This window comes from Pseudopipra pipra, chromosome 8 (genome assembly GCF_036250125.1).
Source record: "Pseudopipra pipra isolate bDixPip1 chromosome 8, bDixPip1.hap1, whole genome shotgun sequence".
Lineage (NCBI taxonomy): Eukaryota > Metazoa > Chordata > Aves > Passeriformes > Pipridae > Pseudopipra > Pseudopipra pipra.
The window spans coordinates 20,391,694-20,968,409 of record NC_087556.1 but is presented as its reverse complement, the minus strand read 5'-3'; the positions used below and the strand labels follow the sequence as shown (position 1 = coordinate 20,968,409).

The 576,716-nt window shown below is 37.8% G+C and overlaps 15 protein-coding genes and 2 long non-coding RNA genes across 32 annotated transcripts; 10 read left to right on the top strand and 7 right to left on the bottom strand.

The window, feature by feature from the left end:
* Positions 1-20,379: 20,379 nt before the first annotated feature.
* Positions 20,380-88,514, bottom strand: MYOF (myoferlin). Of its 3 annotated transcripts, XM_064662912.1 has the most exons (54): positions 87,708-88,502; positions 82,159-82,214; positions 81,223-81,314; positions 73,715-73,823; positions 72,383-72,467; positions 70,169-70,329; positions 69,513-69,641; positions 67,982-68,044; positions 67,822-67,872; positions 66,191-66,221; positions 65,635-65,750; positions 64,328-64,454; positions 62,980-63,083; positions 61,984-62,052; positions 61,822-61,865; positions 61,343-61,425; positions 59,276-59,314; positions 56,656-56,780; positions 56,072-56,188; positions 55,513-55,690; positions 54,672-54,796; positions 54,056-54,162; positions 51,637-51,829; positions 50,469-50,624; positions 49,346-49,477; positions 47,878-48,041; positions 46,024-46,138; positions 45,799-45,904; positions 43,712-43,854; positions 43,234-43,407; positions 41,911-42,022; positions 40,441-40,518; positions 38,515-38,696; positions 38,264-38,422; positions 38,006-38,104; positions 37,542-37,703; positions 36,863-37,028; positions 36,167-36,243; positions 32,527-32,538; positions 31,147-31,245; positions 30,468-30,593; positions 29,558-29,713; positions 29,355-29,446; positions 27,813-27,983; positions 27,130-27,278; positions 26,772-26,911; positions 25,731-25,819; positions 25,553-25,648; positions 24,833-24,974; positions 24,415-24,514; positions 23,277-23,470; positions 22,191-22,300; positions 21,697-21,844; positions 20,380-21,244 (listed from the first exon to the last, which is right to left on the bottom strand). In XM_064662912.1, the coding sequence occupies exons 1-54, from the start codon at positions 87,793-87,795 to the stop codon at positions 21,209-21,211; spliced, it is 6,177 nt and encodes a 2,058-aa protein (XP_064518982.1). In that variant the 5' UTR covers positions 87,796-88,502; the 3' UTR covers positions 20,380-21,208. The 3 variants fall into 3 exon arrangements, with proteins under 3 accessions (XP_064518982.1, XP_064518983.1, XP_064518984.1); XM_064662913.1 differs by lacking the exon at positions 59,276-59,314; XM_064662914.1 differs by lacking the exons at positions 20,380-21,244; positions 21,697-21,844; positions 22,191-22,300; ... (4 more) ...; positions 25,731-25,819; positions 26,772-26,911 and having other exon boundaries at positions 27,136-27,273; positions 87,708-88,514.
* Positions 88,515-89,440: 926 nt separating this feature from the next.
* Positions 89,441-101,322, top strand: CEP55 (centrosomal protein 55). Its single transcript, XM_064662903.1, has 8 exons — positions 89,441-89,630; positions 91,392-91,679; positions 93,835-93,879; positions 94,644-94,785; positions 96,778-97,091; positions 98,602-98,673; positions 99,384-99,509; positions 99,955-101,322. The coding sequence occupies exons 1-8, from the start codon at positions 89,445-89,447 to the stop codon at positions 100,159-100,161; spliced, it is 1,380 nt and encodes a 459-aa protein (XP_064518973.1). The 5' UTR covers positions 89,441-89,444; the 3' UTR covers positions 100,162-101,322.
* Positions 101,323-109,062: 7,740 nt separating this feature from the next.
* On the top strand, positions 109,063-114,697 carry FFAR4 (free fatty acid receptor 4). The gene is made up of 3 exons (XM_064662905.1): positions 109,063-109,642; positions 110,406-110,534; positions 113,589-114,697. The coding sequence occupies exons 1-3, from the start codon at positions 109,076-109,078 to the stop codon at positions 113,994-113,996; spliced, it is 1,104 nt and encodes a 367-aa protein (XP_064518975.1). The 5' UTR covers positions 109,063-109,075; the 3' UTR covers positions 113,997-114,697.
* A 354-nt stretch (positions 114,698-115,051) lies between these two features.
* On the bottom strand, positions 115,052-122,030 carry RBP4 (retinol binding protein 4). Of its 2 annotated transcripts, none has more exons than XM_064662908.1 (6): positions 121,904-122,030; positions 121,602-121,737; positions 120,827-120,963; positions 120,570-120,676; positions 118,983-119,195; positions 115,052-115,260 (listed from the first exon to the last, which is right to left on the bottom strand). In XM_064662908.1, exons 2-6 carry the CDS (start codon positions 121,728-121,730, stop codon positions 115,247-115,249), a joined length of 600 nt encoding a protein of 199 aa, XP_064518978.1. In that variant the 5' UTR covers positions 121,731-121,737; positions 121,904-122,030; the 3' UTR covers positions 115,052-115,246. The 2 variants fall into 2 exon arrangements, with proteins under 2 accessions (XP_064518978.1, XP_064518979.1); XM_064662909.1 differs by having other exon boundaries at positions 121,868-121,969.
* A 7,640-nt stretch (positions 122,031-129,670) lies between these two features.
* On the top strand, positions 129,671-157,321 carry PDE6C (phosphodiesterase 6C). The gene is made up of 22 exons (XM_064662910.1): positions 129,671-130,315; positions 139,113-139,265; positions 139,377-139,466; positions 139,683-139,823; positions 140,330-140,404; positions 140,493-140,557; positions 140,660-140,726; positions 141,486-141,533; positions 141,824-141,973; positions 142,643-142,786; positions 142,871-142,939; positions 145,932-146,078; positions 146,451-146,558; positions 146,665-146,774; positions 148,786-148,873; positions 150,258-150,358; positions 151,442-151,549; positions 152,139-152,202; positions 153,004-153,078; positions 153,208-153,291; positions 154,163-154,316; positions 157,073-157,321. Exons 1-22 carry the CDS (start codon positions 129,836-129,838, stop codon positions 157,126-157,128), a joined length of 2,577 nt encoding a protein of 858 aa, XP_064518980.1. The 5' UTR covers positions 129,671-129,835; the 3' UTR covers positions 157,129-157,321.
* Positions 157,322-158,468: 1,147 nt separating this feature from the next.
* On the bottom strand, positions 158,469-179,632 carry LOC135418059 (protein FRA10AC1). 2 transcript variants are annotated; one of them, XM_064662906.1, is made up of 14 exons: positions 179,501-179,632; positions 175,453-175,529; positions 173,351-173,443; positions 173,221-173,266; positions 172,325-172,401; positions 171,554-171,637; positions 170,992-171,076; positions 167,538-167,583; positions 165,155-165,268; positions 164,185-164,227; positions 162,586-162,710; positions 161,920-161,958; positions 160,534-160,618; positions 158,469-160,092 (listed from the first exon to the last, which is right to left on the bottom strand). In XM_064662906.1, exons 1-14 carry the CDS (start codon positions 179,531-179,533, stop codon positions 160,050-160,052), a joined length of 990 nt encoding a protein of 329 aa, XP_064518976.1. In that variant the 5' UTR covers positions 179,534-179,632; the 3' UTR covers positions 158,469-160,049. The 2 variants fall into 2 exon arrangements, with proteins under 2 accessions (XP_064518976.1, XP_064518977.1); XM_064662907.1 differs by lacking the exon at positions 179,501-179,632 and adding an exon at positions 176,193-176,213.
* A 112-nt stretch (positions 179,633-179,744) lies between these two features.
* LGI1 (leucine rich glioma inactivated 1) lies at positions 179,745-210,053 on the top strand. 6 transcript variants are annotated; one of them, XM_064662899.1, is made up of 9 exons: positions 179,745-179,841; positions 197,729-198,177; positions 198,552-198,623; positions 202,416-202,487; positions 202,591-202,662; positions 206,740-206,811; positions 208,038-208,207; positions 208,628-208,792; positions 208,876-210,053. In XM_064662899.1, exons 2-9 carry the CDS (start codon positions 197,987-197,989, stop codon positions 209,694-209,696), a joined length of 1,635 nt encoding a protein of 544 aa, XP_064518969.1. In that variant the 5' UTR covers positions 179,745-179,841; positions 197,729-197,986; the 3' UTR covers positions 209,697-210,053. The 6 variants fall into 6 exon arrangements, with proteins under 6 accessions (XP_064518969.1, XP_064518971.1, XP_064518966.1 ...); XM_064662896.1 differs by having other exon boundaries at positions 179,799-179,937; XM_064662900.1 differs by lacking the exon at positions 179,745-179,841 and adding an exon at positions 194,925-195,055.
* LOC135418063 (uncharacterized) lies at positions 188,158-194,638 on the bottom strand. Its single transcript, XR_010432304.1, has 2 exons — positions 192,228-194,638; positions 188,158-188,313 (listed from the first exon to the last, which is right to left on the bottom strand). It is a non-coding gene; the product is annotated as an uncharacterized LOC135418063 (long non-coding RNA).
* A 13,744-nt stretch (positions 210,054-223,797) lies between the features above and the next one.
* Positions 223,798-244,399, top strand: SLC35G1 (solute carrier family 35 member G1). The gene is made up of 3 exons (XM_064662904.1): positions 223,798-224,096; positions 227,976-228,156; positions 228,633-244,399. The coding sequence occupies exons 1-3, from the start codon at positions 223,820-223,822 to the stop codon at positions 229,390-229,392; spliced, it is 1,218 nt and encodes a 405-aa protein (XP_064518974.1). The 5' UTR covers positions 223,798-223,819; the 3' UTR covers positions 229,393-244,399.
* Positions 244,400-246,277: 1,878 nt separating this feature from the next.
* On the top strand, positions 246,278-395,940 carry PLCE1 (phospholipase C epsilon 1). Of its 4 annotated transcripts, XM_064662886.1 has the most exons (35): positions 246,278-246,415; positions 268,621-270,221; positions 310,421-310,712; positions 339,875-340,191; positions 350,558-350,703; positions 352,530-352,788; positions 353,249-353,457; positions 356,008-356,049; positions 357,642-358,308; positions 358,816-358,998; positions 359,883-360,000; positions 360,374-360,533; positions 365,680-365,802; positions 365,888-366,024; positions 366,928-367,166; positions 368,174-368,235; positions 368,382-368,547; positions 370,322-370,429; positions 370,846-370,962; positions 371,045-371,203; positions 372,177-372,300; positions 374,945-374,986; positions 375,739-375,863; positions 376,595-376,712; positions 380,890-381,021; positions 382,141-382,431; positions 383,232-383,395; positions 384,328-384,589; positions 385,474-385,592; positions 386,738-386,866; positions 387,592-387,801; positions 389,549-389,710; positions 389,870-390,088; positions 390,861-391,067; positions 392,079-395,940. In XM_064662886.1, the coding sequence occupies exons 2-34, from the start codon at positions 269,034-269,036 to the stop codon at positions 391,038-391,040; spliced, it is 6,969 nt and encodes a 2,322-aa protein (XP_064518956.1). In that variant the 5' UTR covers positions 246,278-246,415; positions 268,621-269,033; the 3' UTR covers positions 391,041-391,067; positions 392,079-395,940. The 4 variants fall into 4 exon arrangements, with proteins under 4 accessions (XP_064518956.1, XP_064518958.1, XP_064518957.1 ...); XM_064662888.1 differs by lacking the exon at positions 356,008-356,049; XM_064662887.1 differs by lacking the exon at positions 374,945-374,986.
* A 956-nt stretch (positions 395,941-396,896) lies between these two features.
* NOC3L (NOC3 like DNA replication regulator) lies at positions 396,897-413,236 on the bottom strand. Of its 3 annotated transcripts, none has more exons than XM_064662891.1 (21): positions 413,123-413,236; positions 411,544-411,751; positions 411,026-411,149; positions 409,121-409,278; positions 408,957-409,013; positions 407,787-407,917; positions 407,020-407,181; positions 406,670-406,763; positions 406,284-406,459; positions 405,934-406,062; positions 405,346-405,477; positions 404,886-404,966; positions 404,220-404,320; positions 403,679-403,751; positions 403,538-403,601; positions 403,379-403,450; positions 402,201-402,382; positions 401,840-401,968; positions 401,138-401,235; positions 399,106-399,190; positions 396,897-397,420 (listed from the first exon to the last, which is right to left on the bottom strand). In XM_064662891.1, the coding sequence occupies exons 1-21, from the start codon at positions 413,207-413,209 to the stop codon at positions 397,289-397,291; spliced, it is 2,475 nt and encodes an 824-aa protein (XP_064518961.1). In that variant the 5' UTR covers positions 413,210-413,236; the 3' UTR covers positions 396,897-397,288. The 3 variants fall into 3 exon arrangements, with proteins under 3 accessions (XP_064518961.1, XP_064518963.1, XP_064518962.1); XM_064662893.1 differs by lacking the exon at positions 413,123-413,236 and adding an exon at positions 412,897-412,954; XM_064662892.1 differs by lacking the exon at positions 413,123-413,236 and adding an exon at positions 412,740-412,833.
* Positions 413,209-457,192, bottom strand: TBC1D12 (TBC1 domain family member 12). Of its 2 annotated transcripts, XM_064662895.1 has the most exons (14): positions 456,280-457,189; positions 440,266-440,389; positions 433,365-433,421; positions 427,187-427,302; positions 425,125-425,207; positions 423,441-423,558; positions 422,975-423,081; positions 422,259-422,339; positions 419,962-420,056; positions 419,259-419,330; positions 417,256-417,384; positions 416,823-416,932; positions 415,104-415,362; positions 413,209-414,852 (listed from the first exon to the last, which is right to left on the bottom strand). In XM_064662895.1, the coding sequence occupies exons 1-14, from the start codon at positions 457,101-457,103 to the stop codon at positions 414,784-414,786; spliced, it is 2,244 nt and encodes a 747-aa protein (XP_064518965.1). In that variant the 5' UTR covers positions 457,104-457,189; the 3' UTR covers positions 413,209-414,783. The 2 variants fall into 2 exon arrangements, with proteins under 2 accessions (XP_064518965.1, XP_064518964.1); XM_064662894.1 differs by lacking the exon at positions 433,365-433,421 and having other exon boundaries at positions 456,280-457,192.
* A 10,998-nt stretch (positions 457,193-468,190) lies between these two features.
* Positions 468,191-470,318, top strand: LOC135418451 (D(1)-like dopamine receptor). The gene has a single exon (XM_064663851.1). The coding sequence runs from the start codon at positions 468,637-468,639 to the stop codon at positions 470,005-470,007; it is 1,371 nt and encodes a 456-aa protein (XP_064519921.1). The 5' UTR covers positions 468,191-468,636; the 3' UTR covers positions 470,008-470,318.
* Positions 470,319-482,103: 11,785 nt separating this feature from the next.
* Positions 482,104-483,564, top strand: FGFBP3 (fibroblast growth factor binding protein 3). Its single transcript, XM_064662885.1, is given in 3 exon segments — positions 482,104-482,451; positions 482,851-482,933; positions 482,936-483,564. Coding segments are annotated over 3 exon segments (888 nt in total). The 5' UTR covers positions 482,104-482,147; the 3' UTR covers positions 483,437-483,564.
* A 14,821-nt stretch (positions 483,565-498,385) lies between these two features.
* Positions 498,386-528,190, bottom strand: TNKS2 (tankyrase 2). Its single transcript, XM_064662884.1, has 27 exons — positions 527,850-528,190; positions 521,644-521,868; positions 520,584-520,679; positions 519,633-519,669; positions 519,257-519,332; positions 518,000-518,094; positions 517,413-517,479; positions 515,857-516,043; positions 514,824-514,945; positions 514,245-514,336; positions 514,078-514,156; positions 513,386-513,557; positions 512,679-512,758; positions 511,578-511,723; positions 510,985-511,150; positions 510,469-510,688; positions 509,950-510,059; positions 509,069-509,257; positions 508,056-508,308; positions 507,335-507,417; positions 506,766-506,886; positions 504,180-504,277; positions 503,481-503,555; positions 502,386-502,491; positions 501,581-501,767; positions 500,912-501,068; positions 498,386-500,625 (listed from the first exon to the last, which is right to left on the bottom strand). The coding sequence occupies exons 1-27, from the start codon at positions 528,055-528,057 to the stop codon at positions 500,563-500,565; spliced, it is 3,510 nt and encodes a 1,169-aa protein (XP_064518954.1). The 5' UTR covers positions 528,058-528,190; the 3' UTR covers positions 498,386-500,562.
* A 59-nt stretch (positions 528,191-528,249) lies between these two features.
* LOC135418051 (uncharacterized) lies at positions 528,250-549,580 on the top strand. The gene is made up of 2 exons (XR_010432302.1): positions 528,250-528,360; positions 549,402-549,580. It is a non-coding gene; the product is annotated as an uncharacterized LOC135418051 (long non-coding RNA).
* Positions 549,581-551,436: 1,856 nt separating this feature from the next.
* On the top strand, positions 551,437-555,614 carry PPP1R3C (protein phosphatase 1 regulatory subunit 3C). Its single transcript, XM_064662883.1, has 2 exons — positions 551,437-551,530; positions 553,081-555,614. The coding sequence occupies exons 1-2, from the start codon at positions 551,517-551,519 to the stop codon at positions 554,024-554,026; spliced, it is 960 nt and encodes a 319-aa protein (XP_064518953.1). The 5' UTR covers positions 551,437-551,516; the 3' UTR covers positions 554,027-555,614.
* Positions 555,615-576,716: the final 21,102 nt, after the last annotated feature.

Sequence of the window (576,716 nt, the reverse complement as noted above, 5' to 3'; positions counted from 1 at the left end):
GGTTTAGGTTTTGTGTGTTCAAGGATGACAAAGTAAGATATCTCTACTTTAACTACCAACAGAGATTAATAATTAATAGTTTAAAAACTTTTCTTACATAAATTATTATTCTTATGCCTTGTAATTTGAGCAGGGCAAATCTATGCAAGAAAATATTGCTTAAGTTCAAAACAAGAATCCCAAAGCTAAGTTTTAAATAAAAGGACATATAGAGACCTGTGGGGTGGAGTGTCTGCCTTACCAAGAAATCTCAGTTTGGTATAGTGAGAAAGGAAAAAAAAATTGTAATTTGTAGGACAAACTGGTGAAAGGGCATGATGAGCAATATTGTTTTGCTGGTCATGCTTCTGCTTCAGGAAGTCATCCTTACTTCAGGAAGTGTCAAAAATAGAAAAATGAGAATCTACAAAAACAATAATGGAAACAAATCTAACCGGGTATGAAAAGAAGCAGTGGTGTGAGTTAGAAATATCAAGATTCCATAAGGCTTCTTCTCCATTGAAAATTAGGGAATAAATAAGATTTCGAATATGGAACTTGCATAAATCCAGTGTCCACAAGTGTGTGTTCAAAGAATTGGCAAGAATTGTTGCTCAGGTAACAGACCTGGAGAGATTGCTTTCATCATACTGTTTATTCTTCGTGGGATGTAGTGCCACTGAATGTAGGGTAGGAAGTGTGTCCTGCCATTCTGCTGTGACATTTTAGAAATGGCCAATCCAACAAGGAATCTGAGGTTAGTGTACCCTGGCCAATCAGTTACTTTTTCATCTGGCAAAGAGGTGAATTACAGCAAATGTTAGTGAGGAAGGAGGACATGTGGAGAGCAGCAGGTTTCAGAAATATAAGTTTCCAAGTGCTCCAAAGCCTTAGAGATACATAGCCATGAATAGAAATACTTGCAGAACAGTGTATGCTGAAGTGAAATAACAACATGTTTTCTAAATTAGGTCACTTCAAATGCTGAATTAACTCATCCCTACCTCATCCATTTCAGAAAGGAGCCAAGACCCTGTTTGAGTTATCAAACAAGTAACAACTCACCTGTGAGAGAGGATTAAAGGCACACTGAGAGTCAGGTACCCTTTTGTATATTTAAAGTTCTCATTCCTTTCCTCCTGAGATTCTCTCTTCATCAGTAAAGAGCTGAGTATTTCCTAAATGGTAAAGAAGCCATTTTCCTCTAAATTCAAGACACTGGCCCATCTAGAATGGGGTTCAGGTTTTAGAATTCCTTGTGACAGTCATGCTTCAGGGGAGTTGAAAGTTGGCACAGCTTTGTCTTCTAGGTAAAATGACTCTTGGATTTGGATTTGCCTGCTATCACCATGATAAAATGTAAGAAACCAACCCCAACACCACTAAATTTTAGTAAACTTTTAGTAATTTGTGAAATCATATTCCTAACTTGATGATGGCTACTTGCTAAGGAGAGAGTAGAACAGAGTGGAAATCAAGGCACTGGCTGCATCAGTAAAATAACACTAGAAGAATGGATGTGTATGGCTGAGTAATGAGATGAGTCAGGTAAAGCAAAAGCACCAGGTTTGCTTCACCTTTTTGGTTGCTGTAGATAAGGAACAAGCCCACTGAAAAGAATTGCATGGAATATCTTGGAGAAGTCCAAGCTGAACTGAAGTGACAGTGGCAGGAGCAGAGAGAGTTAAGTCTTTTGTAAAAGTTAGGAAGAAGAACTCCCAACGTTTTCTTTAGGACAACTGTGAGTTGGGACAATGGCTTAATCCCATGTCTGCCATGTCTGTAAGAAAACAGTGTGTTTTCTTAGTTGGAGAAGTGAGCAATAGAGAAAAAATGTAAAATTCATTGTTAGTCTTCTTCTATTTAGTTAGTTCTATAATTCATAAAAATTATTGCTGCTCATCCAGAAGAACATTTGCAAATTAAATAGGGGAAAGCCCCCAATCAATTCTTCTTATTTCTGTTGAGCTCTTGGTTAATTGTAAGAAATTTTATGTCCCACTGACTTTAATAGTGTCTTGTTTTTTGGATGTTCTCCCCTTTTGGTTTCTTGTAATTTCCAGATATTTTTGGTCCTGTTTTCAGAGAGAATACCTGATTTACTGTGTCCCTTTTAGCGTGACTTACAAAGTTTTAGAATTTCAATGATAGTTTTTCTTGCTATGAAAAATGAAGTTCTCAATGAAAAAGGCTTTTATATGATGATTGATAGGTCTACTGTATTTCTGGTTTTAAAATTCACTTTGTTCATTTTTTTGTAAAGCAGAATAGTGTCAATATTACATTCTATTCAGACAACTCCACTATAGGCACTCAGATGTCAAAATGTTTCAAAAACATATAAAAAATAAAGAAATGAATAGAAGCTTCCTTGTTCCTTAAATTATTACTGTGTTACCCTGAACTGTAAGTGAACCCTTTTTGCTTATAAAAGAAGCAGCTGTTCATGCGATTGAAACCATGGTTCATTACAAGCTGACCTCAAATTCAGGAGTAAAACTTCCTCTATTTTACTACAACTATTCAGACGTGGACTAGAGATAAACAATAATCAAAATCAGGATGAAACTTGACTGGGAAACCCTCTATACTGTTTGGCAGAATTATAGCAGCTCTTGTATCACCAAGAGTGATATAATGTTAAATGACCCTAAAACATTCCCTTCTCAAATGCAGCAGGTCTGCGCTGCCAACTCTGTAGCAAACAAAGGCTGATTGTAATGACTCTTTAAGCATAAGAGTATAGAAACGTTAATTACCACATTTTTTCACATTAAACATTTACAGAGAGTCAAGATGAAAATAGACCTGTTTATGTTGATTTTCCACTTCTTTTTGGGTAAATCATGTGATTAAAACAGATTTTCCTTGTGTGTGTCTTATTTGAGTTTCACATCTTTCTTAAACGGTTTTACTTTTTAGCTAATATTGGAATTAGATTGGATGTAAATGTAACAAAAGTAGCTAATGTGCCACTACTCTGTTTTGACTGGAGATGTATGTCTAGAATAATGTCATACCATTAAAAAATGTAAACTAAATTAATGCTCATTACTAGCCAACTCTTTTATAAGTGAAGTAGGGCAGTGACATAGTGCCTTGAATGTATGTTTCTCTCTTTTGGTCTATTGTATTTGTTATTCCTCTTCTGTAGCTCCCTTGTTTGTTGTTGTCCAATTCTGAGACACAGCAATCCCTTCTAATATTATTCATGACCCATATAACAATATTTATAGATATTTTACTATTTATTGGAGGGCTATGTGGAGTCCCTAAGACTTCATGATCACGTACAAATAGGAGATTATGAATGTGTGTGGGTTTGCCATGATACATTTAGTTACAGAGATTTGGAGCAAAAAACTTTTGAGTCAGAGTGAAATACAATATGCATCAAGTAGTAGCAACGTTAATGACACTTGTTCAGTAAACCAGAAATCTTCCTCATATTTTACCTATGTTCAGACAATTTTTTTTCCATTCTGACCTAAATTTCTTGTGGGGTTGTTAAAAACTCAGGAATGGGAATGTATCTCTGGGCTTTTAAAATGCATTAGGGAAGTGTCTTAGAAACTCCTGTTGAAGTGTCATTTTGAGGGAAAGTGATTAAAAAGCTAAAATTTTACATTTCTGGGAATTATTTTCTTTGTTCATAACATACGCATTGCATGCAGTGTCTTCTTCCCTACCCCACAGAATTCCATGCCATCTTTGTCCAGGTGTATCCTCTGCCCTTCCTGTAAAGAAGCCCAGAGAAGACCACCTAACTTTCAAATCACAGTTCTACTAATTCCACTGTTTGGTTTGATCCCATCACCCTGTGCCTCTATTAGATTACTCATGCTTGCTTGTCAGAGGATCAAGGAGCCTTATGTGAAACAGGTCAGAATCCCACTAAACCAGAATAATTTTTAATTTTTTTTTTTTTTTTAATCTTTCTCTTCTTGAGCTATTCCCCTACTTGTGCAAATTCAGTCTAAGTAGATAAGAAAGAGGAAAGGAGGGCGAGAGACTGGGCAGCTGCTTAGCTGTGACTCTTCTGACTGTACTGTATGACATGGAGTCATGCTTAAGACAGACCATAGCTGTCTCTTGCAAAATAAGACTGCTCTTCTCTCTGTCTGGACTCTCAGGGATGAATCTGTTTCACATGTTTCATGTATCCTGTTTTCAGTTGGTCTTTACTCAGCCTGTTTTCATTTAGCTGCTGGCCTCTCACTCCTTAAGTTGTGCCCTCTTTTCTTGCTTGTATTATAGGTCTTCACTCTTACAAGCCTTTGTTCTTCTCTGCTTTTGAACTTCTGACTTCTCTACCTTCAAAACAGACTTTCTGCTTTCGTTTCCTGTCTGGTTACAGTGCTACTAATTACTCGTGTATTTTCTGTAAGTGATAATAATTTAGATTTCATATTTTTAACTATTAATAAGCAGCATTGTGGTCATTAGATAAGTATGCCTACATAGCACAGGATCCTCTATTATCATGTCTGATATTTGGATCCAATTGTGTTCTTTTCAAAGTGACACTCCGCAAGTACACTTACACTGCAGGTGTGCTCCTCAGACTGACCAGTTCTATGCCTTCACATGGAAGTTGTTTTTCATGATCTACTATCCCTCACATTCTGTGTACAAGTATCTCTAGCACAATTTCACTTCCTCTCAGCTATCTGCAGTGTAAAGTATTCCGCTGAATAAGAGCTTTCCAAACCTCTAGTTCACTGAATCCAAGGATGACTTGATGGTGTTTCAGAGAGCTCTAGCTAATTTCAGAATCTCCCTTGGATTGTTCTAGATAGAGCAGGTCTCAGGTCTGTCAATCATCTTGTAATTTCTATTTATTTTTTTGGTCCTCTAAGAGCAGTTGAAATTAGGTAGATTTTGGAGCTATCATTCAACAACATCGAATTACATCAGACTGAGAAATTACTGGAGATTGATTAGGACAATGGATTTTGATTGGAAGAGATTTATAAATTCATTTAAAATCACCTCATCTACTCTTAAAATAGACCCAAGCCATGTCCAAGAAGGGAATAAAAGATGGAGCTCTGTGGAGCTGTAAGTAGAATAGAAGAATGAATAGAGTTGTGGAATTGGTATATTTACCCCTATAAATGCCTTGAAACGTTCAATGACCTAAGTGATCAGGAAATTGCTGTGCCTGCTGTAGCTGAGTGTAGGGTTCAGAATGCTCCAAAGCCAAAGGGAGCACTTTGGGGGTGTAGCATCACCTGCTGAACCCATTTCCATTGCTTACAGCATCCTGGATTGTCCTGTGCATTCATTTGTCTGTCCAGGTTGATGGTAAACTATTTAGGTGACTGTGCAACGGTACAACTTGTAGACAGTTTACTACCTTCTGTCTCACTCTGCAGTGTCTCAGATTAATTCCATAGATAAAAGAATATTTCTCATGTAAGTCTTCTTTCAGTGGTTTGAGTTAAAGATGAAATGTCAGATGTAAGTTTTAATTTCCTGCTTATTTCATTTTAGGCCAGGTCTTTTCGCATTGTTTAATTTGGGTCTTTTGACATTACTTAATCAGTGTGATATTTTAATGCACCTATTTACGTGTGACTCTGGCATGTTTTAGAAACACGCAAAATGTGCAGTTTAGAAAGCAAATTGTTCAAAACTGAAAAGTACGAGGAACAAAATATTTTTCTCATTTTTAAAAAAAACAACAAAACCTAGTTGTCTTAACATAGCCTAGAATGGACTTCTTAAAAAGATTACAAAGGTAGTCTTCGTTTGGAAGATGCTATTTAGATATGGCTCATGCAGATGAGAAAAGGTTTAAAATGGGAGAGACAGTATTTAAGGAGCTTCTTCATATTTTGAGGCTTTAAAAACTGATATACAAAACCAGTCATTTGTTAAAAGTAAAAAAGAAAAAGAAATTTGTACCAAACGAAAATATTAGGATAAAGCCTATACAGAATTTAAATAGCTGCTTTCAAAGCTAGTAGTGAAGTATGCTGCTTGATATCATTCATGACCCCTTTTTAGGGAACTTGGATTTCCCTGTGGTCGTATTGGATTGACTCAGGAAAACATAGAGGGGTCTAAACACCTCAGAGGGAGGTCTTCCGTTGCCTGATGCAGAGGCTGCTCTTGTAGTAATGCAGGCTGTATTCTTTTCAAAGAGAGTCAGAACAAAACCACTCCTCCATGACCAAGACCAAAATATAAAACTCCTTAAGTGTATTAGCCTTTCAGTGCCTTCTTTGTTCCGACACCACACCGTCTGCCATATGCTACATTGCGATTCTTGAGAAGTATTTATTTCTGTAGTGTCTGAAAGTTTGTGTTGTGGGTGTTAAAAACACCTAAGAAGGTAGCACTGTGCCTAAAGATCTCAAAAGTTAAACAGTTGAAGGGAGTACGTTTTGCCTTATTTTTAATTATTTTGTTGTGCCCATTCTGCTGTTCTCTGTAGCTATCCTGATTTTCTAGTTGCTTCCTGCAACTACTAGGTATTTTCTTTTACTGCATACACATGCCTTGCTGTCCTTTGTGTAACTCTTTTTTGAGCAACCATGCAACTTTTATGAGTTTTTCCATTTCCTCCTAGCTTTCTTCTGTTTTTTACACTTGTATACATGTTTCTTTCAGCTGTAAAACATAATTAGTTTGTATTCTGTTTCAAATTGGTTGTCACAGACCTTTGGAGAATCTCTTTCTAGCGCTTATCTCCTGCTAAAAATGCTGATTAGTCTGCTAGTGATCTTGCTATGCCTGAGCCACTGGGTAACTCCTTTGTGATCATGAAAGATATGCCTAAAGCAAGAACGAAAACTGCACTGTCCTTGTTCCTCCTGGTCTACTCCGTGCTTGCTAGCCCCAGGATATTGCATTCCTGGAACATCTTTCACTGTGTTGCAGGAAGAGTAACAGTGTGTTACTGTTGGGAACACGTTTGTCCCCAAACACGGCCGGTTGCTGCCAATATGAGGATTCTGTTGTCCCTGAGAAGGACAGTACAGTGGACTTCTAGCTCTTCTGTGATTATAGAGAAGATAAAGAAGAATGTAAACACTAGTTTTTGCAATTCAGGCATCTTAGTGAGTCAGATTAGTTGCAGAGGAGAACATAAGTAGTTCTGTTCTTGATATTTTAGCTGCAATTTTTCTCTATGGTGAATATCATTTTAAAAAATAATGTCCTATATCAAGAAGTACTGATTTTTGGGCCTAAAACTAATAATCACTGTGGTGTTCTTCAATTTCTACTCGTGGTAGAAACTTCTCACCAAATGGGCTGTCAAAAAGGGAGCTTTTTTTCATGGTCCCAAATTCGTAAAAATCACACTATTCTGAAAATAATCAAAGTATTAATGAAATGAACATGACAATTACTAAATGAGCCACAGGGCTAGGCTGGGAAAATTGCGTTTCAGCTCTCAGTTCAAGATCTGTGACATGGCTTAAATCCAAAGGCTTTGACATAGATTTCTTACTTCATTCATAACACCTTTTGGTTTAGTTTGGTTAGGGGTTTTTTAAACATTTATTTTAATGAATTTTTTTCTGTATGAAAAAACAGACTATGCAGTGGAGGGAGCAGAGTGAGTGGAAATTACATGCTTGGAACACAGAAGTCCTTAAAAAACCCCAACTTTCTAAGATTTTAAGGCAGAGATATATCAGCTGTTCTATTTTACCAGCAACAGAAAAAAATTGGTGTGAGTCAAGACTTCTGGCCCAAAGCTCAGAACAGCAGGTTTTCAACTACATAAAGGTGCAAGTTTTGCCTTGTTGTTGATCCTTGACAGAATTCAAGTGTAAGCCCCCATCACTTTCTGAGACACCAAGTGATGATATTGGCTCTCCTCCAGCTAAGGCAATATTCCAGGGAAAGATAGCATAGCTGAGCCAGTCAGCTGTCTGAAAATGGCTGTTAGACAGAAAGAAAGGGTGAGAATAGAGAATGTCTTCTCAAATAAAAACTAAATTTGTTATTTTAATATGGATTTCTTTTAATTTATTCTGACTTCCTCCGAAAATGGCCTCAACAGTTTGTACATTGGATCCCAAGCTTATTGCCTATCCACAGGAGGTGGTTGGTTTTAAAAAGAGCTGGCTTTAAAAAATAGTAAGAAAAATAAAATCTTCTAGTTTAAATAAAAAAACCAAACACCAGACAAAAATTAAACCAAAAGTTTTAATCAGTGTATCATCAAAACTTTATTCACTCTGAAACACATCTCCAATGCTGGTATGGGAGAAAATCACAACAGTCAGTTTGCAAATTGATTATTCAGAGAGATTTGAAATTCAACTTCATTGAGTGCTGTTTGGGAAGTAATTGTTCTGTTAAGCCAGGGGATTAGATGAAAGAAAACAAAATTATTTAATAGGTGCCTAAACTAAAAATTCTCAAAGAAAATGTCACCTGTTTTCCTGTAGTTTGCCTCCTGGGTTAATAACTTCCACGCAGCTGAAGCATTGCCCTTTATGGCTTCAGTGCAGTTTATGACTGTGTTTTCCTTCTCCACATAGAAATGTTATTTCCATGGAATGATAGCAGTTCCTAAGATCACAATGGTGTTTTTAATTCTGTTTTTCTCCCCTAATATAGCTAAGTATTTCTAATGACTTGGCACTATCTATTGTCATAGATGGTTTTGTTTTCAGATTTATTTTTGTAAATTTCAGCAAGTCCAGGTTTCTTCAGTGCACTTCTGGAATTAAGAAAATAAATGAATTAAATCTTGCTTGAATGAAGGACCTCCTAAGAAATTGTATTCAGCTGTAGTTCTCTCTGCTTTGCTAAGATTAATGAATTTTAGTGCTCAAAAGGCCAAGTCTATGTTCATCAGAAGAAGGAAACACACAGGTGGGTGCCTTTGTCAGACAGGATAACAGAGTCTGGTGAAAATAGCTTTGATGTGTGCAATGACCAGGTCAGACACAGTATGTCATAGTAAAACTTGATTGGATAAGTGAGAACTGTAACATGTGAGTATATATGTTTTTTCCAGACACCTTAAGCATCTCTGATTTATACAGAGACCCCTTATATGGACTAGTCTTTGACACCCCCTCCTTGCCTCCCCAAATTATGTTAGGTTTTGGAGGGGTGGGGGTGATGTTGAATACATGAAAAGACTTGGGGATTTTTTTACTTGTTTAGTTTTTGGCATTTCGCTTTGGACTTTTAATGCTGAAGTGATTTGAAAAAGGTTTAGAGCCTGAAACATTTTGTTTCTCCTGACACATTCTAAAAATCATCAGCCTTTAAAAAAACCCAAAATTCCAACTAGAACTTAGACTTCCCCTGTAAGATGATGACATAATCTGGAAATATGCTGGGTTTCTACCTTATGATAACAGTAGTGGTGAATAATTAATACTCTCACAAATACAATCCAGGATTTGAAAATAAAACAAAATATTTTAAAAAAACTCCAAACCAAAATGCAACAACAAACAACCAACACCAAAAAACCCAAACAAAAAAACCCCGAGCATCACCTTTACACAAGGTAATCATTGGTTAAAACAAACAACAGTCCTTGAGGGCTAAAATTCCAGTTGAGTGGACTAAACATCACTCTGATGTCATTCTCTACCTACAAAGGAGGCTTCAGGTCTATGAAGAAAGCTAAGCCATGTAGAGAGTTTCAGACACACCTGCCCTGAGTGCTTCTCTCTTGGTCAGGTGTGGCCTGCTCCAAGTGCTGGCTATGTTGGCTTTGATTTTGTGTTATCTACTTCACTCTGTACACTTCAAAGGGAATAGAGGCACCTAATAATAAGTCTGACTGCTGTTCAACATGAAAGCACTTACACCTTTTGTTGGATCCATCCTGAATTTTTGTATATGCTGCTGATCATCTAGAAATGTGGTGTGTGTGAGATGAAGTCTGGACAGCACCTTCAAGCCTTATTAGAAAAGGACTGATGAGAGAGGGATGGATGAACAGTATAGTAAAATAAACCCTTGTTTCTTAGGAAACCAAGCTAAACCCTTGAATTTGTTCAGTCTTTTAATATCTGCTCAAACCTGTACCCTAGAAGGGATTTGGAAACATTATTACTTTCTGGATTTGTTTTTTCCTGCTGTATTTGTCTGGTTTTTATGCTGCCTTGTGTTGGCTAGTACAGAAGTACTCAAATTTGATAATTTTAAGGTACCTTGCAAGGCACTCAATACAGCTTTTCAACCAGTGGATGCAGAAAAATTAGAAAAGTCATGTCAAAGCATCAAAATCTTGAATGCTGGATTTCATGACTACTTCTGTCCCATTTAACCTTAATACCAAACTCGCTCAATAGAACAGAAGAAATAGTCCCTAGGATGAGCTGAGTGTGTTACTTCTCCCTGTGTTTCCCATTGCTGTCTGAACGTTCCCTGTTGTGCTCCCAGTTTATGTTTTAGGAAAGATTCCCACTCCTATTGCACTAAGGATGTCTGTCTTGTTTAGCATCAGCCAATGTTAATATCACTGAAGTTGGTGGATCTGCAGAGTTCAGCATAATTTAGTACAAAGAGAAGGCTCTGGTCCCTTAAGCAGGATAGGTGTGATACTCGTGACGGACTACACACGTTCTCAGTGGTTTATTTATATGGGCATGGCTTTGGCTATAGCAGTAGAGAGCAGAATTTAATAAATCCAGCTACTCTGGCTCCTGAGCTGTTTGATAATAGTGAGCAAAACATTTTATCACCGTGTGCTTGATGCTTACCTAATTACGCCTGTTCACATGCACTGAAGCTAGATATTTTTACACATCAGAGCCAAGAGTAAGAGTGTTTCACTAGAATGCAAGATGGCTTAGTCTGATGTGACATTTATCTTCACTCATCAGAAGTGCAATCAGTGGGGAGTTACCCAGATCTTTGTTCATGAAGATAAATGTCAAATGTTATCTATCTACATTCTCATATAGTGTCTATCACCATGGTATCTGAATGCCTTCCAAAGCAATAATGTACACATGTTAGATCTAAACCAGTCAGCAAATGATCACCATAAAGATGTTGCTGACAATTTTCTGGCAGTGCTTGTTTGGATCGAATCTTTCCTGTTTCCTTTCATTTGGTAACAGACAGTGAGAGATAAGTTTGTGTAACTATTGGGGGGGAAACAGGGGAGGGGGAATTACAAAAGATAGATTGGACACTATGATGGAATACTGAATTCATAATAAATTCTTTCTTTCACCTTCCTTCGAATTTTCCTTTCTGCCCAGGAGGCTAAAAACATGTTCTCTCTTCTAAAGTCAGTCTTGGAGTAAGTACTGCCAACAAGGCCAGGTGTAATTTAAAAATATTTATGCATTGTCAGTTCTGGAATTAATCTTTCTTAATTGAATTGACATGAACTCATGTCTGCAGGTAATGTAAACTGTCAAACACTTTGCCAGTGACAGCATGTTGGTCAGGGTGGTGAAGTTAATGAGAGATCTAAATTATGATGGAATATCTCTCTGTTGGCTTTGGAGCCTGATGTTTATAAATGCATTAGTAAGATCACATTAACTACAGGCTACAGACTCTGGAGTTCAGAACGGCTAATTACTTGTTTGCAGTTTCTGAGAGAATCAGGGATGAGATATTTTTACCTCAGAAACATTTTAGAAGTATATTTGCTGCAGTGAAATTTCCTTCCCTTGAAATAGGTATAATGGAATTTTAAAGTGTAATGTATTTCATTTGACAAACAGTGCTTTTATAGTCTGGAAATACTGTTTTAAAATACACATATCAAACCATTTACTGATGCTGTCTAGGAGGGTCTTACCCATTTCCACTGATAGCAAGATCAAGCCTGCAGTTATCTGTTAGCAAAGCACTTAGCACAGTCTAATAGCGCTTTCCTTCCATGGCAAGATGGAATGACTGTTAGCTTTCTAAAATCCAGAGAGTGCAGGGTGGATACTGCAGAACAGAAATCACAGATAATGTTTGTGTTGCAGGAATAAAATTAGCAGACGAGCCTTTGCTTAGTGAAGCAACATGGGCTCTGTGTGACATGCTCAGGGGCGAGGCAGCAGACAAATTTTAGTGAAGGGAGGTAGGAGGTGATGAATCCCATCTGAATGTTCCCTCTTCAGAGATGAGTACTTGATTATGTGCCATAATAAGTACTTGTAAGTATAAAACTGCTTTTGGTGCTAATTAGAGTTTAGACCCTCTTTACTGCATGCAGGCTGGGCTCAAACAAGGATGCTGATTATATTTTAAACAGCAAAGCTTTTATCTTGAGGTAGCTGGGCGATAAGAGAACACCTGACTGATAATAATGGGTCCAGTTATCCATTCTTCCAGACCAAAGAAACTGGGTTCCTAGATGGAGCCTTGGAGACAAAAAGCTAAAATATTCAATTATCAATTTGTGTGTTTAAGTTCAGGACAAAAACCAAAGGATCCTGAGAGTCCCTTCAGGCCTTCTCACAGGTAGAATTCTGAGTTGATAAAAAGTCCCTTTCCAAACTCAACAGATGTCTAGCTAGGAGAACTAATGAACATAGTTTAGTTTTTCTGCTGCAAACATTTTTCAAGAGGTAAGACAAAGTAAAAGTAGGTCTCCTAAAATTTCATTGGCTTTCGGTTGTGTTAAATAATTTTCTGAATAATTTAAGTTCATAATTCATGTGTTTGTAACTTTTGAAAGATATTACATAGGAATGTGGACTTAGCTTATGCTGCCTTTATTGCCACTGTGACCCTTCCAGTCTTCATGTCAGAGGGCAGAGATGTGAAAGAAGAATTTCTGTAGGTAAGTGAACTGAAGCAGATACAGTTTGAAGTAACCTTGCTTGTTGTATGTGGGAAATGTGAGGTAGTAAAGGTAATATCTACTAATAACTGAAACATGTTTAAGAAATTCCTTACCTGCTGTGGCAGTGCTTTCCATAGATGGTTTACACAATGAAAGCATAGGACTGTTTGATATGCGTACTGCTAATAGAAAATTATCCAATACCAAAATAAAAAGTGGTAACTAAGAAGATATACTGACATCTCTGTGGATAGGTCTGCTTTGCAATAAGAAATGCATTGTACATAAAGAGGGAGATAGTGCATTTATTTCTTGGTGTAACTCTGTCAAAGTAGTGTTGCATTGGTGAGAAACCTGGTGTGCTGTGATCTTTCTTGATTAACAGTCATGGATAAGTAATGTAGATTTTTGGAAAAGAAGATTTTTGAGAAAGAGTCCTTCGATGGACCTTTCGGAGCAAATCCAGAGGAGGGCCACAAAAATGATCGGAACACCTCTCCTATGAGGAAATGATGAGAGAGTTGGGGTTGCTCAGCCTGGAGAAGGCTTCTGACCTTATAGCACCTTCCGATATGTAAAGGGGACCTGCAAGAAAGCTGGAGAGGGACAAGGACATGTAGTGATAGTACAAAGAGTAATGGCTTTGAACTGAAAGAGTGTAGATTTAGATTGGATATTAGGAAGAAATTTCTTACCCTGAGGTTGGTGAGGCCCTGGAACAGGTTGCCCAGAGAGGTGGTAGGTGCCCCATCCCTGGAAACATTCAAGGCCAGGCTGGACAAGTCTCTGAGCAACCTAATCAAGTTGAAGATATCCCTGCTCATTGCAGGAGGTTGGACTAGATGACCTTTTACAGGTCTCTCCCCAAACTGTTCTATGATTCTATGATAGCAGTCCACAGAAGCCATGTTCACTGAATACTGTTATCATCAGATCACTGCTTTACAGTGGTTAGGGTTTTTTTCCTTTTCTTTTTTTTTTTCTCCACCAACAAAAATCATTAGTGTTTTTCCTTATATTTTTCTTGCTGGCATCACAAACCATGAAAATTCTGTGAAGCCACATTATTACAAGGCACTGGCTCATATGACATTGAATATACTGTTAATCTGTGCCTCCTCTTTCTTTGATTTCTTCCCTGTTACTCATTCTCCTGCTTATTGAATGCAGACACAGGCAAAAGACATTTACAAATAGCTCATGTGAAAAATGCTGACCCAGTAAAACTATAGTTCACTGAGGACTCTGGCTGTTGCCTTCATGTTAGTACTTGGCTTTCATATCAGGGTTTATGCTGTAGCGTTGCATCTGCCAGTTATATCCATATGGTTTTTCACTATTGTCTTATGACTGAAGTAGTAAAGGATGTGTTGGAGTAGACCAGTTCATGATATTCTGACCAGTGTTTCATCTCATTCTTGTAAGGTCTAGATGATTTTCTGATTAAAATTATCTTGTTTAATCCTTGTGAGTGTTAGCGTGGGTCAGATCTTTTATACACATACCACTGAAAAATGTATATAAATAACTTTGTGTATAAAATAACTTAATCCAGGACATACTCATATACTCATGAACAATGAAGAAAAATGTAGTAGTAGTAATAGTAATAATAATAATAATGGACTAGGATTTAAACTAGTACCTAATTACCTAATTCACCTGGCCTTGTCTCTGTGCAATAATAGAAACAGCTTCTACCCTGTGACAGGCTTGGAGGAGCTTATTTGATGGGAACCATCAGTAGAGAAATAATTTCTGATTCAGATAAGTGGGCTAAAATTTAATCACTCCATTCTGCATAAAAAGATGACATAAGTTCATTGAGCTTAGCATTTCAGTTAGGTGGTGTTCATTTTTTGCAGATACAGGGATAAGGGTCTGTTATAGCCTGGCCTGTATTACTGAGAGCTTGTCACAGCTCCGACATTGCACTGAGCTCGTAGGTTCCTTCGCCCAGATTAGGTGTCGCTGCTGCTACCACAAGCAATTCTGGTAGCTTTCTGCAGCTTTTCGTTGGAACTGCTGTTCATGGCAGAACCAATAAGTGTGTGTTTTTACACATGGGCAACGGATTTTTCTCTTTACCCCTTTCTAATTGCTTTCACACAAAAATTTCACAGGTATTTGTATTATTATTTTCATTGCATTCAGACAAAAAAAAAATCGTAAGTGAAATTTGGTATTTCTAGTTTCCAAAGTGGAAACTCAGCTTTTGAGCCAATAGTGACATGCTGCAGTGGATGTGTATAATAGAGCTGAAGTTTTGCAGAGCAGGTGGCCACGTGCTGAACAATTGCTGTGGGAAGGTGTTTCAGTGGTGCAACAGCATCTGTACTGCCTGAGCTTTGCAAAGGTGAGACTGATTTGGAGGCTGGATGAGCTGAAGATGTTTTCCCACGTGCTCCAAAAGGGACAAAGAGCAGATCAGTCACAAAACTGATGCTAACAACAGAAACTCTCTCACGGCATGGCATGCTGGTGTGGCTTTTGCTGTGCAAGCTGGATTTGTGGTTTCAACTCATTTTCTTCCCTCCTTATTGCCCTGAGTGCACAAGTTTGTTTTCAGTCTTATGCTAGTTTGGAGCAGGGGAGGTACGGTTGTCTTTCACTGCTTTGGGGGATTTCCATTCCATTTTCCTTTAATTTGATCCTCCCTGCTAATCGCATAAGGAAGGCTTAGAATGTTAACTAAACTGATAATTCTTGGTTCATGTATATGAGCAAGAAGAATTCAGATTTGCATGAAAATAGCTATCCTCAGGTTAGACCTTTACATTTGGAAATAAGCTCTTTTCAGGTCTATTTTCCCTCCATTGTTATGTGTTTTATTTAATGTGAATGGTGGATGTTTGGGGAGGGACAGACGTTTGTTTGACTATTCAGATGCATTGGCAGGGTTTAAGTTGGCACAGCATGGATCAGGGTAAGATGAGCGGAGACATCTCATTTCTATTTAAAAATACACCCAAATATACTTGTGCAATTGAAGTAAAAGTAAATCCTTTCTTGGATCTGATTGCTTCTACCTGTCTACATTCTCTGTGTGTGTGTGTGTGTGTGTGTGTGCATGTTTAAGCTCACAACACAGTGGGACCATCCCATTTTCTTTCAGGATATTTTAAGGCAAGAAACAACAGAAAACTGGAATAGGTCCCTGGTAACAGAGCCCCTGTACAGCAACACCAGAAAAAGATCTCACTGGGTGTTCTAGTTCCTGTGTTTCTTGCATAAATACTTGTCTCTGATTTGTGTTATTTTTTTACTTTCTTAATGTTCTAACAGTAACAGTTATATGTATATAGTCAATATAAAATGCAGGTTTTTGTATGAGAGCAGGTGGATTATGTGGAAGAACATGTATATTTTGGGCTAGGCTGCTCTGATGTGGGCAGGATTGGTTTTAAAAGATTAATTTACTGCCTCCTACTCCAAAACTGGAACTCTTTAGCTTTTAAAAAAGCCCACTAAACGAGGCCAGGGAGCATCACGGATCCTGAGCAGGAGCTCAACACTGTAGTCCCAGAGGTGCCGAAAGCGAGTCCCCTTGGGAGGCCGATGTGTGTTTCCTGCACAGGAGAAGTAAAGGCACAGGCTGTAGAGAAGGTGCTAATTAATTGTGCTGTCAGTTCTCAGCCAGAGTGATCTGAACAAAACATTTGTTAACTATGACAGTTAAAACAAAGGCTTCGTGTATCCGGGAGTGAAAGCAGAGCAGATCCATATACAAAATACTTCTGCACATTTCTCTCCTTGAAAACAGGGGTGTTAAGAAATCTGGAAGTTTCCTGTAGAAGCCTGACGCTTTTCTCCAAGACAGTGATGTCTAACGCTTTGTTGCTAACTGGAGCTGTCACTGTTTTAGGATGTGTTAATATGTGTCTTTTACATTTAGAGAAACTCTTGAGCATCTTAAGGATTCTTTGTCTAAACTGCTAAGTTGTCCTCTTTGTAGTGTCCATCCTCATTCTTGGTACATATGTGAACCGCTGGATAAGTACTTTTTTGTTACTTAAATTTTAGATTGTATTTTTATTTATTTTTATTTTCCCTATTATATTTGTCCTGTTATATAGATACCTGTTATTTTCTTGTTCCTCTATCACTTTCCAGGCTAGTGCTGATATCTCAAGCTTTTCTTGTACAGGAAGCCTTATCCTACCTGCTTGCTCTTGACTACTTTTATTGTCCTCATGATTTTTATTAATTTATAATGTGCCTTGAGACCTGCATCAAAATCAAATAAGAAGTTTGAAAATAAGATGGAGCACTGTAACATATTCTGGGTTTATTCACCGTTTCCTGTGTGATGAAAGCTCTACTCGTTTTCCTAATTGCTGTTTCATATTGAACTGCTGTCAGTGACAGACCCAACAGACACACAGCTGGAGGGTACTGCTGGGAGTTCAGGTGCTTAGGTGCAAACCTGTAACTGTTCCATTACTGTCTAACAGCACTTAAGGTTTATATAAACTCTCCAGTCACTCCTAGTTTTGCATCTTTTCCTTTCTGGAAGTGTGTGTGCCTTCTTACAGCTGAGCAGCTTGGCACTGAATCTGCATCATGACCAAAAGCTTCAATATTTCCAAAGGCCTTGGCTGATAGGTTGTGCAGTACTTGTGTCTCCTTTTGTTTTACCATATTTTCTTATCAATGACAGGAATTACACAGTAGACTGGAAGTGCAGGTTCAGTTCACTTCTCTGCCTGAAAGGTTTAAACCAAAATCTGCTGTCTGGCTGAGCGTGCCAGGCTGTTACTGGTGCGCTGTGCTGGGCTCACTTTCTTGCACTGCTGTTTTGGTGGCAGCACTGTTGCTGTTGCGGAAGGGAATGGAAGGGAAGTGATTTGGTTGCAGATCCCTGGTGGACGCTGGCACCCTGCTGCAACCCTGAGCTGTGAGGTGTAAGGCATGCCTGTAGGACATGTTGTAGGCTCATTGTCTATCACTGACCATCTCTAGGTAGCTCCCCTGAAGGAATTCAGCTAGCACCTCTCTCTTCTGTGCTGACACTTCAGGATCCCTCTGAGGTGGCTGGCAGTCACACTGGCTCTGTTCAGGGTGTACCTCCTGCTGTGTTCAAAATGCCCCAGTACTTTTTGCTGCAAGTCCTTGGTGTTGTAGGTCTGGGAAAGGACAGAGTGGCCTTGGAGTTTTTCATAAGCACTTATAATGCAAGCAGAGTTTTTTACAGGCTTCAGGGAATTATTTTTTTTCTCTGTGGTGTTCTGCATCTTGCACTTGTGAACGGATTTAGTCTCTTAGCCACAGTAAAGGTTACAAGGGAGACAAATTTTTCCAAGTATAGCTTTGTGATCAGAGCATGGTCAGATTCAACAGACATAATGCATATTTCCATTTGTTTTTTCATAGGAATTTTTTAAGAACCTGATAGTTTTCTGTTAGAGAATTGTCTTTCTAATTCAGGTCCCTGTCTGTACATGTGACAGCCTGTCTGTATATGCAACACGCAGAGCTCTGAGCGATGGCAAGTACTCTGTACAAAACCGTGTAGTATTTTATAGCTGAGTAGCATTGACACAAGATTCAGCACCAAATAATGCCATTTCACTCTTTGGTACTGCTTTCAAGTTGCTACATAGATACTTAGGCATATAGGGGCAGGGAGTGGATACAACAGCATTAAAGTCAGTAGGGACTAGACTTGGAGTCGCTTTCTTTGTATACAATAGGTGGGTTCCAAAGGTGCTTACATCTGTGTTTTTCTAATACAGTTAGAAGTAATGGATTTCATGGACTTTTTTTCCTTAATTATTAAATGTATCTTGTTGTTCATCTCGTTATGTGAGATGTGTTTAGGAATAAAACAGAAGTACTGCAAGGCCTTTGAGAACACATGAGACTTGGGATGTCATCTTGTGGTTGTTCAAAGAAATGCAAGAACAGCTTGTAAGCATGGCTGAGTTTACTAGCTCTTCACTTTACACGGAGCTGGTATAGGTGCAAATTTTTGTTCTTGATTGACAGTCACCCCAGTGACTGTAGTCAGGGTTTGGGGTGACTACAGCAAGCAACTGATAGGAAGTCACATGCTGCTTGGATACCTGAATGCACCAAAGAGTGCACTGGGGTTCAAACCTATGTGATGGCAGAAGCAGGAGGACTCTGACATATTGCTGCTAGTCACCCTTTTTTTTTTTTTTTCATTAAAAGCACTTTCAGTTTAGCTTTAGCCTTTCCCTGGCTGTTCCAGCTGGCTAGCAAAACAAATTCATAGGAGGAGGAATTCCTGGGGTTAAGTAATTTCCTGTAATAAGGAAGAGTGATACCAGGCACATCCACATTCTGCCCTCTTTTCTGTGGCCTTACAGACCATTTGTCTCAGTTGCTGGTAACTGGAGTGGTTCAGTGCTGGCCTGGCCAAAGGGAACATCCCAGTTCATCAGTGCACTGCAAGAGCAGTTGCCTACATGGGGCTAAATCTTTAGTAACTGTTCCAACTAGGCAAAACCTCTTGCATGTTGGAGTCATGCACAGCAGCTGCAACAGGAATTACAGATTTGACTAGCACTGTATGTAAATATGAATGATCATATTTTCTTCCTTGTGAACACATGTAGTCTTTTGTTTGTTACTGGAGCAGGCTGGCAGACAGAACGGCTTCTCGGACTTTTCAGTTATGGTTTTAATAGCACTACCTAATTGTAGTGAAACGATCAAGCCTATGCTTGCTTGGACAAAAAGGCATCAGGAAGAGGGTGAACTCAACTCAGAAGGGCAGTACCTACCACCTTTCAAATGCTCTGTGAACAGGTATCTCTGCTCCGTGCTCTTTGAAGTTAAATGCTTTGTAATTACAACCCTTACAAGCAACACACTTTCTTGTCTTACATGAAAATAAGATTGCTGTGATTTTGATCATTTGTCAGATTTATGGCATTGATTGAGACTGATTTTAGTAGTGGATGATCAAACATTAGCTCATGCAAATTGCTGGTTATTTCCGGAGTGCTATTTCATCATTAGTGGAGGGACAATCCATCTGGATGGTGATTAGTTCCAGCTCAGGTCTCGTTCATCGGTCAAGATCCTTGAGAGTTTCTTAACAACTAAAAAATAAGAGTGGTGTTATGTTTTTGACAGGATGACTGCTGCTTGCTCCACTCTAGCCAATGGAACTTCACATTCTGGAAATTATTTTACTTAATAACTTTACTCTAGCTTCTTCAACAGAGTAAGTCTGTATAATTTATTATTTTACTTGACAACATGCTTATGTTACAGTACTGTGTGTTAAGTGCATTATTAAATATGACAGAGGTTTTTCAAGACTAATTAATTTGTGCAGTTATTTTTGCCATCTTTTTAAAGACAGGTGAAGTTTTTATCCAGTTAAGAGTGTGACAATCATACAAAATGCTGATTTCAGGTTCTGCTGCAGATTTCCTACATTTCAAGGACTAGAGGATGTCCAGAGATGCTTCTGCTTCAGCCTTCCGTAAAAGTAAGGTGGAATCACAGATTGTGACCTGATTTTTAGTGCAGATTATATTTTACTCTGCTTTGAGAGAGGAGACTGAGGCAAAATGAGATACTATCAATGTGCAGATCAGATTTCAAACAAGGGTTCAATCTGGGTTGTGTATACTCTTGTGTTTTGATTCAAGATCATCTCTAAATACAAGGAGAACAGTGAAACCATTAAACAGATTTAATTTCTTTATTAATTTTCTAATTAATGAATAAATTAACTTGAACTTTGTGCAGAGGTATTTCCTTCTTCTTCACTGTGCAGATAACAGTAATATATGTTAGACTCCAGGCCTGTGGCACTACATCCTCTGATAGACACTACACAATTCCTAATACTATGTAGTTTTGTAATTGATGAAGAAAACTGGAAACTTGAATTTGACTTGTGGATAACTTTATTTAAAATATGTAAATTAGAGTAAATAAAGTGTATATTATTTATTTCTATGCACATGAAGTTGTTAACAAGATACACATATAGTGCTGTCAAATCTACAGAGTAGTAACTAAGAATTTTAAGCAGCATGATGCTGAAAACTTTTCTAGAAGCAATGTCTGACCCTTTGATTGCACTGTAATATTTCTTTGGTACAGATAATTATATGTAGTGGTTGTTTTTCTTTTAGTTAAAATGCAAGGAAATGAAAGGAATTCTCAAAAGAGAGTATCCATTAAAAAACAGAGGCAGCAACAGCAGGCAGCCTCCTGAGGGACTTTTGTGAAAAATCCAGTTTAAAAGCAAAGAAGTCAGAACTTCACCACTTGTAGATATCACTGAAGTAAAAAAATGTCCATGAAATGTAAGGGGGGGATTATTCTTTGGTTCTTAAAAAACATCTTTCATGACCTCTTGAATCTTGGCTAACCCTATCAGAAGTCTTAATTATCTATTTTACAGTTCTAAATACAAGCAGGTACAAAGGATGGAGGAGCTTGATTTTGGTCCACAGCCTGAGGTGAAAACTCAGTACTATTTAAAAAGATGAGGTAAAAAACTCTTCTTTAAATTGGTTTCACAATCTTCATTGACAAATAATTCTGCGGGAGGAAGAGGGAAGGAACAAGAGAGGTAAAATGATGTACATAAAATACTTCAGTTTAGTTTTGAAAAAGACATTTAAGATATTAAAATGGATCAAGATGTATTTAGGGTGTGGTAATTTCAGTTAAAATACAGTAAAAATGAGCAATTTTTTTCCGACTAACACAGACTGAAATCCAGACTCTAGACCAACTATTAACTAGTTTAATTGTGTAGGTTATTAAATCTTCTAAAGCACTCGCTCTGTCGTTAGTTAATGGGGTACTCTTAACCTAAACTTTGTTTCTCAATGAAAATCAGCTGAATTTCTTAATAGCTATAAGCATATATCTCCTGCTAAAACAGAGTTGAGAGACTCCCATCTGAGTAAGGAGTGCATCCTGCTGATGACTCCTGTCTGAAGTAGCTTCATACCACAGCTGGAGAACAAACATTTAATAATTCTTACCGGCAGTGAATAGAGGAGCACTGCTGCAAACAAGAGTAGAATCAGCAAGATGATAAGGCCGATAAAGAGCCATTTAAACCTGCGCCACACAATAAATTTCATTGTCTTGCAGGGATTTGTAAACCAGAGGAAGGAAGTATCTGGTCGGCTGCATTTTAAAAGAAACAAGTATTATTTATACTATAAAAACAGGAAATACTTATCATGAGATTGTGACACATTACAACACATGGTTTGGAGGCTGAAGAAAACAGACAATTTTGTAATGCAAGATAGCAGCTCCAGTAAACATGTGCCATTAATACTGAAACCACCTTGCATTTTATCTTAATGAGGATAAAAGAAGGAAACAAGAAACAAGACTGGCTTTTACAAATAAAGTTTTGCAAAGGATAACTGACGTCTAATAGATTGCTACATGCAGATTTTGTCAAGAACATCATAGTAGCTAGATATTGGATATTTCTAACACTATTGTGAGAAAACTATCTTACTTTGGTAGATCTAGTTTGGGGTTCATGTTGGGTTCATCTCTTCCTTTACCAGCTGGCCTTTCTTCAGCTTCTTTTTCATTGACAACTTCCAGTGTCATTTCAACTTTGCCCTTCAGAAAAAAGGTGACATGAGACAAGGATCTTATTGAAACAGCACTAATAGGACTTGCTTGGCACTTATACAGCAGTACTTACAATTTGGGATCAGCTCATTGTGTGCACCTGTGTGTTTCCCATTTCCTTCTCAAAATATACTGATTTCTGTACTATGACAGTGTCACAACACAGTATCAGGGAATGACACATAGAAAAAAACAAATCACTGTACATAAAATTGTTCTGTTAATTCGTCTATACTTCTGCCTAAAGCTATAATTTTTTTTTTTCAATTTAGCAAAACAAAACCAGTTCTTCTTTCAAGAGCAACCCAAGGACTGCATACTTTCCAAATGACCAAGCATCTAATTTTTCATATTGCTTTGGCTGGTAGGTGTTTCTGAAAATTTTTCCTCATTTATTAAATTCCAGTAATAAAAGTTTAAAGGCAAAAACATTAGAAAGAAGAAGCGGACACACTTGAAAGGCTTAATATTCTACAAATGATAAATATACATTTATATTCTTCACAGAATAGATTAAACTGCTTTAGGTCTTCTGAATGCATTCATAATCACAAAGCTAATCTGGGTTCTCAGTACAGAAATTTTATTTGGTGTTTACAAAAAATCCTTTGGATTTAAACTTTAAATTCTTCCTGACGTCCTCCCCTGGAGCTGCTTGAGACTATGCATTCATTCATACAATAACTTAATTGGCTGCTTTTTGGTGAGATAACATGACTCAACCTGGCACCACAGTCTTTCAAGCAGGGCTAAAACCAAACTAAATAAATTAAATATTAAGCTCACACTTTAAAACAAAAAATTGTTGCTGGACCAAATTCCTGAACTTGTGCACACATTGTTCTACTTACCCCTCCTCTGTCCAACCACTGAGAGATAATGGCTAAGTGAGAGACTCTTTACAGTCTTCCTTTGTAACTTGTGAGCATGTTTTAAGTACTTTTTAAAGAAGTAACAATCATACCGCTAAAATACGGGAGCCATCCTTTTCAACATAACATGGCCACCATCCTTTCATGGATTTCTGTTCAAAGAGAGAGGCAGTCCTGGGAGCTTTCTGAGAACTGTCTGCCTTGTATTCTGGAATCATGTCTATATCACACTTTTCTGGAACTTTTGCTGGAATGATTGTTTTATGTAAATCAAGTTCCACAAAGCCTAGGAAGTGGATAAAGAAACAAACACTGCATAAGACAACCTATCATCCAGCACAGTGGTTCAGCATCAACCTTTTCTATCTCTAAACATGTTACATAGGAAAGACAATCAACAGACACATTACATTCTTGTTTGTCTGAGGATGTTGCGAGGCAGGGAAGTGGGACACATCAGGCTGTGTTTAAACCCATCTTGCTGGTGTTGATAAACTGGATTTAGCAAGATCACCTCCTCCTTCTTTAATGTAAGATCAAATACATTTTTCTACTTACCCCTTATCTATTGATTCTTAATAAATCTATTGATTTTTAATAGAGGATTTTTTTCCCCCACACTTAAACAGAAGATACCCAAATACAGCAATGTAATATGTAATTCCTAATAGTTAAGTGCATGATTTAGGTACCTTTACTGACAGTTTTAAATCAACTACCTGTTTTCAGTTTTTGAGACCTATATGGTTTGTATATAAACTAAAGACTTTGGAGCTGTCTTAATACAGGGCAGAGAATCTTCTGCAGAGCAATATGTCTAGAAAAGGTAGGGATTAATAACACTGTGAAATAGATTGCTTAAACCTAAATAACAGCATTACGTCAACACTCTTACTTTGAACCAAAGTAACCTTGTTTAAGTAATTTTAATTAAAGAAAGAAGCAAAGCAAATTTTCATGCACATTATAATTTCATGCACTTTGTGAGAGGGCTTACCTGAATGAAAAATATCTTGATTCACCTCAAGTAGGCCTTTACTGAGTGAATATTCACTCATTCATTCATGATCACAAGTAAGCCTGTACTGTGAGGGAAACCAGGAGTTTCCCAGGATTTGCATGCTCAGTTTCTCACTGTAAAAGTCCTTATGTCCTTATGTGATAATTTAATATCATTCATTTTTATATCTTTCTTTGAGACAACAGTAATTATTTTATTAGAAATCTTACCCAGATAGTCATCCAAGGAGAATTTGTCATTATCCCATATTTGAATGATCAGTTTGGGTGGGATTCTGAATTCTGTCTTGTCAAGACTCCAAAAATGTTCCTAAAATTTTAAAAAACAAAACCCAAGCACCTTTAAAAATTACTTATGAAAATTCAAAGCTGTGGTCAGTTAGTACCTGTGAATTCTGGGTTTGGTGGAAGTATTAAGGATCTGATCTTGCTCTTGCTCTTGATAAAAAGACTGCTGTTGTTGCCAGTGTGTTGTTCCTGGCCTAAAGGCAAAACTATATCTGGTCACAATAGCAGTTTGAGAAAAGTACGCAGAATGAGCCAAACTGTCTCTTTCAATATGTAGGTACAAAATGATCAGACTAATTACAATCTGTATTCTAAGTATTGAAATCTTTAGAATACTTACTTTTTTGGAAACTACACAGAGTTGCTCTGCTGGGAGGTAGTCAAAAGGAAAAACAAATCTCCAGTTAAAGTTCCCTTCACCATCCAATGATCGGTAGTGAACATCAGTTTTCTGCTTATTTTCTTCATTACCAGGCATCCATCTGAAAATACAGAGAGATGTGTCTGGTGTTTGCAGTGGGACTACAGTGGTGCTTGTTTGTACAGTAACTGTGTCAGTAAGGGGTTGCAAACAAGCTGTCTGAGTTGCTCACAGAGGGCTGCAGAGTTTTTCACGCCCTTTCTCAGTTTGGTTCCAATTTGGCACTGTAAATAGGAACATCTGAACTGAATTTCTCATCTGCTAAGACCAGTTTTGTATCAGCAGCGAGTTGCTGAGTTCTTTCTTAGGAGAAATTAAATCAACAGCCTAGTAGTATATTTCTCTGATTTCTACTGAATTTTTTACATTAAGATCAGGGAACATAAAAATGAAGAACCCAGGTTATGTAGCACCAAATCCAACTCACTAACTTTTTAGTTGCTGTCCATCTCAAAAGATGAAATTCTGGGATCTTTCACCACAAATTAACTGGTCATGCTTTATCTCATAATACTTCTGTACTTCTCTGAGGTTAGCATTTGACTTGGCTGAACCAAATAATCCTCGGAACCTACGGTCGAGGATATTCTGAATGTTACTCATTTGTAAGCAAGTGTTAACATAACAGAGTGTTCCTACCCCTTCACATAAATGTCACTCATTTCTTCCCCTGTGATGCTCTTTTCATCCAGAAGGACATCTTTGGTGTTCCAGACAATCACCCGCAAGACATACCTAAGAGAGATGTTTGAGGAAAGAGAATTGAATTGCCTCTGTCAGGGCTGCCAGATGGTATGGAATACATAGGGATACTCACTTCTTGGCTTTTCGGGGAGTGATGTTGAACGGAGGGCCTGGTGGTCCTAAGCTTTTTGGGAAAACATCAACCCACATCTGGAGCTTTCCCTGTAGCAGTGGAGAAGATGAATAAGGGAGTGTTTGCTGCATACAGGTTTGTCATTGTAGTTCTATGGAACTGCTTATTGGCACACTCAGTACTAATTTTAGTGACCTACCTCATGTTACCAATGTCAGAACTTCTACAGACTTCAGAGCAAGCTCAATCCCTCACGTTATAGAATTTTCTTCAAATGAACAATGCCAAGAGTTCAGAAGATGGTAGGGACATTAAGTCCTAGTGAATCAGTGCAAGCTAGGTGCCTAAATGGTTCTCACTGTTCTTTCAGAGGTGGTATTCAGCCCAGTGTCATACAGGTGATAGTTTGCAGCTGGTGGCCTACCCTGTGTAAGTGGTCAGTCCCCTTAACTACATTCTGAAGTAAGGCATCCACTGTAGATTTTACACTCTATTTCAAATGCAAGCTCTTTTATTTTTCAGAGAAGTTTTCTGGTTTCTGCAAAAACTTTCTTAAAAAACCCCAACCACTGGTGAGTCAGACAATGCCAGAAAACTAATGTTAGCCTTTGTTCCTCTCTAGCAGAGATGTCCAAAATAAGACTTCATGTTTAAACTTGCATCTCTGAACCTTGTAGAGAATTGGCAAGTTTGGTCTCATTTGCTGAATGCAGCTAGAAAGCTCTTGAGCCAGGCCATCTCCTTTATTTTTGGTGAGGTATAAATACATATTCCAATTTATTTCAGTAACAAAGTTATAATGAAATCTTTCCTAATTTCCACTCTGTCAGTGTTTAAGATGTCACTTGGAGGTCTTAATGGCAAAACATAACTTCCTTTTGTTATGTTTCTAGACTAATCTGCTTTAGATTTTCAGCCAAGTAGTAACAGTTTGTAGCCCTGCTCCCCCTGAGTGATACCACTCTATTGACAACATAATATAAATTTCAGAATGCTCCATGTCTGCATTCGAGAAACCATAAGTAAGCCTGTTTACAGTACCTGGGAGATGTTGGGCTGGAAGGTGCTATATAAGGTCCTTGTCTCCACATGTTCAGGCACCAATCCCTGTGCTCTGAGGATATGAAGGGCTAGCCGCTCTTCACCTGGGCCAAGATGCTGATGCAGAACTTTGTTAGCTTCTGAAATAAAGGAAATAGGAAAAGAACAGGGACTCACGAACCAGGATTCACATTTGAACTTTAAAATTAAAACCAGATATTTAAAACTGAGCAGAAAAATGTGTTCAAATTTGAAAACATCAAAGATTTTTTCTAATATTCCATAAATACTTGAAAAGTTTTATATTTGTATCAATATGAATTTAAGACAGAAATATTAAGTAAGTGAACAAACTCACCAGCTTCCTCCAAAGTATAGTCTTGTCCCCCATAGTTAATTTTTCTACCATTGTTAGAGACCACAGGAGGAGTATAGCCTTTAAATCTGGCTACATTTTGCAATAACTCGGTAGGTTTCAGTTGATCACGCCAGGTATTCACACCTGAACTTTTAGGAAAGCAAAAGAAACACATCTGAAAATTATTCACTATGCAGGGTATTTATATAACACATAAAATGTATTTATTAAACTAATGCAGAAAGGACAGCACTATAACTGACTAAACAGAGGCCACTTGAGTTTGATACAGTGACATAATTTTGTATCAGCTCAATTACCTTCCAAGACAGAGTGCTTTTTTCTTTATAAACCAAAATAATTTACACTAATAGATGCTTTCTTATTTATTTCCATGAGTACATCAGAAAATACTGTTAAGTGTGAGTTCCCTGGACAGAAATAACACACATTGCTGTATTAATAGAATATTAAAATGTTTGACATCATGGTTTTCATTCAAGGCTCTTCTGAAGACTTTACAGCTTCACTTGGAATTCAGACAACAGAATGAGCACAACAAATATCCATGAGAAGCCATAGCATTGTTTTTTAACCATAGAATTAAGATGAAGCCCAGATTTTTTCAGAGACTGGGTACTCGATCTTACAGATAAAAATTTTCAATAGACAAAATTACTTACATCCAATACTGCTGTGGGATGCCACAGTGAGATCCATAACGAGAAAGGAATCTGTTCTCAAGATCAATTATGGTTTCACCCACTTTTTCATCACGAGTCAATGTGTCATAGTCATAGACTGAAATTTTCAGATCCTTTTCCTGAGGCAAGAAGCAGCTGAGTTCATACATTCTAAAAATAAAAATACTCAGTTAAGGTTATTGCTCTTTTAAACAATGTTTCTTATTTTTAATATTAAAATAAACCAACTAAAAAAGCACTTATTCGTTTATTTTTGAGCAATAGCCTTTATGAGATATTAAAGGGATGCTTCCAATGCTGATAAATCTAGCAGTAATTTCCATTCATGCTCCAATTTCTATTTGTACTTATTAATAATTCCATTTGTACTCCTCTGGATATTACCTCCTTCCTTTCTGCACAATGTATTACTTAGATGTTTTCTGTGTAGCAGCTTGAATTGGGACTGAGAAAGAAACTGGTGTGGCTCTACCAGCCACTCTGTAAAAAAATATGGTTGTTCAATCCATTGTTTCTCTATGATTAGAAACTTCTAATTTTTTTAACCACAAATGCAGTAGGATCCTTAAAAACTACAGTCCAAATGATAAGCTGCTATGACTAGAAGAGATTATTCTGTCATCTAGCTGTCCCACATTAAACAACTGTAGAGTTTTCTCAAAATTAATTCTCTGAATTTAAAGAGTTGCAGCCTTGTAGTTTCTACTACTCCTGAATCCATTAGCATTTAGGTAGAGTATTCCATGGTTAATTATTCTCTGTATCTCTTTTGTTTGTTTGTTTTATTTCTAGTCAAACTTTTAAACCTTGACTTCCAGAATAATTCTGCAAAAACTTGGAATGTTGAAGGTACTCTGTATCTGTAATCAAATCTCTTTGCTGTCTATTTCTTTGTATAGTCTAAACAAACGAAATCCTGTAGTGCATCACTGCAAAGTATGCTTTCTGAATGCTCTGTGATCCTTCTAGTCCTCCTCTCCAAAACTCCTAATTTACCAAAATCCTCCTCTAACTCTCGACACCAAATCAGACCCAGAATTCCATTAGTAAATGGAATTCCTTCATAAAAATGAAGGAACCTCTTAATTCCTAATTAGTAGTTTTAATTCACATAGTTCAATGATATCATTAGCCTTTGATGGAAAGACCAATGTGCTTGGGAATGAAGGTTAAGCTGATCATTTGTTGTGACATCCAAGTAGTTTTCAGAGTTAAAACTTTTTCCATATTCTGTAAGCATATTTTGTTATTCTTATATGCATAACACAGGGTGGTTTTAAGATAAAGACATTCTTTGACTTCGTGCAATTTACCCATGTGATACAGAAAATTGACAGCCTAACCAAACTTCTATGTTGTCCAATGATATCAAAGGGAAATACCTTATGCAATTTTACTCATAATTAACTGTCAGTATACAACCATGAATAGAGCATTGGATATTTCAAATAATGGTTTATCTTAAAAAATAGAAAAACATTTTAAAATACAGTAAATTGAAAACACAAAAAAGTTCGTTACCTGCCAAAAATTGGGTTGAGAGTATTAGGCACATAATTATCTCTGTCTTCAATTACTTTTTTACTTAGAGATATTTTTATATAAGGATCACACTATTAAAAATAAGAAAAAAATATTGTTAAGGAATATTTATGAAGAATAACTTTATTTAAAATACACTACACCAATTAGCTTGCAAACATTCCAAAAGCAAAAAGTCTCACCAGCCCGTTATTATCCTGGGGTTGAAGCTGCAGAGCTCGAACAATATAAATTCTCACAATGCACTCCTGAGGCCCACTGTCTGGCAGCTCCCGGAACTGGCGGGGAGGAGCTGGAATAGTGGGATCGTCAGGCAATGCATAGATTTTAAAGGATCCCTACAAAGTAATATAAAGGCTCAGTCAAGATAAATGTAGAAAAGTCACTCAGCTAGGTTTGTTTTTTCTTATTTATCCTACACATACACACTCTGGTTTAATTAGGAATAGCAATGTTATGGCCTGATCCACAGTCACTTGGAAGTCTTTTGTTTTACTTTAACGTGTTCTGGATAATGAGACTTACTAAAAAGGCAAGGTTATATCCTTTGGCAATTTAAATTAATTCAGCTAGTTTTATGTCAACACAGTTACTCAGTTTGCTCCAGCTGAGAACACGTAACAAATATCTTGTATTTGTTTCCCTCTCCAAAAGCATCGTTTAAGGTTCGGTTTGGTTTTTCTACGTTAGCATTATTTTAATCTATATAAGTCATAGAGACACAGAAATAGTAGAAAATACCTTTTCCAAATTCATTCTAAAACCGAATTTCTTTGCTCAGAATGACTGCAGGTGAAACTTCAGTCTGTTCAAGAGGTTATCTGGGAAGGTTCTGTCCCACACGTACCAGGGAAGATTACATTAGTAGGAATGATACTTACTTTAGATTAACATGTATCACGTGTATTGTGAGCAATGCATAGTTGTACCTTCCTTGACACAGAAGGGTCTGTACCTAAGTAGTTACAAGCATCTTTTGCCCCTATTGATGCACACATCCATATTTCAGCTTGCATGAAGACCTACTTCAATGATAACCACTTACTTAGACTGCAACTAGCATTTGGTTTTTGCCCACCATTTGAAATTTACCTTGAACTCCCCAACCACTGATGGATCATCATAGTCCTCAGATTTGCCTCTGTATAGTTTAAATGTATCACAGAAGTCTGTTAAGTTATTAAATTCAGGTACTTTTTCCAATTCACAGTCATACACCTTAAAAAAAGGAAAAGTAAAATGAAAACAATGCAGTTTAGAAATCATAATTTTTATATCAAAGTGGAAGCAAATGCAATGTTTGGAGATGTGATCAAGCTTCATTTAGGCCTTGTTAAAAACAGAGTAAGTATCATGCCATAAGCTTATTTTTACTTTCTTCATTATGTGTATTAGATGAGAAATAAAAGTGAGTTCAAATTTTAACCAACAAACAGTAAAAGTACTGATCCTCTGTGCTCATACTTTATCAATGTGTATGTTTATTTGGGATCTGCCTGGCACCCAAAGAAGTCAAGAGTAAAATCCCCTTTGACTGAAGGTAATATTAAACTCTTGATACACCTCCTAATAAGTGTATTTAAGTAGAAGAGAAGCCAAGACATCTTCTTAAAATTTTCATTTCACCACATGAATTAGTAATGAACCTTTACAGGAAATCAGGTATAGTTAAATTTTGAAGAGCATTTAAAATAACAGAGGGCACAGCTCTGATCAGGTCTTGGGCCTATAAACTCTGAGATACATTAATTTATTTTATCCTGAGCAATACCTTTAAAGTGTCATATCCTTTTTTAATATACTGTCCACATTTTTCATGTTCTCCTATTGAAGCATAAAATTTGCTCCACCAATCAACAATTTCTTCCTCCTTAAAGAAAAGCAAATAAAAGACTTTTTTATTAGAAGATAAATCCTCTTTTATATAATGCTGTACAGCAGAAAAAATGAACAACTAAGCATCATAAAAGATAATATAATCTAAAACTTATTATCAGTTAGGTAATATTAAATGTTCATCTGAAAGAGAATTAGAATGTAATTAATTATTAAGGCTAAAAAAATGGAATGTGTCTTACCCAGGTTTAGGTATCTAGTCTGTAACCCAGCTGTGTTGATAGTCAACAGCCAGCCACCTCCGAGCATGTGATGAGTTACTGGTATCTAGATACCTATCTCAAAGTACTGATTTTGGGAGGTGTGTGTATTTCTCTCCTCCACCTTCTGGCAGGGCAGTACAGCCCAACCACCTGAGTTCTAAATTACTGGAGTCAGAGGATGTGCAGGTACACTTTGCTGGTGCAGTCATTGCTTCAGCTGGTAAGGAACAGCACCATCACACCTGGTATTCGTTACAGGGATTGCATGACTGTGAGAACTACAGCGAACATGGTCAAACTTTCCCGAGGGATAAATGTGCTAGTTGCTTCCAACATTCCTAGTTATTTCAAAACCACTGCCATATAATAAAACTGGGACAGACCTATAACTGCTCTAACCATACATCATTCCCTTAAAACCAGTGGAGACTGCCTGTATCATAAGTCTTGCAGTTGCAGATCTACCTTAATGTTTACTGAGTGCAGCTGAAAAGGAGTAGTGAGTCTTGCCTCCTAAAAAATAGTACTTCAATAAGCCTCATGACACCCTAGGTGCTAGCAATCTATACAGTTCCACTAATACAGTATTTATTTAAGTCTGACAGTCACTGTGTTTAAGAGAGTGCTATTTTCTGTATTCATAAGAATGCATAATATAATTATATGCCCCTGAAAACATACTTCCATTGGTAACGAATAGCATTCATTCACTGTGTAAATTCAATTTTTTTTTAAGACTCTATGGCTTTAAAGAGAACCTTAAATTATTATACAGATCATTAAAGGTGATGGTTTGTCTTTTTTTTGTTTTGTTATTTGTTTTTGGTTTTAGGGGTTTTTTTTATATATATGGCTTCTTATTTTAGTCTTTCATATTCTTCCCAAATTTACCACATCACAAGTTCACTGTAGGTTTTACATCAAATATTTTCAGAGATTACTGTTCTCACCCACATGCTTAAAATGGTAATTTAGAGGCAATATTGATATACTGATTTTCAACTGGATATCTCATTTACAAGAAAGCAATGTGTAAAAGTAGTATACGTTACCTTCTCTGTAAGCTGCTCATGAGGATCAAGTCATAAAAAAAGAGCAAAATAGAAACAATAGTAAGGATATGATTTGTAGAATATTAGACAGTTAAACAAGCTTTAAAAGTTTGAGGTTTTATACACAGTATGTATGTGAAGTAAGTTACTAACAATAATTTAGAAATGTTTTTGAAGACTATTCAGACACCAAATGTTTAACTTGGATTTTTTTTTTTTCTGCTGTCAGTATGTTCTAGATATTAAGCTGTAGCACATATATATAAAAATTTTGAAAAGCAGATTTTACAGAGGACTGTAAAACATTATCATCCTGTGCTTTGTTCTTCACATAGCAAAGCAAAACTGAGAGAAGCTTGGTTTTTATTGTATCATTGTAGTGTTACAGTCTGGATTCTATTTATTGATTTCCACAGTAGCATCATTCTCTGCTTTCATCTGCAGTTGCACAAAGCACTGGATCTGATTTATTTCAGATGAAAAATGTTTCTAAGAGCACTTACAAAACTGAACCTATTCCAAAGATTCTTTTCCAAACAAATTTCACATACAGAAGATTCAAGTGAGGTTTTTTGCCTTTTTTCACTATTTACTTCTCTATAAAGTAATTTGCTAATGCTCAACATGAATTATAAGGTACAGTAACAACCAGTATATGTGTTTATAGATCTATCCATATAAGTATAAAAAAAATGTGCACAATCCAAAATGCTTCACCTGTTAAATCACAGATACCATAATTACGACCTGATAGTCCATTAAGAGCAAGCATCATGCGTCCCATTTGGAAGCCATGATTAACAAGTGTCAGTTGTGCTAGTGTTTTTTCTTATACCTTGTGTTTTCATTTAAAAGCATTAGCCATAATTTTTTGTGAAAAGCAGAAGAAATATGCAAAAACATTTTATGAATACAAACCAAATGCATCAATAGGTCAGGACATCACTCTGGTATATCATACTCATTTACTCCCATTTCTCTAAGTAATTATCTTGCTGGGGTGTTCAGGTCTACCATATCTTACTAGTCTTGTCTAACTTCAAATCAGAAACACAGCATAATTTTTTAAGGTTTGCATAGGACTGTCATTTTCTGAAGACAGCTGGAGTTATTTTTTTCTTGGAAATCATACCGTTAGCGATTCACAAAACTTACAGGCAGAATTCATCAGATAATTTTGAATACTTTGCCATATCTAAATTTCACTTTGTTTAAACACTGGTTGGCAATGTTGACAATGTGAAGGATAACTTGCATAATTATGCAATAATAATTTAAACTACTAATTTAAAGCCTTTTTCTATTGTGTAGAAGTCTTAATCTTGCATAATTTTGGAGCATAATTTTGGAAGAATTTAAATTAGAGTATATGTTTTGGGTTTGGGGGGTTTTTTTGCCTTGATATACCTTCAAATGTCTCTTCAAATAATGCACTTGGTAGTTTTGGAAAGAAGAAATTAAGGAAAAAATAAAACTTTAAGACTTTTTTTAAAAATTCCCAAAGCAAAAAATAATCTTCAAGTTTTGGATATTATTCTTACTGAAAGTTGTAAGCAGGATGTGCTTATGGAATGCCAAAACACAGAATAAAATGCCATATGATAAATTAGAGATTTTGGAGTGAGATATTCACATGATAAAAACAATGTGACAGGTACTGTCCTTTTTAAAATGCATCCAGTGACTTTACTGTAGATTGTCACACATGATGTTTTCAGGACATCAACAGTGAACTATTAGCTTTTTGAACAATTTGGAATTATGGAAAAAAATTTCTATGATGCAGTGGATGCCTAGAAAAGTTAGAAGTTAGAATTTTACTTATCATAAAGTTATTTTATTTTCCACAAAGTAGACTTCTAGACAAAGTTTAAATATTAGCAGTGTGGTTAAGTAATTCCTGTTGTGTTTCATGCTTTTACCACACAGATTCCAAGTAAGCTGAAACACAAAACAGGTTTTTAGTAGTTCATACATATTTTATATGCATAGTAAGACTTTCAGAACAAGGATACCTTAATATCCATAACTAACCACACCAGACTTATGAGCATCATCTCCTCCAAAATCTATGGCAGAACTGCCAAGAGATGTACACCCTGATGACCCCAGCACATTAATATTCTGGTCACCTGCATGCATTAGCTCGGTACATACATACATGCACTGTTGTTGGAGAAGCCATTTTGCTGAGTGCTGTGGACATACTGCTTAAACACTGGAAATTGGAATGTAATTGATGAAATTTTGGTGTCCTCAAAGTATTGTCTGCATAGCATTTATACTTCCCACAGTTGTACTTATTTCAATTGTTTTGAATTTTCATTCCTCTAATATGGATGCTATCACTGTATCCAGAATTGTATTTGGCTTGGGTGATGTCAAACGAAAAGAAATTGTGCTTCGCCTTATATAAAATTTGAAATTTTCCCTTTATAGTTGAAACTACACAAATACAATCAATTTTGCCAGTGACTTTGAAGAGCTAAATCTTCTTTATTTTGTAAATATTTCTTCTTAAAAATTTTAAAGGAAATAATAATTCTCTGCACTTATATTAGAAGAGAAAACCTATTTCAGATAAAAGTTAGAGACTGTTCTAAGTTAAATATTAAGGACAATTTCCATGTATGATGACAAGAAACACAAGATCATGGTCTATGATATACTTAAATCAGTCTGAATATCATGACTTTAGGATACAGAAGAAAAAATGAAGAAAGAACAATGCAATCATTAATATAAGAGTGAGAGTTGAAAAATCTAAATTCAGTAGTATTTACTTTGGGACCTCTGCAGCAAAGTAAAATTTTCTGCATTTTCAAAAGTCAAAATTGTGGATTAAGAGCCTGCAAAATTACTATATATTAAAGGACATAACCTCTGTGCTTCCTTTAACAAAACAGGCCAATCAGAAATTAATGAAAACATCTTCTAGGTAAGGGAAACATTTTACATTCCTAAGAGAACTGAAAATTTTTCCTTGAAAATGCACTGTCAGGAATTTGTTTTCACTAATGTTTCAACTCAAGAGTAAAATTCTGCAAGCTAAATTATTTTTTACCTGGCAAGTAAAACTGTATTGTGGTGGTCCCGAAAGAATCAGAGCAGTAAAGATATTCACAAGGCACAACAGAAAAGGAAAGAAGAGAAGTGTTAGTGCAGATAAAACTGTTTCAGTGGTATTGGGTTTGGATGACTTCAAGGTAAGAGAGACAAAGCCACGGCTGTGACAAAATGAACAGCTGAAGGTCTGCACCCACCAAAACACACACCTACTTCTAACTCCTTTATCTAGAACTGCTCAGTCTGTGCCAGATGAGGCTGCTCTAACCACCATCACTGGGCAACTGCTAGTGTTCTATCATGTGCTTTCAGTAGCTTTGAACAAGTGAATTAATTCTTAAACCACTGGGTGAACCTTACCAAGCACAAAAATGCTATAGTTTGATGTTTACTATATGAAAACAAAGGTTACAATGATGAACATATTTCCTTTGCTTTTTTTGTCACAAAGTGCCTTTGTTCCATCTGGCTTTCTAGAAGGTTGCATGTGTTTCTGACAGTTTTGCTGTCTAGATAGTTTCTCAGAAATCACAGATCTGAAGAATAAAGTAAAGCATCAAATTTCAAAGATTACCTGAGCTGTTAGCAGTGGCTGTGTGTCTTCCATATCAATTACTGTATCCTGGCGAGGTGCAGCAGAGAGCAGACTAACTGTAAGCCAAAGGTTTTATTAAGGCAATATGGTGTTGGAAAAATATCTTACTAAACACTTTCATCAGATTTGAAATCCAAACAGTCACAGAAAATGTAAAATAATTAATTTGTTATATGTTTGATACTCTAAAGAAAGCGATTAGTTGCCATTTTTTGCTAAAAAGCCACAATATATTTTTGCGCAGGACATGCAAACATTTCTCAAATATATAGACTTTTTTAAAAAAGAGTCAAACTTGGAAAAAATATAGAGGAAAATGTCAGGATTGTATTCAGAGCATTCTTGCTGGAATCCTGGGTTGTTACTTTGGTACCATTGCCAGGGTAATCTGCAGGTAGTTAAATTCTAAGTTGACACGAAAGAGGAACTTCTGGGAACTAGCACATCAAGCATAAGACTGGACTTGCCTTTGCATAATGTTCTCTTACGCTCCACAGAATATTGCCCTAATTAATACTCTGTTTTAGAGTTTCTTTCTTTCAGACAACATTATCTCCAAATAAGTACACAACATGAGGTAGCTATTCATCACTACAGCATACAGAGTAAACACTGAAGGTAGGTAATTCTAGCATCACACAAGAAAGTAGAACTTCTTATTTTCCAGCTTTCTACCTTTCAGTTGTGGTGCAATGTCCTCTTTAGTAGTGTAGGGGTCACAGCGAAAGCTTTCCAGTAAATCAATAGTACATTGTCCCACGATGGGCTTCCGTCCAAATGGTCTGTGGTCTATTACTTTAATAACAAGAGATGGACTGTATAACTCCTCTTTTGGCAAAAGCTAAAAATAAAAGGTTAGAGTTTTTTTATAATGCAAACAGAAGAAAACTGAAGAATAAAGATTCCCCCCCTAAATCAGTCATTGCTTCATTTATTTCATACTGAACTACTATGTTCTATGGCTGTATGGGGAATCAAAACTTCTAACCTTATATTATGAATTAATAAAAATCAGTAAGAACAATTTTAATTGCCCCAAGTCTTGAATTTTCTAGACTCTTGCACAGATCCCATCATAGGAGTAGGAAAGTAGCCACATATCTACAGGTAAATTAATGCCTTTTCAAATAAAAAATATATATATACTGCACTGGATTGTGCATATAAAATGGTACACTTATCAATGACTGTACAGACACACTTACATGATCTTTATTAGAATTTTCAGGCTCATAAATTGCTTATAGTAAGTCAAAAGCATATGTTTGAGTTCTTCTATTCAGAACAAATCCTTGACCTTTAAAACTATGGAATAACTTATTTTGCTGTAGACAGCTGTTTTTTTGTAACGTACCACTTTCATGAAGAGAACAGAAGATGGAAAATTCGGTGTCTTTTTGAGGTTTTTGATCACCACAGATTCCACCATTACACCCCCACATTCCACAATGAGACTTGGAGACATAACAGGTGCCAGTTGGTAGTTTTTCATGTTTCGCAACCCCCAAGCCAGAATCTGTAAAATAAAATCCAGTACAAGCAAAAGTGGGAAGAGATACGAATATGCTTAATATAATAAAAAGTAGGAAGAAAGAAATAAAGTCTTTTAAATAATAAAATCTGACTGGCAAAATATTTCAGGGTTCTAGTTCTAGGAAAGTTAATGGAAACAGTGAAATTCCAAAACACTTAAGGAAGAGAATCCCCCATATTTCTCACTATGATTTCTTAAGTTTTCTTTAAGCAAATACACAAACTTACTGTCTAGAGGATGAGGTGACTGTACTTGTATTCAGTTAGTTTAAGAGTAAGCCATACCTCAACAGCAGTGAGTTGAACTACTGGTCTGATTCCTTGAGGTACCATGTAAAGCTTTGGTGCTCTTTGTGATGGAAGAATCGGAAGGTTGGCACCACCCTATTAAGACATAAACACAAGTATAAGTTTTTCTCATCTTCCTTAGATGAAATACCTTGCAAGTATTAAGATAGTTCTTCACATATTCTCTCACTTTGAAAGGATATATAATGTATCATATTATATTACACATACACACACAAAAAAAGAAACATATACCTTGTCTCTCAAAATAAGTTCTGCAGCAAAAAGAATGTCTCCACTAGCTTTGCCATTATTTGTTACAGGATACCAGAGCAGTTTTGGTGTGATGTCCTCTTCTGGGATTAACTTGACCATGGGGGAACAAACACTTCTTCCAAGGAATTCATCTTTACCCTGCAACCAAAAATAGCAATCACAGCCATTAATGTATTCTCAACCAACATAAATAAATAAAAAAGCAATCTGTGTAAAAGGATTTCACCTACCACTTGGTCACTGTCAAAAAGTTCAATAACAACTTTAGGTGGGTTTTGAGCTACTGTCTGTGGGTCCCCATAGATCTCAATTTCATTAAATATGAGAGTTTGGTCCCATGTAGGATTTAGAGTTGAATGAATGATCTCAGTTGTTTTGCTTTGATGGAGGAAAGAAACGTGAGCATATGGATCTGGAATATCATACAAAGATTAAAAGCACAGAGTTACAGACAAACAAAGCCCCATCAAGTCATAAAGCATGCAATCACAATTTTAATCAAATACAGTATGTTCTTTTTTTGTGTTGTTACCAGCTCTAAGCCATTCTGTTTAAAACAAAAACAAACACATATATGTAATTTGCATTTAATAGAGCAATTTCCATTTGATTACTAAATCGCTTCCTTTATACAAGTCTTGATTAACAGAGTAATAAATGAAAATGATAAAATATTTTGTAAATCAGAAAGAGAACCTGAAAACTAAAATGAAACATTGTCTATACTAATCTCCTCTTACATCTTGTCTGTAGAAACTCTTTTTTGTTATCTCCATTGATATACAGCCTCATAAATAATACAAAGAAATAATTCTAGTTCTGAATAGTTGCCAAACAACAAATTCTCTCAGGCTATATAGCTCAGATCAATCTTTGGTTTCAAACATGCTTATTTATAGCAATCTCTTCTTGTGAAAGAGCTGAATGATTAAAGTGGTCTAGGCCCAGTGTTTGGCAGGTCTTTAAATCATCAAGAGCTCTGTAGAAGGTATCTGATGATGGTCATTGATGTTTCCTGTATAAATTGCAATTCCTAAGGATTCAAGGCAATTTTAAAAGTTATCTTTAGGTCAGTTTCAATAGCTTCTGACTAGGTACCTGATAGGAGTTTTACAAAATTTGGCTAACTTTTCAAGCTAATTTTAGGGGAAAATAAAATGTAGATGAGCTAGTTTATGTATGACTGCATATGAGGTGCCTGTTCTGAATTACACATGTGCAAATCAGAGGCATTTATTATTGTGTGTATTGCTTTTAAGTGCTGCATAGTGAAGTAAGACCAAATACACACAGGCAGTTGTATGAAACCTTCTTCATTTCAGAAAATAGCACTGAAATATGTATAGTGCTATATCTTCTGTAACAAATGCATTACATTTACTCAATTATTACTTAAAACAGGAAGAAAAGGATGCAAATGGAGGATAATGGGGAAAGAAAATTAATTTCAGCTTTATCTTTTGCTGAACTTCCTTAAAGGAAATGTAAAGTTTTATTCTTACAGAATCTAAATTCAATTTGCTCTCTGACTTCACAGTGAAATTTTAATTTTAATTTGCAAAAATTGAATCTTTGATAAATCTGGGTATTAGCCTGACTACAAAGATGTCAAACGGATACAATACCGTTGGAATACCTAAGAGCTGGAAATAAAAAGGCAAGCAGTACACATTTATAAATGAAAAAAAGCTATGCTTTTTAGTAAGACACAGTGTAGTTCTTCTACAAGTTCATCTCCATAATGAATTCATATAAAAAACCCTGAACACTACATAAAAAAACTTGGTGATGTGACAGCCATCCAGCTTTCTCCATCCTTGCTTTTGTGCAAGCTTCCTGCACAAAAAAACTGCATGTAGACTTTGGTTAGAAGAAGAAACTAAGGCAAGAGGAAGGGACTGGTCATGGGAAATTCAGACCTTATTTGAAATCCCATTCTCTCACTGAGTGTTCATTGGGAGCAACAGGTACTGTACACATAGAACATTGCATTTTTGGTTGCTTCTGGGGCAGTACTAACCAATCTGAGATCATACCTAACAAAGCTGAGACTTTTTTTACAGTGCAGTTTTAGTAGCTGGGACCTACACACAAACCTTAAGATGTTCTACAGCTAAATCAATTTACTGGTTCATGGCAAAAGGATTTTTCCATACCTGAAAAACTGTCTTTGTCTAAAGCCATGAGGTTTCTTGCCTGGTAGATGTAACAGCGAAGGTGGTAAGTATATACTCCTGTATCAAATAAATAAAAACAGTTCAAGTGCGTTATACAGGCTTCATTTCTGTAATGAAGATATTTTGAGTTTATTCAAATGCCTTTCACATTTTAACACAAGAACTGTAGTAACATTTTTGGTTTTCTTGTGACAGGTATATTAATATCTCAGTTAGCACCTGAGAACATTTGTTCCAACACAAAGCAGAAATGAAAAAGCCCAAATGCTATTTGGGCTTTTTTCACCATATGATCATCTAAAAACCCTTGTATTCAAAAACTCCTGTTTGAAACAGCGTGACAATCTAGCTCATCCAAAGAGAATCAATAACTGGGCATTCCTGTGCTTAATTTAAATATTCACTACAGCACTTCCAGGGACCTGAGTGTTTCACATTTTTAGCTCTCCGCTCTAGAAAATTATCCCAATTGCAACTGTGTCTCTTGAACTAAAAGATTAAAAAAACCAACAACAAAACACTGCAGGTAAGGTGGAGTAACTTTAAAAGAAGATGTGAGAGTTTCCCAAACCCAGGACAGCATGTGGTGCAGTTACTACAGCCTTTCTTTAAAAGATATCACCTCTAACCCATTCAGCCCTTGAAAAAATCTGAGCCACTCATAGCCTCATTGAGCTGAAACCTCTGAACTCTGGCAGGAGAAGGTGTCATTTTCCTCCAACTGTGGTCTTTATTAAAAAGAAACTGCAATAATTTTCCTCAGGTTCTAAAAGATTTAAGATTTAGGCACCCATTCCCAGCAGGGAAATCAAGTTCTGCAGAGTCCAATGAAAGACAAGTGTTCCAGTCAGAGCTCCTCAAAAAGGATTTTAAATTTCAGGATTGGCCTCTATTCCTGTTAACTAGCACTGGTGGCTCCCATCTCAGTGTCCCTGCTTTTGTGAATCACATTACAGTGATTACAAGGCATTTAAAACCAATCCAGGTTGGCAAAGTTACAGTTTTGTTCACTTTGCCAACTCAACTACATGGTACTGCTTCCTCTGGGTCAGGCATTGTCTGACCCTGCACTGAGCTGGTTAAGTGAGCTAAAACAACAGAAAACTGACTGTATATACATCATCTCTGTTGCATTAGCTCCCTGCATTGTCATGGAGGGACCCCAATGCTAAAGATGCATCATTTAAGACAGCATAAATTCAGGTGCTGCAATAGTTAGCTTTAGAATTCCTGTCCCATACAGGTTTTAAAAATGGCTGTGTGACAGTGAACTAAAACATCAAAATGACTAACTGTAATTTTTATTTTAATAACCTAATTAGGGCCCAATCAGGGATCTGATAGTCATTTTAACAGAAGGTATATAAAGCTAGATGCAAAACGTAAAGAATTATGAAACTGTGGAGAAACAGGTACGGTTTTTCAGAAAGGAATTGTTAAAGAACCTACTGTCAAAGTGGCAGGAAACAAGAGGTGTATTGGCACCAAACACCTTTGTAGCTGAGTCTTTGGTTTTGTCAGAACTCTTTCCTTCTCCATCATCAACACTGGTGTCTGCTCCCTGAAGTTATATATAGAAAAAAGTTATTGATTATTTACAAACATAGAAGGAATCTGAGAAAAGGGGACTCTCTGTGTGAATTTATGGGTTTCAGTCTCTCCTCCATAGCAAGGAGAAATTTACTTCTGTGAGTAAATGTACTTTAAGATGTTTACTCATGCCCAGAGGTCATTTCCTGTTGCCATTGAAGCTGTGCAGAAATCATATCCCACCATTTCATCTTACTTCCAGGATGTCTTATTTCTGGAGTTACACTAGCTACCTCTCAGCTCAGATTGAAGGAGAGGTTGCAGGTGTCCTGCACTGCACTGTTGCAGAGAACTGCTCTAAGGCTTTATCCAAGCAATAGCCCAGGAAGTACAGTCATAAGCAAAACTGATATAGGAATTATTAAACTCTGTGAAACCAAATTAAGTGGAAAAAGAAAACGCTCTCAGCGAATCCTTGGTCATCATTTGATGTAAAAAAGAGAAACAAACCAAGAAAAAAGTGCAAACTGTTGTTAATGCTATACAGACTCAGAAGTCCTATATATTTTATAAAAACAAAGTAGCCTTCTCACATGATTTGCTACAATTTGTATTTTGAAAAATAGAGCTTATCTGTGAAGTTGTGTAACCTGAAAACGCGAGGAATAAATTACATTTTGGTCATCTATTTGCGACATGTGACATATGACATTCTGGCTTCTCCAACACTTGCTCTCCTTTCTTGTGTTTGGTTGTTTATACATGCAAATATTAATCAGGGGCAGCTGTTTCAGTGCCGGTTGTTTGTTGTGCTGATGTTAATATATCTAAATTATGTGCATGAAAATCTTGAGCTACCTTTTCACTTTACTTGTTTTTACTTAAAGAAGGCTTATTTAGTAATTTGGCCTTTTGCTCTAAATCGCATGTAATGCAGTAAAAAAAAAGAATTTGAAAAATAAAGTAAGAAAAACAATCAAAAGTAAATATAAAATATATAAATTATATATAATATCTAATATTTTCTGTGCAATATAAAAAATAAAAAAATACTAATACAAGAGTCTCTACTCCAACTTTAATTGTCCCTTTCAGACTTTAAATAATTTAAACAATATAAACTGTATTAGTTTCTTAGTTACTTATCAGTCTAACAATTTAAGAATGACTGATATACATGTTTATTTACTGTGAATTAACAGTTTGACCTTTGAAAGACTTTTTTGATACTCTATCCCTTACCAAAGCACCTTCAAGTTTAAAGATAGCTGCAGCACCATGTGTCTCTGAGGGAGCCATTTTTCGTCTCCATCGTCTTCGACGGAAGGTATCAGAACTGCGTTGTTTCCAGTGAAATTTCCAGCCAATCAAGGAAGCATATTCCCATCCTTCTTGATCTTCATATGATGATATTCCCTAGAGGACACAAATTCTTGTTATCCACAGTGTTGTATGACTGTAATGAAAAAAAGCAGCACTTGCTCTGGCAGGCCTAAAATTCCCCTTAAAAACCAAAGCTAGTAACATCAATTTAGAAAAAGATAAAGAAAAGGAATATAATGAAAAAATAAAAGGTTGTTCTAGATTTTTTTTTTGTTTGGTATTACATTTTTTCTTTACTCAAAAATGAGAAATTCATGCAGATTTTTTTTTTTTAAAAAAAAGGAAACTCAGACTGTTACAATGTGCAAGTCCCTGACTGGATCTCTCTTTTGCTTACCCTTCCTGCTGTTACTGCTTCAGGTAAATCCCTCCTACGTCTCCGCACCAGTCTTCGTCGTCGATGTGTGTGGTACATTTTTTCTGCAGCAACCCACGACTTGGGCTTAGTGTCTGGAGGAATAGTAATTCCATATTCCCATCCTAAAACAGAATCGATTAGTTGGTATACTTTCAGAAATAGAAGCAAGATACAAAGAAGAAAAGCATGGGAAATAGAGTGTACCAGACTGTAAAGGATGAAGCTTTATCACACAAGACTATTCAGTATTGCAGAACCTAAATGTCCAATAGCCAGAGGGCAACTGATGACATTTTAATGATGCTAATATATGTGACAATAAAAATCTCAATATTAAAACAGATACAATATATTTCAAGTTCTTTTCTTCTCATTCTTGTTTCTTTTTCAGATGTTGATATCACATTTTCATACTTCACCACAGGAAAAACTCATCTTTAAATAAGAGTTGAATGTTCTGTGCACTCTTGTAACTCCAGCAGATTGGCATTTAAAGGAACACCAGCTATATGAACTCTGATCATAAAACTTTAAGAATTGGTATTTTGACTATGTAATGTAATTCATTTGCCAAATATCTAGGACTCAGACTTTAATTTAAAGTCATCTCATTAAAAAGTTACTGCAGACTTCTAAAAGAGGTTCTGGTTAAGACAGATATCAATACACTAAGATAAAGAAAAGATTTTTTTATCCTAATAGCTAGCTATTTCACTTATATTTAAAACTATTTGAGAGTTTTCAGCTGTTTTAGAACAAATAAAAATTCACTATAGTTTTGCAAATTCTGGGCTTTCCAGAATCTCCCAAGAGATTTTTGTTTTCATTATTCATTTTCAAACCACCAAACCAATCTCCTGTAAATTCTTTGCTATGATACATTGCCTTTTCCTATTGCTGTAGAATCCAAATTATGGTCTTATAAGGTTGTTTATATCACAACTTTCTAAGCTGGTAGCAGTTTTAATTTAGTGTAAGTAACAAGCATATGGAAGTCAAAGTAACACCAGGAAAATGGTGCACTTAGGATTTTCTAACCTCATCAGGATAGCAGTACATCTAATACGAAAAACTCTTGTCTATGAGCACCAGACTCTTCACAAAAAGACTTCGAAGTCTTTTTTCATTTCAGAATTGCCTAAGAATCAGTTGCACACTGTCCGTTTCATCCTGAGCAGTCCTGCATGTCTCTCTTCCCACACAAATTCAGTGCAGTTATTTTTCTCTCAGCAATATAGGAATCCTTCACACACGTGTGTGGTGTGTGACCAACACAAACAGGTTCCTCTATTCTTTTAGTCCCCAGACTTCCTGATTCACTTCTTAGCATTGTTTGGCAACTCATCACACGGCTAAAGGCTCCCAGGTAAATTATTCGAAAGATCCAAATCTAGCTTTGCCACATATTCTCAGTGCAATTACAGAGGTTTCATGTCTCAAGTTTTGGACTTCTCTAAAAAACCTCAGTTACTGCTACTTATCCATGTCTTATAGGCCCAATTGTAACCACTGGACTGCATTAAGACCGGACTTGCGAAAAATGTTCTGGAAACTTATTTAAAAAAAGGGTGGATTCTATTTCCAAGCCTGCTGTTTATATACACAGCTTTCCCATATGAAACCTCTCATGTTAATAGACTGTTGTTTGCATTAACCTTCATTTTTTTAAGTTGTCAAAGCTTTTGGCTCAACATTGTCATCTGCTGCTGTAGTTAAGACTAACATACAGCTTCTTAGACTATGAGATTCTCTAGTAAGCACTTATAAATGCATTTATTATGTATCTTGTACAAAATAGCTTTTGATCTAAAAAAGATTCAATGAGAACGGTGAGTTTGATGGAACAGTGATTAAAATGGAAATAGAAACAGATGCAGACAGTGAACACTTTCTCAAGGTCATTTAGTCTGATTCCTTAAGCAACTGTTACCCAAATATTTCCTTGATACTTTTCCACAGGGCAACCACTGTCATGCCCAGGATATTGCCACAGTCCTGATGTACATCATCCTTCAGTATCAACAACAGATTTTCCTGATAATCAGCAAATAAACAGTAAATCTTACCATGCTCATCCACTGCTCGATTTAGATCAGATTTCCAAGCATCATCTTCCCACATCCATCCCAGAGGACATGTGAACTCGCGTGGGGGTGGAGCTTTTTCTCCATTCTTTTATGTAGGGAAAACATAACAGTTCTGTGCATTAATAGAGCAAATACACTGTGTAGCAAAGCATAGAACTCCTTCTCTTAAACCTTTATTTATCCAGTGAAAACTTTAAGTCTCACCACATCTGTGTAACTCTCTTCAGATGCTTTCCATTCCCCTCCAGGATAGCGACTCTCATTTTCATATACTTCATCAGTAAACTCAGTATGACCAGCATCAGCTTCAGTCAACAAACTGCAGATCCAAAATAAATGTAATAATAAATCAAAAATATTTTAGTTCACTACAGAGAAACATATAGAAACAAAGCACAGAACATGCACACACGGTGGTATTCTGGATTTCCATCTATATGAGGGACACTTATTTCCTTAGAACGTCTTTCTTAAACTGAAGCAACTCCAGTAGTAGTAAGCAATAAGAGGAACATTAGCCATAAATATGAGTGACTAGCATGAGTATTTTAACTGCTGTGTTATTCAGGATCTGCTTTTAATACGTCCTCTTGAAAAAAAGAAAAAACAACATATATTTAAATGTAGGAAACCCCAGACTGTGTATGGCAGTTACACGTGTCTCTAAGGTGCATGCATCTATGCATGCACCAAAATTTGGCAATGTACTTAAATTTGTTTCCCTTTATGCTCTTGACAAGGCAAGCAATTAGTTGGCTAGTATTTTCTAATTTGCAAATAAAAGAAATGAGGGAACAGTAAATCAATCTAAAGCCTTTTGCTTTCCCCCAGCGCTTCACTGCAGTTCAGAACGCGCTGAAGTGTGTTCTACACTGCCATTTGCTGGCCAAATACAGCCAGGCAGATGATCTCCCAGTAAAAGCAGATGCATGGCAAAACCATGCATTTCAACAGGAGGGGTTTTTCCATTGTCTGAGGAAATATCTCCATGTTATTGCTTTTCTTCATGTCAGATTATTCACTGAAATAAAAGCTGTTAATTTAATATGAACAAACTCCCATCCATTCATACCTATGAGAGATACAATTTTAAAATTAATCAAATAATAGCATACATTTTTCTTGCATGGTTATTCTACAGCAACAGTTCTGTATTTTTTTCACCATCATAACACAAGAATTTAAAATGGGGTGAATATTTTCTTTTAAGAAAGAAGAAAATAGTCTCTTTCTCATGCTGGCTTTTGTTTATGAAAAAAATAATGTACCCAGTCTGGTTTAAAGTGTGGCAACACAGCTGAACTGGCACAACTCCAGAGTTGAAAACCTTTGACAGAGAAAGACTGACCCTGTTAGAGCTAGCGGAGAACTGACACCTCATGAATTTGGTCTGCCAGGGGAGGAGTTGTCATATGGCACCACAACCTTAGAATCTGAAAACAACTCCTGCCTTGAGTCAGTTTGAGAAATTACCTACATCAGTTGTTGAATGATGGAACTTCTCAACACTTAATGAAATAAACACAAAAAACCACCTAGTGTATGTGAACCACCACACAAATGCTGTAATGGTGTTGCTACAACACGAATCCAAGCTTTATACTGGGTGTCAGGGTTAAGCTTCTACCAAGGGAAGACCCAGAAATCCAAGGGTCTTGTATCAAACAATCACAGCAGGATCTCTGAATCTCACAGAGACACACATAAACCTCACAGTAGCTTTCTAGGTATGAAATACTATTATTATCCCTTTTATAAAAATGAGGCACCGAGACCCAAAGAATAAGTAATATAGCCATCATGACATGGGAACCGCTAAACCATAAGCTGGTTCCTAGGAAATGGATGCATTCTTTCTGTTGCCTGTTTTATTTCACTTTTTAAAAAAGGTTATGTTAATTTTAGCGTTATTAACTAGCTTTGACTATCGGCTGTTTTTTTTCTGTCATAGAATGTTGAACTTAAAATCTCCTTCTCAGCGAAGAAAACATAGAGGAGCTTTTAGTCTAGACTACAAATGTCTTTATTGCTGCCCACATAGAATTAAAAAAATCTGACCTTCTTTCAGGATCAATCATCCATTCTCCTTCCCACTCCCAGCCCTTTGGGGGTAGGAAGTACTCTTTTTTCAGTTTGATTTTTCCTGTGACATCAGAAAACTTGTGGCGACCAACAAGTCCTGAGGTACCCCACTTTCCAAAAAGGAAAGCCTGATTTTCATACTGTGTGGGAAGAAAGTAAAAATCAAATTATTATTTAGGAATAATAAACAAATATTTCTGTAAATTTTACAAATGAATCATTCTGTTATACATTTCCTTTATCTGAAATTAAGTACCCCCTTTCTCCATTACTCTGCAATGTCATCATTAATTTTTTTTTAAATTTTCTTCTATGCTGCTTGGTAAAGCAAATCTTCTCAATTTATTGCCTCTCTACAATTACATTCGAGCTTCCTCAAAATTAAAGCTCTGTTAAATAAAATATTGTTATATTATTCAAACAAGTTCCTTCTGTTCCTTAAATGCATGATTCTGTCATTCTTTTCCATCTCAAATCTCCTCCTATTTAAAATATCTTATTTTGTAACATGGAAAAGTGTTATCATAGTAGCTACCAGGGGTATGATTCTGATGTTAGCCCAGTTTATATAGTCTACTTCCCTTCCTGAGATTATCTGTAATTTATGATAGTCTTGAGTTTTCTGCTCTTATTCCTGTAAAATTGTTGGACTGCTGTATGAAGAGCAAAAAATGAGATATTCAATAGTATCTTAAACTCTATACTTAAAAAATGGCTTTGAACACCCATTACTTCAAGCAACTTAGTACAGCACTGCTAAATATTTAAGCATAACTGCAATGGTGACACCATTGTAAAAATGTCTTGTTTCATTAGCTATTTTACTGATACTGGATTATGTGCACCATTGGGTGATGTGACATATAAGAGACATCTGCCACTTACCATTACCATTCAAAATCTCTATTATATGCTGTGGGACTATTTCAATCATTTTTATTCTTACCTCTTACCTTTGAAATGTTATCATAACATAGCTTTTTGTCATCAAAATCTACTGGGTTTGACCAGTTTTCCTGTAGCAGTAAATTTTCCACTGCTACAAAAGAACCATTATTAAGCAAAACTACTTGTATTCAAGTATAATTTGTAGTAGTGAAGAAGCAATTAAAAGAAAAGGGTTATTCCCATGCCAAAACATAATGGTCTAGATCCCAATCTTAATTACACTGATAAAAATCTAAAATAAATGTCTTTGAAATCACTGGAGTTAACCAGATTTGTACCTGATTAACCAGTTCAGAATCTGGTCTGCTGAAGTTCGTCTGCTAGGCACAATGGACTTGATCATTAATTGCCTTGAATGGGGTCTACTTGTTTCATTACAATAAATACTACTCTACCTCTCTGTCCAGCATGCAAAGAAATTCAAAAGAGCTCCAATTGCATTGAATTCCTAATATTCATGTCCAAGTTTAAAGTAAGAAAGCAATGATGGACATACCATTTCAGCAAAAACACTGAATGTTCCCTCTGCAAAGCTATTAAACTTCTTTTCCACTGCACTGAGCCCAAGCCAAATGTTAATTCGCAACTCTGCAGGCATTTTGACATCTTTCGTCTTGTCCTGTGGGTACTGGCACACAAACAAAAATGTTATTCTTTGTTATGTTATGCAGGTATTGTAGATTTCAGTAAAACACATGCAATAACATAGAGATATGAGGAGTAATAATACGTGATTTATTTATCACTTCCTGTACTGCTTTTGCTCAAAAGCCAGTAATAAATAGTCCAGGAAGGAAACATTCTTTAAATAATACCTGCCTAGGGCATGTAAAAACCAAACATAGTAACAGTAGTATCATCCCTGTTCCTCTATATTCTCTCCCAAGTTTTATTCAACAAGACTTTGACAATAACTTCATTGTTGATGTTTGAGTGTCTTGCCAGGAGACTCTGGAAAGACAGAGGTTTGTCGGGATGGTTCACTACACACTGAATCAATGCATGATAAGGGGGCTTTGCAAAGAACCATGAAGGTACAGGCTTGTCTGCATTGAAGCATTATTCAGTGTAACTATTGCTACATTGACAAACTCTGTAAGTGCCATTGTTTTACAGTCAGATTGCTTTTTTTCAGGTTACGTTTATTTCAATTGAAGATAATATAAACTTAAATGGAGATATTCCTATTCAAGAGTAAGACTCAATTCAGAGAGACATAAGTTCTGGGTGTAGACATGCTCTGTATTACTTGCAGAAAACCATCAAAAACTTTGAATGCGTTTTTGGAACTTCCCTGACTTACACTTATTATTCCCTCTGAAAGTCTACATGCATGTCCAACCCAGAAATACCAACAATAACACTTTAAAAGTCCTGTCACAAGTTTGTGCTCTTTCAGAAAAGCCTCAGAGATCAAGGGCAATCTGGTTCTAACTGGCTTATGATGAATTTACAATTTCTGTGATACTTTGAAGAAGATACATGCAATTGGCTTTTAATCTGTCCTGAGTTTAGATATCCCATTTTTCATAGTTTGTTTGCATGTTTCATGCTCATGTCTGAGGGCATCTCAGTTTAGGGAGTTAATTATTTCTTAAGAAGAAAAAAAAAAAAAGTACCTTTAAAAAGATTGTTTGGGTCTTTCCACAGTATTTACCAGATGATTCAGGGCTTGTTGTGGAATACAGCACTTGGTGTGCAGGAACACGGGCATAGGCCAGTCTTTTCTCCCCTCGGATCATCCATATGATTACATCAGGCATACTGTTCTGTGGCTGCAGGTTATTTGTGGGGAAAGGAAAGATAAGAATAATAATTAATAGAACATTAAGCTAATCTAGTGCTTAGAAAACAGAAACAGAAATTAGGATTAATGTCAAAGAATTTATCGCTAAGAATCAACAATTGCCATGAATTTATTATAAATAGAGGAAATTGCTTTACTAAGCAAGACATAATTCTGAAAGAATCATAGAAGATACCATTGAGATTTTTGGAAGGCAAGTAAGTTCTATTAAAAAAACAGTTCTTATGAATTTTCTAAATATTTCTAGAGACATTTTGTATCTCAATCCTCTTATGACAACTATAATGACTGATCCGAAATGGTAATGCACCTTATTGACCTGCTACCTATTTAAGTGCTTATGATGTTTCCATATTAAGGGTATATCATCACAAAACTTTTAGCAGAAGACATAAACCACCTAATATCTTTTTGCAGTTTGTGCACATCTTTTATGCTAGCTGCAAGTCTGCTCTTTTTTTTAATCAGTATCTTTTCAGAGCAGAAGCAACAAATCAAAAATTTCTACAATGTTGTGACAACCAGTTATGAGATAGCAGAGATGAAACCAGGAAATGTTGCTGAAAATTTAAAAAACACAGAAACAAAGATATTTAACTCTGTTAGAAGTTGATTTCTATGGCTAACAAGCTGTGGAAAGACAACATATATCCTGCAGTCTCTGAACCAGTAATGTGACTTGCAATTCTGGAAGAAAGGAAAGGACAAAATACAATAATTTTAAACAGAATAGAGTCTATTCCATAAATCACAGAGTGTTCATTACCCAACACACATTCTCAGTGAAGACAGGCAGCATACAAGAACATTATGTTTAAGTAAATCTTAATTACAGAGGGGAACATGTTTACTTTCACAGCATATAAAATTACTTTCCTAAGGAGAGTGGATATTGCTTGATCAGCAGTGAACTTTACAACTATTTGTGTTAGAGAGGTATTGCTAAACTAACTGAATCACCAGTACTGTGTAGCACTAACCTCTTCACTGAGTTGCAGTAATTTATCCAACCAGTCCTCAATTTCTGTCAGAGTGGCTTTCACATCAGTAGCTTCATTTCTCATCCTTGTTGCTGCTTCTCCAATCTGCTTGAGAGACTTGAGGCGCAGTTTTTCTATCTGAGTGTCAAGGACTGTAATATTAGATTTGCCTTCTATGAGGGGAAATGGTTTACTGAAAAGAGAATATTAATTATGGTTAATAACCTTAGTGGATTTTATTTAGCCACACACTGAATACAGCCATGCAAACAGAGGCAAGAGATTGAGTGCCACTTTTTCCTGCTATTAAAAACCATGGGAAGAGTGCTATAGCATTTATTTCTGCAGAGATTTCCACCTGGCAAAGTGTTTACAGCAAGGGAAATGGTGTACTTAAATATACAAACACCAAGGTAGAACAGCTTGATGTGTATGCTTTAATGTAATTGCTGCTAACCAAACCAAGCAAAATCCATTTCCCTGTATACTCACATTAAAAAAATTATTGTCTCAGAATGTACATCTCAAAAATGAAATCAGTGCCTTCAGACCAACATTAGGATTTTTTCCTTCAATGGAAATTGTAAATTCTCAGAAACTCAATATACAAATACAGCTCTTGTCTATGACTATCTAACCCTCTGGCATGAAAACATCAAAGAACTCTCACTAGACTGTCACTAGATGGCAGAGTAACTACTCAATGGAACCAAGAAATCATAGAACCATAGAATATCCTGAGCTGGAAGGGACCCACAAGGATCATTGGGTCTGCGGTCTGCACAGGACAACCCCAAAAAATCACACCATGAGTCTGAGAGCATCACAGTAAAAACAAGGAGAAATTAGCTTTTTTGAGTTGGAGGAGGTTTGAGGAAAAGGCAGCTTTTCAAAGACCAATGACTGTATCCCTTTAACAGAGTTCACCAGGAGGTCTCTAATATGATCCTTTAGAAAAAGTGTAAAAATTTTTGAAGACACTGTCTAGTTTGAAAAGACTGACTCTTCTTTGACCTACTTTTAATGACATGCTATACACTTCTAAGGGTTTTGATTCTGTAAAACCTTGATACTGACTATGGTGCCTTCCACTGCACTTAGTTCTACTAATCTGAATGCAAGTGCTATCTGCCCTGAGTGCAAGTACTTAGACATAAATCAAATGTACCTGATCGGAAATTCGAGAAAGTAACCTCATTTTAGGTTTAAGTAGTGCACTGAAAACTCTCTCAAACTCTTAACTCATTTAAACTTTAGCACAAGAAGGAAAAATCTTCTGTGAATTCAACATTACGAGCTGAAAAAACCCATTGTATCCTGTGAACAACAGGAAGATCATCTGGGAGATATATCTAGGTGCTAATGCTCCACAACTGTTGAGTGATATTTTATAAAATAATGGACTGAATTAATAACAGTGTAAAGATGTGCCAGGTTGATGAGCTGACCTGAAGTTCCCACTTCATGGCTCCACGTGACAACAGTTTGCCCTTCACATTTTGCTTTCCTAGAGTATTTCAGTTCTTACTGCTGTCTTCCAGATCACAGCAGGTATTCTATGAAGTTACTAGTTTATATTTAGACATAAGCTTTCTATCATATAATTTTTTGCTAGTATATACTGACCTCCACTGTTTGCTTTTTCCTCTGTTCAAATTTAAATTGGCTCTACAACATGATGAATTTGTTCTTTAATTCATGTTCCATGTTATTTACTCTCATGGCCAATAACTGTTCTGTCATTTTTTCCTTTCCTTTTCCTGTGCTGTTTCATCATCCACTTGTTTACTCTCCCCATCTCAATATCTCATTCTGTTAATGTCTCTTTCTCATACAATTCTTTCCTCTTTATTTAGAATATATTCTCTTTCAAAACCCTAAATGCTGGCTCCTATTACCTTCTCTGAACAATTCCATACATACAAACATATTGACTAAAGACTTAGTCAAAAATACAATCTTTATGGCCCTTAGTCTTCCACAGCTTTTGACTTTTTGTTCTGGGTTTACCAGTAAATCATAGAATTTCTTCCCTCTTCAGTTTCAGATACAACATTAAAACATGGGTAAACCAAAGGTACATGAGGAATTTTAAAGAAGGCAAAATGGTAGAAAGACAGCAGAGAGACCTAATTTCCCATTTTTAGATTTTTTTCAAGAGATACTGTTTTATCACTGTTAGTAATAAAACTATCCTGAGATAAAGGGGAATTACAAAACTAGATGGATTACTTCACTGGCAATATTCATGATGTTTTACTACTTTCAGAGACTTTTGGAATTCCAGTTCTTAGGTCAGTTCATAGGGATAGTCAGTTTTATAGTCCTTAGAATTTGTTTTCTGACTTAGTAAAGGCAATAGCAAAGATTCTGAGCAGGCCCAGAATGATAACATAAGAGATAAAAAGGGTACTTTTACCTTATATCTTCTGTAAGTTCATCAATCAGCTTCAACCACATCTCAGCTAATCGGTTTTCAGAAATTTTAGCCTGCATTCCTGATTTTAAGGTGGCTAAGTTGGATTGCTGAGGAATTTAAAAGAAAAGGATTTGCACTTATAAACTTCCATTGTGGTTTATGGTCAATAGGACTTTTAAGACTTTGATCTTATTTATTTGAAGACCAAATCAAAAAAAGACTTAGATGTTCAAACTTGATTCATATTTAACAGAACTAACCTGATGTTCTTCCTCACTGTAACAATGTATGATATTGCACCTAGCTTATAAAACAAATAACAGTTCCACAGACTTAACATGCTACTAACTAACACCAAGGACTCTTCCTTCCCCTAGGAATTCCTTGCAGATTCAATCAGGAGTGTACTGAGCCTTGCCAAAATGCAGACCTATGATTAACAGTGCCATTTGTTACACTGAGCTATGTTTAATTTTGAATCAGAAAAAAGGAGGTAAAGCGTCAGAAAACTGTTCCATAATTTGCTCAAAATGTCACTTTTTGATTATATGTCTAAACGAAAAAAAAAGTAAACATGAAAAGCATAGCAGCAAAAGAAAGATTTTAAGTGTCTTACCAGTCTTTCAGCCATGTTTAGGAGTACATTCACGGCGTCTAATCTATGACTTATGTCCTCCCAAAAGGAAGTCAGTGTTACAACTGGCTTTGTGTTTGCCCATGGCAAGTAGTAATAATAATTACCTGGTGTGAAACATTTGCATGTTAGATTTGGAGTTCATGGCAGGAGTATAATATTGTACATTGTTGCTATATTTATTTCATTTCTGTACTACAAATCATTTAAGGACATGCAAGCTAGTCCAAATTCACCAAAGGATTTGTTTTCTTTTCAAGCCACTGTAGTGTCTGTTGAATGGAAAACTTTTACAAATAAAATATTCAAATAATTATTTTCCAGATTAAGTCTGATTACTTCTTTTAATACAAATGGAAGAAATATTCCCCTTGGCAGTTAATTAAAAAAAAATTATAACAAAATATATTTTCCTGTGATCTAGCTAGGCTGATTTTTTTTCTAGGCTGCAAGATGCATGGCTTAAAAACAAGTTATTATTTTATTCTAAATCAGAATATTCAAAGGGTGTTTTCCCTATTTAACCCCTAGATACCTGTAAAATAATGTGATTTTTTTTCCTTGCAAATTTTCCTGTGCACATCTAGGACACGGTCAAAAGATTTCACTGAATTCTGTCAAAATCTCCTTAATAACCCCAGCAGGCTTTGCAGCATGTATTCCATAAATGCAACTTCACCTCAAAAGCTGTGAAAAGCCACACGCTCTGTCATATTTTCAGTAAGTGTGCAGTGCAGTCAGGGCTGACATTCCAAAGCTATAAAATAGCATCTCAAACCCAGAATTTTAGAGTCTTTCATCCCCATACTGGCAGCATCCTTACCATCAAAAACAGCACTACTGTACTGAGTTGTTGATGCCAAAGGTTTACAGGTGGTATCAAACTTATTGCCGTAGTTCCCAATGCTAACTTCGAACTGAATAGGCTCTCCAGTGTCTTGCAGCATGGTAGCAGAATGAAACACAGCAGCCAAGCAGAACTTCCGTCTGCGCTGGTATTTCTACAAGAACAATCTTTTTACTTGTATTTCAATATTTGTAAAACAGGATCCACAATTGTAGAAAAGAATAGCAATAATTTCTTAATGGAAATAATAACTTTAATATTTTTACTACTTTCTGAGAAGAAACCAAAACATATAACGTGTATAATAAATTACTGTATTTGATACTATAAAATGTTTCAAATTAACAGTTCTTGCTATGAGAGTATGACATTTTTTTAGCCACCACTCCTCAGTCACCAATAACCACGAGTAAACACCCCTTCGAATTCAGAGATTCAAATCTAGTTTTGATTGTGAGTTAGATGATTCTCCAGAGACAACCAGTCAAGGCACCTCTCCATTATCAACAGTGACAAGGATAAAACAAGTATTTACCTCAACAACCAGCAAGTCATCATTAGGAATCATCTCTAACTTTTTATTAACAGGCTTGCTTTCAGGTACTGTAGACAGTTCGACCAGAATTCTCCCTCTATAAGCAACTCCTTCTCCCTGTAACATAAACACACATCAAATCCAACTTTATATATTTCTCCTACAGAAGCATACACTTTCTTTAGCTGTACATGATTCTGGTCTCACTGAAGTGTTCTCAGAACTCCTGCAGAGGCATGAATGTACATATGTGAACAAGTGAAATTAAACACTTGGCTTTAATTAACGCTAGAAGTAAAAAGCAAGGAAATAAGAAATATAAATGCATGCAAAGATGCAGTTAGTGAAAATCATCAAAAACACTGCTGCTCTATCAAAACCATCTTTAAAATGAAGACAGATAGGAATGGTAAATATTATTATACTTCCTTATTAATCTTAAATATAATATATTATTCAAAAAGAAACTCCAAAAGGAGTGTAATGTGAAACAGAAAAAAGACAAGACATTAAAATTAATTAATTTATTGATTAGAAACAACTGGGTTTAATTCTTTTATTAAACAATTAATAAGGAAACTGACCTTTCCCAAGTTTAATTCATCATATGGGTCTGGGAATCCAGTGTATTCTCTTGGACTTCCATAAAAGTTTAGGTAACAAGGCCCAAATGTTGGTAAAAAGCCAACTTCAGTGTCTCCAGTGTTTGCTAACAGAAAACATCACAATTATATCTCTGTTAATTACCATTATATTGTTAATTACTGAGCCAGAAAGGCAACTAACATTACTATCAAATCCACTAGAATGAAGGTTAGATATTAGTTAGGTATTAGTATTAGTAATGTAAGAACACTTTATTCTCTGGATATACCACATGAATGTAAAGTAATTATACTATACTTGTTCCTAACTTCCTTCCTCATTGTACAATACTTATACTAAATAACACTTCACACAGTAACCCCCCCCCCAGAATAAACAGAACTTCTGTCCCACCCCAAATAGATGGTTTTCCTTTATGTCAACGGGTAATACATTTACGCTAATAGAAAAATAATATTTGCGATCATTTAAATTCACAAGCCAATGATCAAGCTAAACAGTCACAAAAAGATGCATACCATAGCAGAAAACCCCCTACTGTTAACAGAGCTAATCCTATTGTTCTAATTTTTAAAATCATTTTTCTGTGCCAATCCCTTAGTGTAAAACAGACTACTGCAAAATTTAATCATAATGCTACAGCACATTGTTTCTCACCAACTCCCTTTTCAGTAGGCTAAAATCCATACAAGACTGAAAGTCCACAAATTCAGTTAATTCTCAATCAATTCCAATGACAATAAACTGATTAAAATAAATAAACCAACTAAATTGAATAAAATTATTTCATGACTAACAGCTTAAAATTTCCCAATGTTTTAATCTAGCTAAAAACATATACTAATAAGTATTTAGAAATTTTTGTCAGTTTTAATGGCTAAGCTAGGAAACTGCACACCACAGCTATTTTTTATTTTCAGATATCTATAATATCCAAAAACTTGAAAAAGCATTTTCATTGCTAATGCTTACTGTTATAAAATTGTATTTTTTAACAATGTTTTGGTTTTTAGCAGAAAAATATATATAGGGAAGCCTCAATTGCATTACTGCTGTTATCTTTTGGGCTTGCATTTATGCCTTGCAAATTTATTAGATGAGTGATATTATAAAAAGCTCCTTTTAGAGCTAATTAAAATCTATACTCTAGGGAGTTAATTGTTCTTTCAGTAACAATCAAACACATGCCAAGGCTATTGATTGATAAATTGAATGAGTGATGTAAAGATAATTAGAACAAGGTAAGCAACACACATGCAGAAAAATACTGCACAGTTTTGAGTGAACAGAAAAGATTCTATGCTCTTTTCCTTCTTGTATCCTAGATTTTGCCTGTGAACAAATAATCCTGGTACAAAAAAAAAAAAGAGATGAGAACAGGTTCTTAACCTTGTAACTGATATCACTTGGAGTGATCTGCAGCACAAAGAAGGAGGCATTTATTTATTACAGGAAAAGAAGGCTGAGATAAGAAAGTGACAGTGAAGGGTTATGCCTTGTATGACTATGCTACTGCTGAGTAGCACAAACAGATAGTAAAAATGAATGTGATGTCTTGATGTAATTTCCAGTCAACACAAAGTCACATAAAATCTGCACAATACAAAATAATGACTTGCAGTTCCCTAGTTTGCATTGGGATACTTCCATATCCTTATATTTGAATCAGAAATAAATCAAAATTTGAACGAAAAAGAATTGTTGGAATGATGTTCAGTGTTTTAAAAATTCTAACACTGAACTGCTCACATCAGATCTCAATCTGACTAGATTTGAGGTATAGATATGTATTAATATATTCACTACTTACTGATGTTAAGAAACTAAACAAAATACAAATTTTAAAACAAACAAACAAAAAACCCCTCCCAAACCTGGAATCAAAAGAATTATTTTCTATTTTTTTTAACATTTAATATTCAATTGTTTACTTTCAGAAGGTTGATTATCATGTATTACAGAAAATGACTCCAAGAAATTATTTGTCTTTAACCTAATATTATTTTATTAAGAAAGACAGTAAATGAAGTATTGTGCAGATGAATGAATGCTACCTTTCAACTGCAATCCACTCATATTTATTCCTCACTATATAAATATTTATCACAGTCTTTTAAAACTGGATGTCAACCTAGACATTTACGGAAAAACACATCTCTCCAGGTAGTAACAGAATCAGATTTTATTTTTCAGACTTCATTTATATAGCTTGTTAAGCATCAGCAAAACAGCCACTAATTATTTTAGGCAGTTACTTACTTCTGCAAGGCTCTGCAGCTGCAAAAATAGATGTGATCTCGTAGCTAAGTTAAAAATTGCAAGCCATTGTTAGACTAAGCACTTTATAATCGAAGCAACTACATGCTCATCTCTAACACACAGCTTGAAGCACCAGCCAAAAAGAAACATTTTCAAACCAATTCCAGTGCCAAAACTGTTTTCTAGGGTTAGTTATTTTTGATACTCTTTAATCATAATGGGGAAATATTTTAGAAAAGTAATTATTAAAAAATATTTTCAAGATAATGGATTATCTTAGGCAATACTCCTCAGTCTGGGCACTGGAAAGAAAAATCAATAACAGATGAAGATATAAACCTTCATATGATGAAGCCCCTGTTCCTGAAGATGAAAATTCTATATTATGAAAAGAGAAGTAGTTATATGAGAAGTGACAACAGTATTGTAAAAGCACACACATCACAAAGCAATCCCCTTCTAAAATAAAGTTGAAGGCCTGAGAAAAAATAAAGTTTATGTGCGTTGGAATTTTGCTTCCTGATTAATATATGAAATTATTACTCTTCCTGTACAAATTCCAAAGGAAAAAAAAAAAGCATGTAGCTGACAAAATATATTGCTTATATATATATTCTGTTTCAGCTTTGTACAGTCCTCCTCCACACAAAATACAAATTTATTTTTAAAACTATTTTTAAAATCTTAAGAACATTTAAGAATCCCACCACATTTCAGAGCTCCTTAGAGTATCTACATTTACTGAGGACCATAGATTAGTTCAGTTCAGTTCCACAATTCTTTAGAAGCCAGAACAGGCTTCAGGCACTGAAGAGAAGATTTTACATAGAAATGGCTATTCCAATGTCAGTATCTCACTAGAGAGAGAAACCAAGTAAGATTTCCTCAGTTACCAAGTGCCTGAGTTTGAAGTATAAATGTGCTGTGACTCAGCTGCAGTTCAAGTTATGCACTTATACAGGGAGTATAAGTGATCTCTCCAGAGCTGAATTTCCCCCTAAAGCCTAAACCACTGCCTTTTTCTTTTGCTTCTGATTGCACATGGGATATATGAAAAGAATGTTTGCACGAGCTCTTCCTTCAACAGAAGTCATAAGAGAACTACATTAGAAGCTTGAAGTTATATGACTGAAAATACAGTTCCATCCAATTCTTGCCTCAAGTCGCTATAGGACTGGAGCCACTATGTTTTTGCCATTTTGTTTTTAAGCACCTGATATAGCCACCAAGTTAAGGACAAGCTGGTCTGTCTCAGATAAGTACATATATAGATTTTATAAACACAACAGACTTTTATTGTGGCAATGGCAGAAATGGTTTTGAGCCAGTGTCCCTTATACTAGTGTAGATAATCAGACAAATCAGATATCTTGTTATAAAAAGATGAGGTGATTGAAAATATAGATCACAAAGAAATAATCAATAATCACAAGATTATATTTAAACATAAATGTAACAGGACTTTTTTTAATATTATCCAAAATCATGGAAAAAAGTATTTCTTATAATATCATAAAGAAGAGTTTTATTACAAAGCTATTTTCCAATGGGAACAACATGTTAGGCACTTCATATCCTGCCTATCTTGCTGTTTTCTTCCAGTTAATCAGTTTTGGTTTTTAGTTTTTATGAAATTACATATCCAGCCATCTATATGGATTGAAGCACATAAATTAATTGCCTGCAATCATGCATTGCAATAAAATCTTCATTCATTGAAGCTAATAAAGTAAGGAATATGAAGCACTCATGCAATGAGATGCAGTGCCCATTTCTAGTAAGCTACTGATCAAAGACTGATCCAAGTTCCCCCAGTATCTGAAAGCAGCCTAATAGTACCCAGCAAATGAGCATGTGGTTCTAGATAGTTCCTTCAGGCTAATTACTCAGGAAAATTCCACAGCTTTTACATTCTCTTCCCAAAGAAAGAACAGATACTCTTACAAGGTGGCAATGGAAGTTTTGTTTACTAGTGCCCAAAGAATCAGTGATTCTGAAGCACTGACTCCAGGATGCCGTGAAATTAAATATCTTCTTAAACATGTAAGTAAACTTACTCATGATAGATTGTGATATCACATAGTTTTCTGAATTTGGCAAAGTATTCACAAATTTAATTAGTTCACATGTGTGTCTGTGTGTATACAGAACAGAACGCTGAATTTTGAATTAGTTACTGCTATTTCAATGATGATATGGTTTAGACATTAAAATTTTACTACTTTACTTTGAAAAGTCCCACATCATGTTTTCTAAAAGCTTTGTTTTGAAAACTCCAGAAATAGATAATCTTGTTGCCACAGAATTGGGGAACTACAGAAAAATATACTTTCTTAGAACACTAATCTTTGCTATTCTCTGTAACCCAAGCGAAGATAGTAAGTTAGACACTGCTCAACCAATTACCTCCAACCTCTCCTCCAGAAGCAGCAATTTTTGAGAGGCTTAAATATGTTGTTCCCACCACATCATTTTTTGTAAGACGATCCCTACAGAGAGAAAAAAAGAAAGACTTTATTTAAATATAATATTGGTCATCATACACAGAAGCAAGCTACTAGTACACACATTTTGCATCACCTAGAACGCTTTAATATTACTAAGATGGTAATGACTAGTTACAAAAGTGGGTTGTACCAAGAAGAAATCACCTGACTTTTACACTGTCACTTAAAAGTGACTGTGCTCAGTGCTCATTGCACAAAATTAACAATAATCCATGTTACACTAATCAGTCTCTTGTAAAGAAACCATAAAAATACTTAAACACTTGCTTAGATACTCTCACAGACCGTAAAAAATACTAAAAATACCTGACAACAGAACCAGACTTTTCTTCACTTAATTTATTTTGTTTAGTACTTCGATTAAAAGTCCTAACTTACCAGTCAATAACTGAAAGTTTTATTCTCTCACACATTGAAGGAAACTGAAAAAAAAAGCAATTAAAGTAAAATAACTCATTATTTATTTCACCTCTGTAATGTTAATGCCCTGAGTTCCAGAAGGATGGCTGTTTTCTACAGAAACAAGGGGAAAAAACTGACCTTGATTTGAAGAGAAATAATTTGATTCCACTCTGGATTGGCATTTTTCTCAATTATATTTGTGCAAACCTGCCAAAAATGAAATCAACTAAACAGCACATCAAAGATTAAACAGACAAAACAGCATATACTAGCTATGACTTAGGATACATCATAATATGTTTGGAAAAAATAGGTAGCAGTTAATGATGAATCCTGAATGGTTTATGCTGCAGTGAGCCATTAGTTTTCCATTGATAACTACTGCTAAAGCGATCTGCATATGCAATATTAATGACTATTAGAGGGAAAAGAAAATTGGAAACTGTGTTTAAATATGAGATTGGAGTTACCCTACCTTTTATTTTCACTTGCTACAATTAAATGAAATAATTAAAGCCTATTTCCACCAGCCACAATTTTATGTACTTTCACAGTAGTACTGAACACAGCAGAGAAATGAAATGGAGGAATGACTTGATTCCATTTTTCTTTATGCAGATTTTAGAGTAGATGAAGAGTATGGGAGAGGCTATATTATTTGTTAGTCATATCTTTTAAAGATCCTCTACATTACTGGGTGTGGCAACCTGATTACATAACATATTAAAGAAATGACAAAAAAGATAGGCTACCAATGAATATAAGTTGTACATTGTGCTCCAGATCAAATTTGGCATTCTAAGGAACACATTAGCAATAAAACACACAAACGCTGTTAACCTGTCCAGAAAGATCTGTATCATGAGTTACAAAAGCCATCAGGAACAGCCAGAAGGCAAGCAATCTGGCATGCATTGCTTCTAGCATTTACTCATACATTCCTTTTATTAGTCATCAGCTCTACACCCTTTCTACTGTAACTTGCTGTTTTTCCTCACTTTACAAAGTGAACTTTGTTTTTCATTGTTTTTTTATTTCTATAATTTCAGTAAACCTAAAAATTCATATTAGCATATGAAATCTGTTCTTAAGACTACGATTAGAATACAAAGATTCAGATATTTACTAAATTACCTTTTTCCCAGCAAAAGAAACTTCTACAAATGGATCCACCAGGTTTTTCTTGTCTGCTTCTCCTCCAAATATTTCCTTGACAGTCTGTGCAAAAGCATCATCCACTGGAGAAGTGTCAAAGATTAAATTAAGGTGGTTGGTTGTTGATGATGATGATTATTATTATTATTGTCAGTCTAAATAATAAGTTGCCCATACCAATCCCACCAAAATTAACCACCTTACAGACCTAGGAAGGATAAAGTCTAACGTGATAAACAAAATTCTGAAGCATACTGCTGGTAAAAATGGTGAATTTTTGCTTAGGAGCATTTTTAAAAATATAGATTTTTCAAACATCACAAGAAATGTTGATGTGCTCCTGAATTTAAAGGCATCATTGTATTTGAAAACCATTATGCATGTATCTGTAGACATTGCCATTTGTTGTCGCAGATATAGGTGAGAAAATAAGCTAATAAGGCACAAAAAGCCACCTACATTCTATGCGAAAGCACATATGGCATATAATGAGAGAAACAGCCTTCGTCTCAGCCAGGTAGGGCTGACACAAGTAAAAATCTCACTAAAAGAACTAAGATCAAACTGCTTACAAACTTCCCTGTCCTCCAAGGCTATTATTTAAGCTTATGGTACTCAGCTTAGAGCCCACAAACTGCCTGCTGCTTTCCGAGATGCAGCCAGTTCCTAGATCCTTGTTTCCCGTGGCCACTCAGGAGCAGGGTGCTGGCACTGCAGACATCCCTGGCCACGGCAGCAGGGGCTGACTGACTGTGGCAGCCCTGTGGCCTTTGCCCTGCTGAACACAGCTGCAGCTACGAGCACCTGTGAAGAAATAATGGACTGCTGGCAAGAGGAAGCTGCAGAAGGCCATCTGCAGTACTACTTATCTCCTGGGATCTAAATGACACTGGAAAAGAGGGCTGCAGGGAACCACCTGTCTAATAACCTCTCAAAAGCTGGCAGGGATTGGGATCCAATGGGAATTTGACACATATACTTCAGGAGATGTGCACAGAACCTTATCTGCATATCGAGTGTTGTTACTTAGATGTAACCTCTACGATTGGAGAGGGCCAGTGAAGATGACCCTTCCCCACTACCACTCAGCAACAGATGAACATTACCTACTAATGGGTAACACATTAAATTAACCATCACAAGAATTAAGTAGACTTACTGAGCATTAAAAAAGGACTGGAGCCATCACAGAATGACTGACTCAATTAAAAATGAAAAAACTTCAAAATGTTTTATGTTCAAAGAATGTTTCTGAATAGCTAACACAAATAAATGTTTCTAATGGTAAATAAAAACACCAGTGGATAAGTTGGGAGAAGCTACATACTCTGGGGAATGTCCTCAGCTCTGTAGATTTTGAGAAGGAAAGTGACCCATCGAAGTGCAATGCCAGCAGGTAATAACAGATTGCTCTCCACATCATCGCTTTCATTATCTCTCTCTCTTTTTTCAACCTGTTGGGAGATACAGTGGTACACAATAAAGACAGAATAATGTACAGAATTAAGGTGATTAGTTATACTGGTGCCCGCAACATTCTTCAACAGAAGACTGTTGTCAGTTTTTTATGAAGAATGTCTGTATCAAATTATCAAGCCACAAAAAATTCATTCTAGCTAAACTATTTTACTTACACTTTTAGCTCTAAAGTACTCAATTGCAGGAGCCCATTATAATCATACTTTTAAAATCATCATCATCAGATGATGATGATTTTGGCCCATGTATAATGTCAATTCATGCAAATTTCATACTCATCTCAAGATAAGGCACCTTACTGCAATTAGAAAGGCTTACAAATCTGATAGATATTTACCAGAACTTACCACTTCCTCATTTAAAAATAAACACACCCCAAATAACTAGACATATCCTTGTGATTTCAAGAATAATGAGGACAGCAGAGAGGAAGAGTTAATATGCAACAAGAAGGAAATCTTCCATGGTTCTGAGGACCATATTATATTTAACTAGGTAGTACCAGTATGCAAAAATATCAGGCAGAAAGAACAGTAGAATTTAAACTACAGACAATAGTCAAGTAAGAAAAACATTACAAGAAAAAAGGGCCTGTTTTTACCTTGACAGAACAGCAGACAGCTAAAGACTGGATCGTTAAAACTACCTACTGCTTTCATATGCATCAAATTACTTGTGCCTGGCTTGTAATTATTGATAGGTCTGATTTTCACCTGGAAAAATTTGGAGCTTTCTGGTACTCAGGTTTCTCTGTGGGCTTGTCTACGTTATGTAGCAGTGGAGACATTCCTGACTTAGTCCTGGAACTGGTATCAATATGTTACTCGGCCTAATTAGCTCTGCTAAGGAGAACTGCATACTAGCTTGCATGCAAGAACAGTCCAACACATCTCTACTTCAGTATATGAAGGAGTATCTACACATAGTAGAGTAACACACCCAGAGCTGGTCCAGAGGTCACTTAATTGGGCAGAATAACAAAATAAGCTTTGATTTAGCCACTTAGTGCTGCATAACCTGCAAACCACTTGTAAATCTTGTCTTTTAAATACTGCTCACAGAGCAAATTATACAGTATTAAAAAAAATGTTAGGGGGACATAAATAAATATCCGTGGGGTGGAAAGGGGAAGAAAGACATTTAAATGAAACTTACTGGTGGCTCATCTCCAGTTCCCAGGACAAACATGCTGACTTTCATATAGCCTTTGGGTCCTGAATTTGTATCTTCAGGATCATTTAGCAAAAGCCATTTTCTCATGACTGCATGGCCTGAAATAAAACAAAACATCACCACTAGCCCCCAGCAATATCCATTACAAAATGTCAGACATCATATAAACCGCCAACTATTCCAAAAGTATAACATAAATTATTCTAATTATTTAAAAAATTTATTCTGTCCTAGACAGGTCTCAACAGGGCCATTCAAAACAAGAAATCTAGTGTTAAAATGCTGTGGCATACTAATTCAGGGACATAACTATCAAATATTTTTGAATTATTTTTCAAATTTTAGATCTTTGATACAAAAAGGGGCTTCTACTTTATCTTGAAATCACTGAAAGAGATATATATTGTTGGATTTTTTAAAGTTAATACTTAAAGCAGTAAACTTAAATAACTTTCTTCTTTTACTTTAGAAATTTAATGAAATGTTTCAACCTCTAATCTCAAGGTAGGAAAAAAGTTCTGGAGTAACTGTTACTTACCAGGCTCATCATAAACATAGCCAATGTCAATCTGAAATAAAGATTAAAGGTATTATCTTTGAAGAAATACCAAAACAAAAAAGTGGTTGGAAAACTCCCCTCACGTTTTTCATGAGTACTACTACATTGTTCTCTTGTCACAAACTAAAGACAGTTTACATAGCATATTATAGGGAGGAGAAAATGTCTTACCCTGACAAATGAGGGATTATGAATGGATACAGCAGCCAAGAAGACAATGCAAGAAAATACGTATTAGAACTAACATCTATCTGTAGTTACTTTATTCTTTCCTCAGATCCCCAGCTTTTTCATTTACCAGAGACAGAAGGTGGGGCTAGCTTACTGCTTCTTGAATTCCCTGTGTTCAGCCATTATTTTATGTTCAGACAGGCTTTTCAGAACACTTTTGTTTCCCTGCTTATTTCCTGCTCAACATCTCATCCTTCAGTTCCAGAAATGAATCTTGTTTTTTTAATGAACAATTTCCTTTTTTGTTTTATTAAGAATATGACCATTTTTTTCCCCCCACTGTCTCAAATCTGGACAAGATTGCACATATGCCATGATTGTTATTCATTGTTATCAGATTTCAAACATGTTCAGGAAGGTAAGTATGTTTGCTCATGGCAATTGGGGCTAGTATTCCTTTCAGGTAAAGTCTGAAAGGGTGTTTTTCTAGACAGAATTACCCTTGCGGTTTTCTCTTGGAATGTGTGCCTGCAGGAGCACAAAGTAGCTGAATGACGTGCTGTCACCTGCTTAGTGAATGATCAATCCTCCACAATAGCAGAGCAATATATCACTGACTGAGTCACTAGAAATTACATAGATAATAAGCAGTGAGAAGCAAAAAGCTTTGTGGTAGAAAGCGTTTCATTTAGAAAAGAGCACTCTTCCACATTTGCATATTTTTGTAAAAGCTGGTCCAGAGACCTATTGAATTTATGCAGTATCAAAGAAGCAAACAGAAAATACAGCCAGCACTGATACTGTAAATGCTATAATAGGGGATCCCAGTAGCCTTTACAATTGCTATGAGAATTCTTTGTTTATATTGCTTTAGGAATATCTTCAACAGGCAGATGTCAACCTCCCAGTATTGACATAACAATTACAAATAAAGACAATCTCACTAATATCATCACAAATTGCTTTAACTAAGAGACTTTTCCACCATCTCTGTTACTTAACTTCTGACCAAAGGAACACCTTTACACATAATTTGAGACTGTGTATCTTTATGCCACCATACCGTACCACTATTCTGCCTATTATAATTCCCTTTTAACATTATCTCTTCAAACCCTATGTCATATCAAATAATCACCTCACCTCCTGAGGGAAAAAAAATTACCTTTTGGTAAATATTTTTTTCTCTTGGATGTAAATTAGAGAACTTGGCATATAAACCTCACAAATTTCATTAATAATAATCTTTTACTCAAATAAGAAAACTGCTTACTAGTGCTTTGAGCAAATGGTCTCTGGCATGAAAAGCAAGACATCATCAAGTAATTCTTTGGACCCATGCTAAGGAAGTATAAATTTAAACATCTAAAACTAGCACTTAAAAAATTTCTCCCATTTTATTTAATTTAGTCAAGACATGGAAGTTACTTTATACCCACCTTAAATTCACCCATTAGACAGTCTGCTCGTAAAGAGTAAGAATCATACACCTAAAAAGACAAAGGAGTATGAAATAGGAATGTTCCTAAACATGGTGAAATGGCCAGCCAATGCCATATGCATCCAGCAGCCTTCTAAATATGTGCTGTTTTTTCTTACCCGAATACTAACTGTTTCATCAAGCAACTCTAAAGGAGTCATGTGGACATTGTAGAAAAATATCTGTCAGGGTAAAAAGAAACAAAAAAACCTGTCTCAAAATGACAAACACATAACAAGCCGAACATAAAATGCAAACCCATTATTTTAAGAGGCACATGAAGCATGCCTAATGCAGTACTTTTACCCTGCCTCTTTGCTGGACATATTATATGATAATTTAGTGCAGAATAAAAAACTAAATTTAGTAAATAGACTCAGTACAAAACAGACAAGTCAGTCACAACTTCCATTTGAATGAATGCAGTAAACATAACTATGCTGCAAACTTTCAGCACTACCCTTGCTCCTTCACTTCACATTTTTCTCAGGGGAACAACTTTGGCAACTATAATGGTTGTTCATTTTCCAGGGCATTAAATCCTGGTCTAGCCACCTCTGTAGTAGTTGTTGAAAAGGTCTTGTTTAGGGCTAGCGATGACAGTGATTGTAATGATCTGAAATTTTGAAATTCAAGGCCATAAGAATAAATCTGAGAGTTTGACTGCACGAAGATGAATAGACTCTTTATTAGCTTATTTGTTTTCATAATAGCATATCCCTCAATAAGTTTGGTATTTGATCCCAGCTGTACTCCAGTCAGTATTTTATCCAACAAAATGGAAGGGTATGAAAACATGGTCCATCCTATTCCATTTTTAGTCTAGTTTGGATACTGAGACATCCTAGGAATTGTTTCAAAATAAATTGCAACTGAATTTTTGCCCTCCCTGTTTACTCCACAGCTTCATAAATCTTGACTGCTACCTAGAGTTTAGTTTCAAAGTTTTATAATTTCCTTGGTTTTGCCTGCATGTGTTAAACATGCTTGCCACGCAGTTCCAAAATCTTCTGAATTTTCCACAAATGTCCAGATAATGAGAATTATCCTCAGCATCCTCTCTATTAAGCTTAAGTTTGGTAACATTACTCTTCCAGCTATGGGATCATTCTTGTGTCCCTTATGTAGCTTTGAGTTCTCTCCTGTATTTCAGCGTGTTTGGAGTACAGCCCCTCTGGACAAAGAAATCTAGCTGTGCTTTTACAAATCATGGGTAGCAAGGCAATGACATTTCCAGATTCTGTGGCAGTCCTATTGACCCAAAGCATTGCACTGAGCACTTGTCTGCACTCACCATAGAGGTCTATGATTTCTAATTAATTCTTCTGTGATTTTTATGACCAGCACACAACTACTCAAAGTGATTCTGTCACATGGCCAATTGCACCAACGAATGTGTTCTATGTGTCTCAGCTGAACTTCAAGTTCCTTCTAGACAGTTTTATCTGCTAAGACTGTTGGTGACAGAGATGTGTTTAGTGATGTGAATAGATAAAGAAAGGGACTCGAAACGGCAAAATGAGTATTAGCAATAATTACACATAAAAATTAGCAGATTATTAATAATTGATTACAATGAAAGCGGTATTAACTACTTTTCTACAATTGACAGCATGAACATTTCAGCTAGAGTGTTCTTACACCACTCACTTCATCAAAATACGGGTTATTTCCTCTTTTGATTCTTGTCCGATGTGTCTGACCACAAACATGAACTTTGACTACTGGTTTTATGTTATTTCCAGGCAACTGGCGACCTTCAATGACTCTAACACGAATCTGAAAAAAACCCCAAACCAAGAAATATTTATATTAATTCATTCTCTATATTATCCATCATCCTGGTGACAAGCATTTCTTATTATACTACCAGAAAACTTAGCCAGTACCTGAAGTAGCTGGCAGTTAGGACCAGACAGACTTTTCAGACTTAATTATGATAGCAAGTATAGTTTTACTTGAATTTTACAAGACAAGTTTGGGTTAATTATTTCAGGAGGTTTTTTTAACTTTACATAACCACTTATTTTTAAAGCTGCTGTTGTAGTTTGAAATTTATACAATAACTAAACAATAAATAAGGTTCAACCAGGTTTCAGTCAGAACTGTACAAAATCAGACATCTCAGTAACAGGCACATTTGAAGAATACTTTTGAAATACTGCCTTTCAAAGGAAGGGGCTAATTGCCTCTACAGTGCACTAGATTTGCAGAAGCTGACACTAAATTATGTTCAGGCTATGTGAAAGGAGCAATGTCATGCTTGGCAGAAAAAGGGAACATGCAATATTTAATAAATCTTGTACCTGGAAATCTTGTGGTTTGTTAGAAAGGATTCTCCGCGTTTTCTTTCCTTTGGTGATGCGTTTAGCCAGCTGGGCTTCCTTCGTGCCACTTGGAACTGCTGGTGTGATACCACCAACTGGGCCATCCAATATATCCTCATAATCTCCATCATCTTCTCCATCTCATACAGAAAAAAACAGTGCAATAAATAAACAAATAGCAGAGCTGGATGTTAAAGTTACAGGAGTTAGAGTCCAACAGCCAAGAGTTCCATTAAAATTGTATTATTATCTCATGTCAACAATTTTTTCGGCCAACTCCATGCTTCCAACTCCTTTCGAAAGCTGCTTAAGAACAAATTCATATCCTAACCAAACTACCTCTAGATCTGTCTCTCTTCAGCATGCAGTGTGCCTAATACAATTCCTATACACTTTTTGGAATCAACAGATTGAAGCAAAACACAGTTCAGCTATAACCATCACCTGACTATTTCACAGTACACCAGAAGGGGTTAATTTTATTCCAGCTGAAGCTGTTTTCCATCTACAAGACTAGGCTATAGCACAATGCTGGTTTTTAGTTCAGAATCATGAAGACATTCAGGGTCTGCTATCTAAAATAAAACTCTGAATCCTTCTACACAACATTTAAGTGTGGAGTAAGTTTCTTAGTAAGCCTCTTTGACAGTTCTGAAATCAGCATACCTGTGAAAGACAGTTCTACAAGCACATGACACTACAAAACTGAATCATACAGTGAGATTCCAGTATTGCAAAACAGAATCCATAAATATCTAGACCACAAAAGTGGTCACTCCCTCGTGTTTCCAGCTTCTTCTCTTAACTGAAAGACAGTGACTATGGCAAAATCTAGAGAAGACTGAGTGTGTCTCTGATGGTTAGCATTAAAAGATTGCGTATTAACTTAATGAATTATAGAGTGATGATCACTTTGCATGAGGAAGTCTTCAGTGATCCTTGTAAGAGATGTATAAAATCAGAGAGACTTACATACCATGTATTTTATAACCAGAAGACTCCACCTATTTCTCTAACATCTCTCAAAATCCATTTGCCCGAATGGATCCATGCAACTGACTGATTACATACCCTAACTCAGCACTTAATTTTTAATTTCTAAAACTGAGCTGTAGCAATCTCAGCTGGGAAAGTGATTTCATTTCATGGAAAATAGGTATTTACAACAGTTAACTAAGGTGTTTGATAATTCACACTGAAATAATTTTCAAAATAAGCTCATATAAGTCAATTTTGCATTTTTAGTCTTCAAGTCCACATTTCTATAAAATTATTTTGAAGTGTGGTAATTTAACACACAGCTTTTGTGTTTGCATTTTCTATCCTTCCACTCCAAGAATATCAGTGAACTCAACGGAATCAAAATTTCCCTCCAGAAGACTCCTGATTTTAATTTTTTCCTTCTTATCAGCAAATAATGGTCAAACTGATTTAATTCTCTTCAAATACATAATATTTATTACATTTACTTCCTTCTGCACAAACACAGCCTTGATATTAGGCTAATTATTTGCCGGTCAACTGCAAAAACCTGTTGTTACTTCACACAGTCTAGGAAACCAGAGGATCTCAAAAACACTCTCAGAAAAAGCCTGGTTAATACAATATACAGACAGACCAAAGAATATTCCCTACTGATCACAGTATTTCATTGGCTAATCAAATATCAAGCCTAATATATGATAAAACAGTGTCTTCCAAAAATTAATTATTCTGTAGGGGAAAAAAGGTTCAATGACTTAAGAAAATCTTTCCACAAAGAGGGAAATCTTTTCCTGAGAGGGAAAGTAATAGATGTGACTCCCCTGTTTTTTGGTCAGCCCTAGCATTAGAACAGGGCTATTCCTAGCATTAGAGCACATAATTGCTGTTTCCTTGAGCATTCGAGAACTTTTCTTTCCTAAACAAAAGCCATTTTGAAAGCTTTTAAGCAACATCCTTCTTTTGTAACCTGATTCCACTGGAGAAAATGATGCTAAAATCCATTTTATGTTAGTAAATGCCAACTTTCTTCTTAGCTGTAGTTCTGAATCATCCTTAATTTCTTTAAAATCACTACCTGGCAGTCTTGACATGCTTGTTTCTGGTGAACATTTTCTTCTGACGAACAATGCTATTGAATCACTTTCTTGCCTTATCTTAAACAGCTACATGAGCTTTTAACAATACTGTTCTGAGAAAAGATGGAAATACCTTCCTGAGTATTGGTCCCTCCTGGATCATTCGGATTTACAGGTCCAGCTGGTGGCTCATATCCTACTACCAAATCAATTGTTGCCTATAGAGAAACACACAGTATTGACAACAGCTGATTTAAAGCAGCCAGTTGTTCTAACACTGTACATGAACAGCTAAGTACTCATTGTCACAGAACATTTTTTATAAAGTTTCAGCTACCAGTAAATTGATAAACTGTTATTAGGCTATATATACATACAAACAATAAAGATTACACAATTTGAAACTAATTGAATAGATTTTAAAATAATATCTAACAAATGGAATCACTTTGTTTATATTTAGAAAAATCTGTCACAATACAAGCATGTAAGATGTTCTACAAATGTTAATTTATGTGGTTCCACAATATTCATGGCAGACAAGGTGACATCCTAAATTTGCTGACAGAAGAACAGAGGCATGGAGAAATAACACTATCTGATCAGCAACTTAACAAGTCTGAACCGTAAGTAAAATTTTCTATCTGGCATTTGTAATTGCTTGTTCATAGTTCCATCCTGGAACAAAAACACTATGTCATTTTCCATTCTAATTATAGAATTGTCTTTTTTGTGCTTGAATGCGGTTTCGGATTTTTGAACAAACCATTATTATTTGTTGTTGCCAGAGTAACATGAGGAGCCAGCAAAAAAAGCCCAACCCTGTGACCAACTAATCATGATATTAAACTGCAGCTGATGAGAAATTGAAATTACCCTTGGAGCCTCTCCTTATTTAAGTGTACTACAATGCAACATGAAGTGCCTTAACAGCTAGACTACACAAACGCAGTAAGGCCCCAGGTTTTAGAAACTACTTAATAGCTAAGTCAATAACCAGTTAAATTTAAACATGTGCTAAACCAAGTTAAACAAGTTCTTGTGTAATTTTCTGAACTGAGCTGGCAGTGAACATGTACATGATCATGTGCTTTCCAGAATCAGTGCTATGACACATGTGGCTATTAGAAAGAATACAGAAAAAAAAAAAAAAGTGCATATGGGAACTCCATCTGGTACTTGGAAAATGCACTTTTTCAACATCAGGCTGATTTCCATGCACACTCTGTGCCCAAAATATTTATAACACATATATAGAAATACATAATACATACACAGAATGCAATTTTATAACTTAAAGGATATTAAACTGACTCAGATGGTACAGACATAATTACATTTTGCTATGAATTTCATCTGTCTGGAGCTTTTGCTACACATTTCCAAGCATTAAATTGATGCTAACCCTGTTGCTGGAGCATTTTGATTAAGAATACAGTAAAATAAGGAATTGTAAGTCACTCACTCCAATTTCTTGTCCCCTTTCATTTAGTAGAGGTATGAGTTTGAAGGGAGAAGATCTGCTTTGATTACCTACAAGATCCTTAAGTGCGATGGATGCACTGCCAATTAATCTGAAATGAAATAAAAATCATTACAATGCAAGTATACACCAAACAGAGGTTCCCCTTTTTCTTTTACTAGTGTCTGTTAGTCAACCAAGTAACTCTAGCCAGGACTTGAAAACTCAAAGCACAACAAAAGATCCTTGCAAATGTCATGTTACGACTGCGTACTGCTAATTTGTACTTTCTTGTTTCAACCACTGAATTCTCATTGGCAAACTAAAATATATAATCCTTCCTTTCCCTACGTAGCTTTGCAAACTCCCAGGTAAGAAGTAATGGATAAAACTTAGGTATGATAGCTACTGTACTACATAGAAAGAGACACAAAACCAGATACATACACACCTCTCTGTAATGAAAACAATGAAAGAGAACAAATGCAATCAATGTGCTTACTAGAGAATTCACAAAATTGATCTTCTTGCCCATCTACATTTTGGAATAGGCTCATCTTCTTGCTTCTAAAGCCTCAGAATGTTTTAATATGGTTCTAGAGAGGCCTACCAAAAGAAGCTGTTCAAGGGATCTGACGTGTTAGACTCTCCTGAGCTACTTCTGCCTGCTTTGGGACTGCATCTGTCACGCCCATTGTCTCATGAAAACGTGTAAACACCACGTACTTTTAATCCAAGAGACTTCTTTTAGGCAGAGTTTCTCACAGTGTGGCACTGGTCTTATGATACCTGGCACTGCATTTCATTCCCACAGTATGTAGTAACAGTTTACTCCTATACTGAAGTGGATTATTGGAATAACTGAGATTTTTATCAGTGAAGAAAACCCAAGATAATCTTGTAAGTATTAAAACAACATGTTTTATAAACAAAATACCAGATTTGCTGCCAAAACAGAAAAAATATCTGTACACAGAGAACCTAACTGAGGTCCCTTGAGATTACAGTGCTGTTTTATGGAGAAGCTTAGAACACAAGGGTATTTTTTGACATAGAGCAAGAGCATTATTACAGCTACTTTTGGGTGCTATGTTATGAGAAAATAAATTCTTTTTCTGGCAAAGTACATTAATTTCCTGCAAATATATCTTCCTGATATTACACATTACAACTCCTGTTTAATGTATGAAAAATAACTACACCTGCTGTCTGAATGACCTGTTAGAATTACTTTGGTGCTGTCACCTCCTCAGTCAACTCTGCTTTCCCAGTTCATCTCAGTTCTCCCAAACTAGTTGTCTTCTTTACAGTTTTGATTCACTACTCAAGCCTTTCACTTCTGCTCCCCAAACCGCCAGAGCACAGTAGTATTCCAGCTATCCCTCATATACTCATCACACAGAGGGGATGGTCTAGATGTGAAAAGCAGATTTAAGATCAGGCCATGCTGCAGAGGAAATTCGTGAAATTCATGAAATTCTGTTCTAATCTTTAAGATGACCATGACTGAAACTCTGATGCCATTTCTAACACCTATCTCTCTTCCCTTTGTTGAGCAGACACTTGGATCCAGTATTGTAGTCTTGATCCAGTGTCCTTTAAAAAACTACAGAAGTATACCTAGTTATTTCAGTAAGCATTAGATGAACCTTAGGTACATTTTCAGTTTTTACAAATTGTTGGACGGAGATGGAAACTAGCTGAAACACTGTCTCCATGTGTTTCTCAGTTTTAGGGAGGTTAAAAAGCAATTTCTCTTGTTATGTAATAAAATTGCATTCAATCCACAAGACAAACCTAGATTTGGAACATCACATAAACATCCTGTGGTGCATGTAACATCTACCCAGCCCAGGAAACAACATGGTCTTGCTAGTAGAAAAAGGCTGTATTTTTTCCCCTGTAATTTCAAAATTCAAAAAATTGCTGTTATATAGAAGTCAAGTAAATCTGACATTACACACCAAAGAGAACATCTCCCTCTATATACTTTTCTTTGTTAAGAGCAGGTGTCATGCAGACAGCCACTGATACTATCCAGCAGTCAGAGAAAAGTAGAAAAGGTTCATTCTATAAAGACTGCAAATCCCAGAAGTAAGAGAGAAACATACTGGGTAGCTCAGTGCATTTTCTTCTTTAAAACATAGCCTTCTATGTTAATAGCTTTGAAAGCAATTATAATATAAGCAAATGGCAAACTATTCCTACAGTTGGAACAAATGCTTGAACTTCCTTTACGCAGCTGGATACTGAAAGAAACCCACTTCACTGTTTTTCCTTCAATGGAAAATTAATCAATATCAATTCCAAATAGTCTTATTTTCCTTAAATCCTTCAACCATGACTATGGCTTCCATTTGAGAATAACAAATAGAAATTTACATATTTTGAGGTGTCTAGAAGTGAAAAACCCAAGAAGACTAGCCAAAAGCAGTTCGGCCAAATGGGATTCTGGAGAAAGACAAAGAAAATATTCTCCTATGCACATTTGTAGAAAAATTATGTAGACTCGACATTTTCATTTGATATGAGCTGGAGTGACATACATTAACTTCAAAAACATCAGCAATTCAGAAGCCACTCAAAGTTATCTCATATCAAGATGACAGTTTCAGCAACCACACCCTCCTATCTGGTGACATTAACTCAAGAACAGCTGTTCAAAGTAGAGCTTTTGGAATTTTTCACTGTAAATTTCCATTTCTACATCCTTATCTGTCCTGTGCAAATGATAACTGCACACATTTGAATGTGTAGTAACCATTTTTAAAATACTGATCACCTTCAGAAAACTGAAGAGGGAATCAGTTATACACACTACCTGCTTGCAACCAGTTGCCTCTATAGTCCTTTGTTTCCCTCTCCTTTACCAGGTTGGGCAACAACAGCCTCCAGTCTTTTTCCACTCTAGCAAGACTGAGAAATTTAATAGTCAGTCTATATCCTATCTTAATCTACTTCTAAGATTTAGACAAATTCTAATCTTTAGGCAGTATTCCACCTTCCCCAAAGTCATCCTGTTCACTGGATTTGGGATATTTCACTCCACTCTTAGCAGAACCACAGAAACGATGAGGCTGGAAGGAACCACCCAAGATCACTTAGTCCAATGCTTCTGCTCAAGCACAGTCAGCTAGAACAGGTACCCAGGACCACGACCAGTCTGGTTTTGATCATACAGTTACTCAGCAACTGGAGTAATACTTTCAAAAGTAACAAGGAATGTCTCAAAGACATCGATAAGTCTCAGCTTTGTCACTTTTCTAAAGGCCTCAGAGAAAGCCTTTTTTCTGACATGTGTCTCTCCGGTCTCTAATCTTTGGGCTGTCAGCTGTCAGCTAAATTAGACAACAGTAGTGGCTGTTGTGACACCATGACCATGATGTTCAATGCTTTGCTGCAAGATCTGCTACTGTACTTCCTTTTGATATGTAACTAGACTCCCAATTCTCTGCATGGCTACTGTGAAGCTGCTGTGTTCCTCTGAACTTTGAAGACTTTACCTTCAGCAGGATTGTTTGTAATCTCCATCTGAAGTCATGACTTACAAGATGACGAGGAGTCCTTTCCTTCCAGCGCAGCTGAAAAGACTTCCTGCTACCTGTCTATCCTCAAAGGACACTGCTCTTTGCTAGACCTATTTCAGCTTTCTTCCTCTTGCCTGGGCAGATCAACATTTGTCTCTTTAATTCCAGATCACACTTATCTTTTGACACCATCAAGTGGGATAGTTTCTGCTATTGGAATAGCTTAATATATTCTCTCTCAGCTGTTCATCATTTCTTTTGGGAGAAGATAGCCAATGAGCATTGCTTCTTAAGTCAGTCAGGTCTCTTAAACTTTTCCAGCTTTGCAGAAGTAAAGCAAAAAACCTGTCCTGCCACAAGCAATTTAAACATTCTGGTCTACCACTGAAGAAGACGCCTGTTTAAAAGCTGCTTTTGAACCTTACCAGCACTAGGACTATGACACTTTCCTGCCAGTAACCAAAGGGAAATACTTAGTTTATAAGCATGAAATCAATGAACTCCTGATGACTACCTACTGAACAACTTTTGCACTTGTGCCAAAGCTAATTAATCCATTAGCATTATGGTTAGCACTTCCTCTTAGCTGCCTAAATAACCAAGAGAAGTGAAACTTCACATCCCTGTCTGGATCAGGAAATGCTAACTCACAGTACCAACCATTTTATTATTCCTCTTGGTTTGTAGGTAGCAATCTATACTAAATTCTTTAGCATATCATGTCCTCCAGCAGCTTATATGCTACTTCTACTGGAAGCCCAGAGGTTTCAACTGTCTGAGAGTCAAGCATTTAAATTCTTTTCACCTATTTTTAAGGGTTTATTTTGGCAGAGGTCTATATTTATTATTCTCATCAGCAAACTTGATTTCACACTGCATTTATAATTGCTATGCTGAACCTTTCTTTCTCAGTGTGTATGTTTCATTATAGAGTCTATGCTACAAGACCCAATACTCACCTACTGTTATTTGTGTTATGTTGAGCAATTTTTATTAAGGAAAAAATCTATTTATCATTAGTTATTTGATAATACTCTTTGCATGAACAAACTTCAAAAAAAACCCAAAACATGGATTCTGTTTTGTACAAGAAAGAAAAGCCCAAAACTGCATCTTAAACTGGCTGGATCTCGCATACAATGGATACAAGGGAAGCTTGCAATTGTGCACAGTCACACTTATGTGGAAAAGAATCCACACAAAAGTACAGCTGTAGGAGGATTCAAACAATCTAGAAATTATTAAACTATGAAAACTACTTAATCATGATTAAATAATTTGCTGCACTGTTCATTTGTGGCTGCATTTTTCTGCTAGAGAAAAGGGTGTGCCTAGTCTGTTTTTCCCCTGTCACTAGGTTACTAACTACACAAAGGACATGGGGAAACACATAATTCCGAGTCTTTCAAATAGAATGAAAATCGCTTCATACAGACACAACTTTAACTTCCTGTTAATATTTTTTTTTTCCCTGACTTCACAGGGATAACTGAAGTTACTGGGGGTTTTTTTGTTTTGTTTTGTTATTTTTTTGGTCTTTTTTTTTTTTTAACTGCATAAATATTTGTGTTCTGAGAATTTGAAATCTTTCTACTGAGGTTTTAGATGTAATAGAAAACAGATGTGTTCTCTTTTCAAACATCTTTATGCTGGAAAATCTAACTAAGCATGAATCATATGAGTTCTCTGGTTTACTCCTACGATGGTCTGCCTGCATACAGTGGTGGTTTGCTTTATTTATCTTTTCCAATGACTGTGTCTTTTTACTATGAAGAGCACTCATTTAATCTATCTGCAAAAGTTTAGTGATCCTGTAAATGAAGCAGTAAATTCTATCTCCAGGAAAAAAGAAATGGAAAAATATTCAAATGTTCTTTCAGGGTTAATTTACAGAAACATGCCAAAGCAATGAGTTCAGTGCTTTGGCACAGCGTAAAAGCAGAACAACATCCACTGTATTACTCGTCCTGCGTCAGTTTAAGAACAAACTGGATGAAGAGCTATTTCAGTTTCTAGGAGCTGGAACAAATCATGTCTTACATTGCAATCTTCTGCTCTGTTGTTCCAGAAGGGAGTATGCATTTTGTAGTCACTTCTTAGGCACAGCAACAGACCAGGTGCCTGGAACTCGTCAGGACTAACCACGCATGGAATAGCAGAGTGTGTATTGGCCAGGAGCTGGTTGAGTGAGCAGCCAGAGAGGGAAGCTGGGTTGAGAAACTCATTGCTCTGCTTCCAGCCTACACTGCAGCAAAGACGGTGGAGAACACTGTCTCTACCTTCAAAATAACAATAGCAATCCCCACTGATTTTCCTCCAGAAGAAAAAAAGTAAACCCAAAGACATGGTGTAGTTCCTTCTCGTTGCTCATTCTTAGGCAATAGAGGCCCCTAGGCATACTCTACAGTCAAAAACAAAATCCAAATTCAATCTAGGCTTTAAAGTAAAATATATAAAAACATGAACCTCTAAGGGAAAGATTCTTGATTTTGACTCAAATTCTACTTAGCTTAAACACTTGATACACCTCCCATGTTAATGGGTCTACTCCTGAATGTCGAAAGCACACAGCGAACACTGGGTTACTTAAACTGTCATTAGAATAGCTCTCAATAGTAAGGACCTTAGGCAGGCATTGCACTCCACCTTTGCAAACCTGAACTAGCATGCAGACAAAACAAGGGAGTGTCATTTGCACACTCTTCCACTGAGCACCTGTTTGAAATGCTGCAGCACTGCAGGCATATATCTAACTATAGACTTTTTCTTAAGTATTGAAAGAGGATACTGTGAAAAAATAGCAAATGTGATATGGTAGTCCTAAATCTCTCTCCAACTCAGTAGATAGAATTGGTAACTCTACAGAAATACAGGTTATGCATACATCAAGTGATAGGTGGGAAACTTATTTCACATTCCCCCCCTCCATGTACTCTTTTGTCTAAATGTGATGATTTGTTAATATCAAATCCCTTCTGTTGTTACAGTGGTTTTTGTCTTTAAAACAAATACAAGGTGCTATTTCCTATAGTCTTGTTACAATCAGGATGCTTGCTCATGTGTTTCCCTCTTCTCACCCCCTTATCCTGTTTTCCTGCCAACAGCCCTTCCACACACATCACACACTGCAAATAGGTGGCTGTTATTGAGGATCTGTTTTCAAAGAGCATTACTTTGAAGGTGTCACTCTGGCTTTGGTATGGACTACATATTCCATACATGGAAGTCACTTTCCCAAGAATTCCAGTGGTTTACTTTTTAAATTGTAGACAGAAGAAGTATGTGGAGAACAACTTCCAAAGCATAAAACTCAAGCAAACCAAACAGGCATTTGCACATGCTGGGGGTTAAGCATTACAAATATGAGTCTAGATGGTATTTACAAATACAGTTTGAAAAACAAAAAACCCAACCAGAAAAAAAATAACAAATGCCTGTTTAACTTTGAACCCACGTAGAGAGTAAAACATTTTAGGTGCTTAAGATAATCACCTTCTTTTTTTCTGATACATTATGAAATCCTTTACAAAATTCTGATTACTAACAAGCTTTCCTATCTCAAGTTCTGGGATTTCCCTAAAGTCAGAGGCGTGGGATATATTCCTGCTTTACTGACTTGCAGGAATCTCAAGAATGAGAGACCTGAGGGCATTGGCTTAATTTTATGACCGAGCTGTTAAGAATATTGTAAAAACCTGAATCTACATATTGGGAGGAGGCAGAGTAGTAAAGAAAAGCTAACAATGGAATTGGACTGCTATCAATAAACACAACTGTATGCCTAATTCATACCAAATCTGTCCTGATAAAACAAGAGAGATGGCTTGATATACTCCCTTTCAAAACAGCAACAGCCAACGCTACATGGCATTGACAGAGAAGAGAGTGCACAGCAAACAACAGCTATCAGTTCCCCCTGTACTTCTGTATTGAAACTTTTGTTTAATAGTGAGAAGGGGGAGGGGTGGGGAAGAAAGAACATACTTGTTTTGTCCAATTGTTTCAAAATCCTTCACGATAATTGTTAGGGAAGATGAATTATCCAGAGCAATTCCTTTCAAGTCAAATTCAAGAATCTGAACAAAAAAAATGGACCAAACCCAAATTATAATTACAAGTTATGTAGAAATTAATTAACAGAAGAGTAGCACATACAACAAAATTATTCAGAAATAAATTTTGCATTTAGTGAGAGACCAAACCAGTTTACATTTGCAAAAGCAAAGTGAAAAATGCTCATAGCCCATATTTGATTTGTTAATTACTAGTGACAATAACAGTTGTTCAGCAGTGAGCCATAATCTCTTTTTCAGTTCCACTTCCTCACACTAACATACATATTCTCTTCTCACTCATAATATCTGATACGATTCCTCTCCAATATTGGCTGAGGTCAGTTTCTGTAGAATTTAGACAAATAGCTGTAGGTTGACTTTCTTTGTATTTCTAATTACAAAATGTAAGAATAATATTTAACTTTTATTTATGGTTGTGAAAAAACACTACTAAGAAAACATTTTCCCCAAGAAAAATATTACTGAAGATGCAAAATAGGACTAGTCCTACAGATAAACCATGAGGAACTGCCATGTAAAATTTATTCTAATTCTGCAGGGTTTTCCTAGTATGTAATAAACAATCCATTTATGTTCCCATACATGTGTCTAAATAATGGCTATCATTTGATGAAAAGAAAGCAGGAACAAAACCAGGCCATAAACTCATCAGTTATCCATCTAATTTTACATCAAAACATAACTTAATGAATTGCAATACCTGGTGCAAGATGAATCCATTCACCTGCATGTACTTACACTAGTTCCTCTTCCTAACAACATACACAACTGTTAAAATTGACTTACTGACTTTAAAAGCATTTTGTCTTGAAAATGACCAAGGATTTATTTAAAAAAAAATTACCTCATTCCAAACAGGATTAAGTTCACTGTCAATTTTCTTTGTTTTCTTTTTTTCATCTGCAAATACAAACAAAGGGTGATTATTTGTTTTTGCTAAAGCACTACACAAATATAATTTTTCCTTTCACTTCTCAAAAGAAAATTTGAGCTTTAAACCAAATGTTCCAGATCTTTTTACCTCTTCCAGTAGTTGCACAATTTACAATCAAAAAGTCCCCTGGGCAATTTTAGCAATTGAGGCTTTTCATTCTGTTTTGTTAAGCATAGCTAGATGTATTCCCAAAAAGCAAAACAAATATTTAGGTTTCTCAGCCTTTTATGACCCTTGACTGCACCTTGAATAATGAAAAAAAAAAGACTAAAAGACTTGGAGACATCAAACCAAACAGTAACCTCTAAGTGATAGTATTAAAGTACTACTTGGGAAAGTAGTAATGAAAATGTGTTACATATTTACCATATCCGAATTACAAAATACTTGTGTTTAGTTCTGAAAGAAAATCACATAAAAAAAAATCTTTAGAAAATATGCTTACAGTGTCAGCATTTTCTGCTTTAAAGGAGCAAACATTAGCAGAAATATACATTCACGTAAGAGGAAATGCAATCCTTCCTGAAAAATCGGTTTCCAGAGGTTATGTCGATCACTTCACCAACATTGACTGTGGCCTAAAAATTACAAATTTTCCATACTTCATGGTAAAATTTGCATTTGGGCAACCTACAAATCATGGTAATGTGTGGTATGGTGTAAATTATTGTGGCATTATTTTTAATTTTCAGTTGCACTCTATGTACACAGCTCTGATGGAGAACAAATCTTTTGACTCTGAGAAGCACCAAAGAACACTGGCAACACCACAGCTCTTTAAACAGAACTTGCATCTATTTGTGATAACAAATGAGCATATTTAAGTACAGTCAGTAAAACAACAGCTGATCTAAAAAATGCTTAGCCACCACAAGAAGGGCAAGTTTCAGACACATTCCTTGTGTTTGACTACAGTAAAGATAACGGGATTTTTATTATTCACAAGTTATAACTATACTTAGCCAGGAAAACGTTGCAAAGGCCTGGGAAAGAAACTTGCCAAATGGGCAAGTTCACATACCCACTACTTAGGCAGGAGACTGTGGTGGCTCTTTTCACTGGATGAGAGTGGGATGTACTGAAAAAGTCAGCCCATGCTGCAAATTGTGAGAACTGACTCACATTTATGTAACAAGAATTGTCTACAATTTATACAGGATATTGACTCACACCGCAGGACAAAGGAAAAAGCTTTCATAACATACCATGCTGTGGGCTCACATTTTGCAGAACAAAGCAGTAATTAACCAGCTAGTGAGAGAAATTCAACCTCATGTTATCTAATAGGAGATAATGCATTTTCAAAACTGAGTGTCCCAGATCTAGGGTTTGGCACTTCCCTTAAAATCTGATAGTCAGGGAAAAGATGTTTTCAGTGGTGGTGAAAAAACGAACACTTGTAGCTGTTTGTAAAGGAGACAGTGAATCACAGACCTGATTCTGACAGAACTAATGGATAAAAGTCCTATGATCCCTGCCTAAGCTCAAATCTAGCTCTCTAAGGTAAGGAAAGCCCTGGCTTGAACAACAGTCAAGAAAATTCTTGACAAGGAGCAAAATTTTACATTCTGGACTACCCATTTTCATACAAGTAAAATATTTATGTTTCCACTAGCAATATGCTTATTCTAGATTATAATGAGAAAAAAACTTTTTGTGCCATGCATCTGTGTGAACTTCAGATAAAAAACCACTGGGAAACATCTTACGTTGGGTTTCAGTTGTAATTTTAGTCAGTCTGAGTGTGGCATTCATATTCCTCACAGATGTATTTTGCATATATTCTCTTTACTGACTTTCCTTTTATTACACTTCTATCAGTATTTTAATACACTGTGTGTGTGTGTGTGTGTGTGTTTGGTTTTTAAGCTGTGGGCAAAGCTCTTTCTTTTTTCCAACCAAGAACCCCCTTGCCAGGCAGGGTAAGAAGGACTGTGCAGTTATTCCAGGTGCTTACAAGTTTCAGGCCCTCAGGTTTCTTCCTTTACTGGTAATGATTCCAGCTATATAACAAAGACTAGGAATGACCTAAGGATAAACTGTAAGATATGGCCAGTCATTATTTTTAGTTTGGCCCTACCACGAAACAAGAAATTATAATGGATACAGGTAGGAGACTCTATATATTTGTTTCATCAACTACAATAGCTATGGTACTGTAGAAGAAATCACTATTAGCTTTATCTTCATCAAGGTGTTAAAACTACCACATGTTGGTCAATATTCTCAATTGAAAATGACTGTAATAACTTATGGGCCAATGAGTTGACTCAGCATTCAAAAAAAATTCATTCAAGATGAGTTGTTTAAATAATAACTGTTCCATCATTAGAAAGATAATTACAGTACTGCAAAACAACCAATGCTTCCATCTTAAATTCTTTCTTCTATTATAAATAGCATTTTAATAAATTTCAGCAGGTGGGGAATAGCAGAAGCAAACATTTTCTTTTATAACAGTCCTAAATCTTAGATTCAAGTGAGAATCATATTTCAGTTAACTAAGTTTTCCATAACAGTTTTGTGAAAGGAGAATTAAGATTGTACAGTGGCAACAAGTGCCGGATCAAATGGGCAGATCTCCAAAAATCTCCAAAACCCAATTTGCTAATTTAATTCTCTGCAAAACAGAAATATAAATGTAGTGAATAATTGCACTCTAATACTCTTTTCTTTCACACACTGAAATATAAACTAACATAGCTATGCACTGTTGCAGGCCTGCTGGAAAGCTCTTAGATTCAGCACAGATGGAAAAAGAAATTTTACTCAAGTTAGTCCAATCAAGCTAAATGCCATTTCACCTCAGTTTTTAATGCATAAATTGCAACGAGGCAGTCAAAAGGAATGATCAAAGCACTAAATGCCCTAATATTGACTGCACAGATAACCAATTGAGTAGATTTTTACACCCTAAGACAAGAATCTAACAAACCAAAACCATTATACTGATTTAATCATTGCCACTCAGTGCCATTTTAGCAAATGGCAGCAGTCTTTTGTACTAATTGGACTAACAATTTGTCTCACGCTGAGTGATGATGAACTCAGAATTCTGTAAGAACAGCACCCAGTTCCAGATAGCGATATTAGTTTACTCTCAGGGTGTAGTTCTCTTTGAACAGTGAGCTGTTCTTAAAGTAAATAAAAGTTCCATTCCATTGGACTGAACAGAAGTGTGTGAAAAAAAGAGTCAAATGTTCGCACAAAACCTCTCTAATGTAAGACATCAGAACAGAAACAGCTGCCTATTTCCTCTTAATATGGAGCTAATATAAATCACCGTATTAACTGATTGTAATTTGATGAAGTCTATCCTATTCACAGATGAAGGCGTATTAACTTATGTGTCAACATATAAAACCTTTGCAGTCACTTTCATACTAACAGCTGTAGGACCATAAGCTTTTTCTTTACACCATAGCCAAAAAGGTCTTATCCCAAGAGACACTGTGTGATTTCACGGAAGCCTTAAATTTACTGAACCTGCCATCAGCAAAGGCTCTGTAAATTAAAGTTTGAACACAATATTGTTTAATGAAATGTCAGCTTCCACAGCAATTTTCTGTCAAATGAGTGCTGCTCACTAAGACTTCACCAAGAACACTCCAGAGTCAAACAAGAACATGAAAATGTACTGCAGGGCTATGGCCAAAGTCCTGCAAATGCTCAAGGTTTTCCCAGTCTAGAAAATGCACTCCCAAATGTGTTTTTATGTCCCCCAGCATCTACACTGGGTAGGGACTAAAGTTAAAGACTGATGCCGTTTGACATAAATCTTCCCAAATAAGACTAGTTTCCCATTTCTACACATTAACAGAGTGAGAGGGGAATCATCAGTGTATATAAAAAGACATCTATAAACATTAACAGCCGGAAGTTCAACATATTTCTGATATGATCCCTACGCCCTTGCATTTGGCAAACAGGCACTCCACTCACAAATTAAATCGGAGCTGCTTAACAGCTTGGCAAAAGCCTGATATTTTCTGCCCTTGAATCACTCTGGACAGAAAGCAAAAAATCAGACTGCTGGTATGTAGTAAACCCATATAAGTAGAAGTGGCATAAGAAATTAAATATCCTACTAAACCTGTCACAATTTTGAAGTTGTATTTGTGACACTGGTTAAGCATGTTTGTGAACATTAAAAATCCCAGCTATAGCACATAAAGCATAAATATAAACTCATTCCTCCAATGTTTATTGTCCAAGTTCTGTGTTTGGATAACTGAAAGACTGAAAAACAAATCCAGCAATGCAGGAAAAAAAATATCTCTAACTTATATTTACTAGTAAAAGTGAACTGCATTAGAGCACATATTAGGAACAAAAGATTACAAGGAGGGATTAAACAGACATTTAAAGAAGTGGAGGCGTAAACCAACTCTGGAGTATAAAACTGCAGGAACAGAGATAACACAAAGGCAAAACTGTAACAGGAAAGCAAAGAAAAAGACAAGGAACTGAAAAGAGAATATGGATATTTAAGAAGTACCAGAATATGGAACAAACAGAGAAATTATAGTATCATCACTTTTTGCAGGGCAAGTAAAATCATATTTTAAGAGCTAGGAAGTTCCAAAAGCTACTGAGACAGTCTCTGCCACTTGTTCTAACACACAAGGGGATAAAAACCCCGAAACTTAGGAAACCAGGTCACCAGGAATTAAGATGCCTGCTTGTAACAGTTTGGGTTAATGTATTACATGATCCAAAATTGCTTGGAGGTTTTGGCATCTTAAAGATAAATCAGTATCTGAAATGGAGCTCCTCTAGACTAAGTGAGGAAATGATGGCAACAGTTAAAGTAAAACAGCTTTACATATAAGTGCTAATTTTATCACACTGTCTTCTTATCCCATATATAACTGACGAGCAATGAAAGTGTAAAATGTGGTTCCCTTCCTAAATCTTTAAATTAAATAATCTCAACAGGCAAAATTTTGAAGTGCACATCAGTTTGTAAAAAAAAACCCAAACCACCCAAAAAATAAAAACAAACACCTTCAGTAACTACTGTTTTCAACATGCTACTAATAACAATAACCCAGTCACAATAAAAATGTGTGTAACAGTGAGCAGTGGCTGTACAAAGTGATCAAGACAAGAAGGATTTTTTAAATGGAAAACAAGGTAATCTTCAATAGCAGAATTAAAAGTGGATTTATCTATGCAATTAGATTTGTGTTTCTAAAGCAAAGGGGTAAGCCCTTGCAAAAGGTTGTAAAATGTGGATCCTGAAACAGAAGCACAGTTGGACAGAACAGACCAATGCACTCCATCCAGTTCAAATTTCATTCAGGTAACTCCTGTCTCTCTAATTAAAAAGTCTTCCCTAAAACTACATCAGACATAGCTTCAAGAAAACATGTATTCACAGATTTTCAAATGCTTACAAAGGGCACTGTCTTACACAAAACCTCCTCCCTGACTACATTTATGACAGTTTTCCTTACCTTTAAAAATAACAGAAACGATAGGATCTGGTTTCCCAAACTTGGTTTTAGGGATATTGGTAGCAGATTCCACAATTACCCGAAGCATTGTTTCCCGTCTTGCCTAAATGTCGACTGTTACAAAATAAATTCAAGGAAGTCTTCAGTTTCACACTCCTTAACTTCTGGACTGAAATGCTAGCAGGAAGAGGAGGCAGGGAATTGCTGGTTTACGATAAAGAAGGTCTATGGGTGGATCTATGACGGACTAGCTACTCAATCTAGGAAAAAAAAAAGTCCTGTAAATTGACACCAAGTTCTGTCTTGCTGCACAAAAAACATCTCTCGCTAATGAAATCCTGTAACAGAAAGGACACAGTGCAAAAACGAGTGCAGATTTATTTTGGAGGGTTTTTTGGTTGCTTTTATTCTGAAGCTATGTGATAAATCTCCAGTAAGTAACTAAGGCAAGAGAAAGCATTAAGCAACATCAACATTAAACACGACTCTAGTACTCAAGATATATGAAATCTTCATCTTGGTATACAAAGGTATGAAATTTCACGATGGCTTATATTTTTTCCCGTCTTAATTTGCAGAACCTCATTGTTTGCAAATGGTCTTGGCTTGCCTCCGTGACAGCCTACAGTCACAAACTAGCGCCGGTCCCCAAAACCAGTGTAAGTTCTCCCCCTCCCGTTGCGTTCTGGAACAACGACGTGTTGCACAGTAAATGCTGCAGCTTCGTCACGGAACAGGCTGGATTTAGTAGATATATTGAGAAATTATTAAAATATATATGCATAACTAAAAATGGAAAATAATTAAGAAAATGCGTACCAAAAAAAAAAAAAAAAAAAAACCACAAAAAACCCCCCAAAAAACCCAACAAACCACAACAAAAAAACCCCACAACAGCAAAAAACCCCACAAAACCAAAAAAACCCAACCAACTAACTAACCAAAAAGGTGGTATGACCCTCTGTATTGTTTGGAGGCATATGTTTTGTCTTAACATAAACATATGCAGTAACAAGGTAAAACTTAAGTGACAGGCACAAGAGCTCCCAGCTCCCCCGAGCTCAGCGTTACAGCAAGTTTTTCTCAGCTGTGGAACAGATGTTAAAGCCCGAGAAGTGCACGCTGCCACTGCAACACGTGTGCCAAGCAGAGAGGAGGGGGGAAAACAGCAACATGAGTCACACGTAAGCACACTTCAGCCTAGTTCTTATACGATCACAGAGAACCATCCCACCTTATTTTGGAATTTCTAAAATTATTAGATTTTGGGTAGATTTGGAGAACTTCAGGAGGAGACAAAAAAGTGATCTGAAGCACACGTGTTCAGGGAGGGACGAGGACACAGACACGTACGGGACAGCACCGAGCGGCCCGTTCCACCATCGCGGCCCCAGCCAGGCCAGCGCCGCGGCGGAGGGTGGGGACAGGCACCGCCGGCAAGCGACACGAGAGGGCAGCACCGCCCGTCCCTCCACACCGCCCGCCGTGACGAACTCCAAACCCCCGGAACTGACGGGCCGGAGCCGCGGGATTCAAACTCCCGGAAGCGGCGCCGGGCCGGGGCCGGACGGGCTGTGGTTTGGGCTGCTCGGGCCCCGTCCCGTCCCACGGAGCGAGAGCCGGCAGCAGGACCCGGGAAGCCCTGCGCTTGACTCCAGCTGTCGGAAGCCATGTCCTGCCCGCTAGAAGGGATCGCTGTTCCGTGACGCCGCGTTTGGGTTTTACGGGCGCCGAAAGATGAACCCCAAGACCGCCAAAGATCGTATTATGGGCAAGTGGGGCTTAAAGTCGAGCGGCTCCAGAGCTGAGAGTGGGCTGGAGAAGGGTAAACAGGAGAGCGCTGGGCTGCGGAATCATCCCACGGAGGAAGCCGCCCCCGGGAGCGGCGGGATGGCGGAGGCGGAGAGGAGCGGGCTCCTCCAGGTGAGCGGGGCTGTGCCCAGCCGGCCGTGCCGTGTCAGGGCCTCCGGGCCTGCCCGACCCGGGAGCGAGAGCCCCACCTTTCCTCCCGAAACTTCGCGTACTTTGATGTCGCTGCTGGTTTAGTACTGTTAGACAATTCAGACAAACTTTTAGTTTGACGTTTTCATTCTCGTGTACTTTTCAGAGATGACTGAACTAATAAAATCACACTCATCTGACAAGGCTACTAAATACAAAAACTTGAGGCCAGAGGTGCCAATTAGTCCATTAGGACCTGTCCTCTCGTGTCCAATAGGTCTCGGAGAATTATTTTAAGCACTTCCTGCAGAGAATATTATGTTTGCAAACATTTGTCTAAGAACATGCCAAAAAGTGCTGAGTGTTTGCTTGAACTGAATTGTCAAGCTCCCACTCAGCTATAGGTAAATAAAACTGTAATCAGGTCCCTACATTATTCTTCCACTGCAACCAAAGAGCAGAAACTAAGACTGCAAATTCCATCCAAGGTAAACCTGTGGTTACAGAGAGAGAAGTTCAAGACTTAATATGTGACCAAGTCACACACTGTCAGGCTTCCCAGAAGGACTGCAAAACTTTAAGTAGACTCTTTCAAAGAATACAGCTAATGGAGACTAGGCACACTAATATTTCTAGGCCATTTCTTTTGGCAAAAAGGCTTTGCTTGTGTCTGTGCCACAACGTCAGTTGAGAAATCCTAAGCCAAGGATCAGCTATGCCTGGGCAGCTCATGTACAGTTGTGGCTAAATTCCTTAGTGTATTTGCTGTGACTGTTAGCATTTGCTGCTTGCTCAGTGTTGGTTACTTAATACTGGGTTCCTAGTTTTCAAGTGAAAAATCACGCCCATGTTTAGATGTACCAGGTACTCTGTGGTGTCAATATTTTAATTTTAGTGAGCACTCTATGGTGTTCAACCACTCTCTAAATGAGGCTCTCTAAAATTCAGTTTGTTTCAGTTTCTTTGTCATCTTCTAATGACTTCTCAACATGTAGGATTTCAACATCAGCCTTTCTCACCAAAAATTAAATGCTCTCACATCAGAAGTTCAGGGAAAGCCCCAAGGTATCTTAAATGCAGTACTAATTCTGTGTAATAATTACCTGTGCTGGAGGCCTACTCAAAAGAGAGTGCCTGTTGAAAATACCTACTAAAGCACATTTTGAAGCTAAAGGGCCACATAATTTGGAAAATTACTGTCATGTAGTTTGCAAGAAGGCTCTACTGCTTCCCAAAAGCTACTAAATATGCTGAGAAATAAGCTAAGAAATGTATCACCAATGTCTTTACTGGAAGTTTTTTGGAGTTCTTGTACTGCTTGTGTTTGAAGGTTCATATACTGTAGTGATCTGTATTCATATACAAAACTGAGTACCTACCAAGCCTGTGAAATTTGGTTCTTTGCATTCTTTCCCTGTTTCATCTACTTCAGACTCATTTTGCTATCACTTGAAATATTCCAGGTGATTGTGCTAGTATTGTCTGTTTTGAGTAAAAATAATATTCTCAGCTAATTAAAGGCTAAGAGAAACTCTTTGAAAGTGAATATCATAGAATCATAGAATGGGTTGGGTTGGAAGGTACCTTAAAGATCATCTAGTTCCAACCTCCCTGACACGAGTAGGGACACCTTCCACTAGACTTGGTTGCTCAGATCACTCAAACTATTGTAAACTTGCTAATGCATTTGTTGCATAGACTAAGTTACTCACTTGTGTCACTTTTTTATTCTGTTTCATTTAGAAAATACATTCCCTTGAAAAAGAAAAAGAAAAACACAACCATCTTGTTGGAGAGAAAGACAGGGAAATCCAAAACCTGAAAGACAAGCTGAAGTCCAAAACCAATAATAGTGAAGTCTCCTTACTACGAAATCAACTAGAGGAAAAAACAAAGGAAGCAGAAAGGAGAGAACAGTTACTTTGTTCTCTATCAGAAGAAATTAACCGGTTAAAATGTAATTTATCTGCTGTCATGGCAAAATGTTCTGATCTCGAGAACAAAGCCAGTAGCACTTCTCAGGCATCCCAGGTAAGCACTAAAGAAATGCTGTAATTGCAAATTGGAATTTGTGCCCACTAAGCACCAATACTTGTTATAAACTAGGATGGGGTTTTAATTTTCTTGTAAGCTGCATTGCATTCTGAAATATTCTTGTACGTAGAGAGATGATATCCAGATTGAATGCTAAGTGAAGAACAGTCAGGGAGCACAACTTCAGGCAACACAGCTGGGGAGGGAATTCTCTCACGCTGTACTGCAAGGTCCCTTATGCAAGCTCACGTGGCTAGTGTGACTAGTGATACTACATGTAATGATCCCTGTTGATTAAGCAGATACTGTGCCCTTCTTGGATTTCTGTACTCAATGATTAGACAGGCTGAGAAGGCAGCAGCAGTAGAGATGTGGGGCACTAATAAAGACACACTAAGATCCTCACCTAATTCAGCTTCAGTCATGAGAATATCTTTTTCCTCTCTGTTCTTATAAATCCTCATTTGTGTCTCAGTTGTTAAAACTAATTGTCTGTACTTTCTATGGCATCACACACAGTAAATACTTCACTGAGACACGAGGTAGGACAGGAATAATGAGTTTCTCCTCTCATTCTAAGTGGTCAGTAGGTATGGTGCCAATCCTTGGCAGCGTTTACAAGTGCGTTTAACATACTAGTTGTTTTTTACAACCCTCCCTGTTCTAATGTTCCATGGAAAATGCAGTAGTATCTCAATGCGGGGCACAGGGAAGTTGGTGCCTAGAAATAAGTGCCTGTAAGTCTTTCTTTTCCAGCTTTTGACCTATAGATGGTGCTGGTTCCCTGTGCTCTACAAGGAACTTAGAAATTCTGCTTTAGGCAAATACATAGCAAAATATCTTAATCTATCACTTTTGAATATGTATCACTTCTAAATGAAGTATATTAGTAAATACCACTTTAAATGCAATATATTTATTTTCAATTTTAAGAGACTTTGAACTGTGTTAGATAATTTAAAATGTATGTAAAGTCAACAGATTTTCAGGATATTTTTGACAATAAACTACAAAAATACCTATTACTCTAAAACCATAATTTTCTTTTAAAATCTTAACTGATCTATCAACAGAGGACAACAAATATGACTGATGTTTTGACTGGATGTCATGGAAAACTTGAAAACAAGTCTAGCAATGCTGCTTGAAACTGCTAGGTGGCATGTGAGCTCTGAAATAGAAACAACAGTTGTATGACACAGTTTTCACTGAGCAGGATTCTAACGTTCATATAAACAATTGTAGTGTCTTTAAATCCTATTTTTGTTAGGAAGTGCTGAAGTTTAATGACTGCATTCAAAGCTCCTCTGTATTTTTCAGTTATAAAATTTGTTGTAAATCATGTTGCAAAATCCATAGGTAAACATTGGAAAAATGTAGTTTGGATTTGGGTAGCAATCTATTTTTTTCTTATTGAAGTTACCTCCGACTTACATCTACACAATTTCATAAATTCATTCTATCATGCAGAGAATAAACATGTCAGATTATGGAAGAAATAGAACTGTTTACCTGCTCTCTAGATTTAAATGGGTCTCAAGAACTCTCCGACTCATACTTCAAGCACTGTACTGTGGATCAGGTCTCAAAAAATCAGACAGTTTGTCCTTATTGTTCCAGATAGGTTTGCACAACTTCCCAGATGTTAACAATCTTCCTGTTATCCCAGTGAAGCTGTCGAGGTCTCTGTAGCTTTCCCCCAATAACTCCTGTAGGTCTGGCTTATTGTCAAACGTATGAGGATACGAAAATAGAACAACCACCTTTTTTTCTGTACTTAAATAATATCTTAAATATCTTGATTTTTCAAAAGCTCTTTGGAGAACACCCTTCAGGTCTTCCAAGAGAGCAGTTCAACAGAAAACACATGATGGTCTTCTTAGGAAATGTTCTAATGTAACTATGAGTTGCAGAGTTATGGAATAAATAAAATGTAAATCTCCCATCTCTTGCAGAACAGTCTATTTTAAATATATGAAATGGTTTTCTACATAACTTAGATCCTTTAAGAAAGAAAACAACAACCAACTCTAAAGATCTTTAAACACAAAAGGCACATGTATTTATGTGAAATTAATAGTTATATAGAATTAGCTTTGCTCTTTCAGCCATCTATTTTAAACAACACTAACAGGTTGTCCTTTGTCTGCAGGAAGCTGTAACAAACAGCACTGAAGTTGAAAGACAATTGAAAGATGTAAGTTTCCTGTACAGCGTTGCAAGTGCATATAATCTGTATTGTGATGCATAAGAATGTAAATTATCATTGTATACATTTTTGGTAGTATGGAACCTCAGAGGGTATATTTCCCTCTAAAATATGGTATCTAAAATTATTTTGTGATAAGACAATAATTTAAATTGAAAAAACCAAAACATTGCAAAATAAAAAAATTGAGATAAGATTTCCACCATCTTTGAAAAACCTTGCTTAGAACATCAGAACAAAGGGGTTACTGACAAATCAGGAGCCTCGAGGAACCTGGTCTGGCACTGCCTGGAATAGCATGAAGCTGAATCAGAAACCTCCCAAGGTCCCTTCCAAGCTGAATAATTCTATGATCCGATCAGCTAAAAAACTCCATGTTCTTGTTCTTAGAAACTCTAAGTTCCATTTTCAAGGTCTGTTATTTTATGTTTTATTTTATATTCACGATTGAAAAGTTAATTTTCCGTAATCTAGGCATGACTCGAGAAAGCCTTTGTTCTTTAACTCATTTTCCCATTCCAAGAAGTAATCTAATGAGTATTTAATATTGCTGCAGTTTTAACTTATGTTCAGCATCCTGCCTTATCTTTCCAAATGAAGATGGATTTATTTATTGTACGGAGATTCCTACAATTTGCAGCAATCATAGCTTATCTTTAAACTGTGCAATATATAACTTCTCACATTTTTAGGGAATAAAAATCTGATAAATTACAAGAGACTTTTTTTTTCTTCTGTTCATTTTCCTGAAGGCTCTTGAGAAAAACCAACAGTGGCTACTGTATGACCAGCAACGGGAAGCATATGTCAGGGGATTGCTTGGGAGGATCTTTGAACTTGAACAGAAGTCAGAAGTAGTTAACCAACAAGAATCTAAAGGATTCAGTTCAGAAGGTATCAACTTTATTTTTTCCCCACAAGTGACTCAAACCATAATTATCTATAGAATAAATTTTCTGAAAACAAGTGATAGCACAATTAATCAAAATCAAGACTTTGTTTTCAACGCTTTGGCTGCTTATTGGTAAAACTTGGTTAAGTAATATTTCCTTGCTTCCTGTTATCTGTGTTACTTACCAACAGTACTTCATGTTCTTATCCACTTCAAAGATGGGTTTTAACAGCCCTGACACACTATTAGCAACCTCTCTGTTTGCTGAAAGTGTTGAGATAAATAGGTGTCTCCCATCCTTCAAAGTACACTTTCAACTGACATAATGGAAGCATTAAGGATTTATTAGCTAGGTGTGGATCAGATTTTTTTAAATTTACTTTTTTCAAAATAAATATTATAAAAATGACTCAAGATTGCCACGTTCTTTATTCACCTGAACAGTTGTTACAGGGCATGAAAACCTGTGATAGGTTTTGGAACCTGTCCAAAATAGTGTTTCGCAATATGGATCTGGACACCGCCAGCTCACACTTCCTTGCTGTGCAGTTCCTCAGTAAGGCACACCCTCTCAGTATTAATAAAATTAAAATCACATTGAGCAGAAGAACCAGAAGGTGTTGACTTGCTTTAGTTATTATCAAACTATTATTTCATATATGCTGCAAGTGACCTGCAAGGTAAATTCATTAAATGTGGGGTAAGAGCATACCCATGGACTTGCCACAATAACTCACATGCAGTGGCTTGGTTTCTGTATTGTTTGAATCTTTATGGAAAACAGTAAAATATCATCATAATCTTGTTTTGGTGCTGTTCAGAAATCTGTGAACAGTATTTTTAGATGAAGACAGACTGAAGTAGTAGCTCACCAGGAAATGTAACTCAAGAGTTACTGCAGTCAAAGCTTTGTCATCAGAGCAGCCAGGAGACCACGAGTTAGGATGTAAGGAAGTTCCTTTCTTCAAGCAGCTAGACAGTAGCAGAAATCCAGATTTCTAAGGATCTAGCCATACAAGTTGAAAGTAGATATGACAACATTTTCCAAGGAAAATCTTGTCTGTCTCTGAGGATGTCACCACCCTATAAAGGAGTATTGCTAACGAGAACATAAGGCTTAGTTTGTAGCTGAGGGAAGGGAGAACAGTCAAGTTAGAAACTCTCCCTGGTAAATTTCACTTTGAAGAAATAGGGTAAGTCTTCAATCATAACAGTATCAAAGACAAGAAACAGTGCCAAAATCAGCAAATCCCATGAAATTCTGCATTCCTTGTTCTGCTTCTATTTTGTATTACTACTGACTGTATTACTGCAGGCCTCTTAATTTTTTCCTACTTACTAAACTTTTCTTCTGTCAACAAGCAGAAATTTTTCAAACTCTGGTTTAAGTAACAGTCACTAGCCAAGAAGCAGTCGTGTTTTTTCTTTAGCAAAAGAACTATCCTAGTTCTTTCTATTTGCCATTTAGAAGTAAATTCAGGCATACAATTTGAAGAAGATGGTCTACAAAAGACAGTGGAGGGTCTGAGTTTGGTCAACAATGGTGGAGTCTATCAGATCCCCAGGGTATCTCTGGGGAGGGGGTAATGCTAGGGAGGCTAAAAGTGGAAGTAAGAATCTGGTGTCTTTGGGTCAGATTCCCATGTGTCAGTATAATGCATGAGGGCATGTAAGAACCGTGTGGGTCATGGAGCTTGTGTAGTTGGGGCAAAGGTTGTAATATTGCTATAAGGGTAAGTGATGGAAGTAGCTGTAGCACAGAATATTATGCACATGCCAAGCTGCAATTTTCCAGTAACTGTATAGGTAAGGAGACTATGCATTATAAATATTGAAAGCTGTTTTAACTAAAGTTTGGTGCTAATCTGACCTATGTAATAGCCTACTATGTCAGTTTCTATTAACAAGCCTTAAAATGCTTAAGGATTTAGTGCCCTGCTAAATGGGTGGGTTTTTTTCCACATTATTAACTCAATTATTTCTGACTCATTAAGGTCATCTGCAAGAGGAAAAGCAAGAATACTATGACCACCTGCTACTAACTGCTAAGAGGGATCTTGAGACTGAAAGATGCACTGTAACCCAGCTGAGATCTGAACTTAATGAATTCAAAAAGAAATATGAAGAAACACAAGGAGAAATAATGAGTTTAAATGCCTTATTGCAGTCACAACGGGTTGCTGAAATGAAGGCTCAAGAAAATGAAAATAAAATGAAAGAGAAAGTGCAGAGACTAAAACAGGAAAATGAAATTTTCAAAGAAAAGCTCAGAGAAGGAAAAAAAAAAGCTGAAGATCTTTCTTGTCAGGTAAGTGGATGCATTTGGAGGTTTGAGATAATAGCAAAGAACCAAGAGAGATGAAAAGTCATACTTAATCAGAATGGCCCATCACTCACTCTGATAACTGTTCTCTGCATAGATCTAGACTCATGTAGTTGTGATTAAAACTGAGTTGTCTAAACAAGGAACTTCTTTGTTCACTTATTTCCCTGGTCTTGTGGGACGTGAGGGAGAAGTGAGAAAATATTGAATTGATTCTAATATAGTTCATCCTCAAGATTAATAGTAAAGGAGGATAGGAAAGGTGAAAATTCATTTTATTGTGTGCTCCTAACTATGGAATATCATTGATATTTGCTGTCACCTGGCGGCTACAATGCACATGTGGGCTTGTAGTTTCATACCTGCTGAATAAGCAGCTGTGTCCCCAGATAGTGCCCTCAGCCAACCATTGCAGCCATGTTGCTGCATTATTTTTCCTTTGCTTTTCCATTCAGATGAGTTCCTGCATTTGATTCTGTATATGATGGATAAGATCTCTGCAAGTACCCCTGAGTACTAGAAAGCAAGGGACTGATAGCAAGGGAAGGGATGGACCTTAAGTTGGGGAAAGATATGAATGTGCTGTATGTTTGTCTTTAAAAATACTCAATGCTTACCTTCGTTTGTATGAAATACTCATGAGGAGTGTGCCACTTCTGCTACACAGAGAATTACAGTGGTGTCTTAGAATATTCCTATCAGCATGGTAGCACTAACAAAAAAAAAAAAATCTATTCTTTCTTCTTCTAGACATGAAATCATGACCACATAACTGCTGAAGAGAAAACTGGAAAGTCATCCTTGAAGGACAGACCTCAGGGCATCTAAATATGATAGACTTGCTACTAGAATTCTGGGGTCAATAATAAAGCAATGTAGAATTGAAATTTGAAATAAGAGAATAAAATTTACTAGACACTGAAGTGCACTAAAACCAGAACAGTAGTTCAGCTCTCTAAACACAGGCTGGTTCTCGCTGATTAAAAGATGTTTATTTTTTGAAGCAGAACAGCAGCATTATCATAAAAGTTGATACATACTGAAAGTGGAGGATATTTTAATGTCTGCAATTACTTAATTACTATAGTTTAGTCCTTTCTGAGCCTTAAACTTGTTCTTTTCTCTTATAAAAAAAGTTGCATTGTTTGATACTATTAACATTGTGTCGTGTTAGTACAAATGTAGGGTTTGTGTGTAATTTTTCTCAGCATCCTGGCAATTACCTAGGAAACATCAGTTTTGTGTTTCTTTTTTTAACAATAACATCATCCTGCATTTCCCCTTTTCAGTGCAATAATGATTTTTCTGTGGGGTTTTCCTCAGGGAAGTAGAGATACTTAAATCGAGTTTGGCTGTTGCATAACAGGTATATATTTTCTGTTGGCGTGGGAATGTAAAAGTTTACTTCCATCCCACTTTAGCTTCATCATTTTTTCAAGCTTATTAACTATTGTATATGAGAGTTGTTTGTTACAAGTGTTCCTCTGCCTTGTAGGTGCAACTTCTTCATAAATCGTTGCTGAAACAGAAAGAGGAGCACACAAGGATAGCTTTGTTGGAACAACAGGTACCCAATTATATGCTAAAATGCTGATATTTAATCTCTATTATGCAGAAGGTCTTTCTAGACTAACTTCAAATTTAAGAATGATTAGTATATTAAATAAAGCAATACTAGGCATGAATATTCAACTGTGAATAATCTCTTGATGCTTCTAAAAATTTTGACACATCTGTCAAGAGGAAAATCTGTATCCTTTTACTGATGAGTGTGATGAAACCTGATATTATTTTCTCCACAATCACTAGTTCAACAGTTACATCCTCAGATGAGGTACAGGAAATGTCCTTAAACCAATCAGCTCATTGAAGTTTTGTAGTATATTTTTGATAAAGCTATAGAAATAATTGCATTGCTATCTTTTCCATTTTCTTTTTTTTTTTTACAAGTACACTTTTACAGTTATGTTTATTTGCTAGGCTTGGGTGTACAGTGTTATCCATAGTTTCTGTCCAAACTGAAATACCCTCCAACCAAAAAATCTTTCAACTTCATCTCTGCCAAGGGTGATTTTGATAAAATGGACATGTATGAATTTCATTGTAGTGAAAGTAACAAGTGATTTTTAATTATTTTTTTTAAATTTTCCTTTTAATCCCATTGTAGGATGTGATTGCAGAGCAAAACTGACTTTAAACATATAAATGGGAAATATTCCTCCCTATTCTTAATAATTCTGACTTTAATTCTTTATTTTTTACTTCGGGGGCTGCCAGATCCGGACATGCACCACAGACTTAGAGAATGGAAAGCTTGATCGCCAGAACTTGGAGCATCAGTTAAACAAAGTCCTCAAGGAACTGCACAAGGCCAGGGAGCAAATATCCCGTCTGGAACCTCTGGTATGTACTGAATAACTTGCAGGTGAATTCAGTCAGGGATTTTGCATAAACATACATCCTCTCACTTTGGGATCTTATTTCAAGCGTAGTAAGTGTCCTTACATCCTTCAGGTATGTGGTCCCAAGGAGCAGAACCCTATGACAGCCAGCTAGCCAGGCATTGCTTTTCCTACAGTGCTGCTGCAGGAGATGTAGAATAGTCAGATTGCTGAGCAGGGAACACGACTGTGTTTTGTATCACAATGTATTCCCTAGTTTTGTCTGTCGCACAGTGACAGAGCTGCATTATGCTTCTGCTCAAACTTGCTGCTGGTGAACAAGACACAATGCTTAGTGCTGTAACACACACAAGGCTTGTGTGCCACCAAGCCTTAATGTTTTTTCCTGTGGTATTTGATCAGTGCATGTATGCACCAGTCTTACACTAAAGCTCCTCCTTTTCCAGAAACTCCGAGAATCTGGACGTGTGGAACTACAAGAAGATCTGCAAGCTCTGTTTGACGAGAAGCTGACCACGTATGACAGAAGTCCTTCCCCAAAACATTCAAGCCTCCTTGATGAAAGTTTTCTCGAGTGTCCCAGATGTAAAATGATGTATCCAACAAGCCAGCACAGAGAATTGTTGGCACATATTGACTTCTGTACAGCTTGAGCTCCAAATGGACTTACTATATTTGCTTTACACATACTGCCAATATGCTCAGCAAGAGATCTTTTAAAGCTTTATTCTTAAGGTTGCATAAAGGACTGCTAGTTTTATAATTCAGTTCTACAGAAACATTAAGAGTATAATAATTTGGCCTCAAATATTTTACCTGATGTTTTTGCAAAAAAGCAGCTATTGCACTTTTGGTTGCAAATGGAAATATTTTTAGAATTAGGAATATCTTAAATAGTAAACTACTGACTCTTTTTTTTTTTTTGCACTATTAAATATAAGAACAGTAAAAGCACAGCTATTGTGTCAGACTTTATTTTAACATTTGGCATATCCAGTTCTTGGTTGGTGAATCCTGATGATTGTGCTTGTACCTTAACTAACAAGAATAGCTGCAAAAGATTTTTGGCCCTCGTAGGTGCACTATATATATATATTTATATGTACATGGTGTGTGTGTGTATGTGTAGTGTGTATAGTATATATAGACATGAACCATATACATGTGAAATGTCATCTTGATACACAAAAACTCAGGAGGGCCATGTTAGATCTTTGCTGCTTAAGATTCATGTTGAAAACATCAATCATAAGCAGCTTATTTTCCTGAACCACAATCAGGGGTGACTGAAATTCTGACCAAGGTTTAAGCTCTTCTCAAAAAAACCAACTTCCTAGCAAATACAAACTTCATTGGTGCTGAAAAGCTTATATTTCAGACAATGTCAGAGGCCATTTTTGAAGTTTGGATATAGAATTATGCTGAATTGAACTTGTTTGTACTTCTATATTTTAGAGGTTAAAGTTGAGAAATGTCAGTTATTCAATCTTATATTTGACAAATGTCCCAAACTGCAGTTTTTATAAATTGCTGTAGTGGATTTGAAGTGTCACTGTATTTTGGTATTACTACAGGAAACAAGTTAACGATGAATTCTGGCAACAAATTAGAAACTGGCAAAAAAATTCCCTTATGGATTTGGAATTGCGGCATTATTTTTCTCTAGCACCTGCTGTAAACCTGAATCTGTTTCCAGTGTTTTGTTCCTTGCATCTGTAGTGAAGTCCAAAAAGAAGTTCCTTCCGTGGAAATTATTAAAATGAGAAAATTTTACAAAAATACACTAGTTGAGAATAAATTTGCTTCTTTTACAAGCTTGTGGTTTTCTGAGGACAGTCAAAAACCCAAGGTCTCTCCTTCTCTGGCATACTGGTCCTGATTGCTAGCTAGTATCAACTTTTGCATCATGCTTTGCTGCAAAGCTGCATGTATTTACCTCATAATGCTCACCCTAATCTTTGATGGTTAAACCTTTTTCTTAAATATGAATGTGTTTTCCAAGTTATTATCAATAACTTAGAGTATCAAGTGATACTATTATTGATTAAATCCGGTGTTCATAAGACAGAAAGAAAATGTTAAAATCTATTATCTTTATATCTGAAATATCTTCACCAAATTTACTGTATTAACCACTCTCTTTGCCAAATTTATTATATTAGCCACTCTATCCACTTTTCAATTTCACTGACCATGTCTCAGGCTAATCTTTGTATTTGACAATTTGCTCAAGTGTTAGCAACAGGCTTTCTGACCAAAGATATAATGAACTAATGAGTAAAACAGAAATTATGCTTCAGAATCTCAAGGTTTTGCTGTGAGAAATTGTCTTAATTTCATGTCTTTTTAAAGATCTTTTAAAAATTCAGGGTAATAGCCATGCTTTTCATTGAACCCCAATAATTTTAATCTCTAATTAAGCTACTTTTGAAAGTTTAAGTTAGTTGTATTTTCACAACACCTTAATCAGCTAGTGTTCTATTCCCAGTTGCACACTCAGCATAGTTTCTGCAAAAGGAAATCCTGATCTTTTATGTATTATAGATGAAATAAATTTGCCTACTACGGGTCAGCACTCTTCAGCAGTTCTGAGGCTTTCTTAAATTAGCATGAAACACTTTCTCATTAGAAGCTGGTACTGTAGTGGAAGACTCATATAGTTGATAATGTGATAACCTTTAAAAAGTTCTGTTCATTCCAGACCCTTTTCTGAACTTTAACAACGGATTTAGTCCTACCTGCTAAATATTACACCTAAGCACAAAAAAAAAACCCCTGCTGATAAAGATATAGATCATAGTGTGGTATATGTTAAAAAATATAAAAATTACATTCCAGTGAATAAAAATACCTATTTTGAAAGAAGAACCACAAATACTATTGTCATCACTTACATGTAATTAAAACCAACTAAAAAACTCCCACTCTGTAAAGTATGCAGCTCATATCATTGGTTTTTTTCCATTCTTCAGAAGCTAAGGCCTCTAAGACAAAAAATTTTTTTTTTTAGTCTTAAAGTATTCAAAAAGGAAAAAGGTTTGCTGCTCCTCTCTCTAGTTATATTCAGGAAAGAAGTTTGTGCCTAATGAGCTCATCTTAATGGTAAAGCTGTAAATTTAGTTCTTTGTAAGACAGGAAGCAACAGCAATGTTTTAATTATTTCAAGCACTTTGGGTTTACAATTTCAGTAGCCTTCTTCTGTGTTATGCTCATTTCAAGGAATAGAATTTCAACCTAGTAGAAAGCTGATGGTCTAGGGAAGCTTGGGTGTTAATATAAAGATTTACCAACACTAGGAAAGAAAAAGAAGTCTTCCTATGGTCAGTGAGAAGAGTAACGTTCAAAATTGCAACAGGAGAAAGTCTGACACAAGGAAAATCTTTCTGGTGGTTGGAGTAGATGAGCAGTGAAACACATCGCTTAAGGAGGCTGTGAAATCTCCACCACTGGAGATTTATGGGGACAGTTACATAACTACCTAAACTATCCCTGACACGTGAGTCTGCCTTGGGTCAGGGATATCAGCCATTGATTTCTCACAGTGCCTTGAAGTGCTATTTTAAATTACACACAAAGACCTGCAAACAACACACAATAAGATTTAAATAAAAACACAATTGTTGTTCTGCATTGCCCCTCAATGTTATTTCACTCCATGCAGAATTAGTAGCTACCACACCAGAATCATGAAAACAGTTTAATCTCATGTTTCTCAGGTGGAAAATTACTGGTATTCCTATGTCTGCATAAACTTCTAGTTTGAGCAGACAAAGCCATTTTACTGCACTGAGCCATCACAACCCTGCTGGAAAACGAGATAAATAACACAAACACTTGATGTCACTTAATTACCTGGTATTGGGAAGTGCCTCATCCCCACGTTGTTTTAATGAACAGCACCATGGTGTCTGGTTCTATGGCATTTGGGGAGTTTGGAATCCCCTCCACAAGGTGCTCCAGAAAGCTGGTGTACTGAGTGAGAGCTGGCCAAGCCAGCCAGTGAGAAACATGACTGCTCAAGAAAGGCTTGGTGTGTAGAAAGGAGATGCTCTGGAGGAGTAGCAGATGTAAATTCTCTTATAACATTGGCTGTCTATGTCAAATGAGCCTCTTGCAAAAAAAAAGCAGACTTCAAACAGGACATGTATCCAAGAAGTGAGACCTCCCCTTACACCCAGTCTCCCTTCAGACTTGGAACAGAAATCCACACCAGTAGTCAGGGACATTTTGCTGTCTCTCTCTGACCAAGTAAGATTTTAAGTATTTCATATTGAATTAATAGTTTCAAAAAGAACAAGATAAGATGCTTCAGAATATCCTGTAAGAATGAAGCCTGACACCTTACCATAGTGATATCCAGCTGGCTTCTTGACAGTGCCACCAGGTTTAATTTCCCTCATCAACTCAAAATCAGTGAATGTGCACACTGCAACAGTGAAAGTGCTAGTTTTATCAATGTAATAACTGTGATATGGTCAATATTATTTCATTCAACTAGACAGAAAACTCTACAGCTTAATTAAGGCATCCATGTTTTCAAGCCTCAGTTTTTAAGCAGCTTTAAGTCATCTCTTATCAGTCATTTCAAATGGCCATTGATAATATTAAACACAAACAATGTGGAAAGTAATGTGATTAGCATTACATTTGAGAAATCAGAAGGGTTTACAGCAGAATTTAAAGTATTATTTGAACTTTCTCTCATTGCTGTTGCGAGAGTGATTTTTCTACTTCTCCAGCCCTAGGTTAATGCTAGTTAAGCACGTGCCTTGCCTTCCAATATGGACAGATTTTCTTTGCAGCAGACAGGCACTCTGTTGACCTTATTTCAGAAAAATGTGGCTTTTAAAAGTAAAGTTTCTATTCCAATTCTGACCTGAAGAATCCCTGTTTCTCCCAACAAGTTACTCTTTAAGATGAGACATAAGGGAAAGAAAAGCAAGCCAATTCTCCTTAAATCTCACAAATAAGAGCATTCTCTAATCACTGGGTTCTTGAATATGAGGGAAAATAAGGATATCTGTGATCTCTGCACAGTGTACAACCCAGCAGACCAATGTGTTCAGGAAATGTCTGAGTACATCTCATGAGCATGAGAGGCTGGTGACAAGTTTGGTTTGTAAATCTTTCAGATGTACACAACAATATTTGCTTTGATGTCTCTGCATCAAAGGTCATTAGCAGGAATTTAACTTTACGCACACCTGAAAGTTAAGCAAAGGTTCAGTGGCCCTTAAACATCAGACTATAATTCTCCACGTAAATCTTACTCAGGATCTCAGTTCCTGGTGAGAGCATTCTACCATATCCTGCAATGTCCAAACAAATTATTCTGATACCCTGTATTCACTGATAAACACCCTAAATCCATGGGCTAGATGTGTGAGTGAAATAAAGTTTTTAAAACTGTTAAAAAACAACCTCATTTAGTTAGAACTCCAGTTTAGCTGGAGCTGAGTCACCCTGGTGAAGCTTGGTTAGCATGCAGCAAAACAGAATTCTCTTTTACATGGATTATGTACTTACATTTGCACTTGGTTCAGAGAGAAATCCCTTCATTACTGAAAGCCACAAGGAAAGTGTTCAATATTGATGTTGGCAAAAGTTCTGATGTTGGCAAAACTTCTGGTGGTCTTGACAACAAAAAGCTGACACAGCTTTTATTAGAAAGCACATCTACTGAGAGTAGTATCAGCAGCTCTGCATTTGACTGAGGCTTTGGTCAATAATGCTGCTGCTACAGCTTGAAACTACAGCACCACTGGCACATATCCCAGGAAGCATGCCAGCTTCTGATGGATACTGACCACAGCAAAATGAGACTTCTCAGAAGAAATAGTTACTTGCTCATGCCCCAGAAGAAACAGGGATTAGTTTTTGACAGGATGACACATATGAAGCACCTAGCTTTTTCAGTGGACAGTGGAGTGTGAGAGCTTGCTTCTATATGAAAATAAACAGATGCATTTATATTTGCAGTCCAAGTTTAAAATTGTCCCTTGCACATTGGTGTAAATGCTTCAGCTCACTGATATGAAAGTATACAGTGGGTGAGCAGTTAGAAAACTTCCTAAAAAAGAAAATAAATCAAAACAGACTTGTATTTGGAACATAATATGACAGTAACATGACTTCTTATAAGCACAGAATTTGTAGTGTTTAGAAGCAGAACAGCTGCAGTATGGTATGTAAAAGGAAAAGTGAAAATAAAAAGCTAACCTTGGATGCAATTTATGGTAAAAACCTTATTGTACAGACACAGTTTGAGTCATCTACAAGCTTGGAACCTCTTGTGAAGACAGAGTCAACATTTCTCATGTAATGAATTTAAATCACTTAGCAAATACTAAATGTGCAATACATCTGTTACAGAGGTCAGTGCTATTTACTCATTGTGAAAGAGGTGCACGACAATAGGCCCAAAGACTTAAACACCATTCTACACGCAAAAGGGTGCAAAACTAAGGTAAAACCCTTTACTAGATCATGTCCAAGTGGAACAAGAATTCCCATCTCCCAGAATCACCTAGCCCAAGTGGTCCCTCTCTCTGGGAATATTTCTTATGCTCAAGAAATAAATAAGCTGTCATGACAGCTCATGGTTGCCAGGGGAACAATCTGAAAAGCAGAGCTTGACTTATGGTATCAGGTAGCACAGCCCTTATCTGCCATAGGAGGCCAAGGCTTGGGCTCTCATTAAGGATGAAAAAGAATAACCACAAAAAAGGAGACAAGATTTTTTCCCCACTAGGAAAACCAGCTCCAGAGGGGTCCCCACGACCTTCCTTCAACCTAGGAACAATGATATCTGAGTTGACTCCATGTTTCACCACTTCTGAGCATAAAAGAGAACATAGGTTGAAAAAGTTATATAGGTTAAACAATCGTAACAGGTTTCCAAGCATTCTGTTAATCACTTCCTTGTCATAGGCGCCTGTGGTGCAAGTGCCACACACAGCACCCACCTATTACAGTAATGCCAGAGTAGCTCTGTCAAGATTATGATTCCTCCCTTCCTCAGATTTCACATTGTGGTTGTTGCTATGATTGTACATACCCAACAGCAAATACAGCTTTCGTACTTCATGGAAGGGAAAAGAAAACTACTTTTTAAGATAATGGATATATTAGACCCATGACTAATCAGATTACTTTTGTTCCTGCAATGAGCTCTCATTCATTTGATTGAACTCCATGGAAATGTGCATGTTTCTTCACACCTCTGCAGTCCCCAGGCACAGTATTTTGTACACAAGTTAGTGTGAAGCTCACTCACTAACAGCATACTAAAAGCAGCATTTTGCTTTGGTTCCCCTGAGCAAACAACAGGCTTATGTCAAGTAAGTAAGGTTCTCCCTCACACCTAAGGACTAAAGCTAAAGGTGATCCTTTCTAAAGAAGATCAAGGGTCTATCTAAATACTTTCACACATCATCTCATTTTCAAACCTTCTGCTTCTCTATGGCATTCCTTTTCTCCCTGGCTGAAAGTATCTTAATTTCTTCAATAATGCTGCTTTGGATGTTTCACTTTATATTTTCCTTCCCTTATTCTGTTTCCAATGTGTTTGCTTTTACTCTGAATTGACAGGCTCTGTTTCTAATTTCATTTTCCACTAATGCCAAAGAGGCTAAAGATTTTATTCATAACAAAATTTATATTTATCTGTGATACCATTTCCAGCTGTCCTGTTAATGCCTTCCAAGTTTGCACACAGTTACAATCAGACTTTTAACAATAGCTCTTTTGCCAATCCACACTGCTATTCAGAACTGACCACACCACCCCTATTGCCAGCTGTCCAGAACTTTGGGCTAAGTTTGTTAGATTGTAAAAAGTTCCAAACCAGTGAAGTTGTTGGCAACTGGAAGGTATTTGCTGCATTTCAAGATTCACTAGTAATTTTAAAGAATCAGTCCATAGCAGAGCCAACATAGATTGTGGCTAGATATGTCAAGCATTGATTATAAATACAATTTATCAGTAAGCATATTAAATTTGCCAAAACTTTTGTAATAGGGGTGCAGATTTTCTTCTCCCATCAAGTGATGTAGAATAAAGCATGTGTATCAAGACACTAGCCAGTCACTTGTGTTGCTGGATGAAAAACTCAAGCTTTGCAACTTCTCATATTGTCTTCACTTGAGTTAATAGTCCATCCCACTTAACAGCAACTAAGCCCACATTTCATACAGTCATCAACCAGCAGGAGTTAATAGGAGCATTTCATCCACCTGTTTAGGCTGCCCTGCAAACTCCCTGTTTGATGAGCTCAAGAGAAACATCCTAACTAAAAGCAATGCAAATTCTCCACTGGCAAAGATATGGGAAGTGGTCCAGGAAAGATGTCACTCTTGTCATCCCTCATTAGGAGATCGTCCCTTAGAAGGACTCAGTTTCTGGAATCCCCACTAATCTGGAATCCCCACTAATGCTGTTGCGTAAGAGGTTGATGGCAGGGTCACACCCAGGGTCCTGCAGAAGCACGGCCCGGTCACCAGGTCCCATTGGCACATCAGTTTGGAATAATTCTCACCTAATCAAAAGGTGCAGGTCCACACACCCAGCCTGTAACTGTGCCCTTGAGCACCCACACTGGCACTGAGCCAAACGAATGCATCCAGAGCTGTCTGAAGTTATACAACTGTTTACATACTTTATGAAAACCTTTTATCTTTTTTTATGAGACATTATCTGCTTGTCTGTGGCAATTTATGTGCTTCGCTCCCAGTCTATTTCCAAATAATCTGAAACGAAGAGCGTAAGTGGAAAGGCCTACTTTCATTTACAATCTGAGCAACTGCTTCCAGGAACTGAAGTTCAGAGAAAATATGATATTTTCTAGGCTTGTCTTACTTTAACAAGCTTCTCCAGCAAGAACGCGTGACACAGATGGGTAAGATTCTGGATCAACTTTGTAAACAGATCCCCAAAATCACAACAGCGACACTTCTCCATAGTTAGCACAAGCAGTGTACAGGTCTGCTGTTTCCAAATGGCGCTGTCAAGATAAAGTCAATGGGTAAATTCCTCTTTTCTTTTTTTGCCCTAGACTGGTGCAGGTTATTCCAGACTCCTGAGGAGAACTCTTGGAGTGGTATGGCAGCCATCCCTGTTTTAAGCCATGCACATCCACAGTGGATGGGAGCTGACTGGGTGACCTCCCCAGGTCACTGGCACCCCAGGGGCCCTTCCAGAGAGCTGAGCAGATCAGGGCTGGCCCTGGAGGAGGTGGCTGGGCCTGTGCCCCTTGGCATGGAGGTGCCAACATGCTGACCCAAACCCTCCCCAGGGAGGTGTCGGGCATCCCCTCACTACCGCCTCATGCACAGCAGCCTCGCCTTTGTGTGAGCTCCACTGTGTTTACTTTCCCACTTCCTTGTTCCACTCCGGCGCGAGGGCCATAAACCGCCCGGCTGGCACAGCAGAGCCTTCGGTGGCAGGGGCAGGAGGAAGAGGAGGGAGGGGGATGGCAGTCAGCCCCTTGCTCTGTGCTGGAAGGGCACCCCAGGTGCCACCGTGGTGGTTGGGAGCACAGCCCTTCCCCTAGGGCTAGTGCTACTGTCCATGGTGGGTCTCTCATGCCCACTGGCCTCCCTCATGCTGGGGTCCAGGAGGGCAGCAGGAGGGAACAGGACATTTTTCCCCTTCTTCTCGGACTTCAGGGGCCACAACGTGACGGCCCTGCGTGTCGGCGAATCATCTGCCCTGGCCTCCATCTTCCTGCTGTCCTTGGCGGGCAACATCTGGGGCATCTGTCTGCTGGTGCGGCGGCATCGCAGGCTGTGCGCCGCCAACTGCCTCGTCCTCAACCTCTTCTGCGCCGACCTGCTCTTCATCACCCCCATCCCCTTCATCGTCATCGTGCGCTGGACCGAGTCCTGGGAGCTGGGCGACGCCGTCTGCCACATGCTCTTCTATGTGGTGAGCCTGAGCGGCGCCGTCATCATCCTCTCCCTCTCGGCCGTCAGCCTGGAGCGCGTCGTCAGCATCGCCCGGCTGCGCCACGCCGCGTTCCGCCGCCGCAAGGTGCTGGCGGCCGCCTTGCTCCTCATATGGGGCTTCGCCGCCCTCGCCACCCTCCCGCTCTGTTGCTTCTTCACCGTGGTGCGGCTGCCCGCCGCCTCAGGCCAGGTGAGGGCGAGCGCCGGGCGGGCCCGCGGGAGCCGGGCCGGGGGCGGCGGGGACGGCGCGGGGAGGCGGGTGCGGGGACGGGCGGCGGGGAAGGCTCGTCCGCCTCTGCCACCGGGGGGGCGAGGTCGCCGGGGGAGATCGCACCGAGGGACATCATCGCACCGAGGGACATCGCTCCTGGGGCGGGCAGCGGCCGCGCCCAGAGGAGCGCCCGGAGGTCCCCTCGGCCGCCACCCCACCCCGCTCTCCCGGCGGACCGTCCCGTTGGATGGGGAACACTCATCGGCTGGGATTCTTTTATGTTCCCTAGTGCGGGTCAGAGATCCCCTTTCCAGCATGCTTCCCCTTACCGAGGGATCAGCAGCCTGGGAGAGCTGCCCAGCACCTGTGGCCTCCTCTGTACCAAATGCCCATGCACAGATTTTTCTGCCTAGTATTTTGAAATGCATACAAAAGTGCACCCAACTTGACACTCAAATACATGATTAAGTTTAAGGTCTGTAAGATTCAATTTAAAGTTGCTATCAGCATTTGATATGAAATTTATGGCAGCATTCCAGTTGCAGACACATCTCTTGTATTTCTACGGGCTTTTAAAACAATGAAGTAATACATTAGTTCACAATTTGTCTAAGTAGAAGGTTTTCCCATATTCAGTTTAGTCTGCAGCCCCTTTTTCCATGGGCATAGAGGGAGATAAGAACAATGCTGTAGTAAAAATGATGGTACAATGTTGCTTTTCTTCTTCATTCTTTGTAAATAGGAGATTCAGATTTGCACCCTGGCTTGGCCCACCACTGCAGGAGAAATAGTCTGGGATACGACCTTTGCCATTGTTTTCTTTCTAATACCAGGATTAGTCATTGTTGTCAGTTACTCCAAAATCTTACAGGTATGTTTTTCCTTTAAATTTTGTTGTAGAACAAAGAGAAGTAAACAATAACTCACTAGGCATCAACATATTGTCACTGAATACAAATACACCTAAAGGGAACAGATGTCATTTGTTCAATAAATGATACGTTTGTATAAAATGAAGCACTTCAACCGGTACATATCAGCCTACACATTTCAACTAAAAACATGCTTGAATAGCACATTACCTGAGGCTCAACAAAAAGTCTGTCTTCATATACATATAATATTAAATACACATCTCCACTTATGCTGTTCAAGCTAAAGTAATTCTCCTAAATGCTGAAAGAGTCAAGCATTTGAAATAACTAAAAACTAGATTTTGCTTTCCTTGAGCCTAAACTCCAGCCACAGGAGATTTGTAAGAAAGCAGAGAGAGCCAGGACTAGAAACATCCATCCAGTTTTTGGATCTGCTGGCTTTCTACAGGTGTATCTAATACACAGATCTCATTAGATTATACTTAGTCCTTCACAGTTTCAAATGCTGCAAACAAAACCTGTAAATTAAACCCACTTTCTTTCTAAGTGGATGTTTATCTCTTGAAATATAGGCCAAAATACCCAACATCACAAAGTTTTCATCTATATTCTAGCAAGCATAATATTAGTACCTAAATTCCTTTTAAACTACCTGATTTAGTACATCCTTCTCTTCCAAAAACAGAGTGAGAAGGATCTAGAAATCTTCAAACTAGGCACTGAAATGCCTAGGTTTTAGCAACTGCCCCCAAAAGATTCTTGATTTCTTTATTGGGTAATGAAGCTTCTCATATTATGCTTTTTGAACCCCATATTTGCTGTAGGCAAAGGGCATACAGCACCTCAGTGGGGAGTGTGAGCTCTTTGAAAGAACTGCAAACTGCCAGCCAAGGGATGCCACAGTTCTTGGTCAGAGACTAGGACAGGAATGGTGTTTGTCTTGTCCTTGCAAAAACTAGATTACAAGTAAATTTAGAAAACAAAATGGCACATAAGGAGCTAGAAGGCAAAAAAAGTGCTTGGAATACTGGATTACAAGACAGACATGCTGCCAAGCTCCTGTTTCTTTTCCAGCTTGGCAACAGAGATGCTAAGATGCATTTCATTTATGTTGAACTGAAAAAGGCCTGAGGCCCATAGCAGGATATAATTGAATCTTCCCTCTCACACAGCTCTCCAGGAAGCAACCAGAAATCTGCTGGAGAATATCTCAGTCCCTGAGTCATTCCCAAGGGCAGACTCATTCTCACTTCATGATGCCAGTGCACACGTAGCACAATGCTTAGTGTTGCTGGAAGCAGTTCAAAACATTCATGTATTCACATAACAACATCTACGATGATGATGATGATTGACTACAGATATAAGACCTCGAATTTGTTAACAAATATACCCTAAAAATGTCTACTTAACAATTTACTATGAAATTGAGTACTATTTTTATGTAACACTTCCCAGAAGCCTGGCAAAAATGACAGATTAGAAGCCATGATTTGTAATTTATTTGGTTTTGTACTCTTCTGCCTCTCAGGCAAGACTTAGTCTGGAGGCTAGAGCTAGGAAAGATGTCTGTGTTCTGGAAGTTACATACTTATATATGTATACCTGACTTCTAATTTCCTGTTTGTCCAAGTGTGGTCCAGATGCCCACAATAGGTATCTAAATTCCATATACTGGGCAGGCCAAAAAGGCATCCACGACATATTACTGCCACCCATTTCCACTGAGCACTTCCTTAAGATGAGATTGCATCTTATTTACCAGAATCCTGTCCCCTTCTCAGGCTCAGCAGCTTATGAGAAGCCCATTTTTGGATCACAGGTTTTGATTTATACACCTACATTCTGTTGAAATCTTTGGAAGATATCTAGGTTCTTAATGAGTATTTATTCTAGACCATCTATGTCTGTCACAAATTCAGAAAACTACAGAAAGAATGACAAATTAGTCTCTCTCTCTAAACATTTTCATCTCTACCTGAAGCAGTAAACTATTAAGTATTACTTGTATTAGTGTTATCCTTCCTGTAGTTTCTGCTAAAGGGAAGTGTCACACATAAAAGTGGCAGGAAGAGCCTTACACCTCTTGCTTTCCTTCTCAGACAGCAAATCGATCAAGGCTTTTGAAAATATCCCTTCTTTATGCATGCAGGGGATAAAATGGCATCTTGGTTATTTAGCATAAATGTTTCTTTGCTAAATATTTCAGTTTTATTTTATTTGCCTCAGTTGTGAATGTCAACTTCCCTGCCAACTTCAGTGAAGGCAGGGATGTAGAGCATGAGATTCAGTTTTCTGCAAGTTCCTGGGATTCAATATTCTACCTAATGACAGATGATTCACACCCATCAATACTAGATTACCAAACTACACATAGTCTGGTTTATTATCAGAGAGTACTTTTATATGACACAGATTTTCATAGTGACAAAAGGATCTGTAAGATTTCATGTTAGTGCATTGAAAACAATTCTGATTACTGAGAAGCTAAAAGTCGACGCAAAACAACATATAATCTCATTCACATTTAAAATTATTTAGCTACCATAAAAAACTAATGCTTCTTCTAATCCCTACCTTATAATATCAGCATGGCCATAAGAGAATTGGATTGCATTCCCTTTTGCCCATCAACAACGATTGTTAACTATGTTCCAGCTTGCATTTGTGAAAGAAATCAATGGGTTTCTTTAGATGGAACAAATGAGGTAATAATTTGAATTTAATGGGATTTCATGAGTAAGTAAGGCTCTGTTTTATGTTGAAAAGTATTTTTGACTGGTAGAGAGCCATGACAAGAACACCCACCTTAACTAATACTGAGGTGAGTTCACAGCTGAGAGGAAAAAAAATTGCTAGTGAAGTGAGAATGTTTTAAATGGAACCACTGACAAAAAGTACAAATGGAATTCTGCAATGCCTTTTTTTGTAGTCACTTTTCAAAAGAAAACAGAAAGATCACGTGCCAAGATCTTCTTTTTCACTTGTAAAAATGTGTTAATAATTCTTCTATGTTTCAGTGAAAGTTACTTTCTTCTCTTTTGCTGCAGATTACAAAAGCATCAAGAAGAAGTTTAAATGCTGGTTTAGCCTACTCAGAAAATCATCAGATCCGTGTTTCCCAGCAAGACTACAAACTATTCCGAGCCCTTTTGCTGTTGATGATCTCTTTCTTCATTATGTGGAGCCCAATAGTAGTAATTATTTTTTTAATTTTAGTTCAGAACTTCAAAAAAGATTTAAATATTTTGCCATCAGTTTTCTTCTGGATAGCATTATTTACTCTTGCCAACTCTGCTGTCAATCCAATTTTGTATAATGTTGCCCATTTCAGACGTAAATGTCAGGAAATTCTTCTCTGTTGTACCGGGAACCCTGAAAGGCATAGGGCAGGTACAGAAACCACTGCCAGAAGAAGTAACCATGAACAGCCACACTTATCTTTCATTACCAGATAATTATTTAAAGTCTGAGCTGTGCCACACTTTGGATGTTGTCTACACTTTTCCAGGTCGAATAGGTCACTCTGATATAGTATTATATGCCAGAGAAGGGGGGAAAAAAAAGCTAAATCTGTATTTTTGTTTCCTGCAGGTAAAATTCTCTTGACTTCACTGCTTTGCCTCAGTAAGATTTGTACAATTTAATCCAATGGATTGAATTCTCCTCTTACGCTGAAATAAATAGGAATATAGCAGTGAACTCAGTGAATGTAAAACAGCTGAAATAAGTACTTGCCAGATGAAACAATTTCTATGAGGGTACATTTTCAGATGGCATAAATCTCATTAACTTTAATGAGGTTATAATGAATCTATATCAAGAGGGCACCTGATTCATTTTTACTTGTTATTTTCTACTGAGTAAAAGAAATAAACTTTCTAGTTTAATGTTCATCCTCAGAACACTAATGAAAATGTTCATCCTCAGAAAGTGTGTGCTTTTTTTAATCCCATTGTAAAAGAGAATTTGATTATACTCTTAGATTACTGACTGCCTGAACCTATGTTTGAGCCAACTAAACAATTTCATGTAGGAAACAAGGTGATAAACATATATTATGACCAAGTGAATGACCAGTTTGGTTCCATCTCAAATTAAAAATGTGGACATGATGCATATTAATTTATAAATAAAGAATAAATAAAAATGGTTAATTGTCGTGTGTAAAATAGTTCTTTTAAAAAGATGCATATTTTTTATGTCTCCAGTAGTCATATAATAATGTTAATCAGTGATATATAGGGTCATTGAAATTCCTTCCTCTTTTCTAAAAGTCTATTGGGAATGATTTTCAGTATGTTCTAGGAAAAAATACAGCATTGAAAAGAAATTAAAATACATATATTTTGGGTTTTATAATTAGTACTCTTTTAGTCAGAAATTGAAACCACTAAAAAAAAGCAAGATTGAATTCTTAATGCCATCTGAGACCAATTCAAAACAGTGCACTAAGATAACAGTCTACTAATAAAACCAATGTCTACATATGTACAGATTTGCATACAAACAATTTTCATTCCCTGTAATCCAAGTTTATTAAAATGTTTCATTGGTTTATCAACAAGGTGAGCTACATAGGTCAGATAAATATATTCAAAATCTAAACGAAGCCATTTGAAACATTTTCCAGGGAACACCCGATCAATGTGTTAACTTTACATCCATGGTGCTGTTGCATGGTTTCTTTCCATAGTTTTGGACCTCCTTAAGAGCAAAATCCTGAAACACACAAAACCAAAAATTTTGTTTTTCAACCACACTAGACAAAATTACAATACACAAACTTTCAACAAATTTAAAATGTCCATGTCTAATTTCTTTAAAATGCTCTTGAGTCCTGCAGTCTGTAACTTGTAGTAATAATAATAATAATGCTATTACCTTGTTCTGCAGTTTATAATTCCAAAGAATTTTCAACTCAGAAGACAACAGGAATTCATCCAACCTGTTACACATGTCCTGAGCATTTAATACTTTGGCAAATAAGGTACTGGACAGATCAGTGATAAAAGAGTTATTTATTTACTTTAACAAGCTTCAAATTATTTGCATTTTAAAAATTATTAATTTAAGAATGTCTTTCAGCAAAATAAGAATCTCCTGACCTCCAAAACTTCTAATGGCAATAGTAAATTAGCTGAGGGAACATACTACCCCTTAATTCACAGTTTTTTCTTCTAGCAATTGCTAACAGCAGATTTAGCTTTCACTTCTGCTGACATGACACTGTATTGTATTTACAAGTATTCTCACTTAATATCCACACTCATATTGCATAACTTAAAGTAACAAGGTATTACTCTAAGAGACTAAGTGTATCACAGCTGCATCTATATTTGAAAAAGAGCTACCATCAGAAGTGCAATGTAAGTTAGAACAAAAAACTTGTCATTTCCTAGGCTTCTCTTTTTGCCTTGAAGAGCCAGTATAGAAAGAACATATTTTTGGGGTTTTTTTTAATCAAGGTAAGTTTTGTACCTCTATTGGTTTGGCATACACACACACACACACATACTCACTCTCTTAATTTGAGTACAGCATTAATTTAAAAAGCTAATGAAAAATGGTTGGGAAAAATATTAGCTTCAAGACATAGCAGAGTATGCACAATTAGAAACAGATACAAGTTGTTATAGCAGCATCTATTAACATCAGTCAGAATTTTAGCACAGTAACAATGGGATGCAGGTCAATATAGACAATTGAAGTTGGCTTGTTTTGCTAGTAATTCTTTATCTCCTAATAGCAGATTTAAAACTAAAGTAGCAAGGCTTCCAATCGTCATATAAGGAATTAAGCGAATTTTGTAAGAATTTCTGATACAAAGCTTTCAATAAATGATTTTTTTCAGTTTAGCTCACAATCATTCTTTCACTCCCAAATGTACTTGCCTTGCAGGAACTTTGGTTAATGATACTGGAATATTCAGAATCAACTGACAATATAGTAATTACAGGTCCTGATTACACAAAGGGGAAAATGCAAGTTGCTGGCTTTAATTTATACTTTGGTGCTGGGCTCATAAACTCTGGCATAATCCTCAATAAAAAAGGACCGGGGCTACTATTTTTTTCTTTACAAACAGTATGGAACTCACTGTTTGTATCAGATATATCAGACACTGCACTCAACACCTAAAATTTGAGTATAAATTAGGATGGCAGACAAATAACAGTGCAACTTGGTAGATTTGATATTTCTATAACAAACTAGAGGAAGCATGATCAACTTTTAAATTAAGGTTAATAAGTCAAAGAATATTTAAGGCTGAACTTTCAAAAGGCATTCTGAGGTCTTATGTTTAAATTACAGTGTTGCTTCTTTACTCTGCAAAAAACCACAAGCATTCTATTATATAGAAGTTCTGAAATATTTGAAAAAGTTATATCACAAATTATGAATAAATGAATATATTCCAATTTTTCTTTTTGGTTTATAGTTTCTTGCAAAGATTGACAATACATTTATTGTCTTGCAGGCCTCATATGGAGTGGAAATAATAGAAATACAGATTCTACCATGCTGAACTGGACCAGTACTTGAACTAGCCCAATATCCTTATTTTACAGTGGGATAGTACTTCCTCTGAATTTGATAAAAATACAAGGAACCACCATAACACACAGCTCCCAAAATCACAGCTGTATATCTATACTTTATCTTAGATTTAATATAATATCCCTAATCATCTCATTATTTGGTTTTCTTATCTTCAGAAATTTTTATTCTTGCTGTACCTCATTTGAAAAACAGTGAACGCAGGATTCAAATCAGAAAAGTGTTGTTGATTTATCTAATGACATTGTTTATTTTCTATCCTACCCTTTATGCAATCATACAAATCACTCACAAAAGTCAGTTTCATTTGCATTTATGGTGTCTCTTGTTCTTGACTGCCGTAAGTCTCAACTGTCTTATATTGTCCCCAAATTCTCATTCAAGATAAAATTTTTGTTTTCATTGTTATCAGGTACTTTTTGCAGGTTACTGATCACCATCTACCTTAGCAGATCTTTCAGGCACCTTGTTATCAGCATACCCACTTTACAACATGGCAATATCTTACTCTGTTTATAGATCAGATGAACAGGTAATAGAGCCACAAGAGCTGACTGTGCTCATCTGTTCTGACTTTCTTTAGAAGACACAAAAGTTTCTTCAGTCAATCCCTGTTTGTTCTAACATGTCATTGAGGAAAGCTTTTAATCTTGATTTACAGATTTCAGTGATGAATATACAACAGCTCTTGGTAAACTGTTCCAAAGGTTAATGACCTTTGGAGTTAAACAAATGGCTATTTATTTCTGCTCTAAATGTCCAGTTTAAAGTTCCATCCATTTAAATTTATTAGTTCTATGTTTGCAAGTCCTTTATTATCCAATTACCATTGCTTGTGTGGGCAAGCACAGACTTTGCTCAGGTCAGCCCTTAATCTCTTTCTAATGAGAAATATCAAGGTCTTTGAAGCACTCACTAGAGGACACATTTTACAGACTTCCAATCATTTTCTCTGCTCTTCTTTGAAACTTCTAATTCATTCTCAGTACTCTTCCAGTTATCGTTATCATCAAATGTCACATAGCAAGCAGACCTATGCCAAGCACAAGCCTCATATGAGTCTTGGTTTATGCATCCAAGAATCACATTAAATCTTTTGCCACACTGTTACATTGGGAGTTCACTGATTCACTGGTCAAGTCTTCTGTAGATGTCTTTCAGAGTGTGAGGGGAATGTAGGAACAGATACACTACTATTTTATTTGTTCTAAATATTCTGATTTTTCTTCCTCATTCTTTACTATTACTCACTCTAAGTGTAATTTTTATCAGGAAGTACATTATGTTTTGTTCTAGATGATTATTATTTTCCCTTTTCTAATGTACTTGAAGAATAAGTGAGCTAATCTATATCCTTCCCTGTGTTGCAAGCTCAGCCTGACTGTATGACTCAGTATATGTCCCTCTTCCACTACCCTTTGTGAAAAGGTTGGCATGAGGACCTGTGAGAAAGGGTCTGCTGTAAGGATCCTTTCCAAGACTTCTGATTGTCCCTAAAAGATTTTTTAAAGAATTTTTCAAATAGATTTTTGAAAAAAAGCAAAGTGTTCTGATTAAAGAAACACAATTACTTTTTAACACAACTGTGAAGTCTATCTGTACAATGTTTACTCACACTACATTGATTTAATTGTTTTACAACTTCCTCTAATTACTGTTTCAGCTGATCTGATATGCTACATAAAAAGCTATACACTTTTGCTCTCCTTCAGATAAGGGAAGTAAAAGTTGGAAATAACACTGCAAGGTCCAGTTTTCAAAATACAGTGTTACAACCACTAAGTAAAAGACTTCATGCATTTTACATTTAATGAGCAAGAGAATCCCAGCGCTTTAGTTGTTAAACCCTGAAATAAAATTCTTCAGAAAAAGAAGGTTCTTACCATTATGAACGATAACTCTGTATTTTCTGTCCAAACAGAGGTCCATCTGCCTTTGCCTGACAATTTTCTGTGCCTCTGGAGGCAAACCCTTGGGGTCCCGGGAGAACACAAAGGAATAGCTGTTAGCACAAGTGCCGTCCGCGTTCAGCTGGCGGCAGGAGTAATGAAGAGCATATGTATCATAATCTGTGTCCACTATCCAGTGATCATCATCTGGAAGAAACCACAGCAAAGAAGCAAAGGTGTTAGAGACACGAGTAAAATCTAGAAAATCAGAAGAGATTGCTGCCATAACTCTGTAAAGAAAATATTAAGATGAAAATTGGTACAAATTATAACAGATTAGCTCGTAGTTTATTCCCGCGTCCAGTATTTCATTCCATGTTTGGAAAGAAGTTGTTTGTTTTAAAGAGAAAATAAACATATTTAGCAAGGACATGCTAATCCTCTTCCAGATGACTCAAAACTGTAACTATTTTCCCACCAGGGATGTTACTTAGACTGTATTTTTAGAGAAAAAAGATTGTCAAGCACTTTGCGTGTGCGTTAAAAGTGTATTTGGTACAATGAACCTTCTTCTTAAAACACAGTTACAATTTCAAAGAATTCTGAACTATTTAGCTATGTAACCTGATAAATACCTGGTCACACAGACACCCTGTGCTAACAGAAGTGAATCTAAGTGTTTGCAGTAAAGCAGGTTAGATCTGCACCTTCCTCTCCTGGAGCAAAAGATTCTCCCTTGCACTACCATCTGCACTGGTGAAAGCAGCACTATGTTCTCTTCCCCTTTTTTCCTGTGGGGGGACACCAGGCTTTTTAGAAAGGTAGAATCTGGGCTCAGCCAGCAATCTGAAGCATCCATGATTCAGCAGCATGTTGTGAGGAGACCTGGCAACAATTTAAAAACCATTGGCATTCAAAACATTCTTTTAACTGTGTCTTTGGACAGAATGGAGCTCCTGTCACTTTCAAATTCCACCTGCTTCCCTTGGAAGCAATCCAAGGAAATGTCTTGAGCTACAAAGAGTCTGAATCTCTACTTGGCTCAAGAAACTAATTTTGCATAGGGTGTGACAAATTACCTAAAAATATGAATATATAGACATATATATAATATTTATAGGATAGTTTTTGTCTCTTAAAACAGAGAAATCTCTACATTTTCAGACAGAAGACCAAACAAAATAACATTTGCTAAATCCTCTTTGCTGTTTGGCTAGGTCTGACATCAGGCTTCTCAGACAGAGCAGAAACATCCGGTAACTGAGTTCTGAACTAAACCAAGTCTTGAAATACTTCATATGCCTTTCATTTCTTTCCAAACAGTGACCTTCGATTATATTGTTGAGTAACAAACAAAAGAAATACAAAGGCCTGATCTTCACTTGTTTAAAGAAAGCCAGCCAGCTGTCCCATATAAAAAGTAGTGATTACCTTGTTCACGTTAAGGTTTCGTGTATGATAGTTATTACCTCTTTTAAACGTGCTTAAGAAATTCAACAGTACTTTTTCCTGCCCCAGCATGGACATGCAATACAACTAGGCTTCCAAGTAGTTCTGCATCTTCTGTAATTATGTACTCACTTCCTTTCTGCAGAAAAGAGGCAACACCCCAGTACTTCATCTTGAACTTGGCAGGATCCTCTGTGTCAGTGAAAGAGCCGATCATGTCAGCACAGACATCCCAGTTACTGTAGCCAGAGACAAAGAAAATATCGCAGTCAAATCTAACAGCACAGATTCAGTGTGACTGGCACAGGGATAGCAGGCAGGTTTGGAGCACCAGTAAGTGCAGCAGAAGCTTAGTGAATGGAACAAGAGGAAAATTGCAAACAGCTTACTTGAAGAGTCTGACTCTGCCCTTTGCAGTAGCACTCATTTGTCCATTCTCATCTACAGTGAACTGGGCTACCACATTGTCCCGCAGAAATAGTCCCTCAGGATCTTTTTTTGCCATACCATACCAGGTGCCACTGTACTGCAAGGAAATAAGAAAGGCTTCAGTGAGACCTAGAAGAATGGAAACATTACAGACACTACAGGCTAGGGTAGGTGACAGAGGGAATGGCATACAGATCTTTGACCCCCTGCCTCCAAGTTGTACCTAAGAAACAAATCTAGCTGTTCCAACAGCATAAACCCACCAATACATCCTACTGCAGTCAGAGTTTGTAGAAATATTGACCTTTTTCAGTTATCTTATTTGTATCTGCAGCTCTCCAGTATTAGGAATACAAAATTTAGTGGAAAGAGATTAACAACTGGCAGATCTTGACAGATTTATGTACAAGTTTTTTTTCCTTGCAATCATATCTGAAAACACCAGATTATTAATTTTTCATAGAAACAACAAAGTCATCACAGTTCTTTTGCTTAGACCATACAGTTTGAGTCCAGTCTCTAAACCTCAGTTTCTGCAGTATTTATCAGATGCATCAAGATCGAGCATCTGTGGAGGTGTGGGCAACATTACACGCTTCTGCTGTTTCTCAGTATTGCAGTCTGTGACTCTAAGTGAAAATGCGAACACACTGGTGCTACTGAATGTCAAATTCTGTAGCCTGGGAAGAGGAGCTAGGCAAGACATCACAGATCCAGAAGAGAAAGGAGATTTACCCTGGTCTTGTCGAAGTTCTCCTTGACTTTGAAGCTGCTCACTCGGCAGTCCCGCTCCGCGGTGGTGCTGCCCAGCAAGGCCAGAGCCAGCAGCAGCAGCCAGGGCAGAGCTCTCTCTGTGTGGTCCATCCTGTACCTGCAGCAAACAGACAGAGAATAGCATCAGAAACAGGCTCTGTCACACAAGCGAGGAAGGGAGGAAGGCTGCCCTGCCAGGTCACCAGGACATCCAGCAGCTTTCCCTGATGCATGTGCAGGCAAGGCACCTGGTTGTCCCCAGCCCACAACAGCAGGTCCCTTACAGACAGTGCCGGTCCCTGTAGCCTCTGGAGAGCCCAAGTGTTGATGGTGGTGCCTGGACAGGGAACACTTTATGTAGTCCTGGGCTTTCGCAACCCCCTGGGCTACAAAGCCAGAGTTGGAGGGGGAGTAGGTATGTGGGTCAGTGCCTGCTGCAGGCTGGGCCCCTTCATAACAACCTCTTGCATAACACCCATGAGCTCAGGTGGTCTTTGACCCAGATCTGCAGCCAAGCAGGTGCTAGAAACAAATGCCTTTCTTTGCTTTTCCTGACCCAAAAGCAGAGCTCGCACCTGGGGGAAGGGGAGTGCACATGTATGTGGAGAACAAATGGAATGAGAGGCACCCCACCTGTGCATGGCGGAGAGTGAACTGCCTCCACCTCCCCTGTGATTTTACACACTGCAGTCCAAAATCCTTCTCACCCAATGCGCTAAACCCAGTTACAAGGTGCAGACTTGCTTCCTCCACCTCCTTCCCAAATTCCTTTCCTCTTTTCCCTTATAAACAGCGGCAAACATAATACTTGCAAGTTTCTGCTAATGTTTCTGAAAGCCCAGTCATGCCAGAACCAATTCACGTCCTCATGACTGATTCCCTCTTGCTTCCAAAAGGCTGTCTTGGGTGCTAAATCATCTCATGATTGGCTCCCAGCAACAGGAACTGGGGTCCTGCAGATCTTCAGGAAGGCGAAAGAGCTCTTTTGTGTGATACTGCAAAGGCAGCAGCACCTAAGTGTGGCCTGCAAATACCCAAATACATGTACACATCACATTTGACCCTTTGGACATCAGTTTTAAATCAGATATTCCACAGTTTCTATTCTGTTTTTGACAAACTGTTTTCAGTTATATAAACCATTATTTTCTCCTGTCCAGGCAAGTTTTGCTGCCTCTCAGTCAATATTTGTTCTCCAGTTTCAACATCTTTAGGAAGCATTAGAGAAAACCTGTTAATTATTTTCTAGGCATGTAACTAGAGCAGGATAGGAAAAGCATGATTGCTACCAAGAGAACTAATTCACTAATTTTTTTCACTTCCCAATTTTGAAAGAATAAAGGCAGAAGCCTGTAATTTGAAAAGTCTGTGTTCATTACTTTAAAAATTAAGCAAAAACATAATTTAAATATGGAGGCACCAATGTAGCATAAAAAACCACTTCATTAGTAGCTGATGTAGAGAATTAAACTAATTTATTCAGCCTGGTCTTTCCCAGAAATTTACTTCAGCCTTCTATTCCTTTCATATATTCATAAAAATATTAAACTTTTTACTGTTCTGTCCTTTACAATCTCTTTACATATGTAATGCAGTCTGTTTGAATTATCTTCCTTTTCTGCTTTGTGTTGGAGCCTTTTTGCATAGACAGTATGTTTTTGTTCACTTTCTCAAACATCAATTGCTCAGGGCTGTTCCAAGCCTGCTCTTTGATTTCCTGGGTAATATCAGACACTAAAAATTCCATTATGTTTAATATTAAGCTTCTATTTGGAGTAAAAAACATATTAAACACAGGGAACCAGAAAGGTGTATGTATATTAATTATCCTGAAACTTTCAACGGTAGCTTTTCAATAAGTCAACATTTCCATTTTTAAACCGAGATTTTCAAGTTTGCTAATTCCTACAGAGACTGAAGAGAACCACCTATACCCTTCTGGTGGCTTTTAGAAATTTGCTCTAATCTCTGGCAATGGTGAGACCAATGATACATATGCATTTTTATAAAACTTCTAAAAAACAGTCACTAGTCTTAATTTATGAATTCATTATACTTACAAGATCAAAATCAACATGGATTTTCTTTGTTCAGTGTCTCACACGACTGATAGCAATAAGATGGATTATAGCTTAATTTATAAGCTTTAAATCTATATATTTCCTTTAATACCAAAGAAAATACTATTTCTTTATTCTCTGTCAATTCCGGAAATATTATCATTTCTCTTAAGTTTGTCCTGTTCAAAAACCTGTATACTGCTTTATATTGCCAGTGAGGTTCTTGGAGGATTGAATTTATTTCTATAATTTTTTTCAATTACATAATTACCTATGAAAATCCTATGGCAGTGGTTTTCAAAGGAGTTTACAGTCACTCATCCAAATCAATCAAAATCTGTTGAGATTTGACCACCTCTGAAAATCTAGGTCAGTGTTCCTGTTATACAATACTGCCTGTTGTCAGCAGTTTTACAGAAAGTAGACCAATCCAGGCTTCACTGAAACAAAAATGTACTTCTGCTAATAAATTTTAATAGAATCGGTTCTATATATTTGCAAGAGCTATTACAGTCTCTTAAATTAAACTAAATAAATCAGAAACATGTAATTTTGTATTAGCCATGGCACAGAATTTCTTTAATTGTGTACCTCCACTGATCTCTGCACTATTTGGCAACTCATACCTGGTGAAGGGTCTTAGTAATTAGAACTTCTAACTCATTCTCAAGTCTGGATCTCTACAATCTCTACAGTCCATAGGCAATGCCTAAGAAAACTCTTCTTTTGACCTGTTATAATTGGAAATTTGTGGTAGTGCAGCTACAGTGAAGTCACATCTGCATTTCCCAGTCGGATTTCAGCAACGGCAATATTTTCCATTAGGAATAGAAAGAGAAAATACACAGAAAAGTTCGGCTTTTCAGGGGAAATGGTGGGAATAAAACTTTCATTGTAGGAGTTTTTTTAGCTTTATTTAGGAAAAAAAAAAGAAGAAACAAGAGTCAAAATACTACTTAAAACATTTTAAACCCTGCAACATTTAAGCTTTAAATATTAAAAGAACTAGAATTTTATTTGTGGCCATAACAATAAGTCTAGCTCTCAGGAGAAAGTTGGCTCAAAAGCTGCTAATAGGAAATGGAGCATCCATTTCCAGCCAGACTGCACATAGATTGAAAGACTTTTTGCTGTCTTCTTAGGGCTATTTATTCGTAGAATGCCATTCACAAACATTAGACTCTTAGAGGCAGATTTTGCAGATGAGTGAATGACTGCTGTGTGCACAGAGCAGTGGATACAAGTGTAGCCACTGCCCTGTGAAACCAGACTCATATGCAACAGCAAATGGCATGATTTGAGCTAAGGAGCTTGGTGTACTTTGCAAGGGACAACTGTGTACACTGTCACCATCACAACCATTCCCCTCAGTGGCAGTCCAGGTACAGAGGTCAAGGACAGAATGGAGTAGAAAAGATTGGCCTTTGCTCCATGCCAGCCTGTGTACTACCTGATTTTGTAATTGAATGACTCGACATTCTGTTTAGGGAGTAAATTTACACTGAACTCTTTACAAACAGTATTTACTAACAAACCTAGTTTAAAATGGTACCTTTACTTTCTTTAGCAAATCTTTCTGAGATGAGGAGACTGAGGGGAGATTTCATTGCAACTTCCTTGTAAGGGAAGAGGAAGGGCAAGATCTGATCTCTTCTCTGTGGTGACCAGTGACAGAACCTGAAGGAATGGCCTGAAGCTGTGTCAGGGGAGGTTTAGGTTGGATATCAGGAAAAGTTTCTTCATCCAGAGGGTGGCTGGGTGTTAGAACAGGCTCCCCATGGAAATGGTCACAGCACCAAGCCTGACAAAGTTCCAGAAGTATTTGGACAATACTCTCAGGCACATGATGTGACTCTTGGGGATGGTCCTGTGCAGGGCCAGGAGCTGGATTCGATGATCCTTGTGGGTCCCTTCCAACTCAGCGTATTCTGTGATTCTGTTATTTCATGAAGTCCCAGAGCTAATCATTAGTAGTTTTAGGGGAACTAACAGCTATATGAAAAAAAAAAAAGCAGTTAGCTTACTGTCTTCGATGTTCACATTTTGAAGATTATTTTGTAAGAAAAGGGATAGAAATTATTGTAAAAGAAACATACAAGTTGAAGATGTCTATAAAGGTCCCCAGAATATACAAGATCAGTGACACTAAAACAGTTCAGTGCCAAAACCTGGGTACTTTAGGGTCACACAATAACTGTTGTAAAAACCTACAGAATCCATTCTCATAGCCTACTCACTTAGAAAAAAATCAATAATATTTCTGAATATTAATTTCTTGGATTATATCAGAGATATCAATCTCCAGTGTCCAGACAGGGACCACAAAATTACCCACATCAAAAGTCATACAGTTGAAATAAACACATTTGATCTGTGTTTCTTCAGAAAATCTTAGCTGAATAAACCACATTAACTGCTATCAGTTTGGATTGGACAGAGACATTCAGAGGCGAACACTGAAGTGAACTGGGAAACCTTATAAATGCCTTTGACATTTACGTGCTGCTTGAATCTATTTAAATAACCACGTCTGTCACTTATCCTTCTTAGGAGTTTCCATGTATCACAAGGGCTCAGGAATGGTCTACTACTAAGAACTACTCCATAAATAGTTCAATTTCTGTAGTAACTATGAACGTCAAAGGCAAATGACATCATATATATTAAAATCACAAAGCACAAATATTTCTGATATTTTCTAAAATTAAACCATTTGAAAAATAAGCACCCTGGTCATCATGTTTTTATATCAAACAATCTCATCATGCAAAAGAATCAAATCCAAATGCATATTATTTTTGCACTTAAAAGTGCAGTGAAAATGACTGTGCAAGGTTAGTTTCCAATATTTAACCTCCATGCATATAATGGAACCTACATTAAAGTGTATTTTAATAGGTGATTTCATTAAAATTCTGGGGAGAAAGACATCAGCAAAATCATGTTTTAAAGTGCCAGAAACATGAAACTTTTTGGTATAGTTTCTTAGAATAAACTTAAATACAAATGTACTTAGTTTTACTGAAGTGTTCAATAGTGTGGAAAATAAGGAGAGTAAAGGAGAAAAAACAGAAAACAAATGTCATATTCCAGCAGAGAAACTTTAAAATTCATTACAATGCTAGTACTTCAAAATGTTTAAATGCCCTAATTTGCACAAGTCATTAAAATACTATTACGAGAAAAACAAAAAGGCATCAATAAATAGGAAAACACAATGTATTTTTCTAACTCTAAAATGTGGGATTCCATAAATATAAGGTACATTTATGTATCAATCTACATTTTAATTTCTATAAAATCACTTCAACTTTTATTATTCATGGTTAATCAGTATGAAGATAGAGTTCATGATGAAACACAACATGACTAATATAGCAGTTGTTGGAAAAAAGCCAATTTACCTGTCTTCCAAACATAAACTATTTCATCAAGAACTTCTATCGGTTTCTGATACTTCTTTCCATGTAATTTCACACTTACAGAGCAAGAGTGCAATCTCAATAGTGAACATATAATAAGGAAAAAACAAAAAGAATTATTTGATATATAAGAATGGTTATGGGACAATCCAGCTACATCTGAAATATTTTGTGACAAAGAAAGATTTATGACCTTATGGTGGTACCTAATTAAAATATGATCTTTACTTGTTTTCTCAAAGTACAAATAGTGTAATTTATGAATATAGTGTATTTTTTGTAAAAACAGATGGGCATGAGAGAGATTTTGTGGAACCATGATAAGCATTTTATATGATCTTGCACACAGAAAAAATGATAATAAAATGATAATAAAATTGTTAGTTTACAAAATGTAAACCCACCAACCTCCCTGCCCCCAAAGAAAATGGTATAACCCGATCCGGTTGCCCATTTTTTCTTATTCTCCCTCCAGAGAGTGACAGACCACTCTATTTCATTGGATTAATGTGATGACAATATAAAGAATTAATGCTTGTAAAATTGGTTTCTCACATGTGATAGAGAGGAATGTGTAAATATTACATAGAAGACAATTTTCTAGAATGTTTTAACTGGGCATGAGACAGATCCTCTATAAACCCCTCCTACTTCAAAGAAACTACTATGTAGAATGTTCCAAAGTCAGTAAACAAACATGACCAAACAAATAATGCAAAAAAGGTCACTATTCCTTCACATGATTTCATCAAAGCTCTGCAACATCCTCTTTTTTTAAAGCACAGCATTAGAAGTAATGAGCTAGAAATTAGGAATATGATAAGAAGTAATTTAACTTGATGTGCAATTACATATAAAATTCTTTTCAAGGCTCTATTGCTTTTATACATATTGATCAAATCATGAAATTATTAAAAGACTAAGATATATGTGCATTTCTTCTACTGTTTTCTTGTGAACCCTACGTGTGTGCAATGGTGAGAACATCCTGCTGTGCTGCCACAATTTAGTATTGCCGGGTCACCCGTGGAGAAGATGCTGTAAACTTACACACTCACCAGTGTCCTATGCTGCCCTCCACGCTGTTGGGGAGAAACAACTCAGTCAGAGAAAAGGAACCAGGAAAAAATATGTTTATACTGTGCTGATTTTCATATGCATTTTTAACTCTGTATGGCAACTGCAGTCCAGCAAAAACTAGTGTCATACCTGGTGTTTCATATCATGGTCAGAGGGAAAACTAGTGTAGTGAGTTAGCTACACACCAATCAGTGACCTGTTCTTTGTGCACGAGAGTATCTGTGTTAGTTGCCCATATTGATTCTTATAGATCTGTTGATAAAAACGAATGTTGACACACTGTGGCTTCTGGAAGACAGATGAAGTTGTACTTTGGCAATTATTCTTTACAAATTAAGAATTGCCAAAGGGTATATGTTTCTTTCTTCTTACATCAAGAATCTCTTTCTGCTTCTAAGCAATGTGGATGCCACAAATAGAAATAAGATTAGTTGTATTGCAACCTTCCTACTGTGCTGAAATTCAGATCTGTTTCAATGAACACAGATGATTTGCTGTCATAGTTGGCACTCAGTTTAAACTCAGCCTTCTCACTCACATAGCCTTGGGGTGTTTGCTCCTAAAATTCAACAGTTTCCATCATTCCTTTTCAATTCATGTGAGTAATGTTGAACTTCTGATGGTAGGAAACTTTAAAGATGCATAACCATGTATATTTAAGAGCAGAGTCAAGATTCCCTCTTTGCCAATTATCTGTCAGTTAATATAATTTTTCTGCTATTTAAGACAGTAGAAATATCAATTTTTTTCTGAAGAAGGCATAGAACCTGACTGGATAGCTATGCTTATAGAATAAAAAATTTTACTGTTTCCTCAACTCAGAATTTAATCAATTTTCTGATTTTGTTTTTTCTTTTAGCTATCTATTTTAGAAAAAAAATATATAAACAAGTCATGTCTGGCTGTGGTGAGTCAAATTCTAATTCTTTTATTCCATCTTCACCTAGCACTTGTGCAAGCTCAGACTTTTGTAGGTTCTTTAGTTTTGTGAGGTCTTTAGGATTTCACCCATTTTATACATGTATAGCTTAATAATTATCTACTTTCAGTAATCCAATTTCTATCACCTACTTTCTATTTCAAGTAAAACTAAATTTCACAATTTAAAAGATTTCTCCACAACATTCTATTTTCCTGCCCTTAAGTAACTCTCACAAATACACGTGTGTACGTCTGTGCACGTGTCTAATGTGGGATGAGCATCTAGCTCATATTAAGTTTTAATGGGAACTTTTGTGTGCATAGTACAATATGTATGCTGTGAATGAAGGAGATAACATACAGGTATACATATCTACACTTCAGACAATTTTATAAGGTCTAAGAATTAATTGGTTAGTTTAAAATGCTAAAATGATTCCCTGAGGATTTATGAGCTAAGAATGCTCAGGGGTTTAGTGTCCTGACATCTCTTTAATTAGCAGTCTCCAAGATCTCACACTAAGAAGATGCTAAGCCAGTGCCTTCTGTCATATCTCAAGAGTTTCAGAAGGCTTGAAAGCCACAGAGGAAGGTGAATGTATTATGTCTGTGAGCTATACAATATGTACAAAGTACATTTTTCTTACTAGTAACAAGTTAGGACTTCTTCCTACCACTCCTGCTTTGATGGTGATGAATTTCTAAAAGAAATCCTAAGAAAAATCCAGCAAAAATGGGTGAGGTAAATAAAGATGCTGTTGAAAAATACCTGGAGAACAATCCTCAGTTTGCCAAGGAGTATTTTGACCGAAAAATGAGGGCAGAAGTGCTGGGAAGTATCTTTAAAGTGAACCCTGGAGATGTGAAGGAAGGAGTCAGCTTCAAAGACATGTCTCGTCTGGAGGAAAGTAACATACTTTTTGAGTTGATAACAGAAATCCAAGATGAAGCAGGTGTTATGGAAAAGATAGTGCACAAGGCCCTGCAGAGGCTGGCACAGCTGCTGGCAGCTGATCGGTGTAGTATGTTTCTTTGTCGTTCTCGAAATGGTATTCCAGAGGTAGCCACCAGGCTTTTGGATGTCACTCCAACTTCCAGCTATGAGGAAAATTTGGTAAAACCAGAAAATGAGACTGTTCTTCCTCTGGACATCGGGATAGTGGGATGGACTGCTCATACCAAGAAGTTTTTTAATGTACCTGATGTGACAAAGGTAAGTGACTTCTCTCGGGGACTGGGTTTCTGTGCATTTGCTTACTCAGCTTCCTACCCAGGTAAAAAGTCATTCTTTTGAAACATCTGAGACAAAATTCAGACCAATAACATGAGAAAAGCATCAGCAGATTGCATAAAATCCAGTAGAACCACATCATGTAGCCTTGTGAGGTATTTCCAGTATCCTCATAGTTGCGTAATGTCAATGACTACAATAAAGGAGAAGAGTATTAGATAAATAGAGACCAGTGAATATTTGTGTTTCTGTTGAACAAGGCAGGCTTCTATTCTGTTTTCCAATATGGGCTTGCAAGTGCTCTCCCTTATCATTCTGTGCTGCCATACATCTATCTCTGAATACACCTAATTTGCAGCTTTTGTAATGAAGATGCATCCTTTTAAGTAGCTGACTGAGGACAGATGAAGATGATGCCAACATATATGTTCAGATTCAAGTCAGTGTTTGATTTTAAATGGATCCAATCAAGTAGGTCGAGATCCAGGGCTTTTGTTCAGAACCATCTATAGAAGAAGATTAATGAGTCTGATCTGTTCTGATATTTTTGAAGTTCATATTAAATTTGCACAGAATCACCTTCTGTACTTAAGAGGCTGATAAAGGTTATTATAAATGTTAATTAAAATTATGAGTGACCTAACAAAAATTAAACATGCATGAATGACATCTGCTTTAGAAACTACTCTGAAAGATATGGGGAAACATAAATATGCTTGGATTGTTGAAGATTTCTTTAAAAATAGCTAACCTTATATCATCAGATGGTGACATTTTAGTCTTATGTGGAAAAGCTGAGCATAATCAAATGGTGCTAAGATAATTCTCAAGATGACAGTCTGGATTCTCAGTCTTTCCTATACAGTCAATTAAAAATTCCAGGCCATTTCAGAGACAGAAATTACCTCAATGTCCTAAGCTCATTTTAAATAATAAAAATACTTATAATTGCCATTATCTATGCTTTCCAAGAGGTAAATGAAAAAATAATACATTTTATAACGCTTACAGTTATAAAGGGCTATTTTCAAAGCTCAGAAACAAATTAAAATATATATATATGTGAAAAGAACATTCCAATATATAGTAAACTACCTCAGATGTAAATAGGAATCACAGGAGCAAACAGAAGAATGACTGATTTGATAAAACAAATCAGTTGATTTTCAACTGACCACTAACGTTTTCTTCAATGACTGCTGTTCTGACAAGAAGAGTCTGACTTACTGCCTCTTACCACCACGTGGGGGGATTGGAGGATAATCCTGCTAAATTCATAAGACTGATTACATGAGAAAAGATCAGGAGGATCAAGAAAGATGTGCCTCCTATCAGACATTGCACTGCTTCTCAACATCAGTATGCGAGAGGCGCTCAGAACAGGGCTGCCCAAATATTTCTGTGTTTGCAGTAGGATTTGTTCAAAATTTTGTGAGAAATGTCGTTTGAATATGCTTAATAAGAGAAATTTTCTGTCCATCTAATCCTACTAGGTATTTTGCACTCATAAATTAATTCATATCAGCTTGATATCTGTCCAGTTATTATTCAGTCATTCTAAAGTAATTTTTACTTAGGCACCCATTTACTCTCTTAGGATTACTGAGGTCTATGCCATTAAGCACGCACTTAAAAATGCAATTAAATCACAGTCTCTTTAACCTACATTTGGTAACTAAATGTCATATAAATATGTACACTTTATAAGTTAAGTACAAAACTCCCAGAGACTTCTCTGGGACCAAGGTTTGATATTTAAAAACAACCCCAAAGACCTCAAAATTGTCACGATTTCCATTCTACGTGTACAAAATGTTCCTGTCCAAGTCCACGCTCCTCACACAGGCAAAGGTCCCGCTAATGTCACCAGAATCTTTACCTCCATAGGGAATCCAGAACTGCAGCTTGAGTCAGTAACATTTAAGGAATATAATTAGTCCACGGCAGCAGAAACAGGCAGCCACTGAAGCCTTTATCATGTTTTGAAAGGGTGATCATTTTTCAGTTCACTTCATACGCACTTCAGTCAAACTAGATTATCTGCTACTCAAGTTCTGAACAAAAAATTACAAACAGAATTAAGCCAGAGAGGAATTTTGCCCCTACTGCCTTGTCAGAATACAAAATGCACAATGACTACTTCTAGATGGCTACGGTACTTTAAAAATGTTGTGTCTAGCCACTTTCTACTGTTGACACGGTCCATATCCAAACAGCATAGTGCTTTTTAAGCCTCAAGTACATGACAACAGTGACAAACCCATGGTGTGACATTTTCATTCTTTAATCGTCACGCCTTTATAACAAAAATAAATGTAATAAAAGATCATAACAGCAATAAATCATTGGGAGAAAAAATAAATGACTCCACTTTTAGTGCCTGGTAACCAGTTCTTTAGGGATTATCTCCTTCTTCAACCTGGAAAGGTACCAATAAACGTGAGGAAGCTCCTCATCCTGACTAATGCTTCAGAAAAGAAAAGCAGAGGAAAAGATACAGACCTTCTGTAATTCAATTAGCAGGCAGAACAGTCTCTCCCCACATGATTATGGACCTGTTGACTGCGAGAGCTAATAGTGTTTAATCCAGGATTTAACAGTTGTGAGAAATAGAAGGCCAGGCAGGACCCTTACCCTAACAATTTGTCTCACATTATTCCCAGGGTCCAGCAGAGTATGTGACTCAAATATTACAAAGGAAAATAACAGGTTGCATAAAAATTTGGTATGTCCATTAATATTCTTTAAATAGTAACTGATAACACAGGCAACAGTATAAAGGACAGTAAAATTACTTTACATTTTTTAGTAAGGCATTATTTCCAAATAAAACTAAGAAACAGTTCAACAAGGAGTATGTCTTCTGGGGAATCAAAATCTCACATTCTCAGCTTGTAAGAACTAATAATAAGTACTACATATATCTGCTTTAATGCATAATCTATTTAAATTATTACACTATTCCTTTCAATTCAGAGGTATCTGAAGACAGGGATTTAACTGAGGGTTGGAAACTCAAGAAAAAATATTCTTGGCTTTAGTAGAGTATAAAATTATAAAAATGGTGAAAAAAATGCTTCAAAAGAAGTGAAAGCTTTTGGATTAGAACTACAAAGGGACTGAAATGTTCTGATGCTGAAATAAGATGATGCCTCATTTTTAGAGGTCCTGTACAAACCTCAGTGAAGAGAAGAAACAAGAGGCCATGGCAACATTCCAACTCAGATTAAGCACCCAGAACAGTGATCTTTGTGTCACTTAATTTAAACACTGGAAATCTATGATACAAACCAACTTAAATACATCTTCAAGTTGCAAGTACTTGTATCATCCCCTTGCAATCTGATCCAGCTTCAGACTGCAGCTTTACTTCTCTTTAATGCAAGGGTGGGAGAGACTTTAATTCCAGGCCTGTCTGAAGTGACAGGAGTTTCAGACTGATGTGAATGTGCTGGGCCTCAGACTCCAGGCTGTGCCTGAAATGAGGTGGCCTTTCACCTCAGAAGAATGTGCATTGTGAATGTTAATTTCCACTCCTCTATCTTATCATCTTGATAATAAAAATCAGGTTGTCAGAAATTCACACTCAACACAGTAAATATTAACTGGAAAAATGTAAACATGTTCCTATCTGTTATAAAGACAAAGGTTCAGTCAGTTTACCAGAAAATATTTTAACACAGAAACAAATTTCTATTAATCGTGCCTTTCAGAAGGAAACACCAAACAATTCTTCCCTTGATTTAGTGTTAAAAGAGGAAAGCTCCCAAAATTGAAGAAAAAATGCATGTTAAAAATTAAAAGGAAAATCTCCCTTTTAACCTAGTTTTCTTAGTTTATGTGAAAAAATACTTAAAGTAATACAATACAAATCCAGTTAAAAAAAGTTCCAAAATATCCACTACATATGGCAAGTAACAAGTAGGCATTTCAATGACAAAACCGAAAAGTTCAACTCCCAAGTGCTGTTAAATATATATTAATTTCTACCTGATTCAGTTTCACAACCCTAGTGATCTTGAAGATAACAAAGTCAATTTGTTCTGTAATGCTAGTAATTTACATCTCAAAATGCAATTTACATCCCTGACAATACATGAGTTTTGGAGTGTGGCCTAAGGAATGGCCAACTCATTTAACCAATTGGGCTTGGTCTTGAATCAGATTGATGACATTTTGTAGCTAATGGTAGGTGTTTGTCATTTTCTATTCATACTCAATCACATCATTATGAAACAAAAACATTTGTGAGTCGAAATTAGGCTAAGCAGAAGTATGAGATGAGGCAATATAGCACACCAATACCACCTACTGAGCGCTTAAAATTTTGAGAAACCTGAACCAGTGGAAGACAAAGAGTGGAAGAATAAAATATCAGGAAGAGAAGAAAATACTGCAGAGCTAGCAGAAAGAAAACCAGAAACATGTAGAGATAATGCAAGGAAATACGGGAGTGTGACACCAGCTCCTCATGTCAGAGATTCTTGCGGTTCCCATTCCAGTAGTGCTCCACACCCACTCCTAGTCATCACACATCCAAAGGATGAGACGTTTTGACCAGTCTAAGCTCATCTATGCAATACAAACCTCCTGCCCAAAAGAAGCAAAATAGTCATAACTGCAAGGGGTCACAGTAAGACCTTCTTCCTCTGTGCTTTACAAGAAGAAAGAGGTGGAGAAAAATAGCATCTACTCTCTTGGCCCTATTACTTCACCTGCAGGATTAAGTCTTATCACTTCTGTTCTATTGGGTCACTTCAACCCCATGTGGCACTACAGGTTTGGGGAAGAGTGGCTGGAAGCTGCCCAATGGAAAAGAACCTGGGGGTGCTGGTCGACACCAGCTGAACACAAGCCAGTGTGAGCCCAGGTGGCCAAGAAGGACCGTGGCATCCTGACTTGGATCAGTAACAGTGTGACCAGCAGGACCAGGGCAGGGATCATGTCCCTGTACTCAGCGCTGGCGAGGCTGCATCTCGAATCCTGTTTCCAGTTCTGGGACCCTCACTACAAAAAACATATTGAGGAGCTGGAGCACCTCCAGAGAAGGGCAAAAAAGCTGGAGAAGGATCTGGACCACAAGTCTAATGAGGAGCAGCTGAGGGAGCTGGGGGTGTTTAGCCTGGAGATAAGGAGGCTCAGGGAGATCCTTATCACTCTCTACAACTACCTGAAAGGTGATTGTAGCGAGGTGGGAGTCAGTCTCTTCTCCCAACCAGCAAGTGACAGGACAAGAAGAAAGGGCCTCAAGTTGTGCCAGGGGAAGTTTAGATTGGATATTAAAAAACATTTCTTCACTGAAAGGGTTGTGCTAGCTGGCTGTGCTAGGTAGGTGCTGGTGCTACCTTAGTGCAAATCCAGGACACGTTGCACATCTTGGGATGTATCTAAAGAACTGATCATTGTATAGCAAATGCCTTGGTATCTCAACTTTAAGTGGAGCTAGTAGGAAATGCTTTCAGATGCACCACAGTTAAGGAGTCAGCAGCAGATTGTTTTTTCCATCATTTCTTTTTTAAAGCCTATTTTATGATTTGACTGAGAGCTGAAAGTTCAAAACAGCGCTCTAAAAGACAGTTTGATTCGTAAAAGCAGGCTGAAGTAGACTAAATGTCCACATTCATGTAGTCATGGGAATACGAAGATGTTCTTCAGGCTCTGGTACTGCAGACCACATTTCTCACTTATTTGTCTATGAACATGATTTCAGAGTCATTGCAAAAAGTAATTTTCTTGGGAAAAAAAAAAAAAGGAGCTTATGTTCCGAAGTTAAAATATTTTAAAACATCTAAAATAAATAGAAATAAGTGGAAATAAAGGCTTCAAAACTTATAGCAATTATGTATAAAATATGCAATAATGAAAAGCCTAAATCTAAGCACAATTTTTTTGCTTGTATATGCAAATTAATGTGAAACAGGAGTTTTTGTATTTGCAGTGGGAATACTGTCAATGTGTTACAAGGTTTTTATATCTTTCTACATTGTGCTAGTTAGGCACAACTCAGGGTGGCTTGTAGTTACTGAACTTTCTGAACAGAGACTTGCATTAAAATATTTCTATCCTCTGAAAAATTCACATGACCAAATTGCTTCTTCTGAATACTTCTTAACACCACTGCTTGTACCTTCAGCCTGGAGTTATTGAACAAAGACATAGCAGCTGTGTCCTGCTGATTCAGCTTCTTTGGTATATATACAGCCATTTTAAGCATTCAGAAATACAGGGGTGTCTGAAATATTTATTTATTCCCTCATAGCTGTACACAGTGCCCTAAAACCAGAAACTTGAGCCTCACCATCATGCTAGATGCTCTTAGTGATGCAGAAGGACTACAAAATAGGACAAATTATCTATATGATTTACTTGATTTTCAGTGGCTAAACCAGAGATTTAGAATTTGTTACTGAAGCCCAAAACCACATCCAAGTCCAGAATGGTTATGTCAGTAGGTAGTGCATCTCAGAGAAAACCAAGTATTTCCATGTAATAACATATTTATTTAGCAGGCTATTTGATTCTTACACAGAAGAGATAGATTGGCATTTTCTGTCTGTTGAGTGACATCGCCCTACGCCTTTCTCTGAGAAAAACTGAAAACAGCAAAACAGGGAAATTTTGTCAAAAATAGAGAAGACATCCCCTTTTCATGTGGACAATATATTCAAAACTGGCTACACTTTCCAGGGACCCAAACACAGCCTGACACATTGAATGCTATTTATAAGGATGACACAGGCTGTCCTTAAGAGAATCAACTCTCAGTAAGAGAGTCCAGGCTGTAAATATAGAAAAGAAATTTAAGAGTTACTTCCAGAAATTTAATTCCTTTCACCAAAATGCAGCTCTAGAAGGAAACATAGAAGGCAAATGTAGAAGACAGACTATCTAAAGAGTATGAAGAACTGAAGGGAAAAAAAAAATCCAACCCTAATATTTTGATCACATAATAAAATTCAGTCTTCCTTCTCAGGGTTGTGTATGCTATAAATTCAAAATATACTAGAAAATGTTGCTAGACCAAAGAAGGAGAAAGGAAATTAAGAGGAAAGATCTAAATAGCAGACAAAAAAATTTAGTTCTGGCATTTCCGAGTACAGTCAAGCTTGATTTTATGCTCTAGAAAATATTTATTTGTTGGGGTTTTTGTTTAAGCAGCTCTCTCTATAACTTATGAAAGCTGAAATTCCATTATGTGGCATTCTGCAACATTCTCCAGCCTATCAGCAAGGAAGACACCTTGAGATCCACCACTCAGATCTCAGCTGCCTAAGCTAATGCAGTAATCAGTAGCAGTAATATTTACCAGCTTTGTGGGTGGACATGGAGTAACAAGTCAGTTGCTTTATAAGTAGCTTTACAAATATTTGTCAACAGCAGAAGACTGGTAAGATTTGGAAATCTTGATTCTGTGTGGATGTCCTTAAAACAGGACTCTGTTGGGCTTGCTCTGGCCAGCTGCCATTGCTATCCATGGTGTTCCAATGCAGTCTGACCTTCCCTGGTTACCAGGACATTTGCTGCCTCCTGACATTCTTATTTAACACCAACTGCTCATCACCTTGAGAAATCAGAAGCAGACTTGTTAAAGGAAATTCAAGGAGATTCTGCCATTGACTGCAGATCAAGGCTTGACCACTCATCTCTCTGAAGAAGTCTGAGCACTGCCCTTTAGCAGTGGCATATGTGAGGGGATGGAAAAGGCTCAGTGAAGACAGTCTGGCTATTTTAGCTGCTTAGTAGAACCATGTCACTTCTCAGTATGCACATATCAATAGACTTCAACCCCCCAAATCATAATTCACCTCATTCAGGTGTATTTTCATAATAACATCACAAAACATAACAGCCCTTGACAAACAGATTTCCCCCAAAATTTTTAAATCTCTTTTTTTAAGAGAACACTAAAGCCATTCAAGAAAACACCAAGAATTTCTTTGATATGAGGAAATAAAACAGTTTTTCATGAAACATGAACTAGCCTCTCAGTATTTTTTACATTAAAAATTTAAAATAATAACTTTTGCTAAACCCTCCTAAGCATTCAGTTTCAAGGATGAAACTGGTTGGATAGTTAGTTGTGGTTCATTCATTAGTCACATGGTTTTATTCCCACAGGATCACACACACACAGTAAAAGCAGCTCTGTGTTCTGATCCCCCTAGTCCTATACCCTCCCTTTCACCAGAAGAGCATGTTGGGCTGGGAGCAACAGGACTGGGAGCCTGTCAGACAGGAAGAAATAAGAAACAGCTCAGCCACATGTGTACGTGCAGGGGATGCTTCTCTGCCAGAAGCATTTTTAGCCAGGACAGATGGTAGTTTTAAATACTGGGTGTTGGAACAGTATAATGAATTTTATCTACAGAAATAAATAATAATAAATATGACATAGCTATGAAGTAAATCTCTTACATGCAAGCCATGTGTATTAGATTCACAGGTAATCAGGGAGCAGTTCTTATTGTTCTTTCATTTATTCTAGATTTTCACACATTTTTAATTCCTTAAATTCCTCAGCATTATAATAAAGACCTGCACAGAACTTGGTTTCAGAAACTATCTTCATAGCCAATGCCTAAATTAAGCTTGTACATATAACTCTGCAAGATTGAGTTAAATAATGATAATGTGTTTTTTGCAAGTATAAACCTACTGAAGTGTGAAACTGTGCTCACAGCATTGCAAACAGAAGTTGCCAAACGAAATGATCATTTGCTCTTTGCATGTAACTAATTGTTCCACATTTAATTTGTGATTTTTTTTTTTTTTCTTTCAGAACAACCATTTTTCTGACTTGCTGGACAAAAAAACTGGTTATAAAACAGTCAATATGTTGGCAACTCCAATTACACAGGGTAAAGAGGTGCTTGCTGTTCTGATGGCACTCAACAAATTAAATGCCCCTGAGTTCTCAAAAGAGGATGAAGAGGTAATAACATTAAATGACACATGATATAGCTGTTAGTTCAATTAGTAGTTTGAGTGATTCTATCCCTTGGTTTGATACTTTAGTCTTATTTTTGCTCTTTATCATTTTTAGGTATTTAAAAAATACCTCAATTTTGTGTCTTTGGTCATAAGAAATCATCACACATCGTATCTCTACAATATCGAATCACGAAGAAGTCAGGTATAGAAGAATTTTTTAATGATAATACTTAATTTTTGTGTGAAACCATTATTATTCCCACTATTGTATATTCTTGCATGCTTACTGAAGTAAGGATACCATCTATTTATTTTTTCATATAACAGTAATGCACCTTATCATTTTGTTCTGGAATGCCTAGGATGCATGTGTTTCCCACTGTTATGAATATTTACCCTTTTTCTCTTTTGTAAATAGATGCTTTTGTGGTCTGCCAACAAAGTATTTGAAGAGCTAACAGATATAGAACGGCAGTTTCACAAAGCACTGTACACTATTCGAATGTATCTGAATTGTGAAAGATACTCCATTGGTCTGCTGGACATGACTAAAGAGAAGGTAACAACTATTTTGCCTACTTGCTAGAAATGTCCTACTCCTAACCTTAAGTCTCAAAGACACAAAGTTACCATCCTTTCTAGCCCTTTGGGATAATTTATATATAAATTTAACCATGTTATAAAGATTACATGTGAAATATAAGCACGGCAAAGGATACAATCATGATAAACCTGAAGGCTAATTTTGAAATAATTTTTCATACTAATAATTCCGTATGAGAAAGGGTAGAAGAGGGAAGTGCAGGTCTGAAATACCTGCCTTCTAAAACAAGAATTAAGCTGTACAGCTGTCTAGAGATAAGATTCAGATTAGCCTGCAATTTACTGGTAAACATTGCCTGGATTATAATGAACAATGTTTTCTTAATATTGTCTGAAATGTGACCATAGTAAACTACGGAGAAATAAAAAACCAAAATTGCAATCCAGAGATGTGATGTTATCTTTGAAGACAGAACTGGTTTGGTTTTTTTCTTTTGCTAAACCCTGTGTATCATTTTCCAGGAGTTCTATGATGAGTGGCCAATCCGGCTGGGGGAGGCAGAGCCATACAAAGGCCCCAAGACACCTGATGGACGAGTAAGGATATTAATTTTTCTTTTTATGAATCTTAAGTTTGACATTGAGGTTGTACAGGTCACCTACATGTTTTTCTCTTTTCATTTAGGAAGTTAACTTTTATAAGATTATTGACTATCTTTTACATGGACAAGAAGAAATCAAAGTCATTCCGTGAGTATTCATTGACACACTGCAAATGTGTGGTGATTAGAATAGGGATAGAATAACATGTCTATATTGTAGAAATAATTTAATTTCATTGTCTCTCTAAAGGTCACCTCCAGCAGATCACTGGTGTCTTATCAGTGGATTGCCAACATATGTTGCTGAAAATGGACTTGTAAGTTCATAACAATAGTAAAATCTAGAAGTTATAGTTCATACAGTTGTTCTGATTGAACAAAAAAAAACAGTCCCAAACCTCCACATGACCAAAATCCTCTACAAAAATACCATGTTGTTCCAGTGTCATTGGTTCCTAGTGAAACCATGTGAATCAGTAGTCTGGATGGAGACAAGGCCTCAGCACAAACGGCCAAAACATCTGGAAAATTTTCCTCTGATTATGGTGATATCTGGGGAATAATGTGTGCATCTGATGTCACTTTCCAGGTGTGCTAAGTCTCATAAAAAAATGTCAAAGTAACAAACCCATCACATACAAAGTTTTAAAATTTTCTTTTTTTTTTCTTATATCTTCTTGTGTAGACAATATAAGTAATTCAAAGTCATGGTGTATGATAGCTATTAGAAATCCTATGGCATGTTTAATAGAGCCCTTAGAACTCAATTATTTCATTCTAGAAACCCCCACGCCATTTTAAACCGGAAGTCATTTTCTTAATCATTATGCTTTTGCACTGTGAGACATCCTACATGAGGGAGTTTGCTACAAACACTCCAGAATGATGTCTGGTAGAATAACCACATCTAATTTATTAGGAACAAACTTTTAAAACTAAGTTTTAATTTCTCTAGCTGGCTGGGATGTTTACTGTTCCTAGCTTAGAAAATAAACATGCCTTTTTAAAATATTAGGCTACGTCTTGATACCCGTTATATTCCATTTAAACAATGGCTCATTTTCTTTATGCTGCAGATTTGTAACATGATGAATGCGCCAGAAGATGAATACTTCACATTTCAGGTAATTTCAGTAATGTTAATAATTATAGATATATAATTAATTATAGTTATATATTTATACATATATATTTATTATATTATATATATAATATAATCAATTATATCTATATTCTACAATATAGATATTGTAGACAAATATGCTAGTGTTTGCCACTAATTAGTTATACAGTTGATTACATAAATAATTTCTCCTTTGTGATGCATGGATCTTGTTGTTGCATTGTTTATATCAATAGCTGTGTTATTACTTTCAAAGAAATATACGTTTCCTGGTTTTTGGCTTTCCTACAGAAAGGACCAGTGGATGACTCCGGATGGGTTGTTAAAAATGTCCTGTCATTGCCTATTGTCAACAAAAAAGAAGAAATTGTGGGAGTTGCAACATTTTACAATAGGAAAGATGGAAAGCCTTTTGATGAGTATGATGAACAGATCATTGAAGTAAGCTTAATAGGATTAGAGGGTTTAAGGAGCATGTAATGTTAATAAAAAATACTATAGGAAAAAGTAATTTTAAATGTCTGAAAATTTCCAAATAGGCTGTATTAACATCTAGACAAATGTCTATCTTCTTCACCATACAGTTTCTTAAGAATCAGAGATTTTATTTGCCTATATAAAACCAAAAAATTATGAGTGATCATTTACATGGCAGTAACGAAAAGAAGTCACATAAAATTTTATTTTCAATCATTTGACTATTTAGTCATGGTCACCATGGGTAAGCAGAATGGCATGCTTCTTGCCAATGGATATTGAGCCTGTGATCATGGGAGTTCACATAATATCCATGATCACATGTACTCAGGCAAGATAAGATGCTACACAGTGTATCCAAGTCCACTCACCTGACTTAAGCTTCATAAGCCTCAAAGTCTGCTATATAAAGTGGGAATATGGGGCCTTAATTACTAGGCTGAGATAAACAACCTCATTAAAAGCTATGAGTACTTACAGAACCAGTTGATGGAAGATAAAGGCCTCTAACAAATAGAGTGGTACATTGTTTTTCAAAGGGTGTTACCAGAAACTGGACCCTAAGAAAAGTAAGTTCAAATTGTTCATTTTATTGTCCTGGCATCATCTCTGCTTTGTTTGGCTTTGTTCTAGACTCTCACACAGTTCCTAGGGTGGTCTGTTTTAAATACTGACACTTATGACAAAATGAACAAGCTTGAAAACAGGAAAGACATTGCTCAGGAAATGCTTATGTACCAGACAAAGGCCACTCCTGCTGAAGTTGAATCTATCCTGGTAAGTTTCTGTACACAACCACAAAATTAAAGTGGGAAATTTGCTACACAAAACCTTAATTTTCTTACCCTTTTTCATTTTTAGAAATACAAGGAGAAATTAAATGTAAATAGTTTGGATGAATGTGATCAAAAGGATCTCGTCAGGATTTTGGTAAGTCATTAAACTGAAAATTCTGGTGATGTATTTCTGTCAGTAATGTGTCCTCATCGTAGAAAAAGCTGCATATAGCAAATCCTGATTAATACAACTGACACTAGCTATCAGTGCCATAGGCTAGATGGAGCTTATTTAGTAATACATGGTCAACCTCTACTGTCCCTGTATGTGAGACCCCACTATTATCTACAGGGAAACATTCTGTCCCAAACATACATCAACAAACTTGGACAGTCAAGGCCATATAAAGAAGTGTTTATATGAATTAACATTTAAAGTGCTTAACCTTTTAAAATATCCATGGAGACAATGCTATATCTGTAATTGAATTTAATTTATTTAATTTTGAAAATAAAAGAAGGGATATTGAAGTGAGGCCACTTTCATTCTTAGTAAGAGTATGTAGGAATAATGTAGGAGTGTCAGTGGAACAAACCTACTTTCAGATTAATTTTCCTGCATTTCCTTAGGCGGAGAAGTCCAAAGACAGTGATCCGTGACTTCACAGTGACAAAACAGATTTGACCTAATCAGGTCTCTGTTCTACTACTCTGGCACTACTAAAACAAAAATGAGTCATTTCTTTTCCAGACTGTGCAGTTCTCTGGTTGCCTTAGTATTTCAACCTAGAAAGGAAGTGCCTTTTTGAAAGAAAACTCCTAATTTTTCCCATTTAGTGCACTTCTTTTCTTGTGCAGCAGTCCTGGAGCACATTCACTGGCCTATTTTATCTGAAAAAAACCTCAAAGATGTGCTCCAGGAAAACACTGAATGAACTTCCACTGTTAATAGATCAAAACAGAGCTAGACTGAAGAAAAAAGGTCAAATATACACAAACCTGTTGATTTCCTGTACCAACCACTTCACATATTTCCTACTATTACACCACATTTGCTGAGGTACACATAGCCATAGGGAAAAGACCTCTTGAAACTATTTTTAGCTATGTACATGTGCATGCTGGAATGCATTGGTGTTAATGTTTTACTGGCTTCTACAAAACAGATGCTCAGACAGCTTGCAAGTGGTGAAACAAAAAAATATCAACAGATCATGTGTAGCCTCACATACCTGCTAAAGGAAATTTATTTTGGCTGCATGCAAAACTGCAAAAAACCATAGATAAACATTCTAAAATTTCTCTACTGGTAGAGCAAAACCTGAGTATTATGGTAAAGGCTCCAAATGTGAAAACATAATATTGGTATGATTTTTAAATCTCCAAAAAGCAATTAAAGTGGGTTCTCTCAACATTGTGAAGTCACAAATTCAAAGGTCTAATATCATCTGCACTTCCAAGGCTACATGCATATGCTTTATCCTATTATAAGACCTGGAGTCCCAGATACCTAATGGGATAAAGCAGGTGTTTCTAGATCTGATGATTCACAAAGTAATGGGTCTTAAACCATCACTCGTCTAGGTTTCTTTGCCCTTGATCTCTGATTTGCGTAGATATAAAGGAAAAACCCAGGGAGAAGGAAATGGATGTTTAGCCTTATTTTTTAAATACATGCATACATGCAGTCATCTTTTTTCCTTATCCAAAAAGTAGAGATCATTTATAGACTGCTATGGAGGAAGGCAGTCATTGTAATAATATAATCTACTCTTAGTGTTGCATCAGACTTCCTTCAGTTAATTCTTGTTTGGATTGGAGCACATTCTTTAAAATATAATACTGCTCCCCCTAGGCTTTGGGATACACAGATGAAGAGTGTTATAGAAGAGTTCACAAGTGGTGCTGGGTTTCTTAACTTTGGTATCTTCTGCATTTTAGAATTTAGTATATGTTTTATGGAGGTTGTCAGTACAAGCTGGACAAAACTCTATGTCTGCCCTTCAGAGAGAGAAAAATCTCGGAATGGCAACCAGACAACTTCTAATGAAATTTAGTACGTGGGGCAAAGGTTATGTACTTACACAGTCTACTACTTCTGGAATGATCCCTCATTTTCTTCAGTGGTCAGACTGTTCAGAATAGACTGCTGTAAACTACAGAAAGGCAGAATCACCAGCAACTACAGCACTAGAAAGTAAATGACTTGAAGGGATTTAAATAAACCATAATAACAATGCATACTATATGCTTGGTACATTTAGGAATTGTAACAATTTTTACTTTGTGCATATACTGAGATCATTCAATAGTGAAGTAGTCAAGAATCTACTACATCAGACAAATGAAAACATAAATAAGATTTGTGAGTTTTTAAATCTGATCTTGTAGGATTTTCCAGTCCACTTTCGATTTGTCTATTAAGTATATGTAGACTAGTACAAAGAGAGACTATCACAGAAGAAAAGGTAGGACAGACCTATTTTGAGGGCTGGTTATAGAGCAGAAGCAAACAGCTAGCACTCCAGAAGTCAAATAATGTACAGGAATCTTTGCTTGCCTATAGTGTCTCCGAGAGAAGACAAGGCTATGGGTAGGCAGGCGTGCAAGGAAACTTTCTGGTAAAAACAAAATGTTGTTGCTATGCTTTATTCAACTGTAATAGTAAAAAATGTTTTGGTCTAGACAGGTTGGTTTTGGTTACTATATGCTTCACTACTCATAAGATCCAAAAGAGAAGAACACTCAGTGAGAACAATTTTGGTTGTGAAAAAGATGAACTGTACCCTTGAGATCAGGCTAAAAGTGTGAGAACCATTGGATTTTATACCAGGAAGGAGAATTTCCAAGGCTCGAGGTTTCTAAACTAAGGAAATGTTGAGATGGCCAAAACAAATTGTGTTGGAATTCAGAGTAGGAAGAGTCTGTCCAAGGCTTTTATTTATTGTCTTTGAGAAGAAACCCAGCAGTATCACAACTGTGTTTCATGACTTAATACACATTAGTTTGTACTGACACCTGAGGCAGTTGAAGACACAGTAAGCATACTTTCCTTGAGCAATATTTCTACTGAAGAAAATTTAAAAAAAAGCTTTTCCAACTTTGTTCTTGCCAGAAAACCCCTTGTTTTTGATTTTTCCTAACAGAAAGAAGAATTACCTGATCCAAAAGATTTAGAACTGTATGAATTTCGCTTCAGTGACTTTCCTGTTACAGAGCATGGCCTGATAACTTGTGGAATACGACTGTTCTTTGAGATAAATGTTGTTGAAAAGTTCAAAGTCCCAGCTGAGGTTTAGTTTATTTTTTCCTGTTTATATTTATTTTTAAATAGCTGATTTTAGGTACTTTAATCTAGAAGTAGATAATACTAAAATATTAGCGGTATGGTTAACAACCTTCCATTTTTAATGAAACATTTACATATTTGTCATAAAAACATAAAACTAATCTTGAATTGTGTGACCTATATAGGGGATTAAATCAACATGCATTTCTATAAGAACAATTTGCTGTTTCAATGTTTCATTCAATGAAAAGCATTTATTTTCAAAGAACTGGCATATTATTACAGTAAATTCATAGTATATTCCAGTAATTTTATAGGAATTCCATTGTTTTGTTTCAATTAGCAGCACAGTCTTAATCACTTTTGTTCCTAATAGGTTCTTACAAGATGGATGTACACAGTCAGGAAGGGTTATCGAGATATCACTTACCATAACTGGAGACATGGATTCAATGTGGGACAAACAATGTTTACTCTACTGATGGTAATGTTGCTAATATTAACCTTACATTCATTATTTAGTTTTCTTTCAATTCCAAATGGGAAATTCAGGAAGACACACACTTGGAATTATCTGTTTTCTTTTACAGACAGGCAAAATAAAGAAATACTATACTGATCTAGAAGCCTTTGCCATGGTTGCTGCTGCTTTCTGCCATGACATTGATCACAGAGGGACCAATAACTTGTATCAAATGAAGTAAGTACAAATGCTCAAAAACATGGTAATGTACTGTTTTTAGTGGCAAATGAAAAAAAAAAGTCAAAACTTGCAAAACTATAAGGTATATATTCCATATTCATCTGGCATGAATAAATAATTATGCTACAGAAGGTTTCTGTTTCAGAGCACTTCAGACAGCTGAAACACAAAGACAAAATGCAAAAGCAGAATCTTAGAAGGGTCACCTGATGCTGCATTTTTAAGATACACTAGCAATGCATGGATTGTAGTAGACAAAACTTCATGCACGAGGCCACAAAGAAATGAGAAAGGGCATTTTGTCTTTTTCAAGACAAAGGGGCATAAGCACTTTTCTGGAGAGGGATTAAGGATGTGACATAGACAAGGGCCAGTTTAGAGTAAGATGGGATTTTTCCCTCTCTTTTCCACTGCCTAATATGACTAGCTCAGTTGTTCCTTCTCACACTCAGTTTCCTGACTGATGTAGCTCCTCTCCTGAGGTGTAACCTCCCCATGTTATACAGGATTCTGAGCTAACAAGTTTGAGTTTACCACTGAGTCCACATGCCCAGAAGTTACACATCAGGAGGTTCAGCTTTGCAGTTCATGCTCCCTCTTGTTCTGAGAAAATATTCTAAAGGATTTCTTTGTGGTTTCTATCTTGTTTGTTATGAAACAATATGAATTAGCAGATGCTTGTTATAAAATGATATTAATTCATTTTAAATTTAACTTTGTATTACAACAATATATATCATGGTGAGACTCACTCTTGTCTTGAAGAGTGAAGAATCGACCATTTAGTCTCTTACATGATCTCTTTCCAAGTGCTAGCCAGAGATTACACATTTCTCAAAATGTCACATGTACCAGATTATAATTTTCTGACTACAGTTTCCACCAGCTATGTCTCCAGAATGATTTATCCTCCCCCTCTGACCCTGAATACACTCCTCACAGGAGAGGCATTTCAGCCTCTGTGCTAGAACAGTGACGCAGGGGGATTTTCCGATTATTCCCAGGGATTCTCCAGGTGACGTAGGAGAGAGAGAATGACAGACTGATTCTTATCCAGTGGACTGCCTCTCATCCAAACAAGTTTAAGGTGGGGTTTAAATCCTCCTACTGTGGTCTTCCCTAGCTGAAAGCCCTCTACATGAGGTCATACGCAGTAAAGCTATTTATAAAACTCATTAGGCTTTACCACAACAGTCTTAATCACATCAGAAAATATAGGTATGATGTAGCCCATCCGGGATTATCTGAGGAATACAGCTATTAGCTGAGGGAAGAAAGGAGGAAAATACAGTTCTAAATATGCAGAACCACCTGGAGCCCTTGTAGGCAGGATACTTCTCCCTTCATCCCACCATCATAGTCTGACACAGAATTTCCTCTGCTTGAAGCTTAGTCCAATGTCAGGGGAACGCTTTTAGTTTTGTGATAAGACTGAACACACCTAAGCTGTCAGGACTTGTGTGGTCCATAAAATGGTGGTTTTGGGGGGAGGGGAGAAGCCCAAGGGCATTAGAGGACTTAAACTCCATTATACTGTTATTTCAGATTTAACTTAGAGTTAACTAGAATCCCAGGGAACATGACCCAGTCATTACAGATATACGAGAGTTCAAAAGCCATACCACAAAATAAACACTAAAGGATGGATAAAAACTATTTTTAAGGTACACAGGATTGGCATAGATTGTACAAACAGCAAAACTGAACATGCAAGACAAAATAGAGGCATATATTAAATAACACAGCTTTTGCGTTTTGAGGTATCTAACAACACCTTCGACTTTAGTGGGCACTGAACACCCAGTGCTCTCCAATTTCCATCATCACTCATTCACAAAAATGAAGGCAAGCAAGTTGGACTTTTTTCTCTGCATCATACCAATGGTTAATGTATACAGATTAAACTATTGAACATGGAGATCAGAAGCATTTTAACCCTAAATACATGAAACCTGAATAAAAACTATTGTCTTCAAAATAATATAAATAATTGCCTATTTTTCAACAGGTCAGCTGCTCCACTGGCAAAACTTCATGGTTCTTCCATTTTAGAAAGGCATCATCTAGAGTACAGTAAAACCCTGCTGCAAGATGAGGTACGTCATGGACATTCTGCTTACTACGATCAACACAAAAGATCCAATTAGGTCATAGTGTTCCAAATTTCACTGGGTCTCATTCATTCCTCTATGTCCAGATCAAGAAATTATGCCAAAATTCAGAAGTTTAAGCCAAATTCTTACACATTTTCCACTTTTAGAGAAATATCAGTAATTCCACCAGAAACAGACTCACTTCAGATAGAAAAGCTTTTCCTCTGGGCCTTACTCACGTGCCTCAGAGTTTTTTCCATTTTCACAAAACAGCTGATATTGAAACCAAAGCAGAAAATACAATACATACATGACAACCACATGTTGTCATTAAACTGCTGTGCCTGAACAGAGAACCCAGTTCAGCTTCGGGCTCTGGCAGCTGAGGAACAAAGGGATGGAGCTGTTTATGGAGGGCCCCCCTGCTGCCAGGCCAGACCCACCCCACACCTTTACCTTGCTAAACAGAGAAGGGGTCTCTGCTGCAGCTCCCATTACTGATCTTCCTGCACCAGGCAGCCGCCTGCAGTTGCCCTTCCCCAGCTGCTGCCGAGGTGATGCTCCCCACTGCAGTGTCCCCAGGCCCCACTGCCCCACAGGCCCTTCTCCTCCACCGGGGATCGGCCTTCCTGCCCTCCTCAGCGCCAGGCTCTGGCTGCAGCAAGGGAGACAATTTACACTCTTTGCTCTGTATTTTCCACGGAAATAAGCGATTTAAAGCAAGATGTGCATGCATGCACCCCTTACATCCCTTGTTTACAGCAGCATGGCAGGCACCCACTTCCACCCTCATTTTCCACTTCTAATCCCTGTGGTGATGCTGTTGCCTGACGTCATGAGGTCATGGAATAAATCCTTATGCTAAGCATTTGTTCGTTGAAAACAAAGAAACAAAACACCTTTATTGATGTCAATGTACTTTTTCAAATGTGAGATGCTGGGGACTAACTCCTGCTCTTGGCCAGAGCAGTTGTCAGGACCTCTGGAGGCTCTCACCAGCAGCATTGCTGCTCCCTGTGCTCACACAGGCATTGTCTCTTCTGTTAAAGAAAAAAATAAAGCCAGGACACTCAGAAAACTTCTTAGTGTGACGGTCTCATTCCCTTTTAGAGGAAAAGTGCGTTGCACTTACCATGGTCGGCCCCTAACACCACTGCAGGCAATAGTACCAATCCAGGTTAACAGGGGGAAAAGGCCTCTACTGGAAAGCTTTAAAAATTCTAGGATTATTAGATTTACGGAGTGTGAATTTTTAATTTCTAGCATTATTTTCATTTAGGGACTGTAGTTGGCCAATTTTGTTATACTATGCTGCAAGAACCTGTATAGTACAAACCAAAGACAGTGTTATAAAAGGAATTGAATTCATAAACTTTCCACCTTGCAGAGTTTAAACATCTTCCAGAACCTAAATAAGCGCCAGTTTGAAACCGTCCTACACTTATTTGAAGTTGCAATAATAGCAACTGACTTGGCTTTGTATTTCAAGTAAGTACTAAATTCTGTATAACTTTGTACTGAAGTCAATCCTATAGAATGTATAACAGTAATTTTTAATTGTTTATGCTCACAGAACTTTACTTAAAATTGTTATTAAGTCTAATTATTGTAAAAACCAAGACATTCTTAGATTCATTATAAGCTTACAAATTAGAGAATACATAAATGTATACAATATTTCATGTAAATTTAGTAGGTCATTTCAATATGCTTTAGTTACAACAAACACTATTCCTGAAGTGTGGATTCGGAAGCTTAATCATAACGTTGTGCACATATGTGATATTTAGCATACCATACAGTAAATACTCACACTAAACAACAGGATGCTGAAAATGAACATGCTGGTTTACAAAAACCCTACGGACATCAAATGATGTGCTAAATATGTCAAAGACTCCAAATATCAAATCGTCCATTCTGTTCCTAAGTTAGTGACTTGATGTGCTTTTATAATGGGTATTTTCTTTAAAGATATATGGAGCCTTTTGTTTTATGATTGGGACAATTTAAAGACAGAGGACAGGAAAAAATTCAGAAAGTTGTTTAATAGTAGTTATTAAATTTTAAATATCAGTAATTCCATTTTTTCATTGATTCTAAACAAAAATTAGAAGATTTATTAAGGAATAGCAAGATACTTTTTATGTTTTTGAAATTTCTTCTTAGTCAGGTCTTAGCAATTCTTTGGATTTTTGATGGGAGGAAGTGAAAGAATATTTATTAGTATTTGCTTCACTTTTCCCAGTTCAGTATGGTACAGAAATGCACATGTAATACTAAAGAAATGAGAATGCCACCCCAGTTTAATATAAAGAGGTAGGAAATTGGTTATTTGTTTCTTTGTCAGAATTCTGACACATTACTTTACATGTCAGTAGTATATAGCAAAATCTAAATGTCTAGGTTACCTGAAAAGTTTGAGTTCAACAAGAGGGTTTCACTTTGATACTACTATGACTAGGATGCTAGTTTGGAAAAGCACAAATATAGTAAATATGGTTTTCTATTTAATTATTAATATAGTAACTTATGTTCTCTAATATATGTTCTATTGGTATGTTTTAACAGGAAAAGAACTATGTTCCAAAAGATTGTGGATGCAATTGAAAAAATGGAAACAGAAGAGCAGGCAATTAAGTATATATCTATTGACCCAACAAAAAAAGAAGTCATCATGTAGGTGGTTAATATTTTACTCTTTATTCAATCAGTTATCTAGAACTAGATTTTAAAAGAATTTGGGCTCCTAAACATGCAAAGTAAGACTTGATGTTATTGTCCAATGACAAGCATAACCATGATTTTAAAATAGATGTCTACAATCTTCTCAAAATGTGCAAAATGTGCATCCATCTGCATCTTAGGTATCTAAATTAATTTTAAAATCCAGACTTCTTTTTTTTTTTTTTTTTTTTTTTTTAATAATCATCCTAACTATAGAATCACAGAATAGTTAGGTTTGGCAGGGACATATGCATTTAGTCCAATTCCCCTGCCATGGTAGGGTCACCTAAAACAGGTTACACAGGAACATGTTAAAGTGGGGTTTGAATGTCTCCAGAAAGGGAGAATCCACTACTTCCCTGGGCAGCCTGTTCCAGTGCTCTGCCACCCTCAATGTATATTTGTTCTCCCTCATGTTGAGGTGGAATTTCTTGTGTTTTAGTTTATGGCCATTGCTGTCACCAGGCAGCACTGAAAAGAGCCTGACACCATCCTCTTGACACCCAAAACTACACTCATTTTGTTTTTTTTGTTTTCAAAGGGCTATGATGATGACTGGATGTGACCTGTCTGCAATAACCAAGCCTTGGGAAGTGCAGAGTAAGGTAAGTACTTTTGAAATAGACAGTACTGGATTTACTCTCTGTTTTACTGCCCATCTGTTGTACGATCAGTCAAAAAAAAAAATTTAATATCCGTTGATATATATTTAAGTACCTGTTGCTTTCAGAAAGGAACCTCTATCTTTGTCACTGTGAGCGTAGGTGTTCCATGATGTCTCTCCTCAACCACTTCACAGGCTGCCAATCTTTCTCTACTTGTCCTTTCTCTAAAACTGGTATCCTAAATTCTGGCAGCTGTATTTTTGTGCTATACAACTTTTACTACCCTCCAGCTATTTTTAAGGTACAGATTTAACAACAGCATGGTTTGAATTGTGTCTGTTCTGTAGATCTCAGTGCCATTGCTAAGCCATAGCTTAAACATGCTAAAAATAAATTCTGCAATACAGAATGGTACATAAGTACTTCAAGTACTCCAGTACTTATCGACCATCCTGCTGAAGCACATCACTTAGGCTTACAGGAAGGAATATGTTTTAACAATGCATAATCAAAATACAACTGTAGGATATTTGTGGAGTCTTCTTAAGTTCTATACGTTGCAGTACTACAAGACTGTTATGTTGCTAATATTGCCTTGTTCCCATTGACAATATTCTATCATTTACTCAGCATGCATCAGGATATTATTAATTTGCTGGAAAAAGCCTTCAGTACAGCAGATAGTACTGCTGAAAAAAATTGACAGGTTTTTTTCCCCCTATTTTCTGGAAAGCCTTGTTCTTTTATTTATTTAAATGTACTGCTTTCTGCTGATAATTCCACTGAATTGTGATTATTCAGGTTGCCCTCATGGTTGCAAACGAATTCTGGGAGCAAGGCGACCTGGAACGAACTGTGCTACAGCAACAACCTATTGTAAGTACTAAATAATTTAACTGTGTTAAGCAATATTAACTGTCATTAAAACATCCATGATGCTTACTAGATCATGATACCAAAAAGCATGATATCTACGTATTCTAAATTACTGCTCTTCTGTTCTAGCCTATGATGGACAGAAACAAAGGAGATGAACTACCTAAGCTCCAAGTTGGTTTCATAGATTTTGTGTGTACATTTGTGTACAAGGTAAGAGTGACTGGTTTTGTTTTCCTACTGCAGCAGTTCTGATGGCACAATTAGTGACAAGCTGTTGCAGTTAAAAAATTCTAGACAGCAGCAGGACTCTTGGTCACAGGGTGAACAACCATCACAACTGTCATAATTTTTCAAAGATTTCAAATTTTCAAAGAATTGCTCCCACAGAGCAAATGCAAGAGATGTGAAGCAAATTCATATAAAGGGAAGATACCAGTGAAACTTGAAGGTGCTGAGGTTTTGTTATTACCCTGAACAACTGAGTTACAAAGTCCAGCTTGATTTTTCACAGTCCCATTTAATATAAGCAAACAACATGTGGACGGTTACAGAAAGCAAATGGCACAGCAAAGGGAATAGAAAACTTGAAATACTCTGGACGTACAGATATTCTGTACCTTCTATAAGGCATTGAAATGTCAACATTATTAATCCTTGTCTAGTTTTTTATATTATCCCAAAGAGTCATGCAGAAAAGTGACATGTAATATTTTAACATCTTCAGATATATCCTCATCTGCTTGAAATATACTACAGGATAATAGACTTTTTTATTTTTTCCTGATAATTATACAATAAAATATCATGTATCATATTTATAACTGTATTATATGAGTCAGACTATCATATGTAGGATTAGGGAAGATAATAAAATGTGAAGTATACAATTCCAATATTTTCCTAACAGACTATGTGCACAATAGGGCATTATTATCCTGATATGGTATTTTCAATAATATGTCTTAAAATTAGATCTAACAGAAAAATTAAATGCTTTCTCAGCAGTATTTCCACAATTTCAGGTTTTACAACTCATCAGTGCTTAAAATTTTTAACGTACTAATTTAAATTGTTTGCACAGGAATTCTCAAGGTTTCACAAGGAAATTACACCTATGTTTGATGGTCTTCAAAACAACAGGGTTGAATGGAAAACACGAGCTGATGAATATGATGAGAAGATGAAAGCTATTGAGGAACAAAAGAAAAAAGAAGAAGAAGCAGCTGCCCAAAAAGGTTAAGTAACTTCTTAGATTTTCATTTACATATATTTGTAAGGCAGTCAACATATTCTCTCTCTCTCTCAAATTCACACATGCAGTGCACTTGTGCAATATTCTATTAAACTTTATACTAATAGTATGCAAGTTCTGAATTTGCCAAATTAGCTTTATCTTCACTTGGAAGAGGAGTAAACTTTAAAGATGACACAAATCCAGTACGCTGACTTCATTTTCCGAACTGCAGGATTATATAAAACATGACCATCACAAACGTGAAGGGAATGTAAAATTTCTTTTGCCTAAAGACTTAAAATTGAATGTAATTAAATGCTTATTTGAAATACTAGATATGTATTAAAATTCTGTGTGGCACCAACCCCAAATGTATTCAGGTGCTCTGTTTAAGTTGGAAATGAAAAACATAAGGGAATGGAGGGTATGCATTTGGAACATAAAAAAGCAGTGCAAATCCCCAAATCTCTTCCAAGTTTAAGATAAAGCTTTGGGCTCTAATTCCCTACCACAAGTTTCTTGGCTGAAATACACTCTCTCATATTACAAATTTAACACTACTCTTCCAAAGAGAGTCCAAGTCCTGAAATTGAAAGCATGGTTCTGCATATCCTAACCTAGAAGAGAATCTGATTTTACAGAAACTGAGAACCTATCACTCAAGTGTAAGAGTCAAATGAGTCAGTTATTTTTATTCTGTAATGCATGTGCAACAGCAGGTCAACAGCTCTGCCAATCAACTGAGATGACTGGTTCAGAGATTAAAACAAAACCATGTGTGATTAAGCCAAAGTGATTAATTGTCAGCTAGTTTGAAGAAGAAAAGTTAGTTTACTCTGTGTTTCACATTTTTAAAACACAAAACAGTACTGAATAATTTATTTGCTCATCAGGGACTGTGGGAAATAGGTGAGTATTCTTCACATTTCACACAAAAGAGGGGCTACTCAAGGCCACCCATCAAGTTACTGTCAGTGTGTGAAGTGGAACCAGGATTATTGGCTCCTAAAAATATTGATACTAGGTTAAAATAAAATTTAAAAAAAATTAAAAGTTATTGCAAAGTGGTTTAAAAAGTACTGTAAATTACATTATTTCATCAAAGTAGATTTTTGGAAAAGTTTAATAAAATGAGTCAAATATTTTGGCCTGCTCATGCTGTGATACCACTTACGCACACTTTCACAGAAATTACACCCTCCAAATTGTGTCCCAAATTTATTTTCAATGACACTTTTTTTTTCTTGAAATTGCTCATATAATTTTACTTAAGATTAATTTATTGCTGAGAACTAGCTGGTTGTCAGTACATAAAAAGTATTCTTTTCCTTACACTGGAATGTAAGCACCTGAACTTCACAGAAATATTAGCAAGACAAAACAAAACAATCTGGGATCTCCTCACACAACTTCAAACCTCCTTACATATTTGCTTTCTTGGCAAAGAGTATAGTTACTAAAGTCAGATGTTATGCCCTTAAGCATAAGCTTCTTAAATAAAAACGAAATAATACATTTAGGAAGAGTTGGGTATTTCCACTCTCACTTGAAGTTAGGATCATCTTAGAACATTGGTATTTTGGAATCACTTAAGCCACTGACTTAGGAAGTATTTTCCCACAGGGAAAACAGCCAAGCACAGACTGATTTGCAGGAGCCAAGGATCTGGCCTTTGCATAGAATAACTGGCATCCCAAAAAGAAAGGGAATTATTCTGCATCTTTTTAAACACACACTGGAATGAGGCCATGCACATTTGTGAAGGACAGATCTGACACTGTCAAATCAAGGCCATGTAAATATATGGGTTTGTTAAGTCAGTTCATACAAACAAGAATTTGATACATGCTGAACCATGGTCCTTTCTCTAGATCACACTGACCGGGCTATTCTTAGCCATTCAGTAGACACAAAACAAAATAAACATGTTTGCTGAACCACTACAGTGGAAAGTTCAGAAGAGAAAGTAAAACAGAGCAGAGTATTAAACTGAGAAAATCAAATACATAGTTAGTAACATAGTGTTGATTATATCCACAAATTACAGAGGGTAGGACACTGATTATGTGACATGTTTCAATGCAGGTGGAAAGGGTCGAAAATGACCTAGTAACATGGTGATCCACAGCTTTCGAATGTAAGTTTTAATTCTAATATTGGTATCTTACCTTAAATGAACCTGGAAACGCAATTGATTACATTGAAAGAATCTTAACTATGACCAATGAACATCTGTGGAATCATTTGAGAGAGACAGTAACAGAATCAGTAGCTATAGATAAAAATATAAAAACTATCTCTCTCTCTTAACCAGTAATTACAAAGGGATTCACGCAGGGTTGAATAAAGGTTTATGTAATTAGGTCAAATTAAAGTTTTTGTATCATCTGCTTCAAAAATAGATTCACAGATTATATTGATCAAAGAGTTCCTTTTTTTTTTGCATGGCTTGCATTCCTCAGTTTTGTATGTGTGGGACAGTCATATATACTTAACTGCTGAAACTTTCCAGTAAGAGTGGTTCAGTGTGTGTTTGGTCCTTTGAGAAATGTTAGTATCCACTCCTACACTATATGCACATATGTATATATAATGTGTCATTGTTTCATATTCCTATTTCCCAGACAAGCAGTGAAATTTCAGAAGGTCAAACACACATAATATGCATAAAACAAAAGCAACACCTCTATAACAAGAAATTAGAGCAGCTAAAATTAACAGAAAATACTCATTTTACTTTTCTTATCTGTTTTTTAGCAGAAAATCCAGGTGGAGGTGAAGAAGGAAAATCCAAAACATGTGTAGTTTTGTAATTCTTTGTCTCAAACTGTTCCTGCTACAGAAAAGACATCTAGAAAGAACGTCAATGAACCCCAGTGGATTTCTGCTTTGCATAGAATAGTATAGCTTGATCTCTTAACAATCCTCTTAAAACATTTGCCATTTGTTGGAAATAATTTTTAATGAAGTAAAAAAATGGTTACAATTAAAAACTGAAAATAATAACGGTGTGAACTGTGCGCTCTAGGTATTTTTCCATGTCACTCAATTTACATAGAGTGTTTTTATTAAAATAGATCATTCTGCACACTGTCCAGAAAACATACAATTTTTGGCAGATCTATGAAATTATGGAATGAAATCTAATGTGTACAATTCAAACAAAAAATTCAACTATTGCTACTTGTATATTTAGATTTTTATATTACATGTCTTTCCTTAATCTGGAATTCCATCCATTCCCTTCGTTCTCAAGACTATATAAAGTTCTAGAGTAAACATCTCCTTCACTTTAGGAATGCTCAACACAATTCCCTGGCTCTGTTTATAAAAAGCAAGCCCTTGGTACACTGTGTTTTTTCAAAATTGCCAAGAGAGTTTGCTAAGATACCAGCATATCCACAGTAGGATCTACATTCAAAAGCATTTTAAAAGGCTCACATACTCCCAATGTACCTTTTGAAAATGCAATAAATTAAAGTATTTGAAAACCAATTAGTTGGCAACAATTTAATAATGAGAAGGGAAAGGAAAACAAAGGTAGAGCACATTAGAATTCACATTACCTCTCTCTCTAATACCAGAGACAGACTGCACACAAATTAGCTCCTCATAAACAATAAAGAGCTACCAAAACCTGTTCTTGAACAATGACAGTCCACTCCATTCATTCTACTCAGGTCTTGCAAAGCCAGCTCCTCCTGCAGATGGAGGAGGGGAAATGGCTGGTATATTATGCACAGATCTGAGTATTCACTGGAATCAGTTCCAAATCCAAGGAGATGGATGTCAAAAGCAATTCCTGCAATAAGCAAATTCAACATGCAGACTCAATCCTGCCACTTTTCCTCCCCCTTTAAACAAAGAAGACCCACACTTTTTTTCCCCTCTGAAGGGCCCTCAGTATTCACAGAGAAGGGAGAATGAGTGAATTGCTCTATATACACCTTTCTAAGAATGCTCTATGAACAGAGATACTGTGTACAATTATCACTCAAAATTAAAGGAATCCACAAAAAAAACCCAAACACTTAAAACATCCTGACTTACAAATGAGCCAAATATTTTATGCAAACAGTTATGACATAAAACTGGGTACATCATGTGTTATTTTCTGTATTAAATGCAGCTACTAAAGAAAACTATTTCAAGGTTGCTTGATAATGTAATTTTATTCAAACTGTATTAAATTATGTATTTACTATGTATACTGTAAATTTTTATAACTGTATTTTAAAGACCCAAAGAGGAGTTAGTTATCCAGAACACATACTTAATATACAATACTTGAAGCAACAAATATAGCAACACATTCGACAAAAGCCCCTTTGGGCAAGTTGCACACGTGTAAGCAGATTGCTGCAGATTGGATTTGACTCTCAACCAAGCTTGCAAGATGACAGAGAATTAACCTTTAAATCCACCTTCTTACCTAAAGAAGCCTTCATGCAAGGCTACATTTATTTCTTACTCAAGGACACCCTAAATATGTCCTTGTACTGTCATCTATTATGTAAGTACAAACTGTTCAAAATGTAATTTTGTTAAGTAATACTTGTAAATAGAGTTCTCAACTTATTCACATGAGTGCATGTAAAATGTTCATAAATACACTGCAACCATCTCTGCTGTTCCTTTTTCCACATCAAATACTATAAATACTTTCTATACATATATCTACAGTGAAAAGTACTTATCAAAAGATATATTTTATACAATAGTAACTTTCCTCAGAATAACATGAAAATTTAATTTAAAAAAGTTTGTTCTTCGTATCCAAAGTAATTTGCACCTGACAGAAAAAAATACCCACTGTACTTATTCATGTGCAGACTGTTTCTTGTGAAACATAACTGAATGAATCTTTAAAGATATGTTGCACCTTGAAGAGGAATACAAATCCAGTAAGTTTCTCAAGCAATATACATGCTTTACTTGTATATTTAGGATTACACTTTAAAGAAGGATTAACATTCAATAAATGGAAAGGAGATCAGAAGCCACAGATAACACAAAAGTCACATGTACATCTCTGGTAGAAAGCCACACACGTATGTTTTACATCAAAAATACCAACCAAATTTTTATAAATGGAATTATAAGACACATCGCATTTTAGCTGAAATTTAAAACAAAGTCACAATAAACTGAACTTTTTAAAGGATTATGGGAGACATTTCACAATTTACTTAATTCAAGCAGAGTACATATTTGATAAAACTTGAACTTCTCCAATAGCACTTGAAAATACTTACAGAGACTAATACCTGAATATTAAAGTCTACATGGCCAATAAATTTAAGGCTATTACCTCTTGTTAAATAAATTAAAAATACAAATATATTAAAGTGTATGGCTTTAAACTACTCACAGAAACTTACAAATGCTCCTTCATAAAAATCTGACAATACCTGAAGTTTGGGATAAAATAAAAAGCAGTGAACTTCTGATGTAATGTTAATAAACCATATTCTTGTTTGTTTAAGTCTGGGTGCCATATATCTTTTGCACTGAAAGAGTTATTTCTCTTGTTTCATGAGTATGCAACCTATCATAAGAGACAAAGTTTTTAGATTTGAAGCCTTCTACAAAGATAATCTACCCAAATGGTTCATATGAGTGACTGTAGAAAAAGTATGCTGGAAGAAAGAGGTCTCTGGTAAATTATGACTGGATTTCCAGACTTCCATCTTGACAATTCATGAAGAAAGTCAGCCTATATCAATTTCAAGGTTTAGAGAAACAAGTCTTGAAAATACTCATCAAACTCCTCCTCCCTGTAAGAACAACAACAACAAAAATGTCAAAGACAGTTCTGCTTTGGATTTTTACCTAGGAGATAATCTTTGTATGAAAAATATTTAGTAAACTACTTCTTAGAATTGTAGAACATATAGATAATTTTGAATTATTCCAATATCCTTCACAATTTCTTGACTGAGCAACAGTAGTGAGCCGTTAGGATTTACTTATAAAATAATTAACAGCATAGTAGAAGGTAAGACAGCAGTGGTATCAGTGGCTTGAGAAAGGTTTTCATCCAGAGTTGTGTTATGACTCCTCTTTAAAACACATTCTTAGGTTAGCATGAAAAAAGATTTGACATAACTTTAAATGTCAGATTATTCATCGAAACACTCAGGAAAAATCTCTGCCTTTGCAGTTCTGAATGGACACTGCACATTTTACCAGCTACAAGTTCACAGGATCAAACTAACCGTGATTTTTCATCTGCATCTTGTAGGGGACCTTTCCAAAAGTCAGCATCTGAAGGACCATCTTCTGCATCGCTGTTATTAGAATCTGTTAAAAAATTTAAAGTGTTTATTAAATAAATTGTAAAATATTTAATCTTTTTTTTTTACTTAGATGGCATATTACTAGGAGCAATGTTTAACTACAATCATGAGAATTAACACTTTGCCTTGCATAAAATGAAAATGAAAATGTTTTGCAACTTTAATCAATTTACCATCAAAAAGAGTCTTGGATACCATGAACTAACGTTTTGGCCAAACATAACAACAATTGCGTGAAAACACTGCTCTCGACACAACAGCAGCACAGCATTTTGTTCCTAAAATCAAACAATCGCAAACCCAGAATTACAACAGAGTTTCAATTAATGACATTAAATGGATCAATTACCTTATTTCTACTTAAATGACTATTTATATCGTGACTTACCAGTGAAATTGTCAGAAAACACGGATTACTGCATAACTGTTTTGTGTAAGTATATAGGAGTGAAAACTCTTATCAGAAGCATGCACTGACCTAGAAAAAACTGATCTTCCAATAAAGCTTTCCTGGCAAAACAGAAACTTTGGGCATGGTCCAAGTCATAAGAAAACTGCTTCAGGTCTTCCTGTAGCTAACTGTGAAAACCTGGAGCCTCAAGACATCCTTAAAAACGTACAGCAGAGCACAGAAATCAGTAGAAACACTCAATCCCTTCTAGACAGTCTGCAGCAAGAATTGGCATGACCAGAAGACAGGGTTTTTTTAATCAAAAAGAAACTGGAGACTGGAATTACTGAGCTAGAGAGACAACCAGTGCCTAAAGAGTTACTGAGACTGAGTGCTCGTGCAACAAGTAGGTCTCTGAGGTACTACTGGTGGTAGCTGGAAAAGACTTTATTAAAGCCTAGGATGTATTTAAAATCTTTATTTTTTTGAGCAGAGTACATACAATTCTGTGAAGGAAAATGTACTAGTTATTATATCAGAAAAGTACTTTCCTTACACAGCACAGATTACACAGCATACATTTGCATACCTGGACCCATGCAATTAATAATGTACCTATTTTTGCACCCTCTACTCTTTTCTGGAACAGTCTGACCTCTCATTTTTCTGATTATTTCTATTCTGTTATCTGCCCACATTTTCATTCTTTGCTTAAACAATTTCCTTCTTAAAATTCCCTACAGTTTTTCTCCAGGATATATAAGTAATTAATTTGAACCTTCATATTTGTTTGTTTGCATGCAGCATTTTTATCTTATAAAATAATAAAAAAGTCAGCTAATAAAACTAAGATCAATGACAAATGAAATAAAACAACTAATTACAAAAACATAAGAGATATTAAAATACTTTACCTTTATCAGAACTATCTGAATCTTCTGAAGAAACCTGATCTGTAAAGAAGCACCAAGATAGAAAAAAAAATGGTAAGCTTACCTTGGTTATCCGTTATCTTAAATTGTTCACAAGGATTACACGCAGTTGTTCACACACATTGTTTCACAATGTATTACACACAAACGTGCACAAACATGCACAACCACACTCAAAAAAAGCAAGCAAATACCGAAGTAGAAGGATTTTTTTTGCATGAGTGCAAAGGTCTCAGTTTTAGTTCAGTTATGTTATCCCAAGATCTGTGGTGTAAAAAGGTTATCTAACATTTCCAAAAGGTTTTCAACCCCAAAGTCTCATGAAATGAAATACTTCACAACCCTTTCTGGTATGCAATGTCCAATTCTTGGACAAATTTTCCTTGTAATGCATATTTTTCAAAAGGCTCTCCCTCTCTGCTACATATAAGAAATTTATCTTTTTTTTTGCACCTAGGAAATTTTACCTCAGAAATTTATCGTTTTGACTACCTGTGTTAGAATCAAGAAAGTTACATATCTCTATATATAACTAAATGTATTTATCTATATAATTATGCATCTATATCTATGCAGCTATAGGAAAACTAAGGTTCAACTAACACATTTGTATATTTTAATAACTGAAGGATTAAAACTTAAATGTACCTTTATGGGTCTTTTTTTTGGACTTCTTTTTTGTTGAATGAGAAAATTTAGTCTTCTTATTTTTTGGCTCTTTAGAGTCCTGTACAGCTGTGCCTCCTTTCTTGTGTGCTTTGACTTCTTTCCTCCTTTAAAAAAGATGAATATACACCTTCTCTATTATATGTACTTCTTATGCAACAGGAAATCTGAAGCATTTAATTCAGTCAAACAGCTCTCATTTTTTCAGAAACCTAACAGTAGCTAAACTGAAAAAAATTAATTTGGTTTTAAAAAGAAAAGTGCTATAGAAACACGAGCTCTAGAGCTGAAGGCAAAGGGCAGGAAATGCTAAACTCACTAATATGACACTGATACAGACAACAAAAACAGTGCACTGGCAAACAAACATTAAATACAGAAAACAATTTTATAACATGCCGAATTCTTACTTATTTTGAGTTTTTTTCTTTTAGCAAACAACTTTGTATATGTGTAGTGAGAAAAACACAGTTAATACAGATTTTAAAATATATTTTCATATTTGATAGCAACAAAACCTGAGGTAGAGGACTCTCAAGCCTAAGAAGCTGCTGCAAACAACCAAGCCATGTGTTTTATTTTCAGCATTACTTATACTGGTTTGTTGTAAGAACATAGGCTTTTTCCTACTTCTTTGTAAGAAGAGGTCAGTGAAATTCTTTCAAAGTAAGTATTCTTTGGAACAGTCAAAATGTGTGACCATGCTTACTCAGAACTCAAGTGGTTTTACGACTTTAGTTCCAAAAATCAAGACAGATCAAACTAATCTCAGTTAATGAATTATCCCTCCTAATATCTGCCTACACAGTGCTCTAGTGAAATTGCGTATGAATTAACTTTCAAAATGGATTGACTACTAGATGCACATTTGATTTGTGTTACTTTAGAAAAGAAATCATTGTTTCCTGGCTCAGAGGTTTGCCTTTCACATGCTTTGCAGATAATTGTATGGGTTAATTACTGAGACATGGAACTAAGTTAATGCCACATCAAAATTTAAAAAATCATAAAACCTGAGTGTCAATAGCTGTGGAATTCAATAAGATTACAGATACTACATAAAAAAACAAATTTAAAAAAATCTAATCTTAATGTACACATTTTGTAGGTTCAAAATACACTAATTTTCTCTCCAATTAATAAGTGATTCTCAAAGAAGAACAAACATTCAAATTCAAACTTTCCAAGCACAGTCACTTGACTCACACATAAAGCCACTATTTCTAGTAAAAGGAAAAGCATTTCAGCTCTGAAACAAAGCAAGAGGGGAAATTTAAAAAGTGTTTTGCATAAATGTTCAGATAAGGAAAATAATCACTAGGCTGAAATTAAGCAAATGAAACTTCTGTGGTGGTAGGGATGGGATTCTTCCAATTTGAGGGGTTTTGCACTTTTGTTAGTGCAGTCCCTAACTCTCAACAGGGACAAGTCAGTGACTTTATAAGAACTACAGAACGTTTATGCTAGTTCAGCATAAATGAAGTTTCTAATCATCTAGGTGAAGTCTTTCCCCTATTTGCTGTTCATCATAACTGTAACCTATCAATAATTCACCCCCCATATTTTAAAATATTTCATTACCGGTGATGAAAGTTTAGTTTGTAGGAACATTCTGGACATAGTCCTGAAAAAGAGAAAATAAGAACATTGCAGCCATCATTCTGATAAGCATAATTAACAAAATTTAGAAGCAGATCTTTCAGTTCCAGTAGCTTTTCCTTCAAAACTGTAGTTACAATGTAATTGCAGCCAGGATTTAGAAAAATACCACAACGAAATTCTTCAGTACAAACCCGGATTTTACTAAACCTGGAGAAAGATCACAGGTTTAGCATTGGCAACTATTCATTAAAAAAGTATCAGTGCTTATCACGTACAGACATCACATTTTATGTGTCTTAGAGCTTTGCCAGAGACCAAGTGCTCCTACATGGAGCGTCTTGCACACAAAACAAAAAAACCACCATTAGCTTGTTTTACACAAAGTAACTGTGTAAACTATGGTAAGTTTAATTATGTGATGAATGTATCAAAATATACACAATACTGAAAAAGAAAATCCCAGTCAAGATGCAAGAATGGAAAAGAAATTAATTAAAGATAAGAACTTTGTAAGAAAACATAAATATTAAAATCCGTAGAGCTGAAGGTGTGTAAGAAGTTGTCTGGTCCAAAACCCTAAGGACTCCTAAGGGTTGTAACTGAATGAGCAATGACAATGCTGAAACCCTCCCTGCAATGTCGTACTGTCCATTAAAACTAGACATGCCTGTATACAGAACAGCTTATAATCAATTATTCTAATTTTATGACATCATTCATTATACAGTATGAAGTGGTCAATCTGTAACAACTTCATTATATATAATGATAATAGCTGTTCTCTCTAAATCAAGACCATCATACTACCACCTGTGATTAAGAAAATTATATCCTATTCTGCATTTTTCACTTTGCATGAGCTAATATAACTGAGTCTTGTTCGATGGCTTTTAAAGCACAAGATATTTGTCTTCTTTTAAGTGTACATATCCTTGAAGGGCTGACTTACGCAACTTCACAAGTGCATTCCTCTTTTCACCATGCTCAACGTAACCAAAATTCACCTCCCAGCTCTTCAGGCCTTCTTGCTCATCACAGTGCTTATTTCCACAGGAAAACTGACCTGTAAAGAGGTCAAAACCAGCAAAGTGTGGTTCAATGATTAACATGCATAGGTTTAGGCTTGTTATTTCCAGTTTTGCTCAGTTTTTGCTTTTTGTGTTCCATTTCTTTCAAACAAAAAAGAGTGTAAATCTAAAAATAACATCTAGAGTAAGGAAACAATAACAGAGAACAACAAAGCAATCAATCAATCAATCAAACTTGCCTAATGCTGCCTATTTGCAAAGAAAAACAAAACTGAACTGTGTTTTGAAAGGTATGGATGAAGATAAGATAAGAAATAATAAGCCTAATACTGAACTCTGAAAAAATGAATGTTACTAGGAGACATTCTATACCCTAAATAATTACTTACTTAGTAGTGGTCATGGATTAGGAACTGTGATACAGACATGCATCTTTAATGACATCAAGCTATTGAAAGTATCATACCAAATGAAGATGCCCACATTCTTATTTTACCTGATACACCAGACATACAACTTGTATTCTAATGACCTTTCATAAACACCTTTCTTTCAAGAAAAGGAAATTCAATTTTGTAAGAAATGATATGTCAGCTTTAATAGCTTCCTTCAGTTCATTATGTGAAAGGTAACAATGATTTTAATACAATCTGCACATAACCAATGTTGTTTACAGCACTGACTTCCTAATATTGGAGAAATAGATACATATATTCCTTTTGCAGAAGCCTGATTTGTATACAGGGCTGGTAGAAGGGATGTGAAGAATGTGTATTAATAGGCTCACAAGCAGGACTGCTGGTGAACGATTAACCTCAGAAAATTCTGCTTAAGCTGCTAACTAGTGGATTGGCAGTGTCCTCAGATACTTCAGTTCTGCAATGAAACACCACTTGCAATGTGAACACTTGAAGGCACCAGCAGTGGTTCTCATCACCACTATTACTGACACAGCTAAATTAAGTACATACAATGCAAATTATCAGACAGGCAGGTAAACGTTTTATTAGATTTGAGTAAATCAATTTATATTGCTGATTTATATTTGAAAATAGCATTGAAGACCCACGCCTTTTTTAAAGGATAGTTTAGAACCGCACTCGGGAAGAGAGTCCGACATCCGTGAGCGCGTTGGGTTCTCGCGCCCTCCAGTGGTGAAAGGGAGGATTTATCAATTCTTATATTCCATTGTACGCTTTCCATCAGCATTCCATTGAAAAGCTTGAAACATGTAATTCTGCACTTTTTGCCACATTTTAAAATATGGAGTACCAGATATTAAAATTATAATGCAGCTTTAAATTCTTTTCCCCCATGAAGACATAAAAATAATTTATTTCTCATTTAATTTTAATTATCTTTTTAAAGCATTCAATAAAACACACACCAAATGTAACTATCTGGTAACATAATCTGTAGTGCTGAATGCAACATATTACTACAACCACCTTTAGAAGTTCTAATCTTTATAGCTTAAAAATCCCATCATTAATGTTTACACTTCCTAATGTGAAATATATATTTTTAAAAACATAAATTTTTTTTAACTTTCTGTAGTATACTATAATAGAGCTGTTTACAGAATGCAGCTCTCCACAAAACTGTAGCTGAGAGACACTGCTCAACAATATCACCCCATACGATTTTCTTGTGTCTGCATCCATGACTTCTGAAAACTACACACGTATGAGGATCCACCCACAGGAAGAGCAATCTATTCACCTCATTTTCTTGCTTGTTCAGCAACTTGAAAATGCCCAAGCACCTAGGCCATGGAATGGGGACTGCTGTGCAAGGTCCCAGTAACACACTGGTAAGAATTCACACACAGAATTAAGCTGCTAATTCAGAAACAGGATTGGGAGACATGATAACCATTCCCACTATTCCCATTGAGGCTTTCAATTCCAATTTAACCTCAAACAGAAGAAACCTTAACAGAAGAAACTTTGATTAAAAAGTTAACCTTTTGCAGAGCAGCATTGGAGAAACTATTAATAAATAATTTCCTGAGGAAATGTACTGAGACACTTCAATTAAGAGTATTCTACATTATCAAATGTGTTATGGTGGTGTTCACTACAAATCTGATCTTTTGAGAATAAACCAAATGTTCTTTTAATGTTAAAATATGCAGATCAGTGTGCACTCTAGACCTATGTGCATAAAACAGCAAAGTTGGAAGTTAAGTCAATTTATCGTCCATTATTATCTGATAAACTTACCAGTATTGTCAAATACCGTCTTACAAAATTATGTCAAAAAGCATCAAGAAATGTAATAAAAAATGAAAGATAGCATTACCTTTTCCTGAAATTACTTCTTTCTCATGTCGCCATCTAAATCCAAACTGTTAAGAACCAAAATTAAGTTGTAAATACTCAATGTATTCAGTATCAGAAAGAATAATTTCAACTGACTGAATTCCTGCATGTGGTTCATCCATTCAATCTCAGTCAGAAAAATTTAATTTCTTTCTCTTTTAATTAAATATATCTCTCTGCCTCTGCTTCCCAGAATGATATTTTATTTATAAAAATACTTTACATATTTTAATTTTCACAGGAAAGTCTCCATACTGAAAAACAATTACAAAAGCAAAAATATTAACATTTCCAAGTGGAAGACAAGTTGGCCTAGAAATCTGGAAATAAAAACAAAAGAATAAAATGTATTCTATTTAATGACCAGGTGTCAAACAGATTTCATTTCTTGGCAATAGGAGACATTTCCAATCTGTTAAGCTGCAAAACAAAGCAGAGACAGCAAATAAGAACTTTTCTAGAAAAATAAGACAACAACAAGAAGAAAACATTTCAAGTCCAATGCATATCAAAGTAAAGCTTAGATGCAGAGCTAATGCAGCTCCCTTGCTGCATCACAAAACTGACAATAGAATTAAACTATCTGACAATACAGACGGTCATTTATCAGCCTGAAAGCTTGCAGACAAGATGCACTGAAGGTTCAAAGACAACCTTGACCTAAAAATTTCTTATCTAGGGAAAATGTAAGGAGTAACAGACCCATCACAAGCAATAGCTGTCAGAACACACTGTCTCTAAGTAGCCTCATACCAGAGGTTCACATTGGCATTTGATTAAAAGGAAAAGATTGTATGTCCTAACCACACAATGAAAAGTGGGATCATGGATCACAAGGTCCTCTTTGACTGCAGTGCCAGCAACCAAGATGAGTGCAAGTGAGTGTGTGAGCAGCAGTGAAGACCAAGCCAGACCATCAGCAAGGTGAAGGGCCTGGGAGCATGGAGGGTGAGCGAGTCTGCATGGGTCAGCTCTGGGTGTGAGAACACCTCTGTATGTCTAGGGCTGACAGCACAGGGGGTGTGCTGCGAGACTAGGGGAGTCTCAGCCATCTCTGTGTGCATGTGTGTGTGTGTGTGCGTGTGTGTGTGTGCATGTGTGTGTGTGTGCATGTGTGTGTGTGTGCATGTGTGTGTGTGTGCATGTGTGTGTGTGTGCACAGCCATGTGTGCATGTCAGCGAAACAGCCTGAACCAGCAACATTTGCAATGTGGCTGCAGCCTTGGGGGTTCATATATCTTAGAGCTTCTTACTGTTTTCTTCTCAGCTTCAGCCTTTGACAAGGTGCTCTGCTTATTTTTCAGACCTCAGGAGAGACGCTCCCATGAAACTTGCCCTTATAATTATCCAGTATTCCGGAAAACATAATTTTTTATTGGAAGAAAAATTCCAAAAGAGATCTGAGCTACAATCTCTATGCAGAGATCTTTAGAAAAATTATCTGACTTGAAGATTTTGTTGGAGCAAAACAATTACAGCTGTGAAAAGCCAGATGAGCATGTATGTGCAAGTCTCAATCTGTGCAATATAAACGTTTAAAACATTACAGAAAACTGACCTCCAACTTTACTTTGACACCATCTAAGCAGGATATAGCACCAACAGAATCAAAGAACAGCCCAGGCTGGAAGGCACCTAGACAACCATTGTTGTTCAACCTTGTTCAACTATTCATGGGAAAGGGGGCAGAGATGAGATTATCCAGCACCCTGTGCAATTGCACCTGCAAAACCTCCAGCTGTGGGGATTGTAACGTGCCACTGGGGAGGTTGTTCCAGCAAATCAATGCTTCTACTTTCTTATATCAATATGAAGTACCATCATATAAAGCATCAACAACTATCATACAAAAAGTTGGCCAGCTAAGAAGCTTGTTATCCACCCTGCAACCTCTCATAGCACCAGCACTGCAAAACAGAAGGCACAAGGGGCTAAAGATATCCAACAGTTTCTCAAAATGCAGAAAAAAAAATCAAGGCAGGAAAAATCTGAAAGCACAGACTGCATTCCATTGGTGCGAATGGGATCAGCAGCCCATTTCAGACTTCCAAGAAAAAAGCCTGCTTTGAAATCCTTCCCTACCAAACATAGGCATGGATAAATCAGTAATTGAAAAAAAATCTCTTGTTTTTCCTATTTTTCTAAGAATTTCTAAGAAAGGACTTTCATACGATCAGAATGTATTTGAGAACAGAAAGCATAAATATTTTACGAACTGCATGACACAGCAGTTATGCTGACATGGCAATTCCAAAAATATAGGTAATGACTTATGTGTATAAATGGGAATTAAGAGTGACCTCAAAGTTAGGACAGACACACTTGAAGTCTGACAGGGAAATACTGTTCACACAACACACACACACGAAAAATCTAGGGCAGAAGGGTTTCCCACAAAAGATAGCAAACACACGGAAACTTGGCACAGCAGTGAAAGAAACAAAATCTGTAAGTCTGCTCCAGGGAAATCAGCTAGGGGACAGAGAGGACATTGAGCAATATGAAACAGCTATAGGAAAATAAAATGAAATTTACTCAAAAAAAGGAGGGAAGGCATCTTCAGCGTTTTAATTTTTGTTAATTTTAATTAAGTGTTCACATTTTACTGTTCCAATTGTCTTTAGATGACTATCATCTTTTCTGCCTAATAGAGTTAAGCCCAGTTCTTTCAACTATTTACCAGTTAATGTAGTTTTCAATACTATAAATAGTCTAAAAGGACTATATAGACACTGTTTACAGCACTGGGTTACTGTGTGTTAACACCAAGACATATCTGAGTTAGCTAAACTCTTTGCAAAACCACAATAGAAAATTCCTGTATGCTCTCTGACTAAGAAGTTAGTCAGCCAAAAACTTGGAGAAAATAAAGGCTGTTCCAGTTAAGAAGAAAACCTGGTGCTGGAACTGGGCTGTTTCTCTTAAGAAATTCTATTTATTTACAAGGCACATACAGATCCTGTTTCCACAAACAGAAAAAAAGAACAACCAGCAAAAGATGCTACTTTAGAATAGACTTTTCCAAAATTGTTTCTGCCAGCATTCAAGTACAAAACTCTTTTTAGACCTTTTTTTTTTTAACAGTAACATTCCAGGGTTTTCTAGGCTTCATCTATTGCTCCTCTCCAAGCAACCTCTCTAGCCTTCTTCCTTTAACCCCTTTGCTTTTTCTGCCTTTTTCACACACAATGTACCTCTTCATAAAACACCATCTGACAGAAATGCTCGTATTCCCACAGAAGCACATTTTTGGGGCAGTGACAATGCTTGGATTCAAACTGCTGCTGCTTATTAAGTAACTTGACAAATTCTCACAACTCTTTCTCTAGGGAAGGGGTACAACATTCCAGTTTCACAATGTATCCACAATCATAAGGCAATTTTTAAAAAGGACATACTTCAAAACCAGTGTGATTTACAATAATTAAACATACCTTATTCTCTTTGTATCTGCTGAGATCTGCTATGCAGTATTCTTTGAACAGTTTATCATAATACTTCTTTGCAAGCCTCTTCTCCCTATAACAAAAGGCATTTTTTTATTAAATACAGAACATGACACAATTCACTTTACATTGTAATGACATTAACAAGATGTTGTTTCATGCAAAGAACACAAGTTGCAGAGAAATGAAACAGATACACACTTATTAAACTAAGGAGTAATTTCCATAAAATTGGAAAAATATACATAAAATAAATCTGCAATACATACTAAACTATGTTTTTTCAAACTCAGATTTCTTCAGAGTTTTCAGAACAGTCATTTGAATCTCAGAGAATGCACAATTATTTATTAGTTTTTCTGTCATCAACTCATGTTGCCACTTGAGCAATATTGCAATATGAAATACCTCCTAATGGTCTTTCATTTTCAAATGCATCAAAGATCAAAGAATGATCACTAAGTATGCACAGTAATTCTTATTAGTAGGGGACACTACAAATTTAGTACAAGTGATCTAAAAATAACATGTTCTATAATATTTTCAGTACCAATTCATGTCTGCTTCGTCTTCTTCATTCCACAGGAATCTGTGGTTTTCTCTAATAACATCAAGATCCGTCTTGTCATTTGCTCTATAAAAGGACACACTTTTTTTTAGTACAATGTAATATTAAAGTGAAAAGTCCATCAAATAATAATTTGGTAAGCATCAGTATTCCACAGTTATGATCTCCACCCCACAGCATAAAGGGATACATTGCTATGAAATAAAACTACCAAAAATGTATTCCCTGGCACACCTGTTCCCTAAAAACAAAAAAAACCTCAGGGTGGGAAATGGCCACTGCAATTGTGGATGACTTGATCCTATCTGAAAACACTTTTTATACTCTTTATTGAAGACAGTAATTTTAAAAGGCAGTTATATATATCTCTAAAGAAGGTTATCATTATTCTGGACAATGGATAGCATTTTTGCACATTTCAAAAGTATTTCAGACTCTTATTTTGAAGGTACTGACAGATATTTCTCAATGTACCTTCAATTAATGCTCACCTGTCATCTTTCTTTTTGCATAACAAAACAAGAATAATTCAGCTCATGGTAAGGTCTTATCTAAAAAACGAAACAATGCAATTTTGTTTTTTTGGATTTACAATTTACAACTACTGTAGTTACCATTTTTGACCAAAAACATTAGTAATTTCACACACAGCCACATCCACTTCTGCCCCTAAAGCTATAATATATATTTACCAGCTTGACATAACAGGGGAGCTTTAGGGTCACGAGGGGAAAGTTTGCTAATGGTTCTCACCCAGTTCGTCGGAAGTCCTCTATTTTGCCACCATAGTATAAAATGTAGTCATGCACTAACTTTTTATGTCTTTCATACTGAATAAAGCAATTAAGGATTGTTTCAGAACTTATCTTCTTTTGTTTTACCATAGCTTAAAACTAAAAAAAAAAACAAAACCAAAAAAACTTTTTGTATACTTAAGAGAAAGACGTTTTTTTCCTCACAAACAGTTCAGTAATTTCCGGAAAGAACAGAATTAATTAGCAACTTTTACTTAATAACCTCTCATAGAAGCTACTTTCCAAATACAGGAATTCAAGACAATTTCATGTTTAAAACCTCATTCAGCTGCCAGACCTTTATAAAACTGTCTTCCTTTATCAAACATGCTCTGTACTCATACACACAGAAACTTGGTTTATTTTCTCAGCTGTAATTTAGACAACAGCTTCTCAGTATTGCAGTTTTGGTTTAGAACAGGTTTGTATTTCTGCATTATAAAAATAGTCTGGCTACTAAAATGGAACAATTTATTACATTTTTACCGTCAACATACAAGTAAAATTCTATGCTTTAGTTTGGAGATGAAAAAAAATCATGGAAAATTATGTAATGCTTTTTAGAATACATTGGTCTCAGAGACATAATTTGAAACACATTTTGTACCACAATTTGAGCAAAATTTGTAATTATTTATTCAGAAAATAAGCCTCTTCAAAAATAAAAACACTATATATGCCTTCTTTTTCAATTAACTTGTATCTCAACAACAAAAAGTAGCTCTTGTGAAGAATGACTCAGTATCTGGTACTGCACTGTCAACTACTGTCATAACTGAGAAATCCCAGTATTTTACCATAATGGATAACCTGTGCCCCACCTTCAAACTTGAAGAAAATGAAACAGAAGGATACAGCACTCATCGATATCAAGTGAAATCTTCTTTTTCTTGCTTCTTCCCTGTTAATAACAAACATGCTTCAGTGAAAGCTATCTTTCCCTTAAGGTAAAAAATATCTCACAAAAGCAGTATATAAAAGATACCTATCACATTCTTCAGCTGCGAATTGTCTGTGAACCACACTGCCTTGCTTTGCTTTTTGGAACGGCTTTACCAGAAGGCCATCTTCCTCTATTCTAAAGGTAGGTGGGAAAAAGGAAGAAAAGTTAGTCAAGAACTTTCCATAAGCAATAGAATTTCCATATGCCAAACCTTCCACTAACTTGATTAACAAAAACTGTTATATTGCTGGTTTCTACATGAATGAAACAAAACTTCAGAACCAATATCAGCTTGGACTTTACCTCATTTGCAGAACAAAATCAGAAAGGCAATCACTTACAGTTAGCATTTAAAGGAAAATGCTTAAAACAGCCACTTGTAATATTTATTTTTATCAATACTATCATTATAGAACCACAATGAAAAACCTCCAGAGTTTCACTCTACATTCTAAGTCCTCTACAAATCTCAGCTACAAATCTCAGCTACACAGCAAAGCAGGAACAGAAAGGACAGTGTGCTCACTGAATGAGAGTGACTGCTAATAACCCTATCCCACCCTTCCATGCCAATGGCCCATCACCTCATTAAACAGCTCTGCCTCTGGTAGTGCAATCACATGAATCACAAATTTAAAACTCAACTGCCATGTTGTGAACCATACTTGTTCTAAAACATAGAACTAAAAATACCTTAAGAATTCAACAAAGTAATAAAAAGTTAACTATAAAGAGATGCATTTTAGCTAGTAAAAGGTATATTTAATTAGTTTCATTCATGAGTAGAGGGGAAGAAAAGATTTTTCCATAATCATCAGCTGACAGAAAGAATGGAAGTCAGAAACTTGAAGAAAGCAAGCCAGAGAATTTGTATTCCAAGCTATGGAATAGAAGTCCAGAAACTAAGGGCATCATTTGCTCAAAAGGATCTGTAAGCACAAAATTCCCATAAGGAGACTCCATAAAACAGCAATTTGGAAAAAATTTAAGACTACTATTTTCCTTAAAGTGAAAATAAATATCATCATAGAGCAAGAAGATATATACATAGAGTGAACCCACATAAGAGCCCTACTGGGAATCAGCAGTAGTGTGCCAGAACAAGGATAATGATGGTATTTTTGAAAGGCTCCTGATGGTTAGTTAATATTCCACCTCGAAAGTGGAAGGGTACAATGTATAATGGCCTTCTAAAGAAAACAAAATCTGAACAAAACCAGTCACTGTTTTAATGGAGAACAGCTATATTTATAAAATAAATGAAACACCACAATGCCTGCTCTTATTCCAACGATTAAAACATGAAATTTTTTTCCCAGAATGCAGTCAGACACTACAAAATCCATTCTTTCAATTTTTCTACAAAGGAAAATATGCAAGCGACCTAAGAAAGTTTCCAGAAAGTCTTCTTAAATAAAGTCCAGTAAAAAGCAAGGGAGAGACAGGAAAAAGAAAAGTACATGCATAATGTAGGCCAAATGTTCAGTATGGTGCAGAAAGTGTCAAAGGACTACATTGCCAAAACAAAATAAATACATAAATAAATAAAAATCTTTACAATATAAGGAAATCAGACTACAAATTTCCAGGTCACTAATTGTGGGAACTACTGAAAGAATTAGCAAAAGTCATCTCAAATAAGAGATATGCAGTTACACTTCAAGGATTGAATACAATACAATTCACCAATTCCCAGGTCTCTTCACAAATTAAATAATAAAGAAGTAGCATTAGTTCTTCACTTTATATGTTTTATATCTACAAAGCCTGCTACCACTTGGCCTTTCTTCCCTTGCTCTCCTAGCAGTTCCATTTGTCCTGATGGATTCATAGTGAAGTGAACAGTGCTGCCAAATCCCAGCAGTGGATACTAATGCTTGGAAAAACGAAACACTCTGCTCCGAGAAGTGAGGAGGATATAGACAACAGATGGAGATGGCAGAACAGATCTCAATCAGCTGCCCCTAGGAGATGACAAGCTTTGGCAAGCTTGACATGAGGAGATGCAGAAATCAAAGAGATTGATTTTTTCAAAAACCATTTCAACACCAGACTTTACATACAACAGCATCATCTTCTATGCACACGAAGAGGCCATTTGCACAAAATGTGTAATGCAAAGTGTTAAGTCTATACTACATTACCTTTTAGTTTTTTGCAGAGACTTCTCTCCACTCTCCTCATCACTGAAATCAGAATCATAGCCTCCATGGCCATGTGCCTGAAAATAATAGACCAGTCAATATATCTGCTAATGTAACATGGATATGGCATAATTACAAATTAGTACTGTCTATCATGTATAAATAAAAGAGAAAGACGGAGAGGAAGCAAAAAAGTGCAAATTCTCACATACGTCTAAATGAAGCCAAATTCAACAGACAATGCAGAGCATATTCCAAATAACACAGGGTAAAGAAAGACTGTCAATCTGTCTAAAGATCCCTCTATAAATAATTTATATGCAGATGTCCCCATATTTAATCTTCGCATAGATGCAGAAAACCAAAAGTATGATAAATACCTTTGGATTTTAATTTCAATGTTCCTTATACAAGAAAAAGGTGAGTATTCTCCCCAGGAGCAAGTCTTCCATGGGGCTGGAGGACAGCAACCAATATGCCCACATTATAAACAAAGAAAGATGGGAACAAAAGTTTCTTGGGCTGTGGTACAGCATTTTACATCATTAGATCTTATACTGGTAATTGGAAATCTGATTGAAACTATAACTAAAATACAAACCAATAACATGCCTGCAAAAACATACCACCTAATCAGCACAACATTCCTACCAGGAAATGAAGTCTTTTTTTCCATAAACTTTGGGACTACAATGTCAAATTAATGCCTTCAGCAACTGACTGATGCCCAGATATATCACCTCCATTTTTCAAGGGACAATACTATGTTCAATTCCTTCGGCAGAAGCAATGGTTTAAGTAGAACCTATCTCCTCTCCCTCACTCTTACTCTGGTACCTTCCTTCCAGTCGCTCAGTTACAGTTGTGAAACTACACATGAACGAGACAAAATAACTCACCCAAGTTACAAAGGAACCTATCCAAAAAAGAGTATTTTAACTCAGGTCAGTTTTCTGACAGTTCATTCAGAGCCCCTGCAACCAGCTACACCAGCCAGCTGAAGGGGTAGCACACGGAGAGTGCAGCCAGAGCTGGGAACTGCATAAACCAGCACAGACACCAAAAAACACTTTTACACGACTGAGGTAAAAACAAGAGGGAAGGTTATTACATATCTGCATGTGGAAAGGCTCAAACACACACTCCCTAAGTATCTTGGTAATTCAGACTGTGAATGAGAAAAGAAACATATTTGACTCAGCTGATTCTTACATTACTTACAATCATACCCCTTCTTAGACAAAAAGCTGAGAAACACAAACTCTGCAAAAAAGACACATCTCTTCAGGATAATTTTGATGAGGTGCCTTCTCTTGTCTACTGACCCCAACAATCGATTTGTATCGTGCAGAGTATGTAAAACACTATCTTCTCAAACTGACACTGAAGGATTGGTTTTAAGATTTTTTTAATTTTTTTTTATTATTGCTAACAATAAACTAATACTGTAATGCTCCTTCCACTCTTGAACTCTTCTGAAGAACACATAGCTTGCATATACATATATATTTGAACAAAAGCAAACCAGAACTTTCTGATTTACCTTTATGCTTTCTATTTCCCAAGAAACAGAAAAATTATCAGTTACCAGACACACAAACAAACAAAAGTGCAGCAGATGTCAGTGGTTGTCATGCACTGGCAAAAGAGCAGCAATGGTACTAAGTTCCATAGCTGAAGTGGTTCTAATAGCCAGCCTACCACTACTTTTATTAACGAAGCTTATGTGGTCTTTAGAAAAGGCTGAATACTCTAAGAGTGTGCAGAAAATATATTTATATTTGGCCTCTAAATTTAAAAAATATCATGGTAATCCGGGAATGTTTTAAATAGCAAAAGTAATGCTTCCCAGATGAACACGGAGCTTCCTTCACACTCAAAAGGGGAGAAGGTCCCAGCCAACACAATGAGCATGAAAGTCAACATGAGACAGAAGTAGTACAGAAAAAGGCCAAAAGAGGAAAGACCAAATGAAAGGAGATTTTCACTAAGTAGTTGACCAAGTTAACTGTGAATATAAGGGCAAGTATGGCTAAGGCAGGCATAGGCTGCTCTTCTGACAGGAAAACTCCACAGCGTCAGACATTCCTCTGAATCACTACAATAGCTCACAGACAAATTCAGAGTGAAAAAGAATACAACCCATGACTGACGTCCTGACACTTCTAGGTCACTCCTCCTTCGAAGGCAACAGCAGATGGGCAGGTACTGCACTGAAGCTGAGTTTGGCATCAGCAGCTCCAGCAGTGCCGGATGGCACTCTTGGAGACTGGGACTGAACAATTACTGACCTGACGCCTTAGGATGATATCAAGATGACCTGACTTTTAGGTAAAACATTTCATTAACTCCATCAAAGAATTGCATCCATAAATCAATCTTTCCATTTTGGAAGGACAATGTAAACACACACCTGCTTCATACTGTAAAATTTCATGACAGATTTCTTCCCTTCCCCACAAGAAAAAAAAAACCCAGAGAACAATCCCAGATAAAGAAAATGTATTTAACTGTAGTAAAAGAGGGGCAGATACCAAAGCTTTGTGCCCAAGCTAGCAGATGTAGACATGGGCATGCAAAATTGTCAACAATATTTAAAATAACTATTTTCACTATTTAATAAACTCTTTAATATAAACTTTGCTTTGATGGAATTTGTCAGACTCAGAATGCTTCTGGTAAATTATTAATATAAATACCAAGTGTTTTATCAAAACGCAAACATGAAAGGTACGTAACTTAAATGGTACCGTGTATTTTGTCTGTTGCATCAACTCTGAACTTTTTATTCCCAAACAACAAAACAAACTGAAACCACAAAATTAAAGCAAATACCAATATGTTCTGGGGTACATTTAGCTCACATTTAAGTAATCCCAACATCTTGGATTAACTAATAATGAAACAATCGGAGACAGAACAGAGTCCACTTAACTTAGGAGTCCTAAACCCCAGCAATTTAAACACAGTAAATAAATGAATGCTGTCCACAGCTGATGGCAGACATAGATACCAACTCTTGATCTCAATATAGGACACTACAGATTCCCCAGCACTGCATTTACAGCAGGTATTTACATTCAGAGAAGGCGTCTCTCTAATGAGGTAAATGCACACTAGTGAAATGGACACATCACAGTTCATGTCGGCTCCTGACCACAACATACAGCTGAACACAGAAAAGCAGTTAAAAAAGAAAAAAAAGTCAAAACAATTCTAGACAAAAATTCCCAACTCGTGGTTCCTGACCTCAGCCCTAATCTTGCTACTCCCGTCATAAGCGTCACTCTCATCCTTCCCTTTATCTGCCCAGCACACAGGTCTGTGCCCATGTCTGCTCACAGCCCAGATGTGGCCCGGAACAGGCCCGAGTGCTCGTTTTGATACAAACTACTCTGGGAAGGACTGAAGGGAGCGTGGGATCTCTAGGGGGCTTGACGAGCCATCCTGTCTGGATAAAGAGTGCCATGTGTAAAGTCAGAATGCTTCACCGTAACACACTCTTCCCATCCTGATGTCTATGAGGCTTTGTAGCCGCAACTTGGGGGAAAAAAACCTGAGAGTAAATTCAATTAGCTTCAAATTTACTCTTCCTTGTAGAATCAACTACAAGGAGTGCTTGCATATACTGTACAGTGAACGGCCCTGACAAAGAGAAAAGCACCCACAAGATACTGCCCCTTTATTAAAACTACGAAAGAAGAAGCAGGAGTAAAAGGTAGGCATCAGAAGACCACGACAGCGAGGATTAGAATTTCGTGGAGCTCCACGGAGAAAAGTCACATCGAACGCCGGCCCGTGTGGGTCCAACGCGACTTTGAAGCCGTTCTCACGTCCTGGAAGCCGCCCAGTCCTCTCCCGGCCCGCCTGACCCGTCTCCCACCGCCGGAGCGGAGCACGGCCGCGAACCCCGGGCAGCCCGTCCGTGGAGGGCAGCGCGGCCCTTCCCCGCCCGCCCCGGCCCCGCCGCCATGGAGGCCGCGGCCTCCGCCGGGCCTGTCCCTGCCGGGCTCCCTCCGTTCCTCCCCCTCCCTCCTGCCCCACTCACGGCCGCGGAGAGGCGCAGCTGGTTGGGCTCCATGGCGGCGGCGCGGCCAGGGCCGCCTGCGCCGCCCGGCCCTGCTCCCGGAGCCGGCACCGCTCCGCGAGCCGCTCCCGGAAAGCGGGGCAGAGGCGGAGCGCGCCCGCGCCGGGGGCTCCCTTCCCTCCTCCCTCCTTCTCTCCGCGGCGGGCGGGCGGCGCGGGGCAGCGGGGCGCGGGGGAGGGCGAAGGCGAGCCGGCACGGGAGGGGAGGGGAAAGCCGCTCATCATGTTTAGGGGCGAGGGGAGTCTCCCTGCCCGGGAACCCGGTGCGCGGCCCCGGCTGCCGCGGTCTCCGCCTCTGGGAAGGTAGGATTCGGCCGCAGGGGCTCGGAGAGGTCTCGGCGCGCCCCTCTCCTCCTCGCCCCGGTTCGCCCCCGCACCACCCCCGGCGCTTTCGGGCAGGTCAGTCCCCACTCCAGGGGCACCGGTTCAGACCCGGCTGCGGGCACCGGGGCCCGGCGGAAAGGGTCCCTCGGGAGGGGTGGGGGAAGGGGGGGCCGGCGTTCTGGAGGGGACCCCCGAGGGAGAAGGGGACGCCCCAGGGAGGAAGGGCCCCGGGAGGCGCTCCGCGGCGGGCAGCAGTTGCCAGGCGTGCCCGTGTCGTGCGGGAGGTGCGCGCTGCCCTCGGCGCGGCACAGCCTCGGCACGGCGTTCTGTAGCTCCGATTCTGCTTTTCGATCGCATCTCGCAGCTAGAAGGACAAAATGTGACCCAGAACGTATGTGACCCAGTTTCTCTGTAAGGACCGACGGCAACTGGGCAATAGAGTTTTAGAGCCTGCGGGTTGTATCAGAGAGAGGAGCTTTATAGACTGAAAGTGTTTTCTGATAAGGTAGCTGGGAAGTACCAATCTTCAGCATTAAGTCATCAGATACAGCAAGTAGCTGTCAAAGAATGGTTAGTTTCCCATCAAACACAATACCTGAACCAGCATTTTGACTGCTGAGCTCTGAAATGCTTTAATCAATCCATCACAGATACTTTCTTCTGGACTGCATCAAAGTTTCCATTTGTGTTATTGATTTGGATTCTTAAACCACAGATACACTTAATACAGGGAAATACTTAAAATACTACTGCTGTCCTTGCAGTATGCAGAGTGTTATACAAGTTATAGGTAGTTGCTGTTACACAGTACTGTGATCACACACCATAGTTGACAGTGGCTACCAAATCTCCTTGGCTACCAAATCTCCCTTTTAGAAACAAAAGTATCTCCCTTTTCCTCTAAAGGGCAGAGACTGTTGCAAAAATGGAATTCTCCTAATTAATAATTTAAATATCTCAAAATAAATAATGTATACCCTCAAAGCTGTAATAGCAGGCATCTTTTTGTTGTTCCTGTCTTATGGAAATGCCAGACTGCTTTAGTGTGAATGAATCCTGACATGATTCTGGAAAATGGGCCAACATATCATTGATTATGCACTTTGAAGAAGAGTGGGAAAGGTAGAGGAAAGATTTACAATTCTTGAATCTCTTGGCATTGTGTTGTGGCCACAAAAGCCTGCATATAGAAAAAACAAAGTTTCTGGGACAGGAAAATTCTGCAGTGAATCCAACTATAGCAACTGCTGTAGATGCTGAAGTTATTTTATAAACAGCTTTTCTCAGAATAGCGGCTAGATAATTTCATCTTGCTATGCTATGCTTTTCTGATATCTGACTGTGTTGCTTTTTCAAATATCACCCGATTGCTTTTTGTATATGGGCTACAGTAAGCTGCAGCTCGGGAACTGGATCAGAAATGACCTCCCAAATAAATTAGAAGTTGGAACCGAACCTCTCCTTAGCCCCTGGTATGTGCATCATAGTTTGCTCCTGTGGCAGTATGTCCACAGTTTAAATCCAGCAACAGTATGCTCTGACACCAAGAAGGCACTTCTCCCATATGAGTCCCACAGGACTGGAAGATATGGGAAAAAGAAGAGAAGAGAGGGTCATAACTCTTTCCAGGGCAGGAGGTGCTATGGTTTTAAGTTGGATTTCAATGATTATACAACCAAACCTTAGAAGCACAGCTTTCCTTTACAGATAAATCAATCTATGGGTTAGCTGCCACTGAAGAGAGCATTCCTCTTCTTGAAGTGGCCCTGGTGCTCATCTGACCACTTCTGCTGAACTGCAGTATTTAATTTTCTACCAGCCTAGCTCCTGTGACTGTCCTGCTGTGGTGTCTGAGTAATAGTGGTGGGGCAAAAAAAAGGTTAGGATGGAGGGATGGGACAGAAGTGAAGGAGGAGATGAGAAAAGAGTTACCCTTTCAGCAGCAGCTCTCTATTAGATCACAATCGTCTTAAATTACAGTAGCCCTGAACTTCATGGTTCACAAAGGGGACATCACTGTAGTTTTTACTTTAGTCCTGCCCTAAATCTAGAATGAGCGAAGTGTATCCAAAAAGCTTAAGTCAGACACGGTACATACATGACAGAGATGCAGAATTCAAAGAATACCAACATACTTACTGAGCTGTTCCTGAAAGCTTCCAGTATAGGAAAGTTCACAGCATAAATAGCTTAATCTATTAACCTCTTAGGTATAAAGGATTTTTTCCTACTATCTAAGAAAAATCTTCTTTGTTGCTACTTGAGATAATTTCTTAATGCCCTTCATTAGTTGATAGAGGAAGCAAGAATTGATCATCATTTGAATAACAACTTTAAAAATTGGAAGACACATATGCCCACAGCCTTCCCTCTTTGCAGCCTAAGAGGGAACCTTTCTATATTGGTTACGTTTTGGAGAACTCTTATGTTCTATTGCTCTTCTTCAGACTCAGATTTCTCTATATATTTCTAAGAAACAAAAAGTATAGCTGTTTAGTCCTTAACAGTGTTTAGCCAGGAAGAAATACATCAGCCTTCCTGCAGAAGATCTTCTGATAAAGTTGTTTGAACTCAACAGCTTCTGATTTGTTGAATCAAAATTAGTTTGGTTAGCCAATTAAAACATTGGTCCAATTTTTAATGAAATAAATCAGGAGGCTTTGCCAGCAGGCCTAAAGAGGCAGCTACCACTGGTATGGAGAACAAGGACAAGACAGTCAAGTACATCCATTTTAAGAGCTGTTTGCAGGGGACATACCTTACTACCTTTGAGTTTGATTATGAGACAGTAATGTGGAACGATCAAGAAGGCTAGTAAAATTGCAACCTGTCCTGTCTAATCTTTCCTTTTTTCTCCATTAAGTCAGTTACTTTGTTGAGAAGTGAGGAAATTAGACTTTCTAAAATTATTTGATATTGGCACCTTCATATCTTTTACATGTCTATGAAGTAAGTTGCCAAATGATTTATTTTCGTGTCTTCATAGTGCAAACAGTACCTCAGCATCTGTCATGTTCCTGATTTTTATCTCCTCCTATCTGAAGCCCCCTAGTAATTTGTAGAAAAGCAAGTAAGACTAAAAATGGACGTTCACATATGCCAGTATGTGCCATCACATTCAGTAAGTGTAGTTTTTCATTTAGATGTACCCGTGTACAAGTTCAGGGCTGCACTGTGCCTCCCAACAAGCCCTGAGGAAGGTGTACACTTCAGTCAGGCAGCTGATTCCCAAGCTTAAGACTTCCTGACAGTCAGGGAAAACAAGTGGGACTGTATAGGAGGAACAATGGCTCGTGCTTACCAGTTCCCATCACTGGTACTGGTCACTCCAAACTGGTCATTAAAAGACTAGTCATTTTGTAATCATCTGGAGGTTACATGGAGAGAACAGGCTGTTGCAATGCACGTTTATTTTGTCAAATTCAGTAAATGGCGTGTTCCACAATTTTTTGTCATACAAAGAATATCAAATGTGGAGCTTAACTAGCCACTAGATGTCAATGTTGCTGTGCTAAAAGGCAAATGCAGTTTTATTTGTTTGGCTGATAACGTAATTTATTCAAGAAAAGCACTTTTGTGTTTAAAGTTATTTCCAGTATAGAGTCAGGTACAAAAAATAATCAGAGGCAAACCCATGCTGTGTCCATTATTTCAAGATCAGCTGTGCAGCTATATGCTATTTTGAAGTTGCAATTACCATTTCAATGTGTAATCATTGTTAGAAAAGTGCCTTTGGAAAAGCAGCATCTGATTTATCGTCAGTTTTCTTCCTAGTTCCAAAATCCCAGACCTTTGTATGAGTAATGAAAATCATTGTATTGCATTTTAGTTGTTAATAAGATAAAATAGAGTAGTAATATGATATCTAATCCTATTACAAGAGTATCAAATTTCCTAAATTCCAGCTATTGGTGGACATTTTCCTCTTAATTACTCCTGTTAAACATCATTGGATATCAATGTGTGGGGACAGAATTTCTAGAACACTAGGACTCCCAATATGAAAAACAATTTGAAAAACATAGTTCTTTTGCAAAGAGAGCCAACAGATGATGGCATTTTACTAGGCCATATGAGGTAGAATTTGACCCGTGGACCTTTTTTACTCCTGGCTTTGTTACTTCAGGGATGAACAAATCACTGCCAGTCTCCACAACCACTTATTGCCTACTGCACTGAAGATGCTGGTTCTGTTGTCTGTCTACATAGCATTTTTTTTGAGACCAGAGAAATTAGTATTATAAACATTAATGAAAAGCTCAAGAAGAGAACAGTGCACATCTCAAATTCCAGATTAAGCTCATTCTGCTGTTTGGATAAAAACAAGTATCAAAGGATTTTATTAAAAATGAAGTTGAATCTTTCTGTTCATCTGAAAATCTCCCAAGAAGTCAAATATGAGGAAATTGCACCCTTATTCTCAGCTGATCAGTTTGGTAAATAGAATCCCAGTTTAGGCCACAATGTTAGAAAATACAGCCTAACCTGATTTATTCCATTTGCTCCATCTCCTACGACACAGATAAGGCCTTTCAACTTTACACACAATTCACAAAAAGTTTTTTTGTTATTGTTTGCAGAGGAGCAGCCTTAATCTTCATTATTATGGACTGAAGTAGTTTAAGTCCTTCTCAACAGTTTATTTGATGGTAGCATCACTTCCACTCTTAACATGCTAAAGAATCACGGATACACTACAGAAGAAATATAACTGTTTTAACTTCTAACATCTATTTTAGTTTTCTAGACTATGACTACAGAGTTATGTAAGTCTTATAATAATATCTTGAAAACCAGATTGTTTCATTCATTCATTTTGTTGCAATTAAGGGAACACTTTGAGCATCAACTTTGATCCTAAAACTTCTGTGTACTTCAAAAATATCATTAAAATAAAGTTGTCTTCGAGCCCTTATTAAGATGTATAGTGTAAATAATACTAGCATGCTCTTGTAAAGATTGATTAAGTTATGGAAATAATAAATCAGACTTCCATAAACAAATGGTTCTTGGAAGCAACCTTCCATGTTATTTCTAAAGTTTGGGATTATTTTTGCAAAATGGAAAGAATTTTACTTGATAAATCCCCTAGAGATATATTATGTAGACTTCTGTCTAGTGTCCTTTAATTGTCACTGCTAGTGCCACATTTGTTGTGTGGCAGGTAATTTTGGTCTCCAGAGCTTACAGTCTGGCAGCTGTGCCGAGAACAAAGCTCACTAAAAGATTATTATGTAGGCATGCATAAACAAGGGTAGTGACTTCAGCCTGTCAGGAATTTAATTAAAAAGTAATTACCAAAATATACGAAATACTACTTCTTAGTTTTATCAACCTGCTTTGAAATAGGTGGAATACAGAAACTAACTCCTCCACCGTGTTCCAGTTTTCCTTTGAGGAGATTTTAGAAGTTCATTATGCTTAAATTCCCTGAAGTATGAACAATTTCCTAAGAGAGCAAAGAATGCTTAATCTTACTTTTATGTCTAGATCTTCTATGGTGGAAAGTGACTGATGGCATTCAATTACATAAATACAAGAAAAAGGGAAATCTTTTCCAGTTTGATATCAGAGTTATTATATAAGATGAAAAATGATAGACAATAGTTAGCAAGAGAAAGAAAATATAGTAATGTGGAAATAAAAAAAACCCAAACAACTGACAAACAAGCAATGTACTTGTTTTCTTTAAATTGTATTGTTTCCCAATGGATTTTTTGGTGGCAATAAAAGAATATGTGAGCAAAATTACAGTCCATTGCACATTTAAACCAGTGGAAATGATACACATTCTCTTGTTTCCTGACATGCATTTTTGTGCCTAATGTCTACCATGTATGTATATTCATAATATTCACTTATGAGAATTGAGGAAAATACAAATCATTGACAGTGAATGTTTGGAATCTAAAGTCTTCTATACAGAAGGGTGATCCACAAATCATGATCTTCTGAATCATGGAAGCAGTTAAGCACAATTTATGTACCTAGTATTCAGCATAACCTGGAAAAGAAAGGTGCTTCAAAGTCTGAGTCTAAGATAAAGTGTAATAGAGAAATAAGGTCTCATTCCTACATACATGTTCCAGAAAACACCTGTTTTTTTGGAGATATGTTTCGTCTTAATTTAGAAGTTGAGATCTTAATACAGGAATCAAGAAGACCAGTCCTACAAACTGTATTATGCACCTGGTCAGACGTGTTCATCACAGTGTTTTCCAGTAGTTGACCTAAAGCTAAGAAAATATGTCAGAGATTATTTGCAGTATACCATGGTGTAGTCAATTGTTTGGAATCTCACAGACAAATTTTAAAAAATAAGGTATAAGAGCATAATATGATGTAATGATGACAGTCACTTCATCTTATTATATCAGTAGAATTACTTACTTAGTAAAGTAGTACAGTAGCTGCAAGCTGACAGCATCTATGTTGAGGTGATCAGTAGCTGATCCTTCAATGGAAACTCAAGGGTACAGGGATATAAAGAGGCTGCTCTGAGCAGTGAAGTAGGATGAATCAGTTAAAAAATCCTATTTCACAGTTTTTAATGAACATACTTTTAGAGTACTGCTGTGAGACCTCATTTAATTAATAATACCATTAGCCATTCTGCTAGAACTAACCTTTTATTAATAAAAGTATACTACTGATTGCCAGGTTTTGGAAATAATAGGGATTATATTTCAAATTAAATACAATTTTGTGTTATTTAATCAGCAATATCATTCACACATAAAGTACTGAAATACTATCAACCTTTCTATTGAAAGTATTGCCAGAATACTATTCATTCCATGGCACCTAAGTGGAATGGGAAAGATAACTATCTTAAATGGGAATAATTAGTCTAACTTAGTTACAAATATCAAGTTTTATATAGCCAGAAAAACTGAGCTGTGCAATACCCACAACTCTAGAAGTGAAAATGGCAGACTCAAAAAAACACCGAGGAAAGTATCTCCGGCAAGTAAAAAGAAATATTCCTGCTTGCACCCTGGGGGAGATCGTGCTGCTTGCTGAAGCCACATTCAATTTGCAAGTCAAAACATTAACAGTTTCATATGTAGTTGACTGCCTTTCTTGAATGGAAATAAAACATAACCACATGGAAGATAAGGGTCAGGATGTGAAGTGGGATTTGAGTGAAAAAACATTTCCTTCAGCATTTCATTACATCTTCCCGCAAGTTTGCATTACACTGGCCTCAAATGCACCATTCTTAAAAGATGGATTGTGTTATTTAAAGTTGTATTAGGATCTGGTTTAATATATTTTAACAATCTTTAGTAAATCCATGCCGCTCTTTCCCTGTACAACTTTTATTTGAACCTCAGCCTTAACAGGGTTGGTATTTGGCAGGTTTCTATAATATGAGTCTGTTAACAACAGGAAAATAGTATTCTAACCACCTCATTTATCTTAGATGTGGTCATAATCCAACCACAAGTTTTAAGAGCTAGAAAAATTGGTCTTTCGAGATGAAACATTGAATTCAGTTTCTAATACAGATCTCCTGAAGCATGATCTTTATCATATGCTTTTCTGTCGAGTTTCAACTTTTCATTGTAATTTTCTAAAAATCACTAAATTTTTAAAAAATTTAATGTGGCTGAGGAAGTTTAAGATATTCTATATACAGACATGAACCTGTTTTATTACATGTTTGGGAGCTAATGTATACTGTGGAATGAAACGCCCATATTTCTAGGCAGGAGTTACTTTAATGGCCAATATTTTGCCATCCATTATTTCTTGAAACTTACCCTTTAATTCATGTATCTTACCTTCACATTCAAGATCAGATTGTTATACTTTGAAAGGATTTTACTACATTATGAAAGAAAAGTAAGTTTTATTCAGATACTTGCTTAACTCCATTAATCCAGTCTTCACTATCCTGAAAGGATGCAACCAGTGATATTCTCCTAACATAGAAAAATTATTTCTAAAAGCTGGAAAACATTTTATGATGCCTTTAGTTGCAGAATATAGAGATAAATATATTCTGGAAAGAGTCCTCAAAACTTCTACATGTCCAAGCTTGGTAAAATAAAATCTTTCCTATGATTCCAAACCTTTTCTTGGACAAATTTTGTAAATGAAGGGTTAATAATCTTAAGTCAAATGACACTTAACTATTGCAGACTTCACTGTTTTATGCACTAAATGCAGTTGGAAGGTTATGTACAAGCATTTTTTCACTTGCACTATCCATTAAATTGTTGACAGGAAGGTACCTTCCAAAATTAACATTAGCTTTGTCAGTATTGTCACAGGACACACGGCCAGAAGTTCAAAACAATAGCAGTTGTTGTAGTACAATTTTTAATGCCATTTCATTGCTTTCTTGAAAGTAATCAAGTAAATGATGAATTGTCATCCTTTCCACTCTATAGTGAGAAGACTACTGAAGCATTTTGATATTTTCTTACTTGAAGACATCAATGCCTGCAGAAAAATATGCCCATACAACAGACTATTAAATTGTTTTCCTTGTTAAAAAGAAGCTAATGTGCCATTAATATATGAAGGTACTGTTGTACTGTGATCTAACACTACAGTATGAAAAACAAAGCCTTAAACTTGCGATGACATCCAGGATTTGTATGGATTTGCAGTTCAGTGCAGTCTTAAAAACAACACAGATAGCCCAACCTCAGAGCCCGAGAGTCTTTATGAAAGGGCATCACAGCCCTGGTCACAGCTGCCTGTCAGCTGCATCCACACGGATCCTCCATGTCCTCGGCAAAGAGGGATGTAGCTGTCTTTGGAACATCACTCATTTGGAATCTATAGCAACCCTCCTCTAATATGCGAAGCTATTTTTAGCATCAGGGCAGCCTTGAAAACAGCAGGTAAAGCATGAAAAGAATGAATAAGTGGTTGTGGTGCTCGCCTGTGAATAGAAGCTATATATAGCTCTTGAGAGAGATCTTAATATATATAATGTGTATGTGAAGGGGCATCTGCCTCCCTGAGGGGAGGCAGGGGCATCAGAATATACAGCATTATTACTACTCCTGACCTGATCAGTTATCTAAAAAGTTACTATTTCCAGTTGTTCTGTTCAGGAAAATAAATTGTTAATGGAATCAGGTATCTTTGATTCAGTCTTTACTTGCAAAGAATGTATAGCCTTCATTTCCCTGAATGAAGAGCAAATTAAACAGCAGGAGACTATTTGCAGCTCCAAGCTCTTTTCAGCCAATGCTTGCTCCGAGAAGTTCTCTAGAGACATTTCTCAAGACCCCCTCTCCATGTCTGGAGGCCAAAATCTGTGATGTCTCAACGGTTCTCTTGAGTTCCCACTCCTGGTTTTTTGCTCTTCTCTCTTTCTCTTATATATTTATCCATTTGCTTCTAAAAAAAAATTCTTAGGAAAAAATGCCACATGTGCCTTTGTTTAATCAGTAGTGTGTGCCATTTATTTAGCTGGGGAGCTATACTGCTTCATTGAGGAGTTTATTACTTCTTACTAATGCCTTATATTGAGGCTGGGAATTAGGCCCTCCAGTTTTAATGACTCTTGCCTAAATCACAAGGGGAGCAACAGTGGAAACTTACAGTTGCCTACAAGTGATTGGTGTCTAAAAAAAAAGTCAGCTGTATGGTATTTGGATTGTTATCTTAGAAAAGTGATAATTAGGAAGCATTTTGAACTCAAAATGTGAATGTTACTATACTCAAGGTAGGGAAAATCCTTTAGCTTCTGAGCAGTCATAAATAAAACATGTATTTCTCTGCTGCTATGAAAATTATATTTAAAACTACAGACAGTTCTTAGATAAAGATGCTGTATTGGTTTTGTTCTCCCACTGCAGAGGGAGAGGGCCAGCAGCCAAAAAAGCATCTTTTCTTAAAGCTGTACTGAGTAAATAGCATGTTGGCATATGAGCAAACAGATGTGATGGACTTCTTCTGCCCTCCAGAGTCTCCTCTGCTGGGGGATGTGGTTCATAAGGAGAAGGGAAATTCAGCTTGGTGCAGTATCTTATTTGATGGAGAATCTGTGCTGGGCTTATGCAGTGGCAGCGTGCCTGCCATGGTGTAGGGTGGGGTGTCAGGCAGATCTGGCATTTGCTTGAGGTAGCAAGGATTAACTCTTACTGAATAAGGTATTTTTCCAAATTTCTTGCATTGTTAAGAACAATAAAAACATCAGTAAAATAGTTATGGAGCTATTACCAACAACCCCTGAAAATGTTTCAGCGCTGATCCAAATCCCTGCTTTGTAAAGCATTTTGATTAGCAATGATGAAACAATAATATGTGTTTGATGAGGCATGTCCTTCTTATTGTGCAATTTATTATGTCAGTGGCACTCCAGCAAGGCTTTTACTCGAACTATTTCAGTGACTTCAGTGGCACTAAGATTTCTTTCATTTTGAATTATTCAGTATGTAAAAACCTTGTGTTTTTAACAAGTAAAGACTCTCCTCAAAAGCCTGTTGTCTCTGCGATGTTACAAATAAATTTCCTATGTACATTTAAATAAATAATATTTTGTTACTTTTTTTCTGTCTGCAAAATGACAAGGAAAACTAAAGACAAGTTTATAAAGATTGGATTAATTCTTCAGGGAGCCAATGCCATGAAAAAAGTACAGAAGGGCATGTAAGATAGCACAGGTCAAAGAAAGGATTTTGTAACATGCCGTCTGTTTTTAATTAGCGTCTTGACAAACTGGAAGAGTTCAAACATTTTTCCATGAAGAAATGTATCACAGACTTTTCTAGCTGCCAATTAAATGGCATTTAGCTACAGTGACAGTAGTATGTTGTTTTGGGTCTGTAGAAAGCACTTGCTCACGCTAGAAAATCTGGGACATTTTGTTTTGGATACAGGGTTCCTACTTGACTGGATTTTCTATCCCTCTTATGCCTCCTTCTGTAGGCATGAAGGATACCTTCTATGAATAATCTGTGAATAACTAATAAACTAAGAAATAGTGCAAGGAGCCGGCAGAGATCATAATTATCAAGTGTCAGTTTGTATACACCTGTTGAAAGTCTGTCCTCTGATCAGATAATCACTTTTAAGCTATGCTAGCTAAATACTAGGGCATTTTATGACGTACATTTTTTTGTCCATTTTTGGTACAGACTGAGGTACTTTGTCACCAGTTCTGTTTTATGGTTCATTTAAATGTTTGTGAGCATTTGTAACATGGAACTGCCCCTCAAGAGTGTGGCTCCCTATACATTTTTTCTAACTATGAAACCAGTACTCTCTGCCCACTTCAGCTGCTGGTTCTGGCTCTAGCAATTTTTTTTTTTTCGGAAAGACTTGGGCTTGTTTGATTTGTTTTCTTGTTCTTCTACCAAATCATTTATTTAATCCAGTTTAGAGAATAGCATTGGAGCCAGAAACACCAGTAGTGAGCTGTGGAAGAGAGCAGAATCAAGAGTACTTGGAAGAGTGGGTAAGAGAGAAACCATCCCATTAAGGAAAGCATTGCACAGAAGTACATTCTTAAAATCACCACGCCTGTTTCTTCAAAAGTCATGAGACCATTTCCAATTATAAATCAAGCATAGATTCTCTCAGTAGTACCATGTTTTTAATGTCTCATCTAGCTATGTAGGGGAGAGAAAGGCAAAAAAGTAACTTACATATTTGAACAAGACTTTTCCTCCCTGAGAGGTTCATATAGAGGCCACTTACAGTAGGATGTATGCTATGTGATGAATGTGATGCTGGTTCCATTGAAGTGGATGGGCATGTTGTCTGTCTCACAAGTGTCCCCATTTTCAATATGTGAGAAGTTGATCTTCCCTGAGTATAAATCAACTACAAGCAAATCTTCTTGGAAGTTTTCTTGAAAGATTGAAAAAATGCAGATTTCTGCACCAAGTGGAAACCTAGTGTTCTTTTAAATTGTTTCTTTTCTTATACTTCCCCCTGTATTAGGTGTGGTCTCAGTTCGTGCTGTGAACCATGAAGTAGCACAGCTTCACACATCTTTGAATTGGGCTCTGCTTTGCTCTTGAGCTTGTATGTTTGGTCTTTCATTTCCCCCCCAGCTCTAAATATCCATTGTTAGGATTTTCAAGGCAAAACAGAGACAACAGAAGCAAAGCAAGAACGATTTGTTCAGGTCTAGAGAAAAGTGGCTGGTAATCAGGACAGCAGTTAACTTCATGCTACTGGATTGTGTGCTGCAAAGCACACTGCTTTGTAACAGAGTTTAGGAGACTTTCTGAAACCTGAGAAAGCAAGTGGTCCCAGTCTGCTGGGAAACAGAATGGAGGATCTAGGGAAGAGCTGAGGAATCCCAGCTCTGGGATTTATACAGTGGCCCAATTTTATTTTGAAGAGCAGGAATAGAGACCCCCAGGAGAAACTGGGGGTCAATACATAACCAGATCAATAAGACTTGTTCTCATGGTGAAGGGCCAGTCCAGTAGAGATTATGTACATGATCTGATCTGAAAGACAGTTAATGGGATTTTCTGTTTGGTAGTTTTGTTCTTTTTCTTTACTTACATAAGGTAAAGCTACCAAGTTATGACACTGATTTGCCTGCACTGGAAGATAGACCAGCATGTAACAGGCATCTCACAGAACGTGTAAACCCACTTAACATTAGCAGTATTGTCAACATCAGCTGTTCAAAGATGATGGATTAGGTTTTTAAAATTTTGTGACACTGGTTTAAAAGCCATGTGATGTCAAAATATATTACATTTTGGATACTTCCTATCTAGCTTCTTAGCCTTTATCCCTGTTGGTTACCCAGGAGGTTGGATGAGGTATTCTCCCAGGGTCCCTCTCAGCCTGAGAGAACCTTTCAAAAATCACAAAGGGTAGACATCCCATATCTTTAAAGTGTCTTCTGAGGCAATTTCTAATATTTTCTATTATTTAAAAGCCTACAATTGAAAATGAAACATCAAGAATCATAAAGATGTTGAAGGTCCTTGGTTGCAACAAAATAAAACCTAAACATAATTTTGCCTGGCTTCTCTTTGAATGAAATACATTGTGCATCTGTTTTTCTTAAAGAGAGATCATTCAGATACCACTACATCTTGTCTGACATACTTTTTGTCATCAGTCAAATTATGGTGTACCTAAGCCAGCGAGCAGTTCTGGAGACCCCTTCACACTCACCAGGTATTATGCTCAGTGGAGTAGGTGTTCTACATCACTATGCAGTTTTGGCCATGAGAACTAAGACCTGACTCACATCAGGGGTGATCACTTCTAACTCCATGGTGAACTGTGAACTGACTACTTTATGCAAGGGAAAGAAGACCACCCTCCAAGTTTTTCTTTCCTCCAAAGCTGGCAGCAATTAAGTAGCCATTTCCTCAGCTTTTTGGCGCGGGGACTGGCCTGGTTGTCCTGCTTTTAAGGAAACTCTGTTGGTATAATAAAGAAGGATACACATAATACAAACCTGTATAGACAGGATAGGGCAAAGTCATCAGAATTTTCCAAATAAAAAGTTTTGGGCAGCCCTGTGATCATTCCCATAGCTCATCTGTGCGATGAGCTATTGTAAAGGCATCTCGAGTTTTATGCCTAACCTGCAGAAGGCCTCTTCCTGGCAATGGCTCTTGGTGCCAGATCCACCAGGAAGCATAGTCTTTTCAGAACTGTTTAGAATTCACAAGACTTAGTTTTGTTTATTGAAAGTACAGCCTCATTCTCAGCTGCTTTAAATTTGCCATTTGCTACAGAATTTGTTAAAAGGGTGGCACTGAGAGAGCAAAAAACTGAGACTCATGTTTGTAGGAGTCTTTGATCTCAAAATCCTTCTGCTCCAAACACAGTGGTAACATAGCAATGACAATGTTTTGCTCTTTAGGAGATCCTTGAATACTGGGTGTGATTCGGACTATTGCCCATCTGCGTGGTGTAATATTATGGGCTGAACACCAAGCACAGTAAAATTCACTAAAGTCTCATCATTATCATCATCAGTGGGTTTTGAATTAGGCTACATATGTGCAGGCAGCTCCTCCTGAGCAGAAAAAAAGGCAACACAGTTTTCTAAAAGCAGGATGAAATTAAGGACAACTCTAACAGTATATGGATCTGCAAAGGGAAATGTACTGAGCATGAAACCACAGGAAGCTTATTCAAATTTTGTAGTATGTTGGTAATAAAAACATATTGGTCTAATACAAATATGCAAATATAGTCATTGGAACAGAGTATCTCTCAAAAATATTAAATATTTTTTAAAATAATTTTTGGTTTTATGTTCTGAACATTTGTGTTTGCTTTCCTCAAATATTGTAGCAAACAGGTTTATGTGCAGAAGTATTCACATTTTAACCAGATATTGGAGAACACTTGCTAAAAATGTATGCTTAGTAAATATTAATAATAATAAATGCATATTTTTGCTCTAGAAACCAAGCCACAGAAGTTGTGGTAACACTGCCTGGAACACAGGCAGTGGTGGGTGGTGAATACCTCTAGTGAGAGCAAGCAAAAGTAGCTTTAATTTTTACTGTCAAATACCTGCACCACGCTTGTTACTAGATGGTTGATTATCATCAAAAAATGTTGTTATCAGACCATTTGGATACACTGGAAGAAACAAGGTGTTTGATACCACGTAGAGAGCCACCGCGTGGGGAACGATGGGTCACTAGGGCGTAGTGGTATATTTCACCGAAGAGGCGAAATATATCGGCAGAGTCGTGCAGAAGCACCGGGGCCACCCGGCTTGGGGCCGGGCGAGCCCTTCCTTGTTGCAGCGAGGGCTGACATCGCGGGGGCCCGGGCGGTGAGGGGCGGCCGTGGCGCTCCCTCAGGCCCTTCGGCCGAGGCCGCGGCTCGGCGGGCGCCGCCCGGGCCCCGGGTTGCCGGGATACGGGGCCGCGGCGGAGCGGCGGAGCAGGGCCCGTGCCGGGCCTCAGGCAGGGTCCCCCTGGCCGTCCCGGAACACGCCCGCCCGCCGGCCCCCTCCGCCGCACCGCAAGGTGCGGGTTTTTCGGCCAGAACATCAAGTGATGGGAAGCAGACCGAGGAACGCATCCACAACTCCCTCATCCCCCCTGCTGGAACCTTGCTGAAAGAAAAATAAATGAATTTTGAATCCATTATGCCTACTCAGTACCTGAAACACCCAGAAAGACAAGCAGAGAGCAAGAGCCAGGCGCTGGTCCGTGGGCACAGCAGGCCACTGCCTGCTCCGCTGGCCAGCAAACAAACAGCGATGGCATTGCAAAGGGTGAGCCAAGTGTCGCTGGGGCTGGGGAGAAGCTGTGCCACTGGAAATCCACAAACCAATGTGGTTTTAAACTACCACATGGCAAGAAATGAGATGCTGAGCTTGGCAGAAAAGGCCCCTGGAAAATTATGCCTGTCTTTTGATGGAGCTGTTATTCATAACATTTGCAATTTTGGAAAAAGCAGTTGTTTTGGCATGTAGTTTGGAATAGAAAACTAACTTCCAGGCGGTTCTCGGCATGGACAAAATCAGAGTCAGGTTACTCCTCTGCTGCAGAATGTGCTTTTGTTACTGAAAAAAAGGCTACACTGCAAAGTTTTCAGGAGGTTCGCAATGTGGTCAGAGTATTAACTAAAGAGAAATGCTTAGGTAATTGATGGTGGATTTCAGTGAATGAGCCAAAGGAAATAAAACACGGGGTTTCACCATCAATGGCAAAATATTGCCATGGCAATGGGTAGCTTTGCCAGGAATAAACAAACAAACAACAACAGGCCTCTTCTCTTTCAGAAAAAAAAGTTAGAGAATTTTCTGTTCTTACCTCACCAAGTCTGTGCCATTGGACATCTGGGAGGGGAGAAGATGGTGTACCCTACTTATGCAAGTCCCACAAATCCAGCTCCCTTCTCAGTTATACAATTAGATCATTTCCAGAGCAAGAAGTAACCTTTATATGCAGGGGAAGGCATTGACATTTGCTTAATAATTATTTCAGTGCTTTGGTTACTGTAATTCTGTACCATTTTCTTACAGAAGGTGGAAGGGCTCAAAAATAACACAGGTTTCTGTCATTCTTAGATGAAGTCAATTCTGCTTCAGGAGAATTGCTGATTGCTGACAGGGAAGATTTTCTTAAGAGCAAAAACATAGGCCCTCACTTAAATTAATAAAGAGCTTTATAAAAACACAACACAGACAGTGAGGGAGCTGAGAAAGCACGAGCTGCCCTTTCTTCCACAGGCACGGATGCCTGGCGGGAAGCCACGCACAGGCACTGCAGTCCTCTCCCAGCAGGGCCTTTGAAGGTGGCCGTCTGCTTCTGAAAGCTTTCTGGACATTTTTGGCTGCACCCAGTCCCTCAGAAGATGCAGCCCCACCACCTGGTGTGAGCTCTGTGCACCTCCTCTCATCCCAGGCCGACAGACCTCAGACACGGCCCAGTCAAGGATTCAGCAATGTTGGGGGTCCTGCCTTGTATCCATACACTGAGTTTCTTGCAGTTTTGTAGGCTGTTGTTCCCCTTTGCCATATGCATCCATAGCATATCAAATTCCTGCTGGGCACCCATATCTGGATATGCACTAGGGCCTTGCTGACATTGTTCCTGAGGAAGACAGACATGGCCCAGTGTTGATCTTGAGATTTCATGGCCTGTAGAGCAGGAGTAATGGGCCAGAGCCAGGTGGCCCCTGTAGAATCAAGGGAGAGGTAACCAGAAGTGTAGAGAGATCTTATCAGGAGATCAAGCATCTCCTGGTGAGGAGACAGCATCTATGTGAGCCTGACTGTGTTAAATGTCTGTACCACTGGGTTGACCCTAGTAGGCTTTGTGAGCTGTGTAATGTCAACAGTCCTACAGAGAAGTGTTAAAACCTGTTAGAGTTTGCAAAACTCTTCTAATAGCAATCCTATATTGAAAACAAAAAATTATCCCATATGGCTTTCCAGCCATTTGGCATTCATTAGTTTTGCCTTACCATTCTTAATATAATAACACTTAGGTGCTGCTTAAGTTCCCTATGAAATATTTATTGTAGTTTACTGTAAAGTGGTCAAGCTGAGAACTGTATCTTACCGGGTACTCATACCACACCTTGCACTCATTTCAATTGCAGCCTTCAGGCAGTATTGTAAAGATTTATCATTATCACCAAGATCCTTCCCTATCCTGTCACTTTTCAAAGAAGGTCCATTCTTAACTACACGTTTAACATAACTGGTGTTTAAATAACAATTTTCCTTTTTTCTATCTAAAATGGTCAAAACAGTTTCTAAGCAAAAAAATATTTTAACTTGAACTTCAAATTAATGTTGTCCATATTGAGCTGTGCTTGATCCACTTTATTTAACCAGCGCAGGAAACATGTAACAAATAAGAAGGGTTCTTTTAAAAAAAAAAGAAAAAAAAGGCAAAAAAAAAAAAAGCTGCAGTTACTTGGGGTCTTATTCTGCGTGAGAAAATATTTTGTTTAGGAATGACAGTCATAGGCATTCTCTCATACATTGTAATATTTTCCATGTGTGGCAGCTTGTTTTTCAGTGGTATAAATATGTGCAATAAGGGCTAAGGATAAAAATTAATCTAACAGCTTCTGCAGCAATGCTTTTGATGGTTTCACTCGATTTCATTTTCCTGTGGATACTGCCGTTAGTTCTGCTGCTTGAAATATGTGAAGCATAATTCTGAAAGGTTCACGAGGTTGTAGGGATCCAGTAAGAGATGACTGATTTCTCCCCCACACACATACACTCCACCCCACACCCACTCACCCACCCACCAGCAAAACATAATGCTGTACTATTTTTGGTAACAGGGAAAGGGCCTCCCTGTGAAAACAGAAAGCAGTGTATTTCTCAGTTACATCACTTTGCAATCTAATGCTGTGTTGTGCTCAGTGTTTTTGTGGTGATGCAAGTCTTTTTTTTTTTTCCTTCCTTTTTTTTTCCCTTCAGCCGGTTGGATTTTCCCCATCTTACAGCACCTCGCAGGTCTCTTCTCTGAGCAGTACGTTGCCTGAGTGAGTGGAAACATACAGATCAGCTGCAGGTTTCTGTCTACAAAAACAGAGTGAAAGAGAAAGAAAAGGGTTGGGAAAGCAGAGACAAATATTGACCTGGACTTATAGAAAGACATCCAATGGCTGAATAAAGAACCCTGTTCATGTTTTGGGATATTCTTTCAACTGGCTGGAACGAGAGCGGATCAAAAGAATGGGAAATGCCAGCAGACCCTTTAGAAGAATTGCTTATTTCTTATGCCTTTTATCTGTGCTTTTGCTGACTGAAGGGAAGAAACCAGTGAAGCCAAAATGTCCTGCCTGGTGTACTTGTACCAAAGATAATGCTTTATGTGAAAATGCCAGATCTATTCCTCGCAGCGTTCCGCCTGATGTTATCTCACTGTAAGGGCTGTAAGCATTTGGTTATTTAATTTATGATTTAAAATGAACTAGAATGTGTGGTGTTTTCAGTGCATACAGAAGGATGCTTGCTGCAGGGAGTACCTCCAGCATTCAGAATCATCAGCTAATGTGTTAAATTGTGTTGCATCTTTGAATCCTGATTTTTATATCTCTTTCATCTGTCTGTCTGTGTATGTGCACACATCTCATTTTATACCTTCTTCTGTACTACATGAAACCTGCAACATTATTTTTTGAGGGGGAGTATTTTTTTAACTAATATAAAAAGATTTCTCTGTGATGACCAGATCAGTATTATAATCATGGATATATGATGCTACATTAATATATGGTTGTTTTTTTCTTCTTTACAGATCCTTTGTGAGATCTGCTTTTACTAAAATCCCAGAAGGGAGTTTTTTGCTCACACCATCTCTGCAGCTTCTGTGAGAAATATTTATATGATACAATTTTTGTTATGAAATGTATATGTATTCATAAATATTTTAGAAAGGGTCTCAGTATTAATTTTATAGGAAACATCAGCAGAAGATTCATTAGATGATAAAATACAAGACTTTTTAGCAATTTGAAAGTGCATGTTTAATTTTTTCAAAGTGTTTCTACTTAGTATTTTGCAAGGCTATCTGTTGTCAGTGCTACTTGGAATTATTACATGCTGAAGCTTTTGGTGACAGAATGTTTGTTATCTTCATTATACTTTAATTAACATCATAGTAGGGACTTGAGCATTGCAACAACTACTCTTGTTTCTTTTCTGCAGTCCTGGGACCTGCTCCCAGTATAAAGCTCTCCATTTGTAACTCCCATAGACTGTGAGCTCAGAACCCCTCAGATCAGGCCCCTCATTGCAGTGGGACAGATCCTGAGGTCCTTTTCCATGTAAAATTGCCATTGACTTCTGTGGAAGTTTAGTCACTTCAGTGGGAGTTTTGCCTTCATAGCACCTGGATTTGAACCTGTTTGTTATTTCATGCCTAAAAGTAATGAAGATTTTCTTCCAATTAAAAAAATTAAAACAGCTATTTCAAAATCAAATACTGCAATGAGGTATACACAGAAAAAGAATATTTTGGGATGTTTAACTATTAGCTGCATTTCAACATAGGATTTTTACAGGCTCACAAGCTTTCCTAGAAATGTGGGCATATGATTATGTAATTGTGAGCTATACAGAGGTAGAGGGGGTGTAACCTGAACTGTTTATAGTGGATGTGCTGCCAGGCTGACACACACCCAGATTTGTCTCAGAAATCCGGCAAGACAGACTCCCCGATGTGATCAAAATCAAAATCGGATGTCTGTCCCAAGCTGACTTCCCGTGCACTCTGGATGTGGTCAGAGGTGTAATGTTGATGTATTGGAGCCCTATGACTGTTAAATTAAACGGCTGGCATACCAATAGCTGAAGCCCTGACCCTGGCTGTACTCTGCTACCTCAAGTGGAGCTGATAAGGAGGTGCAGACATACTGTACAATTTTGGATACAGGGTAAATAGGTAAATGCAGTTACTATGGAAACCTAAATGCTTTTCCGTGGTGCTTTATTCCAGAGAATCTTTTCCCAGTTGGTCACAAATCACAAAAGGGACACATTTCACATAATTCCTGCAATGGGCCTTTCAAAGGAGAAGAAAAAAAAAAGCAGCAGCATTGGTGTAGCTTGTGTCTGAAGAGAGTGAGTAGGACATCATCTCTCTTGGCTACGATACGCCACCTACACTTGGCGATGCCACTGCCAGGCAGGCAGCACTGGGTAGGGTGGAGTAGGACAGACACAGTCATCTTATTTTGAGTTATTATAGTGCCTGGCACAGTGGGGTCTGGCAACAGCTTTATGGCCTTTTGGTAATAATAATAATTTCCATTTCTGCCGTACGGTGAAACACACGTTCTACACTGGTGTCTGTAAATGCTGCAACAAAACCTGTGACCCCAGAAAAGCAGTTTTTGTTCCACTATGGGCTCTGATGAGTGATCTGGTTTCCAGATATATTTCTAATATGGTAGTTGAGCTGCTTGCCATCTTTGAAATGTCAGGCTGCTGATCTAAGGCTAATGACTCCTTAACACAGACCATAGGAGCAGGATTGTATCTGTGGGGACAATACTCCAGTTTGTATATGAGAAAGAAAAATTTTCATCTTTGGCAGAAGATAGTAAGGGAAATAAAAAAATAGAAAACTCAGGTTAATTAAAAATTACAGTAAGTTTTAGCTTTGCATGATTATAGCTGTTTTGGTGCTTTAATTTAGCCAACAGCAAGATTTAGAAGCCTGTATGTATTTCTGTATTAATAGAAATACATATAGAAATAGTACTAGTCTCCAGCACTACATTTTTGAAGTCCAAATGTAATTTGGTATCTCCAGTGCACCAGTCTAAATATGGAATATGTCTGCTGCTATTATTATTTACTACTATTTTTAATGTAGTAGCGGCAATGGTCTCTGAAAAAATCGTGGTCTCATGCTAAACACTACTTGTAACTCCCAGGCCAGGAGAGCTTTTCTTCTTGTGTAGTATGGATGGTATGCTCTGTGCTCTTCATGTGACAACAAAAGTACGAAGAACCTACACAACTACCGTGAAGTGCCAGCAGGAGTATTTCCTAAATATAGAGAAAATCTCCCTGCTCTCATCTTCAGCACTTGTATCTCTGTGTATCAGCAACGTGCTGAGAGTGCCCTTATAAACTGGTGACATGAAAGCCCATAGAAAGAAGGGAGGCAATCATGGCACCAGGATTCGTACCTGCTGTCACTGTACAGTTCCTGCTAAGCCATATAATCCCTGGTTACAGTGCAGTGTCTTCAGTCTCTGTCCCCAGAAGTAGTTGGCTGGTGGGTCTCAGATCAAGCAATCTGGTGTTTGAGGTCAGAGAGTGGGAGAAAAACCACTTGGTGCATCAAATACGTGTGACACAGTCACTGGGGAGAGGTATGAGACGGGAGGCAAATGAGCTCACCAAGTGCAAGACCTATGCTATAAGCCTGGCAATCTCTACCCTACCTATACTATTTAAAGAGATACCACCCTGTTCTTTAAATTATACACTAGAGTAAATAAAAGGAAGAATTATCCAGTGAAATCACATCAGAAAAGTAAAATTAGTTGCAGGATTTACTAAATTTGTCTTTTGATTCAGAGATTTTACAAAAATACTTATTTTCTCTAAATTTGAAGTATTTCTTATTTCTGACAATAAGAAAGAATTTCCTGCTTATAATGTTTCATACAATTCATAAAGGAACACACTTAAAGTGCAAAAAACATACTCTGTAATAGCCAAGTGAGAAAATAAATCAACTGCAATTTTGTCTTAATGAAAACTTCAAAATAAGAGATGAACTCATTAAGTGGATTAATTCGTACTTGGAAATCTTTCATTCCTGAATGTCTAAGGATGTCACAGCATGAATCTATTTATCCATCAGGTCCAACTGATTAAAATATAGATGTGCATCAAGAATTCCACTGGGGTAAAGTTCACCGTAGCTGATGATGTCTCACCATATTAAATCTGTGGCAGTCCAGAGCTGAATTAAAATGGACAAATGCAAACATGGCTGATAAACATAAATAATACTGGCAAAATCAATGCTAGTGCACTTTTAATACTTACAAAATTACATAAAATTAAATGTGTTGCTGATATTTTTACTGTTAGATGCACACACTAAGAGCTATCTCCAGAAGGTACAACCTGGTCTTAAAAATAATTCTGATTTGAACACTGCCTAAATGAAGAGATTTTCCTTTTTTTTTTCTCAGTAACTTCTCAGTACCCTCAGGTTAAATAAGTTTACAAAGTTAACCTATAACTGAAGGGATTTTCCTGCTTGTCAGTGGTGCAAATTCAGCCTGATGTCTTGCTAACCAGCAATTTAAACCAAGAGAATTTAAACCTCTGTAGTACTTGAACATCTCATTGTTGTCCTAGTATATCTCCAGAAGCACTTGTAAAATCCCATTGTTTTACTGGCATGATAAACCCACGTTTACATTCCACAGAAGTCAATGGAATTTTATCAGATAGCCCCAGTAAACAATTTTTGGGTCCTTCCTTCTGCACCAGACTATGGTGCAGTATATCAGCCTTACAGTCCTATAGTGCACAGAAAAAACCATGAAACCAGGCAGTGGAAATTTGGCCTACCATGGCTTGCTGAACCATTTTCTAAAGCTGGTCTTTTGTTTTGCACTTTTTTATGCAGGTTGTTTACGTCCAACACTTTTGATGTTATTAGTGATGATGCTTTCATGGGCCTTCCTCATCTAGAATATTTGTGAGTGGACAAAAGTATATTTCCTGGCATTATTGAATAGAGTGGGTGGGCTTCCAAGTTCCAGGCATTGCTTTGACCAGAATGACTTTACGACCCATTACAGGTTCATAGAGAACAACAACATTAAGTCCATCTCAAGAAATACTTTCAGAGGACTGAAATCTTTAATTCACCTGTAAGTAGAGTGGTTGGATATATTACTTGATATATTTAATATAGTAACTGAAGCACTGTGTTGTTGAATTTCTCATTTTCATATTTGTTTAAGTGATATCAATAGCAATTTGATTAGAATGTTAATCTTTGTGTTTCCACCAAAGACTTCCAAACTATGGTATGTATAGAAGGCAATGACCCAAACAGCTTCCAAGCAGTACATGTTTGGCAGTAGCTCCCTGACTTTCTCTGCTCCGAGCACTGGGGATTTCCAACTGAGCATGTGGGAGCAGACAGAAAGGACTTGGGAATCTTGGCACTGATGAGGTGAGTCCCAGTTTGGGACATGGGGAGGAGGCAAGTGGGAGCTGTGGTTAGGAAGGTGAGAGGCTGAGGCATGAACACATAGCTCTTCCCAGGCACCCCAGTCTGGCATGGATCCAGAATAATATTTACAGCCATTCCAGGGACAGGCCATCACTGCCTGTACCCATGTCCACTTCAGCCACTAATGGTATCCAAAAGACTTTGACTAAATCAAATTTGAAAATTCCCACCCAGAACAATTTTAAATCAAAGATTTGCAATAAATGTCAGTAAGACATTTATTATGTCTTACTGATCCACTTATTCCACTTCACTCTAAAGTAGAGCAACCAGTCTCCAGCAGGACTGACTTCAAAGCCCTGCTCTGCACCCTGTCCTCTCCTGCGCACAAGCAGGAGCATCCCACAGTCAGGACCTGTCACACACTGACACTGGGGTCTGCATAACATTCCTTGTGTTGCTGCTCAGCCCTTTGGCTGTCTTGGCCAACTCTTGCTCTCTGACATGCTGCAGCCCCTTGCTGCATTAGCCAATAGGGGAAATTAGTCCAAGGCACTCTGGATGCCAGTGTGGCTGTTGGGATCAATTCACCCTATGCCCACCCCAGTGAGGGAGTTTTTCACACTCTGCTCAGCAGGTGAAACACACACTGGCAACAAATACCACTTGAATTTGAATGAAACAACATTTCACTGCAAACACAGGAGCAGCATCATTGTGCTCTGAGCTGGTGAGACAGTTTCTAGACAGGCTTTTGTCTCTTACCTTACAGCAAGTTTATCTTTTAACAAGGAATAAATTTACTGAAAACACAATACACACTATAAGAAGACAGAAAAAAATACAAAAATACTGGAAAAAAGGGAGACTAAGACGTGTAGTGCCTGACATGGGGTTATACCCAGTTCTAAGCAACTGTATTCTGAAGCATCTCTGTTGGGGTGTGTGTTATAGATAGAGGAATGGATTCTGACCTTTTGGCCTTAACATGATGACCTCCAAGAGGGTTTTGAAGCAGGGTCATTTAACTTTTTCTTTCATATATTTTGATAGAGGAGAAAGCAAAGGTTACATTTAAAATAGTTAATGCATAAATATAGTAGTGGAATTGCAATTCACCACATCCTTTACCACCAAGCCTACTGTGACTACTCATGTGGGTAAAGTTACTTGTGGAATGGCTCTAGGTCTGAGGAAGAGGAAAGAGAGAGGAAAGGGAAAAAGCTACATAAAAAGGCTGTGCACATCCCATAACAACCCATAGTAGAGGTACAGGCATAATTATACTGTTGTTAAAAAAGGTAGATAATTGGATAAGGCTGGTAACTGGGACCTTATCTTCAAAATAGTTATGCACATGAATAGCTTTATATTCACAAATGGGTCCAGTACATTATTTATCATATTCATTTACTTATTTATTATCTGCTGCTGCCAGTGAAAAAATTGCTTTTCTAACACAGAGAAAGGCACAGTTTCTTCTCCACAGAGCATACAGTCCAAGAGTAACATCTTGTCTTGCCTGCTACATTGGTTTCTGGGGAGGCTTCAGGAGTCTCACAAGAGAAAACATATGCAAAAGACAACCACATTTGAGGAGCCACTGCCATTTGCACACATATTTTTGGGACATAGAGTTGTGCATCACGCTGCTATTGTCCATGGAGTGCTATTCACAAAGACAATGAGAAATTTGCGGAAAATAACTGCAAAGGCACCACAGAATGTGACTAGTTTAATCTGCTTGCAGAACCACTCCCCATCCTTTGGGGAAAATTGCACATACATTTTAAGAATAATCATTTGGCACCCCGAGGCATTTTTTCATTTAAAAAACAAGAGAGTACTTGTGTACATAACATATATTAAAAAGAATCTTAGTAAATAAGCATACAAATGAGTTTTATGAAGTTAGATAAGATGAACTTTGTTCTGTTTAATCTGTTCACTCCCTTTTCACAACATTAGTTTTGCAATGAGGTAAGATATCCAAACATATGTATTTCTATAATGCCATTAACTTTGATAATTACAGTGTGTCCTTATTGTAAAAGAAAACCATCTAATATTTATTGTTATGCAACAGGATTTATTTTCTGATCAGAGTAGATTAAAGAAAATAAAAATTAAAGAAAAATAACTTCTTTTTACTAATTTACTAATTTGATGTCAAAATCTTACAGTTAGCATTGGACCATAATTTCTATGCCCAATATATAATTTTGATTGCATTTCTTTCAGAACTGTGATTGTAGTGTAACTGCATGTTGGAGTCAACCTTTACTCTCTTATTATAAAGCCAATACCAGCACCAAACACCATCACCATCTAGACAAGCCAATGGTTTCTAATATATAAGTATGCTTTTTAACAGTGAAATATAAAATACATAATTTTCATTCAAAAATTGACAAATGCATAAACTTATTTAAATTTTTCTGTCAGTCATATTCCCATGGCTGTGGTGAACCACTGCTACTTCCAAGTACATCATCCCTTTCAGTTTGCTATATAATAATATATAAAAACTATACAAGGCATTAAACTTGTCTCAGCTTGCAAGTCCACACAGCTTTCTCTATGTGAGTCACTGACTTTCAAAAATTGCTTTTGAGCATAAAATTACGCATAAGTGAAGCAGACGATACGTACACATACAGTATTGCAATCAGATGTACTTTGAAAATGGTGAAGTCAGAATGGACTAATGGAATCATCTCATAGTTACTATTCCTGATAAGACAAACACTTAATTTTAAATGAGGCAGCAGATCTAGTATCTCTAGGCCTGTTCCTGAATTTAAGTTTATGCTAAATGTCTTTGCTTGACTAAAATAATTGTGGTTAATAAATAACTTTTATGTTTACAAATTAAAACAGAAGAGGTTCCAAGTCCTACTAGTTGCAAATTCTAACTGGGATCTTAAACAGGAATGATTTCTTTCCATTTTTGTTTCTTCTCATAAGTAATAAATAATTTTGTTATTTGAAAGAGGTGTAAACTATACCTTACAACATCATCTTTTCCTGTCATGCGCTCTAAGACATCTCCAAGACCTTTGGTGGACTCACACAGATATGCCTGACTGAAATGTTATGTATTGTTTGTTTAAAGCCTGCTCACATTTCCTCATCACTTTTACTAGCTAGAATACTCACTGAATTGAAATGAATTCTCCCAATATTAAAAATTGGGAATTAATGGCAGCTTTTTGCTGGTCCTGTACACACATACACACACACACACACGCACATTCCAGGATAGAAATTCATGCAATTTATTGTCTATTACTGCATATTTCCAAAAACTATGAGCTAAACCTAAACCCATCACAATGTAACATAGTACCAAGATTTTCCTTCCAGAAAAGATTGCAAGAAAGTGGGGAAAGTGCAGTAATATGAACACCATGTATTGAGATCTCTTGAGGAAAACATCAGTAGATCCAATCATGACTAATTGTTTTAAAATGTTAAATGGCATTGGCAAAACACCAAAGGTGATTGCACTTTTTACTCTGCTAAGTGAGGTATTGTAAATGCTGCAAGGCTGCTGAAGAGTGTGAAAGTAGAAGGAGGCTTGGCAGTTTAACAGAAGGAAAAGTCACAAAGTAAATGAGCTAGCCTTAAAAGCAGTCTTTTACAATGAAGTGCTGGAGAATACCAGTGTTCTTTACCATAAGAAAAAAACCCCACACAGTATATTACACCTTGCAAAAATGTGTAGTTCCATGAACTAGTACTAATACCGAAGTGTTTTCTTTTGCAGGAGTCTTGCAAATAATAATCTCCAGTCCCTTCCAAAAGACATATTCAAAGGCTTGGATTCTTTAACAAATGTGTAAGAAAGCAATTAATTAATCTATTAATTATACTAAAAGTATAAGGAGTTTATTTTAGAGGACATTCTGAGTAACCATTCAAACCAGTAGCAAGTAAGGGGATTTTATTACTGGATAGAGACTACATAGAATGAGTAGGATTCTTTTTTTACCTACTGTTGTTGAGAATTTACATTAGTTCTGAATATTCCACCAGTTATGAAGATAAGTAATATTGTTAGTAGTTATGTAATAAAGATGCATGTTCATTAATACTATGTGAATAAGAAGGAAGTATCCTTAGGGATGCATGAGAGAGCAAGGCATGAGGGGAAGGTATTTAATGGAGTAACATTTTAATGTGCAAGCAATTTCTGGGAAAGCTATCTTGTATCACAAAAGCATGTGTCTTAGTAAGTACCATATCCCCTGCTAAATCTAATTGCAACCAAAACAAAACATCAGCTTGCTTAAATATAACCAAATACCAGTAAAAATACAAAATATAGATAAACAGGTAAATTCTGTAGTTGCTTCACTGAAATAGATCCTGTTTACACTATACCAAATCCCGGTTCACCTGATTTGGCATAATAAGCACAGAAAAAGCCTTCTCCCTGTATTCACAAGGTAGGCTGAATTCCTAGTGTAAAGCTGCAGTAGTAAGATGTGGAGATGGTCAGTGTATCTGGTAGCATTACTTGGCATGACTGACCATGGCCAGGTGGTTACACAGTCTGGTCCTGGCACTTGCCTGTTCCTGTACATACGATCGGAAATCTAACTCAAGACAGCTGTAAAAGACTTGAACAGAACACCTTTGCTTGTGTCCCCTAAAGCCCTAAATGAGTATATCTAAAGGGGACAGTGGATACTGACTGGCTGACCATAAGGTTATGTTAATTCCTATTTTGTTATCTAGAATGCTCTTACAGAGAAAGTGTAGTCCAAAAGAAACAGGGGTCAATAGTTTGGTAAGCGTTTGAGTACCTGTAAACTTGGGGAAATCAACAAAAATGTCTGGCTGATCATGAGGTTAAGGTCTCCTTGTTTACCTTACTATAATTAAATCTGTGTGTGTGCTGGTATGTGGATTTAACTATGGGTCAGGACAAATTAAGCCAGGAAGGCATCAAGTGAGAATAAGCAAGAGGGCACATAATTAACATGAGCCTATTTTTTTGTTCTGCAAGAAGGAATACATCAGCTGACTACTTATTTTCAATGCATGATTGATTTGTTGTAGAGATCTTAGAGGCAATGCATTTAATTGTGACTGCAAACTGAAGTGGTTAGTGGAATGGCTGGGCAGCACCAATGCAACAGTCGAAGACATTTACTGTGAAAGCCCAGCAGAATATAAGAAGCGCAAAATCAATAGCCTCTCTCCAGAAGAATTTGATTGCTTTATTACAGGTAATGTGCTTCAAATTATTTAATCTTGTTAAATTGAAGTCAAAGCTATAGTTTTTCATTCTAGAGCCCATTTTAGCAGGAAGTCTGCATGCTGGATGGAACTTCCACTAAAATCAATATGAATTCTGTGCAGGTGTAAGTGTGACATGGGAATCATTTGCGAGCGGAGTCTTATATTGCAGCATCTACTCAGACTTTAATATGTTACATAAGGATTTGGAGAACTGGAACATAAAACAGCACCTCTTTTGATTAAGAAAGATTGAAAACCAAATTGCAGTGCTCCTTTATCAACAGAAAAATTGGACTAGTGATGAAACACTGTAATTTGTAAAAAATTGCTGTCTGATAAGCAGATTTTTTTCAGTACACTATGTAAAGTATCCCTATAATTATCATCTGTTGTGTGCACTTTTGCAGAATTTGTAGTTTATCAGTCCCTGCCATACCAATCTCTGTCAGTAGATACTTTCTCATATATGAATGATGAACACGTGGTTATTGCTCAGCCTTTTACTGGAAAATGCATCTTTCTTGAATGGGACCATGTGGAAGTAATGTTCAGGAATTATGACAACATTACAGGTATGAATACAGCTTGACAAATAACATTCCAACAGCTGATCCAAAAGTGGTGCTAACCCTGTCTTTTACTTTTTTTTTCATAGGTACTTCGACTGTTGTGTGTAAACCTATAGTTATTGAGAGTCAGCTGTATGTCATTGTCGCACAGCTGTTTGGAGGCTCCCACATATATAAAAGAGATATTTTTGCTAATAAGTTTATAAAAATTCAAGATATTGAAATCCTTAAAATCCGAAAACCCAATGACATTGAAACTTTCAGGATTGCTGAAGACTGGTATTTTGTTGTTGCAGACAGTTCAAAGGCTGGTTTCACCACAGTTTACAAGTGGAATGGGAATGGATTTTATTCCCATCAGTCTCTGCATGCCTGGTACAGAGATACTGATGTGGAGTATCTTGAAATATCTGGCAAACCACATTTAATTCTGTCAAGTAGTTCCCAAAGACCTGTAATATATCAATGGAACAAAGGAACCAATGAATTTGTTAAGCGGTTTGATATCCAAGATATGGAAGATGCATATGCAGTGAAACATTTCAAAGTGAAAGAGGATGTATACATTTGCTTAACAAGATTTATTGGGGACTCTAAAGTAATGAAATGGGGTGGTTCAGCATTTCTGGATTTACAAAGGATGCCATCCCGAGGGTCAATGGTATTCCAACCACTTCAGATAAGTAATTATCAATATGCCATTCTTGGAAGTGATTATTCTTTTACTCAAGTCTATTATTGGGATGCGGAAAAGGCAAAATTTGTGAAGTTTCAAGAATTAAACGTACAGGCGCCAAGATCTTTCATACATGTCTCCATCGATAAATCCATAGATTTTCTCTTTGCTTCAAGTTTTAAGGGAACTACATTGATTTATAAACATGTCAGAGTTGACTTAAGCGCATGACACTCATAATTCTGAAATTACATGAGACTTTCTACCGTAAGCGGACAAAATGAACTAAATGCATGATGACTCTCTTATCTTACTTCCAAATGAATGCCTTTAAAAGTTGAGATTGCTAGAACAAAGTATTACTAGTATCTTCATCTTTAATTGTCAAGTCTAGTGGTGTTGGAAGTTGCATTTTTTAACAAAAGGAAATTAAATTAACTGTTCTTTGCATCCACAATATGTAAATATGTGTGCAACTGCATCTGTTGCTATAAAGAATATTAAGATGTACTTTTCCATTTATTTATTCACCTGTTTGAAAAAACTGCCAAATAAAATGTTTACATTTTGTGTCTTTCACATTCCAAATATTATTTGCAGGTGATACTTTTTATTTGTGTATATATTATACACATATAAAATAAAGCCAAGAAGGCATATTGCCCAACACAATGTTGTACTGCATAGAAGATGTTAAATATTGAAGATCAGGTGGGTTTTACATACAAAAAGAAGTTCTTGATAAAAATACTACATTGTAACACAAGTCTATAAATTATCACCTGGACATATCCTTGCAGTTATGTGAAGCTTCACTAATTTAAACAGAACTCTACCCAGAAAAAAGTATTTAGTTATATAGATCTGGCTATAGGATGAAGGGTTCAGTAATACACATCTAATTATAGGATGGGGCTTTGTACTGTGTATAGCTGGAAGCACCCAATTCTCTAAAATTTATAAAGAAATCTGCAGAATAAAAGACAAGGTAAAGGTCTATCATTCTCCACCTGATGCTGAAGCAGCACAAAACAAATCTCTTGTATAACATTGGGGCTGTTACTGTGCTGAAAGCTAGAAGCACAGCTTATTTTTCAGCTAGTAATATTTCTATAGCTGAACTGTCACACATCACTTGCATGAATTCTGTGTGTCCCTGTCAAGTCTTTTCACTGTAATTGAATTATTTAGTGTTCAATGAATTTATTCCTTATTCTGAATGAAGCTAGTGAATGTGAAGTAATTTTTTTCTACTATCCTGCAATGAAGTTTAGTAACAGATCCTTCTGAAATTCAGGGAATTTTGAATTTGGCAGGATAAATTCAGTTTGTACAGCATATGCAACTCCAGGAAGGATACCTATATCTGTTAAGCTGTGCCAAATTTGAATTTGGCATCAAAATCCATTACAAACTCAAAGTTAAAATAGTCTTTTGTTTACATACATCTAGTGCATCACTTGTGAGAAACCTACACTGCTGCTGAAGATGATTTGGTAGAGCTCAGGAAGAGAGCTCAAGTTTATTTTAGAAACCTTTGCACTCCACTTGAAGTTATCAAGCATTGTGGCTCCAGTGCCATCTTTAAAATATACACATGAATACCATGTATATTTATACACATTTCTAACATTTCTAACATTCACAAATGTTGACTGGCAAATAATACTAATCATATGCATGTCAGCTAATCACATGAGTCAATTAATGTGTATTTTAAGAAGCCAGTCCTAAACACTATGTTTCTATTATAAAGAATGGAGGGGATTTATATTAAATGTTATTTGAAAAGAAAAAATCCCACTTGAACAATACTATCCTAATATGGTAATTTTTTGGATACTTTTTTATTCATAGCTGCCTGGGTTCTGATCAGTAATTGGCTTAATAACTACCTATTCCATAAGTATTTACAGTGTGTCTAGAAAGATTTTAAACTATGTTTCACAGCTGAAACGTCCAAATTTTTTCTTAATAAATACATTTTCAAAAATCATCTTGATAAATCATCTCTTGTTTGACAGGTTTCTTTTATATGTCAAACCTTATTTTCTTTATATATTTTTAGCTTTTATATGAGCATGATTTCAAACCCCAGATGAACCCAAATAATCTTTTTTAATATTTCTCAGTGTTGGCTGCACATCTGTGATTATGAACTCAGTTTGTCCATTTCTTCTTCAGTGCTTGCATGGCAAAGAAATGAAATGCAAAGTCATGAACCCATCTCCAATCTACCAGCAAATCATGAAGTGTTTTCGGCTTCATCTTGTCTTTTGTTTCAGTCTTTTACTTAAGGTCCTATTGAGTTACATGCGCTGATTTTGATCTGATTTTTCCCATTATACTTGCCTACATGCACTCTCTATCAAATTATAGAGGTAATAGCTATGTATCCCTCTTATTATGGACATATTATGAATTTAAGTGGAGTCGGAGAACCTTGCTAATCTGATACCAACGTTTATTTACAAACACTATTGCCCAATATATTGTCTCACAATTCTACCTTGAGAAAGTTGTTTCATGGAGTCATATTTCAGAGCCAGCCAGCCATGCTGGCTATGCCCTATGCTACAGTAGTGCTGTGATTGTTTTCCTGAAATAACATGACAGACTTATGGGAATTCACTGTTACTCGTGGGTTTAAAAGAAGAGTTTAAAAGCCTGCAAGGGTGTGAGTCAGTAGACTTTTACATTCATGATGTCTGTAAAGCTAACAGCAGTACAGTGGAGGGTAGCAAGAGATTAAACTGCTGGAGTACGTAACTGCATTATTGGTTTAGTTGTTCCTGCAGAAAATTTGACCTGCAGTCAAGTACTAATTCTTTTGGAAAGTTCTTAATGCTTATATCCTTTTTGGAAGGTCAACTAATTACTATAAAATGCTGAATATAAATCTGTTCTCTTTTGAAAATCCCTTTCTCTAGTCAGTTTATGGCAGGTGGATACTCACAGGGACTACAGGCAGTTTCTTATTGTGCAAGTATAGCATTTCTTTGCACCACATGAGGAACTGGGTTATTTTTAGAACGGAACTCATAATCCTTAACGTAGAAGAGTGTAAAGGCTCATTAGGTGGTTCCCTATGCTGTTTCGTTCTAATTTCAGAGACTGGGCATTTTAACAGCTCATCTGAGCATAAGGCCATATTCCATCCTGGCTCTCTGCTCAGGATTCCCTCTGGTATCAGTAAAAGACTCAGACAATAACTAGAATAGAACCTTTTATCATATATACATTGATACTTCTTAAAAATGTTGTTTAAAAAAACCCTTTTCTTTCAGCAAAGTCTATCTTACTTGTAGCTGACTGGTTGTCTTCTGTAGTTGTAATGGATTTTCTAAACTCCCTAATTGTTTTGTGTATGACTGACAGTACTGAAGGTTATTAATGGGTACTGCTGATCCTTGATGCTGCTTAGTTGTGTTAACGTCTAAGACATAAAAAAAAGGTTAGTGGAATTGTATTGTATTCCTACAACTACTTCATTATTTTTAATAGAGCAAAAATATAAAAGAATATACACCTCTTTACTCTGGAAGAGATATATAAAATACATTCAGAATACCTGACACTACACCACGTGTAACTTTTTTTTATTTTGTCTATTGTAATGTCTAGGACTTGCGGGTTTTTTGTTTCTACTTATTTTCCATTGAAAAAATATTCCAAAATGCACTCTTCCTACACTCTTTCCTTCAGAAAGGAAAAATCTTGTTGTGTAAGGTAACAAAACAAACAGAAATGTATTATTGGTTTGTATTTAATTTTAACTATAACTTCTCTTTATTATCTTAATTTTTTTACCTTTATTTGAAGGGGTTGTAACAACCATTCAAAGTACACTTGAGGATGGGAAACAATTATTGGCATAATTAATAAGATGTGTGATATGCTTTGATATGTTTTAGTGGGAAGCTCACTGTCTAAAAGCTGTATTTATGTATATGAGCATAACAATATATTGTATTAGCATTCAATGGAAAATAAAGAATATTTAAACCATAGAAGTAACGAACGGTCCTCAGACTTACAATAGCACCAAGAGAAAGCAGAGAAGTCATCACGCCCAAAATGTTACAAGGGACAGAGTATCAGCCCACAGCAAGTCTCAGGAGTCTGGAAATTTTCCCTTTCAAGGAAGTATTTTCCTTACCACAAAACCAGAATGTGTTCCTGCTCTGTGAGGACCCCTGAAAATCCAGACAATCACCCAGCTCTTGCAAAATATAGTAAGAGGCTTACAAACTTAATGCACTACATCCTTGATCCTAATATGTGGAATTTTTTCCTTTTGACACCTCTTTGTTACATTAGTCTGGATCGTGGTGACACATATGGAGTGGTAAGCACGCCACCGCCCACCACAAGGGCCAGGGCCCTGCCAGGGCTGGACAGAAGTTAAGCCAGGTTCAGCAGATGGAAAATGCAAACCCAAACACTTGATTCACTCAGCTGCTAATGCCTCCCCCACTGCCTAGCAGGCTTTCTCTCTGATTTGTTATACATATTGCCAACACTTGCAGCTACCTTTCATATGTCTGCAAGCCTTCTCCTCACGTACTCGCTGATCTGGAGACCTGAGTGTGGTTGTAAAGCTGTGATTTAGACTTCTATTGATTAGAATGGCTGAATGTGTTTTTGTGGCCACGAGCTGACCGATAAATGTCGAGGTCTCAGGGAGTTCAATTCCTCAAGACAGAGCTGCGGTACACTGCCTGACTTACTGCTAATGGCAACTTTTCTTCGTTACTGATGACTCTGAATTCTAATGGCTGGTGTTACAGGCATGTCTCTGTTTATAGTTCACTTAAACAAAGTGCTCAGAGGCGAACCTAACCCTATTTCTATTCAGGAATTTTCCTGAAATGAACTATAACTACAAAGACCTCCAGTGTGCTATACAGAAGTGGTGTTGTATTTGCGCTTTGAGACTTTGAATCTCTCCAATTAGTTATGGCAGTGTAATACTTCTGTCTTCAAATTTGTTACAGTAGAAAGCAATTTGCCCCTAAATACGCATATTTATATTCATATAATTGTTTATTTATACTCCAAATAAACTGAAGTGGATGATGGCAATAATTATGTTACTGTTCCCAATCTCCCATTCATCAAATCAGTTTCTGAATTCTCAAAAGTTGTTTTCAACTCAGCCTTACTTTATGCCTCCTACTGAATTATTTCAATTGAAAAAGGACTTTCTGACCCATTCTCACTTCCTGTTTGAAGGCCTGGATAGTGACAGCAGTATGTTAGCAAGTTGTCAACCTGCCCAGATGGTGAGCATCCAAAAATGCTGAAAGAGCTTCAGAATAAACAGGCTGATCTGCTAAGAATACACAGTCCTTCATTAAAAACCATTTATGTGCAAAAGAACTGGAAGTAACAAATATAATGTCTATTTTTATAAGAAATTCATTGGATAACCAGTGGAGTTTCAGTCCAGTAAGATCCACGTTTATCTGAAACTATAAATGAAAATGAAAGTGTAAAATTTCAGGAGAAATGAGGTACCTCAGCATCTGGGACAAGCTGAACAGTAAGTTGAGGGTCCAGAAATGCAAAATATAGGAAATAAATACTCACAAAGTTTAAAATTAGCAATAAAGGAAGTCAACTTGATATTGTCCTGAGCAACTCAGCAAAACACTGATCTCAACATACAACAACAGGAAAGAATAAATAATGTTACCAAATGTGCAGGGTATTAGGGGGAATACAATACTACATGTCATGGCAAATCAATGGTGTTGCCTTATCTGAGATGCTGCATGAAATACTAATGTAGCCATCTCAAAAAAACACACTGCAGGATGATTAAGGACTCAGAGAGATGTGGAAAAACTCATTGAAGATGTGGAACAAGATGACACTTGACACTGTTAAACACCAAGCCATAAACTGAAATACCTTCCCCCCTAAAATAAACTGTGGCATTTGTTGTAATAGGCAGTTGTTGAGTACAATAACATAGCTTTCAGAAAGTCAAACATGGACAAATTACATAAAAATTGTAATTCTCTTTTTTAGTACTGAACATAATTGCTATTTATTAGGAAAGAGGAGGTTCTTTGCACTTCTGTCAGAAGCATCTGGCTGTAGCCACTTTGGGTGAAAAGCCAAGAAGTGAGATAATGAATATGCTCCAGTGTGGTATTTCCTACCTTCATTTCTTGAGGCACATTGTTCAACTTCGTTGCTGAGGTCCAAAAAATAAAATATATAAGTTGTACATATGAATTATCTGTTCAGAACCATTTACAATACCAAAAAAATCTGGAAGATACAGGCAACGTAATTCCTTGAAATTATGTCAAAGATTAAAAAAATTTGGCAAACTATTTGCAAACACTTGAGAATGTAATTGCACAACTTGGGCTGTATTCAGCTGTTTTAGTCCTGACCAAAGTAGACTCCCGTGGGAAAAACAGAACTTAGCCTTTTTATCAGCTTATTATTAAGATTTGAACATTAGAGCTGCAGGAATATTAGCTGCAAAGTACCTTATGATTAACCAGGTAATAGTATTATCCTGTGAGGGAGTAATTTCTAAATCACAGGAACAGATCACAATTTTGGGAAAACAAACAAACAGCCCCAATGTCACAATTTCCAAATAACTGAAATTTGAAACCCCTATCCTGCTCCCTTTTTGTCCCCCATATACAATAACATAATAATACTGGCCATTCAGGAAAAATACCAGTGAATATGTTGCTCCAGAGTGTGAAACAAAGGAAGAAAAAGGACAAATCTGGAACAGAAACTTTAATTGCACCTGTGAATCTCTAAATTTTCTGAGATACACATTATTCCTGAAAAGAGAACATCCTTTTAATGTTTACATTTGAAGGCATTAGCTACCTGGATTATAGACTGCAAACACAAATAAAAATCCACTGCTTTTAAATAATTCATATGCCCTGGCACTAGTCCAGTCTTAAATCCTATCTCTAACTTTACCTTAGCATTATTTAAAATAACAATAACTCCTTCAAACTAAACTCACTTTAAGAAAAAATATCTGGTACAGCAGCTGCTAGGAAAGCTCTGCCTTTCTATACAGGGTTCTGGAGTTCATCAAACTGCAACAGCAGTATGATAATCATATTTTATTATCTTGAGCCAAATTGGAAATGAATGTTTGTTCCAGAATTACAACTAATTTCAGAATTTCTGTAAAATTATTTTGAGAACAGTGACAATATCAGAGGATTTAAGAATAAGAAAAACAGAAGATAATTTCAACTGTTTCTCAAAAAATCCTATGGTTGTAACTGTTGTCTAAAAGCTGCATAAATGTAACCAAGTACAGTTGCAAAATAATCCGTTAATTCAATAACATGAACTGTAAATTTTACCTGGCAAGACTATTACATATCAACTGTGCTAGAGCAATATCACTGTATACAACCAGAGCTCTCTTAAGCCAGTAAATTGCAAAGGTGTTTCCTTCTCTGAGAGCACCTTGTAGCCCTCCTTGTGCCTGTGCAAGGAGCAGGCAGCCCAGAAGCTGCCCTTGGAAGAAGGGAACAACCTCCATGCAAACCTAGACAGCGACAATTTCCTGGAAGTACAACCACAGACCAGAGGCATTCCTCCCAGTGACAAGGACAACTCAGCAAGGTCTTGAGGGCACCAGCTCTTGCATGTCAGAACATTCCCAGTTTTGCTGGTATTTCAGAGGGAGTAATCAGCTTGTGTGTGTCATCAAACCCGAGCTCACTTAGCGTCCACTTGCTGGGGAGCCAAGAACAGATTGCAGAGATCAGCACACTGCGCAAAAGCTTGGTCAGCCCATTCCTGAGGGGCTGCCACTCTGGCACTGCTCACAGGATCTAAGCTAGCTGAGGTTACAGGGACCAAAATAACCGTTGGAGTTAGACCTGGGTTCATGTGCTCCAATGTCTTGCCTGCTCGGAAGTGCTGCTCAAAAAAAAAAACCCAACAGTATGGGAATTTCAGCACGATGATTTCCCAGGATACCCCGTCAGCCTCCAGCAAGGAAGGAAAAGAAACCATGCTTCTTGCCTTAAGGGGGTATTCTTGTGGACAGCAAAATGCCTGGAATAGATACATTCCGCACGCATGGCAGCAGTAGGCTTTTTTGCTATAACAAGGAATGCTCTTCTGCATTGCAGCTCCTGGAGGTAATGAAGCCCCCACTTATGTCCGTGACAAAGGGAAAGGGTTTTAAACCTGTGTTGCAAGGTTTTCTTTCCATAAAAACAGTCGGAGTTGCATTTCAAATCACTCCCCTTTCAACATACTAGTGCAAGCAAACTGAGAGGAGTAAGCATTGCTCTAGCTTGTCGGAACAAGGTGAGAGGTGCACAGGCTGAATCATGTTAGTGTTTTATATAATATATAGTGTTTTATATACTTATATATTAATATATAAATGTATGATAGAGTTCCAATACAGTAACACTGATCCATCACCTGTGACAAGGTTATGTACATTGTAATTTTTGTTCTGGGGACAAGTAGAAGCTAAGGAACAATAATTTCCTTCAAGTAAGGCATGTAAACAAATGCTTAATAATTCATAGGAGTTGCAAGTAAGGAAGTTTCCCCCTTCCTGCCCTGCAGAGCAGCCCCAGGCAGATAGCTTACAAAATAGGAAACATACTGTGCCAGCGCCAAGAAATGCAGCTGATTGAAATAGTTCTCTCCCTTTCCACGAAGAGAAACTATACATTCAGCCATCTCTACTGCTGTAAAAAGTCAGTTAAAGTGACAGTGAAAAAATGTAATTGAACAAGTTACCTTCTTTTAACAGTCACAAAGGCCATTATAGAACAGAACAAAACAAGTGAAAATAGCAACTTTGATCAACTCCCACTTTTCTCTCTTCTTCTTTGGGAGCTCTGATACTCAATGGCACTCAAGCTGTACTTCTGCTTTCTGAGTTTTGTACTGCGCTGCCTGACAGAAATCTCTTGAAAGTCACCACAAAGTTACATGATTTTTTATTTTTCTTTCTCTTCTCTCCACAGTGCTGAGTGCCATGAAGAAGGAAGAAAGCGCTTCCCCTCATCTACTACTAATTCCCTAACCAAGTAATTTAGAGCATGAATTTCATTATTACATTATTTCTATTCAAACGTTGCAGAATGATAACTGATAACCTGCTGCCTGCTCCTATTTTCTCTGTCTGTGGTTCAAAGAATATCTGCCCTCCCTTTTCCAAGCCCTTTGGCTTTTGTACCTATGTTGAACAGGCTTGTTGAACAGGTTTTTATAGTAATCTCAGCTATACATAAGCAGCAATTTGCACTAAATAACAGGGCAAATTCTTAGGTGATTTCCAAAACCTCTCCAAGGAAGAGGTGGAAAAAACCAAGCAAAGTTATCAAAATTGCCAAACACAATTTTTTGAAAGGTCCAGAAACAGGGATGGATTTGGGAAAGAATTTTAAATGAAAACTATGTTGGAGGCTTATATTGTTGAAACATTAAATTTAGAAATTTCAAAATAAATAATTTTATTTTGAAAATATTTAAATTTAAGCACGTACCAGGAGGAGATGCTTATCAGGAGAAGCACATACCCAGCGGTGTATTTAAGCTATCTGAGGATAGAAGCAATGCTTCACCTTTATGTGACCAAAATCAGGTAAGCAGCACACCTTTAATACTGGATTGAAAGCACACTAACAAGTACAGAAGCAGAATTTGAATATTGTCCTGCTTATCCATTATTTTTCAATTCTTCAGAAGTAAAAGAAAAATCATTCTGAAAACCACAGAATTTTTTTTTACTCCTTACTTCTACCTGAAGGTACTTATCTCAGTACTTTCAGTCTCCTGAAGAGCAACTGCTAATAGTGCAGTCTGAAAAATGCAGCTAAAAATAGCCCCAGGATATCACCATTATATTGACCATAATTGCAGGATTCCCTATTATTACAACGATCCACCCCATCTCCTGTTTCATAGCACTATTCAGTACAACCATAAGCTCAAGAAGAAGAAAGCTGTGATACTCTGAACATACTGTGGCACAAGATTAAACGTTTGTGCAACAGTCTTTTATATATATATATATATATATATATATATATACATGTGGAAACAATTTGTGGTGATGGCAAAACTGAGAATCATTCACCATCCACCTTAACAGGGAAGCTGAAAAATATGAGTCTCTTCTAACACATAAGATGGTCATAAAGCCCACTAAGACAGGCACTGGAAATTTGATGGAGAGACAGGAGCTTATATGGACCACATTTTCACTGGGCTGAAAGACTGTGTTTATTCATTTTACACATAACTTTTTTTTTTTTTTTAATGTGAGTGTGATTGAACACAGGAGCATGTTGCACAGGGAGGTGGTGCAGTCTCCATCCTTGGAGATATTCAAACGCCCAAGAGACAGTCTTGAACTCTAGCTGACCCTGCCTTTAGTGGGAAGAGGGGGGGGGGGTTGGGCTAGATGACCTTTCAAGGCACCATGTGACCATCAACCTCAGCTATTCTATGATTCCCAAACAACTCTGGGTTGGCCAGAAGTTTGAATGACTAACCAGGACAATGAAACTCCTTGGTGCTGCCATAATCATCTGCTTTATGGCACTCAGGTGCAGAGGTAAATGGTTATTACAATGCACTTAAAAGTTGGATCCATTTCAGAAGCTGATAAAGTAATTCTTATCTATTTTTTGTTAAACCTTTTCAGAAGGAAATGAAAAAATGCAAGTTTATTATTTATTGTTCCTTCCTCTTCATTAGTCTATAGTAGTTTTAATAAATTTATTGCTAGACAACTTAAACCCCAAATTAAGATCTTAAAAGTGGTTTTACAGAATTAGCATTTTTACAGAATAAAAGCCATCAATACAGACTACTGCTTTGATTTAAATCTTCTACTATTTTTATAGCTTAAGCAGTACATAATTGTGCTGACACAGCTATGTTCATATCAAACTGGGATAGATGTCACCAGGGTGTTCCATGTGCAGTACCAGGAGTCCATCCTGCCGTCTTTGCCACTGGAGCTCTGCAAAACCTTTAGTGCTGCCCTTAAGTGAGGTGAATAAGGGCTAGGTCAGTTCCAGGGCTCCCTTAGTTTATATTATTTAGTTCTCACTAGCCCCCCAAGAGCAGCAGTGTTCCAAAAAGCTTATTAGGGTATCTCAGCGGTGGATAAAAGAAGTGATGTGATAGTGGATGAAGTTCTTATAATCTCATAGAAAACTCCCACGGTTCTCCACAAAACTCAGTTAATTGCTTTGTCATTTGTGCTTGTTAAAGTTTCTGAAAAGCCACTCTGAGGAGTCAGAGATTGCACTTGCAGGCAGGGAGATGAAAATAGGACACTAAACAGTCCCTTACCAGACACACAGACCCAGACCAGTGACTTGCTACAGTACTTTAAAGTACCTGTCAGGTTTGTATCTCAACCTGCAGAGAAGTACTGGCTTGTTCCTGGCATATATAATGACATAAAGTGTCTGCCTAAATTCTGGATGAGATGATAATATTCTTCCTTTGAAAAAGAGTAATCCAAGAAAGCTCCCTTTGGGGAGAGTGGTGACTGTGCAGAAGGTATCTCCCTTTCTGCACCTATGGTACTTTGGAAACCAAATAAATGCCATTCTAGCTTGATGCTGTAGTTTAACTTTTAATGATCAAATTGCCCAAGTTTAATAAAGCTTTTTCTTATACACTTTGCACTCAGGGAAGAGGCTATAGGAGGTCCTTACTGCTTTACTATGGCAAGCTGGTGATGTGCTGGAGAAAGGAACAGCTAGTTCTAGGCACAGTATTACACAGACAAGGCTTAATCTGTACTTGAAAGGGCTACATAAAACATTAACCTGTCACATTAATGCACCTACTTAATTTTCCAATCTAGGGCATCATGACTGCAAGTTACATTTGCCTGCTGGTTAGTCTGGGCAGCTGCAACTGCTCTGACTCCTTGCTCAGAGAAGAGGGCTGTACTTTACAAGGAGAACTTGGAAGCTCTCAAGCTGAGACAAGTCTGGCAGTTTGACCAGGAGCAAACAGAACACTTTATGTATCTTGGCATAAACAAACACTGCCCTTAGATGGTCCCTTTCAAACCCAGACGTGGAGGAGTGTGGAGGGGGTTGTTGCAGTCTCTTTGAAACTCTCTACAGCTCAGTACTTGGCATTGTGGCACTTAAAAAATTTACTTTAGGTTTCGCAGTGGCAGTATTATAAAATAAATATATAATCTGTGTATTTTAACAAGTTTATAGACAAATAGCCAGAAATGGTAAGTACTCACTATATTTTGTTCTGTGTCTGTACTGTAGACTATGTTCTAGCTCTAGTTTTCTTCACAGAAGACTCAAGTTAGCCAGCTGCTTCTGCTGTTGCTGCCTACAGAGGTAACTCACCTAGTGACTGTGACGATAGGCCACAAAAATCTGTGTGGGTGCGCTCTGCCTGTTTCACCCTTGCTGGGCAGGGGATGTGCCAGGTCTTCCTCTGAGAGACCTGCAGGATTGAAACCCCAGGATGGCTGCTGAGAAACAGAATCTCCACTGTTCTCTCACCAAAACTTGTCTGGGCAAGGCCACCTCTAACTTTGTGTTGGCAATTCATGGAACACTGACATGTAAAAGCTGCCTTGGAATACAGAGAAGTTTAAGTTTCTTGGGAAAGCAGCAGGCTGCCAGGTTTATTTGCACCTCCCTCTCTAAATTAAACCAAGCTCTGAGGGATAGGGAAGTGCATTAAGAAAAAATAACTTCTTAATTAAGGCTCTCTGTTTGGAAAATTTTGCTGGCCTGCTTGTCTGCTCTGTGGGACAAGCAGCTGCAACTGCATCTCCAGAGGAAAGATTTAGTAAAGCTTTCAATATAGAATTTGTAGAGGGCTATGCTGATAAGAGCTTTAATAAAAATTATTTATAACTAGCGTATCATATATTTATTTATTTTTTTGTTTATAGCACTAGGAGATCAGCTAATGTAAATATTTATAAATAATTTTGATTCCAATATGACCTTATTAATTGACTTATCATTTTAATAATTGATATAGCACATCTAATTTTTAGTTAAGAGTAATTTGTGAAATAATTCTGGTCATATTAATCAAATGCTAGCTCCAAGATAATGAAATACTTATGGCTTATAATGAAATAATTATGGTGGGTTAGCATGGACTATAAAAAGTGCTAAATTAGTGGCAAGGAAAGCTTGAAATAGCTTTTATGAGGTAGCTGGAGGAAAAACTTAAAACTTTGGGTGAAATAGTTTGTATTTACCATTTAGTATTCATTTTGCTAAAGCTATATATTACATTTCACCTTGTTAAGACTAAAGAAATAAACACAGATTAATTTATGCAGTTAAGAGATTAGTGTGAACATAAGTGTCTTCTTTGAATAGAAATGTAATTATTGATAACAGCTCGACTTGCTCGAAAGGGAAATTTTTTGGTATTTGAAATTTATCCTGCTTTTTTTACTCTGCACTTTTTGATTGGTAAGGAAAAAGGGCTATTCTGTATTTCTTTGCATCCTTTTCGATTCCCCGACCCAAAGACATAGGCGGCATTGTTTCCTTAAGGAGAATACACCACGACAAGGTGGTTAAGTGATTTCTGTACCCTACTAACAATCCTGAGTCGCCTGCCAGGTTCCCATCTCCACTCGGACCCCTGAGTGCAGCCGGTGCAGGCAGCAGGTATTCCAGGGAGTGATGCTCTGCCCCTGCTCACTGACACGGCAACACTGACGGGCCCACCGAGGGTCTGCCTGGCTATTCCAATGGGGTGGAACCTGGTCCGGCGGGATCACACTGTGACACCCGCAGAGGCCGTGACAGGTGCTGCCTGTGCTGCTGAGCCCGTAGGGGCTGGGGAGCGCCCGCTGTGCGGGGTCAGTCCCGCGTACAGGAGCAGCGAGACGCTCATTTCGGGCGCGCACGTGACGCAACAACGCCCCTAAAACAACTTCGCGTCGCTGTTTCCCGGTGTTTTGCCTCCTCTGCTCGCGGCAGCCGCGGCCTGTGCGGCCCCGCCGGGTACCCGCTCTGCGGCGGGGTCAGAGCTCCCCCTCCCGAGGCACCGCAGCCTCTCTCCTCTCCGGCACAGCCACCGCTGCCCGCGCCGGGTCCCTCTCGGGGGGCCGCCGGGGAGGAAGCGGCGGGGCGCTGCCTCCTGCCCCCGGAGGGGCGCTCGATCGCCGCCGGGCAGCCGGTGAGGTACGGCCGCGGGAGGGCACGGCCACCCGGCTGCTTCCAGGCGGGGCCTGGCGGGGGGTGGCGGAGCCGGGACCCGGTCGCACCCCCCCGCCCCGCGGGTGCCCAGCGCTGCGGGCGGGCCGAGGGAGGGCGGCGGGCGGTGCTGGGCGGCCGCCCCGCATGCGCAGCAGGGCAGGTGTCGCCGGCAGCCGAGAAACGCCGGGAGCATCGCGGCAGCCCCGCGTCCTCATGGTGCCGGGTCAGGGCGACGAGGGCGCCGCTGCTCCGGCGGCGGGCGGGCAGGAGCCGGAGGTGCAGCCGGGCCAGGAGGACGGGGCGGGTGCGGGGCAGCCGTCCCTGTGCCCGGCGCCCGGCATTGAGGCGGCGGGCGCCGAGGAGCGCCGCGCTTGTGACTGCAGCTCGGGCTTGCCCTGGCCGCGCTGCTGCGGGGCAGCTGGTGAGGAGGGGGAGTGGGACAGGGAGGGCAGCGTCCTGCCCGCTGTCGGGGTGACATTGCCGGCGCGGGGGCAGGGGAGCGGCCCGAGGGCACCGGGCTGTCCGCACGTGGCGGCGGGCGCGGAGCCGAGCGGGCTCGGGCGGCCGCAGAGGGCGCCCGGCACCTGCGGCCGCCACGGCGCTGCCGAGGCGGGTCACACCTGGTGCCCGCCGGGTCACCCGGGAGCGTGCTCGGCCCTGCCCGCTTCTTCCCGCTCCTCTTCCCCGGGCAAGCCGGCCCCCGCGGAGAAGTGCGTAGGAACGGCAGGCACGACCTCTTCCGTGCCCCTCGCACCGGGTGCCCGGTGCCCCCCCGGCAGCGGGAGCGGGCAGAGCGCTGGGGCCGCTCATCCCCAGGGGTGGGCGGCTCCTCTGTCGCCTCTTGAGAGCGCTTCGGGAGCGATTATCCCTCGGAAAACAGTACTTCCTGTTGTCAAAGTTTTGAAGAAAGACCTGACAGTTTCGGGTAAATAAGAGGCACCTTCTGGCAGTGTGAACTTCTGCCACTGTTAAATACGTTTGAGCAGGGGCACGAGTGCAGTTCAGCAAGTCCACGAACTTGTGGCTGTGACTTCCTGGGCAATTCTTACCATGCTTTAGTGTGAGTGTAGTCTTTGTTTTGTCTTAATCCGTGTTTCGCTTCTTGGTCATTTTCAATTGTTAAAGCCACAAACTTCCTCTGTAATACCCAACATGTGTCAGTTTTACATGGAGTCCTTTTAAAACATAAATGCCATCTTAAAATAACTTCTGAAATTGTTATCTGAAGTCCTTTAGCATGTGTAGTTTTTAAACAACATCGCTGAAAATGTATTTGTCATTAAATTGACTCTAATTAACTTTCTAGCGGAAAATAGATTTGATAGTGTGCTGTGGAGAGCTCAGAAGAGAAGAGCGTACTTGACCACTGAAATTCCCATTAGTGTCACTTCTGAGGCAAAGCTGGGGGGGGGGAAGCAACCAGTGTTTGAACTGAGAAACTTGCATTAACTCACCAAGAAAAGTACTTTGTTTTTGAGTAGTCTGTCTAGCAAAATTTTTGACAGTCTATGACTGAACTATATGAATCACCCTTAGATCCTGTTTGCATGACCGCGATTAGTTCATACGCAGGCTGTTGTGCTCCTGGCACTTAACAGAAGACTGTAGGAGAGCTGTTCTGCTTTTTATTATGTGAAGAATGGATCACAGTCTTCTGCCTTTCCTGAAGGTCTGGGCGAATCATCTTCTTGCTGACCACCTTCGCAATAGCCAGTACTCGTCTGTCTCTGCTGCTATTCTTGAGATGCATATATGTGAGAAATGTGATTTTCTTCACTGTATGCATTTTGCAAGTATAAAAACTTTTTAGAACAAAGCATGGCATTAAAACACCAACGGAATTTACACATAAAACGGTGTGCAGTGGGAGGCATTTGCTTAGGACTTAAAACAGGAGTGGAAAATTTTTAGAAAGGTTGGAGTTGGCCAGAGAATAAAATTGGAAAACCAAATCTTTAGCCACTCAAAAAAGATGACTTGGGTACTGCTTGCAACTTTTTTATTTCCAGGCTCCTGTAGTCTTAAAAAAGCATGAGTGCTTGAGTGTTTTGATGGTGTTGGGCTAGTATTTGGAGGCTTAAGATTTTGTGGGGTGGGAATATTATCTTAACCTAACTTCTCCTTACAACTTACTTTGAAATAAGTACTCTTCAGAACTACAGTTCTTGTTTTTGGTGGAAGAACTTGTACCATTTTATTTTTAAAAGGAAATAAAACACTTTCTCATTGCAGTGAGTACATGCCTTGGCAATGCAAGATGTTGATGGTTTAAATTCTAGTATTAAAAGATTATGTTTCTGGTAGGCTTGGTATATTGGGTAGCTTACAGAAATGAGTTCCTTCTGCTTTTTCTTTGTTCCTGCCAGTGCAAAGCTTAGCTCTGGGTATAAGATCCTTTCAGCATATTTTGCTTTAATTGGATTGGTTTTCCATTTCAACACTTTCATTATTTAGATTGGCTTTGTTCTGTAGTAATCAGACAAGCTATCATGCCTGAAATGAAAGTTAATAGTTCTGTTTGTGCTGTGTTCATCCATAAGCCACCATGGGTTTGGATTTCCCATTTCAGTTACAGGCCAGTTTGATTCCTCTTGCTTTAATATTGAGACGTTGTTGATTTTGTAGTTCTGTTGTGTGACTGTGTGGATTAGGACATTACATAATTCATGAACATTTTTGAAATCCACTGTTTCATAGTTGGTAGATGTCCCGGTCCAGTATTGGTTGGTGGTAGTTTTTATAGTCACTTTTATGTAAGTGGCTGTTGCTAAATAGAAATATTTCTAGTAGAAGCTGTAACTCACTTTCAGCTGCAGTGTAGCAGGATCCCTTGAGAAGCAGACCTTTTGCCTACTTCAGATCTGTTTGAAAGCCTGGGCCTCTAGAACTGTGTCAGCCCACAGTCTCAGCTCTTAGGTAGCAAGATGCAGTTTCTCAGCCTTGAGTGCTGATCTCTAGGAGGATCAAAAGAGTTTGTGACAAGTTTTGTTAATTAAAAAAAAACAGCCACACACCCAAAACAAAGTGAAAAAAGCCTCTCAAAACCATATTTAGTTGCTAAGCAACTCACAGCAGTACCCTGCTGATTATGTTTTAGAGGATCCATAAGGCTCACAGGCTGCTGCACTAATGTGAGATGAGGCACCTTTTATCAAAACACTGTCTGTGGGACATGGAGTTCTTGCTCCTATCTTTAGAGAGTGTTGTAGAAGAAAAGGTAAATTCCAGTGTTTTAGGCAGACAGAGAAAAAGAGACAGTGAGGTAACATCCCACTCAAATTTTTAGATGGGTTCTCTTTTTCCGTGGTGTTCACCTCTAGGTTCAGTGAAAAGGCTGTTCCTTTTATGAAACAAAGCAGTTAACAAAAAAGGCTAATTTCTTTGGAGATGGTGTTGAGGTCAGCAGCAGCAGTTCTCCTTCTGTGTTGGCTTTTTTTTTTTTTTTAATTGTTAAGGGTGGGGAAAATGAGGAACGAGGAAGAGTATGTTGCTAAAGAGAGCCTGAGGTAATCAGGAAGCTCGAATAGAAACATTGGACTTGGGACACTATTTCAGGAAAGACAAGTATGATAAATAAGCATAAATTATGGTCTTTGTGGAATTATGATAGTCATCAGGCCTATGATGCTTTACCATTAGTCACTTGAGTTTATTCTGTTTAAAAATGTATATGTGATGCCTATTTGAAAAACATATTTGAATTTTTACAGCAAGATAAAAATGTTATATGAAAATTCTGTAGGTCTAGCTCATATTTAGGGTGATTTAGCTACAAAGTAAACATGAGGTATAACAAAAGTAATGTTCTTTACACAGCTTTTATATGTGTGGATTGGTGAGAAAGGAAATTAAATACTTGCTTGTGAACCTTAATTAACTAAGGCAATAAGGTAATAAGTTTCAGAATCTGACCATGGGCCATTTTGTAGTCAGTTACAGACCAGTTTACTGGTCCTTGGGCAGAATCATAACTAGTACCTATAGTAAATCACCCATGCTAGTCTGAAAGCTACAAGAAGTAAAGCTAACTTGTGTAGAACTATGAGAACTTTTGTATCCCAGGTGTTAGAGTTCATCTCTTATGCCTTGTGTTAAGGAAAAAAAGAGACCTGTGGTGGTCAGTGAAAAATATTTTCAAGGTAGATCTGGTAAATACATTTAATATTTGCATTTGTTTCTTTGATCCCCCTATCCTCTACCACAAGAATTGCTACAGATGTATGGAGCACTGCAGTGGAGAATTACCTGATCAGAGAAGTTTTCTAATAGATCCTTGTTAACTGTAGTATGTCTGTTGCAGGAACAAAGAAGAAAGCTGCGTGTCCAGGACTTGGTCTGTTTTATACCGTACTGTCTGCCTTCCTTTTCTCAGTGGCCTCTTTATTTCTTAAAAAACTGGAAGATATACATTCAGTGGAAGTGAGTGCATTTCGATGTATTTTCCAAATGGCATTCGTTCTTCCTGGTTTAATATACTACAAGTAAGTATAGCAAATGTTTAAATTTAAAGTTATTTCTTAGAAGTATATCTACGATTATCACTCACTTAAATCAGATTGCAATATTATTTTAATTTGAACTTCAGTTGCATAACTGCATTGTTTTGGATTAGTTGGTAGTTTCTTAATATGATTCAGAAAACTGAAAATTATCTTATCAAATGCTTTGATCTTCCATGAAGTGGTGATCTTAAAAAGAAGATAATTTGTAGATACTCTTGGCTTATTTTGCACACAAAAAATTAATAGCAAGAACAGGTTCTGAACTCTGAATGTGATCGGGGATCATGATGAAAGTAAATTGTTCTGTGATCAAACAGTTAAAATATCTGGATATCGAAGTCCCTTATCTAGAAAGGTGTGTACCAGCTGGATGGATGCGTACACCTAAATGTGTTTGAATGTTAGGCATGATATAAGCAAGCCAGTGACATTAATGTGACATTTCTGTTTTTCAGAACAGGGTTTTTGGGACCAAAAGGTAAAAGAATTTTTCTTTTCTTCCGAGGATTCTTTGGCTCTACTGCAATGGTTCTTCTCTACTACGCTTACCAAGTCATGCCACTGGCTGATGCCACTGTTATAACTTTTAGCAGTCCTGTTTTTACGTCACTGCTGGCATGGATCTTTCTCAAAGAGAAATACAGTCCTTGGGATCTTCTGTTTACCCTCTTTGCAATCACTGGAGTGATTCTTATTGCTAGACCACCATTTCTGTTTGGGTCACGTGGTGTGGGGATTGAAGGAACTTACACAGATCACCTTAAAGGAACTATAGCAGCAATTGCAAGCACAGCATCTGCAGCTTCAACTATTGTTATACTAAGGAAGGTGGGAAAATCTGTGCATTATTTTTTGTCAATTTGGTATTATGCAGTCATTGGTTTAATTGGATGTGTTATAGTATTGTTTGTTTTGAATGAATGGCGTTTACCACACTGTGGTAAAGATAGAGTTTTTCTAATATTAATAGGCTTGTTAGGTTTAGGGGGTCAGATATTTCTCACAAAAGCATTACAGATAGAGAAAGCTGGACCTGTATCCATAATGAGAACAATGGATGTGGTTTTTGCTTTTATTTTGCAAATTCTTTTTCTCAATCATCTGCCAACTTGGTGGACTGTGGGTGGTGCCCTGTGTGTAGTAGCCAGTAGTTCTGGAACTGCCATTCGCAAGTGGCGACAAAGTGTGAAAAAAGCTAAACAAAGTGAAATCTAAGAGTACAGACACTAATTCGTTGCAGAAACAAGCAATCTTGAGAGATATATATATACACAATATTTATTTATTTTAAACATCCCATTTACCAAATTGTAGTACCAAATTATATCCAATAAAATAAAACGATTTTTTTTTTATTTTAAAGCAAAATTGAAGATGTTTTAGTAATTGATTAGGTATATGCTCTTCTTTTTCATGTTTAGGTCTGAAAATATGAGCAGTGGAAAGATACTTTAAAGTTGTTGCTTCCTATCAGAAGTGGACAACGCTCTCAGGCACATGGCGTGATTCTTAGGGTGTCCTGTGCAGAGCTAGGAGTTGCATATGGTGGTCCTGATGGGTCCTTTCCAACTCTGCATATTCTGTGATTCTATGAATATTTATTTTCCTAAAGTTCTTGACTCCCCACTTCTTAGACCCTTTCTTTATTCTTCAGAGCAGTGGAAATAGTCTCCCAGGCTTATTTAATACTATTCTGTGCTTGATTCCCAGAGAGATTGCAGTAAAAAGTTAGAAAGGAATGAGAGTTAGTAATCTTTAAGCAACCAACTTTTATAGAACAGATAAAGCTTGCACATTTACAAGATATTTTTTTTTGCACAAAACAGATGTCAAATGGGGATTTGTTTTTAATTTGGATTTTAAAAGAACAAAAGATATTTCATCTTTCCAAGTAATATAAAGAGAAAATTAACTTACGAAAATTATCTATCAGCTTTGCTTTCTTTTAAAAAGAATGTTAAGTGTGTGCATTTGCTTTACAGACACAGTGAAAGAATCTAATCCCCTTTTTTTTCCCCCCAAATGTGATTTTCTCAATAAACATGTCTTTAGTTGCTGCACTCTCAATGATGAAAGACAATGTTTAATTGTATACCACTTGTAAATTAGCCATTTCTTGTGGTATGGAATGTTACTCTGTAGCTGCACTTTTCTTTATTCTATGCAAAAGATTATATTTTTTAGGTATTTAATAGAGGTTATTTTTAATGCTGCTTACGACCCTTTTGTTTAGATTCTTCTGTATGAAAGTTCTTTGTGAGACCAAGTTTAAGTCTCCTTGGCCTTCATAAAGTTGTTAGGAGCATTTACAATAAAGCTTTTGCCTACTTCCTAAGAATGTACAAGAGTGCAGGTAGTTGCAGTTTCACAGAAAATGCAGGTTGACCAAGGCCGTACAGAGATTCTACAGAAGAGGTTTGAGGAGAGCTTGGTGGAAGGGTAAAGCTATGCATACACATCTCATCACATTCAAGCATCCACACTACATCAGGCAGTGCTAGTGGGCAACTTCAGCCCCATTTCTCCAGCTGGTGCTTTTAAATCTACCTTGATCACTTTTCTTGCTCATCTTACTTTTATAGACTTTATCTTGATAGCAACAAACACTAAGAAAAAATACTTGTGTGTCCTTCACGTTTGAGGAGGACTAAATGTTTAGTATCAGGAAGTGGGATTTTCCCAAATTGAGTCTTATGTACTTTCAGGTCTTGTCTCAGTAGAGTTTAAAGAAAACTTTAAGTTGATCTTTGTTTGGACATTTGTATCATGAGGAAGTTTTCAGTTATTTACTCACTGTAGTGTTTTTCTAAAGGAAAATGCAGTGTTCTATACACTTGATACACATTTGTTTCAAAATCACTGAAAGTGGTGGATGTTTCCTTATTTTGATTTGTAGATGTCTAGTCACATGTCTTTTCCTTTGTCAACAAGCATTGCATCCTGTCAGGGCAGATCTAGGGACTGCAGTCCCGAAGGGCTGGAATGCATATAGTACTTTGGGATGTATCTGGTGTGAGGAGCCTCTTTGTGGGAGTTTCTGTACGTAAACCAGCACCCTGGATCCATATGTGTTTATGGGTATGAGCAGATTCCGCTTGAGTGAAAGAGTCAGTTCCTGCTCATAGTTATGTGTTTTCTGCTTCTCCTGAAGGCTGAAGTTCAGCTACTCCTGAAGGGGTCAAGAGTAGCATGAAGCTGCTTTCCTATCTCTTTAAAGCCTCGTAGTAATAAAATTCCAGTTTGGCACCTATTTTGCTTAATACTTGGAACTGTGAACTGGGATTGTTTTTCTGCTGCTCAGCCATCGCTGCCATTAAGCAATAACTTTCAGGGAAGGGAAGGAAAACAAACTGCATTTTTTACTGCTTCACTTCATGTTTAATATGCATATGTTTGAATTGCCACTTATAAAGGTGTGGTTCCAGAGCAGTTCAGATTGATGTAAACTTGGATTGTCAGCTAGCCTTGCTCCCTCCTCTTGGCTCAGTGCTTGTGCTTATGTGGTTATGTGATGAGCTAGACCTGGGAGCTGATCCAGCTACGTATCTTCTTAGTAAGGTTGTTGGAAAGAGTAAAACCAGGGTAGCCTGAACTCGATGACAGTATAAAAACAGTAGGAAGGGGAATTAGATAATACTTCAAATTACAGCATATGAATGCTGCTTTGTCAGTACAGAATAAAAATAATGTGGAAGCTTACATCAAGAACTCTTTAGTTCATATGATTTCAATGAATCTTGTTTACACTTGGTAGAGAAGAACAGGCTGCTGAAGAAAGGGTTGTTTTCTTGCCCTTAACATATAAATAAATCTAGAAAATAAGCTGATCTGAAATCAGAATCCAAATATAGTGACTGGTAATTTTTATCTCGAGTTTTTGCAGAAACTCTTTTGATATATTTTCATACCTGTGGTGCCAAAAAACCCAGGTGACTATTTTTTTTTTTCTTTATTCAAACCTATAGGGTCTCCTTATGGCTCCATCTGCTTATTTCCTCTTGCTGTTCCCAAACCTTCCTAAATATTTAAGTTGTTAAAATAATTATCTAAACAAGATCCTATGTTGGAGAACACTGTATGTGTTGGAACATTATTCTGATTTTGGTCCATCTTTTAGAGAATTATTTAACTGGTAGGAGACTGAAGGACTTGACTAGGGCTTCTCTAGTCATAAAGTATAACAAGCTAGTTTCTGTAATTAGCTTTTCTAGATGATATTGGGCATGGAAGATATTTAAGCTTTAAGTTTTTCAACTGCCTCAATTTTATATTTTTTCTTCCTCTCAAAAATAGGTTGAAAACCTAAATATTAGTTGTAACCCTTGAAGATAATGAAATTGCAAAAGTATGGGTACTGTGAAATGATAGGGGTTTTTTAATGGAAAATATTTCTTAAAATTTCTGTTAAGATGGTAAAACTTTTCTTCAAAGCTTAACAGTTTGAGAATCTGAAAGGAAACTGGCTGAGCCTTGATTCTTTCAGATTCTGATCTTTTTTAGCTTTTAAAGTTTTAATACAGCAAGTTTCTCAGGGTCAAAAGATATTTTTCTGAGCTTTGAGTCAGAAGTATATTAATGTCCTGTTGTGATCTTTGCTTTAAAGTTTGATAAACATACTTTTCTAATAGAAACTTCTTCCTTTATAATACAAAGGAATATTGTTGCATTGCAGTTGCTGTGTTATAAAGTTGTCTCTCTTGAATTTCAATATATTCATTCAATGTACTGATTTCAGTGGATTCTGAGTAGAAAGAGTAATAATTATTGATTGTTTTGCACATAAACATAGGGAGGGTCAAAAGATTTAGTTGTTATTGATGCATCACATGCATGGTTCTTATGTTCTTCACTATGCAAGACACTGTAATTGTCTGTAGTCTTCAGTGGGACTTCATAGCCTTAAAGCCTTATGTACTCAACTCTTCTATAGAAAGCTGATGGCAGAAAAAGCTATATACTGTTACTGTGCAGCAGCCAGTTTCTTTCAGGTTAAGTTGGTTGTCAAAAGTATGATCTAAAAGCCCTTTAAATACATCCACACCAAGAATTTGACAAGCTCATTGTGTAGACAAGGGCAGTCTGCATAATTAAAATGGATTTCCTGCATTTGTCTAACACTAGGCATGAAGTAGCCTCACCTTATCAGCATTGGTAAAATAACTAGTTCAATGTGTCATTTTTATTCTGAAACTTGAAACTAGGCTCTTTCCCAATTCCAAAACATCAAGATGGAGCCTCCTGTAATTGGCAATGACAAGATGGATACTACTACCCTTGATCATCATTTAGAATAAACACTCCCATGGTGTTTTCTCTTCCTTGAGCTTTTGTTCAAGCTGTCCATTGGAAGAAGGTTTATTTCTATAGAGGTAGCCTCTTTAGAAGTTATTTTCTTGCTAACTAGCAGTAGTTAACCAGGAAGAGTCTGTTCCCTATGTAGCCACGGTAGGCTCGTCTGTGGCATCAGTCCCACGAAGGCAGTAGGAACATGATCTCTGTCCCTGCAGGGGTTCAGGGTTGGCAGTGCTGACAGCAGATGTGCAACACTGACTTCAGCAGGACATTGCAGCTACCAGCAGAATGTTTTTGTGGTCCTAACTGCCTGTCCATCCAAAGAAAAGTTTGGCTTTATATTCCTGCAGATGCAGGTGACTTCAGGGTGGAACATACGTAGACTTCTATGGTGATAACACTTCTGTATATCAGAATGAGTAATTTCCTATGTTATATGAGTTACTGTATGACAAAAGGGGGTAAAAATACCCTCAGCATTAATTAAAGGATTTTTACTATATCCTATGTATTGTTAAATATATGTTGAGTTACATGTTTTGTAGAAGGTATTGGCTTTGTTATGTAGTAGTATATTTTTATAGACAATTCTTATATATTGAAATGTTAAGAATATTTTCGTAAGAGATTTATATTCATCATTGCTAATAAAATGATCCTGAAGAATTAGTCTCTGTTTTTGCATTGATTAGTGGAATATAACTGAATGTAGTGATTGTAAAAGCTTTTTGAAAGAACTGTTAATCAAACAGTCCCTGTTAAACACGAGCATATGCCTTAAATTCTGCTAATACTATCATGCTATGTCATTTTTTGTGCCTTGCAACTGGCTAGAAACAAAAAGAAGCTCTATCAGCTTCCATACAGCAGTTTCTTGACTGGAAACACTGTGGCATCGACAGATCAGTAAAGTTAAATTTTCCTGTGTGCAAGTGGTGATTTGTTTCTGTGTATTTTTTTGTTTTGTTTTATTTCCGTACATCATGATTTGAATTCAAGTCTTATCTCTTTTGTCACAAGGTGATACTTAATTCATCCTGGTGTTTCCCATTATTTAGTGTGTCAATAATTAACTTTTCACCAAAGAGGAAAAAGCAGGGAAAAAACCCTCATGTGTAAAACCGTCATCATTGATAAATATTACAAAAATATTGGAGTACTTTTTTTTATTATCCTCGTAAGCGCTTCTTCCTACAGTGTCGGTGGACTTCTGAAGCTTACACTTGAGAACTTTATGCAGGTAACAAATTTTATTTCTGGGTGCAACTTGAAACATTAGAGAGGGAAAAATAGATGGGGAATGATGAGTTACATAGTGGGAAATAACTAGCAGTGTTAGCCTATCTATCCAGCACCCCCTTCTTCACTTAGTAGGCTCAAAAATTAACTTATTGTAGGACAACTTGATGCCATCTGTTTCACAGGCACCAGTAAAGGAAAAAGCAAGGTACTTGAAGAGAACTTACTGTGCCAGGCATAGGCAAGGGAAGATTAATTGTCAAAGAAACTTTACCACTTTCTCTTGGCAGTTCTGTGGGTTCTCCAAACAGCTAAAAATATGTAATAGATAGAAATTTAAGCTTTAAGGGAAGGGGAAAAAGATTTTTGGATAGATAATATTGAAATCTTCCTTATTTACAAATGGTAGGTGACACAGCATGAGAGATGAGAGCTATTATCTATTGCTAGATAATAAATCTCTTAAAACAAAATTTTAGAATTATGTCTATTCACTAAAAAAAAAAAAAAAAAAAAGCCAAAACCCCACAAACCCAAAAGAAAAAGAACAAACACTGTGAGTTATCCCCTTATTGATTCAGTTAAGCGTTTTTACAGTCCTGAGCACAGGAAGCAGTACATGAGATATGATATGCAGATGAATTGTTCAGATAGGTTTCAGTTGATACTTTGTACTCTTCAATTAGCTTCTATTGAACTGAATGAAGTTCGTACCTTATCCTGTCGAGGAGCAGTGAATTCTGGAAAGGATAATGAGAAACTAATTTGTCATCTGAATTTACATACTGAGCAAAGGAAAAAGGAGAGATTTGAGTTTTGGCTCTGCTGAAATGAGGTGATTCTGAGTCTCTGTGAAAGAGATGGAAAGAAGACCCGTGTTTTCTGGTTGGCAAGTATGAAGTTCTTAAACTTTCACTCTGTGCTGTGGCTGTTCTGTCGGCAGGTGGGGCTGTTTTTCTTAATTTATTCCTTAGTGCATAAACTTAAACCCTCTTAAAAATCCCAATCTGCAGCTCTGGACAATAAAAGTTTCAATGCAGTGTGATGTACACACTGTAAATATTACATTTAAATAGGAGTCCAAGTACAACTAAAGCATTTAAATGACTATACAGAATGCTGCTCAGCAGATCCTCGAATAATCTCTTTGATGTTTTAAAAGGTATCATCCACTCCCTTTCAGAGCAAAAGATACTAGAGGGTACAGGAGGACTTTGGCAACACTCTCTGAAGTTCTGGGGAGCAAGGAGAGAGTGGGCCTGGTCCCTTCATGTGAATGTCAATGAATTAGCAGGTAATGAAATTGGACATCTCATTGATAATGATGTTGCTGGGTATGAAGCAATCTGTATATGTAGCTTATGTCCTAAGCATTCTTTTTATTAAAAGAAAAAAAAGGGAGGGATAACAAGTACATTCTTGCTATTAAATTCTTTGGGGCAAGAATCAAAGTGATGAGCTAGAATGAATTTAGGTTACTAGTTCTAATTTTGCACAGATATAGGGCATGTATGCTGTCTGAGCAGTTATCAGCAGGTTGTAATTGTTGCCCGCTGTTTTTCTCCTATTTGGCTGGCGTATTTTTAAAAAAAATATTTCTGTTCAACTCTAGATTTTTATTTTGGGGCTGGGTTGAGACCCCTACATAGTTCTTGAGCAGGTTCTTGGTGCAAGTGCTGAGGCAGGGAGGCCCTATATATTATCTCATACCTCATCTCCAGGGCCCTGCTGCCCAATATTTCCAATGCCAGAGTTTCCCAGTAACTCTCTTGCTCTGGTCACCACAGCACAGGGCTATGGACAGGACCAGGTGTGCTGGAAGAGCCTCTTCAGTCAGAGCAGTTGATTAAATGGGGAAGTCGTGCAAGCTGTTGAGCATAGGTGCACTGTGCTGCGCCTAAAGCCTGGTAGAGTTGAGAAGGGTGGTTCCAACTTAATTTAAGGGAGAAGAATGTTAGAAAGGGAGGAGGTGACACAGTTAAGTACTACAGTAAGCTAGAAAAAATACTTGTCAAAATGTTTTCCATTGGAAGGTTGGCTGGAGGATTTTTTGCTGGTGTTAACTGGCACTGGTAGGTGTTGTTCTGCTTAATAGGAAGTACTGGACAGTTTTTGGGAGGCTAAGTAATGCTAGAGAAAAACCTTTTTAATATTATTTGGAAAGGCTACGTGGCAGATCCATTTTATTTCATAAAACACCCTCACAGTGCACTGTGAATCAGATATTAATATTTACTTTCTACTTTCCCATTTGCTCTTTATTTCTTAAAACAAATATTCCTTTATATTACTATAAAAACTGTTCAGTCACTACTAAGTTTTGATGAGGAAGTGAAGGAAAAAGCTGTTCACTTCTAAAAAGTAGCCCTGATTTTGTTGGGTTTTTTTCACTTTACCAGAAATACTTCATGCCAACCAAAGCCTTGTAATAGATGTGTATTCAATTTCTTCATTAAACATCATCTTTATGTAATATGGACAAGATCCTACGTTGTACTGTTTGTAGTAATATATGTAGGGGTTCCATACGAAAACACTTAGCTGATGTTCTTTATCCTTGCCATATGACAAAACATTTTCTTCATTATTAAAAGTCTGAAATCTCCCATGGGAGCACTGCAAGTAGCCAGATAGCCTTTTCTACCCTGGAAGCCTCGTTTGCTCATGTGATTCATCTCCCTTTCCTGCTTCGTCTGCCAGAACCATGTAGCTTATTTCCTTTGCAGTTCATTAGCTCTTAATTTGCAGTAAAGGTGGCTGATTTCAATTTATGATATTATCAGCACACTTAGGCTATGTTATTTTTTCAAGGAAGGGAGGAAGGTGTGAAGCATCTATATACCCATATCTATGTATACACATATAGATTTAAAGACTGTAAACTTTACAGATTAACCATATTTTCTGCATCAATAGGACTTGCACATTTTAATGTCAATGTCTATCATGAATCATCTTGACCCAGCTTTAGAGAACAGCCCCTTGTATCTGCCATTCTATAGGAGGGAGGGGAGAGAAAACAGAAAGGAAAAGTCTGGGGGATAATCTTCATTCTCTTACTGGCAAGTACTCTGCAGCAAAGCTGTCCCAATGAACCCTGTTTGTGTGATCGGGTACAGATTTAAGGAAGAGAAGGAACGGTTTGTTCTCTGCTGATTATATAAGAATACCCTTGAGAGCATGTTCCTTGCTTCAGATTACAGCCTGTATCCCATGATTAGCATGGAAGAAAATAGGAAAACTAGAGTTATACCCACATTTCTGTTTCTTTAGTATGCCTTTATTGAAACCTGGAAACCTTGGCCTTGAGGTACTGGATGATACTTTATGTTAGTTAGCTTGTAGCTCTCTAGATGTCAGTTTTGATCAACAAACTTATATGCTGTTTTCCTTGAGAGAAATATACTTGCCAATTTGATCTGCTCTTTTAAATTTTCTGGAGGACTCTGGTCTTTCCAGGTTCTGTGATGCCCTCAGATGTTTTTGTAGCATATTTTTCTATTTTGCCTTTTGTATTATTTTCTTGGATATTTAGAACTTCATTTCAAGATTAATAGCTTTATTTTTGCAGTCTTTACTCTTAATTTTTTGTGACAAAACAGATTTCCTCAGATATTGGGTGTGCAGTGACAGTGCACAGAAAAGGCAATACAGCACTACAGATCAGTCAGGACAATGCAAAACTCCTAATCCTGCATATAGTGAAGATTAATGTGGTTTGAGGTTGTCCATGTTACGCTCTCTGTCCTCTCAAATGCTCACATCGATGGGCTGTTCACTGGAAAGCCAATGGCATTTATAATACACTGGCAACTGAGAAACTTGAAATTGGGAGATACTAATACTGTACTACCTTCAGAAATCCTAGGAATTTATGTTTTGGACAAATGGATTATGAAGATCTTCCCATACCAGTCTCTTTCCCAAACAATTTAGTTCTTAAGGGACACTTTTTCTGTAACAATCTGGTTGGCAAATTTTCTGCACATGATCTTAGGTCATTAATTTAGAATCTGGTGGTACTTGTGTTTAGTTTTATTATTTACTTTTTCTTTAACTCTCAATTTTATTTTTCTAATGTCTGTGATAATTTCATGTGTACTTTTATTGGTATGTTATCACACTTGAAGAATTTTTGACTAGGTTGTTTGGGATTTTCAGTATTCAATTCTTCATAACCACATGTATTTATTTTCTTAGCCTTAGCATATATATGACTCCAAGTTGTAATTAGTGACTCAGTGTTAAACTCTACCAACATGTCTATAAAGCACAGCATTAGGATATTTTGATGAAAGGAAATTGGGAGATACTGCTTTTATAAATCTAAAAGCTGCAGAGCAGATGTGGAAGGAATTACTGCAAAGAATCTCAACTGGCATATAAAACAGAAGCTGAAGTTTATTTTGGTTTTATTATAAAAGAAAAAAACATTTTACTAAGGTTCTGTTGTATTTAAAGTGACATAAAATTGAGTTGTTCAGGACTAGCTGTGAAACTATGCACTGATGTGACAATGGAGTAAGGCAATTTTTTTTCTTTATTTAATACTAGAATTTTACATGTTGATTGTAAAGTACGTATTTTTAGAATTTACAGTAAATTTAATAATGTTCCTTTTTGGGGGAGAGGCTGTAATAGATATTGCAAAGTTAATATCCTTTTATAATTTCATGAGCAAAAAGCAAAGTAATTATTACCTTTTTTGCAGTCTGATTGTCTGGCTTCTCCCATGGAAAGTCCTGGTCATATATGCTCATTCCTGAATAACTATTAACCACAAGCATTCCCGTGCTCTCACATTTTCAACACCTAATCAGCCAGCCTGACTTTGTAGAAAACACTAGATTATTATTTTATTATTATTATTATTATTATTATTATTTACCTTTTACAGATTTCAGCAATGCATTGAAGTGCTCACCAGGCTAAAACATGGGTGCTGTTACAGTGCTAAAAGATTTTCCTCACTTTATTTTCCTTTTCAATGAGTCTGTTAGTGTAATACTACGTTAGAATTACACTACACATGGAAAACACTACAAGATTTTGAGTTAAACTTTTTACAAAGAGGGTACTTGGAATCATCCAACATAAAGTATCTTAACATTAAGAAGAGCAAAAATACAAACATACTGGGTACTTACATGTTTTATAATATCATTGCCCACTGTGTTAGCACCCAAATTTTTCAGCTATTAAAAATAAACAGTTAAAATATCTTATGGCTTTAACCATTCTGGTTGGTTACCTAAACAAATTCTTGTGTTGGTTCTTGAATTTGGTCAAATATATGCTATGGCAGGTTGACAGTAAAGGAACCGAATGGAGTTAATATTAAATTAACCTGTAGAGTCATTGTTGTTTAGATATGAGCATTAAGACAATATAGATTTTATAATTTATTAAATTAATAACTCATTGTCCTGGCTGCTTGTTTAAAGGGATGATGGAGCACAGGCAAGTCAGCTCATTTGTTGTTTTCCAGATGAACTGAATCCGTGAGTACAATAATAATTAGGTATTCAAACTAAAGGCACAATTATGAAGCAATAAAAAACTATCTTTTGGTGAAGCTTCCTTGAAAATGTCACTCAGGAGAAACAAGCCTAGAAATACTGTTCAACAGGATTAATTAGGTGAACTGGAACAGTTAATGGCCTTATACAGGGACAGATACACATACTAGGTTACATAAATCAGACTTTATTGTTTAGGTGCTCAAGACAATACTCCATCCTGGTTGGACCATGTAATTTCATATAAGCAACAATACATTTTATCATTATGAATATATTAAAGACTTTACTGTGTATTGAGGAACTTTATATGAGGAAAGTAATAAAGCTGGCTTCTCAATACATTTTCATCATGACTGTATAATATGATCTGGGATGTGTTTATTACTTGCCACTTTAATATCACTAATATTTATGTATTATTAATGACCCATAAACTCTCATAGATTAATTAATAGCTATGTACTTTCCATCTTCTGGGGTTTTATTGGTTTTTTCTAGAGAGAATTAACAGAAAATTATGGTATAGTGTTCAGTTTTATTACATTTATTAACTTTATTCAATTACTGGTATTAATAATTTGACTTCCATTGTCCCTGAACTGTAATATGAAGTAAACAAGAGTTATTGCTCCGATGTTTTGAAGACCTGGATTCTAATATAGTCTCTAACTTTTAAAAAACTGTCATATTTTATGATGCCATAAAATAATGGCATACTAAAAATATAGCTAAGTTATACAATGGGAGTACACCTAAACTGTCAGTTTACAGTTAATGTGTAAAAGGCTTTCTTTAATTTGATCTATATTAGAAGTTACTCCACTGATATATGAAATTTCTCAGAGTAAAACTTGAATAGCCAAAAAAGTGATAATGCAATTATTCCATATGTATAATTAATTATCCTTATCTTAGAGATATTTGAAAATAACATATGAGTTTTTTTCATGTTTACTACAAAACCTTTTGTATCTCTTCCAAAGACTAATTGGAGGATGACTTTACTAATGATTTGAAAGTCAAACAGCTGATATCAATTCCAAAGGTCATTGTTTCAGTCTTTTTTAACAGTTATTTGGTTTATCTTGTTAAATTCTTTTCTTCCTAATTGAAATGTCAGAAAGTCATTGAGCAAGTTCATTAAACTTTCAGAGTTGCCTCCATGACTGGTGATGGTTTTAGTGGTCAGATAGGCAAAACACCTCACATTACATCACGTAAAGTAACAATAAGTCTGTAATGCAGTTACAAAGCTGTAACATTCATAGAATAGCAGGCTTCATAAGAAACCTCCAGTCCAGAGTTAATAATTTAAAAACAATTTCTGAAATTCAAGTAGTTCGTATTATTTATTTATTATTTTGAGAATCAGTATAGAACTTGTACTTTGTGATTATTTATCTATAAATAGCCTCAAAATCTAGCTCTTACTAAAATAATGGTTGTCTCAACTGAAACTCTTTCTGTAAAAACTCTCCTCATAGGGCGGAATCACCATATGACTTAAGTAGGGTTGTGCTTTATAGAGAGAGCTGAGCTGCCCTGCCTCCGTGGGCTGTAATTCTGTAGGATGATAATTCATTTAATGGAAGCAAGGAATTAATTGCAGATAAGGCCTGTGTGTTACTTCACAAGAAAAATTCTATCCATTAGTAAATCAATGGAAATTTTGCTGTATTGAAACCAGAGTGCAGTTAAGAAAACATTCTCAATCCTTATTTTCATATGTTTCTAATTTTCTTTTAGAATTTCTGTTTGCATGTGTGCAAGTGTGCGTGCTTTTCTTTAGTCCTAGCTGAAGGGTGAATTTTGGAGCAAAGCCCAAGGAAAAACCTTTTGGCTATTTTTTTTAAATTAAAAGCATATTTTAAGTGTTTTCTGTAATTTGTTAAATAAATTGTTTGAAAATTTTGCTATATAATATCATGATTGAAAACAAAATATTCCTTTATAGATTATACTGCAGGGTTTAGGCAGGTGATGTGCCATTCAAAGTGAGTGCAGAAAAAAGCCAGGTATTCTTGACTACTGATGCTACGACTGTAGTTATTTTTTTTTCATGATGGGAAAATTGCCCAAGTAAACTCACATTGCTTTAGTTTCCCCATCTGTATAATGTTAATAATACTTACCATCTCACAGGAATTTGTGGAATTTAATATTTATGCATCACTTTGAAGTTCATCTCTAAATCAGTTTTGTAACCCAAACTCCAGAATACACGGTCGGTAGAAGACTGTTAGCTGATAAAAGAGCTAAAAGACACATCAAAGTTTTCTGAAAGTCCTGTATTTTTCTCTACCTTTAAGAACTGTATTTGAGCTGGATGTGTTGTCTTTCTGTATTGTCAAGCCTGATGGAGTAGCAGTACAGTGTGATGATTAACAGTGAGTTCTCATGAAAACAGGGTAGACAGTGATGGACAATGGGAGAGAAAACTGAAGCATTCTTAAGGCACTCTCTGCTTGGCTGAGAATGTTAAAAAGAAACTGTGACCCATGAGTCAAGTTCAGCAAAAAAATATTTTCTTCATCTGTATAGCACTGAGGTTGCCAGGCAGCTCAAAATTCACTTCTGTAAAGCTCGGGCATGGGAGTCCCCAGAGAAAGTGGAGGTCTGGGTGCCTGCAGCATTCTTCCACCTTGGGAACAAATTAATTTTGAAAAAAGATCAGTGACTTTGGTTGAGGGGAATTATTTCTGTTGTGTGTACAACCAGGGAGAGAGGTCCAAACCCAGTGAATCTTACCATAATGAAGACAAACAGATTACTTGGGTTAACTATCCTAACAGGCAGCTTTCTAACCTGTCACCAAAGAAATGCACTTCTTCCAAAGTAAATCTGCTTGCAGCATCGCAGAGGATCATGTACTTCTGTTGGAATGGAAAGAAGATGCCTTGTCTCAACTGCAGATGTGTAGCTGGGATGCAATTTCATCTTTCTCATCAGCTGCGTGTAATTTTTGACTTGTTTTTAAAGAAGGAAATCACATTAAAAGTAGCAACTGTATTAGATATTTCTAGGCATCATTATTACTTCATATTCAAATTTTTCTCATCCTCCAATGCTTTACAGGGATGCAATTTTTGAACTGTTAATTGCATAAATACATTTTAGAAAGAGAGCAGTGCTGAAGCTTTGTTATACTGGTAATTTCTTCTTTCCTACAGTGTTCACAGAAGCAGATGTCATCCTGGAAGGAATGAGCATCTAATTATTCTGTACATATCACCTGCCACTATTGTATCCGACTTGTCTCTTTCACAGTGTTCAAAAATCTTACTGTTAAATAATCTTCCAGTGTCTCAGTGAAACAAGGAAGTCTTCAATTTCCAGGTCAGGAGCTGGATCTCAGGAATGAAATCCTTAATACAACAAAGTGCTTGAGCATGTTATTGACCCCTGGTATGCCAAGTTGGCCCAATGATGTGCACCTCAAGTTTGACAGATGCCCTAATTTTTTGGCAAGTCAAGGATATGGTGATTTCTCCAAATTTTCCATTCTGTAAAAGTAGCACTTTCTTTTCAGGACGGGATATCTTTTATTGTTGGAGTTTTGCAAATTGAAAAAAATAAAGTGTGAACACATTGCAAAGGAGAAATTATATATATTTTCCCTTGGAATAATGCAATAGTAACTTTCCTGCACTCTTGAAAAAACATGGAAAAGCAGAGAGAAACTGGAAAAAGCTTCCATGGAAAGGTTCTTGTTGCCTGTGTGTTTAGAGGATAGTTTATTGTCAGTATTGTAGAGTTGAAAACCTATTGCAAGATTTGTTATGAAGCAACTAACACTAAGAAATTGTAGAGTACACTAGAGTATTATGTAATGTATTTTGGGCCAGTATTCAGTATCTAAATATATGAAAGTACTGAAAAATATACAGATCACACAGAACATGAATTGGAAAAGATTCACTACTTGGATTTTACTTTTTGCAAATATTGTATTATGGCATTTTTTGGGTACTATATGCAGTGAATGAAATCCAGGCCATGCTGGAGACAAAGGGAATATTAAATTTTCCATAGGACCTGGATTTTTTCCAGTCTATACTGTATTTCAGTGTAGAATGCTCAATATTATGAGTTAATTACCTGAATTAGTTCAGACTGACCATGTCTCATGTTTCTCAATAAAAGATTTAGATGTTTCACTGCTAAAAATATCAACGTGTTTTACTGTAGTGGATGCATTTTTTCTCCCTATTCTAATAATCAGAACCTGTAAGCCATGGAAAGAGTCAGGATAGATAATAAATGTAAAGCCAGGAAAATATATATATAAAAAACGCTGGTGCTTCTTTTGAGAACACATGCAGAATCATTCTTGAGGAGAAAAGACAATGCAGAAGGAACCGTGTCTTGCCAATACCACCTAAGGAGACTTTCCGCTGTGCCTTTTGCAGCCGGACTTGTCTATCTCGAATTGGCCTTTTTAGCCTCCAGTGTGCTTGTAGCAAGTGTGGATAGAATCCTTCTCAAATCTTTGTTCGCAAAGCCTAGCCATGATGATGATATATATAACACACTATATCTGTCCTAATTTGTTTAAAAATCCAAATAACAACATACAAAGTTTTTGAAAATACATAACTCACCACTGGGTAATTTCACTGGCTTTTTTTATGTATTTGTTGAACAGACTTTGTGCTAATAGACTTTCTCTGCTATCATCAGTATCTACAGGGCATCAGTACTCATGTATTATGGTCACAAGACTGTTGCAATGAGGTGCTGAGTGTTTGCTGAGGTAACAGAGTAGAATATGTAGGGATAAATCTGACTTTCAAGTGGTCCTATAGAAAATAGTATGATGAGTTCCTTGCATTGGAAGAGAATGAAGTAAATGAACTGTAAGTTTTATAGCCCCTCACTGGGACACAATCCCCACATACCTTTGTTATGACAATCGTTGCCCTTCACGTAAAAATGTCCTAAATAAACCCGTGTTATCTATGGACAACTCTCGCCAGTTTAAAAAATGAGAATGCTTTCTTTAAACTAGAAGTTTACGGGGCTCTTTTCCTTCTTGTACTCCTTATGGAAAAGCTCGTAAGCAAAAATGCACTGCTGAGTTCTCCCCAACCGCGTTTTTTCCGCACCGCCGATGGAAACCACGCCGCGTTCCCCTCCCCTTCCCCAGGCTCCGCGCTCTCCCCGGAGATGATGTTCCTCGAGCCCGGCCGCGGTTCCCGCGCTCCGCTCCGCGCCCGGGACACTGCGGGGGATGAGCAGCGCTGGGGACGGGGGGCGCGGGCCGACATTCCGATGCGGTGACACAGCCCCGGCCCGGCCCGCCCCCGCGCCGGCCCCGCTCGGGGGGCGCGCACGGCGATGGCGCTGGAGCGCGTCCAGGCGCACGGGGTCGCGGGGCTGCGGCGCTCGGCCGGCGGCGCTCGCTTGCGGGCGGCAGGAGGAAGCTCTTCCGCGGGCTCCAGCTGGCGAGTGCCCAGCGGCGGGACGGGACCCGGGGCGCTCCCAGGCTTCGAGGATCCCCCTCAGCCGGCGCCGCCTGCTCCTTTATGAGCAGTGGCGCGCACTGGGAGCCGGAGGGAGCGGTTCAGTTCCCTGCTGCTGGCCGGGTGACCCGCCGCACTTGCCGGACGAGGGGTGCGGAGCTGCCCGGACCGCGCACCCCCCGAGGCACGGGAGCGGCGGCGCTGCCGCGGGGCTGCAGAGCCGCCCGCCTCGCCGCGGTGCCTGTGGGAGCGCGGGGCTGCACAGGGCAGGACAAGGAGGAGCTGCCGCACCCCGCCTGCCGCGTGTGCGGAGTATGATCCCAGCGACCCGGCCCGGGGGCAGCTGCCCGGCGGGAGAACCCCGCTCCCCACTACCGACGAGGGGCGGTCTCGGGGCAACCCTCGCGGGCGGCCCCGCGCCCTCTGAGCGCGGCTGACTCAGCCGGCGGCGCTGCCCCCGGCCCCTCCCCAGCTCCCCCCGTCCCTGCCGGGCCCGGCGGGGCGGTCCGCGCCCGCAGCCCCCGCCCCTGGCCCGCCGGGGAAGGCGCCTTGCTCCCTCCGCCGCCCCGGGCAGCGGCGGCCGTGGAGCCCCGGCGAGGCGGGGGCGGCTCCGTCCCGCAAACCGCTCTGCCACCGAGGCACTGCCGCCGCTGGAGTCACGGCCGACCCGAGGAGGAGGAGGAGGAGGAGAAGAAGGAGAAGATGCCAGGGGGACGCTGAAAGGTGCGTCCCCTGCTCGCCCCCGCCCGCTTTCCCGGGCTCTTTCCCCGACTCCCGAGTGAGGCTGGCTCTCCTCCGGGGGCTCTGCGGGGCAGGGTCCCGGCCCCTCCGGCCCCGCTGGCCCCGGCGGGGGGTTGCGAAGGGCTGCCCGGTGCGGCCGAGCCCGGGGGCGGGCGGGGGCTCCGCTTTCGGCCATGTTCGGCAGCGCCGGCAGGACCCGCTGCCCGCGCCCTCCTCGGCTGACCTTCGGCTGCAGGGCTCCCCGCCTTCCTCCGGGAGGGTTCAAGAAAATCCCAAACGCAAAAGCAAAATGGGATGATTGCCCTTATCCCACATGCTCTCTTCCACTGCGGTTCTACAAACAATGTTTTACCTTAAAGTCTGGCAAATTGTACTCCAAAAGTGGTGCAGCTCATCGGAGATGTGGTGTTGGAAGGACCCTGTGGCTGTAAGTGACAAGGGTGCTCTCAGTGGGTCTCAGCAAGCTCCTCTTGCGGGCTCTAGGCACTCCTTGCAGGTGCTGCAGGCCCTGGCGCCCAGGCATGAAGGTGCGAATGCATTCCTTCCAGCTCCAGACTTCTCTTTGCCTCACTTGGTGAAGTGTCGTTGAGTTACAATGACTCAAAGTCTGCAAACACTTAGAGAAGTAGTTTCATTGAAGTGTCAGTAGAATCAGGACCAAGGTGTCTGAGTGCGATGCTTGTCCATTCCGCTGCACGCTCTTGGGACGCCACCAGCACAGGTGATACAGAGGAGAGCCTAGACAGGTGACTGCAAACTGGGCTTCTGATAGAGGAAGTTTAAGAGCTGGGTTAAGAGTGCTGGAGGAATGCCTGAAGGGTCGGCTGTACTTCAAGGAATAGTAAAATGTTTTGTTTCATAGTGAGGCATTTGTGTGAGAAGCAGAATTGGCCTTGCTGTTGTATTTAGTTTGCTACAAGTTTGACAAAAAGTTTGCTAAATACTTCAATCCTCTATGTTTGTATGACAAGTGTTTGCTAAATATTTCAGTCCTTTACGTTTGTATATTTGAAAGGAGATCAGAGAACCTGCCAATTATGAAGAAGCCACTTAATAATCATTGCAAAGCAGCGACCATTATGTAGTTTGAGAAGGCATGTGTTTCCATCTACAGATAATCATCTTTGATCTGTGGTATCTCATCCCCTGAAAAGTCAATAGCAAACAACCGATGTTTGTGATCATTACAAAAACACCTAAACAAATCTGTGGGCAGTGAGACAAAGTGAAACAGACACAACATTTTGTGTATTAGGAAGTGCTTGACGGAGAAATTCCCAAGACTGAAAGAGCATGTCCAATCTACATAAATTGGCAGAGGATTACTAAAAATCTTACTTTTTTAGTAATCTAAATAGATTTCATTCTTGTTCTGCCATATCGAGGTATTAATCTCAGATTCTGTAGTGTGTTCATTCCTGTTTTCATACGTGGTAAGAAATTTTTTATTAAGACTTTGTGATTGCAGACCAGGCAGTGCAGTTCCTGCCCTCTCAGTTAACACAGATTTCATGTGATACATCTTGTACAGTGAAAGTGTGGTGTTCAAACCAGAGTTCCAAGACATTAAGAAGGAAAAAATAATCCCCCACAAAGTAAAACTTTTAGATCGAGAAACATGAAAGCCCAACTGCAGAATAAAAAATTTCTGAAAACTCTGTTTACTGGAGATCATAGAACAGGTTCATGAAAGAGATGATAAGATAATTTGAAAATTGGGAGTTTTTAATATGAGAAAAATAAATTCTCTATATTTAGGTTATCCAAAAAAATGTGATGGAAAAATCTGAGCTCTATTTGTAAGTACCCATAGAAAAGAATATTTCTTGTATCAAAAGGGCTGTTTTAGTTAAGAGAAATATGCAGGTTAAGATCCACCAGTGACTAGAACCTGCACCAAAATCCAAGGCACATATTGGAAAATGATGGTTGTGACTGTTCATGAAAGGTTGTAGATTTACAACCACTGGAAACATCTTACTCAACTTACCAGCCCCTTTTTTTTTTTTTTTTTTTTTTGAGAAGAGCAGGTGTAATTTATCAGTAGTTTTTGGATTTGAAATGAGATTAGTTAAAAAAGTCTTCAGTTATAAAGGAGGCAAAAAATAATTAATCTATTATTTCATTAGAAGTCCATGATTTGCGTAGGGATTTTTTTCATAAAGTGTTAAAATTAAGTTTTTTTTAGTGATAAGTTTAATTTACATGCATGTTTACAAAAGTATTTCTTGAAGAGTGTCTTCCTTTAAAACACTGAAGACCACGCTCCAGAACAAGGGTTGTCATTTTGTTTAATGTTTTTACAGCACTTACCACAAAATGGATTTTGGGTCATGACTATGACTCTTAAACTTTATAAATTACAATGGTAAGTGTTATTAGTAATAGTTTACATTTTTTTTATTTTATGTACTTCTTGAAAATATCGGTAACTGAAACACTGGAACAAGTCATACAGCTCCAGCATGGACAGACTTACTGTCATGCCTGTTCACAATGCAGCCATTGATGATTTCATTTGAGCAATGACTGTCATTTGATTATGCAGACAGCAGGTTAATGGCTCTCTGTACCTGTAATATGAAATCTGATTAATTTGTAAATAATACTTTTCATCACATCTTTCTTTTAGAAAGCTATTAGCATGCTAACGTGAAATCCATATTTTTCCTTAGATTAACTCTGTCCCTTCTTGAGCCTTCTTAATCATTTAGAAGAGAGTTGTTGCACGTGTACTTGAGGACCTACATGACTGAGTACATATTATGTGAGAGCAGTCCAGCTTACTCTGCACATTGCTTTATTTGTCTTGGCAAACCTATACATATATCTGCTTGTGGGTGGGGTTTTCCGTAGTCCTGGTTCTGCCAGATATTGGTCATATTTCACTCTGATTTTTTTGAGCAAAACATTCATCTACTGAAGTGAGACTTGTGTTTAAGACCTGAGGATAAACTGGTGACATTTTTTTCTATAAATTTCCTGTATTGGGAGGTCTCTAATATTTTTCTTCTGTTTTGAGGCACAGAATTTTGGTTTTATTTGAAACAACAAAGTTAATTTGTAAATATGTTGCTGTGAGATTGAAGTCTGGTCCTCTGGTTTTATGTCATGCTGACATCTCTATGCAACACATAATTAATGTCACTGATTTTAAAGTAGGCCATCCACAATACTCTTTTCTTGATTGCCCAGTCATTCATAAATAATCCAACATGTTCAAACAAGAGCTATATGTGCCATCACTTACTGAAAACGGGTAAACTACAAGAGCGAGAAGGAATGAGCTCAACTGTCCACCAGAATTATCCTTCTGTCAGAGCCCACTACGTTGCTCCAGTTTATCAAGTGTCAATGATGGTGCCGCAGGTAATCCCAGCTCTTTCAGTAAATAATTTAAAGCAGCAGGGACACACACCTTGTGGCCTATGTGAGGTGCTCCATGGAGCTGTCTTTTGCATTCTTTGCATCCAAAACTGGTATGTATTTGGTGTAGCTTTTGAGTAGGGAGAGTATTGAGCAGGCTTGAGTCTTGTACAAGGCAGTGTATTCTATGGGCCAGTATATTTACTGTAATGTTTATTTACAGTAGTCTGAGGCACATCATAGTAGTTTAAATAGGCTATCAACTCTGGCCTACTTTTTATTCTACAGTGCTATCAGTAAGTAAGGTTTAATAATTTGTTACAACATTTTCAGTGGAACCTCTTTATTAAATTGAATATATTATTGTATTTGTCAGTTGTAACATTTCATAAGTAATTAAAAAATTAAATGCTTGGGTATTTTCAGTGTTCTTTATGTTGCTCACTTCAGTGTTTTAAATGAGACACAAAAAGTAGAAACGCTGAGAGCAAAGTCGAAGCTACCATTTGAAAACATTTATTTTTGGGGTAATGGTTTTATTCTATCAGTATGCACAAGTGCTGCATAACTTGCATCTAATAATAGTGTGTTTTCTTAAACAGATGACTCTCCAGTTGCAGTGACCTTGCCTTGTGTAGTAGGACCTTGCTGTCTGCTGTTTCAGACAATGCTCTGATGTGGACCTCTCCTCCCACAGTATTTTTCTCTGTCTGTGCTACAGCATATGGCAAGAATGCTGCTGCAGTGATCTTTGGTATTTGAGGTTTTTGTTACACTGCATCTTCTTTCAAACATTTTCATGATGCATTCCTTTACTCCAAATACAAAACTTAGTTGCTTGGATTAGGTTAATTTCTTCTGTAGTGGTACAAATACCTTTCAGCAGTGTTTTAGGGAAAACCAACTTGGTTTCCCTTTGGAATTTAGCAAGATAAAAAGGGGTCATAGCAGAGCAGCTACTGCTTTGTGCACTACCAACAGTTCACATCAAAGAACAACCTGTAGATTTCTTCTTGAGGAACTTTCTTGGCATGAATGCCTCCTTTTTAGTTCCTTCAGGGTTGCTGCAATTGTTTTGGATTTCAGCTATGTACCAAATTGAAAGGGAAAAAGAAAACTCAGTGTTTTAGTAGCCAGGCTGAACTGTGTTTTGAAGATGGTATTCTGCTTCTGTTCTAATTTTAGTTAATTTTCATACTCTGACATTTTTCAGAGATAGATTTTCAACCAATTAGTTATTGTTAGGTTTGGACGAGTATGGCAAAATGCATTTATAATCAGATACTTGCATTGGTGGGCAGAGATTTCTAATAATTGGTTAGTATTTTTCTAACTTTTTCTAGAAAAAGCAAACTTTTGGTGACTTTCGAGCGTATCAGATGTTCTCTCTGACTACATGCATTGTTTCTGCTGAAAGCTGTGGGAAAATAATCTGCAGGTATTTCTTGTGAAAGCTCTAAGTTTCTGATCAATGTGCACGTGTTTTAGTTCAACGAGCTTATGAGGAGCAGTAAATGTAGAGGGATATCTATGCAAGGCTGGAACCCCCTAGATTTCTGCTTGCAGGAGAGGCTGACAACAGGCTGCCTCCCCGTTTGGTTCTGTAATTTATGTTTGCTCTTCAGCTACACTGCAGGCTGCTTTCCCATAACATATTGAGTGGCAAAGGTGTCAAACAGTACCAGGCAGATAATGCTTCTTGAAGTCTTTTGTTTTATGGTACTTCTGCATTATTGCAGTACTTCTTGCATTTTTTAGATGAAGAATATTTCTTAATATGGCTCCCTCAGAGCTCTTGAAGTTTTTCAGTGTAGCATGAATAGTCTGTTGTTTGCATTTTTTCCCCCAAAAGAACAAAGTGGACATACAGAAAGGGGTGCATCTTGCATAATTACCTTTGTTTTGTTGTGATTGCACCTTCTTGTTTGTTTTGTTTTTGCTTTTCTTAATAGTCAATTGATGGAATAGACAACAAAAATAGAAACGACAAAGTCAGTGGACACCTGCTTATGTTGACAATATTTTTGTCTTAATAACCACTCAAAATGTCGCTGTTATAATAAATTTGAATATACATCTGCTCTTATTCTGTGCTTTAATTCAGCAAAGTATAAGCAAGAAGTTCCGCTTCAGTGGTGGTTTTCACTCAGTGGACATAGAAATGAAATATGGAGAAACGTTATAAAAATGGATGATTTCACATGTGTGTCATTTACTAAACCTCCGTGACAATCCCATTTAGCAGCATTCCTAATATCATTAGTCTGGGTAATTTAAATATTTAAGTACAATTATAGCTTTTTTAACTTTTATTTTTGTAGAAAAATTTAGAAGATAACTATCACTGTTTCAGAACCTCATGAAATTATATTAGCTTAGCCCAAACCCATGTGACATTGGGTGCTGTTGTTTTCATTGTGATACTTATGCCTTTTAGCCCCCTAATTAAAACAGATTTCGGAGACTGTAATAGCAAGATTCCACTACATGGTTGCAGCATGAAACAGAATTGTTTATTTATTTTTTAATTATTTGGGGTTTTTTTAATAAGTTGAAGAGGAATGTGTTTTTTTTAACTAAGCCCAACTAGCCTTCTTGATACTTAACCAGAAAACATTTGTAGATGATGATCTAGAGTTTAAACTTATTTGAAAATACAGTTGAATCCCAAAATGCAGTGTTCAGTTGTTTCCATTCTCATCTAGCTTTTCTGAAATAAAATAGAAGTTAAGTATATATATAGTACCCTGGTATAAGAATGTTGTGATCATTAAAAATCTAGCTTTAGCAGCCACTTTTACTGTAGAGAAAGAATATAATGTTATTACTGTCCTTTCTTGTTTATGTTAAGCAGATATTGTCAACTGCCAATCTATTTGCACAGATTAAATTTGTTTATATATATAGTCATGGAAGTATTTTGGAGTTGCTATAAGGAAAGAATATGCTTTTAGAATGTTAGTTTAGGCCAACGAGCAAGAGGGGTTTTATGAGTCTCTTGAATTATTCAATGCCTTTTTTTGGTTCTTAGTGGTCAGCAGAAATTTTTTCTCGTTCCAGCAAATTCTGAGCTATGGCAAATGTTTCACCTAGATTCCTCTGTCACTCAGTTATGAACACTTTTTGGAAGAATGTTTTACTTGCTGTGATTATGTGAAGCAAATTCTGGAACTCCGTCTTAAAACTTCTTATTTCTTTATTATAAGAGATATAATTACTTGAGATCAGGGAAAATACGAACCCTTGTTTAAAATTTTGTAGATTCATTTGTATAAAGGAATAGGAATAACTTGGAAATCAGCAACATTTTGGGTTGTAAATGGTCCTTCTACTTTACCAAGATAAGGAAATACTAAAACTTTAGATTAACTTTCGTAGAATTGGAAAAAAAGAATGGATAATATGTTGTATTAATAAGTGGATATTATTTACAACTGAAATGTATTTTCACTGTTTTTTTTCTAGTCATTCAGGTCCCTGGGGCATGCCAACAACTGATTTTATTATGAAAACTGTGTTTTCAGCACCAACTGTTCAGAGCATCAAGTACCAAATCCTTATTATCCTTCCCCTTGTATGATTGGTATGGCTTAAAATTAATAAATTTTCTCTTCTTCCTTTTTCTCTTAAAATTCTTAAACCTTAATTGTTCCCATTTTCATCTTGTTCTTGTAACTAAAGGATATGTTTTTAGAGCTGAGATTATGAGTAATTACATAGTAGTACGACTAGGGGCTTCTAAAAAAACAGAGCCTTTCTGAGTACATGACTGTAAGAATTAGCAGTACTGTGAGGGCTCTTTAGAAATTAATTCTCCATACTATTCAAACTGTGATTTTAGATTTGCATGCCAGGTTCAGTGGTGGTTTGTAGAAATAGACAGTTCCCTAGACAGCAGGCTATAAAACAGGTCAGTGTTAAAATATGCAGTAACATCTTTCAAATGTCTGTGTATTAGACTACTATGCCTGCTTGAATTCTCTTTCAGGATTCAGATCATAACATCTATTTGGAGTTTCATTACCTGATATGCATAGTAATGGTAGAGATGCATAGACAGCAAAGGGTTTTCTGAAGGTCTTCACTTTCACCCATTCAGAAGTGGCAAGTTGATGTATTCTCTTAAAATTTGCAAATGTCATTCTACTTGGCCAGAGGTTGCCTCCATGTTTGTGTCATCCCTGATTTTGTTCCATATCCTCTTTATTCTGTTATGCAAGGTGATAACAAAAATGTTTATCCTTAACAATCAGTTGTCCTGTTGGCTGGGTACATAAAGCTGGTTTTGAGGCTAAAATTTCTGAGGACAAAAGATAACATTCCACAGATACAATGGTACAGCACAGTATTATCCTGAACAGCAGCTTCAGTGCACCCCTGAACTTCATTTCAGCTGTGGTGCTTTATAGAAAGCTGCATAGAGTTGACTTATGAGTTAGTGGGAGAGCTGTAAAAATATTTGAGGAAGGTGTGTGCACAGATTTAAAGCAGCGAAAATTGTTTGGTATGACAGCCTTAGTGCTCTGAGGATGCTGTTTAGAAAAGCGGAAAGTTCTGAACAAAAAAAAAAGGCAACAAACCCTTCACTTGCTTCTTCTTGCTTAAATTTACACCTAGCAGAACTCTCCCATACATTTTACATGCATTTGATTCAAAGAAATCAATGGATAATTAAAAAAAAAAAAGATAGCTTTTGTCTCCTGGTTTTCCTGCCTTACCCATCTTGCTTACAAAGCTCTGTTCTGCGAGCAACCATATGCATCCCAATAAAGGTCTTAAAGTTTGAATTGAGACAGAGACTGTCTCAGTTTTTGGCCAGCAAATGCAAAGAAAGTTGGCCATGTTCCCTCTACTTGCCAGAAAAGCATGAAAGCTGGGGCCTCTCCTCTGTCAAAGAAAAAGGGAAGCTCTGATCTTTCTGCATACAGATTTTTCCAAGTATTGAGTCGCTGATACATTCTTGGTAGGACTTGTCTGTCTCTTGCTTGCTAGATGTGGCCCAAAGCCCCAGGAAAAGATCTCTAATTTACAGTGAACTCGTATTGGTCAGCCTCAGCTTTTTCCTCTGATTATCAGTTTGATGGTAATTTTCTTTCTCCATTTGCAGTTTTAAATATCAACAAAAAATCCCATCTCTACAGAATTACAGTTTTCATGCATGTGGCTTGTCTTTCATTCTACTAAATCTAAAGACCTTATTTTTTTAAAATACTTGATATACAAATGAGTGTGCAATTAAAAAAGCATAGGGGCTGTTATCATACTGTTTAGTGTGTGTTTGGGTGTAGGCACTTCCAGTACTTGATTCTCTCCTATACAGGGCTTTAAAACTTTCAGTGTTCAGATAATCTGATAATCTGTTGAATGATGTGTGACTATGTAAAATAAGAATATTATGAAGGAGATTATCTATAAAATTTAGGCTTATTTTTAATATATTCTGTTATGGTCCAAAAATATTTAATTAATTTTTGTAAAATATTTGAACTTAAAGTATTAAAAACCAGAATGTAGAGTTTAGAAGTAGTACAGTAATAATACCTCTTACACATTCTTTCTACCATAACTGTACCTAAGACTATGTAGAGGTTGCTATGTAATTTTTTCTGGTGAGTGAATCATTAAAACTAAGCAAGAGTTTTGGGTTTTATGGTTATTACAGGCAATAATTATGCACACCTAGATTATGCACAACTGTTATGCAGTTATATCAATAATGTACACCTCACTGTTGGCTTTTTCTCTATACTTATAGCATATTTTCTGTAGTGGATATATTCTTTATTTTTCAAAGAGGTCACATGTAAAATCAGAAGTGATGAAATGCATATACTGTAATTTCAAAAATATGTTGAAATGTTGTAGTACTATTAGCATTATTCCTTCTGTAGCTGTTTCTGCTTTTATAAATGCATTAAAATGCTTAAATAAAACCAGCCAGCATTAATGAACAGGTAATAAGCCAGAAACCTATCTGTGAAGACCTAGTGTGAGGACTGTGCTGTCTGGTTCCAATTTAACCTGTTCTCAGATTACTCTCATGAACTAAGTTTGAGAAATACTTTGAGAGAGTAGATTTTGAAGGTAGAGCTTGTTTTTCCTATTCTGCTGATTTTATTTTTCTTAAAGGTAGGTAAAAAGGGAAGGCAGATAGTTTTGGAAATGAATAAAAAAGTGTCTTGAATATATAGTGAGTCTGAGTGTGACATGGTCCCCTCTAGATTAGCAGGAACAGGTCTAAGGAGACGCTTTGTAGCTTGCAAGATAAGCTCATAATAAAATAAGAGGACTACTGATTAAAAAAAAATTAAAATAAGGGAAAAAAAATCCCTAGAACTTAAGGGATGCCAGTTGATTTGGAAAAGATGGAAAAGAAATAGGTCTGCAGGAGCAGGTAACTGTTTTGAGGTGTGGCAGTAGCATACCTACAAAGACAGATGAACAATATTTAATTTGAAATCTCAAAGGACAGGTTAGTCTGCATTCATTTACGTATGCTGGTTTCATATGTTCTTTTTTCATAGGTCATCTACTGTTATCCATAAACTTCATTCTAAAGGTACAGGCACTGTATTTCTTTTCCTCCTTACCACATTCCTCACACGACCTTATTTTTCCTTCTTGGCTTCCTAACAAGGAGAAAGTACCAAAGAGGAAAGTAATACCATCCACGTTGTAAACTGTTATTATTTAAACAAAGAACCATGTATAGAATGCAAAATATTAATTGTGAAAAGGGAGAGCTTCGGTCTGCCCATTGCACCTTGTGAGTGCTGGTACTCTGAGTTACCTTTTGTGAACACTTTCTCTTCGTATCATCAATGAACTTGAGCAGTTGTGGCAAGCCCCTGATACGCTTCGCCTTGCAAACTGTCTTGAAACCATGTTTTGTTTTTACACTGTTTTGAAACATTGCATAGGTTTTTGTTGCATGCAGAGCACTGTTGCCAGCATAGGCCCTTGTTTTGTTTGAAACTGTGTAGACTGCACAGATCATTAGTTTTCATTGCTGCTTTGCCTCCCCTCAGGGATCTTTTCTCCTGCCAGTTATTACTTCATAACGCACTCAGCTGCCTGGTAGGGTCATCACTTGTTTGAACAGTCTGTCCTGCAGGTGAGCCTCCTCCTGCACTGGTCTGCAGGGTTTTCCCCTCAGTGGGATGAAGTCATTGTTGTCATCTTGCCCAAGAGAAGCCTGATTACAGGGCCTTGGGCTGCTCCTTATCTTTCAGTTTGCTGCCTCAGTACTGGCCTGATAGTGTTTGATTCAGCGTTTCAGAGTAACCTCCCCATCCCTGCTCTTGGCAACATAGAGGAGTTATTCATTGTGCTGTTTGAGAGTTACTTGATCGTTAATTTTCCTCAACTTCTTTTTATCATTTTTGGTGAGCACATGGTTGTGCCTGATGGTGAGGCCAATGGCCTCCCTTACTAGGGAGCTGCAGGAGATGTTAGTGGAAGGATGAGCCATAGGCTGAGGCTCTACTCCAGTCCACCTGTATCAAGACAGGCATCAGCAGGTGAATTGGGTCCTGATGTTGATCTGGTAAGTCTGGTCAAAAGGTCAGGAGCAGCAGAGAGCAAGGTCTGAGCCCAGAGATGCCAACAGCAGAGCTCAACCCAGAACTGGGGGACAGTCGAGCTGAAATATCTCCTGGGCCTATTGTGGGACATCACAGGTGGGGCCGGTTATGGCATTTAAGGACTTGGTGTTCTTGCAACCTTGACAGTCCCTCTAATAGACATCTGCATTGATCCCATCCTCGGTTAACATCGTGTGGTGGTGTTGTGCTGGTTGCAGCACTGGTGTGTCGTTATTGTGCCCAAGTACGTTACAGAAAATGGAGTAATTTCACCTTCTTTAGCTGTTACAGCAGAAGTAACCTTGAGTGTTCCAGCATGCGTTTGCTGGTTCATTATCTTTTACAGTCCTGTTGTGGTTGTGTTCTTTGGCTTGTTTAGCTGCAGCACTGTCCATTTCCTCTCTGGTGCTTTCCCTTCTCTGCTCAGGCTTTCCCTTCTCTACCTCAGGGATATGTACATGCCTCCTCCCTTCCAGGACCTTCTTGACCTAAATGTTAAGTAATGTGTTAGCAGCAGGGATTCACAGTCAAAGGGTTGCAAATAAATCTTTTTGCTTGACTGAGAAAGTATATATGTAACACTCATTTTTACATAATATGTTATTACTCAGGTGTATGAATATTGGAATGTATGTCTAGGGTTAAAAAACCCAGCAAGATTTCCTAGTAGCATTTTCAGATTTTAATGAAGCAGTTTTGTTTGGATACTATCAGAGTCTCTGGGCACATATTACCAGTTAAGTCAAGTGAAAAAGGGTGTTCCAGAGAAGGAAGTGTAACTTTCCGAATTATAACTGCAGTTTTTAGACTAGTTTCTTATGGAAATGACTTTGCAAAGTCACACTGTGTGTCTGTATATATTTCCTTCCAACTTTTAACTAGCCTGTAACAGTTGGGTTTATTACAAAGTGCAGATCTCAGAAACGTGGAAGACTTAATGAATTCATGGAAATGTTACTCAAATGCAAAAGAGAAGTTTTGCAGAGCACTCCGGCTGTGAAGAAGTTGCTCTGAGAGTTCACACATTAGTGGAGGGTTCATATAGGAGAAAGTCTTTAGTTATACCACAGCTGTAAGAAAAGCTTCAGTTGCAAGTGGCATTTCCTTAGACATCATGATTATTCTGTATTCATTACTTCTAGAAGTAACTAAGGTATATAATGCTTGGTTATTGTGTGTTCTTTTGTTTTAGATTTTACCTTTAGCTACTCTACGTGAACATTAAATATCCTCTGAAATACTTGCCCGTTAATTTTACCAACAACTTCACTGTGTTAAAATTCCCTCTATTCATCTGAAAGTACAAGAACTTTTAAGAAATGTAAGAAACTTTGAACAAGTGATTGTTTGCATTAGATAAGTATAGAATTAGCTTTTGCCACACATTCTTATCCCAATTAACTATATTGTGAAGACTGAAGTAGACTAAAAATCTGGCATAAAGTCCCATCTTATCAAGGGAGCAGATTTTCATATTTAGAATTCCAGATTCTTACTATTCTTGAAGCAAGGAGCTCAGGAGTGAGCTGTTTTATGATGACTGAACTTAATTTGAATACTTGCTGGTTAAAGAAGGTTATCTTTTTATCCCAAAATAATGGGTGAAGTACAAATGCACATTTTTAAACCAGAGGTTGTAAATACAGATCTCACAAGTAGTCAGAAATACTTAGTGGACTATTTTCATAGACTCTCTGAAAGATAACCAGGAAAAGCAAATAAATCTCTATTTCTTTAGCAAGGATGTAGACATTCATTGCAATAAAGATCCTCAAATAAAGGATCACCTGAATGTGTCACAATCATATATGAAGACATGCTGTGTTGATCAGGCATGATTCTCCTTCAGATAGGTCAAGCTGTTAAAAAAATGCAAGTGGAGCTTGAGGAACATGGAATTTGCTGTGTATATTCTCTGTGTCTGGTTAATTTTATCTTGGAAGATGTGACAGTATTTTATAAAAGAAACCTCCTAACTTTGATCCTGGTTGTCTTCCTGTCCTATTTATTTACTGACTAAGGTTGGATAAGTAGTATTTATAATGTGAATTACAATGATGCCTGCAGGAGTTTTAAAATATTAAAACATTTTATTTAGAATGATCACTTAGAGGTCATTAGCAACATAATCAGTTTTATGTTAGTATAATAAACATCTTGCAACATCCTGAAAAAATAATTTGCAGTTATGTGCTGACCTGCTGCTTGCACAGTTAATTTTGGCAAGAGCCAATATCTTAGAGATTACTTGGCTTGATTTAGTCAGATGTCAGGGTGGGCTTTCTCCCAGAGAATGATGTGATTGATAAAGCCATCATAGGCAAAAAACAAATGTAGTGTTGACTTGCTGAGCAAATATTGTTTGCTATATTTGAGTAGTTCAAAACTGGAAACCATTGTTTTCAGTGGTTCACTTCAGTACTCAATATCTAGCAATATTAGAACAGTAACAGTAGTATAGAAATTGTTCATGTATTTTCAGGGATGCTGAATCAATAATCTCCTGAAAATTACATCTTTCTAAAGCAGGTAATTAATTCCCCTCTAAGCAGACAGTTTGTTTGCTCTTGCCTTGTTTTGCTCTTGCCCTGTTTTTACTCTTATATTCTCTATTAGGCATGATAATAGTAGGCAGATGAAATAGCAGATGTTCAAAAGAGAAAGAGTAAGAGACTAAATATTATGATTCCTGAATGAATGACATGAATAGGTCAGGAATGATATACAAAGAAAATGCATTTTGAGAAAATGGAAGAGTAGTGCAGTAATTTAATAATGTTAGTTTTCAGCATTTGAAATATTTTTCTTTTCTAGAACTATAGTGTAAGTGCATAAGTTGACAAATGACTGAACTTTTTTCCACATACAGATTAGTGTTTAGTTTTCATTTGAAACATATACTGAGGTTTCAGACTCACTCTTGTTGCAGTTATGACAGCTGAGCAATAACATATAGATTATTATTCAAGTAATGTTTTAAGTAGGGCTACTGTGGCTTAGCATACTGTGAGTAAAAGTGTTAGCTTGGGTTTACAGAAGATAAATTGTAGTGATATATGTGCCTTTAACATACCCTCAGACATTTTAGTACTCAGAAATATTTTTATTACAGGTTTGTTCTGTTCTCACCAGAGTGGCTAGAATTACAGCTAATATGGGACAGTGAGAGAGGGAAATGAGAGAAGACTTGAGTGCTCACATGAGAAAAGTGTTGTAAGGAAGAATGAACAAGACAAGTTCTTGTTGCTTATTCTGTCCCCAGGATTGGAGTAGTTTTAAAACTTTGACAGGGTGACAGTTTCTTATGGCAAGGTGCATTTGCTGTGTATTGAAATATATGTCAGTGTGCCATTTTAAGTACCTTAAAGGCATGATTTCACATTGGGTAAAAATGCTAATGAGCTCAGACAGGAAGACTACTATCAATGGCACTTTGTTGTTAACTAGAACTAGATAAGAAAGAGGATTGCCAGGGCTGAAGATTCCTGTTGGAGGGGCATGGGTTTTTGCTTTGTGATGCAGACCTCTCTGGTGCTGCTTTGAGAAAAGGGAAGATGAGAGGTAATGGTGTTTGGATATTTGGTAGATGGTTCTTCACCTCAAGGCTGAATTGTCACTCTGTTACCAGTGTCCAGGCAAATAAACCTACTGCTGTAGAAACTAGTGTGCTGGATTTGGATCCCAGTACAGGGAGAGCAGCTTTGCTGGGCGGCACAGGTGGTGCTCCAGGCAGGACATGGAGTTTGGTTGGTATGCTGTGATATCTGAAACCTACTCTGTCACTACTCTGAAAGAGTCAGCCCACTGCAGGGCTTGGCTGATGGCTGGCTGCCCAAGGCATTAACCTCTGAAGGCTTGAAGCAACTGACTTAGACAAACAGTATCCTTTGGTCAAGGCAGCATCTCCAAAAGCATCTTTCCCAGGTGTAGTAGGAAAAGAATGGGATCAGAGCATGAAACACCCACTTCTGTCACTGGTGTGCCATTGTGAATCTCTGGTTGGATGTTTTTTTGCAAGTGAAGGCCTGCAATCAATTTGCTACTTACTCTCCCTTTGCATTCAGGAAGTCATCTGGCTTTCAAATTATGTAATTTTTCCTGCTCACATACTGAGTTCATATGTGCTAATGACTCTTCAGAGAAAGAGTTTGATAAAAACTAGAATGGAGGAAGTATACCATGTTTACAAGTAACATTAGTATGTAGTCCCAGGTTACTGTTGACTTTTTAGAGTTGTAAATGGTTCATATTTCCAAGTGGCAGATTTTGAATGTGATAACCAAATTCTCAGAACAATAATGCTTGTATGTAAGCATTCCATTTTATTTTAAGGCCATAGAAGTGTTTGGCAAATGATAGGAAATACATACAATCATTTCCCCCATATTTATTAATTGTATTTTGATGACAACAATTGTTTTCATCCATAATTTAACAGAAACACCATTTGCAATATTTTAAAATTAATTTGTAATTGAGATTCATTGTACACAAAACACCTCCACTTCTGCTTCTTTGCTTTTGTTTGATGGACTTTACTTAGAGCCCCAATCAGTAGAAGAGCTTCCTTTTATTTTCCAGCATATTTAATACCAGCTGGCCTTAATGAAGGAACTTACTGTGCTTTATCAACTGAGGAGAAATGGCATAATTTGACTAAAGAGAAACCACGTAAAAGAAGGGTGTGTGTCTGTAGAATGTGAGAATTTGTTAAAGGATAAAATGAAAATATGAATGTTGGCATTGAATTCAGAGGAACCATAAAGCCTTCAAAGGTGGACAAAGCCTTTGTCATGGGATGATGGCTGAATTATTTCCCAGTCTGATGTTACAGGTGTTTTAAGGGATCTGAATGCCTGATTGTTGGTACTCACATATACACAGAGCATGTGGGCAGTGCTGTGAATGTGTTACTTGCTGTTCACTGCAGAATATGTAAGTAATTCCAGTGAAGCAGAGGATAACATCTGAATTCTGAACACTTCAGCTGGTACTAATCTTACTGTTTCTTATTATATTAGAGTAGTGGAACTTGCCTTTGTTTTGTTGTGGTCTAGCTAATTTGTTAGTTATAATTGTGTTGCCTGAACCTCTCAGATTTTTATACTTACATGTCTCTGTTCCTATAGATTGGTTTTTAGGATGTATTTCGGTGACTTAATAAAGCTGTCTCAATGTGAGATGCTGCAGATACATTTCTACTCTGGTCTTGGATTCTCCCTCAGTCTCCACCCTGCTTTTTGCTTATGCTGTCTCTGTCAATTGACACGATTGAGTTGTGAGGGACATGAGATAATTCTACCTGAAGACTCTCTTCCATTCTTCCTGGGTTGATTTTCCTCTGGATTAGTTGATTCTCCTCCCTGCAGAAGTTCCTGTTCAGGAGATGGTGAAAATACCTCACTGCAAGTGACAGGGAATGAGGGATCAGCTGCTTTGGCTAGAGCTTGCCAAAGGCTGGCTTAAACCTTAAACGTGATTTTTAATCATGTTTCATTTTTTTGCATTGTTTGTATAATTACTTTTTAAATTCCCAGATCTTAAAATAAATCCTGGTGCACTAGTCAATTTATTTTTTACCTGCTTTTTCTAAAAATTTTTATTTTATTTCTCACTGTATTTCCTATTTTTCTTCTGCATAATCATTATTTATCCTTGTCTTTCATATGTTTTATTAATGTCGAATCTTTTGTTTTCTGTTATAGTTTATCTAATCTTTCTAAGAAATCTACTTACTAGTGACAAGTTTATTGAATTTTGTGTTTTGAAAATTTTTGTTTTAAATTCTGCTGCACTCCCGTTTCCTACGAATTTGAGACTCAGTGCTTGAAAATCTTTTTTGTGCATTTAAGACTGTTTTCACAGTTCCTCAAAACATTAACAAATTTATTCCAGAAGCACTTGTTCAAAGAGAGAGAAGAATAATCCTGCTTTCTATCTTATACATCTCAGATAGAAGGACTTGTTCATCCAAGTGTCGATGATGAAATTACAGCTTTCAGATAAGGTCACTTATGAGGAAATTCAAGTAACCACTGAACAGAAAGTTTATTTAAACAGCTCAATGCAGATCAGATCTAAAAAGAAATACAGAACTGACCCTGACAGTAAGATAAATGCAGTTTTGGGTTCTCTCAGTGCATCTCCTCATGCAGAAAAGGAATTTCTGTAAAGAAATGGAGAGTGAAGCTGTTATCTGGCAGAAGCTTCAGATTCTGCCTGGTGCAGTGATGAATGATGAAGCAATTGAGAGGGTTCACCATCTGGCAGACATTTGCATAGTTTGAGACATCTAATACTTGATCATGTTTAGATAAGTATTCTAAAAATTAGAAAAAAGACTGTAATGACAAGATATATAAATACTGTAGTTCTTCTTTCTTGTTGTTGAAATGCAGATGCTGGTTGTAAATCTGAGGTTCCACATGATGCTGTATGCCAAATAAAATGTTGTTATAACTTGCTTCCCACTGTTCAAATAGGATTTGTGCACATCTTGAGTGATTCTTAAGAGTCTAGCTATTTCCTGCTTGCTGTTTTCTTGTAAATCCCTGGGCAGAAGAGGGCTTTAGAAAAGTGGTGATGACACATTGGTGCCCTGTTCTTGTACTAGTATCTCCTGCTCGTTTCCGAGATAAAACACTGTAATGAAATGTTTTACCTAGACTGTTGTAGACTTTAATTCCAGATGTCTGGGGAATAAGAAATAATTAAATATTATTATTAATTCTAACTAGAACCAGTTTGTACTTCAAGTTTTAAAGTGTATGCAGTCAGTGTAAATGAAAAAAAAAAGTAGACAAATTAGGTTTTTGTCACATGTTTTCAGACTTAATACATTTTGTGAATGTGTGTGCGCTGAATGGTTGCCAGACAGTTTATTTTAATTATTCATTTGTCTTTGTTGGCTGACCTCTGCATCCACAATGATTCACTAATGCTGGATCTAGTTGCTTATATTTTTACTTCCCTTTGCTGATAGAAGGAGCACACTACATTTCTGACATAACTTAGGCCTTGTAAAATGAACCAGTGTAGTTATTAATGGATTTCATCAGCTAATCTAGTGGCTTTAGAAAATGCCAGCACGTATTGAATACATTGCAGGCTTTGCTGTCTACTTTGTATGCTTTTATATTCAGATTTAACTGTGAATCAGTGTGTTTTGAGTTGAATGTACAACAGGAAGAATATAGTTATGAATAATTTCAGCACTGTTTTTATATACAGGGGCATGTATGTGTTTGTATGAGGATTTTATATGAAGATCTAGGCTTTGGCCACCCATATGGAGATAGGCAAGTAAGGGAAGGCACAGGGAGTGACAATTCTGAAATTTTACAGTAAATACAAAATACAGTTTTATTGGTTGAGCTTGTGAGTTTTACACTTGATAGCATTTATAAAACTGTGTTAACACACTTCATAACATGTCTAATGAATTCCATCAGTTTCAGGAATTTGCTGGGCACAGTAAATTGAAATCTGTTGATTGCAGTGGAAAGCAGAGACTGAGAAGTGTATAATGTGGGACACATGAAACCCTTGTCATCTGTTCAGCAGAGCCGCAGCTTCAGATATTTTTACAGTTGTCTGTAGATCAGCAGCTCTACCATCATGGTTTTCACTTGCTATTTCATGAGGTTTTACATACTTGTACACTAGACATAATAGACTAAAAGAAAAGTTTAGGGTGCATTTAGACATCCTAGCAAACATGATCTAAACTGAAGCTTCTAATGAGATGTGTGGTCCCTACCGGGCATTCCTAATATTTTCTTTTTGTGGATTATAGTGATCATGTGACCACAAGGTGAGTCAGTTTGTTTGGATGAGAAGAATAGTTTTGTGACAAATCAGCCAGCTGAATTAACTCTGTGGACTCATGATCTCTAGATGAGTGAGATGGGGGGAATGGGAACAAAAGGTGAAGAGTGAGGGAAGGAGCAAGTCTGCCAGCTTTGGTGGCAGTTACCTGCTAGATTGACGTAGCTGAAATACCAAATTACATTTGCAAATTGCAGAATCTTGTAAATCACCTTAAGCAGCATTTTCCTCCCTTCCCCATGCTGGTCATTTTCTCCCTTTTGCTGTTGTAGCACATGTTAGTACAACCATACTGTGAACTGGACTGGGAAGATGTTCTGGCTGTGAAGTAACTTGAGTAAAAGATTCTTGAGATGGATCAGTTCCCTATCACATTGCGGTGGTCGCAACAGGATGGGAACAGCTGGACATGCAGTGGGAGCTTCTTAAGCAGATATTATTCTTGATGAATTGGATTTCAAACAGGCAGGGACAGATAGAGAAGACAGAAATGGGCAGGCATATAGCCTCAGGGGTTGAGGAGAGAGGTGACCAATGCTGGGGAAGATTTGAGATAGTTTTGTAGAGAAAAGAAAAAGGTCTGAGAGAAGCTGTTTGGGGAGGACACGTGTGGAAGAGCTTTGGCGTAAGAGGGAGATGAGAAAATTATGTGGAAGGAAGGAGGACTGTGAAAGACCACTTCTAGCCTCTAAAGGAGCTTTGTGGGCAGTGTATGATGTAAATGGATTTCTGGTTTTAGCAAAAAAATTTTTTACTAAAAAATTCAAGTTTGGAACATGCATGGTCAGTTTTGTGATCTCAAAATCATCGTATGATGTTAAAGTTGCATAATAATGTTGTCTTTTTGCCCAGTAGTGTGATGTTTTGTAAGAATTTAATTTGGCAAACAGCATAATTAGAGGTATAATATTTGCAGTAACAATCCAGTCCATTAATTTTTGTTCTGGCTTAGCAATATTACAGGGAGTACATTTATGACTATATTTAGGTGGCTTTTATTTTCATTTGACTGTCTGGAAATCTTTGTTCTGAAACAGGAAAAATAAATCAGTAGATTGAGACATTTTGATAGATCACAGAATTCCTTAAAAATTCAGTACTGAAGAGCATTACTAACACATATACATGTTTTATACCTTTTACAAAGAATTATTGTTATTGATATAGAAAGAAAGAAACTTCAGAGATCAAGAGAAAAAACAGCAGCTTCTCCTTCCTAGATCTTTCTCCTTTGATCAGCATCATCATATGTAGATTTGGACTGAAAGGCATGGAAGGTTGCCAGAAGAAATGAGATGGGATCATTTCTAGATGGATTGCTTGCAGTTTTCATCAAGTGTGTAGTGGCAAAAAATTATGTAAGCTGTTATCTGGGAATTTGAAGAGGAAGGAGGACAGGGAAGAGGGATAGGAAAATAGGAAATGGTAGAAGAAAATTGCTTAAGTACTTTCCTTTTTCCTGTGCGTGTGTGGTGGTGGTGTTGTTGGTTTGTTGGTTTTTTTAAAAATGAAACAGGTAAGATTGAAGAAAGTGGATTAAAATGAATTTAAGGGTACAGTTTAAAAATATAGGGACTACCAGGGAATGTAGATGCAAAGAATTGCTTGAGTGTTGCTTTTCATTGCACATCCTCTACAGTTGTGCTGTTGCAGTATTTCATAGGGTGGTCTGTGAACTGTGTTGGTAACATGACTCTAGTTTTAAAGTCCCATCCCCATCACTTTATCCAGCTACTGCTATCTCCCTCTACACAACTTTTCTATGAACTGTAGCTATTATTTTCCTTGCTGGTGCTAAATCTCTCTTGTATAGGATCTGAGTTTCTCATCCTGACTCTCCTCTGGCTGATCTGGCATGCACGTGCATTTTGTAATGGGTGGAGAATGTGAAGCTTGTGGCTTTTTGTTCTATCTCCATCACTTTCCTTTGCAACCCTCCCGGTTGTTAAACCAGTAAAATTGAAATCCTGATTGAAGTGTTAAATTGCAATTTTTACCCTCCATAGCTACTGTCTGAAGAAACAGTGTTGTTCTCTGCCTAGTAAACTTTGAAGCCAGAGATTTGTAGCAAAATGTAACTTTTTGTAAATTTGTCTTTCCCTTTTTGTGACCCCTACCCTACACCAGCAAAATGATACATTTAGTTACACTTTCACAAGTAATTGTGTGAGAATACAGCATCTCAAATATCCTGTTACCTCATGAGTGTGTTTCACTTTTTGATTTGTGCCAAATTGCTTTTGGATGAAGGTTAGTAATTGATAAAAATTAAACCCAACAGTCTAAAATGCATTAAGATAAAATACTTAGTTACTCGAGAAGGGTATCAAAATAGATTTTACACTTGAAATTTCTTTATTGAGCTTTCCCGATTTTTATCCCTCCCATCATTCCTAGGTGTTTTATTAACTGTAGATGACTTAATTATTATATTTAGCTGAACCAGTGATTTCATCATTTGCCTCAGTTTTGTGATATTTTTTTGCTGCTGAAGTTTCAAAGTTGAGGATTTTTTTCTTGTTTATATTGAATTTAGACTGTTCCGGTAAATTTAGGTCTTAATATAACTTTCTGTATTTTCCGTATTTTTAATAATACGCATTAGATTTTTCAATGATAAATATGATAAATTGAAATTTTAAGAGCATATTTTTTTAATTCACTGTGATTTATCTATGTATGTTTTTTTTATTTTTCTGATTCCTTTGTTGAGCTATCTGTAACCTCATATATTCTGATTCCAAGTTTTACTTCTACCGTGCTGTTTGCAGGAAAGAAGCTGAGAATTAATGGCAGTGTAGAAGGGCAGGTTGATATTTTAGCTTAAAGCATACAAGTGGGGGTGGTCAAAAAGATTATTTCTAATATTTCAATCTTTTACCCTAATCTGTCTTCATGCTTTTTCAGTCGTAAACTTGAGGCAAAAATACTGTGTCTTCATGATTTTGTGGTATCAACAGAAAATGTAATGAAAGCAAAAACCACGTAACACCAAAACAATTGTAGTTGTAGTTCTGAATAGGGAAATAATAATTTAAGAAGATAGTGTAGGTTTAAAAATTATTTTAACTTATCTCAGCTATGAAAAAATATTGGAAAGACATTTTCTTTTTTCCCTTTGTATTTATCTTGTATGTTCAATTTCAGTGTTACAGCGTCAGTAAAATTAGTTCTCTGCAGTCATGTGGCTTTCCACAGTGAAGTGAGAACAGCTATTAAAATGTGTAAAATGTGACTATAATTTTCCAAAATTGTTAAGTGAGATTTTAAGATGGATATAAATGTGTATTTTGGAATTCTCTTCGTTTCAGTATAATAAACTTACTTTGTGTGGTCATCCTTTTTACACAAAAGAAATTTCTTTGTATATATTTCAATATAAAATATGTATATATATTTCTTTCATTACAGAAAACGAACTTTCTGGATGCCCTATGGGGAGATGCGTCTTTGACATGGAGCAGATGTTTGGTCATCTTCAATCTGAGACAACAGAATGTGTGCTACATATAACAGAAGAATTAATTGTGGAAAGAGACCAGCTGAATGGCTATATCACAATAAGAAATTGGTCTAAAAATGTTAGTGTTTCATGCCACTAATGTAAGGTTGGGAAAGCCTAGTAACCCAACAGTCAAAAGAATTACTTTTTTGTAAAAGCCAGTTCAAAAAGAACAAGCAGTCAATATATATTTTACTATGTGTTCCCTGCTTATTTAGCACTGAATCTTTTATCACACTGAAATCATGGTGTGAGGATTGGTGGACAGTGTCCCCCGCCCACCATCCCCAGCATACATCTGGCAACTAAAGACTGTGTCAAGATGACCTCTGAGGAGATGAGAGCGTCTGTTCTCCTCTCTGTGGTACGGGGTAAAGTGATACCTGCTCAGTCAGCGGGAGATGAAAATACTGAAAATGCTTTGGACACCAGTGTTATAAAAAGACATACTGCCAGTTCAGGAAGGCAAACCACACATACTCTGTCATACTTACACAGACTGGAAGAAGAAAGTCTTCAGGGCTCAGTGCCCAAAATATTCTCTCTGGCGAAAGAACAACTGACTAATGACAAGAGTAATGAAAACTTCTGGGATAGGAGTAGCTCCATCCCTGATCCAGTGGAATTTCTTAACATTAACTGTAACATTGTACAGAAAAACTACAAGAGCAATATCCCCTGCAGCCAGTTGTATCAATCTTGTGATCCTTTAGCAGGGGGAGAGGCATGCCTGGAAACTGGAATTCCTGTTTCACTAGAAAGAGCTATGCTTGCTGAAATTCAGTTGAAAATGAATGGACCTTCATTAAGAAGCCAGACAGCAGTAAATAAGAATGACAGCGGTGATCCTGACGAAGTGGCCTTTTTTCACTTACATTGTGCTGGTGAAAGGAATATATCAAAGGCTTTGTGCAGTTTACACAACAGCTTCATTTTGGATGACTGCTTGCAGCCTGTGAATGTTGGTGATGGTAACACCTCTGGTTCCTCAGGCTGCACTTGCAGCATAATGGAGTTGACAAATAATTCTGAGAATGCAAATGGGCAGCAGTTGTATGAAGATGCTTTAAGGGATAAGTATTTATGTCTGGAAAGAGCACCACGAAAGGTTAAAGTGGCGTGCTCAGGTCACAACTTCTATGGAAATAACTTTACTGGAAGAATGCCCTCAAAGCCCTTTCTGAGCCATTTTGAAGACTGCAATGATAACTGTGAAGATGAGTTGGAAGAGGATTTTTTTCGAAACAAAAAGGAACGTTCTACTCTATTAATAAGACGTTTCTGTAAAAATGATAAGGAGGTTAAAAAATCAGTTTATACTGGAACGAGAGCAATTGTTAGGACTTCACCTTCAGGGCACATAGGAACTGTTGCTTGGAATTATGTTGAGCAAAGGAGAAACAATGGGGGCTTGAAGCTTTCTAGGATTACAACAGAACAGCTAACTATAATTCAGTCCTTAATAAAATGGAAGTTTAATTCCTGCCTTGAAAAGTCTTTATGGTATGAGGTAAGCTTTTCATAATGTTTTTGTTTGTTTGTTTTGTTTGGGGTTTTTGTTTGGTTTTGTTTCTTTGGTTTTTTTAAGTTTTCATAACCTGATGACCTGTCCATTAAAAAAGCACCTTCAACTAGTAAATACTTAGTAACACTGAACAGGATATTCCACTTAACCACATTGAGCAATCTTATGCTGAACACTGTTTTTTAGAAAAATGTATTGTCATCTTTCAAAATTCTTTAGGTTTAAAACGATATGGGATAAAAAGAATAATTTTATATGTGTATAGACTGTATATGTATATATGTACATACATATATATCTATATAAAATGTGTATAGGTACATATTTATACATAGATGTATGTATAAATTTAAATCTTGCTAAATATTACTTGTACATAAGAATATAACACACCTATATACAGGTTAGAATGTATATGCATTTTTTATATTTATATTTTAAATTGAAAAGGTATATGATATACATTTATATTTTTGCATATCTATAAAATAGATGTATTAATATGTATTATAGATCTACACCATCTACATGTTAAAATGAATAAGCTCTAGGGAGGGGAAAAGAATCAAGATTCAGGAGAGTGTGGTCAGATAAGCTGTGCTTATGAACTGGTCCTGAATAAATGTAAATCCCAAGATCACTGAATCCTACTGTAAAACTAATCAAATGGATTATATGAAATTTTGTCAGTGATAAGGGAGGAGGAGACTTGGTTGTTCAGGAACTCCGTGACAGTTGTTCCCTCCTCTAATATCCTCATGTCCTTCCAGAAACTAGTATTTTTTCACTTAAACAGTTGATTGGAGGGTTCTATAAGCATGTTTATGACATGTTTTTGTACCAGGCTGCAAGACTTTGTGGTACTGTTCATTCCTGTGAAGTTGGCTATACTAGTCAGTGGAGATCCAGACTTGCTGGTAGAGCAGATGTCCTGCACGGTGCATGGTCGTGCTCCCACGAAGGGATGAACATGATTCTGTGTGCCTTACATAACATGGTGTGTGCTCGGGACATTTGTATCATTATAAGTTTTTGAGGGGGACAGAAGGGAAGATGTTTTGTAGCGGAGGTTGCTGAAGGATGTGTTTAGTTTTCTTCATTGGACATTTCATATGACATGAGTTTTTTAGCTTCTACCATGTGTGCTTGTTTCCCCACTCTCCAGCGCTGCTGTATAATACTGAACATAACAGCATTTTAGGGTGTGAGGGCTTTAATTTGAACATTTTTTTATAATGCATATATATGCAAACTCAGAAATAAATGTGATAAGTACTCACTGAATAATTATTTAAATAGGAAAAGGTCTGTCTACAAATGAGCAAAGATAAACAGGCACTGTAAAGCACTCTGCATAATTACAACACACAGAATGTTTTCACGTGGTCAGAAAAAGCTTAAAACTACTTTTCTTTCTTCTTCCAGATGGACACTAAAACTATTTTTTCCTTATCAACCTCTGTATTTAATCTCTTTATGTATAACATACATCAAGTACTCTCTCAACAGTTTTTCTGTTATTTTAGTGCCAAATATTGGTTCTGTAATAACATTTCTATCTGTTTGTGGCTTATATTATGAGCATTATAGATGGATTTACACAAACATAGAAATTAACTTAGAGGATGTGACAAATATATGGACCTGTTGAACATATGCACTGGGTTAAAATAATTTAATGAATTGTGAACATTGGTAGGAAGCTTTCATGCTAATAATCAAAGGAAGAAGGAAAAAGTAGTAAATGAATGTGGTAATTTGTTCTTCCTTTCCCCTTATCTCACCCTTTGAGCATGCATTCTGTTTGGAACAGCTAAGTGAACAGTAGTTCTGTTCTTCAAGAGGAAAAAAAAAGTTGGAGAAATTAAGTTTTCATAGCAGTACTGGTGTAACATGGAACAATAGAGACCTTTATGTTTTAAGTAGGAAAATGTGGGTCTCATTTGTGCATATCCCTTACATAAAAATTCTAATGCTAATAAAGGAAAGGCACTGAACTGTTGTCTTGCTGACTGATTTTTTCTTTTTTCTTCCCCTACATAGAGAGATGGGAGTGAGGCTTTGCACTATATAGAAAATACATGAAGTTATAACTTTTTCCATGTAGCATATTATTAGTTTGTAGATATTCTATATGAGATTTAGATTCCTCTGCTCTGCTCTGGATGTGTTGTATGAAGGGAGAAGATTTTTATGTTGAACTTTTTTTCCTATTTTGCACATAGTTTTTGTAGCTATATACAGTGCAGCCCTTATCAGACAGGTGTGTGTAATATGGCTGCTCATGAGACATTTGTTTGTCTGTGTTGGAGCAGTGCAAGCTCCTCACATTAATGCATATTAAAGAAGCGGCAGGTGCAGTGAATCTGCCATACAAACAGCTAACGAGAGGGCGAGCTTTGGTGTTGGCTTTGCTTGGGCCATTACTTGGGTTCAGCTCAGCTGCATCACGTTAGCAATCTGACTAATTGCCAAAGTCAGAGTTTCAGGAATCTGTGAGACCTTAGGTTCACAGTGTTGAAGTACACCTCTTCTTTTCCTGATGTGTGGGTGTTTCTGCCATAGTGGTAATGTAATATGACAAAAAAGAACCAGGTCCACTGTTGACTAAGAGATTAAATTTGGGCAGCTCACTAGACTATCACAGGGTGATTCTCTCAAGCCAGGTAAGTGACTTTGAGATGTCCAGATGGCAGCTGCAACAACATAGTTGCAGTGTGTAATAGCTGAATTCTTTAGCTAAGCTTATTTTGTAGGCATCAGTACTATCTTTGCTGTGTCATTACATTCCTGGTGCCCATAGTTTGACCTTTAGGAAGCAAGAACTCTGCTGGCTTGCTTCGTTCAGCACTTGAATATATCTGCCACTCTTCATAGTTGCTAAGGCACTACTGAAATGCCAAATACTAATAAGGCAACAATTAAAAAAGCATTAAATGCCCTACATCTGTTTCCAGACTAATGATTGTATTATAGAGTTTTCTTGTAGGAGTGTTTCATAGTTAATTTAGTGATTTGGTATAGTACTTCAACATTTGTTAGCACCAGGTTGTTTGGGTTTTTTCCATGTAATGTCCATGGTGTTTTCATGATTCCTGTGTAAAAGCAATGTAATGCAAGGATTTTTGGTTATGCATTGCTAATGTAAGGAGTCCTGTATTAGGAGTTCTTTATTTCTCTAATGTTGAGGTATATATGTTGGTGGTATCTATTAACAAGAAGTTAAGGGGAGAAAAAAGATTTGCAGGTAAACAATTTTTACTATTCCATTTTATTAGTGTGATATCTAAAATAGTCATCTTGGATAATATTTTTAAATAAATAGAGCCAGGCACAAGTTGTTTTCTGTTTAATAGATAGTATTTGAGTATTCTTTTCTGTTTAAAATTGATTATTAATTCTGAATAAATTCAGAATTAAAATAGATATTTTTTAGTTAATAAAAGCACTATTTTTAATTCTGAACCTACAGAGAGCTCAGTTTCCTCCCCCTGCCGTCCCCCTCCCTGCTAGAGTTGTATGAGCAACTCAAGTCAGTGTATCTTTGCTGCATGCTTTTCTGGCATTTCTGAAAGTATAGATAGATTGACTATTTCACTGTCAATCATGGAAATAATGTCTGCTTAGACTGTTTCAAGGAACACGTTACGTCAAATGCTAACATGTTTTTTGAGCAAAGGAAGGGTTAGTAAAGCTGTATGTCCAGAAGAACATTTTTTTGGTTGTTTTTCTTAGGTGTTGAGTTAATTGTAACCTTAATTTTCAATGTTTTGTTAGAATGAATAGCATAACCTTCTTTTTATCTAGTAATATCTTGGAAGATACACTTTCAGTGTATTCAAAGAATAATTCATATAATGAAGAGGCCTATGTTGATCCTTAGGAAATGAAACAAAGTCTCGAAACCATCCAACTCTCTTTGCTAATAATAATAAGTAGCATAAGAGTCCTTGTTTATATGCTGTGTTTCACTCAGATAACTGATCTGATTTAGTAGACACAAAGCTTGTGGAGTGTCCACATGAAATCACCTGGCCATAGGAGTCTTATTAGTGAAGTTATTCTGCCAAACTGTGAGATTCACAGCCCACAAGCAGCCTAAAAAATTAAATTGTTACTGGCTTTCACTTCTTGGTTCTTTTTAATTGTTTCTGTAGGAATTTCAGGTCTGGGTGTGTTGTTATACCATCTTTTTGTTAGGATTATGTGCTTTTCCCACAGTTTTTCCTTCTCGCTACATATTTTAAAAGATGGAATCCTTTAAATAGAGTTTTCCTCTCTTCTCTTAGAGTTTTGCTTGTTTACCTAAAATGTAACACTGCTCTTTATGCTAAAGTTTATGCTGTACTTGTACTTTTATTTAACAAAAAAAAAGGCTAGTTTGTGATTCTATATTGTGGATTACAGGCAGATTTGGGGTTTGAGATTTTTTGGTTTTCCATTCTGAAATAAAATTTCTAGTCCAGCATGCTGAAAGGAAAAAAATGACATAAAGCAAATAATTTGCAAGTGGTTGGCATGTTCCTCCACTCTAACAGTTTTTTTTATCTGACTGTGCATGAGTATTTTGCCAATTACTAGTGTTACTGTGTTTTTTAGACATAAAGGTTTATGTTCTTATGTTAAAGTAGTTGGTAGGTATGGACAAGCTGGTTTTTATTCTACCTGGACCCTGTGTTTGTTGTTTCTTTGTTTAGAGTAAATAGTTCATGAACAAAATTGACTATTTGGAAAAAAAATCAGGGAAGCAAGAGAGAAGCCAAATAGGCATGAAATTATGTTTTCCCTTCAGTAAGTGCTGTAAAAATAAATTGAACTTTTTTAAATGAAGCTCTATACTTATATTTGCTTTGGGTTGAGTTACTCCAGTTTTTAAGGCTAGCTTTAAAAATAGAAAATTTACCTTTTGTCTGTAGAAGAAATCAGTTTTTCTACCATATTGCGTGACAGAATTTGAGTAAATCTCCTAATACTTTGTATTATTTTGTACTTGCCTTATACCTTTAACAATATTGGGCCAAATTATGAACAATAAGTTTTAGCTGTGAGCACACTTAGGTATTTAGAGCCAATAGTGTGGGAGTCTTGGCAAGAGCAATATATTATGCCTTCAGTTTTTCCACATTTTCTGACTTTCCTTCTAGTGACTGTTCATTAACTGTAAAGAAGCATGAAGGTCTGGTTTAGAAAATCTCCCTGCAGCACATTAAAGAGTTCATTTTAGAGTGTTAGAGTTGGACACTTTTCTAAATTCTTTCTCAGTTGAAACTAAGTTATCTCCATTACCTGTATGACCTGTTGAAAAGTTGGGTTGTTTACTCTGGTATAAGTGAGTAAAAACTGTGCCATGTAAAGATCACTTTGTAGGTGAGTGAATAACAAAAATCTGAATTTGTGAGATTTCATGTACATTTCAATTTATCTTGCTTTTCTATGATCTTTCAGGATCTTTTAAAAAGAAAGTTTTCTAAAATGGAATAAGCTTGGCTGGACACTAATGGGTAGGCAGATATCTTACCGGTGTGAAATTTCAAGGACCTAGAGGAAAAGTCTCAACTGTAAAATTATACTTGCCACAATATCTAAGGCATCCTTCATGAGGTATGAGGCTGTTTGTGTTTCTCTATTTGTGAAAAGTCGTTTGATACAGTATGGTTATGAGTCTCCTGGTCATGAAATTTTCTTGAAAATACAGACTGGTGGCAGCTTAAAAAAAGGAATAACAATTGAACATAACACAGCCATTAGGTACTGTCCAAGTACATCTGAGCTGGAGTATCAAGTGACAGGGGAGCTCTTAGGGTGCTCCCACACCAACCAAAGCTAATTACATCAGTGCAGCAGTTGGAACCAGCGTGACTCAGGGCAGTGTGACAGCATACAGCTTTCATCGGGAATGTCGGAAGTGGGGCAGTGCTGGAAACACAAACATTTAACTCTGGCATTTGTAACGGTTTTCTTTCTTTTTTTTTTAATTTTTATTTTTCTAATAATTTTACTAGAAAATTATATATTTCGTTTAAAGTAAACAGTTCATGAGCAAAATTAACAATTTGGAAAAAAAATCAGGGAAGCCAAATAGGCATGAAATTATGTTTTCCCTTCAGTAAGTGCTGTAAAAATAAATGGAACTTTTTTAAATGAAGCTCTGTAACCAGATACAAAAATTTTTGAACTGAGATGGAAGACTCACTTTTGAGATGCATTCATCAATCCCCCACATGAGTATGAGAGAGAAAAAAATGTTGGATTGACCTGTGGTCGTTCTTACTTACAGATAATATTCTTGTCTTCCCATTTGTTTGAAGTTCGAAAGAGTCTTTTCATCTCTGAAATTATAACACTTAAAATACATAAAAACTTAAAATTTCCTTGATATAGCAAATGCTCAAAGATGGAGACCTACAAAGAAGTGTGCTGTCATAGGATGGAAACAAGCAACGGTAATAAAAAATTTAATTTTATCTTGCAATCAGTACATGCACTTGTTGCAGGACTCTGAATACTTTAATTGACTCTTGTGAAAATAGGTTGGGTTTTTTTCCCTTAGCTTTTCCAGTAACTGTAATGCCTGTTGAGTGTTGCTACCATTTGGACTTTGAATCCACAGCAAAATAATGGGAACTTCTTTTAAGGTGATTAAAAGTGGTTCTTATGTACTGGTTATTTTTCATGCTCTTCTCCTAACACTGTAAAAATTGTTTTCAAGCAATCACAACAGATACAGACCTTCATTAGCAAATTGTGGGCAAAACAAAGGATGTATTATTGGCTGCTCTGGTTTCATGTTACATCATGTTACATTAGTTCTTAAAGTGTTTAGGAATTCCCTTCAAGTATTAGAGAATGGGTGAAATCCTGGTCATAGTGTAATCTGTTTAAAATCTCCTATTGGGATAATGTTACTTGGAGGGAGAAAAAGAAGCATGTGCAGAATGGAGCTATTGGCTTTATGGGAACCATAATTTTACGTCAGACATTTTAAGAGACAGACATATGCCGAATTTGTATTAAGCGGTTTTAAAACTATAGTTTTAAACTAAAAATATTAATACTAAACATGCATAATGCATTGTAATATAACTTGGGTGGGATCATTAATAAATAAAACTTCCCTCAGTACCTTTCAGCTGCATGTGCTGTTATTTACTGTTCGTGTTACCACACTGCTTGGAAGCCCTGCTTCTGAATCCTAGCTGTATCCTAGCTGTTTTACACACAAGGGATGATCTCATCTGTTCTCTAGACATAGAGGCAGTTAGTTGTTAGTGAGCTCACTCAGAGTTTTGAGAAGATAAACTTCTCCCAAACACTCTCCATATGCTGTGGCTAGATTTTCTTTTATCTCAGCACGCTTAGTAGTTGTGTGCTGCACTGTAGTCTGCAGAAGAGACATATCCTAAATTTCCAGTGGGGAAAAAACAACCCCATCAAACTTACTAACAGTTATAAATGTTATTATTATGGAATTTTAGAGTTATGTGCATAAGAGCAAAGAAAAACCAAGTGTTTAAGAAAAATGTATATCAGCCAATCAACACTGAAATACTTCTAGGCTGAATACAAGGCTTGAATGATAATTCTGAATAGTTCCTCTTTCAGCAAAAACATAAGAATGTGTCTAAACCATGGAGAGTTGTTCTAAATGTGATTGTGAATCTGATCAAGAAAAGACTCCTGAGAGAAAATTGTCCTCAGTATTCTCCATTTTAAATTAGGAATTTATCTTGAGTAACTTTGCAAACTTAGAGCATCCTGCAGCATGCTTGAGGCCATTATAGTTCTGACCCTGTGTGCAAGATTTTTTGCTTTATAAAAGCACATTACCCTTGCCATGGGAACTGTAACATTGGACTTCTTGTCTGTTGTTTACAATCTTGGGACTGCACACGGTGGCTTGTGTAATGTATATATTTTGTATATAATAAATATATATAAATGTATATATTTAGAAGGGAAAAATATTATTTCATGAGCACTCAGAATATTTTCCTCTTAGGAAATTAACTTGTATTCTGGCTTACCTGTGTGTCCTTTTGAAACTTACCTTACTTAAAATACAGTCAGGGAGAACTACAGGAGTGCAAAACCTTTTGTTGTGTGAACATTTCATTGAGATGTAGCGAACACCACCAGCATAAAGAGGCTTTGGTCTATTCACACCAAGTCACTCAACAGGGTGGAGGCTGTAGAAGAGATAGGTAGAGGTTATCAACAAGCATGAAGTATAACATAGATCATATTTAAAAGAGCAGTGTATTAGTTTTCTTATTCTCTGGTAGTCCAGAAATAGAGGGGGGTTTGTTTCTTTATTTTTTGTTTTCTTCTAACCAACAGATTGTGGATAGGCTTTTATAACAATTTGAATACTTCTTTTGAGCAATAAAGTTCTTTCATCTTTAGCAGGCATTTGTGAATCATTGCATATGTAATTTAGCTTGCACAGTGTTTCTTTGCCCTTAGTTTGTAAAAACTGCAAATTCAGCCGTTGTAAATGATGATCAGTTTTGAGTCATATTTTTTTTAGTTTTGAATACATTTGTCATCACACTTCAGCTTTGACCAGCTGTTTCCTGTTTTCCCACCCAGTGGTTCAGCTGCTGAGGAGATAAATGCATCAATGGTTTGTTTCAGAATTAAAATTACCTTTATAAAATGATGAAAGAGTAAACCAGATAAGTTAGACACCATTACAAGTAAAGTTATGCTGAAATTCAAAAGATGAATTATTGTTTGCTGTACCTAGATATTTCATATATTATGAAGCTTTTGCTACACAGGGAGCTCACTTGATATAGAAAAATTAATCCAGCTTCGGAAACATCAGGGTGAAGCTTTGTGTGGGGAATTTGGGTGTGTGTGATGGAATTTTTCAAGCAGTTCCAAGTTTTTGTATTCATGTGAGAATATTTTGATTTATTTGATACAGGATCTGTATAAAGACTTGACCATGACATCATATTTGTCCTGCTCTGCTCCCCCTCGCCCTCCAGTTTTTGGACTGCTTTGGTTAGAGGATATGTTCATTTTTGTAATCATACAAACTGTTTTGAAATTTTAGAACTGAGTTTGTATATGTATTCTTTCAGAATAAAGCAGGACAGGTGTGTCAGGCAAGACAGGGAAGAGTTGGTATATTACCTGTCTATTAGGACTGGCTTGTGCAGTACACTTCATTTCTTTTTTCTTCACGGTGAACTTACTCCATATCCACACAGACAGCAGCTGTGTTTTGTCCTGGTTTCAGATATCTTTCTTCAAAACCTTTAAATGAGTTAGTTCCTAACCCAAAGGGTGTTTATATAGATAGTAATGAAAGTAATACCCCCTGTCTTCAGATTTGAGGTCATTACTGTGTAGGATTGTGGAAGGATCTCTTGTTGCCCCTTCTTATTTTTGTTGCAAGCTGTTCTGTGGCATCCAGCCTCACCTGTCCATTGCTCTGCTTTAGTCCTCTCTGTGACCTAAGTGGTCAGATTTTATTTAGTCTACACCCTCTGGCATGACAGAAAAGCACACAAAGATAGTTGATAGCATGCCAGCTCCTGTGGCCAGTGGTTCCCCCTGGATTGAGGGCTTTAAATATTCCTTACCTGTGAGGTCACTGAGTTTCTTACCAGTGAGTAGCAGAGGAAGAGCTGGGGCTTTGTCTACAGTGAAGGTCCTAGCTCCAGAACCTCAGAGCATGCATTTGCTCCCATGGACAAAGTACTGTATCCCTCACCTTTTTTTTTTTTTTTTTTTTTAATAGGCCTTATCCCATACCATTTTTAAGGGCTCTGCAATCTTCTACAAATGCCAGCCTTAACAGCATTTACCTCAGGATATGATCCAGCTGTTGCCATTTGAAAAGACTCACTCCTGCCTCTTGCACTCACTTCATTTCCCTATGGCTTTTCTAGGCTCCTTCTCCCCAGATCCCTTTTTATGGATGACTCCAAGATCTGCTCTCTATTTCTAGTCTTCCTGACCTTGGAAGTCTCCGCAGGGATTCTCATTAAAATTAGTGATGGGAAGGGGGAAGCATTCTCCTCTCTCCCTTGAAAATGCTAATTATTTGTAACTCCTCCTAACTGGTTTTGCTCTTTTTACTTTAGGCCTACCAAGTAGCTGTTTGTTCTTGTCCCCTAATGCCATTCTTGAACGTACCCTGAGCTTGCTTACTATTCCCTAGGCTAGTGGTCTTTATGGAGTCTCCTTTATCCTTCAGTCTTTTATATAGAGAAAAACTTCCGAATATATTTCCTGTTAGCCCTCTACTACTAGATACTATTTTTTCATAGTATTCATAATCTACTCTTCAGCTGAGTCTAATAGTTAAGGCTGAAATTCCAATTGTGTGGTCTTAATCAGCATTCCTGCTTCTATGGCTTTAAGTCCAGCACTGTTGAGCTCATATAAATTCATGTGTGGCATCTGTACCATTTATAGCTATTATATTTCAGTTTTAATTTTTTTTTGTCCTTTTTCTTTCCATGTTCTTTTTGTGGATCTTTTTTTTCCTGTGAAGATTAGTAAAGAGCCTTCAAACTTTACATTGGGTAATTGATATGCAAATTATTGTACTATTACACTTTTAGGCTGCGGTTGGCTTTCCAAAAGAGCTGGTATTTTTGGCTGAACTTTAATGTCCATTTCATCAAACTATCATAGAGGGTAGTACATTTGTTAGTTTTTTTCTACTGTACTCATCAGGATAAAAAAAGAAGTATTTGCTAATTAGTATTTATATTAGGCTTTAATGACCAGATTCCTCTGATCCTTGCTGAATTTAAATTTCTCCAGTCTGCAATAAACCACAAGGAAAACAACAGCCAAGATGAAAGCAGATTCACAGGACGTACCCATGTGGTTGTGACTCAGTGGATCTGAGAGAACAAAAACTAAAAAAACCCTTTTTCATTAAGTAAAAGACGTGGAAATTGATTTAACACTAGTGGGCAGAATTTGCTAATGAGATATGAAAGGTAGTTAACTGAAAGAACTAATGAAAAGGAGCCAGTGTTCTATGAAAAACTTGGAAGGAAAATAAAAGAGATAGTTGACAAAGAGTCCTTTGAGTTTTGGGACTTGAAAAATATAGAGAGGAAAAACCAACAAAATCTGATTTCCAAACCTAACCAGAACTAACAGTTTTGCTGTTTTTCTGTGGAACTAAGACATATGTAAACCAGTGTTAGTGCTGTCATGATGGTTATATGCAAAGGTTGCACTTTCAAGTAGAAATATAAACAAAATTAATAGATTTTGGAGAGAGATTATGAGTCATCATTTGATTTCTAAATCATTATGAACTGAGACTCTCTGACAAGGCTTGGTGTGACAAGGTCAAGCATGTGTGGCAAGGCTGAGTAGTTGGGCAGTTTTACTAGCTTCTTGGGGTTTTATTTAGATGATATTTTATAGTTGTTTTTTTCCTCAGCAATATTTTCTGCTATGGAAAGTATCTGATGAAAATAACATGCTGCCTTTTTTTTTTTTATGACTTGCAAGCAAAGTTACTGAATCTCAAGTTTGATTAAAAATCCATTTCAAATTCTTACCTGGTCAACAAATGAGATTAAAAAAATGAAATAAAATAAAACTTAATTTTGGAAAGCTTAGAATAATGAAGTTCCTTACAAGACTAAGATGAGGCATATCAGAAAATTCAACATTGCTGCTGATACCTTGAGTCTCTGTGCTTTCCAGAGACTTAGACTTTCACCTTTTTCCTCAGAGGAGGAGCAGAGGTCCCAGATTTTTCTTGCTCATTGCCACTATCATGGTAGCAGCAGTATTTAACATGCACATACAAGAAAAGTTTTTGGTTGCTTAGGTGACATTTGTGTATCAGTAATACTATATGCACCACAGCTTGGAAATCCATGACTGAATCCACCACTTGGCTGGATCAAAGTTTGTAGTTTTTGACTGAGACGAGATGATTTGTTTCGTGTTCTGCTGACAAATACTGTGTTGGCCCCCATGAAGACAACCTAGACTATAAATTGTTTTCCTTTTTGGAGAACAGAAGAAAAATGAACAGTAATTTTTAAAAGAAATTAAAATGAAAAACCCCATAAGCATTGCATCATCATTCTGTAGCCTAACTTATGCCTCTGCTCCAGCCACGTCCATATCACCCTTTTTCTTTGCCTCCCTCTCCTCTGCCCAATGATGTGCAGTGCAGGTTCCTTTTAGTTTCAGGTTTGTAACTGCTGCTGCCTTCACTCTGCTCCTTTTGTCAGGCATTGTGACTTCCCACACTGTGAGTGGCCTGAGGCCATTGAAGCCCGGGGTCCAGTGTCACTACAGCTATGGTTTGCTGAAACCTTGCTGACCTGGGCAGAGTTATTGCAGAGTTTTCCTTGCACACCCTCCATGTCCACCATTTAATTTAAAGGGTGGGAAGACACTGTTCTTCCTATTACCATACCTTATCTCCTAGGCTTGTCCTGAATCACATGATAGAGCTCTTCTTTGTGCCTGTGTCAGCTTCAGCTGCTTAGGAGGGAATCCCACAGCTGTACCAGGGACCTGGAGCACCTGCAGCTGCTAGGTGAGCAGGGGCTGGATGGCTCAGCATGCCTGCAGGATAGTAAAGCAAGTTCAAGGTTTCCAGCTATTTATTTTTTAAAAAATCCCTTGCCATGTTTTTAGGCTAAATGTTATTGAAGTCTTCAAGACCCCTTAGGACTGGGAAAAAGCTTACTGACTTGTCAAAGTTACTGTTGTGGGATAATAAATAGTTTGGGGTATATGTGTCTAGAATGGATTCATCATTGTGTAAGATGGAAAACCATGTTGTTTTTTCTTCTAGATACTTGCCTCATTGTAATTTTTTTTTCTCAAGAAGAAAGGTCCGTAAAATTGATTAAACACTGACAAGATATTAACTGGAAATTTGAAACCACACTGTTTTTGAAAGAAGACAGTGTTGTTGCCACGGAATGTTCTGCAGTTTGAATTTTTGTACTTTTTTAATTTTTAACTTATATAAGCAAGCAAGCACTATAAGCAAGTCACTAATACCTGTTTTTCTCTAAGAAAAAGTACCTTATTGAACTACCTTACCTGATTGTCTCTTTCATCTGATCTTGTGTAGTTAGAGGATGTCCTTATTAATATGTCTGTTAACGCATGTGGTCCAGCTGTTGATCCTCTGCATTTATTAACACAAGATTTCGGTAAGAACGAAGGGCGTACAATAAATTATATTTTGTATGTTCTGCCCAAGTCAAATTTGATGATAGGATTTGCTTGCATCAGCTGGCTCTAGGACCATGAGGCTTTGCACTTCCCTGTTTCAGAGGCTGGCTATTTGCTAATTGAGGCAAGTTGCTACTGTCCAGGCAGCTGTTGTCATATGGTCCAGTATGGTGCCTTTGACTTAGTGGAATACCATGGACAGATACAATTGATCTGACTGACATCTGTCAAAGCATGAAGAATTGAATTACTCTTTGTCAGAGTTGATCCCCCAAAACAGGAGGGAGATGATCTGAGAAAGCTTTGTTTATACGGTAATTCTCATTATACTTTTCTGAAGGTAGAATTCATGCTTTAGTACTATTTAAAAAAGTGGCAGCCAAAATTTTTAAATGCAGGTATTTAAATTAGACACCAAAAACTCCTAACTTGGATAAGGCTATCATGATTTCCAAGATGCTGAATGCCTTGTGTTTCTCATAATCAGACCAGCAACATTTAGAAGCCTTAGGGATTTATAGGTTTGATTTTGGGAGTCCAATTTGAAAATTTGGACTAAAGGTCCACTGAAACACTCTCTGGAAGGGTTTGACAGGGCTTCTGTGTAACTGTCATCACTGATTTCCACTTAGACCTGTTTTGTATACACACATACGTGCACAAACAAACTTCAGAATCCTAAGTAACTGTGAATATGTGGTACAGTACCCATAATGATAAAATTATTGTCTTGCTAGAGTTCTTTTGACAATAAAACTTAATTAAAGAAAATCATTCTGCTATATTTATGCTGAGTCAGATCTTTGCAAGGATAGTTTTACAGGTATAACTTTCCTGGTAGAACTATACTAGCATCTCCTTGCTAGGAGAGCAAAGGCTAAGGTTTCAAAACAGCTCATAGATGGCTATATGTATTTTAAGTGTGAAAATAAACTAATTTTTCCATACCATGGTTGCAGCACATATATTTTCATATGTTGGAACTGTATAAATTCTAAACTATTACTGAAATTTGTACATTAGAAGAAAAACAAAGAGGAAACTCTGATATTCATGCCTGTCACTGAAGTTTGACTAGATTTGAAGTAAAATGTGAGGCACATGCCATCTGGTGGATAACACTGTTCATACAGTTTTATTGGTAATCTTGATATATTTAACAAGAGGCTTCTATTAAAGTTTTACATCCTCTTCTATTCTTTGCTGCATTGTCTCTTTTAATTGGCATTGGCAGATATTTCTTTAGTCAGAAGCAAAGGGAAAAAAATCCAAAAACTGAATTCAAGGCAAAATGGAATTCCAAACTTGGCTTTGGTGTTTGGTTAGACAACTGGATGCTTGGTTAAACAACCCCAAAACCCAAATGGAAAGGTAACCATTTTTCCTCACTTCAGGTATTAATTCTTGAGATTTAAAATTTTGTACCAATTAGTCAAAGATCTTATCTTGGATAGAGATCTCTCAAGCCTCTGCCTCATTGCAAATTATGATCTGTTTGACACGTTGGATGTCACTCTACAACAGGTTGGATAGGCTGGATATTGCTCTACGTGTGCACCGGCGTGGCGGGTGAGGCTGGAGCAGCCTCTCAGAGCCTGTAGGCTCATGTCATACGGCAGCATTCAGGTGTCTTTGCCTTGCATTTTGCCGCCCAATTTGAGCACAGTTTCATTAAGTACCATTTTGTACAGGAACCTGTGCTTTTAAAAATGTTAGACTGCTAGTAGATGCAAGTGGGGATGTGACTTACAAACTAGATTAGGCAGATAGAGTAAAGAGTGTGGCCAGTGTTAAATATCCTCCTTTTCACACAGTGCTGCATGGGTGCATGGCTTCATGATATACATTTCAGGACAGTTTACGGAGTAGACAGAGCATGGGATAACAAGTGGAGCAGATTCTGATAGAGAATTTCTGTTATATTGGTGAATAGTTTTTATTCTTTGCTCTTTTGTGGACATGAAGGAATTGAAGATCCTATTAGATACTGGAAGACTGATAGTACAACTGCCTTGTTTTTAATTTAAACTGATCAGCCCAAAAATACAGAACTATTTTTTTCTAAACTTATTCTTAGCATGTTAGAAAATAATTGAAAAAGTACTTCATAATGTCTTTCATACTGTGATTTACTACAGATTGGATCAAATAAAAGACAGTTTGTGCTTATATTATGAAAAGGAAGAAATTATTCAAATACATTGTAGTCCGTGCATGTGTGAAATGGAATTGTCATCACCACATTATGTCATTGTTCCTTCCATTAGCTAAAGAAAAGGCAAGGAAAGAACTGAAATACAACAAAATGGAAAAAACAGGTAATACTATTGCTTCCACATGCTCCTGATTTCACAGAGCTAGTTCAGGTCTCTGCACTGTGCTGCACCACATTCCCAGTTCTGAAGGTTTATTAGTTCTGTCATGGTGCACAAACAAGAGGGATATTTAATTGCACATGGAAGCATTCATGGTTTGTTTTATTATTGGAAGCAACTGACTACTTTAGAAATATTTTAAAAGATTCTTCTTGACGGTAAATTTCCTTACAGTAGACTCAACAGACTTATTAGATGTGACTGCATACTTCATGGCTCTGTTATTCTTCTTGTAACTTATTTATTTCTCAGCAGTCAAAGATAGATAATGTTTAAAAATGCAGAAGAACAAGCATTCACATTATTTGCAAAAATTAGAGTTGAAATGTTTTTGCAGCATGGTATAACAGAGCTTTTTCTGAACTAAGCTGCTTTGGCACTTTTTTATGTCAAATATTACACGAAGGAAGAGAGTTTCATCCTCCTTTAACTTTTTTACTGGCCAGGAAATGCATGTTCAGTAGAACATTGCCAGAATGTCCGCAGGTTTGTGCTTCTTCACATGGTCCTGCATTCTTGCAGAAACATATTTATGCTACATTGGGAGTAAATTCTCAGGTTTGTGCGATGTATCTTATTGTTTGATATGATTAAAATAAATGATAAAATGTTTGATATGATTATTTACCCTTAGAAAGCCCACAGTACTTCAAAAGGTTCAACAAACACTGGTGTTTAAAGTTGCTTTAAAAAGATCCTTTCTCATAAGTTTTTTAAGCATTTTCCGCTATTTTCTTCCTGTGAAATGCTGAATGACTCTTATCATATTATATTAGGAAAAAAATATGTATTTTTCCCAAAAATGATTGAATTATGGTCAGCCAAAGGAGAAACATAAGTGAATTCTGGCCCAAAACAGACCATTCAATTAAGAGATTAAAAAAAAAAAAGAAGGGCTTGTTTGTAGGTATGTTTTCCTGATGTTTGTTGGAGAGAGTGTTTTCATGGTATTTAAAAGGCATTCAAAGATTACTTCAGGCAGTTTGTGGTGAAGTCCTCTTCCACTTTAATTGTAGAACTGGACAGAAATTTTCTTAAGAGCACAGTTAGGGAGGCAGGTCTTTTTCCACCCTATGGGACCAAGCAGAAGAGTTAGGTCTTTTCACGGGCTTTGTGATGTCATGTAGGTCAATCGGCCTAGAACCCACATTTTATTTAGGAGAATAAGGTCTGTGATGTATATGACATGCCTTAGTTTTCTAGGATCCAACCCCTCACCAGCTTGGGAATCCTCCCAAACTGCTTTAAAGTTTGGTTTTGGTGTTTTACTGACTTTCTTCTACAAGCCAGACAAAATAATCTTTTCCTGAGGTGAATTTGCCCAATATGGAGCCAACTTCCCTTGCTTTTTGTTCTAATATGGCTTGAACAGAGATGATATTTTCTCTTGGATAGGCTTGTTTAATGACAGTTATGTTTATATGAATATAAACAAAAAGAAGTTTTGTTCTGAGCAAATTATCTGAATATAAAAGATTTATTCAATTTGCTTTGTGTTGTGATTAAAATGTCCTCTGTGTTCACATATATGTTTGAAAAACATTTAAAAATCTGCGCTCATTAAAATGTTCCTCTATGCAAAATGATGAAAAGAAACATTTTTTCATGTAAAGAACAGTGCAAACACTAAATAGATTGTATTAAAGAACAATATAAAATGAAATTCACTTTTTTTCCACTCTTCAGTGCTATGCATTTCAAGCAAGTTTAGACTTTAAAGTTAGTCAAGCCTCAATACAGACTGTTAATTTAAAAGGAAATTGGAATATCTTTCCTTAAAGTCTACACTAGTGCATTTTTTAATCAGATTACTTGTTGTAAAAGCCTAATTGCCCATTTTACTTTTCACTAGTTGAATAAGATTGTGGGCAGAGCTTTTTTGCTTGTTTATACCATTGTCATGGCTATAGAAAACAATTTTCTTACCAGTAGGTGGAATCAGATGAAAATCTTAACTATTAAACACAGCATGCAGCTGTATTTTCTGATCCAGCCGAAGGAAATCGTCTGAGTGGCTCCAGTTTTGAAGTTCACAAATAATAGCAGCTTTCTAAAAACCATTTAGCTCATAAAAATACAAATTAGATCAACAGAAAGTCAGTGTGTAAGAGTAGTATGACTTTAACACTGGTTCTTTATATGAACTTCTGAAGAGTATTCCTGGGTAGGTTAAAAGTGTTCTGTTCTTGCATGATGTTTACCACTCTCAAACTAAAACTTTCTCCTGGATGTCTTCTTACAGTCATATTGGGTTTTTTGCATTGCCTGAGTGGAGGAAAATTCTGTTATTTGTTAATACCCATAGCTGTTCATAGATAGTTTCTTCTGCATAACTTTGTCATAGAAATTTAGAATTAGAATCTTCAAACTACAAATACTGATCTATCTGATACAAAAAAATTTGATGCCAAAAACTTAGGGACAGCTGGGCTTTGTAAACATTATTTTAGAAAATAATTCTCATACTATTTCTAAATTTTTAGTATTAGATTTATTCTCAGATCTCTTATGGAGAAAGTTGGCACTATAATTTCTTTTACATGTCTTGGAAGGATTCATAATTAAAAAGAGAATAACGTGTGTTACGTGTATGAAGTTTTGGCAGTGCTAACTCTTTGTTAATTTTGTGTATAATTAAGGTAGCAGGATTGTCACTGAAAAATCTCAGTCTAAGAGTGGCTGTTTCATACACCAGTTCATCTTTACTCAACTCACTGAAAAAGGTAGGTAATCCCTTGGAATGGTCAGGCAGCAGACAAAAGTTCAGTCCAGCCTTGTAATTGTGAAGGAAGTTGAAGGAGAGTTGTTCAGCGAAGAGCAAGACACTGAAGTTAGAAGTTACAGATTTTCCTTCAGATTCTTCCTCTGAATAGTTTTCATCTTGGAAATGTTATTTACATGCCTATTTTCTCCATGTCTGCTGTATTGGTAAAACTGTAGTGGTATTATGCACTGATTTTGGGGTATAGTTTGTTCTCCTCCGGGGCATTTTGGAAAATAAGAGAAAAAAATTACCCATCTAGTACTTGTAAAACTTTTCAATAAGCTTTAGAAGTTAGGAAATATACAGGAAAGAAAACGTTAAGGTCTTTACTGATGGACAATACAGAGTTTCCAGTTGGTCTTTGTCGTCTACAAAAAGTGTAAGCTAGACTTCAGTTTGTTTTTCTGAATTCTGCTAAAATGGCCTCCTGAATTTTTGTCTTCCTTCCTTCTTTACTGGTGTAATTTTATGAGCTGGAGAGTTCCCATTTGTGTTCTTGGAGGAAATAATTTTTCATGGGAATGTTTTTCTCCTTTCACCGAGGAGAAGCTTTCCAGGGATGGTTTGGATCAAATCATACAGAATATTTGTGAGGAAAAGCATAACTTACTGGAGCTCAAAATGCAGCTCACACTTTCTCAGTGAAAGCACTGGAGCACTTAATGTATTGCAAATGCATGTCTTGGTACAGACACAAGTTCCAAAATGTCTGAGAAACTAGAGCCCTTTGAGACAAACCTACACAGACAAATTTCATGAAAGGTATGTGGGAGAACTTGTAACACCAGAGTTCTGCATCTGGGTTTTTCTACTTTGAGACAGACTTGGCAAGTAGACCAAAGGGGATATGTTGGATGTTGTCTTCATTTATTTTTTTTTTTAACCCAGGCTGTATTCTGTAATACAATTCCTTGCAGATATGTGCTCTCTCCAGTTCTGTTCGGACGGAGAAATAGAAAACTACTGAGATCTGTATTTAAGGATTAGGAAGAAATACAGTTTGCTTCTGTACCATAGCACAAAGTTTCTGCTCTTTGCGGTGTCAAAGAAGGTCACTGTGAAATTAAAGCTATTTTAGAATTGACAGACTCTTAATTAAAAGGTCATATAGTCAGTCTTCTGCAGAGATGGTTTGTTCTCTTTGGAAGCAAAACAAAGCTGAATCATAGTGCACCGTCACCTTTTTGTCAAGAAAATTCTGCAGCTGGGGACAATGTCACCTTCCACAAGAGCGAGTTGCACCATTTATGCCTTGTGCTGGCACAATAAACTCTAAACTCTCATCCCTTAGGCATTTTGCAGTGGTTTGTTTACCTAAAATTCCTTGACATTATTGGGAAAACAGCTTTTCTTCCTTGGACTGGAAGAACAACAAACAACAAAAAAGCTGTTGATGTGGGTTGGAGGGAACAGTGTTGTTCATCTGCTGGATTCCACAGATAAATGGAATCTCTTGTAAATCTTCTCATACTATTAGGTCCCTGTGTTATGGCACTGAAAAATACATGAAAAATGTATTTGACAGGAAAAGCATTTGGTTTTCTTGATGACCCTGTGCTAAGACCAAGGGAGCAAGGATGTATTACTGATGCCTGACTCCTGACTGATTTAAGCATGTCAATACTTACCTCATATCCTGCATGTGATACCAGAATTTCTGATGAGATCTTAGAAATTACTCAGGCCTCACAACTTAAATGAACATAGATTTGTCAGCTGCCTCCTCTCAGTCTTTCCTTTTTTTTTTTGTGTGTGTGTGTGTGTGTTTGTAGAGAGGCACTTTAAGGGTGCTGTCAATTAGTTAGTTTGACAAGCCTGTTTGTGTAGAAAAGAATATATTCAGGACCATGGGGACATGATGATCTTAAATTCAACTGATAGAGAGCATTACCAAACTATACATAGGATTTAGATAGTGTTTTGTTTTTCTACACAAACCCTAAGTCCCCAAAGAGGAAAGAGAATTTCATTGTTTATCTGCCAGAAGTGCACTTAAATTGTATTTGAATAAATCTGTTAGATTGTTGTTTTGTTGGGACTGCCAAGAACAGATTGGCTGTCTTGAAGTATTTCTTTGCATAGTGGAACATGCTGCACATGAAAGAAGCTTAAAAGAGTAAAGCAGTTTCTGTGCTAGATGGTATCAGGGTTCACACTATTTGGATAATGATGTGGTCATAGGCACTTAGAGTGAAGATTTTATTATGGATGCCAGGAGTTAGGAATTTTCAGTTCAAGTTATATCTTTCATTCAGGTGCTTTGTTCTAGATTCTCAAAGAACGCTTTTGCAACATTTTTAGAGTAGTAGCTATGAAAGAATGTAAACCACAGCAGCGTACAGGATATAGGTAAAGCTACAGATCTTAGGGCTGCTTAGCTAAAATGTTTTTAAACCTTTTTCTTTAACTTGTATTTCTTATCAGTTGCCTTCATTCAAAACCATTTTGCTAAGAAACCGTTAATGTGTCCTTTAAAATGTCCACAGACTTGAAAATGTTAATACTTTATTAACTAAATGCCCATAGATGCTTGCCAGTAAACTTCAAGTTTATCTTGGAATAATATCAAGGCAATACCAGAAAATCAGTGATTAGCCAAATTATTTTTTCTGAAGAAAAGTTCTTCACGTGTAGTTGTTGTGTGGTGTTTCATTACTTTTAGTAAAAGGAAGGATTCTGGAGAAAAATAGATACAACGTATTCCAGAAGATTTTATTCAACAAAAGCGTGCGTATGAAATTGTCCTTGCTTCAGTTTTGGAACAGTGAGAAATCTGTACTGTAATGCCAGGGCCTACAGTACTTAAAATGGCTCTAATGTTCTTTAGGGTGTTTAATGACAAGGTGTTGTGAAGTTTTGTAAAATGTTTTTAGAGACCTGAGCCATTTCCTGCTATTTTTGCATTACTTGCCTAGATGGCATGTTATATTTAATATTGATAGTCCTGATAAGTACAATAATATTAAAACACTTGTTATAGTTTTTTTCAGAAATCATTGTGTCTGTTTTCTGTGAACATGAACAATACTCTCAGCCATGTACCCTTTTTCTGTACTTGTTGCTGCCTGTTAATTGTTGTAAGAGAACACAGAGGAGGCTATCAGGTTTTACTGATAGCTGGATGTTTTGCATGTTGCTTACTTTTCCAGCATTCTAGCATACAACTGTAGCATATCTTTTCAGAGTTTTTCTTCTGTGTTAGCATTTCCATAACTTGTTAAGGAAGGTGTCTTAAAGTCAGTAAGTGGTGTGTCATGTTGTTTAAAATGTTTTCAGAAGATATACAACTGTCACTTCAAAGCTTCTGCTAGTCAGTGGCTTTCCTACTTTTACCTTTGTTATCATCACCATTATCACACACGTCTTTTTTTTTCCCTTGCATGACTTGTTATTCTCACCTATTGTCACTTTTCAATCAGTGTCCACAGATGAAGTTACTGAAAAGCATTATTTGAGGGTAAACTAAATAGTAACAAGGCCTGCTTCTGAGATAAAAGTTACCCAGGTTACCAGATATGGATTTATTCATGTTTATTTGAAGTGTGACCCACTTTAAGGACCCTTTTTGAGAAATATAAGACCGTGAAGCCACAAAGTACCCAGTGCACTGCAGTACTTTCATATTGACTTCTTCATAATACTTTTATCATCCAGAAAACAGATTTGTAAAACTGCTTATTTCAGTTCCTGCAGTAGGAAAAATTATCTTTCATCCACTTGGTGTTCCTCTGTGACCCTCTTAATGTAGCATATAGTCGCCCTTGGAATTTTTAGGTTTGCAGAAATTACTTGGGAAGCAGGCCTTTCCTTTCCAAATTGTGCCCCCTTGTGAAGAAATATGGTGGGTTGATAGGAAAGGACATTGCAGCATTACTGCAGAGCAGTGTGGCAGCCTCAGCAGTGAGCTTGGGAATTGATTCAAGAGAACTGTAATTAGAAATAATCCTCTTGTGTTTATATAATTTGTCTCAAAGTTTTTTTCCTATTAATCTGTATATTTTCTGCAGTAATATAATTGTATTAGTAGCTTAGAGATGAGAAGTCTAATGTGGGAAGAATTTTTGTGCTTTTACTTACAGTGAGTTTACATTATGCCAGTGACATTATTTTCTGTATTTATAAATACATTTTAGGAATTGCTTAATTGCTGGCACTGTAAAGTAGTTTTTTGCTATAAATTCATACAATAATAAGAGGCTAAGATGGTGCTTTCGGATAAATTTAGCATTGCATCATTTCATTTGCAGTAATGTAAACACAAGCTCCAGTAGGTCAGCAAAATTAAATATTAAATGTTTCAGATTTTATTATCTGTGTGTCTGTGATTAAACTGAAATGCTTGTGGAGTTTTTAACAAGGAACAGATTTCCACTGACTGTTGGGAAAGTACACTTGTAGGAGCTGCAGAGGTGAGGCAGCACCATGTGAAATGCAGCAACGGGATTAAGATTTGGCAATGCACTTCTTTTCTCTCCAGGCTCTTAGGCAGTCTCTGTGGACGAGAACAGACTGTCATCTTGTATTGCTGGAAGCTAACTTGCAGTTTCTGCTTGTCTGCTTGTTTCAATTTCTATACAGTTCTGTCATTTTTCCTACAAGTTGATATCATATGGATATGGTGAAACACAAGGGGAAAAGGTATGGTTCATGTAATATAAAGTATAAAATAGTTTGTCTTACTGGAGGAATAACAGGAAAGCTTTCCTTCATCAGAAAGAAGAATGTAGTGCTGGAGAAAAATATATTCTTGATTTAATAAGCAAGATATTTCTTTCTGGAACATTTCTTTTTCAGGCAATACTTACCCTGCAGGTGTAACCAATTAGTAATTATGAAAAGTCTTTATTTTCTTTTGTATTTAAAATAGACATACTGCATGTGAATGTTTACTAGCTTATTGTGTTTAATTGATTGTAGAACCACTTGGAGAATTTTAGTACTTGAAGTTATAAAAGTCTACTTGGTTGCTTAGTATTGGATTCTAACTCTATAAATTAAGTAATATAATTATAGTCTTTTCTTTTTCTTACCTTGTTGTTTTGGTAAAATACTTAGATAGAGTTAATGAAGTCGGCATTAAACACCCCAGTGAATACCTGATTCTTACTGTGACTTGATGAAGAAATACTGCATGCACAGCAAGGATTTATAGATAACAGTTGCTATTTTTTAGTGAAGTATATTGAAATCATAAAGGGAATATATCAGGTTTGGTTTTTTGAATATTCAGTAGAATATAAATGAAAGCAAATTCTATACCTAGTGTAATCAATAGAAAAACGTTCATTAGAAATGCGATCAGGATGACATTTGATTAGTATGTATGTTTTTATAAATGCTAAAAGTACTGTTGTGTCTTATTTTCCCATCATGTGCGTGTGAAGCTAAAATTATAGGCAGCTCACTACACAATAGTGATGATAGTGACATAATTGTTTCCTTTTCTTAAACATATGTTGTACTTTTAAATAGTCTAAAAAACTTGGAAATTGTCTGATGTTTAAATGTACTGGATTAGTCTTCCAGTAAAGTACTATGTTTCAGGAATTTAAACTATGAACAGTGCTTTTGACTTAGTGCAAGCAGTTTATTCTGTAGGTTGGTTAATGAAGTGCCAACTACTAACTTAAGAAGTACCTACTTCTAAAATTAACACAATAATGTTTGGGGTTTTTTGTACATAAGCTCTGATAATTAGTAAGAGTAAGTTGTGATGGTTACACTTAATGAACACAAACTCTGTATCTCTGTGACAACTTGTCTTATTTTCACTTAAGTAGCAGGAGGAGTTTTTTCTCTCTGATACCTTTGTAGTTTAAGTGTTGTAGCTTTATTATGTTAAAAGCAAATAACTTGGGAACATTATGACAAAGCTTTGAGGTCTTGAGTAAAGGGTCAAAATATCTATTGTTTCTTTGTGCTGCTACACAGTGATGAAACAAAGGGGAACTGAAGGTTGATACATTATTTATAATGTTAAAAATCACATATACTGTGATAATGTCTGGCAGTATCAAGCTGTGGGACTTATCTTCCAAGGAGCATAATAAATGCATAGGAAGATAAAGTTACCGTTTTAAAGTGTGTAAACAGTGATAAAAAAGGTGAGCTGTGGGATATACAGATAGGACAGTTTATTAAATGACCATATTGATAAGTAGCATGTATGTGAATATGGGCTTTCGCTGATGTCTTAGTAAGTCCAGAGGAGTAACGCCGTGTGAATAAAGTAAATACATAGTTAGCCAGTCAGAAGATTAAAAAAAAAAAAAAAGAGTGACTAGACTAAAATGTTGAATTACAGTCACACATTTGTCAAGGACATATTCAGTTATCAAAACCATCCTAACTTAGTTTATGGAATTGTATTTGTTGCCATCTTTACTTGTTCTTACTGCTCTATTAATTTAGAGAGAGGTCATCACTCTCAGCAAGTGTGTTTTTTGTATCAGACATTTTACTAAAACTAAACTAGTGCCCAAGCTTTACATTTTACATTTTCATAAGCAGCTAAACCTCCATCATTGCTTCGTTTTCTGTTTTCATGTGGTCTTTGATAGATAAATCCTCATAGGCAGATTTCATTGTAGAAGAATGTATTAGTACAATTGGTAAAATAATTTTTGGAATATAAAGATGCAGTTTTAAATAGGTTTTAGAATTATGTGTCTCAGATGGAAATTACTTTTTTTCACCACGGGATTGCCCTTTTCTATGCTAGTATTATAATAGGTTTATATATTTAATGTAGATTTGGGGTTTGATGAGACCTCTGTTATAAAAAATGTACGTAAACTTTACCCTTAATGGAATAGTTGTTCTGGATGTGACTGAGAAAATAAGAGTTCAGAAATTATCTCTGCTTATTTCTTCTCTACTACAGTAAATGTAACCTTTATAACAGTATTTTTTCTGGTTTTTTTTTTGTCCCCTCCAGTTCTTACAGTAGCACTATTTGAACAAAAATTCTTCCTGCTTATTCTCAGAATGATGATTCTGTGACAAAAATGCTCTCTAAAGATCTTTAGAGTGTACTTGTCAAGTTGTAGGTATTTGGGACTTCAGTAAAATGTTATGCTACTACTAGGCTTTCATGGAAACATACGATAGTTCCAACATTTTTCCTTTCTTCTATGATAATTATTTAAAATGAGACCAAACAACAGTTTTTGCTTACTTAATAAAGTACATGAATACTTTATTATGTACATGAAAACTTGCTGCAGTTGATTCAAAACAAATCTGTACTCAGTTCTCCCAAAGCTGTTGTTTCTCACTAAGGTGACAAACTTTTGTAAAAGTTTAAAGAATCCCAAATTGGGCATGTGTACTTACAGATAAATGAGACAAAGTTTTCTCAAAACTGGTGTGATAGTATGAAAGAGAAGCTTATAATAGGAATTTAAGTTTTATCCTTCATTTTGAGAGGTTAAGCATACACACAGGTCACTTACGCATGTAATTCAGTGTAATATAATTGCAATTTATAAAAATGATTACAGTGAGCAGAGTGGCTATGAATTTTCGTAAGGAAGCTCTTGTATATACAAAGTTTAGTTGAAGCTAATGCTAAAGCAAAATAAATCTCATGGATGACTAAACTGTAGTCCCTGGGTCTGTAACAATCCCCAGAGAATAAGGAAAGTTAATTTAAAATATTTTTGTTCTTCTGGTCTTAAGCCAGATGCCTTAAATTCTGAAAATGAAGCCTCCAGTGACATTCCATTCCAGTGGGAAAAGAAAGGAGAGCATATACTCTGATCCTGCAGAAACTTACTTCATCAACAATTAAAAAGTGTAATTCCGTATTTAAATAGGGAACGAATGTGCTCTCATTCCTACTCCCTTGTTCCATCACTCGCTCTTTCTCACTCATACTCGTTCTCTTCTCTTAGAAGAAGCATATTTACTTTAAAAAGCATGTTTAAATGTGATGAAGGAATTAGAACTTTTGAAAATTGCAGAACATTAGATTATTTATTTTGTGATTTTCAGGCAAGTAGAACTGAACTGGAAATACAATTAATGAATCAATGTCTTGTGTTTAGATCTTGGAATCGGCTTCCAAAACTCTATTTGGAGACACCATCAATTTTAACTTAGTCATAGTGTTACCATCCTTTCATCTTTTTAGCAGATTCAGATGATACTCAGAAACATTTACTTTGGTAGATAGTTTTATTCTAGTATGCAGTTGTCTTAATGTAAGTATGGCTATTGGTGTATATTAGGTATCTATTATCAAAATTGTATCATAAAATAAAAATATGATATGAAAATTGAATGTACTGCGTTCTGCAGGACAGTTACTAAGTTTAAGGCAGTGGTTGAACACACCATCTGGAAACAAGGAAAACAGGAAGTTATTTCTTTAGCTTACTGCACTGTGTATTAGTTGTTCACACTGTCTTAATATTTTCAGCTTTCTTAAACTTTAGAAACTTTCTCTAGATACAGCACAGTCTTCCTTAGCAGCTAATGACTAAGCAAGATGAGTAGTGTTGAAGGTACTATGTTCCTGATTCAAGGTACCAGCGTGCTTCATTGTACTGTGATGTATTATTGTGATTGCTTAGTTTTAGCCAAAAATTTTATTCAAAACATTTACAAGGTAGCCCTTTTTTATTTTTTGGGGAGTTGTCATTAGGTGTTCATTGTGAGCAGTGATGAATGAAGACTCACTTTTTATCAGTAAAGTAAAATTAGACACGTTATTTAAAAATTAAGTTCAAAGTATCAATATTATGTTGTTACTTTAGGCAAGCAATGATGCCTTTTCTATTTCTGGGTAATTTAAAAAAAACCTTAAAGTGGAAAATGCCTCTTTATAGAACAAAGTTATTTTGTTTCATGAAATCGTGTTCTGTAGCCTGACCTAAAAGTCTATTAAACAATTTAGTCATGAAAACTCTGAGAATTTCCTGGCCCCTAACTAGTATCCAAAATAATCTTATAATTATTCATGTGACCCTATGAACCCAGCAACTGAAGTACAAGCAAACAAATAGGCATGGATTCAGTGTCTACAAAATTAGAAAATGAGAACTAAGTTTCCTGTGCTAAGGAAAAGTTGCTCTTTTATTAGCTATATGCCATGGATAGGATGCATAAATTTTACAACTGCAGTAATTTGCCTACCAGTCTTTTACAACAATATCATTTACAATTGGTTATAAATGAAAATATTTAGAGATACAGTAAGGTTCTGTTGCACTTGACATTTATGGAATACTTAGGTTTCTGACTGTGGAACTGTGGACTGTTTCTGATAGATTTGAAAACATCCACCTTTCAATGTAAATCCAAAATGTATAGTACAATAAAATCCCAATATGAGCCTTTTTTGGTACAAATAATAATAGTCATTGTATAACTACAAAGATGGTTTTATTACATGTACTTTGTGTTGGAGCTTTGGCACATTTACGCTGAGCTGGAGACCTTCATAAGCAATTCTAAGCAGTTCCTTTAGTCACAGGGGTGCAACATTGCACTGTGTAAAAACTGAATTAGCCAGTGCTGTGAACTTTACCCCTTACCATTGATTATCTTATGAATTTTAATATGAGAGATACAGGAATGAAACAGACTATATGCTTTCTGAATCAGTTATTTAGGTATACGTATTAAAGTATTATTTTTAAAAAACAGGTAAAGCCAGAGTTTTGCACAAGTAGCTATAGTGAACTTTGACAAATAGATGAGATTCTAGAAAGAGGATGAGAAACCAAACATATAAGGGATGGTGAGATATGGTCTTCAACAGCTAGAATTTTTAGGTTGTCTTTTTGGTTCTTTGTTTTCAAGATGGTCACGTTGACAGGAGATCTCTTAAGTGGTTGGTTTTTTTCTGTCCTGTGTGTTACCCCTCATGCTTATTGTCAATTTGTGATTCAGGAAGCTCATCTTTCAAAGTTGTTTAAATAATCACTTCACATGAGTGGGAATGCAGCTGTTTTTAAATGTGTGAGTTCTGTGGAAGCCTTTCCTCCAATGGGAAGTTGTTACTAAGGTACAGAACCCTACAGATTTCTGCCTGTACCTGATGTGCGTGGGGCTTTTTTGTCCATTTCTTAGAGAAAATCTAGACTTGTTATCACTCCACATATAGAATAATAGTTAAAAAAAAAATAAGATGGCTGTTGGGTTCCTCTACTTTGATTACTCAGTGTTCACCTGTCTTGAATGCACCTATCACACTGTCAGTATTTCAGAAATGAAAAATATGAACATGGTGCCTGTTTGAAATGTTTAATGACCTAATTGAAATAATTTTTTTCTGCCTTTGAAGAAGTAAGCCTTCAGGGGTGTATTAAATAGAGTTCTTCGTGGCTTCTGTTAGAATTTCATACTATTTTTTGCTTGCATTTGGAAAGCTCAGTGACCCACTGTAATAGTAGCATCCCATTACAGTTTGAGGTACCAAAGATGTATGGAATTTACAATGGAAATTTGCATCTCTCTTAAGTTGTAATTATTGAATCATGACACATTTAATATTCCAATGTCTCTGTGGTTGGACTATGAATTATTTCAGTCTGCTTTCTGACAAGGAGTTTTTATCCTAATTAGTCTATTTTATGTATGTACTTAGCTGCAGTAAAACTTCTATGCTGAATTGAAAAGTCAACCTACTAGTCTTTTTCTTGTTCTAAATACTTTTTATGACACACCTATGAAGTTTTATATTAATGATTTTTTTTATCAGTAAGACATCTCAAAAGTTATTACTAAAATATATTTTTAAAAAGTAGTCATGTGTTGGGCATATACTTTTATGGTAAACACACAATAGGCAATTTTGAAAGCTGATAACTCAAGAAACTCCAATCCACGTGATCAGATGTTCAAAGATGTGACCCACATCAGACTAGTAAAACTATCAGCTTTTCATTAAAAATCCCAATGTGTGCATTAGTTATGTGGAAATAATATAGTTTCAAACATAGGTTTGAATAGATTAATTTCATTTGTTTAGTACTAAGACAGCGTACTGTTTGTAAGTGAATTTGTTGATAGAAGTTTGGAGGAAGTAAATAAACACTTAGGAAATAAAAGAGAATACTGGCTGTATGAAGAATTGATAAGGATAGAACAGTAAACAGAAATTTAACTCAATAAGTTGAGAAGTGCTACAAAATTATAAATATTATGATTTAAAATTAAAAAGTTAGCAAGTGAACTTAGTAATAAAATAATTAATAACTATTAAAAGATATATTTTTTCACATACACTTTTGTACCAATGGAAGTATAAATAGCTGACCTGTCTGACCAGAAAGTGATATTTTTGTCCTTTTCTGGGTAAGATTACAGAGATCTCTCTCACTGTTTCACATTGCTGGAAAGTGATGTGAAGAGCTCTTATGTTATGTTTGGTGTCATCCTTTCATTTTCTTCTTAATCAAATTGAAATTTCAAGTATTGACGGAAAATCTTTCAACTGACAGTTAATGCCTGTCTCAGCCTCTGTTTTATATCTTAAGTTGATTCTTCTTAGTAGTTATTTGGATCCAAAGTATATTATCTGCCATGATTCTTTAAAAGCAGGACTCTCTGGGCTTGGCGATGCTGTGTTAAATATGTGTTCCAATTAGACCAAACTGCTTTTTCTCTCTTTCAAATCTGTGAAGTCCATCTTTCCTTTGGTAAGGGCTATTAAAATTAGTAACATTACCTTACAGAAATAGAAAATTAATAAGTAATAGCAACCAAGTTTTATCAAAAGTGAAGATGATGATTTGCTGGAAGTTTGGACCTGCTGTTTTAGTTTCTGGTCATAAATAAATTCAGCTCTCAAATGCATTTTTAAAAACTGCATCATCATTTTCATATGATAACAAATGAAAAAAATTCCCTACTGAAGACAGTGGTCGTGTACCAGAGCCGAATAGGGGTGGCTATTCTGGAGAATGATGAGCTGTGCTTAAGGATTGCCTGTGCAAGATGGTTTCATCCAAATTAAATTCAGTTTCTGCTCCTTGAAATTATCTCATCCTTAACAGGATGCAATTCATACAAAATATTGGCTGGTGATGTAATGCATGTTCTGTAATTGCAGTTGAAGCTGTACAAAGTTCAAATAACATCAGTAAATTAATATTAGTATTTGGGCTCTTTTGGCAGCCTTCCAACTGCCATTGACACGACTCTCCATGCTACCAGGATCAACTCATCTGTTTTCCTGTGTGTCCTCTGCTGCTCTGGGCCATTTTGCCCAGTTACAACTTACTGTCTAGAATTTAATACACAGCAAAACTTGCTGATGAGTAAGTGAGCATTATTGCTCTGTAGCACAGTACTGTTGTCTTGCACTCGGTCCTGACATTGTAAAGATCTTCATCTCCCTCACCCTTGAAGAGAGCACAAAAGTTTGAAAAGTCTTTGAGAACAGACAGTGCGACAAGGATATGGACAAGACAGCTGCTGGAAGGGTATCCAGGGAGGACAGAAAAGCAAAGGAAAAGATCTGGGTCTCATGCAGTGACAGTCCTTCTGTAACACTGGACATTATTGGCAAAGCCATGAGTGAATTAGAGTTTGTTATGAGTATGCTGGGACAAGCATCGACCCCTATGATGAAGAGGTGCCTGAAGACCATTATTCCTTTTCTGTGATGTGTTCTTTCCTTCAGATGTGTAAGGGGACTGGACAGACTCTAATACATGCACCTCCTCTGCCAGTTGTACACACCTTGCCCCAAAGAGAGCAACTTCTTTGGACTTGGTAGGTTTATTCCTATTGTAAGCAGAAAGTGATAGTATATGCTAGACTGTGTCTTGGCGTCATGTCCACTCCTATTCCCCTCACCAGTTTCTGAGAAGTGAGGGCATAAAATACAGAGTTTGCTTTTATTCAGTGCCCACAACTGCAAATTATGCAAAGACAGATCTTTTTGTAAAATCACAATCTTGAAAAAAAAGAACATAATGCAAAAAAAGAAAAAAAAAGTCCCCAAACTCAACGAGAAACTAAAGGAAAACCCCACTGTAGTTAATTTAACTGTATTTCCTTCCTTTCCTCTTTTACTGACTCCGGTTCACTGCATTCAAAGCATCGAATTGTAGAATATTTTGAATTGGAAGGGACCCACAAGGATCATCAAAGTCCAACTCCTGGCCCTGCACAGGACCATCCCCAAGAATCACACCAAGTGACTTAGAGAATTGTCTAAACACTTCTGGAACTCTGTCAGGCTTGGTGCTGTGACCACTTCCCCTGGGAGCCTGTTCCAGTTCCCAACCACCCTCTGGGTAAAGAACCTTTTCCTAATATCAAACCTAAACTTTCCCTGGCAGCTTCCTGCCATTCCCTCAGGTCCTGTCACTGGTCACCAGAGAGAAGAGATAGTGTTTACCCCTCCTCTTCCCCTCACAAGGAAGTTGTAGACTGTGATGAGATCTCCCCTCAGTCTCCTCTTCTCCAGGCTGAGTGAGCAAAGTGACCTCAACTGCTCCTTGTATGGCTTTTTCTCTAGGCCCTTCACTATCTTCAGCATCCTTAATGCAGCAATGCTTAAGTTACAGCTGTCTACTCAGAAATCTCTTTCTTTGTCTTTCCTGATGCTTCCATGCTAGTGTGCTGCTGCAGTGAACAAATCTTTCCATTTCTTGCATTCTCAAAGCAGTTCCTGTTTTTCTTCCTTATAGTGTCCCAGGCAAAAGATGAACAACACTTGTGAACCAGACCACCCTGAACATGCCTGAACCACCTTATAGTAAATACTGCATTTGTCAAGTACTGGACAAAATTGTAGTGGTATTGATTACTGTGTGTATGTATTCTGAGGAAGGCTTTCTCCCTGCCTCTGTCCCCGTCCCCCAAGACAACACAATATTTCTAGTATCTGAAGTACACTTCAGCTTGTACCATGGACTGTATTCTCTTATTTTCTAGGCAGTTTTTTCAAATACAGAACAACATTTCAGCAGACTGGGGATATTTTAAGGAATTTTTCCATTACAAAAAGTAGCATCTCAGCAGTCGAGAAATTCTGTTTAAGCACCATGTGAAAATACATAGAGAGAGCAAGAAATGAGCAAGTTAAGATGAAGAGAACACTGTTAACCCCTGATATTCTGAACAGTGTTTACTGAATTGCATGTATTTCGCTGTAAATGTGTGTTTATAGCTCCACCTTTCTTGATGATCAGTTGTCAAAACAGCCCTTTACTTCTATTTCTCGAACACAAATGCAAACCTGCACCAAATGGCTGTGTTTTGGCAAGAGTTCCTTCAGGTGATGACAGTTCTTTTTCTCCTGTTGGTAAAGCTGCAGGCAGGCTAGATGGCAAGTGCCATTGCTGAAACTGCTGTCAGTTCTGCTTTGTGGGGCAGTTGTTGGCTTGCAAAGCCACCTGAAGGGTGACATTCAGATACATCTCCAAATACTGTTGAGTATGAAAAACATGTGTATGTACAAGTATATATAATATTTTATTTTATTTTATGGCTGTTCATACTTTAAGAATGTTGCCCGTTAGCCAAAAAAGTTGGATCATGAGATGCTGGGAGAGAAACCATGGGAATTTTTGAGTTTGATGCCAACTTGCAAAACTGCAGTTGCTTCCAGATAACTGTTTCAGTATTTGCTGCAGTGCACCTAGAGATACACGCTGCAATGGAGTGTCATGACAAACAAGAAATCAGAGAAGCTCGAGATAGGTAGTGAATCTCTTGCAAATTTCAGTGATGGTACAATTTAGTAAAGCTTGTGGATGACTGTTTGTCATCATCTACTTCATCTTGAATAGTAAGTTAGGAATGGAATTTAATTGACCACAGATTTTATCTGTAGCCCTACTTGTTCTTATAAAATACCAGAACTCAGTGAGACACATAGCCAAAAATTTGATCAGATCTCTTGGCTTGTGCTTATTTGGTCACAGGCAGCTAAATACCGTGAAGAAGATAATGTTCTAAGAGTCTAAATGTCTAGCTTTTGTACTCCAAACACTGAAAAATACTTACCAAAATGTTCAATTTCTTGAGAGGACTTCTGAAGGCCTCACCTATTGGATTGCTAAAGTGAACAAGGCTTCTCAGTGAACAGAGCTAAGAAATAGTGCAGACAGAGCAGACCTTTCTGCTGTTCACAGCATCGTCTTTGTCAAACACGACAAAGATATGGGGCTCTGGCATGTCTTCTTGATAATAGAAACACAATAGAAAGAAAAACAAGTGTATACATTATTCTAGGCATAACAGAAAATGCATTCAGTGTTTATATTTCAGTTCTTGTAATTGATACGTAATCAGAAATTGTCGCAAGAGATTCGTATATTAGAAAGCCCAGGAATTAAAGATTTCTTTCTTCCTGAAAATCAGAGAAGTATACACACTAAAATTGTGGTACCTCTTTCTTTCTCTTCCATGAAAGTCATGTAGGAATTGTCAATCTTTGATCTTTTTGAGTGTAGAACATTTGTAGTGAGACACAATTGAACCCTATACTTGGTCACATCCAGTCTCTCCTGCTGTTACTTTCTTTATTTGTTTTAAATGTAATTTTGTAGCTGGAAGCTTTTGAACCCGTGCTTAATGTGTGATAACATTCAACTTCTGTCCTGGAACAGGTTAACTGTCCTGAAACCAACAAATGTTGTAAAATTGCCAAAAAAAAAAGGACATTTACCAATTTTTTCTTTTTTTTTCAGAAAAGGTGTTTTTAGATATCTGTAATTTTGCCAAAGGGTTGACTTTTTGCAGGGAAAGTTTGAGTTGGATTGACATTACTTAGAGATGTTTGTTAACTTGCTGTTTAGTATAAAATATTTTTCCTTTTAGGCAGTCTTTCATCTATATTTTGTTGCAATTAAAGTAAAATATTTTTCAAAATTCTAGTTGGTGGCTTTAGCAGTAGCAATAGAAGATAGGATACAGCCATTTTTGCTGTAGATCTTAAAGTATTCTTTTATTAAGAGATCTTTTTTTTCCCTTGACATTGCAAATACCCATCTGTACCGAATCTGGTCTCTTTCTGTCTTCTGAACTAAATTTTATTGTGAATTTCTCTGCAGAGATCCCTGAGCTTTGTGAGTGCAGAAAGGAAGCTGATGAATGAAGCCCTGTAACTGGCTTCAGTAGTGCTGTAAGCAATAAGTGCACACAAGCAAGTAAACCTTCTCAGAGATGGGATCTCTGGCTTAGGCAGTGCTGTGAAATGGGAAATTTGGAGCTAGTTTAAGTTGGAAAGCTGGAGTGCTTTTCCAGGATGTCCAAGTGTCTTTGCACCTGGAATGATTACTCAGACTAGATAACTGTAAATGAAGAGTGGAGTATTGGCTGTACTAAATAGTGTGATTCATTTCTATTTTTGCACAGGAAGACTTATTTTTGAAACTATTGAACTAGATTAAAACCAAGGTCAGTAATTATTCTGTTTTGGCCTAGAAATCTGTGTGGGTTCTCAAGACTTGCCTTTAAATCCCAGATCAGTGGCAGACCTTTTTTCCTAGATTTCATCATTTCTGCAGATCCCAATTGACAGTTGTTTGTTGCAACATCTTTGAAAATCAAGTGATTAACAACATTATTCGTGGAGTATTTAAATGAGTGGTTCTCTCATGATGAATTAGGTCAAAGATAAATGTTGAAAAATATTCATGTCCAAAGTGGCTTTTGTATTTGTAACTAAAAGAAATGTTCCTTGGACTACTGGCCTCACTCTTGTTTAAGCAGAATAATGTTGGGTGGTGCTTTTAGATTACTTAGATGAACAATTTTTCAGGTAAGAATGTTGGGGAAAGTAATTTATTGATAGAAAAGTCATTACAAAATTTGTTTATTTCTACTTCTAATACCTTTTTTTCCAAAAGGTGATAATAGTAGGGAGTAATAGGGGACTATTCTTTCATTTTTTAAAAAAAAATCATTACAAAAAAGCATTTCGTAATCTATGAATTTGTACTTTAGCAGTGATCTTGAAATGTCGTGCTAATCATTGTGGCTGTTGTCATAACCTGAATGAGATAAAGCTGAGAAAACACAAAATTTCAGAAATTTGACTGTCACTGTCACCTCTTTTTTAAATTTTATGAGTAAATACTCCGAAGTGTGATGCTGAAGTGCCATTTTTTAAGACGTAAAACTGAAGTATTGATCAACTGTGCATTAGTGCCTCATTCTTCTGTTCTGAGCAAATTCTTATTCTGGTATGTGTGTTTCTCCTTTCAGCCCTCTCCCCTCCATGCAAGTTCACCTGACATATTAGTTTCTTTCTGCCAAAAGTGCTTTTTTCATAACAGGCTATATGCTGTAATGGACTATTCCATGCTATAGTTGTTGAATTACATAGTAGAATAAATACATGTAAAAGCAATTGGAATGGTCCTTGGTCATGTCTTCCAAGGGATCGTTGTTAGCTTCATTTGGTTAATATTAGTAAGGGTTTTCTTCTAAAAAAACAGAGCCAAAATGAAAAATCACCATCAGAATTTCCTCATTTTAATGTAATTTTTTGTGGAACAGAACAAATTTGGAAAGAGCAGCATTTCCTGTGATGCTAATTGTGTTTAGACTTGTATGTTCTGTAAAACCTTTGTGTTTTCAAAGGAGATACTTAAGTGATCTTCAAGGCATACAGTCCTGAGTGTTACTACTTGTTAATATACCATTCTGGTTTACAGGCATTTAAAGTTCCTTTAAAAACATGCAACAAAGGAAGGCTTTGTGTCGCGGGAAGGCTGTGCATGGGCTGTCAGCAGTCCTCCATCACAAAAACACTCTGTGGGTGAACAGCCAGGAAATCAGACTGAAATGCATAGTACCACCCGAGCATACACACACACCTCTTGCATTTCAGCATTTCGTTTTTGTCGTTCAGGATATATTGATAGATGTTTTTAGAGAGAGTTTGGACAGATGAAGTAAAATATTAAAGCCCCATTACACCCTGTTTTCTCTTATTTTTATAGTGTACCAATAAGCATCATTTTTCATGACTATTCTTTGTGATGAACTTCTTTGGTACACATATTCTTTGTTATTATAATAAAGTTAGAGAAATTAAGCTTGCCCTCTTATAATGGGAATTTTTGGTGGGAATAATTCCAGTTTCGGGGTTTCATATGCACTAAGCAGCTGCTTGATGTTTGGCAACATGATAACATGCCTCCAAGTTTTAAGCTAAATACCTGTGGGAGAAAAAATATGAAAAGAGAAAGAAAAGATCACAATAAAAGATGCATGTATGTTTAAGTAAGAAATCAGAACAATTATTTTTTATGAACTGCCATATCCAATATTTGCAATACAGCAGCACCCTTGAACTCCAGCTAAATTTTGGGGAAATATCTGTTGTAAACTGTAGGGCAATAAGGAGCTACGGTGTTTAGGTTCCTGCCATTTCTGCATGGTAAGCTTAATGTGTATGGAGTAAAGGACATATTGCAATTTGCAGTTGCAGTGATGGTTAAACAGGAAAAAAGTAAGAGAAAAGTAAGGAACAGTTTCAAGGCCACCATGAGTTACTTGTTCTTATAGTTATTTTTAAAGATATTTTTAATATCTTGACAAAATATGTCTGTTGTCACTGTAAGAAAGTTTTATTGCCTGAAGGTTATCAATAAGTTAACTTGCAGATACCATTTTAAGTTACTACAAGCAAAACTAAGGTTTTTTTTAAAGTAAAGTTTTGATGATTTGTTGCATACATTATTAAGAGCTGAAAAATCTATTTTTCCATTTATTTTCCAAATATGGACTTGGTTGTAGGATGGAATTCTGCCTGAATTTAATCTTTATTTTAATACTAATTTTCATTTTTGAATTTGAGGATGGAGATTTTTTTGTAGTAGTCTGAAAAATTTTATGTTGAAAATAATTTTCATTTTCCTTTTACTTACCATTAAAATCTGCCTAAAAAAATAGAAAAAAGTAAAAATCTATTGAAGCCATAGTATACTTTCATTGGAATACTGGTGTACGTGGAGTTTCCTATTTCAGCTTATTTCTTATTTTAAAAGTATTTTGGGGAAAAAAAAAGATAAAAGAAAAAGTGTTAGAATGCATGCTTTTATTGTCCAAAGTAAATCTTGAAGTACTATAGTTGCGTATAAACGTTACCATTTACGTGTGCTCACTGCAGTGCGTTTAATACCACGACACTTTTAGACTCAGATACTGTCCCAAGTTTCTTGTGAGTTATTGCTTGATATGTAGTAGGTGAAACATGGCAGCATCAGACTGCAGATGGCCTTGAAATCTTTAATTGGATATGTAAGGCAAAAGTGAATCAAGAGTGATATGCCCTTGTGAATCGTTGCTTTTTGACAGGTAGCTGTTGGTTTAGTGCTGTATTTTACTCTTTTTTGTTTGCATTCGTGTTTAATTACGTTAGTAATTCTTTGGTAGTGCTATGGATCAATATAACTCCATCTGCGAGGATGAACTTTAAGCCCTGGCTTGGAATAAACTTCTCTGTCTCCCAGGCAAGGTTAAGTTTCCCCAATTGCCTGGTGCAATCTTTCTGAGAGGTGATTTCCCCTATCAGTTACCTGAGGGATATGTTGCTATTCTGATTGTTTCAGTTCTTTTCAGTGGCTGACAAGTATACACATTGTATTTTTTCTGTCTTTTTTTGTAACCTCATCAGTGTGCAGCAGAGGTAACACATGCAGAACTTTAATACATGAAAACAAACAGAATTTGAAAATGTTAGGTGAAGTGCAGAGTCTTTGGAGACAGCTAGTGCCCTGAAGTCTACTTTATACAGAAGAGATTAACACCATTATTCTATGTATAATCTCTCCAGCAAAACACTGTCGCCTACTTCTGTCAACAAATGGTTTCTTTGCTTTGGCAGCTGAAAGAAATTTTAGTTGTGTAGGCAACAGAACATGCCTTTATAAGTTGCAGAACACAATTTTAAAAATATTTTGGATGGTAACTGCAGTTTTGAGAAGTTAAATTATATTCATTAACTAAATATTTTTTTAAACAAGCTAAAAAGACTAATTATGTCTGCTGTGTGTGACACACTCATAATCCAGGCATAAGGCAGGTTTACTATTTCACAGTACACCTTTTGAAAAGGTACTGTTCCTTGCAGACACTTACTTGATTAAAAGATCTGCACATATCCCATCCACTTTGAGTGCACTTTCTTTCTGAATAATGGTAGAGATGTGTTCTTGCTGATAGTCCATAAAATTCATATACCAAAAAAAAGAAGATAAAGATGCTCAAGCAGAGGTGTAATGTTTCTAGAAGCCTCAGACCAAACAAATTCTGGAATGTTTGCAGGGAGAGGAGAAAAAAGATATATACCATGGCATTTCACTGTGTAAGGCTACAAAAGCCATATTTTAATGGAATTGAGTTATATAGCCATAGTCAACATGTGAAAGTTTTGATTTTTATTTTATGTTAATAAATATGTCAGTGTTCTCTTTCAAATAATTGAATTATATTACTAATTAATAAATATATTTTCAATACAAAATTTTACTGTTTTCCCCAAGAAATGGTTAATACAAAAATTAAAGCTAAGATAACAAATGTGTGCTTTAATATACTGGATTGTATTTGATTTTCTGCAGTTTATTTACCTGGATGAAAAGTAAACATCATCATTCACGACTTCTGTTACTGGAGGGTCAGATCCCTTGTGGGAGCAGGGCATTCGAACCCTCATCAGTTACAGGGCAGATCCCAGTCTTAGGACAGAAGTGGATGGGTGTGCACATCCCTGTACCGGGAGCCACTTCACTCCTTGGATACATGGCTGGGCACGTGTATGTCCTGTGGTGAGGGTGCCAGTGCCTCTGACATGTGGTGTGTACGGACTGTGCAAACAGTTTCTTATCATCTGACTGAGCACATGTGTGCTTGCTTTGTAGGAGTGGATGCTGTTTTGCTGTTTCTGCCATGTTGATGGATAGCTGTAATTTGTTTATGTGTGGGGAAGGATGGCAACGAGAAACAAGGCATTAATTACAAAAAACTGTCATGAAGTCATCAGGTTATTTCTTCTGTACGTGTAAGAACTGATGGGGAACAACCTCATGAAAATTGTCATAGCACCTGTCAAAGTGACAGTTACAATGACCTTTCCCTGTATTAATTTTTAGTTTGGTAGTTTGCACTTTGTAATTACAAAGCACAGATCATTGAAACAAATTCTTAACGTTAATCAGTAAGTCAGCATACAAGAATGAAAAGAATCAAGGCTCTCCTTGTACACTAAATGAAAAGATTTCTTCCAGATTCTTGCTTTGATCATTAGACTCCTTTAAATAAGCAAACATTACTTAGTTGCTAAGCCACAGGCTGCAGTTCATTAGTGTGTTATCACAAATATTGGAAAAAGAGTACTAAACCAATATTAGATGGAGGACCTGTGCGTAGGCTGGAAGTAACGCAATGAACGTGACACCAGAACATTTTGAAAGAGGGCTCAGAGTGCTTAAAACCATTTCTGTTTGCAAAACCCCACCCCACTCAACAAGAAAAAGTGCCAACCCTGAGTTGATCTGTTTTTTCTGCTACTGATATCTTTAAGAGTTTTCTGGAAGGACAGTAGATTTAATAGTCTTATAAGCAATTTTGTGCATATTCTTTGTTTTAAATGTCAACCAGGTATATTGATGTGGCCTTTTTTTAGTCTAATGGTTATCCTTAAAACTGGTTTTCATTAGAATGCTTGTAACCATAGATTGAAAGCCAGAATGACATCTTATTTAAATACCCTTTTTGGGACTCCAGCTCAGAATCCTAACAAATCAGTTGTGGATACATAGATCTTGCAGGTTGTTCAACTTTACAGAATGTCATGGTCATTTGGAACTTTTTGGTGTTCTTTGTATTATCTTAAGCAAATAAACTAACAGTCCATGCTTTTGCATTCTTCACAGATCTTCAGTACAGTGAGAGAAGAAGAGGAGGGAGCAGAAGATATTTTTGAATATATTCCTCATCTTCGGAGAAAGCTCCCAACATTTATTACAGTCTGTATTTGCAAAGATGATGGGTTTTGTGTAAAACCATGTGTAGCAGATGCTTACTGTCAATATCGTGCCACTTTACAGAGGACTGCACTCTCTAACTATATAACTGGTGCTTTACTAGAAGCAACTACATCATTAGGAGCAAGAAGTGGTCTTTTAAATATCTTTGGAGGATCAACTGGAAGAACAATGCTTAAAGGTAATGAAGATTTTTTTTTGACCCCTATCCTCTTTAAATATAGGGTGAGTTGCAAAATTATTAATACTATATAATATTCTGTAGTTTATGTACTCATACATGAAGTTAACAGTTAAAAAAGGTTTTCATGTTTTCCGATGTTTTCCTTTGCAATCATTATGTGTCATAATAACTAGATGTGTTAGTTTAATAAACTAAAATGCATGCTAAACTGAATAGATTCTTATTGCAAAACAAACACCTTTTCAGGTTTTTTTTCTTGTTGGAATCTGTTCTGCCTGCATCCAAATTTAATGCCTAAGCAATTGTTTTTAGGGTGTTCCTCATTTGCCAAGTGCTCTTGCTCACGGGCTGACTTAGTTCAGGACCTGAGAAAGGAGTATGTACTCTATGTGGTTGTTATTGTCATTATACAGCTAGCTGTCAGCATAGCACTGTGTGGTTAAGTATGTACAGTTCACTACTGATTTATTGTTGGTCTTTTCTTGGATACATCATCTTTCTAGTATTGGGTCATTTCAAATACTGCAGGTATTGTGTATTTGGAAAATGCCAGTTGGAGGATGGATGTTGCATATTAAATTTCCATGCTGATCATCTTCCATATGTGATTTAGTTTGATCAATTTTGGAAGTTAAACAGACAAAAGAATTCTTGGTACAAATGCATTGCATTAAAAGATGGTTTTGCACAGAATGTACATTATCGATTAATTTTTAATTAATGCCTAGAATATTTCATAAGTTACTCAAGCATTTGGAGATTTATCGTCATCTGATATACCCTAACAAAAGAATGTTGTATGTCAGTCATACAATGGTAGAAGTGATGCTTGTGGATATTATGGTTTGCCCAACTTTAACAGGAATATGACAAAATCAGTGCATAATTCTCAGTGTAGTTGCTTAACTAGTGCAGATACTGACCTCATTTTTTCCAATAATGGTATAGCTTATGCTTGGATATGGTTGTCTTATTTTTATCCCCAAGAGTGTCCCTCTCTAGTTTTAATTAGTCTCTCTTTAGATGAATCAAATGGGAGAGAGAGACACTAAAATACTGTAAGAAGGACAGGTACAGATGGCAAACTGTAGCATCTGAGTGAATTTCAGTAGCACGTTGAGCAATGTTACTAAGCTTCACATACACTCATTGTCTGTGGGAGACAGAGATATGTACAGTACAGTGTCCTATTTTGGTAGGGTTTTCCTTTTTATTTTGTTTGGGTTTTATTTGTTCTGGGCAGATGAGTGCTTTAGAAGAAGAAGTATATACATTCCTCTGACAGCTCGGAAAGCAAGGTTAAAAGAACTGAGTCATGTGCTTCAGAACTGAGCTTTGAAACTGGAAGCAGCAGCAGACACCCTGATCTGCTGATATGGCTGCATCTTTTTGTGGAGGCTGGGCTAGTGACTGCACATGAGTGCTCTGTGTACCAGCACACTTTGCACTGCACACTTTGGGGGTCTCTGTGGTGGCAGAGAATGTGGTGTACATTCTTATTGTTGGATTCTGAACCAAAGGATGTGAGACATTAGAGAAAAAGCCGAGGTCTGGAACTTGAATTGCAATTCCACTGACAACCTGTGTAGATAGGAGAGATTGTATTTACTGTAGTGGTCTAGGCATGATTTACTGTACTGGTCTCTGTTAAGGAAGAGATATGCTGCAGCTTTAGGATATTGAAGTTTCCTGATGTGGAAGGTTCATGTTCAGTTATACTGTGATCCTTTCTAAAAGCATTTACATAGTGTTACTTGATGATGTTACTGTCTGAGCCATTAGCATTAGCAAGGAACCCAGCCATATTCTGAATTCAGAGTTGCAGTTATCATTCATGGGTGTGTACACTTTAAGAAAGAAATTGTCCTGTCCATATAGATTGATAAAAAGATTATTTGTATCTGTTCAGCATCTTTTCTTGTGGCTGGATTTAACCTCAAGCATAAGCTAATGGTTGTTTGGAGGCACTGAAAAGGGAATATATTGATTCTGGTGTGGTTAAACAGTTGTTGTGGTTTAACCCTAGTAGGTAGCACCATGCTGCCACTTGCTTCCCCACAGTGGGATGGAGGAGAGAATCAGAAGAGTAACAGTGAAAGAATGCATAGATTGAGCTGCAGACAGTTCAGTAGATGAAGGAAAAGTTGTGTGCACAAGCAAACCAAAATAAAGAATTAATTCACTACTTCCAATCAGCGGGTAGGTGTTTAGCCCTTTCTGTGAAAGCAGGGCTCCATCATGTGTAACAACTTCTTGGGAAGACAGAGACTTTAACTACAAATGCCCTTCCTACAATTTCCCCCAGCTTTTATTGCTGAGCATGATGTATGGTATAGAATATACATGTATATGCATATGGTGCAGAATATCCCTTTGGTCAGTTGGTGTCAGCTGTCCTGTCTGAGAAACAGAAAAGGCTGAAGATGTGTAAGCACTGTCCAGCGATAGCTGAAACATCCCTGTGTTATCAACAATGTTTTGGTCACAAATCCAAAACCTCTTCCTTTTCTATTACCAGTAAGAAAAAGAAAATCTAGTTTGTGTCGATCTCTAGTACACCACTATGAGGGAGAATGAAGTTTTTGTGGTAAGAAAGTCACAAACCATGTAGTAAATTAGAGCTCTGACCAGTAACTTACGTTCTGATGCACGGGGGACAGAGTGGGTGGACTCCTGAATTCCACTGAATTGCTCTAGTGGGCAGCCCATGTACACACTGTGTGGCAACATATCCAGTCTTATTCTGGAGTCATGCAATATGAGACCACGTATGAGCCATTTCACTACTTTTCCTTCAATATGTTTACAATTTCTGGAGATGAAGTTCAGCACTCTCTTGCACAGTCTGTTTAAAAAGGAGCCCGTAACTCTAATGAGAAGTGCCTTCATGATTTAAAAGGAAGACTTCTCAAAAACTTTATACTCTCTGTAGTTAGGACTTTTATGTGACATCTACCCTGGAAATAGGGACCCTACAAACAGCGAGTCCCTAATGCTGGGATAGTCTCCTGGGTTTATGCCTCTCTAGCACCAAGCACATTGTGAGTTCTTTGTGTTCAGTCCTTCAGGAGTTACTTAGTGACCTGTGCAATGAACCTTACAGTCACAAGCAGTCCAGCTCCAGGGAATACTGTTGTAAGGTTTTGCTTGGTAGCTAAAGGCCTTAAATGCTCTGAGTCCCCAGAGCTAGGGTGGTTTTGTGGGCAGATCAGCCAGTGTTAGTTCCACAGAAGGCTTCCAAACATACCAGACCTCCTAAGCCAGAATTCCCAGTCACATGGATCTGAGACTAAGAGTCTTTAAAAACTCATGGAGGGCCTGCTGTGTAGGAGACTCATCTCTTGGACCTGGAGCAGTGAACCTGCAAGCCCTGCTCTCAGATGGCTCACAGAGCTGTCAGGCTCCCTGACTGAGGAGCTGCGACTCTGGTCCTGGTAGCACAGGGACAGTCTAAGAGTGGACTCCCGGGAACTACAGATGCCTGGAGTTCCCACAGCTGGTCAGTGACATTCACATCCTTGTCAGCATCTTTGTTGCTACAGAGAACATAATTTTCACATATGAATACTGAAGATATTTAGGCTGCACTGTTTTAGTACGTCTGTGTGTAACTCAGAATTTTTGGTTAGCAAAAAGTTTTGAGAGTGTCTTTCAATGGGATTTGGATTGAAACCAGATTTTTTTTCCTGTAAGAAGGAAATCCTGTTTCTCAGCCTGTTCTGTGTCTTAAAAATTGATTGTTACAGAAGTTTGCTCATAGTTGTGAATGGGCCAGAACTTTCACTGGAATCATATTTGAGGGGCCAGTCATTATCACAGTGTATATGGTGTTGACATTTTTATATAGAAAGTGAAAAAAAAGGTTTGTGTCTTAAAGAAGGAACTAGAGTATGTGAAAATGTTTGTACTTTACATTTGATACCTAAATCTAGAGTCATAGTTGGAAAGAAACTTGTAATCTTCCCTCCCCTGCACCCCCAATAACTTGTGTTTGTAAATCTAAGAAAAAGGAAAGGGAAATAGAAAGAGGTGTCTGAGGATGGAGCAGACTGCAATCATTTCGTGTCAATATTCTTTTCACTTTAGCTTCTTTCAAAGCTGTTCAAGTCTGATGCTACTCTCTTTGATATAAATCAGACTAAGTGTTTGATCATTGTTTAATCTTCTAGACAAAGCTCAACAGGACTTGTTAAATACACAACAGCAGTTTTTGACCAGGAATGGAAGGAAACTAATTTGTCAGGAACATGGAGGCAGACTGCATTGATCTTAAGAAAACCTACTTAATTCATCCCACAGAATTTAGAGATTACCCTTTTTCTGTAATCAGACTTTGCCACCTGCAAACAGGCAGCAAACAGGTGCCCAAGTCTCTGGGGCTTTTTCCACTGCTGTTTTTTGTACCCTTTGCACGAGGTGTATTGTTACAGTATTGGGGAAATTCCAGGGTGCCAGAAGTTGGGGCAGTTGTCTGATAGCTGTATGTCAGTCATGGTGATAACAAGCTTGACGTACGCAGATATAGAAAGGCCAGCATGATTTAGCTGGTCTGTGTGTGTTTGGGCACAAAGGTTAAGACCCCCTAGAGTGAGGGATAAATCCAAATGAGCTGAAATTAAGACCTGGAAAGACAAAATGTGTCTTAGGCTCAGAGTCTATGGTAAGAATATGAGTCATGCAATACACTGTAGGAGAGGAAATCAAATACAGAAGATAGATCACACGGTATGTAGATAATGTGGCCTGAGGCAAGAGTGTGAGTCAGGTGACAAGGATTTTATGCCTGCTGTGTTGCCTCCAAGATGTATATCAAGAAGAGCAGGAACACGTACAGATCACCTGGTTAGGAAGAGAATGAAGGGGACATAGCAGGAAGTACAGATCAAGGCTGAGATGGCAGGATGGAGGAGGAAGATTTTCGAGGACAGCTGTAAATCTAGGGACATCTGGGACTATCTGGAGCTGGCTATGATGATTGTCTCTGTAAACTGGCAGAAGGAAAAGATCACTGCCATCAGTCTCTTGAACCTGTCACTCTCTGGCCAGGCCTAGTTGCAGCCAGATTGGTCAGAGGGGTAGTAGAGAAAGACTTAAGGAGGATCCTTGCCAATATTAATTTAACAAAAATTTCCTTGAATCTATCGTGTTTAATACATTATAGGGACAAAAATTTAAGTTCTGCCAGTATAGCTTGTCTTGCCCTTATAGTCTTCTTTCTGGGTTCAGTAGGGTGTATTACTGCAAGATAGGCACATAATTGAACCAGGCAGTAGATTGAAGTTAACCAGTATAAATAATCTAAGTAAAAGAATTAAAAATATTTTCATCTGTAAAATTACTCCTTTGGGCATAACAGGTATCATACTCAAGATACAGGAAGGTACATGTCTGTATGGATCTGGATATCCTAACCTGTGTAAGGGCTAAGCTGTTAAGAAGCAGAACTGAGTTTCAGGTGATCTTATATAGATTTCAGTTCCAACAGTACAATGTTGCAGTTTTGGTACATTGATGATCCTTAAACTTGTATATCTGGGTCTCAGCTTACAGCAATATTTTTGCCAGTAGTCTACAGCTGTTATTTCTACCACAAGAAAGTAACGAGTTTAAATACATCAAATGAGTCTGTGTTATTAGAGGCTTGTTGTGAGGAAGGGAATGAAGAACATGCTAAGGTCTGTGGATGAAGGCTGAGAGAGCAGAAGTTTGTGCAGAGTGATATTTGTTTTAAAATCAGATTTTTTTTTAATGAGGACTAATTAGTTTTTAGAAAAAATGAAATGGGATTCTAAGTGCAGATAGTTAATCCCTGAACTGCTTATTATTGTTTATTATTTTAAAGATCTGAACATTTCTTTGAATGGGCCTTGTAAAAGTAGTGTCCCTGGGAACTTCTAAAGTGCAGAATGGAACTTTTTTGGTATGTTTATGTTAGCATGTCAATCATGAGCATAAAACCCCAAGGACTCAAGCATTAAGATGACTCAATAGTCATCTCGAAGATTCCCTTGAAGTCTTGTTTCTAGGAAACAAATTAGGAGAAAAATCCACTTTAGTAGGATAATGCTGTTTTATTTCTCTCTAGATGCATTTTTTTTTTGTTAAATTCTATGATATACTGTACAGTTTTCTTTGCAGAATTGAAAACATTCTGATTTTTTTCTTTAGGTTTTCAGATATTTGCTTTTATAATTAGTGAAAAATTTTTTAGTATTGAACCTATAATGGCGAGAAATGTTTAATTTGATGGTTTATTTTGTATTTTTGTAGTCAAATAGCATTAATAAAATTGATAGCATTAATAAAATTAATTTTAAAGTTCGATATTGTATCCCCATGGGCATCCTTGTATTATCATATTTAACAGGCGTTTTTCGGAAATCTAAGTGTACTGGTTTTCAGCTGGAAGTTGGAAACAACACTAAATGGTCATTCTTCCAATTAAGAAAGAATATGCTTGTATTGTCAATGAAAAAATAATGGTGTGTTGGCCACGTTCCATGATCATTCCTCCAGTAGAGAGTTTTCAGACAAGACGTATATTCCGCCGTATAAACAAAGTGTCTCTGAGTGTACTGCTCACATTCCAGTTCTGCACGGATCACTCTCTCACACTTCCTGGGAAAATGGAGAAAGGTTCCTTGTGGCAGTATATTGTTTTTCAGTCTTGTGTACTCTTGCAAATTTCATAACAAACTTTTCACTGATGTAGTCCTGCTGCTCGTGAAAGTGATGTAAACTGTGTGTAGACAAGGCTAAGGTTAGAAGGAAGAAAAGAGGGCATAAAAATGCTTGGTAATGATGGTGGGATCAAGGCAGAGTTTTGGTGTCTGCTTACTTTATGAACATTGATGCAGTCTGAAGGCTATGCTGTCTTTTTAATTGCCCGTTTGTAATTTCTGTACGGTTAATCACACTTCTGGAAGCCTCAGGGAGTTTTCCTCCTTCTTTGCCTCTCAAAGAAAGTGTTTTGGATGGTTGCCTAAGTCATAGCCCATTGTCCCATTAAAGCTAATGCTATTGCCTTTTATTAGAGTCACTAGTGCAGAGAGCATAATAGCTGTAAAGGTAGGGCATTTGCTAATAAAGTAACCAGTGTCATGGTTTTTGTAATGCTTCAGCTGAAGTTTCCTAAAACAAAAGTAATTCCGTTTATTACTTTTGGCCTATTTAAACAACACCGATATAAATATAACTTGTACAAAAGCTTGGGTATAGGCTAACTTATTTCTTAATATATTTAAAGACAAAAATCCAGCAGAATTAAAATCATTCTTGTTTATAACTCTGCTGTCAAAATCCAGTGCTTTTAGTCTTAGCAGGATGTATGCTCATCCTTAATTTCTAAACTTCCTTCCATTCGAATCCTAGTGTTTCAGCTTTTATCTGGGGAGGTGGGTAACCTGACCTTTCGGTGAGCCAGCCAAATGCATGTCTTCTTCATGGCTTACACAAGGCATGTCAGTTATGCATTTTGCCACAGTTTGTAGCTTTAAACTGAGCAGCTGTTGCCTGACTGTTAGTTTGGACAAGTGCAGCGTGCAGACTTTTTGTGGTACTGGAAGTACCTGCTCTTCTGGCATTTTAGGAGGAATCTAAGATTCAATGGAAGGCACGTTTGCTGGTAAGATTTGCCTTTCTGTGGCCTGTAGCACACGGTTCTGATTATATGTAGGTAGTTAAATGACAGTGATAATTTTATTTCCAGAGTTAAAAGTAAATTAGGTGGCGGTTTTCTAATCTAATGTTAGATCTGTAATGGCTGTGTTCAATAACAGTGTTTTAAGGACACAAAACTGTTTCTAGGTGGAAAAAGAAGTAAGAATTTAATACAAACGATGTGAAATAATGTCTTAAATGTGTATTTTGTATTTCAACTTGCTTGAAATGGAATGCAATATAAATATTTTAAGTAATTTAGGTAAAGTGCTTTGCATTTATTCGATTCACACTGCAACTATTTCGATATTAAACTATGTTGTGATACATTCCTTTGTTTCTTATTTCACAAAAAACAAGTGACTATTACGAAAAATGCTGGACAAAATATAAATGTCAGTACTTTTAAAAGTACTGGAACCAGGTAATTATTTTTTCCTGAAGTTTATAGATGACTCAAATGTTATAAGTAAGTACTGTGTTTTTGAATGTAAATCCACTGCTGCTTTTTCCTTGCATGGGCTTTTCTTCCTAGATCTTCCATATACAAGTTTATAACTTGCAACCAATTTGTTTTTTGTGGTTGCTTAAGGCAGTTCATTTTTTTCCCCTTTCTGAATAACATGAGTGCATAGCAGCATGCAAAAGCAATGCTTTGCTACTAATTGGTCATAAAGAAATTTACACTTTTTTTTTTTAAACTTGCATGTGTAACTTGAATGAATGTTCATATTATTTTACTCTGTGAAAGGAATGTCTTTTATGTGGTAACACTCCCATTTCCCTAATCTGGCTGTTAACTAAAGGCTATGACAAACATTCGCCATTCAAAGTGATATCATCCCATTCTAATGGAAAGGTTGTCTTGGTTGTCAACACCGTTATTTTCACCTCAGTGATTTAGACAGCACAGAAAAAAAAAGTGCCCTGATATCTGTATTAATTGCAAAATAATGATGTTTTTAATCTGTTTATTCAGTGAATGGTAACAAATCTGAGATACCTTGTAATAGTACCAGAAAGGAAGGGAAAATTATTTTAATTAATTTCAAGTCAGAGCCTACCTTTGATAGGCTGTTTTGTAATGGTTTTAACTTTGGTTTGAGATAGAATGGTGTAAGAATTTTTCTGAAAAATAAGATGATATGAGGATTTTTCTTAGGGCATAATTGGTTTAGTTTTTATTTAAGGGGCTTCATATTGACATAGTTTTCTGATGTTTAAGTATTTCCTTTGGAAATAATGGTTATGTATAAAAGAAGCATTGCTACAGATTTTAATAATTCTGAAATAAGTGATTTGCCAGTGAGATTTATCAAGCACTAACTGAAAATATTTCAAAGCAACAATAAAAGAACTAGAAATAAAATTTGATGCTAAAAGTACCTTTAATTTCTTCTCGTGCTTAATTTTAAGGGCTCTGCACAGTTGTACAGCAATTATATATTTGTATCCTACATTTCCTGTGGACTTGGTACAACAGATTTCATGCACATTTTCAGCTTTCTTTATGAAGTGTTGAGGTCTTCTAGGGATAGATCTGATGCTGTTGCATTAGCTCTCCTCTCTTTGCCACGATCCACGGGCAGGAGTGGTGTCCTTTGAGAGCGTTTTTCTTTGAGGTGGAAAAAGAATTCTCAGTCTGGAAAAACTATTGCTTCATATGCCTTGATTACGTTACTGTTAGCTTTGGAAAAGATTTGATCTGAAATTGTTCACCTGCTCAGATTTATGAATCTCTTCAGAGAAATGGAGCAAAAATTTCTTTAACATGGACATTTCCTTTTAAAAGTGGAGAAGTTACTGAAGTACCATAAATATGGTACTTATTTTAAAAATTCTTATAAGATTTTTTTCAAATAAATTGCTCTTCTTCTGAGTTTCTAGAAGTTTCAAATGGGAATTCAGAAGAATTCAGATTTGAAACACTGTTAGTCTTTGGGACTTGGTCCCAAAAATAGCCATACCTAAAGCCATTAAACTACATGGGGTTTTTTTCTACTGAACTTTGTGTTCAGGAAAATTATTACCATTTCTTTCTACCTCCAGCTATGGAACTGCAGCCACTGGAACTGTATTGAGACTTTTGCAGGTCTCAGAAGGGCCAAACGTGCCAAATGTCCAAGTTTATTTTCAGGTGCCCAATAATCCTGAGCTGCACAAGGTCATGGTAGAATTTGTAGGTTAAAAAACTTCATATATCTTTTTAGAGATCTTTAAAATGTTGTTTTTATTGGTGGATAAATTAAACAAAATATAGTGTTAGCAGAACTGCAAAAAACCATTATGGCATTAATAATTCAAGCAAAGAAACCAGTGCAGTAACTAATTTAAACTTAAAAATATTTTTTAAGTGATTTGTGTGGTCAGAAAAGAATGCTTTTGCCATATTTGCTGAGAAGAGTCAGTTCTGGGTTTGTAGTAATGTAGGCACTTGACTGAGAAAATGTAATTAACATTTTAGAAACTTACTTGTGATGTCTGCTTTAAAGCACCATGAAATAGCTTTGTTATTATTTAAGTTTAACAGTGTCTTCAATTTGACAGAGAAAATGAACCTTAAAAGTAGAATTTTTTTCTAGGTTGTAGGTCTTCATACTATGCTGTTCTGTAACTGCCATGAAGTAGAAGGGATCAAATTAGATCACACAGTTCATGTTTACCTTATGGGTACAGAATTTGTGAATGTAAACCTCCTAACAGCTATCAACAAACCATTCAAATATGTGCACTGAACACAAAAAAGGAAGAGGTGCTGGCTTCAGGTACTGGTTGTTTTGAAGATGGTGGTAGGATTTGCATACAAGCTTAGTGTATTCAGGTATTTTCCATAACCATATATAGAGTGATATAGAGTGAATTGCTCTAAAAAAGAGAACAGGGAGAAGAAATGAAAATATATTTAGAATTCTTGTTTGCAGAGATAGAGCTAGAATAGAATTAGAATAACCACTGTGTCAATAACTAGGATTTCTGTGTGCTCCCAACCCCCTAAAATATGAGACTTTTTTTTGTGCAAAAGAAACAGCCAGATCCTTCAAAAAACAAAATTTCTTTTGAACATCAAAAAAAAAAATAGTCTTGTTTTGCTTGTGTGGAAATATATGATTTGAAAAGAACAAATGTAGATCAGCTTTGGTATGAAAAGTTGATACTTTTTAGTTTGAGAATATAATTTATGCAAAAGCTATTAACTGATGAGCCAAAACACATGGATAAACTCAATATAAGTTCATAAGCATTTTAGTCACTCAAATATGAAATAATTTTATCCAAAATTTTATGCAGAAAAATGGTGTTTGACATGCTCACTTTTGCAAAAATATGTTATTTTTTAAAAATACTGCTTATGTTTAAAATGTTATGTCTTTTAAAAAAACATACTTTGTGCTTTCCATGAGCCATGTAAAAAGTGTGACAGTGGTAGTTTAACTTTTCTGTTTTATTTGACTTGCAGCAGACTCTTGAGAACTGTGTTCCTACATATTTGATCTCTCTCTCTAATACTGAAAGTTAAAACACTGCGTGTTGGGTGTCACAAACAAAACAAAACAATATTTGCATAGTTTGGAAATACACTGCATTTTTTATAAAAAAACCCAAAATTACTCTCGTCGCATTACTTTTGCCTGCCACAATGAATGGAAGTTACAGGTGCTTTTTTGATGGTAGAATAAGCTTAGTATTATAATATTTTTTTTCTCAATAATAAGGATAATATCAAAATTTATAGAGTCATGAAGGTAACAGTGTTCTAATTGTACGGGGCAGAAAATGTTATCACTTTTTATGTCAGCGTGGGAGGACTGGTGAGAAACAGCCTGAAAAAGCACTTGTTGGTTGCAGGGCATCACAAGCTGTCTGCTGGTAAGTGTGCCAGGTTGTGATTATATATTTGCTCATTTACTGGGAGGCAAAATTAAGTATCTCATATGTTAAAGCCATGCAGTACAGTCCTCTGAGCCTTGTTATTGTAGACTGCCCAGCTTTGAGCAGTTTCTATAGAGAATGTTCAGGAGTTTACATGCTAATCTTCAGATAGATGATAATTACTGTAAAGAGAAAATAATCAGTTTTCCATTATGTCTTCTGGGAGTGGGACAAAAAATGGATCTGAACAGAAAGCACCTCACCATAGGTGTTGTAAGGGAAGGGGGATTTGACAGAGGAGGGGTCCAGTCAAACTGAAAGACTTCTTTTAGATGTCACTTGAAGACAATGGACACAGGTGGTGTTGGCTGCCATAACTGGTAGGACAGAAGCAGCAGATGTGGTGAGAAAAGACGTGCATTTGACTGAACACAGGCAGTATAATTTCCAAAAATATTTCAGAAATCTTGAGAGGAAAAAAAGTTGAGTGATTGCATGGGTGATGGCATATCAAATTTTAAAATAGGAGGTCGATAAGAGCACGTCATTTGGGATAGTAAAACAGCTCATAGAATTGCAAAGTCAATGGAGACCTTTAGCTGGGCTGATGTTCTTTTAGGATGTCATTTAATTAAACCCATTTGTCTCTATTCTAAATTCAGTCGTTGAAGGGCTGCAGTGCTATCCTACAGCCTTCAGAGTCTGCCTTAGAACTATCATCCACATGCACAGCTTTTTCCAGTGGTCAGTGACGCTCAAAGTCAAAGAAGGGTGACATTTCTAGTTTGGGTTTGTCTGTCATTAAGGACCAACTGTTTGTTCTTGTTATGCATTTTTCTGCTGGATTAAAGTATTTAAAATCTGATATATTTCCCCTGTTGTAGATGCTTATATATTCTACTACAGTAAAGTCTCCTCTCAATTTTACTTTATTGAACTAAAGTTATGCATTTCTGATCTAAGTCTTTCTCTGGGTCTCACTGTTAAAGCCTGGAATAATTTTATAGCTCTCTTTGCATGCTCTGTGGTTGGTTTTTGTCTTTAAAAATATGGAAAAGATGATTGTACATTATTGGTGTCATCACTGATTTATGTGAGAGGACCTGTTTTTGCCACCTCCGTTCTTTCCACCACCGCCTCCTAAAAGCTCATAGAAAACACTTAGTTTTAGTGTTCCATCTTATTTTTTCAGAGCCATTGCCTTTAGGAAAGCAAAACTCCATTCCATACACAGGATTTGCAATTCTTGTATCTGGAATACACTAACTTGACTACTTCTTATTTCACTGCTTAACTGAGATTTGTAATGTAGAATGCTGAACTGCCATGTAAAAATTCTGGAATCATTTGTGTTGGAAGGGGCTCTGCTGATCATCTAGTCCAACTCTACACAAAGCAAGATTGATTTATTTTCCTAGTTGTTCTATTTTCTTACCATATTGGACAATATCGTTGACAAGGTTGACCCAAACTCCATTTTAAACCTGAACTGCAGTACAGGTAGCAGTGTAGGAAGGAACACAAAGAGAATTGTTAATTTTTTTCTATGTACTTTTAATGAAGGAATGAATTGCATTTGAAGTCTTCAGGTTAAGGGAGATTTCTTGAAAATCTAAGGAAGGTGCTAGTTTTGAGTTTGTTTTTGGATAGCAAAATCACTAACTTTGAAAGTTTTCATGTTAGGAAAGGACTGCAAATACCCTTTCTAGTATAATCTGCTAAAGCTAGTGACAAAGACACAATTCATTAAAAAGTCTTATGACTGCTTGGAACAGCTTTTATGTAGCAAGTGTATTAATCCTGTGAAAGCCAAATGGAATAAATACTTTCATTTCTTATAAGATAACTCGTTACAGCAGTATAGCTATCCTCTGTTTACTTGAACACAATCTTGTATAACCTTATCTTTGTTAATTTAGCTTACACTGATTCCCAAATGACATGAACTAAACAAAAACAATTATAGAAAGTAGTTGCTTATAGCAGGGTTTAGTCTAAGCAGAACTAGAGCAATTCACTACTGAGGCTGTAAAAAACCTGCATGAATGAATAAGTACTTGAAGAATTTATATTTGAGGTAGGAAGAAGGGACTTATATTGAGGCAAGTTGTAGATGTTGAAATCTCTGTTAGGAAGTTAAGGTTGATTTAATACTTTATGTAGTCTATTTTTTTACTTCTTTTGACTTTACAGACATGTGCCTGACCTGTTCTCTGCTGTCTGCTGTATTCCACTAATCCCTATATGGCTTAAACTCCTGCGTCGTAGAACAGACTTCAATTCTAGGGCTAAATCACACAGGCTTCTCCACTCTGTCATTTAAATACATCTGAAAGAAAGAAACAAAGTCTTCTCAGTTTTGACTTCTTGGCAGTTCTTGTTATTGTGCTGAGAGTTCTTGTTATTGTGCTGAGTGCTTTTCCTTAAGCTACATGATATTTTTGCTGTCTCAGGACTATAGATTCTTTCTTGAACTTCAGTTTTAATAAGCATACCAGCATTTCCCTTGAGATAGATGCATGCTTTAGAACAGCTCTTCAGGGTATCAATGAATTTCAACAGGCAACATAGCTTGTGTGGTTTGTGTCTGTTAGCCTGGTTAAATCATGACTATTGGAATCGACTGAATAGAGAGAGCTGATAGAAACCGAGTGGAAATAAGCCAAACAGTCTATTAAGAAGTGCTAAAAAAATGGTGATATATATATAACTGCTAGGTCATATTAATACAATGTTATTAATATTATTTTTGAAATTGAGAAATAACAAATTGAGATATTAAGATGTTAGCTGTGGTTTGTGAGGAAACATTCTTTGTGATTAGGCCCATGAAATTTGCTGTAAGACTGTACAGTTCAACAAATAATTCAGCTTGAAATATGTTTTTGCAGATCGGTTTTTACATACTGATGTATAGCTCTAGAAATAATTTAACCAAAGAAATTAAATTTACTGGATCTGAATTTTAAGTAATATAAGAAGTAGTATCCAGAAGAATGATTTGGTGGTTTATGTTCTGCTTTCCACTATGAATCCTTTATATAAGTGGATACTTAAGGTCATTTGGAGGAGCTGAGAATCTTATGCATATTTTGTTGATTGCTATAATCTACAGGAATTTTAGGATTTCCTTAAATGGAAATTTTATAAATTATATGTTTATTCTGTCAGTAAGTTCTTTGCTTTCTGGTAATTTTTAAATGTTCTAGTTTGTTCATACAGCTATGTTTTCTCACTTAGTGAGGTTTACCTTTTGGTATAGAAGTAGCAAAAGTTTCAAGGATTTCTAGTAAGCTTAAATTTAGGTTCCCCACTGTATTTCATGGAAATTAAAAGATGCTCTAGCATTTGCTGGCTTACATATACAGGTGAATTTTCCTTTTGACTACAGTAATTTCTTATGTGAATTTGTGAAGATTGACCTTCACATGAACAGAACACATTTGCTGACTTTTTTTTCTGGATATGGTAGAGAAAGCTGTCTTGATAGCTCACCAAGAAGATGTATGGAAGGATCCAAAGAGTGAAAGATGTATTATATATGACATGTGGATGCTCAAACCACATGGTACTATGAAGAAAAATATTAGAATTTTGTAGAAACTAATTTTTTACTAGGCAAAAAATGTCTGGTTTTGGTGTTGGTTTTTTTTTAGTTACTTGATTGGAATACTAATTATTTCTCCTGGAAGTATTTTAAATGTATGCTAAGAGCTTTAATTTTCTACAGAATACAGGTTATAATCCTTTTGACCAGTTATAATCACAAAGAATAACACATTTTCTTAATATTTGCTATGTTTCCATTTCTAGACTTCTTGGTTGTACTGTCAAGAAAAGCATTTAATTTGATGGATGTCCTTTCTATTATAGTTGGACATGTTGCACTTGAAAATCTGTTACTAAAACATATATGCAAACTTTCCCTTTGACTCCACAAGTAATTACATCAATAAGTTACATGTTATCCCAGCTAAACTGCTTCTTGTATGTAATCTTACAATTTAGCCTGAATTCTGGGTTGCTCTCAGTAAAATCCATGGATGCCTGGTAGCTCACCTGGCCATGTCCGTGCTGCACGGCAGCCGTGGCTCTTTCTGGAATGGTGAGGTAGCCCAAGATGTGTAGGTCATTCAGTCATTAATATAGCCACTGAAAGTATGTCACTGTGCATTCGATGTGTTCTGTGTGTCAGTGGAAGGACTTTGATCACATTGACCTAGGTTTTGCTGGTTATTTCTCTTTTTCCTTTTAAAATGCCTCTAAGCATCCTTCGAGTTATGCTTCTGGCACAGTCTTTGTGATTCCAGAAACCTTGCTAAGAATAGCTGCCTGGTAGCAGTACTTTCTTAAAGGAAAAACTGGCAAGATATAATACTTATATAACATCACAAACATGACTTACTATGATGGGAAGTTGTAAATTTATAATCCCTTATAAAAATAGTATATAAATTTCCTTTAGCTTCTCATCAGCTTCCTCATGAGAAAAATGAGCCTGTTAAGGATGCCTGCTGTTATAACTCTTTTGAAAATTTTCTGGTGATTGGTGTAATTAGATGTTTGCATTGACAGATACCTTTCAAAATTACCTTTTAAAATTTGGAGATTGCATTCTAAATTTAAATCTTTAATTTAATTTTGTATACTCATTACGCAATCCTTTTCTTTACTGAGTAAATTTAGCTATGGTGATTGGACTTTACCAAAGAGGTATCGAACCACACTGGAAACTTGCATTCAAATTGCAATTTAGGAAACAATATGAGACTAGGGGTAACTAAGAGGGTTGCTGCTCTTCTGGGCAGAGAGATTGGGTTTACTTTTTCCAACCCAGAAGAGAAAGTACTTTACAGAAGAAAAAGCTGAATTACTTCCCTTCTGAAAAAAACACCAGTATGGCAATGATTTTATTTTATTCCTCTATAGTCACGGGCTTTATTTTTCTCAGGCTGGCTTTCTGGGTTGTAGTTTAAGCCTACATGAAAAATGCTAATTTGACATTTTGTATATTTACAGTATATATTCATCAATGAACTTGGAGAAAAGACTGGTCTGGGGGAAGAGAAAAAGAACATACACTAATCCACCCCAAAAATAAACAATAAACATGCATTAGGAAAGCCATCTGTGTTTTTCCTGCACAGATCCCTTTGCATGTTGTGTATTGTAGTTTTATACATGAAATGCTCTCCAGGTGACCTTGGCTACCTGCACTGGCAGACACTTTTAGAGGTTCTCACAGCTTTCATCTGATGTGCGTCTCCAACTGCTTATTTCTTTGATATTACAGGATCTACGTGGAAGAAACATCTTACATTACTGTGATATTTTTATATTTTCTTTTAAAGTATTTGTTAAGTAACATACTTTTTGTCCTGAAAGCACTTGCCCTGTGATACTTAGTCCATGATACTGTATTTCTCAGAGAAAGAGGAAACTCTGTTTCTAGGTTTTTGTCTTCACCTTATATCCGTTGTGTTGTATTCATTATAGCGTCTCCATCACAACCAATAAATGTTGAAGACATTTATAAGTTGTTAAACTCATTTTTAAGCCAAAGTACTTTTTATACTGCTCAACTTGACACTATGCCTCTATAGTCTAACATTGCTTTTATGGTAGTTCATAAATGTGACTGTATTAATACTAGCTTTGAAGGCAGTCCACATTTAATTCCAACTACAAGAAAAAAAAGTAAATGACACATAGAATAGAGTAGTTCAAAATAGTTCAGTTGGAAGGGACCTACAAGATCATCTAGTCTAGCTGCAATAGCTACCCTTAATTCTTTTAATTTAAATTTAAGCAGCTGTACCTGTTTTTATCTAGGAATACACATAAGGATTACAGGAAGGGCATTGGCTATGATTTTACCTCTGTGTTTTTGTGCAGTCTAAACAGGACCAAATGATATTTCGAATGCAGAAACCTAAATGGGAGTAGCACAGCTCTGGATGTGTGGGGGTAGAGTAGAGGTAGCTGACCACCGTGGCAGCGCACTGTAGGACATGTGAGAAGAGCCATGGATTTGCTGCACAGCATTCCCAGTGGATATTGTGGCTGCAGCCAGGTTACTGACTGGGTCATCATCAGTTAATCATGCATTCATTTTCACATCTTAAACATTCCCTCCTCTTTTTGAGTTCCAGTGAATACTCTCTTAGTATGTCTTAAAATACTTTTAAGCCATCTCTTTAATAATGGAATGCAAGTGCTAAATAGTTGTGAATTATGAGTATTAGCTTTGCCCTTTACTCTCTTGGGAAATCCATCAATTTATTTCCAGTTCATAATTTTTCTCCATTTTTGGCATCTTTTTAAATTAGTGTCCTTGGTTTATCCTTCGTTTATTCTTGTATGAGAGAATCTTTTCATATTTTCCTCTACATTGTGAATTTTGAGCTTGGAGGTAGAATTACTGCAGTATTTCTTTGTAGCAGTACTAAGCTTATTAACTCTTTGTTAAGTATCTTTATAAATTCTGGTGCTATCTACACCAGTGCTTTGAAAGGCCATATTGTTCTTGGTTGGTTCTTCTTGCTGTACACTGCTGACAAAAGGAATATAAAAATATTTTCACAATAGTTTTGTAATGTTCCAATACAGGTTTTCACTGATGCCTTAGCACATTGTGCTGTTTTCTCTGATGTGTCTCAGGACATTTCAATGCATATGTTTTTGTTTAAATATAGATATATTTCCTGGATTTTGTTTTTGTTTGAACTCTAAAAACCTTGGATATCAAATTATATTATAGCTGATACAATAATTCTCCTATTCACAAAATGTTCTCATCATCAGGAAATATTCAGAGCATGCAGTAGAGTGAGTAATAGAATCCTCACCAAAGCTAAGTGGCGAAGGTCTAGATTGTGTAGGTGCTACAGGTATGTGGAAGTTGAATTTGTATTTTTCCAAGTGTAATATAAAATAAGTGAAAAAGGTTCCTTAGCAGATCATACAACAATCAGCAGTATCTGCTGTTAGTGGTTCTAATCTCTATCCCTTTTCTTTGAAATAATTATGTAGAGGACAGGTCTCAAACAAACTAGTGTTATGATCAGATTTTGTTTAGATAACTGCTGAAAGCAGGCCAGAATGATGAAACCTCTGAATTGATCAAACATTTTTCAAGTGTATTACGTTCCTTTAAAATTCTTCTGCTGCTAAGCTTCAGGGCTTAAATCAGGAACATCTAATCAAGTGTTGTTGTTTTTATTGGATGTGACTTGGATTAATTTTGTTCAACTAATCAGTAATAATAATAAGCAAAATACCTTATGCAGCACATTTGCCTGCCCTTTTGTTTATGTGGAAAGTCTGGTAGCATCTTTCATGCACAAATTGTCTTTTATGTGAAGGCAAGAATAACGAGTCATAATAATTTTACACTTATCAGATCTTACTTAATTCTCACGTTATTCCTTGACATAATTATACTTAAAATTAATTTCTCAGATTAGCATCTAGTCTTCATCTTGTACAACTAACACCAATGGCAGTTTTAGTATTTGCTTCACTTGGTGTGACACCAAAGCCATAGTAAACATTCTCATTGTTTGTACCTTGAAGGACTACATTTACTGATTAGTTTCCAAATGAATCTATCTTCATTTAAATAGTTATTTGAATAGGCATTCCTGTGAAGTATTTGTGTAACTGGACCAGATGGGAACAGACATTCCTCTTTCTCACCTGTCTGTGAAGGGTCTCTGTCACATGTACTCTGGTCTTCAGGATAAGACCAAATTAATGAAGATGATGCTTTTTACAAAATGTGTTTCTGAGAATCTTAAAGCAAAAAATGCAGTTTGAGTTTGTGTTTGTGGTAGTTGTTGAAAGTTGTACAGCCAAGATGGAAATTGAACAGATGATCAGATGATTAAATGCAGGTATTGCTGATGTTGAAGACCAGTGCACTCAGACTAGAAAGGAATGTTTCAAGGCTGAGGCTCTGAAACACTGAAAATGTCTGTTGTTGCAGTTTTGCAGTTATTTACATTATGAATGTATATTTTACTGCAGCTACAGTTTGTGTAGTCATTCAAATTTAAAAAGTTCCTAAAACAAAAAAAAAGAAAATATAAAAAATCAGTATCATGAGCCTCTGCTTTAATAAGTACCTAACTTTATATACATGTTATTTTTAACACCCTTGTTTTCTATAGCTGATATATATATTCTCAAATTACGTTTTTGTTTGCATTTTCTCTCAGTCTCACTGATTTATAACAGAGTTCTTTTATTCTTAAAATTGAAAAATTGCTTAATTTCTGCTTTATGTAAATGGAAAACAAGTAGAATTTAATTTTTACTTTCTTGAGCAAAATACTCAAGTATTGGAACCTGTTCTGAGATTCTTGTACTCTGCTTAACCTCTGGATATCTCTTCATTGCGGAGTTAACTCAAAGTTGTATGCATTTTAATTTAATTTTGTTCTGTCATTGAACAACAACTCCTGCTTTGATTTTGAACATGCTTTTTATCAGTTTTGGGGGGTGAGGTTAAAGCTTGAGTTCTGCTTTAACTCAAGCAGTAACTAGTTCTTTTTGCACTGAGAATCGTACAGTTCTTTTTCTAGAATACTCTTTTCTTCCAAAGTAAACTCATAAATCCTTCCTTTTGACCCTTTCCTTCTTATGGGCTGGAATTTATCTGTTAATTTATATGTACATTTATTTAGCATCTGAACTTAACGTTCCACATGCTATGCTGTATTTATATCCAGTATTTTAAAAGGTCTTGAATGCAGATGCTGCATAGAGAATTGCCCTGCTGCTGTGTTGCTCAAGTCAAAATCCTGTAGAACTACCACTGACAACCTTTAGGAGAAAGATTTGTGAAATGTATGTGGAAGTGGAATATTTCTGAAAACATTTTCAGGAGTTTTGCAGAGGAGGGAATTCATTAGATGGGATTTTGTTGCAGGAAAATAATGAAAAACCTGAAAACAGTTCAAGAGCAAGTGTGGTGGTGTTGTATGAGTCTCTTTATGGCCTTTTCACGGATTTCTTACTCTGTGATATAAAGGTGTAGATTTAGAAGTCAGTCCTTGTTGCCCATAATCCCTTCTCCCAGCCTTCATGAGGACAGTTGTCTCTGAAGCAATGAAATCCTATATCTGGTCTTGCACAGCACATGCTGCAGCATGCCCCAGCAAGGCAGATGGCATGTTGATATCAAACAGTTTTGAGATCTAATTTTCAACCAGCCAACCAGACACTCACAATCTATCTACCAAATGCATAACTAAACCTTCCTGTGGCACGTATTCTGAAATCAGGATATAGTTTAATGAATCATGCCAGTAGGTGAAGGTCCCCTAAAATAGCAGGTCCCAGGTGGCTCATTGCCATACATATTGACTGGAAGCAATAAAGCTGCTCTCTGATGAAACACATAGATGGTGGATGTCTTTAGACTTCTGGCAGTACACGCTGCTGATTTGTTTCTCCGTGGTATCTGGAAGCGTGTCTGTGTTCAGCCAAACCTTGCGTAACACAGGGTGCCCTTTGGAGCTGAGCTATCCCTTTGCTACCCTGTTAGCCTCAGGGTCATTTGTAAGGGCACTGCCTTCAAAGCCTGTTACTTCAGATGCAGAAGAAATGTTTGCTGGCTGGAATTAACCCACAATATCACATTGATTCTTATGTAGATATTCTGAAGGCATGGCCAGTCATCCTCTTCTGCATGAGGATGCAGACTCAGCTCTTTGCTAGTTGCCCTGAAATGGAGAGGAGTTGGAAAATCAGCATCAAATGGGATAAATTTTGTCCTGAGATCTGCTGCTGATTTTGCAAAGTCAAAATTACTGTTACACTGCTACTGGCTCCATCTTTTTTCTTGTGACTTTACAACCAGAAGAAAACCCAGCGGATCCATTTACTATGGACAAGCCTGTGATTGTTTCTATCAGCTGTAGCCAGTACCAGCCAACCTGCATACAGAGAGGAAATGGTTGGTTAAATGTGTTGACAGTATAGTGTGATTCAGAGACAAGCAGCCAAGTTCCCTTGTACACTGCAAAATATTTCCATGGATGACTCAGGCTAGTGGAGTGGTAAAAGCCCTGGGATACACTTCCAGAAATCTGAGCAACAGTGTGGATGTAATTACACAGGGTGGTGTGTAACTGTACACTGGGGATGATGGGAGGCAGGCATGGCAGTAAAGGTGTGGTGAAATCATGGTGATACTTTGAATTCCTTTCATATATTATGTCAGTGTTCATACATGTAGCTTACAACCAGGATCTTCTAATCCAGTCACAAGCAGAGTTTAAACAGATTTTCAAGTTCATACTTTTGAGTAGGAACTTCTGAAAAATGTAAGGATTGCTATGTAATTGTTAATTTAATGTTAATGTATTAATAAATACCCTGTTTTACCCTGTGAGGATGTTTATCTACAGCTTAAAAAAATTAAATTCTTTCCCATGCATGTACATCTCAACTGTCCTGATAATTATGTCATTTGTTTAGACAATTTTGTTTTAAGTTAGAAGTTATATATACAGGTTGTATCTCTGTCTATACAGTACTTTCCATTTTTTTCTGGGATTTCATTTCGCTGATGCTGTAATTGCAAAAATAAAAAGGTGTGTTCAGAGTCTGGTTTTCAGAACTGAACCCCTTGCCAGTTCCTAAAGCAAGAAGTGATTTTAGGAGTAAGTGGATGTTGTTAAAATACTGCGTATCTTTCTTTTTGCTGAATTCTCTTATGCTAGTCAGTTCATGAATCAGGATTTTGTAGTATATAATTTTAATTTAATTCAGTTATACTTCAACATGCTAGTTGCCTTTTTTTAAAATTCTCTGCAGAGGTTTCATAACTATTCAACAATAAAATATCAGCCTTGGTAGAAACATCTGTGTATAGTTTCACAATGAAACTATTTTTAGCAAAAGTCTGTTCTACAGGTGATTTCTACCTTTTTACTTTTCCCTTTCTACTGTAGAAACTATTGGGTTTTTTCACCTGGCTTATTATAGTGACTTGCTGCTGCTCCCCAAGAGATCACCTTCTCCAAAATCTTGCTATTACCATGATTGAATTAAACTCAAAGCAGGTTTTCTTGAACTAGCTGTGAAGTTTGCTGTTTCTGTTCCATACCTGAGAAAGATCCTATGCCTCAGACTATGTCAATAGTATTACTTGGTCTAATGAAAAATTATTTTCCATACAGACCCTAGCTAATCTTCTTTTCTTCAAGTCATCTCAGAGTAATGTCTTCTGCTTACTGATGCTCAGGTCATACTGAACTCCAGTTTTATTTAGTGCAAGTACCCTGTAGATCCAGAGCTCCCCTGCTAATAGTTTACAGTGCATGCTGATAGGCAGTTTTAAGAGGTAGCCCATATTGCTAGATTTAGGTATATGGAGAGAGAGCCTGTGCATCTTCTGATTCTTTGATAAGATAATTTGAAGAAGAAATGGATCTGTTAATTTCATTTGTTTCTACAGTGAAATTAAACTTAACCTTGATCCTATTCTGTGCCCTTTGATACTGGAGTGAGTTGTTTGCAGTCAAAACTGATAACAGTGAATTCATGTTGATTAAAAGAGAGAGAGAGGTATATTTTTAATTAGATAGAAGAGGAACAGGAAATTAACAAAAGCTTGTTGGTTTGGTTATTATGGTACTGATATACGTTGCATCCAAGGGACAGCAAAACATTGCTATCCCAGTTATGCTGATCTGTATCAGAAACTGGTGTTCAATTAAACTGCCATATATTGCATAGGTGTCTTCTGTTTGGGGGAGTTTTTTATTGTACTTTTCCTCTTTTTTGAACAGAACACTTCTGCATTTTATATACTGACAGCTGTTCACCTGCAGCTGTTGGTTGGTTTGGTCTTTTTATGATCTGTTTTTATTTTCTCACTGTAAATATAATACATATGTTCTCTTAAAGCATATGAACAGTTTAGATGATATCTGTAGCATGGCTTGTTAAAAAGGCATCTATTATAATCCATTTATTGCACTACATTTTAAAACCAGCTGAGAAAAATAATCCTCTAAGATTATTTTGGTAGTTTGTGTCACGTTAGTATAACGTCACGGAAGCAAAGTCTGTTATCAAAAAAGCAGCTAAGTTATAAAATGCTATAATAGATTGAATAATTACTTTTAGTCTTACAGCTATTGAAATCTGTCTTTTGCTTTAGAACACACAGTTTGTTATAATCACAGGATCTTCCCCAGTAGCCTTCTAGAGAGTGAACACATTGTTAGTGATAGTAATTTTCACTTTACTGCTTTCAAACTGCTGTTTTTTGGAATGTATAGAGAGAATACATTTTTTTAAAAAAACTTAAGTGTAGAAAGAAAAGGACCTAGAGATAAAACTAAGACAGAAATCCAGTTATTCAATTTTTCAGTTCATCAAGCTTTGTTGAAAGTAAATTTTCATATTCTAGGCATGTTTATTCTATTGAGATTGTGCTCATCTAAAAAATGCAGTGACTTTTCCCTGGATGAGCTCCCATATGCATAGCACATTCAACAGTGTAAGACTTGTTGTGTTTGAGCTGAGATAAAAGTAATTCTGTTCCACTGTCCTTACTTGCTCATGTGTTTACATGGGACACAGTTCATGTGGAAAGGGATGTGATTTTATCAAAGTACAAATTGCATGGTTGGCGACTAATTTTACATAGGATTAGCAGGGTTGTATTTATTGCCCTTCTGTCTTTGTATAGGTTCCACTAACTGTGCTCAGACCAAATCCTGAATTTCTACTTAGAGAAAATTGATGGCAACAGTCCAACTTTTATATCATATTGTGTATTAATAAGTTATCTGTGTGCATGATGAAATAAAATTTTATAAATAAACACCTTTTAACTTTAGCTTTACAAGAGATGTGGTAAACATACAGATAATTTTGCTTTTTTGTTAGGATATATCACTTGTCACATAACTACTGTATTTAGTAGAACATACAAATGTAGAAAAATTTTATGGTTACAGATAATTAACACTAGCCTTTCTAGCAGTATCTTTCATTGTTTTATTTATAAGAGTTTCCTTGCCTTTTTCTTTAAAGTGAACCTTCCTGGTTTTCAAGTTAAAAAGGTACTGAATCAAGCAATACTCTTGCTAATATAACAAACAAATATAATATAGTTCAAAGGGAAAAGCACCGAAAAAAAAAACCAAACAGTTTCTCAAGACCGGCTTGAAATTTTTCTGGATACATGCACAAAAATGCACATACAGTTCTTACATACTTATGTACTTGAAACTCATTTTTTCAGCTTTTATAGAGCCTATCCAAGATGCATAGTAATAAAGGCTGAGTTAATTTTAAGTTACTCTGTTGATGGAAGAGCTCCTTTAAACCTTGTAGAAAGTCTTTAAAAATAATAAAAACACATTGTTCTTCAGACAGGGTGTTTTATAGTTTAGGATAAGCCTAGGCTGAGTAATAACCTGAAGCAGGTATTCTGTATTTTTCTCCAATTCCTATATAGATTGTTCTTTTGTTAGAGCAGATGAAACCTTTTTGTTCCTCTGTGCATCAGCAATGCTCAAGTCAGCTCATGAGTCCTTTTTTAAAGCTAGGCAGAGGTTATCTTGTTTTGATTAATAAAAGCAATGCTTGCTATTTAAAAGATTATCTGCTTCAGCTGTTTATCAACAGGATAAGCAAAGCTATCAATTTCAGCTTTAGACAACTTGCAGATTAATAGTCAGGGCACTCATTTTCTTGTAGTAGTTTTAGCATTAACTTGATGTGGTAGAGCACAAAGAACAGTATCATTTACTGCAGCAGCAGCTAATTTTAGTGAGGATTGTGTCCTTCCCTAGCTGTAAAAAACCTACTGTGATTTTAGCCTGAAAGCAGTTCCATTCTGCAAGTTAATCTTTCTTTGAAGCACAGAAAGATACTATCTGTTTCCTGAAGGACATAAACTGACAACACAAAGCTGGAGGACTTGTGTATGAGACTGTATAGAGAGATTTATAGCAGAAACAGAGAAGTGCAAATCAGTTCCTGGAGTGAAAAATGGCAAAAGTCTTAGGCATATATAAAAAAAAAAAAAAAAGACAGTCCAGGAAAAAGGATAGTTTAGTAGGTGCAAACAGACAGACTTTTGTGCAGAGCATAAATCATGGGGGGTGGTGAAACTGAGAATCAGGATCCTGGATTTTCTGTGATAAAACACAGAAGATTGGAATGAGAAAAGATAAAAAATCTGAATCTGGAGAGGTAAATTATGCCAACAACCAAGACTTGCAAAGATATGAATTATGGAAGAAATAAATAATTATAGGTGTAGAAACAGTCAACAGAAATAAGTTATATTTCTACTTCTTCAGTATTTATAGCCATACTTTAGCCATGAGCTCTGAGGCTTCAGATTTCTGTTTGTTCTGTGTGCCTGTCGTTGGATATCAGCTGCAGCAGCCTGTTGCATGGACTCTTACATTACAGAGAGAATTTACATAAAGTTCTTCCAGTTTAATGAAGAATTGAGAAATGCTAGTTTGAAATTCTGTGTTTTGAATCAGAAAGTGTTTTATCTATTTTCTGTCTTGTTCCAAATCCAGCAACATAAGTGGCTGATTTTGAATCCTCTTAGCTTAACTTCTATGGAAAGATTTTCTTTTTGACAGCTTCATTTTTCCAGAAGAGTGAAGCTGGTTTGTGAAGCCTTCATTACAGAAGATGATGGTTTCATTAAAGGTAGTTTCATTAAAGGCTTTCAAAATCATGCATTAGCTTTCTGCTGGACTCGATCAATGGGCAGTCAGTCTAGTGAAATCAAATTCTAATGAGATATTCCTAGTAGTTTCTGGCAGTATGGAGACATGCTTTGGAGCCAGCCTCCTAACTCTGGTCACTTCAGTGTGTTGAGCCTTGCTCTTAGATGAGAGTGGACCCCAAAGGGTAATTATACTTGCAATGTACAAAGGATCATGATCAGCCTATTGCAAATTCAGTGTCAACCTTTGCCAGATTTAGAGGTCTCTGAGCAAAGCTCTGAGACTGTAGAAAGTGGGAATGTGGATGGGGTTTGTAGTTGGTATTGTAATGGAGAAGGTGAATTATTAAGAATGCACCTCTAAATCTCGTCAGCGAGCAGTGCATCAGGGAACAGCACATCTTCACTCACGTGTTACCTCTGTTCCATCAATCACTCCTTAAATAGGCACTCCTTATAGAGTTATACCTTCCTTTCCTGCAACATTGATAAAGTATTTTTAACTGTAGTTACCAAATAAGGTTGAATTTGCAAAGCACTGGTATTGATCTGGCATTGCATTGTCCATGGTACTTGCTGGCTGTCTCCTGTGATACATGTTCAGCTGCAGCCAAGCCATGATCTGAGCTGTCTGGTCAAACTGTCCATTCCTGACCTCAGTGCCTGCTCCAGAGATCGGATGCCACTGACAGCTACAGCTTTTTACCAACTGGGACGTGTTAGTTGCCTTCTGGAAGTGCATCTTCTAGTGCAGTTTCATCTGAAAAGGGTCCACTTCATTTGCTCTGAGACTAAACTAAAGCACAGTAAGGGAGGATGTTTGGGAGATTCACTTCAGAAGTGCATTTGTGCTCTAAAATAAATTCACAACATAAACATAATCAATATACCCTCTGTTTCAGCGGTGAGACAGGAGAGGCTGGTACAGGCTGTACTTTCTCTGCCTTGAGTGAGAAGAGGTGTCATGCATGGGGAGTCAGTGAGGCACTGTGACTTCTGGGAACAAATGGGTGGTAGTGAATATTTGTGTCATGCCTTCCTTATCCTCCTTTTTCCGAGATAATGCAGGTTGTGACAGTGACAGTTCAGTCCATATATGTAAAGCACTGTGTAAATACATAATCCTTCTAATATAAAAGGAACATTACATTTTGTATTGGTTTTATTTTGATGTAAGCTTATGTTCTGTTGTCAAGAATAGTGCACGTGAGCTTTAAGAGCTTTTTATTACGAAACATTTCAGAATTGTTCTGTGTAGATTGAAGCGGGAAACAAAATTGGAGTCTCATGTAGAATTGAAGGAAACAAGACTGAAAGGAAGCCTGGAAGCTCACTGCACTTCACCTGCTGCCCAAACCAGCAATGACATGTCAATGTGGTGTTCTTAACTTTTTCTCCCTGATCTTTCTTGCAGGCATTTCAATGACAGAGATTTCTCGATATTCACAGATATTGTACAGCACTTCTTAGCCGTCACTGAAGTTGCACATGTTCCCCACTACATAACCAAGACACTGCTCGTTGCAAATTAAGTCCACTAGTATTTTGCTTGCTAGTCTAGACACAGAAAAAATTTGTCTTTGCTCTTTCAGAAGCCTCTTCTTTATTTGAACATTTCTCAATAGGTTCTATAAGCCCAAAGACTTTATTTAGGGCTACTATAATTTATCTTTTGACTTCTAACAGAATACATTAAGAAAAGGCAATTTTCTATTTCTGTAACTTCCCACTGATTAATAATGCTTTGCATAAAATGAATGTAATGGGGGAACCTCATGTAGAATATTTTGTGTTTATTTATAAGGGATTGAATTGTAATCAGACATTATGAACTTAGGTTTTTTAGAGAAAAGAAAGGATATTTGCTCCCTCCATGAAATGAAAGTTTATGTATATATATTTTTAAAAAATTAGGTAAAAGATAGATCTAGAGTATACCTCTATTATGTGTGAAAAAAATTTCTGAAGATATTTTGTGAAGCAGTGCAAAAAAATAAACTCCTTTTTCTGAGAATGAGGAATAGTACATACTTTACTGTACTATTTAATTTAGAGTACCATGACAATTTCTTGAAAAATTGTTCAAAGAACTCATTCTAAACTTATCTAGTAAGAAGACTCATACTCACGGTTTTGGAATCATTGTGTTGATGTTTCATGCTTCCCACATAATCTTACAAAGTTTGACTTCTTCCTTCTTAGGAAAAGTTTTATTTTTCAAGAGATATCACTGCAAGGATATTATAAAACTACCATGAATGTTTTGTATTGATGGATAAAATATGCATGCTCCCAGATAGATGCCTTTTCTGAGAGGAATGAAAAATGTTTTGTAACTTTGGCATTTGGTTTTACAGTTTTTTATCTTATAGCAAGTGGGATGTGAAGAAACATACTGAACCACATGGGTTTTAAGTGATCATTATACATTATTTTTTGTGGCAGTGGAGTCTCAGTGCCCCAGTCAAGGCCTCAAGCTGCTTTACACCGTCACTCTAATATGGAGGCAAAACAGAGGCACTCTCTGCCCAGGTGACCCTTTTATCTGAGGTTTTGACAAGGCCACAGGTGCCTGAAGCAGGTATTTGGATATGTTGGGAAGTATGTTTTGGCAGGTGGTTTAACAATCGCACAAGCCCTAGTTGCCAGCTATCTAGCTAATACCAGATATAGAGATAGGCATTATCTCTAATGCCTATAAAAGCACATAAAGCTTTGGCATCTCTAATGCCAAATAAAAGAACATATTAGGTTTTTTAAATATAAAGAAAGTAGTTAGGATATAGTGTATTGCTGAGTAAATGAATGAGCAGTTTAACAAAACCAAAATAACAACTTCTCTTGTGTTTGCACGGCACGGTCCAAGAGTTAAAGGCAAAACCTAATAAATTTTTTATTTATTTTGTTTTAGAACGTCAAGCATGTACATCTATGGCTGGCTCCAGCATCCTTCTCTCCAACGTGGCTGGGATCAGCAAAGAGCTGATCGAACTCCAGCACCTCATCCAGTTCCCAGAGGAGGTTGCCAGCATTCTGACCGAGCAGGAGCAGGAGCTCTACCGGAAAGTCTTACCCATTGACTACCTCTGCTTTTTAACCAGGGATTTGGGTAATGCTGAATGTCAAAGCAAGCTGCCATCTCTTAAGGCTTCCATATCTGCTACTATTCTTTCTTCTCCCAATGGTGAACATAATGCTGTAGAAGATCTTGTGACAAGGTTTAATGAGGTAAGGGTTATTACCTGTTATGTGGTTAGTTATTTCCTTTATCTCTCAGAGTTGAATTTAGCAGTAGTGACAGATTTTTAAAACGTAAGTTAAGATGAGCAGGGATTTAGCTAAATAACTTGCACTGAATTGAATAGGAGTTATGTGACCAGTTTACTCAGTGAGTTTGGAAAACAGCAGCCCAACCTTTTCTTGCACATTGTAAAATAAACATGAAGAAAAAATTACAGACATCTACTTCTTTGTATTTATACTGACAGTATGGGGTACAGTTTCAGTCAGTTTATTATTTTGTTTAGGAGCTGGAGTTCTATTTATTTGTTTTGGATTTTTGTAGACTAAGCATGACTTAGGAGTCAGCACAGAAGTATTATAAACTAGAATTTTCTGTGTTCTCTGTAATATAAGTACACTAATCTGCACTATTTATTTATTTAATCACTGTGTGTGTCTTCATGAATGTCCTTATACAAAGAAGTGTGACTTGGCAGGACACATTTTCACAAACCAAATCTTGAGTTCTTTATTAAGATTTTAATTTATTTTTATTCAAATGATCTTCTGATGAGAAATAGAAATAATAGAAAATTGATTGAAGATTCAGAAAACTGTAAAAAAAATCCACCCAAACCAGAAAAAAACCAACTAAATCTTAGATTTTAGCTGCAGAAACATGGAACAATTTTTTTCTTTTTTCTTTTTTTTTTTTTGTGTTAACCATGTGCAATGTTAGCAGTTTCTAGATTCCTAGAAGTGCAAGAAAATGAAGATAAAGTTGACTTAAAGCTCTGTTAGTTTGCTATTCATTGCATTCTTATGGTTTAATAGGGGATGAAATTCTGCAGGTAGGAAAAAAAACCCAGCATAAAATTTGGAAGATGGAGAAGAATGTGTATTAATCCCCAGTGAACTTCCTGATTCCTGGGCAAAGAAGAATCAGTGAGTGAATATTTAGCATGTTTTGAAGTGTTCCTGACTCTTACACGTTATTAAGATTTAGCAACTAAAATAGTGTAAATACATTGTCTTCTCTCACCTCATTCTGTGATGGGAGCATACATAAAAGTTGCAACTGCAATATCCAGTCTTTAAACAGAACCTAAAAATAGTTTAAATTAGCTCTAGTTATAGTATTTAAGAAAACACTGTGGCTGGTGCATTGCTGGAGAGGAGTCTAGCTGCTGACCCAGCTAGGACACTCCTTCCTGTGGTGCTTCTCTTACGGTGATCACCAGAGTGAGGCCAGTGGAAAAAAGGTGCAGTGTCAAGCTCTGGTATGACCTGGTGAGGCACAGTGCCAGAGCAGTTTCTAGAGGACATGCTGCAGTTCCTGTACCAATTAGAATGACCATCGTTGTGTTCTGACATTGAGGAATCGCAGGACTGAAGAGCAAGTAGATGGTGAAGTCTTGTCAGAAATGTCTAGTCTGTTCCATACCAATGAGAATTTTAGTGTTAAAGATGCCTTTTGATAAAATAGTCAACATTATCTTTTAGCCTTAGAGGTTTATGACTGCGGTTTTTGTAGTCTGTCATTAGGTGTTTGATAATGCTACAGGATAGTTTTTTATGTCATTTGAATTAATTCCTAAATATTCAGTGCACAGATTCTCTGGTATTTAGTGAAATAGATTATTTTAGGTATAATCTGGAATAACTTTATAAAAACATAGATGTTATATGTTTAAACGGAGTTATTGTACATTACTTACTGCTTGTAATAAATCACTGTTTTGCTATATGCTTCATCTTGTGGTGGAGTATATCAGTTGCCATAGCCAATCACCAGCATGAACTTTCAAAATGTCTTTGTTTATAAATGGCAAGAAAATTCTTGTGCGAAGAGTCATGATTTTGTTGGCAAAACTCAGTGAGCACTTGCTGATTTTTTTGGCATTGCCTATAGAATTACTGAAGTGTATTTATAATGTGGGAGCCAAAATTACTTTTAGGATGACAGGCTTCTGATAGATAATGGGGAAAAAACAATTCCATGCCATTGTTCTGTTAAATAACAATTATATTACTTAGAGGATTTTTCATAAAGCGATATGCTTTTTAGTATTTTTTCTGACAGTACATATTAATGAGGAACACTTTATAACACTTGTTTAAAATGTCAGTCGATATATCACGAAGATTTTGGGCTACATGCGTTCAGTATCACCAACTGTAAATAAAGTCTGTAGTCTTTAAAGTTTGATTCAAACTGTAGTTGCATGACAGTGGAGACTTGGGCGCAGCACATATTTCTTGGTGAGACACAGCTGATGCTTCATTTGCTGCTAATAATATCAAATTGATCATAGAGTCTTTTTAGAGCAAGGCAGTAGACCAAGCTAAAGACAGATATTCTTTCTTTTAATAAATCTAATTAAAAGCTGATTCTGAATTAGTGACCAGTGTGGGAGGATTAGAGTGAAATATAGTGACATCTACCTTTACTTAACTATTGGCTTTGGGATTCTCTAAGACTGTGCACTTAATAATAGTAGTAATATATTTTTCTGCTCTGATAGAGCCCTGACTACCAGAAGTTTAGTTTCCATGGATGTAAAACTGTGGGAAGAAAGTGTTAAGGAGATTCTGCAGTTAGCAGAGCCTTGGTAGCTGGGAATAAATTAGGAAAACAGTACCTAAGTGTGTTTCAGGACCCTGAGAACTGTAACTTGCTTTTTTCCATCTCTCCTTGTGGCCTACTGTGACTTCCTCTTCTTCATTTAGTTATTTTCTCTGATTCCTGTATGACATGAGTTCACCCTGCTGCTTTGCCTTCAACAATGTGGTCCTTACTCAGTATCATATGCCACAATCTTCCTGGGATTCTGTTTCTTTTTCTGTATCTTTACCCTCCCAGGCTCTTGCACCTTTATAGCTTTTACTTGCACTGACTCTTCTGCCTCTCACCATCAAAACAACCACAGAAACACAAGTCCAATGTACATGTTGTAAATATTGGTGTAAACATTTAAAATAATTTCAATCATTGCTTTATATAAACATGAAAAAAGTCTCTTGTAAGTTGATCTTTCTGGCTACATCTTTAAGTAAAAGAGGAGGAATAAAACTTAAAACAAATGAAACATTTCATTTTCCATGCTGAGATATGCATACAAATCAAATGTGATGTCATAGATTGAAAGCTGCACCAGACTGAAAGATCATTCAAACAGCTCACTGAAGGTAGTCCCACTACTGAACTAAACATGCAAAATAAGAAGTTGAATACATAAGGTGGTTTTTATAAAGATATGATTGCTAAAAAATAAGCTAAGAAGGTAAAAAAGTTAGAACCACTCCAGTATGGCAGTGCTACAGGGCTGGGTTCATCATTCACTAAGTGATTCTCATATTCAGTAAAGTTAATTAAAAATATGACTATTTAGGACACTTAGAGATGATAGTTTTATTTTTAATGGTTTCATTTTGTAAGGTTTTTTTCATTGTTCATTCAAAACACAAAATTAAACCTCACTAGCAAAACAGAGACATATCATTTTACTGAAATAATGGAATGTAAATAAATATTGTACTCTGTCTCTTAGTTCAGCATTTTTTTGCAATGCCTAAATGGGTTTGCATAATGCTTTTAAAAAGACTGTGTTTGTACAAATATCAAACTGTTTCCAGTCCTTGTTTGGAATTGTGTTTAATCAGATTTAAAACGGTAAATGTTCTCTGTAAGGTTATATAATTTCACTCAAGCATGTAAAGTAAACCATCTGTGCATAAGATACGCAATTTAAAATACTCAGATTTTAAAAATGCACCTGGAAATTATGCTGCATATTATACAAAAAGCCAAAAAAATTTTAATAATTAAGCTTCAATAAAACCCGTGTAAAAAACTCCAGTTCTGTGCTATACGCTGTGATCCTTATATTCATCAGTAAGCACTGATAGGTTTGTGCACAGTTAGCAATGCAAGGGAACTTGTTACAGCCAGCTATTAGTGCTAATGCTGCATGCTGCTAGTGGGTTTTTATTATCTTTTAAAGGGAGAAATTGGACTATACTGGTACACTAAGAATTGTGCTTTCAAGCAAGATAATGGATGCTTTTCCCTCTGCCATAAATACCACATGATATCTGATAAGAGTTATTTTTTTACATGGATTTTTTCATGTTCTTCAGATTTTACTTAAATTTCTTTTTTTTAACAAAATTATTAAAACCAGAATGATTTGATTAAATGGGTTATATTGCTATGCTTATCCTTTGGATACCTGAAGAATCATCATCTTGTTTTGTGTTCAGAGACTTTTCACACACAGACTTCAGTTCATCAGTATTAAAATTTCTTGCTCCAATGTAGTCAGTACTTAAATCAGCTACAGTTTGTTATAGAAAGATATCATGGCTAATTTTTATGTTAGATGTTGAGAAGGTATGTACTATAATCTTGGTGTAAACCAAATGATTTTGTTTGCTAGCAATGGTGTTAAACTTCAGACACATCTGTGTTAGCGAATTTCATCTCTGAAAGCTGCATCTCTCAAGAATTTTGAAGTTCCTAAAGAAGTTATAGAAAAATAGAAGACAACGTTTCTTCTATGTAGCATCACTCACTGAAGTATGTAGCTTGGGAACTGCTGTAAAAGCCTTAAAAACTTAAGCCCTTGGGAAATGAGTGTAAAACACTACAAATGACAAAATACTGCACTTTGTAGGTGGAGATTGTTAATAGTTTTCTCCCTCAATACCTATCACCACTGCATTTACATTCTGATAAAATATAAACAATAAATTCATTCCTGTTTAAAAAAAATCATGTAATACATTCTCTAGCAGCTGTATAGAGGATAGTAAAGAATTATATATATGTACATATGTATATATATATGTGTGTGTATATGAATTTGTATAATCTTGAGTATTAGAAGAATAAAATAAGAGAATGAGTAAATAAAATCCATGACAAATTTAGGGATACAGTTAATAATTCAACTAAACACTGTTCCTTCCTGTGTACTACATGTAGCAGGGCTCCCATAGAGTCCTGTAGGTTACACTTGAAAAGACTTTAAGGTCATGTACCATAACTTGAGGATCAAATTCCATCATGGGAGTCTCTTTTACGTCCTTCAGATTTTATTAGTAAAAGCGTCAGTAATAAGCTCTGTCCTGCCCCTGACAAACTGGGAGACTTTTGCCTGCATAGAGACTTGAAATCAGTGGTAGTTCAGTGATTAGGTAATCAAAAACATAGGCTCATGATTATTTTAATCACTGGTGTAGATTTTCCGTGTTTAAAAGTTAAAAAAAAAAATTAATGCTGAGTTATAATATGCCTTTCCAAATGCATTAGCAATATCTAACTTGAATTTATTTGAAATTTTTGATCAAAGTAAGAGAAGCCTAAAAACCTTAAAAAATAAATCATTGAAAAGAATAATTTTTAGTGCAGTTAAAATAGTAAGGGATGATTTAAAAAGATAATTTCAGAAAACATCAAACTGTACAGATCTTTTTGTCCTACTGTACTTGCAAACACTGCTCAGTACAGCTTGCGTTACCCGGACATCTGATGCAGGTCCTGTGTGTTCAGATTTAGATTTGAGGGAGACTCCTGTAATTCTGAAAATTTGCAAATGAGGCTACTCTACTATATGTCTGAAATTAATTCAGCACAATGTTCTCAGTGCTCCCCTGTATTAGGGTACCAGAAAATATTTAAATCTTAACTAAGTATGTATTTGATTGGATTTTGCTTGTTTAGTGTGCAATATTACTATGCAGTAATCCTGAGGGACACTCATTTTTATCCATCTGAATGAAAAGACTGATGTTGTTATCAACTTGTTTAAGCGGATCGTGTTTTAATTTATTACTTTTCTTGTGTCTTGTAATCATGTGGATTATAGTAACGAAGCCAGGATACATTTTCTCATGCTTTTCAGACTCATCATCAGTGCAGCGGAAATCTAATTATAGGTTTGCTGTGGTGACTTCTGTTCTGAAGGGAGTTTAAAATGAGTTACGTAAACAGAACTATGTAAGTCAAGTGTGAAAAAAAGTAAACTAAGGAAATAATGATTACTGTGTTGATATATACATTGTGATCTGACGTTAAAGTGCTATCTAACACAAAAACGTGGTCCAAAAAGCTTTACTGCTCAGTCTGAGAAATATTTGCAATGTATTTTGGTCTCCTTGGCAAGGCTAATACTGTGCACTCTTTTGGCTGGGCTGTGCTGTCTGCGGTCCCAGCGCTACTTCAGACATTGCCTGAGTTGTGTAGCAGCAGTGTAGTGTAGTGGCAGCTTGATAACTGGGCAGCTGGCTACCTGGTGGTGCTTCATCCTCAGGTGAGCTGTTCCTTGGGGGTGATGCAGCTGGGGAGGTAGCTCTGCAAGCCAAGCAAGAGTGAGCTGTTCTGTATCCAGCTGGCTGAAGTGTCCAGAAGTCAGAGCCTGCCAGGGTGGAGCTTTCCTTTGCTTCCTTCCTCCTGCTAGAAAAGCCCTGATTTTAGTGACAGAGAAATTGTGCCACTTCAAAATACTGTCTGTGCTATTTGCTTGTCAAAGTGGAAGAAACAGGATTCTGAATTCAACTTTCAGGTGAATTCCATAGCCACCAAGAAATAAGTACATATGCAGAGTTGCTCTCTGCTTTTGTTCTGTGTGAGGTGCATCTAGCTCTGGTGTACACAGACAGCATCTGAGTTCCACTTCTAAACTTCCATTTGAATGAAGATCTTGACAAATTTGTTATTTCTTGAATACCATCTATGCAGAGGAAGCTTATGCATCCCAGGCAGCAAAAATTTAGTATATGCATTGTCAGGTATTTTGGGGATCAAGTGGCAGCTACACAGACATTTGAGAATGTCAGTGATTATGGAGGCATACCTTTGAGGATATACTGTGCACTCCTCACACAGTTATCAGTAAATCACAAAATTAAAGGTATGTTTGCTGAATGTTGTTTAATAAGTGTATGTTTTAATTAATACCCTTACATTTCCTCTGAGCTGTCATTCATGGTTTTTCCTGAAGATTGCAGTCCTTTCAACTCACCTGCATTTCAGTGTTGTTTGTACATCAGTTATTTTAGCTGTGGCCATTATGAGTAAACACCTCAAATTAATGTCAAGCTATTCCAGTATGCATTTACTGAAGAGCTTTTGAATATTGTTCTTCATTATAAAGTTCTTGGGTCCATCAGTTCAGTCTGCCAGGGCAGAATAAAATCTTCAGGGAGTTCAGAGCTGGGAAGTGACCTCAGCCAGCTGAGATTCAGCTTCAATTTTCTGCACCTTTAAAGCCCATTGATTCAACCAGATCTCCCACCTTCAAAACTTCTATAAGAAAAATCCCCCAGGCATTTTAAGTGGAAAACCGAGAGTTCTGCTTATTAATTTGGTGTTTGTTTCCTAGCTGGGCTTCAGGACCACCTTTAACTTTTGGGAAAGGCCTGCATTGTGCTGTTATCTGACTGAACTCTTTCCCTTTCCATCTGTCTTCACTAAAAAAACTAGGAGTAGAAAACTGTTGCAGATGTTAGGCACAGCACTCAGCAAAAGCCTCACTAAATGGAAGGGGATGACCTTTGTGCCCAGCTCCTTTCCTCTGCTCCCTTCTTTCTGACAGTACTGTTGCATTTTAATCATCTCAGTTCTAATCTCACTGATGAATTCTCCCAAGAAATCAGTTTTGGGGTACAAGGCTAATACATGTTTTGAGAAGCCCATAATTCCCTTTTCTGGGGTCTGTATGATACATTCAGATTAATCAATCAACAGTCTCTGAATATTTAACAGAAAAACTTTATAGACACTTGATGCTCTTCTGAACCACCAGTAAGGTCAATTTATACTCCTGGCTACTGCTAGATATTCTATAAAAGTCAAAACAGTCTGTAGCATATGTAGAGGAACCATTCTGTTCCATTCCTAAATTCAACATATAAACCAACATGAATGAAATTTTCCATTATCTGCATCTGACTGAAGTATCCCAGTCTGCTCCTCACACTTTCCCTGATCTCCAGGAAAAATGAAAATACGGAAGTTCCTAAAGCAGGCATGTTCACTGTTTATCAGGAGTGGATTGTATTTTTAGATGCTCAGTTCTCTCCCCTGATTCTGCCCAAACTGTTATATCTGCCTTTGCCCATTCTGTTTTAAAATTTAGAGATTCAGACACTTTATTTTTCTTTCTTGTTTAGTGAAAGATTCTTTAAATATTTTCTATTCTTCCAGTAAGTCTATTGTTGTCCTGCAAGAGAAGTGAGCATAAACTCCATGGTGCCTTTTGTACTCTTTTTTTGCTTGTACATGTGCATACAGTATCTGGAGGCTGCAAAGGCTTGTTCACGTTGCCATTTATAATTTTTTGTTTGCTTTTACAGATTGTTTGTAAGAGTTCATCATAACTGTTTATAGCAGTCCTAAACTCTCTATTAAATAAAATTTCAACAAGTGGTTGCCCTAGTTTCAAGGTTTCCTCTTAGTGGGGAGTCTGAAGTCAATTGCCTTTTTAGACATTCTTTCTCAGTTTTGATACTGTTTTCTCCTGATCATTACATCTTTACTATCTTAGATTAAAACATATATGTTTAAAATTATATTATTCTTTAAAATGTTTAAAATCATATTAATCAAACTGTCATTACCACACTTGGTATTTCATACCAAACGAATATTGGGGATTTTTTGTGTGATTGCATGTTTAGCATTTGCATTCCCTAAGAGAACCATTTCTGGAAAATGGGAATAATGTCCAAAAACAACATGTAATTTTATTCCAGCATACACAAAGAAATCTATGCCAACCCTGAATTACAGACCTGACTGTTTTGTTTCACAATTTCTGATTTCTAATGGATTTATTTTATTACCTTTTTATTCTGGTTTTGCCCTTACTTGACCCCTTTGTCATGCAGTGCTCTGGTTTGTTTTTTTTTAATTTTTCCATACCTTCATGCTCTTCAGGTATACACTTCTTTGTCAATTCAGGTTTTATATTTTAGGAATAACCAATTGAACACTTCAAATAAGATTTCATCTGAATTCAAATTCTCATTCTGAGTTGCTGCAGTGGTTAGTCCGTTGTCCCCTGATCCGCACCTCCTCTTAAAGCATCCCCATAGTCATGCTACTCATTCCTGAGTATGTCCTCCGTGAATTAATTTTTTCAAGAATTCAGTCCTAAATATGTGATATTTCTTTTTTTTTTTTTTTTGTACAAACATATATATTGCATATATTGTAATATATATCTCTCATCTGGACATTTCTCATGTATTGCTCTTGATTGATTTGGGCATCAGGAAGGTTAAATAGTAACTTAGATTATTCATAGTCTTTGACAATTCTCCCTCAGGAGTGGTTTTTAAAACAAAAGTCTATGCCTCCTGAGGGGTGAACTAGCATTTTCTAATTTTTATAAGCACCTCCTCACACTGGTATTGTCTGTAAACACTTGCATCCTTCAGGACCAAAGAATGGAACTCAGTGTCAGTAAACAAATCACGTTTATTGCCCCCTAAGTGTTTACAGAATGACAGAAATCAAGCCTCCAGAGAGTCATATTGTAAAAAGAAACAGTTGGTTTAAATTAGGTTTCCATGTGAAATATAGCTACTTTTTATGAATGTTGTGGGAACATAAACTGGAAAGACAATCTGCACACTGATAAAATGAAGATTTGATTTTTATTTGTTTAAATGCAAACAGAGTCATGTACTAAGTTGATTTCTGATTCTGGCATTAATTAATCATCAAACAGAAGTTGGTCATATGGTCACACTTAGGAAGGTGGGGGGTTTCTTCGTTTACTTCATTTGTGATCATGCAAACAGATAATGTGAACTACTTTAAATGTTCAATGCATGTAGGAATTTGCAAATTTGAGCATTAAGAAATCTACCAGTTTTGTGAAATTAACCAAAACAAAAAGATTCTAGTTTATCAACTTTTACTGTCCATGTTGAAAAAACAAGAGTTATTCAGTGTGAGGCTTGTAAATGAGAGTTGTAAGTCATGTAAATGAGAATTTACACTGCAGATCTCTCTGGCAGCTTTAGAAACCAGCACTAGCTTAAGCTATCCATTTTCTTCTGTGGCCTCAACGCATATTCAGAATATCTTATGTTAAGATGCAGTAGTTTTTTGTTTAATAGAAGTTTTTCTGGAGTAGTTAGTAAATTAACTGCTGTTATGGGAATATGTGTCTGTGTAAGTTGTGTTTGCAATGCATATGTGATTTGGCCATGAGCATATAGGTGGAATTTTGTCTGATAACCTCCTGATGGAAAAAAAAAAAAAACAAAAACAAAAAACCCCACATTATCTGCCAAGTATACATGAATGCTCCAAGTGACATTGCTTTGATTGACTGTACTGTCTGGTTTATTTTACAAGGTGAGCTCGTGGGTTACCTGGCTGATCCTGACTGCAGGTTCTATGGAGGAGAAACGAGAAGTCTTCTCATATTTAGTACATGTGGCAAAATGCTGCTGGAATATGGGCAACTACAATGCTGTAATGGAATTTCTGGCAGGGCTAAGGTACTGGCAACTCTCTTTTCTAAATGGCTTTTCAGTGATGGATTACACTTCAGCCTCTGTTAAGCAGATGTCTCTGGAGAACAATGAATTAAACAGAAATCTGTGGCTAAATCACATCATCTCACAGTGACTTTCTAGTAATCCCTTCTGGAAAAATGAAGCATGCTAAATGCTTTTTTTTCTCAAAATGCGTTGGAGACTCTTATCAATTTTCATGGTATGTGCTGAATATGTTGCATTAGAAAACACCTTTCTTTTTTTTTTTATAGAAATTTTTTAAATATGAGAAGAAAATGGGAAAGCAGTTGTGGTTTATCTAGTGAGCTACAACTAATGTAACTTGGGGTAGGAGTCTCCAGGACACAAGTGAAACATAATTGTGGTGACATTCTAAAAGGATCAGTTTTAAATGTAAAAAAAAAAAAAAATCAACTCCAAAAGAACTAAAAAACCCCAACAAAACCAAACAGCCAAATCTGGTTTTTAACCCCTCCATTAACTGATACAGAGGGATGTTGGGATCTCATGTTGTTGTGGTCTTATATAGAAGGACCTGCAGTATCTCCAGGAGAAAGAGAGTGTAGGGGGTTAAAGACAGTTCACTGCTTGCTTCCCTAGGGAATTACAGATTCCCCGTGCAGGGCTGGGTGAGCCAGAAAGCAGTGCCTTGGGACTGGCAGTTCACAGGGCAGCAAATGGGACCGAATGAGGAAGAGTTAAGATCAGATTTCCCTTCTCTTAGCTTTAACCCTCCTTGTATGTAGTGTTGGTGTAACAAAGCTCTAAAACATTGCTGTTTTTTGTGGTTTAGTAAGGACTCTGATCGAGCTATGTTTATATTTTTGGTATATAAAACATATTTGAAACACTCATAGGCGTGGGGAATACATTTTGGCAGAATACATCCACAATCTCCAAGCTGTGTAAGTTATGAGGGAAAATGCAAAGCCAATTAAGGGATTAATTTTATCTCTAAAGCATCTGCACAACACAAGGGAAAGAGAGGAGAGGAAGGCCAGTGCTGATTAGCAGTGTTTCTGGGACAGGGACAGAAAGTGGGGTTAAGGGCATTCTATTGTGAGCATTTCTATAGACCTTTTGGTATGTCTGAATCCAGAGGTGGGCAGAAAGCCCATATAATTGCACAGACATACAGCTCAGACGGTGAGAGAACTGCCAGAGGTACTTGCAGCTCTTGGAGCTATTTCTGTTTGAAATCAGAGTTTCTTGTCAGCTGCAGCTCTGCACTGGTGCCTGAGACCTGAAACATGGTCCTGAGTTCCTTATTTCCACAAAAATAAATAATTTGTGAGCAAAACAGAAAAAAAACAACCCTATTTAATTTTGTAAAAATACATTTAATTAAAGAACACCAGCTTTTGCTAGCTTTATGGATGGTTCATAATATAATTACAGGAATTTGTAAGAAATAGTCTAGTTTATCTTTATGTCATTTCCTTTATCTTTTCTTATTTCTCTAAATCCTTAGAAATTTCAGGCAATGACACAATGAAAGTGTTAGAAGGCCTGCTGGTATATCTTATACAGCTGGTCTTTTGTTAAAATGTGACATGTCACTCCAGTAGATCAGACTGCTTGTGTCTCCTTTTTAGCTTTGTTCATTAATAGTTCTGAGGGCAGAAATATCTTAAAAATAATTACCTTGATTTCATTAATTCATTCATTTGTTCATTCATTCATTCGTTCGTTCATTTCTGAGCAATGATAGTTTCCTTTATTTCGTACATATATGCTGTGGGTGTTGGACTTGAAGGTAAATTGTTTTAAATTATTTTAATAAATATTGTGATCTCTTTTTGCAATAGATCAAGAAAAGTTTTAAAAATGTGGCAATTTATGGACCAGTCTGATATTGAAACCATGCGAAGTCTGAAAGACGCTATGGCACAACATGAGTCATCATCTGAGTACAGGAAAGTGGTCAACCGAGCACTCAATATTCCAGGCTGTAAAGTTGTGCCTTTCTGTGGTGTATTTTTAAAGGAGCTTTGTGAAGTTTTGGATGGAGCATCAAGCCTCATCAGACTCTGTCCACGATATAACTCCCAAGAAGAAACATTAGAGGTAAATGAGATAAGGATTTGTAGCCATCCAGTGCTTTATTTTATGTAATTTTATACAAAGGCATCATCTGATTAAAATTTTCTAAACCAGATTGTTATTAGGCTGTTCAGTTCCATGGACCTTGATTTAATTCTCATAGATACTTAGCAATTTAGATTTGGTTGTTTATACGTAGTTCAATATCAGAGTACTGAGAAATTATATTAGTAGCAAAGGGTCATGTTAGATGAAAAAATTAAGAACTGAGGCTTTTTTAAAGTTTTCAGGAATTACTGTAATTTACGTTACTTGATTTGTGAAGTCATTTGGTCTAGTTTGGATTGCAAGTAGGCACAGAATCCCGTTGGAAGCTAATAGAAAATATGTGCTAAAATATTCTTAGTTGTAAAAATTTCTACAGTGAGAAGTAGATGACACAAGATTCTATTTATAACTATACTAATCTTTTAGATATCTCTAGTTTGTTTCAGATTACAGTGGACAAGATAATTTCTTGCAACGAGTAGGTCAAGATGGTTTGAATAATCCAGAAAAAGAATCAACAACAAACAGTATCTTTCAAACTATCCGGAGCTGCAATCGCAGTTTGGAATCTGAGGAGGGTGAAGATAATGTTAGTGAAGGGAGCGATTCAAGAAAAAACTCCTTGAAGGACAAAAACCGGTACCAGTAGGTTTCATTTTATTTACTATCATCACATGTGTATTTCATGGTTTTAATTTTTAATTTCCTTTTACCACGGCTTGCTTTTAGAAATAAGGGCAACTTTAACACTTTCCCTTGTATTTATCTTCTTCAAACTCAGAGCTTTTCTCCACTGCAGTTACTCTAAGTATCTGATACTCAACTGCTTGGAAACTCTCTGTATAGTTATATTTTCCCTCATGATGTAATTACTTCCTTTCATGATAAGAGTAAATCCCTTTCGTCTTACACATACAACTTTAAAAATCCACAGTTACAATTACAGTCTTGATCTCTAGTGACAGGAATAGCACCAGGACATACTTGTTATCAGAGCTCAGAACATAATATTCTACATGCTCAGGCAGTGTTCTACCCCCTTCAAAATAAAGATTATTTATTATCCTTCAAAAGACCTGTTCTTCTAAGGGCTTATTAGTTTGAGGCTTTTAAATTTTGTTAAGAAAACATTTGTGAGTACACATTTTGAATTCTCAAGTTGCTGTAGTCCTGCTATTTTGCAAAGAATTTTACTTCATTGTGCTCTATGTCAAAAGTAGTCTCTGATTTCACTTTGAAGACCTGATATATTCTGTACTATTCACCAGCAGGATATATGGTAAATGCAAAGTTTAAGACATCCCATGATCTTCTAGAATCTTGCTTTGCAATGAAGTCTGATTGCAAAGCCCATGTAGACATAAGTGGGTCAGCTTTAAACTAAGTAACTGTTAGACAAACATCAAATTAAGTAACAGAACTGTACTGTTCTGTACTGTAAAATTACATGAGGGTTTGCATAAAAACAACCTGATGAAGTCACTGCTGGAGTTATTTTATTGATAATGTCTGTCAGAAATCCATATGTTCAGAACCATCCAACGTATTTCAGCTACTTAAACATAAAATCTAATAAATGGCCACCTGAGAAGCAACTACCATCTTCCTGCTTAAAATGCATTTATTTCATTAACATGTAATTCTAAATTTCATTTCAAATAAATAATCATTATTTCCTGAAAGAATGGTTTCTAATAGAATTATTCACATCTGGCTTTAGTTGCTTCTGGGAATTGGAGCAGTAGATTAAGGCAAGAAAGACAGACCCACTTCTCTGTCCATTTATGTTATCTCTTAACTTACTTCAGTCCAAATACTTTCTTCCAGGCATTATTTTTTGTTCATTAATGTGCTTCAAAATCAACTTGCAAATTGCAGTTCAGATGGAGAATAAGCTAGGCAAATCAACATTTCACTAGGATGAACAAAATAGAAATTAAATGTAAAAGAACAGTATGGAGAAAATTGAGTTATTTTTTTTATGTGTTTATGAAATAATTTCTTGGTAAATTAGTTATTTGTGCTTTATATTTAAATATAATCTGGTAAATTCCACTCTAAGTAGAAATTAAATAAAAAAAGCCAATATGAATCTGAAATGAAAGTTTAAAATTCAAATGAACAAAACTGCAGACAGATATTTAAAGTTATGTTTCCTGATTCAGAGCTATTACTAACTGATTACTCAGTTAGTAATATCGTACTTATGATGCAGTAAGTTCTGATTTTAGCAGTAAAATGACTTGTAGGAGAATACTTGTGAAAGTACTGATTTAGCTCAAGTACTTCATAGACTAGAAATTCCTTATGCACTTGCCATCTCTTTCCTGGGCATGCAGAGAACTGGGTAAAGCACAGGAGCAAGTTGGTGCAGAGGCAGAAGGGCCATGTTTTGTTGTCCTTCTTGTATGGAGGCTGTGATTTTTGATTTATTTTTAATTCTATAAACTGATAAAGAGTTCTAAGGAAGAAATTTAGTCCTCTGTCTTGTGAGACCTGTCATATTTGCATACAGTGTTATAAAATCCAACTTATATCATGAATATGTATTACCTGATAATTGTAACAATGTGGTCATAAAGGCAGTAAAATACACTGCATAACATGTTCCTCATTACTTTGTAATTGCAAGAAAGATTTTCAATTAGTTTTTCTTTTGATGATTTGGATTAGCATTGTGGAACATGAACACACCAAAGCTGGTAGGTTAATTTGATTTGAAGAAAATGAAAGGCATCTAATAGAATCAGTGGGCAATGGGTATAATTACTTTCCTGGTTGAGTAAACAAATAAGCTCTATCGTTCTGTAACCAGTGACCCGTCTAATCACCCTGAATTTCTGTACATGCCAGATAAATATCAAATATTAATCTTTATTAGAACTCTATTTTGACAGTTCTCAAATAAATAAAGATAGGTAGGAAAATACAAAAAACCTCCAGGTTTAAAATACAGTTTTTATGGATTTTTTAATCAACTGATCTATTAAGATACTCTAAACTTTGATGCATTGTTTTCTTAGCCTGATCTCATCTTCATGTTTAAGATGAAGCTTTTCTAATTACAGTAAATAACTTATAAAATAATAGGGGAAAACCTAATTTTTTTTCTTTTTACCTACCCTGCCATTTTCTCCTCTCAAACTGCAACCTGTCTTACTGTTTTCTTTATCTTTTCATTTCCTTGTGTCTCAGTGCAGCACATAGAAAGAAAGCCTCTGGTTCAAACCGAGTTCTGTAAGTGTTCTCAGTAATCGATGGCAGTGTCGTTTTTGGCAGCTCCTGTCAGAGTTCTGTTTCTGTACGTGGTTATGTGTGTGTGCCTGGCTCACCTGCTGCTTTACAGTTTAATCTGTGGCCTGCAACATGCTATCAAATGTGAAATAAGGCAGAAACAAAGTTCTGTGATTTCTGTCCCTGCTGTACTAGGCTCTTTCAACCATCCACACCTTGTCTCAGAATACATTTTCTAGCATTTTTACAGAGACTTGTTTGGTTGTTTTGAGGACATAGAGGAGGAAGAGCTGCTTCAGTTGTGTGTTTAATTTTAAAATGTTAATCTTGTATAATACAGGTAAATATTTCAATTTACATGTATCTGTAAGACTCTAGGAAGACAATTTATATCAGCTCAGTTACAATGTGTGGCCTTTATTTTTAGAAATATTCCTTAAAGAAAATAGTTATTCTGTCAGTCCCCTCACCACAAGCAATAAATCCTCAGCCTATTGGCCACTTTTTTATAAATTTGGCGAAGAGTTGGAGACCTCACCAATTCATAAATTAATTTGTGGCCCAGGTAAAGAAGAGTTTTAGGGAAAACTAATGGTCATCTGTATAGTTTAGCACTGGGAGATAGAGTATGTGACTTGTTCTGAGTCACAGCATGAATCATGTTCTGCTCAGTTGGTAGGACAGGGGCAGGAACTGAGAGTACTGTAGCAATATGAAGGGGAAGCACAGAGGGTATTAGGACAAGATGTCTTGAAGGATATGTAGAGGAAGATGGTTTGTATTTTATTGGCTGGATATCCTTAGGAAAATGTGCTTCATTAGTTCTGTTGTGCACAGAACAGTTTTTTCTTTTTTTATGTTCACTGAAGAAGTATCAAAATATTGAACATTTATGCACTCATACATGTTAGAAGCTTCTTCAGGGAAGGCATTTTATTTAAACTACCTCTTCTGTTGGTTCAGTATTGCTGCTCTGTATCTGCTGTTTCTAATTATGGCAAAATATTTCAAACATTTCAGTTGCTGCATACAAGTTTTATGTTAATATTTTCATTAACTAAAATTAAATTTTCTGGTGGAAAATATCTGACAAAATTCTTCCTGCATTCTTATAAGGAAGGTGTGTATTTTAACCACTATTTTACTAATGTTAATCAGAGTATTATATAATGTGAAAGGTCTGCACCTTAAATCAGTAATAGAACAGAGATTAGAAGTCTTGTCTTCAATCCACTAGATCCTGCTAACAGTTTTCACATATGGTACCTTATATATCAACTGAAGCAACCTTATGCTGTGAATTTAAAAACTGTAATCACTTGGCTTTAAGAACCAGTCAGACATCTTTACTGTTAGTGCAAAGTTTGGAAAGTTCTAAGAAAATGTAATTATATTGTTACAGCATCTATTAATTCAGAATTTCAATAACATAAATTGTAGTATTATAAAAGCTACAGAAGTTCCTGTAAGTTGCAGTTATAGTGATGATAATGTTCTATTTATTTAAACTGCAGCAGAAAAAGTATTCATCAATCATAGCATAAATCAGCACATGTATCATTAAATATAAATCTCTCATCTTTGCTCACACGCAGATTTATAATTGGAGACCTTTCAGATTCTGAAAGTGACATATTTGAGCAGTTGAAGGAATGGGACACAAGTTCAACAGAAGAGCAACAAAAGGCTTTCTGCCATGGGATAGAACTCATTCCCTGGTACGTGTTATCTATCAGGGCTGATGTCCATCAGTTCATGCAACAAGGGGCAACCGTCATTCATTATGACCAAGAGACACATCTCTCAGCACGGTGCTTTCTTCAGCTTCAGCCTGACAATAGTACTTTGACTTGGACAAAACCCACAACAGTTTGCCCTGCAAATGCTAAGGCAAAACTGAGTGTGCTGGGTAATACTGCTGAGCTTGGTAAATACCAGTTTCTTGGTAATACTGGACTGGTGGAAGGTTTTTTGGACTTGTTTTCAGCCAAGGCTGTATATATGGGACACTCGGGCATTGATATGCACACTGTGTGTGTTCAAAATAAACTGTGTAATATGTCCCTTGAAGAAAATGGTATAACACTACTTTATGGACTTCAGACTACTGACAATAAGTTGCTGCACTTTGTTGCTCCAAAATATACTGCCAGAATGCTGTATGATGGATTGCTGGAATTGACTAAAGCTGTAAGAAAAATGAGGAAATTCCCTGATCAAAGACTACAGTGGCTACGGAAACAGTATGTCAGCCTTTACCAGGTAAAAGATGCTGTGATTCTGTATAAGAAAATTTCAAAGATATCAACAACTTAATGTAATCCAAGTAGTTTCTGTTGTAAGTAAGGTTCAATTAAAGATGAGCACCAGATCTCCAACTTTGTAACACTCTTTAAGTCAATAAGATCTGATTCTCCAAACAATGTTATGTCAAACCTTACAAGTTTTGAATACATTGAGGTTAATTTTTTTTTTTTTTCTTATAAAGCTCTTTATATGTTTGGAGTTTTGGAATAAGTATTTTATTAAAGAAAAAGCAATGACAGTACTTGAAAAGAAAGCTGAAATACTGAGTGATTAGAGTTAGGGCCAAAAAAACCCCACAAAACAGCAAACAAAATAGCCCTTTGGTATTCATGCAGTAATTAAAAATTGCCTCCTCTTGATGTTTTGTCTTTCACTGGTTCTTCAGAGATGTCTGTATTATTGCTTTAAAAAATGTGTCTGTTCTTATTCTCCTTGTTTTGTTAACACTGAGAATTTTTGTAGGAGGATGGAAGGTTTGAAGGCCCAACTTTGGCTCAGGCTGTTGAATTGTTTGGAGGCAGACGATGGAGTGCAAGAAACACAAACACGGGATCTCTCACCAAAAGCACTGAGAAACCTAACGTACAGAGAAACAACACTCTGGGAATAAGCACAGCTAAGAAAAAGAAGAAAGTACTCATAAGGGTAGAATATTTTGTTATTTGTGTATTTAGTTGCTTATTTGGCTGATTTGTTTCCTTCTTGTAGGTACTGTGTAGCGAACTGTGTTCTGAACCAGAGGAAAAAAGTTAGATGATGATTTTAAAACTGTTTATTGCAGTTTCAGATTTTGTGGTCATTGTTTTCCAATAGTTTTGGTTTCTTTTCTCATGCTTGAAGCATTCTTGGGACGTGTAGGTGCTGGGGCTAGCAGAAGGGAACAGAATCATCTTGCAACCTTTAGATACTGCCTCAGTATAAAGGTAAAATATTGGTAATAATAAAAATATTAGCATGCAAAGTGACATCTGGAGGCTGATGTCACTTTTTAAAATCGTTTTTATTTACATATTTCCAGAAATATTACCACAGTTATTCCACCTCATGTTAGCATGCAGTTTTGTCTCGTGGGTGACAGAAACATGACCTAGTCTGGTAGTCGTCTCCTTTTTCCTGGACTCAACTGCTTTCAGCAATAGGCAGGAGAGAGTATAATGCAGGAACTAGCAGCTCTACACTACCCACATGTTCTTCTAGTGGGCAGGCAGGGAAGATCCTTAAATGGGAAGAACCATCCTCTTTAGGGCTCCTGTGCACCAGTGAAATAGTGTAAAACCAGCTGAATCATTTTAGAGAGATTCAATCATTGTCATCTTCTGTGTGATGTCAAACTGAGGTAACAGCCAGTGGTCCCACACTTCACTATCTATCCTATTTAAGTTGTCTCTTTTCTACTGGTATTGGTCTTACAGGAGTCTGTTGCATAAGGAATAGCTGATTTGCCTCATGGTTTTGTTACAGGTTGAACTGACAAAGAATGGAAATAGTAGTGGGTTTGGGATGTTTATTATAGTGCTCATTATTTCCAGGGTGAAAGTGGAGAGGCCACTGATGATGAAATGGCAACACGGAAGGCAAAAAGCTGTAAGGAATATCGTAATAGAAGTGGCTCAGATCCTCAAGATATTGATGAACAAGAAGAACCAGGTAGATATATTGCTTCAGTACTTAAAAGTCCATCAGGTTTTTGCTCGAAGTCTTTTTATGCAGACATTTTTTTGGCATGTTAAAAATAAATTTATTATATAAACCTACTTTTGCAGTTGAAACTCCAAATCCTGTAAGCTTTTACATTAATTTCTGTAGTTGTTAACAATTGTTCTTTTATTTAGTTTCAGTAGCACTCTCTTTCCATTAAGATGAAATGTGTCTGTAAGTGTTGTTCAGTTTGGACTTTTTTGGCTGTTTTGGGGCAAATCTAGAATGCTGTTTAGTGTCCTACTCTGTGTTAATGAATTGGACAAAAACATTTTTATTAGGCCAGATGTAATTGTGATGAAAACTTCTGTTTTCTCCATAGATCAAAACATTATTATTAATGCTTCTCCATCTAACAACCTGCCATCAAGAAGAGCTCACTCTCTGACAGCATCTGGGTCTCCAAACTTAGGAGCTACATCACCTTCACCAGCAAGACCAGTCTCCTCTCCTGTAATATCTTCAGGCAAGAGTCAGTCTAGGTAAGGATTTAAATCAATGCTTTGATTTAAAAAGAAAAGAAGCTACTGCTACTTATCATTAAATGTGGGTTTTGTGCCAAACTAGCAAAATCTGACAAAAACAATGCCAGAAATGCCGTTAGCCTTTTTGTAGACATCTAAAACACATTGTAGGACAACATAGGACATTTAAGCTGAAATACCATGAACCTGAGGATGCCTTTGTAGCAAGTCCCCGAGCAGCATGCTTGAGTTTGTCTGTTACAGAAGCAGATTGGAATGCTGTTCCAAAACTACACAAATGTGGAGTTTAACTCTTTCTCCAGATCTTCTCCAAAACATAGTTATAGACATCTTCATAATGCAAATCAACTGCAATGTTATAGATGTGTGAACTGAAGCTCTGAGGTTTCTCAGCACAATTCATTTCTACCTGGGGGAATAATAACTTTTGCTGACATTTCTGGTGGTGATTGCAGTATCGTCTTGGGAATCAGAGGAACATATATGAAATCTTTCTCTTATAAGCTTCTTTTCCTTGAACATTCATCCTTTTTATGTCACTTAGGCAGTGTAAAAGTTCATTATGTTATGTGCAGTGGTATAGGGCACTATTGTATTAATTGTATAAATAGTAATGGTGGTGATGGTAGTGATTACAGTAATAATATAACAACCATAATATGTCAGGGATGTGGATGGTACTTTATAACATACAAGAAGACATTCTAAACAGAGGCTTTCTGTTTAGAGAAATGAATGAAGAACCTTTTAAGAGAATGAATACTGAAATATGGTTATGAGTATGAATCTTGGGGGTTCCACAAGAGCAATAGTGAAAAATGAAAGAGATTACTGATGTTGATGTAACATTACTTTTGAAGAGATGTGTCTTGTGGAATGGTTCCTGTTGTGTATTTCTTGGCGATTTTATTTATACTTAAATAGTTGGATTTAGCAACAGATGTGAGTAGTAGAGCCACGTGTGGACAGATGTGGTTGGCTTAACACTGCTTAACACTGCTTTCTGAGATTCTTACCATGTTCTTTACTTTTTGTTCCTTGCTATCATTCACAAACTTGGATTTGTTTCTCTAAGCTTTTATCTTTTTTTTTTTTTTTTTTTTTGAGTATTAGAACAGATTTCTTTTACATTAAACTGAAGAAATACTGCTTTACCACCTCTGGAAAATGCTTCTGTGTTTTGCAAATCTGCTTTTTACTTTTATGCCAAAATGCTGTTGTTCTCTAAAAGAGATTAAAAGGCTCAACGGGGAACTCGCATTCCCCGGGGAAGGACAGCTAATGTTCTTTTAAATCCTCTCAGTCCTGGGTTTCTGTACAGATCCCTGCATAGCTTAGCACTGTGGGCCTCCCCAAGTTATCACAGGTTTTCCCTGGCAAAGTTTCCCCAGCAACTCCATACATCCTTTGGTAGAGCACTCCTAAATTTGCTGTGACACTTCTTGCTTAAACTTGCTGTGACCCTTCTTGCTAAAATTTGCTGGGGATACAGCTATGTGGCTGTTTCATCTGTCCCGAGGAAATCTTCTCAGATCAGATTTACGTGTTTTACCCATTACCTTGACCTAATTTTTGTGAGCCATTAAGAGATTTGGAGCACTGGAGAGAGTTTTATTCTTGTTATTTAGTCTGTGGACCCTTGCTAGGTCTGAATTGTGCTTGCCAGTTTTCATGTGTGTGGACACTTCACATGTGCCTCAACTGTTATCAGTGAGTCCAAGTTATCAAATAATTGACTCTCTGCTTTCCTGCAAAGTCTTGTAATCTTCCACCTTATATGTGTATTACTTCACTCCTGGGATATCTTTTATAGTAAACCAGCTGGTTGCCTCCAATATAGAATTTAGGTGCTCTTCTGGGAATAGGTGCTCCAGAGACTTCTGTAATTAGATGTCTGGATGAAGAGCTTACTCAGACTCAAACCATCAAACTATCTTGGAGGACACAGTAAGGTTTGTACCTTCAGGCAATCCACCCACAGTCATGGCATGTCCTATGGCTTTATGTTGCATTAAATATATGGCAATCTGTCAGGCAATAACATGCCATAGCTTATTTCAGCCGTTTCAGATATAAAACACACCAAACATGAAACAGTGGCAGGATGGCTGTCTGTGGCAGCACAGGTAGAAGTGAGGGAGGAGCAGACTGGGGCAGTGGTTCACAAGCTGTGGTACATAAAGACTGTGAGCAGCACAATGTTTTTACTTGAAGCTGCTGCCCTTAACCCTGGTGATATGCAAGCAAAGTAAGTTTGGGAACCCACACAGGCTGAACACAGCCATTTTTTGTTTCTCTTTTGCTCCATTTTTGTTGTTATTCTGCAGTCAAGTTATATACTTAGTTATACCCTACAGGTTTCGCCAGTATCATTATAAATTAAGATAAAATGAAGTATCCATTTTCCAAAGTAACAGAAAGTTTGAATGACCTAGATAATGAAATAACCTAGGAAAAACCGGATCCGCTGGGAGTGCTTATACACATTTGTATAAGCACTGCACAGATGACAGCTAATGAGGAGATGAGCAGAGTTTAGTAATTCAGATTAGCATCTGGATTTAGGCTCAAACACTGATAAGACTTTGTAGCTGGAGGCAGTGTTGGACATGAGCTGGTTGTGCACATTAGGTGCACAATCCCTCACAGAACCTGGAGCTTAGGAGAGCAGTGGGCAGAGGGTCCCACCAGCAGCACAGAAAGCTGAGCTGGTGACAAGTGATTGCTAGGTCCTGCAGTGTAGCAGGAGGGCAGCAAGAGAGAATTCTAGTTCTTTTTCTCTTGCCATATAGCATGTGCATCATTTTACCTGAGCAGTAAATTAGAACATCTCCACTAAATGAGAAGTGCTAAATAAAATAACATTTTTTAAAGTGGAAAAATATTTCTAAATATAATGATAAAAGTTGAAAAAGAGGAGGACCTGGCTATCTTTATTGTACATTTTAAATAATAGTAATTCTTATGGGTACAGAATGAAAAATGGTATTTTTCCATATATAACTCATAACCTTGATATTCCTGATGTCCTTACAAATAATTTACATTCAGATAAATCCTTGTACAATCCAAATGTCCAGATGATTTCTGAACACAGGTCGCCTGCAGCTGTCATTCTTTCAAAGCAGATGTGCATATGACAAATTTCCAAGGTCTTTGGAAACCTAGTGCCACCTGTAAGGTGGAGGAATCAGGAGAGAGGGTGATAAGGCCGCTGGAAAATGGACCACAGGAAAACTAGAGAAGTGGGCTTTTTTTGTGAACAGAGAATAAACTGCCTCTCTCATTAACTGTATACAGGTGTAATCCAGACTGCTACTAATTGCAGTTTTGGTTGTTGGTGATGGTGAGGTTTTCTTGGGGTTTTTGGCTTTTTTTTTTAACAACCTGTATTACCCATGGAATGACTCTGGAAGACAGTCTTTAGTGATCAGATCTAGGAAAATGTTGAACATTTTCTTCTGTTGTTGGTCATCCATTTGGTACTCTACAGATCCAGTCTGTTTTCTGGAGTCTAGAAACTTTCCTCATCGTGGTTTATTTTTCTTGTCTGATAAAAATGTTAGGAATTATTTAGTCCAAAAAAAGTTATATGCAGTATGTCAGTACATGCCATAATGATGTCAAACAAATTGAATGTTATCAACTAAAGTAGATGGTATTTTTTTCTACTTCTAAGTCACATTCTGTTTTCAATTATATGCATTCATCCCAGCCCAGGAGTAAATTGAGGATTCTGATCTAGCATATTTGGGTAAAAAGTCACCTGCTTGCAGGCATGTCTTCAGGAACACTGGACAACAAGCTGGTCCTGTTTTTCCATCGCAGCTGTTGGAACTATTTGTACTGAACCTGATGGCAGAATTCATAGATTAATGGATTTGTGTATAACATTACAGAGCAATTAAGTCTGACACACGGTTGCCTAGTCTGATATTTTGAAACAAATACTGCAACTTCTACAGTTATGGTTTAAAGCAGACAGTTGTTTGCTTAGATCCCTCCCTTTTCAGGATGGTGGTGCTGGCAGATTCCATTCCTGCAGGGTGTGTTCATTGCTGTTTAGGCCCAGGAGGGGGCTCAAGAGCTCAGCCCCTCATTGCAAATTACTACATGTAATTCACTGAGGACTTGTTCATGCTTCTCAAGTGAGGGCCTAACTACACTTACAAGTGTAAATCTGTAGTAGGCTGAAGATTTCGGGAAGTCACTTTTGGAAATGTACTGGTTCTATTTCAAAAACTTTATTCATCTGCACAACTTAGAGTAATGATTGCAGTTACAGAGCGATTATTACTCTTGGTATTGGTATTACTCAAATCAATTAAAATAAATAGCACCAAACAGCTAGTTGTTTCCGTGATCATTTTCTGCCTTTTCTCTCAAGAAATTCCAGTTTGCTTTCCTTCCTTCAGTCCACAAAGCTGAAAGGAGGAAATCATTAGAACCTCATTTGGTTCGATCTTAACAGAAGAAGAGAACTGTGGTTTGACCTGTCTTTGATGTATCTGATGACAACCCCAACCATTCTTGGGAAGCATCCTAGAAAACCCATGGGCTGGGAAACAATGAGAGTTGAATGCCAGGAAAGGGGAAAGGTTGTGCTTCTTAAAATCTGCACCTTCAATGCTCCCAGATATAAGAAACCCCAGGTGCATAAGGAAAATACTTGGTTTTCCTCTGTATCCAGTCAGAATATTAGCATTTTATTTTGACAGCAGAGCTTTAAGGAATTATGCTTCCATTTTATTTTTTCCATGGCAAATCTTTAATGAATTTCATAAAGAGTCTGCATTACAAGAATAATGGCATTGTTTTCTTCAAAGGCAAAACAAGAATGCTTTCATTTGTGCCATATGCATCAGGCTGTTTTGCACATGAAAGCTTTAAATACCATACATATACATTATTTATTCTGGCAAAGTTTGCAGTTGTCTTGAGGGAAAAGAGTAGCTGCTGTAAAACAAGAAGGTACAAACTGTCATTATGCATCTTATAAGATACTGCTTTTTTTGCTTCTTCCAGATATTGGTAATAAATGCATTAAGGAGAGCACAAATAAACTATTACTACAGTAATGCAAAATGTTTCAATAAAAAGAAGTTTAGTGTACCCAAACTACAGCAGTCTTTTTCTGATTTAGCACATGGAGCAGCAGTAGCTGGCATGGCCGCGTTAAAGGAGGAATGAAGGGGTTTCAGAACTTCATGGTGTCTGATAGTAACATGACTTTTGTGGAATTTGTAGAGCTCTTCAAATCTTTCAGGTAAAATATATCTTTATTTTGTACTGATTTCATTCATCCAAGTTTATAAAAGAGCAAAAATTGAACTTTCCTACTCTTTTTGCAGCGTCCGTAGCCGCAAGGATCTGAAAGACCTTTTCGATATCTATGCTGTGCCTTGCAACCGATCCGGCTTAGACCCTGCTCCACTTTATACTAATTTGAAAATTGATGAAAATAGCAGTGGATTCCAGCCTGATTTAGGTTTGTTTAAAGAGGAAAATTGAGCTGTTAGACTGCTGAGCAACTTCGGTTATTGGCCTTAATAAAAAGTGTCTCAGTCTCAAAAAGAACCATCAGTTATAAGTTTAAGTAGAGGACTGCTGCCATGCCTTTGCTAAGCAGGATGTAAGACAGAAATGAAGGGAAGGAAAAGTATTCTGGCTTTCCATTAGCCAAATATATTTGTAACCGATAATAGCAGAGGCATAAAACTTGTTGCTGAGTGGCTGAGCTCAAGGATCTGTAGAGATTGCAGGAGCTCTGGAAGGGCTAAAACACTAAGAAAAAATAGGGAGTAGAAACGAGGAAGCTGTGTCCTGTGTCTCATTTGGCTGTTTTTTCCTTATCTGATTTCCTAGTGGATCTGCTTTATGTGGGATAAGGGGAAGGAAGCCTCTGTCCCTCTTTACATTCCCCAGTTACCATAATCTCAGTCTGAACTTTGGCCACATTTAAAGAAAACACTCTTTCTGCCAAGCATCTTGTGGGGAGGGTGCAGAACAATTGGCATAGGGGACTGGAAGAAGATGAACAGTGATTGAACAGGAAGGGTATGGGGTTGCACACAGTGAAGGAAAGGCTTTGGGGCTGTTCATGGTGGTGAGGGGAAGCAGGAGAACCCTGGGTGACTGTATGAGAGGCTGTGGATCCATGTTCAATGTTCCAGGATTTTGTTCATAATAATTGAACACTTATAGTCTGCTCCCATGGACTCTTGTTCTTTTTGTTAATGAATAAAAACAAGATGAGTTTGTTCTAATTTACTATGCTAAAATATTCAGTCAGATACTTGTGCACATTGTATATTGCATTATATTCTATACAGTCTATATAATACACATAATTATTTGGCTTATAATTATATTCTCTTATTTTTCTTTCAAGATTTGTTGACTAGAAATGTTTCAGACCTTGGTTTGTTCATTAAGAGCAGGCAGCAGCTATCAGACAACCAGAGGCAAATATCTGATGCTATTGCTGCTGCCAGCATTGTTACCAATGGTACTGGAGTTGAAAGCACATCGCTGGGAATATTTGGAGTGGGAATCCAGCAGCTAAACGACTTCCTAGTGAATTGCCAAGGAGAACATTGTACCTATGATGAAATTCTCAGTATTATACAGGTCTGTAATACAAATATCTTGTAATTTCTTTTTACTTGAAATCCTGTTACTTCCATTTTCCCCACTACCATTGTCTGCCAGTCAGAATAGCATCTGCGTGGATACCTCCTTTCACACTGATATTGTCACTACCGTTTACTTGAGTTTGAAGTTTAATACTATCTTTATTTTGGGCTAGAAAATTTTATGGATGTCCATAAATAAATTCATTTTTAAATCATGCAAATAAAGAGTTCTGTTGGCTATGTGTGCTTTAGCAGGGAAGGGATGTCATCACTTGGGAAAAGTATTTGTGACAGTTCATTGTTTTCTCCTTGTCTGTGACGACATTTGATTGAGCTTAACCCTAATTTGGAACTTAAAAAAGCACCATTTCCACATGATTTTATTTTTTTATAAAAAAATTTCCAGAGCAAACATGGACATTTTATTCCCTTTTGTACAATTGCTGAAGATTTTAGAAAGTGTATAGAAAATTTTTTATTCCTCTAGACATGCATAATTAATATGATTCGAGATTAACCCCCCCACTTGGCAGTTAACAAAGGCTGAAAACTGTAGCTTTCAACTATCAACATGTCATATAAAACTGCAAAGTTTAAAAGCCAGAAATTCTAAAGAAACATCAAGTTAGACTACTACAAGTCTCTTTAATTTGAAATGGTGGTATGTTGTGTTTAAGCATAGTAGATAGGAGTGGGATCCTGATCACAGACCCTTCTTAATTTCAGCTTAAGTACTGATTCTGCTTTTAACAGGAGGTTGGATTAGATGACCTCCCAACATCCTTTCCAATCTGAATGATTCTATGATTTACAATTATGAGTTCAGTATATTTGTTTAGTGATTTGTAAAACACAGTTTGCAGGCACATAATTATCCACAAAAAGACTGGTTTTACATACTTACTGGTGAGTGCTATGAGCAGACTACACTATGAAAACATGACAAAGACATACTTCTAAGAATTGTTATGATGTATCTCTTAAATTTCTTCCTCCTCATAGAAATTTGAACCCAGTGTGAATATGTGCCAACAAGGGCTGCTATCTTTTGAAGGATTTGCAAGGTAATTACGTATGTGTTAATTTATGTATCTATATCTCTATCTATATATATATATCTTTCAAGATGATACTAGGGTATTGATGTTTGTATGACAGTCACAAAATGCTAAGCACAGCATAAAATTTCCTCACATCTTCTCACTTCTAGATTTTTGATGGATAAAGACAACTTTGCCTCCAAAAATGATGAATCACAGGAGAATGCTGAGGACTTGAACTTTCCTCTCTCCTATTACTACATAGAATCTTCACACAACACTTACCTTACTGGCCATCAGCTTAAAGGGGAGTCCTCAGTAGAGCTCTACAGCCAGGTATGCAGGATTGGATCACTGTGCAGCTTTCAACATGAACTTGTTTGTTTTACTGGCAAGTTGCAGAAACATGACCTTTCTGCTTTGAAAATCTAGATGTCCTAAACCTCTGCTTGCAAAATGTTGGAAAACATGATGTGTGGGAAAGCTGCCTGTAAGCACAGTTGTGCTCAAATGCCTTTTCTAAGGCAAAAAAAATGGGTTTAGTTTGAGATTCATAGCATTTAGACACCAGTCGGTCTGACCCAACCTACTAAAATTAGACTTTCCCACAGGAAAGACTGATCTAATATTTTAGTTCATTCAGATGTCAAAAACACTACTGAAATACTGTACATTGCACTGCTAAGACGAATTTCAAATGGAACTATAACTTCTAAAAACATTACTTCTAGGAATATTCTACAGGTTTTTAGACTTTATGCCTTATTGGCAGTGAGCAGGAACAAAACGATTTCTCCCTAGGACTTTTGGTTCTGTGTTTGTTTGTATATATATCTTTTCGTGTCTGTATTTACGAAATGCTAGAGAAAGCATCGAACTTCCTGTCAGTAGTGTTTTCATTACTTTAAATGTTAATGACTCATCATTGAGAAGGGCTCATCTGGTGTCCCATGTGCTCCTTCACCTGGGCTTATAAAACAGAGGGATGAGGCTGTGTTAGGAAATCCTGAGTAACATGATCACACTGAATAATGCAATTGCAGAGGTTCCTGTAGTAGCACTACGTGGTGATGTGAGTATTGTGTTGGTAATAGGTGGGAAGTGAGATAGGGCTCAGCTGCCTTCAAAATTTGCATGATTCAGAAAAGCTTCTCCCTGTCCCTCAAGTCACCAGCTGAAGGGACACTTTGCTCTGGCTCGGTGTGGCTGGCTCTCACAGAAGTGGTGGTGTGCCAGCTATGGACACAACTGTCTGAAATCAAATTATTCAGGTTTTGAGTAGGAGGAATAACTTGTTCTTTGTTCCTGAATGTTTTTGCTGGAAATGGGTTTGATTGTTGAGGTCTTTCTATTCAGTAAAATATTTAATTGTGGTACAGATGATAGGCATGCTAAATACTGATAGCAATAAGAAGCTGGGCTGTCACCAGATGGGCTAGCTTATCTTTCCCTTCATCCTTCCTCTTTGCTTCCTTCAGTGGTTTTCTAGCAAGCAGGGCTTTCTAAAATAAATAAATGAATAAATGAAAAATGGATGTAAATTAGCTTAATATAATTGATTAAGATGGCTTGGCACATTTCCATTCTAACTATATTCATAGAAGTTGTTTCTTCAGACAACATTTTCAGACAATCTTCTGTTTATAAAACTAACAATAACAAAAAGAACCAGCAAACAAACTGGAACTTTCCCCATAAGTTGTCATGGGAGCAACCTGGAATAAATTGCCATGTTGCCTTGTAGCTGCTTTTTCAGGGAGAAATATAGAAATGTTTCTCTCTCTCAGAAAATTAAGCTATACATTAGGAACCACCTTCTGCAAACAGATTCCCTGTGTTCTGTAAGATACCATGAATTTCAAAGCTTTATGGTAACTCTCCTAAGAACATACATGCTTTCTTAATTTTCCCTTTCTTTTTCAGTGGGAAATGAGGATTTCACTTAGGGAATGCGGGTAGCTTCTGTGGGCTGTTTACTTCATGGAGATTGCTCTTTCCAGCACTCTTGCTGAATCACTGGGCTTTCACTCAGTTCTGCAGTGTCTGTCTTCTGCTTTGATGGCATGAGGGTGTGACTTAGACGTGCTAACACTGTTCAATTGCATTGTAGGTTCTTTTACAAGGCTGCAGAAGTGTAGAATTAGACTGCTGGGATGGTGATGACGGGATGCCTATCATTTATCATGGTCACACTCTTACTACTAAGATCTCTTTTAAGGTATGCTGATAACTGCATATAGAAACAAAAAAATGAGAAGAAAATCAGTATTTTTTTCTGCAATGAAGGAAAAAATTTGCCAACTAGAAAAATAAAAATCCTAATGGGCTAAATCCGAATAGAGTATGAACTATGGACTGTCAGACATGAACTCCTCAATGCTAAAGATTATGCTTTTTAAATCAGTTTTTGTAGCATATATACTGTAATTTTCTGTCTTTTTATTGTCAATGTAAGTAACATAAGTATGTATTACCAGTCCTGTTGTAACAAGATGCTATCTTGTTTTGAAAACAAATTTTGGACCCTTTCCCCTTAGAGAGGAAAACAGGTATCTTCCCCTTTCAACTAACAGTAAGCTAGCTGAATGCTGCAAAATAACCCCATGTTCTTTCAATGGCCTTTCTTTCCCCCAGGAGGTAGTTGAAGCTATTGATCGCAATGCATTCATCACTTCTGACATGCCAGTTATCATATCCATAGAAAACCACTGCTCGTTGCCTCAGCAACGCAAGATGGCTGAAATCTTCAAGGTAGGCCATAAACTGCAGTAAATTACTCTAAGCACATGCCTTGGGATTTTCCGTAATATATCACTTGTTCTTAATATTTCAGAATGTATTTGGAGATAAGTTGGTGACAAAGTTTTTATTTGAGAGTGACTTTTCTGATGATCCCATGCTTCCTTCCCCTGGCCAACTGAAAAGAAAAATCCTGCTTAAAAACAAGAAGCTGAAAGCCCATCAAACACCAGTGGATATATTGAAACAAAAGGTGAAGTCTTTCCCTAATAGCAAATAGTGAGACCCAACTTTGGTTAGAAATAGTTCATTTGTGTTTGAAGTTTGTGCTATTCCCATATGAACAGCAGAATAATCTAATGCATATTCATGCTTGGAAGACTCACAGTGGATTGCAACACTTTCAAATAACTAGAAAAGACATATAGTACAGTATCGATACAACACAACTAAATTTTAGTGTATATTAGTTTTATATAGCCCTAAATAAATGATAAACATAAATGAATTTTCTCTCTGAGTCTATAACATTTACTGTTCACGATTATTGAGAAATAGTGATATGCATTAAGTATGTGTATATATTTACAATATGTAGTAATTTTTGGTAGAGTTCTACTTTGTTTCTTTTTTCATAGTCAAGCCAGGCAAATGCTGTCTTTCCTAATCCCTTTTGATGGGGGACTCTGCTATTCAAATAGTGCTTATACCTATATGAGAATTTTTTTGATTTCTAAAGATTAGGACTGCATCTATAGTAACATCAATATAATAATGTCTATGGTTAGTCAGCAATTAGATTGAATCCTTGAAAATGTAAATGCAGTTGCATTAGATTTAAATTCTTGTATCAGAATGAGTAAATCACACTGATTAGTACCAGTATATGGACATGCTCCATCTTTTGAAAAGGTTTTAAACTATTTCTTGAACAGCCTACCTCAGACTGGAAAAAAGCAGCATTGCTCTGAGTGATGTGCAAAGTGGAAATTTTCCTGTAATTAATTAGTTTTCATATCTTATTAAGTGTTTTTCTTTCAATACAGGTTTTCTTTACTTTCACACCCTTAAAATGGTATTTTAGTTTGATCTTAACAATCTTAAAAATCTCACTTATTTCTCATTCAGTGCTTTCATATAAATAAAATAAGATGCAAACAGTGATGAAAACCCTTTTGCTTTTTAAAAAATTACCAATAATTTACTAAGTGATTCTATTGTTGCAGGCTCACCAGCTGGCACATATGCAAGCACAGGCTAGCAATGGTGCTAGCAACCCCACACCTACCAATGAGGAGGAAGAAGATGAAGAGGATGAATATGACTATGACTATGAATCTCTCTCTGATGGTAACAATATTTATTCCTTTATTTATTTATTTATTACAGTGCTGTTGCTAGAACTGTAGCAATAAGAATGTAAATATTCTAGTTCAGAAATGAGGTAGGTAAGTTGGTCTTACCTTGTGAGAGGAAGATATGCTAAATGTCCTTGATGGCACTTTGGTGCGGTAGTCTCTAATACTGTGAAATTAATTTGACTGTATAGAGGACTTGGATGTGACTTTGAGTCCAACCATTATATGTTTTAACTGTGCATTGTATGCTAAATTCTAGTCTTTGTAAATTACGTTACTCATATAGACAGCTGAAAGCTCAAGTTTGCAACAGGCATAGCCCTGGCATCTGCATGATCTCTGAAGTACCCATCAGCATGATCTCTGAAGTACCCATCAGCTGTTCATAGTAAAGGTAGAGGAGCTGCTGAGTCCTTGGTTTATTCAGTGAAGATGGTTTTATTGAAGCATCAGGTGCTCAGTGAGAAAACGGCAGGACATGCCTCAGTGACTTGCCTTGTAAGTTCATGGGCTGTCTACACTTCAGCTGTCCTACCCTTCAGGAACTGGCAGTTTAGCATAAATCCACCTTTAGGAGCAGTTTATAGATTGGATTAATGACTGGCATGCCAAAAGTGATAACAAATATTGCAGTTAGTAACTTCCACTACTTCCTTGATTCTACTACAGATGAGGCAGCTGAGCTGAAGTCATGCTTTCTTTTTTTGCTTCTCTTGCTGCGGGACTGGTTGATTCAGGTAGAGAAAACAGCTGGAGTCAGAAAATGTAAAAATATATTTAATCCTCTAAAGTTTTATCAAAGGATATTTGTCAGAACTTCCATGTATGGATCGAACAAGCTTGAATGCATCTAAATGGATTATTTGCTTTTTTTAAACAGTAATTTTCAGAGAATATATCAAAGTAGATCAGTGTGTGTTTACCCAGTGAGACAGCAGTGATGATATTAAGTGAAACCAAGCTCTTTGGGTAGTTAAACCCTGCACCATTGTTAAACTCTGTAAATGAGTCACAAAACTGACCAAAGGGACAAAAAGTTGCAGATGTGCTTCAGTGTAAGTAAATGTAAGGTTATTTGAGGGAAAACCTTTAAACCTTGTTTATATGATTCTAAGATCAACGATGGCAGTATCAGTTTCAGAAATCATGGAATTACTGAGTTCTCTGAAATGCTCATCTTGGTGTTCAGTGACAGCTAAAAGATGGAGATGATCAGGGACAGTAATGAAAACAAAACCTCTTTTGGTTTCTATATAAAACCTTAATGTGTGACAACTTGAGTTCTGTGTCCAGTTCTTGCCTCCAGATTTCAAGAAGGATATGATGGGGTTTAAGAGAGGTTAGAGAGACGGGCAGCCAAAAAAGTAAAGCGAGTGCAGTGGTGGCCTTGCACGAGTCTGAGAAGGCTGGAATTCTCCAGCTGGTAGAGAAGGGGACTGAGAGGTGAATTGGAAGCTGATTTGCTAAATCATGAAGTGGTGGGTAAGGGGAGTACAGAACTGTTACTCTTTAGATCTAGGAGGTACTCAGTAAAACAAGTGGAAGTTCAGTCTAAAACAGGTAAAGTATTTATTTGTGCAGCTGGTAGTAAACTTCTGGAATTTGCTGCCATGGGAAATTGCAGGGCCAAGTGGCATCAGCATGTTAAAAAAAACGATTGGACAAATTCATGGACGGATTTATAAGCCAATGTCGTAGGTAGGAATATTTTAGTCCAACATCTCTAATATTCAACAGTTGTGGTTGTTGGGATGGTACTCAGGAAGTGGGGCCAGTTGCTCTCTTTAAATGGTATCTTCTGTTGCCACTGTCAGAGAATGCTCAGCTAGATGGACAGTTGGTCTGACACAACTGGGGGTGTTCTCCTGAGTAAACAGTGATGAACCGAACCTTTAAGTCTAGTGGGGAGCTGTTTAAGTTCTAGGTGCCATGTTCAGAGAAAATGTAAGCCTTGAGCATGTCCTGCAGCATAGGACTTCTTTTCAGATTGTCTCTTATTTACATTACTTGCTTCTGTCTTTAATGATTTAAAAAATAGTCACAAAATTAATGAATGCAGTTCAGAACCTGACACTGCTTATGGAATAGCAGTATTATTTAATGCTAATATGAAAATTTATAGGTTTGATGTCAGTGCTGCCTTCAGTTGTGTTTTGCTAGAAAGCTGACCTAACTGGCTATTTGAGAATACTCTTTGTGTGGGACAGGGTGGAGATAGTGAAGATGTAAATTGCTGTGAAAACTTAGATCTTTGCTAACAGACTTGTGAAGAAAATATTGCAAAATAACTGCAGTAAGTGACTTTTGAGCAATATTCTAGTTAAGAGAAGGTTTGAGAAATCTGAAGCTAGCAAGAAACATTCACACCTTCCAATATATGAAGAAATCTGCAGCATGATTTACTGCTTTATTACAATAATAATTCTTTGGGGTCTTTAATTGTGTTAATATTTTGGAAAAACTAATCAAAGTAATGGTCTGTAAACTTTCTAAAAGAGATTCAGTTTTATTTTTCTTACTGATATATTTTTTGAGTAAGGCTAATAGTTTTACGACTGACACTAAATTTTCATTTTTCTGGCTGTAAATCTTAATTTCCTTTACTCTTATTCCCTCTCTGACTCATTTCCCTGTAGCTGATGTCCTTAATGCTTCTCCTGCTCCTAACAGCCAGGAAGGTAAAAGCCATTTGGTTGAGCATTTTAACTGCATGAAATCAGCATTGCATCTTCAGCCTGTTCAGTGTGACAGTGTGAATGTATGGTTTTTACTTCATATTGTAAATGCAATCAGATGTTTTTAGATGGCATTGTTAACTGGTCAGAAGCTGTTAGAAGGCTGCATGTGCGACACTGGTTATGCATAAAAAGATTATGGTCAAAGCATCAGGAATATCAGGAATAAAATAAAACCATTCCTTTTGTGACAGTTGCAATATTTTGGTCCAGAAAGACTATATTAGTAGGTTTATTATTCTTTGATAAATATGTAGCTTTGAAGAGGTATTTCTATAGATGGAAAAAATATTGGTGCGTGGTGAAAGTAAGGAGAGGAAAGCCAAAACTTGCTGTACACAGCGTGTACATGTTTGATGTAGTTAATTGTGTTTGGACATTTTTTGTCATTCAGGACTTCCAGTTGTTTTCAGATGGCAAACTTAATTCATTAGATGGTTTGGTCTTAAGGATCTTTTGAACACTAAAGGATCGGCTTTAAAGGAAGTGCAGTGTATTAACCAAAGCCAAGCATTGAATTTTTGAAGGAGAAGGTTACTACCAGAAGATGATGCTTTGACCAGCTAATGCATTATTTTAGCATCTGGTTATTCATATAAGATTCACAGCAATGTCCACAAATATTGTTAATTCAAATGAAATTTCCAGCTGAAATTGTTTGGCTTTATGTTTATTAATATCCCCTTAATTTTTAGATAACATTCTTGAAGACCGACCTGAGAATAAATTATCAAGTGATAAACTGCAGTTTGAATACAATGAAGAGACTGCCAAACGACTAAAGAAGGCTGATTGTGCCACTTACAATAATAAAGGAAAGGTAGTTCTGCTTTCCCCCCCCCTTCTTCCCAGCCACACTTTGATACATAACCAGCTTCAAAAGGATTGGACAGTTTAGGTAACTGAGACATCAGATGGCAAATGTGCTTTAATGAAGACAAATAATAGGAAGTATGGAAAGACACCAGAAAAACAGATTAAATAGAACAAATGCTCAACATACTGTTCTAGGAAAGTCTTCAGAGGTTGTTGTACATAGAGGCTGTTTGGCTGAAAATTTAACTGTTGTTGGTCTGAAGGAAAGTGTCATCGAAACAAGATCCAGGAGCTTATTTAGATATTTAATTTCCATTAATATCGATGGAACTGAAGATTTCATCTGAATCTTCAGCATCTTTGTGTATCAAAATAACTTTAAAGTACCACAGTATGATATCAGATAACCACAGTGCCTCTTATTAAATCATCTGACAATGGAACCAGTGCATTTCTGTTTAATAAATTGTAGTTTCTCCTGAACATGGATATGTTTTGTCTAAATGTTTGTAGAACTGACTGTGATTAAGGCCTTTGCACACTACTGCAGAATCAGTAACACGTGTTGCTGCATAGGTATGCACACAGGAGGGAGATGTGTTAGGTGAGGACACAAACCATATAGGAAGAAAGAGATAAAATATTTTAAAGACATAAGTAAGATATGCTAGAGTTCTTCCACATTCAGTAATATTATTATTAATTTTATTACATGTTCTTGGAATTGTCACTCAGGTTTACGACATGGAGCTGGGTGAGGAATTCTATCTTCTGCAAAATAAGAAGGAAAGCAGACAAATAGCCCCAGAGCTATCAGATCTTGTCATTTACTGTCAAGCTGTAAAGTTCCCTGGTAAGTACACTGCCCTGTTTTATTGCTCTAAGCTTTCTAATTCTTGGAGACATTATGTTTATGTTTTGAATTAGTTCGAAGTAGTCGAGGGGGTTCGTTCTTGATGATTTGGTAGGCTTCGTAATAACAGCTCCTGGCTGAGAAGCAGTATTCATAAATTATGTGACTACATACTGTTTGTCATATTAAAATGTTTACAAAAGTGAAATTTGCCAGTCTTCACAACTTAGACAACTGTTTCAGGGCCAAATGCCAGATGACAGAAAGCTTCATCTTAAGAGCTCCGAGTTTCCATGTAAGGACCTACTGAATTAGGAAGGAAAGTATCCTTAAGACCTTGAAGGAACAGCGTGTCACATTTCTTTAGATGACCTCAGTTTAGAGGGTTTCACCTTTGCCTACACTGCATCATCTGTTCTTCCCTAAGGGGACAGGAGAGGAGCCTTTTCATGGGGTGGGTGAGAACAACTGACTGCACACTCACACACAATCTTCATGGAAAGAGTTAAGGAAATAGGAGTGTCTTCTTCTGTACAGTAGGAAGAATAATGTTTGCAGAGAAAAGGAGAGGGAGTAACTGAAAAGATCACCGATAGTTACTTGTTCAGTACTGAAATGTGAGGTTGGGTATATTTTGGCTCATACTGTGAACATAAATACTTTTATATTGAGAATTTATTGTTTATTGATGTGTTTAATGTTTTGAATGAAAAATCTGCTTTTTAGTGGCATGGTTCTCTGTGGAAAAGTTAACCATTCTGCCAAATCATGATCTTATACAAATAGAACTATAATCAGATTAGAGAAGCTAACCAAACATAAAATAGTGTCAAATGGGCAAGATAAACATGCTGAAAAATGGACAGACATTCTTTGATAATCCTCCATAACTTTAAGAATTGTAGGTGTCACTTGTAAAAATAATGACTTCTAAAAATTCAAATATGATACTCTTTTTGATGAAATCTGCAATGAGATATCTTTCAAATAAAATATTTTCTTTTAAAGAAAGATATTCAAGATTAAACAGAGATAGTTGGAGTTGTTCCAAGCATTTTGACACACAAAAAAGTTCTGATGTTCTAAGAAAACTTTGAAATATTTAATTTTTAATGTAATTTTGGTTATAAACAAAATACCTGCTTTCCCTATCAGATTTCTTCCTCGTGCTTTAAAGGGGTCATGAATAGAACAATTAAGAAAATGAGCTCTTTTACAGATGAACACATGAAGCTGTAGAAATTACTTTTCCAACAAACTTTGTCTCCTTTGAGGCAAAAACTGCCTGCTCTGTAACGTAGACTTCCATGACCACCATGCCAGTGATTGGATTCCTCTGCTCAGCCAGAGGGCACAGACATGGTGCAGTGCCATACCCCAATATTGTCCATTAATGATGGAAACAGGGCTGGTAGATCCATAACTATGGAGCTCTATTGGCTGCATTCCTAACCAACTCAGAAAATGCAAGACTTTTGGAAATAGTGAGTGCAGAATTCATGTCAGTGTCTAATCAGTGTTGTAAATATTTTATTTCTCCTGTCTTCATATATTTTTACTCTCTGTTTACGCTTGCCTACGTCCCTGAATGTTTATCACTGTTTTGTGACTATAAAAAAGGACAAGGACCACTATATTCACTTATCCTAGCCTACTGAGTAACACAGACTTCCCTAAGCATTCCCTGGTCAAAACAGAATTTATCATGTGGAGAAAATAACATTTCTTGTTTATAAAATCTGTGTTAACAAGGAACCCACCACAGCTCTTCTTGCTTCCATGCTTTCTGACCCTTACAGTCTGTTGGATATCATCGTACCAGTATGTGAGAGGGTGAAGGTCTGTTCTCTGGGATCTCCCAAGATGAGGGCAGTGAAGCACACCTGAACACAGTGCTGTAACCCACTGGCACACGGCTCGTTGCCTTGGTGCTGAGGATCCTTACACAATGAGTACAGAAATTGAGTACATAAAAGCAGAATTTGCACAATCAAGGGGAGAGAGCAGGGAGTCACCCGAGCTAACTGGCATGAAATTCAGGCACCGTCTCCATTGTATCAGACCATCTGCCTCTATGGTGTCACTTTCCAAGAAATTAAAGTGAATATGAAAAGAGACAGCCTACATACATACAAAAGTGCTGTAAATTCTTTTTCAAGATCTGCAAACCTGCAGACTGTCTGTTGGTCTGAAATGTGGTGAAAAGGTGGGAATTACAATTTAACCTGTTATGTCGGTATGATTAGAATAAGAAGGGCGGGGAAGTTTGCGGTTGTCTGGATTAAAAAATCTAAAAGCAGTAAAGCAGTGTGCTTATATCTAACACAAGAGACAGGCACTAATCTCTGTAAGTCAAAGAACCTAGCATAGGGGTTGTAGAGAAATACAAAACATTCAATCTGTCATTATGGTAGTATAGTAGGATCTGTGTACAGTATGGTGGGATCAAAACTGGTCCTACTTTGACCAGAGAGGTGGACCAGATGACTTTCATATCATTGTCAACCTCCATTATTTTGCAAATTTATGATTGTATGAAGAGGTGGAGCTGTATTTTGGAGTCAAGTTTAAATTGGAGTGCAAAATGGAGCTTGCCTCTGGGAAGAGATGTGTCACATGCAAAGCATGGCCATGGGAAAGACTGAAATAAAACTCTCTGCTGCAGCTTCCCCTGTGGCCATCACGTTAGGGTCTGTCAGCCCAGGTTTTGCATTGCACTCTGGTGATTTATGAGGTTAGCTTGTTTCCTCAGTGACTGTCTCCACAACAGGATTTTGAAACCTGGATCTTCCTTGCCAAATCCATTTGATCCATTGAAAACTGGGATTAAATAGTGCTGGAAGCACACAGTTCATAACTTTTCATTCTCTAGTCAGTTCATATTCCTTCATCTCAGTTTCTACCATCTTCTGTTGTTTATGTGTATGCTTTGGCCCAAAGAGACAGTACATCTCCAGTGCTGCAAACATTTATATATATCCTAAATTTTACTAATCCAAGCAGTTCCACTGAAACTATCTGCATATTTTTACTAAATTCATGTACACATGCCATAAAGATTGAGAGCTGAAAATTTACAGCTGTGGACAGACTTCAGTAGAAAAGAAGCCAATGTATCCTCTTTGTGATTTACTATTTGAAATTATATTAAAACCAGAACTGTCTTTAGACAGGTATGAATTGATGTGAATTAATGAGCAATTAACAGTGTTTGCTCTGTTATATTCTGTATCACAAATACATATTGGGTCTCTGAGACCATCCCACACCTCACTGCTGTGGGCAGAATAACTACTGTGCCTTTTGACTTTGACTTTCTTTACTTTCATCTGTCCTGTGCTCTCTTCAAGTCAACAGAAAGAAACTGACCTTAAGTGGAATTGAGTCTCTTTACTTCACAGGGATTTAGGTCATGATTTTAATGATTATGTTTCTAGAAGGTACAAGTTTGAATAATAGCTATACAAGAGCTTTCCAGCTCCGTTTCTAGTGCATATTAACCATTAAATGTGTAATGGATTTTGTACACCTAACTGTATTTCCCAACATTGAAATACTAATAAACAGAAGAAGATAACTCTGCAAACATCTTGAAGTTAAACTCTTCTATCAACAGCATTTGGACTTTTATACCTTTAAATCATAGTCTTGCATTTATTTAATTATGTAGGTATCCTATCCCAGATGAATTCCATGATAATCACTACTGTTTAGATTTATTGCTTCTATAGAAAATATTTTTATTTTTTAAAAATTATTCTAAGGATGAATACATTGGGACTGTTACTGCAGATTTTTTTTAGTATCAGTTAGGACTATTTGGTAATTTGAGAGAAAGCCAATACCTTCCTCAAGCCAAAAAGTAAAATGGAGAAAAGTTACATCACAGAGAGAGAACTGTATATAATATTGCTTCTTATGAGTTTTTATATACGTTACATATATACACATATATATATACATTATATATAAAAACCTACATAACATATACATATATAAAGGCATCTATCTATGTAAGGATGTTAAAATTAAATTATGGAGAAAAATACACTGCTTGTCCTCTGTACTATATAACAAGAGTATGCATGCCTTCAAAAATAATGTAAAATATGATGGAAAATGTTGTGCCCTCTTGGTCATGTTTTTTGGCTCATTTATTTAACATTTATGGGAACAGGCTTGTCAACTCTAAACCCATCTGGCTCTAGCAGAGGAAAAGAAAGAAAAAGCAGGAAGTCCATTTTTGGCAACAATCCTGGCAGGCTGAGCCCTGGGGAGTCAGCTGCTCTTGCCAAAGCATCTGGAAAAGGTAAAGTTAGCATCTTCTTTCACCAGTCATGTGGAATGACTCTGTAATCCAACACATGTACCAGACCAAGTTGTTAAAGATCAAATACTTTGCAATGTGTAAGATGTTGAACTTTGGAATGGTTTTCTGTTAGTGCAGCAGCTATTAGAGTAACACTATTATAACTGAAGTGTTGAGTGTGGAATGTTAAAATAGGATTCCTCGGTCAGAGATATGATGACCTTAGTTCATAAACAATTCAAAACTAACATACATTTTAAGTGATGTATCTTAAAGTTTATGCTTTTAAAAGTATAAATGAATATTTTCAAAGTACAAATGGAAGGCAGAACTGTTGGGCTGGATCCAGAAAAGAATTTTTAATGTCTGAAGCAGGACTTAGTTGCCTAAAATTCAGCCAAGTCCAAATGTGTAATTGTGCAAATCAGACTTTGCAGGTGATTCAGTTTGTAAACCAGGAAATTGTGCTTCTGCCTGTGAACAGATGTAAAGAAATACAAAGGAAGTACAGAAAAGGTTCTGGAGACCCAGATCCCCTGCCTTTTAAGTGATTGCCATAAACAGAAAGTTAGAATTGTACTTTTTCTTGAACTTATTTTCTGGCTCAGGGAGTGTTGCATTTCTTGCAGCCCAAGGGCACAGCTGCAGCAGACAGGTTAGATTTCCTGTTAGAGGCCAGTGTCCTGAAAATGAAGAAGTCAGGTGCCTAATTCTAAAGTGTGTAACTATTTTGCTGCCTTTGTCCCCTAAGTCTTAAAGTCTCTGCAGATTGCCTGTTTGGAGATTTAACAGATGGCTTTCCGTCTTGCCTCCCTTCCTCATTAAAAACGTATAAATGGGAAGAAGGGAATTTTATTCCTTTATTATATTCAGGCAAACACCAATTACTTATTTATTTATTTATTTAGCACATCTAATCATGGTATTACTTCAATACTTAAACATTATGTTTCCTCTCATGGATTGCTCTTCCTCTATAAGAAGGAACGTGACATCTGGTAATTTTCCAGAATCACCTTTTTTTGCCATAACTAAAGCACATACTCCAGTAGAAAACCTTGAATTTTTTGGAGTCTCTGGCCCTGCAGCTGTAACTTGAGGGTACTGTTCATCTTCCAGGTCCTTTGGATGTGATGCGGCAAACCTGGGAAGATCCTTGCTCTCCTTACAACTCCCCAGCCTCTCTCAGTGCCATCATCAGGACGCCCAAGTGCTACCACATCTCCTCCCTGAACGAGAACGCTGCCAAGCGGCTGTGCAGGCGCTACTCCCAGAAGCTGATCCAGCACACCACCTGCCAGCTCCTGAGGACCTACCCTGCTGCCACTCGCATCGACTCCTCAAATCCCCATCCACTGATCTTCTGGCTCCATGGGGTACAGCTCGTGGCTCTGAACTACCAAACAGATGGTATGGGTGCATGAACACCTTTTAATACATTTAAATGTGATATAAGTCCTTAAACTGTGAATTTGTATTTGGCGCTTGCTTTTCCCTGCTCTCACGAGGGGATCTGCTTGTCTGTGCACCCCACTATAAGCAGGTTCATACCACAACAATCTGGTCCTTGGAAGGAGTGATCCCAGAGTTCAGGAGTTTTATGCCAATGCAGCAGATCCTGTGATAACACAGAAGTGCCTGAACAGCAAGACCTTCCATTTTTATTTTATTGCTGAAGGTTGTTTTTTTTTCCCCCAGTTCAAGAAACTGTTACTCCTTTCTGATAACTTCAAATATAAAAGGGTACAAAGGGTACTGAACTATTTTTAACTTGAAAGTGCTGCCATGGATGCTGGTTTAATGTTGACCAAAACATTTTTGGACTGTTTGCTATGCTGTCTTCTGTTGCTTCACCTTTTCCATGGGGGATCCATTAGGTCATCTACAAAGCTACATGGTCAGTGCTTTTTCATTCTGCAGTTCAGGGCACATACCTAGAGACTTCTCAGAGAAATGGTGTAGGCAAGCCCTACAGTTCAATAAAGACAATGGAAAGGGGTAGATAAGAAGGAACTGCTTTTATAGTTTTGTATACTTATTGGATAAATTCGATACATAAATTACAGCTATCTCTGAAAATCAAGAATGAAATTATAGTACACAACTAAAATAATTTAAAAAAGATACCTAAAACACGACTTTTTCTTCACTGTTACAGTTTTTCCATTGTACCATTGCTCTCTGTCATTTTTGGCTGCCTTATTTCACAGATCTTCCTCTGCAACTTAATGCAGCAATGTTTGAGGCTAATGGTGGCTGTGGATATGTTTTGAAACCTCCAGTTCTGTGGGATAAAAATTGTTCAATGTACCAGAAGTTTTGTCCATTGGAAAGAGATTTTGATAATAAGGAGCCAGCTATATATTCTTTAACAGTAAGTACATTAAAAAGGAATTTCATGCAGCCAAACAGATAGAAGTAGACAAGATGTAACTACAGTCTTTAACCAGCATTACAGTCATGCTTCTAAATGGAAAGATTGAACCTTTAATTGTTGCTTGTACTTCTGAAGGTCAGCATAACTAACAGAAATTGGAGGGGGAAGGAGAAAAGATTTGTCTTTATTTTATTTTATTATATTTTGTTATTGGCTGGTTTGTATCCGTAGTTACTTTCACTGTTTCCTTCACAATATTCATTGAAACCCAGTCCTGAAAGAATTTTCCTTGGGACTACACAACTGTGTAAAATTACACATGTGCCCTGATGTTTGACACATTTGTGAGCACTTGAGAAGCTACACAAAAAAGCCATTATGAAAAGCTGTACTGAATCTTTAAAAAAATATTTTACAAGTTATATAATAAGATATATAATTCGTGGATTTGTGGCCAAAAAAAAGTATTCTCAGAAGCTAGTCCCTTCCAGGAAATGTGTCAGAAATGTGAGATTCATAAGAATCAGAATTCTCCCAGATGTGATAATTACACACCTAATTCTTGTGTTGCATATGCCAAAGCAAGCCAGACGTCAGTGCCATCACTCCAGAGTAGTGGAGAAGAAATTGTGGTCCTTTTTGACTACATTACTGGTACATTCTTTCTGGATTAGCTTTCAGATGCCGTGAATGGTTACACTCATGATGTACAGTGTGTTTTTTTCAGAGGAGAGATGCCGTAGCGGTGGTTAAGGCAGCTCTGCTTCTGAAGCGACTGCCCTGCCAATTACAAAAGTAGGGGAGTGTCGTAATTAAATCAGCACGTTAACAAACTGTGCTTAGGAATGTGCTAAACAATATTCAGCAGAATCACGACGGGAAAAGAATTACTCCACTAATTGGTTTCTCTGTGTACTCCTCGGCTTCAGATCGTGTCTGGGCAGAACGTGTGCCCCAGCAATAGCACGGGCAGTCCATGCATTGAAATCGATGTGCTGGGGATGCCTCTGGACAGCTGCCACTTCCGGACAAAGCCCATTCATCGCAATACCCTCAACCCCATGTGGAATGAACAGTTCCTTTTCCGGATTCACTTTGAGGATTTGGTCTTTCTCCGGTTCGCAGTTGTTGAAAATAACAGCTCAGCTGTGACAGCTCAGAGAATCATTCCCCTCAAAGCGCTAAAGAGAGGTACAGCCTAGTTTGTAGTGACACCCTATGCCAAAATGGTTCAGCAGATTCCTGGACTGAATCTGTCCAGAGGGATATTTTTAATCAGCTAGTTGCATTTTTCTAGAGGAGGAAGGGAGCAAATATGAGACTACATACCATGGCCTGGCAGTACAATGCTGATGTAATAGACTCCTTAGGAGCCAGCAGCTGCCCCAGTGAGTTGTAAAAAGCTCGATCCTGTGGTGTTGTGGAGACAGGGGCATCTTACACCTGCTCGGATCCTGAGCTGTGCTTGTGAGGTTATGTTCACCTGGAGACTGGCTGCTCCCTTAAGAAGCATGGAGTGGTTTCATTCCCTGCCTTGTCCTTTGCCCAAGAAACTGCTGTAATGGGTGATCACTGGTCAGAGGGGAATTGCACTTCTGGCAGCTGTGGCTGGAGGAGAGTTGAAGGAAGGGTGAAAGAAAGTGAGAGAGTTGAGAAAACATTGCTAATTCTGTGACACCTGGGAAATGGAGTTTCCATGTTGCCAGCAGCTCTTTCATATGTGCTTTGTGTCACTGTAATACCACACAACTGTCTGTGTTGGCATATGAGGAGATCTGGCCAGACATGCCAGTGATAATTTGACCTTGTTTCATTCATATTCTAATATTTAGATATTTTATGTATGAATATATTGTGTATTATGGCAAAACAAAGGTAGGATGCTGTATGAGCCACTCAGCAATTCATAGCACTTGGGTTACACCGTTATACAGCGTTAATGCAGTGCTATTACAGTGCCTTAAATCCTATTTGTGTGGCAAATTGTAGCTATAAATACAGCAAATTTGAGTTTTCCATTTATGAGACTTGTGTTCTAGAATGTGGTGAAGTATTTACAGATTTTTCCTCTTTAGGCTACAGACATGTCCAGCTCCATAACCTGCACAATGAAACATTAGAGATTTCCAGTTTGTTTATAAACAGTCGGAGAATGGAAGAAAGTCCCTCTGGAAACACTCTGCCTGCATCTTTGGTAATTCAATTTGTGTGTGTGTGTGTGTGTGTGTGTGTGTGTGTGTGTGTGTGTGTGTGTGTGTGTGTGTGTGTGTGTGTGAATTACCTGTATTCTTGTCATAATAACAGCCAGACTGTTCAAAGGTGTTAGCCCTTAAACCTGCACATTGTTCAGAATTACCCTGATGCCTACTTTTTGGCTTTGATGGAAGTAAGATTATCCACCTGGCTAAAACTGTGGAAAGGTAAATCTTTTCAAAGTCTGGCTTCTCTGGTGTATTTAGGTATAGCACAAGAACCTCTGGGCTGGAGGAGTGTAGTTGAGCAGTAAGGTCCAGTGCTGCCTCATGCATTCCTTTATGCATGAATTCTAAGCAAAGCATTTGAGACCAAAATAAAAAGAAAGATGCAAATTACCAACAACTTTGGAATAATGAGAATAAAATTGAATTTTATTACAAGAAAATAAAAACTCTGTATTTCCATAAATACACATATTTATATATGTATGTGCACATATTTTATATGTACAAATATGTATACATACATATACACATATCTAAAAATATATGTTTGTATTTATGCATGCATAGATGGATGTGATTTTTTCTATTAATAGCCCTTAATATTAGGTTGTCTGGGTTACTCATGTTTTGGCAACTTTAAACATCTATATTATCATTATTCTGACTACTAAAGTGTTAGATAAAACCTGCTGAGCTCCTGTGTATGCAGATGTGTTGCTGATATTATCCTCCTGTGAATACACGCCAAACATGTATCTTGGTGAATTACTAGGCAGAAAGGAAGAACATAAATGGTTTGGAGGTTAAAAGAAAGCTATAGGTTTTCACCCAGTAATCTGTATGCTGAAATGTAAATAGTCTGAGCTCAGCTAGAATGGGTAATGAGTGATGGAAGTCTGCCCTTCACTGGAAAACTTCCTTTTTCTTCTTTCTCTTCGGCTTCAGGGTAAGGTGGACTCTTTTGGAGGGTTCGTTGGTGCTTTTTAAATGCCTCAATCTGTAGCATAAGAGCCATGTCCTACCTTGATAGCTTTGCTCTCTCAAGGTCCTTACAACTTGTATGTAGTTTCTTTTAAGCAACCTTTTACATGCCTACATGTAAAAACATTCAGTAACCTGTTGAATGTTGTCTGAACAGTTGTTTAGCCTGGGAGAAAGGAAAGCTGCTGTGACTTACAAAGTGACAGTTCATGGAATTCCAGGCCCAGAGCCTTTCACTGTTTTTAATGTCAGTGCGGGGACTACGGCTGCACAGCTGCTCCATCAGGTAAGCTTCCTGCTGAATTGCAGATCCAACTGCAGGAATCCACATTAACATCATTCTGGACATTTGTCTCCCTGCATTTCTCTCATGCAGGGTCGTTGTAGTTCATCACAGCAAGGAGGTGCTGTTAGAAATGTATTGCTGTGGAATTAATTACATTGCAAATACAGAAAATAATCAGTGAAATGATTTATCTTTTTAGAATATATTCCCTATCAGTATTTTAATACTTGGGCATATGCAGATGAGAAAAACAATCTTTCTGGCCAGCGGAGGCAGTGGGCTGTCCTTTAAACAAGGGCAAACATTTCTGCAGAATTCTTTGAACTTGAGCACCATAGGAATACAGAGTAAAAGTTAGAAGGCCAAGTTCATGAGTAGCAAAACCAGTTAACTCAACAGGGATTGTTATTCTAGCAGTGGGAAAAGACTGTACTGTCCTGGGATTATGAATAAATTGTCTGGCCAGCCAAACAGGACAGAAATAAGCTTAAATAGTACTGCCTTGTCTGGGATAGTTGAACTGCTTGGCTACGCTAAAGAGAACAGGACATTACCCTGGAGTAAAATATCTGAATAATAAATAGCACATCAGAAAGCCTGCCTGCACTGTCAGAACAGTTATTGATTCTTAAAGCTTCCGTATTCACTCTCATTTGTAACTACTAATTATGCAGTGTTTATATTTAGCGTTCTAATTGTTGTGTGTTTATTATGGTCTGTCTTAGCTCTTGGCTACCATAAAAGGCACCGAGTCATGCACTGCAGACTATTTTCTGATGGAAGAGAAAAGTTTCATATCTAAAGAAAAGAGTGAATGCAGAAAACCACCATTCCAGAGAGTGATTGGTCCTGAAGAAGGGCTAGTGCAGCTTTTGAACAGTTGGTTCCCAGAAGAAGGATATGTTGGAAGGATTATCTTTAAAACCCGAGAGGAAGTAAGTCTGTTTTAGATAAATTGTTATTTACAAAGATAGCTAAAAATAGCTCTTAGGACCAGGAAATGAAAGGGTGCAGTTATTTGTTTCACTACTTGGTGAGTAATGTCAATGCTCTGTAGATTGTTTAAAAACAAACATAACTCTTGAGTGAGCAAGGACAACTAGACTTCATGCACCTGTGCGACATTAACTGGACCTCACTCAGCTTTACTATCAGCTGTGTGATGTTTAAGCATTATCACTCACTCACCAGTTCCACGTTGTGTTCTAATTTAATGCCATACATTATGCCAGGATAGGAAATTAATATAAAGAAAGATAATAGTTAATACCATAGGATCATAGATAACAGAACTCCAGACAACCATTATCAATCAGTTTGGATGTCAGAAACTTCTTATCTGTCTAGAAAAATTAGAAATAATTTTAATATTAAAGAATAAGTCTAAAAGGATAGAATAAGTCTAAAAGGATCACAAAGGATGATTAAATTATTAATGATAACCTAAAATAATGAAATAGGTGATTTCTTTTCATTTAAAGGAGGAAAATGGACTGATTACTTCAGTTTAAACTGTAAGCAAAGCATCTACAGCTTGAAAATATGCTAGTGCCCAGGCTTGTGAGAGACAAAAAAAGCAGGACAAAGACACCTAATGATCTCATTTTTGGACACACTTTCTTTGGTCAGTTCGGCCTACAAAAATGCTTATTAGTACACAGATTTTACATACAAAAATGATAGTGATCCTCTGAGATACTTTAAAGTGAAAAAATGTATTTTTGATTAGTTTGATAGAATTTTTGATAAAGCTTCAATTTGACAAATTACCATTAAATTACACAAGTCCACATTTTGTTTTCCTTTATTTCTAACATTTGGCAAAAAAAATTACAAGAAGTTACAAGGTAGAAATTTGTTTGTGGAAATAGTAACCTACTAAATTCTGTTGACTGCAGCACTGACTTTGTCAGTGTGCACCACCACGTGTCACTGCCAAGCCCCATTCTGTTAGAAAATGGGAGTTAAAATCTGTCTTGGCTCATGTGAAAATTATACTGTAGTTTTGTCCTGTGATGTGAGTACCCCAAAGCATTATCTGTAATTCTGAGCCTTTCTGCAGATAGCAGCACCTCAGAGCTTGGAACTAGAAATGAAGCTGCAAATCTGATTGAAAAACAAGGAGTGGGTCCACTGGAGGGTGTGAAACACAGCTCATGTTTACAGCTTATGAATCCAAGCTGTGTTCCAAGGTGTTGAACAGAAATGGATTCTCTGAGAGAAGGTGCAGGGAGGAATTCTGCCTGAAAATCTGCAGTAGTCAGAGAGCCTGAAAAGGGACAAACAAACATCCTTCCTCTTGCTCTACACCACAGGAAAATGTTTGCTCAGACTTCTTGCTCTCTAAGTACTTTTGGCTTTAGTGCAAGGACAGGAGAGAAAAGAACCCTTTCCACCATCTCCCATCTTACTGCCACCATTAGATGACAAAACATAATTTTGTGTACATAAGGAAAGGATTTAAGTGACTATGCATACGTCTCCAGACACTGATTGTAGAAACACAGGTATTTATTAGCAGTAGTAGCTTGTCAAAACTCTCCTGTAATGCATTTAACAAAATGGAGCTGGGGCTACAAGCGGAGTCTCCAATTTCCACGTGATAAAAACCTTTTGTGACCACCAGCTATTAGTTACCTTTCTGAAGTAAATTAATCTGGCTCTCATTTATTTTCTCTGTAGAATTTAAACGAGAGAAATGTCTTTCAAGAAGCAAAGGAAGAAGCAGCCATCAGCTCCGAGGATGACAGTTTCTTTGTTCAGGTACACGATGTCTCCCCAGAGCAACCACGCACCGTCATCAAGGCTCCCCGCTTCAGCACGGCTCAGGATGTCATACAGCAGGTGAGCTGCACCTTTCCATGGTAATCTGTGGGGTGGAGGCTGGTTTCACACAAGATAAGGTGGGGTTTGTTCTCAGCATTAGCTGAGGAATCGGTTTAGTAACCTGAATCTGAGGGAATGCCTTCTTTTTTGTCTTATTTTTTCTCTGCTTTTAAACAGACTCTTTGCAAAGCGAAATACTCCTACAGCATTTTGAGCAATCCAAATCCAAGTGATTATGTGCTCCTGGAAGAGGTGACAAAAGAGCCAACAAACAAAAAGTCCTCAACATCTAAACCATCTCAGAGGATTCTCTCTGATCAAGAGTGTGTGTTTCAGGCCCAAAGCAAATGGAAGGGAGCAGGAAAATTTATCCTGAAGCTCAAAGAACAGGTTCAGGTAAAAGATGCGATACTTTGCAGCAGGTGTTGTAGATAGTGTGTGATCAGCTTAACGGGAACCTGCTTTCAGTGGGAGAGACACACAACTGGCATGAGGGCAAGTGGGGAAGAGAGACTACAGCAAAAAGCAGATTCCTCTTTTCTCCGAACCTCCCTTACTTTTTTCCTTTGCAAAACTGCAGAGTTACATCCAGCAAGACGACTCCCTCACAGCCTGCAAATCCAGGACAACCTTTATCTGCTACCAGCTTTCTGTTTTTCAAAATCTTCTGGCTGTGCATGCCACACTTTCCATCATAATAAAGGACCATTCAAATGGGCAGAGCTTAAAAGCTACTGGAATAAAGTCTCCTTTATTCCTGCCCAGTGAAAAAGTTGTTCTGTTGCTTTATCTCAGGCTTCAGAAAATGGCAGGAATGAAGTACATGCCTAATGGGAGAAGGAGCTGCGTTCTGCCTGCCTGCAGACACCACCAATCCACAGCAGCTGTTGCTTTAAAGTAACTGTATTATAAGCACAGATCTTTTTATAAAAGTTTATACTAAATTTACTAAACATATCTTTGACAAGGCATAATTTTAAATTAATTTATTCAGAACAATGAGTAGGATGTGCTTGCCTGTGAAAGCACAGACATACTGCATTTCAAAAGGAAGGCCTGCTTAGAAATATGTTAGGTGTTTTCATATTAATTCTGTATTTCACAGCTAACAAGCAGCTGTTAAATGACTTCTATGATTTTTTTTTTTTGTTTCTTTGTTTTTTTACAGGCAGCACGAGATGACAAAAGAAAAGGCATCTCTTTTACCAGTGAACTGAAGAAGTTAACCAAGTCCAGTAAGCAGTACCGGGGGTTCATGTCGCCCTCACTGCAGGTGTTGTCGGACAGTCCCCAGAGCAAGGACGAAAGGGCCGCGTGCGGCCTGACCTTCAGTGACATTGTAGAGTAGTCACCCCACTGCCCACGGTCTGTTCAGGTACGAGACACCGATCCCAACGCTGAGCAATCATTTATGTGATTTAGAGGATTTTTTTTTCAAAGTTGTAGCTGGTCAAACCAGGGTGAGGTACAAGGGACTGACAGAAAGATCCATAAAAGCCTTACCCATCGGTGTGCACAGGCACAGTGACAGCAGTAAGGTCTCCAGTCCTTAATTATGGCATTTGCTCCAGTGAATCAGACTGGAGTTTCACCCACAAAACCAAACCAAAATGTTGCATCCTGGTTGATTTTATAGTACGCATTTTAATGAGTAATGGTGCTTAATTAATGATGTACTGTTACTCTTTTGCTCTGGGCCAAAGTAAATGGAAGTGGCCAGTAGAGCTTTTATTTTTTGTTACATGCAGATAACAAAATCATCAGGACTGGCCATCTCCTTTTTAGCTAAAACAAGTTGATGGTGTTAATTTCTCTCAGTGGGAATTTTGCCAGAAATGTTTAAACATTTATACTATCCTTTCTGTATCTCTTCACTTTCTTCCATCTTGCTTGACTTCAAACAACTGAAATACACAACATAAGACTGTCTCGTTTTTATGGAGATACTAAGTGCAACTTGTCCAGCAATGTACACTAACCAGACATTTTTTGCACAGTGCTACTACAGCACTGAGACAGCAACTGGGAAGTTACAGCCCCTTGCAAATGAAGAAATCTTTTTCAGTGTTGATAATCCCATCTCACTTATGGCCAATTTAATATTACCTTTTTCTTTCCGGATACACCTAATTATTAAAGCATTATTTGGCATGCACTGTCATACTACTGCTAAGTCATTAAATTAACAGAATTCAAGTAATGTTTTCATTTGCAAGGTATTTAAAATATGAAGGGATAAATTTGATACCTTATTTCTTGGTTACTATAGCTGAATTCAAGGAAAGCAAAGTAAATTATGGAAAGAGCCCAGTCAGGTTCCCTCTTCCGCATTTGTTCTTTCTTGCTCTTTTAAAACTGGAATTTACATTACTGAATCCTTCTGCAGTGCCTTTGAAGGATCCTGCTGTGGACTGAACTGGTCAACAATTGTGTGCCCTGTACTACAGATGCCTGATCCAGGCAATTCTGCTGGATTAACATCCAGAATCTGGGAATCCTAAATGGGATACTGTAGATTGGAAAGATGCCTGTCAGCTATCGGAAGATTCTGCTCTTCCCGTATCTTCACATCTGCAGATTCTCCATAGGCGGATGGAGAAGTTTTCTTGGACTGTATGTTGTAAACAAACATGTGTCATCACCCTCTCCTTTTTAAACAAAAGATAATTTTAACTTGTTGCCTCTAAGGAAACTGAAGGCAGAGAACCAGAGTGTTCTTTTATGTGTATTATTTTAAAATAACGCACTTTTACCTGAAGATTTCTGTTAAACACTGTGTTAAGTGATTGTAAAGAGATTTAAATATACTGTAACTTCCTTTGCATATCTGTTTAACTTTGGTGAATATACACAAAACTCTCAAAATTATTTATGGTTTATCTACTTTAACAAAATAATGTACAATAGCTAAATACACCTAACTGGTAGTGAGACTTTGACAAGCAACAACATTTTCTTCTTATAAATTCTTGTTTTCCAGGCTTGTGTTTAAAGAAAGAATATTTATTATCATGTTCCAAAGTACATGCCATTGTATAATATATTTATCATATACTACTTTTTAGAAAATGCAGATTCTTACCTCTCTCTGGATTTAGAGGAAAATATGTTTGAACTTTTATGGTTGTTTCTTTTCAGCGCAAGATGTTTAAATACTCCAAACTGACCAAATTCAAAACAATGCATTGATAAGTGTAATTAACATTTCAAAATTTTTAATTCAAATACATTTTTCCATACAGTCAGAAATGTCTTTTTACTTGTCTGTTACAGAGAGTATAAAGAACTTTTACCCTATAACTCCTGACATTCTTGTTTACATAGAAACACTGTTGTGAAGTTTTACGTTTGCTGAATTCATCTTTTGATATGTAAGTAAATTAGTTGTGCTAGTCTTTTTTTTTATTTCCATGGAAGTTACTAATGTGTTTAGTTACTTAAAACAATCCATACCGAGTTACAGGGGCACAAATTAAACAACTGCTGGAATCAGCGATCCCTTTGATCTCCCACAAGAAATGTGTCTGTGGTGAACAAATTGCTCTGCACACGTTTTTGTCTCACTAGAGCAATCCCTAAACAAGAGAAAGAAGTAACAAGCAGTAGTGTCATGACAACTGATGCCCCCCTATTAATTAGAAAATGAAACAGAAGAAAGAAAAGTCATTAACTGTCATATAAACAAGCAGACAGAACCTGCATTCTGTCACCAGAAACGATGAAGTCTTTCAGTACACACTACAGAAAATGCCTGTAAAATAGCTATTACCAAAGCAAAAAAGTGCCCTCTTGAGGTCATTTCCAGCTTTCAGGAAAAATAACTACAGCAGTACAAAAAAAGTCAAATTTCCTGGTGGCATATCCTCACAGAGGCCATGCACTTCCCACTGCTTGTCTTTTACAAAAGTAAACTTTTGAACTGATATAGCACCCCCAACCACCTCCAAGCTCAGCCTCTTTACTCATTAGTACAAACTTGAACTCTGCATATGCATAAGAAAAGACTGATCCCGAGTAAAATGTTAGAAGTGACAACTTACACATAGTTTTATATGCAGTTTGCTTTGGAATTCTTTGGAATTACTAGGAAATACTTATATCAACCTGCTGCGCAATTCAACTAATGCAACTGGTTTTTAAATGTTAGCTTCATTCTCTGTTATTTTAACACAGTAGCAGATTCACATCACTAAGAATTTTTTCTTTTTGATGTTGATTGTGGCATTTTAGAAACAATACTTAAGGTTCCTGTAGTTTGCCCTTACCTGTCTGGCCTTTTTTTTTTTTTTTGGTGGTGGTTTGTTGTTTTTTTTTTAAATCTTTAGCAGCACTGAAAATTCTTACCATCACCTAAGTATCACACACTGGCTAATTAATTAGATTCAACATACAAACCTTGGGGAATCAAGGGACAACAGTAGCCGTGTCACATTAACACAGGTCTAACACTAGCCTGAAATCTGGTGGCAATTTAAAATCAGCAGATTTTTACTATTTCTACTAATACAGTAATTTTTCTAGCTGTGGGAACTTATTAATATGAATATCTTCCTCATTAGTCTCACCAAAAGCTGCTTTTGCTGCTGTTTATTACAGTGAAAGAGGAGAGCAAAGTATTTGGCTTTTTATTTCAAAATCCATATTTGTAGGCATGTAGACATCTGGAATTATGTAAGGCTAATTACCCTGTTCTAGTATTTTCATTAATGTTCATATATCACTTAATTTCAAGTTTAAGTATTGGTAAATAGCCAAGTAAACTTTTGTTAATGAAACATGGTACACTTTGGGGTGAATTTGGAAAAGAATTAAAATACTCTTCCTTCTGTTGGGTCCAAGTTTCCTGATAGTGAAAATACACCACCACCTGAAGCATTAAATGGGGGGGCAGTTAACTTTCTTGAAAGCTCAGTTAAGGAGCTTCCATGTGCTGAGTTAATATGCTAATAGGAAATTTATTCTGCTTAGCTACGGATTTTATTTCTGCAGGAATATTTGTCTACACCCTCCTGCAACAAGACTGACAAAATAACTTTGTCCTTTTCTGTGCTTCTGGCTGGGTATGGACATCAATTAGGAAAATACATTCATTTTTACATTACAAACTATTTACAGGAAGCGGCTTCCAGGATAAAGTTTGAAAGAAAGGAATGTAAATAATCAACACCTTCCAGAAACATGCTGTCTCTGAGCAGTAGCAGGCCTTACACTGAACAGTTTACAGGTGGAAATCTCATGCTCCATTGCCTAATGGCAAAAATACAGAAGCATTTTATTCTGTACTATTTAAAAAACTGCTACTTTTCTACCAAGTTCTTAACTTCTCCCTGTGCAGCACGTGGTGCTGCAGTGGTGTTCTGGTATGGGACGAAAGACGGGCAGTCACAGCTCCTGCATCAGCACTGCTCCAGCTGTAGGAACTGGGGCACACCAGGAGCTACTTCCTCTCCCACCTGAAGGGTTTCTTGTTTCTATCTTACTGATCCCAAACTATAGCAGAAGACTAAAAAATACTATCTCAGTTTTATTTTATTTAAACCTAGTCACATTACTTTTCTTGCTACAAATATTAGGTGAATACTAGGTGAAGTGTCTGCTTCTAGAAATCACATGCTTTGGAGATTTAAAGACTTCAACATGGAAATATCTAAATATTTCAGGAACACTTTCTCTTACATTCATAGTTTATTTTCAAAAAAGAAGACCTTGCTGGTAACTTTACATTTCAGTGAAAGGCTGAGTCTGCAGCTTCTGAAACTGAACTGTCTGCTCTGCTCTGCTCTAGCTCTTTGAATGCTTCAATTAGCATTTGGTTTTTAATCACTGTCAGTTATTATTCCACTATAAAACTCAGTTTACTTTTAGGGTAGCCCACTAAATGTACCAATGGTGGCATTTTTTTCCTGTCTGTGATAAATGTTTTGCAACTTAAATAGTAATAAGACATTTGGCAGAGTTAGCAAATTAAACACAAAAATAAATAGCAGTAAATAAGATTTTTGCTCCGATAGATGTATAGGCTCTTTCAGAATGACTTAGTTGTACAGTTGTCTTTCTCTGCCTCTTAAAGCATGTCAGAGTATTCTGACAATGCAACATCACTATGTGCCAGTCTCTATATGTTTGGAAACTATGAAAAATGAACAATTTCAAAATTTTCCACCTGGACTATTTTCTCTCTGCTGACTTGAAGAATAAACCTGTATTTGTATATGTTGTAAAAAAAAATAAATGGTTTAAGATGTTCACTCTTTGCTTTTGCCTTCCCAAACTGACCAAAGTATTGGCAAATGGCCCCCTTGGAATTTTTCAGAATTTAAATCACATCCATTTTGTGAACACTTCACACTAAAACAAACTATTCAAAAGCTATGGGAATCACAACCTAAACATGTATAAATATCAGTGTTATGTATGCAGTTTTGTAATCTACATAGTAAAACAGGAATTTTCTAATCCATTAATACATAGATGTCTATTCTAAAAATGTCTGTGAATTTATGTTTAACTATTTGAAAGTTGGTGAATTAGTGTGATTAATACTAAAAACATAGTTTTAAAAGTAAATTTCCTTTTTTCTTTTAATACATCTAAGAACTATAAATCAGGATAAAAAACTAAATACCCTAGAGAAAAAGCTATTTTCTGAGTTGAATGAAAGCTTTGAAAAACTTACACATATATCATTATCACATCATAGACTAAACACTACAAAAATACATTAGCTGAGCTGTCAGCCAGGGACAGCCCACCACACTCCCCTGTAGAATGGAATTCAAATAAAGAAAATATCATCTTTTAATTAATTCATATATTTCACTTACTGTTTGCAAAGCCAACATGCAGCTGAAAATGGATTCTAAAACAACTAGGCAATAACTTACATTTGGGGAACCAGGAGAAAATTACTTCCAAGATAAAAAGATAAATATTTACATTCTTACCTTGTATTTGTCCATCATTCTTGACAGCAATGGTTTATTGAAGACACTGCAGTAGAGCATTCAGTCATGATGCCAGTTTAGAACTGAAATCCAATATTCTCAATTTGCCAAAACAAGATTCACCAGAGGGAAAACCTCCACAAAATGCAAAATCATTTCAAGATGAGATAAATGGTTAGAAGACATCAGAAGAAAAACAGAAAAAATGCAACAGAAAAAATAGAGATTTGTAATATGTAAGTAATTTAGACAAGCCAATATTGTTAACATTTTCAAAATATTTATTAATTTATCAACAGAACCAGTGAGTTCTTGGAAATACATATGCCTATATTCTGTTATAAAAATTAGAAAATATATAAACAAAAATACAATCATGCATGGTTGCAAACAATTTTTAAATAGCCTTGTTTTGTATCTTTTTAAATTACTGATGTGACTGTTCACTGTGGTTCCCCAGCCCTGCAAACACGGGCTCCGTAGTTAAGCGGACAGGTTTGTAACTCTCTGTGGAAAACTGCTGTCACATTTTTGTGTGTTTCTATATTCAAAAAAAAGCCTACTTGTATTCCTTTAATGATGAGTGGAAATTAGTTTCAGCCAATCTTTCTCCATAATTAAGAAGCCAATTGAAGTTGAGTAATAGGTACATTTATGACAAAGATGTTTCCTTCAAGTGTTTAGCAAAATCCAAGGATTTGTGAACAACAGTCTCACTGATGTGTTGTTGAAGCTGCTTGTTTAGCTCTTCATCTACAAATGAATCCATTTGTGAGAAGGTATCCTGAAAATTACAAAATATTAGTTGCATTACTAAACGAGGCCAGTATGTGTTTTCCATGCATACCTTAAATTAGCAGTCCTGTTACTCTCCCATGTCCCCAGTCATCCAGACTCTAGACCTATGGAATTGGCAGTTCATGCCTGCCTGCCCTGCCTGTAAGTTCCCCTTCGCTTGCAAATGATGTGTCAGCCCTTCATAAGCTCAGGGTTTTTTTATTTTGTGGTAAACTGGACTTTGGAATATTACCTACTACACACAGCCACAGCTTCCAGTTCTGGAGGTGCTTACACGCTGCTTCCTGTTCAACACACCTCAGAAACAAAAATCAAGCACTTACATGTATAAATCAAGCATCTCTGATTAAAAGGCCAGTGAGAGCAATGATGCTCACAGTAGAGGCTGTGAGTCAGAAAGGAATGCCCTGACCCTTCTGCCTCCAGCCAGAGCTGGAGCTTTCCACTCTTTCCTGGTGCTCAGATGAGGAATTATGATCACACACATGATTTAAGCTCCCCCGTTAAAGTCTAAGCACTCACACAGTCAAGTACATTGTGCACTCAAGGACAAATGAGATCCTCTCTTTAGTAGTGCAAGGGGCTCCAACTGGAGCTTCTATCAACACCAGGGAGGTGCTGACAAAGGCAGCATGGCACACAGAGAATATGCAGGACAGAGAGGCTAAAACTTAGATACTGCCAAAGTTTGTTAAATGAGCCCAAAAACCAGAGAGCAGGCAAAGCCCCAGGGTAGTTTTCCCAGTTATGTCCATTATAACCACCTATGGACAGTTTGTTTTCTCTCTTCCTTTGTTTCTGCTACCTTAAAAAGCTTGTGCTTTTCCTTATTCAAGCACTACAACTCAAATCTCTCACCTATCTGCTGCTCCCAGCCTTGCTCTGTCTGAGGTGCTAATATAACTCCCTAGCAGGACAGACATGTCAAGAAGTCATTGTAAAATGATGGAATAAGTAAGTACAAACACATTTTCAAGAGTTGCTTCTCTAAAATGGAAAAAAAATTGTGCTCTCAAGGCTTCAACTGACATTACTGAGTTACAAAGTGGAGCACTGACAAGGTTAAATGTTTTCATAGGAAGAAATAAAATTATCACTTTTTAAAGGACACCCCTCACTGGACATTTAAAGGAGGCTGGCCTCTGGAACAGTGCTGAGGACAAAAACTGTTCCCCTGTTTCTCATCTTTATACATTTACTCTTTGTTCCCCTCAAATTTACACTTTAAAGCTACAGTGAGGCTAATAGGGATCAGTATCCCTCTACATACTGAATCAAAGGCTCTGGAAATCCAGCTGTCCTGCCAACTACCCACACTGGGGAAAGAGCTGGGTTTTTTTTACTGCTTTTTGAACAAACATTAGTTCATCATTACAGAAAAGGGCCAAGAAATCTGCACTGAACCACTGCAAAGTGCAAAATAACAGCTACCATATTCATCTTGCTACATGAACTGAAGCTGTGGGAGGTGGAACTATTTATACAGCTACTTCTCCTTCTTTATAGTCAGTCCTATCTTACACCAGTTAAAAGAAATACTTGACATGCAAAGTATAGAAACCAGAAAGCCAAACTGAGCGTGCCAATGCCTGGGCACTGCACAGTGAGCCAGCAGACAGGTTATTTTGGTACATCATGTGGTTAAAAAAGGACTCAGAGACAAGATGGTACCTTTCTTCTGGGTGTTACTGATGCAACAGGAGGATTAAAGGTCATTCCTTTCATGCAGTATGCCTCAAAAAGTTCTGTAGCAGACCTACAGCAAAATCCACAGTGAAAGAAAAATGGCATTAGATAGATACATCTTCAACTGATATATCAATAATTTAAGGGCAGCTTCTCACACACACCATCACACTTCTCATCCTCCATCACACTTTAAGAGAACTCAGAGTAATGAGCATCACCTGCAAAAGATCAGAAGCCAACAGCTGGCAAACAATGCAAGTCAAGTAAAATGTGTCTAAAATACTCAATTGTGGGAGACAAGAAAACTGTTCTGTTGGCTTGCCAGAGCTCCAAGCACTCACTGCTTAATCTGTACATATTTAATAAAGGAAAGTAAAAGGTGGATAAAGATTATCTAGCTGACACAATCTGCTAGAATTTCCAAGAGTTCCTTACCGAAGAGTTTTACGAAAACTAAGCATCCATGGGAGAACAGGGAAGACCATCATATGAGAAAAGAATTGGTTAAAAGACAGGAAACTGAGGACAGTTTGTGGCCAGTTTTTGCAATGGCAGGAAAAACTGTGGATTTCCACAAGGTCTGTTCCAGGATCTGTGCTTTCTAACATGCTCAAAGATGAGCTGGAGATTACCAAGTTATTTGTGGTAGTAAAAATGAGCTCCATGTGAAGAACTTCAGATAGTCCATATGAGATATCAGTAAAATGTCAAATGAAATTTAGCGTTGGAAAAAGAAATCAGCTTTACATAAACACAACAAGCTCTGAGCTGACCACTATCACTTAAGGAAAAAAATCTTGTTGTTCTGACAGATACTTTTATAGGGTTGTGACCTTAATGCTGGTTTGGAGTTGAAAACAGAGAACACAATAGAAATTAGTTACATCAGTGTATAAACCCACAGATCATCCACATCTCAAATATTGCAACTGAGTCTCCAATTTCCTCATCTTGAAATGCTTAAGTTGGTAAAAGTTCAGGAATATGCAACAAAGATGAGGAAAAGTATGGAACAGCTCCTGTCTGAGCTAGATCCCTTGAGCCAGAAGAGACAGTAGGTGGAGGGATGATATGATAGAGGGCCTACCAAGTTCTGTGAGGCATGGAAAGAGTGTAGAGCAGATTGTTCAATCTCCCAGAGCAAGAACCAAGGGCTTTTAAATGAAGCATACTGGCACCAGGTTCAAAACAAAAGACAGCAGGTCTTAACCTAAGGAGCTGTGGACTCACGGGACCCTTATCAAACAATGCTGCATTCGCAAAATGTGTGCTTTGGTTCAAGGGACACTGAACAGTTTTAAAAAGAATGCTATGAAGAACGAAGTACTAACAGAAACTGGTATTAGGTTCACCAGTTTCTGAGACCAGTCAGAGGCCAAGACACTGCTCAGAGCATGTCACAGAATCACAGACTATTCCGAGCTGGAAGGGACCACAAGGATCATCGAGTCCAACTCTTAAGTGAATGGCCCATAGAGGGATTGAACCCACAACCCTGGTGTTATTAGCACCATGCTCTAACCAACTGAGCTAACCTCAGAGCATGCCTTATATGTATGCCCCGTTTTTACTTTCCACGAGGCACCTGCTTCCAGCCACTGCCAAAGACAGGATGCTAAATTAGACCCTCAGTGTGAACCAGCATGGCTGCTCTCGAGTTTTAACATACTATGGACCTTATGCTGCAACTTGGTTTCCAGTTTACGCTGCACAACCACAATTCAGTGATCCTGATCCATATTCTGCTGAGGAAATGCAGAAATTTTGCTCCCATGGTAAGAAAACACACTGCACTTTGAGATTTTTACCCTTGTCACAGCCTGGCAGCAAGTATCAAAAGAAAAAAAAAAAGGGCAGCCAACATTCTGTACTGGCAGAAGAACAAAGAGAGTTTGAAGATCAGAATCTTCTAATATTATGGAGAGTTATTTTTAGGAATTCCTTTAATAAAGCATAAGCAACAGCTTCCTTTCAAAGCACTATTTTAAAAAAACCAATCTCTTTGATAACTCACCTTTGGCTGAAATCAAGTGAAAGAGCTCCTGAGCCTTCAGTTGGAGCTCCAGCAATAAGGTGTGCTGCAAATTTCTGCACTGTTGGATGATAATGTCTCTGAAAGAAAGGAAGAAAGAAGGCAGTTGACTGAAGGATGAGGGATAATAATTTATGTATCTACAGATTCTCACATTTATTTCCATTTCTATAAGATGGAACGTTCTGTTGTTGTTTTAAATAGAAAAAGCACCTCAAAATCACTCAGTTTGTAGGGTTAAGTGAATGAGAACACCCAGTCATACATTTATTCACTGTATGTCATGCTGTGAACATGACTCTCCGCAGTTATTCTAACTCCTACTCCCAGAAAACAGGAAGAAAGAGCCAAGGAAGCCCTCCCCAAACCCCAAACTCTGACTGGAACGACAGATCAAGGTGTCTGTTCCTCCCTGGACAAGGGCTGGATTTAAAGGGAACTTGACAAACTAAAAAAGCCTCCAAAGGAATCTTATTAAACAACCTGCAGTAAGATCCAGTGTTATCATGAGCCCATTCCTTCCATATCACTGTGTTGCTCTTCCTCTTTGTATGGAATAGGCTCATGTGGGCCAGATTTGACTAATAAGCCTGGAGACCTCTGTTCTCTATTTGTATAAAGCATATAAACATTTAGCAGCTATTTACTGCTGACTTTTACTTCCCAATTCACTCAGTTACTAACCTGAAGTAAATGCAGCTCCCACAGAGCTGTGTTCTGAGCATTGCAATGCTCTGGTTCATCTAGTTCTGGAAGATAAACTCCACTGCCTTGAGACTCGTTATCTAGTAAGAGGTCCATCTTTGGGAACATCTACAACACACAAAAAAACAACTGAGTTGCTTTTATTACACATCCAATTATAACATGGCTAAGTCAGTTTCAGGATTCATTCCATGTTATTCAGTTTCAGCAGCATTTAAGGATACCCTGTTTTCATCATTCTTGCTCAAGATGCTTTAAAATATTTTGCATAAAATCGATTTGTCAAAAAATTCAATAACCTTTAGTCATCAAGTTAAAAATTTCAACAAGTAAAACTTACTTGCATGAATATCCTGTTTGTTGCCAATATCCCAACACTGGAATTTGGAAGTACATGAAGAGCAAGCGTGGAAAGTCGCTTTAGGAAAGCAAGAGCTCGTTGCTGGGAAACTTGCTTTCTCCGCTTGGCAAACATGACATCCAGGCACTGGAGCACAATCCCTATATCCTCATTGGTACCACCTCAAATGCAGAATTTCAGAAAAAGAGTAAATAACCATTTCGTGGAACATACAGCTGAATACTCTGCTATGGACTGGACACTGGAAACAGCACAAAAGCCAAGAGGTTCAAACACAGCTCTCATGGGATATAGACATAAGCATACACCCTTTTTTGGTAAAAGTACTCCAGCTTTGAATAGAAAAAATGTATCATTGTTTCTGCACTCCTTTCTAAGAAAATACTTGTTCTGTCAAAAATGCCTAAACATTAGACACAACTACTGTTTTAATTCTAAGTGCATCCATGTCAAACCATGACAATCCACTGTATCATCTGTAAATTATTAAACAGTGCAAAGATTTAGTCTTTTACCCATCCAGAATTGCAGAATATTTTTTCTTAATATTTCTCTGTTAGTGAATACGCATTAATGAAGTTAATTAAAATTATGTTAGTTTCAAATTTTACAAATACATTTTCTTAAACTATTCAACTTCTCAGAATTACTGGGAAATTTAGATTTGAAAAATAAAATGCCAGAAATATAAAAATCAGAAACATACACCAGAAAATTTTAGAAGACAGAATTAATTTTTAAAATAATTTAAATTTAATATTGGAAAAAGTAAAGATTCCTTCCCTGTTAGAGAAAGAATTAGAGAAAAACTCCAGAATTTCTAAATTGCCACTGTAAGAAACAATTATAAGGAAGTAAAAATATTTAAATTGAGGACAGGATAAAGGCTTATTCAAGACTACATACTCAGCACTCCCTAATGAAATTACATGATTAGAACCTGTTACCATGTATTGCAATAATACTTCAAGTACTTGTATTGCAGTAATGCAATGTGCAACTTAAGAAAAAAAGTAGGTTAAACCAGACAGTAATTTTTTCAGAACTCAGACATCTTAATAAACTGTAGTTTATTAACACTACATTAAGGCTGTGACACCAAAGAGGCAGAATAAACATTATCTAGGTAAACATTGAAAACAAGAATCTGGCATTACCTGCATGTAGGCTGAACAGTGTCTTGTAAAGATGTGTGTAAAATTTCATCGGATCAATGTTAAGAACATCACCTATTAACATAATCCCAAACAAACACATTTACTCCATTGATTTATCAGACAACATTAAACAAAAGGTTGTTTTTAAAAATCTCTTACCTTGACCAGAGAGTATATGAAAAGCACTGAGAATGCAATGAAGACTCTCACGATAGCTTAAATCCTAAGAATACAAAACTGATTAAGTACCCAAAAGAAAGTAATTTTAAGAAAACTCTAATAAAAGTAAACTCAACTTACCCCAGATGCAATAAGAGAATGAAGGACAATCAACAGGTCATCAAAAAATTCCACATTTATGAGATGAGCAAACCTTGAATCAAAGAGATTTTTATTTTTAGCTAAAGATATTATCTGTGAATTCAGTTCAAAGTATTTTAAATTGCCAAAATCCACACCTTAAAAGCAGCTAAATCAAATGCTGAACATTTACTGTCTTCTCGTGAAGGAATGATTCAGCCCCCAGCTGCTAATCATGGCTTCCCAATAGCTCTAGAGACATGCTCATGTCCTTCAGGAAGTAATCAGGCAAAATAATGGAATCACATCACACCCTGCTGGGTTTGAACCACATTGATTCCATCATGGGAAATTTCACATCACATTGAAATGGTTTTGGAAATAGCTGAGAACTTCAGCAGAGAAATAAAGTAATTACAACTAATTTGTCAGGGACCCATCTTCTCTCACCGCTTTTATAAATTCCTTTCAAAGTCAAAAATTCTTTTAGTGCTTTATGTCTTTTCCAACACACACAAAAGAAGGCAGAGTCAGTTCTTACTTTGCAAGACCTTCTAGCACAGCTGGCAAAAGTGGAGACTTCTGAGCTTTCTTCAAGATTCTAAAGTAAGTTACGAATACAATATTCAAGGTTTCTGTGTGCTGAAGGAAAGAAAACAAAACTAAATACTTAATCATGGAAAACAGACATTTGTACTTCACTTAAACTCAATTGAAAATGCTTCTCTCTGTCCAAGCCTGCACTGAAGCCTTCCAAACCAGTCCTGGCTCTGCCATTTCCACTCTTCTCATGCAGAAAAGCTCAAGTCCTGCTCTCCTGCTTTGACTTTGTTCCCTCACGCCCTCCTGGCTAAACAGCCCACACCAGCCAAACTCCTCCTTTCCCTGAAGGTCACTCTGAGAGGCTGATAACACCCATTACACAGTGTCCTACGGAATAGGGCACCTGCAAGACATATGTCAATGGATTCAATATCTCTTTGGGCACAGTGCAGAAGGGAATAGGAATGACTAAGCTGGCCTTCCTGGGCAAACTGAGAGACCTTGGTTAACTAAAACCTAGACCTCTGGTACAGGCAAAATGTTTGTTATCTGACAACATTCTCTAGAGATATAGAATGCTGGAATGGAGGGAAGACACTTGATTACCAACCGGTTAGGAGCAGCCGCTTTGCAAAAATAGGGAAATAATCTCTAAATTACTTACCAACTTCAATTTTTTTTCTTTACTTTCTGATGCTTCTGCTTCCAGGAGTTCTCGTTCTAGTTTCTCTTCCGCTTTCTTCCACTGAAAATACACAGTTGATTTTAAAACAACAGATTAAATGTTTCCAACCAGTCTGGATATCTAGGTTGCAAAGATACCCAGAGAACAAATCTTCCATGCTTGGTGAGTTACATAAGTCACCCCGTGAAGTTACTGGGTAACCAGCTTAGATATTGCTATCAGAAACAACCAATCAAAAGCATTATCAGTACAGGAAAGAGGAAAAAAGATAGGAAGATAATTAAATTCCCCGTAGAAGCTCATAAATGTTCAAGTACAATGCAAACACTAATCACTGATGCTAAGAGTTAGCAATGGCAAGAACAGATGTGCAATCATTGCTGGAACAAATTGCTACATAAAGTTGCACAAGTAGAGCATGAGAAAGCACATGTCATACCTTTCTTTGCATTCTGGAAAGATTCTTTCTTTTCTCTTTGTAAGTCATGAACTTTTTCTTTGGTGCAATGTCTTCGGAATCTTTTTGTAACTCTACTTCCTTAATTCTTAAGTGAAGAAATACTTTTAACACCTATGGTAAAAACAAATTAAATACAATGAAAGGTGATCCACTATAGGAACAGAGGGTAAAAAATCCCGAATTCCATTCCATCTAGTGGGCTATGCTAGTGAAAGGTTCTTCTGTTTACTCTCCTCCTGTTCCTTCATACCTGTACCTCTAACCTCTGCTCCCAGTTCCTTCCCCAGCACTGTCCACTTCTATCCATTCCTCCACTTGCCTCTCACTTCAAGTCTCCCTGTCTGACTTAACCCACACCTCTGTCAGGATGAACTCCCAGTCTCCTTCCCTTGCCCCATACCTCTCTTTCTAACCCTCTAGCTCAGCCTAATCCTAAACTGTCTGTGGTCTGACAGAGTGGGGACGTTGTGCTTGTCTGTAGCCAGCAGCCACGCTGACTTTGACGTTCAGATTTTTTTTCAACCTTTGCCAGAAGAATATTGTGAGGTACAACAGAAGGTCTCTTACCTCAGGTCTGACATCGTAATTTCTGCCCCTCACAAGGCCAGAAATGACCTTAACCACACCAAGTGAAGCATAGCCCAACTTGTCTTGTTTAAAGAGCTTCTTAACTGCCTCAAAGCACAGTTCAGAAATCTGAAAAAGCAAATCACACAGATTGTTCTGCAAAGCCAAGTCCACAACAACAGCTAGTAGCAGATGATACTCGTGGTATTTACTAATTAGAAAGTGGACACAGCCTTTAAAATAGTGAAAAGAAATGGCCACAAGATCTGGATGTTGTGGAATAAAGCTCAGAAATAGATTATTTTTCAAGCAAAACAAGAACTATTTCTCTAATCAGAAAAATCACTTACCATTTTTGATGGATCGTTCATGAGCGGAACAATGAGAACAATAATGTTGTTGTGGAAGTTGAAGTGGGGTAGGGCCACAAGCAGCTCACACAGACACTTCACTGCTACCTCTGCCAGACCTTTATATGCCTTTAATGAGATGACATTGCTTTTCTTCAACTTCCTTTGCTTCCAATCTGCACAAAACATTATTAATTTGTTTAGTGATTACTGTTCAGAATGATGGGAAGCTTATAAATATTTAAATTTTTAGTGATTGCAGGCATTCTCCTACATACTTCATGCAAGTACTATCTCAAAGACAGCAGGTAGCACTCAATCAGAGGGAAACTGATGCTGCAAACAATTTTGCCTTTACTACAAAAATTGGGAAGTGTTGACTATACCTTTAATTGTTTGTTCCAGATTTTCTAAGTAAAATTTATACTGGCTCACAAGGCCTTCCTCAAATTCTCTCAGTTTCTGAGTTTCTTTTTTAACCTGTAAACATAAGAGAAACGAAATTTTATTTGGAAAGCTAAATATTGAAATTAGCCAATGGTGAAAAAAAAGGTTTAAAACAAATATCAGATATCTAAGTAGTTTTTTCTTCTAGACAGAACTTCCTAGAAATGTATTAAAACTAAAATATTCCTGTATTTTTCTACAGTTGTGCTCAGAGGGCCTTTTCCAACTAGGCCCATTTCATTTACAGAGGCTGAAGTAAAATTATCAACTAGATGTTATTTTGTTTTACCTTGGTAGCCTTTTCTGCTTCGGTCAGAGGCCGAATTTTGTAAGAAGGCACAATATCTTTGAATATCTCCATCAAGGAAACCATGACCAGCTTCCGAACAATCACGGCCACATTAGGATCCTGTTCCATCAGCATGGCACGCAGCTCCTTCAACTTTTTAATCTGCTTAAAGAAAACAGGCAGACAAAATCAGCTGAAGATCAGCTACAAACCAAGGGACAAGCACAATGTACTTTAACTCAGCAGTTACTCACTCTACTTAGCATTCCATAAAGAGCCAAGAAATGCCACATGTCCCAAAAAAATTTTAATCTCAGGAATAATCAAAAACTGTCCTGCTATTATAAACTTGCACAGAATTATAAAAAATCATTAGTATATCCTGAAGCACTGAGAACTATCAGATACAACCCTGAAATCAGAGCTTACATAAGGGTCACACTTAAGGAACAAGGTAGTTTGGACAGAAAATACCCCAGACAGTATTATTCCTAAAACCACAAGTACTCAGAGGGACAAATTACTCCTGAACAGAGCAAACACAGTCACCTGGACCTTCACCTGATTCAAATCCTTTACACCAACTACCAACCTACGCAGTTTCACAGTCTGACAGCCCCTGAGAAGCGATACAACACTGACCTTTTCCTTGTTCTACCCATGTATTCTTGTGCCTTTGCTACTGTTTGGTCACTTCAGATCTTTATTTCTTGACTGACCACACAACAGAGGTACACGTACATGCCTGTTAAGTAAATGCTACGTACATTGTTGTCTGGCTCAGACAGAATGGCAGATGCTAAGGCAGCGATGTGCATCTTCCTCTCCTGCAGCTTTTGTCGCCTTTGAGCAGCCATTTCCTCAGGAGTCAGAACAGGCAGGGGCTCCTCAACAAAGTCTGGCACAAGGTGTGAGAGTTAGAAAAGAGGGTCAGTGGGGAAGTCGCTTAACAAATCCCATGCTGCAAACTACAGTTCAACACCATTTCAGTGGGTGTGGAATTAACCCCACCGGAGTAACACATGAAGTTCCGCAGTCAAAGAAGCTTTAAGAATGACTTTGCTAGTGCTTATATTAACCCAGAGATTAATTTTTGCTCCACTTCAAAAATCTTTTGCTTGCAAAAAGAAGTGGACTAAATGTTTTTGAATCTGTCCAGTGTTCCCGAAGTACAGTGGGAACATGGAAACTCAACATATTACCCCAACTGTGCCAAGAAACCACAGTGCTCTGCAATTTCCAGCAAATTATTCAACATTCACTTTTTCTTTTAAAAATACAATTGTTTTGTTTGTGTTTTCTAAGTATTACTTTGTTATGTCCTTTCTCAACTTCAGATTATATTTAGACAATAATGACCCAAAAGTGGCAAAGTTTGAACTGCAACTGTTATTTGAAAATTACTCCTAACTGGATAACCAACAGCAATTTAAAAATCTCAATTTCCTGGTATTTATTCTGATGTTCTAAGCAAAAAATTTCAAAGACAAAGATAGACACTCAAAAGTCTACACAAGCCTATGTCCTGAACTGCGTTTCAAAATTATCTGAGTAATCAACAGAACCACAGCATATATTCTTTATGTAAGACCAATATGATCCATCCTACTAGCAAAGATAGCATAACTGATAAAAGGAACTTCCTGAACACATCAGTTCCAGATAAAAAATAAAAATAATTTTAAAGAAAGAGATTCTGAAGCCAGCTATTCCTCAGGTCCTGAGAACCTAACAGGTAAGAAAGCAAGCTTTGAATAACTGTTATGCTTTCATGGCAACATGGTAATGAACATATCCAAAAAATCTGAACGAAATACTCTTAAACTACAAACTTCCTTAGGGAACAGCAAAGTACTCTTCAGATATGGCAGTGATTTAGAAAAAAAAAAAAAAAACATAAAAAAACCCAACACAAAGCAAACATAATGTTTTATTACCCTCTCCTTCCTCCATTTCTTCTGTACCCTCTTCTTCATCATGTGCAACACTGAGAACTGCAAAAATAAAATGTCTAGTGTCAAGCACGTAATACCGTGAAACTTTAAAAGAATAAATTATATACTTTTTGGCTACTATACCAGTTCTGAAATCTGTGTCTTACCTGGCTTTTCCACAGCTTGAGGAATAATGCCACTCTTGTCTTTGATGGGGAGCAGATGGATGAGTTCCTTTTCTGGCTCTGTCTGCATTCGTCTTGGCACCTTCTCATATTTCTCAATCACACTTTCATGTTTTCGTTTTTTGACATGAACAGGTTCACTGAAAAACACAAGGCAAACTAAATGTATCAGCCACCTAATTAGACAAGAACCATGTATGACAGTGTATCACTAGTGGTAACTAATTGGATTAAGTGTCCACCCCTCACCTAGGCCAAGGTGCTGTTTTACTTGCCCTTCCTCCCTCTCTGTGCTCCCCCACAGCATGAGGGGCTGCCCTGACACGGCTCAGGCTGATTAAACTCTTAACCCCCAGCAGTCCTGCCATGAAGGACTTCACCAGCAAACAAGCAGGACTAGGATCCTCTCACAGGACATACAGTCCAGTGCCTTCCTTAAGATGTCCCACAGCCTCTCTCCCCCTTACCGTGCCTTGACCTGCCAGGTGAGTCTAAACAAGGATGTGATACTGAGAGGGTCAGTGAACATTTTTATTTACCCTACTCCATGTTTACTTGCACCACTACTCCTATCACTTTTCTACTCTGCTTACTGGGAAAGCCTATGTCACACCCCACTCTCCAGGGACAACAGCAAACCTTTTGCAGGTATGTTCCTAAACTACACTTTAGTATATAAGAACATAAGTATCTAGTCTGTGCTAATATGAACAGGTAATTTATAAGTGATGTAATATTTGACAAGTTTTTAAGAACTATTACAGTCGACCAGAGTAAAGAAAATTGAGAAGTTCTCCAGTTTAAGGGAACACTATGAAAGGAGGTAAAACCTAGTAAAACAGGTAAAAAAGCAACTACTTCCATTTTTCCACCATTCTAAAAATGTTTTGGCATAATGAATGTAAAACACATAGACCTACATCTTGCAAAATGTCATTAAATAAAAACACACAATAAATTTTGAGTTTTGCAAGACTTTAAACTTATGTCACATCCAGTTAGCTTGGGGAGAGGGGAAGGTTTAAAATAAAATTCTTTTAAATCAAGAACTTGCTATGTGGCTACAAGAAACCCTGCAGTAGAGCACAGCACAACTGCAACTTTGGAAATGAAAAGCCATTTACTACTTTCCTTCAAAACTATACTAAATTATTAATTAGTAACTGATTACTGATGTTAATCAGTACTGCTACAGATGATTAGTAACTGATACTGATATTAATCAGCATTAACAAATTAAAACCACCCTAGAGCAGTTAGGTATACACTCGTTTTCACATTCATCAAAAAAGGCAAGTTAAGATTTTCAAAGAATCATGTAATCAGAGACTTCTGTAGAAGGATATTTGTAAAGACTTACAATTTTAATACTAGGAGCACTGTCCTTCTCCATACTTCACTGTGAACTCTACCCAACACCTTGCTCCAGAAAACTGGTGACAAATCAGTCAAATGAATGTTTTGGTGTTGCATGAGTTTACAGACACGGATTCCAGAACCCTTTTTTTTTTTCCCAGCAATTTGCAATGCAAAATGTATAAAGGCCCAAAGTCCAGGGAATGTCCTGAATACTCTATACAGAAAAAAAGACTGTTTACAGATTAAAGCATTTCTTTCAGTTTGAGAAACGCTTCTCATCTCACAGCCAGGGACCTCACGGGCAGGAGCACTGCAGAAACAGTATCCTGAAGGTCAGGCAGAGCAGGTGAATGTACTGATAGATGCCAATACATTAATACTGAATGTACTGACAGACTAAGGAAACACTAAACTGGAACTGCAAAGAAACACCAGGCTAAAAGGCACCTCCCAATAGATGTATTACATTACATATTAATTGCACAAGGCTGAATTAGTACAAAAAGTAGACATCACAACAACACTCACTTAGAAGAAAGATCTCTGGTTACAAAGGATGCTTTCTGGGCCAAATCTTCCATTAATTTTAAGTCATCTTCATCCATCATGTCCAGTGGAAGAGCATCTTCTTCCTCTTCTTTGTATTTTCCAGCTATTTTAGAAGATGATGTTTACAGATTAAAATCCGGTATGTATATTCAAACTTGAAAATCTAACCCTGCCTAGGCTTGTGAAAAGATTTTACACCTTACTTCAACCTGGAGCTCACTGACCTTTATGCATGTTTTTTGTGTTATCCCAGAAAACTGCCCCTCTGACATCCAATAATGATCAGCACAAACACATTTCTACCATCTCCAACTGTCAGATCTTGATGCCCTAACAGCTACATTTTATATTTTTCACAACTCTCCCTTTCTTTCAACAAGAACATCAATTATTTGTACACAGAGAATGTTGTTTTCTTGAATTTCACAACATAAAGCAGCAGAATATTTAGTAACACTTATACCTTCTTGCTTACTAAAATAACTCTGAGCACTTACCAACTTGCTTTTTCTTGCATTCTTCCAACGGAAAAGGCTTTCTAGAAATAGCATCTCTGACAGCCTCCCTTAGCTTCTTTTGTTCTTTTCGATACTTCTTAGCAGCACTCTTCTGCTTATACTGTTTATTCTTTAATTTGTTGTCAAGTTTTATTTGACTAGTTCTCAGTAACTTGCGAAAGCTTGGAACTCGCTTTTTGTTTCTTCTCTAGGAAACAAACAGAAAATGACAAGTCACTGACACATTCACAGCCTTTGTGAAATTTATTTCACTGTTTAAGATCTCATTAAGTTCCTCGCTCTATTAGGGCTGAATAACATGTTTCTTCCAAACAGTATCATCAGTTAGCTTCAAATTTACACAACCGTGTTACGTTTTTGAGAAGAGACACCCGTGATGAATGTTCTACAGAAACATTGTTTAACAACCTTTTTATTAAACCCTATGTCTATCACTTTAGACACATGGACACTCAAAGCATGGTAAACAGGTTGTTAGGGTGCTTTGTGTGCTCCCAAGCACTCTGTTCTCTCTTCAGGATGCTGTTGTTCCCCAACAGACGGTAAGTACTTTGGGGTACTTTAAAGTACAAGGCCACAGCCTCGGGTAAATGTTCTCCTGCAGCACACTTCCCCATGCTGAGCTATGGCTTTCTCCGGCCTGAAAACTCTCCCTGACCAGCAGCTGCGTGGACCTGGCAAGGCTGCCTTGCTGCCTGCAAGGCTCGGAGCAGCAGGATGCAGATGTAGAAGTTGCAGGTGCCAAAGCTCAGGGAGCCACGGTGGTCGTGGGAAACAGGGCTCAGGGAGAATCCGGAGGCACAGGACAACGCAGGCGGCCTATGCCAAAACACCAAAACAATCCCAAGGGTGCTCGGGGTGGAAATGGACTGGGATTACCTACTGACGACATGGGAAGGCAAGGGCTGTGGAGAGAAGCCGGGCATCGAAGCCTTCACTGGGGTGCCCCGGCGCTGTCCCTGTGCCGGGCACAGGCGCTGCCGCGGCCCGGGGGCAGCTCGGACCCCGCTCGGCTCTTCCCGGTGCCCCCCGCAGCCCCAGGGACACGCCGCGGGCTGTCCCGCTCCCCCCTGTCCCGAACAGCCGTTCCGACCTCCTTCCATCCCTCGGGTCCGTCAAAATCACCTCCGAGGAACGCGGGACGAGGCTGCGCTTTGCCGAGACCCCGCCGATACCTGCCCTAGGCACCCCCGCATTGCTCTGCCGGGGCCGCGGCGGCACCGGCTGCTCCTGGGCACGGCTCCCTATCCCGCCCAGCCCCACGTGAAGCCCGCGGGAACTCCAGTCTCCGCTCCCCGTCCCTCCCGGCGCCGGTGCCCCCTCAGCCCCTACCGGCTTCATGGCGGCGGCCCGCGCGTGCTGCCGGCGTCGGAAGCGCTCCCGGCCCGGCCCGGCCGCCGCCACAGCGGCCCCTGGCGGCGGAGGCCGGCGGGGCGCTGAGGGCCGGGGACCACACCCGCCCCAATTAATGAACATTTTAATTAACGCCGCAGGCGCTGCCGCGCACCGAAACAGGCCCTTGTCGGGCCGGAGGGGCTCGAACTGGGCCCCAGCTTACCCTCGGCTCCTCGGTGAGGCACCAACACCGCGGCCACCAGCTCTCGGAGCACATTTCAGGAGAACGGAAAAGAGGCACAGAGCACATCTGCTATAAGTTTTATTTACACAGGAGTTGGTACTAGTGGTCTTAAAGGAAGGCTTGATCCTTCTATTTACAGTTATATACAGATTTATAGTTGAAAAGTAAGAAAACTGTACAAGATAACACAAAAATATAAGACAAATTGGATCCAATTAAAGTAGTGAATACATAAGTTAAGAAAAATCTGACATTTACATTTCAAATAGTAATGTTATGAGTAGCATATACGTAGTTTTTAAACCAGAAAGCAATGTAAGTTACACCACACTAAATCTTTACCCCGATTATGCAGACAACTGGAAGCCTCCTGCACTTAAAAATACATAATGATAATTTTGACTTGATTTCCAGAGGGACCAGTTAAAAAACCCACATGTAAGGAATTTATTTACATTAAATATTAGCAAAAATGGATGAAGAGAGTGCAAGTGTTCCTTACCTGCAGTGCTATCCATATTAAATTTCTGTCCCCTACAACCACAGGTTGTTGTACAGCATCTTTGAGAACAGGAAATGTTTGAAAGTAACTGCCGTGACACATACAATATGACCAGTTAAAAGATGTTACAGAATTAAAGAATTCAGTATCACTAAACCTTTTGGACTTCAATATTGCACACTAATAAAATCTGTGTCTGCATTATTCCCAAGTGTTAAAAGCGGGTGCTTCTCTGATAACACCAAGTCCACAGATAGCTTTGTCATTATCTAGTGTTCACCATTACATACAAGTATTTGTTAGTTGGAAATGGCTCGACAAAATAAAACTTCTGGTGGCAAAACCCTTTCACAGAATACCCACTCCATTTACTCCACAACCAATACACCAAAACAAATGCTTAACACCACTCACTTTGAAAGCTGTACAGTGAAAATAGTAGCCCTGTTCTTACCACTGTTTAAAATTCATATTATTTTTACTCTAGGTTTGGGCACAATACTTCTACAGTTCCTGAGTTAAGTACATTTGCCCAGACTGAAGAATGAAGCTGCAACTTAAAAAAAAACAAAGAAAACAAAACACAACCACAATAAGACAATACCCTTTCCCAAATTTTAACCATCTTGCACATAAACATACCAAACCACCTTATTTGGTCCTTAATACTTTCAACTTGGTAATTTTGGAGGTAATGTTTGTACCAAAACATTTGGTTTGGATAGCAGTTTTGGGGCTTTAAGATTTAGAATTTCCCTCATCCCCCCAAAAAAGTGCCTTTGCGGTATTTGTAAAAAAAGTTATGCCTCAAAATTTTTTTTTAAGTACCAACAGAAGTTATTACAAATGTTTATTGCATTGAGCTGATTCTTTTAAAGTATTAAATATGAACTCCTCAATTCTCAGTTTTATAGGTTTTAGTATTCTGTGTGAAAACAAATCTTCCCACGACAAAAACTAATACTGGCAAAAGGGTGAAGATTTCATCAGTTCATTACTCCACGGAGAGCTATGTCATTTTTCCATCTCATTTTCACATTTTCTATAGTGTTTTTTCCACATAGAAGTGATGTGAAAGCTTTTAGTCTTCAAGTGGTTTTCCATATTTTCAATTGACTTCAAGGATTAGTTACAAGGATTAGTTTTTCGGTGCTGGGCTGTGGTTCTTGTCTCCTTCTTTGTTGTCCTTCATCAGTGAGGCAAACACCTGGCAAAGTAAATTATTAAATGAATATAAAAAAAGCCAGTCTTATAAAAAGTAGCTATATTAACCCCCACAATATTAGCATGGAGCTTAATTTCTAGAATGAGACATTAGAAAGGAAGTGCCCATTGCTCAGAAGTCAGACAAGCAGCAGACTATAAAATAGTCATCAAAAGAAGTGGCTCATATATTCATGTGCTGACATCTCTGATTTCATATATATATAGAGATATATATATATACAAGAAACTCACCTGTGCCCATTTCTTGTTACTATTCTGCATCTGAATAGCTGCAATACAACTAAAAAGCTTTTCTGATGTAATATCTTCTGGAAGTTTTGTTAGAAACTGTGCTATATGAATAAAGTCCATCTGTAGGAGAATATCTTCATATAACCGAAGGATTCCTAATCCTGTCCTAAACAAAAATTCTTCTCCATCTCTGCAGAAAACGTCCCAGACACGACAGGCCAGATCAAGTGGTAATGACTTGCTGTAGAGTGTAAAAATCCTACAATTAAGTAAAAAAAAAAGAAACAGTTACAACTGTGACTTACTTCAGAAAAACAAAAATACAGCTTCCTGTAAATCTCAGTTACATTAGCTCAGAATAGGCAGATGACAACTTATTTCATACACTCTTATTTTTCCCATATTTCAGCAATCCACAAGTCTCCAGTTTTTGAAGTCAGAACTTGTACTCTGAAACCCATCTTTTCTTATGCCACAGGAAATCCTCCACTGGAATATCCTCTCCCTTAGGAAGCTCTGGCTAAAGTTACAAACCTCTTCATACTCAGAGTACAATATACAGGTAAGAACTTCAGCAAAGATGATAAATGTATAGCTTAACTTTTACCATTTAAGCCATACAGTTTAACAGCTCTGTTCATCATTTGTTTCCTAAACTAAATCTAAAGCCACAAATCATCTCAATGGAGAGCTACATCCCACTAATCTGCTAATGAAAATTGAATAACTATATTTCTATGATATATTTTTGAATTTCTATTCACATTAAAAGTCTGGAAAATCTAAAGACACTTGCTGTTCTATTTTTACTGAGAAGAGTCCAACCACATTTTTTTTGCAAAGCTTATTTTTAAAAGGCATTCATTACACATGGGCAGAGAGCTCATGCTGTATGTAACATATTGTAGAACTCCTCCCACAAATTTGTAGTGGTTTCTTTGATAAAAAGCACAGTGTTCTCTGTTTTCTCATTACTGCTATTGGGAAGTGGTTCATGCTGAGACTTACTGCTTACTGATAAGCTGCATCTCATAGGCAGGCAAAGTTCAGATGACAATTATTTAATTCCACCCAACTCAATTCACTCTATTAGAATTATTATATGGGTTAGAAGTTTCTGTATGAAGCTTATCCTTACACACACACATGAACAGACATTCTGTATTTGGCAGCTCTACCACACTTCAAGGACACATGCATTACTGCCTTCCATTGCAGGCACATAACGTAGTTTGGTACTCTCTGGTTTACAACATTTGTTATTTCAAATTGTTCACTGTATTTTCAGTTTATCCCTTCCCAAACCAGGTCCTAAATTTCCTCCTCCCTCTGCTTTTAACGCCTCTATTCCTGTAGTCATACTTTCTTCAGTAGCTGATTATGCTCATTCCATCCACTCACAATCAGTCATAAGACTACTATGGTGTAGTAGCCTCCTCTCCCCTACTTATGTTACACATAACTGCAGCAACAAGAAAATGAACACACAGGACCCCATGTGTCTCATTTTTTAACTGAGTACATCCTGGTTAATAAAGTTTGAATTGTGCCAAAGGAACTGTGGTTGCACAAAACAGTTCATCACAATTTCACAAGACCTAGAAAGCTGAGGTACATAAACGCCTACCAAATGACATTTTTTTTATTCTCGATTTCTAGCAAAAATAGAAAGTGTTCCAACAGTTCTAAGGTTAGGGTCGCTATGTTCTATGAACTCACCAGTCTATCAAATATATGTCTGGAGTAAGACTGTATGATTTGAAATGAAGAAACAATTTGGGAAGATTTTCTTCAAAAAATACTTCAAAGGCTGCAAAGTATTTCAGCATCTGTAGAGACAGTAAAGCACCTCATAAGCAGTCATCAAAATAACGTTTAGTTGTAAACTAACACAAACCCCGCCAAGAACTGAGGATGTCACATAGCACAGTGTGACTTCTTAGGATAAGTAAAATTATTAAATGTTTCTAGAGGAAAAAAATCAAAACAATAGAATGAGTTTTATGGATTAGTATCTGATATTCTCAATTTTGCAGAGAATCAAGGTTAAAGTTCTCCATTTCTCAATAGGACAAAAGGAAGTTATCAATAAATCAACTATCCTTCAAGACAAAAAATGTTATGGTTCAAAACCAGAAAACTCTGTGCATACCATGCTGTGATCCACACGGAAAAAGGCCAGCTGGCATGGCTTGTTTAGAAGGTTAGCAAAGGCAATGAAAGCATCTGCCTCTTCCAGATTGAGAATGAGCACAGCAGCAATGAAGGACATCCCTTGTACCTTCAAGTGGGAAAAGCATCAGGCAAACATAGGTGAGTAGGTTCAGTACATCTTATATCTTTGGAAATGGAAACATTTACAGTCTGCAATACAAACACTCTTGCATAACATTTCCAGATGAATAAAGACAACACAGATAAATTTTTATGCACGCGAATCAATTTGATTTCAGCAGGAAATAAAATATTTCTTCAGATGCTGGTTTTAGGTGCTCAGTGGAAGTTCTGGGAGGTCTCATGATCACAAGTCCTCAGGACTTGAAATGCAAGAAAGTTAAAACCACACAGGCTGAATGCAGAGCTCATAAGAGACAAAGCTTGGCCTCAACTTCGTTGTTAAGATATGGGAAAAGTAATCATGGAGAAAAACTTCACATATGGGACAGTTTAGACCCAGACATATGTTGAAATTGAGTCAAAATTCTGTTTCAGAACAGCCAATACACATCTCTCCACTTGCCAAACAGCATTTGTTCACATACATAAAATTACTTCTAAGTGGTTAGCTACAATGCAAGTTTACATTTTTCCATGATTACCTCTCACAAACACTTTAGCCTGCAATAAAAAGAGCACGATTCTTGTAGTTGTTAAGTGATGATCTGAATACTCATTATACTAAAAATAATTTTACCAATTTCAATTGCAATGATTATTATTCTACCATCTCTAAGCATTCATGCTGCTGCTGCTTCTCAAAAAATAAAAAATGCACTCAGCATTTTAACCAACTACGGAAAAGAGTACTGATATGCATTAGAAACAATCCAGCAGCTTTCCATTTTTGTGGGATAAACAGGTGTGGAAATAAGATTACATTAAATTTACTGCTGTATAAACATAAAAAAAAGTGTGATGAGAAATATCCAGGCTAGTTGTATTCCTAATGAAAAAGAGAAAGCTTATCCATGAAAAATTACTCATTTGCCTTTTAAAACTCCACCCTGGGAACAAGCAGTCTCAGAAAGTGCAGAGTTTATAATCTCACTTAAAGAATATGGGAGAGTCTCCAAAAATGAGGTCACAGATGACAGAATTCAGGCCTAAAAACATTTGAACATGAAAAACCAACTAGTTATTTATGCAGAGTCCCAAGCATATCTGATTTAGAGAGGAAGACACACCCTGTGCTAAATAATGCTTTGTTGCATGGATGAGATTTAAAACTTTTCAAGTGTTTTTGAGCCCAGAAGCATTAGAGCTTGTAAAAGATTTTCCTAGATACCCCCAGAAACAAAGACAAAAAAAACCCCTGCTGTTAATTATTTATAAGCTTCTGTAGGCTGACACCATTGAGAGAGAGATATTAGATTTAGTTGGTTTGTTCAGGGGAGTTTGACAGTTTTTTATATTTTGCTTGTTTTAAACACGTAATGTTTGCTGAACACGGTCTTATCTTCATTGAACTCAGATGGAGTGATTATTCTTTGTCAGTAAGACACCAATAAGGAGTTTCTGGATTTTAGGACATGCAGAAGTGAAGCAGAGAGTATCACTTTAGAAATGGTAACAGTGGAAGGAACAGTAGGACAGAAGAGGTGAAGTGCTAACTGGAAGTCCACTAACATGTTTTGGTTTTTTTCTGTAGATACTTTAGGTCTGTCAGAATGATAATGCCTTGTGAACACATCCATTTAAAGTTTTTCATGCAAGCCAGACAATATATACATCCTTGACATGCCCTACATTTTCAGCTATTTAATTATCTGTAAGAACTATCATCATTGTAACCACCAGGAAATAAAAGCCAAAGTTTAATTATTTTTAAAGTGCCAGTAGCATAAAGTTTAGAGAACCTATTTAACTAATACACTCTAACACGTGACATCTTAACCTTATTTGCCATGTTATAAACATGTTACAAAAAATACTTACATATCCCACATCTGGTCTGTAACATGTATATGCTCCTAAGACACTGTGCAGGAGATCATGATAAGGACCACCCTAATAAAAGGAGAGGGGGCAGGGAGAAAACAAAATTTTATTTTTTTTTCCAAATCACTTCATACATACAGGAAAGTAACAAGCCAGTATTTTAAGATGAAAGCAAGCCAGTGAATTGTTGCCTTATCCACATCTAGAATAATACCAGTTTTTACTCTGAGCATTACCATATATGCTTTTGAGATGTTAAAAGTAACAGACCAATAATCCTATGTACTGATTACCACTGAATGATTTCATAATGGAAAATGAAGATGTCTAGTACATATCCAGGGTCAGTCTTTCCTTTTCAGAGAGTGGATATTTTAATTCTTAGTAGTACAAGTTACTGTATTTCATATTGCATGCCATTTTATATATCTATATAAAAATCATAAACCTGAAAAAGTGTACTAAAATGCATCAAGATTTCTGTAGCATTAGGAATAATAGGAACGTCATGCAATATATCCAGAAGAAAAAAAAACACCCTTACAGTCCATCATTAAGTGTCCCTACTTTATGCTCTTTTAAAAAAAAAAAACCCTCAACAACTTCTAAAAACTATACCACATTTGGCCAGTTAGGTTTCTTTTCTTGTTTAACTATTCAGAATTTTAAAGTTGTCATAGTAAAGTTACAGAAATCTCACCTTCTGGAAAATATACAGGGATGGAAATGTGCGTGATATATCCAACTTAATTAGCTCCAGACTGGCCTCACGATCAGCAACAGATGCTCCTGCATCTGCAAGCAAAACCAACACTTATTAAAACTGACAAATTCTACAAACTTCAAACTAAAACTGCCATAGACACAAAAACTTGGCATATAAGGAAAAAAAGTTACTTGGCTTTAATTTTTGGGGTATAACTTCTACAGTGCTATAATTCAAAAGCTAACACCGTCCACTGATACCTGGCATATGCCAACAACTCCAAAAAGTGAGGTAAACTATCAGTAATGACTACCTGTCTACTCATTCTTTTTCAAGTCTATTCAGGCCCAGACTAACCCTACATTAACTAGAATTTTAACTTTGCCCAACCCAGTCCTCAAAATCCTGTTTTCTTTCTTATATTCTGCTGAGACTTCAGTTACTGAGTCTGTTTAAGAGCAGAGTGAGAGCACTACTCTTGATCTAAACATGATCCAGCGGAATCTGACTTTTCAAATTTTCCATTCCTAATCAGCTCACATGGTGTGTCATTTAAAACAACAGCATTAAAATATACTATGTACACTAGAGGGGAGAAAAAAAGATTAATCATATAATCACAAGAAGCCAACATAACTTCACCTGCAAAGTCAAGCATATTACTTTAAGTCATGCATTTCTCAGGTCCCACTGTTACTGAAGGTAACCAAAACATAGAGAAACTTCACTGACATCTCCAGAACTCACCACACAATTGCAATCTGCAGAAGTTACATTACTTCTGAGCTCTCATTAGCTCTCATTTGACTCAGATTTTTCTGCATCCTTAGGACTAGCATTCATCAAATGGCAGGAAAGAATGCAGCATTCACTCAAGAACCTCCAGAAATTCAGCTGGCCCTTGAGTTATCTCTGTCCAATCCTCCACATAGGGACATGATACAAATACTAGTGATAATGTGGTGAAAAAGACAGAAGGCACTTGGGGAAAAGGATCTTTCAGAGGGCTTAAATCAGACAAGAGCCATCTGGAAAGCAGATGATCAGAGAATTTGATGAATAGGCTGAAAAGAATCTGCTCTGCTGAAGCCTGAAAAACAGCATTTCATTCCTGTCCTCCTAAAACTATGATAGTTGGTCTTTCAGACTTTGCTACCAAAGATTAATAATAAGCACAGTCAGCTTGCTTGCTTTTCAAACCATGGATGAAAATTTTATTACTCTTAAGTCTTCCCTTATTAATACGTTCCCAGAATATGTGACACAATCAAGATGGACCCTTCTCCCTTTCATTCCCATCCAGAACTACTACCTTTCCAAAATAAACAAATTACCTAAGCTTTCCCCCATGGACAGCCCACACTCCCACAACAAAAGAACAAACAAACCACCACCCTACAAACCAAGGGGCATTGCAAACCTGTTTTCTAAGGATAAGCATATTTACAGTCATGTACACACAGAATTTTTTATAAATTGTTTGTCTCAAGACAAGCTTCAGATGAGTCACAGAAGCAGCCTATGTGAGACTCAAATAATTTACAGTCAAAGTTGGCAGTTATTGAGGACTGGCTACAGCAAGTGCAAACAAAACCAGTAATGGAAGAGACTATCGCATTTTAAAAAGTATCTACTAACAGCACAAGGAGTTAATGTTTATAACAAGGATATATCCAACCTTAAAAACATAATTGATACTACTTTTAATAGAAAAAACGCCCACAGGAGACAGCAATATGCCACTGAAAAAACTCTATTATACACAGAACAGCACTAACATCCTCTAACAGTGCTATCTTAATAGATTTAGGAGGAAAGGCCATCTGGGCAGCCAAAGAAACCCAAGTGGGATCTGAAATGTGTCACGTTATGCGTTCTTCACCTCTCAGTTCCACAATCAAAAATAGAGAATATTTTTTTCTTTCCCAAAATCATGGAAGGGATACCAACATAAGAACCATCTAAGCAGAGCTAAGAGCACATCCTGTAATTTAGTTTCCCATTTCTTCTTTTTACATTTTATCTAATATTTTCATGAGAGCTTTGTCCTAGTATTTCAGAGAACATTCATTTGAAAGTAAATTAGCACATGCAATATTTTAATGCATCTTTTATTGATACAGTAAATACTGCCAAGCCCCTCACTCACTGACTTGTTATAAGAAAGTAAACATTTAAGTAGGGAATGAGTCGAGCACTTTTATTAAGTATTCTTAATGCTGCAATTCCATTGTAGACTTCCTGGTTTTCAAAATTGAATAGGATGTTGTTGAGCACTCAGGAGAGCTCACCTTCTGTGTCATTCTCAGCAGTTGTCTCACTGAAGCTTTTCCATCGTTCCTTAGCTCTCGACAAGAAGATTTCATAAAGTTCTGTGAGACAGCAAATAAAAATCAGTCATAGAAAAGGAAGTAGTATGAAAAGCATCTATCCAAGACAAAAGCACACTAATAAGTATTCTTAGCTTTGGTTGCTTGATTTCATTTTAAGTCACTGGAGGGAGGGGGAGAATCTGTTAGATGGTTACTGCTAACCACTGGAGTACCACTTTTATAGTACCAGTTTTGTAGCGTGTACGGTATTGTGCTTTCTGCCACAGTGAACATGCAAATTATGAAAGGGAAAGGATGCCTTGAATAATTCAGATTATTATTTTTGTGAATAATCATCAAAATCATTCATTATGAAATAAAGCAATTCCTCTTTTCACTCCCTTAAGAAACCAAAGCTAAAATTTCTTAATTTTAAACATAAAAATTATTTTTGGAGGGGAAGCCCCACCTTAATTATTACAACACTAAAATGTTCTTGTAAGCAGGTTTTGAACTTTGCTTCCATAATTCATAAGGCTATGATGTCTACTTGTAAAACACAGCTGTTCCTAACCTTGCAAAATACAGTTCTTCACAAAAAAATACACTGATTTTTTTTTTAAATGAAAGTTGACATTTTTCTTTGAAAACAATGGATCACATTTTAATGCAAAATTAAGTTGGTTAAGACGTACCAGGAGTGATATTTAATTCGTTTCCCACAGCTAGACTCCAAACCTTCCCACGTACACTTGGGGGTAATCCCTGCCACCACAGCTCTCGAACTCTTCGAGTAGCACGCCTAAGATAGGGAAGCAGGGAGAAGAAAAAGAAAAAAAAAAAAAAGAAAAAAGGCACATATTGCACATCTTCTTTTCTAAAATCACTGGGCAATTTACAAGCAAAATAACATACCATTTACCAAATCAATATTCAAGGATCTCTGCTTATGCTAAAGCTCCACTAAAAAACCCCAAAACATCAAGCTCCCAGAAAGCACATTTCATGTTGCTCTGTCATGACCTCACACTATATCACAGCAACAAAAACCGACTTCTTGACAACACAGAAAGGAAAAGGAAAATAAGGTATGTGGGTCCTCAGTTTCCAGAGGAGAAACAAGCCACCCTTGCCTCATTTACAGAGTAGAACTTTACTTACATGCCTTCCCAGTTAGGTAGTATTTCATTGACCCAAATCACCATAGCACTAGCGATATTGTCTTCTTGCTTGAAACGCTCTCTCATTATTTTTTTCCTTTTATGTGCTTCTTTAATTTCTGTTAGGCATAACATGTTAATAATTCTGTATTAGTGTATTTGAATTATTCGGTAAATAATTCAGCTATTATCCAAATATTTAGGTGTCTGAAAGATGAAGGGTAAGTTACAGTTGTGTGTACTATTTCTGTGGACTGTAGGCGTATTTCTCAGGAGATTTTTTTAATTTAAGCTAAGTTGTTCAAATACAGTGATTTAGACAAGCAAAAATCTGACTAGAACTCTCTTCTGCAGTACACAGAATGACTAAAAAGCAAGCACATCACCAGCACTGTTCTTTCTGTCATGATTTTCATACCACATTCTATCTGAGCCTTACTTATTACTAATCAGCAGTATTTATAGATAAAATTATTATTTAAAGGTGCAATTCTACATTCATTTTAAAATTATTCAAATTTTACTGAAGCATCTACCTAAAAGGATTATGTATTTTCTTTTCTGGAAACAGGACCTAAAGACCTGAGACAGTCACAATGGTGAACAAGAGAACAATGTTCTGCCATCTGTTAAAAAAGGATCATTTGTAGATCCCTCTTATTAAAAAAGCTAAGGGAAGGACAGAGCCATGCTGTCTTGACATCACTAAGAACCACTGTGACTAGACACTTTCTATTTACGCATGCATTAGACACAACAGCGTAAACATGCCACCCCTGGTAAACCAATACGGCTGACCAGCTTCATTAAGTTTTCACTGAAGCTTTGTGTGTGGCAACAGTTAATGTAATAAACCAGGGCACACATATGAAAACACTACACATGGCTGCACCTCCCAAGATGCAGTTATTAAAGAACATGGACCACAGATCACAACTTACAAGATGCACACCACAAGAGCAGAGTGAAATGAATTGTGAGATGCCTTGGATTTCTTATTTCGTCTTTCAAAGCTAAAGCTGCCTCAGATCCATAGAGGATCAATCAGTTCAGAAACTTGTATTTCTGACAACAGCCCAAGTAAAGCATGCAGTACAGATTCTTAAAATAGCATATTCCCTGAATACTAGGCACAAGACTGCAGAAGTCCTTTCAACAACTATTCATAGATTGACACAGTACCAGATGCTACAGATCTGTTTTTTAAATTAAACATATCTAGTGGGAGTAGGAAGGTTCACACAGGTAGAGCTGTCTGGAAGAAAATCCGGTTTTCATCTGTCTTCGTGCTGAAACTGATCTCAAATTCCTGAGAAACTAGATCTTTAAGCAGTCAGTTTTATTATACTTTGGCTCTTAGTGGCAACTGCAGCAACACAGCTTGAAAAAAGAGACCAAATATCCAGAAAGTTTCTAGCTGATCATACTACACAAGTAGTTTTTCCTTAAAAAGTAAACAAAAGGTTAAGCTGCGTTCTCAACCTAGTTACATTCATTGTAGTGGAATAAGAAAACAATTTGATAATTGAGTTCTGTTTTAAACTGCATGCCCCTATGTACCAGAGAATAACCCAGACATTAAACATGAAGTTCTTTAATGTATGTACTCACCTACAACACAAAATTTCCTTTATTTTTGCTGCACAGTTAAAAAGACTTACAGTGATTATTCGCAGTTAACATACCTCGTTTTTTTGCCTCTGCTACCATCTCATCATATTCTTGTCGGTGACGTAAAGCCTCCTCCACTGATTTGGCAGGAAGATTTCTGAAAACAAGTTGTTCCTGAATTCAATACACACAAGTGACATTCTGGACCATTCCAGAACAGGTTTAAATTTGGCTTTTCTCTAAGGTGAGCTCTGAGGTTGTCACACTACCACTGTTTCAGTGACAGTTGTATAGAACTGTCAGATGTTTACTGCTCCTGTTTTTTAGTTTCTCCTAGAGCTTCCCCCAAAGTATGGTTATTAAATTTGTTTAACATCTGGAACGATGCTCAAATTAAGTAATTAAAGGGAAATACTGACAAACCATACAGTTATTTATTCCAATGCATTTCTGCACATGTGTATTTTAATCACTAAATACACCTGCATATTGAGACCCAGTTGTTCACATGAAATCTATCATGGCGTATTTTCAATAAAACGTAAAGGTTTTTATTCATTATAGCTAGCCCTTTAAAATTCCCACAGAAGAAGATAGGTTTCCCAAAGGAAGAAAGAATAGATCACCATTTATGTCAGAGCTAAAGCTAAGGAAGCTTGCTGCAGTGCTACAAGTTCACCAGCTCAAAATGTGTTTTTTGGCTGCATAGTGATCCTCTAATTGCCAAACACACGCTTCCTTGTGACCAAGAAGACTCATTTCAAAACAAATCAGAGCACAATGTTTGCTCTCAGTCTCTTACCCAATTTGGTCTACTTTGGTTCAAAATAAATAGAAAGCAGTTTTGTCATTTTAATATTAAAAGTTTTCCATCTCCTCTTATACAAGCAGAAAAGATCACTTAATATTTCCAGTAAAAGTGAGAGCAGAATATATTTTCAAGGATGGATAGTGGCAGCACATTAGACACTTGGGATGGCACTCCAATTTGAAACAAGTGTTGTTTGGAAAAACATACTTATAGTAGTTTGTAAGTTGTAGTAGTATGAAAGTAAAGAAAAACATCAGCAATCCAGTAACTGCCTATCTTACTCTCTGCCATACTGTAAAAGAAATAATACATTAACAAAAAAAATATTGCTAGCAATCCTCAGGATACTTCTGTTTTAGCACTGAATGAGCTTATATACCCCTAGAGAGAATATTCAAAGAAACACTGTTTCTGAAATATGTTCTGTTTTCCATTTCCTAATTGGAATTGAACAGAGCAAACATTTAACAGTGCCATCACAAGCTTTTTCATGGTGCAATTTGAAAGCATTGCTCCATTTCCTTTCCTCAAGCATGTGTTCCTGGTCAGCAGGTCCTTCTCTTTCCTTCAAACTGCTAGACTGTATAGCTGAAAATACTGACCAATTTATTACCAATTTTTCATTACCATTCTTATTTGTACTGATATGGGGTTTGTTACATTTTCATCTACTGTTTCCTTGCCTTCAGCTGTACTTTTAAGAAGTCATGAAAACTTAATCGGAACAAGGGAAAGGAAGAGTTTTGGTGACTGCTCCAATCTTGGTACCAACAATACACTGAACTGTAGCTACCAGATACAAAATGAGCACTCAGCATTTGTGACAGGAAAGGATTGCCTGTGTTTCCAAGGCAATCCTTCCCACTCCTGCTATTACCTACCTAACAATTTTTTTTTCCTTTTTAAAAACTCGTGTGATAAGACAAGTCCAGGTTTGATGAAATGACAACTGTCACTATTAAGTCTTCACAACTGGTCTAGGAAATTAAGTTTCCAGATTGGGGAATGGAGGAGCAGGGAGAGGGGAGTGCATGCTGAGAAGGCAGTGAAGAAATCAATCAGGAGAATTCCTGAAGACTTTAGGGATGCTCACAACACTGTCACAGACAGCTGTGATATACAGTAGGTAATAGATTAGTGGCTCTATTACAGTGAGAAAGAACTCCTCACATAGACTATAATATATTTAAAAGGTTCTTCTAGAGGTACTTGTTAGGCTGTTATCTCAGACAGAATAATCCAATGATACTTTCACATAAGATTTGTGAAGTTTAGCTCATCATAAGTATATCTAAAATTCAGTTGCACAGCAGAATCATACTTACGCTGGTCGATCCTCCAGAATCAAAGCAGTAGTTGAAAGTGGTTCAAATTCAATATTTTTACGTCTTGCTGATGGGGGTGGAGGTTTATACATTCTTCCTGTCCGTGCTTCATATTCCTAAACAACATTATTGATAAAAATTAAATTTCAACTTTCAACCTCACCCATAATTTGTAAGCATGATAATACTTAATAATTAAATAATTTAATATTATATATTTTAACATTATTGTATAGGACAGCAAGCAAGATACTACAAGTCGAAATTGCTGATAGCAACAGTGCACCTTTCCAGGACTGCTAAGTGAAGATGAATCAGAATACAGTTTCTTGCATCAACTTAATCTTTGATCTATTCTAGTTCAATATTACAACTGAGCACCCAAGGATCAGTTAGTTAGGATATCTGCATAATCTTCCCAACCTAGTTAGTGCACAAGTATATTTAAGTAACATGTAGAGTTGACAGTAAAAAACCCTCACCACTAACAACAAAAACCACTAATCAAGAACATGTGTGTCTTCCCATTTCTTCCTCTCAATTCTAGCCACCCTTAAGATCCAGTACACCTCACATTGCTGAGGCCTTTAGCAAGACCTTCAAACTCACAATAACCATAACCACCTACACTATACTCAGTGACAATATAACAGTATTTGTCATTACAAGTCTGTTTCACATAATGTCTTTCTCAGAGGTTAAAACATGCAATCTACTTAGAAATATTCAACAACCGTTAATATACACAAGATTCTGAGAAAGAAAGAATCCCACTCTTTTACCACAAGAGCAACACAACAAAACAGAAATATGATACAATCTTTAGAAAAAAGGCTAAGCAGACCCAAGTGAAAACCTCAGATCTCAGATCCCCTCTTTTTTAGCCTCTAAATAAACATTTACTGCCAAGTTAACCTTTTAAGATGTGCTGAATGGGTATCTGTGACAAGACCTTTTAACCTATTCCCAAACCAAGTTAACTTGTGGGGTCACACTCTCCTTAGGTATGAAGCCTAAATACTAGTTTCTCTGCAAGTCTTCCACATGCTGGAATTCAAACATACAATACTAAGAGCTGAAAAATCATCTTTTTTAGAGAACAAATTCAAGATACTCTAGTAATGTATTTTCACAGATCACACAGCTCTATTCTTAATCATAGCCAAGTGAGTTCTAACATATAAGCTTTTTTTTAATCTATAGACAGTTTGCTTTTGTATACATCTGTTGCTTTAATAACTCTAAGTAAATTTAAAAAAAAAAAATCAAATACTAATTAGGTCACATATCTTCCCAATCATATAGGAATCTTCTCTTCAAACTGCTCCCAAATGAATCTTACACCTAATACACAGCTTCATGTACACCTTAGTTCTCTCAGAGAGAAACAAAGTTTTACACAGTCAGTGTTCATTGACAGCATTGTAGAAACAGAGCTGACAACTTTAAAACTATTATATAGGTTAAAAGTTCAGTACACAGTTCATAAAGTTAAATGCAAAAAGACCATTGCACATGCACAATGCAACTTCAGATTTCCAGAGAAGGCACCAAATCCAAGATTAAGGTCTCTTAGAGCTTTCTGCTCAACAGCCTCCTCACTCTGTCCATTTCTAACAATCTCTAACAAAATTTCTGTTCTTCCACATTGGGTATGATACATTAAATGATCCGAGAAGTATAACCTCAATGATGTCACATTAATCTCATCTCAAGACTAAAATTAAAAGACAGTCAAAAATCTATAGCAGCCAGCCTACTCTTTCAACTATAGGAGAACATCTGTTGCTTTACCATCTTCAAAAAAGCCCAAAATACCTTGATAGCAACTGTTTGCTATCATCATTTAAACATATATTCACACTAAAATCCCAATTCTTTTTAAACACAATGACTTAAAAGTTACTAGCCAAGTCTTCTTAAATACAACTTACTTCTCAATAATTCTAAGGTTTTGGCCAAGAACTGTGGTTATACAAATTTCCTAGAACACACTTCCCCTCCTGAAGGGTAATTCCCAAGACAGTTTTTGCTTTAAAATAATGTGCATCCAACACCATTCATCATCACCACTCAAACAAGTACCTTGAACAACTGGGCACATGGGATTGGTAGAGTTCTGTTGTAATTCACACAAGCACAAGAAAAATCAGAAAATTGACATTCACTGTATGAATGAATACACATATTCTCAAGGTAATATTTCATTCCACCCAAAAACAGAAACATCAGCACTCTTGCCATGCTGTGTACCTCAGGATACTCCAGGACATTTGTAAGTTAGGAATGCATCCTGTGACAGCAGCCAGAGATCAGCATCCAGGCTGCAGTACAGTAACAATGCCATCCCCCCCATTCTTGGTAGAAGTTCTAATTCACTTTCACATCCTTCTTTGTAACAGAAGCCACAAAATCAAGTTCATTTAGTAGTCTAGAATCTTTTTAACATTTCTACATGTTGAATTTATATGCAAGTTCAAAAAAAAAAAATCAGCACTGCAAGTTGTACGTTACAAATGAAGCCACTCTTACATTTTTAACACAAGCAATATATTTGAATAATGCTAGTGCTTCTGGCTACTGTATGTGCTAAGAACGGATATACTATTTCCAAAGCAGCAGAGAAGGAAAAAAACAAACTAAAAAGTCTTCAGAGATTTTCACAAAAGGCAGAACTCATCATCCAACTGCGTTTCTGAAAATAAGTACATGTTACGAACAGTTGGGTTTTGTAAGAAAAGATCACATGAACAGAGAAGGAAAACTAAGTGTCACTAGAAAGAGTCAAAGTAGACATCAAAATAGCTTCGGGCTCAAACTGTCATGGTGGCTTATTCCCCAAATCGAAATACATTCACAAAGCATCAGAACTTCTCATTGGAAGATGCTTCTTCCTCAAGAAGTCCGTGCACCAGGAAATTTATTTGAAGGTTAGATCCCAGAACCATCAAACACATAGAGAACTTACACAACTAAAATATCCATTTTTTTCTGGATACTTTGCATGACTAGATGTAAAGAATCCAATATTCTTAACTCTGCATTTGAATCAGAATCTAAAATTCTTGGTGTGGAACAAAAAGCTTGAACTGACACAAAATTTCACTTCAAAAGATGTGAGCTAATACTTTTCCATAACAAGGTAAAAATACAATTTAAAGTCAAATGCTTTGTCAAATGCTTAACATGCAGGACATGTGGTAGAAGACAGCTGACAGCTAAGATTCAAGACTACGTAAGACCTGTATATGTAAAAAAAGTTATTTTGGAAGTGTCACATGTATGGTTTCACAAGCTTAGAGAAGGTTGTTAAAAAATATTACAAGATATCAGGCATTTACTGAAAGTTCCAGAACGTTTCACAATCCCAAAGGAAAGACAAATTTCAGCTTTAATAGAAAGTAAAAATAGTTATCTCCTTATTAAGGCTGGAACTGCACCTTCTCATCCTCTAAGCCAATAATTAATCTGTTAACAGGCTAAAGGCATGTTTTTCCTGAAAAACACCATGACAAGATATTTAAGAGCGCTTCGATATGTGGAGGGACTTGCATTTCTGGTATTTATTCCCACAGAAATACAGATAAGCCTATTAACCTACAGGTAGGTAGCAGGTAACTGGGGCTGGGAAAAAAATGTCTTCTGCTTATAAACTGCCATTGTGCCTAAGAAGATAAAGATACCCCAAATACTATAATACTATTTTCTAAAAAAAAAAAAAAAAAAAAAAAAAAGAAAAAAAAGAAAAAACCAGACACAAACAAAAGAAGGAACAACAAAAACCCACCAAAGAAACAACAACAAAACAAACACACATCCCCAACATCACCCCAAAGAACACCAAAACACCTTCCTGGTGTTCTAAATAAACAAAAAACAATAAACCTGCAGAGGTCTATTGCCTGCACCTTTTCACTATCTACATGGAAAACATACAAAACAGAAGTTTCTTTTATCCTTTCTCTGAAGAACCATCTGGTACAGCCAGACCATTGAGAGTTATTTTAGATATCTCTAAACACTACTGTGTAATGTGTGTAATTGCCCATAGCTCCGTCTTCCAATACTTAACAACCTCACAGAAGGGAAAACCAGCTGCATTGCAGCATTCCAGAAGCATTAGTTGACCTTAAGTAGGGTATGCTTCTGAGGATAAAGTATTTAACTAAGTGTGAACATAGTGATTCAGTCTTAGAAGACAAATTTGCATCTACAGTGCCCAAACTATACAGCTGTAAAGGAGTAAATACCAGCCATAAAATTTAACATGAATCTTTCTTGTATAAGTTTTGATCTATCTATGATCCAACAACAAAAACTGAACTCCTGGAAATGAGTGATAAAAGCCTTGGATTACAAGGACTGTGGAAGTCCTCACAGTACCAATCATGCAGCTAAAATACCACAGATCCAATTATGTTTTAGGCAAGCTGGAGGAGAAAGTGATCTGATAGGCAAGACTGAATTAATTTACCGCATCTTAAGGATTGCCTCTATTTAAAGTAGATGTCAAAGCACACTAATACTCCAATTAAACAAAGCATGCACCCTGCATATGACAGTTTCTTCTAACACGCTTTCTCCTCCAAAATTCTAAGGCTGATACTAAAAGAGGTTTTATTCAATCAACCATGACTTCTGTTGAGAAAACAGAATGGGGATTGCCATATATTGTGCTAATGGTCTCTCCTCTACATACACATGACTCTGGAGCAGACAGGTCTATAAACCATCTATATGATTATTTTCATGATGTTATACAGCTGCTTAGATATATCATCAGAAAGATTGCATCCCTTCTTTTGAATCTACTATTTGAATGTACTCTCAGGCACATGGTATGACTCTTGAGGATGGTCCTGTGCAGGCCTAAGAGATGGAGTCAATGATCCTTGCAGGTCCCTTCCAACTCAGCATATTCTGTGATTCTCTGAGTCAGGGTTGATCATTCAAGAATGGAAGCATTAATAGAATCGCTTAGGAGGGCATCGATGTAAGAAGAATTTCTGCTAATGCATAATCCTACATCATCATATGTGCTGCCTCTGGGTTAAATGCTAAAATCTAAAGCTGGCACTGGCTACAAGGTGATCATAAACAAAGAAGTGTTTATAGCAAGAGCAGATGTCACTGAAAAATTCTGAGTCAAACTAGACATTTTCCTGGAACTAAGAATTCCAGATGCTATCAGAACAGGCAGAACGGTACATTCTTGCCTAATTTGCAGGTGAAATAGGAAGAATATATATTTATGGAGGAAAACATACTAATTTTCACATAGCACAAGAGACCAACCAAACTGACACTTAAGAGTTTCTAGGTCAACCTTCCAAACTAATGTCATACACCTTCAATTCTTTGTTTACTTTATTTTTTCCTCAATTGGATATTTAACAAGGTGCATCACATTTCATCTTCTTTTGTTCACAAGAAGCCACCGGCTTTGGGCCCAACAAAGAAGAGCTGAGAGCGGACGGACCATGTAACCATTTGCATCAGAATCAACTGGTAGTTACATCACTGCTCTGTTTCACAAAGCCACAGCAACCGTTTCATAAAACTAAAGAGCCAACCTGTACTATTCCTGTTTAACAGACTGCAGGATTCAATAAAAAGTTTACAAAGGAAGCAACTGGAGCAATTTCAGAAGGATACAGTTACAGCAGATAGATGACACAACATAACGAAAGTTTCAATAGCTACGCTTTTCTAGGTTTCCAATTTCATATTGGAAAAAAGTGATTAAAAGCATCTGGAGTTCTGAAGTGCCACTGTTAATGACTTGTGTGACTTAGTGACAGAAAAAAGATGCAAATCTAATAAGGTGTTCAAAAATATTAGAAATTAAGCCTTTTAACAACTTTTACCATTAAGCAACAAGGCACAAACATAGAAAGGAAATTACTATCAAGCTCTATCATTACCTATTTCCTGCTATTCAGGAACATGCAATATAAACCATAAACAATAATACTCTATCACTTTAAGCTGTTAGTGAGATTCATGTGTGAAGTTTGTTTGTTTATTTTACTAATGGTATTTAATGAGTTGATGGTTAGTGCCATAAAATATTCATGCTACTGTGAAAATGTGATGTTTTTTCTATTTAAATGAGTGCTACACAGTCCCATGCATGGCATTGAATACAACTAAAAAAAGTATATATTAAATTTCATACCCCTGTGTTTAACAGACTGAGAGCAGATATTGACGCAAGACTGCCAGAACTGTCATCCTAATGAGAAAAACAGAAGCAAAGCCTTAGTGAATAAATGAAGGAAAAGACCATTACAATATAGCAACATGCAAGCCAAAATTTAAATTCACATGTAGAGTATTTATCTTCTATGTTTGAAGACACATAGACGTGTCTGTTCCTCCTTCTCCAGCCCTCAAAATATATAGATATACATACAAAAGCTGCCCATTTGTGCAAGTTGTCTGCAGACATTGGTTGCGTTATCTTTCTGGTTTAATTGATGTTTTATATTCTCAGTAATCAGCACTTTTGCCCAAAGCGAGATCTTTTGCCGTGGCACTTCTCAGGCACATGACAAAAGGCATTCCCTAAGACATCACTGCCTCTCCCTAGTACACATCACTCATAAAAGTTAGACTTAATTGAATAAACACTAGCCTTGGAAGGCACCCTGTTAAAAAGCAGAAACAAAACATTGTCCCCCGCTTCCTCCTGCCATGTAATAATCAGCATTTCTAAATTTAAAGTCCAAAAGTGGACTACACCTCAACATTACTGGTGAGCCAATGAGAACTGAGATGCATTTGTAAGGCTTTGAGAAATAATCACTTAAATTAAGCCTAAGATTCTAAGCACCAATCGAACCCTTCACAGCACATTGCAGCAAGGTAATCAGTTAAAAGCATGCCAACTAGAAGAGACTCCATTCAACCACAGCTCTGCACACTTCCATTCAAAAGTCAAAGCTGGTTTTCTAATGGAAAGAAAAGCCAAGCTTGAAAATGGGGTGCAGGGGAGGTGACAAACCCAGTCATTGGTTTTAAGCACCAAATTGCAGCACCAAGATGAAGGAAAATAAGCTTTGCATCATGACTTCAACAGAACATATCTGCAGTTTTCTGTACCATGCAGACCCCAGAATAATAGAAAAGTATTTTAAAGGCTTTCTTATCTCTTGACATACTATTTTTATCTTTTCAGTATTGAAGTACCATACCAGCCTCAGAAAGATAAGGTTTACATTAAAAAAAACAAACTCCCCCAACTTAAAGAAAAAATATCCGTGTAAGACAGCAGATCTACCACCTAAATCTTTTTGCTAAATTCTTTATCCTTTTGGAATTTGATATAGCCTGGTTAGGTGATGATTTTGCTATGTCAGCACCTCAAGCTCAGCACCATGTCTGCTTAATCTGCAAAAGCTCACCTCTTTAAGAGAAGGAAAAAAAAAAACAAAACAATACATCATGCTTTGCTAAAGAAGTCCAAAGGCCCAATAGAGGGGGAAGAATACCATCAAAGAGAGAATCCAGACTACAAAAAGACCCAAAACATCATGTCCCACCAGATCAAAGTAAAAGAAGTTTTATCATTTTTATTACATCAATTTATATTCTTTGTTTACTCCAAACTTCTAAGAACAGAAATGAAAATATATACAATGCTTATGTTTTCTTTTTCAAGCATTAGGAAAAAGAAGTTTGCTTTAATACCCTTAGTAGTTGTCCCCAAAGACTTTGTTTTTGAATAACAGCAATCAGAAGAACTCACATCAGCAGAGTCAACACCTCTGTGTTATTTTCAAAGCACTGCTCCCATCCCCACTGTAAGTTACTTCCCTGAAGATGTATTTGTGCCACCAGCATAGCACTGACAGCATAAAAACTTTTTAAGTTTTCCTTGTCAAAGCAGCTGGGTAAGCTCTGGCAGTAGGAGCTGAATTGTATTTTATGTCCTTTATGCAAAACAAAAGGAAGCATTTGTCACTCTGAGGGGTTCTACTACTTTCTCTACCACTTTACTGACAAGATAATCATTGCAGAAATCTAGAACACTGGGGAATGTCTTTAGTTTACCTCTAGAATAAATATTTTACTGACTACATGTGATTCTGGAACTACATGGTACATTTCTGGAGAATCTGAACTGCTATAGCATCTACAAAGAAAACCATCACAGCCTTGTCACTGCTGCTAGTAGAGCAAATTGTTATTCAGGCGTTACATGTTCCTTCCAAGACCAATACCCCATAAATAAATAAACAAGTAAATAAATTTTATTGTCTGTCCTCGTTTCAAGGCAATTTGTTACCAATGTATTTCAACCCTATATCTGGTAAACAGGCAAAAGTCTTGCCTTTCTCTTTTCTCCAGTAGTAGTGCAAGGTGAGCCAACACAACCTCTATATAACAATCTGCTTAAGAACCACTCCTACGAAAAAGCACCTAGCATTGTACAACTTCTCACAGATAATTAGTCCTTAGGTTTGCTTACAAACACACCATACACATTTTTATAAGCATTAAAGCGCTTCACACACTTTTAAACTGCAACAATCAAAACTGGAGGGAAGAGTTAATATTGCAAATCAGAAGGTTTGAGTTGTATGAAAACCCATTCAAAACGCATCTGTTCCTCTGAAGAGAAGCCTCTGAAAATCTTTGTCCCAGGGAGACCAAGGGAATTCTGCCCAATCAGTGACTGCAATTTCTCCATTAGATTTCAGACCGGAGATAACAACATTGGAAAAATATGCAAGTGAAGACACTGAGTTTTTTAGCTCTTGAGTAGTTCTTTTTTTTAAGATTTCAGAGTCACCCCAACACATTTTCAGAGGTTAGTTGTACAACAGTGAAGTCAAAAGTTAGTATTTAATGGACTGTCTAAAATTAAAACCTTCCAGTTTGTACACAAGGTGACAGATTTTGGAAAAAGATGGCTTCACTTCTGAATAAGCAATCATTTCTAAATCACTGCAAGCTTTTCATGGTGTGTCAGATTTAAATAGAAAAGAAGCCTCTTTTTCCACCTCATTTAAGGCTGCCACTAAGAGCAGCATTGTTAAAACTGCTGATAAAATGAATTTGGTGAACATTTTACCTTTTTTTTATTTTGCAATGTATATTCGCAAATTATGAGTTTAATTCAGGCATATTAGAAAAAAAACAACCATACTGTTTAAAACAAATTAATAAAAAGTATGCAAGACTGCTTTAATGAAAAAAGAGCTAAACTTAATGACTTGATTTCAGAATAGTTTTGATTATAGATTAAAAGCTCTTTTCTTTAAGCATAAGCACAAAAACTGAAATTGAGCTTGCATTTTTAAAGAGAACTTGGACTCTAGTCAATACATTCCAAAATGTTATATATCAGCCCACAAGTCTGTTTCTACTTTAAATGCTTCTGCATTAAAATATTTTATCCATTTAATTTAAAGCAGATTTCTGTACAGACTGAAAAGAATTTACCAAACTGATCATTAATGACCACATACTTCTTCTAATAGCCAGTTTTATTAGCTGCAATTCATGAAAAAAGGCACACTTCCTAAAACCATCAAAGGCATTTGACATTTGCAGTCCTGGGGAGTTGCTGTTTTCCCTTTTTAAAAAACAGTGAAGGAAGGAAGCCCAGAGGAGAGAGATGTCCAGCAAAAGAGTTGGCCTCGATCACATCCTGCTTGGGCAGCTCTAAATCCAAGGAGAGATGAGCGTGCCAGCAGCTGCGAGAGGGGAGATGCAGCTGCCAAGAACTTTCAACCTCTGACCCAGTTCGAGCGAGCGCACCTCGCCCAGAGCAGGCTGATGGCAGCACAGCTGTGAGGGACTCTGCTGCTCCCCAGGCAGGCAAGCCCCCCAGGCTGCTGTACCACAAAAATATTTATCTTCTTCTACGTGTGCTAAGAAGATTGCAAAGAAATTATTTACAGTAATATTCATTAGACAGTCTCTGAAGGCAGAGCTGGCTAGCGTCGCCGTCTGAAAAATGTCTGAAACAGTATCCCAAATTAAGTTTCCAGATTTTCTCGGAGGTTATTCAAGATATTGGAATCACTGTCTGACTTCTCTGGAGAGGCATATATAGCAGTGTCTAGTTGATAGACAGTGACTGGGAGCCACAAGCATTCATTTAAATGTAATTATCAATTTACTACGTCACCCTTACCATAACAAAGGTAACAAAGGAGGTTTCCATCAGCCAGAATGGAAAGGGGACACCTGAGTTCCACCAACCTTTTGGCTATAAATGTACAATGATGCAATTTTTCTCTCTTTTACTAATAGGAAAGTCCTTTAAGCTTCATTATATTGCCATAAAACTTTGATGGAAGTATTATTCTTATCCAAAAGACTTCCTCCTCTTATTAATTACAAAGTTTTTCCTGTTGTGAGTTAATTTTTCTCGCAACAGGGCTTCCTACGATCTCATCCTTTATCTGAAGGATGCTGACTCATTACTGAGTTTCCTTAATCAAGGGTTTATTTGTACCCTCTCAAGGCTGGCCACTGGCATCTGTAAAGTGAGAGAACTGTGTTCAACCACGGAGAATAATGTTCAGGAACAGCAAGATTTGTTGCTAATAATAAACTACCATAAACTCCCTTACAGGCAGCTTTCCTACAGCTTAAGCCCATTCTACTTGCAGTCTTACACCTAAAGCTCATTTTACAAAAGCTGGCTAACAGTAAGTAGTCATGGTTCTGACCGTAGATTGCTAAAAAAAAAAAAAAACCTGGAGAAAAATGCAGGGTTTGCGTTTCAGATCACATTTGATCCCTCCAATTTAGAAAGTCAAAGTGCAAGTTTGCAGAGACACTCCATGTAGGTTATGAAGCAATCTGCCAGGTTCACAGAATTACTTATGAATAAAACATATTAAGCTTCAATCATATTTATATCAACTTCTTGAAGGCCTATATTTTTTTCACTTGCCTATATTCATTCTTGCCTATATTTTTTTCATTCACATCTCCTGCATAGTGAGGAACTAGTCTAGGGGCTTCAGTCAGACATTTGAAAGTGAAGATGCTATTTCCCACTGATCTTCAGTAACCAAGTGTACCTATATCCATTCTAAATCATCACCAGCTTAGCAAATTTGAACACTTTTTTGAGAAAAGAAACCATTGGCTTTTCTTCAAAGGCATGTGCACAGGGAACTATATTGTAAATCTTAAGCACACATACAAGACATTTGACATATGCTAAATTTGGAGACATTAGGGTCACTTCTCAATTAAAGATCCAATTGTCTTGGGTATTGTACATCTAACTGTGTGGAGAGCATACTGTCAATCTGGATCCCCCTTTGATAACTGTATATCTTAGTTCATGAGGCTTTATCTAAAACCCAGGCATGCTTTAGCCAAACAGAAAGCTAAAAATGTTAGCTATTACCTTACTCAAGATTATGAAAATCCAACAGTGATTTTAATCTGGTAAACATGACACAAACCACGTGATCATGGCTAGGACCAACTCAATCATATTTAAAGATAATATATTGTTGTAATACATTTGCTTTTCTACCACTTTGGAGAAGTTAAAAAAAAAAACAGGAACATTGCCGTTTAAAACAAAACACAATCACTGAGGGACAACAGAATAAGAAAATAGGACTATTTTTTCAGATTATTGTCTTCAACAAGTTGCCCAGGCAAGCTGTGGATGCCCCATTCCTGGGAGTGCTCAAGGTCAGGTTGGATGGGGCTTTGAGCAATCTGCCCATGGCAGGAACGGTGGAACTAGATGACCTTTAAGGTCCCTTCCAACCCAAACCATTCTATGATTATAACACAGCCTCCAGAACAAATGCCTTCATTACTAGAGAACAGTAAGCAGATGATGGGTAGCACTGTGCAGATTCTCCGGATTTTTACCACAGCATTTTCATAGCACAACACCAACAACATTCATCTGCAAGGAAACAAAGAACACATGCCCTCTTTCCCACCCAAAAAGGAAAATCATTTATATAAGAAAATTGTATTTGAAAATGTTAAAAAAGCAGTCAGTTTACCTCACAGTAAATCACAGGATGGTTTGGTTTGGAAGGGACTTTTAAAGGTCATCTAGTTTCAACCCCCAAGATCACACTTGCTGTAATCATTTCCCTGCAACGTTTTATTGTGTGACAAACCCCATTACATTGAAGTCCTTCAAAAAGAATCTCTCATTTTTCACTTTAGTTACTCCCAAAAGGCTCTTTTTGCCACAAAGCTCTTTCTAGAAGATGACTGAACACTGCTTCATTCACAGCCATTTGCACCTGCCAAACACATCAGCTTATATGGAATTTAAGAAAAGAGACGGAGAAAGCAGCTCCCAAGAGACTGGAGTTACTGTTTTAACAAGCACATGGGACTTTCACATTTCATACATCAACAAATCTTTCCATTTCAGGTTTATAATATTAAGTTATATTAATGCTAATATTAAGTAAATGATACATTACCAATTGCTCACCTTCAAAGACTATGATGTTTTAATATTATTTTATCAAATAAACTCCACAGGAACAATTATATGGAAGTGTAACTTTGTGTCAGAGGAAGAAAATCAGAGGTACCTTTCTGGAGTACCCCAGTAACTCCTAACCAAGTTCAATTTACAGTATTATTTTGGAACAAAATACCTTGAGGGAAATTAAAACTTTCATTTAAAAAAGATGATATGTTTCAGAATTCTAAGCAATTTGTCACAAGTTATCCACACAGAAAGCCTTCCAAGCAATAACAACTACGGAAAAGTCAGTTAGATTGTGGCATATCATATTAAATAAGTGTGCTGGTTAAATAAGACAATAAGTCAAAACGTTACGGGAATTTAATACAAGTTCTGATGTCTTGACAAAAACAGCTTAAATGCTTTCTGAACATGTATCACCTTTTTATAAGCACATCCTCAGATGTACTGAGGAATGTACCTGATAAAACTCAAACTTCTTAGTAACTACTATTCTTTAAACAAAGCCCCAAAAGAGTTTCTCAGAGCACTCTATGGTTGTATAACAATATGGAAATAACAGCAGAGAAACACAATATCTATGTGTTATTTTTACAGGTTTTATACCTAGAGTTGTGTGATGTTTACTCACCTGCTGAATAATTTTGGAATCTTTCGGAAGGTTTTCCCTGGGTGGGACTTTTCCAAACAACTTCCAACCAGGAGCACTTTGGACAGCAGGTTTGAGTTCCTTTGTCCTTTTAGTGAAAAAGTTTCTGTAAAGAGAGGAGGGTTTTCTTTTTGTTTATTATAAGCATATAAACAAAATATATTGTGCCCATTTACACTTCTTTAAATGCAGTTCGCCACTGGGGTGAACTGTAGATATTTACTGCTCCACAAATGCAGAGTGTACTACCTTAGCTTTCTCTTTGACCTGAAATTAATTAACTTGAAATGAAGCATCTTTCATTACAGATGCTTTGATGCTCATATTTGGTTTAAACATTCAGCTTTACCTCTGAATTTTAAGCTATTTTATGAAATATCAGACCTTTATTTAGTAATACCAGGCACTTTATTAAATGTAAGATAGCAGCATGAGACACCTCTCAGACTTTTGTTTGGGATTTGCTTTAATGTCTTACTAACCTATTTTGGTACTGAAATGACAACAGCTGAAAAACACAGTGTAACTCAGAGGTTTAAAAAAGAAATTGTGAAATATTACTTCTACTAACATTCTCTGCAATCTTCACACCTTCAACTTTCATAAAATGGACTAGAAAACCAGTGAACAATCACACAGCTTTAGTTTAGCAGATAACCTTTACCAGTGCCTAAGGCAATTACACTGAAAAAAGCAGATGACTGCATTGCTCTTACTTCTTAGAAAGCCAACTATCACAAGACCATATTAGCAACCATTTGTGTAGATACTCAGCTGTACTTTTTGACTCAAATCACAAGCTCCCACAGAGCATGCTATGTATGAGTGCTTAGAAAATTAAAGAAGTGTATTTATTCCACATATTGGAAAGTTACTTTCCAGAAACTTGCAACACAAAGGGATTAAAAGCTCAGTAGTCCATAAGGTTATTTCTCAGGAAGCTTACAAGCTGACCTCTGAGTGAACAGAATATGGAGCACTTTTATTGAAAGATGTTTTAGTGCAGTGCTAACTAGCTAACTTCACAATCTTCCTCTGGAAAGAGATCCCCAGATTTATTCTGCACTTGAAGTGTTTGCTATATTTTAAAATACAATTCCTTCTCAAATTGGATGCAGTCACATTTGTGCACAGTGAACAGTCTTTTGGCTTGTCCAGATAAAAGAAGCATGCTTCAAACACCTCAATTCATCTGAAAAGTGCTCAGTGCTCTTAAATTCCAGTGCTGTCAGGATTTCTGGGCAGGCAGCATAGTTTTACAACTAAGAACTGTTAGTGTTTCTAAGATATTGTACAGCCTTCAAATACAAACTATCTTTTCAGTTTCCAGAATGCTTTTTGTTATTTGGGAAACAGGCAAATGCCTGTCGCAAAAATCCCTTCCATGCAAGTTTGCATGAATGGACTATACAGTCTGTAAGGATGTGTAGTTGATGATGTAGCCACCAGCAAAGAGCAAGCTGGAGAGATGGAGAAGTAGAGGCTGATAGAGCATGGAAGCCTCCCAAGAACTGGTAAGCTCAACTGGTGGTTCTCTGGAATTCAGCAAGATTAAGAAACCCCAAACCCCAAGACTCTCTGTCTGAGGTCACCAGCACACACTACAATCCTCAACAGCTTGCTAAAAAAAAAAAAAAAAAGACTGCATTCAAGGAATCAAACTGTTGCTATTAATAATAGCATAATTAATACAAGGTGTTCTGGTAAGCATTAGTTGTGACCCACACATCCCACAGCTCTGTCTCCATTAGGGAAACTTGCAATATCCTAACCCATCCCTATAGAAGTAATGTAAGCACTCAAACACCAAGATAGTGGTTTCCAACACATAACCTGGAAAGAAGAGCTGATAAAAAAGCCAAGCTGTGGCACCAATGTCTTTAAAAGACACTGTCCTCAGTCAATCCCAGGACTGCACACCATTAGTGAAATGAACAGGTCCACCCATCAAGGCAAAAAAAAAAAGTGCACTTGCATGTTTACAGAAATAACAAAGGCTCACTTTACAAGTACAGGACACCTTCCACAATGCTTTAGGTTGTCTTCAGGAGGGAAGGAAGAGTGTTTGAAGAATCATCAACAAAACAAGACTACTGCAGCAGCTGTATTTGAACTTAACTGAAAAAGACTTTTTCACCTGAAAGCACAAATGCAGGAAGATACATTCTGCAGTACTGTTCTTGACTTCGTGGATAGCAATTACCATCCAGTCTCTGCACATACTATGGAATACACCACCAGAATAACTTAGCAGTTGAGCTCCACTGCTTCTAGCACTTGTGGAAGCTGAAAGGTGTATGCCTTTAACAGTGATGGCAATCTGTCACTGTATCAAAGCTGGTTTATGATTAACTAGGAAGCTGGTAGATTTAAAAAAGGAAAAATGTGTAAACAAACAGAAGATTTTAATTAATATTTCTGTACAAAAGATTAAGGCATGCTCACAGCTTTTACAACATCTCATTTTTCAATTTTTTTTAACAAATACAATATTCAAACAAACCTTCCAGAAAGCAGTCTGGAAGCGAAGAAATTTCACTTTTATTGAGTAGATGTTCATTGAAGTCTGTTTCTTGTGAAGGTAAAAAGCTGGTCAAACCTTTTATGATGTCAGAATAAACCTCACATAGGAATTCTAATCCAAGAGAAATTAATGAGATGTTTACAAATAAAGTTTGCTGAAGATGGAAGGACACAATATATTGTTTTGGCAGCTAGCAGTATCACATCTGATGTGTTGTTGACAGCAGTAAAGCCTTACAAAAGCCTTGTTAAGGAACAGCATCTGTGAATGCTTACAAGTTGCATTCACTGAATGGCAGAAGTGTACTAGATTTGATATATTTGTTGCTGCTTAGAATATTCATGAGCTTCACTGATCCCAGGAAGAGTCATCTATTGAGATGGCTGAAAAGTCAATAGCATTTTGGTACAGAATCTCAAAATCTGTTTGAAAACGTCAGAATTCCTTAAAAAGAAGTCTACACTTTAGAACTGAATAATGCTTTCCGTTGCAAGGACCCTTGGGATAGAAGTATTAAATTAGTTCATAGATTTAAGCTCTAGTTTACAAAAACCCATGGGAAAAGTTGCAGGGCTTTTTTCCCTGCTACTTTTATAGAACACATATTAACACTCTCAAATGACACTCCAAAATGTTTCAGCAGGTGCCTTGAAGAGCTTGAAAACTAAGTGAAGTGCCACAGAAGGAGAAGCTGTTAGTGGCACACATCAAGACATCTATTGCTAACAAGGTTTGGATTACGCTACACAAAAACCTATGGGGCTCTGATCACCCAACTACAACAGCTGCAGTGACAGTTATGACTAGTGGTTTTCCTCCTTATTTTTAACAATGTTGCTTCAACTATTACTGCCTGTGCCCACAGCATTCTGTGCAAGTTTCACCATACTGATGGTACAGTAATTCTGAAATGTTAACGTTAATGCCACCTGTAGAAATGGTTATGTTCTACTGCAATTGCTTGTTTCCACTCTGTTTTTGCTTTTAAATTCCTTTTTTCATTGTCATTTAAGATAAATTAGTGAAGTCTAAATACCATTAGAATTAAATCTCAGAAGGGGATAGGTGGAACTTGATATTTTAATGGATCTTTTTTTTGTTTACTTTGGGGGTTTGGCTTCCCTCCTGAAAAAAATCTGAACACAACTTTTTTCCAATTTCCAAGCTAGTTGTACGTCAGTTCAAGAGGATGACAGATTTCCAAGTTTTAGAGGAAGTTACTGAACAATACAAGACAGTTACTTCAAAACTGATCTTAAATTATATCAAAAAACAGACTAGAAACTGGGCTGCTGTATTTGCACAACAGCCACTCAAAGAAAGCTGAAGTGCTTTGAATAGCAGCAACCATGAACATCAGCAGGTAGGAAAAGTGCCAGGCTAGATACAACTACAGCACTCTGCCTCTAGGTATGAGTGATTCACCTCTCCACAAGACCAAGTAGTCTTGCAATAGTCTTTTGTTCAACCAAAAATGTCAAACTTTAATCTAGTTTCAAGTTAGATATCATTTTACTACAGTTCTTTCAAAGATCACACACATGGACCTTCCCTTTTTACTGCTTCACTGTGTGCCACAAACAACAGACTACCTGCATTCCACTGCTTTGTGCATCCCAGCAACACCTGAAGTTGCTTTCCTTCCCACTCCAAACGCACATCCCTAGGTTTCCAATAACAGATTCAAAGGAGCCTGCCAAAAGGTTTATCTCTGATGATTCAGAGCTCTGATGTTGTTAAGATATAGTAGGGCATTACTGGAAGCAATCAACTTTATTTACTTCCATTTTCCCTGAAAGTCCCATTTGAGTTCAGCATTCTTAACAATAGCTCTTGGAAACAGCATTCACAAGTCTATATCTGCCCTTAGTTCTCTAGCTTTAAAGCATGATACAGACACTGACTCATCTCTCCACTCCCTCTATAAAACTGTAGCCCTTAAACCCATACATTCAGCAACACTTGTAAGTGCAGCCCCAGCTTAGAAAGCCACACCAACTGTCTAGTCAGGGAGTCTAGAAACGCAGTTTTATCAGATTCTTTAAAGGCGTTGCAAACTCAAAGACAGTTAAACAAAGCAGTCAGGAGTCATAACAGGGATTTGTCTCTTCTCCATTAAGGAATGTCTGTAGCCTCAATCTACTTCTTACTTGGTGTTAGAGAATCCAATCATTAGAACTCCACATTCAGGCTCAAGCTTCACCTATCCTGATGCTTTTGGCAATCTACAGACAGATTTCAGGTAGGTTGGATCTTACACCTGAGCCATTTAAGATGAATATCAGTATAAAGCATATCAAAAATCAGCCTGCATTTCTCCAATTTGTTAATCGTGCACTAAAAAGAAATGGTAAAATTCTAATGATATCAACTACTGACACAAGGATATGGTCTTGGAAGAGAGCACAAACCATATGATCATCATTAGTGTTATACATGAACAACGAACCATGCGTCCTTACAGTTCACTTTAATATACAAATAAATTTAATTCAAAATGCTGCACCATGTTAGACAAAAAAAACCCCAAACAAACAAACTGTGGGCATCCCTGGAAAGCAATCCTTACAGAACTTGCAGCATGGCACCAAAGAAACAATTTTTCCAAATAAAATATTCAGAATTCAGGGTTACTTTAGGAATAGATGAAATACTGTGGTTAAACCTTGATGCTGAAAGCTTGGCTACTAGTCTTTGACTTCCTTCCTTTGCAAGGTAACTTTGACCTTGCTCAAAATGTTTACTCACTAATCTACAAATAAAATAGTTCCAAAAAGAGACCTTCTGTTAGCATACTAAAAATCACCTTTTTTTTTAGAGAAAAAAAGCTAAAACATTTTTTTTTACTTCACACACATACCAATCTGGTCTACTGTCATTTTCCATCATCAATCATTTCTTCTGATTGCATCCAGCTTTCAAGAGCTTTGATAAGAGGGAAGTACTGAGAAAACAAGATTTGAAAGCTAAGAGAACTGACGAAGGAAGTGAGGGCTGATTAGATTGTCCTTTTGGTTAAGCATCTAGTACCTGTTAGTAAACACTGCATAATACAACTGTCTGATTTTAAAACAGGGAAGCAGTACACAAACAGGAAGGAATCAGGATCCCGTCAAGAACATCCTCACTCTACGATATAAAACTTTTCTTCACAGAATCAGAAAGGCTTAGAGGGGGAATCCAGCACAGAATTAATGCTACAAATGAGCACAAATGCACAAAAATGCAGTTAAAAGCCCTGGAAGCTGCATTTCTCTGCAATAACTGAAGCACATTAAAAAATCTACCGATTCCAATAAAACCTCAGAATTTGTAAAAGGAATATGATGTAACAAAATTCAGAGTTCTCCTTGTGTAGTCTTGCTCCATCCCTATCCTAATTTTTAAAATAGGCTTCCTAGTCATAAAAGATAGGTCTACATTTGAAATTTGTTGACATCAGCTGAAAGACAAACTGATAAGGAAATTACTTATTTACCCAATAATCTTTATCCAGAGTGCTATATCAGTAAGGAGTTAGAAGAGGTATGTCCCAAGAATTGCTATAGATGCATTTTTACTGGTATAGCATTAAAATGAGTAGTTGTTACTTAAAACCATACTTTCAGAACAGTCTGCACAAATTCTGAAGATCCCTGCAAGCCTCTGATGCCATATTCCTTTACTACTACAGCTGAGTACATAACCAGAATTAATTAATTCACACTGGCATGTCTTTACCATGTGTAAAACACCAAAGCTGCTTAAAAACACAACAGAATTTTTCTTGTACTCCAGTCTTGTCCATTCTGTTAAGGTCTTATGTGCAATAATTGGAAATAACAGCAGAAAAAACCTATTGCTTTATTAAGCACCATCAGCCCTTCTGCTTTAAACAAGACTTTTCAATAATTTACATACAGAAACAAACGTAACTCAACTCTAAGCATAAATAATGAAACATTAAAAGGAAATAGAACCTTTTTGGTTAGCCACTTACAAAGCCTGCAGAGCAACAGAAGTAGGATTCTATTTCTACATCTCAGACTGTTTATATACAGTACACAATTTGTAGGAATTGATAAAAAAGTGTGTCCAAAAAGTTAACAATGTATGTTCAGAGTGCACACAGTAATTATTTCTAAGACCAAAAGACAGGGTGTCACAGCTTCCCTGTTATTTTAGATTTGAATTACATGACACTGTCCAGGAGCTATTTGCTCAGTTTCACATACTCATAATTATTTCCTCACATTAGTTATGGCTGAAAAAGTGACATGAACATAAACATATTAAAAGTAAATAGCCCCTACTTTACAAATATACTTTTAAATTCATCCTTTATCCTCACATTTCAACCTTAATTTCTAAGTTAATATGCAAGTATTTTTCGGCTTAGCTTAAAACTCTTCACAGGGAGATTTAGAACAAAACAATAAGATTTAGAATGTATTCAACACTCTACATTTTTAATTTCGATAGCTTCAAACAATGTCAATCCGTTTTGATTTGATACATTTCTATGGCTGCTCTCAGCACAAGTTTTTAAGCTCTGCCCTACATCGGAGGAGACATGACCCAACCAACTTTACAGTTCATGTCTTCCATCACCTTGCTACAAGAAGCAGTTAGACACAAACTTCACTTTAAATTTTATTACCCCAAACACAGATTTGTTACAGGTTTCTAGTTTAACACCTCTTAGCAGTACAAAGATAACTTCTTTCTCTCCACACCAAGACAAGCCAAAGAATATCCCAAACCATCCTCTCCAAAGGAATTTCCATGTTTGTATCTCTATTACTCTACACTTAGTCTTTAGCGCGTAAGCAACCTTTGACTTTTCTCCTCCTTCCAAATAAAAATTAAAATAAGGAAACAAAAATCCTAACCAGAAGAACATGCATCTTCAGCAAGACCAAGTCTGTAGTATTTTTTTTAATTGAATATGATGTTTCCATTGATATTAGTTGTAAACTAAAGCCTCAGCTACAATTAGGTATGTTTGAAATTCAATGAACTGTCAAGGACTAGCTGCTAAGGACTGAGAGGTAGGGAAGGGGGTGGCTTCTGGCCTCTTTAGAGAGGACAGAAAGATTAACAGAACTATTATGGAACTTCATTGAAGAGATTAAATTACATCAACCTTATTGCTTGAACTCTCATTTGACAGCAGTCCCAAAGTGGCTTTACCAACTATGCTGGCAAAACAGTTTTACTACAGGCACACAGACACTTTGGTAGTTTTAGGAGTTGAAAGCGTTTAGCTGTATTACAGAACATTGTGTACAAAACACTTACTGATAAACAGTTTTTTACCACTCTACATTATACTCTTAACAAAAAGTCGTTGCACAGGTCAGCTTTACAAACAGCTCAAGCATTCAAAAACTTACATAAACAAGCAGACACATATGCAAAGGGGTTAAAATTCAGAGTGCTTAAATACAAAATGAGTAATGGGAGATCATCAGTCACCTTTACTTTTCAGAGTGAAGTAGCAAAAGAGAGCTCTATGCCAGACTATTCCATCACCTTCCTATTTGGTCAGGCAGTTCAGCAGCTATTTTGACACTATATGGTCAATCTTCTACAATAATAATAAAAATACTTGCTCAGAGTATCTAAAATGAAATCCTAGATCACAGCTGCAAGAAATGGAGAATTTCTACCCAGTGCCTACAGATATTCTGCTATTTCTTGCATGGCCAGGAATATCTACTCCAGCAAAGTCAAGGCTTGTTAACCAGCAACCTACTCCAAGCAAAGCAGTGCTAGAGGAACAAGACCCCTTCCTCCCACAGAGTGGCCACTAAGGGGAAGTTCATTACTCCTCTTTGCACAAGTTATGTCCTACACCCCTTTCTGCTGCATTGATTCCAAGACTTTCCATACCTTGCAAGTCAATTCAACTCACTAATCCCACAGAAAACCACGAACATTTTTTCACTCCCTAGCTTAATGAGCTACAACAGCTCACAGAGGATCAAATAAATACCAGAAGCAGGGAAGAAACATTTCCTTTGTTTCCTGACAATAGCAAATTCTTCAATCAGCTCTCCAAGATATCTCACAAAGTACAACCAAATTAAAAAAATGACCTGAAATTGTTCTAGTAATGACTCACTTCCAGTTAAGGCAAAACTCACCAGATTTATCAGGGCAGTCACTATCCCTATAGTTCAAATGTTTGTATACAATATACACTTGCATGACCAAGGTGAGAAAGACTTCCAGGGCAGAGTTTTATTTTGAAGACTGTCCCAAGAGTTGGAGATGATTGCTACTCTGCCCAAAAACTGGTTAAGCCTCAGTTAATATTTTTCTCTTCTGGTCCCAGACAGGGTGCCTGTCAACTACTTGATTGTGCAATGTTGTACTACAAAGTACTACTGCAGTACTTTTGTAGCCACTCTGAGTATCAGGTTTCTGCTGTGGTTAGCAATTCACAATATATTTTATATCACAGCCTCAGTGATCAATTGCAGAAATACTACAAAACACAAGAATTCATTTTTCATCCATTACCTGATATTAGAATGCAAAAGCCTCGCTCCTTTCAGTTTTGCCTGATGACTTTTTACAAAACAAAGAAGAAATTTCCCCATCTACCACTCAGCTACCTACAGAATTTCAGGAACAGCAAGCAACTTGCAAAACACCTACTGGTTACAGCAACAAAAAGCTAGAATCATAGAAAGAGTTAGGTTGGAAAAGACCTCCAAGATCACTGAGCCCAACCATTAACCCAGCACTGCCAGGTCCACCTCTAAACCACATCCCTAAGTATCACACATACACATCTTTGAAATACCTCCAGAGACAGTGGCTCAACTACTTCCCTGGCAGCCTGTTCCAGTGTTTGATTACCCTTTCAGTGAGGATGTTTTTCCTAATATCCAATCTAAGCCTTCCTTGCCACAGCTCGAGACTGTTTCCTTTCATCCTATCACTTGATACTTGGAAAAAGAGATTGACACCTGACTAACCACAACCTTCTCTCTGGTATTTGTAAAGTGACATCTCCCTTCAGCCTCCTTTTCTCCAGACTAAATCACCTCAGTTCCTCAGCAGCCTAAAGTGCTCTGGAATCTCCACTGCTTCCTATTCCACAGCTATCAACTACTGAAATACCTTTGGTAGTACATGGATTGTTTGGGGTTTTTTTAAAACATTCTGGCATCCAGCATACAAACAGCTTCATTATTGCCCAGCAGCAAGGTAAACAAGATCCCACATTAATGGATGCATTGGGCAACTGAAGCAACACAGATAGGACTAAGCTGTGCAAGGTCTGAGACCTGACTAGGGCCAAGCTTCCCCTGCTACAGAAAGCAGAGGAGCTGGGATCAACAATTCATCTGTTCTTGGAACCCAAGTAAGATGTGTGAAGTGCACCCTTTTCCCACAGTGTCCTCCTCAGCAACAGAGGCAGAATGGCTATAGATGTTTCATTGCTATCTTTATCTCTATTATCTTTTCTCCTTTACTTCTAGACAATTACTTAGTTTGCCTATTCCTATAGCTGGCCTTCAGGAAGTTTAGATCAACAGAATGCCCTAGGCAAGGGGAGCCAACAAGGAAGCTTTTATTATACTACATGATTACTTCCTAATATAACAATGGAAACTCAACATAGTTTCTTCTTAATAAAGGAGTACCTTGGAGAAGAAGAGAGCAAAAATTACAAGAAAGTACTCCTACAGGCTACAGGTATTCTTTTCAGCGAGGAGGTAAGAAATCAGGAAAGGAATTTAAAAGAAAACTAGTCTGAGTGTTTGGCTCTCAGAAGTTCTGAAAGAATAAACTCATCTATGACCATGAAAACTAGTTTTCTACTAATTGAAGGCACAGGTTTACCCAACAACATCCATGCACCTCTCATACTGTTACCCCAATGCTGAGCCAGAAGCAATATGTTCTGCAGGTGGCTTGCACAACTGACTGGTTTCTGAAAATACAGAGCCAAATTAGCAAAGTCTCTCTTTTGCAGGCTCTCCTTATGTTCAGGCATCCTTCAAAAATCTGTAGGATTTTTATGTTGGAGCCCTCTCAAGTCTCAGAGGTTTGACAGAGCCTGGGTAACAGGCTGCAGTACTACTAGAGAGCTGAGGCAGTAACTAAGCTTCACTTCCTTAGAAAGCAATAAAATAAAAAAGACATGCATATGCTGAGGCTGAGAAGTTTAAAGCAATGCCTACCACCCAGTCCAACAAACCCAGTCCTTCCCAGTTGAAAAACAAACAAGACCAGTGATGGATAAAAAATGACAGATTTTATATCATAAACATCTCGGTAGTTCCAAGAAATTGAAGATAGGAATAAAAATTTTTGCATCCATGTGAATGAAACATGACTAAAACCCCTTAAACTCCTTTTTTAATCTTAAGCAATCAGGACAAAATAGCCTAATGAATAATTGAACAGCCATGAGGGCAAAACCATAAAACTAACATTTTCTTAGAGGCCAGCTGTGATTAAAGTGACCTCCTTTGGTTGTTATTTCCCATGTAAAACACTGTCCTTTTAGTCATAGCCTATTCAGAAGAGAGGTCCCATTCACTTTGTCACGCTACTCTCAATATATTGAGTCTGTAAGAAATCCTGTGACACAAAATAAGCAGAAGAGACCAAGTAATGAAAAGGCCTTCTGCAAAATGAAGTGAGGGGAAGAGACGGGGGAGGGGGAGAAGAGATGCTTTCAGGTTAAGTTAAAATGCCTCTGTAAAACACTCCTTAGCAAAACAAGCTTTGACTCCAACAGTTTGCTGCACACTAAACAGCAAATTCAGCTGTTTAGCTTGAAAAAAACCACACACAACCCCCCCAAAAAAACTACAGCATTAGTTTAAGGAGAACTTACTTCACAAAAACTCTTAATAGAGTTACAAAATTCTTAGTGCAAATATAAGTACCAATGTAGACTATTACACTGTCCACCAAGGGGAGCAGAGAAATTGCTAATAATACTTTAGGTATTATAAAATGATGAAGATTATACACATGGCTCTAAGGCTTTAGAGTGACATCTATGTAGTCAGCTTTTTGGGGGGGGAGGGCGTGGGGAGGGAAGACTGGCTGGAGACAGAAGTTGGAGCAATATGGCAACCTGAAACCTATCGAGAGGTAAATCAACATTACACTTTTCTGCTTGCACACCTGAAATTTAACTTTGGTTTGCTAGACAAACATCCTAAGCAAAATGGTTCTGTGGGTGCACAGCATCTTACCTGTTGTCAAGCACCTATTGCTAATATTTTCCAACAACACAAAACTCTTTGAAACCTATGCATCATGAGACCTGAGAGTGAAGCTTTCTCAAACAGAGAAATTCACAGATCTTGAGGACTTGCTTATTTTTGTGAACTGCTTGGAACTGGTGCACTAATAAAAACAGAGGTGCTGTCCTTTAGATTTAACTTCCTACAGTGGGATCTGCATTTGTGAGAGAAACTTTAGGTGCCCAGAGATATTTCCTTAACTTCTTATGAATAAAAGCTTTATATAATTTGGGTAAAATTTTATATGCACACAGTTATTAAAAAAATTGAGTCAAAAAAATAATGCTGAGCACTCATCTTCAATGTCTGCTAGAGTCTGCTTTACTTTGGAGACTACATTTACTTAAGTTGTCGTTATATTTATTATTCATGTGACTGAAAGCCAGAAACATGTCAATGCAACTTCATAAAATAAATCATTCTTAGCAAACAGTGAAAGAATAATCTACACAGGAGCTTCTCAATTCAACAATTTGAATGCTATTTCTTGTTTATATCAAGTTAATCATGTGTCTAACACAGGAAAAAAAGAATACTGTTTGAAGTTACTCACAGATTTGGGTCCAGGTGCTCTTGCCTACTTTCTCCAGTCAGCTTTAATTCAAATCAATTATATGTATCCACTTGTTCACTTAGGTTACAAGGTTACTTGGAGAAAGGAAAAACAACTGGGTTTAACAAAGACAGAAGGGTGAAGGGTACCCTAAGGATTTCCATGGGGAAGATTTGTTGTATTCCCTTAGATCTTCTCTCCAATCATTTTTCCAATAAATTGACAGTATATTTGGACTTTTTTTATTTGTTTGGGTTTATTTGTTTTATCTGGATAATATAAAAACAACCCCGAAATGAAAAATAGAACACACAAGCTTTTTCGGGATGTCAGTAAGATCTGACCAAGATATAGGCACAGGCAATAGCAAAATATAAATTAAGCATTGTGAAGTGATCCCATCAATCTGTTCTCTTATCTTTACATGAATAGAAGGTTTAGAAGATCCATCACAACTAGGACAACCCATTCCCACTTGACTCTTGTTTTTGACCAAAAGCCTGATAAACATATTTTTTCTCCATAGATGCACGGCACATCCCCTGAAGTTTCATGTTGCCTTATGTACACAGAACTTTTCTCTAAGAAAAACATTGATTCTGGTACTAAACATTCATAGGATGCACCTGTAGACCAGGTAGACGCCTATGTAGCACAAAAAGATGCAAGTGCTACTTAGTAATAAACTGAACTAAACTAAGCTAGAGACGCTACTATGTACACATGTAACAACACTCTGGGAAGTGAACCTCTCTTCAACCCTCCAGTCTGTACCAAGGACATTTGTAGAGGCAAAAAGATTAGCAGCTTTTGAAGAACTACCTACTTATGGAACCACAGGACTGTGTTTACAACGAGGCAGAAAAAGATGTGAGCTTCAGTGATTTCTTAATTCTTTGTTCCTACAAATACTGACTCCCTTCAACTTTCCATCATCTCTCCAAACGAATATTTTTCAAAACTTCTGGACAATAAACACAACCATTCTGGGTGAGGAAGGGAGAATGAGACTAAAGACAGTTTCTATAAGCATGTGTGTGCCAACAAGCCATACATGCTTACAACCCCTTACACCTATTTCTCACAGCACATCACAAAGACCTACAAGAAGTAGCAGTTAGGAATTAAGTTCTTTGTGAATCTTGTTAGATGCATACTGGAAAACACTTATTTGAGAAAATGGTGCTCTACTATAACAAGCAAGTATCACTGCTGTTGTCAACAGTAAGCTTTGAATCCAGGAATAAAAAGCTTCGCCAGCTACCAGATATCTAAATTTGTCTAGTAAATATATAATTCAGGAAGGAACAATATCTATACAAGCTGAAAAGGCACCCGGTACATACTTGTAGAACTATGAAGTAGAACTCATCTTTAAAAGAGGTGCAGAATCACTGGGTCTTTATCTCAGCACTGGAATACTCACTCCTGCTTGACCTTTTTTGTTAACTCTTCTGCTGTGTATGGGCTGCTTTGGGGGATAGAGCATAGTCGAGGTATCATTCCAGTCATCACAGCTTTAATTCAACTGTCCACACAACATTCCTGCTCACTGAACCATTCTGTATCAAATAGCAATCCACTGGGGCTACCCAAAAGCGATCCAATAACCCAAGAACAAAGCATTGCCCTTGTAAGGTCTATGTAAGACCACAAACCATAAGAACAATGCTTACATATGGCTGTACTAAGAATCATACACAGGAGTACAAGGCAGTGACAGGTGACTTTCAAGAAGCCACTTAATGCTCTGAACATAACAGCAGTACAGTGGAGACAAGTGACCATAGTCATACAGTTTTCCTTGCCACAGCACTCTGCTCAACATACCCCTGATCTACTCATGGTATCCCACTTCATATGTTGAAAGAAAGAAGAAGTAGAGCAAAACTGATTATTTTTCAGTTAAAAGTTAGCATTGATTTGAGAGGCTTAATGATTTTGCACAAATACAACTGAGATCCCAGGGTCAAATATTACACCTAATACTTACCTGAAAGAAAGGCTTTAATCACTGATGCAAACTTTCCCGGGATCTTAGAATAATTATTAATTACTATCTCATGGGCACAGCCATTCTTCCTGTCACAGACTTTGGGTGAGAAGCTTCTGTTGATAGCTGCTTACTTTTTCCCCCACCTCACCTCATTGGTTTCTCCTCCAGTTCAGTGAAATGAAGACAGACAATTAACATGGATTATTTCAAAGAACTATGAAGCAGGCCAGTCTGATAACTGAAGAGCTGGGAATAAGCAGCTGGAAACAGTAGCCTCCTAACCCAGATCTGTCTGATCAGTCAAACTGTTCAGTCATGGCAATTACAACAGTGAAGCTTTCATACTGAAGGCAGTAGGACTTCTCCCTTGCTTTCTCTCGTTTTCTTTAAATAACTGCAAGAAGTGTCCACTTTTTAGAACAATTTCCATATAATTATGGCTATTAGAAAAACCAGTAGCTGCATAATGCTTAGTTGCCAGCTGGGGTTAAACTGCAGTACCTAAGAGGAAAATTCTCCAGAATTTCAATCAGCTACTGCTCTGGGGTAAAAAGAAAAAGGTACAAATGTTATTGATCAAAATGTTCGAGAAATGAGGCAAAAGGGAAGTGCAGCTCACATAACATGGAAGGGAAGAACACTAATAGGAAATAGCAGGAATAGAGGGACATCTCTCAATCTATCCTTGACACAAAGCAGATGCACCAAACTTACACTGTACTTATCACTATCTCTGTCCTCAGACAGGAATCCATCTCCCTGTTTCCTGAGGGTCAGCAGAAGTAGCCTATTTCTCAGTTTGGGATCCCACCTTGAGATCGAATCTCTCCTATCTCATTTCTTCAGTTAATAGATTTAATCTTATTTTGTTTTCTTAAGATATTTAGAGACCTACTGGGCTTTCAGAGTGACTGTTGCACAATAACTATAACCCTGGGGTTTGGGAGAATAAATACTGTTGGAAATTAAACTGCCCACTTCAAACCTAATAAAAGTAATATAGAGTATGTTATAAACTATTATAGTCAAGCCACAACTCCTGTGTAATATGCTAAAGAATGAGCAATGCTACAGAGCTCCCAGGTAACTTAGCCGGATGTCCTGTAGTTTTTGATTTTGTGCTAGAAACTTAAGAGAAGTTAATCTGAGCCTTGTCTTTGAAGCTTTCCACAACACACTTTAAAATAAATAAGTAAACTGTATCTACACCATCACCAAGTAGCAAAGCTTTTGCAACTTCCACGATGATTTGAAAGTAGTTTCCAATACCAACAACTTTAACCTTATTCCCCAAGCAGTTTAATCAGTACCACTGTGATGATCCAGACAGTAAAATGCTCTGGTACAGGAAGCAAATTCCAGTTTGAAGTCCATGTAGTTCGTAGCAGTAAAAGCGCCTCTACCGTATTACTGTCACGTCCAACGCAAAGCCTTGCCTTACTCTAAAAGCGCCTGCTTGCTGGCAAAAGAGTCCGTTCAGGTTGGAATACCTCTTCCTGCGACCCGCAGTAAGACACTCTCCCCTCAAGACACGCTCCTTCAGACAGCCCCGCCGGTCCGGCACAGACCCGAACCCGCCCGCCTGCGCCCCGCGGGGCATCCCCCGACCCCTGCCCCGGTCTCTGCCGGAGGCACCGACCGGCCCCGCCGCCGGCTCCTTTACCTGGTGAAGAACTCGGCAAAGCTGCTGCCGGCGCCGGCGATGCCCAGCCGGTGCCGGGCCCTCTCCGGCGGCTCCTGCGGCGGCGGTGCCGGGGCTGCAGGCGCCGTCCCTCCTCCGTGGGGCAGGTGCTCCGGGGCGCTGCGGCGGCGGCTCACCTCGTACGTGTTGCGGGAGTTCAGGTTCACGTCCGTGAAGCCGAGGGGCGCCGGGGGCAGCGCCGCGGGCTCCGGCCGGTCCCGGCAGGTCCGCACGCCGGGGGCGGCCAGCGAGCGGCTGCCGGCGTCACCCCCGGGGCTGCGGGGCGGCGAGGGGCTGCCGGCCGCCTCCCCGCGCCGCTCCGCCTCGCCCCGCAGCCGGCAGCTCCGCAGCGGCTCCTCCAAGGCGGTTCCCGCGGGGCCGCCGCCCGCCGGGCCGGGCGGGCAGGGGAGGAAGCCCCCGTTCTGCAGTTTCGCTTCCTCCTCCTCCGGCCCCGGCTCATCCCGTCCTGCCCGGGGGGGCGGCGGCGGCTCCTGCGGCGGCAGCAGGAAACCGACGTCCCCGTTGGTCATCCTCCCGCAGGGGCCCACGGCGCAGGCGGCCCCGTTCGCGGGCTTCTCCGGGCAGCCCTTCCCACCCGCGGCCGCGGCGGGACCGAGCGCCGCCAGGTACCGCTGCAGCAGCCGCTCCTGCCCCGGCCCTCCGCCCCGCCGGCTCGAGCCCCGGCTCCCATCCCGCTCCCCGTCCTCCTCCTCCTCCTCCGCCGCCTCCTCCGCCGCCGCCTCCTGCCGGCCCGCGGGAAGCACGGCTGCGCCGCCCGGAGCTCCGGCATCGTCCGGCCCCACCATTTGCCGCCGCGGGGCGCCGGGGGCGCGGCCGGGGCCGGGGCGCGCGCCTTCCTCCGCACCGGCGGCGCCGCGAGCGCTGGCAGCCGGCGCCGCTCCGCGCGTCGGGCACGGCCTCGGCGGGGGGCGGGCGGGTCCGGCACACGCAGGCGCGCGGCGCCGGCCCTTCCCCCCGGAAAGTCACCATAGAGAGACGGGCAGGAAGCGCCCGCCCGCCCGGCCGCCCGGCGCGGCAGCACCCGGAACCATAGAGATGCCGCCCAGACCGGCTCTTGCCGCGCCCCCGCCGCTACCGTAATGCACCTAAAGGCTGGCGGCGCGCAGCAGCTACCGCATCCCACCGACGTGCCGCGGGAAAGTGCAACCCGGAGACCTCATCCCTCCCTCCCTCGCTGCCCCAGCGCCGCTCCTGCTGGGATGAAACGGGACCCCCCGGCTGCCCCAGAGCCCCGCGGGTCGGTAGCCGGGTACACGCAGGGCAGAGACGCGCCCCGCCCCGGGCACCCCCGGCCCGCCCAGCGTCCTGCCCGGCGGGGCCGCACCGGGACCGGGACAGGACCTGCAGGGCGTTCAACAGTGTCACATCTGTCATTATTTCCTTAAAAAAACAAACAAAAAACCACAAACCAAACCAAAACAAACCCAACCAAACCAAAAACGCCCCCCAAAACCACAGTAATAAAGAGCCTTGTAAGAGCAGCGAAGGTGTTGCGAGGTCCCGTTGTGCCTGCGGGACGGGGGAGGCGGTGTCGGTGTACGGGGTGTCCGGGAAGGGCAATCCCGGATCCGGGAGCGGGGCGGGCCGGATCCGAGGAGGGTGACAGAGGGTCCAGGGTACACCCGGCACCGGTTTCCCCGCCGGTCACTCGCGGTGGAGCCGGGGGTCAGGCTGGGTGTCATCTCCCAGCCGAGAGCCGGTGGCAGCGGAGGACTGGGCGGGCGGGGCAGCACCGCTTTTTGGAGGAGATAGGACCAAACTGAGCTTTGGGGAGAAGGGACAGAGAGAAAAGAGAAATAGGATGGGCACTTGGAAATCATGGGGTGAATCCTCTCCTGAGCAGTGACAGGATGCTGTAACTCCTCAGGTTATCGCTGGGGAAGTGGATGGAGGACACAGAGAGAGGCAGGTCCCATGACCTGTGTTTCCCACAACATCCCTCAGAGGAAAACCAAGGTATTACAGTCCCCTCTGCCTAGGAAGGGAGCAAGGCCACAAGTCACACACAAAAGAAAAGGCAAAGGGGCTTCACGTCCCCGAAGAAGCAGTAACAGCACAGGTCCCAAACTTGGTCCAGTAGGTTACAGCTCATACTAGGCAAGCACCAAAAGTAACATCTCAACCCAACAGACTATTTTTGTATTCTAACAGTAAATACTCACAACTGGTAGCAAGGGAAGTGCCATTCTCCTGGAAATCCTTGGCCAAAAAAGTCATCCATTTCAAAGCCCCACATTCAAGCATCCTCCAGCACGCTGGTGGGCCTTGCTTTTAAAGGCAGGCAAGTGGAGCATGCCCAGATAGAGGCCTCACCCACCATGGGGAAGGAACAGCCAACCTCTTTTAATATTTTGGGTTTTCTTAAAAATTGTGAACATTTTGGAAAGGTTTAAACTGGTAATCTTCACCTAAATAAAAAATTGATGCATTTCATCTTGTTATGAGTTCTTGTTGGGACTTTGCAATATAAAGTCTTTTGGGCTTTGCTTAAGTAAAAAAATTGTGATTTCTTTTTTTCTTGTCGTCTTGTAAGCATACTTTGGAGGTCAGATGTGCAACACTGGTGTTGTACATGCAACAAGCAAATCTGATCTCACCCTTTTGACTTGACTAGCTGGCAAGTACTTAGGATCTCAGAGGGTGGAGAAGAAACAAATCTGATTTTGTTTTGAATTGTCTTGCCTATCTTGGTAGCAGGCATGTAGCCTCATGCAGCTACAGCTGTGCCAGATAAAGGAACATTAGCCTCAGCTGCTTGCAAAAATGCCCAGTGAATATTCCCAGGATTACCTCTCCTTTGGATATGATAGCTGAACTGCTTGGGAGCACTTTGTAGGCTACTGTGAACAAAAGAAACCATTGACAAAGATGAAACTAATTAAGCTTTTTGGTTAGCTGAAGCTTTTTAATTAAGATTTTTGCTGTAACTAAGATGGTAGGCTTTTTGTTCTCCACTGTGATCCGGAGGCACGTGGAGGCTGATCATTGTACCTGCTGAGTGAACATACTTCTTGAGTGCTAAAGAGGGTCTCTGCCTTTACTAGTGAGGATTTTAGGTTTACGGAAACACTCAAAGCCATAGTGTTTGCACTCATTTTCAACAAACTGTTCGTTATTTACCTGGGATGCTGTATGACAGTGTCACTGTAATAGACTTCTATGATTTAATTAATGCAGAACCTGCAAAACAGTACCAGATGTTAAACAAGCTGAGCAAAATGAAGGCTGGCACTGAGATTATAACACAGGATTGGCTTATGGTGAGCTGATTTCAGTCAGCGCAGCGGGGATAGTAGGAAATTATGCCAGGGATTCCAGAGGGATTGTGCATGTTGTTTTGCACAAAATAAGACCACTTGGTTCGTTGTATTTGCATTGATTTCCACCTATAGGAATGCTGTGGTTTAACCCCAGCCAGCAGCTAAAGCCCACAGAGCCACTTGCTCACTCTTCCAGTGGGATGGGAGAGTGAAAAAGTGAGAAAACTCATGTGTTGAGATAAAGGCAGTCCAACAGGTAGGGTTATATTCGATGATCTCGGAGGTCTTTTCCAACCCAATCGATTCTATGATTCTATGATTCTATAAGCTAAGGTCATATTAAATATTTAGGAGTAATCTAGTTGATCTGATTTAAATCTGACTTGAACCTACAGGTGCTATGTATAAACATACAGCATGGCTCTAAAACGTTGCCAAGGCTGAGCATTGGGTTCTAGGTGCTCTGGAATTCTTTCTGATAAATTCAGTGACAAGAGAAGTCCACTAAGAAAAAGAGATGAAACTTGAAAGAGTGTTTCCTCCTGAATTCAGTGAGAAGTCAGTTTGGCTTAGGACTATTTGCAGATGAAAACTTTTATTTGGATTTTATTATATTTTCTTGAGATATGACCAACATAGAAGCTTTCAAACCTTTCACTGAAAGTTGAAGAAATTGTCACAGGGTGAGCGAAGAGCAAACAAGTGAAGAGTTTTCAGTGACAATGTTGGTGTGAACTGACCTTACCCATGGATCAAAAATAGCCTAATTTTTTTTGCCATGTTACATTACTGTCCTAGCAGTTCTGTTGTTTCATGGCACATGAAGTTGGATGATGCAGATACAGGAATAAATAGCTGGAAACAAGAGTTGTCTACCTCAGCTTACAAAGCATTACTTGTGAATGCTGAACCAAGTCCTAAATAATAGCAAACAAGAGTTTATCCTTAGAAAAACAGGTCTCCCTTGTCTTGGGCAAATGGAATAATAACAGGGAGTGGTCGGAAAGGGTAAGGTTCACTTTACTGCTGTGTGTTTAAGCTGCACTAAACTGGCAGATAGTCCCTTGGGAAATGCTGCAGTCAAGCACAGCCAGTAGGACTGGGACTAAATCACAGGCAGTGCAAAAGGGGAGAAACTTTGAAAGCGTACTGTTTATTAAGGCCATTTTTTAAGTATGTTTGCTAAGAAATGTTTGTCTGTTTGTAAAAACCAACATGCAATATTCATCAGTATTTGCATGGATAGATGGGAATGAGGAAGATGAGAGGGAAAAAAAAAAGAAGAGGCGTATATTTACTATTCAGAAATATCGCCTTCTAATTATGTAGTGTTGCATCCTACACGTCCCGAACTATTTTCCAGACAGCGCTGAAAGCTTGTCTTGATGAGTTATTCCATACAATTTTTTATGCTCTGCTTATCACTGCAGTGTCCCAATCCAACACTGCATCACGTAATGGCTGTAAATGCAGCCATTAGACGATGGCTGTGTCTGAACTGTGGGACAGTGAAACACTTCTTATTTTTCATTTCCAGTGGTATAACTTATCCTGATTCAGTCTTAGAGCCAATCATACATCGTACCTCCACTTCTCCATGCAATTATTTCCGTAGATGGAAAGTCAAGGAAAGATGGAAAGGGACCTGTCCCAAATCTAAATAGTAGTGTCTCATGGAAAGTACCTATCATGCAATGAAGATATAACCAATGCAACTAATATTTCTCTTGTTCTACCACAGGGAAAGAAGCACATACTGCAGACAAGGACTTTTGTTTAGTTGTTTCATATTCAAACACAAATTTGCTCAGCTTTTGCTAGAGAAGGAACATGGAGCACTGGGTAGTAAGGTGTGTGAGGTGTTGGATCTTCCAGGGCAAAGATTGCAATCAAACAACTCCTGCAGGATGGATTTTTTTCTGACCAGGGATAATTTCCAAGTAGTTATTAACTGTAATCTTAACTGTGAATATTTTGTGTGGCTTTTATCAGCATGAAGTCTGGGGAAACCTTGAAGATTAAGAACAAGAACTTGAATCTAAATCAATTTTCAAAGTAGTCAATGTAGACTGTGGGACCTTATCTGTTGTGCCTACGTCTGTAAGTGTCCTGGAACATCAGTACTCCATTAGTTTAGATGCTGTAGTCCAGCCATGAGCTTGCACTAAGTGTGTAAATTAGGCTTGCCACTGCTTGCCAGTATAGGTTAATAACCTAGCTTAGGTAATAGGAAGTTTGTGCTGTCAAATGAGTGTTTGAGAAGAATCCAAAGATTGTTCTAAAATACATTTTGGATAGACTGTAGGGATGTGGGAACTTCAAAGAAAGAAGAATGGATATGGGGCTGTGAAGCCTTCAAAAGGCTTTTATCTGCCTCCTGGCATCACCTCTGCCTGTGCTCATATTTTGGATACTGAACCGTTGTTAGTCCTCAAACACATGTTTTTGAAGCACCAAAAGTTACTGGTGGCAGTGGCTAGGTCTTGTCTTCAGGACAAAAACAATTGTGCACCGTGCCTGTGCTGTCTGACCATGCAGTACAGCCAGCTGTGATAGTGGCAGCATAGAGACTTTTGACAAGATGAGAGACTGAAATGGTCCTTGTGAAACCCTGAAATTCAGTGGCTATCAAGTATCACATCTTTCCAGCTTACTGACAGGCCCTGTTTCACTAAATCTCTGAGATAAGAGAGCACAAAACAAAACAAAAAGCAATGCTGTGGCTGTCTGAAATTCATGAAAGTCCAATAATTTTGATTAGAGAGTAAATTGACTTCTTAATTCTGAGAGCTGAGCACTGTCCCATATAGATAGAAAATCCATTTGCAGTCTGTCCCACAAAAATACCACAAATCATCTCTCAAAAAACTGTTTACACCTTGTCGGTGCATGGGCAAAAAAAGTAAGGAAAACTCTTATTGATTTTCTGAATAATTAAAATTTGCATACTCTGAAGCAAACCAAAGAAATAATTTATCTACTATGTTGGAAATGTATTGTCATAAGTGGAGACAAATTAGTATATAATTTCCACAGGAATCTGAGTTTGATCTGACAATAGTTCTGCCACATCAGTTAGTAAGAGCAAATTTCTAAAATCTTTCATTCTGCAAAGTGCTGTGTGTGCCCTCTATTGGAAACATGTGGTGGATTGCATTTTTTAATCTTAATTTTTAAGCTAGTTTTATAAATGCAAAAAAAGTCAATGAGCCATTTGTATCTTGAAGTATACAGAGGTAGCATTTTAAAATGGTTCACACTTTATTATAGACTGCTTTTCACAGTATTATTATTATTATCTTTATTACTTTAATCTAGATTAAACACTAGTTAACATAGTTACTTTGCATTTCTGTTTAAATAGTAAAATCAGAAAGCTCTTTACCATGCCCTGCCACCCTGGAAAATGGTAGCCACTGTCATAAAATACCCAAGCAGCTGGACATGTTGCTTTGTTCAGTAAAGTGCAACTCGAAAGTACAACTCATACAGAAGAGAACAAAGACTGCACTAAAACCATCTTTCGGCTGGGCAGTGTCAGGAGCTAACTCAACCCCACCATCACTACAGCTAGATGTGTGCTGCTTTGCCTTGCAGAGGTGCTCCATGTCTGCAAGAGGATGGTGCTCAGGATCAGAAGAGCCAAGAGCACTGTCACAGGGCTGCCTGGCCACTAAAGCTTCTGGTTTTACCTTCTGGGTTTTGGACTGTACCTAAGTGTCACAATGGGCATTTCACACCTGCCTCAGTTGGGAAGGGTACCCACTTTGAAGGCGAAAAATACTAGTGTTCAGTCATTGGCATTCTCCCAGGAAGGTCCAAACCAGCTTTGCTGGAAGCTGCAAGCTAGGACTGAGCCAAGGGAGCTGATAAGAGAACACCAGAAGGGAAAAACCAAGAGGCTTGCTTATGCTAGTTCTGGAGAATAGTAGAAGGAATAACAACATGACAAAAGAAAGCAATTTGCCAAAAACACCCAAGATGGCTAAATGATTGATGTCCACTCAAAGCTAAGCCAAAGTGCAGTCTGTTTGAATTCTGAGATCCAGCTCCAAAACCAAACACTGAAAACAGCCTCAGGAATAGTAGACTACAGCAGACAAAGAATAAAAAAACAGTTAGAAGAGATAGTATGGCTCTAAATGGATCTGTGCATTTCCTCTATCACTAGAGGTTATAAGGAATAATCAAAGACGATTCCATCAGTCCTTCGATGGGGAATGTTATCTTCTCTACTTCAGTTCTAAACTGGAGGACATGACGGCTACACTTGATCTGATATTTTCAGTAATGAAAATAGAACATCCTTTCAAACTGAAGAGTATCTATAACATAAATCAGAGCAACCATATAATTTTAAAAGCGTAAGAGTCATCATGTACAGGTGGCATACCCAAGAACTCTGAAAGCACTTATAAATGAAGTGGTTAGACTGCTAGCAAAAACATGCAGCTCTTGTGTGAGACCTGAAGGGTCGAAACAGTGCACCTTCCCTTTCTCTCTCAAGGAAATCAGTTTAGCTGCTTAGTGGTCCAGACACACAAAAGGTGGCATCTTCACTGCTAAGTACCCATTGTATTGTGATACCAGCAAGTGTCAGTGACAAGCCATTTACCTGTAGTGATTGTTCTCCTAAGGTACTTAGATAGGAATTCCCAACTGCGAATAGGGTCTCTCCAAATTAGATCATATGAAAGTGTCACAGCATCCCTACAGACTAGTATTCATAAGCCATCATAGAGTGATGCTTGGAGGGCATTTCCTAAAAGTGAATTTGATATCTTTGGCCTTTCTATCTGGGAAAGATGCCAGGCACTTTTCCCAGAAAAATAATTTACTTTGATATTACAATTTTTTATTCTTCCTTACTTAAAGATGTTTCAAACTCAAGAGCTGATTTGTTGAACAACTTATAGAGAAATCTCTGAAAGAACCATATTAACTTTAAAATATGTGAAGAGCTATGGTGGACTCTGTACTGGATGATACAAATTCAAATTATTTCTTTTAAGTCTGAGCAGACTAAACATCTTAATACTTAGCTGTTGATTTAGTTATTCTTTCTTCAACTTCTCTACACAGTTTCTGAAACAATTATTCATAAACTTCCAGTTCACTTGTACAGCTAATTCATATTTCTGTAATCAAAACTCATTTATTTTCAAGAGTAAATGCTGGATTCACTATACAAATAGTTCAGCAGTCTCAGTATAGGATCAAGTTCACAAAACTCATATGGCCTTGAAAGCATGAATATAATATATAAAACCAAGACTGTAAGTGTACACACACTCCTATACATACAAAATCAGACAGATTCTTTACCTACGTAGAGATGAATAGATGGATAGACAGATAATCATACTGGTTTCAGATGTAACATTATTGTCTTCAATGACATTTTCTTCCAAGACTTTAAAACCAGTCCCTAAAGGGACTGTAAAGTCCCTGTAAAGCTAATCACAAAACCCAGTTTAGTATAATTCACATGCTATCAATGTTTTTTAGACTGCAAGGAAGACAACTAATCCAGAACCTCATTTCACCAGTACCTCAATACATCTTTACACAGTGTGATCACATTTGAAAAATTGACACCACTTCATGAAGTTGATTATAATAATCCTCCCCAAATTGGACAAGATCTCAAAATAAGATTAACTATTTAAGTAACCACTGTTGGTATTACATTCATTTGACAAAGCAGCAGTGATTGACACTGGACAAATGTGGCTGCAATCTTCAGTCTTTATGAGACCACGTAACATCAGCAAGACCTGGCCTTGGCCTGCACGCAGCCCAGAGGTGCAGAGCAAACCCTGTTCTTTACCTGCTGGAGGCTCATTCACAGGACCTGAGAACTGCAGTGCTCTTCCAGGAGGCTCCTTCATGCTTGCGTTGAAATATCTCATCCTGCTGAGCACTCCGTTTTAAACTGCTTCAGTGGTCCAGCCAGTACACCAGAGACCTAGACATAATCAGAGTAAACCACTAAAGGCTTAATTTTAATTTCTGAATCAGATCTCCTCTTGATCATAATATGTGCTAGAGACATGTGAACACTTAGTCAAGGATAAGATAATTTTACAAGGGAGAAGTAAGACAAGGAGAAGGAAAGGGGAGGGAGAAGTAAACTGATTTTGGTTTCTTATATAAATCTCTTTTTTCTCTTCTTGGAGAGAGAGAGATTTTAAATACAAGTGACTGCATTTTAAAAAACCCATACAGTATCAAGATACTACATATATTGCAATATGTTTTATGTATATTCTCTGGACAAGTTTATTTTTTTCGCAGATGGAACAAGCTTGCAAATCTTCTGGAGTCAAAAGAGACAGTTTTATCCATTCCATCAGTATTTTCTTCCATTATTTTGCTCAGAACCTTCCTGTTCTATCCTGAGTAAGATAAATTTAAGAAATAGCTACAGACCTTAAAATCAAAGTTTACAGCATTTTCAACTTACTGCATACACTAATTTTCACACAGTGTTGTGTTTTCCCCTGTGTCTTTTTTCTCCCTCTCCTATAAGCTTACACTTCACTCCATCATGCCCAATATAGGAATAAAAGCAGGGCAATGCTTCTATTCCTGTCTTTGCCACTGACTCACTCTATAGTTTCCTCAGAATTTGCATTTTCCACTTGGATTCTCTGGTATCTAAGAAGAATGTGTCTGTTGGTGTTTTCTTTGTGGTAAGAGCCTTCATAATGTCTCCCTCTGTGCAGATTCTCTTGTGTTTAGTAAGGGTTGAGTCTACACTGCAGCCTTCCTATCAATGAGGTTATTAGTAGGGGTTCTGGCTTCTACCCAGATGCCAACTTTAATTACAACTATAGGAAATTAATTTCTTAAGATATCTACCTCTAAGTGAGATTTTACTTCAGACAACAGACACAAAATTTTGAGGTAGGACACTCGCAGACATGCACAGAATAGCATCAATACATACACTTTCCCTTATAATGCACACTAAAGAGGAGCCAGAGATATTAGTAGAGCATAATGATATCCTAGGAACTGGAAATACACAGAGACACTGCAAACAGTTGCTTTAACATGGATAATGCTAGCTACCTTCCACTACAGAGCCCTGCAGCACTACTATCTGCTGAATATGCAGAAGCATAGCTCTTTCCTTTCCAGTGCTGCAATGCCTTAGGTCCATTTACTGTCCCATTTAAAATCCTTCACAAATATATTCTGTTCTTCAGGGATATTACATTGATTGTTAAATAAAAGTAAATGTTTTAAATCAAATTAGCAAGTGTGTAGATAATTCTTACAAACTAAGATTTAGTCCTTAGTATTGGAATGAACATCAGAGACCTACTGTGGTTTGCAGATATTGGCAAAATCCATCTACGTAGAATTACAGTTGGTTCCAAATAAGACAAGATGTGGAGCTGGCTCTTATCTTAGAACCTATGTTATTTTTACAGCTACTGCTGTTTAAAAAAGTACATATTTCATTAGAGAAGATTCTAGATCAATTGTTTGAATTATGAGTTCATCTTAGAAACACACTAACTAGAAATGTATTCCAATTTTCAATGTTATAGCAGGAATAAAACAGTGGGCTACATTATGGAGGCTGTGGTCTCAAAGGCACAAAGAAATTAGAATCTTAAAAACATAACCAAATGTTAACACTCTGTTATGACTGGTACAATCCAGCTAGTTTAGCTTAAATGTGCTGATTTTTTACAGGCAAAGTTGCCAGCTTTGCCGTTCAAAATTTGTTTAAAAAATTTCCACTCTGTGTTCTAATTACCAAGAATAACAGACCAGTAAATGGAAATCAGACACTTATTGGCTTGAAAATTATTTGTATTGGCACTAGTGACTGGAGTAGTTTTAATAAAGAGACAAAGAGAAAATAAAAAATACCTCATTTAAAAATAAATACCTATTTCCCATATTAATTAATTATATTAATTGATAATTTCTATTCACATCCCAATCTCTTTTTTTCTTTTTCTCATGACAGGATTACCATATAAATTCTTTTAAAATAAAGGATTATACTCTATTTGCATTAGGGTACTTTATTGAAAGCAGGATGTAAATATATGAAAGATATTTCTAAGACAACGTGCGTATTATCATAACAGCAAATGAAAGATCTGTTAAAATACATCAGAAAATACCTTTGGCTGAAAAAATAGAGGCGGCTTTTGGATATCGTGTCTGAGGAAATGCACGAACAACTTTCTGACAAAATGCAGATTCAAACTGATCTTAGGTTTCTGTGCTTTTGGATTCTTTATATAATATTTCAAAACAAAAAATAAATAGCGCGATGCTGTTTTGCTGAAAACACAGGTTCTGTTACCTAGATGGCATTCTCAGTGTACACAACCCGACGCAAAGTGCTATCCTGCTCTTTAACAAACCTGAAATGCCGTCGCGGTCTCCAAAAGGAGACACTTAGAAAGAGCCAGGTCCTCCCTCGCCCCTGACACTTTGGCAAGTACACATTGAGAACTGGAAAAGGACTCTTCCCAGGACAATTCTGTGGGGAAACCTCCCTCCGTGCGGTTCGGAAGGGCACTCGATCCCAGGACCTTCCCCGTCATTCCCGGTCGGCGCCCCGCTCCCTCCGGCGTCGCGGGGGCCGCATCTCGCCTGCGGGCGGCACCCGGAGCTGCCGCTGCTCCGTCCCGGCGCTGCGGTCCCCGGTCCCCCCGCTCCGCTCCGCCGTCGAGGGGCCGCCGCCACGCGGTCCCGCTGCGGGACAGCCCCTCCATCCCTTCCTCCCTCCCTCCGTGCCTCGGGAGCAGCGGCGGCGAGGAGGCGACACACGGGCGGCCCCGGCAGTCAGAGCGGTGAGTACCCCCGGGACAGCCCGACCCGCCGCGGGGGACACCGAGGCGGGCGGGGGCGGCGGGCGGAGATGCCCCTGCGGGAGGCCGCTCACACAGCCGGTCCCTCGGGCGGCGTCCCGCTGGCAAGAGCGGCCGGGGGTCCCAGGGCAGCGAGGCCGGCCCTTTCTCCGGGGTAGCAGTGCCGGCGCTACCCCGCAGGCAGAGAGGGGGCGGCCGGGGGAGAGCCCCTGATGGGGGGCTCGGCGGCAGGGGACGGCCCGCGGGTGCTGCGGGCCCTCACCGGGTGCCTGCTGGGCTCCCTGGTGCTGAGCACGCTGGTGGGCAATGCTCTGGTGTGCCTGGCTGTCCTGCGCTTCCGTCACCTGCGTGCCAAGGTCACCAACTGGTTCGTGCTGTCACTGGCCATCTCGGACCTCTGCGTAGCCCTCCTGGTGATGCCCTGGAAGGCGATCACTGAGGTGACTGGAGGCTCCTGGCTCTTCGGCAGTCGCTTTTGTGATACCTGGGTGGCTTTTGACATCATGTGCTCCACTGCCTCCATCCTCCACCTCTGCATCATCAGCCTAGACCGCTACTGGGCCATCGCCAGCCCCTTTCGCTATGAGCGCAAGATGACACAGCGCCTTGCCTGTGCCATGATAGCCATGGCCTGGACCCTCTCCATCCTCATCTCCTTCATCCCAGTGCAGCTGCACTGGCATAAAGCCAAGGACAGAGGATATCCCGGTTACCGGCTGCCTGGGACACCCGGATGTGATGTCAGATTGAATCGCACTTACGCCATTACCTCCTCCCTTATTAGCTTCTACATCCCCGTGGCCATAATGATCATCACCTATACCAGGATCTACCGAATTGCCCAGGCCCAGATCCGCCGTATCTCCACCCTTGAGAGAGCAGGGGGGCAGTGGCCAGCTCACAGCAAGGAGCCCACCTCCTCTTTGCGGAATTCCTTGCACAAGGAGACAAAGGTGCTGCAGACTCTCTCTATCATAATGGGAGTCTTTGTTTGCTGCTGGCTGCCCTTCTTCCTGCTCAACTGTCTGCTGCCTTTCTGTCAGCCCATGCTCGAGAAAGACCATGAGGGACAGTCATCCTGTGTTAGCCAAACCACCTTCAACATCTTCATGTGGCTTGGCTGGGCCAACTCTTCATTGAATCCAGTGATCTATGCTTTCAATGCAGATTTCAGGAGGGCTTTCAGCAGCCTCTTGGGCTGCTGGTGCTTCTGCTGTGGCACACCCAAATCCACTGTGGAGAGGGTCAACTTCAGCAATGAGCTGGTTTCCTATCATCATGACACCACCTGCCAGAAGGAAGGAGCTGCCTCCTTGTCAGTACCTCCTGCTGCTGTCACCGCCTGGGTGCAGCCCATTCCCCATGCCGTAAGCCTTCAGGGAGAGGACAGCAGTGAGGTGCCTGTGGAGAAAAGACTTGCGACTTCTCTGACTCAGGCTGCCCCTGGGATCAGCCCCAAGAATTGCCAGGTGCCGGCTATTTTGCAATTGGATTGCAAGACAGAGCTATCCCTGGAAACTGTTGCCCCCTGTGCAGGACTTGGTCAGTGTGAGGGACCCCATTGCCTTGTTTCAGAGGGATAAGTAATTTCATGCTTCTCACACACACAGCCATCCCACAGAGAGAGTTCACTCTGCCTCCATGTAAGCTACACCTGTACCCCAGCAAAAAATCTCATTCCAGAGGGATGGAAAAACCACAGAGGGGTGATGGGCATTTGAAATCCATTCCAAAGGCATGTAGCGGACATATATTAACTTTTTCCCATGGCCACCATCACCCTTTACTGTCATAGTCAGTAGACATCTCCCATGCATTTGTTCATCCCCAGTTTCCAATCAGACTTGAGATATTTATTAAGAATAGTGAGATAATTAGATCAAAGTGAAAATGTCTCATAGTTTGAGACTCTATAATACAATCTTACATAGACAAGTTAATCTCAGATTTATCTTCACTGCTAAAACTTTCCCCCCCCTCATGATTTCATACATGTTCATAAACCTGCTCTTAAATGTTTGTGGTTTTATTTCTGTGATTATTTCAAAGCCGTGTGTCTGGATTTACACATCTGAATCTGTATTTAGGTTCTTAAATAAAAACTGATCTGTTAAAACATTGCTATCTGATGTTGAGTCAAAAGACTGTACAAAACCCTGGAAAATTGAGATGCTTTTATGTAGGACACCCCAAACAGTTTCAGGTGCTAACTTTGCAATCCAGTCTTAATGAAATTGAGCTAGAGTCTTCCTCATCCTCAAATGTTATAAATATATTATTGTATTAGGCTGAAACTACTTAAGGATGGTGTTTGAGAACTAACACTACAACTCCAGAGAGATTTAAGCTACTATCAGCTGATGCAGCTGCAATCCTTCCTTTGTCCTACCACTTTAGGCAGCTAATCCTTCCCAAAAGCAAGCTGGCCCACAAAATTAAAAGTGACCAGGTCATCTCTCTGAACCCGTTTAACTACTTATAGATATGAAGAGCAATAAAAGGCAGAGCAAACAGGTGTTGGATGGCTCACAGGAGAGAAAATACTGGGGAAACTTTATGGTCATTTCTGTCTGTGTAAAAGGGTTCAGCAGACATTAAGAGAATACAATGGCACCTCACTATCCTCTGCTTCTCTGTCCACTACTTAAGAGTTCTGCTGCTGATCATTTAACACCGTGCTCCGCTAACCACCATCATTGCCCCATTTCTTCTGTCCCTCACCTGTGACTGACTGACCTTGCTTTATCTAAGGAAGATGATGAAGATGGAACTGTCCAGAAAGAGACATCAAGACATCTTACACTGCAAGAGTTTTCTTAGGCATTCAGTCTCATAGATGGCATAGCTGATATCTTTCAGAAGAGTGATCCATGCATTTCCCCCATCATTCATTCTTATGGGAAAATGTGCTTTTACTATCCTGCTCTTTTCCAGAATATGTCCTTAAAGAATAGCTGGGTGTGACCGCAATCTGTTCTTCACGGCCAGCTCTGTCAGGACAAGAGGTAAAGGGCTTAACTGTAAGAAAGACCAAGGCAAGACTTTAGAAAAACTTCCTAAGAATAAGGATAATTAAGCACTGGAGTAGATTGACTAGGAAGGTTATGGCATCTCTGTCAGTAAAAGTCTTTAAGATGACATTGTAATCATCTGTCAGATGTGACAGTGACATTGTTAATCCTGTCTTGGGGCAGAGGTGTAGTGTAATCTTTAGATCATTTCTAGTCCTGCTTCACTACGACAGCTTATCTCCTTCAGAAGCATCGAGCTTAAGACGCTTGATTTTTTTTTTTTGCATGCAACGATTCTTAGATATTTTCTCGAAGGCAAAAAAGCATAGAGATGAGAACTTTGAGATGCCACTGGTGTATTTCCTTTCTCTTAGCAATTAACCATTTTCCTTAGCATTTACCAACTATCATTCAGCATGACCAGTGTCTCATTTGGAGAGCAATAAACCTAGTATTTCCTTAAAAAAGATATATCCCTTGTTTTGATTCCCTTTGATTACATTCTAGGTGATCATATGTACATGGATTCAGATGTTAAAGATTCAGTGAATTTGTGAGAGGATTTTCCTTGGTACTTTTGATACCTTGATACCTTTCTTTCTTCTTATACAAACCAGAAACACAAATTTTAAGAATGTCGGAATTTTTTATCTCCTTCAAAATAAACCCCAAAAATATATCTTCAAGGTCTAAGAGACGTCTCATCTAACCCTCTCCACACTAAAATCCATCTCGGGGATATACTGACACACCTGGCAAGATACTTCCCTGAAATGTGACTCCCCCAGTGCCTGTTACACTTCTGGTTCTGTTGCAAGAGCTTCAGCGGGCTCCATCCCTTAGAGAGTTCTGTCCCATTGACTTGAACAGGAAGCGTGTTACAACTACAGCACCGCTTCTACACATATCAGTTCCAGGAATGAGAAGGGACTAAAAAAGCATGTGTGACTTGTCATAAGAAAATATAAAACCTATGGACAATTCTCCAATTCAAACCACAGCAACAGAAAAATACATTCTTAAAGAAACTCCCTATTAGCAAAATCCTAATAAGCAAAACCTAACAAGACTAGATTTGCTCCTGGTGTTCCCCTCCTCTTATACTGAAAATCTACCCATGCATTCTACTCGCTGAGAAAATTTTTCACCTTCCCTGTCTTCTTTCTCCTTCACAAATGCACACAGACATGCAGCTATTGCAGAGGGATATTAGTGCTTTTATATTGCAAAGTATATTTCCAAGGCATCAGAGGAAATAATCTTTTTACGAAGTTAGTCTTCCCTCCTCCTTTTATATCTTGCTAAATTGCTGCAATTTGTTTGGCTGAGTTGAATATAAACTAAATAACACTGTGTCCTTATAAATTACATCTAAATACATGTACAAATGGAAAACTAATTAAGTAGTTCTGATCTACTGTTACATATAGTTTTTTTGATAAATTAAAAAACCCCAAAACAGTCAAACAAAAAGAAACCCAAAAAACCCCAAACAAACCAACCAAAAAACCACCCTCATCCACATGGTTATAGATATGTGCAACTTTAGCAAATTCTGAATGCAGTGGAAATATCAATGTAATGTAAAACAAGATCATACCTCAACTGTGTGTATGTATGTATTTATCATACCTCAATTTTTTTCTTATTCCTCTGATACTTAGCTGGTTATCTTAACACTTCAGTGAAGCTTTCACTGAAAAACAGGTGACCTAGGTAGCAAAAAGAGAAACCTGTTACACAACTTGGTTGTCAGAAGCATCTGTTGGTTTGCTTTTGCCAAAATCATGCCTCTTGTGTTGGATTTCAGATGATTCACCTACAAACACCATATTAAGCATATTTCAAGCAGTTGAATATCAGTAAAAATTCTTTTGTGAAAAATTCTCTATTCTTCATAAACTGTTCTTTCCCCTTAGCTTGGGAGGTTAAAGTGGCTTTCTGGATGTTAAGCACTGTCAGTCCAGTCCTGCTGGACTCTGATGTACTAAAGTGGTTTCATCACCATGGTTACGGACTCCCACCACTTAACTCAACTATATCTTCTTGTAATAATTTAATTCACTTTCCTAAAACCTCTTGCCCTTCCTATTGTAAAGAGACATGCAGCAGGATGCACTTCCTGGGTATGAGCAATTCCTCAGATTTCTAATTTTCTTAAGAACAAATGTGCATTTACACCAAAGACAGGCACAAAGATGTTAAAGTAATGATTTTATTTTCTAGCATATTTGGCTTGAAAAAACTTTTGGCAGTCCTGATCTGGGCTTGTTACATTCCTCCCCAGTGCCTGCCTGTGTCTAATCATTCAAGACATTTTAGAAAACCCAGGGCTTACGAATGCATTTCACGTTTTACTAAGTTAACAAGCTACATGAAACTGCCTATCAGTGGAACTACTGACAATAAACAATAAGCAATAAACAACATGTGGACACGTACCCAGGGTTTTTTACATGTGCATAGCATAAAATGAATGAAAATGCTAGGGAAAATGTAGGTTTATCTTCATCAACCAGAGAAACAGAATTTCATCTTGGGATAGTTTTAGTTTAGTTTCGGTAGTGAGAAGTCATTTCCATCTGTAAAATTCGCAGAAACCGTTGCTAGGTTCCCCTTTTTCTTTAAAGACCATTTTCATACAGCTTTCTGCAGTTCAACATTTTAATATATTTTTAACTAATTAAATTCATCTTTGCACCCACCCTCTGACAACACATGATTTCATTTTACTATTTTCATTTTTAAATCTGAACTGGCTGAATGGAGTTTATGCACACTATTCCATGGGTTCAAATCCCGTGATGCCTTTGCATGGGCAAGTTGTCTGAGCTTCTATTACAATCAGGGGAAAATCTAGGCCAAACAGTCAAACATGTCTAGAGAGATTTACTGGATCAAGTGAAGATATCCACTCTAGGATGAGAGGAAAAGCTCACTAGACTGACTAGCTGACAGGGGAAAAAAAGCCAGTAATGCAGGACAGCAACAGACAGGGTATAAATGAGCCAGTGTGCAAAGCAGTTCCAATTTTTTGCTGTTGGTAACAAAGCTATAACAATCAGTTGGTAGCAATTAGAGATCGTACTAAAAGCCTGACAAGAGGTAATGATCTTTACTATGTATGCAGAGCTGGATTTGCTCTTCTGTTGGATGGTCAGTCTGAAAAGTTTCTCCAGCCTTACCATTTAGATTTCAGGAAATAAAAAAAATATAATCAAAGTAATAAGAACTATCGATTTTTCACAGTAATTTAAATAAATGAATGCATAAAATAACACAGAGCATGGAGTATTTGCTAACACCTAAGCCAATGATATAGTCAGAGACAACATCACGACAAATGTTCCTGGTGCACATTTGTTAACAGAAGACGAGAAATACATAAAGCAGCTGAGTTTCAAGAGATCAGACTGGTAATTAGATATTGCCTCATGTTTTGGACCACAGCATTATATTAGTGCTGCCAAAATACATTGTGACAATAAATTAATTGATAGGGGTAATTATTGCTGTAGTACCAATGGATCCAAGCCGTGAATTACAGTAGCACCAGATCGATACCTCCTTGGTGTGCTGCCAGACTTAGTTTAAAGCTCCTCAAGAGCTTAAAAACCCTCAAATATCTGTTATCATCACAAGTAACATAGAGCAGCTATTACTGGGAACAATAGGGCTTTGGGGGCACTGCAGTTCACTGCAGACTTCTTTCAAAAAGAGAGTGGATTTTCACTGTGCTGCTAACAGCTTATGCTACTGAAGAAGTACAAAGTAACTTTAAAGATGTTTGTAGAGGAAGCCATTTCCTTGAAGTGCGGTAAAATGTTGCTATGATGATCCTCAGAGGCACCACCTCTGAGGATGTGGCTGGGTCTAGTCCAAGGACAAGGGAACAGAGAAAAAACACAATGCCTTTTGTGCTGTGCTGATATCTGAGAATTCAAACTGATTTTGTTCACAGTACAGGTCACTGCACTCACTACTGCCATCACTTTTGCTTCCAGATAATGCACAATAGTTACTTATCTGAATATGCACTCTGTTTATTTATTTATTTTATTTTTTTTTGTAGAAACAACATTTTATTTCCCTTCTGAACAATTCCCTTTGTGAATTTAAGCCTAACTTTCAGTGACAGGCAAGCTAGACAGGCACAAAATTTGAATTGTAAATGCTTCAACTGTTGTTTAGTATGTCTTACTTTATAAAGCTGAAATGTGTAATTTTGGGGTGGCTCAAGTTGAGCTCAAACAATGCCTCAAGTCATATGCTTCCAAAAATATACTTTCTCCCTAAGTGTTGCTACAACATGCCTGCTCCCCTGCAGTCCAGTCACGAGAGTCATTCCAAAGCCAAACCTAACCAAACCAACCAAACAAAACCCCCACCAAACAACCGAACAAAATCCAAACCAAAAAAAAAACCCAAGGAAACAAAAGAAATAACCCTTGGGGTAGAACAGCATGCTGTACAGGGGGAAATTTTCATGTCATTTAATACCACTGAGTATTGACACTATTGTTTCTGTATTACTTAGAAAAGTCATGATTTCTTTTCAAGAAATGCTCATTGCTGTCTCTCAGCCTCACCTATAGTGTGTTTTCAATGACACAGGCAGTTTTCCTTATTAGCATGATATTCTGATTTATGCTGTAGGATTTTAGAGGCAGAAGACACACATATATATATATATATGTATATTTTATAGATTTGCCATTTAGGTTTTCTAGGATTTTAACTGGAATCTGGTAGATCAGATCTTTGGTTCTAGAAATTTATTTTTTTCTTAAATTTGTATTCCACCATATAGCCTTGAAGTTTTTTACTCAATCCGCAAGACACATTTTAAAGAACTCGGTCTTCTGTTTACAATTTGTTTGTTAAATAATCACAATTTGTTTCCTCTTTGAAACGCTCTGCAACTACACTTTGTTAATGAAACCCTCACAACTTACATTTTCAGAATGTGAAGTTCTGAAGGAGAAAAATGAGAAGCAATCCCACCCCTCTGAGTTTTCTCAGTGATCTGTAAAACATGTTTCGTCCCATCCGTGGTGAATGGGGAGCTCATGCTACAGTACCAGGGTTTACATTACCAGCTGTCTGCTCTCCTCATGTTCCTGCTGCCTCTTCAATAGAAGTGCTCTCTCACACCATCTGATGTGAGCACGCTCTGGTAACATCTGAATAGCTGATCTCCCTCATCCTTTTAGCTCCCCACACCCTTCTGCTGTTCAGCTACTCTTATCACTTAAATTATAAAATAAACCTTTCCTGGCATGTTGGTCATCTCCACCACACTGCAGCCAAGAAATAGTGTCAAGATGCATTTGTTGAGCTAATTTTAACACTTCGTGTTTCTAGCAGTGTTCAGATTAAATGGGTCCCCCTCACCCCTTCTGTCTGTGTCTAAAATAATGGGCCAAGAGCAATTTAAAAGGGAGCTCATCTTCATTCTACAACACTTGCAAGGATTTTTAACTCTATGTAGGTCTGTATGCACGTTGCTACAACAACAAGGAATGTATTTTCAGCTTCTTTAAATTGACTGTAGGATGACCAACCATAAGTTCTATGAAAGGAAAAGGTCTTTTTGGCATCCTAATGAAGTCCTCTGTTTAGTACACGCCGAAAAAAATTCTTTCTCTGATTTCCTTCACTGTTATTTTGAATGAGATTAAAGAACGGAAAAGACAAAGCTGAAGTTCAGCCTTTCACAAGACTTGCAGTTTTGATCAGCTGATAGAAAAGCCCGGAGTGGTAGGGGTGTTCTAGCAGCTCCCATACCCAGCTCAGCAAGAGGCCTTGTCTGAGGTCAGTCCATTAATTACACAGGGAAGAACGAAGGTAGGAAATAGTGGTCAGTCATGTGGGTTCTCTGTGAACAGAGACTACAATGACTCTTTGAGAAACATCTGAGAAACAAAAATTAAAAACTTCCTAAGTTTTTTTCGTAAGGTAAAAAAGTTTGTTTGATGAATGTAAAGAGTAAGCATGGTAGCCTTTACATGACCGATAAAGCAACATCCTCACAGTGGAAGGCAGATTACAGAAGAAAACACTTAAGAAGTGGCATTTTAAATACGAAAAATTACATACTCAGAAAAATTAGCGTGCAAATATGCATCTCTAATCAGAAATCTGAGTTGAGAATATATAAGTCAGTTAAAGAAAGGAATATATACATGGTGCAAGAAACAAAGTAGTTCCCATGGAGCAAAAGAACTAGTACTAAAAACTTAATTCACTATATCCTGAACCCCAGTGGGAAAACACAGCCTTGGAGAGAACAAGGCAAATGACTCAGACCAGCTCGTCAAAAAGTCTGCAGGAATGTGAGACGGTAAAGATGGTGGAAACATATCTGGAACATTTTTTGTTAAAGCAAATGTATTGAGGAGAAACTGTATTCTGGGATGATTCTGAAGCATTCTGCTATGTACTGCTTCCAAGAGCGCATTCAGTCAATGACCTGTTGACTGAAGGATGGGCTCATGGGTAATTTCAAAATGATTCTGCAGCATAAGAAATTGATTTATAAATCCCCTGATCAATCCTATGCAGCTTCTTTAAGTTTTCTATTATTTTTCAAAAAGCTATTTTTCAAATGAAAGGTTGGGTTGAACTTCAGTAGCAGTTTATTGGCAAAGAAAGAAAGAATCAACACAAAAACATGTCAAAAACTGGAGAAAAGCATCGGTCTGACCATAGAAGAGTGCTTAAACCGTACCTAGGAGAGACTTCAGAATGGGAAAATTTGAGCAAGGAAATTCTTTTTTCACTTTGTTCCTTCTGTACAATTTGGGGCAGGGCACAGACCCTAGAATTTCAGCTATCTGCAAGTCAAAGGTGTAATAGTAAATGAACCTGTACTTAATCTTACAAAACTCTTCAGTAGTCATGCTTATTTGCCAGCTTGTGATGGAAGGAGAATAAAAAATGCCTCACAACTTTGCCTTGTAGTGCTCTAGCTCAGAGCAAGGGACCTCACAGCTGTCTGCACACAGAGGATCCTTCAACATAACTAGACAGGAAGCACTAGACACCTCTACCAGTAAAGCCAGTAAAAACTTGATACCCTTTAGGGATTGAATTTCTGAGGTGGTCAGCAGAGATGAATGGGACTGTTGGGCACCTTCCCAGTGTAAGATAATATTTCATTTTGCTTCATGACCAAATTGAGATAAATGTTACTGCATAGCTCTTCAGCCACCAGTTTTTGTCTTTTATACCATGCAGAGCTTGACTTGCTCTGAACAAAACCAGGTAATTGAGAAGGTCAGTCTGTAGACACGTTAAATATGATGTTATTCTCTTGAGCCAGTAACAAGAAATTGGAAGATTGATAACTCAAACAAGTAGGTTAAACATAGCCATGGTCTTGTATATTTTAAACAATTTAAGTTTATGAACCATCAACATTGTTTATCCTACACACTTCTCTGAAAAGGAGTTTATAATGACAGGGCTGGAGACTGACTACTTTCCACTTGTAAAGCAACACTGTTCTTGCAATCATTCACAGCTGTTGCTGCAATCCTAGGGACTGAAGTAAGAGGAATAAATATTATTTTTCACAATGACTGGAGTTTTTATAAAATGCAAACAGTTAATTCAACTGAACTTTTAAAGATCAACCCCTGAAATCAAAGCCCTAACACCATTTCCTGGGTAATATCTTCAATGTGAGTGAAGTGGCCTACAAACAGAATATAAGTTTTTCAGTTCAGAGTTAAAAATTAACAGGATAATTTATTCACTGACTAATGAAAAGTGTGATTAAGGGTATGATCTGAACTTCTAAAATTAAAAGATGCGTAAATAGATTTAATTAAATAATAGATTCAATTTTTACTATTGTCATATTTGCCTACTTAGTTCTTGTCTTTGTTAGGTTAACAAGCCCATTGTTTAAATCACTTCATTATAAATCGAGTTTTCTAGGTCTGTGATGCTCTCAGTGTTCTTTCACAGACTCAATTCAGTTGATCTTTATCTTTTTTTGAAGAGTAATGCTTAAACTGGATACAATGCCCCACTCAAAGCCCGGTTTTAGCCAATGCCTTACTTCCTGTGTCTTATAGGTGACATCCTTATTTATGTGTTTGCTTTTTTTGCAGTTGCAGCTCAACTGTTGTCTCACATTCAGCTACAGTGAATCACATACAGTGCATGCTTTTCTGTGACACATTACTTAGTCAGCATCCATCATGTATTTGTGCAGGTGTTTTAGATCTGTGTCTTGCACTTCTCTCTATTGAACTGAATCCCGTGTTTTAAACTGGTCCTATGAGTGTTTACTTTAACTTGGAATTTGTTTTAGAATCTTTAGAGTCCAAATTGCAGCCAACATGGTATATCTGTAATTCTTTCCAGTTTAGTCTTCTTGTAGGATTCACATAGCAACCACACTCTTAATGTCATTTGCTTAGATGGACAGGCCCATTAACTCCTCAGGGATTTGTTTCAGGCTCTCTGCAGAGACAAGGCAACTATGTTTGCCACAGTGCACACTGATCACATTTTCAAAAATAACTTCCTAACCAGCTGACTTTTAGAGCTATAAAGGTTATTCTAAGGTGAGGGGTACAGTAGGGAAAGAGCAGTCAAAATCCAGCTACAGCAGCAACACAGACTAACTAGATTTAAACTGCAAACACAGAACAAAAGGATACAGTGATTTGAGTAATGTAAGAATGATCCTTCCCTCTCTCCTGCCCCCCCCCCCCCACTATATCCCCATCAAATCCAGGAGATAAAATTGTAGTTTTTGCAAGAAAATTAATATGGAATCAATGAGTATCAAAGACTAACATCTGTTTTACTGCAAAAGATGGGTCACAATCATGGAGGAAAATATGTGTGTAAATATAGGTACTAGGAGAATATAGCAAAGATTAAGGAAGATTAATCACTGTATGAGGAGGTTAGACAAGTTTCAGTCTGTTTCATTTTCTTTCCTTAGTTCCTGAGGAGTAATAACTTATATGAGATTTAATGTAATCTGTCTAAAAAGTATAATAGCAACATGTTCATTAAAACACACAGTAATATTTTCCTCCAAGGTAATAAACTGCTATAAAAGTGATCTCAAATGTATTAGACTCAAACGTATTTCTCACTGCATAAATGATAGCAGTGGAATGTGGAAAATGGACGAAGATCTCAGTGTAATAATATATAGCAATTACAGGTGGTCAGAACTTAATTTGAAAGCAACTCCAATGTTTGGCAGACTCATAAGCTAAGGTACATGACATGCCACGTGCTCATTGGAGTCATAGAGGGTTTTAAAGTCACAATGCAGTTCTTTATGCCTGATGGTACCCACAGCCCTCAGTTACATGCCAAGATTTCTCCTACAGCCCATGGGGGGTCCTCAGCACCCATGAAAGCAATATACACAATACAGCATGTTGAGAAAGCAGCCACACACAGCTAACAGTCAGCTAAGCCTTGTCCTTCAGAGATGGTTCTTTATGTAATTGCAGGCCAAAAGGAGATATCAGCTTCCACTCGAAATTCTTGGTTGCAAACCCTCTCCTACGGTTTGTTGCCTAAGCCCCATTCTTTGGGGATCCTTTGCCAGATTTTAGCCTACTATAAGCATGGGGGATCTTTGAAGAAGTCACTGTAAAGGAGAGATGACACAATAAGAAAGCCGAGAGCACATGACACTGTCCAAGTCAGTCTTCATTACAGCAACATTTATCTTGTTGTGTAAAGAAGGCTACATTTTAAATTTGCTCTATCAACAGCTTGGTCACTGTGCAGGGCCAGGGTGGCAGCTGACATTGGGTGTCCTCTGCACAGCGGGGAGGGTGCTGACACCAGCTGTCAAGAGATGAGCATCAGGGTTCACCATGGCCTGCACTGAGCTCACCATCCTGCCTGCCTTAGGACAGCTGTGGTCCAGCGACCACATTACACTGACAGTATTATGGGCTGGGTAAGATCTCCACATCAATGTAAATGTGGAGTATAAATACAAGAGGTATATGAGTGTGATTATATATATACATATATATATATACCCACATATATATATGCGCATATCTACCAATAATAGTTTTTCCAAAAGCTTGTGACAGCTCAGGGACAGCTTACACCTCCCCTTCAAGTGCCCTGAGCGAGGAGTATCTCTGCAGTACAGGGCTGGGCTCAGTGTGCCACATGCTCTTCTGGTGATCCAATACTGAGGAGACAGCAGGAATTTGCTGGTAACTTGAGGGCCTTCATCTTTGAGTAACAGAGTCAGAACAATAAGGACTTTGGAACAGATGTACAAAGTTCATCACCCATGAAACTGAAGCATATGTGGATTTTGAGGGCCTAATTCTGACAAGAGATTTCTGAAATGGGGGTCTGATCTCCCATCCCCAAACGTGCAGTAACATAAAGCTTATGTCTACGTTCTTATGAAACTTCTGGCATTTTTTAAAAACACATCCTATAGAGAAGACTGTCACCACATTAACAAAAAGTAACCATCCTAAATAATCCACATCGATATTTTACTTCGAAAATGAGAATCCCTTTTAACTCCATCAATTCCAAAGAAAAATAAATAAATCGATTCTAGTCCATCAGGCACACAACCATTCCCCCATCAGCTCCCGCAGGGAGATTCCCGCACAGCCGAGCTGCCGCTGCCCGGCTCGGCCCCCGGACCCCATTTCCTCGCCACTTCCCAAGGGAGCCGCAGTCCCGGGATGGCTTTGAGATACCGGCGTGCGGTTTCCTCGGACAAAGCGTGCGTGTGTTTGCGTGTCGGGGAAAATCCCGCCAGCCGGTGCCGTCGGGGCACGGCGCTACCGGCCTGTCCCCGCGCTGTCCCCCGCGGGCGGTGGCCGGGGAGGGGCGTTGGCGGGGGCAGTCCCCGACCATTGATAACCCCCGTGCCGGGCCCGCCGCGGGCAGCCCGGGAGCGCGGAGCCGCCGCGCACTCCTGTCCCGCACCACCACCCAGCCCACATCGCACCGTGAGTGCCTCGGGACAGCGCGGAGAACACCGGGGTGCGTGGGGGGAAACCGGGTGCAGGGAGAAAGGACGGGGCTTTAGGAGAGCGGGTTGCCCGTGGGCGGGTCTGGCAGCCGAGCGGCAGCAGCGATGCCGCAGCCGGCGGGTGCGGGCTCCCTGCTGGCGCTGTCCCGTCGAGGCTTCCTGGCCGGGATGATCCTGGGACCTCGCCGCCATCGGCGGGCCGTCAGCGGAGCATGAGGGTGGACGGACACAAGCTAAAAACCCCAGGGCTAAAAGCCCCACCCTGGAGGGACAAGCCCGCTCCGCGCCCCTCTGCTGAGACGAGCCCCGCCCGGCTCGGGCTGGCGAGACCCCGGGGGCTGCGCTCCCGCGGGGCGGGCTGAGGGTGGAAGCCGCGGGGGCACCGCCCGGCACGGTCCTTGTGTCCACAGGGCGCGGAGAATGCGGCGGGACGGCGGGGTCCCCGCCGGGACGCCCCGTCTCTGAGGCACCGAGGAGGCTCCCGCGGCGCCGAGGATGAGGATGCCGCTGGCGCTGCTGGCCCTGGCCGTCTTGGGGGCCGCCGCTGGCGGCGGGGCGGGCCGGGAGGAGGCGCGGGAGGGCCGGTTCTCCACGCCGGAGCAGCAGCGGTGCCGCTGGGAGCTGCGCTCGGCCGCGGGGGCCAGCGAGCTGCGGCTGAGCTGCCGGGCGGCGGGCGGCGGGACGGCGCGGAGCTGCGCCTACCGCGGGGAGCCGCGGCGCTGCCCGGCCTACGGCGCCCGCAGCCACCAGTACTGGCGGCAGATCCTGTCCCGGCTGCGACGGCGGCTCCATCCCTGCGCCCCGGGAGCGCCGCTCAGCGCCCGCCTGTGCGGGCCGGGCCGGGCGCCGCCCGAGGCGCAGCTCCGCCTGCTGCCCGACCCCGGCCCGGCCACGCCGGCCCCCGCCCCGGAGCCCACCGAGGACCCCGCGGAGACCTACTGCACCGAGCGGTGGCACTCACTGTGCAGCTTCTTTGTCGGCTTCTGGGAGGGCTGAGCCGCCCCGGCCCGCGGGAGGGAGCGCGGCCGCCCGTCCCCCGCGCCAGGACGCTCCCGGCATCGCCTGCCCTCACCCACCGCTGCCACTGCCCCCCGACTCTGTCAGCTTTCCTCTTTTATCCCCAATAAAGCGGTAACTATTTTATGACAAGAAGTTCACGTAATTCTTTGTCTCATCAAAGCCCTGTAACAGCTGCAGCACCGTCATGCTGCTGAACAGTGTGTGTGGCACCCACCAGCTAACCTGGTGAGAGCATTTAGGCACAACTCGTGCACTCAAGTACATTAAAGGTTTTCAAAGGACATAAGCACGAAGAGACAGCTATTCCCTCCCCAAAAATCAATTCCTATAAGTCTAAAGTTACAATGAAATCACGCAAGTAGAAAAACAAGCATTTGTGCCAGAATGAGAAACAACTGAGACTTCACTAGACAGTAAGTCCTAGAAAGACCTTTCTTGCTGACAAAGATTTCATAAGCTACACAAGTCAGTCCAGTCCTTTCTCCACAAAGCAGTTGGTCAACTGACTGTCTTCAAACAGGAACATGAACAGAATTTGGTGAAAAACCAGCTGTGAAAAGAAAGGTTGAGAAACTCAGAAGCACCTAGGTACACAAACTGGATTTGGGAGATGAATGATATTTCACCTGGCTAATGGCATAATGTTGAAGCAGGCAACTTGTTTTACCAAGGGAGAAAAGGGGTTTGAGATGTTAAATACCTTATCCACACAAAACGTGGTACATTTTGTTAAGGAGAGCTCAAGTTTTCCTTGGTCGTGATTTTTCTTCTTTAGACACATCCCACTCAGATGCTAAAAAAAAGGATTGTGATTTCCACAGTGCATACCTGACTGCACATCAATAACTTCTCTACCCTGCTGTCCAATACAGCAGTGCAGAAAGCAGGGCAACACTCCAGGTAAATGTGGGAAGGACTCAGCCCCTTCACTCACAAAATAAGCGGTTGGGAGTCACTTTAGCAGAAACTGGAACTATACCTGTCTGTAGAGAGGTGTTTGGTTAAACGCTTACTTTAGTTTAATTGTTCCACAGAGATATCTCAAAATTACCTCTGCAGTCACTCAGAGAGCTGCTGCTCATACATTTTTCCTGAAACAGAACACTTGGGTGCATTGACAGACTGAGAACAGAGGAGCAGTATCCCAATACAGCAGAGCATCCATCATGGTCCTCTCACACAAGACCAGTGAATAAACGTCAAATCTCTGATGGGTGCAGTAAAATAACCACATAAACCATGGATAAAGCAGACAGGTAAATGTCAAAAATAAAACCCAGTCTCCCTCAAACAAGAGCATTTGAAGGAGCACTCACATCAGAAGGTACCAAATAGGTTTATTTTTTTAACCTGAAGAATTATTTGGGAAAGCAGCTGGGTTAGAAGAGGAAGCTAGCACTATTTTCCCAAGGTTAGCACTCGCCAGCTCTCCCACAGAAAAAGACACCTCTGTCAAAGTTCTAACATTACAGATGAGTAAGTGTTTAGTCACGTCATATGTATTCTTATGGCAGCATTATTTACTTTGCTGAATCACAGAATTTCACCTTTTCCTACATTGTGTTGCAAAAGTTTGAACTTCACATCTGAACTGTTGGTGAGCTTATTAGGGCAAAGTGTTATTCAGCCTCACAGTAAGCACTGTGGTCTATAAACATGATGCAACAGAGCTAAACCAGAATTTTAACAATTTTAAATTGAACCTAACCCAGAGAAGTACTAAACCAAAACTGTTGCTTATGTAGCTTTGTAAGTGTGTGTCCCTTTGTGATTTCTCCTTTGGCCATTCTTTTGTACTGTTAGTCCCCATGTTTAATTAAAAAGCAATATTTGGTCTGAACCCCCTGTCCCGGCCCTCATTCATGTATCAAGTGCCATAGATAGACTGAGTAGTCACAGTGCAGGTGAGGGGTGGTAGGAGGGCAGCCACAAGAATGGCCCACTTTGCACACCAGCTCTCCTCATCTGCCTGTGGTCCTACACAGTTCCAGACACCTGCCCATGACCGGGAACACTTGCAGAGTCTTTCTATAAGGTTTTAAGGATGTCTGTGACAAGGCCACCAAGAAGTAATAAGGATCTGCCCAGTGGATCTCACGAGGCTATGGATTGTTGCACATAGCTCTCAATGCCAAAGGATTTTCATTTAAAACAAGTAGCTGGATGATCCTCAGCAGCACTATGCAAGAACTTGATCATCAATGTATGTGACTTACATGATTATTTTTTTAATGACAGCTCACTTTCACTTCATGTGTATGTCACACAAGCAGCCATAGAGCAGGCTGCTGGCCATAGCATTGCACAGTATCTTGCAATAAAACAAAGCTTTGTTTTACTTCCATGGCACTGTTAGAGCTTGCATTTCTCACCATCAGATGCAAAGGTGGAACACCATGGCAACCAAGCTGATTATCCACATAGCTCTGCATTTAAAAACCCAACTAGGAACTCTGAACAAATTCATTGTTTACCCAAGAGGGAGAAGAAAGAAGAGGGTCTCTAGCTCTCTGTTTAACCACATTATTCCCCTGATTCTCCAAAAGAGCTCAAAGTCTTCCTTTTAGCACCACCAACTAATGAAATACAACAACCCAAAAGACTGTATTAATTGCATTTACTGTGGTTAATAACACCAATGCCTAGAGCTGAATAGCAACAAATATTCAGTTTTTCTACTGAAAAACTGAACCGCAGACCCTAAAGGCTGGAAAACTATAGTGAGATCCTCAGATTTGGTTTTTAAGGTGGAAGACCATCGCTTTTTGCTTCCTATCTCAACATTTTTATCCTCCCCCATGGTTAGGTAACAGCTGACACCACCAGCTAAGCCAATCAAAACTAGGAATGCTTTGTAGCCAAGATCTTCACTTCCAACAAAAACTGTTTCTTTCCAGTCCTATGGCAGCTCCACAACATGTATTTGTCACACTCCACACACAGCCACTCCCACTCCCCACCATCCTGCTTTCATTCAGGCTCCCAAATGTGTCTACACATCCGCTCTGCAGCCAACCTTACCTCTGCTCTCCTGTTGCAGCTGTGGTGGCCCCTCATCATCTCTCTGCTTCCTCTCTTGGCTGGCTCCTGTCACCTCGTCTGTCCCTCCTCAGCTCCTCCTGACCACTCAATGTCCTTAGCAAGAAGAGCCAGTGTAGCCAACCTGCCAGGGCAAACCCTCCTGCTTGCCCCACAGGCCTGATAAGCTCTTTCCTCCCAGAGGAAGTAGGTCCTGGGCATAATTAATGAGAAGGCACAACACCTACATGCAGCTGCTGCTTGAGTTGTCATCACAAGGGTGCTGCCAGTTTGACATATCAGGACACTAGGTCTGTTTTTCAAGGATAAATGAGCTACCTTAAACCAAAAACAATTGATTGACATTTTAGCTTCTGGATATTGAATTCTGGGAGCTCTAACTCTGGAAATTTTAAGAGGTAAAAAAATATAGAATCAGCTATATTGCCATATTGCACAGGCAGCATTGTTTTCTTTCCTTTGGCTACTGAACTTATTTCAGTGTCTGCAGGTTCCAACAGAAGCTCAAAAGCTGTCAATACCATTGCTTGATTTTCTTTTGGAGAGAAATCAGTGATGATGAATCTGGGTATGCATTTAGTGCAGCTGGCTCTAATTACTCTCCTTATACATAGAAAACCCTTGATCTTATTAAATAGCAAACTACTGATCTCTCTTTCATCACTTTCTGATTTTGAAGGAACAATTACAAGATATTACTCATTTGCAAGGTTAGAGCAGGCAATAATATGTCTTGCTGTGTGTAACAATCCCTTCCTATAAAATGACATCAGAAAATTAATAAATGAAATAAATCTTTGTTGATTTTTCATCTCAGCCATGCCTTCACAATTCCTCTGAATTCACAGGTTCAACAAGTGAAAGCTGGTCAGGCAGTCATAATTCCACCCTCATCTCTACCAGCTGTACTTGCCTGTGTTTGTATATTTACTGTTTCCACATCTGATCATAAGAATAAGGCAGAGGCACAAAAAAACCAAGCAACTTTTCAAAAGGGAGCTGTTTGGATAACGGAACCTGAAGTCTTTAGGCATTTCTCTTTCATTGCCTCTGACATATTTCAGGCTCTCCCTTGTGCAGTGAGCCCTGTCTGAGACTCACTGTAAAGCTGAGCAGCACATGAGGTGAGTGAATGGCAGGCTTTGTCAATTTGCCAAACACCAAATCCCTTCCTTTGTAATAATCTGGATTTTTAAGAATTCCAAGCTCAGTTCATGAACACAGTTACATGAAAGAGGCTTTTAACTGTACAGTATTACAGAGTTTAGATTAACTCTCCCAGCCTTCACACTCCTTCTTATGTGGAAGGGATCTGTTAAGTACAAGCATGTATAAAATATCTACAGCTTTAGAAATAATTCAGTGTTTTAGGGCTTAACCTCATTTGGTATGTGCTGTGCTTTCTGAAGTGTGTACAGGCATTGCTGGGCTCTCGGAAAGCAGATATTTTGTCCAATTTATTTCAAGCCCTGAGATGGTTAATGATGCATATTTCTTCAAGGGAGGAGAGGGTGTGAGAGGGGCAAGAGGCACAGCCCGAGCCCAGCCCACATTCCCGATGGCTGAATAGCAGCATGGCCTGAGCACAGGGCTCTGATTTTAACTGTCCACTCCAGCCTTCCCACGAGCAGCTTCCATCTCCCCCAGGCTCCCACACAGCCCCAGCCAACATGGGCAAACACTGAGGGCTGGCCCCTGGGGTCTCAGCACACCAGGGAAATACACAGCTGCTTCACTGACAGAAAATAAAAAATTACATATATAAAATATATATAAATTCTATCTATTTCTGTGTATATTTCAGAGCTCTGTCCTTGCTGCTGGCCCGTGTACCCTGGACAGGTACATGCATTTAACAACAGCTCAGTGCTGGTGTGTGCCCTGGGCACAGGGCCCTGCTGCCTGCTGGGGCACTGCCCGAGACACTGCACCATCACCATGCCAGCACCTGTGCCCTGCAATTCACTCACCCATTTTACATCCACTGTAGACCTGCTGGATCAGCTGGAGAAGTTTTGTGTTAATCTGTAGAGGAAACCTAGGAATAATCGCTCCACATAAAACAAGACTTCTTAGGATTTAGTTGTAATAAATTTTAGAATCTAACATGATGTTATTTTCTATTTAGACTGCCATAAAATGAGAAAATGTTTGATGAAAGTATCATGGTAAAGCACAGAATTAACTAATTTCTTATTACGTGTTCACAAAGTACTGAAGTTAAAGTATCTATTTAACAAAGGACACCATAGGACAAAATCTGGTCCAATTAAAGAGATCCAAATCCTGAAACGTAAAATTGTATATAATATCTACTTCAGCACACATTCTTAATTGAATAAAAAACATCTTAAAGCATTTTATTATGCAAATAATAAGAGCCCCTTTTAATCTGAGTACTGGATTCAGCAGATTTTCTCACATGAATAAATGGAAATCCTAGATCCCAAAATGTCTATAAGGTTTGAATTCTTGGTTGAAAAGGAGCATAAATTCCTACAGTAAAAAAATCCTTCAGTAATTTCTTTTTTTTCAGACTGCACTAGAAAATACATGAGATGTATCATCCTCAGACTTAGTTTAGTGAAAAGCAGGAGAAGAAAGTCTAGTGGCTAACTTTTTAAAGCTATGTTCCTTTTCAATTAAAAAAAGTACTGTGCACCTCTCAAAGTCACCATGCTTAGCAACAGCATGATTTGCCCTAACAGGAATAAATATAGCCTCAACTCCATGTGTTTGCTGCTTCTTTTTTAATTTTAAGAGCAAAACCTTTCAAAATTATGAATAAATTTATCACTAGTATTCTTTTGATGGGAAAAGAGTAACAAGACAGCCACACAAGGGAGTGTTATTTCACATTAGTCGAGACAAGATGTTGAGGATTTAGAGCTGATCTTTTGTTTCTGCTCAAAGACAAATGGTATAAAATTTATATGCATGCTTCTGTCCTGACAGCAAAGGGCTTCAGCACGACTCTCGCTGAGAGTTAATGGCTCTTGGGGATGCTGCTCTCTAAAGTCCCTTGGCATGAAATGGTCTCTTGCAATTCATCTCCTGTTAATAGCAGCTCCAAGACTACAGTCTCTCTCTCTCTTTTTTTAAGTTCTTTTATCCCTGACTGAGCTGCCTGTGTTCCCATTGGATCCTAGGGGATGTAGTGTGAAGGTTTTCTCCCCTCAGCTCTATTCTCTTGCAGCCCTCAGCAGACGTCGGGGGCAAGCTGGAGGCCCTATGGAAAGTGGGGCCTGATGTCATCCCACCCAGCACGGGGCCAATGAACGTCCTCCAGCGCCCGGCCCCGCCACACACGTACACATCACCAGCATCTTAATCGCTTCTGGGGGCTTTTTAAAGCTTTATTAGCCCATGGCAAATAGCAGCTGTAACGTGACCCTTTCTTTCAATGGATGTCTCTGAGCCAGGAACATTATGGTGCCATAGTCATGTAGGGAAACAGCACCAGGAAACAAAAAGTAGTTTGGTTTAAGAAGTTATTATAGAGCTAAGGGAGATAAAGCTCCTATTTTCATTTCTGGGAGATGAGATAGCCCTGGGGTGGGGGTCAGCCACGTGCAGGGGGCACCTATGGGGACAACACATGGCTGGGCCACCAAGAGACTCCAGCTGGCCCTTTCTGCCAGCATCAGCATGGTGGAGAGAGCCCAAATCACCTGGCAACGGCTGCCTTCTTCCTTTTAATGTGCCCCTGTGGTAAACATGGCTTAGTAAAGAAATAACGTCACAAAACTAGGAGTATGCACCTAATGCTAGCACAATACAATGTCACAGTTTGCTCTACTTTTCATATGGGTCCTCATCTGCCCTGGCTGTGCAGATGTTTCATTGCCTTCTTCATGCTTTTTGCTGCCCAAGGAGATCAGACTCTGATGCTCACGTATATTTCTGCCCACAATTTGGAGCGGTGGGACTCTCAGGGATGCTAATTCCTTTCAAGTTACTAAAACTAAGGTGCCACTGTGAAATAGACTTCTTGTTGGAAATTTGGAGCTAACCCCTGAATGAGGTTAATGAAAATATTTCTATCACACATCAGCTGCAGTAAAAGTAATATGCTCTAGAGAGGAAGCACACGCGAACTTTAAATCAGAGTGGAAGTGAGCATAAAAATTGGAGTAGGTAACTCAGAAGAGAAGACTGGAGAAGTCATAATTACCTGAAGAAGAACAGCTCATTTATTTTTTTATTATTACAACCTAAGTAAGGAGTAAGTATATATAAGTACTCTTTGTAAATTTGAGACAGCAATTTGTTGGATACCCTTTCTTTTCTAGGCACCTTGGAAATCCTGTTCAGTGCATGCTTGTGCAGCTCAGTCGGTTATCTCACACCAGGGCTTTCAGTGACAGGATTATAATGGCTGCATTTTACGTCCTCTACTATCACTCCTACCCACGATGGTCACTCTTGGTGGCCCACGTTCTTGTACAGCATCTTCCAGCACTGGCCATACTCTCACCTCACTAGCTCTGTCACCCCACAGGGGCTCCACCAGCCCCCTCTCCCTCCCCTGCTGTCAGCTTTGCCCTGTGCTGCCCAGGGATCAGTGACTCCAGCCCAGACCCCTCCCTGTCTCCTGGGAAGGGGACAGTGTCCCGTGCCACTGCTCCGGCAGACCACTGGGAGCTGCTGAGGGGTGTGTGGCCATGGTCACTCAGCACACACAGAAAACTGAAGCCATTTCCAGTCTAGTGACAAGCACAGGCTATATTTTAGCAACACTGGATGATCATAATTGGAAAAAAAAATAAATCATGTGGTCTAAGTCCTTTGTGGGGAGGGGGTGAAGGGACAGGAACAGGCATTTAATGCTAACAGAATTTTCAACTAAGTTTCTATTGATTAAATTAAGATTTCCAAGACCTTCAATAGTTGCTTGAGGCTCTAGAAAGGTAGCTTGTGTCAGATCTTGTCTCTTTAACTCCTAGGGACAACTTTTGTGGCCTCTCATAGAAGTGCATTATCATTCAGCTTTGTGTGTGTCTGCATGAACTCACCCCTAGTGAAGAGCATCCTGCCCCAAGTGAAAAGGCTTATTACAACTGCTGCTGCTCTTGATTCACATTAAGATTGTAACAGGAAGAAGTCAGAGCAAGAAATATGATTTCTGCTAGGTCTGTTAAATCAACACAGCTGTGTCACTGCCAAGAGTGACTGGAAAATGGTAGGATGTAAAGGGAGAAAGCTCCTGCTGCATCCAAATCTATTAAAATGAGCCACAGACACAGTACTAATGTGGTAAGTCAGGGCAATATGCAAATGGCTGCATGTCCCAGAAACCCTAATCCTATCAAGAATGCAGAAGATGTTAATTTGACCATCTTTCACAGCTCATAAATCTATCTGAGGCAAAGCCAGGCTGCCAGATGTCATCCACTAGCCCTTCTTTGAGGCTGGCAGTCTCAGCATAGACACCCAATCATGCCTCAGTAAAGACCAATAAAGAGCATTGTTTGTGTGGCCTGAGAGCAGCTTCTCACATTTTGCTACAATAGAGGAAAACAGTGGGAAATGCGAATGACTGATTGGCAGAACTGGTGGTCTTGGTTGTCCTGCTTTCCATATACAGAGCTATAGATTTCACATGCATTTTACATTACTAGCATGCAGATTAGTGTACCTTGCTTTTAACAATTAGTGCTGTATTAGTGGTGTCCTCAACTTAGATTTTAAATCCTAAAATATAAATACAAGCTGGACAGTTCCTTTACTCTCAGGCTGATACTCCTTATTTACTTCAAACTACTTTAAATGGCAAATAGCTTTTACATGATGTGATCTTAGTCATGATTTAACATCAAAAATATATAAAAGATATAAAAATATATATAAAAGACTTCTAGAAAGATATACTGATTTTATCCTTCTCAAGTACAAGGTTTAAAATTACCAGTTGCAATTTGGGTTCTTTAACATCAGCCAGATTTAATCCAATTTTTACAATGAAGGTGGTAAAACAGTGGTACAGGTTGCCCAGAGAGGTGGTAGATGCCCCATCCCTGGAAACATTCAGGTTGGATAGGCCTTTAGGCAACCTGGTCTAGTTAAAGATGTCCCTGCTCGTTGCAGGGGTTTAGACTAGATGACCTTTAAAGGTCCCTTCCAACCCAAACCATTCTGGGATTCGATGATAATTTGCTTTTACAGGATGTATACTGAAAGCACCACAGCAGATATTTTGGTGTGAAGTTACCTGGGAACAAGGTGAATGAACTTCACTTTTATGTGAACTGAGAGTTGGGCTGAAAAAATAAACTAGGCAAAATTATAGATTGCTGTAGAGAAACAGGGATTTCCAGCAATGAAAATGACCCGACTGTGCTGTCTACAGATACAGAGATCCCCATGGAAACTGCTGTTCATTTAGAATGTGTATATTCCTGTCACATGCCACCCTCATCACCCAAAACATTTTAGATCATGAAGCTCCAGCCAGACAGAACAGACTTCTAGTGCTTCTTCGTTTCAGGCAGAGGATCTGTAGAGGGGCAGGCTCTGAACCAAGAAGCTGAGGTCCTTAATGCCAGCAAGTCCCTGCTGTCTGCAATAAGGGAGAAGGTGCTGATGTGAGTCTGAGCCTCCCAGGTGATGCCGACTGCAGTGGTTTGACCCCTCAGCATCGCTCGGGGAAAAGAGACAGATTATCTGGATGCCTGAACTACCCACAAGTCCCTCTTGATGTGAACAAGCAAAAGCTTAGTTCAGGAAGCAAATTTTAGAGACAAAATGTGTTCATAGCCTTGTCCTATAGTATTACCTGCCAAACTCCATTCTGATTTCAGTATAAGGTAGAAACAGTGATAATAAAGTGAGGCTTTTTTTAGGTAGCCATGGTTAAATAAATAATTCTGATGGGTCAAAAGAGACAAAATGGTACAAAAAAAGAAGAAACCTGAATAAAGTCAGTTTTAAAACTAAAGGACATCATGAATTTGCTTGGGAAATCCTGGGTACATTTGACCTTCAGAATTAGATTGACAGGGGAGAATGAATTGTGTCTTAAGATGTCAACTATTCTGCTTAATAACCTTAAAACACCTGTATTGCAAAATTAGGGTATGTGTAATTATAGTTCTGATTAATTTTTCTGAAATTAACAAAATTATGAGACAAATTTGTGTTTACAGATACAAGACAATTCATTATGCTAAAACTAGTAGGTCAGCAAGTCCAAACTCACTATTTTAACAGTATTTCAAAGTAGGTTGAAGATGCTGAACCACAAACTCCACAAAATCTGTACCGTAAAATCAGTCCAGTGAAGAGATATATTAAGCATTATTTTGTAAAGTTTTTTCTTTTTTTAAAGGAAAATATGTTATTTATTGATATTGCCATAAAACATCTGTAATACATAACAATGTACCCTATTACACAATTTATAATATTTAAGCTATTAATTGTACAACATCACATCATTACTCTTCCTTCTTTTCAAAAAAATAAACAAACCAAAACTTGATATATGAAATATTTAACTCACATATTTTGTTAAACTCCTTTACTGAAAAGTGGCATTTCTGGGGATGGGGAGGGAAGTCTCAGAGAGCAGGCACACCTAAATCTGTAACTACTATTTTATGGACCATGCTGTATGAGTCCTCGGCTTTTAAAAGTTGCCACATCTATTTCATATCCCCTGCAAACAATTGTCCTGCTTTCAGTATTTCTGCTGGACTCCCTACAGCAGCCACACGGTACTTATATAAATAAAACTATCAGAAGCTTTTAATCATGTCCCTGAATAAATCTATTTACAGTAAGTATGAAATATTCTTTTTGACTGAAATATTCCATTTTATTGGTCCAGGTCTGAATTACTATTATTTATTTCTGTATTTTATAAACGTCTGTTCTTTTTTTATTAGTGTTTCCAAATTTATAATTAAGTGCACTTTTAATGGCAGGTAATACTTCAGAAGTGCCTTGGAATACGGTCTAATACACAATTACATAAAAAAAGCAGGTTTCCATATTATTTTTGTCCAGTGCTATCCATAATGAGCTATTGCCATGAGAATTCCCCCCGGGACTAGCACTACTATTGAGGATTGCTTAAAATGAACGAGTACCAGCTCATCATTCTGCCACTCCACTTCATTTTGAGTCTGATTATACAAATGCTAAGAGATTTTTAAAGATATTTTAAATGCTTACATGGCATATATAAATGGGACACTGGATTGAAGGCTCAGTGTAAAAGTTTTTTATTTCAGAAATTCAGCAATCTGACATAGTTAAGAGCAGCACTTTTCTCTATTTTTGTCTCCTCATCAAGACACTGCCTTTCATTCTAATTTAGTGTAGATTCTGGTATACCACTGACCAGATTTTCTCTGTTAATGTAGTTGCCACCACTCTGAGATGCTCAGTCAGTTCCACACACACACTCACACACCCCCACCCCACTCCCTTATTTTTTAACCTCATGTTTTCATTCAAGGTCTGTTCTGCACCTTTAGAAATCCATCTTACTAGTAATATGCTAAACTGTTCTCTATTTGTAGAGCTTTACTTCCAATAGGAGAACATTTTCTTCTCTTAAAACCTACGGTTTTGCAGTTTCTAGTGCATTTTAACATTCCTAATCTTTCAAAATAAGCTTTACCATTAGTTCATTTAGTTTGAAGTCAGATTTATTTCACTGTCTGATTATTGGTTTTAGAATCTTTGCATTAAATAACACCTTCTACACTACGTACTTCAGAGGCCTTATGCTATTACTGGGACTATGTTATCTGTGAAACTGCCCTTATCTATAGAGTTTTTTGATTATTCATATAGTTTTTTTATTATTTATAAATTGTTAGGTTTTGGTAACCAACTGCTAAGTAGGTTCTTTCCCTAAATCCTGAATTAGACATTGTTTTATGAAAACAACTGCTCTAATGAATATTTACTATTCAAAGTAAAGCTCTTTAATTCAAAATCTAATTTGTTCATTGCATGTTTTCAATGCTTCAGTAAAATACTTTCAAATAGGGAATCACTATCAGGCACTGGTCATCATATACATGTTTGTTTATTTATTTATTTATTTAAAGATGACACTTTTGGACTGTTTAGTAGCTCATTCTAACATTAATTAAAACAATACTTAATGTAACTGCTGTCAGCTTCTACTTTGACTACTTCAATAATTAAAAGCTATTAGACACAATATCCTCCTCAGCTGGGTCATAAATATTATATACACTAGTTGATTTACTGTTACTCATTTTTCCAACAAACCCTGTTTTTTCATTTTTTTTCTTGTAATTTCAGTTCTACTTACATATCAATCCTATTTACTTGCTTAATTTATTTACCCACTTCTTTATTAGGCTAGTAAGAAATTCTCCTTCTATGCACATCTACTGATCTATGATGCCCACTGTCTCACAAAATTGAATAAATGTCCTGTTGCGAAATAAGCTTCCAAACACATTGTTAGAAAATGTTGCCTTTTAAAGAGCAGCTAAACAACACAAAGCCTTACAGCTCTAGCCCAGACTACTACCAAGTCTATTTCTCAGGCTATTTCTATGAGCTTCACCAATCCATATTAATCCTTTCTCACATGTACCATCCTGGATCTGTGCACAGTATTATCAGCTGACATGAAGCTGCTTTTCCAACTATAAAAGGCCTCACTCAAATGTTCTTAGGCACTAGTGCATCCTCTTTCGCTCCTTAAACAATTTACATTTATTTTAAATGTTAAGGTTGGCAAATACTACTCCCATGATCTTATGAAAACTCTTAATGCTTCTAACTTAAAAAACTTTGCAAGCAAGTGTTCCCCTGGCTGTGCCACTGCACACGTAAGGAACCACCCCAATTCCCTTCACTGCCACCCATTAACATCCCAGTTGAAACATAAGTTTAGCAGTTTTATCAAGATTACAGATGGAGAGATGGATCTGAACTCCATGTGTTTGTGTCAAACCAACGTTTTGAAGAGCTATTGTACAGGGCATTTGCCTTCAGTTTTTAAATCCTATTTCTTTTCTTGCACACATTATTTCGTAGGTCTAACATTAATGTTTTGAATTGGCTGCAACTTTCTCCTTCTAAACACGTGTGTTCTTTCCAGGAGAAGCTGTTTTGAAATCCCTGTAATGTCTACACAATGCCTGTTTGCTGTTTTAACTCAAACATAAGTTGGGAAGTTTATGTACCGTGATTGTCTTGGCCATACCTAATAATTACAATAGTTATTCCTACCATAACTTTTTAGTGCTTGTAGAATTTGCCTTTCTTTTTTTGCAGGTTATTAGTTCTTTTTCTATCTCTCTGCTCCTGTGTCTTCTCTCAGCTACCAACCTTGTGCCTTTTTAGGGCAGAACTTGTTAGCTTCAAACCAGTCATCTACATGCTTCTTCTTTCTGTTTGGCATTCTGTTCTGGCTCCCTGCAGCTTTTTCTGATCTAGTGAGCCACAGGGAGGGGAAAGAAACCCCTTGATATTCTCAGAAATACCATTGCTTATGCTTGCTGAAGAGGGGCAAAAAGGACACACCTCCCCCTGCACCCTCAACTTTGGCATTTCCCTCCCTGACACCACCTCCACCTCCTACTGCAACTTCCGTGGGTGCAGGAAAAGCACAGCTCCTAGAACCACCGAGCAGCAGACCTCAGTCAGTCTCACTGCCAGGTCACTGAAGGCAAGAAAGCAGACTTTGCTGCAACTGCTGCTTTACATGAATACCAACCAAGCCTTTATACCATTTTTTTTTTTTAACTGGAAGGCAGAAGGCAACTCACCTCTGGGGTTCTGTTGTTTACAGCAATAGAGCAAATCTGTTTTATTATGTTAAGTTCAGGATGGGTAAAAGGGGAAATGGCTCCTAGGCTGCAGCACCCTCACTGACAATGATGGTCTGCTCGAAAAGTCACTTTTAAACTTTTTCTCAGCTCCTTGATAAATGAAGTGAGGGAGTGAGCAAGTGCGTGTGTGTGCTCATAGATACACACATGGTTAGCGAGCGAGTTCAGGGCAACTCCTTTATAAACAGTCATTTGCACTCAAAATTAGCGCCAACATACCTCTTAAACATGCACTGTATGGATAATTTTAACTTTTTCAATTACATATAATAGAAGAGTCTGGCAAAATCATTTTTTGATTTCTAAGAACTAAGGTCTAAGATATGAGCAAATTTTTTAAGAAAAAGACCTAATATTTTAAATTTGCTAAGTTGCACCACTTGTTTTTATAGTGATTACTTAATTAAAAAAAACCCCACACTAATGCATAATGGAAAGTTAATTTATTGCAACCTAGATAGGTGAAATTTTTAGGAGCAATTTTATTAGAAGTTGTGATCCCAAGATACTTTAAAGATTTTCATTACCCTTGATCTTACCAAACATTTGCTTTCCTGCCCCCTAGTGCTCATGTCTGTTTCAGTCTTCTATACAAGCCTGGTTTTGGAAACCTATCCCATAAATGGTCCTACCAAAATAAAATTATTTACTTATTGCAATACTACCAGTGATCTAAGTAGTTACTTTTGTTGCTCCTGTGCCATACTGCTACCCATGCAGTTATCTGAGAGGTAAGACTTTTTAGGTTACTTTTCATTTTACAAACCCAATGTAAGCGAGTTTTCTTTTTCAGTTTTGGACCATATAATGGAGTTTTAAGTGCACAAATTGAACCTTACCTTTGGATTTATTATTAAAACATTTTCACTGCTAGCTAAAGCTGTTAGTTAGCCATGTATCAAATACAAGTTTCCAGTATTTACAGATTTTCATCCATGTTAAAAGTTTTTCTATTTAATGCAATTAATTTTGCCTCTAGTGATGTAGTTTGTTATAGTACTGTGCATGCTTACATTTAAAACAATTGGTTAACACACTACATCTGTAATTACTCCCATGCTACCAGAAAACCAGTGAATTAAATTTATTTAGTGTTATGGATATGGAATGTCATACAGTACATGTAAAGACACTTCAAGATGAGTAAAGCAGAACTAATCGCACAAGGGATTAAAGGTTCACCTCAATAGTCAGTATTATCAAATCATTACAGCTTCCATCTTCAGAGTGCAAGGTATGTCATGCAAAAAAAAAAAAACAGCTCAAAAATCCCCAGACAAAACCAACATTGTGGTACCACTTAAAATGCTATCATACCACAACATTTTACAAGACATTAGGTGATCATTCATACAGAATGAAGCATTTTAGCAATAACAAAAAAGTTTTTAACATAACTAACAAATTTTGCAGGAACACCAATTCCAGCATTACTATACCTAAGGAACAGGCAACATGCTGGGAGAAAGTACCTAAAAATCAAAGCCTTTTGTATTCATAGCCAATATTACTTTCTGCAAGAATTCTGCAATCTTATTATTCAGTTTCCTCACATAACTGGGTAAGGTTCAATACATTTTTACATAGAGCATAATCACATCACCACCACATCAGCAAGAGGATTTCATTATCTTGACCAATTACTACATTTAAAACCATGGTATGATAACATGCCCTGCAAACAAATTGTCTTCTGGGACAGTGTTCTGTATGTAGAAATATTAAACAACTAAAATATACTCCTACCCACTTTAACCCCAAGTAAACTATAATTTGTATTTACACATTTTTGAAATATGTAGGTAAAAATTGCAGATGGAAGAGAAGCAGAATATAAAGGAGAGCTGCGATAGTGCTGACAGAACTGATGGGTGCATTCAGTAACCCTGAATGAGACTTGGACAGGGGGGAGTACCTTTTGCACTCTTCCTCTGCCACAGAGGTCCTGCCAGGGCTACCAAAGGCAGCTGCTGCTGTGGAAGAGCTGCTCATCCCACTCACCCACTCTCGCCCTGCTGGCCGAGCTGGGAGCAGAACCACACCCCCAAAACAGCCCTGCTCAGCTGAAAGCAGATAAACACACCCCTACACACCTGCCCCAACTACAGCCTGAACGTTAACATGGAAGAGACACAGGAGATGACAGGATGGCTTTTAACATTTCTGCCTTGCAATACTCATATTCTCAGGGCACCAACAGGTAGATTAATCTACCAAATAAGCATACAAAATAGGCCAAGTCGTTTGTCCTCATATTAGGAATAAAATATTTAACTTCCTGGCTTAAATGTAAGCAAGAGAAACTCAAGAAAGAACTCCTTGAGGTTAATTTTCCATCTACATTCAAAGGAAATAATTTACTAAAACTGTAACTTGCACGGTCTCCTAGCCTTGAAGTGAGGATATGGGCTAACTATGCCTACAGTTAAATAAAAAACTTCAAAAGACATTTTACAGGAATAAAATATGCAACTCTAGGAAGTAGGTGGAAAACCACTTTAGTATTCATCTGGAACATTCTATTTTCATAGCCCATCACTCTCAGGAATGTATATTTCATAAATAAAACTACAGAACAAAAATTTGTGTATTCAATCTAAAGTTGGATATTTCTAAACCTCTTCAGATAAAATTTGCTTTTTCCCCTCACAATTAAGTGATAAAACCTGAAAAAAATTGGCTTCTCAAATCTATCTTGCATGAGAAAAAACAGCTGAACAAACCAACATCTGGAAAGAACATTTTGTACAAGATTGCAGTTCTAAAACATGTATATTACAAAGCAATGTAAATAAATACCAGGCTAGTACAAAAGCTCTTATTTACAGTTTTACAAATGAAAACGTTTTCAGTGTAAATGCAGTGTTTTAAAGAACACAATATTAGTAAAATGAGTTCCTGTATAGAGCATTACAATTTCTGCTAAATTTGAATGCAGTATTGTATAAAACCATTGTTTCAAGATAATTTTGTTTATAATTTAGTACAGCCAAACCCCAGTTTATGCCTGGAATGGTATCTGTTAAAGTGCTGAAAAAGAGGACATTTCTGAAATTTTAGAAAAACATACTGTACATTATTAAAGCTTTATCAAGTCAAAACTAGTATATTTTGTTCACATTTGCTACCACAACACCTGTGAATGGAAGTTTTTCAAGAAAAACTTGTAATTAACAGGACAGCAGCCATTGGTATCTTCTCATCCAAAGTCTGACGGTTTCCCACAAATAACTTGTCTTAAGCTTCAGTGGTGGCTTCAGGTTTCATGATCTGGTAAGTAATCAAGTATTCTGGATAAGCCTGAAAGAGTGACACACACATCTTTTATTACGATTTCATTCTCTGGATAAGTTAAGAATGTTTGTTAGAGAGGAGAAAAAACTATTAAAGCCAAAATAAAAATGGCAAAATGTCAAAGGTAAAATCGCTGGAGCGTTCAGGAAACACGTATCCTCTCACCTGCAACCACAGCTGGAGTTTGTTTAAAGACAAAAGCCAAGTCCTAGCACCTCAAACATAAGAAAATGCATTACATGCCTTTGGGAGAAAAAAAAAAGTCTGAAAAACCAACCCAAACGCTGTTTACCTGCTCTCCTCTGTAAATGACGTATTCTGCCAATGCCAATCCATTTACACTGGGTCGCCCAGTAACTGAGTGATGTCCTGGGGGAGAATGAGCCATTTTCATAGCACTGAACTGCAGGAAAGACTTGCCCAGCGTTACGCGACAAAAGAGCAACTGCCTGTGTTAAAAGGGAAAAAGGACCATGAACACTCAGTGCTTATGAATGATTATTCATCTTTGTAATTTGCAACTTTTCCGTGAGGAGAACAGTGGAACTTTGAAGCCACTTCAGTCAGTCTTTGTAGTTCACAAAATCCTGAAGTTCAGTTTTAAAGAACAAAAGTTATGCTTCCTTTGGAAAGCTCTTTAGCCCAAGGAAAGTGTTGATAATAACACTGAAAAATGTTTATTCTAATTATTGGAAACAGCATGCTTAACGAGGTACTCTGAGATTGTCACTACATTTTCTTTAAATTTTCTAAATTTATTTAGTTATTTGGTTTGTTTTTAAAACAAAAGTTTTCCAACCCCTCCCCCATCACTCATACTGACAACATAATTCAAGAGGTTCTAAAGCCAGATTTTTATCTAACAGCCAAAACAACATCAAGGCCAAGTGCAAACTCTGCTGCATTGACAGTCTAGAACACAATATACAAAAGCAAAATCCCATTCTTTTGAAGGACTTACCTGTGGCAAACATAACAAGATCTATCTTTGTGAATTGGACATCCAGTGCCACCTCCAATTCCATACACATATTGATTGCTTTTGGAAGAATTTTCAGCAAAATAAATCCCAGCTCCAAACATGCCCCCTATATAGGCATGTCTCTCATCAAAGCCTTTGTGAATGATTGCATTCACAAATGGGGAGCCTAAGAGAAAGGAGGTAAAATATTGAAAATACAGTATACAGATTTTTGTATGTGTCCCAATTCAATCATCCATTCCCACTATGTTGGGAACTACACGGCCTTCATTATGAGTATATACCATGAACTTGTTTAATTTGTTCATCAAGACAAACAATGTTATTTGTGCACAGAAAAGCTTTCAATTGGCTTTCATTTGCTAATGATAAGCTACCTTTTCTGGAATTTTGAACAAAACTAACTTATTAAATTATAAAACCAAGAAAACAAAAAAAATCCCATCCCAAAACAACCCATAGCAGAAAAAAGTTTGACCTTTTATAATTTTGGTCATACAGCCAATAAAACAGACTTGAGGAGGCACACTACTTAATCTTCATTCATAACTGCTAAAATGTTTTCATCTAGATCTGTGAAGTCTCCTTCAGGGAGAGACAAGGAGATGCAAACTTCAGAAGAAAGATACAATGCCTTGTACCATCACATTGTGACATATACAAACATTTGTTTATAAAAACTCAAATAAAACGTAGAACCTATTTCCATCGAGGAATTTACTTTGTTTGAGACAGTAGAAACCCTCCAATCAATTGTTGATTAAGGTGAATTTCAAAATCTCACCATGAAACAGCATCCTTTCATTAGCATGGTTATGATTCTCTTCAGAGACCTCTTTCCTCCTGTGAGTATATCTTTCCCATAGTTTTTTGTTGCACACTTTCTGAATCTGAAACAGCCAAAATGTAAAAGTTTCATCTTGAAACTGAAAAGTTCTGTTCATTTTACTGGAGAGATGTATAACCTACAGCCACTGTACTACAGTACACTTACACTGCCACTTAAACAAGAATACCTTCCTTGGAATTCAATGAAACAGAAATTCTCTAACTTAGCCTGCACAAGTTGATTGCTGTAGCATGACAAGTAAAACATAACTATACACTTAATTAAGAATCAATTCATTTTAAAGAGCTCTTGAGTAATACTTCATAATTTAAATTTAGCAGGCTTAGTCACAATTCTATTTGATGCCAAATCACTAGTAAAATGATCAACTAGTAAATTAAGAAACGCCTTCCACGAAGACTTCTGGAACACTTTTAATAGAAAATAAATTATGTATGCCTTGCACAGGTATGCTGCACATTGCAAAGCCTTATATATGTGGATATAGCACAGCAATTCTACTGGGCAAACTGTAACATCAGTTCAGAATAAAACTTAGTAGTACTTACTTGCAAATAAAAATCTTTATAATATTAATGAAAATTACCATTTCTTCAGGGGGAAAATATATAAATACAAACCAAATGTTTTACACTTGTTTGATGTTAAATCAAGCCAAAATAAGTACCCTTAGTTCCATATTTCAAGAGTTTTGTTTTCACTTCTAGCTGTTTTTTCCCCCCTGCCATTCTCCCTCAAGAGAAACCTTCTTTTGTTTCCTACAGAACATCCTGGCTTTTTCTTCAAACATTCTGCAGTTTTCTGTGAGGTCTTTTATGTCAATTTCTCATAAAATTTCTTCCTGACTATTAACCCGTGAGTAGCTTGTCCATATCAGCTTATGCTGAATTTCCCTGGAACATGATCTTTATCCTATGCATGTCTCAGAAGGACACACACATCTTGTCACATAATGGAACTCCAACAAACGTAGAACATTTTATGGACTTTCAGCCAAAACTCTAAAGGTATAACCATTGCAACAGGTACCTTTAAGATGTTGTATCTATTGAAGACTCCACCAGCATGTCCTCCATCTCTGTGCTCCCGGACAGTGCTCTGCATCTAAGATTGAGAATTTGAGGAGGATCACATTGGCTCAGAACACATTCAACACACATTTCCTTTACACAAGTCAAATAATCAAAAGAACTAATTTTTAATTATGTATTAAAACAATTAAAAAATCATACAAGAAACTTTTAGGCAATGACTGTATGTTAAATAATGCCAGATTTTGTGGATGCACATGAACAGGTTTTATGATTTAAAAAAAACCCGTATTTGGAGTAGTCCATGGTCTAGTTTTCAAATTATAGAAGATTGTCACTAATCTATCTAGAATTCTGTTTCTTTGGAATTTTATCTTATGTGATTATGACACTTCGAAAGGATTTAAAACTGTGTATAACAGGCAATCAATTGGTAGCATAGAATTTATATGATATATAAAAGAGCTTTTCTATATAGTAGAGGTTTTAAAAATACTAAAAGCAGTAATAATATAAGTAAGAAAAAATTATAGACATCATGAGCACAGATCATAAGTGGTGCAAAGTTGAAAATTTGAAGTATGCTTATGCAAGTTTTTCTTAGCCTTAGTGATATTTATTGCATTATTAAATTGTCTAGCAATACCTCTTCAACAGCAGTAATAAAAATACTGAGAGACTACAAAGAATGCCATACCTCTTCTTCTACTGACTGAAATTCCTTATCTTCAGTGGAAAGGTCAATGAGAATAGTTCCACTGCCAGAAGTATTTAGAGTCAGGTATGGGTTAAGTCCTGTGAATGTAATAAAACACAACAACAGTTTCAGAAACTGCTTTAAGACTGCTGATCTTTAACGATAACCAGTAAGACTTTTCTTTTTCAAGGGACTATTTTCTCAAAACTCATTTTACCAGACGAAGAGCTTAGCTGCTAAGGAAGGCAGAGATTACAAATTACTTTAATTGCCTTCTTCTGGCCACAGACATTTTTGTGCATGTCTAAGTGTGATCCCTCAAATTATTTCATTACTTTCAAACTTTTTCAGCATCTCTGTAACCTCTACCCATACATTTACCACGAGTACACCATAAATGCCATGAGAAGCACAGCAGCTAGATCTGGATGCAGATAACTGCAATCATTTTCATTGATCTGTGGACACTGATCAGTCCTTCTCTCAGCAAGAATCAGCATTTCAGACACACTAACCCATTTGTGTGTGCTTAGCTCAGTATGATAATGTACATGACAGGGAAACTACTTGTAAGCAGTTGCTTACTTCAGAGTTCATTTCAACTCTAGGCAGTGAAACAGTGATCAACTTGTCCCTGTACAGAGAACATGACAACTGATGGCAATGGCAGCATGAACAGGAGAAGTGACTTGAAGCACTAATTTGGTAGGAATATTTTTCTCATGGATCATGAAGAAAGAACTGACAAAAGAACTAAGACAGTCTGTGAAGCCAAAAGGCTTGAGCCTGATACTGAAAGCTTAAAAGATATTGGATGTTTAAAGGAAACTTCTTTATCATTCTAAATACGCAAAAACAATTTGGAATTTTACACAGAATCCAATGTCAATTTGCATACAGACTGCAATCACAACTGGCAAGTAATGGGAATGTCATTACTGGATATAGAATATGAAGACAGCGTGTATCAAGTGTCTTTTCTGGCCATGGCCTTCCCAGACAACCAGCAGGTGACCAGAGTTAGACACTGTCTCTGTCATAATCTCTTTAGAAAGGAATAATGAGGGGAAACTGGAAATTAGAGATTTATCCACAGTCAGGAACCCATGTTAACACTGTGCAACTGGAACACTGTTCAGAAACAACAAACTGGCAAGAATCAAAATAAAGCTTTTCCACAAAAGCCCTACTAACCTCAAAACAATGGCTATACTGTGTTCGGGAAGAGATGCCAAAATACCAACAAAAGCAACTTGAGCGCAAGAGTCCAAGGGCAAGATACAGAGAATTGACAACAATCCACCCCACCCCAAAAACATACCCTAGAAAAAGATCAAGAGCTGTTGAAATATTATTTAAGTATTTAAGTCTGTGGTTATTGTTACAAATAAAAATAGCAGGCCTTTTATGGCAAGGTAGGGAGAGTCCAGAAAGAATGACAGTGGGAGTGGCGATGGATTTAGATGTTTGACGTTCTGTCTATAGACAGACATACTGAAATGTACAAATACACACATGTTGGAAGGCAAAGTATATGGTTAGTGGCTGTGTAAACTTTGAATTCAAAGAGGACATGAGGCCTAAATGACACCTTAACACTAACTTCTATACAAATTATTCAATAAATCTAAAAAGATCTGAAAATTTAGAGAAAATTATGAAGATTCACTTAAATACTTCATTATTAGAAAAATAATTATCTTAAGGGTTTGTTAATAATCTTGTAAGAACAAAAAGTCATTTAGAGCTTGGATAGTGACTCATTGTTATGAGTGAAAAATTTAGAATGAAAATTCACAGATGGTGAATCAAGAGAGGAAAAAATCCTGCTAATTCTAATGAATTTTTTTCATTTCTATGAGACACAGCAAAACAACAGTAAGTGATGTTTCAGTGAGACAAAGAGGAAGAAAAAGATTTGGAGGGGGATTTTGCCTTTTATGCAGCCATAATTAAATGAAGAACACTGAATTACAATGAATTCAGGATTCCCAAGATTGTGCTGGTATTAACAATGCTGCATAAATAAAGAGGCTTTAGCAAGAACTTCAATATAAGCTAAAGTTGTTAAACAAAGCAATTATGTTAATTTTGATTCATTGAAAGCACACAAACTCTATTTTTAAAGAAAAGTATAAATAAGAATTTCAGCTGAATTTCTGAGTGAGAAAAGACAGTATTCTATGGAAAGACCCAATGGAACAGTACATAACAGGCCTGAACTCAACACAGAGGATATGCTCTGCTCTTCAGAGTGAAAGAAGAAGAAAAATACTTCCTACCTCAAAGATCTTATGACCATTTTGCACTAGAACAACACTTTATCTAAGTAAACACAAGACAGTGACCACAGAGAAAAAAATATATCAGAGAACCAAAAGGCAAGATTCACAGTAATTCACAACATAAATAAAAGTGCTCATGTTTCAAGTCAAAAGACATTCTTACTGTTTGAAGTGCCATTTTCTAGGACAAGTTTTATTATCAATTCTTTTTAATGAGATACAATTTGGAATAACATAAATCATTTATAAAAACTGATTATACAAAGGCAGTATTACGTGATAATTGAAAATGAGTATATACCTTGTTGTCCAGAAATAAGTCTTTCAACTCCCTTGATGATTTTATGCCTATGGCCATATGCATTAATTCCAATTTCCTTCAATTCTTTGTGTCCCATTTCAACCAATACGTCCAATGTTATCTATAATGAAAGCAACACCATTTTTTTGGTACTAGAACAACTGCCAATGACAGCGAAAATATACTTCACAACATCTGAGAGAAAAAGCAATCATGAAAAGAACATGAACACAGAGACTTCAGTGTATTATTCTTATATTTCACTTTTACTCAACTGTTTTCTCCAATCCTTTTGTCTTTAAATAAATATAATACAAACTACTACTATGTAACAGGTATTACTTGCAAGGATCATGTTTCTGATTGAGAAGTACTTTTCTACATGTATTCAAGCCGACACAAACAAAAACTGAAATTACTAATCAACAGTGACTACTCACTCACGTTATCATTTATACTGCTGAAAGGAAACACTGCTATGCTGTTAAAGTGATATGAACATTATTGCCCCCAACTTTATTCCCTTGCTTTCTGGGGTTGAGTATCTGGAAATGAATGGAGCCACTTACCTGTTCTCTCTCAAATATGTCAATTAGATGTTCAAGGCCAAGGTTCCGCACAAACTGATTAATGCTAAAATCTACACCTGCAACTGTGCAAGAAGAAAAACTCACAATGAACATTCATACCTGTAATGTAATACAAAGTATACACATCTCACCCTGCCTGTGGCAATAACAAGAGAGACAGAAATTCCTGGTCTTTCTCAGATGGAGATTAAATATGTCACCAACCAGTAGCAACTATTACTTAGTCTACGCTAGTTCTTTAAGATTTCTACCTCACTAGGAGTAGTCTTTGTGCTTCCACAAAACAAGCCACTAATTAGCTACCAGAAATGCAAATTCAAACAGAAAATATATTGAGAACTAAAATGTCATAGAAGTAATCTTTTAAGATACGTCATCAAGAATAGCTTCTTAGAAACTAGATAAAGTTTGTAGTAAAATACTGCTTGGTATGGAGCCCAATATCATTTGACTTCACTTTTAAAACACAACTCACCATTTTGTTTCTGTACAGCAAAGGTTTAGAGTTTAAAGGTTCTGTAAGGGGAAAGTAGTAAAATCTTATACTACAAGACTTTTAGACTTCTTCATTAATGGCATCATAAGGAACAGAAATACTGCATACACCATAACAACTGTATGCACGTATGGGAAACTTCACACTTTTGTAGCCTTTTTACCACACATTAAGAAATGTTACTCACTCCTGAGAAAGCCTCACCTTCTTTTTTCTCCAGAACAGTAGCTCCCTCTGCACAGTTTGTACCAACAACAGAGGGAAGCTCAGAAAAGCTACCAGACAAGTTGTCAAGACTACTTGCAGCAGACAGACTGGATGGACTGGATGGAACAGAAGACAGGGAATCAGCTGCAGAACCTGTAGTCTGAGACACACTTATGACCTGAGGTTTGTAGCAAGTCGGTAAGGCAGAAGGAGGCATTGCCGCTGTCAATAACGCACTGACATCATCTGCCTGAAGAGCGAAAAACCAACTCATTAAAACAGAGGAACACATTTGCACAACATTTTCTCCTAGAATGCACTATCATTATTTCAGATTTCTTAAGTATACTACAAAATAAATAAATGCATATTGGGAAAATAGGCATTTTACAGCACAGTTTAGAAATGGCCTGTTGTGCCAACAGCATACATGAAGCTGTAAAATAATAAAAGCTGTAAAATAAAAGCTGTAATAAGGTAAGAGGTAAAAACTTTAGGAACAGTTAAAAAGAATTAATTTTCCAGGAAAAATGAATAGAAGCTTCTACCGGCAATAGAATTTATGAAGCAAAACAATTACTCTGAGTGTAGCTTCGGACTGCATTATAATACTTAGAAAAAACACGCCCAAAAACTTAACAGCCAGATAGTTTCTTAAATTTATGTTGCTACAAAGTTTGTTTACATTTTATTGTCACAATTTTTGTACTAGTCAAACTACAAGCACTGAATTAAAAGCATCGAATTATAACCATAAATTTCTTTTTGTTGTTTTGGGTTTATTCCCCCAAATCTATATTAAGATGTCTGAAGCAAGAATATCTTTAAAGCAGGTTTATAAAGGCTCTACTGACTTTCCTTACCAGACACAGACAAACACTAGGGAAACCAGAGTATTTTAAATTCTGCAGAGGTTGCTGTATTACTCTTCTGTTCAAGGACAGTTTTTAGATGAGCTGTCACAAACAGCAGATAAGTACAGATTTCCCAAGATGAGCCCCATCACTTACAGTGACCAGGTCCAACGGCGTTTGTCCTTCTTGGTTTTTCAGAGTGGGATCAGCCCCATGTGCCAGTAACAAGGCACAAAGCTGAGTCCTTCCTTTCTGGGCTGCTTCGTGGAGAGGTGTGAAAGCCCATTTGTCCGTAGCATTCACACATGCATTATACTTTATAAGTAAAGCTGCTACATCAACATGCTGGAAAAATAAAAACACCTGTTAAATTCCAAGGTACCACAGTGCATTAAAGTAACTCAGAACTATTACTGACACTTCTCTGTAATCAGAGCTATTCTGATTTTTTGTAAAATACATTTAATTATGATTTTAAAAAGTATTAAAACAAGGTGTTTCCTTCCTCACTTATAACATACCAGTAAAAAGCTTTGTTCCCTTGTGAAAAAAGGACAGAGTAAAACAGAATCCCAAATCAAGGGGAATCTGAAGGAAAAAAAGCCTGATTTTAAACTTCCAGTTTGGAAAATACTCCAACTGTTTTGGTTAAAGACTTGATTAAAGCACAAAGATTCAAGTCCAAAAAAACAACTGCTGTCTCGACAGCAGCCATATAAGAGAAAATGAGATCTTGCTGATAAAATTCAAGTGGCAAAGATAAGGAAAGGCATTTTATGGAACACCTTTTAAACTGCTGGTTTTCTAGGTATTCATGCTCAGGAAACTCAATTCGGTAAACTGCATTCACGATTTTACAAATTTCTAAGTCTTCACCTATGAGCTATGATTTAATTATTCATTTTGTGTTTTACAATTAAGGTTACATTATAACTCAACAGCAAAAGCATTCTACAAAGTATTGGCTCACAATGCTGTCAGTGAAATGTATCACTTTTTTTTAAGAAATAAAATCTAAGAAAGTTTGAGATATTTACCCCATAGGATGCTGCATTATGCAGAGGAATCAAACCTCCTTTATCCTGTGCATTCACATCTGCTCCATGCTGTAACAGGTACTCTGCAACCTCCAAATTGTTGTAACCAGCTGGAAGGTTGCAGAAGAACAGAATAAATAGAACTAAAAAAACACCCCCAACAGGCCATTGAGAAGTACTAACTCACTTAAATTACTTGAAAGTTAGTTAATATGTCAATCCCAGTGAAGACAGTATATTACTTATTAGTGAGGACACCTTAACCCTAATTGAGAGTATTTGGTTTTAAAACCTGTCAATAAACAATAAAGGATCCTTTTCGGTTAGAGAAAACAGGAAATGAAAGTAAGTAAACGGTTGGAAGAGCAATGTAAGATTAATATGCCTGAAATACTAATTTTTTTAAAGAGAAAATACTGAATCCTCTAGCTTTGAGGCTACATTTTAAACTTGCTCAGATATAGAAAGTTTAGCCACAGTAATCAGTAACCCATCAAACTAGTTAATTAGAACACCGACCTGCTAAATGTAGTGGTGTTGAATGTCGTCCTTGCGTGTCCCGGCAGTTGACATTGTCAGGTGAACACAGCTTTTTTACTCGGGCCAAACAACCTTTCTTTGCAGCATCTAGTAGAGCTGCATCTCCTCTAAGTAGGTCTTGAATATCAGTATCACCATCTTTAACAAGGTCAAGAGGAGTATTTCCATCTCTGTTTTTCTTCGTAGGGTCAGCTCCATGCTGTGCACATCAAAACCAGGTGGGAAATATGTCAGTAGAATAAACACACGCTGCATTTTAAGCATCTTCCAGCTTACTGAGCAAATATTTGAACACATGCTGGAATCCTTCAAAGAACCTTATATTTACTGTGTGAGAAAGGACAATATAGGTGCTAATAGTATCCCTTTTACTAAAAACACTGAGCTATAATCATTTAGAAACCACAAAGCACAAATCATTTCTCAAAGAAGTTCATTTACATTTCAGAGCGAACAAGAAAGAAAAGAAAGCATCCTTTCTCCAGCATGTTATACCTGTAACAGGAGTTTGCAAATCTCATATTTTCCTTTTGCTGCAGCTTCATGCAAGGGAGTGAATTTCCACAAGTCAGCTACATTGACAACTGCACCATGTTTAACCAGCAGTTCTGCAACTTCATAGTGACCATACGAGCAAGCATTATGTAATGGGACAAGTCCTCTGGAAACAATTAAAAGAAAAGAAAATTTCTCTTTAAAAATAGGGTATTTTTTCACCAAGCGATATAAACTTAAAACACAGTGCACCTTCAACAATGAAACTGTAACAAAAACTTAATTCCCCCCCCCAGTAGTCTAATACAGTAAGAGTACCTATTGCCAAAGCAGTAAAAAATGCAATCAGCAGTGGCACTGAAGAGCAGCAAAAAGAGAGGGCCAGAGAAATCCTTGACACTCTAGTCTTAAGTACTGCAAAATGCTTTTGGATATTATGAACATCATTATGAACATCATTATTCTAACAGAAGTTTCCATGAAAATAAAAAATGTCTGAAGAAAGATGGGATGCTTATCAGCTAGCAATATTCAAAAGCTGACAGATATTACTAACTACAATTGCCAAGAAAAATACACATTCGAGCACTTACCCCTTATCTTTTGCATGCACATCAGCTCCATGCTGAAGAAGATACTCCACAACAGATACTCTGTTATATCCAGCTGCAAAATGAAGTGGTGTAGACTGACGGCCCTCAATATCTCTGCAGTTCACACTCTGAACAGTACATAGCTTCTGTGAATTTCCCAAAACAAAACATATGTCACTAATTATGTAGTGTTGGCACTTTTAGTCATAGAATGTTGTTATACACATCTAATTTTGATTAACTGTTTTCATTAAACAGAAAATTTAAAATTTATTTTTACGTAGTCTTTATTTTTCATAGATCATGTCCTAAGAAAAAAATCCACCTGCTCCCAAATCCACACCTGTGACTTGTTTATATAAGGTAAACATCTGGAGGTGGTGAATATTATAGTCTGTCATCTGTAATAATTGTGCAATATAAAGGTCTTAGGACAGGGATCACAACTCTCAAGCAGTCAGTGAAGGGCTGTTTGATTGCCTGCTTTGAGAAATTATAGACTGAGATATAATTCTGTGCTAGTTTTGGCTGGGGTGGAGTAAATTTTGTTCACAGTGGCTGCTTTGGGGCTGTTTTGGATTTGTGCTGAACACAGGGTTGATAATATAGAGATGTTGTTATTGCTGAGCAGGCCTTGCACAGAGCCAAGGCCTTTTTGTGCTGCCCACACTGGTGAGGAGGCTGGGGGTGCATGGGAGGTTGGGCAGAGACACAGCTGGGACAAGTGACCCAAACTGACCAAAGGGATATTCCAGACCATACGGCATCACACTCAGTAGCAGAATAAGGAGGAAGGGGGGACATTTGGAGTGATAGTGTTTGTGTTCCCAGTATGGGGCTCTGCTCTCCTGGAGATGGCTGAAGACCTGCCTGCCCAGGGGAAGCAGAGAATTAATTCCTTTGCTTGTGTGTGCAGCTTTTGCTTTCCCTATTAAACTGTCTTTATCTCAACCCACAAGTTTTCCAGCTTTTGCCTTTCCAATTATCTCCCTGATCCCACAGGTGGGGGGAGTAAGTGAGCAGCTGTGTGGGGCTTGGCTGCTGGCTGGGGTTAAAGCATGACAAATTCCCTCCTATTTTTAAGGACAGGTTTAAGCTTACTTTTACAGTATCCACATCTCCAGCCTTTGCAGCCTCCAGCAATTGTCGATCTGCATCAGAATTACCTAATGGGATCCCTTCTGCAAAATAAATGAGGTTGCATGACAGGTAAGCGTAGACAGTTGAAGGGATTTGTTAAGACAGGAAATCATTTGAGTTTTTTTAAGGGAAATCCTTGAAATAAAGTTAACCAATTATACACAGGTTTTGTCTTTGTTCACTAGCTACAACTATAGCTTGACAGAGCTAATAGTGTTTCCAAAGCTGTCTTTAGCAACATGCTTCCTATCTGTTTTGAAGTACTGTGGAACCATTCTTATTTCAGTTTCAGAATTAGACTATATCAAGTTTACCTATATGTATAATGTCCAAACCTTACTCTTGAAAATCCCTGTACACTGTTGCCTCTGCTCACAGATGCAAAGGAGACAATTTTGCTTTAGAAATTAATTTTCAAAATTCCCCAACACACTATGTCAGGATTTTTCTACAATTATTTCAGGTGGCCATGCCATGAACATTCCGAGCATCTCTGACAATCTAGAGAGTAAATGATATTGTTAACTAGGGAATGCAACTCCACAACCCAGTACTGCTTCTTGAAGAACACACTTTTTTTTTACTTGTCTTAACTCTTATTTCTTGACAGCACTTGAAACGGCAAGTAAAACAAAGCACTACAGCAGATCTTGAATTAATCAGCATACCCTGTAGCAGCTGCTGCACGCTTTCAGTCCCCATCTGTAAGGCTGTAAAGCCCTGCAGAGACACGATGGAAGGATCACATCCAGAACTCAGCAGCAACCTGCAGGTCTGAAGATGACCACAATGTGCTGCTCTATGAAGAGAGGTCTGGCCAAGATTATCTAATGCATTAACCTAAATATAACGCAGACAAGAGATATCACCATCAAAATTTAGCATTAAAGATGTTTTCATTGCTGACTGGGAGCACTTCACAAGTATTCATCTTACTTTAATTAAAAGAACATATTTAGCATATATCCAAAGGTCATTGTAATTTTTATTGCACACAAGTTCATGTAAAATCTACCTGTCACATAGTTCAGTCTAGCTTCTCTCTGTTTATATATATTCCCTACTTTTTTTCCTTACACATTTCATTATTACTGCTGGATAATGAAGCACTGAATAAGACATTCAAAAAATTTTCCATTCACACAGAGAACTATAACTGCATTTCAAACATTCATTTAAAACAATGATCCATTTGTAAGGCTGTACTGATGGATTGATGGCCTATATCTGAAGTGTATAAATCTAGAACCTTCCAAAATTTATTATTTTAGAAAAGCCTGTCTACTTGGCTGTCCATTCTCATAGCATGAAAACCCATATAGTAAACAAATGTCAACAAAAACCCCCGTGATACTCATACCTTAGCTTCATGTTTCACAACTACTTCAACAACATCATTATGAGCCTTTTCTGATGCCACATGCAGCGGAGTCAAGAAGCTTTAAAAAAAAAAAAGGAATAATTCAAAATGTATTTTGCAAAATCTTCTAAACAACCACTTAGGAGTATTCATTTGAAACCACTCACTCTTTTGTTTTTTCATTGATGTTGGCTCCTTTCCTCAGCAGAAGTTCACATACTTGTTTCCTCTTAGGATATGGAGATGCAGCAGCACAGTGCTGTGAACATTAAAAAATTTAGGATTAACAACTAGCTAGCAATATAAAGGCTTTATTGCTTGCTGATCAGCTGGCAGTTAAGAGCTAGTGGTGTACAAAGTCAACAGAAAAAAGCCCCAAAACATGCAGAAGCTTATTAATTTGGAAGATTCCAAATGGGCTTTTGGATTTACTCTTGGTATTTTCCAGAGCTCCCTCTCCAATAATTGCTGGAAACCATCAAGCTTTACAAAAAAAGGTAACACACATAGCTTGCTGTTGCTTAAAATGAGATTGTTCTACAAAAAAGTAATTCAGATAACCTAAAAAGGCAATTTAGGTTAGTCTTAAAGTTAACTTCAAAAACAAAATATTAATCAGTGTTATTTGTTTAACTAGACACTGGATATTCCAGGTTGGTCTGAATTGCACTCTTCAGTACCGAGATTTTTATTTCTAAACTATACTACAATATAAGCAAAATCATTAATAAATCCTGAAATATTACCAATGCTGTCTCATGTGTCTGAGGATGCTTGAAGTTCACTGTTTCCAAAGACAGATGTTTCTTTATACGAGCTACATCTGACTCTCTTGCAGCCTGTAGTAGTGAGTGACCTTTGAATTCATCTTTAAAAACAAATAAATACATAGCAGAAGGTTACGAGGTTGGCTTGAGATGGATCAAGAGAATTGTTTCTTTCAGTTAGACAAAACTATTCATTTTATTCAGCACACCACAGTACAGACATTTTCAGCTCTGACTCAAGCCTTTGCATCACGTGACAGAACTTGTTAGTTAAGTCAAAACACCGTATGAATTTTGCTTTGTTTCTAAACCAAAGCCAGAGATACCCAAACTGGCTGAACAAGATCTATTTCACTCACCACTTTATAGGTTCTACTGTTCACATATGTACCAATTCAAGCATATATAAATCTCTACTTCTGACCTATAGTTGGAAAACCATTTTTAGATGCTAACACGAAGTCTAATGTAGTATTTACTGACAATTTTTGTACATATCCCAGAAAGTTATTGTTTGACCACTCAAGGACAGAATTTGAGGTCACTTTTGCAACTCCTTTAGTTCGCTGGACAAAAATCAATGCCCCTCATCAACTTCTTTGAACTTTCAGTGTTTGTGGCATACTGAAATATATTCAGCATTCTAAACAGTTATGATTTTTCTTTTCTTCAAACAAAACACTGTGGAATAAAAATGAGTATTTCAACAGGTATGGAAAATGACAGTGTATTGGCAAGGTTGTGAGGGAAAGTGTGTATTCTGGGAAGAAAAGCTACGAAACCCATCACAACCACATGACTGTAAAATTGACAGTAAAATTATTTTAAATGCCTACATTTAGAAAATCTAGCAATCTCAAATTATAAACAGTGAAATGTACTGTTCAATGTTGCACAATGGCTTGGAAAGTGTAAGCATTTTCCAAATCTGATTTCTGGCAGGTCACTGTCTAGGGAAGCTAAATACACATCACAAGCTATAACTATAGAACTGATCTCACTTTATACTCACATGCTAATCGTTCTTTTAATTGGGGTGTTGGAGCCAAATCAATGGTGCTTTTGTTGTGACAGTTCAACAGTGTTGGGTCAGCACCATAACTTAACAAAAGAGAACATACTTCCACCCTGTTCTTAGAAGCTGCTTCATGCAGAGGGGTGAATTGCCACAGATCCATTGCATTCACACATGCTCCATGCTTAAAAGGGAAAGGGGTAAAAAAAGATGCAACATCAAAACCAGATCGTTAGAAAAAGACAAGGTTATTAGTTTTAATACAGTAGACTGTTAAAATAAAAATCAATGCTTATATGCAAACTGTTTCCAAGACACTCATTTTCAATCTATCACAATTAAATACAAGGTTCTGCAAGTAATGGTCTTGGATGATTAATGTACGTGGAATTCTTCTCCAGTAACATTTTGATTGCACCTCGAGTTCAGTCTGTAATCAAGTCTAATAGGACATGTTTTTCCCCATTGCTTCTATTAAAGCTGTATGGCTTTGCAAAAAGTAATTCAAGATTCTCTGGAGGAGAAATCCAACGTGGAATACAACTCTACCTTAACAGTTAAGACACACAGTAGTGTATAGCCAAAAGTTCATTTATGGAGTTTTTTGGGTCTAGTACCACCATTGCAAAAATTCACTTTACAATTGGCCTCTGAAGTAACAAAATCATGACTATTTATACTTACTACAATACATGCTTATTTTAATAATTTTTTTTTACTTAATTTTTTGCTAAAAAAAATTGAAAGACATGGAATTAGTGGGGGGCTTAGTCATCCAGGATGGAAAAAGGGCTACTCCCTGAGCATCCAAATGTCTGAAGTTATCTAACAGAACACCCTCAGCTGTTATAATGATCAGGATTTGCTGAGGCAGCTGAGAATAGACATAGTTCAAAAATCCCTTGGTGGAAAATGCAGATTATTTTGCAGGCCACATCTTCAAGCCACTAGTTTCATGTGCTTCATACTTATCTTCAAGATTAACATAATCCAGATAAACCACTTTAGTTACAGGAGTTCACTTATGTTAGGAAAATTGACATGTTTCTATTTCTTTTTGGGGTGAAGGCTACAATTCAGGGCCAGAACTGATGTTATAAAATTAATTTCCTCAAGAGACTGAACACTCATTAATTTTAAAACATTTACTATTTTTACCAGGTTTTTTTAAACATCTCTTATTACTCTGCCTTCTGAAATATTTCTCTACCATCAAATTCAAAATATCACTCAGTTTTTAGGGTTTTCTTCTGGTGGAATTGTTTGGGTAAGGGTAGAAAGGTTGAGATAAGCAGTACTTACTTCCTGGTACAAAAACATTCAACTCTGGAGCAGAGAGAGTTAAAAACAGAAAGCACATTTATAAAGAAAAAGCTTCCTTGCAAGCAGAAGATTCTGTAGCTCCAGCTTAATAATCACTAACATGTAAAGCAAAAGCTATCTATTGTGAAGTTTTGTAAATCTAAGTACCAAAAAAAATATGCAACTTGTATTAGTCCATTATAAACCGCTCTTATTTAATAATATTCAACTTCATCTCTTCAGAGACCAACCTTTACTAGAAGCTCTGTTACTTCATAATGACCATAGGAACAGGCATTGTGAAGTGGTACCAGATCTCTATACAGAAGAAAAATGAGAAGGATGATTATTCTAGTACACATATTTCAATTCCAAATGCATCTATAACACTGCAAACAGTACTATGCTGCACTTTGAACATTTTACAAAAATAAGATGAGAGATGATCAGATGAAGCTGAGGGGAAATAGGAAGCTGGAGAAGAAACCAGAAAATCCCATCAGCATTTATCAGAACAAACACCTAAAATTATCAGAAGATGAGAAATGAATTGCATTGTCTCACTGCAGATGAGCTGGTTTCACTCAGACTTGAAACCCTAAGCAGGAAGAACTGTCTGCAGGGAATGTTCAGGAGTGACCATAATTCTATCTTTTTTTTAATATCTCCTTGCTTGAAAACTAATCAAGTTGCATTTTTGTCATAACAGAAAGGTTAAAGATGACAGAACAGCCTCAAGTTGGAATTCTTCCTGGTTAAAACAGCATTATTGTTCTTTACTTCATCTCCTTTCTTAACAAATTCTGTTAATTCTGAACAAAAGAAAAAAGGAATGTACCCTTTATCCTTGGCATGTACGTCAGCCCCGTGCTGCAGTAAGAGCTGTACTATTTTTACACGGTTATACCCAGCTGCTAAATGTAATGGAGTAGACTGAAATGAAAGAAGGTAGAAGTAATCAGTAACACAAAATCAAGGGTTGATTTTATTCTTTTTTTCAAAACTTGTTAACAGTACTGAACACTGAAGTCTTTAAAGATTTACAAGGTTAAAAAAACCCAAAAAACAGAGTGCTTGAATCAGATATTTGATAACTATGTTCATTGTTTACTGACTACTCTAGTCAACATAAACACAAATCCTGAATTTACTCCATCACTAATACATTTGGGTAACTAAGGCCCTCTGAAAGGATTTTTGAGTCCTACAGTCCATTTTTGTCTTTTAGCCTACCCTAACTAGAAACACTTTGCTGGTACAAACTATGTCCCTTGTGAAAGGGGAAGTAAGGGGGCCATTAGAATCAATAAATTATGAAGATATCTCCCTGCCAATCAATAAAGTAAGTTTAGAAATTATCAACAGAAATTGTTATCCACATCTGGGAGTGCAGTAGGTTAGTGGGATGTGGGGGAAACTTAATCTTCTCTTCCAAACTCTCACCCTCCACAGAGCAGACAGATAACTGCTCTGTAATCATTTCTAGCGAATGCATCCAAGCATCAATGTTTTGGAGATCCCAATATCTCACCACAAAACCTCAAAAAGGGAAAGTAATTAGATCAAAACTTAGATGAATGAATACACATACCTAATAATAACAACAAGGATGCCAAAAATTGATACTCAATAATCTGAACCTTCCACAGGCTAGGGGCTGAACCCAGAAGATTCAAAATTTTTCAGAATGGAGATTTTGAACATTTGTATGTTATTTCTTTACCAATACTTACAGTGATGAACAGCTCACTTGCCTAGGGTGCATGGCAAATAAGGGGCCTGTATCTCTCTGAGAGCAATAAGAACCCATGGAATGGCCCTGTTTCTTTATCACTGCAGATATGAAAGTCAAGCCAAAGTTTCAATTGAAAAGGTGTTTGCTTATTGTTCCTAGATAGAAATACCTACATAGTTAAGATTAAAAAACAAACAAAAAAAAATCATCTGGCTGCTAGAGAGGTGGTATCTTATTTTCCCACACAGAGTGAAGAAAATAGACAGATTTTATGTTTAACATTTTTAAAATCTGGTCAAACAATGACTGTGAAACGTGTAAGAGAGAACTAATTTTAAATCAGGTTTTAAACAAAAATACCTTTCTGCCATCACTTGCATGACAGTTAACATTTAAAGGTGTAAGAAGAGACATCATCTTTTCCTCATTCCCACTCCTGAAAAATAAGATATGAAATGGGCAGAAATATTTTTATCTTATTTGTTAGTAGCTTATTCTGGTTTTATATTTTACATTGCTATAATGTTCAGCAGATTTTAAGCAATACATTCACCTCTGTATTGTCAGCATTAAAGGGAAAACAAAAATGCATTTAGACAACTATTTTGGTAGTTTCTTTCACAGAAAACAGCCAAAGCTTACCATCTAGATGGAATGACAGCTCAAAAGACAATATATACATTAATTGCACACAATTTTGAAAATATAATTCCAGATATCTTCCAAACCTACATACCTGGCACTTTCTAAGAGTTCATCTTTCTTGTATTCACCTAGAAGACAAAAGGGCTTTCTTCAGCAATCAAACAAATATGAAATTCACTACTTATCCTCCTCTTCTAAAATTTTAGAGAACACAAGTGCTAGAAGTACATAAAAGCACACCTTTCAGTACTTAAAGGATGCTCACAGAAAATAGGAAGAATGATTTTTTACTGTAGTGGGTTGACCTTGGCTGGACAGCATGTGCCCACCAAGTTGCTCTGTCACTCTCCTTCTCAGCCGGACTGGGAAGTTTGGGTCAGCTGGCCTACCTGTGCCCCTACCAGGATCTTGCCCTTGACTGGGCATGGGGAGGGTGGTGTGTCAGCACTGCCCAGCAGCAGCCAAAACACTGATGTGTTATCAATGCCTTTCTAGCTACCAATGCAAAGAACAACAGTGTGAGGGCTGCTATGGGGAACTGTACTTCATCTCAGCCAGACCCAATACACTTACACAGGCAGAAAATGACAGACAAGGGGAAATGTTTTTAAACTAAAATAGGAGAGATTTAGACTAGATGTTAGAAGGAAATTCTTTACTCAGAGGGTAGTAAGATACTGGAATAGGTTGCCCAGAGAAGCTGGGGATGCCTTGTCTCTGGAAGTGTTTAACGCCATGCTGGATGGGACTCTGGGCAACCTGGTCTAGTGGATGTCCCTGCCCATGGCAGGGGGGTTGGAACTAGATGATCTTTAAGGTCCCTTTCAACCCAAACCATCTGAGAGTTCATTACTGAACTAGCACAATAAACTATCAAGAACACATGCCATGACTGAGATGATGAAGGCCATAAGGGAATTTCTATTTAGAATTATAAACCAGGGAGAAGTTAGAGTAGCATCAAAAAGACAAAACCCAAACTATTGTATTATATTAGTTCAACTGTTATTAGTCATAAAGTAATTTAAAGATTATCACTTACCAGTCAGCACTGCCTTTGCAGACGGGTCTGCTAAATCCAGAGCTGTTCTTCCATCTGTGTTCCGGATGGTTGGTTCAGCACCGTGCTGCAACAATACTACAAAAATGCCAAAGTTTTCCATGAGAAAACAATTCTACAAGACAAGGCTTATGAGATATATCATTACTGTAAGCTGCAAGCAACAAAAAAAAAAAAATCCAGTTCCTGATCCTAATTTACTTTCTCAGATTTTTAATGTCAGATTTCCCTAATGTCATCTGCAAACAGTTTATCCAGTGAAACATGTCTACACACATTTTATGAGAAAAAAGCGGAGCAGAAAGGGAACGACGACAGACTGGCAAGAGGCAATCTCAGCTGAAAGCTTATGACACACTACAAAAAACCAGTGGCAAATTCCATTATCTCCAGAGCATGCTGATCCAAATCCATAAGCGACCGTGCCCTAAACTGTATGCAGCAGTGACAGGTCGTGCATCTTGCACTCATACTCAGGCCAAACAGGCAATGTTATATATACAACTCTCTCTGGCTGTGCTCCTTAAAGCAAAGAAGAGCCAACCACATAATCAAAAAATGTTTCTTGACCACATATCTTAACTTTCTACCTCTTCCTTAAGAAGTTCTTCACAGAAACTGTGTAGGCAAAACAAGTGGTCAATATAACTGAAGTTTAGCTCCATCTTAACTAATTTAACACAGCTGCTATATATAGACAGAATGAATCCATTATTAAAATCAGGTTTTTTCTTTTCACTGCACTGTGAGCAGCAGCAGAAGGCAGCATAAGAGTCTAAGCTGAAATAGAACAAAATTTAGCTCCATCACATCACTCTGTAGTTCTTTCTCCATGATGTCAATGTGAACCTTCATAGATCAGCAAATATCAAAAACAGTGATATGTAATAAGTGACATATGAACTTATGTTTACAAAAGATTTTTAGTTTTAACCCTTATACTAGCCATAGCTTCACAGACTAAAAATGGTCTTTAAAAGGTTCTGGATTTTTCACAGTGAAAACAAATGAGTCAGTCACAGGAAGAGTGGGAGAAAATTACCAATGCAGACATCTGTCTTGCCCTTAATGGCAGCTTCATGAAGAGGAGTGTAATTCCAATTATCCCGAGCGTTGGGATCTGCACCATGCCGCAAGAGAAGATTGACGACTTCAGCATGACCAAAAGAGCAAGCATTGTGAAGAGGAATAAGGCCTCCATCATCTCGGGCATGGACATTGGCACCACTCTGAAGCAAATATTCCACTACATCCTTCCGACCAAAACCTTGAAGAGAAAAAGGGAGAAAAGGTGTCAGGATGGGGTAAGAAAATTCCATGTCCACATGTACAGATTGAAACAACAAACTTAAATGACAGAAACCACTCTAAATAACAACCACAACTGGCACTGTTTACTAAAGGAGCATTGACACACTAAGGCTGTTTTTGAAACCCCTAAAAATTAGATTAAAATCGGTAGAAAAATAATAGTCAAGATTACTGGAACAATGAATAGGGCTCCCACAAGTCAACAGCTTCCTGAAAATGTAACAAAAAGAACAGAACAGTGACAACAAAACCTATTTTTTAGTCACTTCATATGGCTATTCAACTGAACAATATTTTATGTGATACTCTGCCAAACCACAGCCAGTTTGTGTATGGACCCATGGATGAGCCCTGGGAACAGTAAGGATGAGACTGGCTTCAAGCCAATGCATGTAGAGTCCAAGGTGGAAGTGTTTAAAGCCAGGCTGGATGGGGACCTAAGCAGCCTGGTCTAGTGACTGACATCCCTGTCCATGGCAGAGAGATTGGAACTACATGATCTTCAAGGTCCTTTCCAACCCAAAAAATTCTATGATTCTATTTACAATTCATATTCTAAGCTTTTAAAAAAATATCCATATAACAGGAAAAGTATTTCACAGAATAAAGTTTCTTGTTTTTTAAAAGAAGCAAGTAGGCAGCACTACTCTCAGGAAGACTAGAAGCATGGCTATTTGCTTTCTAAGGAATAATTAACTGAAAAGTGTACACAGATTCCATCTTTGAAATAATCACTTAAGAAAGCCCTTAGGGACATAAGAAGTTTAACTGACACCATTCTAAATTGAAGAAATTTATTACGAGAGTATGCACAACCATAACTTAAACATATTCATACTCTCTATTTTCAGTGATGTCTAAAATTATTATAAATATTTGATCTTGACTGAAGAACAAAAATGCTCTTATACATTCTCAGGTACTTTTTTACAAGCCTGTTATTCAAGTTAGTGGACAGCAAAAAATACACCCACTGGTACATCTGGGCTTAGAAATATATCATAAATAAGGTAATTGCTCTTATAAAACATTTCTATAGCTACTATTTTTCAGTTTCAGCTGAATCTTGCATGCTTTTTTTAATGGCAAATAAACTAGGACAACAAGCTGTATCTTGTTTGCTCCAGTATCTCCACAGGAGGCCAGAAAGCCTTAGGATTTCTGCTTGTAGCCATTATGCCCATCTGGTTATGTTCCAAAGACCACTGCCTACAGAAATCCCTCAAAGGTTCCATGAGTGTCTCTGTGGGTCTCAGGGATTATTATAGCAGTAAGAACCATATTTTGGTATGTACCACTCTTCTGTCAAGTACCTACTGGGAAACAACCCATGTGTGCAGGACTTGATCTTCCTTGCTTTAAGTATCTGACTTAGAAACTGTTTGCCTAAAAAGATCAGGACCTGGATGGGGATGAAGTTTGGGCTTTTCCCTCAGACAGAATAACCACGCAGTTGCCAACACCACTGATACTCAGGTTGTAGCAAATTTAAACTTTGCTACAAATCATCCATGGAATGTCAGCAGATAGGTGTTAAGTCCCTGCAACCATAACCTAAAAATGATGTATTTTCCTGATAACAACACAGCGTTTCAGTGACAAAGCCACCAAAGCATACGAGAAGTGACAACATTTCAGTTACAACTGAATTTTTAGTTTTAGCTTAGTTGTGACTCAACCTTTTCATAGCATGTTCTTCACTAAAACTGACTTCAGTAAATCCCTCTCTTGGAGCAAGAGGCACTTTCACCATCTGAAGCTCACAGAAAAACCCAACTGCCATTATTAAGCAATTTCCGGATCCTACTTGATAAGAGAAGATCTTGTAGACATATATGTCAAAGAGAAAGAGGCCAGAAAAAGTATTCAGAAAAGCCTTAGTTAAATTCTAACTTTTCTCTTCTTCCCTCAAAAGTCTGGTAAGGAACCACATTCACCATGAATTCGTCATTATTATAAAAATCAGTTAATGTGAAACTTTTTAATCCCAGAACGAACTTCAAGGTGGTTTCAAGTAAAAGTCACAAGGCTGTACCGGTGATGTGCTTCAATTTTTCAAAATAACACAAATCTTAGCTTACTAGCACTTTGCCTATGACAGAATCACAGACTGTACAGCAAAATCACTTTTGAGTCTCAACATGACACCTACCCACCTTGCCTGTCCTAAGAGAGAATGGGAGCTCAGCTCACTTGGGATAAGAACTGGATCAGACATGTGGTCCATGCAAAACTCATTTATCTGCACTGGCACAGTAAGCCATATTCACTGCACATGCATGCATATTTCTGCTGCTGCAAAAAAAAAATCAATACCTGTACATATACCCACGCACCCATATTGTCTATATACTAAATTATACACAGTGTATTTCTCATTCTTAAATACATTTAGCTTTCCCACCTAGGTATTATAAATATATAAAAATACTAGGTATTATAAATAACAGTATTTATAAATACCTATTAGGTATTATAAATACTGTTATTTTTTTAATGTGTCCTGATTTTTTTCTTACCACTTCAAGCCTTTAAAACTTCTGCTTCTACTTTGAATGCATACTCAAAATTTACTAAATTCTTTGAGAATCTACACAAATGAGACTTTTGCAAGTGCCAGAGTTCTGCAAACACATCATCAAAGCTGTTATTTGATGACAGACGGCTTGGTATTTTCTTCTTTGAGTACCAAAAAAACATTTTCCAGGACTGCTGCAATATGTTAGAAAAGCCTCTGATCAAATTCTCCATCCCAAATTTACACATCTGGTAGCTAAGCCACTCATTCTTATATACAAGGCATTCCTATCCCTCAGAGTGTTTTTGAAGGTAAAAGGCCAATCTTAGCAGGAATCAACCCCATAACTGAACACCAGCTGTAGTGAACCTCATAACAGGCATAGAGAATTCACTCAGATCCCTCTATTTAGTACAGAGGTTCAATCAGATACAGCTCCTGAGCAGCCTGCAGCTTCTCTCTGTGCAAAGCCTGCATCCATTCAGAAAATGCCTCCAGTACAGCAACACCCCCAACTACCTGTATCTAATTTAGTGTTGAGATGAGCTCACTTGCATCACACCAATTTTTGTAACTTCTCTCCAGCACCGAGTGCACCGCAGGGATTCCTCACTTCCTTTTGGAAGTATCTGTACAAGAGGGCACCATATATGGAAGGAGAATTATTTTCTCATCACATTCTAAAGGATGCATGCGTACAGAGGAAATGACCAAACTGCACAATGGCCTCTCCTCGTGTTGTTTTCACCAAGACTGGAAAGTGGGGAGTGCCTTTGCTGACACAGGGCAGGCAGCCACTACCTCCTGTATTAGTTCCTCTTTGCCATTAGTCAGCTGCTGCAAAAACTATTTCAAACCACAACATTGTGATTTTTAAGGGCTGGGGATTTTCTTTGGCTCTTGAGCTTTTATACAAAGACCACCAAAGTGGGATCATAGCTTGGAACCGTGCAAGGTAACTGTCTTATCATCATGAACATTTGGATTTTTTTGTTGCAAAGAAGGAGGGCTGGCTACTCAGGACCTCCAGCTGACACTCTTCTACCATCTGTGACAACTGAACACCTCACTGCACTTGCTCCCTGACCAGCTACAAATTTTTAGCTGACAATTCCTGATTATAAACCATAATAGAAATGTGTAACTGTATATAATTAAAAATGTATTTATTTACAGTCACTATGTGCCACAATTGACATTCAGCTAATACTGATGAGATGAAAAGGTAACAGAAAGAACTGAGCTTCAATGCTTCTCCCCTACCCTGGGCATTCATATTTTTGATGAATTTCAGATTGCAGGAATGGCATTTTGGTACTTGCCAAGTCCCTGAAGCCTTGTGATACTTTGAAGTTTGACACATACTGTGGTGAAAAAGACTGGCTTGAGCAAGTATATGTAGGTTATAGTGAGAAAGGATGGAGCCCATTTTATTGTGAAGGGAGTGGGCTCCTGACTGAATCTTCACTACAACTTACCACTACAAAATCCGAAGAGCAACCTTCCCCAAAGCCCAATATGTATTATCTCTGATAATGACACATGCCCAGGGAGAGCTTGTAGTGTTTTTTTTTAATATACTTTATTTTAAAATCCACCTTTACAAAATGACACATGGAAAAAGAGGACTTAGTTTTATTTTTTTTTAAATTGCTCGGTAAAATCTGTGAAAAGTCTTAAAAAATAGAACCCAAGTCCAGACCCCAGAATGCCACTCTAAAAAAGGAAAAAAAGGCAATACAAAACCTATCAGTGTATTTCAACCCCATCTCTTCCATATAAGAAGTCTCAAAACTGAAAGAAACTAGTCAGAAAAGTTTTGTAATGTATTTTCTAAGAACACCAAGCCAATTAGTATAAACAAAGCAGGAATACAACAGATTTTTGCTTTCACTTCCTCGAATGGAATTCCTTTAGAGGCAGAAGACAAAGGAAGTTCGTATTACTCCGATTGTGAGTAATGGGGTAAAGGCAAAGCAAAACAAAACCAGTAACTCCCAAGTTGGAGAGTTACTTAAGTCCACCTTTCACATGGAGTCTATTGCAGGTGGGCTGACAACAGTGGAGTTCGACCTGAGGCAGTAAAAAGTGTTAAATCCAGAAATGATGCAAATATTTTATACCACATGTTAACCAGAAACTTTCAGCATCTCCTACAGTCTGGTGAGAGGAGGAATTAATTTCTCTCTATCAGGTCTGGAGAACACTTAAGCATGGCAATGGTGTTACTCATTTACACACCAACATTAGAAGTCGAACAACTACGCGAACTTATTACTGTGCATTTTTTCAAACAAAAATCTTTCTGTAGATCAGGAGTTCTTTAAAGTCAAGACGGATCACTCCTGTTCAGAGAGATAAACTAGGTCACTGTATTGAATGAGAAACATCTTAGGCCCCAAAAAAAGCCCAAAACAACCAAAACCAACCAAACCAAACCCCTCGCTTCTCCAAAAGGCTCTAAAACATACACATTTGTTTAGAAGTTCAGAGTCAATTAGTGAACAGGCAGGACTGCTGCATATAAAAGAACAGCTGCAAAATTGTTTTCCTCTGACAGGATATTTTAAGTTGTCTCCTGGGCTCTCTTATTGATCAAATTTCTTAAATTTATGAAATGCTGCTGCCCTAAGAAGGCTTTCAAAAACTTAGACCTCTTAGGTCTGAGTCAAGACTACTTAACACAAAAAAAGGAAATCTTAAGTAGAAACTTTTTCTAAGACAATTCAGTAAAGAAACGAACATCTTTGTTACTATCCATGCTGCTCAGCCAAAAAGAAGCTGCTGTCTTCTGCAGCCTGCCAGCCTTCGGGTCCTACATCTAAGGCTGTAATCAAATCAAAACCACCAACACAAAAACAAGTTACAGTCAGGTCTTTGTCTGAAAAGGTGGGATACAATCTTCTGGCCTGCTGCCAGAGAAAGCAGTTGTTCTGTGACGTCAGTTGTTTGCGTACTAAAGTCTTGAATTAACAAAGTCCACTTGTTAAAGATAAGAATGCAAAAAGCTTAGAAATGGTGTTATCTGACAGGCACCTTCATGGGTGCAATTCCAAAAACGCGCAGGCCTGCTGAAATCCGCCAGAACTGTACCTGGGACAAGTGTCCCTGTCGGAGCTCACGTGTCACAACACGAACAGAACAAACCCCGCTCCAGATGTCCTTAAGGCCAGCCGAGGTTTGTTTTTTTTTAAAAAAAAGGGAAAAGGGAAAAGGAAATAGACCGAGAGCAGACGCCGCTGCACCGCCCGCAGCCCCCACCGCGTGGGTGACCCCGAGCGGGCCCCGGGGCCGGGCAGAGCCGGGGGGAGGCGATGCTCGGGGCGATGGAGCGCCCGGACCCTCGAGCTCCGCCCGCCCGAGCGGCCCAGGCTGCCGGCGCTGCCCCGCGGCCCGGCCCGGCTCCCCCCGCCCGGTACCTGCGGCGAAGTGCAGCGGGCTGGACTTCCTGCCCGCCGTGTCGCGGCTGTTCACGTTCTCGGGCCGCACCAGCCGCTTGACCCGCTCCACGTCCCCGTTCCTGCAGGCCTCGAACAGCTCCCGGGCCGGCTCGGCCGCGGCCGCCGCGCCGCATCCCGGTGTCTCAGCCAGGGCGGCAGCGCCGCCCGCGCAGCGCCGCCCCGCCATGCCGGGCCGGGCCGGGCCGGGCCGCCCCCGCAGCCCCCGCACGGCCCCGCACACGCTCCGGGCGGGCGCTGCGCCCGGCGGAGGGATCCGGGCACCGCCGGCTCAGTGCGCAGGCGCGCCCGCCGGGAGCCTCCGCCCACCGTGAGGCCCATCCCGAGGCCGCTCCCCGGGGATCCGGGCGGCGTTTCTGTGCGTTGGTGCTTGGGGGCCGTGAGGAAGCGGCGTGAAACACACAACTCACACAGCCTGTCTTTAACCTACTGCCCTCTCCTTCGTAAGGGATGATGATGATGAGCATAAAAAGTACAGTATAGCGATTCGTCCCACATTCGTTCCAAAATGTGCCCGTGCTGCTTACAATAATTGAATGTAGAGTAGGAGGTGATGACTGTTCAGACTGCATTTTGGTGCTAATAACTTCATGATCCTTGCACAGTTACTTACATAGCAAAGTACTGTGGCTCAAAAGGAAGTTAAGTGATTGCACTTAACTATGGAGTGGAAATATTAACTATGGAGTGGAAATTATACAATATAAATGATGTAGTTTCCTTTATTCATTTTGAAAAACAGGTATCAGAAAATACTATTAGTTGACTGCCAATTCAAGGTTTTGGAAGACAATGGAAAGCACCTCCTTCCCTCTAGTAACCCTTGCCAGCTTAATGGAAAAGCCTGACCCTAGATGGGACTGACTAGAAGAGGATTCAGCTGATAATTTTGAAATGTATTTTTCCACTCACGCCATATTAAAATGCTTACTTTCGTAAAAGATAGTTGAATAGGGCCAGTAGCTTCCAGTTCCAAAGGCAGAGATAAGTACCTCCAAACCCAATTGAACTTGCAGACTATTGTTATACTAGGAAAATCAGTGACCTAAGAACATGGAAAGAGATCCAGCACATTTGTACAGTTTAGTCATTTACACTCTGTCAAACATCCTTGTCTCTGAAACAGGGCAGTTACATCCAAATTGCCTCTCCCTGGTTAGTACTACTGCCTAAACTGTGCCCAGGAATTTTTTGGTGGGGGAGACTACTACCTGTCCCAGGTCCACACCATGCCATAGTAGCAGATCAAGGTCCAATGCCTGTGTCTGTGTCCTCGCACTGTTTAGTTTGCTGATTTACACGTAGCTGCAGTAGCAGTGTGACAGAAGAATGCAGCCAGCACAGGGACAGAAACCATCTGCTTTGACAAACATATGATGCCTTGGTCATGTGTGTTTTCTGTAATCCCACTGGCTTTTCTCTGTGTCTCTGCTTAAATTACAAGCTGTGCTCAGCAGGCAGGAAAAAGTCAGGCTATGGCCAGAGTCCCTCGATCAGCATTGTCACACATACATAATTCATCCACTGCTTTACATGGGGCCGTAATGTTTCAGCATAAACTGTCATCAAATGTGGCTCATAGGCCTGCAGCTGTCCCAGACCTTCCCAACTTCTCCAAAGTATGCATGATGAAAACTTCCCTTTCTACATGTAGGCTCTACAGACTGAAAACAAGACCTGCAATGATGCCATTTCTATCCTTTATTAGCACCATCAGTTTAGCTGGAAAAAATATACAAGCTTTTGCATTCATAAACTATTTTCCAGGTCTACAGAAGAAGTAGTAAATGCTTTCATTTACTACTTTATTGGTTGCTTTCATTTCAAAATGGATGAAGTATCTAGACTGTGTATCTTAAAGTCTGTGGAAGTGTAAATACCTGTATAAATACAAACACAACCTGCTCCTCAGGTCTTTGAAGTAAGTTTAAAACCGGAACAATTATTTCACTACTTCACTATAAACTCTATCATTGCTTCTTTCCTTGGCTAAAGGAATTATCAAGTGCTAATGAAAAAAAAAAAGAGTTTGAAAAAGAGTAGGATTATAAAGAGCGTGGTCTAAAATAAACAAACTCCCCATTCTTTCCACATCACTATACCCAAAAGATACTATTATTCTAAATTATCTATGACCTGACTTCCTTTTCCAGTATGTCTTCCTGATAGCTTGAATTTGAAACTGTGGCAGGTATCTGTGAATAGAAACAATTTAAAAGAGAATATTATACTGTAAGAGCAGGATTCAATTAGCCTTGAATTCATTGAGTCAAACACTCAGCACATTTTAGGACTGGTGTACTAATAGCTTTCACAGTGACTTTTGAGATTCACATCACGTAAAAAATCCCTACTTTTAATTTTATTTATATATTTCTTTATGTTACGAGAAAATAATCTGTAAAATCCAATGTTTTTCTTCCATCTTCTGTACAATAGTATGGTCAGAAAACCATAGCTGAAATATATGCCAAATCCCACCCAATAGAGATTTTTCAAGAGGCACCTGTTATCAATACTACCCGAGAGGCTCAGCCATTAACAGCTTGGAAACATTTGACTGTTATTCCTTTTAGTGTAATTTGTATTATACCAATGGCCTCTACCTTTGCAGTTCATTTATCCTAGTGGAGTAATCTGGCCTAATAGAAAGAAAGTATTTCGGAAGTGTGCTCAGTTTGTTTAGACACATGCTTGGTTGGTCGCTAGAGGGCAGGAAAGGAAAGGAGAAAAAAAGGGAGGAAAAAAAGCAGAAAAAGAGGAAAAAAATAAGAGAAAAAATAAAAATAAATAGAAAAAGAATTAGAAAAATAAAGAAAGAGAGGGACTGCTGGACAGACTGAGGCTGCCTTTAAAAAAAATTTTCCCTTGTGCTTAGGAGACTGTTTGCTGACGGCAAACAGAGAGACATTGTCCGTGCCAATCTACAAGGAAGGCAGTCCATCAGATTTAGGATTTTCAGCTGTCAGCCATTCATGTCATGAGGATTTCTCAGCTCTTTCTAATTGGTCTCTGCAGTGCTTTGCCTTGCTCTTGGAAGGAAAGTAAAATGCTAGAATTAAATAGAACATTTTAAGAGCTCAGAAATTTAGCTTATTTCAAAAGGAGAATTATTTTAAATTTATTCCATTTGAGGTATTTCCAGATGAGACTTGGGAAAAAAAAAAAACAACAAACCAGAGATAATTAACATTGAATATCAGGAAATAATAAAACATTCCTATAAAGATAAGAGTTAATTTTGGAGAGAAGTAAAAGGAATCTGTTGTTTGTTACTAAATTTTTACCACTATAAATAGAAACGTTCTCAGTCCAAGATACTTTTTCTAAATTAAAGAGATGCTGATCAATTTAAGAAATATGAACTCAGAACAAAATCAAAGCAGGCTGTAAATCACTGAATATGTGTAGCAGTGGATCTTTAAAGAAACTTTCTCCCTTCCCTTTCTTATTCTATCCATCAAGTACTTTGGCTATGCATCTTAAACAAGACCTGCCAGTCATCTGTGGTGTATTATATGTGCCAGCTTTGTTTTACCAGCAGATGGGGGTAAAGTGGAATAAATATAAAATGTTGTTCTGGAATAATAAAGGGATAAAAAAAATGAAAGGAGACATGGATATGGTGAAATGTTGAGAGACTGAGCATTGCAGAGAGGAGCAAACACAGAGCCACGTGGTCCCTCTAGGAGATGGGGATACACTGTGAGTTGTTGACGAGGTTTAATGGTGGGTGATTTAGTTATGAAAATACTGTATCTGTGTATCCAGCAACCAAGATAATTCATCAGCTTGGTGACCACCTGTGGTGACAGCAGTTAAGAGAAGATTCTTTTTAGTGGTAGGGAGAAGCTTGTGATGCTGGCATTAGAAGCACGGATAAGTGTATGAGAGTTCATGGAAACTAGGTTACGCAGAAAAAAAAGGCCTTTAGTCCAGAACCCTTGTGATTTATTTAAAATTATTCCAGTTTTGCTGTCAAAGTCTGCTAGAGAGAAACATGTCTAGAGGGCTTAAAGGGAGCTTTTGTTTGTTTTTCTGTAGTGCCTGGAACATTCCGGGCTGACAGAGAGCTTTTTTAAAAGCATAGATTCCACACATGCAAAGCAGAATTACATGGGGTGCCAGCATGGGAACATGGCAGAGACCTGGGAAATTTTTATTTGTTATTGGTAAGAAAGCCACAAGAGGAGCAGTAAGGCCAAAGATCAGCATTGTCTAGGGATGCCAGCAGAACAGATTCATTTGTATCTCAAAGAGGTACAATAATACGAAAATGCTAAAAGCAATTAAAGGCAAATTAGAGTGTCTGTCCAACCATGACATATTCAGCTTTTCTGAAGCCAATCAAAAGAAAAAAAATTGTGGGCTACTCAGGTTATAATCTGCATAGAACTGGCTGAGGTACTAACAGGGAAATAGCAATTCTCTGGAAAAATAATCTTAGAGGGATAAAATTTCAGAGGAGCAACAACTAGCAAGAGGCTCTCCATGCATTTAAATTGTAGTTCGAGTGACAATTATTTTAACAGATTTCAATGTTTGTTTCCTATTCCAATTAAAAGCAAAAAAAAGAAAAAAGGCTGTGTGGAGGTTCAGACATCTTCACAGTTTATCACGGGCATCTAACAGAAGCATCCAAGTCCTCCAAGTAATTAACAAAGCAGACAGGTTTCTCAGTGATGCACTCTTAATTGCCCTCTGAAGCACTGTAACTCTTTCCATTGATGGCATAAGAAGCCTGTACTTTTAATTTCAATACTAAGTTAGTTGTTGCCTACACTATGCAAACACCATACAGAGCAGACAGTGTGAAGGAAAGCAAAGAAGCAACTAAATGCAATGTTTTTTTAGAAAGTGTTAGTCTACTACTCCAAATACTTGCACATAGATTGGCAAATTGTGATGCCACTCTCAAGCTGTTATTTCAGGACAGATCTTTGAGAGGCAATTTCTCAACAATTCAAATGATGGCTTCTTGGAACAGCTAGTTTCACAGTCCAGGGGAAAAAAACCCAAACCCTAGGCTATTCTTGACTTGAGCCTAAGAAACACAGTTACTTTGTTTAAGAACTTGTTTTAGTTTCATCAAGAAGTAATAATTATCAAATCCACTAAATTTCAGTATTTCTAATGGAAGGCTCCTGATGAAAAGTAGCCCATGGCACTGAGAACAGAAACTGAGATGAGAGGAAGGAATTTCATTACAGTGGAATTAAAATCAGATATGAAAACAGTAAAATCCTAAGACTTACTGTGAAGAATATATTTATGCATGGTTTTAACTGAGGGACAGAAAGTAGGAAACAAGTTCAAGTGGTTGTCGGGGTCACACTCCAACACACATTGTCACAAATTGTCAGTAAAAACCAATAAAAATAAATAATACTTTTTTTTTCAAAGGCAGATTATGAGACATGAACACAGTTATGTATATATTCTACTAAGCATAAGTTATCATGGAGCTAAACCAACACATGGCACCTAGAAACTTCTCCTTTGGGATGTTTTTTCCAACACCTTATGGTTCACTGTAACCCGTAATACTGTCTCAAGAAGTGGAGAATACATTTTGTGAGGGACATTCTTGGAGAAAAAACGTTTTGTGCTCCATTAAGATAATTCTCATGTTTCTGCAAGCAAGGTTTAAAATCTCCATTCAAAGATATTTCTGCTTGTAAAAGAAAAATCTCATAATATTTAGACATTTACCAAGTAAAAATATTCATTTGCATTCCCATCTGAATGTGGAGTAGGCAGCCACACTGCATGTAAGGGACTAAACCTCACTTAAGGGGCATCAGTTTAAGTTATTTGTGGTATGAGTAAATTGAAGATAGAATCTCTTTATCAGACCTCTAAGATAGAAACAAAGCAACACAAAAGCTGCTCATACCTTAAATTTAATGAAGAATTGGGCCTAACAAAACTTAAAAAACCCAGAGTGGTCAAAAAGTTCTAAAATAATGGTATGTTTGAACTGTCTTAAGAACAAACTAAATTGCAAAACTGAGTTAAAAGTCATTAATTTAGCTTCATTTTGAGACTCTGCCACATAGGTCTTTATTTTTTTATTTATTACCTGACTAAATGTGTTAAGCAATTTTTAAAATTATTTATTAATTGATAGAATGGTATATTGGTAGCCTTTGTTTATTGTTAATATTATACACTTAAAGGATGGGAAAATATTAGCAAATAAAGTATTGTTGGTTTCCATCACAGTGACATAAATGCATTGCAATGTAACATTCATTTATGTATGTATAAAGCCTTTTCCTGGATTTTGTATTTTCTAGCAAAAGGGGGAAAATTTTAGGCACTTTATTCAGACGGTTTATTCTAGGATTAGTTCTGTGATCCACTTTTTTCTGTAATTATTACAAACAACTGAGATGTTTCTTCTATATAGTTTATAGAAAGACTTGTATTGATCCATAGAAAACAATTTTCCCATTCATTCCAGAAAAGTACTGGTTTTCTTCTTGCATCAAAACATACCTTGATTGTTGAAATGTTGCCTTGTGGTCATTCTCTCAAGATGACGGGTCCACAGTAATGTAATCTTACTGCCTAAAAATAGCAAATTGTAGTGCTTGTATTTCACCTGGGCCTGTGATGAATTTCCATGACATGTGCTCACTGTGTACTGGGCCAGCACAGCCAATGCCCAATACCTGATAAATTCCTCTTTAGATGGCAATATTTTTGAGGGCTTAGGGTAATCCTATGTCATGGGGATTTTAGCTATCTGGGACATACATTTAAAAGACACAATCAATTTCTTTATAATTCAAAAATGGGTCCTTTTTACTTTACACAAATGCTAACTATTGCTGCTAAGATGAAGTTGCGCAAGATGTCATTTCAATATCAAGGTTACTTGGGGTTAAAACTAAATATATCTCAGGTTCTGTCCTTCTGGAATTCCTCCAGGAGAGTGAATGGTAATCCTTCTCTCTTTCAATTCTTTGCCTCATTTGGCCAGGCCCCTTGGTCTTCAAGAGAAGAAATACTTAGCTGAAGGAGTCTCCTACCCCACTTCACCTGTAAATGCCCAGTGGGAACCTAACTTACTTTCCAGATCCACCTCATGACATGAACAATTTCAAGGCTGGAAACAGAACAGCTGAATGGAAGATTAGATTGGTGTGGAGGAGTGGGCATGATTAAGACCTTAAAACCTTAAAGACATCTGAAATGCTATCACTGCATACAATATATAGGCACACATATAAAGGTCCCTCAGGCATCTAACAGTGAAATAGCTTTCTCACAGCAGGTTACTGCTGGTTTTCTTCAGAAGTAATTTAACTAATGATCCTTTCTCTCTTGTCTGGACAGCTCATGCAGCAGAGCTACTTCTGCTTTCTTGATACTGTCCATGCATGGAAACTCTTCAGTGTGGACTAGAATAACCCTTGCAGTGTAGATGATGTAGCACCCAGCTGTTCTTGTGGCCTACTTAGCTTGTAAATGAAACTCCTGTGCAATAGATAAACACTGGACACAAGTTGACCTAATTTCTATTTGTTCCAAGATAAATTACATTCCTTGGAAAAAATACATGGAATGCATGCCAGTTACTAGGGATCTTTAATTGTAGGCAAACAAATTATTTTTATCATTGAAGTTAGTTTGACACAACCAGCCAGGTATTCAGAAGGGTGCAGAGCACTGAAGAACTGATGACAGTGTATAAACAAATGGCTCAGGGATTTTGTTCTCTATACAGGCACGTTGTGACAGTATCTAAAAAGTCTATTAGGAATATCAGTTTCACATTTTATAGCTAGATTGAGTGATTCAAAAGCAGCCTCTGCTGTAGCAAAGATCTGAGAGGCCGAAGTGCAGACTTATCAGAACAACTGATACATGCCTGTCCTCATTTTATCCAAGATAGAACAATCACAGTAAGTAAACATCAGGAGGTATTACTAATCCTCAAATTTAGTCAAAAAAAATTTACCAAAACAAACTTGTAATCAAATAAAATCATATTTTTTCTGAGCTATTCTCATTTGGCATCTACTCGGGTAACACAGAGAGGGCAGCTCTGGAAAGTTGGATTCACCTTACAGAGAGTATGATGTAGAAACTGCCCCCTGCATTGAACAGCACAGTAACACCAGCTTCTGGGGGAGAACTGGTTTGCTTTTAGCAGAGACCTCATGGAGTCCTGTAGGTGTAGGCCACCTTGGCTAAAAACTGAATCAGTTATTTTTTCCCCAGGTGGCCCAGTTTTGGTTAGCAAAGTATTGTAATATTTGCAGTAGTCATATTGACTTGCATAGAGGGACCTGCATATGGGAAGTTCAGTAGCATACCTAAATGCTTTGCTAAATGAGCTGCCAGTCCCTTTAGGACTGGAGAACAATCTGAAGGCTTTGCTTCTGTCCTGGCAGAAGAGAGAGAAATAAATAAATCTTACAATAGATTCCCTTAGCTAACATTCCTCAGTACTGTTTTATTTATCTCTGGACAGATTTATAACGTACTTTGATGCTGAGCTCATAACATTCTTAAAAGGAATATTTAATGTCTCTGAAGAGAAGAAACCTTTTGTGTAAGAAATCAGAGACATTATGCTTCACAATAGTGAGAAATGAAACAAGTATTCATGCTACTTGCATTGCTCAAAAAAGGTGTGGGAAACCATAGTGGTTAAACTGAAACTGTACTAAGGGCTACCCTGAGACCACTCCCTAAAGTAACAACCTTGTCTGTTGGAAGCACAGGCTAAGACATTGTGTGAGCTGGTCCCTCACAATGCTGAGACTCCAGCACCTGGGGCCACTGAGGCTGCAGGCAACTTGTGAGGCAGCAGGATGGATGGAAGATGGACAGGGAGCACAGCACTACTGTACATACAACTGTCTTGTCTTTTTTATGGAGGTAATTACCCAGTTGGGATGGTAGAAGAGTTCACTGTAGGAATGGAAGGAGTTAATTTAAGAGTGAAGGATGAGTTAAGTAGAAGCAGATGTGCTGCAAAGTGATATTTGAACCACCCAAATAGTTCTATCAGCAAAATGGAGTAGTCATGACCTTATTATTATTACTCTAATCAGAAATGTGTGAACTCCAAGCTATGCTCCCACACAGGTCAAGCTCATAGTGTTACTTTAGACAGAGATCTGTATGTATGGACAGAAGTCAGCTTGGCACAACACTGAAACTCATCCTTTAGGAAAGAAGCCTAAGGGACTGGATTTTACCTTTAGTTACTGATCTACTTCAGAAATACACTTTGTCTTCACGAGGAAACAAGGAGTCCAAGATTGTCTGTTTGTATTTTGAAATTGCCTGGTTACCGATTTTTTTAATTTCTAAGTTACACTTTGTCTAAATACTTTAGTCAGAGGATTTAGTGAGTTATTTTTTTTTAGGCAAACTGCCAGTGTCCTCTTTTAAACCACTGCTTCTGCTTTAGCTGATGCCAGCACAAATGTGAAGGCTTAGGTGACTTCATACTCTCTGGACAGGGCTTCCAAACTTAAAAGTATGTCAAAGCTTTATATAGCCCTCTGTATCTATATTGGGAGGAGCTGTGTGAAGCAGATAGGTATGTAGTCATTGCGAGTACTGGCAAATTCTACTGCTTTTTTTACTTTTGATGCCAAGCACTGATAAATCTTGGAACACAGCTGCTGCCATTTGGAAACCCTGTCTTCTATCTGTTGTTCAGGGAAAAAGAAGTTGAGTGAAGAGAAACCACCATAAACATCATGTGCATTATGTGTCAAAAAGTTTCAAACCAGAAATTTTAAAATCAGTGAAAGACTTTGGTTTTTCAGGCCAAAATGGTGCTTTTGTTATGCTAAATACTGCCTTAGAAATATGGCTAACAAATTACCTTGTAATTCTACAAAACCAGGCTATTTTGTACCTTGCAAAACACTGAGGCACTTAAAGTTACTAAATGAAACCATTAGCATAAATATTAACCAAAAATCCAAAACAATAAAAAACTGCATATAAAAGAAGTCTAAAAATTGTTGAGATTTTGGGAGGGAGGTAGATATTTTCACTAGTGAGTGACAATGATCTGCACTTTGAGGCTTCTTAATAGGAAAACTTATATTGCTTCTTTTGTAGGAAAAACTATGTTTGGGAAAAAAAAAAAAACAACAAACCAAACCCAAACAATAAAAAGAGAAAGACCTGCCATGATTTCTTAGTATCTTGACTAGTGTTCATTTCACATTCTGCCTTTCAATTCAGGGGTCTCTAAACAGCTTATTAACTAGCAATTTTATTGTCAGCTACTGGAAGGCTTTAAATGATCAAGTGATTAACAAGGGAAAATATGACAGAGGTAAGAGAACTGGGTTTTCTGTCTGAAGCTTAGCTTGGGCCAGTTGTATTGTGCTGTGTGCAAACAACAACTTGACATGGGCATTGACATTCTAGGCTAAATTCAGAAGGAATTCAAAGCAAGGCCACAGTGACCTGCAGGGATTTATTTTATCCTTTGCTATGTGCCTTTTACTACCTTATATCACTCTCCCAAGTTTATTTATATGAAATTAACATCCTCCTATTTTTAAGTTACTTCTGAATATGGTGTAGAGCCCTCCCTTTAAAAGATACATTAATAGTTGTGCATTTGTGCTGCCAAATCGGCACGTGTTTGCAGCAGATCCATTGACATGCTGACCTTGCTTTTGCACCTGGTGTGTTAGCATATGGTAGGACTAATAGCACTGTTACAGTGAGGCACTGCTTTGGAGCTCACCTTTTAAGATGCCTCTCAGCTGCAACTGAGACCATGTCTGGGCTTAGTCATTTTTCAGGACAAAGAAGTTCATCTGAAGTCCTGCTGTGTCTGCAGCAAACCTCTGACATGACCCAAAATGAATTAGGACTCACTGAATCAATTCTTGACTGTCTTTGTTAGCTACACATGAGAGGAGGCAACGATGGATCTGATCCCTTCCCATGGTGTCTTCTGGGCAAGAAGGGCAGATTGAGCTTCCTGCTGTATTCCCTCCTGTTACCTGCCTTACCTCAGTTGAGTGATGAGTTTTCCACTGTGGAGAGTTTGTTGTGCAGACACGTGAGCTCAGCCTCGAGGCTGGCACACAGCAGCTGGACACTCTTGTGACTAGCAGAGCTCCTCTAACTGCAGGGACAAAACAAAAGAGAGAGGAAGAGGAATGGGATGTCAGGAAAAAATGTGCCTCTTAAAATGGGTAGTGGCTAGCATCACCTCTGAATTAGAGACCTTGTGCTTAGCACTGCTCAAGGACACTGAAAGTCTGGTTTTTTAGTTTTGATTTTTTTAAAAAATAAAGACCAAGATTGAATTTCTATTAAAGTAATGATGTTTAGATAAAATCAAATGTGCCTACAAAACACTTAGCTGCAGGGAAAATATAGAACTTATGAAGACTTCAAATTTCCCTTCATATTTAGACAATGTGTTTAAATAAAAAGATTTTTGCTTAGTTTTTTCTTGGCACATGTTACATTTAAATTACGACCTATGCGATGGGGGAAAAGGATCAACATGAACTGGAAGTGTTCCCTTATGCTTCCCAAGGAAAGTGTAGGACCCCACAAAAAAGTGCCATGTCAGTAGCCATTTCAGGTCTCTGCACAGAGACAGAAGAAAGCCTCTGAGTTATGGAGCCTCTAGCTCGACTTGTTTCCTAGCCTGACATCCATTTTTTTCCAGCATGATTTCCTCCCGCTCTCTGCCTCCTACTCCATGTTAGAACCAATTTAATAGGTAATTCCAGACATTCCTACTCAAAAGTATCCCCCAGCAGGAAATCAGTGCCCTATTTTTCAGATTTTAAAAAAGCAGGCAAACTAAGTATTTTTTCAGAATGTATGCTCATATCTCTCCTATCCACTCTATATGCATGGATAAACTTTTGCATCAGCCATCCTATCATCTGCCTTCTGGGCTAGGCTACCAAAGGCAAATTTAAAGTGAATGAGTAATCAATTATCTGCAAGAATGAACTCTCAATGGCTAATTGAACTCCTCTCCTCATAAGACTTAAAAAGGAAGAAAACTGGTTTTAGATATGATGCTATGAATCAGCAATGGAGTATTAGTAGTAAATAAAACATTGTATGACATAACAGTGGCTCAAAGAATTCTATGGTAGTTTGCCTACAGGTTCTTGAAGCGTATATAGTATGGCATATCCATAAGTCATGTTTCCCTCCTGCTAGAAAGTCTTGTTCTAATTCCCTGTTTCAGATCTTTGGCCATCTGATACTTTTGATAAAGCATGGAAACATCACCATTCAGCTGTTAAAACTTATACCAGTATGAATCTGCAGGGAAAGTAGATTTGCTCAGCTAATCTGCTGAACCACTCTTTTTTCCATAAACAACACAGACAGTTGAAATAAATGTTAGGCAACACTTCTTGAAACTATCATAGTTTTTTATGGTGTTTCTTTTCAGCATTGCAACTGATTGAAGTTGGTTTTTGCCATTCAATCTGCTTAAATTATACTGGTACTGAAGTACAGAAATCCACATATTCAAAGGAACCCTGTGCTCCATTAAATTTTTGCAAACTATTGTGGCTGTGGGGATGATGCACAGTGAAAGTATAATTGTCTCCAAACTCGGAACACATCCCACTGAATGGCTTTCTAAGCATCCCCTTGCCCCATCAAGAAAAGACTGGTAGTAGGAGTTTCAAGTGGGAGTTTCCACCCTTGTTATTAGCTGCACTGTAAGGGTTACACACTGTGTGGTAACATTGTTCAGGGAGAGATTTTCAGGAGTATAATTACTCTTTCAAGTTCATATGGATAAAGAAAGGAAATGATCCTTAGAACAGAGGACCTCAAAGACCCATGAAAGCGAGAGAATGTATCTCTATAGACTCAGCTGAGAACGTATCATTAGAAATGTCAGCCAGAGAATCATGGCAGGAACTTTCTATATTTATGTGGTAAGATGTTATTCATCACTTCACAAACAGTTTGATGTGCTTACACTAGAATAGCCCTTGTGTTTTCAGAAAATCTGCAATTTCATTAGGCACAGTTGTTTTTAATCAACATGGCATCCAACTGTAATAGGTTTATACAGTTTAAACAAACCAGAGATTAATGTTTTCTTTTGATAAAAAATGGTAGAAAGGAGGTTTTCTAATTTTGGTAGACTGATGTAAAAAGAAAAAAAAAAAAAAAAAGAAATGTCTGAGTCCAGGAAGCTCCCTGTCCTGGATAGAATGACTTTTACCTGCAAGAAGGATTAACTTGCCTTCATTTTTGTATATGGCTATCATAAAAACCAGGGGAGGAGCATGAACCTGGAATGCAATTTACAAAAGCTATGGTGTGCTACAGACTATATTATGTATTTTGAAAGTTCTATCTGCTGTTTAAAAACACAGAGGACAAAACTAGTGCTAGATTGCCTGTAAAGGTTATAACAAGGAATGGTAGAAGTAGGGCATACTAGAAGACACATTACATACCGATGAGTCCAAGTCTGATCTAGACCTTTTGATTTAGAACAAGATCAATGACAGAAAGCACGGTCATGCTCCTGTGCAAGCATCTGAAAAGATGATTTGACAATAATCAAGAATGCGTTTAGACTTGCGAAGCCTTAGGATGTAGCATGTGTATCAGCATTCTTGGGTTTTGGATAAACAGATAATGAATCATCACTTCTCTTCCTCTATCTGTACTTATATTGTGTTACATAAAAGGGCCAGGTATACTATTTTATTTTCTGGTATTATACCTGCAGGGCATTCTTAACCTGATTTTGGAGCTAGCAGTCCTGGTAATAGGGTGTCATTTCTAAAACAGACATTCCATTGACCAACACCCCATCCTGCTTTTAACATTGCTGTGCTATGACTAGCAAAGAAGTTTCTCCTTAAATACCTTCTTCACAGGATATTCAAATACAGACTGTATAAATTATGAATATGGCTATTATCTGGAGAATCCCAATGTGTAATACATGATGCCAGTAATAAAATGGATACATAATTTCTATGCTACCTGTTTTATACAGAGCTAGAATTTATTTTCTCTCACGCTCACTGTCTTTATTACTGCCCTGAGGACAAAAGCTACCAGTGGAAGAACTTTTCTTTCCCCTTGGGGCACAGAGAGTTTAAAAAAGTTAGCAATCTGGGTTGGATGGAAAAAGATTTATTAACCTTCTATTTTGTAAATATTTTACTTTCCTCCCTTCCCTCACTTGCTCCCAAAGGACAGAACTACAACTTCCTCTCCCATAACACCCAGTTGATATGGTCAGGCCCTGGCTCAGGAGACAGCCTGCTCCTGCCCTGTCAGTTGGCTACAAACTGCCTTTACTGGACTCCAGAGAGATCATAGAATCATAGAATAGATCAGGTTGGAAAAGACCTCCAAGATCATCAAGTCCAACCCCTTGATCCAACTCCAATTCCTATATCATGGCACTAAGGGCCACGTCCAATCTCTTTTTAAAAACCTCCAGGGATGGTGAATCTACCACCTCTCTGGGTAGGCCGTTCCAATGCCTGATAACCCTCTCTGTAAAGAATTTCTTCCTAACATCTAACCTAAACCTCCCCTGGCAGAGCTTGAGCCCATGTCCCCTTGTCCTATTGTTGGTTGCCCGGGAGAAGAGACCAACCCCCGCCTGGCTATAACCTCCCTTCAAGTAGTTGAAAGGAGTGATGAGGTCGCCTCTAAGCCTTCTCTTCTCCAGACTAAACAAGCCCAGCTCCCTCAGCCTCTCCTCATAGGACCTGTGCTCAAGTCCCTTCACCAGCCTCGTTGCTCTTCTCTGGACCCGCTCCAGCACCTCAATATCCTTCCTGAACTGAGGGGCCCAGAACTGAACACAATACTCAAGGTGTGGCCTCACCAACGCAGAGTACAGGGGAAGGATCACTTCCCTGCTCCTGCTGGCCACACTGTTCCTGATGCAGGCCAGGATGCCATTGGCCTTGGCCACCTGGGCACACTGCTGGCTCATGTTCAGCCTCCTGTTGATCAGCACCCCCAGGTCCCTTTCCGCCTGGCTGCTCTCCAGCCACTCTGTGCCCAGCCGGTAGCGCTGCAGGGGGTTGTTGTAGCCAAAGTGCAGGACCCGGCACTTGGCCTTAAAAAAAAAAAAGAAAAAAAAAAAAAACCAATGGCAAACTGCCCCATGCAGCGCCTCACTTGGATGTGTCTGCAGTCTTGGAAGCTTGACTACCCTACGTTCTACAAACGGACCTTGAGCTTGTTTGGAGGTTCTAGCAGGGGAGCGCAGCTACCGTATACCCTTGACCGATGAACGGTACCGTCTCTATCGGGGAGGTCGTCCTCTTCGACCGAGCGTGCAGCTTCAGGAGGGACGCACATGGAGCGTTGAGGGAGGAAGGGGACACCTGCCTAGCCAGCCAGATCAGCCAAATCAACCCTGGCGATCAATGGGGTGACAGATGTCGCAGCCAGATCGCCCTCACATCCATGGGCCTCTCCTGTTAGAGCTGTGCAGCTTTGCACACATAAATATACTGAAGAGAAAATATATGGGCACAGGAAAGAGAATCAAGAACTTTAGGATGGGTTTTCCTTAGCCCAGGAGAAGGTCATGAATGCCATGCCGTATGTTATTTTGTGTCCCATCTCATTCTCTGGGAAGGGATTCTTGATAGAACTCCTTGCTAAAGGCAAAACTAAAGGTTGGGCTGGTTTGTTTGTTTAATGTTATGTTTCCAAGAAGCACTCTGTTGAACATTTATTCCTTTAAACATTAGAATTTTGTAACAAAGAAAAATTTCTAATTATCCCTGGTTAAGAGAAGCTTTTTCCTTTTTCCTAGTCGGGGAATAAAAACCAGAATTCCTTTTCCTTTCCAACACACTCAGTGCATTCTTCTTCAGATAAATGCCCTCAAATAACTCCTCATATCCTTAAATAGTACATTATGACTAGGAAATGTATATCAGTGTCACCAAGGTGAGATCTATGCCATTGCAGTAGAGCGCAGGCTAGAAGAAATTAGTGCATGGGCTCCGTTTTGCTCAGTGGACAAAGTTCATCCTGTTGCCTAGTTAACATAAAATGGTTAAAAAGAACTAGCCAGAAAGGCTATGTTGAGCAACCTTGAGTGGTTTGAAGCCAATTTTTACTAGTGTAGGAACAGCATGGTGGAAGAACAGCTGTGATTTTTTGCATTGGATGATTTTTTAAGGGGCTTTATAAAATAAAACTGAAAGGTTGCCATCATGAATGCTTAAGTGAGATGAGGTAAAGTAGTAATGAAAGTCTTAGTGGCTTTTACTAAGCTAGCTGGGCAATAAGGATTGGGTAACAGATTAAGGACATGAAGTGTGGTGAGAAGGTCAAATGTAAATCGTCAGCATGAGAAGTCACCCAACCAAAATTAATTAGAAGAGGAGATAGGAATATGGAAATTGCAACATGTGTGGAAATAGAGTTGTGGAAAATCTTCAGAGGTAGTGTCAGAGCAAAAGCCTCAAACAGGTTTGAAGTTGGCCTGACCGTGACAGCAAAGCAAATGGTTTGTGTACCAGCATTTTGGAGAAAATTTTTTTTCAGTTTTAGAGGTAAGCGTGAACAGTGAACATTTGGAAGCGGAGGCAGATGTTAAATCAAAAGTCCTGAGAGCCTGAGACTGCAATAGTCTATTTACAGAAGTGCAATATCCTTTTCCTAAATGACTGAAATCATATGAGAGCATGAATTCCAAAACTACTGAGTTGGAACAAAGAGTGATTAAAGAAGACTCCCACAACCCACAAATAAAATGTACTTATTGTATGTCAAAATTCCAGTGAGATAAACTGCTGTTTCCCAAACAAACCAAACAGCCCTGAAGAGATTGCACCAACTTCTATGTACCAAACTGCACAGAGCCTTTGCCTCAGCAAACAAAGAAGTTCTGCTTGTCTTTTGTCTGAGAGAACATCATGGATCTGGTTTTAAGTCCTGAATTAAAGGCCAAGTGAAATGTTTATTCCCCTCCATGGGGCACATATGAGGTTGCATCTTGATGCCTCAGAGCTTTTGGTTTTTTTAATCTTTATAGATTTTAGAAGTAGATGTGTAGTGAATGCAGATTTTAATGTAGCTGTATTGTATCCCTTACCCTGTAGCATAATGTTTACACATACCCAACCCTACTATCCCATCTCATATCAATCCCTCAAAATTCCGTGAGCGTGTTTAGTCTTCTTTTCAAGGTAGAATTGTAGAAAAACACCTTAAGGCCTGGACCAGAAGATATCACACAGCAACCTTCAAGCCCAGAACTTTGGAGGAGCTCCAAGGACTGTACATGCTTTGAAGAAGATGAAGATGAGGAAGAAGGGGTCCCAAACACCCCCAGACTCAATTCCCGAAGGGGCGTGTTGGGGAGTGGAAGGGGGCAGAACCAGGGGTGGACAGACCTGGGATTGGATGGACCTTATAAAATCATAAAACCACTGTCTGGGCAGGCATGCAGGTATGTATTCCTCTAGGCCTAAGGACTCATTAAAGCTCCTGCTCTCTTTATCTTATCTCCTACACTAAATTGGCCTGGAGGCTTTTTCTCTGCAGTCTTTTAGGCAACATCTGGAGAACTGTGTTCAGTTTCAGGTCCCTCAATAAGAAAGCCTCATGGATTAACTGGGGTGAAGGCAGTGGAGGGTCACCAAGATGCTTAGCAGACTGGAATGTGCTGCAGAAGGTGAGGCTGAGAGAGCTGAGTTTGCTTAACTTGCAAAAGAAAAGGCTAAGTAACAGCAGGTCAGAGTGCAGCCTCCCACTACTAAGAGGGAATACAGGAAGATGGAGCCAGACTTCCACTTGAGATGTACAGCAAAAGGAAAAGAGGCAGCTGTCACATTGCAGTAAAAGAATTCCAGACAGATAAATGGAAAAAATGACAAGAGGTGTTAAGCAATGCCACAGGTTGCCTAAGAAGCTGTGGACTCTCTGTACTTGACTTATTAAAAGCTCAGCTGGACAAGCAACCTGAGCAGCCAGATCTAACTTTGAACCTAGTCCTGTTTTGAGGAGGAGACTAGATTAGACGACCTCAAAAGGCCTTTTGCAACCTCTGTTATTCTATTACTGCAATTCTCCAGAGAAGCATGCAAGAGTATTCTCACTGATTAAAACCATTTCTGAAGATTGCAAAACTTAATGCATATATGGAGCAAAGACATTTTGACAGTAAACCATCTGTATTCTGGGAAGCAGCATCCAAGAATAACCCAAAGAAACCAATTTATTGCAAATTTGGTATTTAGGCCACAAATCTCTCTACATCCAGGACAATAACTATTTCCCCTCCCATTCCAGGATGAAAGGGGACCAATGATGTTACAGCACTTGGATTAAAGAGCTTCATTCTTTCCAGCAAATCTAAAAATGAAATGAATCTCTCCATGAAATTTGACCCTTGTGAAACTGGAGAAATATACATTTATATATATATATATATATATATATATATATATGTTGTACATTCAAAAAAGGATAACTAGGTCAGATCTCAGATCCTAGGAAACTCAAATTTTTTGTCTTATGCGGTTAGAAATTAGACTAAATCTGAAAGATAAAAGATTCATTCATCTCTTAGACCAATACCATAGAGGAGAGCTTTTTCCTCACACAGAAAATCCAAGAAAAACTTGACACACAATTTCACTGTACTGATTTCCAAGCCCCATTCTTCCCATGTAATAGACAAGACAAAAAGAACCTTGTAAGAGAACCTAAAATACAGGAATGGATCAAGTCTCTTGGGTGGCAGAACAAGAAAAAGAGTGTTATTAAGACCCTTCAAAGGCTTCTAAACACTCCGGGTGAACATATTGCAGCTGTTAGCTGGGCCACTGTCACATATAGCGATGCTTAATCAGGATGAAGGTTCTATTCAACATAAGTCTTATGTGAATGGTAACCATATTGAATCATCATGTGGCTCCTGCAAGTCTGTAGGGAATTGTGCACATTCGGATAAAGAAATCACATTTTTCCTTGAGAGATTGGAAAGAACGAGGATACTTCCCACATAGCTGATGGAAGTGTCTATTCAGCCAACATTTGCTTGTTCACACAGCATTAAACATAAACCAAATTGCACAAAGCAGCATTTCACTTACTGTTTTCTTTGGAAAAGACTAGTCATCAGCAGAGGTAATTCCTCCACCTGGGCCTAGGAAAAAGAATACAGAATAAACACTGATTATCTACACACAGCAAAATGATTTATATTTATGAAATGTTTGACCACAGAATATCAAGGTTCAAACTTCTTGGGTGTGTGGTTAAAAATAAAACCCACAAAAAACTGAGAAAAGGAATGTTGTAATATTGAAATACTGTATTTCTTTCAAACATCTAGGAAAGCCTTTGCATTCTAAAAAACTGATCTATATATATAAGCCAGATTTATAATCATGTATAAAATATATGTATGTGTTTTGTTTTCTGCACTTTTGTGAAAAACTTCTTGGGAAGTTCAGGTTATTCCAAGAATGAGTACCTACATTCATGCTCTTCCTTCTTTCAGTTTGCTTTCCCTTTTCACTCTAAGTTGCAGCAATTTATACGTAATGTGGCATTGTCTTTATTTCATCTTACTATGTACTAGCAAAGCAATTATACTTCTAACAGGCTGCATTTTGCATAAAAGCTGTTTAAGGAATCTTGCTCAAAATATCCTGAATTTAATGTAATCACATTACATTAAATATTCGAGCAGCCTGAGATACATTTTCTTGCTTTTTCTGTGTCACTTGTTTCAGAAAGCAATGCACTTCTCTTACACTTCACATTTCCAAAGTGATGACTCATCTACAATTGACTAATCTATCATTAATCAGTCTTAAAAAGATTAGACATTTCAAATCAATTTCTAGCTTCTAATTCAGTCCAAAGCTTTCAGTTTCAAGGAATTTAAATGCCTCAGATTTAAATGTCTTTGAATTTAGCCTTACAAAGTTCCAAGAATGGCAAGAACTTGCACTGTTGACTGAGATGAAATGAGACCTAGACCCTCTGCCAATGCTCAACGAGTTAGACCTCTGTGCTGTTGCTGTAAGAAAACATAAAACCCATCCATCTTTGCATGTGTTTGGTTGCACATGCTTGCCCCTTCCTGTAGGGGATGGATGTGCAGTGGGGGCACTGCAATACTTTTTTCCAGACTTTTTGTGATTTACCTATTAACAAGTGATCACAATTTACAGATGTCTCGGTGAGGGGATCCCAACAGCTAGAGCATGTTAGGTCTGGTTGAACCATGAGAAATGGGCTAATAAAAATTCTAAGAATATAAAAAATATATTTCTTCCTCATATGGACTGTGCTAGTGATGAAGAAATGCCTAAAACAATGACAGAGTTTCCCAGGACAAGTTTCCTTTGTATATATTCATAACTATCAGGAATTTTCAAAGTTCACCAAAGGGTTCTGAGAAGCAAATAAAGAAAATAGTCTTCTGTTTAGACTAAATAAGGCTTCTGCTCACTTTATTTCATCAGATAAATCAGTGATTTCAAATTTTCAAAGGCTCACTGGCTCAACTGACCAGGCTTGCTATGTACCTCAATAATTACTATTTCCATCACGGTCACATTCATAGAAACTTGCAGCCAAACTAATTAGATAGTACACATTTACAAAGATCAGTCTTAGTAGCAGACGGTAAATATTGAACAGAAGAGCTCAGTTCAAGGGGGAAAAAAAAAGAAGGCTGCTGCAAACTTTGTGTGACAGAATTGCCCCTGGGCCTGTCATTACCACAGATATTCTTTAAATTCTTTAAAGCTCTGTCTCATTCACAGGTGTTGTGGGATGCTATAGGAACAACATATGTGCCAGCCAAAATAAGGTGGGCATATTCTTTGGCCTAGCAATTGATTTCAGTTTCAAGCCCAAAATCAAATCAAAAACTTCCCTATTGAATTGCACAGTCTAATTGCATTGAGCTGGCATTGCTCTCCCACCCAGCAAACAGCAACAATTTCTCAAGGGATGCAATCACTATGCAAGTGAAATGGCTATCTTTTTTTTCTCTCTGGACTTTTATGTGACCACTATAAATGTGGTCATGACTTAACTTTGCTCTAAGGACATATTTGCTTATCTTTGCTTCAATACACTTCAATTAAATGCTAAAGGCTATTCTACTCTTTCTATATCCTCAACTCCAACATATTTCCTTTCTTCCCTTCTGAAGCTGTGGGGGAAGACAGCAGGGAAGCAGAGCAACCTGAAAGTAATAAAGTCATTTAGAGTAAACCTTGTTTAACTACTCAATTTCAGAACACAGACTGAAAAAAAAAGCAGCTCTTTCATTTTTAATAAAATGGCAAGAGCCAACAAACAGATGATCAGAGCAGCTCATTGCTGCCTGATAGCTGACAGAAAGGCATGATCACTCATTATCTGCTCTCAGAGCTGCTGATTGAAGGGTCTCTGTTAGTTCAGGCAGTGAAGAACAGTGAGACCCAGAGGGGCATCTGCATATAAAAGCATTCACTTTGGAGCTAATACCACATATTTGTCTTTAAACAGAACAGTGTGAACTCAAGTGCCTGTTTGTCACCGAGCAACCTCAGTGAACTCCTTGTGAAATGAGCCTGTGCCTTACATTGCATCTGGATCATCTAGGCTGCAAACTGATTTTAAAAATATACATTTAATGTTTAGTGAAACTATGGTAGCTATAATAAAACTGTATTTACTATTGCTAACTTGTTGGAATTATCTTACTATATTTAATGTGCAACTTATTCAGGAAAAGACAAAGAACTAGTATGGGTGATCAGTTTGGGTTTCCTTGTTACAGAAGCAGTTGGAGGTACAACCCCCTATGATGGGTCTTGATTTTATAACCAGCCCTGCCTCTTCCAGGAATATATTTCTGCCATTGTGCACTTACAAATGTCAGAAAAGCTGAAATGCCACAAAATGCTGTCAAATGCATAGTAAGACAATGAATGTTTTTCCTCTGGTACTCCCATTTTAGCATTTTCCCATTTTCCTATTTGAAAGGTAAGACAGACAGATCTGCTGATGACAGAAGAGCTGCAGAACCAAAGTATCTGGAAACCTGAGACCTCTATAAAAAGCACAGCTAGGGAATCATCACTGACAGGACAAACTGGTGTGCTAATTCAGACAACCCTATCAGTTTGCCTCGATTCAGGGATGCCTCCTCGGATGAGGAAAGAGTTCCCTGGCCCTGCACAGTGCTCTCTGCTTGTATTGGCAACTGGAAACTGGGGCACCAGTCCACGGCCATGAATGTGCTCCAGATTACCAATTAGGCACAAAGTTGCTGTATCCAGTCCATATTTACTGACTTGGGCAATGATCTCCACATGAAAGGCTCTGCATCTCAGTACTTTTTTTTTGCTAAGCATATAACTTTAAATAATCTTTCATTATGTTTTCCAAGTCAGGCAAAACAGGTATTTTAACACAACAGGAGCAAAATATTTCATAGCAGCAAATAGTGCAACGAGCTACTACATAGTACCAGAAATATGTGTAGCAAAGCCTTGAGGTAACTCCTTTTGTGCAGGCTTCAAGCAGCTCTTATCTATGCCTGCAGATAGTGTGATAGAGCAGCCTCAGCTGCTGCACGTGATCTCTGATAATGCAGCAGCCCAGCTAAGTGGTGCTGTGGGGGAAGTTGCATGGACAAACATTCAAGTAGCACAGGCTCATAAAACTTCTCCAGAGTTATTAACTCATTTTTTATAATGGGTAAATAGAAGAGATTTGATAACTGCCAGCCATGTGCCCAGTCCTCCCTTATACCCATGGCAGGTGTTGGGCCTGGCTTACTGCTGCCAGGCAGGCTGCTGGAGCTGAAAGTATTTGTAGTTCCTCCTAAAGAAAAATTAACCCTTTGCAACTAGTAAGGCTACTAGCAAGGCTTCCAACACACAGGTGCTGTTTTCTAGCACTTTCTCTAGCAAATGATGAGAAAATATCATCTGTTTTTCAGAGGGAGCTGCAGTGACCAAAAGATAAGGTAAAGAAGAGGAAGAGTAATGGGAGCAGCAGGGATGCAACTTGAGGAGCACAGGACCAGGAAAGGTCGTCCTGAATAACTGGCACCAGGAAACAACAGAGCAGTATTTTCCAAAGCCTTGTCTGCATTGCCAGTTAGTGCTTCAGGCTTCATCTGTGTGACACTTAGTGTCATGTACTGTCACGAAAGGCAGGAACTTCAGTCACCGAGCAGCAGAGCTAAGAAACTGAAGTCTTACTGTCCTATGAATACTCTCATTATACGTACAGAGACAGCATACTGATCCATGTGCCATGCATCCATCAGCAGGAGCCTCTTTGGAGCCCCTGCCCTTCCGCAGCTCCGCAGCCGCCCTGCGGGGGCCTCGCTCCTGCCGTTCCCTAAAGGACGGGAGAACACGGCAGTGCCAGACCGGGGTGGGGGGAAGGAGAGGGAACCCGGGGGTGTGTAAGCACGAGGGTGTCACGGGCACGGCACGGGCACCCCCCAGCCCGGCCTGGACGCAGCGGCAGCATCCATCCCCTTGCACGGCCCCGCCCGGGCCGGAGCCGCCCCTTGGCCGCGGGCCGCGGCCCGGCCCCATAAAGGCGTCGGCGCGGCGGGAGCGGCCCCGTAGCAGCGGCGGCGGTGGCGGTGGCGCGGCCCCCATGCACTGCACCAGGTAAGCGCCGGCCCCGCTCCGCCCCGGCCGGGGCTGCGAGCGGAGCCGGCCCCGGGGAGCGCAGCGCCGAGGCTCCCTCTGCTCCGCGCCCCTCCAGCCCTGCGGGTCCCCTGTGCCCGGGCAGTGCCCCGCGGTGCTGTTCGACCCTTCCCCGGCTGCTCGGTGTTGCCTCCTCCAGCAGCCTTTCTCAGGTTGTGGCGTCGGCTTTTGCTTGCTTGGCTATTTTTTGCTATTTCGGGTTTTTTGGTTTGCGTGTTTTTTTTTTTTTTTTTTTTTTTTTGACACTGCAAAAGCTCAGGAGCAGCGGGTCACCAAAGTTGCAGAGAGAGTATTTTTGAAACCCGAGTTCTTTTTCTATTAAAGCAAAGCAAAACTTTGTTAGTTTGATTCGGGTACTGTCGAATTTCTACTACTTATTATGGCAAATACCTCCACAATAAAAAAAAAAAAAAAAAAAAGGAGGCGAGGCCAGCACAGATTCTACTTCGGTTTTGGCAGGGCTCTGGAATACCAGGGAGAACTCTGGGAAGCAGAAAGCTATTTTATTTAAGTGGCAAAGCCTATGCCTTTCTATGACTCAACAAAATTCTGCATTTCCAGCAAGGACTGCATCCATCTCAGTAGGGATGTGCTGCCATCGAAGCCCCTCTTTACAAATATTCAAGCTAACTGGCCTTGAATGGGCCATGTTCTTGCATAGTAATTGTGATATTCATCATCTGAGAGCATTATGAGTAAGCCTTTACAAATAAAGCTGTAGCATTCTTATTGAATACTTGCAGTAGGCTTTTGTCATGGTCTTTGGGGATTATCAAAAGTTGTTTTTAAGCCAATTCTTGAAGCATAAGGAGGTCTCTCCCTCATTTTTTCCCCCTCTTCACTCAGCAGTCAAGATTAACAGTGCAAAGAGCTGTATTACTTAGACCTGGGTTAATAGCTCACAGAAGATATTTCCAAAGGTGCTTTAGGATTTTTGTTCATTTGAGTTATTCAAAATAAATGTCTAAAACGTGGACTGACAGTTCAAAGCCACAGTATGATGGTTCTGCTTCAAGGTACATAGAATCCCATTTGATGTTCTGATGGGATGGTCAACTTGCTTAGTACAGTGCTGTCTCTGTCCAGAGATGAAGCAGCTGATCCAGCTTGTTGGAATTTTAAGACCTGGGTTAGAGCCTCTAAGAGGGAAGCTAAAGTGGATGAGCACTTCCACTTTAACTGGATCTGTTTTACTGGTTACTAGAATGTTCTTTTTCCTGTATTTTCAAGGAAATATGCTCAATTAGCTGTCACTAAAATCTGTTTCTCAGAGGTTTGCATAAAGCAAAGATTTGAATTGAAGAAGTTCAGGATTGGCAAGAAATGACTGGCTAGTCTCACCCTAGTTCCTTAGGTAGAACTGTCAATTTTAATTTAGGCTGCATTGTTTAAAGCTGTGCAGAGACAAGGCCATGAATAATTAAGAGAGTGGATGAAGCAAATATGCATTCTTAAGAAGCTTCTTATCTGATGCAATTAGCAAAAACACAGGACATTATTATTTCTTTCAGAATGATCCAGGTCTTGGACCCGAGACCCTTGCCAAGCTCCATCATGCCTGTGGACATGGCCATGCGAATTTGCCTAGCCCATTCTCCACCACTGAAGAGCTTTCTCAGCCCTCTCGAGGACTGCCAAAGAAACAACTTTGTGAACAGACTCAAACCTCTCAGACCGTGCCTGCATGTGAAACGCGACTCCAAAGATCAAGAGAACGACTGGAACCCCTCGCCAGCCCGAGCCAAGAAACGAGTCGTGTTTGCGGACTCGAAGGGGCTGTCCCTGACGGCGATACACACCTTCTCTGAGTGCCAGGAGAACCCTGGGTGGGATCTTCAGTTTGACCTCTTAGACATTGAGCACATAACATCTAACTTAAAACTGCACGAGGAGAAAAACTTGATTCTGGGTTTCCCTCAGCCCTCAGCTGACTACCTGGACTTCAGGAACCTCCTGCAGAAGAACTTGGTCTGCCTGGAGAACTGCGCCCTGCAAGAGAAGGTGCTGTCGGGCACTGTGAAAGTAAAAAACGTGAGCTTTGAGAAAAAGGTTCAGGTTCGAATTACTTTTGATACGTGGAAGACCTACAGGGATGTTGAGTGTGTGTACATGAACAATGTTTACAGCGATTCTGAAAACGATACCTTCTCATTTGCCATCGACTTGCCTCCTGCCATTTCCTCTGAAGAGAAGATAGAGTTTTGCATTTCTTACCAAAGTGAAGGACATACCTTCTGGGACAATAACGAGGGTCAGAATTACAAGATTGTTCATGCAGAGTGGAAGCCTGATGGTGTTCAGACACCCTCTGCCAAGGAAGACTGTGTAGATCTTCAAACTCCAAGGAGAGGACAAGAGAGAGAGCCTGATCAGCTTGGCAGTCCAAGGCTGTCCAGTGGCCTCTTTCCCCAGTGGCAGAGTTTGGGTCGGATTGAAAATTCATCACCATATTGGTGATCCATAATACCAAGGACTTATTCTTCCATTTGGCAACAGAATAGCATTAGTTTTCTGGTTCACATACTACATGATGAAACCACCTGGCAGGTTTTGTTTGCTGTCTGAAGAAATCCAAATTCACTAGTCTGTGGGACTCTTTAAACCATATTATGCTACTGAAGTTCTTAGCCAAACCTTATCCTTGGAAGGAAAGAAAACCGAGATAAAACACACGCGTATGCCACCTAGTATAGGAATAGCATGCCCGTATCTCCAGTATATGCTGCTTTCTTTCTGTTGTCAGGTCTCCTGGGTCACTCTAGGGGAGAGACTTGCAAAGTAGTATGGAAGGCAATGGTATGTTAGCAAGCTGTAATAACTGTATGCGTGAGAGTATGTGTGTGTGCACAGGGCTGTTATATTAACAGAATGTCACAATTCACATTGCACCTATTAGGAGTGCAGTAGATGCTGTCAAGAGACTTGCTATGAGCCTCTATGTGCTTGTAGCAGAGGCAGGTAGAGATGCATTGCAAAGATTTGTGGCTTCAATATAGGTTAAGAAACTTGGACAGGATGATGGAGAAGTAAGAAAAGAAGAAGAGGTAGAATGTGCTATATAACTTGGAGATGTGCAATGTTCTAATTGCTTCTTTCCAAAGCTGTTTTTCTAAATCCCAGGGGAAGTTCTAGAAGATAAAAAGACTAAAGAAAATAAAGCAAAGTGAGTGGTGGAAGTGACTATGACTTTGAGAAGATGTCTATCCTCACTGGCTTTGAGAATGCCTTGCATTTGATAACAAATCTAACCTTGACTTCATCATCCTACTCACTTAGCAGGCAGATGGTTACCTTTTAATGTTAAAAGAAAAACGTGCTTTTAAAAAAAATTTTCAAACCACCCTAATATGCCAGAAATGGGGTCAGGTGACAAAATAGCAATTTGTAAATTTCTTGATCTGTAGCAGCATTAGGTGCTTCTATTCATCACCTGATCTAATCTTACAGCATCTGATGTTTGAGTATCCTACTCCCAATTGCAAAGTTAGCAATGACTTTTCACAAGTGCATAACATAGGCAAGGTCCTTCATATTGAAGACAGTGAATTTAGTTGCACTTTGTGAAAACTAATTTCTTTTAAAGAGCAAGGCTGCTACTAGTTTTTTCTAGGCTGAATATAGGCTTGCACATAGAAAACTGTCCTATTTTACCTCATTTTTGAAGTTTTTTTTTTAGACTTCAATAAACTAATATATATTTTATATCCGTATGCTTATAATTTAGCTTTCTGAGCTGTCAAACTGTAAAGGTGATCTGTGTTTCATGCAAGACTTGTCTGAGAAATTGTCCAACACATGCTCAGTGGGTGTGAATATTGGCACACCTTTTAGCTGTACAGAAATGGTGTTAACATCAAAATATAAATCACATTTTTGTCCACAGCTAAGAAGTATAATATCCTGAGTGTGAAGCTATTTGCAGTGCAGTGAGATGATAATTACTAAGGTGAAATAAATCTCCTCCACTAATTGCACTTTTCCGCTATGTAATCCTTGCTGTTATGTGTGAACTAGCCATTTTAAGAATAAACTTTATTTTGATATACCTGGTTCTCTCTTTGTCAGTATTTTCTCAACTTCTGTAAAACAACTCAGTTGTGATACAAGGTACAACCAGTTCTGTACCATGGGATTTGCTAAAACTGGCTATGGTATGGCATCTCAGGTCAGAAGCTGGCATTACCCTGAAGACAAAATCCTTCACTAAAAGAGAGGTCACTAAATGAGAGATAAGTGGCAAGTTGTGCCGCTTAAAAAAAACCCACTGTATCTCACTAAATTTAACTTGAGTATTTTTGTTTGACAGATTCTGTCAGGGATCTTGCTATGCTGTGGGCAAGACTGGCAGGAGTCTGTCTTAATCTGATGGCCAGACTTACCTGCTGAGCTATAGCATACTTAGTGCTTGGATAGATGAATCTAGACAGCAGCACCTAATGCCTTCTGGCTTGCTTTGACCTTAGCTTGACTAGTTATGCTGCTGTTTGGGACATTGAGAGGTTGAATTTTCTCCTCTTGTATGCAGGAATCCAGCAGAACTGCCATCTACCAAAAATCTCCCTGCAAAATGAAGTGTCTGTCTCTGAGCCAGCCGTTCACTGTTGCCCCTGTACCATGGGCCTAACCTCACAGTTACTTAGAATGGAGACAAGGGTGCATAGTTTCCAAGGGCCCTAGTCCCCTGGGGGGGCTGGCAGAGGGTTTTGATATATCCCTGATTCTCTTTCATGGCAATTTAGAGCAGCACAGAGTCAGAAGAGGCTAACCAGCACGGGTTGCACACCAGCTACTTCATATGGGATTTCTCAGTACAGTAACTCAGTGACAAGATGCAGTTTAATTCAATCTGTTGTACACAAAATCAAGGGTTTCCCAGCAAGAGAACTAGCTTTAATTATGGAAAATCAATTCCCAAAAGGCAGAAGACATGGAGCTAACAGCATTTTGCTGACCTGAGTAATGAATTTAGAGCTTCCACATTGCAAAGCCTGCACTGAATGCAGAGCCCTCCTTTCCCCAACACTATCTACCAGTCTCAAACTCTACTATGTACTACACTGGGTCTTACTGCTCAGGAGCTCTTATGACACATACTGCAGCACCAGCTCCCTGCTCTAGAAAAAAGTGAACTGAAGAGAGATTTGTAACTTAAGCAGTTTGAAGGCTCCTCTGCCTTCATGTGGAACTTTACTTCAGTGAACCAGATGCAAGGCTACTGGTTAGAGCAGAAGCCTTCCAGCATGAGAGGTAGCTTTTCTTAGCCTCCAGCTGGGTTTTGTGACCAGCCAGCCTGTCTGCCTGACACATAAATCACTTAAAAATACCAGAAGACAAGTTCCTTTGACCAAGCCTTGGCATTAAGCCAGGTTCTTAGCCAAGATGCCTTGCAAGGTCTTACTTGCTCAGCAGAGAGTCAATGTAGTGTTGCTCTGCAGCTCCAAAGCCCTCCCTCAGCTGAGAGGGTAAAGGATTTCTCCTTTTTTCCCTCCTTACCGAAGCAACACAGTTTCACTCCTTCCTCTTTTAAAACAGAGCTTGTGTTTAACACTAAAGCTTGCATCCATCAAAATGGTAACAGGCTTCTAGAGAAAACTAAGGTATATTAACTGAAAAAAATATTCATCTTACAAATGTATTTATCAGACATGGAGAAAGACATCACCATTGGAAAACTGTTTTAGCATCTTAGAAATCTGCCCTTTCAAACACAGCCATTCCAAAAACTGAAGGTATAAAACAGTTGTGGTCCTTGAAACAGAGCTTGCAACCTATGGCATCATCTCATTCTCTTAGGACTTTGCTTTTTCAGATGGATTGTAGGTTTGTATTTCCACCACTAATATGACAGAGTGAATGACCGGATTCACTCCTATAGCTCTGCAGGTCTGGCTTTCAGTTTTAGCCTATGGGTGGCACAGTACTTACAGACTTAATTCTTCGAACATGAGTGTTTCAAGTTGGGTTCCTAATAGCTGTACTCGCTTTTGGGAAGCTAGATCTAGTTTTTCCATGCAAAATTAAATTAAAATTTTATATGAATAAAGATCTGTCACCCTGGAAGATCAGTGTATGAAGATTTCCTGAGAACATAATTAGAATTTTCACAGGCAATTAGTGAATGTCTTTTTCTGTAGTTATATATAGCTAAGCAAATTACCATGATTTATATGGTAAATCTGGTATATTAGTGGTAATGTGGTAGATGCTACAGTATTAAATAGACATAAAGCTACAACTCACATCCCTTTCAGACACTTCTGAGCTTTAAAATCAAATGTAATCCAGAATAAAATGTTGCAGTGAGGCAAAATAAAAGAAGGTAAGGATGTGCTAAATCCTATTAAGGGGTTTCTCCTGTTTCAAGAACCACCTGTACTTCAGCCTTTCCCAGCTGGCATTCACTTAACCTGTTCTTACAGCACTTCAGTGATGGAGGCCCCACAAGCTTTCCTATTATTCTTTCCTTGTCTATTCTAAGAGTTTCCTGAGATCTTAGCCTATCTAAAATTAAGTTCTTAGTTTCTTGTTTTACTCCACATAGGGAAGAAGAAAAAACTATTGCTTTCTTTTTTGCAATAGCCTGCAATGGCTTGAGAATAAAGAACAGCTTTCCCTCTTCTCCCCACATCCCTTCTCTAGGCTACATAACACATTTCATTAAAATTGATATTTTGACTTTCCATCCTTGTTTGGAAAGAACCTGTTAGACCTTTGGATTGTCCTTGATGCAGAAATATCCCTCCTGGCTACCTCTGACGAAAGCCTCGGTGGGGTCCTCAACATCACCAGTGAAAGCTTAGCACACAGCTCAGTACCTGTTTTTCATTGCTCAGCTGACTTCATCTGTCTCATACAATAAGGCCTGAGGAATGTATGGCTCATTTCTGCAGTGCTCCATGGCCTGTCTGTGAAGCTTATGACAGCCAGGCAGGTTGAATCAGTGATGCACTTCACTGACCATTTATTCTAAGGATGGCATTTCCTCCATTAAAAATGTTATATACAATAAGTTGGCAACCAGAATTGATCCAGGGGAAACGAGTAAGTATCAAACAAGCAGTCAAATGCAGTATAGCAGAAACTGTAAGGGTGCAAGAGAAAAAATTGATCTACAGTTTACTGTACTGTAAAAGAAATAAATGGGAAAGAATGGAATTAAAATTATTTGCTTTAAGGGTGTTCTTGGGGAAATATCTCAGCTATCTCTTTATATTTCAGGTCATCATAGTATTTTATATGCTTTTGCAGCACCTTACTTTTAGGATAAAGATGAAAGTGTGAGAAACAGAGTCTCAAGGTATAATAAGTTTCCAAATTGGAACTTATTACACAGTAGAAGCAAGCATCACTGGGTGACAGGGGAATCTAGCTCCAAGACCTGCTACCCCGATACAGTGTATGTGTCTGGTACTTATTTCAGACATCCCATACATATTCATTACATCACATACATACACATTTTACATCGCTATTCCAGGTATTCAACATATGTTTCTTTTTACAGCTAAGACTAATTTGTTATCTCTACAACAAGTTATAAATTCATATATTTCTCGACAAAAGACGCCAGTGTTCTATTGACCTGACCTAGTTCGGCTATATTGATGTCTAGGAGAGCATGGAAGGTGATGGTCTGTTTTATGTCTTTATGGGGGTGCAATTAAGTTCTAAAATCCATTTGTTTCCTTCTTTCCTGAGGTTACATGAACTCATTTGTTTTCCATTTGTTTCCTTTACTGACACAAATTATGGCTTGTGTTTAGGTTCAATTCCCGGCCCCCCGGGCAGCTGGAGCTCGTCAGCCTTGTATGGCAATCCAGCTACGTCCTGGGGACCTCACTGCCACTGTCCAAGCTTTGCTCGGCCCCGGCAGATGAACCTCAGGATTAAAGGGTGGGCTCAGTTCAGCGCACGCTGTGTCTCACCTAAAAAATCCACTGCGCAGGCTCGAAGGGTTTATGACCTTTCCCAAATCTTCGCTTGCGAAGACTGGCCATTATTATTATTATTATTACAAAAGTGTCTCTTGCTACACACTTGGCTGCAATGGGAGTGACATGGCAATTCCCCTCTCTTGCAGAAATGGTAAAACAACACGAAAACCTTCACACAGCAAAACTCATGCTCTAAATAGTCCACTCATCCCTGAATCACACACACAACTATAGTTAACCATAAAGTCAAATCTGTGACGTTATAATGCCAAAAAGCAGGTATCTCTTTTTTTTTTTTTTCCCCAAAAATGTCTCTTACTGATATCACTTTGAGAAAACATTTTACAGATTAATTCAGAGCATGCACCAAGTGTCATTAACTGAAATCAGGGAAAGGTCAGGATGAGGTGGGTTTTTTGGGTGTGGACTTTTGGTTTTGTATGTTTGTGGGTTTTAAATGTTTTTCTTCACAAGTCTTTGTCTTTTTCTCCTGCTTTCCCACTCACAATCTCCCTCCAATTTTTCCTGGCTGGAGCTAATTTGACATTGAACCAGGAGACACACAGGTTCTCAAGGCATCCAGCTGCCTTACTTGAGCCCAACAGTTACAATAGAATTCATAGTGATATACAAAACCCTCCTCCTGCCAATGCTCCAACATAAAACTACAACACACCAAAAAAAGCAAAAAAACCAACTGAGCAAAACACCCAGCTATTGTTCTCAATTTAAAGCTAATTACACTCTGCAGGTCCATCAGGTCAGGTGTCAAGAATGTTGTAGTACAGCACAGACATCTTTGACTTGGCTCTGAGCACCATAGCAAATCCACTGACCCCAGGAAAACAGATCTGTCCATAAACTCGGAGTTCAGCCACAACCATTACCAGTCACCCCTCCTCTACCTGTAAGAAGATCAGGCCACACACTGGTACAGTGCAGAAACACACAGGAGCTGCAGAGTTGGATAGGTAGAGTTAAAAGATAATTTTTGTGTTCAGGTGACAGTCATATGTCAAATATTGATACTCTTCAAACTCTCCATCTAGTAAAGGTGAGTGATGGAAGACCTCCTAACATTTTCTCCTCCCCTTGCCTTGGAAGAGACAGCCTTCCACAGTCAGAACCAACCTATGGTCTCTGTGTCTGTAACTATCACCTCAGCAGCTGCACCACCAAAAGCATTTCCCTTTGCACTGCATTAGGAAGTCAAGAAATGTTAACTGCCCAGTCCTAGAGTTTCTTATTTTTCTATCAGGCTATAAAATCCTCCTTTTCTTACCTGACATACTCTTCCAAAAGACCGTGGGTATCCGAATTTCTGAACAATATCACTTTCAGAGGTCTGTCATTATTTTTGTTCAGGAAGGACACCAAGGCATTATATAATCTCAGTATACAGGATAAGTCTGCCCATGGAAAGAAGACCCCAGCAATTGAGATAGGAAGGTTAGGACCACTCATAGGTCCTAAGGACAAAAGCTAGGAACACTCCCACTAGAAAGAAAGAGGGGGAAATGATGCTTTAGAGACAGGTGTTATTGCTAAAGCAAATCTCCTTCAGGCCTGATGTCAGCCTGGGGGTGGGGGGTTAGGGCTGCACTAGCAGCACCTGAGAAAATGGGTGGTTACTTGATAAATAACTGAATTACATTCCTTCCCTTCCAAATCAAACCTTTACCATGTTGGAGAAAAACAAAAGGGGTGTTTCACAGGCCCCTATCTTTGCATCCTAGGTGTACTGGGACCAGTTGCTCAACTTCTTGCATTGACTCACGTGAAAGCATAAGGTCAAGTCACCACTGAAGAAGCAGCTGGGCCTGTGCTGGAGTAACAGTTGTGGGTATAGGTACAGAGTGTTTCTACTCAGCTGGAAGAGAGAGCCATCAGGCAATAACTCAGTGATGAGTATGAGTGAAGAGTCTGCTCCTCTATTTCAAAATCCATGAGCAGATGCATACTGAAGAACTCAACTCTGATATTCATTCTAGCTAGTAATTAGAAAACCAGTATTTTTTTGTTTTCAGTGGATTGCAAATGTCAAGTATTATATTATTATTCTCAACATCGGTTACATAAATAACATTGCATTTTATTCTAGCCAGTGAAAAATATGCTTCTTCTTAAGTATAAAATGTCATACAAATGCTACAAGTGTACACACTGGGCATGAGCAGGTTAAGGTCTCATCTAGTCATAGTCTCAACTGACAGAGGAGGTTGTGCTGCTTCTCACACTTCAGCCATTAATCAGGAGGGGAAAAAAGAGAGGGATGAAATGTGTTTCCAAGATCACATCTTGCTAGCTGGTTATTAGAGCTCACATCTTACTCCTGCCAGCTCAGGGAGGATGACCAGGGCATGCACCTGAGCCAAGTTCAGTAGAAGCTGTTCACTCTGTAGTCCTTCTTGTCTCTTGTGGTAGTACAGGAAAGAATTACTTTCTGTCAGCATGGCAGTGATGAGGAGATAATCACAGAATGAAAGAAGGGTCAAATCACAAAGAGTGTCAATCACAGAATCACAAAGAGAGGTTTATGCAGTCACTTTAAACAACAATCACCTTCCCTGGGCTAAAAGCTCCTTAAAGAAGGCAGCTTTAGGAACTATTGTTCAGAGGTATGTACTAATGCCTTCCTCAGCCATTGGTGAACATATTGCAGCAATGTCTTTACAAGGAATAATTAGGCAAAGACATATATTTATGGTTAATTATTATGTTAGGGCAGCAAGAGCAGAGTGAATTCCAAATGTAAAGTATTTCCCCCTCTTCCTTTCCATATGGATTATATTAACCCCCCTGGTGTTTGCTTATACCTCTTGGGAGCCTTTTCAAAGCATTCTCAGCTCTGGGATGTAATGAGTGGCATTGCTGACGTGAAGAATTAAAAATGTAAAGCGTATTTGCCACCTCCTGTTTTCAGATTAGCAAAGAGAAAATAGTCCTTGACCTGCACATAAAGCCAGAAGGTCCCAGGGGATGCAGCTGCAGTGTGAGAAGAGAGCCCATGGCAGGTGGGACAGAGGCAGAGGAGCAACCGGAGGAGAGGGAAGCTGTGGATCATGGCCCTATCAAATGCTCATTGCTGGCAAGGAAACGTGTTGAAGTGTTATTTCAGGAGACAAGAGGAGAGTGTTTTGTCTGCAGGCCAGGTAAAGGATTGGACTACAGCTTAATTAATATCTGCAGTTGTTAGCAATCAAGTGGTTTGAGAAAATAGTAAAACCCAATGATTTTCACTGAATGTTGCTGTTGTACAAAACTAAAAATCTTTACTTAAAACAATAAAGAGAACAAGAAGTGTGGGTTTTTTTCTACTCTAATTAACAGCTCTAGCGCTTGCTTTCTGAAGTGGCCTACAGACATTTTCCAGACACCATTCTACCTGTTTTCCAATTCATCTTGTTTACTGAGTACTTTTTAAACCCTCAGGGCTTAGCTATCAAAGCAGTACTTATAAAAATGGTCTCTCATGACATTTTTGAAGGATATTCTCAGACATCAGGGCTGCCACACCACTCTTGCATGACTAGAAACCAGAATAAATTCCTAGTATTTTAGCTTTATTTTTGTACTGTTCTTTTGGTAAATAGAGCAGTGTAATTCATAGGTACTTAACCTGAGACTTAGGTGGCAGAGGGATATTTGCCACAGGTTTAAAAAAATCTTGAGACAGTGGTGGATTTTTTTCATTTACGGTTTCAATTTTTGTCAGAGTAACTTCTTGCTTTTCCTGCTCTGAGTCACAAGTTTGTGCAGAACAGAATGCAGCTCCTACAGTAATTTATGTAAGGATTTATTTATGTGCCTTTATGGAGATAAATCTGCACAGTGGTTTGGAAGGTATTTTTTCCCAATTGATTATGAGTTCTGACCTCTTGCAAATAACTTTTGATGTTACCATGAATTTGCTGTTTTTATGGCTACACTGGTAAGGGAGAAGTGTCTGTAGGGCAATTCCTCCTATACTAATGCCAGTCCTGCTGGACTTTGGCTCCTTATGTTCAAGCATCTTTTGTTCTCCAAAGGGCATTCCTTTTCAACACCATAAGCCTGCATGGTTTCCTAGACAGTTTGGATTTCCCTTCACATAATGGTGCAAATTAAGTGTCTCTGTCCTTCAATAAAATTGGAAAATGTGTGACTGTCTTACTGGCAAGAAGCACAGAAGTGAAAAAGGACAGAACATGGACTGAAGTCCCTGGATATTTTCCACCATCCGGTCGTTAATGCTTGCCGCAGCTCCTCACTTCCCATGCTGGCTGCCAAGAAGAGCTCAGTCAGCTCCAAACACAGGGTTAAGGGGATGGCTGGGTAAGGGACGGCTGGGCTGCAGCTCAGTGCTTCTGCTCAGTGCTTTCTTTGCTCTAAGGAGACACTGAAATAGTCGTACTTCCAGCATCTGCTTCCTCTTAGACATCTATTTTACTCCTACATTTGACAGATGGACCAGTGATGGGGAGATGAGTGCTGAGAGCCTCCAGCTAATTTCACTGATTTGGAAACATAACTGAGAAATACACATATTTTTATCCCTCACTTCTTTCACAGGTGTTCTACTCCTTCATTCAGCAAAGGCCAGAGATACAAATCAAATTTGAATTTTGTTTAGGGAGGAGTGGAGTAGAAGATGGAGGTGTGGCTGATGTAAACCATTTCACCCATTTTCATGTTTCTGCAGGCTTGAATATTTCAAACACAATTAACAAATATATTCTTAGTGCAAAGACTGCTTCTGAAGTAGAAGGAGCTCTTTTTTGATTTCCGGCTGAATTTCTGACTCTACACTGAACACGCAGTAAATAGTTAAGATTTCTCTCAGATAGCTCTCAGCTTTGCTGGTCAGGCAACACAGTAATTCTGTCATCATACTTTCCTCTGTTCTTGGACTTCTTGCAAGTTTTCTCTTCATGCATCTCCAATTCCCAAACTTGCAGTGAAGCTATTCTCACCTTCTGCCCTGCCTGGAATTCACAGGCTGTATGTGCTAGTGTGAATCAGCAGTAATTAGATGTCATCTGTAGGAAAGACAGTGGTAAAGGAGTTGAAAGTGATTTATCAGAACACTTTTAGTAGCAATATCACAGTGGAAAATCATCATACCTGAGTCATCAGGTCCACTTCACAGTCGCAGGCCATTATATAGAATCTATCCTAAAGGCTTTCTGGAGTAGTCTGAAATACCCTATCCCATTATATTTAGACTGAAAATTGAAGCACTATGGAAGGGCAGGGATAGTGCCTACGTGCTGTGAGCAATTTCCCATTGTCAACTGTCAAACGTTCTTCTCTCGATTCTCTCAAAACACAGCCCTGTAGTTAGAAATCATTTGAATCTGATGAGTCAGTGCACGTAGTGTTATCCTGGCACAAGTAAGGCACTAGCAATTAAACCTTATTCTCCAGTTGTTCTGCCCTTTTAATCACTGCCAGTTCTCATGTGTTCCTGGCTTACTCTGCTTGCTCTGAAGGAGCTGGAGGCAGATGACCAATCAGGTGTCACAGAGATGTGCCATCCTGATGTCAGTCTAGCAGAGTTAAAATCTACTGTCGGATCAAAAGTGATATGATTTATATAATGAATCCACCATGGGGTTATGTTGCAACATCCATTAAAACAAGAGCAAAACAGCACTGCATACCAATACCATAAAAGGAACTGCAGCTAGTTGTGTGATTGGTTTAGTTAGTGTTATAAATTACAGTAATTAGCAAACTAAAGTCCAAGTAATTTCTTCCAAAATGTAACTATTTCTGATTTCTTTTTAAAACTGTAAGGCTGGGAGTAGCTCTTTATGGAGCAGAGGGGGAACCACCACTGGACTGAGCTGCACAGAGTAGATTGCTCTGCAGGACATGTAAGTCTGCACGATTCCTGTACAGCCCTGCCAGCACTCTAACCCTGTGTGCAGGATCTTCCCCTTCTGGTCTACCCTTCCAAACAGAGCCTGGTAATTACGTGATATTTTATATGAGACGAATCAGTAAAGGGTCAGCATGAGAACAAGAAACTTGTAGTTTGTGGCTTAAAGAATGCAATGCTTAACATATTTTGCCTACAAGTATTTTACAGCAATAACATGCTGTCCTCACAGTGCTTTGTGAGGCCAAGTGGATAATCTTTCCTTATCTCGTAAATATGTTTTGTGTAATACCCTGAACAGCATTTACAGATGCTAATAAAACCAGTATATTTTATAGAGGTTCACATTTTACAAAATTGCATTTCATTATTTGTTTGCTTAGTATAAAGATGTTATATTCTGCAAATATTCACTTTAAGACTGACAAGATTTCGAAGACATCTCAGAATGCAAGTGCTGGGCTTTTAATGTAAGCAGAAGAGACCGTCTGAATGCCAAGTAGGGAAAGATGCGAGTGGAATGAGAGTGTTGTGGCTGCACAGGGGGAGTCAGATCTGAGAGCAGACATGAAGGCTGCTACCACTGTAACTGGGTCTTGAACATCCAACAACTTTTCCTTACGGTCAGAATTGAGACTGCTTGTGCTCTTCCTAACGGGAAACAAGACATCTCAGAAATACCTCTGTGAAAGCTAGATGATTATAGAAACCATTCAGGTTAGCCAATATGAAAATGTGTGTCAAGTCTTGCTCCTCTCAATAACTTATTTTACATTTTATTTAATTGTACTTCAAAAATTTCTCTTAAATCAGTGCTGCCAAATGCCTCGATGCTTTTGGTTTTTTCCCCTCTTTTGATTTTTTTCCTTAAAATTCTGAATTAAAACCTACATATCTCCTTTTAAGATTCCCATTTCTGTTAAATAAAAGAAAGAGAAAGATGGATAAAAGGACAATAGAGAGAGACTAAGGTTAAACGGAAATGGGTTTTTGGTAGCTTGGCTCTGATAACCCCACTATTTCCTCCCTCTTTGCCTCTTAAGGACTGAACTGCAAACACTGCCTTTTGCAAGCACATGGAGTTACTGAGTTTTCTGCTCAGTATGTTTCCGTCCTCCAGGACTCTGACAAATTGCAGGCACTGCACACTGTGAGAAGCATCCATAGTGCACAAAGCCAGTCAATGCCCCCATCAGCAGTTCAGTGTTAGCACTTCACTGAGACCACACAGAATGGTGGATAATTCAGATGGCAAATTTGCCAGGTGGAGCATAAGCTGAGGGAGCTCTTGCAGCCACAGTGCAGCCACTCTTATTTCTAGATTGTCACTAGCTACCCCCAATGGAAGGCATCCAGTTTGATTCCATTTCACATCCAAGAAAAATTGAAAAATATCTTCTAGGAGCATCTCCTGCCCATGAACTAATGTTCCCTCCAGATCTAAGAGAAAATGCTTGGAAACAACTTTTTCAGGATATTCCATTTTGCAACATAAAAAGAAAACTTCCTTGCATATAATACAAAAATGAATATGTCTTAACACTGTTTAAAGTATCAACCTGTCTTGCCCTGCCCTATGAACACTTAAATATTTTTAAATTGCTCTTGGATAAAATGCACAAGCAATTCCTGAAGATGTCCAGGGGAAATGTATTCCTCCACTTACCTGCAACAGGACTGAGGTTTCTCACAACCGAGATACCTTTGGGGCAGGCACTCCCAGAACTAGGCAATTGTGAAATGCTAACAACAGAATCTGAAGCTGCTATAGACAGCATTTACCTGTGGGCTTTAGCAGCAGCTGAATGGGAATCAGGGGAGCAGAGGGATTTGGATACTAAAGTTCCTTTCTGGATCTGGACCTCAGTGCAATGAAGTTTCCACTGGATTTCAACAAGGGGCCTGTTGTTTGACCTCTGGTTCTTCCTTCACTTTCAAAAGAAAGGTGGATGCATAGTAAGGTTGCCAGATGCCCCTGATAATACTTGAAGTAGAGATAAAGGGATTAATGGTTAACTTGTATGTACTTGGAGGAAACTGATTTTCATGGAGAAAATGGCAGATTCCCTCTCAGAAATGTATACAGTATTTGCCTTTTCCAGAAAAAAACACAGCTAATTTCTGTATACAGTTTTGCAGAGTTCCTATACAATTCTTAGGTGAGATAAGTTACATTTTTTCCCAAATATGGATAGATTTATTGAGCATTTAACAATGGCTAGAAGCACAGTCTACACTGAAACATGTATCATTTAAACCTTTTTTAAATGTAGTCAAGATGCCAAAAAATATTTTTCCCTAATAAGAAATAAAGCATAGTCATATGTTGCTCTGATGTCAGTGATGCTGATGTAGCAAAACATATATTCATAAATTTGTTTCACTAGAGTTCCATAAGGACATGGCTACCAAATTTCCAGGAAGATGCCACAAAAGATCCCATATTAAACAATGTTCCAGCTTCATTTTCAATGAACAGGGTTTTCTTTTTAATTTAAAAAGGAAACATCATCTGAAATATACATACACTTACCCAAGTTGTGGATTAATCAGGCCCTGCTTTCAGGTGCTGCCTTTATTATGCCTTCAGAACAGAAAGTATTTTATGCTCACCTAAAACACAGCTTCATCTACTTTTGTCTTTTTAGAGAGCTGATGGCAAAGGTGAACACACAGTACGTTCTAATAGCCTCATTTACATATTTTTTATATCACAATTCTTTTGCTTTATCTAGGTTATCCCACCTCATCCTTATTCTGGATAATTGAGCAGTGAGTGTACAGCAGAATTGAGTAATGAAGAAGAAATATCTCAGGCAGAGACTGTACCCCCAGTAGCTTCCCAGGGACTTTCAGGGAGGCTGAAGAGAACCAAAAGTGTGCTAAGTCAGGTTTGCACCTTCTGGATCTGGTCCCAGCATAAGAAGAGCACAGTGAGGGGAGGAGCTGCCCTCCTTTATTGCGGCTTTGAGCAGCACAGTCTCCCTGAAGTTACTGGGAGACTTAGTTGGTCCACAGAGCACTTTGGCCACATTTCTGATTATCCAGCTTGTCCTCTAGACCTTTCCTGAGGTCAGTCTGAGTCACAGACTGACATGTGGGACTACAAGGGCAGTGCAGATGGGCAGACTATTGGGAACTATGGCTACATAAGGCTTCACAAACAGAGCAGGGAAAGGGGGTGTGTATCTTCTGCCCAGCCACTTTATAGCACAAAGACTATCAAGTCCCCAAAATATACAGGGTCAGGTCATAGGTTTAAAAGCATAGATATTAAGATTATGAGAAGGAACCACAATTTTAATCCCTAGCAGAGTCAAAAGACAGATGCATTTCTAGCCTTAAATCTTTGAAAAGTGAAGGCTACAAGGCCTTGCAGTCTGCCCTCTGGACTCTGGATGCTTCTGGGATCTAGTGGTCATAACATAGCTCTCAGAACCACTAAATGAGCCTTGGAAAAAAAAAAAAAGAAGAGTAATTTAAGAGCTGAGGAGAAATGCCAGAAGTGTCAGTGGTAGACATTCTTCCCTATTCCCAGCCCACCAGCCGTGCTCAGTGGGAGGTTTTCTTTCTGGAGCTGCACTAAAAACACTCTGTCCTGGGCTTGAGTTCCACATGCCCATGTTAGAGCTTGCCAGAAGGTACTCATTTTTATGCTCAATACAACAACTTGATTTCAAACTGCAAACCACAGACAAGCAGAATCTTCTGTCTCCCAAATAAGAAAGCCTAATTTCTGCATAGAATCTTAAGTTCTCCATGTCTCTTGAGACAATTGCTTAGAGGACGTAAGATAGAGGACAGCCATCACTATTACTCCAGGCTGAAATCTTTCTTTGCAGCAACTAGCTCAGTTGCCTCTAAGCCATCCATCCAAAATACTCATCTCACCAACAGGACTTAGAGTTGTGTAGCTGACTTTCAAGGGCTGTTAGTTAAGAGGACTTGATGTAGGATGTGAGATCCACAAAAATAATCAGGGACGTGTAGAGGCTCAGAGTGGGTCATCACAGGATGGAATATCTCTTCTATAATGAAAGGCTAAGAGGGTTGAGATTGTTCACCTTGAGAAAGAGAAGGCTCCAGGGAGACTTTACTGTGGCCTTTCAGTACCTAAAGGGGGCTTAGAAAACAGATGGGGACAGAATTCTTAGCAGGGCCTATTGTGACAGGACAAGGGGTAATGGGTTTAATATAAAATAGGGTAGATTTAGGCTAGATGTAAGGAAGTGCTTCTGCAGAACTTATCACTTCTTGAGAAACATCTTTCTGGGTAATTCTCTGAAGAATTCATTCTGAATAATTCAGAGAATCATTTCACCCAGTGACTTCAATTTATCCCATATAAACCAGTTATATCTAGAAAAGTTGCAGTCAAACTCATGTGATGCCATCAATGATTTATGTGCAGAGCAGCAACAAACGAGTAATAAAGTTAAAAAGTAATGAGAGGTCTAGCAGACGGGCACAGCACCAAAATAAACATTCTGATAAAAACACAGATTCAGCAAACCACCAAACCCAACAGATTCTTGGGAGTTTGGCTTTATTTGGGTTAACTAAGTAAATTTGCCAAGAATGTTGTTAAAATATAATATGAAGGCACAGAGCATGCCAAGGAAAGTTTAACATAATCTGGATATAAGAGTATCAGGATATCAGAGAAAAAATGCAGAACATACTGTAGCTCAGTTGCACTTTGCCCCCATCATAAAAACTCACAAATCCTTCTAGAAGAGTTGCCCTTTCCCACAATCCATGTCACTAAAACTAGATGCAGCAATGGTATTTGTGCACCCAGAGCCTTCAGCTGCTGTTCCTCACATCATGCCTTCACATTTTGTATGAAATTGCTTTTATTTCAGAAAACTAGGCTCAAACTTGGGGAAAAAAGTACAGTAATGCAAGTGTATAAAATACTGCGCCATGTTAATGGGACATGGCAACTTGGCAAATAACTTCTCATTAGTAAGATTTTTGATCAACTTGGTTCTTGTTTTCTGCACCGAGATGGGAAATTTTAGATAAATAATACTTTCGTATTCGGGAATGTGATCTAATTATCACTGAGTAATCCAGTAGTAGTTTGGGTGCAGATTCTGAAACTCAGCAGCTCCCTTACTTCCCATACCCCAGAGCCTGGAACCTGCTCACAGATGAGGGAAGCGAGTAACCCCTCCTTTTAATCAGAAAAGGACATCATAATAAAAGATGATTTGAAGTGGATAACTCTGCTGCACAATCCATTGCAAACTACAAATGAAATAGAAGGACTGTCAGCAGCATTGTTTTCTTGTGAACAGAAATAACATTTAATTATACTTTTTTGAGTTAAGAAGATCTGAAAGTTGCCTCCAACTGCAATTATAACCTGTGGATGACAGAATGTATTTCCAGAGACAATCATCTGTTCTGGGCAGATAATGAGATTTACATAGCCTGAGATCAAGATCAAATTTTAGAAACACTTTCAGAGAAATCTTTCTAGCATAATGGTTTCTCAGCAACTCTAAGTCAATCCAAGTACAAGGCCCCATAAAAAAATTTGCCCTGCCCTCCTCCTTTGTCTGTTTGTTTCCTGCTTTCTACTGGACCTGTGGGACCAGGCAGTGACAGGAGCAGGTCACCCATCCACCTGTAAAACAGACTCATTCTTTGCCGGGCTCAATTTTCAGCAGAACAACAGTTTTAGTTATGGAAGTACTTTTGAACCATGTACAATTCAAATACTTTTTTGACTTCTGTAAATAAATAAGCTGGCCTATCCTGCAACAGCAGCAGCTCAGGAGGATGGGAGCTGCAGTGTGCTCCCCACCCAGCCCTGCATGGTCCCTGGTGCCCAGAGCTTGCAGCCTGGAGCCTACGCCCACCAAGAAACTCCTGGCCTCGGGAAGAAACTCCTTGACTGGGAGCAGTCTCTGCTGCCAGCTTAATGTCTACATCTGAGCAAACTTTGTAGCATGAGAACTTAGGATGAATATAGAGTTATAAAAGAAAAATATATGGTAGGCAACTTGTAAAAGTAGTTTTAATCAGAAACAAAAGCTGAATACTATACAAATTAGGAAATTTAGGTCACAGGAGTCTATAGAGGAGTTTTCTCAAATATGCATTTGTTGGCTATGACTGCCTCAGTCTATCAAATCAACATTTTCTAAATTAAGAGGGGTTTATATAAACACAGCATGGTCTCTAAGGTGCTGTTTATGGTCTGTCTGGTATAAATATTTATGCTCATTCTAAAATTAGTGATTTTTCTAAAGTGTGCTCCTGTTTAACATAGCTCATGACAGTTTCTATGGTAAATATGCAGTTTTGTTTCTTAAGAGAGAAACAGAGGCAACATAGAAACCCACTGTAAACAGTGTTACAATGGTGGCTGATCAACGGAGGGTTGTTCTCAGCTGTGAACTCCTGCGGACTCTCTCCTATCTGAGAAGAATTCACTCCTACACGCTTTTCCCCAGGGTACACAATCATTTTCCCACATGACCATGTAAGCACATCCATGCCACACAGCAATATATATAGGAACAGAGTGCTGGGAGGAAGCACTGGAGCCTGCTGCTGCCTCCTGCAATAGAACGCGCGTGATCACGCGGAGTGCATCTGCTTACTCAGATCCGGTGTCAGAAGGATAATTCATGTCCTCTCTGCAGAAGTAAAAATAAATTGGGTTCAGACTGAGTTCAACAACCTAAGATTGCATATTAGCAGTTACCACCTTTCCTGAGAGGTAAGGCACTTCTCAAGTTCCCACTATCAGGAAAGCAGCCAGATAAGAGCCCAGTGCATGATCAGGGGCACGGTGCTTGCGCTGAGGTGACTCATACTTATTGGTCGTGACTTCAGTGGGCTTTTGTGAGCCATGACTACAGTATCTTTTAGGAGGATTTCCTTGAGTCACTGGCCTGTCTATTCTAAATCTATAGATCTATGGAACCTGAGCAAGTTTATAGAATAGACTGTTCCTGTTCGTGTACTGCATTATGAATTGTAAAGTGCAACTGTGGGTAGACTGTCAATTAATTTCTATCTTAATCTCTCTTTTGAATAACAAAGCTGTAATAATAAGTTGTAACCATCTCTTTGCCAGATCTTGCAAGTAAAATCTACTCTTAGTATAGAATTACCAAATAAGAGCAATAAATGACTGCAAATTATTATGAACTTCCAAGTCCCTGACCAAATTCAGTCATTCAGTGTCCCTTCTTCCTCTGCCTTTTCCCATTCCCAGTCTTCTCACTTGTTACACTGCTAGGAACACGAACTTCAGAGCAAGAGCTAAACGAGTTTGCTATGGTCCTCCACTTGAACCACTTCAGCAAATCTCAAACACAGAAAAAATTAAAATTCACTTATGACAATTTACCAAGAAGACAGAAAGCTGGCGAACGTGAAGAGACCAACCCACTGCCACAACTCAATCTGCACGTGCTGACAAGCTGGATGATGAATGTACATTTGCAAATGGGAATGAATTTGTCCAGAATGGAAGAAGCTAGGCAGTAGTCATTGAAGTGGAAAGAAATGGATTCTAAAAACAATTTGAGACCACAGGGAATAATTAACTGAACATTGTATTATTGTTTATAAATACCTGATAGTTGTGGTGAGAAGTAAAGAAGAATGAGCCGGACTCTTCTCTGTGCTAACAGGACTGTGACAGGACAAGAGGCAATTGGCAAAACTGAAACACAGGAAATTCCCCTTAATCATAAAAAAACCCACTTTTTCACTTTGGGGTAATCAAGCACAGAGAGATTTTGGATTGTCTACCCTTGGAGGTATTCAAAGCTGGACTAGGCTGAGACCTGGGCATCAGCCCTTGATGCAGCAGCTTTGAGAAGAGGACTTGGACCTGATAATGTCCAGAGGTTCCTGCCAACATCCATCTCTCCGTGACTCTACAGTACTTACACGGAGATCAGAAATATGAGAACTCTTTTTCAGAATAGAAGGACCAGAAACTTACTCATGTAACAAGATTCAAGTAATAGGAGCTGATAACAAATGATTTAAGTAAACTGCAAAGTTCTGACCATCTCACTTGCTGGAGCAATTTGTTAAGCACTATTGTGGACACTCCATCAACACCAATTTTGAAATCAAATTACACTTTATTCTAAATATAGTGATAGGACAAGGGACAGTGGCTTTAAACTGAAAGAGAATAGGTTTAGATTAGATTTAGGATATTAGGATATTAGATATTATTCACTGTGAGGGTAGTGAAGCACTGGAACAGGTTGTCTAGAGAAGTTGTGGATGCCCCATCCCTTGAAGTGTTCAAGGCCAGGTTCAATGGGGCCCTGAGCAACCTGGTCTAGTGGAAGGTGTTCCTGTCCGCGGGAGGGGGGTTGGAATGAGATAATCTTTAAGTTCCTGCCCAACATAAAGCATCCTATGACTGCATATATTCAGCTAGGAACTAATTCAGTAAAATCCCTGGTCTAACCTGCAATGTGTTTATATTAGGTTATTTTTAATAATGGTCTCCTAGTTAATGGTTTATTCTGTACAAAGTATATTTATAGAGTTCATAAAAGCACGTTTCTGAATGGGGCCTATGTTCCAGTGAATTTAAGTATCTTGGTACATCTTTCAGCTCATGATTTTCACTGCATTCTTTTGGTCTCAGAAAACTGAAAAAATGTAAAGTACATTTTTTGTCACCATGTAGGAAAACCTTACAGTGAGAAGATCAGTGGATATGCTTTTTTAACTCCATAAATATGTCTTTAAAGAAATGAAAATACCCCTGAAAAAGAACATATAGCACAATAGAGCCCTGTATAAGTCCTATTTCTCCCTGGACTGCCCTGCAGGATTGGTCTTCACAGGGAAAAAGTAGTGATGTATTTCTTAGGCTGCGGTTTTAAAAAGTTTTTAAGAAATGTCCTAAAGTACAACTGTAACCACGATGCCAAACTTTGGTAATACCTGTGAATTTGTGTATTCCTTCTGACTATAGAGGATGACCAGGTGTCATAGGTACAGGACTGAAGCTTACAAAGAACTTTTGAATTTCAGGCTGGGTTGGAACACGTGAGCACGTGAACCCGAGTTGGCGCATTTTCTAGTTCGCCGTGTCACTGGGACAGCAGCCAGTGCATGTAGTGTGTTGTACATTAACAGAGTGTCTAAAGAGGCCTATTTCAGTTCAAATATTTTTCTTGTAGATAGCACATTGATTAGGTCTGTGCAGCCTCTTTGTCCAGTCATGGTGTGCTGCAACCATTCGGGTTACAGCACCAAGTTTGCTGCTCATCCCGTTTGTATGAAAAGCAGAATATCTTTCCCATCCCTCCCTTTGACTGTGGCAATTTTCAGAAATGAAGGTTATACAGCTTTTCAGCATCTTTTGTAGGATGCCTGGGTAGTGAGGCAGGCCAATGTGGCAGACCGAGAGAGAGCTGGAGGATGTTTTTCACAGCCAGACCAAATCCCTTCAGACACAAAGAGGACGTTTTTAGAATAACTGATGTTCAATTAGTGACAGGCTAGACAAAGCAATGCATTTCAGAAAATTGGTGCTCAAGAAGGAAGACTGGCGAAAGAGGATTGTCAGCTCTATGGAGCCATATTAAATATGTGCTGAGTCTTTCCAAAACAAAAGAAGTAAAACTAAGTTGGCTAAAGCCACCAAGTGTGTTTGACCTTTCTTCCCTATAAGCAAAACTTTACACTTGAGCTGGGGCCTCCCTCATGTGAAAAGAATAAAAAATATCTTGCTTCCTCTACTACTTTTTTCATTTCTTGAGTCGGGGAAGATGCTGTTTGGAATGTATGTGACTCCAGCCTTTCACCCTAATCAGTGTGGCCAGAGACCTGCCCCTCAGATGAGACTGTGTGGCAGATACACCTCCCTACAAAAGCAAACCTCTGCATTTTTAATGCCTTGCAGCACCCTGGAACAGACTTTTGAATCTGCAAGAACTAGGGCTCAGAAGTGACCAATGCACCTCACCAGCCTCCCCCCCCCCCGAACTCAACTTTCTTTATCAGAAAACCAAACAAAAGTATCACATACACAAAGACGAACATAAAGAACATTTCTCACTGTTACAGTTGCACTGAGTCTCAGATCCCTTCTTCCCCACCCCCAGACTCCCCAGGCCCCCAAAAGTAAGTGGAGAGGCTGCAGCAACCCTGGTGAGACAGTGCAGAAAGGGCACAACTCACTCTCTCACATGAGCAAATTTCTGAATACCCAGTGTGGGTAAATTAAATACCAACATTATTTGCCGAGACTGGTGCTTTGTTTATGTGATTCACCTGCAGAGTTAATTTTGTAAAAGAAGTGCAAACAAGCACTGCCATTTGTTTTTTTTAAATCTAAATCTGATGACTGGCAGAGTCTGCAGCAGCTTCCTGGGCTTCTGAACAGTGGGTCAGCTGCCCAACACAGAGTTAAAAGGGTATCTCACAGCTTGTACAAAGGAATTGTTGTTGGTTTTTAATGTATTTTTTAATTCCTTCTACTTATGAAAAAAATAAAAGGAGAGGAGAGGAAGAGGGAGAGGAAGAGGAAGCAGAAACGGAAGAGGAGAAGAGAAGGAAAGAAATTCACTAACTTGTAAAATTTGCTGATTTTTTAAAATGCACCAGCATGATGTAGAAGCAATGTAGAAAAAATTCTTACAATATATTAAAGATGCAACCATTCAAATTTTTACTAAAAAAGCTACATTCAAACCCCAGGGGAGACAAACTTTTTTGATCAGCCTCCATGTGTTTGCTAATGTGCAGATGTTTAAAAATATGTATTTACCAATCAGAGGTTATTCAAGTTTAATAGATCAAATAGAAGCTGTAATGTCAGTTAAAATTTAACAGTCATCTTCTCGCTTGTGTGGCTGCAGACTTTGAAGCCATGGCCAGAATCAAGTAGGAGTTTTCCATGGGACTCACCTGATTTGAGCTTGGTTAGAGAGTAACTTTTGAAGGACTGCCAATACAAATGATCCGTGTTGATAACATCTGCCTTAAGCATGGTGAAATGTCTCTTGGATCCAATTCACTAAACCATTCTGTCCTCTTTGAGCACCTTTGAAGTTAAAAAAAAGAGACAAAAACTATCAACAAAAAACTTCAGCAAAAAGTTTAGTCTAGATTGTTGACCTAAAATGGGGGTTACCAAAGCTCTTTTAATGTTTTATTAAATAAAGATATTTCCTCTAGAGTGATGCTAATTAATAACTGTCTAATGGACTAATTTGAAGACTTCACAATGGGACTGAGCAATCAAAAGCAGAATCTTTTCTCATTTAATCTGCATGTGCTGCTGAAATAAGTCTTTTAGACCTCTGTCCCAGCTCTTTTAGGATGAATTTGGAGCAATGAAGGT

Bases quoted from the DNA above. Each gene is read 5' to 3' on its own strand.
- LOC135418451 (XM_064663851.1), top strand. From the start codon at position 468,637: ATGGGGGGCTCGGCGGCAGGGGACGGCCCGCGGGTGCTGCGGGCCCTC.
- MYOF (XM_064662912.1), bottom strand. From the start codon at position 87,795: ATGCTTCGGGTAATTGTGGAATCTGCTACCAATATCCCTAAAACCAAG. The intron at 27,279-27,812 runs GTAAGTAATTTT...CTTTCCTAAAAG, and splicing joins ATCCCACAGCAGTATTGGAT to TTCAGGTGTGAATACCTGGC. The intron at 25,820-26,771 runs GTACTGTAAACA...CCACTGCTACAG, and splicing joins TCCAGCCCAACATCTCCCAG to GGAAAGCTCCAGATGTGGGT.
- LGI1 (XM_064662899.1), top strand. From the start codon at position 197,987: ATGGGAAATGCCAGCAGACCCTTTAGAAGAATTGCTTATTTCTTATGC. The intron at 198,178-198,551 runs GTAAGGGCTGTA...TCTTCTTTACAG, and splicing joins CCGCCTGATGTTATCTCACT to ATCCTTTGTGAGATCTGCTT. The intron at 206,812-208,037 runs GTAAGAAAGCAA...GATTTGTTGTAG, and splicing joins TTGGATTCTTTAACAAATGT to AGATCTTAGAGGCAATGCAT.
- SLC35G1 (XM_064662904.1), top strand. From the start codon at position 223,820: ATGCGCAGCAGGGCAGGTGTCGCCGGCAGCCGAGAAACGCCGGGAGCA. The intron at 224,097-227,975 runs GTGAGGAGGGGG...TGTCTGTTGCAG, and splicing joins GCGCTGCTGCGGGGCAGCTG to GAACAAAGAAGAAAGCTGCG. The intron at 228,157-228,632 runs GTAAGTATAGCA...TCTGTTTTTCAG, and splicing joins CCTGGTTTAATATACTACAA to AACAGGGTTTTTGGGACCAA.
- TBC1D12 (XM_064662895.1), bottom strand. From the start codon at position 457,103: ATGGTGGGGCCGGACGATGCCGGAGCTCCGGGCGGCGCAGCCGTGCTT. The intron at 425,208-427,186 runs GTAAGTATGATT...ACTTGTTTTCAG, and splicing joins ATTCTGGAGGATCGACCAGC to AAATCTTCCTGCCAAATCAG. The intron at 420,057-422,258 runs GTGAGCTCTCCT...TTTTGCTTGCAG, and splicing joins TGCTGAGAATGACACAGAAG to ATGCAGGAGCATCTGTTGCT.
- LOC135418059 (XM_064662906.1), bottom strand. From the start codon at position 179,533: ATGGAGCCCAACCAGCTGCGCCTCTCCGCGGCC. The intron at 171,638-172,324 runs GTGAGAACCATT...GTCCTTTTATAG, and splicing joins GAGGACTTCCGACGAACTGG to AGCAAATGACAAGACGGATC. The intron at 165,269-167,537 runs GTAATGCTATCT...ACCTCTTTACAG, and splicing joins AGAAGTAATTTCAGGAAAAG to GTCAGTTTTCCTGTGGAAAT.
- FFAR4 (XM_064662905.1), top strand. From the start codon at position 109,076: ATGGTGGGTCTCTCATGCCCACTGGCCTCCCTCATGCTGGGGTCCAGG. The intron at 109,643-110,405 runs GTGAGGGCGAGC...CTTTGTAAATAG, and splicing joins TGCCCGCCGCCTCAGGCCAG to GAGATTCAGATTTGCACCCT. The intron at 110,535-113,588 runs GTATGTTTTTCC...CTTTTGCTGCAG, and splicing joins GTTACTCCAAAATCTTACAG to ATTACAAAAGCATCAAGAAG.
- CEP55 (XM_064662903.1), top strand. From the start codon at position 89,445: ATGAACCCCAAGACCGCCAAAGATCGTATTATGGGCAAGTGGGGCTTA. The intron at 91,680-93,834 runs GTAAGCACTAAA...CTTTGTCTGCAG, and splicing joins GCACTTCTCAGGCATCCCAG to GAAGCTGTAACAAACAGCAC. The intron at 94,786-96,777 runs GTATCAACTTTA...TGACTCATTAAG, and splicing joins TAAAGGATTCAGTTCAGAAG to GTCATCTGCAAGAGGAAAAG.
- RBP4 (XM_064662908.1), bottom strand. From the start codon at position 121,730: ATGGACCACACAGAGAGAGCTCTGCCCTGGCTGCTGCTGCTGGCTCTG. The intron at 120,964-121,601 runs GTAAATCTCCTT...ATTTCCTTGCAG, and splicing joins AGAACTTCGACAAGACCAGG to TACAGTGGCACCTGGTATGG. The intron at 120,677-120,826 runs GTAAGCTGTTTG...CTCTGGCTACAG, and splicing joins GGCAGAGTCAGACTCTTCAA to TAACTGGGATGTCTGTGCTG.
- PLCE1 (XM_064662886.1), top strand. From the start codon at position 269,034: ATGACCTCTGAGGAGATGAGAGCGTCTGTTCTCCTCTCTGTGGTACGG. The intron at 360,001-360,373 runs GTAGATATATTG...TTTTCTCCATAG, and splicing joins TGATGAACAAGAAGAACCAG to ATCAAAACATTATTATTAAT. The intron at 386,867-387,591 runs GTAAGCTTCCTG...GGTCTGTCTTAG, and splicing joins CTGCACAGCTGCTCCATCAG to CTCTTGGCTACCATAAAAGG.
- TNKS2 (XM_064662884.1), bottom strand. From the start codon at position 528,057: ATGGCGGGGCGGCGCTGCGCGGGCGGCGCTGCCGCCCTGGCTGAGACA. The intron at 514,946-515,856 runs GTGAGTATAAAG...TTGTTTTTAAAG, and splicing joins ATTAAAAGAACGATTAGCAT to ATGAATTCAAAGGTCACTCA. The intron at 504,278-506,765 runs GTATATACTCAT...TTACATTCACAG, and splicing joins ACTTATTTCTGGACAACAAG to GACTTAACCCATACCTGACT.
- PDE6C (XM_064662910.1), top strand. From the start codon at position 129,836: ATGGGTGAGGTAAATAAAGATGCTGTTGAAAAATACCTGGAGAACAAT. The intron at 140,405-140,492 runs GTAAGGATATTA...CTTTTCATTTAG, and splicing joins CCAAGACACCTGATGGACGA to GAAGTTAACTTTTATAAGAT. The intron at 152,203-153,003 runs GTAAGTACTTTT...GTGATTATTCAG, and splicing joins CTTGGGAAGTGCAGAGTAAG to GTTGCCCTCATGGTTGCAAA.
- NOC3L (XM_064662891.1), bottom strand. From the start codon at position 413,209: ATGTGCTCTGTGCCTCTTTTCCGTTCTCCTGAAATGTGCTCCGAGAGC. The intron at 407,918-408,956 runs GTAATAAAACAT...ACCTTGTGCCAG, and splicing joins AGAAATGGAGGAAGGAGAGG to ACTTTGTTGAGGAGCCCCTG. The intron at 405,478-405,933 runs GTAAGAGACCTT...TTTTTACCATAG, and splicing joins ATTACGATGTCAGACCTGAG to GTGTTAAAAGTATTTCTTCA.